The sequence below is a fragment of the Triturus cristatus genome, chromosome 1_1 (assembly GCF_964204655.1).
Source record: "Triturus cristatus chromosome 1_1, aTriCri1.1, whole genome shotgun sequence".
NCBI lineage: Eukaryota > Metazoa > Chordata > Amphibia > Caudata > Salamandridae > Triturus > Triturus cristatus.
In genome coordinates this window covers 63,875,956-64,452,671 of record NC_140579.1, presented here as the reverse complement: position 1 = coordinate 64,452,671, position 576,716 = coordinate 63,875,956, and the positions used below count along the sequence as shown (strand labels likewise).

Here is a 576,716-nt window from a genome sequence, read left to right as displayed (position 1 = left end):
ATGGTGTTTCACCAAGATTGTGACGCCAGTGGTCACCTCTCTGAGGAGCAGAGGAGTATGGCTAGTACTCTATCTAGACAATATACTACTGATGCCTCAAAGTCAAGAAGAATTACTAAGACACATGAAATGGTGAGGGGATCTTTTGGAAGGATTAGGATTTATTATCAACATAGAGAAATTCGTAATAACCCCAACACAAAATCTAGAATTCCTAGGGTTCCACGTAGGCACCATTACGGCCCAGCTACAACTTCCACTACAGAAATTGTCCAAAATAAAGAAGGAGGTAACTTATGTGTTATCAAAAAATGTAGTGAGCTTACGCAAACTAGCAAGAGTAGTTGGACTTCTATCCTTTTCCATTCAAGCAGTTTCCACAGTTCCACTTCACTACAGATCCTTACAGAGACTTAAAATCTTCGGGGTTAAAAAGGGGCCTATGGTACTCAGAGAGAATTCCCCTATCACTGAAAGCTCAAGAGGACCTCCTATGGTGGCGGAACAATTTAGACAGCTGGAATGGAAAAGCAATATTTGGGAACACCCCGTATCACACTGTTGAGTCAGATGCAAGCAAACTGGATTGGGGTGCAAATTGGGAGGAATAGAAACATGGTGGAAATGGTCCCAAGAGGAACTCCCACTCCACTTAAATTGCTTAGGAATTATGGCAAGTTTGAATGCTTTAATGAGCTTCAAATCCGTACTGAAAAACAGTGTCGTTCTTATCAACCTAAACAATTTTACAACTGTCTCCTACATCAACCGCGTAGGAGGCGCAAGGTCAAAAATACTTGCAGACCTTGCCAAAAAAAATTGGTATTTCTGTTGAAATCAAAAAATGGTACTGAAGGCAGAGTTGATCCCTGGCCATCAAAACACAAGAGCAGATTGGAACTCGAGGTTTCTAAGAGATTCAAGCAATTGGAAACTGAATCCAATGGTCTTCAAGAAGGTTCAGTGCCTCTGGGGTCCTTTGCAGGTAGACCTGTTGAATGAATGAATGATGCACATTTGTAGAGCGCACGGCTACTCAGCAAGAGTGTCCCGGAGCTAACAGTCTCCGTCTAACATACCAAGCCATGGAAAAAAACAGGATTTAAGAAGTTTCTTAAAAACCGCCAGGTCAGCCGTAGAGCTGAGAGTAGCTGGGAGTCTGTTGCAAGCTTGAGCTCCCAGGAGCTTGAAGGATCTTCCCCCTGACCGGGCTAGGCTAGGCATATTCTGGGGACGCAGGCCAGTTCCATGGAGGATGACCTAAGAGTTCTGGCTGGCAAGTAGTGGCTAACTCTTATCCTGAAATATCCAGCGCCCATTCCATGAAGGGCTTTGAAGAACAGTACCAGGGCCTTGAATTTGATCCTTTTACTCATAGGGAGCCAGTGCAATGCCTTCATGGGCGGGGACATGCGAGTTCTTGTCTTGAGCATAAGAACCAGTCTGTCCACAACTGAAGGCCCTGGAGGAGATATTCAGGAAGGCCTAAGTACAAAATATTGACAAAGTCCAGCCTGGAAGTAACCAGTGCCTGGACCATGGTTTTCCTGGTGTCCAATGAGAGAAGTGGAAGACATTTTCTCAACATACGTAGAAGGCCAAAGCAGATGCCCACTACAGATTGCACCAGAGATCTTATTGAGGGAGCACTGTCAATATAGATGCACAGATTTTTTAACATGGTTTGAGCTGAGAGAGGCATCGATATCTCCTCAGGCCACCAGCGTCTCCATTCTTATGCGCATGGAGTGCCAATATGATGATTTTCCCCCTAAGCCAATTGAACACCATAGTGAGGCACGATCCGATCTTATCATAGGCATATGATATTATTTTAGCCCCCCCCCAAGCTTCTGCCAGGGATACGAGGGGTGACATATATAGATTAAAAAGAGTGGGGATCAAAGCCGATCCCTGAGGGACCTCCAATTTCAAGCTGGGAATGGAGGAAGCAAAAGGAGGAGTCCAAATTTCCTGGCTTCTGTCCTCAAGAAAGGAAGACTACCATTCCAGCGCAGATCCGCCTATTCCAAGCTCTCTAAGCCTATCCAGGAGCCTATCATTTGTGACCTTATCGAAGGCCTCTGACAGGTCCAATAAAATAAGGATAGCTCTGCCGCCTTGATCAAGCTTTTCTTTGATGTGTTCAGTCACCTCCAACAGAGCCGTTTCAGTGCTAAAATTAGCCGTGAAGCCAGATTGACTGATGTGCAGAAGATTATTATTTTCTGCATAGTCAGAAATGACTCTAGTCATATATTTCTCCAACACCTTAGAGAGAGACAGTAGAGGAGATATGAGCCTGTAATTAGCAAGCACATTCGAGTCAGCTGATGGTTTCCTCAGGAGCAGAAGAATGTTTGCATGCTTCCAAACGGAAGGCATATGGCCCATTGAGAGACAAGAATTCAGAACCTTATTGACCTCTGGGTTTATGACCGAGGCCAGCAATTTCACTGGACATGAGTCTACGGGCATGCCAGACTTGATACCCTTCAAAATATATAGAGATATCTCAGGCTGCAGAAAAGGTATCTGTAATAAAGCGGGGGTTTCCCTAGCAGGAACTCGCAAATGTGAGTGCTCATCTAGAGGCCCCCCTGAAAAAGATTTCTGAATAGTCACGATCTTCTAATGGAAGAACGTTGCCAGATGGTTTGTCCAGTCTGCGGAATGCGGGAGCTCCTTAATGGCAGCCTTAGGGGCTGTGAACAATTTCACAATATTAAAAATGTCCTTTACCTTTTTGTTGGAAGTCTCGGTTTTGTTATCCAGATAGCTCTTTTTGGCACCCTTGACATTAGTATAGTAAGATTTCAATGCAGCCTTATATTTCAATTTATCCTCAGGATTATAGTTTTTCCGCCATTTCTTTTCCAAGCGTTTACATACGCATTTGCTAGTTCAAAGAAGATCATTAAACCAGGGGGCTGAGGGCCTGGCCTTCTTGGAAGTGCATATCATCAGAGGGGCTAATTCATGTATGTTCTGCCTTATCCAGGATTCCAGTTGTAGTGTGTCCCCATCAGGGTTACCTGATAACGAGGGGACAGAAGATTCAAGAGCTTCCTCCAGAGCTGATGGTGAAATCCTGCGCAGTGCTCTAAACTTATTTTCAGCCCTCCTCTGGAGAGTCCGGCAGTCAGTCCAAGTGCTGGGCACCCTAAAACTAATTAGACAGTGGTCCGACCAGGCGGTCTTTCTGACGTTTGACCTGCACACCATGCTCCTTTGTGGTCCTGTTTGCCAGCAGGTTAATGTTTCAAATAGATATGTATTACAGTTGTAGACCAGATCCCCAAGACGCAGTAGTAGACGCTCTGGTCCAATCGTGGAACAAAGAACTGCTATGTGTTCCCTCCCTTTGCACTGATTCAGAGGGTTTTACTGAAAGTTCAAACGGAGCAATGCAGCATCGTCTTAATTACACCATTTTGGAATACTCAAATATGGTTTCCAGATGTGATGGAATTGACACTGGAGGTCCCACGTTTTATCCCAGGGAGTTTAGACCTTCTCCAGCTAGACAAGAGAGGGAGGTACATCCTCTTCTTCTATAGGGAAACATGATCCTTCTTGCTTGGAGGATTTCAGGGATCCAAAAGATACTCTGGCCTTTCAGGAGAAGCTACAAACCTACTGGATGAATCATGGGCACCAGAAACAAGGAGAGGATACACAGGTGTGTGAAGGAAATGGTGTAGTTGGTGCCTGGAATGGGATCTGGATCACGTGGACACCCCTTTAGTGAATGTAGCAAGCTACCTAGCAGATTTATTTAAATTGGGTTTATGTTATAGAACAGTTAACTGTTACAGATCAGGGATTTCAGCAGGCCACTTACTAATTAACGATTATTCTATTGGTACCGACCCTTTAATACGTGGAGTAATGAAGGAAATAAGACTTAGACGTCCTACCAAGGCCAAATATGACTCACTATGGAATATTTTTGACCTATTCGTGTCTTGGCCTGATAACCCTCATCTTTCCAGAAAACAACTATCCATTAATTAGCAACAATACTTTGTCTAATATCCTTTAGAGGAGTGTCAGATGTTAAGACGTTAGAGATCTGTAGCAGATACTATTCCCCAGATGGAGTACTTTTTGAAACATAGAAAAGAACCAAAACTATGTCTGAAAATATTTTTTATCCTTACTTTACTAACTGCCCAAAACTGTGTGTAGTAAGCTGCATGAAAGTTTATGTACAAAAAATGGTTGATGTTAGACTAAATGGTGAAAATCAATTACTAATATCCTTCGTAAACCTTTTAAGGCAGTCACTTCAGCTACAATTTCGAGATGGGTAAGAACAGTCATGCTAGAAGCAGGAATAGATTTATCCAAGTTTGGCGCACACTCATCCCGTGGTACAATGGCCAATTAAGTGTTTAGGGGCGGAGGTTCCCTACCTGGGTGTCGATTCCGATCATGGAAAACCTGGGTACGAATCGTCGTTCAGAGCGTTTTCTCCATAGGACTTGTACCCGGGAAATCCACATTACAAACCAGCAAGTACGATTCGTTCCGATATTCCATTTCCGTACGATTCGTAAACATTTACGTGTGTGGAAAAAATACCCACAATTCCGATTCAGGACATCTTGTACGTGAGGTCCGGACTGAGTCAGGCAGCGTTCTACGGACCAGCAAGTACGATTCGTGCCTACGTCACTCCGCACGGATACATTTTTACGGCAGCCAAAAACTCCCGGGAAACTGAGGACGACGCGAACAAGGCGTAGCGGGACGCGACGGACAGCAATGGACCCCATCCTACGTGTCATCCCGGCCCTCATAGCCTACGACCTGGTGCACCGAAACCGCCGCGCACGCCGCAGAAGGTCAGAACAACACCCAGGGGCATAGGGGGTGCGAGGGGCAGGAAACATAACCTCTACATAATTAAAAATATACCATATACTGTACATACCTGACCTCCAGGGTCTGGTCCCTTCGGGGGGCGTGTCCACTAATACCCGCGCATGCGTACCCAGTCACCACTACAATGTTGGTACGGCCCGTACCACGCGTACCCCTACGTCACCACTACAATGGTGGTACGGGCCGTACCCACGCTCTGAGGGCGTGGGTACGGCGCGTACCCCTACATTACCACTACAATGGTGGTACGGGGATGTAGGGGTGCGCGCCGTACCAACGCCCTCAGAGCGTGGGTACGGCCCGTACCACGCATACCCCTACGTCACCACTACAATGGTGGTACGGGCCGTACCCACGCTCTGAGGGCATGGGTACGGCCCGTACCACCATTGTAGTGGTGATGTAGGGGTATGCGCCGTACCCACGCCCTCAGAGCGTGGGTACGGCCCGTACCACCATTGTAGTGGTGACGTAGGGGTACGCGTGGTACGGGCCGTACCCACGCTCTGAGGGCGTGGGTACGGCGCATACCTCTACGTCACCACTACAATGGTGGTACGGGCCGTACCCACGCTCTGAGGGTGTTGGTACGGCGCGCACCCCTACATCACCACTACAATGGTCTTACGAGCCGTACACACGCCCCCCAGAGCGTGGGTACGGCCCGTACCATGCGTAACCCTACGTCACCACTACAATGGTGGGACGGACCGTACCCACGCTATGAATGCGGGTGTATGGGCCGTACCACGCGTACCCGTCACCACTACAATGTTGGTACAGCCCGTACTCACGCACTCAGAGCATGTGTGCGGCCCGTACCACTATTGTAGTGGTGCCGATTCCGATCAGCAGTGGACAGAGACATCGGTGTGGGTGCCCAGGACTCCCAGCAGTGGCCTGACATATGAGTGGTGGGTGCAGAGGACTCCCAGCAGTGTCCAGACATATGAGGGCTGGGTGCAGAGGACTCCCAGCAGTGTCCAGACATATGAGGGCTGGGTGCAGAGGACTCCCAGCAGTGTCCAGACATATGAGGGCTGGGTGCAGAGGACTCCCAGCAGTGGACAGAGACACGTGATGGGTGTGTGCACAGGACTCCCAGCAGTGGACAGAGATATGGGGGTGGGTGCCCAGGACTCCCAGCAGTGGCCTGAAATATGAGTGGTGGGTGCAGAGGAATACCAGCAGTGGACAGAGACAAGGGGGTGGTTGCAGAGGACTCCCACAAGTGTCCAGCCATATGAGGGGTGGGTGCATATGACTACCAGCAGTGGACATAGATATGGTTGTGGGTGCAGAGGAATACCAGCAGTGGACAGAGACGCGTGACGGGTGTGTGCCCAGGACTCCCAGCAGTGGACAGAGACATGTGAGGGGTGTGTGCATCCTAATCAGATGGCCACAACTCCATGGGTGTATGTACGCATCCCTGAAAATGGACTATGTTGATAGTGCCATAACAACACATCACAGACAGCAGTGTCCCACTCCCATGAGGATGGATGTTTTTCCCCCAATGCATGACACACCACATGTGGGTGTGCGGACAAATGACACCTGCATACCCACCCCTGGCTGATGCAGCACAATACACACACAGAGACCATGCCACAAGACTGTATAGTCATGTCTATGCCCAAGAAAACAAGAACGCCTAAGGGAACACACACTGTCACGCACATCCCCGGACTGATAGGGATGTGCAGGTGCTGGGACAGCCACCAAGATGGTGTCTCTCATGGCTGGAATAGGGTGGAGTTCCCACAGATACAATGACCATAAATGTGAGTCAGGTGCCCAAATACCCAACAGAACAAGTAACATATGTGTGCTAGGCTGGGATTACACACATGCAGTGTACGGAAAAGTGTCAATTTCTACATCAAGGCATTGCAACATACTCAATACACAAGTACAGTGACTAGCAAGGATGGCACAGACGATGCAGCCGGAGACATTGCTGAGCAGGCATGGCCATAGTTGAAGGGATCCGTCACCAACAGAGGAAATGCACAACAATTGTGCAACTCCCTGCAGGGAAGATGTCAGGTGGCACAGAGGAAAGAACACTCCTTGGGAAAATGTCTCAAAACACAATTAGCACATATGACCAAAGATTCTTAGAGGAGACCTTGTGATGGCAGGCAGATACCATGGTCCACCCCATGAGCAGCAGACCACAACATTACCCTGAAACAGAACACATTAACACAACCCCAACTCCTGGAGCATCAGCACCCACATCAATACCTCAAATGCAATCTTGTTGAAAGTGAAAAGAAAATGCTTTATTCAGCATGAATAACAAAAAATAGAAAAGGACACTATGTACAAAGGCACATGGCCAGTCCATACGAGCAGTCCTTTGGGGGGACACTGGGGCACATGTCTCCCCTAGCTTGCCTGCACATCAGAACTATCAGGTGTCTTCACTGGTGGGGGGGCATCATGTGGGGAAGGACCAGGCACCGCAGGGACAGGAGGGGGAAGGGTCGGTGAGGTAAACGCAGGGACGGACGACTCCACCACAGGGGGGGCAGCACCAAAGGTGGATTCTAGCACGGCGCTGCACACCACTGCCAGGTCGCCAAGTGTCTCCCCTGCACCCAAAGATATCACAGGCACCAAGGAGGGGGGGGGGTCAGAGGGATGTGGTGCAGCGCCACTGGGAAAGGGGGTGGACAGGGTGGGGGACTGAACTCCCCTACCCGTGGAGTGCCTTGCCCGTTTGCGGGATGGTGATCCAGTGGGGCTGAGGCCCAGCACAGCCAAGTAGCTCTCCTTCTCAGCTTGTGGGGCAGGGAAGCCGAGGGGAGTGCAATGGGAGGTACTGGGTGGTGAGGCATGCGGACTTGGACTGTGGCTGCGTGTATGCTTGTGTGTCCCAGACCCAGTGGGTGTGCCTCTCTCCCCCTGAGTGTGCGTGCGAGGGGGTGTGCGTTTGCCCTTGTGTGTTGGTGTGCTGCCTGTGTCTGGTGGGGTGCTTGCCTTGGAATGTCTGGGTGTGCTTGGGACAGGTGTGGGAAGGGTGGATGGTGCAGGGGTAGGGGGGGTGACGAAGCGTTGCATGAGACTCACTGCTGCCATCAGTGAAGAGTCCATGGACCTCAGCAACATCCGTTGGTCAGACATCGCTGATGACATGCCCTCCATGTACGACACCATCTGTGTCAGCAGTCTGGTGTGGCCATGTAGGACATTCAGCATCGATGTCTGGCCAACCTGCAACTGACGCTGAAGGTCCACAGACTCTGCAGTGAGGGCAGCAGGGGGGACAGGGGCAGGGGGAGCGGTGCCTGGAACGAAGGAGATACGGTGTCTGCCTGCACGGCCAGAAGGGACCCCAGCAACTGGGAGGGCGGGAATGGGAATGGAGGGAATGGAGGGGGCGGTGACAGATGTAGGGGCGGTGACAGATGTAGTGCTGCTGCCACCTGTTGTAGCAGCCTCCGCCCCCTTAGGGAGTTCAGCCTCGGACCCGTCAGCGTCGTATTCGTCGTTGGTAGTGGACAGGTCCTCCGCCTGACTCCCCTCGCCCTCCGTGCCACTTGCTTCCGAAGATTCCCCAGAAGTGGTGGCACCGGTGCTGGATCCCTCCTCCGGCTCCGTGCATGTGTCTCCCTCGTTGTCCTCTGATGATGCTGTGGGCAAGGTGAAGAAACAGAAAATAATCAGTCACTTGTATACATCTGACACATGAGTCCAAACTAAATAGGTCACAGTGCACATCAGGAAATGCATCATGAGTAACATCGAAAATACTCTGCAGATATGTAAGCCCTGCACTCCCCAGTTGGTTTACACACCATGCCACTCGGTAAAAATGACAATTAGGATACAACAGCAAATAACTTGATATCGAATTATACTGAGATGCCAGTGTCTGGGAAATGTTGAGCACAGCAAGACTATGAAGGCATGCCACCTCTTGTTCACTGTGAACGAAACAGTATTGGTTCCCACAAGGGAAAATAACAGACACCAATGCTGAAGGTGTCCCCACCCTCAGAGACCTGTGAGTACATTAGAAACAACAAAAAGAATACATTGGGATCCATTGTGAATCACAATAATTGTCACAATCTACATGTTTAGAAAGTGTGAATGTGACACTTTCTGACCAGAACACACATGTGCCTGTATAACAGAAGTCACAAAAGGAGGTGCACACTAAACGACATTTCCACAGTCGTTGTATGAGCTGCCAGCCTAAATCACAAAAGCCACTGTCAAGAAGAGATGGGGTATCAGTAAGTACATATACATGGCACAACGGTGGTCTGGATGGCTTGACACTTGTAAGTAGTAATCAGCAACAACCAAGGAATTACCCAAATGCAACAACACTGTGGCAACATGTCTATGCATAATCGCTAAACAAGTGTCAATCCAAATGTGCCTTTCAGTTAAAAGTGCCAGTGTGTCCCCGGCAAGTGTCGTGGTGGTGTCTTGTGCACTTCCCTGGGAGACATCTGTCATGCAGGAACATCATTGTCCTGCACAACAAAACTGAAAAGTAAAGGCTTGCTACAATTGGGAGATGTTGACAGGTGTAGTGAGTGGCAAGGTACCACACTTCTTGAGTAACAACTTGAATCATGCCACCTGTCACATGGACATCCGTAACATGATGACACATTTGGAAACACATCTGACCCACTGCCTGTCATGTGGAGTGCCACACATGTCCAAATACAGGACAATGCATGAGAGAATGGGCCTGCATTTGTGTCGGAATAAGGAGCACCTGCACTGAGGAGACACCCTCATGTGAACAAAGAATGTCCACACAGATGTCAGCACACACAGAAAAAACGTAGCATCTCGATCACACACAGGTGCCAAATATGGATGAGCAGGAAACATGTATTTTAACTCTTGAAACATGTTGCAAGGCACAACCATTGAACCCTGCACAACATGACTGTGTCCCTGCACGTTGAGTGGCTGTTCTGTCAATTATCACACACAGGTCAGAGCTTGCAAGGAGACATAAGGTCTGGACATGTAGTCCTTGGCTGAACAACCCCCACAAACCTGAGACAATGTGATTGAGACAGATCAAGAAGTGACAACTCTTAATCAGGGTTAACACAAATGTGCAGCAATAATTCCCAAAAGTACTCCACCACACCTTGTGAGGCTTGCAACACATATTTGTGAGAAACAACCATCAACAGATCATTGTGAATATACACACAGGCACTGGCCAGTGTGAGGATGCACAATCAAAATGGGCTCAGCCTGTACAGTGGACACATGTAGTACATATTACATGAATACTAATGATGCCATTGAACAATGCCACAGAGGCCAAACTAAGTGGGATGGGTATTCCCAGACGTGGAACCCATGCTCACTACGCCACTGGAGTCAAGCTATCCTGGCTGATGATGGCTGATAGCCAGAAACCGGTCCTAGGATGTTTGATTCCGGTCCAGGGAAGACATGGCTTGGCAGTTCGGGCTGGACTGTTCCCATGAGGCACATGGTCAAGACTGATTTGCATATGGCCATGTCTAAACTGGGGTGGCGTAGTGGGCAAAAGAACGATGGATTTAACCCAGATCTCTTGACTGGGGGAGAATGTCTGCATTGTCAGCATTCCGTCCATCAATTGTTTGTTGTAACGCTTTTCGCCCTAAGTGGGATGGGTATTCCCAGACGTGGGACCCATGCTCACTACGCCACTGGAGTCAAGCTATCCTGGCTGATGACGGCTGATAGCCAGAAACCGGTCCTAGGATGCTTGATTCCGGTCCAGGGAAGACATGGCTTGGCAGTTCGGGCTGGACTGTTCCCATGAGGCACAGGGTCAAGACTGATTTGCATATGGCCATGTCTAAACTGGGGTGGCGTAGTGGGCAAAAGAACGATGGATTTAACCCAGATCTCTTGACTGGGGGAGAATGTCTGCATTGTCAGCATTCCGTCCATCAATTGTTTGTTGTAACACAGAGGCCAAACTATGCTGAACACACAGAAAATGGGCACAGTGTTGGATGAGACACATGATTATGAGGCAAGGGTGTCTCAGGGGACTGTAGTGGGCACACTGCTCCATGGCCCTGGAATGATCTGACTGTAACATGAGCAACCCTCCCGGCACTATACATATCTCCCAACCATGCACATCATGTCTGAGGCCACAACATCGTTCAAGCATGCTGCAAGTCTGTGCATTTGAAACCTCACACTCCTAGGTTGAGACTCAGCATCAGTGCAAAGATACATGGACCCCCATCTGACTGAACAGGACGGTGCACAGGCAAGGTACCAACACATGTCACAGACCACCCCCACACATGATGCAGAAAGCTGTGTGCACTTGGATTACCTGGCAGAATAGATGACCTTGTGCAATAGTGATTGCACACAGACCAGGGAAAACATGTCAAGGAGGGGAAGGGAGGAAGAACAGCACCGGTTGACTTTGTGCAACAGGATATGCCCTGCACATATGAACCCTGCCAGTGTATCCATGCAACTGAGCACTACCAAGATCTTGGGACACACAACAAACACACATGTACCTACCCCCTCCTTGCGCTGTTTCTCCTGTAACCGCCTATCCATTTCAGGGAAGACCACCTCCAGGACACGCTTCATCTGGTGGGTCAGGCGTCGGCCCCCGCCGTGCTTGAGTGGAGGTGAGTCCTCCAGCAGGACCCGGGCGATCCTCCTGGTCCAGCACCGGATATCCTGCCAGCGTTTCCGCACTTGTGGCAGGCGCCGACTGCAACCCTCCAACAATCTCACAGCCCTGACGGCCTGCTTCCATATCTCCCCCTTGGCGTAGGCGGTTACCTGTGAGGATGGCAAAGTGAGACAACATCACTACACCTGCTACATGTCACAGAGACACACATTTTAACATATTTGCTATGTTGAACAGGGCATAGGATTGTGCCAACCAATAGCACCTTTGTAATAGGGAGATTAGCCTCTGTGGAAGCCCCAATGCACTACATGGCATTGAAAGTACACAGGTGGCATGAGGGGTGCGACACACTCCCTGATCATGGCACACACTGTGCATCCCAAGCAACACCAGGCTGATGGACAGCACCTCAAAGCAGTCACATGCCCCTGGCCACTGACGCAACCTCAGCAGAGTACACAGACACACACAGGCACAGAACAATCACCTGCCATAGGCAACAGCGACTACAAACCTCACTCTGCACATGTGCCACTTGCCTGTGGGGTGTCACAGGTGTGGTGCTAGCTCAGCAAGTCAGACGCACAGCACGGCTTACTTCTCACATCAGATGGTTAGAGCTGTTGCCTCCTCCATGCAGCTGTGGTGCAAAACTCCACATACACACTCACACACATGACAAGGAACATTCACACACATCAATGTCTAGGGGGCGTACACATCATTTGGACTGTGTCAACACAGCTCCACTCAACTCACACACATCTGTGGGTACAGTCACCTAACACAACGGGGGAACCACTGAATTAACTCAGGCACATAGAAATTAAATTGCAAAAAGGATGAAAGTTGCAGAATGTGCAATGCACTATGCAGTGAATGTAAGAGTATGCACAATGCAAGTGATGAGTGCACACATGAGCTACATCATGCTCTGCATGAGAGACATAAGCCAATCACACCCCGGGGACCCCCTCTAAACAACATTGCATGTCTGTCACACCGGGACACAATGCCAGGAGGGACAGTCACAAACAAGGGCCAGTCAAAGGTAGTGGAGTCAGCACTCACCTGCTCCCCTGGTCTCCCATACAGGCTGGGGTACTGTGGGAGGATGACGTCCAGTAGCGCCTCATTCTCATCATGGGTGAAGGGCTGGGTCCTCTCCACAGACCTTGACATGGTTCCAGGGGAAGCACAAACAGCAGCAGTGGTGTGGAATGAAAGGTTGTGCAGGCAAGTGCCCTCTCATGGGTCCTGCCTGACTTATATCTGCCTTGCTGTGCAGTTTCATTTACAGGAGTAACAAGTGATTCGTCAGGCACATTTGCATCCTACGTTTCCACCAATCGCTTTAAATATACACCAGTGAGGGAGTTTTGATGGTTTGAAAATCAGAACATCATGTCAAGTCAACAACCACTTTGCAACATAGTATATAGTGGCCAACCGACTGTTGCAGGCCACCTGATGGAAAAATTTGAACTGGGACCTCAGTATCCATGACAACAAGCATGCATTTAGGCCCGAATACTTGTCCCCCATGTGTCCCCTATGTAATTTTAAGTTAAACACACAGGTACGGTGCATTTTACACGTACCCCTACGGCACCAGTTGCACAGTGCGTTTGATGCGTACGTGTACGCACTGGTCGTACCGTAGTACAGGTAAGTGTACGACCAGTGTGTACACGTGCGTGTACGATCATGGTGTACGCGTGCATGTGAATGGACCCTACACACACGCGTACACACTGATCGTACACGCGCGCGTACACACTGGTCGTACACGTACCTGTACTACGGTAGTACACGTACGTGTACGACCAGTGTGTACGCGTGCATGTACAATCAGTGTGTACGCGTGTGTGTACGATCAGTGTGTACGCGTGCGTGTGTACGGACCCTACACACACGCGTACACATTGATCGTACACGCACGCGTACACACTGGTCGTACACGTACCTGCACTACGGTAGTACACATACGCGTACGACCAGTGTGTACGCGTGCGTGTACGGAACGTACATCTCCAACAATAATCGGATGAAGTATCTGTAGACTCTACTATAGCGCCAAATATGTACCGGTGATTGCAGGTGGTGGGCACTTAGCGCTGCCACTGTCACTGTGTTAAGGTCCGGCGTCCGGCGTGGTGCGTATTTCTCATCATCGGCCTTCACCCCCAGAGCAAGAGAGAATAGTCCGTTAACCAGGGAATACAACGAGAAGGAAACAGTGACATAAGGGAACGAGGGTGCAGAAAGGAACGTGTGAGAGTAACTGAGCTGACCTAATGCCCATAGCTTTTATGATTACAAAACGTAAGCTGAATGGTTTCAAAAGACCACGTTTGTGTATACAAAACCGCAGTATGCATTTTGTAACCAAATGCACGGACACCAACAAGCAGGCATTTCAGTACCTCTGGGAATAGTGTGCTTTCCCGCCCAGGGAAAACATGGTTGGGCAAAGAGCGAGGAGGCGACAAAAGTAGGGCTTCACTGGCAAACACTAATGTGGCGCAAATGTGTTTAGGTGTGAATAAATCAATATGGCCACCTTGTTTCAGTTAGTTAGTTGTTTTTCATTTGTCGAATGTTTCATTTCTCTCTACCCTGAGTCTGCCCTTAGAAATTTGAATATTTCAGCAAAAGAGAACCTTTCCAGCAAGTGGATATCTTTTTTTGATCCATTTCACAAGGAAGCAAATACACGAAAGGAGGAATGAAAAGGTAATACCAGTTTCTCGAAGTCTCTACTACATGAGGAGGAGCAAGACAGAGAGGGAAGAGGGGGAATAAAGGAGGGGGGAGGCAGCTGGCAGCAGCGGGAGAACTGGACTCAAGCTGTGACTTACGACTACAGAGCACATCTCACAATTGATTGAACATCAATAGCGCCTACTGAGACCTAATGGCCATAGCTTATGTCATGTAAAAACAAAAGCAGTTTGCGCGTGGTGGTGGTCCGAGGGAGAATAAGATTATAAATATGACACAAACTTACATGAGCCAACCGCCTCTGCTCCTGGTCCGCGTTGGCGCCTCAGTCGCCTTCAAACAGGAACACCGTCATCAGCACACTGGAGTGGCAACCCCTCAGCCAATCATGGCGCTGCTGCAGCCCCAGGATTGGCTGAGGGCAACGCTTTGCCCAACCCCTGCACATTAGGAGACCGAGGGGCTCATAATGGGCATGCGCAAGGCAGTAAAAACACAAGTACGCATGACTGGGCACGGACAAATGTGAGCTCACCATGCCCACTCATGCGCACTTGTGCTGGCTTACCCTGGCTTGTCTGACAATGCATGTCAGTCAACATGACGCCGGACCGCCCACGGTCCGACCTCATGCTGACTGACATGCATTGTCAGTTCACCCTCGGCGTTCATAGACGCCGAGGGAGCTGCATGCGCCGGCAGGGGCGGGGGGGCAACGCCTCCACGCCACAATGGACGCACCGCGCCTGCGTGTGTGTCTGATGAGTGTGTACGCGTGTGTGTACCGTCCGTACACACACGCGTATTCCTACTACTGTCCCCAATATAGTGACACAACCGCACACAAGCCCTCAGAGCGTGTGTCCGGTGCGTTTCACAGCTTACAATGGGGATAGTAGGCGCTCACAAAAGCAATGGAGGTCTCAGAATCGCACAAGGCTGTACATCAAGTGATTGTCAGTGCAGTCCTTCATGTGCAGGGACAATGCGTGTCAGGCAGTGATATGGCACATGTCTCATCATGTGTTATCACAATAGATGTGTGAGGACCTGTGTCCCCATGTCATGTGTGATGGGGCACTATGTACACACTTCTCCTTCCCACTTTGCACATGTGTGCATGTAGTACAAACATGTCAAGCACTGCATCACTGGAATGGCACAGTCAACAACACCCGCAACTGTCCCATGATGCCAGGGACAGTGACACTACCACCTGACATCTAACTACCAGCGTGCCCCGATGTGACTATGTCATGTGTGTCATGTGTTCCCATGAGCTTGCTGTTGCTGGTCCGTCAACTGCATCTGCTGTTTCTGCATCCAACATGTGTCTGTGTGTATATGTGCATGTCGCACATATACGCACAACATGCCACATGTGGCTTCACACGTAACATGTGTCTGGATGCTCCGAACATGATAGTTGTTTTACATGAGAACATATCTGCGATGTCTCCATGTCTGTGTTTCCATTACTCACGTGTACCCCTTCATTGCAATGTGTGTGATCTGTACATTAATGATGACATGTGACCTGTGCGTCTAGCTGGCCACCAGCTGTCTGTATGAGATGTCATCCTTGGAATGCAGATATGTGGATGTATGTTACTCCTGTGATGTGTCTGGCTGTTCACTTACACTGGCACATAGCTAGTTCCAGGGCATGTAATGTAGAATTTGACAATCAACGGGTGTAGCTGTGTCTTCGTAGGAGTATCCCCTGGATAGCAGATGTGTCCGGGATGTATTGCACAGACCATACTCTGAATTTAGCTGATGTGTAGTAGCAGCGTAGCATGTGCTCAGTTCATTGACCTAGATGTCATCATGTACTCACCCTTCGTCATTCCTTCTGATTTAATGCAGGGCACCACCTCTGCCCAGACCAATGCCAGACTTGGGTGCCATGAGGGAACGTGACTGCATCAGACGCCACCGCTTCTCGCAACAGTTGATTCAGAACTTAACCGCGAGGCTGGAACCACACCTCCTACCGCGACACAGGTATCCTACTGCGCTGACCTCCAAGATGAAGGTGATGGCAACCCTACATTTTTTTGCCACGGGTACGTTTCAATTCAACATAGCTGATGTTGGTGGCATGTCACAAACCATGTTCAGCCGTGTCCTGCATGATGTTTTAGAAGCCATGTTGCAGCACATGGATGAATTCATCCATTTCCCGACTCGTGAGCAGTTGACAGGTGTCAAGGGTGAGTTCTATGCCCTGGGAGGGATGCCCCATGTCATTGGGGACATTGATGGGACACATGTGGCTTTGGTACCACTACAGGCACAGGAGGTAGCCTTTCGCACTATTAATGCCCTTGTAGTGTGTCTTGCTATCATGGTTATTTCCCATGTCTGTGCACGTTTTCCAGGGTCAGCACACGATGCCTACATCATGAGGCGTAGCAGGGTGCCAGAAATTATGCAGCGGCTACACAACGAACGAGCATGTCTTGTTGGTGGGTATCTTCTGTTTGTCTTGTGTTTAGTACTATCTTTGTATCTTACGTCATCTCCTGACCCACTTCTTCACATGATGTTTCCATGTAGGGGACTCAGGCTATCCCAACATGCCATGGCTGATGACGCCTCTCCGCAACCCCAGAACAGCTGCAGATCACCGTTATAACAACGCCCATGGGCAGGCCAGGCGAGTGATTGAGAGAACGTTTGGACTCCTGAAGAGCCGATTTCGCTGCCTTCACAAGACAGGCGGGTCTCTCCCATATGCACCGGTGAAGGTCTGCAAAATCTTCCTCGTGTGCTGCATGCTGCACAACATGGCAGTGGAGAAAGCTGTGCCACTCATCCTGGATCCGGATGAGCAAAAACATCCACCCGTGGAGGATGAAGGGCTTGGTCACGAGGCAAGTGACGAGGAGGAGGAGGAGGACATCCGAAGTCAGCTCATCCGCAACTTCTTCTCATAATGGTGAGTCCCTGTGTCTGAGTGTGCACGCTTGGAGCCTTGTGTGGCATGTGTTGCTATGTGTGTGTCCAGCTGACTGTCTGCTAAGTGCCTTAGAGGTGTGTTCAGATGTGTCCCTCGCGTGATGATGTCATTCAACGCAATGTAGCTGAGACACTCAATTTCCAAGTAGCATGGTGACACACTTATTCCTGTAGGGTAAATGACCATGCATGCGGATGAGAATGTTTTGGCTGACTTCTTGTGTGTCTGTCATCCCCAGGTACTTGCGCATGCTGTCTGCTCGTGTCATGGTTGTCCTCCTGCTATTGCTCATGGGTATTGCAACGTGTGCTGAATCAGCGTTCCATGCACAGACATGGTGAGTAGTAATTTTGTGTGAGGATTGCTATAAGCCCTTTTGGGTATGGTAGGTGTTTGTACTGTGTGTGCCCTGCTCCTGTGCATGTTGTGTCACTATGCATACATGTCGACTCACCATGGGGCACATGACATGTAGCATGACTCACATGACTTGATAGTCACACTTCGTGACAGTCATCTGTAATGGGTCTGTGGATTCTGATGGAGGCATCAATGTGTGTAAAACTACCCCGGCAACATACAGGATGCTACAGGTGGACATAGTGTGGGACATCCCAGGCTCAATGGGGAATTGCAGCCTCTCGGTGTGCAGCAGGGGGTGTTTGGCTCACACACTTCACTTGTGTGCCAGTTCAATGGATTTACAGCCTCTGTGTTGTGAAGGGGGTGCCCAGTTTAGCTCCCACATGTTCAGGCAAAAGATCTGTGAGTCTGTTCAGATTGATGCATGTCCCATGGTGTGAGCCTGAGTAATAAAGGTGTTCCTCACCCTCCAAGGTGCCTCATCTCACTCAATGCAGGTCTCTTGCCACTTTGCATGCGGCATCTCTGGCATAGTTGTCAAAGATTGGGAACATGAGTCTATGTGTAGTTTTGCAACATGCATGCAGTTACTCATGGATTCAATTGTCTATTGAGCATGAAGTCCATGTTTGTGTATGTATTTGGGCTTGTTGGTCCCCACAAGGGGCAATCAACGCCTGCTGAGGGTGTGTCTCCTGTGCACATCTCGGCCTTCGGTTTCATGGTCCTGTGTCATCTTAGGTTATTGTGCATCCATTGTGTCTGTGTGTGCCATAGAAAAGCGGAGACTCCTTCATGTACATACGCCTGTTGCCCTTTCTGACATCTTTGTGTTTTGGTGCAACTTGTGGCATATTTTCAAGGACATGCCGCATGCTGATGCAGCCCCAGCAGCAAGGGCACAGAAAGTATCCGGATTCGGCAACACACACGCCTCCAAGATGATCCTCCCTTCCTCCCTCCACCCATTCATTTGGCCTGTCATCATCTTGTCTGTGCCACTGTTGCGGTCACACTGTGCTGAAGGATGGACCGTCAGTGCATGCAACGTGCACATTGCGTGACCCTCATGTCCTTGCATGACCCACATCACACTACAGTCTGATGTTGCAGCCACACTCCAAGCAATGTCCATCCGCAAATCTGCTGCATGCTCTCAGGCATACCCTCAGCACACACACAGGAGCTTTGCATGATGAGTGTGCCACTCCAACTGCCTACACAGCACTGCCACGCATTCCAGGCCCTGTCACACCTACCAGGTCATGTCCCTTCTACTCGCCACCTGCGCTCTACCACAGCAAGTACATGGGAGTGGGAGTCAAGCCTTCAGTATGTAGTATGGGGTCGTCATTTGGCACATGGCCCAGGTATCATCTCTGAGCGTGTCAATCGTCTATGTGTCCAGGACTACCCTATCCCCCATGACATGCGCACAGCAACTCCTCATCAGCTCGTATGCCATTGACAGCCAGGTGCTACTCACCCTCACGAAAGACGCAGACATTGTCAGTTCCAATATTCAAGAATGCATGTCATCCATTGATGAATGGCTGTACAGCAGCCACCTGAGGCTGGACTGGTACAGGACTGAGGTAATAATCTGAGGATTGTCCCCTTATAGCTGGGTCATCTGGTTGTGTCCCGCACGCAAGACACCTGCACAAGCACACAGTGGCCACGCACACAAGATGGTGTGCATCATGTATTGCTGGCTCACATTTGCCATGCTAATCTCAAGCATCTGTACCTCAGGCCAAAACTCACTCGGCATTATGCACATGATCCACAGATAGATCCACTCCACGGACAGACAGGCCATCCCCCAGGTCCACACCAACATCCGTGTCAAATACTGCCCTGCAAGTGCATCCAAACTCACAAGAAGTTTGTCCACATCCAGGGGGCATCTGCACACCTCAGCTTCAACATCCTGTGCCCCAGCCACATAACCGTCCACCAGAGATAGCTGCAATGGATCACTGTGTGCTGCAGGATGACCTTCAGACTCCTCACCCACACTCAGGAGGCAGGCCCCAACCCCAGACCCCAAACCAACCTTGTACGTCTGTCAGCCGAGACCCCGTTGGGCCATCTCCCTGCATCCAACCTTGCCCTGGCCACCATTCTTCACATCCACCATACTACAGCATGCAGGACATGTTTTGCACACCTGCCAAGACATACCTGCTACTCCCTCCCCGGCAACATCCACATGAGCCATGTCCTCTACGCATTAATTGTTCCTCTTCCCAATTGGTCTGTCCGCACAGCATTTGAATCCCCCCCTCAGCAGCATGGGGCCATCACGGGTGAGTATTGTGCTCCATGTCTGTTTAGGATGATACATTGTGACCCAGGTGTGTCCTGTACCAGACTCAGCTCCCAGGGTATGGATGGCTGGAGTTAGTTAAACACTCAGGCATAGTTTGACATTTCCCCACTCGTAGGTTGTGGACACATGCTAAATAACTGCAACATATAGGTAGAGAGTTTAAGATTTATTGTCAGTGGGGGGCGTGTTTAGTGGGGACAAGTAGGTGCTATACTGTGTCCATAGAATCCAAAGTTCACAGGGGGAGATGGGATCCTTGTCATTGGAATTCATCAGAGTCCAGACCACAGTGTTGGTCATCATTGGTCAGACTGTGACCAGCAAGTCCATGTGGCAGAGAATGTCATTGGATGAGGTTCTGCTGTTGCGCCAGAGGTCCAGGTGCCAGGCCAGGAGACCTGGGAGATGTGGATGGTCCGCTGACACTCACGGTCTTTTCCGTGGACGACCCACCTTCCTCGGGGGACCCTCAGATGCAGGCCTTGACGATGCTTATGATGCTCCGTCGGAGAAATCCTCCTCCTCCTCCTCCTCCCTCCCTGTGGCTGGTGTTGTTCTTCGCCTCGTGGCACAGGAAGGGTTGCCCATGTTGTCGGCGATCCGACGGAGTGAACGGCTCATGTCCGTTTGCACCGCCAGGAGCTCAGCCAGTCTTGCCTCCATCCGTCCTTGGTGTTGCTGTTGACTGGCATGTTGCTTGGCCTGCATGTTCTTCATCACATGGAGGGTCCCCTTGATGTCTGTGAGGCTCGCCACTAACTGGCTGATGCCCCTGGTGTCACGCCGGTATCCGTCCAGAATGTGGCGTATGTGTGACATACCGGTTCCCTCAGCTGGCTGCTCAGGTTCTCGCCTCCGCCTGCCTCCACTCCCACCACCCCTGCCCACACGAGCCGGGCCTGCCGTTGTGGGCACATCGGGTCTACGGGACCCCTGAGGGATGGCATTTGCAGGTTTGGCTGCCTCCTCCTGGGTGCCCGGAGAACCTTGTCCCTCCTGGTCAGACTGGCTGTGTTGTTCAGTGCGAGCAGGGCTCCTGGGTGTTTCCAGGGATGTGGCAGGAATGGGGGTGGTGGTTGGACCAGATGTACCTGAAGCAGGTGCTGCAGGGGCTTGGGCACCAGAGGGGCCAGGTTGGCTGGGGTCATCCACGGAGTGATGAGAGTCGTCGCTGCCGATGGGATCATCTTCACGCCGAGCCTGGGACTGTGATTGTTCCCCCCCAGTGTTGGGGGGAGATCCATGACGTTGCCCTGTGTGTGAGAGAGAGACAATGTAAATGCTGTTTCATGCGACATCCATGTTTCATACATATTCAAGTTGACACAGTTCCTCAAGGTAGTTGGATGTGCCTGGCATTCCTCTCAATGGACACTTGGGGATGGGTATGTTGCGGGGGACAGATTGATATTTTCTCCTGAGTGTTTGACCAGTGGAATTTTGCCTAGGATGCTTATTTGGCTATGGATTGTTCTTGTTGTGTCACATGTCCATTGTGAGAGTGGGTAAATCCGTTGGCTGCCCCGGGGGTGTGTGCTTGTGTAAGGTGGGGGTGTGACCGGACCTGCTGTTGGGTGTAGTGTGAGTTGGCATTGGGTCTCCCAGGTGATGTGTCTGTCCCCTCATGGTGCATGCTGGCATGACAGTGAGTGTGAGTTCCTGTGCTAGGTATCTGAGCTGGTGGAGTTGGTGTTTGGGTGTACAGTGGTCACAGGAGGGCCTTGTGCTGGCTACAGCAGGGCCAAGTGTCAGCTACCTTTTCACTACTTGGCCAGTCCCTGTGCATTGAGCATGGTGCATGGGTATGTACCTAGGCCATATGGGCTGAGGGCATTGGTGTCTGCTTCTGAGTTGCACAATGTGTTTTGTGAGCACCACCCGCCAAGCATCGCAGACAGCCAGTCTTTGTTTTGTGTTTTATGTAGCCTGGGACATGGCATGGCCTTGCATTGTGAATCGGGCATGTAGACGTTAGTGGCAGTTGCGTGGTTTTTGAGTGTGGTTGTGTCCGGTGAGGCTTGGGGGTAGTTGTGTGCATTTGTTGTAGTTGGAGTGTGGATGCCGTTCCCCCCATGTTAGCTCAGTGGTTAGTGTACTCACCAGGCTCTGCGACTCCTTCGACTCCGTGTACTCCCACCGGCGGCAGCATGCGCATCACCTTCTCCTCCCAGGGATGGTAGTGTACCGGTCTGCGGGGCAGCCCACCTCCAGTGATGTTACTCTGGGCATATTCGTCACTCATTTTGCGCCGGACTGACCTCCGCAGATCGTACCACCTGGCTTGGCATCCATGCCTGGTCCTTCTGATGGGCGCAACAGCATTCACCCGATCGACGATCCTCTGCCACATGGCTGATTTTGCAGCTATGCTGGTCTGTCTGACCAATGTTCCAAAGAGCTGTGGCTCGACTCTGATGATTTTGTTGACAAGGATGTCCAGCTCCTTCCTTGTGAACTTTGGATTCTTGTCTGTGGGCATGGTGTGGGGTGTGGGTGTAGATGGTTGTGGGTGTGTGGGTGTGAATGTGACGGTGTGTGGGTGAATGTGGAGAGTGGGTGTTTGTGAAGGAGGTTGTGTGAAGGTGTGCAAGTTGAGGTGTAGTTAAGTTGTTGGTAAGGTGCAGTTGTTTGTCTGTGGGGCTGGCAGCAGTGGGTCTGTTGCAAAGGCTCATGGTTTGTGTGTGTGGGCCCTTTTTATTGGTCCATTTTTGGGTGTGGCTGTGTTTGAATTTTTGGTGGGTGTGTTATGAGAGGTGGTTATGGGGTTGGGCCTCTGTTTGCCTGTTTGGATGTGCAAGGTCAGTCATTGAGCTGTATTTTGTCATGTAGACGTGTTTTTGTTGTTGTGCGAGTCGAATTGAGCCTCCTTGTGCTGTTTTACAGTGTCCGGGTTCGGTACGAGTCTTTTTCGCGTAGGTAAGGTGCGTACATGCGCGATGCTGGTTGAAGGTGCTGTGGTACGGTGCGTACAGGAACGTGGCTGGTGTATGGTGTTGGTGTACGGTGCGTACAGGCATGGGGCTGGAATACGGTGTTGGGGTACGGTGCGTACAGGCACGGGGCTGGGGTACGGGCCTGGGGTACAGTGCGTACAGGCATGGGGCTGGTGTACGGGCCTGGGGTGCGGTGCGTACAGGCACAGGGCTGGGGTAGGGTGTTTGGGTAAGGTGCGTACAGGCACGGGGCTGATGTACGGGCCTGGGGTACGGTGCGTACAGGCACAGGGCTGGGGTACGGTGTTGGGGTACGGTGCGTACAGGCACGGGGCTGGTGTACGGGCCTGGGGTACGGTGCGTACAGGCACGGGGCTGTGGGACGGGGCTGGGGTATGGCACGTACACGTAGGGGGCTGGGGTACAGTCCGGACATAAGGGGTACAGTGCTGTCATATGGGTGTACGGTGCTAACATATGCAGGGGGATGAGGGGGGGCTGTGAGACTCGTATGCGGGCACATGTTTAAACGTGTACATGAGTGGTATAGCGTTCGCTCTGTACGGGGCTTTTTCCATACGGTTGTACATTCGGACGGACGGGACGGATCGTACTTGCGCGCTCTGACTTATTTTTTACGAATTGTACGTAAAAATGTCCGGGAACGTGTCAGGGACTTTTCCCGATACGAGGACGTGTCGGGGAATTTTCCAGATACGATTCGTATGGGGTACGGGCCTGGGGTACGGTGCGTACAGGCACGGGGCTGGTGTACGGTGTTGGGATATGGTGCGTACAGGCACGTGGCTGGGGTACGGGCCTGGGGTGCGGTGCGTTCAGGCACGGGGCTGGTGTACGGTGTTGGGGTACGGTGCGCAGAGGCACCGGGCTGGGGTACGACCCTGGGGTACGGTGTGTACAGGCATGGGGCTGGTGTACGGGCCTGGGGTCCGGTGCGTACAGGCACGGGGTTGAGGTACGGTGTTGGGGTACGGTGCGTACAGCCATGGGGCTGGTGTACGGGCCTGGGGTACGGTGCGTACAGGCACGGGGCTGGGGTACGGTGTTGGGGTATGGTGCGTACAGGCACGGGGCTGGTGTACGGGCCTGGAGGTACGGTGCGTACAGGCACGGGGCTGGTGTACGGTGTTGGGATATGGTGCGTACAGGCACATGGCTGGGGTACGGGCCTGGGGTGCGGTGCGTTCAGGCACGGGGCTGGTGTACGGTGTTGGGGTACGGTGCGCAGAGGCACGGGGCTGGGGTACGGCCCTGGGGTACGGTGTGTACAGGCATGGGGCTGGTGTACGGGCCTGGGGTACGGTGCGTACAGGCACGGGGCTGAGGTATGGTGTTGGGGTACGGTGCGTACAGCCATGGGGCTGGTGTACGGGCCTGGGGTACGGTGCGTACAGGCACGGGGCTGGGGTACGGTGTTGGGGTACAGTGCGTACAGGCACGGGGCTGGTGTACGGGCCTGGGGGTACGGTGCATACAGGCACGGGGCTGTGGGACGGGGCTGGGGTACGGCGCGTACACGTAGGGGGCTGGGGTACAGTCCGGACATAAGGAGTACGGTGCTGTCATATGGGGGTACGGTGCTAACATATGCGGGGGGATGAGGGGGGGCTGTGAGACTCGTATGCGGGCACATGTTTAAACGTGTACATGAGTGGTATAGCGTTCGCTCTGTACGGGGCTTTTTCCATACGGTTGTACATTCGGACGGACGGGACGGATCGTACTTGCGCGCTCGGATTTATTATTTACGGATTGTACGTAAAAATGTCCGGGGTACGTGTCAGGGACTTTTCCCGATACGAGGGCGTGTCGGGGAATTTTCCAGATACGATTCGTATGTATTTTTCACGTACGAATCGTACTTCACCGGATGGACGGTCCTTGTACGATTCGTACGGAAAAAAATACGAATACGAGTCGTATGGGGAAAATTTTTATAGGATCGGAATCGGCACCCTGATATTGTAAAAGCAGCAGATTAGTCGAATGCATCCACTTTTGGTACCTGATTTCTTTCCATTCTTTCCAGACACTTCGTCTCTGTGAAAATCTCCTCCTTATCAAATGCAATTAGAGAGGAGGACGTCAAATAAACAGATTCCATATTTTCATCGCAGCTCTAAGAGGATGATGCTTAGTTACCACAATGTTATATAATGTGCTATGTTCTTATGGAATGCTTAATTTATGATGTAACATGTTCTTTAAAGGGCTGCATGTGGGCAGCAATAAAAGGATTATTACATAATGTTAGCATCCGTTGTCTTTAATAAAATCCTGATTCTCTCTATATGTTAATTGGGGAATTGTCATTTTTCCCCCCATCCTGGCAACAATGCCAATAGTGAACTAAACAGGCAAGTCAGTTGTTTGGTGTCCAGGGTTGCTATTATACATGAACAACATTATAGTGTATTAAATTAAACACAGGAGAAGGTTTTGTACAGCGAACATCCTGAAGTCATGTATTTCGAGGGTCCCTCATATGAGATAATAAAGAAAAAGGATAGAAAGTGATATAAAATAATTTCCTAGGATCACACAATTTGGTAAAGTGGTGAAGCCGGGACTAATCTCAGGTTTTCTGGTTTCACATTGTTCAGTTCAGCCACTAGATGTATATGCTTTCCTTACCCTACACCACCTTAGCGCCAATCCCTCCAAATCCCACCTGCCTGACTACCACCCCGTTGGCATCAATGCGATCCTCTGTCACATCACAGGCTGAACTTTTTGGCCCCTGGGAAAATGTAGTAAGTACCCATGATATAAAAATAAAGTAGAGGGGGATAGAAGCATAGTAAAGGAGACAAGAGATATTAGAAAAGGAGGAGGAGAACAAAGAGGGCACTTAAAGAGAGAGAGAGATCAAGAACATCAAGATGTGAGGAGACCGGAAGGAGAAACAGAGAAAGTGAAAGAAGACAATAAAGGTGAGGACTGACATAAAATAATACACTGATGTAAGGGCGAATATGAGATACAGAGGGGGTAGAAAGAGAGGGAAGAGCTGAGATGTGGGAAGAATTGAGGAGTGGGGAAAGAAAATAACATGATGTGAGAGATAACGAAGGAAAAGGAGAGACAATGAAGGCAGAAGACCAGCCCAGAAAAAGAAGGGAGAAATAACAGGGAAACAGAGAGAGAAACAAGCACTGGCAAAGCTAATAGGTCCCACCTACTCAAGAGCTATTGGTTATGTCAATGTGTTTTAACCATTATGTAAACCAGTGTGACTGCTGTTCAGCATGGCTAAAAATTTGTGGCATAGAGTGGAGTACGGTAGATTGGAGAGGGGTAAATTGGAGTACAGTGGAATGGGGTAGGTTAGGGTAGAGTTGAGTAGGGTAGATTGGCCTAGAGTGTAATGGGTGCTGAGTGGGGTCGAATGGAGTGGAGTGGATTGGGGTAGATTGAAGTGGGGTGGAATGGGCTAGATAGGGTAGATTGGAGTGGGGGAGTTGGTTAGATTAGTGTGGTAGATTGGTGTTGGGTAGATTGAATTGGGGTAGAGTTGGGTAGATTGAAGGGAGTATATTGGGGTAGATAGTAGTAGGGTAGATTGGGGTAGAGTGGAGTTCGATAAATTGAAGTAGATTGAAGTGGAGTGGGGTGGATTAGGGCAGATTAGAGTGGAGTGTGGTAGGGTAGACAGGAATGAAGTTGGGAAAAGTGCAGTGGAGTGGGGTTGTTTGGGCGGATTATAGTTGGGAAGAATGGAATGGATTTGGGGTAGATTGGGTGAGTGAGGTACATTAGAGTGTAGTGGGGTAGATTGGTATAGGGTGGGGTAGTTTGGAGTGGGGTAGATTGGGTTAGAGTGAGATAGATTGGAGTGAAGTTGAGTCGACTAGAGTGGAGAAGATTGAGGTAGATTGGAGTGGGGGAGTGGGATAGATTGAATTGGGGTAGACTGGGGTAAAAATGAGCAGATTGGAGTGGAGTGGGGAAGACTGGAGTGTGGTAAATCTCGGTAGAGTGGAGTGGGATATATTGGGGTGGATTGGAGTGGAGTGGGTTAGATTGTGTAAGAATAGAGTGAAGTGGATTGGGGAAGACTGGAGTGGAGTGGGGTAGATTAGAACAAGGTAGATTGGAGTTGAGTTGGGTAGATGGGAGATGAGTAGAATGGAGTGAGAAAGATCATGTGGATTCAGGTAGGGTAGTTTAAAGTGGAGTCGATTGAAGTGGAGTGGTGCAGATTGGAGTGAGATAGATAGGAGTGGGTTCGTTTGGAGTGGGGTATTTCAAAGTGGAGTGGGGTATATTGGAGTGGCGTAGATTGGAGTGGAGTTGGATAGAGTGGTGTGGGGTAGATTTGGATGGGGTGAGGTAGACTGGAATGGGGTAGATTAGGGTAGGGTGGGGTAGATTGGAGTGGAGTAGATTGGAGTAGATTAGCGTGAGATAGATTGGTGTGCGGCTGATTGGATGGGATAGTTTGGAATAGGGTGGTTTGGGGTGGAGCGTGGTAGGATAGATTGGAGTGAGATGGAGTCAAGTGGATTGGGGTGGAGTGGGTTAGATTGGGCTGGAGTGGAGTAGATTTTGGGTGGCATGTGATAGACTGGACTGAAGCGGAGTGGGGTAGATTGGAGTGGGGTGGAGTGGCATTAGATAGTTTGGAGAGGACTTGAGAGGGGAGTGGAGTGAGATAGATTGGAGTTCAGTGTAGTGGGGTAGATTGGGGTGAGTGGAATGAGGTAGATTGTGTTGATTAGATTAGGTTAAATTGGGATGGAGTGAGGTAGATTGAGAGGAATGATTAGAGTGGAGTAGTTTGGAGAGTGTTAGATTGGAGTGGAGTGGGGTCAATTGAAGTGGAATAGATTTGGATGGGGTAGATTGGGGAGGGGTGGACTGCAGTTGGGTATATGGGGTGGAGCAGGGTGGAGTAGATTGGAGTGGGGTGGGGAGGATTGGGGTGGGGTAGATAGGGGTGAAATGGGTTAGATTGGAGTGGAATGGGGTCAATTTGAGTGGAGTAAGGTAGATTGGAGTGAAACGGACTGGGGTATATTTGGGCAGAGTGGAGTGTGGTATAGTGAAGTAGATTAAAGTGGAGTGGGGAAGATTGGGCGGATTGCAGTGTGGTAGATTGGAGTAGAGTGGGGTAGATTGTGGTAGATTTGAGTGGGGCAGATTGTGGTAGATTGGAGTGGAGTAGATTGTGGTGGAGTGGGGTAGATTTGAGTGGAGTGGGTAGACTAGAGTGGGGAGGAGTTGGATAGATTGTGGTGGACTTTAGAGTGAAGTGGGGTAAATTGGAATGTAGTGGGGTATATTGGACAGGGGTCGTTTGGAGTGGAGTAGAACAGAGTGGGGTGGATTGGATTGGGGTACATTGGAGTGGGGTGGATTAGGGTACATTGGAGTGGATTCAATAGAGTGGTATGGGGCAGATTGGGATGGAGTGGGGTAGAGTGGGGTAGGCTGGAGTGGGGTAGATTAGGGTAGGATGGGGTAGATTGGAATGGAGTGGAGTAGATTGGAATGGAGTAGATTAGAGTGGGGCAGATTGGTATGGGGCTGATTGGATGGTGTGGAATTGAGTAGGGTGGTTTTGAGGTGGAGTGTGGTAGGAGAGATTGGAGTGTGATGGATTGGGGTGGAGTGGGTTAGATTGTGCTGGAGTGGGATAGAACTGAGTAGCATGTGATAGACTGGAGTAAAGTGGAGTGGGGTCGATTGGATAGAGTGGAATAGAGTGTGGTAGATTGGGGTAGAGTGGAGTGGGGAAGATAGGGTAGATTGGAATGGGTTAGATAGGGGTAGAGTGGATTGAGGTAGGTTGGAGTGGAGTACAGTGGAGTGGAGTTAGATAGTTTGGAGTGGAGTTGTGATTAGAGTGGAGTGAAATAGGTTGGAGTACAGTGTAGGTGGTAGATTGGGGGAGTGGGATGAGGTAGATTGGGTGGATTAAAATAGGGTAAATTGGAATGGAATGAGGCAAATTTGAGTGGGGTACATTGAAGAGGGATGATTGGAGTTGGGTTGTTTGGTGTGCGGTAGATTGGAGTGGAGTGTGGTCAGTAGGAGGGAGGTATATTGGGATGGGGTAGATTGGGGAGGGGTAGATTGGAGAAGGGTAGATTGGGGTGGAGTGGGGTAGATTGGAGTAGGGTACAGTGGATTGGGTCGAATGGGTAGGGGTAAAGTGGGTTAGATTGGAGTGGAATGGGATAGAGTTGAGTGGAGTGCGGTAGATTGGAGTGAAATTGAGTAGGGTAGATTTTGGAGAGGATTGTGGTATAGTAGAGTGGGAAAGATTAGAGTGGAGTGGAGCGAAGTAGATTGGGCAGATTAGAGTGTGGGAGATTGGAGAGGAGTGGGGTAGATTGAGGTAGATTTGAATAGGGAAGATTGTGGTTGATTGGAGTGGGGTAGATTGGAGTGGGGTGGAGTGGCGTTAGATAGTTTGGAGTGGACTTGAGATTGGAGTGGAGTGAGACATATTGGAGTAAAGTGTAGTGGGGTTGATTGGGGTGAGAGGAATGAGGTAGATTGAGTGGATTAAAATAGGCTAGATTGGGATGGAGTGAGGTAGATTTGAGTGGACTACATTGAAGAGGGATGATTGGAGTGGAGTAGTTTGATGTGCGTTAGATTGCAGTGGAGTAGGGTAGATTGGGGTGAAGTGGGTTATATTGGAGTGTAATGGGGTTAGATTTGAGTGGAGTGGGGTGGACTGAAGTGAAATGGAGTAGGGTATATTTTTGGAGTGGAGTGTGGTGTAGTGGAATGAGAAAGATTAGAGTGGGGTGGACTGAAGTAGATTGGGCAGATTGGAGTGTGGTAGATTGTGTGGATTAGAATTGGCTAAATTGGGATGAAGTGAGGTAGATTGAAAGGGATGATTGGAGTGGAGTAGTTTGAAGTGCGTTAGATTGGAGTGGAGTGGGGTCAATTGTATTGGAATAGATTGGGATGAGGTAGATTGGGGAGGGGTAGACTGGAGTTGGGTAGATAGGGGTGGAGCGGGTGGAGTAGATTGGAGTGTGGTGGGGAGGTTTGGGGTGGGGTAGTTAGGGGTAAAATTGGTTAGATTGGAGTGGAATGAAGTTGATTTGAGTGGAGTGGGGTAGATTGGGGTGAAATGGACTGGGGTATATTTGGGCAGAGTGGAGTGTGGTATAGTGGAGTAGATTAAAGTGGAGTGGGGCAGATTGGGTGGATTGGAGTGTGGTAGATTGGAGTGGCATGGGGTACATTGTGGTAGATTTGAGTGGGGCAGATTGTGGTAGATTGGAGTGGCATGGGGTAGATTGTGGTAGATTGGAGTGGGGTAGATTGTGGTGAAGTGGGGTAGATTTGAGTGGAGTGGGGTAGACTAGAGTGGAGAGGAGTTGGATAGATTGCAGTGGACTTTGGAGTGAAGTGGGGTAAATTGGAATGGAGTGGGGTACATTGAACCGGGGTCGATTGTAGTGGATTGGAGTGGAGTAGAACAGAGTGGGTGGGGTGGATTGAATTGGGGTACATTGGAGTGGGGTGGATTGGGGTACATTGGAGTGGATTCAATAGAGTGGTATGGGGTAGATTGGGATGGAGTGGGGTGGAGTGGGGTGGAGTGGGGTAGACTGGAGTGGGGGTAGATTAGGATAGGATGGGGTAGATTGGAGTGGAGTGGAGTAGATTGGAATGGAGTAGATTTTAGTGGGTCAGATTGGAATAGGGCTGATTGGATGGTGTAGATTTGAGGTGGAGTGTGGTAGGAGAGATTGGAGTGTGATGGATTGGGGTGGAGTGGGTTAGATTGTGATGGAGTGGGGTAGAGTTGGGTAGCATGTGATAGACTGGAGTAAAGTGGAGTGGGGTAGATTGGGGTAGAGTGGACTGGGGTAGATTGTAGTGGGTTAGATAGGGGTAGAGTGGATTGGGATAGGTTGGAGTGGAGTAGGGTGGAGTGGAGTTGGATAGTTTGGAGTGGAGTTGTGATTAGAGTGGAGTGAAATAGATTGGAGTACAGTGAGTGGGGTAGATTAGGGGAGTGGAGTGAGGTAGATTGGGTGGATTAGAATAGGGTAAATTGGAATGGAGTGAGGCAGATTTGAGTGGGGTACATTGAAGAGGGATAATTGGAGTGGGGTTGTTTGGAGTGCTGTAGATTGGAGCGGAGTGGAGTCAGTAGTAGTGAGGTAGATTGGGACAGGGTAGATTGGGGAGGGGTACATTGGAGTAGGGTAGATTGGAGTGAGGTGCGGTGGATTGGGGTTAGGGTGGGTAGGGGTGAAGTGGGAAGTGGGTTAGAGTGGAGTGGGGTAGATTGGAGTGAAATGGAGTAGGGTAGATTTTTGGAGTGGAGTGTGGTATGGTGGAATGAGAAAGATTAGAGTGGAGTGGACTGAAGTAGATTGAGCAGATTGGAGTGTGGTAGATTGGAGAGGAGTGAGGTAGATTGTGGTAGATTTGAATGGGGCAGATTGTGGTAGATTGGAGTGGGTTAGATTGTGGTGGAGTGGGGTAGATTTGAGGGGAGTGGGATAGATTAAAGTGGAGATGAGTTGGATAGCTTGAAGTGGAGTTTGGAGTGGAATGGGTTAAATTGAAATGGAGTGGGGTAAATTGGACAGGGGTAGAGTGGAGTGGAGCGAAGTAGAATGGAGTGGGGTAGACTCCTGTGGAGTGGATTGAGGTACATGGAGTGGGGTGGATTGGGGTACATTGGTGTGGAGGGGCGTAGCGTGGAGCGGGTTGTCATAGGTAGAGTGTTGTGTCGTAGAATGGAGCGGTGTGGCATAGAGTGAAAAGAAATAGAATAGAGTGGAGTGGGGTAGTGTGGATCATGCATGGTGTGGTACCACACTGACATTACAGCCAACACATTTTCAATTGAAATGACCATCACATTTGGACTGAAATATGGTTTTACTGTACAAAAATAATAATGTGTGCAAATGACATCATATAGTGCATTGATGTGTTTTGATCCCATTCAAACATTTGGTTCCACCACAATTCAGAATTTAAAAAAATCATTCACTTGTATTAATTCTGATATATTCTGAAGCCTTATCACAGTAATTTTTTTTGTTTGTGTGTGTTTGCTAGAAACAAAAAAACCTGCACCCTCTCCTCTTACATGGATACTCGGCAGGATTGTCACATAAATGTTCTCACTTTGAAGACAGAGAAAGACAAGTAAACACCAAGGTCCCTCTGTAGAGAGAGCTTGACATTCAAGTTTTTGAATGCACACCGCAAATGTGACAAGATAAGAACACGATTCAAAGGCCTGTTTACAGAAAGCAAGTTTGTGGAAAAGTTCAGTAAGCAAGGTTTGGGCAAGGGGAGGGGCAAACTAGAGCAAATAATGCTAGCAAATAGAAAGCCAGAAAATGTGATTTACGAACCACAAAGCCAGTGGTGAACAGCGGGCGGAATGCATTCCTATGTCAGCTTTCTGAATGTCCCCAAGATGTGTTTAGCAAACCTAAAAACTTTAGGTTTGGGAGGGTATGGACAGTAAGTGAAGGGAGAGAAAGGGCGAGTAGCTGACGTCGTGGCTGAGACAGGTGTGTGATCACAGCGCAGTCACGTCACCGCTTGCAGCATATGTGATACACGGCAGTAACCGAACGAGGGCCAGGCAGTGAGGAAACCAGAGGAAGAACAAGAGATGAACACACGCCAAGCGAGGAGAGGTCAAATTAGAAGATAGGAAATAGGAGTAGAGAAGAAAACGCAATGAAAACAATGTACTGAAGATGTGATCAGAGTAGTGCACAGAAGAGTCCAATGTTTCAATCTCTCGCTGAAACCATCTCCTGCAGAAGCGCTGGTTTCCCCAATGTTTACTAGAGCGCCTCGTGCTCCCATCCACGGACCGCAGCACCTTCACCTCCTGCACCTCGCCCCATCACTTGTGATGGAGGGGGGCTCCTTACCCACCGGGCGGGGTGGCACCTGCGCACTGACTGAGCTCTAACGGTGCAGCGCCTTCCCTTAACGCTTTCCATGATTCCATCCACCGAGGTACAGTCACTTACCTGGGAACACTCTATCGACCAGGTGCTGTCCCTTGCCTGGGAGTAGAACCTCCTCCTGGTTCTATCTCCTACCGTAAAACTATCCACCTGGGCGTATGTAACACTCTTTGTCACCCGGGCGCTATTACCTTGGAACCCTCCGTCTACCTGCCGTTGTCTCTTAATCAGAGTTCTCTATCGACCGGGTGCTGTCTCTTAATCAGAGCTCTGCATCGACCGGGCGTTGTCTCTACTCTTAATCGGAGCTCTGCATCGACCGGGCGTTGTTTCTTAGAGCTCCTCCGACTCTATCGACCGGGTGCTGTCTCTTAATCAGAGCTCTGCATCGACCGGGCGTTGTCTCTACTCTTAATCAGAGCTCTGCATTGACCGGGCGTTGTCTCTACTCTTAATCAGACCTCTGCATCGACCGGGCGTTGTTTCTTAGAGCTCCGACTCTATCGACCGGGTGCTGTCTCTTTCCTTAAAGCTCTCGATCCAGCCGACGTTCTCACATAGAAGCGCTCCACCTACAGGGGCTTTTGGAAGCACTCTACCAACCGGGTGCTGTCTCTTAATCAGAGCTCTGCATCGACCGGGCGTTGTCTCTACTCTCAATCAGAGCTCTGCATCGACCGGGCGTTGTCTCTACTCTCAATCAGAGCTCTGCATCGACCGGGCGTTGTTTCTTAGAGCTCCTCCGACTCTATCGACCGGGTGCTGTCTCTTAATCAGAGCTCTGCATCGACCGGGCGTTGTCTCTACTCTTAATCAGAGCTCTGCATTGACCGGGCGTTGTCTCTACTCTTAATCAGACCTCTGCATCGACCGGGCGTTGTTTCTTAGAGCTCCGACTCTATCGACCGGGTGCTGTCTCTTTCCTTAAAGCTCTCGATCCAGCCGACGTTCTCACATAGAAGCGCTCCACCTACAGGGGCTTTTGGAAGCACTCTACCAACCGGGTGCTGTCTCTTAATCAGAGCTCTGCATCGACCGGGCGTTGTCTCTACTCTCAATCAGAGCTCTGCATCGACCGGGTGCTGTCTCTTAATCAGAGCTCTGCATCGACCGGGCGTTGTCTCTACTCTTAATCAGAGCTCTGCATCGACCGGGCGTTGTTTCTTAGAGCTCCGACTCTATCGACCGGGTGCTGTCTCTTTCCTTAAAGCTCTCGATCCACCCGACGTTCTCACATAGAAGCGCTCCACCTGCAGGGGCTTTTGGAAGCACTCTACCCACCGGGTGCAGTCTCTCAACTCGGAACCTTGTATCCACCGAGCACTCCAAGAATCTCCCCGGGACCTGTCTGACACATAGGTGCGTTTCGTCCCAAGGCGCCGTCTCTTATCATGGGGCACTCTGTGCTTGGGGCGCTGTCTCTTACCTGGGAGTGCTCTCCCCTCAGAATCCATTATTTAACCTCTGGGGCACTTTACCTCCAGGGTGCGGCCTCTTACCTGGAAATGTTCTTTCCTCATGTTCTTGTCTGAACTATCTTGCACTCTATCCTCAGGGTGATGTCTCTTACCTGGTAGTGCTCTGTCTATATGGTGCGGTCTCTCACCTACCGTACGCTACACCCTCAAGGTGCTCTTTCCTGGAAGTGTTAGAGCACTTCGGGTGCTGCCTGACTTTTACCTTGCACTCTCTCCTCAGGGTCGTGTCTCTTATCTGAATATCCTTTATCCTCGGGGTGCTGTCTCTCACATATAGTGCATGCACTCCACTCTCATTGTGTTGTTTCTTACTTGGAAGTGTTATGTTACGTTATGGATATTTGTAGAGCGCATGGCTACCCGAAGGCGCCCTAGCGCTAGCCGAGAGAGAGGCAGGTCACAACAAGGTGGGGAGTTTGAAGTGTTCTGTCCTCAGGGTGCTGTCTCTCGCCTTCCTTGCTCTTTACCCTAAGGCTGGGGTCTCTCTTCTGGAACAGCTCTATCCTCAGGGTGCTGTCTCTCGCCTTCTATGCTCTCTACCATAAGGCTGCGGTCTCTCCTCTGGAACAGCTCTATCCTCCGGGTGCTGTCTCTCGCCTTCCTTGCTCTTTACCCTAAGGCTGCGATCTCTCTTCTGGAACAGCTCTATCCTCAGGGTGCTGTCTCTCGCCTTCTATGCTCTCTACCATAAGGCTGCGGTCTCTCCTCTGGAACAGCTCTATCCTCCGGGTGCTGTCTCTCGACTTCCTTGCTCTCTACCCTAAGGCTGCGGTCTCTGTTCTGAAACAGCTCTATCCTCAGGGTGCTGTCTCTCGCCTTCCATGCTCTCTACCATAAGGCTGCGGTCTCTCGTCTGGAATAGCTCTATCCTCAGGATGCTGTCTCTCGACTTCCTTGCTCTCTACCCTAAGGCTGCGGTCTCTTTTCTGGGACAGCTCTATCCTCAGGGTGCTGTCTCTCGACTTCCTTGCTCTCTACCCTAAGGCTGCGGTCTCTCTTCTGGAACATCTCTATCCTCAGGGTGCTGTCTCTCGCCTTCCATGCTCTCTACCTTAAGGCTGCGGTCTCTCGTCTGGAATAGCTCTATCCTCAGGGTGCTGTCTCTCACCTTCCATGCTCTCTACCTTAAGGCTGCTGTCTCTCTTCTGGAATAGCTCTATCCTCAGGGTGCTGTCTCTCGCCTTCCATGCTCTCTACCTTAAGGCTGCGGTCTGTCATCTGGAATAGCTCTATCCTCAGGGTGCTGTCTCTCGCCTTCCATGCTCTCTACCTTAAGGCTGCGGTCTCTCTTCTGGAATAGCTCTATCCTCAGGGTGCTGTCTCTCGCCTTCCTTGCTCTCTACCCTAAGGCTGCGGTCTCTCTTCTGGAACAGCTCTATCCTCAGGGTGATGTCTCTTACCTGGTAGTGCTCTGTCTATATGGTGCGGTCTCTCACCTACCGTACGCTACACCCTCAAGGTGCTCTTTCCTGGAAGTGTTAGAGCACTTCGGGTGCTGCCTGACTTTTACCTTGCACCCTCTCCTCAGGGTCGTGTCTCTTATCTGAATATCCTTTATCGTTGGGGTGCTGTCTCTCACATATAGTGCATGCACTCCACTCTCATTGTGTTGTTTCTTACTTGGAAGTGTTATGTTACGTTATGGATATTTGTAGAGCGCATGGCTACCAGAAGGCGCCCTAGCGCTAGCCGAGAGAGAGGCAGGTCACAACAAGGTGGGGAGTTTGAAGTGTTCTGTCCTCAGGGTGCTGTCTCTCGCCTTCCTTGCTCTTTACCCTAAGGCTGCGGTCTCTCTTCTGGAACAGCTCTATCCTCAGGGTGCTGTCTCTCGCCTTCTATGCTCTCTACCATAAGGCTGCGGTCTCTCCTCTGGAACAGCTCTATCCTCCGGGTGCTGTCTCTCGACTTCCTTGCTCTCTACCCTAAGGCTGCGGTCTCTCGTCTGGAACAGCTCTATCCTCAGGGTGCTGTCTCTCGCCTTCTATGCTCTCTACCATAAGGCTGCGGTCTCTCCTCTGGAACAGCTCTATCCTCCGGGTGCTGTCTCTCGACTTCCTTGCTCTCTACCCTAAGGCTGCGGTCTCTGTTCTGAAACAGCTCTATCCTCAGGGTGCTGTCTCTCGCCTTCTATGCTCTCTACCATAAGGCTGCGGTCTCTCCTCTGGAACAGCTCTATCCTCCGGGTGCTGTCTCTCGACTTCCTTGCTCTCTACCCTAAGGCTGCGGTCTCTGTTCTGAAACAGCTCTATCCTCAGGGTGCTGTCTCTCGCCTTCCATGCTCTCTACCATAAGGCTGCGGTCTCTCGTCTGGAACAGCTCTATCCTCAGGATGCTGTCTCTCGACTTCCTTGCTCTCTACCCTAAGGCTGCGGTCTCTTTTCTGGGACAGCTCTATCCTCAGGGTGCTGTCTCTCGACTTCCTTGCTCTCTACCCTATGGCTGCGGTCTCTCTTCTGGAACATCTCTATCCTCAGGGTGCTGTCTCTCGCCTTCCATGCTCTCTACCTTAAGGCTGCGGTCTCTCGTCTGGAATAGCGCTATCCTCAGGGTGCTGTCTCTCGCCTTCCTTGCTCTCTACCCTAAGGCTGCGGTCTCTCGTCTGGAATAGCTCTATCCTCAGGGTGCTGTCTCTCACCTTCCATGCTCTCTACCTTAAGGCTGCTGTCTCTCTTCTGGAATAGCTCTATCCTCAGGGTGCTGTCTCTCGCCTTCCATGCTCTCTACCTTAAGGCTGCGGTCTGTCGTCTGGAATAGCTCTATCCTCAGGGTGCTGTCTCTCGCCTTCCATGCTCTCTACCTTAAGGCTGCGGTCTCTCTTCTGGAATAGCTCTATCCTCAGGGTGCTGTCTCTCGCCTTCCTTGCTCTCTACCCTAAGGCTGCGGTCTCTCTTCTGGAACATCTCTATCCTCAGGGTGCTGTCTCTCGCCTTCCATGCTCTCTACCTTAAGGCTGCGGTCTCTCGTTTGGAATAGCTCTATCCTCAGGGTGCTGTCTCTCGCCTTCCATGCTCTCTACCTTAAGGCTGCGGTCTCTCTTCTGGAATAGCTCTATCCTCAGGGTGCTGTCTCTCGCCTTCCATGCTCTCTACCTTAAGGCTGCGGTCTGTCGTCTGGAATAGCTCTATCCTCAGGGTGCTGTCTCTCGCCTTCCATCCTCTCTACCTTAAGGCTGCGGTCTCTCTTCTGGAATAGCTCTATCCTCAGGGTGCTGTCTTTCTCTCGCCTTCCTTGCTCTCTACCATAAGGCTGCGGTCTCTCCTCTGGAACAGCTCTATCCTCCGGGTGCTGTCTCTCGACTTCCTTGCTCTCTACCCTAAGGTTGCGGTCTCTGTTCTGAAACAGCTCTATCCTCAGGGTGCTGTCTCTCGCCTTCCATGCTCTCTACCATAAGGCTGCGGTCTCTCGTCTGGAACAGCTCTATCCTCAGGATGCTGTCTCTCGACTTCCTTGCTCTCTACCCTAAGGCTGCGGTCTCTCTTCTGGAACATCTCTATCCTCAGGGTGCTGTCTCTCGCCTTCCATGCTCTCTACCTTAAGGCTGCGGTCTCTCGTCTGGAATAGCTCTATCCTCAGGGTGCTGTCTCTCACCTTCCATGCTCTCTACCTTAAGGCTGCTGTCTCTCTTCTGGAATAGCTCTATCCTCAGGGTGCTGTCTCTCGCCTTCCATGCTCTCTACCTTAAGGCTGCGGTCTGTCGTCTGGAATAGCTCTATCCTCAGGGTGCTGTCTCTCGCCTTCCATGCTCTCTACCTTAAGGCTGCGGTCTCTCTTCTGGAATAGCTCTATCCTCAGGGTGCTGTCTCTCGCCTTCCTTGCTCTCTACCCTAAGGCTGCGGTCTCTCTTCTGGAACATCTCTATCCTGAGGGTGCTGTCTCTCGCCTTCCATGCTCTCTACCTTAAGGCTGCGGTCTCTCGTCTGGAATAGCTCTATCCTCAGGGTGCTGTCTCTCGCCTTCCATGCTCTCTACCTTAAGGCTGCGGTCTCTCTTCTGGAATAGCTCTATCCTCAGGGTGCTGTCTCTCGCCTTCCATGCTCTCTACCTTAAGGCTGCGGTCTGTCGTCTGGAATAGCTCTATCCTCAGGGTGCTGTCTCTCGACTTCCTTGCTCTCTACCCTAAGGCTGCGGTCTCTTGTCTGGAACAGCTCTATCCTCAGGGTGCTGTCTCTCGCCTTCTATGCTCTCTACCATAAGGCTGCGGTCTCTCCTCTGGAACAGCTCTATCCTCCGGGTGCTGTCTCTCGACTTCCTTGCTCTCTACCCTAAGGCTGCGGTCTGTCGTCTGGAATAGCTCTATCCTCAGGGTGCTGTCTCTCGCCTTCCATGCTCTCTACCATAAGGCTGCGGTCTCTCGTCTGGAACAGCTCTATCCTCAGGATGCTGTCTCTCGACTTCCTTGCTCTCTACCCTAAGGCTGCAGTCTCTTTTCTGGGACAGCTCTATCCTCAGGGTGCTGTCTCTCGACTTCCTTGCTCTCTACCCTAAGGCTGCGGTCTCTCTTCTGGAACATCTCTATCCTCAGGGTGCTGTCTCTCGCCTTCCATGCTCTCTACCTTAAGGCTGCGGTCTCTCGTCTGGAATAGCTCTATCCTCAGGGTGCTGTCTCTCGCCTTCCATGCTCTCTACCTTAAGGCTGCGGTCTCTCTTCTGGAATAGCTCTATCCTCAGGGTGCTGTCTCTCGCCTTCCATGCTCTCTACCTTAAGGCTGCGGTCTGTCGTCTGGAATAGCTCTATCCTCAGGGTGCTGTCTCTCGCCTTCCAAGCTCTCTACCTTAAGGCTGCGGTCTCTCTTCTGGAATAGCTCTATCCTCAGGGTGCTGTCTCTCGCCTTCCTTGCTCTCTACCCTAAGGCTGCGGTCTCTCTTCTGGAACATCTCTAACCTCAGGGTGCTGTCTCTCGCCTTCCATGCTCTCTACCTTAAGGCTGCGGTCTCTCGTCTGGAATAGCTCTATCCTCAGGGTGCTGTCTCTCGCCTTCCATGCTCTCTACCTTAAGGCTGCGGTCTCTCTTCTGGAATAGCTCTATCCTCAGAGTGCTGTCTCTCGCCTTCCATGCTCTCTACCTTAAGGCTGCGGTCTGTCGTCTGGAATAGCTCTATCCTCAGGGTGCTGTCTCTCGCCTTCCATGCTCTCTACCTTAAGGCTGCGGTCTCTCTTCTGGAATAGCTCTATCCTCAGGGTGATGTCTCTCGCCTTCCATGCTCTCTACCATAAGGCTGCGGTCTCTCGTCTGGAATAGCGCTATCCTCAGGGTGCTGTGTTTTATCCAGAGGCGCTCTGTCCGAATGCTCGCTCTTACCTGCTCTTTCCACGTGGTGCTGTCTTTCTCTCGCCTTCCTTGTTCTTTACCATAAGGCTGCGGTCTCTCTTCTGGAACAGCTCTATCCTCAGGGTGCTGTCTCTCGCCTTCTATGCTCTCTACCATAAGGCTGCGGTCTCTCCTCTGGAACAGCTCTATCCTCCGGGTGCTGTCTCTCGACTTCCTTGCTCTCTACCCTAAGGCTGCGGTCTCTGTTCTGAAACAGCTCTATCCTCAGGGTGCTGTCTCTCGCCTTCTATGCTCTCTACCAGAAGGCTTCGGTCTCTCCTCTGGAACAGCTCTATCCTCCGGGTGCTGTCTCTCGACTTCCTTGCTCTCTACCCTAAGGCTGCGGTCTCTGTTCTGAAACAGCTCTATCCTCAGGGTGCTGTCTCTCGCCTTCCAAGCTGTCTACCATATGGCTGCGGTCTCTTGTCTGGAACAGCTCTATCCTCAGGATGCTGTCTCTCAACTTCCTTGCTCTCTACCCTAAGGCTGCGGTCTCTCTTCTGGGAGAGCTCTATCCTCAGGGTGCTGTCTCTCGACTTCCTTGCCCTCTACCTTAAGGCTGCGGTCTCTCGTCTGGAATAGCTCTATCCTCAGGGTGCTGTCTCTCGCCTTCCATGCTCTCTACCATAAGGCTGCGGTCTCTCGTCTGGAACAGCTCTATCCTCGGGGTGCTGTCTCTCGACTTCCTTGCTCTCTACCCTAAGGCTGTGGTCTCTCTTCTGGAACAGCTCTATCCTCAGGGTGCTGTCTCTCGCCTTCCATGCTCTCTACCCTAAGGCTGCGGTCTCTCGTCTGGAACAGCTCTATCCTCAGGGTGCTGTCTCTCGACTTCCTTGCTCTCTACCCTAAGGCTGTGGTCTCTCTTCTGGAACAGCTCTATCCTCAGGGTGCTGTCTCTCGCCTTCCATCCTCTCTACCCTAAGGCTGCGGTCTCTGTTCTGAAACAGGTCTATCCTCAGGGTGCTGTCTCTCGCCTTCTATGCTCTCTAGCATAAAGCTGCGGTCTCTCGTCTGGAATAGCACTATCCTCAGGGTGCTGTGTTTTATCCAGAGGCGCTCTGTCCGAATGCTCGCTCTTACCTGCTCTTTCCACGTGGTGCTGTCTTTCTCTTAGCAGAGGGCTGTCTCTCACACACACACGCTATAACCGCTTTTGGCAGGATGCTGTCTTTAGTCTAGAGGCTGCGGTTCCCTCAGGGTGCTGACTCTCACCCGCATGCATAATATTGGCAGGGCGCTGTCTCGCACCTCGTGGGCCCTGGAACTTTGCTCGAAGGTTAGTAATGTCCTGAGGGGCACTCTCTTCCCAGGGCGCTGTCTCGCTCCCTCTCCTCCTGAGTCCAGCTCAGCTCTCAGCCTCTGCACTGCCAGTATGCTGAGCTCACTGCCTGCACTGCCTCCGGAGATTCCATCTGGGATGGAGGGAGGGATGACGGGGAGAGGGAGAGAGGGGAGAGGGGCCTGGCAGGACAAGGAGCGTTTTATCTGCCAGCCAAAGTTCTCAAGATGTGTTCCACAGCGGCTGCTTCTCAGCCGGAACACTAATAACATTCCCTTCTGCAGGGCTCGGCGAGAGAGAGGGCCGTGCAGGACGACACGTAAAGAGATTAACAGACAACATTATACTACATTAGTAAAGCTTTCTTCCTCTTCTGCATAAAACGAATCTGTGCACAAGACCCTTTGCCCTCCTGTGCACACAACAAATGCAGATAAGACCCTTAACCTTCCTCTGAACATGGCTAACATGTTTAAAACCCTCCACCCTCCTCTGTGCATGGCTTACATGAAATGAAGACTCTTCGCCCTCCTCAGTCTGTACATGGCTCACATAAGACCTTTCACCACCATGTGTGCAGTAGGATAACAAGCCCTGGAAACTGTAGTGTACCACCTGGCCCTGCGCCACTGGCTACTGCATGACACGGACCTGTGGCCCGGCCTGGCCCGAGGGACGAAATAAACAGGAGGTGGACGGCTCAAGGCCAGGGGCGTAACGCAGGCCCCTACAGCCCCTGCAGCCCCCGCAGATCAGGGGGTCCCACAACTCTTCAGCGGACCCCAACCACTTCATGGGGCCCCCATTCAGCCCAAGGCTAATGGATATTGGCGAGATATGGGATACTTAGTGACCCCCTGTTGGAAGGCGGACCCCGAGGAGTCGGCGAGACCACCAAGGGGGGCCCTCACACTGTACGAAGTAGCCGAGCGCTGCCGAGAGGTCTCCTGAGAGATCCTTCTCCTATCACGTACTAGCCCAGTAACACTACCACACAGGACTCAAGGAGGTTGTCTCAAGACAAGCAATTCTTTATCAGCAATAAAAAGGTTACAAGGTCAATATTTACACGAAGGGATCGAGGGATCCACCAAAAGTCTTAGTGTCTCTTTGGAAGGGTAGGGGTAGCGGGACAGTCTTTGGCAGGAGTGCGGTACGAGGGTACCTGGGGCCCAGTTCTTATCCTCAAGCTGGAGGACCTCCGGATCTCGGAGGGGTCGAGCCGCGACGGCGTCAGCAGGGCTCTGGCGTACAGTTCGTGGAGAGCCGCGATCCAATCAGCAGGGCTCTCAAGATGGTTTCTGCTCAGCTCGAGCCGCGACGTCGTCAGCAGGGCTCCGAGGGAGGTTTCAGCGAGGTTGGGCCGCGACAGCGTCAGCAGGGCTCCGATGTTCCAGGTGGCTTCAAAGTGTTCACAAGAAGGAGCCGCGACGCAGTCAGCAGGGCTCGTGATGGTTCCGACAAGAGTTCTTCTCCGTAGGGTCAGCCGCGATTCAATCAGCAGGGCTCTCGACTCCGGGATACAACTGCCGATCTGTGGCGGGGTCGCCCCAGATATAGGTCTGGAGCCCTTTGATGTCCGGACCCAGGCGCCCGGTGGGGGCGGAGAGGCTGGGTGGAGGTGGCCAGACGCCCAGCAGGAGAGGCGCCAGGCCCAGGGGAGTTGCAGGGCGATCACACCTTGAGAGGGGAGGACAGTTGGGGGTCCCATCGATACTGTCCTCCGCCGGGGGCGATGAATGGTTCCTGCGGCACCCCCTGGCCAGTTCGTGGTGCCTCGATGTCGGGGCTTCGCTGGGGTCGAGGCTGGGTTGAGCGGGGTCGCGCTGGCTGGCGCACAGAGTCACGTGGGTGCCAACAAGATGGCGGAGCCACGAGGGGTATGCGACCTCGTGCAGCTCAGGATGAAGGGCCTCGGTGCAGTTCAGAAGGGTGGCCCGTGAAGGCCGGGGCGGGGAACGGGCACAATCCACGGGGGTAAGGACCATGCCACGAGGCTGGGTCCAACAGGCATGGAGAGTCACCCATCTCCTTGGGGATTCTCCTCGTCAAGGCGGAAGAAGCGGGACAGGCCGTCGGCGTTGGCATGGTCATTGCCGGGCCGGTGTTCAACGTCAAAGTCCATCCCTTGTAGCGAGATGGACCACCGCAGCAGCTTGGGGTTCTCGCCCCGCATTTGCATTAACCACCGCAGGGGCCGGTGGTCGGTCTGGACCCGGAAGTGGGTACCGAAGAGGTAGGGCCGGAGTTTCTTAAGGGCCCACACCACAGCGAAGGCCTCACGCTCGATGGTGCTCCATCGTTGCTCCCGGGGCAGTAGCCGTCGGCTGATGAAGGCCACTGGTCGGTCAAGCCCCTCTTCATTGGCCTGGGACAGGACGGCCCCGATCCCATACTCGGAGGCGTCCGTCTGCACCACGAACTCCTTATTGTAGTCAGGGGCCTGTAGCACCGGGGCAGTACACATTGCGGTCTTTAGGGTGTCGAAGGCTGCTTGGCAGCGGGGTGTCCAGTGCACCTTCTTGGGCTGCTTTTTGGACGTTAGCTCTGTGAGGGGGCCAACAATGCTCCCATAGTCCCGGATAAACCGCCGGTAGTATCCAGTGAGACCCAGGAAGGCCCGGACAGCGGTCTGGGTAGTGGGGGGTTCCCTGGCCTGGATGGCATCTATTTTTGGTTGGAGAGGGGCCACCTGCCCGCTCCCCACTTGATGGCCCAGGTAGGTCACGGATCCGTGGCCGATCTGGCATTTGCTGGCCTTGATTGTGAGCCCGGCCAGCTGGAGGGCGGCCAGGACGGCTTTAATGTGAAGGAGGTGCTCTGCTCAGTGGTTGCTGTACACGGCAATGTCATCTAGGTAGGCCGCGCTGAAGGCCTCAAGCCCGGCCAAAACCTTGTTCACCAGTCTTTGAAAAGTGGCCGGGGCGTTCTTCATTCCGAAGGGCATCACCCGAAAGTGGTAATGCCCATCCGGGGTCGAAAAGGCGGATCTTTCTTGGGCGCCGGGGGTGAGCTGGATCTGCCAGTACCCGGCGGTGAGGTCCAGCGTGCTCAAGTAGCGGGCGGCCCCTAAGCGGTCGAGGAGTTCGTCGGCCCTGGGTATAGGGTGGGCGTCCGTCTTGGTCACAGCATTCAGGGCTCGGTAGTCCACGCAGAATCGCAACTCCGGGGGGTGGCCGGGAGCTGCGGCCTTTGGCACCAGGACGACAGGACTGGCCCACGGGCTGTCGGAGGGTTCGATGACCCCCAGGGCCAGCATCTTCGTTACTTCGGCCTGGATGCATGCCCGCACTCGGTCGGGTACCCAATAGGCTCTGTGTCGCACGGGGGGGCTCTCCCCGGTGTCGACGTCGTGGACGCACCAGTGGGTCACCCCCGGGGTGAGGGAGAAGAGGGCTGCGTAGTCCTGCAGCAGTTGCTGGCAGTCGTTGCGCTGTTCCGGAGTCAGGGAAGAGGCGAGTTGGACACCCTCGATTGTTCCATCATGGACGTTGGACTGCAAGAGGTCGGGCAGGGGCTCGGAGTCGTCCTCGCCCCCCTCGTCGGTCGCCAGTAGCAGGCTCAGTTCGGTCCGGGCAAAGTGGGGTTTTAGCCTGTTAGCATGTAGGACCCGGAGGGGGTTCCGGTGGGACTCCAGGTCGACCAGGTAGGTGACGGGACTTTTCTTCTCCACTACCTTGAAGGGCCCGGTCCACTTGTCCTGGAGGGCGCTGGGTTCAACCGGGGCCATGACCCATACCTTCTGACCTGGCTCGAATTCTATGGTAGAGGAGTTCCGATCGTACCACCGCTTCATGTCCTCTTGGCTGGCCTCGAGGTTGGCTTCGGCCATGGCTCGGAACTTGCGGGTCTGGTTTCGGAGGGTCAGGAGGTATCGGTAGACGTCAGGAGGGGCGCCTTGGGGCTTCGTCTCCCAGCTCTCTTTGACCAGGCTGAGCGGTCCGCGGACCGGGTGTCCGTACAATAGTTCAAACGGGCTGAACCCCAGGGACTTCTGCGGGACCTCCCGATAGGCGAACAGGAGGCACGGCAGCAGGACATCCCATCTCCGCCTGAGGGGCTCTTCTAGGCCCTGGATCATTCCCTTTAATGTTCTGTTGAACCGCTCAACCAGTCCGTTCCCCTGAGGGTGATAGGGGGTCGTGAACTTGTATGTGACCCCGCACTGCTGCCACAGGGACCGCATGTATCTGGAAATAAAGTTCGTGCCTCTGTCGCTCACCACTTCGCGGGGAAATCCCACTCGGGAGAAGATCCCCATTAAGGCCCGGCCTACCACGGGGGCCGTTATAGTTCTTAGCGGGACGGCCTCCGGGTACCTGGTGGCGTGGTCCACAAGGACCAGGATGAAGCGGTGGCCCAGGGCGGTCTGGGGGTCCAGGGGCCCCACGATATCGATTCCGACCCGTTCGAACGGGGTGCTGACGGCTGGAAAGGGTTGGAGGGGGGCCTTGACCCGACCCCCCCGTCTTCCCGCTGGCTTGGCAGGTCTGGCAGGACCGGCAGTGGTTGTCCACGTCTCTCCGCATCCGGGGCCAGTAGAAGTGGGTCACCAGACGGCTGTACGTTTTGTCTTGCCCCAAGTGTCCGGCGAGGGGCACATCATGTGCCAGGTTGAGCAGGAACTCCCGGAAGCGGAGGGGGACCACCAACACTCGGCTGGCCCCGAGTTCTGCCACTTTCTGCTCACTGTATAGCAGGCCCTCGGCCCAGTAGACCCAGTGGGTGCCGGTCTGGTCCCCGTTGGTTTGGGCGGACGCTTGTTGGCGGACCCCTTCGAGAGTGGGGCAGGACTGCTGCTCTTGTTGGAACTGCTCCCGGGTGGGGCCCCCTTCGTGTCGCCATTGTGTCAGCTCTGGTAGGGCGCACGGGGAAGCCATCTCTTCGGGGGAGGATTCACTAGGTCCAGGGTCGGTGTCCACCTCCCCCTCGCTGCTGGCGGGAGGTGGTGCGAGCCCCTCGGGCTGGGCGGCCCCGGAGGCTGAGGATGAGCGGGGGGCCCGGGTGGTCATGGACCGGGTGATGGCGCAGGCCCAGTCAGATAGTCCCAGCATTCGGAGGTGCTTTCGTCGCTCTACTTGAGCCCAGGGGGAACTCTCCAAGTCGTTCCCCAGGAGGCAGTCGACGGGGGCGTCGTCGCGTACCGTCACCTTCAGCAGGCCCGTCACCCCTCCCCACTCGAAGGGGACCAGGGCCATCTGGCACAGGCTTTCGCTGTTGTCGGCCGTCCGGACGGGACACAGCACATTCGGTAGGATCTGTTCGGGGGTCACCAGGTGGCAGCGGACAGCGGTGACACTAGCGCCGGTGTCACGAAGGGCTTCGGCCCGTTGTCCATTGACCGTGACCTGCTGCCGGTACTTCTGGGTGTTGCTTGGGATGGGGGTGCAGGGTACCATTTCTCGGCTACCCAGGCAGACCAGGGACATGGCTGCCGGCTCCCATTCAGTGGCCCCTCGGTCGAGGGTCTCCTCTTCCTCTTCTCCTTCTCCCAGGGTGGCGGCCGCCAGCTGTCGGGGCGGGGGCCCGCCGGCCCCGTTTCTTCGGTTCAGGGGGCAGACCGGATCGCTGGCATAGTGTCCGGTTTGTTGGCAGCCGTAGCACGTTTCTGGTGGCCGTGGTCCGGGTCTGGCCGGGGGCGCCCCCCTTCGGGCTAGGCTCGGGGAGAGTTGTTGCTGCGGTGGCCCTCGAGGGGGGCTCCTGGGGGCCCCGGCGGGAGGGTCTCGGTTCCTGTTCGGCCCTCCCCCTCCACCGCGTTGGCGGGGGGGTCCGGTGGGGTTCCTCTGGTACTCCCCCATTGAGTTCCAGGGGAACCGGGAGTTGACCCATCGATCGGCCTCGACGGTGAGTTTTCGCGGGTCGGTCATTTTGCTGTCGAGGAGGTGCTGTCTCAGTTCCACGAAGCAATTGTTGGAGAGATGTTCCCACACGATGAGGTCGACCAGCTGCCCGTAGGTGGTGACTTTGCTACCTCTGATCCACCCTTCTAGGGCCCGACTGAAAAAGTCCACATATTCCACCCAGGTGGTGCCCGGGATTTTCTTGCAGTCCCTGAACCGCTGGCGGTACATTTCTGCGGTTAGCCCGTAGCGGGTGAGCAGAGCCTCCTTCATGTGATCGTAGGAGGTCATCACCTCCTCCGGCAGCTGGAGCAGTGTGTCTCGACCCTCACTCAGGAACCGCCCCCACAGGCCTGCGCCCCAGTCTTTTCGGGGCACCCAATGAGAGGTCATGGCCACCTCGTAGGCCTTGAACCATTGTTGGATGTCGTCATTCTTGTAGTACTCCTTGACGACCTCTTTCGGGATATGTACCTTGGTCTCGGCAGGCGGTAGAGTGTCTCTAGTACTGGGGGCGTTGGTCCCTCCGTTCTTGGCCTTGATTTCGAGCTCTTTGAGGCTGCGCTCGTGCTCAAGGGTCAGTTTCTTTTCCTCCAACTCCCGGTGTCGCCTCTTCTCCTCTATCTCCTCTTGAAGCCGTAGCTGCTCTAGGGCCAGTTTCTTTTCCGCCAGCTGGAGTTCGCCGTCCAGCCGCAGTCGTGCGAGCTCTAGCTCGTGGTTCCGGACCTTCTCCCGCTCTCGTATTTCTTCTTCGGAGAGGCCGGTTTCTAGGCTCTTTCTTCCTCCGGTTGCCGGAGTCAGTGCGGTTGATATGGTCTCAGTCAGGGGCAAGGGACCTTCTTCCTGGGAGGGGCCTGCCCCGGCCTCCAGCCATGTCCTCAGAGCTTTCTGCATGTCCTCTTTGGTACTTAGGCCGGTGGTTGCAATGCCTTTGTCTTTGCAGAACTGTTTTAACTCTTTGCGCGTATATTCTTCCAGCCGTCCGGGCTGGAACTCCATTGTCGCGTTGTTTTCCTGGCTGCTCATGATTACTGTCCGTTTGGATGGGTAGCTAGTGGGTACTGGCTGGTACGTACTGCGTTCGGCTCGGATCCCGTCGCTGGCCACCAAATGTTGGAAGGCGGACCCCGAGGAGTCGGCGAGACCACCAAGGGGGGCCCTCACACTGTACGAAGTAGCCGAGCGCTGCCGAGAAGTCTCCTGAGAGATCCTTCTCCTATCACGTACTAGCCCAGTAACACTACCACACAGGACTCAAGGAGGTTGTCTCAAGACAAGCAATTCTTTATCAGCAATAAAAAGGTTACGAGGTCAATATTTACACGAAGGGATCGAGGGATCCACCAAAAGTCTTAGTGTCTCTTTGGAAGGGTAGGGGTAGCGGGACAGTCTTTGGCAGGAGTGCGGTACGAGGGTACCTGGGGCCCAGTTCTTATCCTCAAGCTGGAGGACCTCCGGATCTCGGAGGGGTCGAGCCACGACGGCGTCAGCAGGGCTCTGGCGTACAGTTCGTGGAGAGCCGCGATCCAATCAGCAGGGCTCTCAAGATGGTTTCTGCTCAGCTCGAGCCGCGACGTCGTCAGCAGGGCTCCGAGGGAGGTTTCAGCGAGGTTGGGCCGCGACAGCGTCAGCAGGGCTCCGATGTTCCAGGTGGCTTCAAAGTGTTCACAAGAAGGAGCCACGACGCAGTCAGCAGGGCTCGTGATGGTTCCGACAAGAGTTCTTCTCCGTAGGGTCAGCCGCGATTCAATCAGCAGGGCTCTCGACTCCGGGATACAACTGCCGATCTGTGGCGGGGTCGCCCCAGATATAGGTCTGGAGCCCTTTGATGTCCGGACCCAGGCGCCCGGTGGGGGCGGAGAGGCCGGGTGGAGGTGGCCAGACGCCCAGCAGGAGAGGCGCCAGGCCCAGGGGAGTTGCAGGGCGATCACACCTTTAGAGGGGAGGACAGTTGGGGGTCCCATCGATACTGTCCTCCGCCGGGGGCGATGAATGGTTCCTGCGGCACCCCCTGGCCAGTTCGTGGTGCCTCGATGTCGGGGCTTCGCTGGGGTCGAGGCCGGGTTGAGCGGGGTCGCGCTGGCTGGCGCACAGAGTCACGTGGGTGCCAACAAGATGGCGGAGCCACGAGGGGTATGCGACCTCAGGATGAAGGGCCTCGGTGCAGTTCAGAAGGTTGGCCCGTGAAGGCCGGGGCGGGGAACGGGCACAATCCACGGGGGTAAGGACCATGCCACGAGGCCGGGTCCAACACCCCCTCATCTGATTCTGCAGGGGGGCCATAATTTTGTGTTATGCCACTGCTCTAGGGGCCACTCCCCCACCAGAAACGGAGTGTTTGTGCGTGTTCTCTCATCGGCCAGCGGTCTCCTGCGCGGCCTAGTGTGACATTCTACACTGGTGGCATGGTGGGCAACACACACTGAGGCTTGTAACCAGGCCCGGTTCCAGGAATTTTCCTCTGGATGAGCCACAGGTATGTTTGGGTGGGCCAATGTGGGCCCAATATTTGTCAATTCTGGAGGAAGCCTACAAGCCCAAGATTACATCATATCTTCTTCCAAACAGGCCCACAGTACAGTTAATTGAGAGTAAGAGCTGATGCCTATACTCAAAAGCCCCACCCTTATAATGACCGGCAGGCAAAGCTTCAACGGAACCACCTGCAGTCCAAGCAGATGCTAATAGCTCAAGGTTAAGGAGGTCCCTGTTACCACTCCTAAGCCTTCACATTATGCACTAGGAAGACTGACTACTTACTCCTTGAAATTTGCCCAACACCTATTTCTTTGCAGATTACTTCGCTGGAAGGTGTAAAGGGTAAAGGAAGTGGTGGCGCCTCGCTGATTATGCGTGTAGTGTGTTCATCTCCTTATTGGTGCGGTGCAGTAGGTGGGGGAAACACCCTCAAACCCCCAAATGTGTGGAGGAAGAATCCTGCACAAAACTGAAAGCGAGAGTCCTATGCACACGTCATATTAACTCAATGAAAGTTCATCCAGTAATTTGAGTGCAAATGTCAATGAAAGTCCAAATGAATCCGATTCTTGTCTTTAATTCAAACAAAAAGCAAAGAGCATCCAGCCAACGCGTGTTTCGTCTTATCGGGAAATATCCCTCGACTTCTTCAGGGCTGCGAAGGATTCAATAATCATTGTATAATCGCGTTGTATCACATTGCTGTAGTATTGTTAAATTACTCACATCTAATAAAAGATCAAAGTATCACCTTAATGTGGAAACCCTAAACTCATTGTAAATTAAAATGTGACAATTTACTCGCTCCTCAGAGCGTGTGAATATGAAAAAAGGGAATTATCTCTCTCCAATCTATACATGAAAGTGATGTGATAGGTGCCAGTCCAGCGTCGCTTGAACAACCGTATAGCCCGCAGCAGAAGAAATCACAAAATGTACATTAAACACGATGGAAGGCAGTATGTAGGTACAGTAGAAACTACATGTATTATCTAGCTATGGGAGCACAATCAAGCCTCAAAAAGAGTGGTACCTGTACTTCTATGCTAAGTCTTTTCAACGATCTATAACACAAAAATGATAGTAAGTGCCAAAGTAAGGGGAAACTGTATTATTGGAAAATGGCCAGGAAAATTAGTGGTAGATAGAATGTCATGAGTTAATGACGGATCCACACCCCTCCTTCGGTTATATTTACGGCCCGGCTGGCCAATAAATGAGAGTATTCTCAGAGTTCTCACAAGCAGTGTTCTCCAAGATTAAAACTTAAGTGATTAATAAGGTATTTTAATATCCAACCAACTGCTGCATTACTGGGTTACAACATAAGCTGATTGAAAACAACAACTCTTACCTATATTAGGATATGAGTCACAGGACCGATATGAGATGCGCGGGAAAAGATTCCATTCCACACGTGGTAATTAGTAGAGACCTGCAAAGTGTATTGTACCCCATTAGAGTCCGAGAAACAGCCTGCTAATGTCATTGCATGTGCAGTTCACAAAAACAAACCCAAAGGGAATGGGTCTTACCTTGAGGAGTGCGCTACAGGGATATGTGTGCATCGGTCGAGTGCTCTGCTCCGGTTGAGGACAGATGCACGACCCGAAAGTGCTGTTTTATACCAAAAGACAAGCTCAGAACGACTAGAGCGTAAACTGCCAAGTTGGCATATTCAATCATGAAAACTTTACAATGCGTTTTGTTCCTGTCTCTTGAAGATGTGTTTATGCTAGTAACTTGAAAACAATAATGAGAAAAGATATTTTATGCCCGAGGGAAATAAAATCTAGGCCCAGCGTGATTCAAAAGGATAATTCGTCCAATGTCGGATCGTGTGATAAAATGACCCGGTGCTGAATATTACAAAGTGTTTACAGGCCGTACTTGTCGGCCCAAGAAAAAGTTACAAAGTAGGGAAGTGATTCGAGCCAAGTTGGATTTGATGATTATATTTTTGCTTATCGTTCTAGAGCTCCTAAGGTGTATGTGACTAGTCATTGTAACACGCAAGTATAGTGTACACTCATATGAGATGCACGCTTTTAGTTTTCGGATGTGTATCAGAGGGTCGTCATTCATTCTGTCAGAGACCTAGAGTGATCATGTCAGAGGCAACTAAGTCTTAATGAACCCCAGTGGGGTGTGGTATATCTAGCATTGTAACTAAGGTTTAAATGATAAGTTCATTATTACCCTAAGAAAAGGACATTAGATTACGAACCTGATTGTAAGTTAGGTTGTACAGGCAATGCCAATCGTTGTGACGAGCTTCAGTGTAAGTACCTGTTGCAAAGTCATCCTGTGCCCTAGGCACCCCCTGACATTTTGCTAACTGATACTGGTGGTAACTGACTCTGACTGACCCTGGGCTCTGCTTAACAAGGCCCAGGGCCAGTGCTATGCTGAAAGAAACACATTAGAATACAGTTAAAACACCTACATACACTAGGGTACACAATGGCATGGTGGGGTACCCCTGTGATTGGCATGGCCTACCCTATAAGCCGCTAGTATATAATAGGGCAGGGGGATTGAATCTACCTAGAAGTCCTTAGTACCCAATGGCATGGCAGTTTAGAGGCGAGCAGCTCTTTTTGCACTTGCATGTGTGCACTGCTGAAGCCTGAGGTCAGTTTAAAACCAGCCCTGGGTGCCAGGACTGCTTCTAAAAAGTAAATTGTGCCCAAACTCGACTTTGGTGTTTGGGGCACTTACAAATGGATAACCTACAATGTTTTGGCATATTAAGGACACCCAGGGTCTCCCCTAGGTATCCCTTTATATCAACTTTATATATGAAGTTGTCACTAGTTATAGGGGACACCTTGCATAAGTCCAATTCGACTCTTAAGGTGATAGGTTAAAAGACAACCTTTAAATAAATCTATCCTAGTGGTAGCTGTGGAGAGCAGCCTTCAGGCTAAGTCTTGAAGGAGTGTTAAGCTTATTGTTTTACCATAGATAACCTCTTGAATGACCAAATGAAAGAGTAGACCACACAGGTATATATTCAAAATATATGTATTTATTCTAAGAATAATCCCACTAGTCTCTTTATGAGGCTGGAGGTAAAGATACAATTCAAACAAGCATTGATAGTTACAATAAATAGCACTGGAATCATAGGGCCCCAGGGGGGACCAAACCATATATTAAAAAAGTGGTATAAGAACCACGACAATTCAACAGACGGTTCCTAGGGCACTTAGGGTTGGAATTTGCAAGAATCTAGACACTTCTAGGAGGAGTTCAAGTTCAAGAGTTTAGAGTTAAGCTTTTGAAGGGCCCACACCCACGAGAGTACCGAGGTACCACTGTTACCTGCCCCAGGAAAGCCGGGTGCATAGGTCGTTTTCGATGTCGGGTCGCGATCTGGTTTTCAATGTTAAAACGTGAAGAACTGCTGCTAGCAAGAAGCGTCATCGATGTCGTGCAGATTGAAGATGTAGATCTTGAAGAGAAGGACCTGAAAGCAGAGGGGACAGAGTCTGGGTCACGGCACAGTGACCAGGGGGCTCAGGAGAAAGATCCCTTCAATGTCGGGTGCTTCCAGGTGGAAGATGAGTAGCTTGGATCAACAGCCAGGGGTTCCAGGAGGCATCAAGGAAGGCCAGCTGCTGGAGGGCGACTGTCCCACAAAGGATGAGGGTCGCTGCAGTGTTAGTGTCCGGATTGGATCCACTAAGCCTTGGCAACCACAACCCACCCAAGAATCAAGAAACAGCTACTAGTGCAGACCCACGAGGTCTGAGTGAGGTCTTCAGCAAGGAGACTGAAGAGCAGGCCTGAAGCAACCAGGGGAGCCCTTGGATGTGAAGGTTGACCTCCGCTAGGGCCCACCAGTCGAGAGACAAGGGACCGTGGGAGGCAGCAATTTGGTGTGCGTAAAGATGCGCCCACGGGTCGCCGGAGCGGGATAGGCCGTCGATCTTTGGCACAGATGATGCTAAGAGGTTGGCTCAATAATGGGCCAAAGCACAACTTCCCCACTTGTCGGGTTCATGTGCTGTGCAAGAGGTGGCCGGTGTCCTGGGGTATTGGGGATCTCGGCACCCACGGGGTCCACAGTGCTGAGCTTTGCTGTGCACACTCACTGGCCTCTGGGATGCTTGGAAACTCACCTCAAGGTAGGCAGAAGTCTTCGATGTCCGTGAGTTCCAACTGGGTCACTTGCAGTGTTTCAGGTGCCTGCCAAGCAGGGGGGTAACTCCTTTACCCCAAGGGAGATTTCTTCATTCAGCTGTGCGACAACAAGTCGAAGGTTCAAGTCTGTGAAGTCCAAGATTAATCTGAGGCTCTGGGGACCCTGCACCCACCTTTATCCAGAGATTAGGGGAGTGTCTAAATCAGAGCCCACCAATGAGAGTTCAGGCAGGAAAGGGTGGCTACACCCTCTCCCCTTTGTGTGTTTTCCCACCTGGGCAGGGGACAGGATGCCCCTCAACCGGTTTGAGGTGGTGTATGCAGAAGTAGGCACTGGAGAAGCCTACGTGCAAGTTTGATAGACATCCTATGGTGCCCCCACCCAGTTCAATCCACATAGTCTGTCTGGGGAGGTGGGAGCACCTCCCTGCAACAAGATCCCTATTGTCCAGCTGCCGTGGCTGGAGTTCTGCCCAGCAACAGGCAGCCAGAGTCGTGGGGGTGGCGGGTAGCATCCATTTTGTACTACGTGTGCACTTTTAAATTGGTGTCTAAAATTTGCTGCTTTTACCATTTCACACCTCTAGCAGGGTGGAATCATGCCCTCACTCCCATGTCTGGGTTGGGGGTAGGATTCCACGATGTTTGACACCAAACATGACATGGTTCTGTGCAGCCATTCTCAAGTTATCACGCTATCGCGATTACTTATAATGCGGTTAAGAGTATATGGTATAGCTGCACTACAAACAAACTCGCACTAGTTTTAATGAAGGTTGCAGAGGGGCCCTACTCAGGTAGGGGTTCCCCCTCACACATATCTCAGCACCCTGCCTTGTAGGATTAGCAAGGCCTGCCTTAGGGGTGACCTATGAGGATATATGTGTTGTAATTAAGTGGGATACAGGGTACCTATATCCCTGTAAGGGGTGCAAGCACCACCTTACCCAGACTACAGTAGTGGTCTGGTGGTGTCAGTTTGTATGGCTGTCCCAGGGGTGGCACAATAAGTGCTGCAGCCCCTGGTAGGCCCCTGAGGGATCCATGCCCTGGGTACCTAGGGTACCATCTACAAGGGCCTCATAGGGTGTCCTCAGTATCCAATTGGTATGTACCTAGGGTACTTACATCGGTTTAGAGAGGAAGCAGATAGGCTGGGGTCCTGGATAGCAGGGCCACAGCCTGGCTAGAGTCAGAAAACAGTCAAAACATCAGCAAAAAGTTGAGAGCAACTATGCAGTCGATGCCACTCTCCTACAGGCGTACCAAACCATATACCAATAAAGTGGTATAAGAACCACGACTGAACTAGACACAAGGCCTAGAGCCTGTAGATGTGCTTGGACCACAAGGAACCACCCAAGGTAGTGACACAGGAGTCTCATGGGGGACGCGTGCAGTGTGAGAACACAGCCGCGAATTGCCGTTAACTTCTATGGGGAAAGTCGCAGTTGGAAATTAAGAGTTTAAGGACACTTAGAGGATAACTATGAGCGAACCCTTTTGGACTTAAATGTGTCTAGGGCCAACACCCACGGGAGCACCGGAGTACTCGAGTTACCTCACCCAGGGAAGCCGGGGGCATATGTGTCAAATGGTGTCGGGTTGCGTCGCTGTTTTCAATGGAAGCTGCTCAGGAAGTGCTTCTGCCGTGAAGAGGAGAAGTGTCCGGAGAGATCCAAGCCTGAATCTAGGATGGATGGAACCTGAAAGCAGAGGGGACAGAGTCTGGGTCACTTACCAGTGACCAAGGGCACGATAGTCCAATGCCCAAAGACGTCGAGTGCTTCAGGTGAGTTGACGGGTGTCTTGACCACGAGGTCCAGGAGGCGTCGACGATGACCAGGAGCTGGATTTGAGCTGTTCCACTAAGTCTGTCGAGTGCTGCAGTGTCGGCGACCAGATTGGACCCAACAAGCCTTGGCAACAGCAAGTCACTTGGAAACAGAGAAAGGACGTCGGTGCAGACCAGCAAGGTCTGGGGGACTCACCCAGCGAGGGTAAGTCGGGGCACGTCTGGAGCAACCAGGAAAGTCCAATCAGAAGAGGAGTCACCTTCGTGGGGACCTACTAGCCAACGGGCTAGCGATCTCGAAGGAGCCTCGAGCGGTCGCACTGGAATCTGGCCCACGGGTCACTCGTGGAGTGGAGGCCAGAAATCTTCAGTGCAGGAGGTGCTCAAGGTTGAGGCTACTCGAAGCCCAAAGCACAACTTTGAGGAAGACCAGGAAGAAGATGGATCAGCAAAAGATCACGGTGTCCAGGGGTCACAGTTCCACGTCACCCACGATAGCCACGGGCCTCAGCTTTGCTGTGGACTCAGGGTAGCCTCGGGGAAGTCTGGAAATCCACCTCAGGGGATGCAGAGACTTTGGCGTCCAGCGGGAGCTTCAGAATTGCAGACCGGTCAGTTGCTTCTTTGGTGCCTTGACCCCAAGGGAGATTTCTTCCGTCTTCTAGTCGAAATAGAAAGTCGAAGGTCCAGGATATATGTTGCAGAGTTTCGTCCAGGGTAATCAAAGTCGCAAGGACTAGGTTCCCATATTTATACAAAGTTTGGGGGTTGGACGTACTCTAGGGACCCACCTATGGGAGGGTTTGGAAAGAGGGGTGCTTACACCCATTTCCTTTGTCCAGTTTTGCGCCAGAGCAGGGGCAGGAAGCCCCTGCAACCGGTTTGAACTGGACTATGCACAGGGACATCAAGTGTGCCCCCAGTGCAGGACTTCAAAGCACCAGAGAGTGCTCCCGCTCAGCCCCAATATCATCTGCCTGTCTGGGGAGGTGGTTACACCTCCCTGGGACAGGAAACCTATTGTCCAGGCCTCCCCTGCCAGAGTTGCGGTCAGCAGCAGGAGGCCAGACCTGTGTCTGTGGCAGTGGCATCCATTTTGTGATGCCAGGGCTTTAGAAAGTCTTTACCGGGTAGACCAGTGTGAACATGTCTCTCCCTCTAGAAGGGTGGAATGCTACCCTCGCCGCCAGAACTGGCAGCGGAGTAGTATTCCAAAGCGTTTGACACCAAACACAACATGTTTCCGTGCATCCAGTCCAAAGTTAGCATTTACCGCGAGGTTATAATGCACTTAAGAGTATATGGTCAGGCTGCACCACAAACAGCATCAGAGGAGATACTCTGAATGCTGCAGAGGGGCTCTGCTCATGCAGGGGCACACTCTCACATAGAAACCAAGCACTCTGCCTTCAGGGTTGTTGAGGCCTGCCATAGGAGTGACTTATAGGTTTTATATGTGTGTGCAATGGTAGTGGTATAGGTAGCCTATACCACAGTAAGGGGTGCAAGCACCTCCTTACCCAGGCTGCAGTAGCAGACCTGTGGTGTCATTTGGAGTGCTTCCCAGGGGTGGCATAATACATGCTTCAGCCCCTGGTAGGCCTCTGAGGTACCTATGCCCTAGGTACATAGTATACCATATACTAGGGGCTTATAAGGCACTCCAGAATCCAATTAGAAATGTACCTAATGTACATGGAAACAATTTTACAGAGAAAGCAGATAGACTGGGGCCCTGAATAGCAGGATCCGAGTCCGACTAAGTCATAAACCAGTAAAACACCAGGCAAAAAGTGGGGGCAACCATATAATCAGATTCCACCCTCCTACACATGTTTTGCAACATATAGTGCAAATCTAGCTAGAATGCTGTGGTGCTCTGAATGTAATAGTTTGGGTAGGGAATGATTCAAGATGAGTACAAAAAGCAGATATAGAGTGGGAGGTTTGGGTGCTGTCTGTATAGTTCATTGTTGTGAGCAGAAGGCTCTATGAATTTTCATTATGCACCATGGATTCCAATTAGGTGTAAAGAGGAGGAGCATTTGCAATGCATTGCTTGCCCTCCGCTACCACAGGCACAGTTCTCACTACCCCTGGTCTTGGGCCTTATGAAGGCAAGTGTAAAATCAGAAAGCAAAAAACTGTTCTTACATCCCAGTTTACTTTTTGAATGTTTCACTCCTTCCCTTCCTTTAGCCGCTTGGAGTAGCGTGAAGACTCCAACAACACAACACAAAAGTTTTTTACACAGGTATATGGTTGTATCGTTCCGAAATAGGTTTTTGTGTTAACTTTTCTCACATATTTTGAATGCAGTAGTTTCAACTAGGTCCTGAAGAAAGCCGTGATCAATGTAGGGTCAAGGTTGGCTGAAACATGTAGACCTTCACACTAGCGCGCTCACACATTTATTCAGATCACGCATTTACTGCTTTTTAACTATTGACACCACAAGATACTTAATAAACTTCATGTTCTCCGGGTAGTCAATTTCAATGCACTCATTCTATACACTGCATCATGCACTCTCACCACACCGTTTAATGCTCCATCGATCTTAGGACATCTAGTCCCGGATTACATTAAAACATCCGCAAGCTCCTCCTTTATACTAGCCAGGAGTTGTAGCTCCTTGGCTGCACTAGGTTGCAGCTAAGAGGAGATTCCAAATGATGAAGCATGCCACCTCGGTGGGTGATGGGATTCTGTCCTCTTAAATGAGACTCCCCCTTTTTGTGTTATCCTGTGGAGTTGTACTGTTTACTCGTGTGTATATATCCTCTCCTTTTGGACCTGCGGATTCTATGTTGTTATAGATGTATGGTTAGGGGATTGATCCGCGCAGGTCTGTAAACTTCCCTCAGACCCTTTTTTCTTACCTGGTATTATATTGTAAAGTGAAGACTGTCCAATCAATCAGTCAATCAATCAAACATTTATAAAGCGTGGCAAATCACCCGTGGGGTTCTTGAGGCACTGGAGATGCTGGCTCCTGCAGGGTGGTATGATCATTCAAACATCCAGGTCTTCCTACGGTAGAGCTATGGAGAGAACGGCAAACTTTGATGGCCCAGTTGACAGCAGAGGTGGTGCCTCCTCCTCATTCCAATTAGCAGATGTACTGACGCCAGATCTATGTCATTCATTATGTCAGGACATGTCTTTTCATTAGCGATCTAGCTTGCAATTGGCCTGGCTCTGCACAGGGACAGTGAATTGCAACACTCCTCGCTCACCTTATATGTGGATGTAAAGTTACCCGAACCAGGTGTGGGAAACGCTAATATGGTTAAGATGCATAATGTGCACCGATTCAATGTTGTTGGAAAGCAAATAAATAAGTTTATACACAAACATCCAGGCCTTTAGTTCTTTCCTGAATGGCTGGAGTAACGGTGCGTTCCTGAGGTGCACAGGGAGGTTGTGCCGTGTTTCGGCTGGCAGGTGCAAGGAGCGTCCTCCGCTGTTGGTTCGGCGGATTGTGGGGTGTCTGCGAAGGAGAGGGAAGCGGATCGAAGGTGTCTGGTCGGTTGGTGGAAGGTCAGGCCTTTGTTGATGTATGCTGGTCCTTTGTTGTACAAGGCCTTGTAAGAGTGAGACAGCATTTTGAACTGGCATCTCTTCTGAATCGGGAGCCAGTGTAGTTTCTTGAGATGGGGTGTGATGTGGTTCCTTCTGATGGGGTCGAGCATGAGTCTTGCCGCTGAGTTTTGTATTGTCTGGAGTCTCTTCAGGAGGCGTCCAGGGATTCCTACATAGAGTGCGTTTCCATAGTCCAGTCTGCTGGTGATAAGGGCCTGCATGATGGTCCTTCTGGTGTTGACTGAGAGCCACCTGAGGATCTTGAGCAGCATGCAAATGGTGTGGAAGGAGGCGGATGAGACTGCGTTGACTGGTTTTTTCATGGATAGCTTGCTATCCAGGATGATGCCGAGGTTGTGAGCATGGTCTGTTGGGGTGGGGGGTGGGCTGAGTTCCCTGGGCCACCATGCTCCGTTCCATGACTATGTGCAATTCCCGAAGATGAGAACTTCTGTCTTGTCTGGGTTGAGTTTGGGACAGTTGTACTTCATCCAGTCCATGACGTTCATCATGCATCTAGTGAAGCTGGCTTTGGTGAGGGAGGGCTATTCGGACAGTGAAAGGATGAGGGAAAGGATGAAGTTGGGCAGTGTGAAGGCTGTTGATGAGTTAAGGATGGAACAAGGGGTCAAGCCTCTGATTTTATTTAGGGTTCAATGGTCTTTGATGCAACATTTGCTTCTTTTTGACTTTTTGCTTGATAGACGTCCAGAAGGTGCATCTTGAAGAGACACATTTGCAGTTAATTTCCGAAGGTGAGATTCTGATCTGTGGTTGGCCATTTGTTCCAGAACGTGGGTGCATAGACAGGCATGGCTTGTCATCTGGTGTTTTTTCTGTATTTGGTTGGTCAAGTTGGGTTAGTTTGTTCAGAAACCATTTTGTTCTGCTTGTGGTTAGCCTGTTGCCTCTTGCCAAATATACAGTATTCATGTGGTCAGTTTGTTCCTTCAAACTGTGCATTACTTAATTCATTGCGTGATCAGATTTCTGCTTGAATCACAGACACTCTTTCACTTTGTGGGCCAGCTTATCCTTTCACGTCTGCTACCTTCTTGTTCTGTGTCATCTGAAGTCAGACACCCTTTTGTTTTATAACCTCTCATTCTCTGTGTTGTCAGTTTGTGTACTTAGGTCTGATGTCGTCTTATTCTTCACAAACTCACATATGCCAATCTCTTGTTCTTCACTCCTTTGTTCTTCATGCGGTTAGTTAGTCAGAGACCCTCATGTTCTATACCCTCTGCATGTGGTCAGCGTGTCGCTTTAGTCCAATGCCCTTCTGTGCTTCATCTCCCCGTTCTTCATGTTTCTCAGCCTGAACCATCTGGAACATGCGCATTGGTTCCTCACTCTGGTAATCTTCATGTGATAGGCATGTACGTACCCTCGGTTCATGTCTTGCTCTTCTCACCCTTATTGTCTGTGTGATTAGCTTCTACCTTCAGGTCAGAAGCCCTTTACTTCTCTACCCCCATGTTCTTCGTTTAATAAGCTTGTGCCTGCTGGTCAGCAACTGTTGTGTTTTACCCCTTTGTTCAATTAGTGTGATCCATGTTTTCATTGTGTGCTAAACCAGTCTCTTCAGGTCAGACTCCCTCTTGTTCATCCTGTGATATGTTTGGGTCCTCAGGTCAGACCTTATTTTGTTATTCTCCTGCTTGTTCTTCAGCCCCCTATTTCCGTGCATGACCAGCTTGCTCTTACCCACAGATCAGAATCTATTTTATTAGTTAGCCCGTTTGTTCTTCACCCCCTTAGTTCCTTGCGTGACCAGCTACAGCCCGCAGGTAAGATGCCATCTAGTTTGCGCCTCCCATGTTTTTCGTATGGTCAGCTTATTCCACGCCTGCTTCCAAGACCCTGGTTTAATGAGGTGCTGCTGGAAAGAGTCTTGTTCTGTTGTTTGTTCCTGGCCTTGGTCAGCTTTCCTAGCACAGCAGCTCAGACAGTCCAAGGGTTTCAGACCTTACCTCACTGCGGCTCCTGTTTTTATTTTCCTTCTGTAGATTTCCTTTCCTCTTTCTCTCTCATTCAAGTTGGAGACTCACTGTTGGAAGATTTGAAATGACTTTCGCTCAGGTCCAGTGTTCCTTGCCAAGAGTTTTTCTAACTAAGGTCAGAAGTTTCCAAATGTTGGGATGTCTCATGCTCGATAAATGCCACTGGATTTTATGGAGAGCTCCTAGTCTGAAAAGGCTGAAATTGCGACCCCAGCTTCTCACATCAGCAAATTATTTCAAATACAGACAAATGATTGTAAGACATACATAATGATATGATTAACAAGACAACAGTAACATGGATATACAGAGTAAAGTAAAAAAATCAACAGAAAATTAATACAACAGGACTGAAATTCAAGCATGGCAAACAAGTAGATTTATGTACATTATGTAGTCCAAGATGGGCTGGGCGCAGGGGTATTCATCATGTTGCGTTTGAGTCACACCCATTTTCCTCTCCAATATTGTCTTCTACATCAACCCTCTCAATCTTTGACGTTGCCATAGCTTCTTGTTACCTTTTTTCACTCCCTCAGCATCTTGCCATGCGCTGTGACTGCCTCGATTCCGCATCTTTGTCTGCCACAGTCTCACCATCTCACTGAAACTTCTGTGCTCCTCAACTTCAAACTTTGCTTGGCCACCTACAAGGAGGATGTTGGCTTTTATCTATGGCTTTAGATGAGTAAAGAATTCAGCCTTCAGTTCTGAACACCACACCCAGAGAAAGTTGGAAATACCTCCATTTCATGCAGATTTTTACAGAAAACTCCATTCAAGGCACAGGCGGGACTCGCCTCCCATGGTTGTAGACAGCACAGGCAGAGGCTTCACTCACAAGCATGATCATTATTGATTAAGGAAAATGAATTCAAACTCAATTTACAAACGTGATGGAGTTTTCACATTGATAAACTGGACATTAGAAAAACATTTATAAAAAGAAATACAACCCTTAGAAGAGTGAGCCGACAGGAGGGGCTCGGCTAGTGAAAGATGGAAGGCTCGGTGGCAGGAAAAACTCCAAGAAATGTACAAGCTGGCACCAGCCCATGATCAATGGACATGTTTGACAGTTCACAAGTTCGAGTCCAATATTTTTCTGTCGAGCCAGAGAAGGTATTTGGCGATTCAGAAACTAGAAAACTTCCACCCCGAATCACCTGATAAAAACTGCTGCATAAACGAGAACAGGCTGCAGAACCCAAGGCTCAGTTTCTTCTATAAAAACCTTTCCCAGTGTGTAATGCTGATGGATGAAACTAGAGAATGCTGAGCTGAGAGGAGCCCGTGGCTTGCTCAAAACATCTCCCTGATGCTGACGGTGAGTCAAAGTATATTATACAACCAAAAATATTGTTTCTGCTTCACATTTACTAGGAGTTTGATCTGCATTATTCCTGCTCCATAACATCTTTGTTGAATTTGAGGCTGGATTATGGCAAATACCTGCATCTATAATCCTAAAACAGAGCTGATGTTGGGGTTCTAGACTGTACAGCACAGTTGGAGCAGAAGGCAGGTTGCATAGACACATGCTCAGCAATGAAAGAACATTGGTCCCTGGATTTAAGGGCCTCTTTCTACTGCAGAAATGTGCTTTCAGGCAGGCCCATTCTTGCATTGTGACGGCTACACACACAAAGCATTAGACACTCACGGCTTTGGACATGGGGCTGCTGGATCCCATTGCCCATCTTCTGGCTAGTATAGCATGCATGAGTTTGTGTAGATCTGGGAGTTTGTGTCTGGAACACATTGTCTGCAGTGATGTCCATGACGTAGATACAGATGCTTCTCTAGTGAGTTTTAGGTGTTTATTTAGTAGGACGACATGTCTCTCCTACAGGGGCCCAGAGACAACTGCCCTTCCTGGAATTCCAAGAGCCTCTTGCATTCCATGATGGCACCGCCCTCTGAACACGCATCACCACTTGTAGCTGGAGCCCTCTTTACCCAAATGGAATACAGGTGGAATCATCTTTGTTCAAATTTAATTCAGCTAGAATTGATATTACACAACATAATGCAGCTAGAACTCTCTTTACCAAAAATGAGTGCTGCTAGAACTCTTTTTACACATATTCAATGCAGGTGGAACTCTCTTTACACCAATTTAATGCTGCTGGAACTCTACCCAAATTCAATGCTGCTAGATACCTATTTTACCCAAATTAATTCAGCTACATTACCCACATTTAACTTGGACAAATCTTTCTTCACACCTATATAATGCAGTTAGAACTCCCTTTACACCAATTTAATGCTGCTGTAACTCTACCCAAATGTAATGCTGCTAGATACCTATTTAACCCACATTTAATTCAGCTACAACCATCTTTACCCACATTTAACTTAGACAAATCTTTCTTCACAGCTATATAATGCAGCTAGAACTCTCTTTATCCGAATTTAATGCTGCTGCAAATCTACCCAAATTTAATTCTGTCAGATACCTGTTTAGCCCACATTTTGTTCAGTTTGTGCCATCTTTATCCAATTTTAATTCGGACAGATCTCTCTTCTTACATAACTATAATAACTAGAACTATCTTTATCTTTTATTAACGCTGGTAGAAGTCTACCCAAATGCAACGTTGCTAGAGACCCTTTTATCCACATGTAACACAGCTGGAAGGTATGGTACCAGAGTGTTTATCCAAGACTATCCTTTGACATAAATATAGTATCCTAAATATCATTGTATATATTTTTAAATAATAGTTTGAACATGATATTTATATCAGATAATAGTTTTTATTATGATGCTGTGATATATATCACAGAGAGAAACATCTTTACTCAAATGTAAAGCAACCTTAAATTTTCATATCTTTCAGAAATTTCTCTACTTGGCTTTGAATGATGGTGTTTAGTAAGTGGGCGTCTCATGTGCCTTGAAACCTTTTAGGTCGAGTCTAGGCAGCGTATATGCTGCTCTGCGAAGCATGCTGTTATCTATACTGTGCGAAAAGAACAAATGATGGTCGGAATGCTGAATTAATCAAACACTGGGTCCGGTTTTGGGGTAACATCCCCTCATCAGCCAGGCTAGCTTGAATCTGGTGGCGTAGCGAGCATGGGACCCACGTCTGGGCATAGCCTTCCCACTTAGGGCGACAAATGAAAAAAGAACAAATGATCGACGGAATGCTGAATTAATCAAACATTCACCCCCAGACACAGATCAAACTTCTTGTTTCCAGTCCAGGGAGGACCTGACTTGGAAGTTCGGGCTAGACTGTTCCCATAAGAAACAGGGTCAAGACTGATTTGCATATGACTGGGTCTAAACTGGGGTGGCATGGTGAGCAAAAGAACAATGGATTTAACCCAGATCTCTTGACTGGGGGTGAATATTTTGATTTGTTCTGCCTTCCGTCCATAATTTGTGTGATCTTTTGTAATCTAGACTGTGGCTTGAAGCACCTCCCAGCTTTTCCATTTGTTCCTGTTCGTGCCCTTCATAAGTGCCTTTTGGTGTTTCGGACCCTCCCTGCTACATGTGGTCTTACTCTTTTTTTAATTTACGTTCCTTCGTGTGCACTTTTGTTTTCGGTCGGTCTCTGGCTTGTTTTTCAGCTTCACGGACTGCGTGTTGACATTTCCCAACAAGTACATTATTATGATAATCCACATGACTGTCACCGTTCTTTATCGCGTCGGTAGCCGCATTTCATGTCGAGCATGAGGAATCCCTTGTTACAACTTATTCAAAGAAAATTCCACCATCATGCAGGTCCTTGTAGTGGCATGAATGAGGGAGGCGAGACACGTTACTAGGTATAACTGAGCCTTTTATTAAGTACAGTGAATGTTACGGCCCACGAGGAGCAGCGGGTGCAACAACCGCCGGCTAGCGTCCTCGCGCTCTTTCTGCCCTCCTCCCGCCGCCCCCTGACGTCACAGCCATCCTCGACATCGGATTGGCCAGTGACGTCAGGAGGCAACATACAATGGAAAGAGGACTGTCCTCCGCTTCGAAAGACTAGTACGTTACTTCACGTACATTTATCTCATAACAAAATCTTCGAACCTCTTGGGAGCCCTGATATGCCTTGTTGGTCTGCGGGGAGTGACGTACAGGGTGGACCCCCCGCCGCTGGTGCCCGTACCACCTTGGCTTGCATTCATTACATTGTGACTGTCATTCCTCACTGATTTAGGACTGCTGTCACTACGGCCTTCGGTATCCCCTAGGCCGTGCCACGTATTCTCACACCGGTCTGCATTTCCGTGTGCAGTCCGCCCTCGTACAGGAGGCGTATCACCACCCACACCATCACCAGTGGCACCATCATTGTCTTCTTGAACCTGCCATTCGTACATACTATCATCGCTCTCTGCCTCGCGCACCTGGTTGCCTCTCATGATGATTTCCTCTTGGCCTGCCTTGAGCCTGACAATGTCGTCCTTGCTACGCCATCCCCCTCCTTCCAAACAGACAGCTCCCTTAGTCATTCCTTGCACACGTGCAGGGGTCTGAAAAACAGATTCTCCTTTCATCACCTTGGTTGGTTTCTTCACCAATACCCAATCCCCCTGCGCTACCTCTTTAACTTTGGCTCTGTTCACCATATCTGTATACCGTTTGTTGCTTTCCTGTTTAGCCACAATTCTTTCTTTGACTCTCAACCTCTCATCAGGTATACTCTCAGGTTCCTCCCTCATGTCATACCACTTATTAAATTTGGGAGTAAGCTCACTCATACACCTTCTCCCTCTCATCAGGTAGAACGGAGTGTGCCCCGTGACTGCATTGGGCGTGTTGTGAAAAGTGTGCACCTTGTCCGCCAGAAATGCTTTTACATCTAAGTTGGAGGCAACCGCCTGTTGCACACCCTCCTTCAAGAATCTATTCATCCGCTCGACCTGCCCGTTGCTCTTAGGGCTGTAGAGCGGGGTCTTCTCCTGCTTGATTCCCAATCTGGCCAGGAAGTCCCTCATCTGCCTGGAGACCAGTTGTGTGCCGTTGTCGGACACCAAAACCTTCGGCTGTCCTTCACTAGCGAAGATCTTCTTCAGCTCCTTGATCACTCGTTCAGTGGTAACCTCCCTGACGAACTTATAGTGGATCCACTTGGAAAAGTAATCCGTGAGGACAATGAGATGTTTGCAGTCGTCAGGCAGCAGGGTAAATGGGCCTGCGAACGCAATGGCAACCTTGATCCATGGACCAGCAGGAATGTCCACCAGCTGCAGCGTTCCTTTCACCGTCTTCCAATGCTTGTCGGCCCTTAAGCACGGTCCGCATCGATCGATAAAACTGCCGACGTCGCCGCACATCCCTGGCCACCAGTAGTATTGCTTGAGAAGATTCTTCGTGGCAGTACCGCCCGGGTGGCCCCTGTGAGCTATCCTGATTAGCTTTTCTCTCAACCCTTCCGGCGGCACAAACAGCTCATGCCTTTTCACGAAGCCGCCCTCGATGGTGAGTTCGGGGCTAACCTGCTGGAAACTCCGGAGAGCACCGTTCAAGTTCCGGATCGGGGGCCAACGAGCCGTTATATGGTCCATCACCCTACGCATAGTCATGTCTTTCTCTTGGGCCGCCAACCACTCTTCCTCAGAAATGGATCCCTCGCAAATGGCCGTAGCGTCCACCAGCGCCACCACGCACTCCGTGTCATCCATGGAAACGTCCTCCTCGCCATTGACCGGCATGCGCGACAGGCAATCCGCCCTGCAATTGAGGCCACCCTTGATATGCCTGATGACGAAGTGATATTCCTGCAGCCTGGACAGCAGACGCAGGAGCCTCGAGCTGGCCTTCCCGTTGCCGCGGGCTTCGCCGTCCATCATGTAGATCAAGGGCTTGTGGTCAGTGACTAGTTCGAACTCCATACCCCACAGATAGTTCCTTAGTTTCTCCACGGCCCACACGCATGCGAGCGTCTCCCTCTCGATGGTGCTGTAATGCGTCTCAGCGTCACTCAGTGACCGGGAAATGAAAGCGACCGTGTTCTCCTTCTTCCCTTGGAACTGGCAAAACACTGCGCCGATACCCTTGGCGCTGGCGTCAACTGTGATCACGTTCCGGAATGCCCTGTTGTACGGCTGTAGCACTGGAGCCGCCACGATGGCCTGCTTGACGGCGTCGAAAGCAGCCTGTTGGGCCTGCGCCCACGTAAATTTTTCGTTCTTCCTCAGCAGTTTCCTTAAAGGCTCCACAATGGTCGCATATCCCTGCATGAATTTGGAGTAGTATTCACTGAGCCCCAGGAACGATCGCAGGGCGTCTTTGTCTCCGGGACACGGAGCATCACGTATGGCCCTCACCAAGTCATCTTTAGGCGCAATGCCCTCCGCGGTCAGCACGTGCCCCAAGTAGTCGATCTTGCCCTCCATGAACTTGCACTTGTCCTTGGAGACCGTCATCCTTTTTCACGCAGCACCTCCAGCACTTTGCCCAGCAGCTCCAGGTGCTCCTCTTCATCCGCCGTGTGGACTAAAATGTCGTCCTGGAAGGCTTCAACGCCCTTCATGTCGCCGAAGAGCAGATCCATCAATCTTTGGAAGACACCGGAAGCTGAAGCGAGGCCGAACGGGAGACGGACGTACCTGTACGCTCCGAATGGGGTAATAAAGGTGGTCAGTGTCTTGGACTCCTCCGTGAGGCATACCTGGTGGTACGCGGACTTCAGGTCTATCAAAGTGAAAAACCTCGATCCTGACGTGGAAGACAGGATCTCTTGAATGTTGGGCAGAGGGTGGCAGTTCACCAGGATGTTTCTGTTCAAAGATCGCAGGTCCACACACAGCCGAATGTCCCCTGTCCTCTTCTTCTTGGACACCACGATTGCGGACACCCACTCTGATGCGCCTGCTTCCTCTATCACTCCTTCCGACTTCAGCCTATCAAGAACAGCCTTTAGCTCCCCCCTGACAGAGAGGGGAACTGACCTGACCTTGTGTTTAATTGGCACAGCATCCTCTTTCAAACGGATGGCGTGCACGAATCCTCTCACACACCCTACTTTGTTTTCAAAAACAGACTCAAATTTGCCGATGACCCCCTACAAACCCTCAGGCAAGTCATCCGGCTGCACGTAGTTGACCCAATCATCCCTCAGAACTATGGGATCGTCCGCCCCCGGGACTAGCATCACCCCCAGCTTTGCCAGGTCCTTCCACCCCACCAGGCTCCTCACTTTCTCAGCCACATAGATCTTCGTTCTCACTGTTCGCCCCTTGAAGGTGAGGGAGTCCCAGAAGTACCCCATCATCTCTATGTCTTGCTCCCCGAAGGCCTTCGGATTCACATCCGTCTCATGCAATTTCATACCCTGCCATTTCAAATCATATGTGGTATCAGATATCAGGGTAATAGGGGAACCAGAATCAGCCGTAAATGGCAATTCAATTGCACCGATCAGGACAGAGCCAATAGGCCCCTTCACTCTACCATCCTCAGCATCAATGGACAGTACGATGTCCGCATCTGCATCCGCATCACAATCGCTCACCGAGCTCACTTTCATGCCCCCACCGGGTCTCCTGGCTTTGCACACTGCCGCGAAGTGGCCCACTTTCCTGCACTTAGAACAACTTTTGGACAGGGCCGGGCAGGTCCTGCTATCCGCTAGGTGGTCCCTCGACCCACATCTAAAACAAGCGAACGGCTTCCTGCCCCCCCCTCTCTCACTCGCCGCCCTGTCTGGGGTCTTGGATGCACTTTTATGTTTGTCCTGCACAAAGAACACATTAGAAGCCTGACTTGTGCTCGCAAGTTCCTTCGTGGACACCATAGAACGTTCAACGGCCTTCGCAATGGCCACCACATCTTTCAGCGAAGGATTCCTGCAAGAAAGCAACCGTTCCTGCACCTTCTTAGAATGGCAGTAGAACACCACCTGGTCCCTGAGGTAGGTATCAGTCATCTCCGCGAATTCACAGTCTTGTGCCAAAACACGTAGACAGGTAATATATTCCTCGATAGTCTCACCCTCCTCCTGCTTCCGCAATGCGAATTTATGGCGCCCCACCATGATATTTCCCTCCTCAGAATATTGCAGTTCGAGCCGCTTAGCCGCCTCCTGGTACGCATCCAGAGGGGCAAGGGCCCCCGGAGGGTCCGCATAAACGGGTAAGCTGTCGAAAACCTCCTGACCCGCTTTCCCCAACAGTCCGAATAGAAGCGACTTCTTGCGTGCAGGGCTATACCCCTCACCATCAATGGAGACGATGTAATTCTCAAATGCGCACAGCCACCCCTTCCATTTCATACACGGCTTACCAGGGGAGTCCAGAAAGAGGGGCGGCACACAAATGTTGATAGGTTGCGCCATGGCTGGCGAGCAGGTACACGTGGAACAGGAGCGCAGCACACAGACAGCTCCCAAGCAGCTCAGAAGGGCACCACCGGGTGCAAGGAGGCAGGTGCCAGGCGCAGCAGCAAGCAAACACAGCCTCAGGCGACTGGAATCACCAAGGAACAGCGGAGACAGCGCTCCCCCCACAGCAGCTCACCAAGGGCAGCTCACGGGGTCGTCGGGGCAGAACAGCACATCATCACAGCTGGCGGCAGCAGGCTGCACCTCAGGGCTCACTGGCAGAGCCACGCATTCAGCAGGCAGGGGCAGGTATAAGGAGTCATCTGCGATGGAATCCAGCGCGCAGGATCAAGCGAGGAGACATCGGCGCGCCGATTCAGCAACACCGGAACATCAGGCACATAGGGAATCACACGTGGGCCGTAACGATAGCTTTAACCCTCGTCGCCATTTGTAGTGGCATGAATGAGGGAGGCGAGACACGTTACTAGGTATAACTGAGCCTTTTATTAAGTACAGTGAATGTTACGGCCCACGAGGAGCAGCGGGTGCAACAACCGCCGGCTAGCGTCCTCGCGCTCTTTCTGCCCTCCTCCCGCCGCCCCCTGACGTCACAGCCATCCTCGACATCGGATTGGCCAGTGACGTCAGGAGGCAACATACAATGGAAAGAGGACTGTCCTCCGCTTCGAAAGACTAGTACGTTACTTCACGTACGACAGTCCTCCACCAGCGAGTTTCTAAAAAACTTTGATGGCAATAGTTTTCCTGCTTGCGATGGCCACATCTGTATGACACATAAGGAACTCTATAGTACAAAGAGCATGTTATAAATATTATAAAATAGATGCTACACATTATTTATTAGTAGACTTATTATTTTGTAGAGTGGTTGCCCTTCTATTCAATTTAGTTCACGAAGAAACGTATCTTTTATTTGTTTGTCGGTGAGATCAATTGTTCATAAATAGCAAAAAAGTATCACCCAATGATGACCGTCAAGCTCGCGCTAGGCGAATGATGGCCTGAATATCAGAGAGTGTAGAGTGTTGTCCCTTCTTTATTTTCATGGTGCTGTAGTGAGTGCCCGCATGCGCCGAGAGGGGCGGCCGGGTGTGCACCTGCCAGGCACTTATGGTTTCCCTGAAGCGTAGTCCTGGTTTAGGGTGTTGGCTGCTTCGAGCTGCGATCTGTCTCTCGTAGGGGCCGCACAGAGGTCGGATAAGGAGGGTTGCTAACCCGCTCGAGCGCCAGTGTCAGTGCAGTCCTCTAGAGAGGAGCCCCCCACAGCTCCCATGCAGGCCATCAAGTGTGTGGTGGTCGGCCACGGGTGAGTTACGGCTGTATATTACTTACTATACATAGAAATGCGCAGTACCCACCAGAACTGACATAGATGATGTCAGTAAATAAAACTCTTGCCGAACCAAGGACGGCAACCCGATGCAATCAACTCACTGAGCTATTTTTTTTCTAGTGGTGTAGCTTATGTGCATGTAAATTAAACGTTTGCCGAACTAAGGACTATAACTTCATTGCCTTAAAATAGTAAGCGCAGCACTGCGCCGCCGGCTATTGAGGCGCATGGGAAGTATGTAGAAGTGGTCAGGGAAAGTGCTTATCAGTGCAAGAAGGTCATCAGAGCACACGTACATGCGTCTTCTATAAAATTACTTTCATTGATCAGGTTACTGACCAGCAGTGTTAAATGCCTGCGAACAAAAACATTTTTTTTTAAAACATTGTCTTTTATAACGCCAATAGGTCTAACTTTCACAAATGCTAGACCGATTGCATTGCAAATGCTTGTCACATTCTACTGCGCTGTCTACTCGTCGGCATCCTCAGAAGGGTTCCCCTTGGTCCACTGATGCTGCTTTTCTCGCTTATGGGTTTATTGGTCAGTTTTGAAAAAGCCAATTATTAAAGGCAGCCCTGGGAATAAGCCCTGACAAAGTCAATAGGTCTTGTCTTTGAGAAGTAATGGCTTTGCCCATGGCTTTTAGCCATGCTGTATAGTATCCCCAATGCTGTGCAGCATGGCTGAAAGAGAAAGAAAGCTTATGATGTGTCCTGCGGCGCCATTTTGTAGGTGCATGCACCAAGCATACACACACCTACAAAATGACACAAGCACCTTTTTTTCCTTTTTGTTTATCGATCCTAGTTGAATTGGTAATTAAAAAGAAAAACCTATGTCACTATAGAGCTATTCGATATACATCCTTTTCTAATTCCGTAGCCGGCATCTAATGTGCTCTCATTTAGATTTCGGAGAACGTGTACTACTGTATGACTGCAAGATGCTATTGTTGTATTTTCTGTTTTACAGAATCCTTAGGATGTCAGAGCTCCAAAGAGATCCTCAGACGCAGCTCTTTATCCTGATATTCTCTTTGTTACCTCTATTAATATTTGACATGACATCACTTTACCTTAATCATACAAAATGCCTTAACACATCACATATTATCATTTCACCACTCCTTTGTGGCTCTGAATATCAATTGACCAACACATCATATGTCACCACATCACATCAGAACACATCATTTCAGACCACAGTTGCCGGATACTTTACGAAAGGAACCAGGCTTACTTCCCTTTCAAAAGATACTAAAAACGCTGCTTTTCAGAGACTCCTCCTAAGACCCATGTCATCTGGACTGCTTTGCCTGGCTTTTTTGTGCTAATCTCCTTCGCCCAGCGCTAAGAGACCTGTCGGTATATATGCGCTATATAAATCCCCCTACAAATACAAATACAAATACACCGTGATATCACATAACTCCCACTTGAACACATGACCGCATAACACAACATGAACACATGACCACATAAGCAGGTAACCCACTAGGCTCCCTCCCTATACTTAAGTAGTTGCTGTACTAGTGATCCCCTTAAGGTGAGGTGTTAATGCTGCTATTTTAGCAGTCACTTGGCTACGGATCCACCTATGTACTAGCCTTAAATAGGTTATATGACTTGTTATCATTAACCGTTAGCAAGTTTACATGTAATTGTTATTCTTATTCACTTGCAACTTGTTGTTGCCAATGATGGCGGTTCTCACCCGCTGTCATCTCCCTCTACTACTAGGATCGGGTTGGGTGCGAGGGTTTATGGGATGGGTGGGGTGGCGGGTTGGGGTTGGGGGATGAAAGGGATTGGAAGATTGGGGCTTCTTTTTTTCTCATTTTCAGTTCCTCCTTTTTTATTCTATTCTCTTCCCACAGTAGGTATGCCGCCACCACAGGTGTTTATTCACACTCCAGGGTCACTCGCGAAATGAATCATTTACCTCACTCGGTATCGATCGCTCTCATTGCAGCTGGGTTTAGGCCCTATATACCTCTCTCACATCTTTTCTCCAATGTTTCCCAGGGGCTCTCTCTTAATTCAATCCACAGGCTAGCCTCACACTTGGTTATCTCGATTAACCATATTCCTCCACTAACACATGAATAACTCTCCATTGGATAGTATCTTAAAGATTATATCTCTAAACGTGAAGGGCCTTAACCACCCGATCAAACGGAAAAAAATAGAAAATTACCTTTTCAAGCTAAAGCAGGATGTTATCCTGTTACAGGCAACAATGATGTCCCAAGATGGGCGTAGGTACTTTGGCAAGAGCCGGATCGCTGACATTGCTAGCTCGCCCAGGTAAGGCAAGAAAGGCAAGGTTGCCACCTTAATCTCCAAGAATGCAGGTTTCTCCATTGATTCATATTTGGCTGACAAGAGCGGAATATGGGTCCTTTCTTTTTTTTTTTATTTCAAAATTCTTTATTGATTTTATATAGAGCATACAAAGAGACAGTAACAGGGTTATCATAACTATCTTGAGTTGTTAGAAGGCAAGGTTATACATTTATAATGAACCGTGAGGGAAAAGCATTTCTGGTTGTCAAGAAGATCACTCCCTGTATACTGTGGAGAAGAGTGGTTAGAGAAAAGAGAAGAACAGAGATAGAAGCAGAAAAGAGAGCGCAACTGTTGGAAAGTGGGTTATTGGTAGGGGCAAATGTCGGCCTGCCACTGGCAATAAGGCCACTAACACATAATAGGACCCAGCATAGGTCTTAGAAAATGATTCCTATGCTCAACCCTTGGTAACGTGGGTGCGATCAGACAGGCTTAACTTCAAAGACAGGTATGTAAAGCATTCAAAAACACAATTTCAGTAAATAATTAAGACACAACACAAAATAAAAATCCAACACCAATTTATCTTTTAAATGACACCAAAACGAAAAAAATCCACTGTAGGGAACCAGAGATATGAATTTTTAAAGACTAGTCACTTTCTAGTGCTTAGAAACCAACAGTGCCCCTTTTAGTCATTTTGTTTTCTCTGACAGGGACACACCTTTAGAACCGGTTCTGGAGAATATCTCACCACTGTGTAGCCTTCTTCAGCAGGCGGGTCCAGTTAGAACTCCTTCCTGAAGTTCTGCTTGCGGGTCCCAAAGTATCCAACACACAGTCCAAGGTTCTGGAATCTCCAAGAGGGTCCTTGAAAGTGTGAAACTTCAATTCCGCAGTCCACTTGAACAAAACCCTTTCAAATCCACTGGCACTCCAGGCTGGGGATTCTTTGTGGGGATGTCCAGGTGAGCTCTGTTAACCTGTAGCTTGCAGGAAGTCGACTTCTTAGTCCTTTTGTAGCAAGGTAATCCACAGGGCTGCAGTTTTCAGATGGTGCAGTTTTCAGAGGTCAGGCCTTAGAAGTCTTTGCACAGCAGAACTTCGCAGCAAGGCACGTCTTGCTTCAGTAAGTTTCAAGCAGCAGATCTGGAGGGCTCTGCCCCTCTCTGATACTTATTCACAATTCTCTGGGTCAAGCCACAGGTCACTTCTGACCAATGAAAGCAGGGTAACTCCTCATAGTGATGACCACATCCTGCAGTGTGGGGCATTTTGTTGTCCCAGAGTGCATCATTCTTCCAAATCCATAATGGCTGATTTTCCAGCAAGGAGGTAAGAGCTGGCTAAACACACCCCCTGGGATGGCTTATTTCCATGGACTCTTCCCCTACCATCTGCACATACCTTCCTTAAGCCTAGCCCTGACTCCTGGTCAAGAGTGTCAGAGTGAAACTGAAACCCAGGCCTCCCCTCTGCCTTTGAAGAGCATAGTTTACGACTCCACCTCCTGGCCTGGCATACCTATAGACCAGCACACTGCCCTCCCTGCAGAGTGGCCCTTTATCACTTCTTCAAAGCAGCCTGGCTAATCCACTTAACTCTGACCAATCAGGGCAGACCACTGGAAGGCTGAATTTGGACTTACAAACAAGAAAGTCTTATAACTTCTTGTATGTACACTTTAGGACAAATTCAACAATATAATATTGTTGGATTTACTACTACCCTTCTGGGAAGTCTTTGAATGGTCCGGCTAGTCCTCTCCTCTCAATATTTATTAATCAATAACTTCCTACCATGTTAACCTATGGGCCATGGGGTTTGCAATGGGGTAAATGACTTGGGTCAGTTTTCTAGCACCAGGGCTTATAAAAACATATTTTATAAGTATTTCCCTAAAATACAGGACCCCCACCCCCTGTGCAACTAAGGGAGACTTTAGGGGTTCTGAATCTGCAGAAATATTGCAGATCCTCCTTAACCAGGTTTTCTAGCATCAAAGTCAAATTTGAGCAGCTCTTTACTTTTTAAAAGCAGTCCTGGCCGCCAGGGCTGGGTTAAAACTGACCCCAGGCAAGTGCAAAAAGAGCTGCTCGCCTCTAAACTGCCATGCCCCAGGATACCGGGGACCTCTAGGTAGTTTCAATCCCCTGCCATATTATATACATCTAATGTGTTCCTTTCAGCTTGGCACTGGCCCTGGGCCTGGTTAGGCAGAGCCCAGGGTCAGTCAGAATCAGTTACCACCAGTTCCAGTCAGCAAAAAGTTGGGGGGTGCCCAGGGCACAGGATGACTTTGCAACAGCGACGAGTAGTCTGGCTGTATTGATCAGTTCTGATATACTGAGGATTAGTTGGCAAGAGTGCAGTTACAGCTTGGTAGGTCTGCATGCGGTACCCAAAGTGCCGGCAACCTGGGTGAACCCATTATTACACAAATACAACCCGGGGGGGACCTGCTATTGACATTCTGTGGACCCAAAAGGCCAAGGAGGTCAGGGAGGGTCGTAATCAACCAGAAATTTGTCCAAAGGAGTCTCACATCCTCCTTGACTAGGAGGTTGCGAAGTGAGATGTTGTCCGCCCCTCTTAGGTGTATAATCCAATTCAACCAGCCCTTGAAGGACGTTTTGCTTGTATCCTTCCAGTTTGCTAGAACCATTTTAACTGACGACGTGATTAGTAGGTCAAGTAGGTCTTTGTCAGAGTCCGAGTTGAGGTTTGCGTTCGTAAATGCCCTATGTAATGCTGAGAAGTCTTTGGTTGCCTCACACCCAAACAGGTCCTTTAAGAAAGCAAAAATGTTCTACCAAACTGGAAGATAAGGTGGGCGAGGTCCCCGTTATGCTGGTTGCAGTTCCAGCATTTTGCGTCCACCCTGAGACCTAGTGAAAACAGTCGGGCTGGGGTCCAGAAGGCCTTGTGTAGTAGCCAGTATTTCGTCTGTGAGAGGACCGGGGAGATCTTGTTCTGTGATACTGATCCCCATATTGTTGCCCATAGCTGTGTATTAGGTAGGTCTGGTGATTGTTGCTCCCAGTAAACTATAGTCTTATCGTTAAGTTTAGTGGTTTGTGGGCGGAGGAGTTTGTAGATCTGAGAGACCTAGTGGCCCACTTTGTTGATGTTGGCTGCAAATCGTATAAGTGATGACTGGGCACTTGACAGTTTGGTTTTTGAGAGTGCCGCTCTGATTTTTAGGAAGTTATAAAATTCTATATCTTCTAAGTTATATTTTGTTTTAAGGTCTGAGAAGGTCACTGGGTGTGATGTGTTCTCTAGTTGCCAGGGACAATGTATGCCTTTTTGGATCCATGTGTTGAAAGTTAGGCTTTTGCCCTTGTACAGTATCTTCCTATTGGCCCAGAGCGACTCAGTCTTTGAGCCTTTGATGCTATTCTCTAGGCTCTTATCTACTTTTAGTAGGGCTATTTTTGTGTTCCTAAAGATAGACCTGGACATGTGAGAGTATAGTTTGTACGTTGTTAAGAGTGCCAGCGGGTTTAGGTTATTGAGGATGGCCCTCTCCACCTCTAGCCACACTGGGGTGTATCCGATAGGTGGAGAAATCCAATATGAGCCCTGCTTTGCCAGGAAGGCCAGCTGGTATATTCTAAAGTCTGCTAAGTTTACCCCTCCTAGTGTTTTGTTTAGTCTAAGTTTTTTAATACTGATCCTAGCTTTCTTCCCTCGCCATAAAAACTTGGTTATAAGGACGTCTAATTTGCGGTGGAAGTCGTCTGTCAAGAGAAGTGGTAGCATGCTGGTGAGGTAGTTAATCAGCGGGGTGATCATCATTTTAATCGTTTCTATTCTGCCCCACCAGGTGATGAATTTTGGGGACCACGAAAAAACATGCAAGACTCTACCATGTCCTTAATATATATGGCCCAAATACGGACAACCCAGAATTCTGGGATTCATTATCCTTACCCCTAAGTAAAATCCCCAGCAAAGACCTCATTATCTTAGGAGGCGATTTTAACCTCCCCATGGATATAACACTAGATAGACAATCCAGATCCAAAATTAACCCCTCTGGGGCACACAGGTCACTACACAAACTATGCGAAAGATTTAACTTACACGACTCCTGGAGGCTCCAGCACCAGGATACTAGAGACTACACCTTCTTTTCCAGCCCCCATAAATCCTACTCCAGAATTGACTACCTAATGATATCAAACCTCATATACACCTAATCGATCAAACAGATATACTAACGAGGTTAGTATCGGATCACTCAGCGATAACTCTCTCCCTTACTGGTACCAACGCTGATACCCTGAGTAAGAGCTGCAGATTCAATGATGAATCGATCAGAGACACTGCCTCAAAAGAGAGGATCGAGAAAACCATCTTAAACTACCTGGAAGACAATATCTGCTCTGAGACCACGGTAAGGGGCACCCTTATTAATATACAATCTAAGATTAGCAAAGAACATAACAAAGATCTCCTATCCATGGAACAATACATTAAATCTTTGGAGACTGCACACAAATCTGACTTGGATCCGCAAACCCTCTCTAAACTCACTAACAAGAAATACAAGCTCAATAGAATCCTAAGTGAGAGAGCGGGCATTTGGGTCAACAAATACAAAAGCTTAGGTCTGTGTGATGCAAACAGAGCTGGGAAAATTCTGACCTCCTAACTAAAACATAAACAAAACTGCAAGGGAATTGATTACCTCACAGATAAATCTAACATCACACATACCAGTACCCAGAAAATATTAGAAATACTAAAAGATTTTTACCAGTCTCTTTACACAAACGACTCCGCGATAAATGCTTCCGCCTGTGCAGATTATCTTAAGGACATCACGCTTCCGTCCTCACAGACCAAGAAAAAGCTTGCCTAAGCTCCCCTTTTTCTCTGGAGGAGGTAGACCTAGCAATTCAAGCGCTAAAAATTAACAAAGCACCCGGCCCAGATGGCTTCACAGCCAATTTTTAAAAAACCTTTGCCCATGTACTTAAACCAACTCTCTTGTCCCTTTTTCAATATTTTGCAGACTCTGGTACCATATCCGGCACCACCAGTGAAGCCACTATCGTTGTAATCCCCAAAGAAGGGAAAGACCCGACTCAAGTCAAAAATTACAGACCAATCTCCCTAATTAATCTGGATGCAAAGATTTACGCTAAAATTCTCTGTCAGAGACTGGAACCTCTTCTTCCTCGTCTGATTGGAATTCACAAGTGGGCTTCATGAAACATAGACTCTCCAATTATAACACCCGGCTCCTCTGTCTTATTATTGAAAAAGCTAAGTTGGCCCCCCTCTGAAACAGTAGCGGTTACCTTTGATGCTGAAAAAGCATTCGACAGGGTCTCTTGGACTGTTCTCAATGAATCGCTTAAGAAATGTAATTTAGGAGATACCTTCACTAAAATGATCATGGATCTATAGAGTGGTCCATCAACTAAAGTCAGGTCCGGGGGGTTTACTTTCCTCTGCATTTAACCCACAAAGAGGAACGAGGCAAGGCTGCCCTTTGTCCCCCTCATTATTTATCCTAAGCCTTGAGCCATTACTACACAAAATCAGGTCCAATCCCCTCATTCATGGTATCGCCTTCAACAACCTCAATGTGAAAGTCGCGGCTTACGCTGACGACATCCTGATAATTTCTGAATTGGCCACACAATCTATCCCCACTCTCCTCCAAACCATTGAAGAATATGCCCAAGTCTTTAACTACAAACGTAATAATGACAAATCCGAAATCCTTGCTCCGAATAGTCTCTGCTCTAGGGCCCTGTTCACCAACACTGGGCACACCTGGCAACTGAAATTTGCAAAATATTTGGGTTTGGAATTCAACTCCGATATATTGGAATCCCTGAAACATAATGAGACACATACTTTAAGAAAGGTAGAATCTCTTCGTGAGGGATGGAACCCTAAATTCCTGACATGGTGGTACCGAGTTGAGACCATCAAGATGATGATCACCCCCATAGTCAACTATCTTACAAACATGCTTCCTTTGACTATATCTGAAAAATGTATACAAAAGATTGACAAACTGTTAAATAAATTCCTTTGGCAAAACAAAAAACCTAGAATCTTGTTAAAAAAATTACACCTCCCTGTTCATCTTGGCGGTGTTAATCTTGCAGACTTCAAGAATTATCAAACCGTCTTCTTGGCCAGACAGGGCTCACTTTGGTTCACTCAATCTCCGGACTATACTCCCACCCATGTGGTTAGTGGTAGAAAAAGAGATCCTAGGCGAATTCCAACCGATCTCTTTCCTATCCAGTAACCCCGAAACTCCGTCCTCGGGTAAATACATCCTCTACAACATAAAAAGGGCTGACTTGAAGATAGATAAAATCCTAGAAGTTCCGATCTCTAACTCGAATATGACTTCCATTTGGAACAACTCCAAAATTAGAATCCATGGCTCCCCAGCCTGCTGGTCTCACTGGGCTTCTAAGGGCATTCACTTCCTGAAAGACCTAGAAACTTCCCAAAACCGCTATCCTTTAGAGAAATGTAAAAGCGCGTCAACCTGCAAAACATAGATTTCTATGATTTTCTGAAACTTAAGGTTGCTGTATCTAATCTAAAGCCCTATAACAACGACCCTTCCCACATCAAGATCATCATATCTTTTAATAAATCCGGCCACCAGGCCTCCAAGTTCTACCATCTTTTATAACCGAAGTCTTCCACCACAGCCCCTAAAATGCAAATTAAATGGGATCCTAATAGCACGATTATGCCACAATCTTGGCATCAGATTTGGAGATCAGTGGTCTCATATAAAATATCTCCCTCCCTTGCACAGACGAAATTCTAGTTATTACACAGGGCCTTCGGAACCCCGGCACGCCTCCACAAAAATCTCAAAGAGAATCCAGGTTGCTGGAACTGCAATGACCCTATGGGGGATCTCCCTCACCTTCTCTTTTACTGTAGAGCGGTCGGCCCATTCTAGGACTCATTGTTCAGCTTTATTCACTCTATTTATGGGGTCCCTCTGGAACGACCTTTCTTAACACTACTCAAGGTATTTTTAGACCCAAACATCAGATCCCACAATGACAGCCTACTAATTGATATCCTTCTCATGGCCACCTACAAATCTATTCTAACGAATTGGAAAAACACAGCCGCCACCTCCTTCCGGACCTGGCTAAACTGGATCGCCTTTCTGAGAGGTGCAGATAATATCTCATTACAAAATTCTCCATGGATTAAACGCAACACATCCATCTGGAACTCCCTCGACAACTATTTCACCACCCTAAAATCACAGAGGAAAGTTTTATGAGAGTATAGTGGTTGGACAAAAGAGGATCACTATCACATGGGTAGAATTATGAGAGATCTTTTAAATTTATTAACACCACCTCTCAAAACCCTAGGATGAACCCTTTGACGGAATGGAGCACATGATCTGGAATACGCCTGCTCATAAACCCGCTAAGATCTCCTTGGATTTTACACAATTCTTTATATGTTTGGTCTCTATGCCTACTAGTGCCCCCTCTTCCCCCCCTTCATCTCATCTTACTCAATTTACTTTACTTCTATCTCCTATTTTCACGCCATAACACAGCTCTTTGGGTTTTTCGAATCTCCATTTGCTGTTTTTCTCTTAATTAGCATCTGTTTCCTGGATTTTGCTTTGTAAATCTAGACCCTCAGGTCCCGATCAATCCTCCAGGACTCTATGCATTTGATCTGTATATTTTAAACTGGACGCTTGTATTCTCTGATTGCTCCTTTCTCTCTGTTCATTTGTATACAAAAAATCTGCTAAATAAAATTCTCCTGAAATATAAAAAGAAAAAAATTGTGTGGTTTGGTGAAAACAACAGGGTGAGTGGAAGTGGAATATGGAGGTTGGTGGTTATAGAATCACAGAGGCAGAGGTGCAACAAGAGTGCCTGGGAAGCAACATGGGCGTGGGTTGGGGGAAGCAAAAGAGAAGGCACGAGGATGGCAGTAACTCGGATACAGAAATGTGGAACAGGGGAGAAAGGCAAACAGGCAAGAGAGAGAGAGAATGAACTGGAGTTGAGAGGAGAAGCATATGGCCAGGAAAGCAAACACTGGGAGGAGGGAAGAAGCACATGAGGACAAGTGCATCATGGAGGGAGGTGAGAAAGAAGAATACAAAAGAGAGAGAGAGCACACCAGCACAGTATAGAGGGGAGAAGCACGCAAATAAGAAGCAAACAAATGAGAGTGGCAATAAAGTCATCCAATGATGAGTAATGGATGGGCTCTAAGCTCATTGTAAGCTGACAATAGATCTTTATGCCTACATAGAGTTGTGCTATCTGGTAGGCGAAATTGAAAAATATTCAAACCAGCCCTGTTTTTTAGGTCGAGCCTAGCACAGAGCGCATGTGCTGCTCTATGGAAGGCTTGTTGTGAGCACTCAAAACTTCTCCGTGTGGGTCTGACTCCTCCCACACATTGGATTGGCCTTTGCGTGTATCTTTCAAAAATGAAAGCACGCAAATGGCCAAAGGCGGGTGCATGTCCCACCTCCTTTCAAATGTGTCACTCCCACTGCGTTTTGCTCTCAGGAGCGAGCAGCGGTGCTCAGGGTGCAGCTGCATTCCTCGTGGGTCAGGTTACCGTTCTTTCATTTTTGCTTGTTTCGTACATGCTGTTGCAGGCACCATAGCTATGGATTTCCCCGACCGCATTGTAAGAGCGCTGCTTTTCAGCATGTGGTTTTCCTTTCTGCCCTTTCACCGTCTCAGTGCCCAGTGCTGTTTCCACTTCACTTATTCTCCCTGGCTTCCCCCAACGACACTTCCTACACCGGACTGTGCATATGCCCGACCGCATTTTTAGAGCACTGCTTTTCTGCATGGTTTTCACTTATTTATTTGCTGTAAATTCTGTAGCCAACTCTCGTTTCCTGTAAAGTGGTCCAAAGTCTTCGGCCATGTTCGCAATACAGGAAACTGTTTAAATATATGAATACATTTGGAATTTCAAAAGTTTTCAGTTAAGTTTCTGCCCAGTGCAGCAGCGGGCATCTGTTTTGGGTGGGAAACCCATACTGCGCATGTTCGTGCTTTTAGAGCTACCTCTCTGTTTGTACCAGGCAGTGAGGATGTCACTGTACCACCCCCTTGTTTGCAACATTTGGAGCCTGTTGGAAAACGAGGCAGCATCTGTGAGGCCTGCACAAATAACATGACTACATTTGTCCTTCACTGGGAACCAAACACCCAATTGTAGCGCCTGACTCTCAGAGGGTAGCGTTGCAGAGCAGTCTGAGGCTTACTCAAGGGAGGTGGTGTGGGCTAGTAATCACCATTTGCAGGTGCGCAGAAATAACACTCAATAATTGATTGTCCAGTCTGTACTTTGCTTTATAAAAGTAAGAGTACATTTATTAAACACACACACTACTCAATACTATGCACCAATTTACAAATATACATAAGCTGTTGGAATTACTTTGTGACATTGCATAACATCTCCACCCCTCCCGCAGGGGGGGGTGAGGTCTAGTACCACCACTCCCATGTATGCACATCAACTTGCCCCCAATGCAGTTAGTTGAACATAACCTGGAGCAAGGGCCCTGCGCACTGGCACCATCCCAGTGGCGGCCCACCCCATTACCTCAACAAGCATTAAAAAGGGGTAAACCTGCCTTGGTGACACATGACCCTGACTGAGCATCTCCTACTGACCATGAAGTAGGCACCTCTATATCTTAAGGGCTAGCAGTCTGGGGTCTTCACCTAAGCGCAGCAGCAAGAATCCATGTTTACGCATACTTTAGAATGACAGTACTCATCACCTTAGTTGATCATTTGAATGCATTGCAATTACAGCCCCTAAAGGCTTCACATATGAAATCACAGGATTACGCATATACAGACAGATACCCTAGCAGGACTGTCTGGCAACATAACCTCACTTGGCTTATGACATCACCTTACACCAGCACATCACATTAAACAAATGAATTTCAGTCCCTCTGAAAGAAATAACCATTAGTAAATGCATTTCGCTGCACTTACACCACTTCACCTCCATGGAATGCTCTTCTCCAGACATCCCCAACTCAACGACGCTCCGCATCGGTGGGGGCCAGGGTGGGCTCCTGGACCCCTGCCTAGGGCCACCTTCACGGGGAGCGCGACGGCGCTCCCCATCCTCCTTTTTCGGCGGGGACCAGGGTGGGCTCCTGGCACCCCGTGGGGGTACCTTCATGGGGTGCGCTGAAGAACCGGGCTCTTAGGCCTGGTGGCGTCAGGGCACGCCTGAAATCTCCGAGTTCACCTGCCTTGTTATAAAGAGACACGGAACACTTCTGGATGGCGTCAAAGACCAAATTTATTAGCTGCAGCTCGCACAGTGGTCCTAGAAGTACACAGAAGTAGGATCTCAGGAGACTGCCCACTTTACTCCGTGGGTCCCCATCTTTTATACACAATATTCACATTAAGAGGGATACGCCTACTGCACCAAATTCTAGTCAATAGCAAACGTTTAAAAACAAGTATCATATAGCAAAAATGCAATTTACAGCAGCCCAAACCCAAAAGTTAATCAATAGGTGAGTCCCAAATTCAATCTCCAGAAGCATGACAAACTTCATAATTGGGAATAGTATCCGTGTAATGAAAATAGTGTAAGAAAGGAACAGTGAAGGCTGATGAACAAGATAAAGCAGAAAAAGAATACTTGAGGTTAACCAATAGGTCAAACATGGATTAACGAGTTCAGACAAGGATCAATTGGGGAGATTGGCTTCCTAAAACTAATTTCACTGCCGGAGAAGGACCTAGTTAATGTATACACAGTCCAAAAGGACAAGGACATTCCGTTCGCCAAGATACCTTTGTGAGCCTACGTGAAGGCAACACAAAATGGGCTGAAATACAAAATGGAGTCAAAATTCACAGAACCTCAGACCCTCCTTTTGCCATCACGTAGGCAATAACCTAAACTCATGTTAGTCTGAGTCTAAGTCTGCATCGATATTCATGAGGTCATCAAGGTGTTGCTGTAACATAATTTTTATATCCTCCGCTTCTTGGGGAACAGGTCTCCGAACGCACAAAGTGGCACATAGACCACAAATGGCGGGACCACATTGCACACAAAGACAACAAGAGAAAATAATAGCTAAGATCATACCAAGGAACGTTACAATCTTCCATCCCCATGTGGACAGTAGTCCCCAAAACCATCCCATCAAAGACCATTCTCCTTTGTCCTGGTGGATAGACTCAGAAATCAGGTGCAACTTAGATATGGCTTGGTATACTGTAGGGGCATTATCAGGTATGTATATACAGCAACTAGATCCAATCAATTTGCACACTCCACCACGGTCTGCAAGTATGATATCTAGCACAATCCGGTTCTGCAAAGTCATAAGGCGGTCCGCTTGAAGCTCAGCCGTAATATTACTAAGAGCTCCTGCCGCCTCATCAATAGTAGCTTCAACAACGCGGGCAAGTCGTCTTATATGTCTGCTATTGACCATAGGACCCCAAAACGGAAGGAAACCTTTGAGAAAGTCTCCTGCTTCTTGTGCTACGGTATCTTCCTGATCAAGGACACCTCTACTGTATCTAGTTCTGTGGTAGTCTGAAGAAGCAGTGTATGTAGAAGGAAGCAGAAAAGCTACATAACAGGTTCCTGAAAAATCAGGTGGCAACCAGGTATAGGCTCTGTCATGACAAACAAAATATGTGCCCTTAGCTGGCACAAACAATGGGGAAGTTCGAGATGAATAAACATAGGTTTGGGCACACACACTCTTGCCTAACTGAGCTTTCGGGTTCTGACCATTACCCTGTAAACACAAATGGCCTCGATTAGGTACTATCCAAATAGGAGGAGATCTTTTTCGTCTCTCCTTTTCCGTCAGACTAGCAACGTATCCAGTCATGTTCCAACCAACATAGGCTCGCATCTCATCTGCAGGTATATTATTATAGGCATCAATGTCTCTGATCATGGCCACTATTCCTCTTATCAGGGCATCATTACTCGGATTTGCCTTAGGAGAACGCTGGGGTTGGACCTCATTCGCATAAATGAACATGGTCTGATAAGCCCAAATGGACCCATTAAAAGAAAAAGGCAAAACCAAATATGCCATTCCTTTGTCTGTCGTATGAGGCATGAGGCCACAAACCCAACAATTAGTTGTGTTAACTACTAACTGGTGCTGGTGCAACAACTGTATAAACAAGTTGTTGACAAACTCTGCTCTCCTTGTCTGTTCATGTTCGGGTAGTGTATAAAATTGATGCAGGGAAACAGAAGTAAAAGAAATCATAGGTTGGGAGGTAGGTACAGGTATCGGTTGCATGGCATAAACAATCCAACCCACACAAGCTAATATGATACTTGAAAACATTAAAACACACAATATTTTGAAACATCTGTTATGCAATAATTTCCAAAATGTCTTCTTCAAATCCGCTTTCTTAGCACTCTTCTCAACAATTGTAGACTCCATCCTCTGAAGGGTTGCCCGTGGCAAACTTCCTTCTTCACTTAGGTGTGATATCTAGCGTCCTATGACACACTAGCCTGCAGACCTATTGCCACTACTCAGGTCACACCCAAGACTCTACCACGGAACACACAACTGAACCGGATGGTAGTTCAAAAAAGGAAAAAAAGAAAAATAGTCTCTTAGAAGGAAAAGTGCAATTTCGAAAAAAAAGTTCATTCATTTATTGCTCTGGATCTCACATTGTAGCGGACTTTATTTGGAACAGTCTGGTCCTGAAAAAGTGTCTCTGGGTGACTCATGTCCAATCTCAAATGCGGTGGTACAGCTTCATGCAGAACTTCATGATCCTCTCTATCAGATCGAGTCCAATCCAGGTGCGCACTGCTAAAAGATACGAATCTGGGAACTTTCTCACCTTCCGAATCACCAATGCCTTCACGGACCCACTGGTCATAAGGTAAAGGCAAAGGTACCTTTTTACAATGCACACCATGGATCCAGTGTTTTTTGCCAAAGACCTTCAGTGCCGTACGTGTTGTCAACAGAACTTGACACGGTTTGGACCAGCGAGGCTCCAAATTCTTTGACCTCTGAAAATTTCGGATCAACACAAAATCGCCAGGTTGAATGGTGTGACCCGGATCTGTAGAAGCCGAAGGTAGAGCATCGTGGACCTGTTGGTGAAGAACACGCAATTTAGCAGTCAAATCATGTAAGTAATCAATCAACATTGGGTATTCTATATCGCTGTACTTCTTGGGTCTAGGAACTCCCCAGACATTAGCCGGGCGCCCAAAAACTATCTCATATGGGCTAAGTCTCACACAAGAATGGACAGTCGTTCTCGTAGACATAAGTGCCAAAGGTAAGGCGTCAGGCCAAGCAAGACCAGTGCTGGCCTGAATCTTCGCAAGCTTCAGTTTCAGAGTGCCATTATAACACTCAACTAGACCTGCTGACTGAGGGTGGTTCGCAGCATGAAACATTTGTCTGATACCCAGACCTGCACACACTTTCTGCATTATCTGGCCTACAAATTCACTTCCATTGTCACTCCAGACAATTCGAGGCAATCCATACCTCTGGAAGTACACTTTGAGCAAAACCTTGGCTGTAGACAAAGCAGTATTATCCTTTAGGGGGTAGGCCTCTATCCATCTGGAAAAGTCACAGACAACCACAAGGACATACTTCAGGTTGTTACATCGTTCCATATGAATGTAGTCTATTTGCAGCACCTCAAACGGATACGTTGGAGGAGCAAAATGACCTGCCGGAGTTGGTGTTCCCTTTCCCGGATTATGCATTAAGCAAACTATACAATGTTTAACCAGATTCTCTGCATATTTGGGAATCCCTCCATTCTGCCATAAAGGAGCCAAAAGCTTACAAATTCCCTTTGCACTAATGTGAGCTGGACCATGCGCCATAGTAACCACCGGAAGCACATACGCATCTGGCAACAACCATCGTTGATGTTCTGACAACTCTATCCAACAGCCTGTCGAATCTAACATTCCCGTACTCTCTCTCCACATACTCAATTCCTTCTCAGTAGCTTTTGCCTGAATCATTTTCACGCTTTCTATCGTATCCTCACACATTTTTCCTTCTCCGATCCGTCTAGCAGGGCCTGCAACATATATGCGACTCGCAACATCTCTCGCTGTCTCTTTCGCTACCTGGTCAGCAAACGCATTCCCTCGACCCACATCATCCGTAATCTTCTTATGGGCGCTACACTTCACTATCGCTATTTGGGCAGGTAAAGTGAGCGATTCCAAAAGCTCACTCACCAACTGACCATGCTGTATTTTAGTACCATGGGAGGTAAGAAATCCTCTCTCTCTCCACAATCGTCCAAAACTGTGAGCCACGCCAAACGCGTATTGGCTGTCCGTATAAACATTCACTCTCTTTCCTTTTGACAACACACACGCTCTCGTCAAGGCCACTAATTCAGCCGCCTGCGCTGAATTTTGTCCAATACGTGCGGTCTCCACTATCGTACACAAGGTGGTAACAGCATATGCCGCAGTCGTCTCACCATTCGGAAGCTTAAAACAAGAGCCATCCACCCATAGGGTACCATGGGGATGCGAAAGTGGAGTATCTTTCAAATCAATTCTGCCTTTTGTTTCCTCCTCTGTCCGGAGAAAACAATCGTGTTGTTCCTGAGCATCTTTCTCTACAGGAATCGGCAACAATGTAGCCGGGTTCAGAGTGTTGCATCTCTTAATATGCACATGACTAGCCAAGAGCGTCAACTCATAACCTGACAAACGTGCACTCGTAAGGTGCTGAGTTTTCGTCCTATTCAGAAGGGTATCCACTGCATGTGGCACCATCACAATCAGAGTGTTATCCAATACTAATCCAGCAGATTGCTGAATGGAAACAGCTGCTGCTGCCGTAGCTTTCAAACAACTAGGCAATGCCCTAGCTACTGGGTCTAAAGTAGCCGAAAAATACGCACATGGGCGCTGCTTGTCCCCAAATTGTTGTGCCAACACTGACAACGCACAACCTTCTCTCTCATGCACTTAGAGTGTAAAAGGCTTACTATAGTCAGGAGTACCTAACACAGGAGCAGAACATAACTCTTCTGACACTCTTCTGTCCAGGGAAGAGGGTGTGGTGTATCCTTAAGAGTAAGTGCCAACAGATGTTTCGCTAACAGAGAAAAATTTGGGGTCCACTGTCTACAATACAATGTAATGCCTAAAAATGCACGCACCTCTCTTTGTGTACGTGGTACAGACATTTGAGCAATTGCTTAAATACGTTCTGGGGTCAATCGTCTTCCCTCCTTCGACAAGAGATGACCTAAGTAGGTCACTTCTTGGCGGCAATACTGCAACTTAGAAGGTGAAACCTTGTGATGAAGGTCAGACAAATGGCATAACAAAGAAAGAGTAACTTCTTTACAAATGTCCTCAGAGTCAGCAGCAACCAAAAGATCATCAACATACTGGATAAGAGTAGCACCAGGAGGCAGAGGAAAGGTATCAAGCTGCGTTTTCAAAGCCTGACTATAGATGGAAGGACTTTCACAATAACCTCGAGGAGCTCGTTTAAACGAAAGCTTCGGCCTCCTAAAGAGAAGCCAAAAATATCCCTACTCTCTTCAGCAATAGGAATGCTGAAAAAGGCATTCTTCAGGTCGATAACGGAAAACCAAGCAGCCGAGGCAGGAATCATAGTCAATACGGCAGTGATGTCCGGAACAACAGGAAACTGGGGCACAACAATCTTGTTGACCTCTCGAAGGTCAATCACAAACCGATAAACAGGTGACTGGGAAGAATCAGTATGTTTAAGAACAGGCAAAACAGGACTGTTACACACATTACCTCTCGTCTCTTCAATTACACCTTTCTGAACCAAATCATAGATGATCTCAAAAAGAGCTCGTTCACCATCACTGGAGATCTTGTACTGGGGAATGCGGGATAACTTAGCATTCGGTTTGAGAGTAACAACATAAGGTGGAATCTGTAAGAGACCAACATCATTGGGGCCTGTAGCCCAAAGCGTTTCAGGAAGAGAACATAATTCAGGTGGGAGCTGGTCTCTAGACAAATACACTGGAGAAATCAATCTCTTACCCAGCGTGAGATGTACACCCGAAGGAGAACAATACAATGTCGCATGCAATCTCTTCAACAAATCCAGACCCAACAAGTTTTCACCACAGCCAGTTGTCAAAATGAGCGGAGCTTCCAAATCACAAGGGGCAATTGAAATGGGCAAAGGACAAGAAACTGGGTTACGAACTGGGGCGCCAGAAAATCCTACAGAAACATTCGTTAAGACAGACAAAGGTGCGCCAGGGAGTTTAGAGTGAATAATAGAACTCTTCGCTGCACCAGTATCCAAAAGAAAAGGTTTTGTAACAATTAGTGTAGTCACTTCAACATAAGGCCCATTTTGGTCTACTGGAACTGGTACTACTCCCTCGCTTTGTCCAAGGCTGTCCTAACTAGTACTAAAACCTGCATTCTCATTCTCAACATAATAATCATCACTATAATACTGAGTAGACGGCACATTTTGCTGATCAAAATAATTCATTGTATTTTGAGGGGGAAAAGAACGCTCATTCTGGGAAAACGTACCACGTCCCCTACCCCTAGGCGCTTGCTGAAAACCACCACGTCCACGTAAACCAGGCATTCCACTCGTACGCTGTAACAAAATCGGACAATCACTTTTGAAGTGACCTTCCTCTCTACAATATGCACATTGATTCGGACCCAGTGGCGGTCGCTGAACAAAAGGCTCAGGCTTCTGCAACAGCTTCTGAAACTGTGGGGGTTGTGAAAACTGACGCTGATTAGGGCGCAGCGGGTAAGCCTGCTGCAAAAGAACTTTCGTCTTCAATTCCCTAGTCTTCTTCTCTACTTTATCCTTTTCTTCCTTATCCCTGTTTTCGTAATATTGGGCAGTAGCCAAAATCTGGGCTGAGGAAGAAATAGCCCATGAACTCTCAGAGTCCTTCAGCTTATTAGAAAGTTCGGGAAGCAAATTAAACACAAATTTATCCACAAACAAGCGTTGGCCACCTTCTGTACTCAAATCCTGGCCACTATGATCGATGAAGGTCTCCTCGAACCTAGTAAAGAAATCAGACACACTCTCGTCCTTCTTCTGCTTGCAAGTCGCAAGCTATCCCAATTAACTTGCAAAGGAGGCATCATCGTTTTCATTAAAGCAATAACCCTATTAGGGAGTTCTGCTATTAAAGGTTCAGGTTTAGATCCTCCTATCTGCCGACCATCCGTAGCAACAATATTAGCCCATGTATCTCCTAACTCCGCTGCATGATTCTCATTATGAATTTTAGCCCACAATGGCTGAGGAACCACATTTCCCATCAGCATATCTATATCAGCCAGGTTCATAATACATGCATCAACAGTCTGAGACAACTCCTTATAATAGCCAGCAGGGTTTTTACGAGGATCAGGCAAGGTCTGCTTAAGAGCCAAAACCTCAAATCTTTTCCAAGGCACATGTACCCACACTCGCTGGAAATGCGCAGGTATAGCTGGTGGATTACCACCGGCACCAGCTGCAACTTCCTCTCTCCATACCGGAGGAACCTCTCTCATCGGATAATGCTTCACTCTTCTTATAACAGAAGGGTCAGGTTCAGACAAAGACTGAAAAGCTAACTTAGACCTAAAAGTGAGAAGCGTCTCTACAGCTTCCCCAACACCGGGACCCACAATTGTCCCTTTAGCAAACTCCTGCTGAACATCAAGTAAACCCAACGGAACTGGACCCAACTCCATGTCCACCCATTCCTGACGAAGGAAGGCACACATGACATCAAAAACATACCTTTGTTTGGGTGCCTCCCACTGAAGGAAAGTATCCAGAATATCTTGTAAACTATACTTGGAGGCATTCGAAATCCACCTACGAGCGAGAAGATCTAACACTTCCCGTTCTTCGGGACTTGGAAGCCGACTACGTGTTTGTTTACGAGGAAGAACAGGGGTCAGATTCAGTGACCCAAGGAAAGGAGAAAAAGACTAGAGACAGTATCAACCATTCATTTATGAGCAGAAGGGGAGGTTGACATAAGAACAGGAGATAAAGTATTCTGTGAAACAGAGGGGAAAGGAGGAGAGGAAGGAGTTGGAGGCAAAGGAGTCTAAGGCAAGACTGATGGCCCTGGAAGGGGCTGTAGTGGGGGAGCAGGAACCATCTGTGGAACAACGGGTGGCTGGACAACAGGGGGTGGAGCAACAGGGGGTGGAACAACAAGGAGGGGAACAACAGGGAATAACAGAGGTGCAGTAGCACCCTGAACATAAGGTGGAGGCAATCTTAACAAATGGGAAATTAAGGGATCCTTTTTGGGGTCAACATCTGCATTCGAAGGGGGAGGTGGCAATGCTGGATAACATTTGTCAATTGCCATGCGATGTTGTCTGTCAGACACCTCAATTGAACGATCAGTTTCATCATCTTTAAACTGTCGAGCAGCTTGTAAAACAGTCCTCCCTTTTTCCCTTCTATCTTTCTTTGTCTGTTTAATTTCTCTCTGTTTAGCTACCTTGCGCCAAAGGCGAAAGGAGTCAAACCTAGCCGGCTGGACTTTCTTTTTAAACAATGCTACCTCTAGGTTGTCTAAAATATCTGATTCAAAACTACCGTTTTGTGGCCACTGTAGAACACCATCTTTCTTCGTGTAGCGAACCCATACTTCATTAAAGGTAATGGGACCCACGCCATGCTTTGAGTAGAGCTCATAAGTCGGAGTTCCAACCGGAGGTATCCGACACGAATCCTCCAATCGGGAATCCCTATCACAACAAAAACAGCACCATTTCCTAAACTTACTGAGGCCAGGCATCGTAACTCACTGGTCTCATTACAAACTTCGAGGGGGTATTCAAGTGACTTCAATCGCAAATATACTTACCCCTCGGCTTCGACAATTGCAATGGCCGAATCAAAACCCAAGAAACAAACAAAACGTTAGAGCGACCCACTTATACTTAACCAAAATGTCTTTGCACTCCAACCAGAAGTCCGTCTAACGTCTCGCTTTACAAATCGTCACCTAAGGGACCAAGGCAGGGTAGCAGTCATCAGCAGCTGTCGGAAAGGGGAAGCCGCGCAGCAAAAACCTTCGGTCCACCTCGACATGCAGGGGTCGATGATGTGGGGGCCCTCCTCCAGAATTTCCTCGCAGGGCTCCTCGCAATCTTCGGGCTGCACCGGTACCGCTGATGTGGCCCTTCGTTGGGCGCCAGTTGAAGAACCGGGCTCTTAGGCCTGGCGGCGTCAGGGCACGCCTGAAATCTCCAAGTTCACCTGCCTTGTTATACAGAGACACGGAACACTTCTGGATGGCGTCAAATACCAAATTTATTAGCTGCAGCTCGCACAGTGGTCCTAGAAGTACACAGAAGTAGGTTCTCAGGAGACTGCCCACTTTACTCCGTGGGTCCCCATCTTTTATACACAATATTCACATTAAGAGGGATACGCCTACTGCACCAAATTCTAGCCAATAGCAAACGTTTAAAAACAAGTATCATATAGCAAAAATGCAATTTACAGCAGCCCAAACCCAAAAGTTAATCAATAGGTGAGTCCCAAATTCAATCTCCAGAAGCATGACAAACTTCATAATTGGGAATAGTATCCGTGTAGTGAAAATAGTGTAAGAAAGGAACAGTGAAGGCTGATGAACAAGATAAAGCAGAAAAAGAAGACTTGAGGTTAACCAATAGGTCAAACATGGATTAACGAGTTCAGACAAGGATCAATTGGGGAGATTGGTTTCCTAAAACTAATTTCACTGCCGGAGAAGGACCTAGTTAATGTATACACAGGTCGAAAGGACAAGGACATTCCGTTCGCCAAGATACCTTTGTGAGCCTACGTGATGGCAACACAAAATGGCGCTGAAATACAAAATGGAGTCAAAATTCACAGAACCTCAGCGCGACGGTGCACCCTGACTTTCCTTCCTTGGGGGGCAGCCCCCGGGAACTGACCCACCCCGGGGGCAGTTTCCAGACCGGCGGCGGGGCCCCACGTGCTTCGTCGTCAGTCCCATCAAAGGTCAAAGGTTGTGTACCTTCTGGGGGGCATATCTCAGCCCCCAGAGGTCTGATCTCCTCCATTTTCGCGTCCTCTTGCTCCTGGTGGCGCCCCCAGCCACTGGGAGCACTCTCCTTCACCCTCTGGGTCTCCAAGAGGGTGCCTTCTGCAGGGAACGGTCTTCACTGGCTCACTGCGCCAGCCTTTCGCCTAGCTCTTCTTCTGGGCCTCTCTTCTCCCTGCGCAGAGGCCACTGCTCCTGCGCACCGGTCCTGAACTCTTCTTCTGGTGCTGTTAGGGTCCTGGGGGCAATCAGGGGGTCTCTCCTTCCAACTGCCCATTGCGCCAGGCTCCAGCACCTTCAGCCTCAGCAGACCACACCCCAGAGAGACCTTCTCTTCCTGTGCAAGCACTTTTTAAAAGTTGAGTAGGGGGCTGGCAGGAAGTCTCTGTTGGTCCTATCAAACAGCGACACATCACGTCCCTGCCCTTGCTCCCTCCTTCTTGTCCAGCCTCTGAGCTTGTTCAAAATGGCGTCGTCCAGGGTTTCTGGCCACATGTCTCTGAAGCCCCTTTCGCCCACGCTGCCTTCCCTCCTTGGTGCAGCCTGGTGCCTGGCACCCGGTGACAGCTGCTAATTGATGAGCCTGTAGCCCCTCCCATCTTCTCTTCGTGGAGAGGAGGCCCTAGCTTGTGGAAGAAAGGTTATCAATCCATCCAGCTGAGGTCAGCCCTCAGCCTGGGTCTGGTCCTGGCTGGCTCAGAGAAATATGACAGTTCTGGATGACCTAAAAGCAGTACAAATATGACTTTGGACTCTGCAGAATACTTATTTTCACATTCGCTACATTGGACTTAAGTGCGTGTCTGGAATCTTTAGGCCTAATGGAAGTTAATCTAGCCATGGACCCCACATTCCCATAGGGGAATAATGAAGTGAAAACACACTGACTTTCCCTGGCATGTTTCTTTCCAGGGTATAAAGCCTATTCCATGTCACCACCCAATACTGCATAAGTCCTGCCACACCATTCACTTTGTAGCTGCTCCTGGACTGCGCACGCTAGGAATCTCCCCTGCGCAGCACGTAAACGTGTGCACACGCGCGTACACATGTGTCTTCATGTAACCAGCCTGGTGTCCCTTACTCCAGCTGCTGCGCAGTGGCCTGGTCAGGCCAGGGGAACACCAGTAAAATCCCCATGCAGTCTCTTACATCCTGAGTTCACTGTGGGTGAGTCCCAACTTATGAGGCTCCCCCACATTAGAAGCTCAACAATTAGGTGCTCAAAAAGTGAAAAATCTGGGCGGCCCATAGTGTCAGAACCACCTTCTAACAGAGCCTCTGCTGCGAGCACCGTCACCTCCAGGGCCGTTTCTACCATTAGGCAAGAATAGGCGGCCGCCTAGGGAGGCAAAATGGCTAGGGCGGCAAAAGCGGGGAATGGTAGAGACGGCCCTGCATGCACGCTGCTGACTACCACTACCTAATGCGTCAGAAGAGGAAGTGTGCTTTAGCACGCTCAATTGATAAACTCTAAAAAAGTACTGGTGATACAAGACATCTCACAAACACGCACATTTTGCATCTAAACAAAATGTATTTCGGTAATCCAACTGCAAAGTGGATATGTACTCAAATACGCCGACTTTTGAACAAAAATAACCCCTTCTCTTCCTAAATTAAAAAGAAGAACCTGTTGCATCGCCAGAACCCTCAAAACTATGAATTTCCATCCAGTCTTAAGGGCTTAGGGTGTGTATGCGCACCACGACTGACTCACCAATGCAGTTGATTCCACGCCTGACCTAGAGAAGCGTCCTTTCACTGCACAGGAAGGACTAACACTCTGTAAGAAGGAACACAAATAAGGGGTTGAGAGACCAGCCACCAGGTGCGGTCAACGTGTGGATAGATTTCCTGGAAGTGTCTGGTCTGTAATTTTTCCATGAAGAAGTGGGTGAGCTGCAGCGAACAGCTCTCGTTTTCACCGTTTATATCCCAAGGGACAGGCTATGGTGCTGTCTTTCCTCGTTATGCGTTTTTGACTGGCCTGTAGATTTTTCTGCATGAAGGCTTCCTACGTCGTGTCCTGTGTGCTCTGCATGATTTTTTTCTGTCCTGCAGATCAGTGCTGCACTTTGTTGATCTCCACCAGACCGCTCGTCCCGGTCCTGCAACAACTCACTGCAGAGATTAATGAGGAGAGAGGACCCGGGAGAGGAGGTGATAAGACTGGGGAGTTCAGAGACTAGAGGTGCAGAGGAGGACCAAAGGAAGAGAGAGGGGAGAGGTGCACAGGAACAACTGCAAACTGAGGCATGAGAAGAGCTGAAGGAAATGTGCAGAAGGAGGCACGAGGGGTGTAGAGAAAGACCCGCGAGAGGAGAGTCACACGGGGGGAGAGTCAGAGGGAGCCATGCACGAGGGGCAGTGACTGGTGCAGAGAGCCCTGCAGAGGAGAGAGGGGATCCGGAAGGACGCTTCCTGGTAGAGAGGTGCCGAACACCGAGGTTGTGGGGATAAGAAGGGAGCATAGGAGAAGAAGTGAAAGGTAGAAGGAGGAAGCAGGGAGCCGTCCAGGGTAAGGGGTAGGCGCCATGGGAGAAGCAAGAGCTACCGGGTGAAGATGGGAGTGCCGGCATCGGCATGTGGGATGAGAAGGGCACGAGGACAGAGAGTTCGATGATCCATGCAAGAGGGAAGGTGCATCAGTGACGCGAGAGCAAGGATACTACTGAGGACTGTCACTGAGCGAGAGATGCTGTAGGGTGCTATCCACGGAGAGGCACTGAGGACTGGCACTGATTGAATGATAGTGAAGGGCACTAAGGACTGGCACCGAGGATTGGTACTCACAGAGGGCACTGAGGACTGTCACTGAGCGAGAGGTGCTGAGTGGTGCTACCCACAGAGAGGCACTGAGGACTGGCACTGATTGAATGATAGTGAAGGGTATGAGGACTGGCACCGAGCATTGGTACTCACAGACTGTCTTGAGGATTGGTACTCACAGAGGGGCACTGGGGACTGGTACTGAGCGAGGTGTATCGAAGACTGGTGCTGAGGACTGCTACTAACAGAGGGGCACTGAGGACTGTCACTGGAGAGGGATTATGCGGACTGGCACTGAGTGGAACTGAGACTGACATTGAGCGAGGAGCTCTGAGGGCTGGCACAATAGGGAGGGGTATTAAGGACTGGCACTGGGAATTGGAACTCACCGAGGGTATCTCAGGACTGATACGGACCAATTGAGCATTGAAGACTGTGTTGAGTGAGGGGTACAGAGGACAGGTTCTGGCCAAGTGACCCTGAAGACTGTGTTCACTGTGGAGTACGGAGGGCAGGTTCTGAACGAGTGAGCCCTGAAGAATGTGTTCACTAAGGGGTACTGAGGGCAGGTTGTGACCGAGTGAGCATGAAGACTGTGTTCATTGATGGGTACTGAAGACAGGTACCTACCGAGGGAGCATTGATGACTGTGGTCACTCTGGGGTACTGAGAGGAGGTAGTGACCGAGTGAGCATTGAAGACTGTGTTCACTGAGGGGTACTGAAGAAAGGTACTGACAGTGAGCATTGAAAACTGTGTTCACTGAGGGGTATTGAGGACAGGTACTGGCCGAGTGAGCATTGAAAACTGTGTTCACTGAGGGGTATTGAGGACAGGTACTGACAGTGACTTTGAAAACTGTGTTCATCAAGGGGTACTGAGGACAGGTACTGGCCGAGTGAGCACATAAGACTGTGTTCACGGATGGGTACTGAGGACAGGTACGACCAAGTGAGCCCCGATGTCTGTGTTCACTGATGGGTACTGAGGACAGGTACTGGGTGAGTGGGCAATGCAAGTTACTATTTTTGTTGTTTATGGTTTTGAAAATGAGGTGCACTTGATGCCTTAGTGGTATTTAAAGACAAGGCTCTATTGGGCATCCATGTACATAAATCTGTGAGTGTATGGCTACTGTAACGGTCTGGTCTGGGCCTTTCGTTGAGGTTGTTTGCAAGACTGACTGTTGTGTTTCCTGATAGTAAATGAGAGTAACATAGAAGGGTTCGGCAGTAGAGGGTGTGCCTCTCTAGCCTGGATGGCAGGGGGAGAGAGTGATGGTAGTAAAATGGAGAGGCCGGCATTTTTCAATTCTCGCCTAGGGCGGCAAAACACCTAGATATGGCCCTGGATGCATCTATTGCATCCATCAACCCCAAGTGAATGGGGAGAAGTGTATTATCCTCCTCTTCGGGTTCCCAAGAGATGAACTCACCCGCCATTATAAGAGGAGTAGGAAAAAACCCAGAGTGTGTTGACCAAAATATAAGTAGGTGCCTTAGAACTGCACCAGCACAGGCCCAGGAGGCGATTGGCTTGTTGCTCAACCAAGGCAGTCATTTCTTGCTCCGCGGAAGCACCGCAATGCTGGAGCCACTAAACAAAGGATACGAGCGCTGTCCGTCTGATTTCACCCTGAGCATGAAGAAACTGACAGCCCGCTCGACGGAAGCTGTCAGAAGAGCCGAAAAAAGCCAAGGAATGCCAAATATGTGGAGGAATGCCCCCTCCCTCCTCCTACGCATGCATGCGCAACGCGCCCTCTATCGGGTCTGACGGTGCACTGCGTCTGCGATGTGAGGAGAAGGGAGCGCGCCGCAGGGGAAAATCCCCCACCGCGGTCTGAATAGCAGTCCGGTCGGAGCGTGAACGAGGCGCTCAACGCATTATCGCACACCGGGAAGGCAGAAGCAAGTAAGGACCCGCGAACACACACAGCGCAGTATCGACCTTTCTGGAAGTCCCCCCCCCCCCCCCACCAGCAATAGGGTTCTACCGCAGCTGACGAGGCATTCGCCGAGAGAAAGGTTAGCGCCGACCTCGAAGTAAATAAAGTACAAACAACTCTCAATGAGCACAATCACGCCCTCAATGAGTACATAAGGGAACAAAGTCCACACACGCATAAACAAGATCAAGGAAAAACACTTATCTGGCTGCTGAGCAATGAAGAAAGAGGAAGTGCTGTTCCTTGATGTTGTTTATATGGGACTGCCTCTATGGTTGTTGTGAACTGTCAAAAGACTCATGGGATTTGTAGTCTTTTGTTGGTGTTTTAGGTCTCGCTGAGCCCAGCGCATGCGCTGACTCCGAGAGACATTTTGTATGTGAGGTTTTTTAAGTGCTGCTGGCTGGCCTAGCGCTTGCGTTCACGTGAGCGTGCAAGCGTGCAGCCGCCATGCGTTAGGCCAACCAGCAGCACTCATGAACACCTTTCTGCGTCATCGCGATCACTTTCGCTTTCACAGCGATCACGATGACGTGCGTGGCCAATGCTTGTTGTTCTCTTAGCACCAAACTTGCAGAGCCTCGCATCCAGAGTCTCTCTTCTGGGGCCCCTCCCTGCCAGCCCTCACAACATCCACACTCTACAACGGAGGCGCACGCGCATGCGTCGGACCTGAGCAGACACCCAGGCAGAAACTCCTAGGTGCCTCCTTCCCGCCCCCCACACCCGCTGCCCTGGGCAATGACAGCACTGTGCCCGCAGGTCACCGTAGGGCTAGGGACAAACCCACCCTCGTAAAAACTAATAGCGGTAAGATCGGTTGTGCGTTCATATGAACGCTCTTCACTCTAAGGGCAGCATTGCTCGTAGAACAGGTGCTCTTTCACTTACTGCTTAGTGGGTTTGCAATTTACACCCCCTTGTGCTTACCAAACTTACTTACAGAAACACTCGAAAAACACTTGCTGATAGAAGCACTAGGCTGTGGGTGTAAATCTGAACGTGTGACAGTGCTCTGTATTTATGACACTGTGGACTCTGGTGTGCATTTGTGATCGGTTTGTTTCCATATGCGTGTGTTTACTCGTGAAAGTTATATTTGCGTGTCGATATTTATGCGCGCATATCTCGAAGTGTGCGGTGTAAGTCTGTCAATGTACCTGGTTGTCTGCTGTGTACACGTCGATCTGGATTGTCTGCGTTATTAATACATCTTTGCAGAAATGTGAGCACCATTTTCTATGTCGACAAACATATGTATTCTCTGAAACGTAAAACTAGAGGAAGGCAGGTCACCTCGTAAACTGAAACATCTCTCTGTGAGAAAAATATACACATACTATAAAAACAAACACTAGCAAAGTGGGTCCGGTCACCACATTTGCAAAACTATTTCTGTGTGAGAAAAATAGACACGTACTGTACTGTGAAACGCAAGCAAGGCGGGTTACTTATTTACAAAAAACTTCTTGTGGGAAACGGCAAATTCTGTCATTGCTGAAGGTAAGTTTGTAAGCTGTGTGTTTTTCTAAACATTTCTTCCGGGGGGCATTTGAAGTTATTCTCATGACCCCAGTGCCCGATTCCTTGGCGCAAAGGGTAGACCTAAGAATCTCCAAACTGTGTAAAAAATCATAAACAAACAATAACAAACTCCCACCACAGTCCCTTCTTATGTTCTGTTGAAGAACAGTCAGAGCTGAACAGCGGAATGAGGCTTATCCGATGACTCACGTTTTTCCGCACAATTTCATTCGAGGTTTTGCGAACTTTTATGCAATATATGTTTAATAAAGATAAAAATAATACAGCGTTAAACCTGAATTTGTTATATTTCCAATTTCCCCAGATATCATTTGCACCACTGCACAATTATTACGTGTTTCTCATTTATTTTTCAAGCGCACTAGGACCGTCAGAAATATGCTTGTGCTTACCAGGGCGTTTTATAGTCCAGAAAATCACTGTGCCACATATAGATTTTAAAGTAGAGCGACAAATAGACGTAGTGCCATTTGTAGCTTAGCAACACCAATGCCTTTGAAGGCTGAACGTAGCAGTATATTCTTTTCTTCATTTTTAGGTCTAGGTTTTGACAGTACCACCTTCTCTGTTTGCTCCTATTGGCTCCCTGTCTAGTATCTTTCTACTCTGCAAACGCGCATTTGTTAACTTGTTATTCTCTGACCTATTGACTTTGCCAATGTTTTTTTCAGATCTGAGACGGCAAGAGGTAGCTTTTGATTGCATGGCCTCAAGGATTAAACATTACCATCTCACCCACTTTCTTATCCTTATTTACACAAGGCGTGGGCAGCTCCTATCTAGTCACCCGCTGTCAAACTTGCAACAAGCATTGGCATAGCCAATAGGTCTCACTTTTGGGACCCTATAAGTGTTTAGTTATGCAACTAAATGCGCAGGTTCAGTGAAATATAAAAGCCTCATCCTAAAAACAACTAAGAACAAGAAAATAAATAAAGTAAATACGGTTAGCCATAAGTAAACAAAGGCGCACGGTCGCCATGAAACTGAAAGCACAGCTAACTAGCACGTAACATCAAGCGGCTGTTTCCAGTGAGCTTTTAATAACACGTCTCCCACACACCAAATTGAAGACAAGCCCGGCGGAGCGTGGCGCGCGCGCTTGGCGGGGGAGCGCATTCCAGGCGGGGGAGCGGATCCTTTGAAGTGCTCCCAAAAAGCAGATTGCATGGCTGCACGATGCGCGTGATTGTGCGCGTGCTAGCCATGCAATCCGCTTTTTGGGAGCACTTTTAAAACCCGCTTACAATAGTCACGCTTTGCGATCGCTTACGCGATAGCAAGGTGAGACCTAAAAAAGGCGCTTGATTTCTCCTCACCGAAGACCCTCGCCCCAACCACTCCCGGTGCTTAGTCAGCCACAACCAGGACATTAAGATTGGGAATGGGGGAGGGGAGAATGAGCTTCAGATTTTCCAACACTCACGCTGGGATATAACATAAAAGTACTTTTTACGGGGGCAGGGCGCATGAGGAGGCTTAAGGGGCAGTGGAAAGGGCCAGGAATATAGATTGGTAAGGGTACTAAGTGAGGGAAAACACAGTATTTTGTAAACTTACCCGCAATTTAAAGACTTTGACAACAGACAAAGGGAGTGTGTGTGCGTTTTTGCGTATGGGAAAAGTTGTGGTGGAATCCGACTTACACCTCACCATACAAGACTGAAAGCACTTGTACCTAACCATTTACAAGAAAAGAAATGTATTATGGGGTATAACACCCAACTCCCCACGCTAAAACCACCCCTGACCACAGCAGCGCTGTTTGCGTCTGCATGCAACACATTCCCCACTGTACCCTCACCGAATGATAGCACATTGCTCCCAGGCCTAGTGCTGGACTTGGGCCAGAGAAAGGGGATGTGGCCTCAAGCTAGTGCTGCTATATAGGACGTGCCACCGGTTTATGCATGGCTCTCTATTTTCTTCTTATCCCTCCTATCAGTCTGTTAGCTGCCAGTCGTGTTTTTTAGGCGCCTGTGGTGACCACTTTGTTTATGCCCTGTACTTCCATGTACTTTCCTGAGCCTGTGTGTCTGCTCCGTGCCTGCTGTTGGGAGCCCACAGAAGATGGTGGTGAGGCCAGAATAGTTCTGCTTCTCTTCCCAGTTCCCGGTAGAGCAGTGCAGGCTGAGAGGATGCTGCACGTGTGGGGGGCTGGATTCCCTAGCAGCAATTGTGCTCTAGACCAGTGCTTTCAAAAGGTTTTAGAATATCCACCCACTCTTTTACATGACAAATATTCACGATCCGCCTAGTTTCAATGGACATGACGCTGTCATTTACAGATAGCATATTTTGCATTGAAATTGGCACTAAATTTGCAGACATGCAGTTTTAATGATAAAACTACATTGCACGCAAATGATATGTATGGAAACTGGGTTTCAGTGAATATTTATCATTTGCGTATCACCAAGAAAAAGTGACTTTATTTGTTTAAATTCTATTATTTGTTTCAATCACACTTCAGAATTACCAACAAAATGTGTGCCTCATTGTTGCTTTCCAAACTGCTGAATGTGTACAGTTCATTTGCAGGTCTTTACAGTCTGCTGTGTTTTATAGAAAAAATACCATCCCGCAGCCGTTCCTTTCACACTCTGTGCTGCTGGGAGATTGTCACATAGTTCACTTTACTGTTCTTTCTTTGACTGCGAAGTGGGAGGAGTTTGTAAACCCAAGACCCATGTTAAACAAGCACATGCAATGCAACACGGCTCGCATTTTAGAAACAATGACCTATTGATATTGTAACTGACAATGCCTTTTATTATAGCAGGTTTTCAATTGCAAGACCTATTGCATTGCAAATGCCTGGTGTTTCCTGTGTAGTCTCTCCCCCTAGACTCTCCTAGGCAGATAACATGCAGGTCCTCCCCCAAGCCCTTCAGTAAAGTACATTTTATTTAGCACAATTAATTAAAACCATTGCCACGATCAAAATCGATGCACCACCATCGGCAAAATCGTGCCAATAAAGCAATTATTCACTAGTTCGGTAAAACAATTACTTCTTTTACTTACTTACTTATTAAGATAGCCTCCTTAATTAACATAATAATTTCTTAAACACGGAAGTCACACTATAGTTAAAACGGGTTAAACAGGACATAGTAATATCACACTAGAAGCAAAATATCAATTTATTGAGGCAAACTTAAAAGGGGCAGTCATAAAACGCTCTAGTGCAAAATTGCTTACTAATATGTACAAGCCAGAATTTAGTCATTACAATGATTTAAAAAAAATCCCCAATGCCTCCAAAGGTTATCCTTTCCAGGCATTCCACAATCAGCTGTCCAGGGAGAGAACAGAGCAATTGCATGTGGCCTGCTATGTCCCGGGCTAGCGGGCGCGACTCAGGGCCACTGAGGGCCATGCCTTTCACCCACGCAGTACAGGCCATGTTTGTTTAATGGCTGGTGACTTGCAATGCTGGGGTCTGGCTGTAGGGTGACTATGTTTTTAGCTCAGGCGTTTGAGCTTGTGGGAGTTCACATACACATATATGAAATGATTTCACATCCATACGGCTGCCTGACTTGTGCTTTTAGTCAAAACTAATTTTACAGAACGTTTCATATATAGAAAGACAATTAGATAGATAGAGAGATAGATAGATAGATAGATAGATAGATAGATAGATAGATAGATAGATAGATAGATAGATAGATAGATGAACTAAGTCTAGCACGTCTGTGTGTGTGTGTATATATAACGGCACACCCTTTCGGTTTGGAGCGCCTTGGGAGACCAGCATTGTGGTATACTTGCAGTGGTGGCAAAACAAGGCGCCCCCCCAGCAGATATATTGCCCTTTGGCTATATGGGCTGCAATGGGGAGAGAGGAGGCAACATGGTGTGCCTGAGGAAGGAATCGTTGAGGACTTCGTTTTACACCCCCGTGGGCACTTGAGCTGGTGTGTGGCCCGTGCTCATTAATTTGGGAGCATCACAATATGTTTGGAGCGCTTCTGAAACTTTTCAGCCTCCCACCCGGACTTCAGGTACCAGCATGCTACTGCCTGTGGGAGTGTCAGCGCGTTGCAAGTGCACATGATGTGGAGGAGGGGCATGAAGAACATTTAAACAGGAACAGTATTTACAGCAGCTGTACTGTGTGCTGACTCCCGATGGACTTTGTGAAACCGGCACTGATGAAGGTGACTTACCGCTGAAACGCGTATGCCATTGTTTCATGGACTGCCAGCACTGTGATATGCCTGTATCTCATGAAATGCCAGCACTGCGATATTTGATCGAAAATAAAGCCCTCAAAGGATTCCGGACTGTGTCGTGCTTTTCTTCAGGGAACAAGTGTTGGTTATATATATATATATATATATATATATATATATATATATATTTATTTATATTTTCTTTTTTTACACCGATCAGCCCCTCCCACAGGGCAAACCACCCATCACATTTATAATCCTTAACAAGCATTTTCAATGCAATGGGTCTCGCATTTTAGGAACTTTGACCTACTTATATTATAAATGGCAATGCCTTTTATCATTGCAGGTTTTTTAAACACATAAATAAAAGGTATTGTCATTTACAAAGCCAATAGCTCAAAATCTCGCAATTGCGAGGCCTAATGCATTGCAAATGCTTGTTTGTTAAGGCTGCTGAGCAATAAATAAGAGAGAGACAAGCATAGTCCGAGCCTCCGGTCCTGGCATAGATGACATGTTCAGACAGATGGCAGGCTTTTCCTTATGGTTCAGTGGCTTTGTGTCTCAAGATCTCGGGGTGCCCTCTGCTACCATTGGCTTCCCGGGGCCTCCATAACCACTGCATTCGAATTGGACAATCAAGTTAATGGCTCTGGTTCTTTGGCTCTTTAGGGAATGTGAAGAAGAGAAGTCGAGTAATCAAGGCGTACTTTAGATGCTGGAAGGGGCCAGAAACTCACATAGCGCATGACACAGCAAATAATGAAGTCTCAATATTCAGTCCTAACTGACATTTCGAAGAAAAATAGGTCTTTATTTCCAGGTAATTAAAATAGGGCACTTTAAATAATATACATATATATATAGATATATGTGGGTGCCGTAAATGTTATAAATAAATGCATTTTTATTGGACTTTTCAGCGTAATTGTCATGCCAATCTCACAGAACCGATCATAGAACATCCTCATGCCGACACTAGTCACACACAGGAGGGGGCGGCATTTTTCAATTCTCGCCGACTTGCGGCAAAACACCTAGAAACGACCCTGGTCACCTCTGAAGTGCAGACTGGACTTTACAGTTTTATTGCGAACTTGTCCAGTCTGACTCTACTCATCACAGAATACTCGGAGCCGGAGATGACCTTGCTGATGGACCCCAGGAAGATCTGCCTGGCATCATCGGGGCGGCCTGCGAGTCACCTCCGCTGCCACCGAGGGGCTCCTTGCCAACACGTGTGGTTCTGAAGAGGCGCTCATGCGGCAGAATCTGGCAACCATGGCTCCCAGTGTCAGTGGCAGCAACAGACTGAACTTTTACCCATGTTGACAAGCCTGAAGACTCTAGAAGGATTTCGATTCTTACCTCCTAGGTAGCCGAAAAGATGGATCCTTTTAGATTTCTTTCATTAGTGGGGTCTTTGTTGAAGCGTTTACACAAATTGCTTAAACAAAAACAAAAATCTGATGTTTCTATAGAAACACACCATTGTGCACCAAGGGACTGATGGTCGGTGTTTTGGATACATGTGATTGCAAACACTCTGTGACCAAAAAGAAGTAGGTTTTGTTTCAAATTTGAATACTACTAAAAGGCACAATGATAACATCACTGCAAACGATCGGCCCGATGATGATAGCGCAGGACAGCAGGTAAGGACTGTTGTTCAAGTTGACTCAAATCCACACTGCACACGTGAGATAAATATTACAACTTTGAACTGGACACATGTTTTGCTTTCCTAATCATACCGTGCACAATGACTTGTCCGCCGCCTCAGTGTCCGTCAGTGCTCCCCAGAAGCTGCTCCAGACCATGCGCTTCGTATCACTCCGCTGCCTTCAGAGCTTCCACTCCGCCTGACGCCCCCGCGCCTCCCCCAACACCCCCCTCCGCCCCCGTAGCATGCACATGTTACTTTTATGTTATATGGCAGCATTCCTCGCTCCCGTTCCTGCGCGCCACTTCTCCACCCCCCAATCTATAATCCATACTGTATTTAAATCAGCACGCGCTCTCCGTTGTAGTCCTTTCCCTTTGCATTATTTATGAGCGTTTGAGGCCAAATGGAGCAGGGCGTTCCCCTCGCAGACCTCTTCTATTGGGGCCGCTGCTCATTACCTGCCCCCCACACTCCGGCTGCAGCCTGTTGACATATCGGGTTCATATCAATACAGAGAGGCTCGGCCGAATCTAGGGGTTGCTCCGAGATGTTGGTCCTTTTTTTTCCGGGCAGCATTTTACTCTCATCTCCACTCCCTCATAACCTGTTTCCCATGTTCTGCTTCTCCAGCACCGCGAGGCCATACTAATGGCTTTAGAACTATGCAAATATCCCCACTCCACTGCAAATGAAAAATAAAACACTCAATTGGAACATCAACAACTCAAACTTTCACAAATGCGCGACAGATTGCATTTGCAACCCTCCTGCCCACGATTCCTCACTGAAAGAGTCACTCATATCAGAATGGTGGTTCTGAAACACCAGCAGGGCCAGAGAAGGCCAGGGCCCCTGGAAGACCGGTGGGGCCTCTACAGCCACTCACTTATCTGGCTCCTGAAAGGTCAGTAAGTCTTGGGTAGTCAGTCACATGTGATGCCTATGTCTCAGAGAGCTAAACACTTATAAGGTCCCAAAGGCGAGACCTTTTGGCTTTGCCAATGCGTGCTCTTTTTAGGTCTTGCCTGAGACAGCGCTTTAGCGCTGCTCTGGCGAGACGTATAGTAAGCGAGTTTTGGAAGAGGAAACAAGTGCATTTCAGGCCGCCAACTACAGTGCATGTGCTCCGGGCGCGCGCACCATTTGGCAGCCTGAAAGCACTTGTTTTCTTTCACTTTCGCGGCCGCTTTGATGTTTGATCGCGATCGCTATCACTTTCACATTCGCGGCCGCACGGCCGCCTCCCTTCCTCCCTCCATGAATGCCAGAAACTCACAAATGTTATATAGCGCAAACTCAAACCTATTTTATTAAGGCATCACGTGCACTCTGGTGCTAAATTTACACCGGTGACTAACGGAACGCGCTGATGTTTAAATGCATTTGTAATGCTGCAGCAGCACATTTGCTTTGCCATTTACAGCTAAAACAAACATTGTCATTGCCAATAGGTCTCGTTGGTTTTGTGTTTATTAAGCTGTACTGTCTGCATGTGCGCTACGAATGAAGCATGTGTTGGCAAGGGTGGCCCCAGATGCTCCTCACGCCTCCTTCCCGGGTGCTGAGTCAAGACTCCTATCTCCTTTCAAGGCTCGAGGACAAAAGGGAGGGACAGCGTGTGCAGCAGCAGCAGGGAAAGCTTCCCTCCCCCAGAGATTCCCGAGGGAAGCCTCAAGGCCTCCCAGACCCCACCCCTCAGGACAAAGAACTCTCACTTGTCAAAAGGGCCTGTATGGGGTGCGGTGACATCAAACGGACAATACCAAGCGTGCGCGTTCATTCGCAGCACACGATCTCACCTCGCTCCAAGCCTTCACTAATGCGTTCCTATTTATGTAGTGCTTTCCACAGCTGAGGCGAGGCATAAGGCGCTTGCTTTAAAATAAAGTGCCATATTCACTAGAGATGGCAGCTGCCTCTCACGCCAGAGCATGTACCTTCTGTAAGTGCCTCTGACTGGAAAAAAAGTGCTCCACAGGAATACATGGTAGGGCACGGAACCCACCCTTTCCCTGAATACAAAATTGGGCTACGAAGCATATAATGCCGTTGGAGTCTCCATTACGCGAAATAAACACTTTTGTAGAAAGTCTACCCCGGAGTAAACAACGCCAAGTTCTGAAGGAAGACAACTTCTCACGGAAAAAATGTTTGAGAGTTTATTTTTTTGCATTTTTCTTATATAGCGTGAACTCGACCCGAAGGTATCAGGGCGCTTTACATGAGCATCAGTTGTAGGACACATTCTTTTTTTGGTACGGGGAGATTAATTGATTTACCCAGAATCACAGGATGTTTGCGCCGACACCAATCTCAAACCCAGTTCGCCAACTTCAAAGTCGCCCGCTCTAGCCATTAAGTCACATCCTTACGATTGGCAGATCCAAAATGTTTAACAAAAGACTTCAGCACTGACAGGTTTCACCTACCTCAACCGCTTACCCCTTCAACACAACTTCTCACACCCCTAGAGGTTACAACAGAAACCTAGAACTAAAACAAGCATTTGCAATGCAATAGGTCTCGCATTTATACGAGTTTGAGCTATTGGCATTGTAAATGACAGTGCCTTTTATTTATGTTTTAAAAAACCAAACTTAAATAAAAAGCATTGTCATTTACAATGCCAATAGCTCAAACTCGTATAAATGCGAGACCTATTGCATTGCAAATGCTTGTTTTCGTTTCTCTTTAATCCACCCCCTCCCTGTCTCTCCTCGCCCAACTGTGCCTGCGGCCGTAAACTGTAGGGCGCTGGAGAGAGTGACACAGGCCCCTCCTTCCAGTGGCCCCACCCGTCGATTGTCTGTCAAGGGATGGGAGCCCATGGAGTTGGGGACCAGGGCTGTCCCAGTTAACTCAGTTCTTGGCGGATGCTGGGAATAAAAAAAAAAATACTTTCCAAATCCAATCCTAAAATATCTGGGAAAAGTGAAAGTTTTCTATTTAGTACTTTAACTCCTGTTCTGGAATATTTTGGATGAAGGGAAACATTTCCCAAATATTTTACAGCACAAATTAAATGTCATTTAGCAATGCCGGTGACCGCTGCCACGAAGCCCCCGTTGAAGGCAAAGACTGGGACTACTGTACTACTTTGAGTAAGCGAAACTTGAAAAACAAAAACCAGGATATGCAGGAAAATGTCAAAGCAGGGTTACCATTTTTGCTGCGAATGGGTGGCAGAGATTTACTCAAATGACAACGCTTGCAAACAGGAATTCTGTCGGGTAGGGAGAGAAAGAAACCCAACCTTCCCTGACACTCTCTGGCCATCTGTATTACATGTGATGTAACTAGCCATAAATACTGTCATCGTACAGCACTGTGACGCAGGAGACCTTCTACTGCAAGTCTGCAATCCACCACAAACGAGCAACAGACCTGTGTGGCTTTCAAAGAGCCGCTGTCCCCAAGGCAAACAAACAAGACAAAAGCACATATGGAATTGTTTAAAAATAACACAGTGTTACACATGAGCAGATGGGTTTCTGACAGTGACCACAGAAATCCGTCAGTTCCTGAAGTCCACTTCCGGGTGACAGACCTCTTATTTGCACAATATGCGAATTTTGTTCAAATTTTTCATGAGGCGCCAAGGGTTCCTTGTCTTTCTTCTTAAATCTGTCATTTGTAAGATGGCTGCTGGTTTTATGAAGCATTCCATTCGCCCTTATTATGGAGTGTATGCACATAAAGGACTCTACGCCTGAGGAGACAGAGGTGATAGCGTCATTGCTCTGCTGTGAGGCATATACAAAGGGCCTTGCTTCCTTCTGTCTCCTTGGTGGTGGGCCTGCCCAAGGTGGCGACCATCACTGTGCACACCAAGCCAGGCACTGAACCCAGCCTTGTGCTGTCCATCAAATGTTATCCAAGCCAGATTCCCTAATATGTAGCGACACATTTCCAGTTTAGAAAAGCTTTATTATGAGAATGAACATCATACACGAATGGAGTTAATAGCAGGAGTCATGTCAACATAATAACAGGCTACGATGAAAATTATAATAACATTATAATCAAAAGGTTGAAACACGAACGCTTAGTTACTTGGCTATACAATATAAGCTTATCTTAAATAAGGATTTTATGGACTTTTCTAGGAAATGCAAGGGAGGGGAGAGGAAAGAGAGAGGAAGATAAGGGGATCATCTGAATCAAAATAAAAAAAAGATCAGTACAATTAATAAATTTGCATGCATAACAGCAATTGATTAAACAACAAGCAAGAGTGTAAATCAGAAAATTTAAACTTGAAATAATTGTAAAACAGAGAATCCAATAATGTTCAGGGAGTTCAGGGAGGTTTGAAAGTATGAAATGGTGATGTTTGCATATTGCTGCAGCACCCCCGCCACAATGCTGGGAATGCACATTGTGCATTGGCATGCACAAGGTGACAGGCACCGCGTGGTGCCTGCCACTTTGTCCGTGCCAATGCAGTACCCCCATGTGCCCCCACCCCCCAACATCCTGGGGGCCCGCAATGGGCCCCCAACTGCAAAATCCGCATGCCTTTCGCCATGGAAAGGCTGCCTCCCGCTCCCATTGTAATAACCATATTCAATCCTTTTCCGCCCGGTCGACTCATCGACCGGGCGAAAAAGCGGTGGACGGTTTTCCTGTCCGCTGCGGTACCCCTGCCATCATAATATGGCGGGGGGAAATGGGAGGCGGGCGGGGAATGATGTCGGGCGGATCACCACCACCATGCGGCGGTGGCGATCAGCCCAACATCATAATAGACCCCTTAGTGTTATATTCGTTTACTTAGCGTGAGACCAAGTTGTCTTCTTAAAGTGCAAATGTTGGCTAAAAACAACTCAATTGAAATGTGAACCAAGGTAAATACAATAGAAAAAATCTAAAATTCATTTTTGTTAAGCCCAATCATACTGTTTTGCTCGTTTATGCGAGATAGATAGTGATTAGTCCTCAAAATGTGAATTTACAAATAATTGTGCAAATCTGCATCTGTCGCTTACTTCTTGTCCAATTCCTTCCTGGTTTCTTCCTTGTCTTTTGAACAACATGTTTTTATTTAATGGCACTATGTATAAACAAATCCTCGGCACAGCTCTTGGCACATGCTTTGCCCCCAGCTTTGCCAATCTCTTCCTGGGGTATGGGAAGAAGTGCCCAGAAACTTAAGGCAGATCCTAATAACAAGAAGGTGATCAGATGGCATAGGTAGATCGACGACCTATTTGTGGTGTGGAAAGGAAGTGAGGAAAGTGCTATAGAAATGATCACTGAACTTAACAACAACACTTTCAACCTGAACCTCACATACACCACTAGCAAGAAACAGATTGAATTCCTCGACGTAGTGGTAGAAATAAAGAACAACAAAATAACCACTAAACTAAATATGGAAAACCACAGCAGGGAACAGTCTTCTCCATGCTTTCAGCAGCCACCCTGAAACACTGAAATGGAGCATTCCTTTTGGCGAACTGCTGCGAGTAAGGAGAAACTGCAGCACACAAGAAAGTTTCTTAACAGAACAAGAAAACATGATGACTAGGTTCAGAGAGAGAGGGTATCCCAATTGGGTCCTGTCCAGAGCAAAAGAGAAAGTAAGTAAAATCAAAAGAGAAGAAACACTGACAAAAAAAACAAACACTGAGGAAGACACTACAACTAGAGTGATTCTAACTTACAACAGAGAATCTAAACAAATAGCAAAAATCCTGACACAGAATTGGAACATCCTTAAAAGTGACCCATCATAGGCCACACGATACAAGACAGACCACAGATAATGTATAGAAAGGGAAGAAATCTTAGGGATTTCCTTGTGATAGGGGATATTACCAACAGACAGCTGAACATACAGATTAACCTACAGGGCTTCTTTCCCTGTGGCCTGCAGGAACAGCTTGATGAAAAAATAATACTAGACACCAATAAGAGAAAAGATGATCAAACAATTCCTTACATGTGGGACTACATTTACTATCTATATCCTTGAATGCCCCTGTAAGAAAAGATACATAGGCAGCACCACACTAGGCACCAAAAAAAGAGTGTTGGAACATATGAGGGCGATTACAAATAAAGACCCTCACTACCCGGGAGCCAGACATTTTGCAGAGTATCACCTCTCCAAAAATTCCCTTCTAACCTTCTTTGCAAAAGAACAAAGCGAGTACTCACATAGAGGAGGGAATAGAGATTTACAGCTACGCAAAAAAGAATCCTGCCACATAATCAATTTTCAAACCAAAAGCCCGGAAGGGCTTACCCAAGACGAAGAAAGGAGCATTTGTTTACATGAATAATGTCAGTAATTAACAGTTGTTGTCCTTGCCTTCTATCTGTATATTCTACCTAAGTATGCATGCACTATACTAGAGTAAAGTTCGTTTTTGACATAAGATTTTAATCCATACTATGAGAAATCTCATGGATGTTTATATTTCCTTTTTACACAGGAGAAAAGGAAGGGGCTGATTCAGAGAATCGACTCCAATGGACCCCCCTAACCTTTTCTTCAACCACCATGGTGGAGGACATGTCCAGACAGATAAGAGACTTGTTTCCATAACTTAACTTTCTCTCGACGTCTTATGTCACTTAATATGTAGAATTTTCTTCACATTCACATTTTTTCACGTTTCATTTTGGACTACTGGGTTTAGTTTTGGTTAATGGGATAGGTCTAATAGCAATACCTGCATTGTAGATTGGGGCAGGGAATGACTGATGTAGACTACACAGGGTCATGCATTATTATGGGTTCCCTCTGTGGCTCAACTAGACGGTCCTGAACAATGATTAGAATTGTTATTCATGTGCATTATACCAAGTAGAACATTCATGCAGAGTTTTCTGGTGAAGAACCTTCCCACGTACTTTGGTTTATCACATCAGACTGATTTCATCCACAATTCAGTCTGTTCAGAGGTTATCGATGGCACCAGGCTGAGTAGAACGATCACCCAAAGACATAACCATGATAAACAATTAGCTTATTAAGGTTTTTGGTATCGGAATATACATTGTTCGTCCCTTCTCTGCATCCTGAACAATAGGGAACTAACGGCAATAACTATCTGAAATCCGATTTGGTTATAAACCATGTACCTGAACTATGTGCACTTTACAAAATGGATGCCCAGGGTGAGGGAAGGCAGAAGGAGCACAATCGTAAGACATATATATATATATATATATATATATATATATATATATATATATATATATATGTATATATATATATATATTTTTATTATTTCAGCACAACCCACTTCAGGAGTCATGGGCGCTCTGCGGTGGTGCGTTCGAGATACGGCAGGGTTAAGCCGTTACTTATTCGCTTCGTTTGCCCGCGAGGGCTTCCTCGCGCACTCCCAGAGGGAAAGACAACTTCAAACACGATCGTGTGTTATGATTCCTTTACTTTCAGCATGCCAGATACAAGTAAAACCTCTACGCGTTTCAGTCTCAACAGAGACCTTGATCACGAGTCTAGCATTTGTTCAAGGTTGTCATAGTGTTTTAAACATGCAAACAATTAATTGGTGACATCACTTCCTGAGACAGTGCCGCTCAGCATTCTGGTACTAGTGGTCTGTAACAAATTTTCATTATAATTTATAGCGTGTTCAGTTTCACCAATGAAGCAAATTAAGAGTATTATAGTCATATAAGATATGCCTGCATTAAATATTTACACATAGATTAGTCCTGTAATATACTGTCATATTTAACGGCATTTCCAATAATTGTTCTGTTAGCAGCGGTGCACAGCCTAATCAAGGTCGATCTTCCTGACATATGGCCATCTTAATTTGAATCACTCTCATCGCCCAGTTGTAAGTAATTATAACGCCTGAGTGTTATACTACAAAGGACCATAACATAAGACTCAGATAGTGCTGTGAGTTGTCACAGAGTTAGACATGATTATATCATGAATCAAGCCCTCCAGTGGGCCTAAATCACTGATTTGTGATAGATGGACACTGTCTCACATGTTGGTCGTGAATTAATTTAAACTACAAAACAAACATTAAATCTAAAAAGTCTGAGAGGCCAATGTCAAAGTCCTTGTCAGATATGACCATCTTATTGACAATTTCCGACTGGTACATGGCAAATTAAAGATGGTAATGAAGTTCCTCATCCTGGTTCAATCCGAAAGGGGTCAGAGTTCTAAAGTTCAAAATATGTTTGGATTCTTTTTGCCTGAGAGTTTTCTCTCGGTCTCCTCCTCTGGGATGTATTCCAACGGCTTCCACTGCATAAAATTTCAGATCTTTCCATTTTCCTTCGTGCTCCTTCTCCATGTGTTTTGCAACCGCGTTGCTTCTGTCAGTGTTGATGGTGGCACGAACATGTTCCAAGATGCGTTTTTTCAATTCGCACTTGGTGCTTCCAACATACTTTAATGAGCAGGGACATTCGATGATGTATATGACGAATTGACTTTTGCAGTTAATTAGTTGTTGGATCTTCCATGTGCGTTTGTTGGCCATCACTACTTCCTTGGTGTTCTGAGCAATGGTGCATACCTTACAACTCGTACATTTAAAGAAGCCCTTGGGTTTCAACCAGGTTTCCTTTTTGTTTTGATGTTTAAAGTGACTGTGGATCAGCTGATCCCTTAGATTTTTAGTTCATCTGTACGTGATGTTGGGGTGGTCACCTACAATCGATGAGGTTGTTGGATCCATGTGTAAGATATGCCAATTTTTGCGTAATATTTTCATTAGTTGTTGGTTTTCTGTAGAGTGAGTGGTTATAAATCTGATTAGATTTTCTTCATTTGTTTTGATTTCTTTATCTTTTAGCAATTCTGTTCTGTTGATGGCTGTTGTTCGTTGCAAAGATGTCTGGATGGTTTTGGAGCTGTAGTTTCTTTTTTTAAAACGTGTTATTGCCTGGTTGCGATGTTTTAACCACTCTTCTTCCCTGGAGCATATTCTTTTAATCCTAAGAAATTCACCATAGGGGATGTTTTGTATTAGACTCTTTTGGTGGAAGGATTCTGCATGTAGTACTGCATTTGTTGCAGTATCTTTGCGGTGTAAAGTTGTGTGTACTGTGTTGTCCAAAATATAAATTTTAGTGTCCAGAAACACCACTTGTTCTTCGCTGATATTGTACGTGAATTTCAAGTTGAAGTTGGAGTTGTTCAAAACTTCAAAGTATTCTGCGAACTCACTGTTTGTTCCTTCCCAGATGATCAGTAGGTCGTCTATATATCTAAACCAAGCTATGGTTTTATTTACATAGACATCATTCTCATTGCTCCAAGCCCATGTTTTTTCCCATACGCCCATAGTGAGACAGGCATATGATGGACTGAATGAAAAACCCATCGCCGTGCCTTTTACTTGGCGATAGATTTCCTCACCGAACATGAAGATGTTTTGTTCTAGGCATAGCTGTATCATTTGTGATAACATCTCATTGTGGTCAGAAAATTGTATGTTTCTTTCGGCCAAAAAATGTTTGCATGCTTTTAGCCCGATCTCATTCTGGATATTTGAGTACAATGATATTACATCCATCGTTACTAATTTGTAAGAGGCTTGCCATGGAGTATTTTGTAGATGTCTCAACAGATCTCCTGTGTCTTGTAAATAGGATGATAGACCTTTGACATATGGTAATAGGAATACATCCAGAAAGTTGGCCATGGGTTCGAGTAAGGCTCCTTTCGCAGAAATTATAGGTCTTCCCGGTGGCTTGGTTGGGTGTTTGTGGATCTTGGGAAGAAAGTATATTGTAGCCATTTTGGGATGTTCCATTTTTAAGTATTTTACTTCTTCCTCATCCAACAGATTTTGAGTTCTCCAAAAATCCAATTTCAAGTCCAGTTCCTCCTTCCATTTTTTGGTGGGGTTGGTTTTCAATTTCTCATAATATTCTTTGTTTTCAAGTTGTGAATATGCTTCTTTGATGTATGCTTCTTTCTGCAGGATGATAACATTTCCTCCTTTGTCTGCCATTTTTATTTCGATTGAGTCATCATTTTTTAGGTCAAGTAATGCATTGCGTTCTTCATATGAAAGATTGTCCTGTTTTTTTGAGTGGTTGATTTTGTAGAGATCTTTAATGACACACTCATGAAATAAGTCAATTTTGTTGCCTTGTGGTAATTGTGGATAAAATTTAGACTTGGGTTTGTTTTTTACTGCAACCCGCTCCCAGTTGATTGCAGTAAACTCGTACTTCACTTGCCTCCTGTTCAGGGTCTTTGTCTAGTTCCATCAGGGTGACAAAGTGTTGTGCGTCTTGTGCCAATAATTCCATTTGCGGTATTTGAGTGCTTTTTTGATGTTTAACTAGATTGGGGTTTTCAGCAAATAGTTTGGCTAGTTTGATTTTGCGAACATATTTGTATAGATCTATTCTGGTTTCAGCCAAATCAATTCCAGTGGCGGGACAGAAATTCAGGCCACGTTGGAGAAGTTTCGTTTCCATTGCAGTTAGAGTCTTTTTTGAGAGGTTAATTACTTGTAATTCCTGATTCTCATTCGCGACGGCTTCTTCTGCGTTTGTTAGTTCCATTTTTGTCGCATGCTCCTCGTCATTGTTCCCACACGAGTTGTACTGGAATTTGCGGTTCCGCTTTCCTCTTCTTGTGCGTTTCTGCGGGCGCCTCCACGTGCTCGGCCCCTTCCCCGTCTGCTGGTTACTGGTGTTCCCATGCTTTTTTCCCAGTTCTTTTGCTGTAATGCCAGCCTCATTTCTCCTAAAAAAGAACACTTAGATTTAATGTTGCTTGGCTCCCCTTCTAAGTCACTTGCATCCGTTGAGGCCAGTGAGGAGAGGCTGCTGCTAGCATTTGTAGCCATCTCCCATCTGTCTTGTTCTTTTAGACGATCATATTTTCTTGCGTATGTAAAGATACGCCCTTCTAAATAATCCTCTTTGTCCCTTTGGAACTTAGACTGTTTTCTCGCTCTGACAGTTTCCTCATGTTTCTCTATGTACTGACTTAGTTCTTCTTTAAATTTAGCCAAATCTGCATTCAATTCCACTGTTGACAACTCCTTTTCTAATTCCTTAAGCTGATTGGTGGTTTTTTCCAGCGCAATTTGGATATGCTTCACTAGGATTTCCATTAGTCCCAGTGAGGAGTTTAGAATGTATTCGCCCCATTCCTTGAGTAGTTCGTTGCTAGTGTCTGAATGATTGGGCATTAATCCAATGCGCAGTCCCCGTGGCACTCTTTTCACCTCCAGATATTTCTTTAGGGACGCCACTTCCCACCACTTGTTAATTTCTTTTTTGGACAGCTTTTCCCATGTGCGCAATTTGTTTTTAATATCAGTTTTCTGCGAGCCACTAGTAGTTCCAGCTCCCGCAGTCGTTGTTTGTTCTTGGTCAAAAAATGTGTCTATTAGGGCATTTCTGTTGGCCTCCCTTTTATCCATTTTGTACTGGCGATTTACTATTTGTGCTGATGATTTATGCGTTTAAACGATCTTTCTCATTTTGTCATCCCTTCTGTCTCTGGCATATATCAACCCAATTGTCAATTGTGAGATAAACAGTATCCCGAGTATTTTTACTCGTATGTTTATAAATAGGTTAAATATGCACATCCGAGACCAACCGGCTGTTGTTCCAAATTGGATACACTGTGTCACAAGATTCAATAAATGCGTTGCTTGCTTACCGAGTGAAGAAAAGCAGGATTACACGTTCCCCTCCGAGTTCGCGTCTCCCGTTCCTATTCCTCTCAGCACTTGCGTTGCATGTAGTAGATATCTCTTCGTGCCGGCGTTCACCTGATTCCAATGAAATTATTTCAGCACAACCCACTTCAGGAGTCATGGGCGCTCTGCGGTGGTGCGTTCGAGATACGGCAGGGTTAAGCCGTTACTTATTCGCTTCGTTTGCCCGCGAGGGCTTCCTCGCGCACTCCCAGAGGGAAAGACAACTTCAAACACGATCGTGTGTTATGATTCCTTTACTTTCAGCATGCCAGATACAAGTAAAACCTCTACGCGTTTCAGTCTCAACAGAGACCTTGATCACGAGTCTAGCATTTGTTCAAGGTTGTCATAGTGTTTTAAACATGCAAACAATTAATTGGTGACATCACTTCCTGAGACAGTGCCGCTCAGCATTCTGGTACTAGTGGTCCGTAACAAATTTTCATTATAATTTATAGCATGTTCAGTTTCACCAATGAAGCAAATTAAGAGTATTATAGTCATATAAGATATGCCTGCATTCAATATTTACACATAGATTAGTCCTGTAATATACTGTCATATTTAACGGCATTTCCAATAATTGTTCTGTTAGCAGCGGTGCACAGCCTAATCAAGGTCGATCTTCCTGACATATGGCCATCTTAATTTGAATCACTCTCATCGCCCAGTTGTAAGTAATTATAACGCCTGAGTGTTATACTACAAAGGACCATAACATAAGACTCAGGCGTTATAATTACTTACAACTGGGCGATGAGAGTGATTCAAATTAAGATGGCCATATGTCAGGAAGATCGACCTTGATTAGGCTGTGCACCGCTGCTAACAGAACAATTATTGGAAATGCCGTTAAATATGACAGTATATTACAGGACTAATCTATGTGTAAATATTGAATGCAGGCATATCTTATATGACTATAATACTCTTAATTTGCTTCATTGGTGAAACTGAACACGCTATAAATTATAATGAAAATTTGTTACGGACCACTAGTACCAGAATGCTGAGCGGCACTGTCTCAGGAAGTGATGTCACCAATTAATTGTTTGCATGTTTAAAACACTATGACAACCTTGAACAAATGCTAGACTCGTGATCAAGGTCTCTGTTGAGACTGAAACGCGTAGAGGTTTTACTTGTATCTGGCATGCTGAAAGTAAAGGAATCATAACACACAATCGTGTTTGAAGTTGTCTTTCCCTCTGGGAGTGCGCGAGGAAGCCCTCGCGGGCAAACGAAGCGAATAAGTAACGGCTTAACCCTGCCGTATCTCGAACACACCACCGCAGAGCGCCCATGACTCCTGAAGTGGGATGTGCTGAAATAATTTCATTGGAATCGGGTGAACGCCGGCACGAAGAGATATCTACTACATGCAACGCAAGTGCTGAGAGGAATAGGAACGGGAGACGCGAACTCGGAGGGGAACGTGTAATCCTGCTTTTCTTCACTCGGTAAGCAAGCAACGCATTTATTGAATCTTGTGACACAGTGTATCCAATTTGGAACAACAGCCGGTTGGTCTCGGATGTGCATATTTAACCTATTTATAAACATACGAGTAAAAATACTCGGGATACTGTTTATCTCACAATTGACAATTGGGTTGATATATGCCAGAGACAGAAGGGATGACAAAATGAGAAAGATCGTTTAAACGCATAAATCATCAGCACAAAGAGTAAATCGCCAGTACAAAATGGATAAAAGGGAGGCCAACAGAAATGCCCTAATAGACACATTTTTTGACCAAGAACAAACAACGACTGCGGGAACTGGAACTACTAGTGGCTCGCAGAAAACTGATATTAAAAACAAATTGCGCACATGGGAAAAGCTGTCCAAAAAAGAAATTAACAAGTGGTGGGAAGTGGCGTCCCTAAAGAAATATCTGGAGGTGAAAAGAGTGCCACGGGGACTGCGCATTGGATTAATGCCCAATCATTCAGACACTAGCAACGAACTACTCAAGGAATGGGGAGAATACATTCTAAACTCCTCACTGGGACTAATGGAAATCCTAGTGAAGCATATCCAAATTGCGCTGGGAAAAAACCACCAATCAGCTTAAGGAATTAGAAAAGGAGTTGTCAACAGTGGAATTGAATGCAGATTTGGCTAAATTTAAAGAAGAACTAAGTCAGTACATAGAGAAACATGAGGAAACTGTCAGAGCGAGAAAACAGTCTAAGTTCCAAAGGGACAAAGAGGATTATTTAGAAGGGCGTATCTTTACATACGCAAGAAAATATGATCGTCTAAAAGAACAAGACAGATGGGAGATGGCTACAAATGCTAGCAGCAGCCTCTCCTCACTGGCCTCAACGGATGCAAGTGACTTAGAAGGGGAGCCAAGCAACATTAAATCTAAGTGTTCTTTTTTAGTAGAAATGAGGCTGGCATTACAGCAAAAGAACTGGGAAAAAAGCATGGGAACACCAGTAACCAGCAGACGGGGAAGGGGCCGAGCACGTGGAGGCGCCCGCAGAAACGCACAAGAAGAGGAAAGCGGAACCGCAAATTCCAGTACAACTCGTGTGGGAACAATGACGAGGAGCATGCGACAAAAATAGAACTAACAAACGCAGAAGAAGCCGTCGCGAATGAGAATCAGGAATTACAAGTAATTAACCTCTCAAAAAAGACTCTAACTGCAATGGAAACGAAACTTCTCCAACGTGGCCTGAATTTCTGTCCCGCCACTGGAATTGATTTGGCTGAAACCAGAATAGATCTATACAAATATGTTCGTAAAATCAAACTAGCCAAACTATTTGCTGAAAACCCCAATCTAGTTAAACATCAAAAAAGCACTCAAATACCGCAAATGGAATTATTGGCACAAGACGCACAACACTTTGTCACCCTGATGGAACTAGACAAAGACCCTGAACAGGAGGCAAGTGAAGTACGAGTTTACTGCAATCAACTGGGAGCGGGTTGCAGTAAAAAACACCCCAAGTCTAAATTTTATCCACATTTACCACAAGGCAACAAAATTGACTTATTTCATGAGTGTGTCATTAAAGATCTCTACAAAATCAACCACTCAAAAAAACAGGACAATCTTTCATATGAAGAACGCAATGCATTACTTGACCTAAAAAATGATGACTCAATCGAAATAAAAATGGCAGACAAAGGAGGAAATGTTATCATCCTGCAGAAAGAAGCATACATCAAAGAAGCATATTCACAACTTGAAAACAAAGAATATTATGAGAAATTGAAAACCAACCCCACCAAAAAATGGAAGGAGGAACTGGACTTGAAATTGGATTTTTGGAGAACTCAAAATCTGTTGGATGAGGAAGAAGTAAAATACTTAAAAATGGAACATCCCAAAATGGCTACAATATACTTTCTTCCCAAGATCCACAAACACCCAACCAAGCCACCGGGAAGATCTATAATTTCTGCGAAAGGAGCCTTACTCGAACCCATGGCCAACTTTCTGGATGTATTCCTATTACCATATGTCAAAGGTCTATCGTCCTATTTACAAGACACAGGAGATCTGTTGAGACATCTACAAAATACTCCATGGCAAGCCTCTTACAAATTAGTAACGATGGATGTAATATCATTGTACTCAAATATCCAGAATGAGATCGGGCTAAAAGCATGCAAACATTTTTTGGCCGAAAGAAACATACAATTTTCAGACCACAATGAGATGTTATCACAAATGATACAGCTATGCCTAGAACAAAACATCTTCATGTTCGGTGAGGAAATCTATCGCCAAGTAAAAGGCACGGCGATGGGTTTTTCATTCAGTCCATCATATGCCTGTCTCACTATGGGCGTATGGGAAAAAACATGGGCTTGGAGCAATGAGAATGATGTCTATGTAAATAAAACCATAGCTTGGTTTAGATATATAGACGACCTACTGATCATCTGGGAAGGAACAAACAGTGAGTTCGCAGAATACTTTGAAGTTTTGAACAACTCCAACTTCAACTTGAAATTCACGTACAATATCAGCGAAGAACAAGTGGTGTTTCTGGACACTAAAATTTATATTTTGGACAACACAGTACACACAACTTTACACCGCAAAGATACTGCAACAAATGCAGTACTACATGCAGAATCCTTCCACCAAAAGAGTCTAATACAAAACATCCCCTATGGTGAATTTCTTAGGATTAAAAGAATATGCTCCAGGGAAGAAGAGTGGTTAAAACATCGCAACCAGGCAATAACACGTTTTAAAAAAAGAAACTACAGCTCCAAAACCATCCAGACATCTTTGCAACGAACAACAGCCATCAACAGAACAGAATTGCTAAAAGATAAAGAAACCAAAACAAATGAAGAAAATCTAATCAGATTTATAACCACTCACTCTACAGAAAACCAACAACTAATGAAAATATTACGCAAAAATTGGCATATCTTACACATGGATCCAACAACCTCATCGATTGTAGGTGACCACCCCAACATCACGTACAGACGAACTAAAAATCTAAGGGATCAGCTGATCCACAGTCACTTTAAACATCAAAACAAAAAGGAAACCTGGTTGAAACCCAAGGGCTTCTTTAAATGTACGAGTTGTAAGGTATGCACCATTGCTCAGAACACCAAGGAAGTAGTGATGGCCAACAAACGCACATGGAAGATCCAACAACTAATTAACTGCAAAAGTCAATTCGTCATATACATCATCGAATGTCCCTGCTCATTAAAGTATGTTGGAAGCACCAAGTGCGAATTGAAAAAACGCATCTTGGAACATGTTCGTGCCACCATCAACACTGACAGAAGCAACGCGGTTGCAAAACACATGGAGAAGGAGCACGAAGGAAAATGGAAAGATCTGAAATTTTATGCAGTGGAAGCCGTTGGAATACATCCCAGAGGAGGAGACCGAGAGAAAACTCTCAGGCAAAAAGAATCCAAACATATTTTGAACTTTAGAACTCTGACCCCTTTCGGATTGAACCAGGATGAGGAACTTCATTACCATCTTTAATTTGCCATGTACCAGTCGGAAATCGTCAATAAGATGGTCATATCTGACAAGGACTTTGACCTCTCAGACTTTTTAGATTTAATGTTTGTTTTGTAGTTTAAATTAATTCACGACCAACATGTGAGACAGTGTCCATCTATCACAAATCAGTGATTTAGGCCCACTGGAGGGCTTGATTAATGATATAATCATGTCTAACTCTGTGACAACTCACAGCACTATCTGAGTCTTATGTTATGGTCCTTTGTAGTATAACACTCAGGCGTTATAATTACTTACAACTGGGCGATGAGAGTGATTCAAATTAAGATGGCCATATGTCAGGAAGATCGACCTTGATTAGGCTGTGCACCGCTGCTAACAGAACAATTATTGGAAATGCCGTTAAATATGACAGTATATTACAGGACTAATCTATGTGTAAATATTGAATGCAGGCATATCTTATATGACTATAATACTCTTAATTTGCTTCATTGGTGAAACTGAACACGCTATAAATTATAATGAAAATTTGTTACGGACCACTAGTACCAGAATGCTGAGCGGCACTGTCTCAGGAAGTGATGTCACCAATTAATTGTTTGCATGTTTAAAACACTATGACAACCTTGAACAAATGCTAGACTCGTGATCAAGGTCTCTGTTGAGACTGAAACGCGTAGAGGTTTTACTTGTATCTGGCATGCTGAAAGTAAAGGACTCATAACACACGATCGTGTTTGATGTTGTCTTTCCCTCTGGGAGTGCGCGAGGAAGCCCTCGCGGGCAAACGAAGCGAATATATATATATATATATATATATATATATATTCACTGAAAAAAACATAGGTTTCATGCATGTTATAGTTAGGAATTGGCATTTAAAAAACCTTAGAAATTCACTGAAAAAAACATAGGTTTCAGGGGCGTTATAGTTAGCTGGACATATCCCTCATACAAAACCCTAGAATTCCCCTGTTATAGTTAGTTCAGCTAACTATAACTCGCGCCCCCGCAATGCACTGCTGATGACGTCACATATGACATCACTCATGACATGGTCAGTGACATCACTGATGACATTACTCCTGCTCCTGCGCCATCCACCTCATCACAGCCGAGCACGTCAAGAGTGCATCCATCAGACCAAACCTTGGACATCCGTCCTCAATTAAAATTTTTAAAAGTGCTCTGCACTAAGTGCAATAAGACTTTGTGCTATGGTGAGCAGTCGATCGATCTGATCTGCCGCCGGCAAGAAAGCCATATTTGCTAGGTTTTTTTTTTTTTTTTTTTTTACTGTTTTCAGAAAAACAAAAAAAATCACAAAGTTGTTCAGAAAACCACAAACAAATTATAAAAGAAGAAAGAAGAAAAAAAAAGTTCTTGTAAGAACTAACTTTCCTGGTTTAAAAAAAGAGCTAAATTTCTTTGTTAATGTGTGAAACTTTAAATGAATGTATGTGTAGTATGTAATTGACTGAATGAATGCATTAGTAGCGTATGGTGAATGTATAAGTGCAGAACTATGAGGAAGTGCTGCAGCATCACACAGTAACCTCTTTAACTGCAGTGTGCTGTAGTACTTCCGAAGCACAGGGGTGCAACATATGTACATAAATATGTTGCAAATCTATGCTTCTCTCTGCACGGCTGCTTAAACTGCAGCCATGTGGTGACACAGGCACCCTTGCACCATAGTGCAAGGATATCTGTATCATGTACTCTTTGTTTTTCTGCAGGAAGACTACACCTTCCTGCACAAAAACAAAGAGAAAATAAATTTTTCACCTTCAATGTATGCTGAACATTTCAGCATGCATTGAAGATATAAAAATGTGTAGAAATGAAAACAATTCTCCTTCTTGTGCTTTCCTACACCAATTTTAGAATGGTGCACCATTCACACACATATCGAGATTTATGATTTCTGATAAATCTAGACATGTGTCTTGTTCTATGAGTATTAAGTGCAATCATGCACAACAACACTTATAGAACACCCTTTCAACGCAAAGTGGTCTGCATGATGAGGTTGTATTTACATCATACCACTGAACGAGCATAGAAGTGAAAACCACGCTGCATTCATACAGGATGTGTACAAAAGCCAGTCATTGGTGTTGTGAGATGTCTGCAACCATGGTCATCATGGATGAGATGCCCAGCATGTGGCACAGGGTCGAGTTCACTGTGTGTTATGTTGCCAAACGGCTGCTCCTCCCTCCCACGAGACCACACACTTTTGTACGGTGCGCTGTAGTATCTCGTGCACTCGTACGGCAAACCATTGTAATGCCTATTTGCGCATGTCCTGCTACATTCCAACTACAACATCACAGTGCTGTTTGGAGGTGGTGCATGCCACTTTACAACATCAACTGCTGCGGCTCTTGTAGCACGCCACACCAGAACACAGAGACACACTTACCGCACTTCCTGTACACGAACATGTCCAACACACCCCGTTCCCCTTGCCGGATAGGCACACCCCTGCACTGACCTGTGAACCCCAGACCACCACACGCCAGTTGTGCATGCAGGAGGATGTGTGCGTAGCTACACATTCAGGCTCACTGCCAACGCTAAGGTGACAGCACACTGTGATGTTGCAGGGCTCGTGCCTATCATGCTAAGACAATGACCACAGAGACACACTTACTAAGATGTGGGTTTGGGGGGCATTGGCGGTCCTGGAGTTGTTGAGATGAGTCTTCTGGCCCTCATGGGTATCCCTGTATCATGCCCATTGACTCTATGTTACCTGTGGGTGTTCTGGTGTGGTTCTTGGCTGTGTTCCCTTTCATGGTGCAGGTAGTAGTCCTGCTTAACACCAGCAGAAAGCAGGTGTAAAATCCCTGGTGCTAACGTGTCTTATTGCCGGAATTTGTTTCACATTGCAATTAGTGTGAAAGTTGTGATGTGATTTTTTTCGTGTGCTGAACAATATACGAACTGAGCAGTGTATCTCGTCAAGATCCAGCACCTGATGCACTATTACCAATCAATATAAATACAATGAGATTTCTTAATAGATTTTGTGTGTACACTGTAAGTGCAGCCAATACCTCAGTGCAATTCAATACAAGATTTTAGTATTTAGAATAAATCGGAAAGGTGCACCTCGTGTCTTTTTGCACGGGAACGGCTAGTCTCCATTTCATTATCAGCACTTTAACGGAAGTAGAGTTTAGATAAATCTAACACACTATTCAGAAATTGGTGCAAACTGCAGATATCACCAGTATTCCAGTGATAAGTGGCCCAAAATTTAACACCATGGTGGACTCCATCAAATAACAGCAATAAGAACAACAAAGAGTCACACAGCAGTTAAGAGAACAACCAAAAACGTTATTCATTTTTTATTCAAACTTTATTTTTTATAATAACAAATATATAAACCATAAACTAATAAACAAAATGTGACAACAATAATACAAAACAACAAAGCGGAACACTCCTGTGGGGACCATGGATGTCGACGACAGACCTGGAAAATTAGAAAGATTGTTAAAAAAAACAACAACATGCTATTCTCAACAAAATACCACAAGAAACAAATCACAGATATATAAAATGCATATAGCTAACAAAATTTTATAAGTTTAACTTACAAAAACTGTAAATGTTGCCGCTTTAAAATATTTACCGAATGTGAGGGATTTTTTTTGCAGAAGGCACCATGCCCACAACATTTTTCATCAGTGGTGGGGATTTTTTTTTTTCCGAATGGGGCAAACAAAGACCAATGCCACCTTGATCAGGTGCAAGATTTGCAAAAGAGTTCTGTCAAGACGGGATCCTAACAAAATATACTCATACGGCACGGCAAGTATGATGAAACACCCAAGGACCCTTCATCCGAACAATCATGCACGAGAGGAGTGCAATCAGATGAGAAACACTCCTATTCTGTATCTATAAAAAAGAATCACAAATAAATGTATATTAATAACTTTCAAAATTATACTATTCCATTACTGTACAAACACATTTTATATAAATACTGACTAAGAAACTATGTCCCTGAACCACAAGTATGACAATGGTTAAAACACTACATGCATAATGCATGCTACTTTGAAACAGTTCATGCCCTAAAGCCTACCTCACTAAAACTCAACATGCTAACTGACTAAATGATTACAGTACTATAAGGAGACACACTGGGTGAGTGACAGGGTGTTTGCTAGAAGAGTATGAATACTAACTAGGACATTGAAGGTGTGAAACACAACTGTGTAGGTGATTAGAGGACTGCATCCATACTGCATAGGCATTTAAAGCAGTCCATGTGCTAAGACCTGGCTCACTGCATGACTACTTAGGCACTGACTGAATGATTAGAGTACAGCAAGGAGAGTGCCTAGATGAATTTATAAGTGCTAGGCTTTTCGCACAGGGAATGGATTAGTACTTGGTACTAAATGGGTCACTAGAGGAGTGCAAAGGCAGTGACAAGATGTTTGCTGGACTGTATGCATACTGACTAGGAAATTGAAAGTGTGAAAGACAAGTGTCTATGTAGTTAGAAGACTGCATACATAGTGGATAGGGGTTTTTAAAGCAGTCCATGTGCTAAGGCCTGGCTCAGTGCATAAATACTTAAGCACTGACTGAATGATTAGAGTACTGCAAAGAGAGTGTCTTGGTGAATATATGAGTGTTTGGGTTTTGGCACAGTGAATGGATTAGTACATGATGCTGAATAGGTCACTAGAAGACTGCAAAGGGAGTGACAGGGTATTTGTTGGAAGTGTGTGGATACTGACTAGGAAATTGAAGGTGTGAAAGACAATTGTGTAGGTGGTTAGAGGACTGCATGCATAGTGGATAGGGGTATGAAGCAGTCCATATAATAAGGCCTGGGTCACTCGATGAGTATTTGGTTACTGACTGAATGATTAGAGTACTGCAAGGAGAGTGCCTAGGTGAATTTATTAGGGTTTGGCGCAGTGAATGGATTAGTACATGATGCTGAATGGATCACTAGAAGAGTGCAACGGGAGTGACAGGGTGTTTGCTGGAAGTGAATGGATACTGACTGGGTGTGAAAGACAAGTGTGTAGGTGGTTAGAGGACTGCATGCATAGTGGATAGGGGTTTGAAGAACTCCATGTGCTAAGACCTGGCTCAGTGCATGAATACTTATGCAGTGACTGAATCATTAGAGTACTGGAAAGAGAGTGTCTTGGTGAATTTATAAGTGTTTGGGTTTTGGCACAGTGAATGGATTAGTACATGCTGTTGAATGGGTCTCTAGAGGACTGCAAAGGAAGTGACAGTGTGTTTCCTGGAAGTGTATGGATACTGACTAGGGAATTGAAGGTGTAAAAGACAAGTGTATAGTATGTTAGAACACTACATGCATACTGCATAGACATTTGAAGCAATCTATTTGGTACTTAGAAACTGACTAAATAATCAGACTACTTCTAGGACAGTGCTTAGGTAACACTTTTACATTTTCAGTTCTGCCACAGTGAACAGAATAGTACATGGTACTACACCTTAGTGTCAAACCCTGATTCATTTTATCAATGCATAAGCAAAGACTAGCTTCTAATGCTACTAAAACTTGACAGCATGACAGATTTTAAAAGAGTTATCTGCTAAAAAATACACAATGTTACCAAATGCTTCTCTCACAGTGCTTCCCAAATGCACACAGACTCACAGTGTCATTCTAGACAACAACCACTTTACCTAGGAGTTTACCAAAAATCATTCATCATCATTAATCTTTATTTCGGCAATATTTCGGCCATAAAAGATGCAAGTAAAATCGTGATTACAATAAGATAATAAAACATTAAAACAATGCATACAGATTCAAAATCCAGTGTAAAAGCCACAGGCGCTAGCCACTATTCGCTATTAAAAAACTCCTTTTAGACCACATGGCAAGCAGAAACTTCGATAGGGCAAACACAATATATCCTGCAGTATCAGATTTAAAAATTCTTAATGCAGCTGAACATTTCTGAAAGCCCAGGTTTTTACAGATTGGTACAATCCAGAACTTCCGAGCTCTACTATAAGCAGGGCAAAAGAATAAAATATGGCATTCATTCTCCTTTTCAGCTCCACAGCCTGGGCATTGGGTGACCCTAGACGATGACCATTTGCTTGTGAGACACCCTATTGGGAGTGAACCAAACCTCCATTGTATATACAGCTTCCTGGCCGCAACAGGGTGGATAACATTCAAAAATTCTTCAAAGGCAAATACAGATTTAATTTCTAAAATGATTTTACCATAGTGCCATTCCGCGAGTCGTGCAGCCATGTACTGCTGCAACGTAACCTATAGCGCTCCGTTAGTGATTTCCCTGAGATCTCCCTACAGGCCTTAGCTGGATTATGCCACAGGGCTGAGAGACCCATTGCCAGCAGTTCTTGTTTAACAAAGGTGAGCCATGAAATGTTCGCTGCCTTGCTTGAGCTCAATACTTCTTGCAATTCATTTCTATACTGCGAGAGTTCGGGGGTTATCCATAACCTCCTCCAAAACCTAAGGGGTTTAATAGATAATTCCTTCTGAATATAGCCTTATAGCCCGCCGTAGCGGGCTATACCGGCTGTTAAAGGCCCGCTGCAGCGTTAAAGGCCCGAGCCGAAGGCGAGGGACTTTAACAAAGCAGAGGGACTTTAAAAGCCGGTATAGCCCTGCTACGAAGGGCTATAAGGCTATTAGAACATTCTGCCACTAGAGGGCAGAATGTTCTAACAAAACAAAGCCTTCAGGGAGCGCGAGGGGATTGAAATCCCCTCAGGTTCCCTGAAGACTTTGTTCACAGCCAGAGCTGTGAACAAAGACACATTGGAATGTTGGAGCTCCGGGCTTATACCAGCCATTATAAGCCCGGAGCACTCCATTGTTTTCAATGGAGCTCCCAACATTCCAATGTTCTAATGGGGAGTAAACCCAAGTCGAGCCTTAGCGGTAGAAGGGGTGTACTTTGGGGAAGCAGCAGCAGCTGCCGCAGAAATCTATTCTCCACTTTGGAGATTTCAGGCCTGGAAGCATGCCCCCAAAGTTCCCCCCCATACAATGCCGCTGCTCTCGCCCTAGCTTTGTATATTTCAAGCACAGGATTTATAGGCCTAAATGTTGAGGCATTTGTCATCTTAAGAATACCCCCCACAATTTGAGACAATTTAAGTTGGGACTTGGCATGATGAGGGCCCCATGAGAGGTTTTCACTTAGCGTGACGCCTAGGTATTGGAATGTCTGAACCCTCTCCAGTCTGACCGAATCCAATATTGGTGCTGGTCGAGTGTGTGAAGGGGGATTAAATATCATAAATTTAGTCTTGTCTACATTAATCTGTAATCCGTGGGCACAGCAAAAATCATTACAACCATTCAATATACGTTGTAAGTGGTAAGGGAACTGCACACAATCTTCATATTTCAGGACTGCACTTTTGGGTCAAAGCCTGACTCATTTAATCAAACCATAAGCAAAGACTGGCTTCTAATGCGACTAAAACTTGACAACATGACCGGTTTCAAAACAGTTATCTGTCAGCAAATACACGATGTTACCAAATGCTTCTCTCACAATCCTTACCCAAATGCACACTAACTCACAGTGTGATTCTAGACAAGCACCACTATCCCTAGGACTTTACCAAAACTTATTCACTACAGTGCAAGTGCAAGTGGTAAGGGAACTGCACACAATCTACATATTTCACGACTGCAATTTACTGTCAATGCCTGACTCATTTAATGAAAGCATAAGCCATAACTATCTTCTAATGCTACTAAAACTTGACAACATGACATGTTTTAAAACAGTTATCCGTCAGCAAATACACAATGTTACCAAACACTTCTCTCACAGTGTTTCCCAAATGCACACAGACTCACAGTGTGATTCTAGACAAACAACACTATCCCTAGCAGCTTACCAAAACTCATTCACTACAGTGAAAGTGGTAAAGCAACTGCACACAATCTTCATATTTCATGACTACACTTTTGTGTCAAAGCCTGACTCATTTAATCAAAGTATAAGCAAAGACTGGCTTCTAATGCTACTAAAACTTGACAACATGACCGGTTTTAAAACAGTTATCTGTCAGCAAATACACAATGTTACCAAATGCTTCTCTCACAGTGACTCCCAAATGCACACAGACTTACTGTGTGATTCCAGACAAACAACATTATCCCTTGCACTATACCAAAACACATTTCTTCATCTACAAGGAGTACTACACATTCTAGTGCAGAAACATAACTCATTTTATAAATTCATAAACAATGACTGGTTTCTAATTCTACAAAAATATTAAATCAGCACAGTTATCTGTCTGCAAACACATGAAAAACACAAATGCTTATCATAGAATGGTTTCTACATGCACACACACTGTCAATAAGATTGTAGAGAAAAAAAGTACTCCCTACACTTTAGCAGGAGAAATTCATTACTCTGATTAAAATCAAAATAGTCTACATACATCCCCTCACAATTAAATAACTAATCTTTCAAGTTATTTTGTAGATTAAGAAGTATATCAGTCACTCACCATAATTTCTTTTACAGAATCTCTGCACTGTGCACCTCTCAGCACAAACAAAGAATGGAAAAGTTCCCCTTTCATTTTCCACACATATACATGTAAACATCAAAACACAATCCTTCACACATAAACTCAAAAGCAAACACACATTTCTATTGGTTAAACATTTCAACCCTTTCCAACTGAAATACATTTCAACCCTTCCCCCAATCTGCTTTCTGCCTATTACCATAGAAACAGGTCATGGAACACTGCACTGAGCACACAATGTTGCTAAACAAGACAGGAAGTGTGCTTGACTTTTCAACATATCAGCTTTTCATATATAATGTTCCTTACAATCTGTTTTGTCAACCAATAAGAATCATACCCTTAAAAAACAGAAATATACACCCTACCTTTCAGTGTAGAAAGTAGTCATACAACCAATGATTTCTTTTTTCTAAAAAAAAATTCCGTGGATCCGTGAACCCACCGCGAGAGAATCCGTGCATCCAACGCGTTAGGATGCGCGCATTTCGGGACCCCCTATGCACCTCTAGAGGGTCAGAGTATTTCCACTCTACCCCCTTTATATATTTTACACACTTATTCCCCTTCCTTCTTCAGCCTCGCTTCTACCGAGGCAGAAAATGGCCGCCAACAGTTCCTGGTTTCGAATGTAGAGAGACACTCGACAGCCAATTAGCATTCAGTGCGCGATCGGGAGAGTGCGCGCTGGTTTCGAGGAGGGTGCGCTTACGGTGCGGGTAGGGTCTGCGGATCCTCCCCGGCCATAGATATCACTAACTTTTTTACCCTAATTTTCTCTGGAACTACTGAACAGATTCACACCAAATATGCAAAAGGCACGAGTCCGAACTGAGGACTACCTCTTTGCCAAATTTGGTGTCATTCCGTTCAGCGGTTCGAGCTGTAGCTGCGACAACAGATCCTATGGGAAATTGCATGGGGAAAACGCGTTTTGGGACCCCCCTTTTTTCTCTGCCCCCGCTTGACGAATCACCGCGAAGCTTTCAGGGTAGGAGCGGAGCTGGGCAAAAGTTTGGAGAATTTCGCGATGATTCGTCATCCGGCGCCAAAGATATTCCCAATAGAATGTTGCGGATTTCCTATGGAAAATAGGTCCTAACTATAACTATCTACTGGCGACCGCCAGTAGATGATATATGTATATATATATTATATATACATATAGATATATATATATATACACATATATATCCAATTTGAAGGTCACTAATAGTGCGCTCTCAGTAAACGAATCACAGGAAACTGCAGAGGATCCAAGGGTGTTTAATTACGACACGTTTCAGCTTACAAAGAAGCCTTGTTCACGTAACCCAACAGTGCAATGTGAAACCATGACTGATAAAGCTTCAATTACTAAACATAAACAAAGGGCAAAAGTTATCACATTGTAGTTGTCATGGCAGACATCTTTGAATGGTAATGATTACCGACGTTCATGGTCAGAACTTAATACACTTAATGTGGCCATGTATTCAATACTGTATTTGAATCGCACTGTGAGAGATCATGTTGTATAGTTGAACATGATTCTTATGCAGATTAAAGTAAATGTGAGGTGGCGTGCATCATGGACAAACTTAGTTATGTCGAGGCATATCGGAAGACATCTTAGAATAGTAAAATGCCCCTTGTTGTTGATAAACGTCTAAATACAAAAATGTGCTATTGTTGCCATAATATACAGGACCTACTCATTGTGCAAAAAGATCGCAATCTGACCACACAAAAAATGTATCCAACAATGCCCTTAATGCAATAGTTAATAATAACAGAATATGGCAAACATACTGTGTATCTCGAAGAGATACCGTCAAATCATATAATAGCATCATAACTGCATAGTGTAAAAAGATTCTAAAGGCATCTTACAAAATAAATTGCTACAAGATTGCCCTGGGATAATAGTAACACGAATAATGACTACATAGAGCGAAAGAGCACAGAGCACATTGATGCACATAGTGTGCATTTGCTGTTTATCAATATTGTCACGCCACTGTTAACCCTCACAAGAGTGAACCACAATATAAAGGGCATCATCAAATCCTCATGAAACCCACAGTGTTCTTATTTGAATGTCAGTGTGTAGAAAAAACTCGACCATTATATAATACATCTGACAAGTGCTGGTCATGCAAAACAATGTCCAAATACCATTGCGACAAATGCCAATGAGTACTTCCTACGTGATCTCAGAAGCCAGCCAGTCATGGTGCTATGTGAAGAAAAGGGGGAAAAGGGTAGGTTGCCCGTGAAGTGAACGTGCCAGTGTCTGGGCCCCTTCCTTTCCTCCTGTGAAAAGAGAGAGAAAAAGAGATAGTGAGAAACAAATGTATATAAAACACATATAGCTTGCTAATGATCTCAAATGCACAAATCCGCCACACGTAAGAGAGAAGAATCATAAATTACACATTAAAAATACATATCGCAGATATATTATAACCATTAAACACTAAGGAGAACTGTGGGACAAAGCATGAAGGGAACAATCAGAATCATCTAATGTTCTCGCAGATATATTAAAACCATTAAACACTGAGGAAAACTGTAGGACATAGCATGAAGGGAACAATCAGAATCGTCTAATGTTCTCTGAGGTGTATCACCAATTCCTCATCCTGATTTAGCCCGCCCGGTGCCTTAGTCTGGAAGTCCACTATATACTTAGACTCCCTTTGTCTTAGTTTCAGTACTCTGTTACCACCCCTAGGGTTGATGGTCATTTGTTCCAGAATAAAAAATCTCAAAAGGGCTGGATTAGAGAAATGTGTATCCCTAAAATGACGAGCCACTGGATATTTATCGTCATTGTGTGTAATAGCTCGGTAGTGTTCCAATACACGTTTCTTGGCCAACGGGGTGGTACTCCCTATGTACCAAAGCTTGCATGGGCACTCGATGACGTAAATAACTAAAGTAGTGCTACAGGTAAGGAATTGTGCAATTTCTTTGGTGACACCATTGTACGAAATGCTTTTGACAAAAATGCTGTTTTTGCATGCCTTGCAATGCCCACAAGGAAAAAATCTCTTCAGACCATGTTCATGTCTGTTGGGATAGATAGTGACATCGCTGTGAACCAACATGTCCCTGATGCTCCTGCCCTTTCTGTATGTTATAGTAGGCCTGTCTGATATGTGATTACCAATCATGTGCTCACATTTAAGAATGTCCCAATTTTTGGCCAGGATTCTTCTAATGTTGTTGGAGTCAGCATTATAGGTCAGGATCAAACGGGTGTTATCATCACCACTATCAGGGGATTCAATCTCCTTGTCACTTATGGTAAGAGCTCTAGGCATCGTGTCTGCTCTCTTTTTGGCTTTCTGTAACACCCAATTGGGATAACCTCTGATTTTAAATCTAACCATCATTTCTTTGCTCTCTAGTTGGTAAGCCTCCTCCGTGTTACAATTCCTTCTAGCCCTCAGTAACTCTCCGTAGGGGATACTCCATTTAAGTGTCTCAGGATGGCTGCTGAGGGCATGTAAAACACTGTTCCCTGAGGACTCTTCCTAAAGAGAGTGGTATGTATTTTATTGTTCCTAATATCAAGACTAACATCAAGATACTCGGCATGGGTCTTGCTGATGTTGCTTGTGAGAACAATGTTTTTATTGTTGATATTGAGCCTGTCAATGAAATGGATCGCCTCCTGATGATCACCTTTCCACACAATAAACAGGTCATCAATGTACCGCATCCAGATACAGACATGACCAAGATCAACATTCCAATCAGGGTTGGTAAAAATCTCTTCCTCCCAGTGCCCCATGAAGAGGTTCGCGAAACTGGGAGCGAAGCAAGAACCCATCGATGTACCGACAGTCTGTCGGTACAGAACACCATTAAAGAGAAAGATGTTATTAGAAAGGCAGTATTTGATCATTTCCAAAATCATTTTGTTATGTTCTCTGAAATGGGCAGGTCTGGATTTAAGGAAATGTTTGCAAGCTTCTAGTCCTTGCTGGTGGTCAATGATAGTGTACAAGGATTGTACATCCAGAGTGATCATGAGGAACTCATCATCCCATTTGAGACCGTCTATTTTGTTGAGAAAGTCTTTTTTGTCCCTGATGTAACTGGGAAGACGGATGACATTATCCCTAAGGAAGTGATCCACATATTTAGATATATGTTCTGATGCACTCCCTCTAGAAGAGACAATGGGACGACCTGGGGGATTAATGGGATCTTTGTGAAGTTTGGGGAGCAGATATAGAGCCGGCAGAATGGGATAATCATTTTTCAAATAACAAAATTCCTCCCATTCGAGGATGCCCTTATCTTTCCAGGTAGTAAGTTTGTCCCACAATTCAGTGATGCTGTTGTTGTAACCTTCACTACTAATAATCTCATAATACCTGACGTCCTTAAGTTGCCTGTATGCTTCTGCAATGTATTTGTCCCTGTCCATGATCACGACATTGCCACCCTTGTCAGCTGGACGGATGACAATATCAGTGTCATCCATGAGTGACTTAAGTGCCTGTTTTTGAACGAATGAGAGGTTGTTCCTGGGAGAGATGTGACCCTTGCTCCTGTCCCTAAAAATGAACAAAGCCTTGCCTACACTTTCGTGAAAAGTGTCAATGGTGTCATGAGGAAGTGTGGGAAAAAATGTAGATTTGTGTCTGAAGCCTGAAGATGCACTACAGTCAGTGACGAGGCCTATATGTTCACACGTCTGAGTGAGTTGCTCAGTGGTGTTAATGGGCTCATTCTGATTGAGTTGAATCATGTCAATGAGGGTGTCAATATCTCCCACATTGATGTTGTCCTGGTCCCTGGGGGTGTGTATCCTAGTTTTTCTCGTTTCCCCTAGTCTTTTTGGTTTGTGCCATTTTTTAAGTTTCAGTTTTCTAATGAACTTAAATAGATCTATTCTGGCATCAGTGTAGCTGAATGACCTAGAGGGACAGAAGGAGAGTCCTAAACATAGAGTGCTTTTCTCAGTTTCATTCATCACCCTCTTAGATAGGTTGATGATAGTCTTGTTTACGATGTCACTGTCCATCAGTGGGCTCTTCTGGAGCGTGTACTGTTGGTTCCCATGCCGCCCCTTGCTCTGCCTCTTCTGCCATCGCTGCTGTATTCTTTTTCTACGGTTTCTACGTTTCCCCGGCCTCTTCCATGTCCTCTGCTCCTCTGTCCTCGTGTTCTCAGTGCCGGAGTATCTGGCTTCGTCCGTCTGCTCCGGCGCAGATGACGATATTCCTCTAAAAAATTGACCGGACGTGCTGTGGAATCCATATTAGAGGTTGTTTCAACTGAAACATCAGATTCAGTTTCACTGGCTGTAGATATTGAGTTTGTTTGTCTCTCATCATTGTTGAAGGAAGTCGTCACCACTGGTTCCTTGTCGTTGTAGAGGTAATCATATTTCCGGCTAAAGGTCAAAATTCTGCCGCTTTCATAATCATTGTAGTCCCGATTGAGTTTACGCTCTTTGCGTGCTTTGATATCGTCTTTGTACTTTTTTAAGCGATCTTTCATACTGTTACACAGTTTCTCCACTGTGTCAACTTCCGATAGTTTGTTAAGCTCATCCCGCACTTCTTGAATCTGTTTAAGGATGAGATCTCTGTCAATCCACGCAAATTTTACCAGAATCTCTAGCATTCTTCTAGAGCTCAGTGCGGAATTATCAGATCATTCCTTCAACATCGCCGGATTAGGTGTCTCATAAGTCGGTGTAGTAAAAATCCGTAGACCTCTAGGGACCATCTCTTGATCAATATAATTCTGTAGCGAAATCGCTTCCCACCATTTGGATATTTCTGTCTTTTTAAGTTTTTCCAAGGTTTTGATTTTGTCTTCTAAATTATGGGAAGGTGCCACCGTTGTCTCAGTACTGGTTTTGGTTTTTTGTCTTTGTGTAAAAAGGATTTGGGCTGCTGCCCTCCTTTCCTCTTCCTCCTCCATTGTGCACTGCACCCCTGAATTGCCTCCGGTGTCCTGTGTATTCGTAGAACCCCTGTATAAATGCAGGTTCCTTCTGCCTCGTGCTGTTTTCAGCTGGTTAAATGGTGTGGTACAGGCCAGTATAACAGAAATACTCGTGGTGTAAAACCCCGAGAATGTCTGTATTTTATGTCTGTTAGTCCGAGTATGACGATGTGCCTCAAGCAACCGCTTCCGTATTCACAATGTTTGCTGCGGTTCCACTTCTCGATTATAATTGGAGGGCAATACTTTCCTCTAATGTTCATCGAGAAATTCACTGGGTTCGCCGGTAATGCACACGGGGAGAGAACGAGCAACCCGCCCGCCGGAGAGCAGCCCGCTGTAACGGTAATAAGCTGTGTCCGGCATGGTCCGGGCCTCTCGCACCCCCGCAAGTCCACCTGTAGCTGTGGGCGATGGCGTAGGCGGTCAGGGCGCCGACGGGACTGCAACTCCCAGGAGGCAATTGGGCCTAACGTGCAACAACACGGATCCCATACGCGGCATTCCCTACTTAAGCACCGCCTCAGTAATGGGAGGGTGCTTGACAATCCTTCCCAGTAGCTGACGGCGAGGGGACGCTTCCCGTCCTCCTCGCAGTTCCACCCTGTTTGCAGTTACCCTGTCAAGCTTGAGGTTCGCGGACGCTTGCCTTCCTGCTGGGAAATTCTGTTCCCGCAACATCGACCGCCGGGCGCCGTCGCGCGCCATTCTGGACCCTGGGAACACGAGACATTGTTATCGGAGCTCCGAGGGCGGACGCTTTCCTTCCCGCCTCGGAGTGAGTAGGGTGCTCTGAGGGCGGAAGCTTTCCTACCCGCCTCAGAGTCGAAGTGTAGAGTCCCCGTCTTCCACAGGTAAAGAGTACGGTACCGAACCTCCACCCTCGGCATTTCTACGTTTGCCTTGACGCAAAGGGCAAGACGCTGAGAAACGCGAGGGCTCTTTACACTAAGTACTACATTTCCTAAGGATTCCCTTGCAGAGGGAACAACATTGTTTCAGTGGGGCTTGATCGTGCTTAATCATATGTGACGTGGAGAAATCTTTATTTGGGGAACGTTTGTTTACCGCTTGCTGTGGAGATAACAGCCAGGCGGCTTGAGTTCACGTACAAGTCCACATAGTTATGTGCATGGTCTTATGAATCTAAATCTGGCGAGGAAGCTAAAGGACACGGATAAAGACGCCAGTATCATCAAGACACTGTAAGTAAACTAAGGGTTATGTCTATGGAGGTAACGTTCACCTAGAAACACCCTAGGTAGTTGAATATCCGTCTGTCTTTTGTCATTCTGCAGTACTTCGATAGAAGGAGCCTAGACCTGCCGCAATACCCTGAAGTATAAGACCCCTGCACTGCCTAATCCATCTTCCCTTCCCTGTTCCCCGGAGTACTATTTCCCATAGATGTGTTGCCCTGGGGAATAGGGAGGCCTTGCTGCTTGCTGTCGTCCCCGCTGGCTGTTGTGCTAAGGTTAGTGGCTTGTTCTTCTCTCTTGCGCTACTGACAACCCCGACACCCGCCCTCTCAACCCACGACAGCCAGCAGAGCAATCCCAGGCTTACCTCCAATGTTGTCGTCCGCACTCGTATCCACTCCAGAAATGCTTCGCACAAGCCCGGTCCTAGTGCTGTCCTCAATTCATAAAGTTCCACAAAGTCGCTCCTGCCGACAGACGGGGGACCCAAGGAAGGTGGCGCACACACCGGCGGAGCACGCCGGTAAAATAATCCAATTTGAAGGTCACTAATAGTGCTCTCTCAGTAAACGAATCACAGGAAACTGCAGAGGATCCAAGGGTGTTTAATTACGACACGTTTCAGCTTACAAAGAAGCCTTGTTCACGTAACCCAACAGTGCAATGTGAAACCATGACTGATAACGCTTCAATTACTAAACATAAACAAAGGGCAAAAGTTATCACATTGTAGTTGTCATGGCAGACATCTTTGAATGGTAACGATTACCGACGTTCATGGTCAGAACATAATACACTTAATGTGGCCATGTATTCAATACTGTATTTGAATCGCACTGTGAGAGATCATGTTGTATAGTTGAACATGATTCTTATGCAGATTAAAGTAAATGCGAGGTGGCGTGCATCATGGACAAACTTAGTTATGTCGAGGCATATCGACATATAGAATAGTAAAATGCCCCTTGTTGTTGATAAACGTCTAAATACAAAAATGTGCTATTGTTGCCATAATATACAGGACCTACTCATTGTGCAAAAAGATCGCAACCCCTGCGTACCACAACAACGGAAGTGGACTTGTACGGTGCGTTGCACACGTACCCGTAGGCACCAGTACAATAGTGATACGATGCGTACACACGCAATGAAGGGGGTACTGTGCGTTTCACACGTACAGGTACGGCACCAGTACATTTGGGATACGATGCGTACACACGCAATGAAGGGGGGGATATGGTGCGTTTCACACGTACAGGTACGGCACCAGTACATTTGGGATACGATGCGTACCAACGCAATGAAGGGGGGGTACGGTGCGTTTCACATGTACAGGTACGGTACCAGTACAATAGTGATACGAAGCGTACACATGCAATGAATGTGGGTGTACGGTGCATTTCACGTACCCCTACGGCACCAGTTGTATGGTGCGTTTCACACTTATCCCTATGGCTCCAGTTGAACGGTGCGTTTCACACGTACCCTACGGCACCAGTTGTACAGTGCGTTTCACACTTACCCCTACGGCACCAGTTGTATGGTGCATGTCACACGTACAGGTACGGTACCAGTACAATAGTGATACGATGCGTACACACGCAATGAATACGGGGGTATGGTGCGTTTCACACGTACCCCTACGGCGCCAGTACATTTGGGATACGAGGCGTACACACGCAATGAAGGGGGGGTACGGTGCGTTTCACACGTACAGGTACGGCACCAGTACATTTGGGATACGAGGCGTACAAACGCCACGAATGTGGGGTTATGGTCTGGACCTGCATGTTACCTTCATATTGGTGTGTGTGTAGGTCCAGGCCAGCAGTGTACTTCTCCAAGGGGGTGGGTGGGTGGGTGGGTGCAGAGGATTTCCAGCAGTGGCCAGCCATATGGGGGTGGGTGCAGATCAATACCAGCAGTGTCCAGACATGTAGGGGTGGCTGTAGAGGACTTCCAGCAGTGGCCAGCCATATGGGGGTGGCTGCAGATCAATACCAGCAGTGTCCAGACATGTAGGGGTGACTGTAGAGGACTCCCAGCAGTGGTCAGCCATATAGGGTTGGCTGTAGATGAATACCCGCAGTGTCCAGCCATATGGGGGTGGCTGCAGATGAATACCAGCAGTGGACAAAAATATAGGGGTGGGTGCAGATGAATACCAGCAGTGTCCAGACATATGGGGGTGGGTGCAGATGAATACCAGCAGTGTCCAGACATATGGGGGTGGGTGCAGATGAATACCAGCAGTGTCCAGACATATGGGGGTGGGTGCAGATGAATACCAGCAGTGTCTAGACATATGGGGGTGGGTGCAGATGAATACCAGCAGTATCCAGACATATGGGGGCAGGTGCAGATGAATACCAGCAGTGTCCATACATATGGGGGTGGCTGCAGATCAATACCAGCAGTGTCCAGACATGTAGGGGTGGCTGTAGAGGACTCCCAGCAGTAGTCAGCCATATAGGGTTGGCTGTAGATGAATACCCGCAGTGTCCAGCCATATGGGGGGGGGGGCTGCAGATGAATACCAGCAGTGGACAGATATATGGGGGTGGGTGCAGATGAATACCAGCAGTGTCCAGACATATGGGGGCAGGTGCAGATGAATACCAGCAGTGTCCAGACATATGGGGGTGGGTGCAGATCAATACCAGCAGTGTCCAGACATGCAGGGGTGGCTGTAGATGACTCCCAGCAGTGGTCAGCCATATAGGGTTGGCTGTAGATGAATACCCGCAGTGTCCAGCCATATGGGGGTGGCTGCAGATGAATACCAGCAGTGTCCAGACATAGGGGGTTAGGTGCAGATGAATACCAGCAGTGTCCAGACATATGGGGGTGGGTGCAGATGAATACCAGCAGTGTCCAGACATATGGGGGTGGGTGCAGATGAATACCAGCAGTGTCCAGACATATGGGGTGGGTGCAAATGAATACCAGCAGTGTCCAGACATATGGGGGTGGGTGCAGATGAATACCAGCAGTGTCCAGCCATATAGGGTTGGCTGTAGATGAATACCCGCAGTGTCCAGCCATATGGGGGTGGGTGCAGATGAATACCAGCAGTGTCCAGACATATGGGGTGGGTGCAAATGAATACCAGCAGTGTCCAGACATATGGGGGTGGGTGCAGATGAATACCAGCAGTGTCCAGCCATATAGGGTTGGCTGTAGATGAATACCCGCAGTGTCCAGCCATATGGGGGGGGGCTGCAGATGAATACCAGCAGTGGACAAACATATAGGGGTGGGTGCACATCAATACCAGCAGTGTCCAGACATGTAGGGGTGGATGTAGAGGACTCCCAGCAGTGGTCATCCATATAGGGTTGGCTGTAGATGAATACCCGCAGTGTCCAGCCATATGGGGGTGGCTGCAGATGAATACCAGCAGTGTCCAGACATAGGGGGTTGGGTGCAGATGAATACCAGCAGTGTCCAGACATATGGGGTGGGTGCAGATGAATACCAGCAGTGTCCAGACATATGGGGGTGGGTGCAGATGAATACCAGCAGTGTCCAGACATATGGGGTGGGTGCAGATGAATACCAGCAGTGTCCAGACATATGGGGGTGGCTGCAGATCAATACCAGCAGTGTCCAGACATGTAGGGGTGGCTGTAGATGACTCCCAGCAGTGGTCAGCCATATAGGGTTGGCTGTAGATGAATACCCACAGTGTCCAGCCATATGGGGGTGGCTGCAGATGAATACCAGCAGTGTCCAGACATATAGGGGTGGGTGCAGATGAATACCAGCAGTGTCCAGACATATGGGGGGTGGGTGCAGATGAATACCAGCAGTGTCCAGACATATGGGGGGTGGGTGCAGATGAATACCAGCAGTGTCCAGACATATAGGGGTGGGTGCAGATGAATACCAGCAGTGTCCAGACATATGGGGGTGGGTGCAGATGAATACCAGCAGTGTCCAGACATATAGGGGTGGGTGCAGATGAATACCAGCAGTGACCAGACATATGGGGGTGGGTGCAGATGAATACCAGCAGTGTCCAGCCATATAGGGTTGGCTGTAGATGAATACCCGCAGTGTCCAGCCATATGAGGGTGGCTGCAGATGAATATCAGCAGTGTCCAGACATATGGGGGGGTGGGTGCAGATGAATACCAGCAGTGTCCAGACATATGGGGGTGGGTGCAGATGAATACCAGCAGTGTCCAGACATATGGGGGAGGGTGCAGAGGACTCCCAGCAGTGGGCAGAGATATGGGGGGTGTACATGATTATCAGATGACCACACCTACATGGTGGTATGGACGCATCCCTAACTTTGGACTATGATGATAGTTCCATAACAACACATCACTGACAGCAGTGCCCCACTCCCAGGAGGATGGATGTCTTTCACACACTGCATGACACACCACATGTGGGTGTGAGGTCAAATAACACATGCATACCCACCCATGGCAGATGCAGCACAATACACACCCTGATATCATGCCACAAGACTGTCTAGTCATGTAACTGCCTACAAAACTAAGATAGCCAAAGGGAACACACACTGTCACGCACATCCCAGGAGTGATAGGAATGTCCCTGTGCTGGTCCAGCCACCAAGATGTTGTCTCTCATGGAAGGAATAGGGTGGAATTCCCCTAGATACAATGCCCACAATTGTGAGTCAGGTGCCAAAATACCCTGCATAACAAGTACCATTTGTGTGGTAGGCCGTGATTACACACATGCATAGTGCTGAAAAGGGTGAATTTGTCCCTGAAGGCATTCCTACATGCTCAAAACACAAGTACAGTGACTAGCAAGGATGGCACAGACGATTCAGCAGGAGACATTGGTGAGCAGGCATGGCCATTGTTGAAGGGATCCATCACCAACAAAGGAAATGTTGACACAGGTCAGCACAACAATAGTGCAACTGTTTGCAGGGAAGATGTCAGGTGCCACAGAGGAAGGAACAGTCCTTGGGACAATGTCTCAAAACAAAATGAACACACACTTCCAATGATTCTTTGCAGAGACATTGTGATGGCACACAGATACCATGGTCCACCTCATGACCATCATACAAAAACATTTCTCGGAACCCTAACACATTACCAGAACACCAACTCCAGGAGCCTCATCACCAACATCAAGTACCTGAAATGCAATAGTGTTGAAAGTAAAACAAGAGGCTTTATTCAGCACCAAACCCCCCACCCCCAAAATAGACTATGTACAGAAGCCAATGGCCAGTCCATATGTCAAGTCCAAGGGGGGGACGTAGGGGACCGCGTCTACCCCTAGCTTGCCTGCACAAAGGAACCTCAAGGTTTGTCGACCGGGGGGGCATCATCTGTGAGGGGTAGGTGTGGTGGGTGTGGTGGGTGCAGGGGGTGGGTCAGCGCTGAAGGTGGATGCGAGCTCGGCCCTGCACACCGCTGCAAGGACGACCAGCCTAACCCCTGCACCTGAGGATTCCCCAGGGTCAAGGGAGGGTGTGGTGTGCGAGGGATGGGGTGCAGCACTCCTGGGGGAGGGGGTCGATGTGGTGGGTGACTCAACTCCCATGCCCGGGGACTTCCTCGACCGCTTCTGGGGTGGTGACTCAGCTGGTGCGAGGTACAGCTCACCCAGAAAGAGCTGCTTGGGTGAGCGTTTGGCAGGGGAGCCAAGGGGAGTGGTTTTGGAGGGACAGGGTTGTGAGGACTGCGGACTGCGACTGTGGCTGCGTGTCGTCTGTCCCCAGACCCTGTGGGTGTGCCTACATCCCCCTGAGTGTGCGTGCCAGGAGGTGTGCGCTTCTCCTTACTTGGGGGTGTGCTGCCTGTGTCTGGTGGGGTGCGTGTTCGTGACTGTCTGGGTGTGCGTTGGACAGGTATGGGAGAGGGAAATGTGGATGGGTCTGGGGTAGGGGGGGGACTGAGCGCTGCAGGAGAGTAACTGCTGCCATCAGGGAAGAGTCCATGGACCGCAGAATCCTGCGTTGGTCAGACATCGTTGCTGACATGCCCTCCATGAACGACACCATCTGTGTGAGCGGTTTAGTGTGGCCAAGGAGGACATTCAGTATGTTCACAGATTCTTCACTGAGGGCAGCAGGGGTGACAGGGGCAGAGGGTGCGGTGCCTGAGACAAAGGAGACATAGTGGGCCTCTGCACGGACAGAAGGGACGGGAGCAACTGGGAGGGAGGAGATGGTAACGGAGGAGGCGGGGACAGATGTGGGGCTGCTGCCAGGTGTTGTAGCAGCCTCCGCCTCCTCAACGAAGTCAGCGTCGGACCCGTCGGCGTCGTAGGTGGTATCGCCTCCAGACAGGTCCTCAGACTGACTCCCCTCGCCCTCCGTGCCACTGGCTCCCTCGGACTCAACAGCACTGGTGGCACTGTCGCTGGGTCACTCCTCCAGGTCCGTGCAGGTGTCCCCATCTGTCTCGGATGATAATGCTGTGGGCAAGGAGAAGAAACCGAAATGCATCAGTCACCTGTATACATCTGACACATGAGCACAAAAACAATAGGTCACAGTGCATATCAGGCAATGCATCATGAGTAACAGCTAGATTACTCTGCACATATGTAAGCCCTGTACTGCCCAGTTGGTAGACCCACTATGCCACTTGGACACAAGGAAAAAAAGAACACACCAGGCCACAACTTGAAAGAGAAATACACTGAGAAGCTAGTGTCTGTGAACAGGTGAGCACAGCAATACAATGAAGTCATGCCACCTCTTGTTTACCATGAAAGAAACAGTAGTGGTGCACCCAAGGTAAACTAACACACCTCAATACTCAATGTGTCACCACACTCAGAGACCTGTAAGTACTTTGGAACACAAAATGAAAAAATGTTGGTACCTTGGGACTCACAATACTTTACACAATCGACATGTTTTGAATGTGGCAATTCTCCATTTCGTGAAAAGAACACTCATGTGCCTGCATGAAAGATGTCTCCCAAGGAAGTGCACACAAAACTACATTTACACTGTCATTGAAGAAGCTGGCACCTTTTTCAAAGAAGCCACTGTTAGAAATAAATGGTGTTGCAGAAAGTAAATATACATGGGCCCACAGAGGTCTTGATGTCTTGACACTCGTTAGTTTGTATCACCAACAACAAAGGAGTTTCACAAAATCACGACCATTGTGGGAAAATGTATATGGAGAATCAGCAACACCATTTAATTCTAACAGTGGCTTCTTTGAAAAGGTGCCAGCGTGGTCCATGAAAGTGTAAATGTCGTTTGGTGTGCACTTCCTTGAGAGACATCTTTCCTGCAGGCACATTAGTGTTCTTAACACACCTCATCAAATTACCACATTTAAAGCATAAAGAACTGTTGACAAGTGCTGTGAGTGCCAGGGTACAATTTTTTGTGACTAACAACTTGAATTATGTCAGGTGTCACATGGCCATCCGTTACCTGATGACACAGTTGGCTACACATATGACCTACTGCCTGTCATGTAGAGTGGCACACATGTCCAACCCCAGGACAATGCATAAGCTAATGGGCCTGCAATTGGGTTGTAAAAAAGCATAGCTGTACTGTGGAGACACCCTCATGGCAAGCCAGAATGTCCACACAGATGTCAGCACACAAAGACCAAACTGCGTTGCATCTGAACCACACGCATGTGCCAAAAATGTATGAGCAGGAATCATGTTTTTAAAAAACTGACACAGGCTGCAAAGCACGAACATTAAGCACTGGCCACCATCACAGGGGCACTGCACGGTGATTCTTTGTACAGCCAATTCTCACACACAGGTCAGACCTGGCAAGGAAAAATCAGGGTTGCCCATGTTGGCCTCTCCCGCACAACCCCCCCATACCTGAGTCAATGTGATTGATACAGATCAAGAAGTAACACCTCTTACTCAGGGTTACAAAAACTGTGCAGCAAAAATTGCTACATTTACACAACATCACCTCGTGGGGCTGGCAACACATATTTGTGAAAAACAACCATCAACAGATTGTTGTGAATAGCCACACAGGCACTGCCCAGTGTGAGTATGCACAAGCAAAATGGTGTATCCCTGTCCAGTGGACACATGTAGCACACATTTGAAAAATACAAACTAGGCCATGGAACAATGCCACAGAGGAAGACCTATGCTGAACCCACAGAGAATGTGCACAGTGTTGGATGACACCCAGGGTGTCTCAGGGGACTGTAGTGGGCACACTGCTCCGTGATCCTGGAATGAGCTGACTGTACCATGATCAACCGTCATGGCACTATGCATATCTCCCACTCATGCACATCATGTCTGAGGCCACAACATTGGTCATGCATGGTGCAAGGGTGTTCAGTTGAAACCTCACACTCCTATGTTGAGAATTATCATCAGTGCCAACAAATATGGACCCCAACATAGTGAACAGGTCATGGCACAGGCAAGGTACTAACACAAGTCAAAGACCACCCTCCCACATGATGTGGAAAGCAATGTGCACTTAGAGTTACTGGCACCCTAGATGACCATGTGCAAATGTGATTACAGACAGACCAGGGGACACATGTTAAGGAGGGGAAGGGATGAAAAAGAGCACCAGGTGACATTGGGGAACAGAAAATGCTCTGCACATATAAACTCTGGGAGTGTATCCAGGCTACAGAGCACTTCCAAAAGCTGGTGACACATAACACAACAAGCTGCCATGTACCTACCCCCTCCTTGCTGCAGTCTCTCCTGGAACTGCCTATCGAGGTTAGGGAAGACCACCGCCAGGACACGGGTCATGTGGGGGTCAGGCTTCGGCGGCCGCCGTGGGGGCGAGGAGGGTCGATCCCCAGCTGGACCCGGGCGATCTGCCGGGTCCAGCATCGGATGTCCTGCCACCTTTTTCGGACCTGTGGCAACTGCCGACTACGATCCCCCGCAGATCTCACGGCCCTGACGATGTCCCGCCAGATCTCCCTCTTCTCGTAGGCAGTTACCTGTCAGGATGACAAAGTGGGACAACATCGATACACCTGCTCCATGTCCCAGAGACACACATTTTAACATCTTTGAAATGTTGAACAGGGCATAGGATGCTGACAGGAATTGCATCATTCACAATAAGAAATTGGCCTGTGTGCAAGCCACAATGCACTACATGGCATTGAAAGTCAACAGCAGGCATGAGGGGTGCGACTCACTCACTGATCATGCTACACACTGTGCAGCACATGCAACAGCAGGCTGATGGACAGACTCCGACTCATCTGACCAAAGCGCAGGACCTAGCTCAGCCCCCAACACTCCGAATTTTGTAGGGAGCGGTCAACATTTCCAACCAGAGAGGGGGAGGAACAAACAGAGATACAATTTCCAACCAGGGGAACGTCAGACACGACGGAAATTTTACCAATGGGGCTACCAGTACTAAACGAGCCCCCGCAAGAGAATATTCCTCTCAGGCAACCTATTGAAGAAATCCCAATTTTTAACCTCTCTAGCCATCAGTTAGCTACCACTGAAATTTCCCTCCTCAGTAAGGGACTCTCTTATGTACTAACTGAAAAAACTGACTGGTTTAAGATACAGACCGAAATTTTCTAATTCTTTAGAAGAATTAGATTACAGGCCTTTTTTCTTAATAGAGATACTGCCCCCAATTTGGACACTACGGGCCTACGACCCAAATCCACCTTTAATCCACCCACGGGAGCACTACCACCTGAGGTTTTATCCTTTGAGCATCTTGTTCTAAAAGATTTGGACAAACTAAGAAACCAATCCAAGTTTGTCCCATACAATATAAGCATGGAAGAGAAAAAAAGCCTTCTCCATCTAAAAAATGCAGAAAACATTGTCATTAAACCATGTGACAAGGGTGGTGGGATTGTGATCCAAGACAAGTTCACTTATGACAAAGAAATCATGCGGCAGCTAAACAATACTACCCACTATGAACCATTGAATAGCAACCCTCTTAATGTCATAAAAAATCTAACACAAACATCAACTAAGGCCGCAGAAGAGGCAGGTTATATTAGCCACAATGAGTTTCTATTTTTGAACAACAAAACCCCCAGAACTCCTGTACTTTAGACACTGCCAAAGGTGCACAAAGATCCCAGTAATCCTCCAGGCAGACCGATCCTCTCGGGATGTGATTCCATTTTGGAACCCCTAGGGAGATATGTCAATTTCTTCATTCAAGACATTGTTACGAACACAATTGCCTATGTTAAGGATACAACACACTTTATCAACATAGTAGAAAAAGAGACCTTTGACCCATCTTGCGAACTCTTGGTCATCTTGGACATCGAGTCCCTTTACACAAACATTCCACAAGACAAAGGCAGGGAAGTCATTGAAAAACATCTCAATAATAGACCCCGTCCACACAAGGTACCCACTGAATTTATCATTTCCCTTCTCCAAATAGCTCTCTCTGAAAACTATTTTCTGTTTAATGAGAAATACTATAAACAAAAGAAGGGCACCTCTATGGGTGCAATGTTTGCACCGAATTTTGCAATACTGTACGTCGATGAAATAGAAAAGATATTTATCCTAAATGAACTCAACCCACATCGTAACAAAATTAAAAGCTGGCATCGATACATCGATGAAGTCTTTATGATCTGGCATGGCTCCAACAACTTGGAACTTGATGAGTTCTGTCTCTGGCTCAACAACTGTCAGCCAGATCTTAAATTCACACATAACTCCAGCAATCACTCCATAAACTACCTAGATCTGACTGTCATTCATTCTGAAGGTACCTTATACACCCCCCTCTACAGAAAGGCCACCGAACGCAATACCCTACTACACTATAAAAGTGCACATCCCAGAGCACTTAGAGACAGACTCCCCTTTGGACAATTCCTACGAATCAGAAGGAAGTGCAAACTTAAAGATGACTACTTTAAAGAAGCCAACATACTGTGTGATAAGCTACTCAACAGAGGTTACCCTAGAAACCTAGTCAAAAGATCTATGAAAAGAGCGCGGTACTCCCACAGGGTAATACTCCTGGAGCCCAAACCCAAAAAAGTCCTATCACGGATCACTTGTGTTACCACCTTTTGCCCCGCTACCAACAACATAACCAAAGTAGTTAAAAAACACTGGCCACTTTTGACATCCATAAATGTCACTAAAGAAGCCCCCCTCTTCTCTTTTGGGAGGGGGCGCAACATCAAAGACCATCTGGTTAGAGCCCAAAGACCACCCAAAAACAGTAGAATTCAGTCGTTTCTAGGATTGCCCCCTGTTATAGGCCATTTTAAATGTGGTAACTGTGCTGCATGCCCTTTCACAAATAACACCAAAGTATTTCAATATGACACTGGCATGCATAATCTGGATTTTTTTTCCAACTGTAACTCCACAAATGTAATTTACTGCATCCAATGTCCATGTAACCTGAAGTACATAGGCCAGACAACACAAAAAAATCAAAGCTAGAATTGGACAACACAGAAGCAGAATTCGTTGTCAAGTCACAACAGCCCCTCTTGTGGATCACTACATTGAAAAAGGACATACAGAACAGGATATCGAATGGCTAGTGATTGACATGCTTCATCCCAACAACAGAGGTGGCGACCCCAACCTCATTCTAAACAGACTGGAATGTAAATGGATGTTCAACTGTCGCTCGAACGAACATGGCCTGAATACTATTGATGAGTGGAATATGATTCTGTAAGCTACACTCCTCTATGCTGACCTTTACTCTATGCGCGTGCCAATAGAGTCTCCAGCTCTCATGCTCACCGTATCATCCACTATGACGTTCATGTATCTTTCCTTATCAAATACATTTTTTCTTGAATTAACATTACATCAATTGTGTTGTATACAAGCGATTATCTGTGTATTCGTACTGTTATGACTTGTCACCTTTGTATTCTGTTTAATTCAGATAGGCTTTTCCTTCACATGTCAGCCTTATATAACTGCAGCTATTCCGTGTATTCAAAACGCTGCAAGAGTCACCCATCATGGCTGCCCTTAACCCCGTCCAGGTTACAAGGTTGATGCACCATGCTCACGGGCCACGCATGCGCAATATTCACCCCTTCGGCCTCATTAGCATGCTCCGCGTTCATTCACGCCACACGCTACGGACTACTGCCAGCACGTCTCACTCCGGGATTTGCTCACTCCGGAAAACCCATTCTTCCAAGTAAGTAAGACTCCTGCGGAAACGCCGCCCTTGCTGCGGCTCCTTCAGTCACTTCATCCCCTGTTTTTCGCCCTTAGCATCACCGGGACTCTCGATTCAACCAACGTGTCCCCTCCTCCACACGGGCTCTTGTCTCCCGTTCAGGACCTCTCGGCCAATTAAAGCCTGATTCTTCAGACTATATCCTTGGAATTTACTCACGCAGTAATTCCCCCTGGCCCTTCCCTCACCACGGATTGCCGCCCTAATTAGCCTTCACGCATGGCGCGATACCTCATCTTGCACGCCTTACTAAATACTAGGCGCACCTCATAGGCATATTATGTCCTATCCTTCCGCTATTATACTCTCTCATGAGTACAGCTTCTACTAGGCACCCTTAACTGACGGCCTTCACCAGCGCCGCACTGATAGGAACGTTCCGTTTTGACTAAATCTTTCCGGTCGTCCTAGCATCACATTAACTGCTTCGGTGCTTGCCAAACTACCTTCCCCTTTGGCTTTTATTAGGACTAACGCTACCGCGCTATAACTGCGCCAGACTGCCAATTCACCGCAACGCCAGCAATTATCAAGTCAATACTCCAAGGACACAGAATCCAATTAATTCACTACTTTCCCCTATTTTAGATCTTACGTGCTCGCACTTCACACTGTCCTGATGATGATCTTGAATTATTAAGATCGAAACGCCGTCGACCACAATTTCAAAGTTCCCTCAAACTGCTTGAAATTACCTGGGTTCTTTTGATCTGTTTTTCAATGCGATGTAAAGTTTTTACTGTCACTAAACACCTCACTTCACGCACTATCACTTATGTATGTGTGAGCACTGTATATATTGTATATTCTCTATCTGCAAAAATGACAGAAACAGAAGCTACTCCATTTTATGATGTTAAATAAAATGTGATGCCTTCCTCTAAAATTCTGTGTCCTTGCATACATTTCTGAACTGGATCCGCCTTGGCTTCAGTATATCAATGATTTCAAGTGAATTAATCTCAAACTTAACAATTGTAGCCTTGCTACCTGAGGATCCTTGACCTCACCAGACCACTGTTTTGTTAAACTACAGCACGTGCCAAGCAGTCACATGTCCCATTCCACTGACGCACCCTCAGCAGACTAGACAGACACACCCAGGCACAGATCACTCGCCTGTCCTTGACAACAGCGGATACAACCCTCACTCATGTGCCACTTGCCTGTGGGGTGTCACAGGTGTCGTGCTAGCTCTGCAAGTCAGACACAAAGCGCGGCTCACTTGTCACATCAGATGGGTAGATCTGTTGCCTCCTCCATGCAGCTGTGGTGCAACACTTCACAAAGACACTCACCCACATGACAAGGAACATTCACATTCACACACATCAATGTCCATGAGGTCGTACACATCATTTGGACACTCTCACCACAGGTCCACTCAACTCATACACATCTGTGGGTACAGTCACCTGTCACACCGGGGGGACCACTGAATCACCCCAGGACAATAGGAAAATAAGCCACCAAGGATTTACCAGGCTGAATGTGTCATGCACTATCCAGTGAATGTCACGATGTAAGTGAGGAGTGCACACAGGAACTACATAATGCTCTGCATGTGAGACATCAGCATGCCCCCCCCCCCTGGGACCCACTCTAAACAACATTGCATGTCTGTCCCACCTGGACACAATATTGACAGTCACACAACAGGTGCATAGGCAAAGGTAGTGGAGTCAGCACTCACCTGCTCCCCCGGTCTCCCATACAGCTTGGTGTACTGTGGGCGGAGGCAGGCCAGCAACGCCTCATTCTCCTCCAGGGTGAATGGCTGGGCCCTCTCCACAGTACGTGACATGGTCCAGAGGAAGCAGAGACAGCAGCAGTGTGGTCGACTCGAAAGTTGTGCAGGCAAGTGCCCTCTCATGGGTTCTGGCTGCCTTATATCTGTCTTGCTGAGGGGCATTCATTTTGAGGAGTACATAGTGATTGTGATTGGTCAGACTCATTCGCATCGTACGTTTACACCAATCGCTTTAAACATACACCAATGACACGCATTCGCATCGTTCAAATTTTGAGCATCATGTCAAGTCAACAACCACTTTGCAACATTGTATTTTGTGGCCAACTGACTGTTCCAGGACACCTGATGGACACATTTCAACTGAAAACTCTGTCTCCATGACAACCAGCATGCATTTTGGGCCTAATACTTGTCCCTTACGTGTCCCCTATGTAATTTTGAAATTCACACACAGGTACGGTGCATTTCACACGTACCCCTACGGCACCAGTACAATAGTGAAACGAAGCGTACACACGCAATGATTGCGGGTGTACGGTGCGTTTCACACGTACCCCTACGGCACCAGTACAATAGTGAAACGAAGCGTACACACGCAATGATTGCGGGTGTACGGTACGTTTCACACGTATCCCTACGGCACCAGTACAATAGTGAAACGAAGCATACACACGCAATGATTGCGGATGTACTGTGTGTTTCACACGTACCCCTACGGCACCAGTTGTACGGAGCGTTTCACACCTACCCCTACGGCACCAGTTGAACGGTGCGTTTCACACGTACCCCTATGGCACCAGTTGTACGGTGCGTTTCACACCTACCCCTACGGCACCAGTTGTACGGTGCGTTTCACACGTACTCCTACGGCACTAGTTGTACGATGCATTTCGCACGTACCCCTACGGCACCAATTGTACGGTGCGTTTCACACATACCCCTACGGCACTAGTTTTACGGTGCGTTTCACACCTACCCCTACGGCACTAGTTGTACAGTGCGTTTCACACCTACCCCTACGGCACTAGTTGTACGGTGCGTATCACACCTACCCCTATGGCACCAGTTGTACAGTGCATTTCACACCTACCCCTACAGCACCAGTTGTACGGTGCGTTTCACACATACCCCTGCGACAATAGTTGTATGGTGCGTTTCACACCTACCCCTACGGCACTAGTTGTACGGTGCATTTCACACGTACTCCTACGGCACTAGTTGTACGATGCATTTCGCACGTACCCCTACGGCACCAATTGCACGGTGCGTTTCACACCTACCCCTACGGTACTAGTTTTACGGTGCGTTTCACACCTACCCCTACGGCACTAGTTGTACGGTGCGTTTCACACCTACCCCTACGGCACTAGTTGTACGGTGCGTATCACACCTACCCCTATGGCACCAGTTGTACAGTGCGTTTCACACCTACCCCTACAGCACCAGTTGTACGGTGCGTTTCACACATACCCCTGCGGCAATAGTTGTATGGTGCATTTCACACCTACCCCTATGGCACTAGTTGTACAGTGCATTTCACACGTACCCCTATGGCACTAGTTGTACGGTGCGTTTCACACGTACCCCTAAGGCACCAGTTGTACGGTGCATTTCACACATACCCCTACGGCACTAGTTGTACGGTGCGTTTCACACGTACCCCTACGGCACTAGTTGTACGGTGCATTTCACACCTACCCCTACGGCACTAGTTGTACAGTGCGTTTCACACGTACCCCTACGGCACAAGTTGTACGGTGCATTTCACACCTACCCCTACGGTACCAGTTGTACGGTGCGTTTCACACATACCCCTACAGCACTAGTTGTACGGTGCGTTTCACACGTACCCCTACGGCACTAGTTGTACGGTGCATTTCACACGTACCCCAACGGCACTAGTTTTATGGTGCGTTTCACACCTACCCCTATGGCACTAGTTGTATGGTGCGTTTCACACCTACCCCTACGGCACCAGTTGTACGGTGCGTTTTACACCTACCCCTACGGCACCAGTTGTACGGTGCGTTTCACACCTACCCCTACGGCACTAGTTGTACGGTGCGTTTCACACCTACCCCTACGGCACCAGTTGTACGGTGCGTTTCACACCTACCCCTACGGCACTAGTTGTACGGTGCGTTTCACACATACCCATACGGCACTAGTTGTATGGTGCGTTTCACACGTACCCCTACGGCACTAGTTGTACGGTGCATTTCACACGTACCCCTAAGGCACCAGTTGTACAGTGCATTTCACACATACCCCTACGGCACTAGTTGTACGGTGCGTTTCACACGTACCCCTACGGCACTAGTTTTATGGTGCATTTCACACCTACCCCTACGGCACTAGTTGTACGGTGCGTTTCACACCTACCCCTACGGCACTAGTTGTACAGTGCGTTTCACACGTACCCCTACGGCACTAGTTGTATGGTGCAATTCACATGTACCCCTACGGTACTAGTTGTACAGTGCGTTTCACACATACCCCTACAGCACTAGTTGTACGGTGCGTTTCACACGTACCCCTACGGCACTAGTTGTACGGTGCGTTTCACACGTACCCCTACGGCACTAGTTTTACGGTGCGTTTCACACCTACCCCTACGGCACTAGTTGTACGGTGCGTTTCACACCTACCCCTACGGCACCAGTTGTACAGTGCGTTTCACACCTACCTCTACGGCACCAGTTGTACGGTGCGTTTCACACCTACCCCTACGGCACTAGTTGTAGGGTGCGTTTCACACGTACCCCTATGGCACTAGTTGTACTGTGCGTTTCACACCTACCCCTACGGCACCAGTTGTACGGTGCGTTTCACACGTACCCCTACGGCACCAGTTGTACGGTGCGTTTCACACCTACCCCTATGGCACTAGTTGTACGGTGTGTTTCACACCTACCCCTGCTGCACTAGTTGCACGGTGTGTTTCACACCTACCCCTACGGTACCAGTACATTTGGGATACGAGGCGTACACACGCAATGAAGGGGGGTACGGTGCGTTTCACGCGTATGGGTACGGCACCAGTAAAATAGTGATACGAAACGTACACACGCAATAAATGTGGGTGTACAGTGCATTTCACACGCTTACAATGGTAATACCGGCGTACACATGCCAGGAATGGAGGGCTACGAGTCGCACAAGGATGTCCATCAAGTACTTGTCATTGCATACTTTCATGTGCAGGCCCTAGGTGTGGCAGCCAGTGATATTGCACAGGTCATCTCATCTAGTTGCACAATTGATGTGTGATGACCTGTAGACACATGTCATGTGTGATGGGGCACTATGTGGCACACATCACCTTGCCACTTGCCACATGTGTGTCTGTAGTCCAACTGTGTCATGCACAGCAGCAGTGGGATGGCACAGTCATCAACACCCGCACCTGTCTCCTGATGCCAGGGACAGGGACACTCTATCAACTGACATGTCACGATCAGCGTGCCCCTATGTGCCCCTATGTGACTATGTCAGGTGTGTGTCATGTGTTCCCATGAGCTTGTTGTTATGTCATGTTTTCCCAGGCATACATGTCTGCGTCGTCTCAATGGCTGTGTTTTGTTGTTGTCACGTGTACCCCTTCATTGCAATGTGTTTGATATGTACATTTGACATTCCATGTGACCTGTGCGTGTGCCCTTCCAATGCAGCTATGTGGATGTGTGTCACTCCGGTGATATCTCTGGCTGTTCACTCAGACTGGCCCCCAGCTCATTTCAGGGCATGTCATGTAGACTTGACAATCAACAGGTGTATGTGGCTTTTCGTAGGAGTGCCAGCAAGCTGGAATATGTGTCCTGGATGTATTGCACACACCAGACTCCATAGTTACCTGATGTGTAGTAGCAGTTTAGCATGTGCTATGTTCATTGAAATTGATGTTGGCCGACTCTCAATCTTCAGTTTTCCAAACAATGTCCTGCAGGGCACCGCCTGTCCCAAGACTAATGCCAGACTTGGCTGCCATGAGGGAACGTGCCTGCATCCGCCGTTACAGATTCACTCGACAGTTGACTGAGGACTTGACAAACAAGCTGGCACCACACCTCCAACCGCGACACAGGTATCCTACTGCGCTGACCCCCAAGACGAAGGTGATTGCAGCCCTACATTTTTTTGCAACAGGTACACTTCAATTGACCATAGCTGATGGTGGGATGTCACAGACAATGTTCAGCCGTGCCCTGCGTGATGTTTTGGAAGCCATGTTGGAGCATTTGATGAATTCATCAAATTTTCTACTCCTGAGGAGTTGACAGATGTCAAGGGTGATTTCTATGCCCTGGGAGGGATGCCCCATGTCATTGGGTCCATTGATGGGACACATGTGGCTTTGGAGCAAGCCTATCGCAACCGAAAACATTACCACTCAATAAATGCCCTTGTGGTGTGTCTTGCTAACATGCTGATTTCCCATGTCTGTGCACGTTTTCCAGGATCAGCACACGATGCCTACATCATGAGGCGTAGCAGGGTGCCACAAATGATGCTGCGGCTGCACAACGAACGGGCATGTCTTGTTGGTGGGTATACTCTGTTTGTCCTGTGTGTTGCGGTATCTTTGTCTCTTACGGCATCTCCTGACCCACTTATTTACATGATGTTTCCATGTAGGGGACTCTGGATATCCCAACATGCCATGGCGGCTGACATCTCTCCGCAACCCAAGAACAGCTGCAGATAACCGGTACAACAATGCACACGGGCAGACCAGGCGAGTGATTGAGAGGACGTTTGGACTCCTGAAGAGCCGATTCCGGTGCTTTGACAAGACAGGCGGGTCCCTCCCATATGCACCGGAGAAGGTCTGCCAAATCTTCCTCGTGTGCTGCATGCTGCACAACATGGCAGTTCAGAATGCAGTGCCACTGGATCCGGATGAGCAGGAGCATCCACCCGTGGAGGACAAGGGCTTGCTCACAAGGCTAGTGATGAGGAGGAGGAGGGGGATGATATCCGGAGTCAGCTCATACGCAACTTCTTCTCATAATAGTGAGTCACTGGGTATGAGTGTGCAAGCTTGTAGCATTGAGTGGCATGTGTTGCAATGTGTGTGTCCAAATGACTGAATGCAAAGTGACTTTGATGTGTGTTCTGATGTGTCACTCGAGTGATGATGTCATGCCACACAGTTTTGCGGAGAGACTTTCTTTGAAATTTGCATGTGTCCAACATTGTTCATGTTTCGTAAATGACCATGTGTGCAGCGAGAATTGTTTTAGGTGACTTCTTGTGTGTCTGTCATTCCCAGGTTTTTGCGCCTGTTGTCTGCTCGTGTCATCTTTGTCCTCCTGCTATTCTTCATGAGGATTGCAACGTGTGCTGAATCAGCGTTCTATGCACGGACATGTGGAAATGTCAGTTTGGGTAAGGATTGCAGCAATGCTTTTTGGTGGTGGTACGGGTTGGGAATGTGTGGGGACTGCTTCTGTGCATGTTGTGGTACCATGCATACATGTCTTCTCATCATGGAGCATATAACAAGTAGCATCACACTCATGACATGATAGTCACCCTTCTTGACAGTCATCTGTAGTGGAGTGTGGAGTCTGATGAAGGCATCAATGTGTGTAAACCTTGCCTCTGAAACATTGTGGATGCTACGGGTGGACATAATGTTGGACATCACAACAACAGGCTCTATGGGGAATTGCAACCTCTCCGTGTGCAGCAGGATGTGTTTGGCTCATCCCCTTAACTTGTGTGCCAGTTCATTGGGATTTACATCATCCGTGTTGTGAAGGAGGGGTCCAGCGTATGTCCCACAGGTTATGTCAACTGACCTGTGAGTCTGTTCATATGGATGCATTTCCCTTTGTGTGAGTTTGTGGAATAAAGGTGTTCGGCACAATCCAAAGTACCTCATCTCTGTCACTGCAGATCTCTTGCCAGTTTGCATGCGTCATCTATGGCATAATTGTCAAAGATTGAGCATATGGGTGTATGTGTACTTCGGCAACATGCATGCAGTTCTTCATGGCTAATAATATCTATTGTACATTAAGTACCTGGTTGTGTATGTATTTGTGCAGGTTGCTCCCCACAACGGGACGTGAACGCCTGCTGATGGTGTGTCTCCTGTGCGCAGCTCCGCATTTTGTTGCCTGATCCTGTGGCCGTCATTTTTGGTGATTGTTCATACATTTTCTCGGAGTGACCCATGAGTAACCTGACACTCCTTCCTTTACATACACCTGTTGCACTGTGCCTTTCTGACCTCATTGTCTTTGTGTGCTACTTCTTGCCTAGGCTCTCACCCCTTCTGCCTGCTGCTGCCTCACCTGCGGCAACGCCCCACCGAGTGCCCTGATTCTGCAACCCACACGCCTCCAAAATGCTCCTCCCTTCCCCCTCCACCCATTCTAAATGCAGCCAGCAGCTTGTCTGTGCCACTGTTGCACCAACGCCGTGCCAAAGGCAGGGCCGTCTGTGCCTGCAACGTGCACAGTGCACGACCCTCTGGTCCATGCATGACCCACGTCACACAACAGGCTCATGCTGCAGCCACCCTCCAAGCAATGTCCTCCAGACAATCAACCGCCTGCTATCAGGCAACCCCTAAGTGCACACATGACACCTTCGCATGCGGAGTGTGCAACTCCAACTGCCTACACAGCGCTGCCCCGCCTACCAGACCCTGTCAGAACAACCAGGTCATGTGCCTCCTACTCCACACCTCTCCGTCTACCAGCACGCCATTGGACTCTGTTACCTCCTCAACACAACAGCCCCACACATCACCTTCATGACAGTAACCTGGACAAAAGCATCCTCAGCACACAACTTCTTCATTGCCATCTCAGACGGATACAAGATCACCCGCAGGGACGCCACCAACAATCCCGGAGGATGAATTGCAATTTATTCCCAAGTACACCCTCAGAGTCACAAATCCGGTTTTGCACCAACCCCCTGGCAACCCTCAGAGTAACACTCATCTACAGATCTCCAGGCCTATATCCACAATTCCGCACAGCCATCAACACATACATCTGCACGCACGCCCTCACCTCCACAGGCTACATGTGGCTGGGAGCCAGTAACTTCTTGCTGGAGGAGAACCACACCACCATCCATCATTGGTCCATCAACATTTGCATCCACGTCTCCGACAAGCAACACACTGCCCCACACCCCGCTACCGATCCCCCAAAGATGCTTGATGTAAGTCACCACAGACAAGCTGTGTGGGACACTCAAAACAACACCACCGCCACACCCTGCAATCTCACACACTGGATCAGCAACTGATCCAACAATCTTGCCACATTGATGGACTTTCCTGTGAAGCACAACAACAGTTAAGCCACCTGGGACAAGGCAGACCTACTGGACTCATACAGATCTAGCCGGACTCTTGTGCAAACCTTGCAACACAAAGAACCATCAGTTACCTTACAGCCCTGGAAAACGCCACACACAGCCATCGCCATATCATCAGCAAGGACAAGTGGAGATCCTTGAGATAGGGCCGAGGCAACAAGACACACGACATCAAGGAGCTCATCAGCATTGTGAGTGAACTGACAGCAGATCTCCATCCAAAAGACACCCCACCCTTGCAAGGCAGATCAAATCCCTTGCAACTTTCTACCACTGTAAGCTCATGGCCATACACGACAGCCTTGGCACACAGAGGCAGACAGCACTATTATCCGCAGGACAAACCCCCCTCAGGTTCTGGACTCCCGTCAGCAGCAAATACACCACCTGCCTCATGTGCAACATCCACTCTGGCTCTCCATCAGGCCCCTTCCCACACAACATCTCAACCACATCATTCCCCATCCTTGAAGCCCACGTCCAGCGCATCATGTATGTCTCCTTTGAGTTTGCCACATTCCATGGGAGCTGGAGGCATGCAGAGACCCAGGCCCTTCTTAAACAACGGACGGCAGTACCGCAGGATCTCCAGGAACATCACCCTGCTTCCCTACCCAGCAAATGTCATCAGGAAGACACTCAACGAGCAACTGACAAACTTCCTCCACGCAAACAGCTCCAGGCAACCGGCACCAGACCATCTTCCACAGTAATCACACCACTGCAACCGTCATCATTGCCACCACCAATGACAACTTTGCCCTGCTCAACAATGGTGAGACCACCCCCCTTGACCTCTAAACGGCATTCTACACCATGTGCTACCACACTGTCAACTCACACATCTCCAACACTGGTATTCAGAGGAGGGCCCAGGATTAAATCAACAAGTAGCTCACCAGCAAGGCCCAGGGAGTCGGCCTCCACCCTGCAGCATGTAGTACACTGGGGTCATCTGGCCCATGCCCCAGGGCTCTTCTCTCAGTGTGACGATCTTCAATGTCTCCATGACCCCCCTCTCCACCATCACATGCGCACACGACCTCATCATCATCTTGTATGCCATTGACACCCAGCTGCTCCTCAACCTCACCAAAGACCCAGCCATTGCCAGATCCAACCTTCAAGAAGGCATGAGATCCATTGACGAATGGCTGAACATCAGCCACCTGAGGCTGGACTTGGACAGGACTGAGGTCATCATCTGAGGATTGTCCCCTTACGGCTGGGTCAACTCCATGTGTCCCACTGGCCTGGGCACCGCACTAGCACACAGTGGCCACGCACGCAAGCTGGTGTTCATCATGGACTCATCGCTCACAATTACCATGCAACTCACCACCATCTGTACCTCATGCTGAAACACCCTCCGCATGCTGCAAATGATCCACAGATAGATCCACTCCAAGGCAAGACAGACCGTCCCCCAGGTCCACAACACCAGCCGGGTCAACTACAGCACCGCCCTCTACGGAGAACAACAGCAAAACTGCAGGAGAACTTGTCCACATCCAGGGTGCATCCGCAAACCTCATCTTCAACATCCCCCGCCCCAGCCACATCATCGTCCACCTGAGATAGCTACAATGGCTCACTGTCTGCTGCAGGATCACCTTCAGACTCCTCAACCACACTCAGGAGGCAGGCCACAACCCCAGACCCAAAACCGACCAGGCCATCACGGGTGAGTATTGGGCTCCATGTCTGTATTTGATGATACATTGTGACCCATGTGTGTCCTCGACAGGACTCAGATCCAAGTGTATGGAGGGCTGGAGTTAGTTCCACACTCAGGCATACTTTGATATATCCCGACACGACTAATGCTAAATGACTGCAACATAAAATTTCATTTAATTATTTTTTTATTATAGGTCTGGGGCGTGATTTGTGCACAGAAAAAGGTGCAATACAGGGACCATAGAATCCAAAGTTCACAGGGGGAAATGGGATCCTTGGCATTTGAAGTCAGCAGAGTCCAGACCACTTGTTGACTGGCGTGTTGCTCGGCCTGCTGGTTCTTCATCTCTGTGATGGTCCCCTTTATCTCTGTGAGGGTCCCCACTACCTGGCTGAACTCCCTGGTGTCACGCCGGTATGCGTCCGTGATGTTGTCTATGTGTGACATACCGGTCCCTTCAGCTGGCTGGTCAGGTTCTCGCCTCCGCCTGCCTACACTCCCACCACCCCTGCCCACACGAACCTGGGCTGCCGTTGTGGGCACATCGGGTCTACGGGACCCCTGAGGGATGGCAGTGGCGGTGTTGTCTGCCTCCTCTTGGGTGCCCGGCGCACCTTGTCCCTCCTGGTCAGACTGGCTCAGTTGTTCACTGCGGGCACTGCTCCTCTGTGTCTCCTGGGATGTGGCAGGAATGTGGGTGGTGGTTGGCACAGATGTTCCTGAACCAGGTGCTGCAGGGGCTTGGACAGCAGAGGGTCCAGGTCGGTCGGGGTCAAACGCGGAGTGTTGAGAGGCGTCGCTGCCGGTGGGATCAGGTTCCTCCTGAGCCTGTGACTGTGATTCTACACCCTCACTGTTGGGAGGAGATTCATCACTTTGCCCTGTGTGTGAGAGACAGACAATGTTAATGCTGTTTCATGCAACATCCATGTTTCATACACATTCAAGTTGGCACTGTTCCTCCAGGTAGTTGTATGTGCCTAGCATTCTCCTCAATGTTCACTTGTGGATGGGTATGTTGCGGGGGACAGATTGACATGTTCTCCTGAGTCTTTGACACGTAGATTTTTGGCTTGGATGCTTCTTCGGCTATGTATTGGTCTTGTAGTGTTACATGTCCATTGTGACAGTGGGTAAATCCATTGCCTGTTCCGGAGGTGTCTGCTTGTGTAAGGGATGTGTGTGACAGGGCCTGCTGGTAGGTGTAGTGTGATTTGGCACTGGGGCTCCCAGGTGATGTAGCTGTCCCCCCATGGAGCATGCTGCCATGACAGTGAGTGTGAGTTCCTGTCCTAGATATCTGACCTTGTTGTCTTGGTGTTTGTGTTTGCACTGGTCACAGGAGGGCCTTGTGCTGCCTACACCAGGGCCAAGTGTGAGCTATCTTGTCAGTACTTTCCCAATCCCTGTGCATTGCACATGGTGCATGGGTATGTACCTGGGCCATATGGGATGAGGGCAATTGTGTCTGATTTGAAGTTCAACAATGCGTTTTGTGACACCCACCCTCCCAGCATACCGGACATCCATTCTTGGGTTGGTGCTTCGTGTAGCATGGGACATAGCATGGCCTTGCTTTCTCAATGGGGCATACACATGTTAGTGGCATTAGCGTTGTTTTTGACTGTGGTTCTGGCCGGTGAGGGCTTGGGGGTAGTTGCGTGCATTTGGTGTAGTTGGGGTGTGGATGCCATTACCCCCATGTTACATAAGTTGTTTGTGTACTCACCAGGCTCTGGAACTCCTTGAAGTCCATGTAGTCCCACCGGCGGAAGCAGGGCCATCACCTTCTCCTCCCAGGGATGGAAATGTACTGGTCTGCGGGGCGCACCACCTCCAGTGATGTTGCTCTGGGCGTAGTCATCATTCATTTTTCGCTTGACCGCCCTCCGCAGATCATACCACCTTGCTTGGCATTCAGTCCTGGTCCTTCTGATGGGTGCAACAGCATTCACCCTATCGACGATCCTCTGCCACAGGCGTGATTGTTCGCCTATGCTGGTCTGTCTGACCAATGTTCCAAACAGCTGTGGCCCCACTCTGATGACTTCATTGACAAGGATCTCCAGCTCCTTCCTTGTGAACTTTGGATTCTTGTCTGTGGGCATGGTGTGGGGTGAGGGTGTGGATGGTTGTGGGTGTGTGGGTCTGAATGTGACCGTGTGGGTCTGAATGTGAAGAGGGGGTATGTGTGAAGGAGGTTGTGTGAAGGTGTATATGTTAAGGTGGATGGGTTCAGTTGTTGGTGTGTGCTCTCTAGCTGCAGTGAGTCTGTTGCAAAGGCTTGACATTACGCACTAACCTCAGCCTTAGGAGTGAGTTGCTACGGGGGCCATTATTTGTTCCAGGGGTATTTGTTGCTGCTAATTCAGGGTTACTCGTTGCTGCTAATCTTCCTTCATCGCTGCTAGATTACTGACCGGATCTCGGTCTTTTACTGTGTTTACTGTGTTTTTAAATGTGTTTTATCCGCATACCCTCACTTAAAACAGAATTCACTCACCTGCTGTTTAGAGCGGGATCTTACTCTCTCTCCTAAAGTCACGAGCGCCATCTTGGATTGGTCTAGTTCCTACACTTTGAGCGCCATCTTGTAACGCGCGTCAACGCTTTTAGACGGGGAGACTATAAATAACAGAGTAATGCAAGCGCGCAGCTGTTCTTGACATCACGCTCTAACCTCAGCCTTAGGAGTGAGTTGCTACGGGGGCCATTATTTGTTCCAGGGGTATTTGTTGCTGCTAATTCAGGGTTACTCGTTGCTGCTAATCTTCCTTCATCGCTGCTAGATTACTGACCGGATCTCGGTCTTTTACTGTGTTTACTGTGTTTTTAACTGTGTTTTATCCGCATACCCTCACTTAAAACAGAATTCACTCACCTGCTGTTTAGAGCGGGATCTTACTCTCTCTCCTAAAGTCACGAGCGCCATCTTGGATTGGTCTAGTTCCTACACTTTGAGCGCCATCTTGTAACGCGCGTCAACGCTTTTAGACGGGGATACTATAAATAACAGAGTAATGCAAGCGCGCAGCGCGCGCGCGCAGCGGGCGCGCCGCAGGCGCACCGGAGGCGCGCCAGAGGCAAGCCCGTCTGCGCCCGTCCGCGCTCCGGACGAGAGCCGGACGCTGGATGATGAATGCGACTCTAACAAGGTACGCCATAGGTACTCCAAAAACCAGCTGATAGAGATAGGCATGAGGGAAAACAGTGGAACTGCTGCCGTTATTGACTTTAATGGCAGCGCCAAAGAGACCAGGGCAAGCACAAGAAATTCATATGCCAATACTCCTGGCCATCTGAACTGTGGATTGGTCAACAGCAGATCCTTGGTAAAGCACTATTCTGAAATAGCGTTACTAATTGAGGACCTTAAACTAGACGCTCTGTTTCTTACGGAAACCTGGATTAGAGCAGATTCCGCAGTTGAAATTGGACTCGCCTGCCCGGACGGATTTAAAATTTTACATAAACCCAGAGATGTGGGAATGGGAGGAGGGGTAGGACTGATTTTCAGGGAGGAATTAAACTTCACCCTGCTACATGTGGATAAGTTAGAAGGATTTGAATTGATGGGCTTCTCGTTACAGGAAGCCAGGGGTAACCTTTTATCAGGCCTACTGTGTTACCGTCCTCCGGGGAATAAAACCTCACAGCAACCCCTTCTAGATACCATTGTCAACCTTTCCCTATCGCATTCCAACATGATCATCATGGGAGATTTTAACTGGTGGGAGAAGGCCAGCTTGAGAAATCAATTGAGAGATTTGAAGTATACATGCCATAATCTAGGTCTTCAACAACTAGTCAACTCCCCGACACATCAGGGAGGGCATATACTCGACCTCTTATTCGCAAATGAGTCGGAGGTGGAACTTCTAAACATCTCCCCTCAAATCTGGACGGAGCACTACTTGATACATTTCTCAGTACGGCCAGATGTCTCTCCTGTCCACACTAACCCGGCCGGGTTATATCGGAAAGGGAGAAACTGGGCTAAATTAGCAAGGACTGGCGCACTCCTCACACCGCCCTCGAAGAGCCCCTTCCAGTGCTCTAATTTTGTGGAGGACAACTATAATATATACCAGGAGTACATTACGTCTGCACTGGATAACCTGATCCCCATGAAAAAAATGAAAATTAGAAAGAAAATCTCAGCCCCCTGGTACACTGATGATCTGAGACAATTAAGATCACAATGCAAGAAAGCAGAAAGGGCATGGAGGAAGGGGTATTCGGACAGAGATAAGGCTACTTTGAAGTCAATACTAGGCAGATACAAACTACTCATTCTGGAAAGTAAAGCCCAATTCTATGCTCAATCTATTCTGCAGGCCCCAAATGGGATTACGGAGCTTTTCAGAATAGCAAAAACCATCTCAGCTCCAACCTGCCTGGAGAATAGAGTAGACCCTTCACAAAAGCTCTGTGATGAGATCGCCACTCACTTTCAAGATAAAGTGGCTAAAATAGTCGACCGCTTTAAGGACGAGGCGACCGCCCTGAGCCCCGGAAAAAACCCAGTAATAAATGGGATCTCAGTCCAACTTAACCCCTTGACTGCCTTTCCCACTATGTCGGCCTCTATTTTTGACTCCTTGGTCGGGAGCATCTCCTCCGGCTCACCCCTCGACCCCTGCCCCAGAAGGTGTGGAAAACATACGGCCATCTAACCTTCCCCTGGCTGCGCCAGATTTGTAACCAATCACTGGAAGCCGGACTAGTGCCGGTCAGTTGGAAGCAGGCTGTGGTTTCCCCTCTTATTAAAAAACCCTCCCTGGACCCTACTAATGCAGCCAACTTCCGACCTATCTCCTTGCTCTATTAAGATCCCTGAAAAGGTTGTGAGCAGATCTATTTCGGAATTCCTTGAGGAGCATCATCTGTTAGACGCGGACCAGTTCGGTTTCCGCCCTGGTCATGGGACGGAGTCTGCTCTGGTCACTGTGCTAGATAATCTGCGTATGCGGGCTGACACCGGGAGCACCGCTGTGTTGGTGCTCCTGGATATGTCAGCCGCATTCGACACAGTGAGCCACCCTATCTTACTGGAGCGACTGGAGGAGATAGGAATAAAAGGCCGAGCATTACAGTGGCTCCGCTCCTATCTTGCGGAAAGACAGCAGATGGTAACGCTGGGACCTTTCTCTTCAGAAAAATCCCCCGTGGCCTATGGAGTACCACAGGGCTCTAGTATTAGCCCCATTCTTTTTAATATATATTTACAACCATTATTTGTGGCCATTAAAGCATTTGGGGTTGAACTAGTAAATTATGCAGACGATACACAGTTGGTGTTTTCGCTGGAAGGTAAACAGGCGATGCCTTTAGAACAGTTTCAAAATTGCATGCGCTTGACCACAAACTGGCTGAGGAATAACTCCTTGCAGTTTAATGCAGCAAAAACTGAAGTGATGTTCTACTCGCCACCAGGGCGGAGTCATCACCTGGCGACTGAGTTCAGGCTAACCCCGGATGAGGCTCCACTGGCCCTGGCAGACTCCATCCGGAACCTCGGCGTCATGTTTGATAGCAACCTTCAATTAGACTCGCAAGCAAACAAGACCGCTAGTGTGTGTTTTGGGCTGCTGCGAGTACTCCGCCGAATCCTTCCTTTTTTGCCAGACAACTCGCGTGCTTTGATTGTGAGGAGTACAGTGCTCAGCAGGCTGGACTACTGCAATGCCCTGTACTTAGGAGCCCCCCAATATATCTTGCAGGTTTTGCAAAGAGTCCAGTCTGCTGCAGCAAAGCTGGCGCTTAACCGCAGACGCGACTCCTCCTCCACCCAGGCGCTGCGTGAGCTTCACTGGCTACCGATCAGAGAAAGAATTCATTTTAAGTCCCTATGCCTTGTCCACAAAGCTTTACATGGGGAGGGCCCGGCCCCTTTGCAGGAAAGATTTTCACGCTATTCCCCTCCATGAAAGTTGCGCTCCTCTAACGCCAATCTACTGACACAACCCAGGTTCAAACGTGCCAGGATGGGCGGGAGGGCCTTCAGTGTGGCAGGGGCTCGTCTATGGAATGAGCTCCCTTGGAACATCAGACAGCTAGACTCCTTGTTGGAATTTAGGAAGAACCTTAAGACCTGGCTCTTCCCAGAAGCCTGATAGCCGCTTTCTCTCCTGTAGTATGAGTAATTGATTGTATTGTCAGAGCGCCAGGATACCCGTAGGGTGACAGTCTGCGCTATATAAGTGAATATACAATACAATACAATACAATGGTTTGTGTGTGTGGTCCCTTTTTATTGGTCCATTTGTGGGTGAGCCTCAGTTTGAATTTTTGGTGGGTGTGTTATAAGGGGTGGTTGTGAGTTAGCCCCTCTGTTTGCCTGTTTGGATGTGGCCAGGTCAGTCATTTCCATGTTTTGTGCACTGTAGACTTGTTTTGTGGTGTTGTGCGAGTCGAATAGACCCTCTTTGTGCTGTTTTACAGTGTCCGTGGTTCAGTACGGTACAGGGGTACGAGTCGTACAGGCACACACCCCCATGCGTTGTGTATGTAGGGTGCGCACACCGACATTGCGTATGTACGGTGCGTACACCGACAATGCGTATGTACGGTGCGTACACCGACATTGCGTATGTACGGTGCGTACAACAACATTGCGTATGTACGGTGCGTACACCGACATTGCGTATGTACGGTGCGTACAACAACATTGGTGCGTACAACAACATTGCGTATGTACGGTGCGTATACCGACATTGCGTATGTACGGTGCGTACACCGACATTGCGTATGTACGGTGCGTACATACGCGATGTTGTTGTAAGGTGCGTACATATGCATGGGGGGCCTGTACGACTCGTACCCCGGGAACAACTTTTCCCGGGATAAGAGTCGTACAAAGTTCGCTTCGTAGTGGGTAAAGTCATTCCCTGTGTACGGGACGTTTTCTGTACAATTCGTAAATCGGAAAGCCGGTCCGGATCGTTCTTGTACGGTCGGACTGTATTTTTAGGCTTTGTACTGAAAAGTGTCCGGGTCCATCTCGTACAACTTTTCCCATCTGATTCGTACACATAGGACAGATCCGTATGTATTTTTCCCGTACAAATCGTACTTCATGGGTCGGACGGGACTTGTGCGATTCGTACGGAAAAATTTACGGATACGAGTCGTACGGAAAAAAAAATACAGGATCGGAATCGACCCCAAGGTGTCTATATGCTCACTAATCATACTTCGTGGCAATTTCTATCGAATGCCCTTGAGCGATTGTAACTTATTCGAATCTCAGACTCCTCCAGTGTGTATGTAAGCCACTAGGAGTCAGAAAGTGTATGTGTGCTCAAGATTCGCGGAATTATCACATTTGGAACTTGAAATTATAGAGAAGTTTTCTTTTGGTTGATGGAATATTAGATGGATACGTTTAGTAGTTTTTGTAGATGTTTTTACTAGAATAAGTACACATTTAAATAGCAGTGAGAGCGACTAGAGGTTTCAGTTTCCCTTCTGCTCAAGTGGGGTAATTGCATAGTATTTTCAAAATTGCTTCTTCCAGCAGAGAAAAATGTAGACAAAATGTAACTTGGTTGATGGAGAATGGAAAAAAACAGTAAGTCGATAAAATCATCTGGAGAGAACAACATTATGATTACTTAAAAGTCAGAATCCACAAACAATGGTGGTTTGAATGAAAATGATTGATGAAATAGGACTGAGAACATAATTGCAATATTAATCTGTACAGCACACAATAAACTCATGAGATTCTGGCTTATTACCCTACAACAACTGAATCAAACAGCTCTTCGATGCAGCCAAACCCCTCATCAGGTCTTTGCATGCCCCTTTCATACCACAGGACAATGAATGAATGAATGAATTTGCAGTATATGGAGTGTGCTAAAAGTTAGAGGCATACAGTGCTAATAAAGGCAGCAGCGCACGACAAACAGGCACATCTAAAGAGAGGTAGTCAAGTGCCAGGTTGTTCAATCTTTCCTAAGCAGACATGTTGTGTAAGTCGAATAGAAATTGGCAGCTAGTTCTAAAGCTTGGCAGCGAACACTGTCTGCCAATGGAAGCATGTCAAAAATAGGAACTCCGAAGAGAGCCAGTGACTAGGAGTGTAGGGTCCATGAGGGGACACGTGACCAAAACAGCAGTGTGAAATATCTGCACAGCCTTAGCACATGTGTGGCTACATGAAATGACACAACACAGGAGGATTTAAGAATGCGGTCAGGGAAGGCTTAAAAGGAATGCCCAGATAGAGCTGATTCCCATTGACCACACATGAAGAGTGGATTGCCTGCACAATACAATAGAACAGTGAAAAAACCTGTAACCCTTTCAAGGACTCCAAAGAACAAGAAACAGATACAAGCCCCTTTGAACAGTCAGCGAATCATTGAGAAAGTCCATACCTTCGCAATAGTGGTTGACAACTAGCAGAGGTCCTGTTGCCTTCCAGATGACCAACCCAAAGGGGTACAGCACACAATCAGCACAGCTATCTTGTGGGATTTGAGCTTCAGTGATTGTTGGTCATCAGTGCAGAAACAGAAGTCATTGACTGATGGAACTGGGACCCTGAGGTGACCGGATCTCCATCGGCAAGGACAACAGGTTGAGGGTCAGGCATGTCGCAATTGAAGGTACCTCCAATGGTGCGGCCATGACAGTCTAAAGGGACACGTATTAAAAAGGGTCTAGGAAAAGAACACTGGAATAGAATACAAATAATGTTGCAAAAAGTGGAAAGCCGCAGCTTCAAACGCACTCCCACTGAGTCTGAACGCTCACCCTTACCAGGCAAGAATATGTGACCTTCCAACGCGATCATTTTCATCACGGTACGTTACATCGCAGTTATTACAACACAAGTCGTTACAACGACTTGCGCTAGAGGCGCTGGACTTAGGAATAGTATGATTTACTATTCCAACTCCAGCCTAGGTAACAGTATGGAAGGTGTTGGAATAGTAAATCATACTATTCCTTAGTGCATAGCGCCATCCAGCGTAAGTCGTTGTAACGACTTGCGTTGTAATGACCGCAGTGTAAATGTATCGCGGTGTAATGACCGCGTTGTGAAGGTCGTTCGCCGGAAGGCAACTACTGTGTCTCCATCCAGATTAAATCCAAACATTTAAATCGAACATGGAGACTTATTTACAATGCTCCTGCTGCACTTTTATGCCGCTGGAGCGTCACTTTTGTAATGCTCCAGAACCGCAGTGTGCTGTCCCATTTGCAACGCCACGCACAGCCACCTTGCATGACCTTTTATGGCCTTGTAAATATGGAGTAAGGCAATGACTTACTCTTCTTCGAAGGGGCATTCCATGGGTGTTGCCGTGGGTGTTCCCACACAACATCCATGATTTCTGACACTGCCCACATTTACAACATATCGTAAATTTGGGGAAAATTAACGCCTTCCCAAAGCAGGCGTAACCTGGAGAAATATTTACATTCCTCCTCATTTTTTACTCTTTCCACGTGTGCTGCATTCTGCAGCGCACAAAGAACTAGGAAAACGCCTCCTTTGAATGTTTCTGAGCAGTAACGTGTGACTTCCTGCACAAAAACAATCAATCATGCCAACAACACAGACGCCCCTGCACCATGGTGCAAGGGTGTCTGCGTTGGCGCTCGGCTGCAGTATGTGCGTCGGCAGAAAGGACAGGAATGCGCTATATCTTCCAGATATTGTGCATTTCTGCTCTTTTCTTTTGACGTAGGGCAGTGCAGCCTTAAGGCTTGCAGCGCTGCGCTAAACCAACATATTGTAAATATGCCCCCCCCCCCCCATAGTTTTGCAGTTGCCAGTACTGCACCTTTAGCATACTTCTCTTATCCAATATCTCCATTTCTTGCTGAATGTCAGTATGCAGCATAGGACGCTCTTGCCCGAGCATGCCAGGTCCAAGCGATGCACTACCCCAAGGCTCATTGGTGTGCTTGTATTCAGAAGGGGTGGGAGATGGAAGATTGTGCAGGGTCTTGGTGCTGCCTGGGCAGAAGCCTCACGTCTAAAAGCAATGCATTTTGTGATAATAATAATAATGACACTTATAAAAGCACCTGTTTACACCACCTGGTGTTTCCCCGCGCTGAGACTGCTATTCAGACAAAACAAAGGGTAGACGGCACAGAAAAGGGGGTCAGAGCGGATCAGGAGTTGTGAAGAAAGCAATGGCAGGTCTTATAGTTGGAAGAGCCAAGTTTTTAGTCTGTTTCGGAAAAGGTTCTCAGACGGTTCGGCACGGAGAGCCAAAGGAAGCACATTCCAATTTTTAGCTGCCAGGAAGGTAAAAGATCGAGCGCCGATTCGTGCTTTTTTTACTTGGGAACTCTAACCAGGTAAGTGCCGGTAGATCTGAATTGCCAGCCTGGGTTATAAGGAGTGAGGAGATCCCGCAGGTAGAGCAGGCCTTTATTCTGCAAGGTGCGATGACAGATACACAGGGCCTTAAAGAGAATCTTCCTAGCTATGGGTAACCAGTGTAAGGACTCAAGTGCTTTCTTAGAGGAAGCTTTCCTGGGTAGATTTAGAACTCGGTGTGCTGCTGCGTTCTGGATGCATTGTAACCTGTGGAGACATTTTATTGTTGCGCCTAGATATAGCACATTACCATAGTCCAGTTGAGATGTCACAAGGGCATGGACCAGGGTTTTCTTAGCGGAATGGAGCAAAATGTCCAAGGTTTTTGTCAGCATTTTCAGGATTCCAAAACACTTGCCTGCAACTTTCCTGGTCTGAGTCTCGAAGGAGAGTAGAATCCAGCCAGACTCCTAAGTAAATTGATGGAGACTTCCCTACTACCAGGATCTCTGTTTTGTTGCCATTCAGTTTTAGGCAATTGCTTGTCATCTAAGGAGCAAGGTCCTTTAGGCAGTCTGCAAACTTGTTAGCTGCCTTCACTGAATTATGAGAGAGGGTGACCACTAGCTGTGTATCATCTGCGTATGATACAATGGTGATACCATGATGCTCCACAACCTCCGCTAAGGGGGAGACGTAAAGATTGAAAAGGGTGGTGCTCAAAATTGAGCCCAGAGGTACCCCCTGTGATACACCTGAGTAAAGAACTGAAGTACTCAGTGGCGTAGCAAGGGGGGGCGGGTGGGGCAGTGCACCCCAGGAGGCACAAGTTTTTTGGGGCAGCAGCTCCACGCCCCCCCCCATGCTTTTCAGCACGTCCACGGGGCGGTACAGGCAGGGACCGCCATGGGCAGCAAACTGCCTAGCTACGCCACTGGAAGGACTACATGTCCCACTAGCCCACAGGGCTGTCATAAGACTTGCTGAAAGTGGTGTCCATTGTGAAGCACCACATAGGTTCCTCGTGGTCAATAGCATCCTTGCTAGGTCATCGTTTTATATGCTCTTCCCTGAAGTCAATGAAGACATCTGGAAGTCAGAGTAGTATCTTGCAACATACTCTTTGCGTTTGTTTGTTTCCCGAGAAGTAATTCTTAGTGATTACAAACTCTATAGCACTTATGTGTTTCTAAAGGGGTCGTCCGTAGGAGTTACACCTTCTGTGGCACTTATTTATTTCTCAAGGCGTTGACCATTAGGATTACAAATTCCATATCACTTTTTTGTTTCTCAAGGATTCGTCCACAGACTCATGAACTCTGTTTGAACAATTGCAAACTCCATTAGAAGTATATGAGCCTAAGAGTATTGTTGTATGGTATGCTGATATCAAAGATAGTGAATACACATTGGTTACAAACTACGTATTCCGTACTCATGAATGCATTCACGTTACAATAATCCACTTGTGACCTTGAAAGCCAACCAAGCGCAAACATATATTTCCTAGTTTTGAAGGTAGTTCTTATTGTAATCCTGATGATGATTTAGTTAATATATCAAAACATACATATATTTTAACTCAGAAGAAAAGCTGTATTTCAAATTGCAATCGAGAGTGGAAATACAGAGAGGGCTTCAGTTATATCATAAACATCTTGCCATATTCTTCTCCTCAATCTATCCGCAGCATATGATACTATTGATCAGACAACACTTACTCATCCTCTAAGGCCTCATTTTGAGTTATGTGTTCATCTAAATAAGGCTAAAATGATAGTCACCAGCCCCATGGGGATCATGAGGTGCGTGGAAGAGCAGAGGAGTTTGGATCAGGTGCAGTATTCCTCATTCTCAGGGTAATTCTGCATTTGTGGTCGTACTTTATGAGCATATGGCACTATACCTGGAAATCCCTCTCCCTAGAATTATGGACTGTTCCTCATATCAGAATACCATGATCAACACCAGAGTTCTTGTAAGGAGGCCCCTAAGTGGCAGACTAGATAGTGAGTCTACTATCTTAGAGTAGATCAAAGCCTCTCTGACCAAAATATGCCAATGAATCAACATTGGTAAACCCTTATTGTTCTGCTTGATTTTCCCGGTCTTCTTGTATTAACAGGTGATTGAATGTGACTTCAGTCTCTTACCATTCAAGCCTAAGGGTTAGAGTAGTGAATGGAGCCTATTTACTAGGCACTTCGACATGATTCTGTGCTCTTCCCCATAGATCAGGGCTTGCACATATAGCCTAGGGGATAGATTTGTTAGTATTAGGGATAACCTGTCCTGTAGTGAGGGTATTTCATGGAGCTGTGCTGAATTCAGGCCTGGTAGGCCTCAAACGGGAGAAACTCCATCTTTCTTTCTGCTTCGGCAGCTTGGGATGCTTCTAGGTCAAGAGTAATATTTTAGTTATGAGGTGTTATTCGCTTGGAGAGAACCGGTTCAGGCCGGCCCTTATCGAAGGATTGTATTTTTCTTCATGCCGAAGACACTACATCAGGCCGGCCGGCTGGGAACGTGTCCTTGGTACGGGGAGGTACAAGAATTTGGTGGGCGGCAGGTTACGGGCCGGAATTTTCCATGAGGAAATGCACCTCTATATTAGTGAAAGTCTGAGGCAGTTACATGTTCAGTCTGTAGGCGGCATCTAGCCGTTAGCAGTAAAGCTACTACTTATTCCAGGGAAGACAGACGCCATCTTGAAGGCGGAGAAGAACTGAGAGACAGATGCTTTCCTAACAGAATAGCCAGAGAGGAGAGAGTAGCCGATAAGGAAGAGGTCCCAGTGACTCGGAGAAGGGTGATTCCAGGCGAGCCGAGGCACAGACGAGAAGGGAACCTAGATGACCACTGAGTGCAGGCTACATACTACTAAGGTGATGTCGACCCTTTCTTATTAGAGTGTATAACTTAATCTTTCACTTTTCTTTGCAGGTTACGTGTTATATCGTAATGTTATGTGATTGTGTATGTAATGAGTAATAAAGTATCCAGTTTGTAGTGAACCGACATGTGATGCGTGTTCTTGTATAAGAGGGTAGCCTATTCTTCTAGTCAGCTGTGGCTACATGAACAGATGTTAACCCTGATCAGGTAAGTGGTAACCGAATAGAGGAAAGAGGAGCCCCTCGAACCTGAGAACAGGCTATGCCCGAACTGGCAATCCTTGTGTGATCTGATGAATAGTGAGACTGATTCCCTTTTTGTATGTTATGGTGATCATAGGATGAACTGTCGTATGAGACTGCCGTCTAGGTAGAGAGGTCTGGATTCGTAGGGGATCGCGAGGCCGCCGATTGTGCTGATACTGTCGTATGGGCAGAGAGGTCTGGGTTCGTATGGGACCGCGAGGCCGCCACTTGTGATACTGTCGTATGGGCAGAGAGGTCTGGATTCGTAGGGGATCGCGAGGCCGCCGATTGTGCTGATACTGTCGTATGGGCAGAGAGGTCTGGGTTCGTATGGGACCGCGAGGCCGCCACCTGTGATACTGTCGTATGGGCAGAGAGGTCTGGATCCATATGGGATCGCGAGGCCGCCGATTGTGCTGAGACTGCCGCCTGGGTAGAGAGGTCTGGGTTCGTATGGGACCGCGAGGCCGCCACCTGTGATACTGTCGTATGGGCAGAGAGGTCTGGATTCGTAGGGGATCGCGAGGCCGCCGATTGTGCTGATACTGTCGTATGGGCAGAGAGGTCTGGGTTCGTATGGGACCGCGAGGCCGCCACCTGTGATACTGTCGTATGGGCAGAGAGGTCTGGATCCGTATGGGATCGCGAGGCCGCCGATTGTGCTGAGACTGCCGCCTGGGTAGAGAGGTCTGGGTTCGTATGGGACCGCGAGGCCGCCACCTGTAATACTGTCGTATGGGCAGAGAGGTCTGGATCCGTATGGGATCGCGAGGCCGCCGATTGTGAGGTCTTGTTATACATAGTAGGAATCCCCTGTCCTTAGGTGATAGATATATGTGGTTGCAGGATTATAAATAGGTTCTAGGGAGGGGGTAACGTTCTGGCTGGGTTAGTGAGGCTCTGATGAGCGGGTTCTATCTGATCCGAAAACCCAAGCAGAACATTTGGCGTCACGAACCGTTTACGAAACCTGTGTGCGTTGTGGTTGTATCGTGTTTGCCTTCGGCGCGTGCGTGGTTTTGTTTCTATATTATTTGTATATACCTGCGTGTAGTTTTCTTTTCCCTTTCTTCTTTTTCTTTTTCTCTTTTTCTTTCTTTTCAAAGATGTTTTCTAGAAAGTCGAAATCTACTTTTAAGTTGCCCGTTGATATTCCCGGCTGGGATTCAACGCCTTATGAAGCCTTAGCCCGTGAGTGGGCTGATTCTACTGGTTTGAGTGAGAATTGGAATTCTTTTTTGGAGCTGGCGGAGCCGGCTAATGTGATTGCTTGTTTACAGAAGGCGCCGGTATCTAAGGGTGATGAGCTTCCCGTTTTGGGGCGCAGAGGTTGGATTGTTCTGTCTGCGTACAGGATCCTGCATGAGAGGTTGTTGAAGTTACAGAATGTGCATAAGGATGTGGAAGCAAACTTTGTTGAGATTCAGAATGCTCATACTTTGTTGCGGTGTCAAAATAAGTTGCTTGCTGACAAACTTGAGACGTACCAAACTATTGCCGAGAGGGCGGCTGTGCGAATTGCTCGTTATAAATACAAGAATCGGCGTGGTCGGGTTTCGACGCGGAAGGTGCGTCTGGTCGTGGCGAAAGCCGGACTGGATTGGAATCCTGATGAATGGGATGGTAATATCTGGAACTCGAGTGATTCTCCTTCCTCGGGTGAGGAGTCTGCCAAGCGCGAGTCCTCTCGCTCCGGCCGTGCTTGTAAATCTGCTTCTTGCGCCTCTGATGGTGCACCCCGTGATTGCGCTCGTCCTTCGAGCGGGGTCGATGCTTCTTCCACTGATTGTTCCTCTACGTGTACTGGTCGAGCTCCTTGTGATGCTCATCCCGCGGTCTCGGCGCATCCAGTTTTTCGACGGAAGGTGCAGCAGGCTCCCGGTGCTCCGAATGGTATTGCTTTAGACTCTTTGGAGGATTTTACTCAACAAGAAATTAGTGATATTTTGCAGCGATTTCGACAGCGAGTTGGTGAGCCCTTGCTCACATGGATGGTGCGCCTTTATGAACTGGGCGCTGCTGGCATTATGCTGGATGCTGGCGATTGTTTGAAGTTTTGTTCCTTGAGTTCGGATTCTACTGTACAGGATCATTTTCGTAACTTTAATGGTGGTGGTCAAATTTCTTTACTTCAATTGGCGACTGAGGGTTGTAATCAAAAATATCCTACTGAGTCTGACTGGCCTCTGAATGACAAACCGTGGTATACTTTGCGTGATGCTGCGCAACGTCTCAAAGAGGAGGTGATGAAAACGGCAATTTTTCTGAATACTGCTGACCGGTTGCTTGATGGTTTCTTAACATCTTCTGTGCGGAATCGTATTATTCGTTCTTCCCCTGTTGCTTATAAGCAGGTCATGATGACTTTATTGATTAATCAGACTGGTAATATGTTATCTGTGGTGCTGGAATCGGTACGCCAACTCGGTGAGTTGGGTGAGTGGTTTAAACCTGAACGGCAGTCCCGGCCTGACACTCGTACTCCTGGTGACAATAAACTTACTAGACGTGATATGTTTTTTGGTCTTATGGCCGATGGTGTGCGGAAGGAGGACATTGATGGTGAGACTACTTCTCGTTTGTGGGAAATGTTTCGCAAACGTGGCTTGGATCGAAAGGAGGGTGCCCGGCGTGTTCGGACAACTGAGTATGATCGTGGTTTTTCTGACGGTAGCGGTGATGACGACCGCCGTGGGCGCTCTGATCGTCGTGATGATCGACGTTATGCGCGTGATTTGTCCCCCCGTCGTGAGAGAGACAGGGAGAGAGAGGGGGAAAGAGAGAGGGGGAGAGATGATTATGTTAACAGCAGACGTAGAGATGATAGGGATCAATCCGATGAGTTGAGAAGGAGAGAGGATCGACACATATTGGCCGATCGAAACCCGCAGTACAATGCAGGGAACAGTAATCCATTTCGTAATGGAGATGGATATGAACAGGAGGTATCGATACCCAGGAACCGTGAGAGCCTTTATCCTGATTTATCCTGGTACACAGAACACAATAAAAAGGACTAGGAAATAGGTCAAGCTCCAGTACACAGATGGGCTCACAGAGATAATAGACCCTATGTAGATATTGATATTTATTGGAGACATCGTAATATCCAAAGGGCCCGAGCATTGGTAGATACAGGAGCGGAGGCCACTCTTATTCATGGAAAATCAAAGAAGTTTAAAGGTCAGCCTTTTACAATTACCGGATTAGGTGGAAAGGAAACTCCCGCAGTTCAAACCTTACTTGAAATGAGAATAGGTAGAATTCCTTGAAAAGAATACTCTGTATTAGTGGTGCCGCTCTTAGAATTCATAATTGGAATTGATATTTTGAAAGGAATGACTTTGCACTTAGATGATGGATGTTACCAATTTGGAACTAAACATTATATATCGTCCAGGCCTGTACGGGTTGGTCGTTTAAGAATGCCCCCCATAAAAGTTCCCCAGGCGACAAAAGTGGTTCGTCAGAAGCAGTATCGTATTCCAGGTGGTCATGAAGAGATTAGTACCACTATTCAGGAGTTGGTGGATGCAGGAGTTATAACCCCAGTTACTTCTGCTTGGAATAATCCTGTTTGGCCTGTACGTAAGAGTGATAATTCTTGGCGCATGACTGTTGATTATCGAGAATTGAATAGACACACACCCTCTTTGACTGTTGCAGTACCGGATGTTATTACCCTAATTGAAAGAATCCAGAAACATCCAGGTACATGGTATGCGTCCATTGATATTGCTAATGCTTTCTTTTCGATTCCGATTGCCCCTGAGTGTCAGGAACAATTCAGTTTTACGTGGAACGGGCGTCAGATGACGTTTAGAAGTCTTCCTCAGGGCTATGTGCATAGTCCTACGATATGTCACCGGCTGGTGGCAGAGCATCTGGCTGAGGTACCAGTTCATCCACAAATTCAGATATGTCACTATATTGATGATATTTTGATCCAAGGTGAATCACAAGAGGAAGTTCAGACCCAATTGGATAGAGTCATTGAGTGCTTGCGTGAGAAAGGTTGGGAAATCAACCCGGATAAATTACAAGGTCCGTCCCAGGCTGTGAAATTTTTGGGTATTAATTGGCATGAAGGGCACCGAGAAGTGATCCCTCAGGTTAAACAGAAAATTCTTGATTTTGCAGTTCCGAGAAATAGGAAAGAAGCCCAAAGCTTCATTGGTTTGTTTGGATTTTGGCGCCAGCATATTCCTCATTTGAGTCAAATATTGGCCCCTTTGTACCAGGTCACTCGTAAAAAGAATGCATTTGAATGGGGTAAACCACAGCAAGATGCGTTCAGTCTGGCAAAAGAAGCAATTCAGCATGCTCTGGATTTATGGCCTGTATGTGATGGTGATGTGGATTTGAATGTGTCTGTACAAGGCCTTTATGCGAATTGGAGTTTGTGGCAGAAACAAGGCAAGAGTAGAGTACCGTTAGGTTTCTGGACCAAAAAGTTACCTGATGCTGGTGAGCGTTATACACCTTTTGAGAAACAGCTACTTGCATGTTATTGGGCTCTGGTGGATACCGAGCAATTGACTTTGGGACATGATATAGTTTTGCGACCTGAAATTCCTATCATGCAGTGGGTTATGAGTTCGCCGAAAACTCACCGAATTGGACACGCTCAAGAGGCGAGTGTGATTAAATGGAAATGGTATATACAAGACAGGGCACGTGTGGGACAAAAAGGAGTTGCATCTTTGCATGAGCAGGTGGCACGGGCGCCATCAACTGAAACTGAGAGTGAATGTTCCGTACCTTTAGTACAGGAATCTCCTGTTAAGTGGGGTAAACCTTTTGATGATTTGTCCGCAGAGGACAGAAACCATGTCTGGTTTACGGATGGTTCAGCAAGGTTCATAGGGACGAAACGGCATTGGAAGGCAGTGTCCTATAATACGATCACACAAAAATTGCTGAGTACAACTGGTGAGGGTAAGAGCAGTCAATTTGCTGAACTCTATGCTGTTTATCAAGTTCTGAAACAAGAGTTACCAGGCACATGTCATATTTTTACCGATTCTTGGTCTACTGCCAATGGACTGGCAGTTTGGTTACCGACTTGGCATTCCCATAGTTGGAAAATCCATTCCAAAGAATTGTGGGGAAAAGAATTATGGCAGGAGATTTGGGAAATGCTCCCACAGAGTACTGTTACAATCTTCCATGTGGATGCTCATACCCCGATAGACTCTCTTGACAAATTCTTTCATAACATTGCAGATGAGAAATCTAAAATTGCTGAGGCAGTGGTGGACACGCAAGATTCTGATATTGCGGGATTGGCGAAATGGGCCCACCAGAAAGCAGGACACTTTGGAGAGAAAGCCACTAGCAGGTGGGCTGCTGATCGAGGAATTTATATTCCCCTAGATTTAATTAAAAATGTTATTCTACGTTGTCCCATTTGTCAGCATATCAGGCAGCGCAAAGTGCCCCAAATTGTTAAAGGTCATTTACATCGCGGGAAATTGCCCGCTCAAATTTGGCAGATTGATTACATTGGTCCACTTCCTATGAGTAGGAATTGTCAATATGTTTGCACCATTGTTGATACATACAGTGGCCTGTTGGTGGCCCTTCCCTGTAAGCAAGCTACCCAATTGAATACTATTAAAACATTGGAATTGATTATGATGTATTATGGTGTGCCATTCCAAATTCAATCTGATAATGCATCCCATTTTCGTGGAAGATTGGTACAGGAATTCTGTGTGGAAAACAATATTGAATGGGTGTTTCATATACCATATTATCCACAGGCCTCGGGTCTTGTGGAGAGGTTGAATGGCCTGCTAAAAGACCAACTGCGCAAATTAACAGATGACAAGTATAAGAATTGGCGAGATTTTTTGCCTCAAGCGCTATTGATTTTGAATAACCGTCCTTTTCTAAATGCTGAATCCCCACTTATGCGTTTGTTTCCTCCGAATGTTGATGCTAAACCCAATGAGATCAGAGAGACTGTGATGTACTGGGAGATTACTCCCGGAGCTTTGGCTCCATGCAGAGCGACCCCAGGGTCGGCAGGTTTAGACTTGCATGCCATGGATGACACCATTATAAAAAGTAAAGATCGAGTCATCATTGAAACAGGTGTTGGTGTTCAGATACCACCTGGAAATTTCGGATTAATTGCCCCTAGATCGGGGCTGGCTGTAAAAGGCATTCAGGTGCTTGGAGGAATCATTGATAGTGATTATCAGGGAGAGATTAAGGTGCTCCTGCTGAATAGCAGTGAGGTTTACTTACTGATACTTAAAACTGACCGAGTGGCTCAATTGCTAATAATGCCTGTGTTCAGCGGTGAGATCACAAAAGGCACTGCCCCAACGTTGCTAACGGTACGAGGCCAGAAAGGTTTTGGCTCCACAGATAATCCTGGGGCCAGAGTTTGGGTGCAGTCGCCTAAGAATCCCCCTGAACAAGCAGAAGTGATTGCAACCGGTCAAGACAACACCATTTTAGTTATGAGACCAGGGAAAGATAGCTGGGAAGCAGTCCCGGCTGATAAATGTTACTTACGAGAATGAATAATGCCTGTATTTGATTCTCTTTCAGATCATTCTTTGGACTGTTGCTGCAGGATGTGTCGGTGTTGGACTCCTTTTGGGATGGTACGACGAGAGAGGAGGGATCCCATCAACCCGGGCTGAGTTGAGAACCCGAGTGTCGCGCTCCTTCGCTGCGTGGGATTCGTCGCCAAACTTTTGGGTTACATTGGCAAAGCAAGTGACGAAGACCCCTCATTTCTGCTTGACACCGATGAGATCGGTAACTGATATATTGGCAACTTGTTTGGTTGCTGTCCCTGCTTCATTGGAGACTCTGACTCATATTTTTAATATAACAAATGCTAGCCCCAATGTTCTTCTGGGCGATTTCGCTGCCCATGAGTATTGCCCCTTGTGTACTGTACTGTCAGACCCGATACCGCCTGTCCAGTCCCAAATAGTTACCTATAATATCACACAAGGTGATTTATGTTTTTTCCTTACTTGTGATCCTAGTGCGATTTCTGAATGCATGCGTTTAAAATTGAAAGGTTCCACTTCATTCACCGCTCGTGAACGAACTTTGTGCTTTCAAAGGACACCGGAAACATGTACTTCTGTTCAGAATAACATGACTTGCAAGAGTATGGTAGTTACCCCCAGTCACTATCGCACGATGTTACTGCCTGCCGGATGGCTTTTCTCATGTGGTAATACTTCCTGGCCATATATCCCCGCAAATATTTCTGGAGGCCCTTGTGCCATTACTAGACTGAGCCTACTCATGTTCTCGTCACATCCGAATGCCAACTCTCGTGTGATCCGAGATACAGTGAGGTTACAGGAGGATTGTGACTCATCTTTGCATTTATACTCCAAGTCTGAATACCTTAGCCTGGCTGTTTCAATTGTTGGTGTTCCTGCTTTGGCAGTTTATAATGCCAAATCTATTGGGAAAATGGCCTGCTGGATGGTAAAATCCACAATCCTGTCTGACATGCTATTAGACGCCCAGGGTGAACGAAGGGCTATCTTACAAAATCGAGCGGCTATTGATTATCTTTTGCTTAAACATGGACACGATTGTTCTGATTTTGAGGGTCTTTGTTGTTTTAACTTGTCGGATCATACAAAATCCATTCAGGTTCACATTGACAAATTACATGACTTGACAGAAGAAGTTAGAAAACACATTGACCAGGGCTGGTTTGACTGGCTCTTTAATTGGTTACCTGATTTACATATGTTACGTCAAATATTAGGAGGTATTCTGGTTACTATCGGCATTTTGATTTCTATCTGTTGCTTTATTCAGTGTATTCCTTCACTACTTCAATTTTGCACACCTGGTACTAGACATAGATCAGTTAGTCTTGTTTCATATTATTCTTCCACAGATGTTAGTTCTGTTTAATGAATGTATAATAGACTGAAGTCAAGGGTGAAATGTTCTGCTTGATTTTCCCGGTCTTCTTGTATTAACAGGTGATTGAATGTGACTTCAGTCTCTTACCATTCAAGCCTAAGGGTTAGAGTAGTGAATGGAGCCTATTTACTAGGCACTTCGACATGATTCTGTGCTCTTCCCCATAGATCAGGGCTTGCACATATAGCCTAGGGGATAGATTCGTTAGTATTAGGGATAACCTGTCCTGTAGTGAGGGTATTTCATGGAGCTGTGCTGAATTCAGGCCTGGTAGGCCTCAAACGAGAGAGACTCCATCTTTCTTTCTGCTTCGGCAGCTTGGGATGCTTCTAGGTCAAGAGTAATATTTTAGTTATGAGGTGTTATTCGCTTGGAGAGAACCAGTTCAGGCCGGCCCTTATCGAAGGATTGTATTTTTCTTCATGCCGAAGACACTACATCAGGCCGGCCGGCTGGGAACGTGTCCTTGGTACGGGGAGGTACAAGAATTTGGTGGGCGGCAGGTTACGGGCCGGAATTTTCCATGAGGAAATGCACCTCTATATTAGTGAAAGTCTGAGGCAGTTACATGTTCAGTCTGTAGGCGGCATCTAGCCGTTAGCAGTAAAGCTACTACTTATTCCAGGGAAGACAGACGCCATCTTGAAGGCGGAGAAGAACTGAGAGACAGATGCTTTCCTAACAGAATAGCCAGAGAGGAGAGAGTAGCCGATAAGGAAGAGGTCCCAGTGACTCGGAGAAGGGTGATTCCAGGCGAGCCGAGGCACAGACGAGAAGGGAACCTAGATGACCACTGAGTGCAGGCTACATACTACTAAGGTGATGTCGACCCTTTCTTATTAGAGTGTATAACTTAATCTTTCACTTTTCTTTGCAGGTTATGTGTTATATCGTAATGTTATGTGATTGTGTATGTAATGAGTAATAAAGTATCCAGTTTGTAGTGAACCGACATGTGATGCGTGTTCTTGTATAAGAGGGTAGCCTATTCTTCTAGTCAGCTGTGGCTACATGAACAGATGTTAACCCTGATCAGGTAAGTGGTAACCGAATAGAGGAAAGAGGAGCCCCTCGAACCTGAGAACAGGCTATGCCCGAACTGGCAATCCTTGTGTGATCTGATGAATAGTGAGACTGATTCCCTTTTTGTATGTTATGGTGATCATAGGATGAACTGTCGTATGAGACTGCCGTCTAGGTAGAGAGGTCTGGATTCGTAGGGGATCGCGAGGCCGCCACTTGTGATACTGTCGTATGGGCAGAGAGGTCTGGGTTCGTATGGGACCGCGAGGCCGCCACTTGTGATACTGTCGTATGGGCAGAGAGGTCTGGATTCGTAGGGGATCGCGAGGCGGCCAATTGTGCTGAGACTGCCGCCTGGGTAGAGAGGTCTGGGTTCGTATGGGACCGCGAGGCCGCCACCTGTGATACTGTCGTATGGGCAGAGAGGTCTGGATTCGTAGGGGATCGCGAGGCCGCCGATTGTGCTGATACTGTCGTATGGGCAGAGAGGTCTGGGTTCGTATGGGACCGCGAGGCCGCCACCTGTGATACTGTCGTATGGGCAGAGAGGTCTGGATCCGTATGGGATCGCGAAGCCGCCGATTGTGCTGAGACTGCCGCCTGGGTAGAGAGGTCTGGGTTCGTATGGGACCGCGAGGCCGCCACCTGTGATACTGTCGTATGGGCAGAGAGGTCTGGATCCGTATGGGATCGCGAAGCCGCCGATTGTGCTGAGACTGCCGCCTGGGTAGAGAGGTCTGGGTTCGTATGGGACCGCGAGGCCGCCACCTGTAATACTGTCGTATGGGCAGAGAGGTCTGGATCCGTATGGGATCGCGAGGCCGCCGATTGTGAGGTCTTGTTATACATAGTAGGAATCCCCTGTCCTTAGGTGATAGATATATGTGGTTGCAGGATTATAAATAGGTTCTAGGGAGGGGGTAACGTTCTGGCTGGGTTAGTGAGGCTCTGATGAGCGGGTTCTATCTGATCCGAAAACCCAAGCAGAACACTTATCTACACCTCCAGTCATGCCTGCAGTTCCCTCAGGTCTCTGTCCTGACTCTTTTACAATTTAACACAAACAATATGGAGTTTTATCTAAAGATCGAAGGCGTGAGAGCTCCGACTCCCGTTCCCCCTGCCTTACCAATATAGGCTCTTGGATGTCTAAGATGAAGATCTATGTTAACAAGGTTTCGCTTGTCGCAACTAGGCATACTGATTGCCTAGAAAGGAATGCCTGGTACACAAGGAACTTAATATTTAAGGGATCGAAGATGCCTGCCTCCATTGCAAATCTCAAGAGAAACCTAGAGCACTCTTGGCTATGCAAATTGTCTTGATTCCACTTTCGCGCTTCACGTAGTCTTATCATTACTTGTGCGAAGCCTCACGCCAACTGGCGCTCAGACTCTGCATGCACTGTAGGCCTCCTCTGCAGGAACGATGCAAACACCCTTGAAGTTTGGAGGACTGCATTTCCATGCACTCCCACAATACACAGCTTAGAGTGTTCATGGAAACCTCTACAAGTCTTGGTCTCTCCTGTTCTCCCACAACTTCACATATGGAGTACCACAAGAATGGACAGATAAACCTAAGGAATGAACCATTTTACTTAGGATTATAAGTACAGCTGTCATGGTTCCCGGCTGTACGCAGCGCGTTACCTCTTTGGCTCATGCGGGATCGGGTAGTTGCTCCGGCCACGCAGCAAGCGGTTGGCGGTCTAGTCGTCCAAACGGAAACCGCTGCTGCGTCATCCACGCGCTTCCGGGGGACGCCGCATAAACCACGGCGGCTCCCGCCGGTCGGCGCTTCGAATTAACGCTGCCGCAGTTCATGTTGCCCCGACTTCCCGGACAGCAACGCAGGTTGGTGCACAACTTGGGAGTATATGCTTACATCGTATTGGAGTACAGTTGGGGGGCACATCCTTGACACCGCGCTGGAGCGCATTTGGGTACATGTTGTAGACACGACGCTGAGCGCCTCTATACGCTTACATCGTATAGGAGCACAGTTGGGAGCACATCCGTGACAACGCGCTGGAGCGCATTTGGGTACATGCTGCAGACACGACGCTGAGCGCTTCTGGGAGCATATTGCCGACACCGCGCCTGAGCGCTGCAGGGGGCATATCACAGACATGCGCTGGAGCGCATTCGGGGACGTATTACAGGTACCGCGCTGGAGCGCTTTTTGTTTTGCTTTACACCGCGCTGGAACGCTTTGTTTTTCTGTACACCGCGCAGGAGCGCTTTCTTTTCTTTACACCGCGCAGGAGCACTTTGCTTTTCTTTACACCGCGCTGGAGCGCTTTGTTGTACTTAAGGTTTTGGCGCAAGGACACTAGTTAACGTTATTCCTTCTTTCCGTTGGATGGAAGCAGAGCGCGCAGGAGCGCTTATCATTATGGTTTCTTTCTTTCTACATCATGCTGTCTTTTACCAGGTAATTATCCGAGCCCCAGGCGCATAAGAGGTAACCTAGATAGGGGGTTGCGCGTCCTTGCTCTAACTGGTCTCCCTTGTTTTCTTTCACTAGGCAGATACAAAGGCTGTCACATCCCAGGGAGGTTCCTTCCACACATCATTCCTACCTTCTTTGGCTGCCTTCCCTGATCCATCTCTATCCCCGTTGGTTTAAGCTCCCTACTGGGGTGAGGTGGGTAAGGGGGCGATAGCTCATGTCGTCTCTGTGAGAACACTCCGTAAGTCACAGGTGAGCCTTGTGGGGTACCTGACACAGCTAAGTCAATTCGGTGCATGTACAGTGTTTGCACCATCCGCCACTTACCAGTTCTCATCAACTACCCAGCTGACACCTTGTACACACTCCCTTAGGACATTCCTAAATGGTAGTCTTTGAACCTGCTAACCCTAGATAACCTGCAAAATCATCAATGTGCTCAAGGTCACCTCATGGGATGATGATCTCTTCCACTCCTTTGTCATTAAGCCCATGTTCCCTGAAGTATTCAGTCTCTAACTCCTCATAGTGATGTCATTAATCACCACAGGGTTCTCAGTGTCTTTACTAAAAAGAGTGAAATACTCCCCCTCCTGAAAGCCATGAGCGATAAGCTACAAGCACTGCAATCGCTGGTGTATATCGAACACACTGACCCGTCTCACCGGCTTAATTCACCCTAGCCTGGGGTTTGCTGTAGATGCAGCACTGTAACACCAACTATCCATGTCATCAATGAAACCCTTCAAATCACAGACAACAGATACCAATAACTACTTGTTGTACTTGTTTTGTATGCATCCTTCAGCACCTAAGCCAGCCGAGCACTTCCTAGGTTTTTCTCCCCTCAGAAGGACATTAATCACACCATACTAAATATCTTCCCTTATTTCCCTCTCTGAGACACCAAGTTGTAAAAAACTGAGAATTCAAGGTCTCCACACTTGCTGTGAGCACTGACATCCTTTGGGTACAATTCTCTCACTTATCATCTTCAACCTATGCACGGAACCTATGGCAGCCATGCTGACCGTGAAGTTGTCAATCAATCAATCAATCAGTGACACTTGTAAAGCGCGCTACATACCCGTAGGGTCTCAAGGCGCTGGGGGGGGGGTAGGGGGGAGTGCCGCTCCTGCTCGAACAGCCAGGTCTTCAGCTTCTTCCTGAAGGAGAGGTGGTCTTGGGTCAGGCGCAGGTCGGTAGGGAGGGAGTTCCAGGTCTTGGCGGCCAGGTAGGAGAAGGACCTTCCTCCTGTAGTCGCTCTTCGGATGCGGGGGACGGCGGCGAGGGCGTGGTTGGCTGATCGGAGGTGGCGTTTGGGAGCGTGGAAGTTGACTCGGCTGTTGAGGTAGCTCGGGCCTTGGTCGTGTAGGGCTTTGTGTGCGTGGGTGAGGAGGCGGAAGGTGATTCTTTTGTTGACGGGGAGCCAGTGAAGGTCTCTCAGATGTCCGGAGATGTGGCTGGTTCGTGGGATGTCGAGGATGAGTCTGGCTGAGGCGTTCTGGTTCCGCTGGAGTCTCTTCTGGAGCTTGGCGGTGGTACCGGCGTAGAGGGCGTTGCCGTAGTCCAGTCGGCTGGTGACGAGGGCCTGGGTGACGGTCTTCCTGGTCTCGGTGGGGATCCACCAGAAGATCTTCCGTAGCATGCGTAGGATGTTGAAGCACGCCGAGGAGACGTTGTTGACTTGCCTGGTCATGGAGAGGGAGGAGTCCAGGAGGAAGCCCAGGTTGCGTGCATGGTCTGTCGGTTTGGGTGCGGTGCCCAGGGCGGGAGGCCACCAGGAGTCGTCCCAGGCGGAGGGTGAGGAGCCCAGGATGAGGACCTCCGTCTTGTCCGAGTTCAGTTTCAGGCGGCTGGTCGTCATCCACTCGGCTACCTCTTTCATCCCTTCGTGCAGGTTGGATCTGGCGGCGGCGGGGTCGTTGGTCAGGGAGAGGATCAGTTGGGTGTCGTCGGCGTAGGAGATTATGCTGAGGTTGTGTTTGCGTACGATGGCCGCGAGGGGGCTCATGTAGACGTTGAAGAGGGTGGGGCTCAGAGATGATCTTTGAGGGACGCCGCAGGTGACTTCGGAGGCCTCTGACTTGTACGGTGGTAGGCGGACTCTCTGTGTTCTTCCGTCGAGGAAGGAGATGATCCAGTCCAGCGCCTTGTCCTGGATTCCGATGTTGCTGAGGCGCCGTACTAGGGTGCGGTGGCAGACCGTGTCGAATGCCGCAGAGAGGTCTAGGAGGATGAGGGCCGCTGTTTCTCCATTGTCCATCAGGGCTCGGATGTCATCGGTGGCGGCGATGAGGGCGGTCTCGGTGCTGTGATTGGCTCGGAAGCCGGACTGTGAGGGGTCGAGGGATCCGTTTGTCTCGAGGAAGGCGGCCATCTGCTTGTTGACGGTCTTCTCGATGACTTTGGCTGGAAACGGGAGGAGCGAGATGGGGCGGTAATTCTTGAGGTCGGTGGGGTCCGCTGTAGGTTTCTTTAGTAGGGCGCTGAGTTCGGCGTGCTTCCAGCTCTCAGGGAAGATGGTGGTGTCGAAGGAAGTGTTGATGATGTCTCGCAGGTGGGGTGCGATGACAGCGTCGGCCTTGTTGAAGACGTGGTGAGGGCAGGGGTCGGTCGGTGATCCGGAGTGGATGGAGTTCATCGTGCGGATGGTGTCTTCGGTGCTGATCGGGGTCCAGGCGTGGAGGGTGGTGGTGGGGGGTGGTTGTTCGGTCATGGTGTGCGTTGGTTGGTTGTTGAAGCTGTTATGTATGTCCGCGATCTTGTTGTGGAAGTATGAAGCGAGGGAGTTGCAGAGGTCTTGCGATGGGGTGATGTCGTTGTTTCCTGCGCTGGGGTTGGAAAGCTCTTTCACGATGTTGAAGAGTTCCTTGCAGTTGTGTGCGTTGTTGTCCAACCGGTCTTTGAATGCTGTTTTCTTGGCGGCGCGGATCAGCTGGTGGTGTTTCCGGGTGGCAAGTTTGAAGGAGGTCCTGTTGTCTGGTGTCGGTTCCCTTCTCCAGACTTTCTCGAGGGCTCGGCAGTTCTTCTTGGAGCTCTTGAGTTCGTCGGTGAACCATGGGGCCTTCTTGCTGCCGGGTCTGCTAGGCGGGGTCCTCAGTGGGGCGAGTTCGTCCGCGCAGTTGCTGATCCACTTCGTGAGGTTGTCGGCGGCTTGGCTGGGGTTCGCTGAGCTGGCAGGAGGGTGCTGGTTCAGGGAGGTGGCGAGCTGGTCTGCTGTGATCTTGTTCCAGCTTCTGCGGGCTGCCTGTTGCTGGTGTTGGTGGGTCGTCGTTCTCTTGAAGGTGAAGTGGACGCAGCTGTGGTCCGTCCATTGAAGCTCTGTGGCGTGGCTGAAGTCTATGTCTGTGCTGGATGAGAAGACTGCGTCGAGTGTGTGTCCGGCGAGGTGGGTGGGGGTGGACACCAGTTGCTTGAGTCCCAGGTTGGCGAGGTTGTCGAGCAGGGTGCTGGTGTTGCGGTCGTTGTTGTTCTCCAGATGGAAGTTGAGGTCTCCCAGGAGGATGTAGTCGGCGGAGGGGAGGGCATGCGGGCTGACGAAGTCGGCGATGTCCTCGCTGAATTGTGTGCGTGGTCCAGGCGGTCGGTAGATCAGGGTGCCTCTGAGGGTGGTGTTCGGGTTGGTGTGGATCTGGAAATGCAGGTGTTCGGCGCTGGTCAGGGTGTTGTCGGTGCTGGTCGTGAGACGGATGGTGTTCCTGTGGATGATGGCGATGCCTCCTCCCATCTGGTTGGCGTTTCGGTCCCTCCGGACGACCTTGTAGCCCTCTGGGATAGCGATGGCGATGTCGGGAGCTGAAGAGGCGTTCATCCAGGTCTCCGTGAGGAAGGCGACATCAGGGGCTGTGGCGTCTAGAAGGTTCCAGAGTTCGATGGCGTGTCTGTGGACGGAGCGGGTGTTGAGCAGGATGCACTTGAGGTGGGTGCTGCTGGTGTTCGACTTGGTGGGTGCTGGTGCGAGGCTGGTCCGGATGCAGGTGAACTTGCAGGCGTGGCAGCTGAAAGGTCCGTGGGTACGTCGTGGAGTGGCTTGATGGCATTCTGGGAGTCGGCCGGTGTTGAGTGCGGTGAGGGTGGCGGCGGAGTACGTCAGGCGGGTCGGTCGGGATCTTCGTTGGCCAGGGGTCCTGGCGCTGGGCACGGTCCGGTCGCGGACGGGCGCAGACGGGCTTACCTTTGGCGCGCCTTCGGCGCACAATCGGCGCGCCCGCTGCGCGTGACCGCTGCGCGTTCGCACGGTCGCCATATAAGGCGAAGTGCGCGGGTGGGCGGGGCAGCTGGGAGGCGGGAGCGGGGAGGGAACAGAAAGGAAAAAGGGGCGTGGTCAGCGGTGGTGGCGGGAAGCGGGGAGCGGGGAGCGGGGAGGGAAGGCGGAGGGCGGCGAGGTAGGCGGGCAGACAGGCAGGAGAACGCAAAGGGCTGAAACTGACTAGAAAAAAATACAGGCACAAAAGTCAGACAAAAGCTGCTAACACGGGAGGAAAATGCAGTTCAGACAAGCACAAATGCTAGACAAAACAAGAACAAAAGTCAGACAAAAGCTGCTAACACGGGAGGAAAATGCAGAAACTGACTAGAAAAAATACAGGCACAAAAGTCAGACAAAAGCTGCTAACACGGGAGGAAAATGCAGTTCAAACAAGCACAAATGCTAGACAAAACAAGCAAAAACAGACGCCAGCGGCGTCAGCCGGCAGCGAGGCAGGCAGCGAGGCAGAGGGCAAGGCGAGGGGGCACACACAGCAGCTGGTGGCCGTGCGGCGCGGGGGTGTCCCACAAGTGGGTCACACTCACCTGCGTCGCACGGTCGCCATATAAGGCCAAGTGCGCGGGTGGGCGGGGCAGCTGGGAGGCGGGAGCGGGGAGGGAACAGAAAGGAAAAAAGGGGCGTGGTCAGCGGTGGTGGCGGGAAGCGGGGAGCGGGGAGGGAAGGCGGAGGGCGGCGAGGTAGGCGGGCAGACAGGCAGGAGAACGCAAAGGGCTGAGACTGACTAGAAAAAAATACAGGCACAAAAGTCAGACAAAAGCTGCTAACACGGGAGGAAAATGCAATTCAGACAAGCACAAATGCTAGACAAAACAAGCACAAAAGTCAGACAAAAGCTGCTAACACGGGAGGAAAATGCAGAAACTGACTAGAAAAAATACAGGCACAAAAGTCAGACAAAAGCTGCTAACACGGGAGGAAAATGCAGTTCAAACAAGCACAAATGCTAGACAAAACAAGCAAAAACAGACGCCAGCGGCGTCAGCCGGCAGCGAGGCAGGCAGCGAGGCAGAGGGCAAGGCGAGGGGGCACACACAGCAGCTGGTGGCCGTGCGGCGCGGGGGTGTCCCACAAGTGGGTCACACTCACCTGCATCGCACGGTCGCCATATAAGGCCAAGTGCGCGGGTGGGCGGGGCAGCTGGGAGGCGGGAGCGGGGAGGGAACAGAAAGGAAAAAGGGGCGTGGTCAGCGGTGGTGGCGGGAAGCGGGGAGCGGGGAGGGAAGGCGGAGGGCGGCGAGGTAGGCGGGCAGACAGGCAGGAGAACGCAAAGGGCTGAAACTGACTAGAAAAAAATACAGGCACAAAAGTCAGACAAAAGCTGCTAACACGGGAGGAAAATGCAGTTCAGACAAGCACAAATGCTAGACAAAACAAGCACAAAAGTCAGACAAAAGCTGCTAACACGGGAGGAAAATGCAGAAACTGACTAGAAAAAATACAGGCACAAAAGTCAGACAAAAGCTGCTAACACAGGAGGAAAATGCAGTTCAAACAAGCACAAATGCTAGACAAAACAAGCAAAAACAGACGCCAGCGGTGTCAGCCGGCAGCGAGGCAGGCAGCGAGGCAGAGGGCAAGGCGAGGGGGCACACACAGCAGCTGGTGGCCGTGCGGCGCGGGGGTGTCCCACAAGTCGACAAACAGTAGGCTACAAATTTACCTTGAGTGTCTCCAGTCAACCGTGTCCAACAGTTCCACTGTTGCCTCCCTAACCTCCATGCCAGTGCTTCAGAACCTAGTGTCAAATGGAAGCTAGACAACATGGCACAAGACTACATGGCACTAGACGGTTTGCCACGCCTCTCACCTGCAATTCAAAGTCATGGGACTTCTGTATTTACTCCCAGCTCTCTTTTAATGTCCACATTAAGATTATGTGAAAACAACCTGTTAGCAGCGGAGATCCTTCTGCAAAACCAATTCAGTCTTCACTGCTACAAACCTTGGTCCACTGTTCAGGGATTGCTTATTCCATATAGAGAACCCATGCCAACATAATTATCCCACTCAGTCTATCCCTCATATTGAGATATGTAAGCTTGTACCATATATATATATATTCACTGAAAAAAACAAAGGTTACAGGGGCGTTATAGTTGGGCTCAGACTTGTACAAAACCAGAGAAATTCAGCAGTTATAGTTACTTGAGGTAAATATAACTTACACCCCGCAATGTACTGCTTATGACCTTTCATGTTACATCATTGAGGACATGGTCAGAGACATCACTGATGACATCATTGATGACATCTCAAATGACATTATCCAGTGATTGTGAGTATTGTCTAAAGGTTTATGAGTGTTAAACATTATACTAAGGTACTACACAAGTTAAATTAGTATACTTTGGGTACAACTAATGAGTAATACTATTTCTAACATTTATGGAATCATGTCTTGACTTCCCAACATTCACTTTATTGGGGGATTTGAATTTTCACTTAGAAGCTGACAAAAAGCAAAAACTCAGACTCAGCCATAATGGTTGAAAACTTAGAAGGTTTTGGGCTTACACAGTTAGTCTCGGAACCCACACATAAGGCTCAGCACTCTCTTGATGGTATTTTTACCAACAACCCCAATATCTCAGTCGAAAAAGTACTTCCAGTAACATGGTCGGATCACAAGGCCGTTTTCTTCAAACTTACCTATAAGGAGAGCGATGGGCTCCAGCCAAAGAACCTTGACATAAAATCAGGAAGGAAGAGTTAACAGAGCTGTTGGATACAAGTCCACCGTCTCTAGGGGTGAATGTTAATGAGGCAGCTGAAAATATGGATGGATCCGAATAGCAATTGATCAGTTAACCCTGTTAAGATTAGATAAACAGCGACGAAAAAGGGCGTCTGCCCCATGGTACAATCCAGACCTTAAAGCCATAAAAATCAGGTGTAGGCACTTAGAGAGTAAACTGCCTTACAAACGTGCTTTAGAGGAGTGTAAGCGAGCCATCATAAATGCGAAAAAGATTTATTTCACTAGTAAAATCGATGGGGCAAAAAACTCCTCAAGAGACCTTTTTAAGACAGTCATGGCACTATCCTATCTAATGATGCACAAAATGGGAGCGGCTTACCACCCCGCGCCGGATGCACAGCTTTAATTTCCGTTGCACTTCACAAATGCCAATAAACTTCATAATTTTTTCTCCATACTCTTTTTATTTTTTGTTGTAGTCAAAAGTTTGCCATTTCTTCATGTTTTTGCGCAAATCACAAGAGAGGCGCTTACATCTTCACTGAATTCTAAATGGTGCAGAAATGCTAATCCAAGCCTTATCCTGCACCACGATAGTGTACGTAAGTTTTTTCCACAAACATAAATCTTGTTTACCCAATGCATTTCGGGCCTATTATTAATCTACAAATGCAAGACACAGTAGTTAGATTATGCTTAACCCAATCCCACTCGATAATTAATCTGCATAAACGTTCTTAACGTTCCCCCTAATCAACGTTGTCCCGCTAAAAAAATAGCTTAATGCTACCCCTTTGCATAAATGTCTCCATTTTCTATTCATAATCTAGACTGCCTCTCCCCTCGTGCCTCTCATCAAATGCAACCACTTTAATCAAAACATAACCCCCACATCAGTGACGTATTACTCCTCTCTCCCAATCCCTCTAGTTAACTGCCACTTCTATGTTCATTACACCTATACCCCACTTTTCAAACATCAGTTCAACTTCCCTTAGTCAAACATCCTGACTACCTCATCGTTATTAGTCATCCATACCTTTCAAAAATGTAAGTGCTCCCGTTCTTTCAGCTCCTCTCTCATCAAATCGAAATCATCCTGATGTTTAACTCTCTAAAACATGCTTCTTATACCTCTGTTTATCTCCGCCCCTTCACTGCACCTGTTACCAATCCAACATTCTCCCATACGTCACCCTGCTTCGTTCTTTCCCTCCCAACTTAATACCTGCCTACAAATCCCACAATGCACTCAATGTGTTCGTAAGTGTGAGGCACAGTTATCCTTCTGACACTTACACTCCTAGCTTTAACCACGTCATGTAACGAGATATCCACCAACAATTCCCCGCCACCCACAGATGTCAAATCCAACGTTGATTCACCCCACAATATTCCAATCATCTACCCTAAACCAAACTATAATGCAACACTGAACTTTCCATATGCAAATTATATTACTTTGAGACTTTCAAACATTAATCATCCTCCACGTGTAATGCATCAGATCCAAATCTTATGAAAAATGCTGTGAACAAATGTTTATACAATTGTCTCTCTTGTGACGTATTCAAATTTATCACGTTTTGTCGAGTTCTCCAGCGGGTGCTACTTGTCAGATGGGCCAAAAGTATTAAATCCATTGCAAAAATGACAAAGTGCACACCTTGTTTTTAAAAACAAGGTGTGCACTTTGTCATTTTTGCAATGGATTTAATACTATCCTATCTAAACCAAGAAAATCAATTTGTTCTGGACCACAGTTTCTGTGACAGGATGGCTACCTTCTTCCAGACAAAAATACAACTGATCTATGACGAATTGGTAGGAAAACGTTCGAGCCCTTGCAGTACTAGCAAGCCAGTCTAGCTAGTCCTGTCACGTCAAATCAGCTGAGCAGGTTTGCCCCTCTATCCATGGAGTGAACAAATGATCTGTTACCAGCAGAAAAATCCGGGTCTCCAACAGACCCTGGCCCGCCAGCTATCATACATTTGGCCTCGAATAAAATTAGTAACCAACTTGCCCCACTCATAAACAATATCATGAGTTCAGGAATCTTCCCTACTTCCTGGAGGAAGGCATGTATCAGGCCAATCTTAAAGAAACCTTCCCTGGACTCCCATTTGGTTGAAAACTATCAAGCCATATCTTGTCTACCGCTTGCGGCAAAAATACTGGAAAAATCCCCAACACTTTTCAACATCTATGTGACACCTCTGGCTGAGCTTGCCAGAGGACATGGGTTCTCTTTGGTGTCATACACTGATGACACTCAACTTGTCATTTCCATCTCCTCAAATGCGGACACCATTGCTGGGAAATTCCATGGCTGTTTAAAACATATAATGGACTGGATGCACCAGAACTATTTCAAGTTAAATAAAGGAAAAACCGAAGTTATGGACTTTGGGGCTGGGGCACCGCTCTGGTACCAGGTATGGTGGTCGGCAGAGGCAGGGAACTGTCCTGTAACCGCAGGCAAAGTCAGGAACTTGGGAATCCTGTTGGACGGCCAACTTAGTTTCCTAGCCCAAATTTAACCGGGCACATCTGCTTGCTTCTTCCAGGTAAAAGTACTACGAAAAATCTTTTCTTTTATCCCCCCAGAACTACGGATATTGTTTGTGGTTGCATTGATTCTCTCAAGGATTGACTATTGTCAAGCGCCAACTGTCCAAACTACAATCCATACAAAATACTGCTGGGGCAGGGAGTTGCAGAACAGTACCGTTCTTTTCCACGTGGATAACACCACGGTGGTGGAACTTTTGAATGGTCAGAGGGCAAAAGATCTGAGAGTGTTGAGGCTGTTGCGCAGTTTCATGTAGCATTGTTTACGATTAAAGGTTAAATGTTGTGTTTCATGCCAAGCATGTACTAGGGGCAAGCAATGATGTGGCGGAGGCTTTGTTTCGTTTCCAATGGCAGCGGTTTTGGACTCTGGTGCCGGGAGTGGAACACAGCAAGATGCAATTGCCGGGCGACATTTGGGCCTGGGGGGAATGAGGCTGATGGGCCTGGTTGAGAAGTCGCTGGCAGACTCAACACATCGGAGTTACAGACTGGCTTGGTCTGAGTTTGGAGAATATTTGGGCCCAGGCATGGCGTCATGGAGCATCACTCGTCAAGAGGCGGAACGGGGAGTCCTGGATTTTGTGCTGTGGTGTATTGACAAGTGGCTTTCACAAACGACTATAGCTGGGAAGTTGGCAGGGATATCCTTTTATAGTAAAATGTACCTGGGGTTTGATCCTGCGAGGGATGAATTGTTGAGTAGAGCATTGAAGGGTTGGAGGAAGGAGCGAGGGCTGGGTGGGGGACTGTGAGGGGAGCCATTACGTTTGAAATGTTGAGTGAAATTGTTGGGGGTGTTACCGTTTTGCTGTCATGATGCCTTTGAGGCGCGTTTGTTCCGGTTGTGCATGGTTTGGATGTTTTTTTAGCTTTTCGGGTGTCGGAATTGCTGGTGTCTCCGCGGAGGGCTGGGTTGCTACAGGGCGAGGTGACTTCGATAGTACGTAGATGTTATCGCTGCAACTCTTCCACTCCTCTTGCTAATGATAGTCTTGCTCTTAAAGGAACATGTTCTAAATGTAAAAAGAAATGTCACTTGGCCTCTGTTTGTAAAGCCAAAGGGGCTACTGTTAAGGAGGTCTGTGTCAGTTATGATTCTGGGCCTGAGTGTAATGATTTCATGTGTGTTCAGATTGATCTTCAAGCGAGAGACCACAGTAGTAACAAACTCAGCAGCCCTGTTGATGCCATTTGTGTAGAGGGAGAGACAACTGATGTTCTTTTTGCGACCCAAGACCCTGGTTTCAGGTCAGGTCGCCCCCCCCACCGTGCTAGCTCACCCTGCTAGCGCCGTGTATTCCCAGCCTCGCTACTGCCGCGAGTTCGAGCCCAGTGGTGAGCTTGTAAGTGTTCTCACCTGCCCCTGACTGTTTTTTACTGATTCTATTGCGTGTGTTTTCGTTTGTACTTGGTTTTCGTTTTGTAGTCCTTTTTCTGTCACCGTTACTGTCTGTACCCCCTCTGCTTCCCCCTGTGTCCCCTTTTGCCCGGTTTAGCCTGTCTGCTGCCCTCTGTGCCCCGTTTCTCTTCTGTTCCACCCTCCCGCCGACCCGCGTTTCCCGCCGCTGCCTTCCCTGCGGCCCCGCCCCCGTGTCCTGCTTCGTCCCGCCCCGCCCTCCCAGCTTCTCCTCCCTCCCTCGCCCCCCCTCATAATGCAGGCCGCTGCGCGGTGAAGGAGCGACCCAAGACCCTGGTTTCAGGTCAGGTCGCCCCCCACCGTGCTAGCTCACCCTGCTAGCGCCGTGTTCCCAGCCTCGCTACTGCCGCGAGTTCGAGCCCAGTGGTGGGCTTGTAAGTGTTCTCATCTGCCCCTGACTGTTTTTTACTGATTCTATTGCGTGCGTTTTCGTTTGTACTTGGTTTTCGCTTTGTAATCTTTTTTCTGTCACCGTTACTGTCTGTACCCCCTCTGCTGCCCCCTGTGTCCCCTTTTGCCCGGTTTAGCCTGTTTGCTGCCCACTGTGCCCCGTTTCTCTTCTGTTCCCGCCGACCCGCGTTTCCCGCCACTGCCTCCCCTGCGGCCCCGCCCCCCCATGTCCTGATTCGTCCCGCTCCCCCCTCCCAGCTGCTCCTCCCTCCCTCGTCCCCCCTCATAATGCAGGCCGCTGCGCGGCCACGCCGCTGGCGTGCCAGAGGCAAGCCCGTCTGCGCCCGTCTGCGCCTGGCTCGCGCCCTGCGCCAGAACCCCTGGACACCGCGAACGCAACTACGCCAGACTCCGCTATGACGCCACCGCCCTCCACGCATTCAACACCGGCCGTAAACACAGCTGCTTCCAGGCCGCACCGAAACGCACCCACGGACCCTTCTCCTGCCACGGCTGCAGCTTCACCTGCGACAGAGCCACTAAACCTCCAACCACCAGACCCAACCACCTCCGCTGCATACTCCGCTCCACACGCAGACACGCCGTCGAGCTCTGGGACCTGCTCGACACCACCGCCCCTGATGTAGCTTTCCTGACCGAGACCTGGTGGAACGAAACCTCGGTGCCCGACATCGCCATAGCCATCCCAGACGGCTACAAGATCACCCGCAGAGACCGCGCCAACGGTATCGGAGGAGGAATAGCCATCGTCCACAAATCCACACTCAAGATCTCCACCCACGCAGACGACACCCTCAAGACCGCCGAACACCTGCACTTCCAAATCCACACCGACCCCAACACCACCCTCAGAGGAACGCTCATCTACAGACCCCCGGGACCCAGAGTAGGAAACCCCTAAACTTCTGAGGTATGACCAACCTTCTGGCCGCACCAGGCTAGGGGTCTCGACCCTCAGAGTAAAGGAATCCATCATCCCAATATATCTTTGGGTTCCACTGGCATTCCCTGCAGCCTAATCAGCAGCTTGCTGTCTGAGGGGTTCAAGAGTGGGGCAGCTCTGCTGCTCCAGGCTCAAGTCTGCCCTAGAAGGTTCCCCTGTCCCCAAGAACTCAACCTGATCAGGTTCAAGTTCATCTGAGACAGTTCCTTCTTCAGGTGCCAGATCCTCTTCTGCTAAAAGAGTCTCTACAGACTGATCCTGGGGGGAAGGCACTGCCTTACCCCTGCTACTCCTCCTCTTGGAAGGTCCTTGGTCCATTCTTCCAGGATCCAAGGCCTGTTCAGTTTATGTCAGCTTTGCTTTTGACCTTGTCAGGGCAAATACTTCTGCTGGTATACCCAACATTGCTGCATGGGTAGTTAGCTCCACCTCAGCCCATACTGAGGTCTCCAAATCATTCCCTAGCAAACATTCAACTGGTAGGTCTGCACTCACCACAACCTTCTTGAGGCCAGTTACCCCTCCCCAAGAGAAGTTAACAACTGCCAGAGCATGGTTAGTACTAACGTTGCTTACATTGGTCACTTGGTAAGTTTCCCCAAGTATGATCTAGTTAGGGTCCACAAGGTCCTTATTCACCATGGTGACACTGGCCCCTGTGTCCCTGTAAGCTAGTGACTCCCTTCCATTTATTCTAGGCTGTTGTTTGTATTTGACCATACCACTGGGACTCACAAATAGGGAAAAGTCCCCATCACAAACTAACACAGCCTGAGTAGGAGTTCTGACTAGGCCAGAATACTCTCCAGATCCCAGGGTTAACCCTACTAATCCCTTGTTCTGTGTACCACCACCTATAGCTGGACTAGGGGGAACAGGTGCCTTAGGGGCAGGTGTGGTACTTGTGGAGTCTTTGGCCTTATTACAACCTGAAGTCCAATGGGTTTTCTGCTTACAGACTTTACACCATGGCTTCCTTGGCTGCTTAGCCTTGTTGGACTGGGTATTATCAGATGCTGCTTTTTGGGGGCCTGTTGAAGACTGCTGGTCTTTTCTCTATTCCCCAGCCTTCTCAGAGTTTTTGGCATCTTCCTTTTAAGTTGCACCCCCAAGGGCTGGACCTTTTGCTTGATCCTGGTTCTGACCCATTTGTCTGCCTTCTTTCCCAATTCTTGGGGAGAGGTCAGATCTGAGTCCACCAGGTGCTGATGCAAGAGCTCATTCTGACAATTGTTAAGGATCTGCTCCCTCATTATGAGATTATACAATCCTTGGTAATCATTTACTTTACTGCCAGTTAACCAACCTTCCAGTGCCTTGGTAGCACAATCTACAAAGTCTACGCAATCTTGATTCTGTGCTTTCTGGGTATCTCTGAACTTTAACCTGTATTGATCAGTGGTTAGACCAAACCCATCCATCAAAGCATCTCTCAAGATATAATAATAATCTGCATCCTCTTCCCTAACAGAGAGGAGCTTGTCTCTTCCTTTGTCTGCAAAGGAGAGCCATAAGATTGCTGCCCACTGCTCTACTGGGACCCTTTGTACTTTACAGGCCCTCTCAAGTGCAGTGATCCATTTATGGATGTCATCCCCTGTATGATAGGGGGGCACAATCTTATGCAGGTTCCTATTGTCAGGAGCTTTCTCTCTAACTCTAGGGGTTTCATTACTGACACCAGGGGTCTCTAGACCCCACTTTCCTGAAGCTTTCTGAAGCTCCAGGGACTCCCTGTCTAATGCTAACTGTTCTCTCCTGAGCTGAAGTTTAGCCTGCTCAAACTGGATCAGTCTGCATTTCCTCTCTTGGGAGGATTCTCTTCTCTAAGATGAGGCAGAGGTCCTTTTGGATCTCCCAGAATGGTTAGACTCCTCTGAGGGGGATCTGTTCCTTCTGCTTGGATCCACCACTCTCCCTTTAGGGATGGAGGGAGTGCCTCTTGGGCCATCACCTCCATGTTGTGAGTGGTTTGGTTCTTCCAGGTCAGGGGCATTGTCCTCTTCCTGGTCCTCATCAGAGTCCATCCCTGGGGTGTCCTCTTCTGGGGGATGCCCACCCAACCTGTCTACCCCTTCAGACACTAAAGTCTGCTTGAAGTCTGCTATGAGCAGGATTTCCCTGAGACGTTGAGTGTTGGCACCTTTGTTTGTCTTAAGTTACCTAGTGGTGCACATCTCCCTGAGCTCAGCAAAGGAGAGATGGTCATATTTGTCGACTGGGACCCTTTGGGATCCTTCCAGAGCCTTATGGGCACCTGAACGTAAAGACATTTCTAGTGTAGTGGTACTGGTGTATCTACCTACACTAGGTGTGGCCTACTGAACCCTTTCTTGAGTTGTAGTCAAGGTGTGCTAAGCCCTCTACACACAACTCCTAAGTTCAGTAGAACGTATTGTATTCTAAGCTTGAATTTATATGTACCTTTAGTACCAAGTGGCTTTCACTTTAGAAATTCAATTTGTTGATGGCAAGCTTGAATCCAACCGCTGCACACCAAAGTTGGCCTGGCATATGCTGTCCTCTAGTTATAGTGGCCACCTTGCACCAGTCCAATCCGACTCTTATGGTGATAGGTTAAAGACAACCTTTAAAGAAAGCTATCCTAGTGCTAGCTGTGGAGAGCAGCCTTCGGGCTAAGTCTTGAAGGAGTGTTAAGCTTATTGTTTTACCATAGATAACCTCTTGAATGACCAAATGAAAGAGTAGTCCACACAGGTGTATATATATAACATATATGTATTTATTCAAAGAATAGTCCCACAAGTCTCTTTATGAGGCTAGAGGTAAAGTTACAATTCAAACAAGCATTTATAAGTACAATAAATAGCACTGGAATCACAGGGCCCCAGGGGGGCACCAAACCATATATTAAAAAAAGTGGTATAAGAACCACAACAATTCTACAATGCGTAGGGTATTTAGGATCGCTGGCCCCTTAAGAAACCACCCAAGGTAGTGAGGAAGGGGACCCACGGGAGACGCGTTCAGTAGTAATAGCTGCTATCGGGATCTCTTTTAAAGCCTATGGAGAATGTTGCGGTTGAACTTTACAAGATTAAAAACACTTCTAGCAGGAGTTTAAGTTCAGGAGCTTAGAGTTAAGCTTTTGAAGAGCCCACACCCACGAGAGTACCGAGGTACCACTGTTACCTGCCCCAGGGAAGCCGGGTGCATAGGTCGTTTTCGATGTCGGGTCGCGGGCTGATTTTCAATGGGAAAATGTACAAAACTGCTGCTAGCCAAAAGCGTTGATGATGTCGTGAAGATTGAAGATGTAGATTTTGAAGAGGAGGACCTGAAAGCAGAGGGGACAGAGTCTGGGTCACGGCACAGTGACCAGGGAGCTCAAGGAAAAGAGCCCTTCAATGTAGGGTGCTTCAAGTGGAAAAGGTGCAGCTTGGATCAGCAGCCACGGGCTCCGGGAGGCTTCAAGGAAGGTCAGCTTCTGGAGGGCGACTGTCCCACGAAGGATGAGGGTCACTGCGGTGTTAGTGTCCGGATTGGATCCACTAAGCCTTGGCAACCGCAACCCACACAAGATTCACAAATCAGCTGCTGGTGCTGACCCACGAGGTCTGAGAGAGGTCTCCTTCGAGGAGACTGAAGAGCAGGCCCGGAGCAACTAGGGAAACTCTTGGAAGTAAAGATTGACCTCTGCTAGGGCCCACCAGTCGAGAGACAAGGGACCGCGGGAGGCAGCAATTTGGCGTGCATAAAGATGCGCCCACGGGTCGCCGGAGCGGGCTAGGGCGTCGATCTTTGGCACAGATGATGCTGAGAGGTTGGCTCAAAAATGGGCCAAAGCACAACTTCCCCAGTTGTCGGGTTTGTGTGCTGTGCAAGAGGTGGCTGGTGTCCTGGGGTATTGGGGATCTCGGCACCCACGCCGTCCACGGTGCTCAGACTTCTGTGCACACTCACTGGTCTCTGGGATGCTAGGAAACCCACCTCAAGGTAGAGAGGAGTCGTCGATGTCCGAAGGAGCAGCGAAGTTCCAACCGGGTCACTTGCAGAGTTTCAGGTGCCTGCCAAGCAGGGGGGTAACTCCTTTACCTCAAGGGAGATTTCTTCAGTCAGCTGGGCAGCAGCTCATCAAAGGTCAAGTCTGTGAAGTCCAAGATTAATCTGAGGCTCTGGGGACCATGCACCCACCTTTATCCAGAGGTAGAGGGGGGTGGCTAAATCAGAGCTCAGACGGGAAAGGGTGGCTAAACCCTCTCCCCTTTGTGTGTTTCCCGCCTGGGCGAGGGGCAGGATGACCCTGAACCAGTTCCAGGCGGTGTATGCAGAATGTAGGCTCTGTAGCAGCCTACGTGCAACTTTGAAAGGCATCCTATGGTGCACCCACCCAGTTCCAATCCACATAGTCTGTCTGGGGAGGTGGGAGCACCTCCCTGCAACAAGATCCCTATTGTCCAGCTGCCGTGGCTGGAGTTCTGCCCAGCAACAGGCAGCCAGAGTCGTGTGGGTGGCGGGTAGCATTCATTTTGTAATACTTGTGCACTTTTAAATTGGTGTCTAAATTCTGCAGCTTTTCCCATATCGCCCCTCTAGCAGGGGGGAATCATGCCCTCATGCCCATGGCTGGACTGGGGGTATGATTCCTACATGTTTGACACCAAACACAATATGGTTCTGTGCAGCCACTCTTAAGTTATCATGCTATCGCGATTACTTATAATGCGGTTAAGAGTATATGGTATTGCTGCACTACAAACAACCTCGCACTAGTTTTAATGAAGGTTGCAGAGGGGCCCTACTCAGGTAGGGGTCCCCCCTCACACATACCTCAGCACCCTGCTGTAGGAAGGTGGAATCTGACTAATGGTTGCCCCCAACTTTTTGCCTGGTATGTGAGTGGTTTTTGACTAGTCTGGCTGGGATCCTGCTATCCAGGACCACAGCCTATCTGCTTTCTCCTTAAAACTGATGTGAGTACTCTAGGTACAAACCAATTGGATACTGAGGATACCCTGGCAGTCCCTTGTAGATGGTACCCTAGGTACCCAGGGCATGGGTCCCTCAGTAGGCCTACCAGGGCTGCAGCACTTATTGTGTCACCCTGGGACAGCCATACAAAATGACACCACCAGACCACTACTGTAGTCTGGGTAAGGTGGTGCTAGCACCCCTTGCCGGGATTTAGGTACCCTATATCCCACCCCATTACAACACATATACTCTCATAGGTCACCCCTATAGCAGGCCTTGCTAATCTTACAGGGTAGGGTGCTGAGGTATGTGTGAGGGGGGACCCCTACCTGAGTAGGGCCCCTCTGCAACCTTCGTAAAATCATTGCTGGGTTGTTTGTAGTGTATTCATACCATATACTCTTAACCGCATTATAAGTCTATCGCGATAGCGTGATAACTTGAGATTGGCTACACAGAACCATATCGTGTTTGGTGTCAAACATGTAGGAATCATACCCCCAGTCCAGCCATGGGCATGAGGGCATGATTCCCCCCTGCTAGAGGGGCGATATGGGAAAAGCGGCAGAATTTAGACACCAATTTAAAAGTGCACACGTAGTACAAAATGGCTACTACCCGCCACCCACACGACTCTGGCTGGCTGTTGCTAGGGAAAATCCCAGCCTCGCCAGCTGGACAATAGGGCTCCTGTGGCAGGGAGGTGCTAGCACCTCCCCAGACAGGATATGTGGATAGGAACTGGGTGGGTGCACCATATGTTGCCTTTCAGAGTTGCACGTAGGCTGCTACAGCGCCTACATTCTGCATACACCGCCTGGAACCAGTTCAGGGGCATCCTGCCCATCGCCCAAGCGGGAAACACACAAAGGGGAGTGGGTGTAGCCACCCTCTCCCGCCTCAACTCTCATTGGTAGGCTCTGATCTGGACCCTCCCCTAATCTTAGGGATAAAGGTGAATACTGTGTCCCCAGAGCCTCAGATTAATCTTGGACTTTACAGACTTGACCTTCGACGAGCTGCTGCTCAGCTGACTGAAGAAATCTCCCTTGGGGTAAAGGAGTTACCCCCCTGCTTGGCAGGCACCTGAAACACTGCAAGTGACCCGGTTGGAACTTCGCTGCTCCTTCGGACTTCGACGACTTCCAGCAACCTTGAGGTGGGTTTCCTAAGCATCCCAGAGGCCAGTGAGTGTGCACAGCAAGTCTGAGCACCGTGGACCGCGTGGGTGCCGAGATTCCCAATACCCCAGGACACCGGCCACCTCTTGCATAGCACATGACCCTGATCAGTGGGGAAGTTGTGCTTTGGCCCATTATTGAGCCAACCACCAAGCAGCAACTGTGCCAAAGATCAGCGCCCTAGCCAATCCGGTGGCCCGTGGGCTCCTTTTTACGCACTCAATTTTGCTGCCTCCCGCGGTCCCTTGTCTCTCGACTTGAGGGCCCTAGCGGAGGTCAATCTCGACAATCAAGAGTTCCCCTGGTTGCTCCAGGCCTGCTCTACAGTCTCTCCACAGGAGACCTCTCACAGACCTCGTGGGTCTGCACCAGTAGCTGATTTGTTCATCTTGCGTGGGATGCGGTTGCCAAGGCTTAATGGATCCAATCCGGACACTAACACCGCAGCAACCCTCATTCAACATGGGACAGTCGCCCTACAGAAGCTGGCCTTCCTTGAAGCCTCCCGGAGCCCGTGGCTGCAGATCCAAGCTACACCTCTTTCCACTTGAAGCACCCGACATTGAAGGGCTCTTTCCTTTGAGCTCCCTGGTCACTGTGCCGTGACCCAGACCTCTGTCCCCTCTGCTTTCAGGTTCTTCTCTTCAAGATCTACAACTTCATTCTTCACGGCATCATCAACGCTTTTGGCTAGCAGCAGTTTTGTACATTTTCCCATAGAAAATCAGCCCGCGACCCGACATCGAAAACGACCTATGCACCCGGCTTCCCTGGGGCAGGTAACAGTGGTACCTCGGTACTCTCGTGGTAGTGGGCTCCTTAAAAGCTTAACTCTAAGCCCTTAACTTTGAACTCCTGCTAGAAGTGTCTTTAATCTGTTTAAATCAAACCACGACATTCTCCATAGGCTATAATAGAGATCCCCTTCCTCATAACCTGGGGTGGATTCTTAAGGGGCCAGCGATCCTAAATGCCCTAGGCATTGTCTGTAGAATTGTCGTGGTTCTTATACCACTTTTTTAATATATGGTTTGGTCCCCCCCTGGGGCCCTGTGATTCCAGTGCTATTTATTGTATCTATCAATGCTTGTTTGAATTGTAACTTTGCCTCTAGATTCATAAAGAGACTTGTGGGATTCTGTCTAGAATAAATACATATATTTTATATATATACCTGTGTGGGCTACTCTTTCATTTGGTCATTGAAGAGATTATCTATGGTAAAACAATAAGCTTAACACTCCTTCAAGACTTAGCCTGAAGGCTGCTCTCCACAGCTACCACTAGGATAGCTTTCTTTAAAGGTTGTCTTAAACCTATCATCAATAAGAGTCGAATTGGACTGGTGCAAGGTGTCCCCTATAACTAGGAGACAGCATATGCCAGGCCAACTTCTCACACCTGCCTTGTAGGATTACCAAGGCCTGCTGTAGGGGTGACCTATGAGAGTTTATGTGTTGTAATTAGGTGGGATACAGGGTACCTGTATCCCTGTAAGGGGGTGCAAGCACCACCTTACCCAGACTACAGTAGTGATCTGGTGCTGTCAGATGGTATGGCTGTCCCAGGGTGGCCCAATAAGAGCTGCAGCCCTGGTAGGCCTCTGAGGGACCCATGCCCTGGGTACCTTGTAAGCATAAGGTAGGACAAGCCCTGATGTGTGTGTCATGTCCTAATAGTGAATTACAGCCATTTTCGTTTTTCACTATTGCAAGGCTACCTGTTCTCATAGGCCAGAACGGGCTGTCAGAATTGTTACATTCTATGATCCTAACAGACCCAGGGAACATGGTAGAAATTCGAGTTTAGTATGCCTGAACTCAGAATAATAAAATACATCTTTTAGTAAAGTTTATTTTAATATTCTGTGTTTGCAAATACCACTTTTAGAAAGTTGGTATTTGCTTGCCTGACCATTTCAGCCCGCCTCTGCTGGGATGTGTATCTGCCTGTCTGGTTGTGTGAGTGCAGGGCTGGGGAAACCCAGAGGGGCAGGGCTAGGTAGCCTGGTGGTGAATAGAGAGATTGGCAGCCAGATGGGTGGGAGGAGTACACCTGGACTCTGAATAGGGCTGTGCTCTGCCACCACAATGCTGGCTCCACCTCCTGTGGAGCGGCTGATGTCTCTGCCCTGCACCCTGAATAGAAAGGCAGAGTCATGTCAACAGAGTGCTCAAGAACTGGTTTGGACTGGGCAAAGGCCCCTCAACCCCAGAGGAACAAAGGAATTAGGGGTATAAGTATTGGGACCCTGCTCCCAAGAAATTAGATCCTGCTTAACAAGAAGAACCTCTGCCTAAGGAGAAGGAACTGGAAAAGCTGTAAGGAGGAGTACTGTCCCTGACCTGGGGGATTGGCCTGCAGTGGTTGCCTTGCTGCTGAAAGGAGAGGAGAAAAGACTACAAAGACTTTGCTTCAACTTGTGCTTTAAGAAGATCTCCAAGGGCTTGTGTTGAGCTTTTCCCTGAACGAAGTCCCAGGACTAGTGGACTTCACCCTCCAGCTCTCCAGAGTTCTTTGGGAGTGCCTGCTGCTGTTGTTGGGCCTCCTGAGGGACTGCGTGTCGAAAGGAGCTGGAAGCACGACTCAAGGAGGAGAAGCGTGCCGCCATCGGAGCCGCTGTCGTCGCATCTCGCAAAGGGTGTCGCCGCTGCAGCATCGCATCGAGCGGAAGCGTCTCGGATCATCCGGAAGTGTCTCGCAACGACGAAGAAGCGTGTCGCCATCGCAGCCATCATAGCTGACGCATTGCACCGCATCGAGAGAAGAGTCTTGCATCGAGGAAGAAGCGTGTCGCCATCGCAGCCATCGTAGTTGTCGCATTGCACCGCATCATTAAAAGCGCCTCGCATCCACCGAGAAGCGTGCCGCCGTCGGAGCCGCTGTCGTCGCATCTCGCAAAAGGGGTGTCGCCGCTGCAGCATCGCATCGAGCGGAAGCATCTCGCAACGTCGTAGAAGAGGGCCGCTGCCAAGGCTGCTGTCGTCACATCTCGTGAAAGCTGACGCCGCTGTAGCTGACGCATCGAGTCGAGCCTTCTCGCAACATCGGAGAAGCGTAACGCATCTGGAAGATCCCGTCTTTATTTCTTGTGCACCAAGAACTACATCGCATCACATCGTTGCAACACTTTCGTTGCCCTGCGTGTCGCATCTAAGGTACATTGACTTAAGTGTCGCACTTAAGAGAACTAAGCAAACATCTACCAACTAAAGTAATCGTATTGTGTATTTTTATCATTTAATGGTCTTGTGATAACTCTATATAAAGAATCCTTATTTTTAATATAAAACCTGTGCGGTGTCCATTTGTAGTGTTGTCACTTGGTTACTGTATGTGTTCACAAATGCTTAACCTATAACGCCCTGAGATAAGCCTTGTCTGCTCGCGCCAAGCTACCTAGAGGGTGAGCAGGGGTTATTTGAGGAGTGTACCCCCTTATCCTGACTAGAGGAAAGGTTCCCTGCTTGTCACAAGTACCTACCTGTGCCAACCAGAGAACCCGGAATCTAACAGCGCCTTGCCGGTGCTTCCCCCCCCCCCCCCCCTGCAGTAGCCACGTGTCCGGGGCTCCCGTGGTTTGAGGCGAGTCCCGGGTGGCAGGGTAAGACAGCCCAGTTACCGAGCGGCCCCGCAGGAGAGCGGGCCGCTCCAACGGTTGGAGACAGTTCTTCTTTTGGCTGAAGAGTCCCCCCAGTGGGACTCACACACCCCGGGTCGGTGCATGCCTCGGGGCACATTGCCAGTGCTCCCAGCTGCCCCGCTTGTCAGTGGGCAGATGCAACGTCGGGGGTGATTTTATTCCCAGTAGCCCTGCTGGTGCCACAGGTTGGTGAGGCACAGTGGTGCCCAAGTCAGTTTCACAGCTGCGCCGCAGTTGCGGGCAGCTGCAACAAGGGGGCACTTTTTGTCTCAAAGTCCTAGAGGGGCTTCGGTGGCACAGTGGTGCCCGCGATAATTTCCTCTGGGGGCATAAAGTTTCTAAAGCCTCAGTGGGGGCTTAGGGGGCACGCTGGTGCCCAGACTCATTCTTCACAGCTGCCCAGCAATTAGTGGGCAGCTGCAACGTTTAGGTTGTGCTCCTGTGCGCAGGTGCTTTCGCTGCTGAGGCAGCCCGAGGACCCGTGAGAAGCCCTCTGATTGTGCCCTGACATTTTGGACAAAGGGCATTTGAGCCCCTGAGAGGCCAAGTTGGCCTGGGGCCAGTTTTCCTGTGTTGTGCCCTCACCTAGGGTACATGGTTATTTTTGCATGTGTACTTTTGCGCCATGTGTAATGCCTTTATGCTTATTTTTATTCCTAACTGTGTCCATGCGTAGGAGAGGGTTTTTCCTAGTATAGGTTATGCTGGTGTGTTCATGGATCCCTGCGTGATATATGCCTGAGGTGTTTAGGATTGCGTAGGGGGTACTTCCCTTTTACCAGTGGTTACTGGTTGTGCGCTACATTTATTATTTGTTCTACATTTCTACATTTACAATTTGGTGATTGGTGATGATTCTGACAGTGGTCCATGTGGCCCTGTCTTGTGTAAATAGTCCCCTGTAAATTCCGCCCAGTGCCAGTTGGCACAGTGTAAATTGTGTGAATATTATCTAATGTGTTTTGGTATAATACAAAGGCTATTTTTATATATAACCTTGTGTGGAGTTTCTTTTGTGGTGGGCCTTGGGTGTTGTTGCTGGGTGCGCGCGCAAACGCTTTACACATTGCCTCCGGGATAAGCCTGACTGCTCGTGCCAAGCAACCAAGGGGGTGAGCTGGGGTTATCTTTGGCGTGTAACTCCCCAGCCCTGACTTAGAGTGGTGGTTTCTGCCTGGCTTTGGCGCAAGCCCTAGCCCACCAGAAATCCCATTTCTAACAACCACCATCACATTTAACGAACATCCTCACATTTAAAGACCATCCTCATATTTAAAGACCATCATCACATTTAAAGACCATCCTCACATTTAAAAACCATCATCACATTTAAAGACCATCCTCACATTTAATGATCACTCTCACATTTAAAGACCATCCTCACATTTAAAGACCATCATCACATTTAAAGACCATCCTCACATTTAAAGACCATCGTCACATCGTCACATTTAAAGACCATCCTCACATTTAAAGACCATCGTCACATCATCACATTTCAAGACCATCCTCACATTTAAAGACCATCCTCACATTTAAAGACCATCCTCACATTTAAAGAGCATTGTCACATTTAAAGACCATCCTCAAATTTAAAGACCATCCTCACACCGTCACATTTAAAGACCATCCTCACATTTAAAGACCATCATCACATTTCAAGACCATCATCACATTTCAAGACCATCATCACATTTAAAGAACAGCCTCACATTCTAAGACCATCATCACATTTAAAGACCAGCCTCACATTCTAAGACCATCCTCACATTTAAAGCGCGTTGTCATATTTAAAGACCATCCTCACATTTAAATACCATCGTCAAATTTAAAGACCATCCTCACATTTAAAGACCATCCTCACATTTAAAGACATTTAAAGACCATCCTCACATTTAAAGACCATCCTCACATTTAAAGACATTTAAAGACCATCCTCACATTTAAAAACCATCATCACATTTAAAGAGCATCCTCACATTTAATGATCACTCTCACAATTAAAGACCATCCTCACATTTAATGATCACTCTCACATTTAAAGACCATTCACACATTTAAAGACCATCGTCACATTTAAAGACCATCCTTACATTTAAAGACCATCGTCACATCGTCACATTTCAAGACCATCCTCACATTTAAAGACCATCCTCACATTTAAAGACCATCCTCACATTTAAAGAGCATTGTCACATTTAAAGACCATCCTCACATTTAAAGACCATCCTCACATCGTCACATTTAAAGACCATCCTCACATTTAAAGACCATCCTCACATTTCAAGACCATCCTCACATTTCAAGACCATCCTCTCATTTAAAGACCAGCCTCACATTCTAAGACCATCATCACATTTAAAGACCAGCCTCACATTCTAAGACCATCCTCACATTTAAAGCGCGTTGTCATATTTAAAGACCATCCTCACATTTAAAAACCATCCCCATATTTAAAGACCATCCTCACATTTAAAGACCATCCTCAGATTTAAAGACCATCCTCACATTTAAAGACCATCCTCACATTTAAAGACATTTAAAGACCATCCTCACATTTAAAGAGCATTGTCACATTTAAAGACCATCCTCACATTTAAAGACCTTCCTCACATTTAAAGACATTTAAAGACCATCCTCACATTTAAAGACCATCCTCAAATTTAAAGGTCACCCTCACATTTAAAGAGTATCCTTACATTTAACGAACATCCTCACATTTAAAGACCATCATCACATTTAAAGACCATCCTCATATTTAAAGACCATCATCACATTTAAAGACCATCCTCACATTTAAAGACCATCATCACATTTAAAGACCATCCTCACATTTAAAGACCATCCTCACATTTAAAGACATTTAAAGACCATCCTCACATTTAAAGACCATCCTCACATTTAAAGACATTTAAAGACCATCGTCACATTTAAAGAGCATTGTCACATTTAAAGACCATCCTCACATTTAAAGACCATCCTCACATTTAAAGACATTTAAAGACCATCGTCACATTTAAAGACCATCCTCAAATTTAAAGGTCACCCTCACATTTAAAGAGTATCCTTACATTTAACGAACATCCTCACATTTAAAGACCATCCTCACATTTAAAGACATTTAAAGACCATCCTCACATTTAAAGACATTTAAAGACCATCCTCACATTTAAAGACCATCCTCACATTTAAAGACCATCCTCACAATTAAAGACATTTAAAGACCATCGCCACATTTAAAGAGCATTGTCACATTTAAAGACCATCCTCACATTTAAAGACCATCCTCACATTTAAAGACATTTAAAGACCATCCTCACATTTAAAGACCATCCTCAAATTTGAAGGTCAGCCTCACATTTAAAGAGCATCCTTACATTTAACGAACATCCTCACATTTAAAGACCATCATCACATTTAAAGACCATCCTCATATTTAAAGACCATCATCACATTTAAAGACCATCCTCACATTTAAAGACCATCATCACATTTAAAGACCATCCTCACATTTAAAGACCATCGTCACATCGTCACATTTAAAGACCATCCTCACATTTAAAGACCATCGTCACATCATCACATTTCAAGACCATCCTCACATTTAAAGACCATCCTCACATTTAAAGACCATCCTCACATTTAAAGAGCATTGTCACATTTAAAGACCATCCTCACATTTAAAGACCATCCTCACACCGTCACATTTAAAGACCATCCTCACATTTAAAGACCATCATCACATTTCAAGACCATCATCACATTTCAAGACCATCATCACATTTAAAGAACAGCCTCACATTCTAAGACCATCCTCACATTTAAAGACCATCCTCACATTTAAAGACATTTAAAGACCATCGCCACATTTAAAGAGCATTGTCACATTTAAAGACCATCCTCACATTTAAAGACCATCCTCACATTTAAAGACATTTAAAGACCATCGTCACAGTTAAAGACCATCCTCAAATTTGAAGGTCAGCCTCACATTTAAAGAGCATCCTTACATTTAACGAACATCCTCACATTTAAAGACCATCATCACATTTAAAGACCATCCTCATATTTAAAGACCATCATCACATTTAAATACCATCCTCACATTTAAAGACCATCATCACATTTAAAGACCATCCTCACATTTAAAGACCATCCTCACATTTAAAGACATTTAAAGACCATCCTCATATTTAAAGACCATCGTCACATTTAAAGAGCATTGTCCCATTTAAAGACCATCCTCACATTTAAAGACATTTAAAGACCATCGTCACATTTAAAGACCATCCTCAAATTTAAAGGTCACCCTCACATTTAAAGAGTATCCTTACATTTAACGAACATCCTCACATTTAAAGACCATCCTCACATTTAAAGACATTTAAAGACCATCCTCACATTTAAAGACCATCCTCACATTTAAAGACCATCCTCACAATTAAAGACATTTAAAGACCATCGCCACATTTAAAGAGCATTGTCACATTTAAAGACCATCCTCACATTTAAAGATCATCCTCACATTTAAAGACATTTAAAGACCATCGTCACATTTAAAGACCATCCTCAAATTTGAAGGTCAGCCTCACATTTAAAGAGCATCCTTACATTTAACGACCATCCTCACATTTAAAGACCATCATCACATTTAAAGACCATCCTCATATTTAAAGACCATCATCACATTTAAAGACCATCCTCACATTTAAAGACCATCATCACATTTAAAGACCATCCTCACATTCAAAGACCATCGTCACATCGTCACATTTAAAGACCATCCTCACATTTAAAGACCATCGTCACATCATCACATTTCAAGACCATCCTCACATTTAAAGACCATCCTCACATTTAAAGACCATCCTCACATTTAAAGAGCATTGTCACATTTAAAGACCATCCTCACATTTAAAGACCATCCTCACACCGTCACATTTAAAGACCATCCTCACATTTAAAGACCATCATCACATTTCAAGACCATCATCACATTTCAAGACCATCATCACATTTAAAGAACAGCCTCACATTCTAAGACCATCATCACATTTAAAGACCAGCCTCACATTCTAAGACCATCCTCACATTTAAAGCGCGTTGTCATATTTAAAGACCATCCTCACATTTAAATACCATCGTCAAATTTAAAGACCATCCTCACATTTAAAGACCATCCTCACATTTAAAGACATTTAAAGACCATCCTCACATTTAAAGACCATCCTCACATTTAAAGACCATCCTCACATTTAAAGACATTTAAAGACCATCCTCACATTTAAAAACCATCATCACATTTAAAGAGCATCCTCACATTTAATGATCACTCTCACAATTGAAGACCATCCTCACATTTAAAGAACATCCTCACATTTAAAGACCATCATCACATTTAAAGACCATCCTCATATTTAAAGACCATCATCACATTTAAAGACCATCCTCACATTTAAAAACCATCATCACATTTAAAGACCATCCTCACATTTAATGATCACTCTCACATTTAAAGACCATCCTCACATTTAAAGACCATCATCACATTTAAAGACCATCCACACATTTAAAGACCATCGTCACATTTAAAGACCATCCTTACATTTAAAGACCATCGTCACATTGTCACATTTCAAGACCATCCTCACATTTAAAGACCATCCTCACATTTAAAGACCATCCTCACATTTAAAGAGCATTGTCACATTTAAAGACCATCCTCACATTTAAAGACCATCCTCACATCGTCACATTTAAAGACCATCCTCACATTTAAAGACCATCCTCACATTTCAAGACCATCCTCACATTTCAAGACCATCCTCTCATTTAAAGACCAGCCTCACATTCTAAGACCATCATCACATTTAAAGACCAGCCTCACATTCTAAGACCATCCTCACATTTAAAGCGCGTTGTCATATTTAAAGACCATCCTCACATTTAAAAACCATCCCCATATTTAAAGACCATCCTCACATTTAAAGACCATCCTCACATTTAAAGACATTTAAAGACCATCCTCACATTTAAAGACCATCCTCACATTTAAAGACATTTAAAGACCATCGTCAAATTTAAAGAGCATTGTCACATTTAAAGACCATCCTCACATTTAAAGACCATCCTCACATTTAAAGACATTTAAAGACCATCGTCACATTTAAAGACCATCCTCAAATTTAAAGGTCACCCTCACATTTAAAGAGTATCCTTACATTTAACGAACATCCTCACATTTAAAGACCATCCTCACATTTAAAGACATTTAAAGACCATCCTCACATTTAAAGACCATCCGCACATTTAAAGACATTTAAAGACCATCACCACATTTAAAGAGCATTGTCACATTTAAAGACCATCCTCACATTTAAAGACCATCCTCACATTTAAAGACCATCCTCACAATTAAAGACATTTAAAGACCATCGCCACATTTAAAGAGCATTGTCACATTTAAAGACCATCCTCACATTTAAAGACCATCCTCACATTTAAAGACATTTAAAGACCATCCTCACATTTAAAGACCATCCTCAAATTTGAAGGTCAGCCTCACATTTAAAGAGCATCCTTACATTTAACGAACATCCTCACATTTAAAGACCATCATCACATTTAAAGACCATCCTCATATTTAAAGACCATCATCACATTTAAAGACCATCCTCACATTTAAAGACCATCCTCACATTTAAAGACCATCATCACATTTAAAGACCATCGTCACATCGTCACATTTAAAGACCATCCTCACATTTAAAGACCATCGTCACATCATCACATTTCAAGACCATCCTCACATTTAAAGACCATCCTCACATTTAAAGACCATCCTCACATTTAAAGAGCATTGTCACATTTAAAGACCATCCTCACATTTAAAGACCATCCTCACACCGTCACATTTAAAGACCATCCTCACATTTAAAGACCATCATCACATTTAAAGACCATCATCACATTTCAAGACCATCATCACATTTAAAGAACAGCCTCACATTCTAAGACCATCCTCACATTTAAAGACCATCCTCACATTTAAAGACATTTAAAGACCATCGCCACATTTAAAGAGCATTGTCACATTTAAAGACCATCCTCACATTTAAAGACCATCCTCATATTTAAAGACCATCATCACATTTAAAGACCATCCTCACATTTAAAAACCATCATCACATTTAAAGACCATCCTCACATTTAATGATCACTCTCACATTTAAAGACCATCCTCACATTTAAAGACCATCATCACATTTAAAGACCATCCACACATTTAAAGACCATCGTCACATTTAAAGACCATCCTTACATTTAAAGACCATCGTCACATTGTCACATTTCAAGACCATCCTCACATTTAAAGACCATCCTCACATTTAAAGACCATCCTCACATTTAAAGAGCATTGTCACATTTAAAGACCATCCTCACATTTAAAGACCATCCTCACATCGTCACATTTAAAGACCATCCTCACATTTAAAGACCATCCTCACATTTCAAGACCATCCTCACATTTCAAGACCATCCTCTCATTTAAAGACCAGCCTCACATTCTAAGACCATCATCACATTTAAAGACCAGCCTCACATTCTAAGACCATCCTCACATTTAAAGCGCGTTGTCATATTTAAAGACCATCCTCACATTTAAAAACCATCCCCATATTTAAAGACCATCCTCACATTTAAAGACCATCCTCACATTTAAAGACATTTAAAGACCATCCTCACATTTAAAGACCATCCTCACATTTAAAGACATTTAAAGACCATCGTCACATTTAAAGAGCATTGTCACATTTAAAGACCATCCTCACATTTAAAGACCATCCTCACATTTAAAGACATTTAAAGACCATCGTCACATTTAAAGACCATCCTCAAATTTAAAGGTCACCCTCACATTTAAAGAGTATCCTTACATTTAACGAACATCCTCACATTTAAAGACCATCCTCACATTTAAAGACATTTAAAGACCATCCTCACATTTAAAGACCATCCTCACATTTAAAGACCATCCGCACATTTAAAGACATTAAAAGACCATCACCACATTTAAAGAGCATTGTCACATTTAAAGACCATCCTCACATTTAAAGACCATCCTCACATTTAAAGACCATCCTCACAATTAAAGACATTTAAAGACCATCGCCACATTTAAAGAGCATTGTCACATTTAAAGACCATCCTCACATTTAAAGACCATCCTCACATTTAAAGACATTTAAAGACCATCCTCACATTTAAAGACCATCCTCAAATTTGAAGGTCAGCCTCACATTTAAAGAGCATCCTTACATTTAACGAACATCCTCACATTTAAAGACCATCATCACATTTAAAGACCATCCTCATATTTAAAGACCATCATCACATTTAAAGACCATCCTCACATTTGAAGACCATCCTCACATTTAAAGACCATCATCACATTTAAAGACCATCGTCACATTGTCACATTTAAAGACCATCCTCACATTTAAAGACCATCGTCACATCATCACATTTCAAGACCATCCTCACATTTAAAGACCATCCTCACATTTAAAGACCATCCTCACATTTAAAGAGCATTGTCACATTTAAAGACCATCCTCACATTTAAAGACCATCCTCACACCGTCACATTTAAAGACCATCCTCACATTTAAAGACCATCATCACATTTCAAGACCATCATCACATTTCAAGACCATCATCACATTTAAAGAACAGCCTCACATTCTAAGACCATCCTCACATTTAAAGACCATCCTCACATTTAAAGACATTTAAAGACCATCGCCACATTTAAAGAGCATTGTCACATTTAAAGACCATCCTCACATTTAAAGACCATCCTCACATTTAAAGACATTTAAAGACCATCGTCACAGTTAAAGACCATCCTCAAATTTGAAGGTCAGCCTCACATTTAAAGAGCATCCTTACATTTAACGAACATCCTCACATTTAAAGACCATCATCACATTTAAAGACCATCCTCATATTTAAAGACCATCATCACATTTAAAGACCATCCTCACATTTAAAGACCATCATCACATTTAAAGACCATCCTCACATTTAAAGACCATCCTCACATTTAAAGACATTTAAAGACCATCTTCATATTTAAAGACCATCCTCACATTTAAAGACATTTAAAGACCATCCTCACATTTAAAGAGCATTGTCACATTTAAAGACCATCCTCACATTTAAAGACATTTAAAGACCATCGTCACATTTAAAGACCATCCTCAAATTTAAAGGTCACCCTCACATTTAAAGAGTATCCTTACATTTAACGAACATCCTCACATTTAAAGACCATCCTCACATTTAAAGACATTTAAAGACCATCCTCACATTTAAAGACCATCCTCACATTTAAAGACCATCCTCACAATTAAAGACATTTAAAGACCATCGCCACATTTAAAGAGCATTGTCACATTTAAAGACCATCCTCACATTTAAAGACCATCCTCACATTTAAAGACATTTAAAGACCATCGTCACATTTAAAGACCATCCTCAAATTTGAAGGTCAGCCTCACATTTAAAGAGCATCCTTACATTTAACGACCATCCTCACATTTAAAGACCATCATCACATTTAAAAACCATCCTCATATTTAAAGACCATCATCACATTTAAAGACCATCCTCACATTTAAAGACCATCATCACATTTAAAGACCATCCTCACATTTAAAGACCATCGTCACATCGTCACATTTAAAGACCATCCTCACATTTAAAGACCATCGTCACATCATCACATTTCAAGACCATCCTCACATTTAAAGACCATCCTCACATTTAAAGACCATCCTCACATTTAAAGAGCATTGTCACATTTAAAGACCATCCTCACATTTAAAGACCATCCTCACACCGTCACATTTAAAGACCATCCTCACATTTAAAGACCATCATCACATTTCAAGACCATCATCACATTTCAAGACCATCATCACATTTAAAGAACAGCCTCACATTCTAAGACCATCATCACATTTAAAGACCAGCCTCACATTCTAAGACCATCCTCACATTTAAAGCGCGTTGTCATATTTAAAGACCATCCTCACATTTAAATACCATCGTCAAATTTAAAGACCATCCTCACATTTAAAGACCATCCTCACATTTAAAGACATTTAAAGACCATCCTCACATTTAAAGACCATCCTCACATTTAAAGACCATCCTCACATTTAAAGACATTTAAAGACCATCCTCACATTTAAAAACCATCATCACATTTAAAGAGCATCCTCACATTTAATGATCACTCTCACAATTGAAGACCATCCTCACATTTAAAGAACATCCTCACATTTAAAGACCATCATCACATTTAAAGACCATCCTCATATTTAAAGACCATCATCACATTTAAAGACCATCCTCACATTTAAAGACCATCCTCACATTTAAAGACCATCCTCACATTTAATGATCACTCTCACATTTCAAGACCATCCTCACATTTAAAGACCATCATCACATTTAAAGACCATCCACACATTTAAAGACCATCGTCACATTTAAAGACCATCCTTACATTTAAAGACCATCGTCACATCGTCACATTTCAAGACCATCCTCACATTTAAAGACCATCCTCACATTTAAAGACCATCCTCACATTTAAAGAGCATTGTCACATTTAAAGACCATCCTCACATTTAAAGACCATCCTCACATCGTCACATTTAAAGACCATCCTCACATTTAAAGACCATCCTCACATTTCAAGACCATCCTCACATTTCAAGACCATCCTCTCATTTAAAGACCAGCCTCACATTCTAAGACCATCATCACATTTAAAGACCAGCCTCACATTCTAAGACCATCCTCACATTTAAAGCGCGTTGTCATATTTAAAGACCATCCTCACATTTAAAAACCATCCCCATATTTAAAGACCATCCTCACATTTAAAGACCATCCTCACATTTAAAGACCATCCTCACATTTAAAGACCATCCTCACATTTAAAGACATTTAAAGACCATCGTCACATTTAAAGAGCATTGTCACATTTAAAGACCATCCTCACATTTAAAGACCATCCTCACATTTAAAGACATTTAAAGACCATCGTCACATTTAAAGACCATCCTCAAATTTAAAGGTCACCCTCACATTTAAAGAGTATCCTTACATTTAACGAACATCCTCACATTTAAAGACCATCCTCACATTTAAAGACATTTAAAGACCATCCTCACATTTAAAGACCATCCTCACATTTAAAGACCATCCTCACATTTAAAGACATTTAAAGACCATCACCACATTTAAAGAGCATTGTCACATTTAAAGACCATCCTCACATTTAAAGACCATCCTCACATTTAAAGACATTTAAAGACCATCGTCACATTTAAAGACCATCCTCAAATTTGAAGGTCAGCCTCACATTTAAAGAGCATCCTTACATTTAACGAACATCCTCACATTTAAAGACCATCATCACATTTAAAGACCATCCTCATATTTAAAGACCATCATCACATTTAAAGACCATCCTCACATTTAAAAACCATCATCACATTTAAAGAGCATCCTCACATTTAATGATCACTCTCACATTTTAAAGACCATCCTCACATTTAAAGACCATCATCACATTTAAAGACCATCCTCACATTTAAAGACCACCGTCACATCGTCACATTTAAAGACCATTCTCACATTTAAAGACCATCGTCACATCGTCACATTTCAAGAACATCCTCACATTTAAAGACCATCCTCACATTTAAAGACCATCCTCACATTTAAAGAGCAATGTCACATTTAAAGACCATCCTCACATTTAAAGACCATCCCCACATCGTCACATTTAAAGACCATCCTCACATTTAAGACCATCGTCACATTCTAAGACCATCATCACATTTAAAGACCAGCCTCACATTCTAAGACCATCCTCACATTTAAAGCGCGTTGTCATATTTAAAGACCATTCTCACATTTAAAGACCATCGTCAAATTTAAAGACCATCCTCACATTTAAAAACCATCCCCATATTTAAAGACCATCCTCACATTTAAAGACATTTAAAGACCATCATCACATTTAAAGACCATCCTCATATTTAAAGACCATCATCACATTTAAAGCCCATCCTCACATTTAAAAACCATCATCACATTTAAAGAGCATCCTCACATTTAATGATCACTCTCACATTTTAAAGACCATCCTCACATTTAATGATCACTCTCACATTTTAAAGACCATCCTCACATTTAAAAACCATCATCACATTTAAAGACCATCCTCACATTTAAAGACCATCGTCACATCGTCACATTTAAAGACCATTCTCACATTTAAAGACCATCGTCACATCGTCACATTTCAAGAACATCCTCACATTTAAAGAGCAATGTCACATTTAAAGACCATCCTCACATTTAAACACCAGCCTCACATTCTAAGACCATCCTCACGTTTAAACACCAGCCTCACATTCTAAGACCATCATCACATTTAAAGACCAGCCTCACATTCTAAGACCATCCTCACGTTTAAACACCAGCCTCACATTCTAAGACCATCATCACATTTAAAGACCAGCCTCACATTCTAAGACCATCCTCACGTTTAAAGCGCGTTGTCATATTTAAAGACCATCCTCACATTTAAAGACATTTAAAGACCATCCTCACATTTAAAGAGCATTGTCACATTTAAAGACCATCCTCACATTTAAAGACCATCCCCACATCGTCACTGTAGCGCTCTAGTGCTCCGAGGGTCTCGGTTTGAGCCCCGGAAGCACGTCGCACCATGTATCACTTTCTGGCCAGGCGTGGCCAGAAAGCTTTAAATAAAGGGACCGAAGTGGCACGGCACTTCCGGTCCACACCAGCATAGCACCGGTGTGAGTGTCAGTTATTGCGGCTGGCAGGCGGCGCTGCGCTGCGGAGTCATCCGGGCCTGAGGTCCCCACACTGGCGACGAGGGTGGGATGCTCGCAAACTAAACGGCACCAGCGGACGGAATGACCGGCTCAGGCACCAGATGACCCGGTTGCCCCAGCCGTAGCGACCACCAGAAGCGACGCGACACTCACCGGTAAGCAGCGTGACCACAGAGCTGCGTGAAGCACCGGCAGTAGCAGCGGCAGGGAGGCCCAAGGCAGCGACGCTCGCCGGAGGACAACCACGCGTCCCGGCAGCGGGCCCAGAGATGCGCGCATGCGCAGAGAGTGAGAGGCGTCGTCACAAGAGAGAGCACGAGGCCTAGCGAGTTCGAGCGAGCTCCATAGACTCAGCGAAGCGGCCGACCACGCCAACAAGCACGAGCAAAGGCAACCAGCAACCAAAAGAGAAAAAGAAACAACAAACACGAGCAAAGACAATACGCACAGACGTAAAGCGCCAAGTTACCTCCCAGCACCAGAATGAGCACAAATTCAGGAGGCGCGTCGGGGGGAGCCGGCCAGGCTCAACAAGCAGCACCCCAGGCGCCAGCAGCAAACCCCGGACCACCGCAGCCAGTACCATCAGTCCACTCACAGATCCAAGCCCTGCCACCCTTCAGCGAACTGATAGACCCCGGGACGGCAGCTCCCCGATGGGCTATATGGTTAGGGCAGCTCAATAACTACTTCACTGCCACTAGGGAAAAAGACAACGAAGTGAAGAGGTCCCTGTTGTTACACTTTGGTGGCACGGAACTGTACAAATTATTCAAGCACCTCCCGGACACGGGAGATGACGATGACTACGACGGGGCGGTCAACGCACTGAACGCACATTTCGACCCCCAGCTGAACCCGCACTATGAGCGATTCAAATTTCGCCAATCCAAACAAAGGGAAGGTGAAACCATGGATGCATTCCATGCACGGTTGAGAGATCTCATAAGCACGTGCACAGAGGATGACGAGAAGAAAGAAGTGACCGCACAGCTGATCCAAGGCTGCCGCAACAAACCACTAAGAACACTAATTCTAAGGCAACCGCGCATCACACTGGAAGAAATATTGGTCCTGGCCAGATCGCACGAGTTATCTGAAGCACGCGCAACGGCAATGGAAGCAGCACTAAACCTGCGGGCGGAAGCAGGAACCGTAGTGAAGACAGAAAGGGAGGATGCAGTCCGCCACACCAGTCGGGGAAGCAGAGGAGGATGGCCGACGAGGTCGCCACGCCGAGCGCCATGCGGATACTGTGGCCGAGACGCGCACAACCAAGATGGCTGCCCAGCACGTGGCAAGACATGCTCAGCATGCGGCATACCCAACCACTTCGCAAGCGTATGCAGGGGTGGCTCCCGAGGAAAAGGGGCATCAGGGAGAAAACCAGTCACAAAGGCCGTGAGACAACTGTCACTAGACGACACACCACACAGCTCACTGCGGCAGTCCCAATTCGACGGAACATCCACCGAGGATGAGGAAGAATGCTACTACGTGTCGTTCGTAAGCGAACTGAAGAAGAGGCGGAGACCCCAGCCGAAATGCCACATACACATCGACGGATCCCCGGCGACGGGTGTCATTGACACGGGAGCCACCGTGAATGTCATGGGGATCCAACACTACAAAGCACTAAAACCAAGACCCAAGCTAGTCCCCTCGAAGGCGCGGATACTTACATACGGCAGCCAAGAACCCCTCCCGCTGCGAGGGAAGATGACGGTCCAAGTAAAGGCGGACAACAATGAGGTGACGACGACGTTCCATGTAGTGGACCAGGAAGCAGACCTGCTCGTAAGCAGCAACACCGCGGAAGACCTCAGCCTCATTGCATTTGCAAATGCCGTCAAAGCACTCCAAACAGAAGACATCATAGAAATGTTCCCCACATTATTCAAAGGCCTCGGCACAATCAAGCGACCGCCGATCAAGTTGCACATCGACCCCACCATCCAGCCCGTAGCCCTGCGGCACAGAAGGATACCATACCACTTGCGCGCAGCCGTCGAAAAAGAACTCAACCAACTTGAAGAACAAGGGGTGATTGAGAAGGTTTCGGGGCCGACGCCGTGGGTATCACCAATGGTGATAGCGGAGAAGCCGCGTCAACCAGGCAAAATCTGCATCTGCATCGATATGAGGGCCCCCAACAAAGCCATTCGACGGGAGAGGCACCTCACCCCGACAGTTGATGACATCCTGACAGACCTGAATGGGGCCCAATGGTTCTCAAAGTTAGACCTTAACGCCGGATATCATCAGCTCCGGCTAGCGGAAGAGAGCCGTTACATCACCACATTCTCGACGCACCTGGGGCTGAGGCGATACAAGCGACTAAACTTCGGCATTTCATCCGCAGCTGAAATTTTCCAGAATACAATTAAGGAACTCCTGACAGGACTTGACGGAGTGCTGAATGTCAGCGACGACATCTTGATTCACGCACAAACAAGTGAGGAACACCACCGTAGACTGAAAGCCACCCTGCTGAGACTGGCGCAGTATGGCGTCACGCTACACAAAGACAAATGCCAGTTCTTCAGGAGATCAATAGAGTTTTTCGGATACGTATTTGGCTCAGACGGGGTTAAGGTAGACCCCCGCAAATCACATGCCATTAAAAACGCCCCAGCTCCGGCAACCGCATCCGAAGTAAGAAGCTTCTTGGGCATGGCACAGTACTGTGCCAGATTCATACCCAATCTTGCCACGATAGCAGAACCTCTGAGAAGTCTGACGAAGAAAGACAGCCCATGGCAATGGACGGCGACAGAAGACGGAGCTTTTCATCGGATCAAGGAGGCACTGCTAGACAGCACTACGATGGCCTACTTCGACACTGCGAGACCCACCGAAATACTTGTTGATGCCAGCCCAGTGGGCCTAGGAGCCCTCCTGTCGCAAGAATCTGAGCCAGGAGTGTGGTCACCGCTGGCGTTTGCAAGCAAAGCCCTGACAGCGACAGAGTCGCGGTACTCGCAAATTGAGAGGGAGGCGCTGGCAGTGAAGTGGGCGTGTGCCCATTTTCACCTCTACATAGCTGGTCACCCGTTCAGAATGGTGACGGATCACCAACCGTTGATTCCCCTATTCCGTGGCACAGCACCGCACCCACCGCCGAGGATTGAACGCTGGGCGATCCAAGTGCAGCAATATCAAATGGACCTAGTGTACCGCCCGGGGGCGAGGAACCCAGCGGACTTCCTGTCCCGCCACCCCTCCGCGGAAGAATCCCGCGACACAGAACCGGAAGCCCAGACCGAAGAGTTCATCAACATGCTGGCTACCGGTGCGTATTTTTACAGAACAAGGGAACCCAATAGGTAGTTGAGGACCTTGGGTAATTGATGATTTTAAGCAAACAGTGGTCCTCAATTTGGTTTAAGGAATGGGGGGGATGAATATAGTACAGAATCGAAACTATATTTTTAGGAATGTCCAGCCGGACATCCAATTTAATTCTTCAATGAAAAAAGATAACAATACTCAACAGTAAAACAGAGGTGGGACACAGTCCTGTATCCGTAGGGGGAAGAAAACAAATACAGAGCAAACAAACAATACAGGCAGGACAAGCAGAGCTTAATTACGAAATCCAATGTTTTAAGCTTTTCTTTCTACAAACAGTGCACTTTTTTTCATAATGGACTGATGTGCATGCTGTCTAGATTGGGGTCGACGACGTTTCGATCCTATTACAAGGATACAAGGATCATCATCAGGACGAGACAATGAACAAGCCTGGTGTTTAAAGGAATTGCCTGGGGAAAAACATGGAAAAATGAAAGGAAGGAAGAGAGAGAAGGGAAAATTTAAGACCAGAATATGGCAGCGCGGAATAAATTACCGTCATGGTGTTCAGTGCACATGCTACATGTGACTTCATGCAGTTGCTAGAATGCAAACGAGTGAGCTAGTGAACTAAAATAAGACGATCTGAAATCCAAGGGTTGGCAGGCATTAGTTAAACGCCGGTGGAGGAGTCTTAATTTTGAGCGTAACGTGTGGCCGCAAGGAAATTACACAGACGGTGTCCAAGTGTACGCTTACCAGGAACAGACGGCGTGGTCATGTGCCAGAATAAAATAAACGTCTGGAGGTGCCAAAAGGTCTGGAAATATGCTGGCGTGTGCGGCTGGGACCGCGACAGCCGCTGGGGAAGGAAGGGAACCAATTAAGGCAAGGGAGCGAGTGAGGAGGGAAGGGGGAAAAAAGCCAGGGTGACGGCATGCGGATCAGGTACCTGTTAGAATATGGAGACGGGCAAAAGGGATTTCTAGCTCCGGTCCATGGTCAATGTAAACAGTTCCGGGGTAGGTAGGCAATCAAGATAGAATTGCGGGTAAAACGGATCCGTGAAATTACACTAGAAGGGAAGATTACAGTTACCTCAAGGGATCAATTTATGAGTGAGCCAAAATGGGGTGGAGATTCAGGTGCTTACCGTTATCGCGCGGCGTCCTCAGTTGCAATGAACGAGTGAGCGGAAGGGCCAGAGAAGCGTGCAGATATACGAGCAACGTGTTCGTGTGGAACACTAGAGCGTGAGAGTACGGCGCCATGATGGAAGAGAATAGTAAAGATAGAGGAAAGACTGACCAAAAAGCGGAAAGTTTAAGAATACATAATTATTACGAATAGACATTTTTGCAAGTGAGACGAAAATACAATTAATTAGAAAGCGAAATTACAATTAAATATAAAGCGAACCAAGGCTCATCAGCATAATTACTGGGCAGAACCCAAGGAAAGCAGTGGAGCAAAATGAGCAAGACATAGGGAAATAATAACGTGCGAACATCAAGAACTGTGAGGAATGTAGAAGCGAAACAATCCGTTATGTTAGAGTTAGGTATAGATGAGAGGCATCACGTGACATTAGTCACAGCTACCGGCGATCTGATTTACTTATCTCAGGAGACAGTATGAGACAGAATGTGGTCAAAGTTTGTTGTTTAGATGAGATTGGTCCAGTCCTCATTCCGATTGAGACCATCTTTGATGCTGTTCATACGAATGATCATTCTCAGCTCTTCTTTATTTAGAATCTTGGCGATGTCACCGCCCCTTGGGGGTAGTTTGACGCTCTTGATGATTGTCCACTTAATGTCATCCTCGGTGTGTCCCATTTCTGAAAAGTGTTCAACAAGAGGGGCATTGGGAGTTTTACAGCGCAGTCTGCTCCTGTGTTGGCCAATGCGTAGTTTAATCTTTTGGGTAGTTTGGCCTATATAAACTTTGTTACAGGGACAGGAAATCAGATAAATGACATTACTGGTATTGCAATTGGAAAATGACGTCAAGGTGATAAGTACATTATTAAAAAGAAAAGTTTTGCCTTCAATAGTCATGTTACATACATTGCAATTCCCACATTTAGCATGACCAATGAGGGGCGTGAGCCCCCAGTGTTCGTCCAAGGTAGTCAGGGGACGAGTGGTTGGCAGGGTGGCCCTTACCAGGTGATCCTTGAGATTGCGGCTCTTTCGGAAGGCAAACAGGGGTCGCTCTATGGAAAGATTGCCCGCATTTAGCACTGGCCAGTGTTGCAGGATAGATTTTCTGATTAGATTGGAGGCGGGGGAGAAGGTGGTGACACAGACAATCCGGTCCGTCTTGCTTTTGTTTTTAGGGGAAAGAAGGACTTCCCTAGGGCAATACCATGCTCGTTTTTTCGCATTGCTAACAAGTCTTTTAGGGTACCCTCGGTCTCTGAGTTTGTTGCTAAGGGTAGTAGCTTCAAGGAAAAAATCTTCCTTGGTGTAGCAGTTGCGTCTAATGCGCAGAAATTGCGAGTATGGTAATGAGTCTCTTAAGGCTCGCGGGTGATGACTCTCATAGCGTAGTAAGGTGTTTCTCTCTGTGCTTTTCCTAAAAAGTTTAGTGAGTAATTCACCATTGCAGTGGTATATGGTGAGGTCCAGGAAAGGAATGTGTGATCTGTCGTGTGTGTTGGTAAAATTGAGGCCTGAACAGTTATTGTTCAACCAATGATTGAACTGACAGAGTGTTGCTTCATTGTGATGCCAAATTAGAAAAATATCGTCTATGTATCGACGCCAGAGGGTGATACCAGAGAGGAAAGGGTTTGTGGGAGAGAGGATGGAAGACATTTCCAAGTGATCCATATAGAGAATGGCCAGATTCGGCGCGAAAACAGCCCCCATCGATGTACCCTTCACTTGTTGGTAAAATTCATTATCAAAAGAGAAGAAATTGCGAGTTAGACAGAGTTCTAATAACTGGATAATGAACAATGTAGGCACACAGTGAGGGCGTGGTCTGGAGTCTAGGACCTGTTGGATTACAAGGAGTGCTGGGATTTGGGGGATATTGGTGTAGAGGGATTCTACATCCATGGTGCATAGGAGATCACTGTCAGGATCGAACGGGTGGTGTTCAATGAGGTTAATCATGGACATGCTGTCTCTGATATAGCACTCAGTAAGGGGGACAAAGTCCTTAATGAAATGGTCAATATATTGGCCAAGTGGTTCGAGAATAGAGCCGCAACCCGAAACTATTGGGCGTCCGGGTGGGTTACTCTGGTTTTTGTGCACTTTGGGGAGGGTGTAGATGACAGGGGTACGGGGAGCCTTAACATTAAGGAAAAGAAATTCCTTGGGACTGAGGAAGCCCTGTCCTTTAGCTTCAGTGGTGAGTTGGAGAATTATGGTCTGTAATTCCTTGGTAGGATTAGTAAGCAGTCTGCAGTAGTGATCAGTGTTTGATAACTGTCTCAGAATTTCAGCTGTGTATGCATCCTTCTCTTGCAGCACGATACCACCACCCTTATCTGCTGATTTGATGATAAGTGATTGGTTCAGCTTCAACGAGGAGATTGCGTTTTTCTCGGGAAGAGTAATGTTATAAGGGATAAAACGCTTTTTAGATTCCAAAATGGATAGATCTCTTAGAACTAATTTCTCGAAGGTGGGGATTTCACTCGGTACCATACTAGTGGAAGGGGAGAAAGTTGATGGAGGCCTAAAGGGAGTGTTGCCAGTGGGTGGTGTGGAAGGATTTAGCAGAAAGAAGGTGTGTAGACGCAGTCGTCTAAAGAATCTGAGCAATTCAGTGTGCAGTTCTAGGAAATTTGGATGAGTCGTGGGGACAAAGGACAACCCTTTGCTCAATAGGGAAACCTCAGGGTCAGTGAGTACATGCTGGGACAAATTGAAAATGGGTATGCATTGTAAATTAACCTCATTTACCATTGGTAGAATTTTTGGCGGGTCTGGCGTTCGCCTGGGGGATTGTACCATCTTTGCTGTTGTTTGACACGACTGCCGACGTCATCGTCTCCCACTATGACGGTGACGCAGTCGTCCGGAGAGTGATGGAAGCAATACAATCAGGAACGTGGGCAAACTTCCTGAAGGGCACCAATGGGTGGGACGAAGCAGACCGGACACGCCTGCAACAAGTCTGGAAGATTCACAATGACCTCAGCCGCGCTGACAATGGCCTTCTACTGAGAGGGACTCGCATAGTGATTCCCAAAGCGCTGCAAGACAAAGCCACCGCACTGGCACACGAAGGCCACCAAGGCACCCGCCGAATGAAAGCGAGGATGCGGGAGAAGATATGGTTTCCCAATATGGATGAGAACTTCGAGGTTTGCGTGCGGGAGTGTCGGGCATGCCAAATCACCAGCAGCCCCGAAGTGCCTGCCCCAATAATCACGGAGGACCATGCCCCATCGCCGTGGGTATGGCTGAGCCTAGACTTTGGCAGTTTCCCGGATGGGAGAATCACCGTCGTACTAATGGACAACTACACCAAATACCCCATTGTGGAAACGGCAGCATCAACCAGCTTCGCGAACATTCGCCCCATCCTCAGCAAAGCCTTTGCCCTGTTCGGCATCCCGAGGGTCATCAAAACGGACAACGGACCCCCGTTCCAAGGGAGCGAGTTCAAAGAGTTCATGAGCGACCTTGGAATCACACACCACCGAATCACCCCGCAATGGCCACAAGCCAACGGCGAGGTCGAACGATTCATGAGGACAATAAACAAAATACTGCGGATAGCATCCGCGGAAGGGAGTGACCCAGAAGAAGCACTGCAAGCGTTCTTAAGGGAATATCGCAGCACCCCGCACAGCACCACCATGCAGTCACCGTGGGCATTAATGATGGCCGGACCGCGGAGAGACTTACTACCCATGGCTGACAATTGGGCTCCCGCACCGTACTCGCCAGCAGACACACAAGAAAGGAGAAGGAGGACAAACGAAAAGGCGAGCCGCAAGAGGAGGGCCCAAACAAGAACCCTGAATCCTGGGGAGGCTGTGCTGATCCGAACAAGGAGACCAGGAGGAAAGTTCAAGACTCCGTTCGAACCGGAACCCTGGGTCATCAAGGAAACCAAAGGAACAGCCATCACAGTCAGCCGGGCGGGAGAAGAAGTGACTCGCAACGTGTCATGGTTCAAGCCAATACCCACTCCAAGAGGACAGAGCTCAAGTGAAGGCATACCTGCAGTGGGGGATGAAAGAGAGGGCGCAGCCACAAATGACACCTCGTGCCTGCCCCCGGACGCTACAGAACGTCCACCCCTGCTGTCACCGGGACCTTCTCGAGACTTGGTCCCTCCGAGAGGCAAGGGGCAATATAATCTCAGATCCAACCCACGGCCAAACCACAGACTAGCAGATTTCGCATGTTAATAAACTGGTTGTCATTGTTGGTTTGAAAATCCAAGTTGGGAAGGGATGTAGCGCTCTAGTGCTCCGAGGGTCTCGGTTTGAGCCCCGGAAGCACGTCGCACCATGTATCACTTTCTGGCCAGGCGTGGCCAGAAAGCTTTAAATAAAGGGACCGAAGTGGCACGGCACTTCCGGTCCACACCAGCATAGCACCGGTGTGAGTGTCAGTTATTGCGGCTGGCAGGCGGCGCTGCGCTGCGGAGTCATCCGGGCCTGAGGTCCCCACAGTCACATTTAAAGACCATCCTCACATTTAAAGACATTTAAAGACCATCGTCACATTTAAAGGTCACCCTCAAATTTAAAGGTCACCCTCACATTTAAAGAGCATCCTTACATTTAACGAGCCTATGTGTCATAGGTTCACACTGTCCACCAGTGCGTTGTCACATTTGCCTTCTCACACTTGCCAGAAGTGCCGGTGTTGTGTAATATCTGGTGTCGGGTATCCCCTGCTCCTCAGCACTTTTCGGAAACGAAACTCAGCCCGGGCAGGTTCAGACAGAAGCAGCTGATCACTGCTCGGGCTGAGTTAGGGAATACACGATTCAACAGGATGCCAAACTCGGAAATCACTTTTGCACGAAGAGAGACAGACAGAAATAAACAGAGAGAGTGAATCGTAATGGAAATAGCAATTTGCAGGAGACAGACAGACATCCATCTCATGTCTTTCTATTCCATAAAAATTGTATTAAAGCCGTCTCATATTTTTCTCGTGCCCCGTTTATTTTACATCTGATCATCTACATGTGTTACTCTTCCACGAGGTTGGCATGGCCCGTAAACACTGCTGATGGCAAGGTAAACAACCCAGGCCGTTCAGCGTTTTCCACAGACCCTGGCTGACGGGCGCTACATAGATTTGAACAGAATGTATTTTGTAAACAGCAGCTCTGTTCGGAGCGCGGGTGGCTCTGTCAGACCAAGCCGAGGCAGGGCCGAGGTTCGCCTCTCCTCGAGGGGGCGGGGCCGAGAGCAGCCGTCCGAGCTGGCCAATGGAGCAGCGCTCCGAAGACTGCCGAAGAGCACGGGATATGGTCCCAAAGGGATACCAGATATTACGCAGTTTACCACATCCTCCTCCTCGGCAGGATCATGGCTTCAGCGAACCAGCTCCAGCGCCTGAAGGAGGAGGCTACGTGCGCTATATGCCTGGATTACTTCACAGACCCCGTGTCCGTGGAGTGTGGACATGTCTTCTGTCTGTCCTGTATCTCTGCCTCCTGGAAGGGGCTGCAGACACACTTCCCGTGTCCCCAGTGTAGAGGAACTTTTTCGAATAAAACCCTCCTCCCTAACAAGCAGCTGGCAAACATGGCCGAACAGTTAAAACAGCTTCAGACACAGACCACGGCGACGGCGCCCCAAGAAGCGAAACTGTGCAGCGAACACGAGGAGAAGCTGAAACTGTTCTGTGAGGATGACCAGGAGCCCATCTGCGTCATCTGTCGAGAGTCCAAAGACCACAAGACTCACTGGGCGCGGCCCATTCGCGAAGCTGCCCAGGAGTACAAGGTGAGTCTTAGCCCTTGATCCCCACACAAGAGGCTGTCCAGGAGAGCACGTGTGGCAGGGAATAACCAGAGGATTGGGTCAGTGGGCGGAGTCAGAGACGTGCCTAGAAAGAGCAAAACATACCAATGTTTTAGGTCTCGCCTGAGACAGCGCTTTAGCGCTGCACTGGCGAGACTTATAGTAAGCGAGTTTTGGAAGTGCAAACAGTGGCTTTTCAGGCCTCCAGATACAGTGCATGTGCGTCGGCCGGGCGCGCGCACCATTTGGAGGCCTGAAAGCACTCGTTTGCTTTCACTTTCGCGGGCCGCACGGCCTTGATGTGATCGCGATCGCGATTACATTTCCCTCTGTTCACTCTTGTTTAACTGCTCCTCACGTAATGGCACAGCCGAGTCACGAGCTCTTCACAACACAGATGTTCTGCCTTTCCAGTGCTCCGCTCGGAAATTGCCTTTGCCATTATTTTAATTTACCACTTTAAATCCAGTTGGAGCTGCGTCTGTTTACTTCCCCTTCCCTTATCTGTGTTGACTGCGTCCCTCCTCAGCCTCCAACCCCCATCAGAGCTCCGACTGGGTTTAAAGCAGTAAATTGAAATAATGGCAAAGCCATGTCACAAGCTCTTCACAGCACAGATGTCTGCCTTTCCAGTGCTCCGCTCGGAACTCTGCTTTGCCATTTTTTCAATTTATCACTTTAAATCCAGTCGGAGCTCTGATGTTGACAACGCCCCTCCACCTCTTCCATTTCTTTCTGCCACACCCTTGTTTTTATTATTCTGTTCCGTTGAGAAGGGAACAACTTTTGTTGTGCAGCGTCTGCAAAAAACATTTACAAAGCCAGTGTGTCATCAAGGCGAGCCCTATTTGCATTGCCGATGCCTCGTTAATAATACTTGCTATACGTGTCCAGACCTTCTGCCTGAAAAGAGATCGGAAGCTCAGGCAGATCTGTCCAAATGTCTCGAACACCTTTTAATTGTGAGTATCAGCAGTCGAGAACCTTTGCAAAGGAGTTCAGCATTTCTTGTCTATGCTGGTTCCATCCCCAGCCCACAGGACATGTGACTGAGAAGAACCGTCTGATGCGAGAAGAACAGAAATGCTTTAGATTAAAATGTTTAGATCAAATATTACAAACACAGTGCCAAGGGCCTCGAAGTGTTTTGTCTGTCTTTTGTCTGGGTTAGTTTCTACACTGAGGACTGCACTGTACCTGATATCTACCCGTTTGGAAAAAAACGCTGACTCTTAAAGAGGCATTAAAAAGGATTAGACATCGATAAAACCCCCCACCCTCTCCCTCACCCCATCCGTCTCGCTCGCGGAGCCATTGTTCTTTTTAACGTGTTTCTCTCACTTTGATGCTGTCCACTGGACGTTTTTCAAAAGTACGTCGAGTAAAATCTTTAACCCCCCCCAGCCGGAGTAAAAGAAACACCCAACCAGTTGCCATAACGTAATGCAGATTTTTGTCACAGCTCCATGGTTTCTGCTTTTGATTTATCCGCTCTGGGAAATGCTCCACAGCCTTGCGTTAGACAGCAGCCTAGGCCTGCTTGCAGCCCCCCCCCCCCCCACCCCCCCCGGGACATAGACTCGCAGAGGGCCTTCCTCCTGTCAGAACTGAAGCCCGGGAAAAGATAAGCTCTGCGGAGTCAAAGAGCACCGTGGGCGACATCACACCTCCAGGCATGTGTCTTCTGCACATGTGCAATAGTAGTACAGTAGGAAAGGAGGTAAAAGAACGGCCATCTAAGCCTGGATTGACGGTCAAATACTCTTTGGGCATTCACTTCAGTCCTGAATGCTGTGATATTTTTAATTGCATTGTAACATTTATGTTCTCACGCAAGGGCTTTAAGTGGGATGAAAAAACTGTGGGGTCTCTCAAAGGGGCGTGTCCGATGTAATTAAGGGCGTGGCTTTAAAACACTTCCGCTAAAAATCTGTGTTTAGCATAGTGTGCTGTTTCTGTCATTGCATCCTGATATGTGATACAACAAGTAACATCATGCCTACAACAAGTCAGGACTATAGGCTTTGTCAATCGCTATTAGTTGCATAAGATAAATAAGCTGCAACTATGGCTTGTTACATATAATATTGAAAAAGCGTCCACTTAAAGCCCTGGTGACACTACCACAATGTTGCTGCTCTTGCGTTTCAAAAAGAGAAGGGAAATCCAGAAAGAAAATGACTCTTTAAAGGATTCCCCTTCCCCCACAACGCTCACCTGGCATGATGTCATGCTGTAACTTCTCCATTAGTGAGAAGTGAGCAGCGCACATCGATGTGCTTGCTGTCTCGAAACGGGTCTCGAGCCGCGCGGCCACTGAGGACATCAAAGTGCACACCATTTGCCACCCCCTTCCTGCTTGTTATTGTTTCCTTTGATCCCTATCTTTCCCTTTCTCAATCTCACCCTCTCCCTGCCTTTTACAATTGCGGCCGCACCACTGTGCCCGCCCCCACTCCCCCCTCCCTCCTCGTCAACTTCAGTGCGCGCTTGTTAGTATAGACGCACATAGTATCCTCGTGCCCTCTGCCTTGGCTGGCGCTATGTAACTTCCTATATGTTTGAGCCCTTATTATAATTATAATTTGCGTGCCTGTCTCTCACACCTCCTCACACCATCATTACACTGCGGGGTGCTGCATTTCAAGAAAAGATAACAGCGCCTCTCTGGTCACTCACGACATCAAAACACCTCCTACATAGAATCACAACAATACAACACTGTGAACCACACACTTTCACGCGGTAAAGCATGCTGCTGGCTGTCTGAAATGCGCTTCGGAACCCCACAAAGGGGTGTGAAGCGCTATATACAATGATGCCAAAAGAGTGCATTGTTGCCCCAGGCCCTCATGGCCGCCAGCGCCGCTGGCATAATGTTTGCCTTCAGGCAGTCGCTCCGGTAAGTCTGCCCACAGGTTTTATCTGCTGAGCTGATGTCGACGACGTGTAAGTTGTTTCACGTTATTCAGACAGCAATGTTCGCTCCAACAGGAAGTAAAGTTATTATCGCTCGCCACTGTTCCACGCTCGTGGAATAACGTCTTCAGTTCCAGCTCGTTCTTGTGGGCTGACTGTTGGCTGCACACTGCTGCACGCCGCACACTGCTGCACGCCACACACTGCTGCACGCCACACACTGCTGCACGCCACACACTGCTGCACGCCACACTGCTGCACGCCACACTGCTGCACACTGCTGCACGCCGCACACTGCTGCACGCCGCACAGCTGCACGCCGCACACAGCTGCACGCCGCACACTGCTACATGAAACACTGCTGCACGCCACACACTGCTGCACGCCACACACTGCCGCACACTGCTGCACGCCGCTGCACGCCACACACTGCTGCATGCCTCACACTGTTACACGAAACACTGCTGCATGCCACACACTGCTGCACGCCGCACACTGCTGCACGCCGCACACTGCTGCGAGTTTATGCTACTGACATTGTAAATGACAATGCCTTTTATTTGTTTTAAAACCAAAACATAAATAAAAGGCATTGTAATTTTACAATGCCAATAGCTCAAAATCTTATAAATGCGAGACCTATTGCATTGCAAATGCTTGTTTGTATGTTTGGTATTTCACTGACCAGTTACAGCTTATAATTTTATTTAATGCAACCAATAGATACATGTTTATTTGAGGTTTAATATATTAGTTATTCACATTAAAATACATTTACAATGTGGGATATGTTTTCAATCACAGAATGTCCCAAATACGCTTCTAAGTGGAATCATAAGCCATTTGTCTCCGAGCCATGCAGTTTCATTCATCAGCACTTCTCCTCCCATTTTCAAACCATTTCTGAACATAAAATGTGGGTTTAAATTCTATGACAGGAGATCCCATGTTTTGGGGAGCACTATTGATTACATCATTCTGTGCCCCAAGGTCAATGCAAAATTGTAGTCCTACATTTTTTATGTGCTTCACACAACAGGTCATTAAGCCAGCATTAGATGCCTCTTAGTTTCCCTTTATCGTATCTAGACATAGCACTCAAAAGTGAATATATACACCTAAAACAACCCAGACAAGTTGGATTTGCAGATGTTTTAACCAGCATCAGATGAATGAGATACAACTGTTAAATTAGTAGTTTGTGTAATTACTACTCAAGGTAGGTAGCAATGAGAATTATGAGTGTAGGAAGCTTGCTCTGTATATACTATACCAAAGTAAGGTATAGTGTAGATAGAGTCCAGTGAATCTCCAAAGGATTACATAGGTAAAAGTAGATAATACCTTACTCTCTATTTGTGGTAGTGTGGGCGGGCAGTAACGCTTTATCAGAGGGTAGTGGTATGTATGTATGTATGTATTTTTCATTTGTAGAGCGCACTGTAACCCTACGGGCATCCTGGCGCTAAGACACAGCAAAAAAATAAACTCAGCTGCGGCTGGGCAAAACAGCAGATTACGCTCTGGGAAAAAGCCAGGTCTTAACTTGCTTGCGAAACAGCAACAAATCCTGTGTCTGTCTCAACTCTAATGGGAGACTGTTCCACAGGCGCGCAGCTGCAACGCTTAACGCTCGCCCCCCCCCCCCATGGTAGTTCTTTTTGTCGTCGGGATCCTAACCAATTTAGCTGCGTGGTGAGTATTTATTGTACACACTCAGGCAAGAAATTATAGCACACACTCAAAGAATCAACCAATTGTTTGTATAAAAACACTTCTTTAATTTTATTTTATTTTTAGAAACAAGCAGTACTTAGTAATGGTAGGTAACATTGTAATTTCAGACAGGTTGATAAGAATATGCAAGCTGAATGAATTTGACTTTGTTACAGGTAGGTACAATGCTTAAAAACAGTTGTACTTCCTTTTGGATTACTTTGTGATTACTTTTTAGGTTACTTTTTCTACTCCTACATGCCTAGATATCACACTGGGACATTTCCTAGACAAAGGTAAGTAAAACACTTTTACATTAAAAACACAGTTACTTAGGTTTCCATACAAACACAACTCGACACAACTTTTTCAGAGAAAAACAGTCTATGCAATCCTAAGGAGGAAAATGTGGTTATCGGTTTGCAGGTAAGTTATCGGTCTTGAGAGTTGAGTTTCAGGGGTTAGAACAAGGAATCCCCCAGGGTCAAGGATGAACTCAAAAAGCACCCTCAGCGGCACTAGGGCAGCTGGGTGCAGAGTGCTGACGCCCAATGTTAGCCTATGGGGCTAGGGGGGCCTTCGGTTGGTGGCTGCTCACAGGCAGGCAACTCGGTCTTGGGAGCCAAGCTCCTAGGGTTAAGGTCTGGGCAAAGGGGATCCCAGGTCAGCACTAGGTCCACAACACAAGCGGTGCTGGTGCGGCCGAGTGCAGATTGCTTAGGAGGGGTCGGGAGCCCAATGCAATCCTATGGAGATTGCCTGTTTTGGATTTCAGCTGCAGGCTCGGTCCAAGAAGTCTTCCAGGAGGAACCAACAGCTGTCAGGTACGTTTGAGGGCTCGGACACGTAGGTGCACCTCAGGTCCTCGTCTTCAAGATGCAGGGTGGCCGGATGCAGGGGTACCTTTTGAGGTTGGATTTTACTTTACCGGGCCACTCAAGGTTGGGGGGTCTCCGTACAGAGGCTGCAGGTAATGTCAGGGAGTCCTGGAGGGGTCAACCCACGGAGGACTTGGACTCTGGAGGCGCTGGGGGACCTCGCTGGGACTGTTGTGCCACTTGGACTCGGGCCATAGGTGAAGGGTGGAGTGGTGTCCCCAGGCATCGGGTTTCTTTGTCTTCAGCAGGCTCAGTCTTTCTTTGGAGATTCTTTTGAACAGAGTTGCTGTTCACAGAATATCCTTTGTTGACAGTAGTCAGTCCTCCCAGGGGTTCTGGAGTTCGCTGGCTGCAAGACAAGACAACTTCTGGCGCAGGACCTCTGGAAACTGCAGATGGGCTGGTAGAGCTGGGGACCAGTCAGTTCTCCTCTGCAGTCTCCTCTGCTGTGCATCTTCTTTCGTCATTCTTCTTCGTAGGTTGTGAGAATCTCCCTTCTGGGTTCAGGCCAGCCCCCAAATCACAGTATTTAGGGAGCGTTTTAGGGGTCTCAGATTAGTAACCAAAAATCTACTGACCTCAGGGTGACTGCACCCTTGGTGTGCTCACCCCACGTGGGGGAGTGAGCACAATCCCTAACCCTGATAGGACAGTGCCTGCCATCTGCAAGATGGCAGGCACTGAAGAGGGGGCTTCACCTCACCTCCCCCACCTGAGGGGTGGGGATGACAGAGGTGGGCACACCTTCTAGGCTGTCCTATTTTTTCCCGCCTGTCTTTCTGCCGAAAAAAAGGTGAGGCAGGAAGGGGGCCTACTCCTGATAGCTGGGGTGGATTTGCAAAGGCAGTAAGGCCTTTGAAGCTCCCCTGCCACAGATGGCTCTTCCTGATCTGGGGGAGGTGTGAGGGCTCCCACCCCAGGGGTCCAGAAACTTGTCTCGCGGTAGCAGGCTGGTGTCTACCAGTCAGGGAACCCACCAGAGGCTGGTTGTTTTTCAGGTGGCATCTCTAAGATGCCGTCTGAGTGTAATCTAGAATAAATCCCACACTGGCATCAGTGTACCTTTCTGCACATAAAGAATCCTGAGAGGCTTTTTTCTCTTTCTATGTGTGCTGCACATATAGAAAGAGGAAAAAACAGGGAGAAATAAAGATATTTCTCCTTGTTGTGCCTCCCTTAGGGAGGCGTAAGATTTTGATGCATTCCCAGGTTTACAAGTCCTTGTAAATATGGGAATGCTTCAAAAACCATGGAAGTTGAGTGGGAATACCCACTGCAATGCCTTCCTGGTACAGAGTAAGGCAAAGCAGCGATTTGCGCTGTGTTGCATTACTCCATATTTATGAAACCATTCAATGCCATGCAAAGTTTGCTTTGCGTGGCTTCATAAATATGGCTTGGAGATTTGTGCCATGCATTTACCACGTTCCGTGGTACAAGCATGACGTAGGGCCCTCATAAATATGCCTATTAGTTTGGTGTGCGTGCAAATCATGCATTGCTGATCCCTGGTGAGCTGCACTACTACTGCTGGAACAAGGCCAATGGAGGCACCAATGGGTGAGGCGGACTGGCCTCAAGGGTCCTGTAACCTCAATGACAACGTCTCTGTTGATCTAGGGTGTGCTGCTTTGTAGGCCTGTCTGCAAGACTGGAGGTGAACTTCAGTATGGATTGTGGTGGACAAGACTTAAAGGTCAACCCACACTGGCCACTGGTAGGGTACACCTGCTGGTGCTAAGAGACCAGGGCTTCTGTGGTCTAGTGGGGTCTTCTAAGGTCCAGTAGCAAAATGTGCTCCCTCAGGATAGTGGTCTTGTGGACTGGTCATGAAGCCTGATGCTGGTTCCCCAATTCCAAATTTGGTAGCTTTGGTCACAGTGCCTCATCCTCTCCCCACTGAACACATTTCTGCCCCACTGAGAGAAACATGCACTGCCTTCAGCTACAACCCAATTGTGCCCTGTTATAACAGCCTGGATGTGACTCAATTTAAATTATGCACTACCGGGAAAAAATAAGAACATTCTGGAAAAAGGAAACTCTCATAGGCAATGCAAGATTATGTAAAGCATGCAAAATATAAGCAGGAACAACATGGTTACCTTTAACATTCACTGTTCAGAAATCAATGAGTGTACACAGGAGAAGCCCTGTATTCATGTCCTCAATGTTTGAGGTGTGCCATTGTTGCACTCGTGGACAACAAGGAATGGGTTAAACATGGCTCAGAAGATAAAGACACTCTTCAGGAACATCTGATCTGACTCACGGAAACCTACAAGGGCTTCTCCACATTCATGTCCGGCAGCTAGCTGCTCAAACATAGACATTATGTATTCAAGTATCCTGTAAAGGATACTTTTTGAACTGTCCAGCTTGACTAACTCTACTACCCACAAACAACTTGAGAGACCTCTTGAGAGTAAAAGGCAAAAATTATATTTTCATTTGGGAAGTGAAGGATACATCCATCTTTATTTTTTGGGTGACACTATAGTATGTAAGTGATGCTGAAAACCGTTGCTAAAAAAAAATCACAAACCTAAGAGGTCCCAAAGGCAAGACACATTGGCTTCACTAATGCTTGTTTAGCTATCTCATTTGCTAAATGGAGCACTTTTAATTTGGTGCCAGACATGGCTGAACTGGAAACCCAAACCAGTCCCAGCAAAGAGGTCCCAAAGACAAGACCTATTGGCTTTGCCACTGCTTGTTTAGATATCTCATTTGCTAAATGGGGAACTTTGAATTTGGTACCAGACAAGGCCGAACTGGGAACCCAAAGCAGCCCCGGCACTTTGTCCATCCCCTTTACATGTGTTGCGAGCGAACGCAGTAACCCATGCAGTACCCATGCTCCACCCTTGATACGCCCCATGGCGCTAAGTAAAGCAGCGCAGTGCGCTGTTTCGCATTACTTTTCAGTTATTTCCAGCGCTAAACAAGATGAGCACTACTAAGTAAATTGAGAAAAAAAGATTTTGTGCTAATTTGCATCACTTTTGGGACACATACACGGTGCAAAATCTTAGTAAATCTCCCCCTTAGTGTGCTGGACAGCCCTGCTGGTTTTGTTACTGGGGGACAGTTTTTCAGCCCACAGCCTCCCACTCCTCCAGCCCGATGCCCATTGCGCCAGTCCTGCCTTGGTGCCTGGGTCTATTTGTTTTCACAGTCCGACCCTGGATGGGGTCCACAAGGGGCTCCGGTGCTCGGGCGTCACAGAACTGAACACCTCTGGCTGCTTTTATGTTATATCCTTAAAAAAGGAAATAGTATTTTAAAAAATATTGCATCTCTCCCTGAACACACAGAGCAGCCGTACACAATTTATAAAATAAAATGAGGAAATAAGGAAGATATTAAACGTTTTCTACAGCTTTTTTTTGTTTGTTAAAAAGCGCCAAGGTTTGGGCACAGTTTGCCAAAGTCCACGCTGGAGTCTTCTTCCTTTTCTTGTAGCGTCGTCTGTATGGGTGAGTCCGAAAATAAACGGCCGAGGAGGTCAACGGCGGGGCGCCAATGCATCCTGATGAGACAAATTGTATTAGTCACAGTAGGGGGCAGGCAGGTAGCATCGTCAGTGAATGAGATGTAAATCATTCCAGCTACCGGGCCATCATTGGAAGCCACTTTCTCGCGCTTCCTATAGTGCAAAACGGCTCTTACAGTGTTGCTGGGCAGGCCCCTTCCCACAGAAACAGAGGGGAAGGGGAAAGAGGTCCCGCCACTCCAGAGGCCTTCCTCATTGTGCACCAAACAGGGCTCGTAATATTTTTTCAAGTTCGGACCATTCCTTCTGTACTGGGACGCATTTTAGAAATGAAGAAGTAGGGGAACGGACTTTGTTAAATTTAAAAAGTAGGGGCACGCCGTACCCTTCTGATCCCGCCCACTTTGACCACTGCCTTTACTCATACTGGCACACGGGCAGCTGCAGTGGAATGGGAGCGTTCACCAGCGCAGCTTCTGCACGACTGCCACTCGGACCCCTGAGCTCCAGTGCAGCTCTACGGGCTCCGGTGGCGCACGCATCTTATGCCACTCTCCCCTGTCAGATGCCCTTGCCCCCCAGTGCAGCTCTCCAGGCTCCGGTGGCGCACGCACCTTATGCCACTCTCTCCCCTGTCAGATGCCCCCGCCCTCCATTGCAGCTCTACGGGCTCCGGTGGCGCACGCATCTTATGTCACTCTCTCCCCTGTCAGATGCCCCCGCCCTCCAGTGCAGCTCTACGGGCTCCGGTGGCGCATGCATCTTATGCCACTCTCTCCTGTCAAATGCCCCCGCCCTCCAGTGCAGCTCTACGGACTCCGGTGGCGCACGCATCTTATGCCACTCTCTCCCCTGTCAGATGCCCCCGCCCTCCAGTGCAGCTCTACGGGCTCCGGTGGCGCACGCATCTTATGCCACTCTCTCCTGTCAAATGCACCCGCCCTCCAGTGCAGCTCTACGGGCTCCGGTGGCGCACGCATCTTATGCCACTCTCTCCCCTGTCAGATGCCCCCTGCCCATTGCATTTCCTGCAGCCAGTAAAGAGACGCTGCTGCTCAAGAAAATGCAATAGGCGCGTACCCATTATCGCTTCGACAGTGTAGCTGCGTGTTGCATTTTCTACCCACACAGGCCCAACTAACACGTCACTCCGAGTCGCATAGTAGAGCCTGAATTGTTGTAGCACCACGCTTGACTCCCAGGCCTGCCTTGGCCTCTTTAATGAGCTGAGTAACTCTTACCATCTCCTCATGGACATGGGTGGGGTGGTATTTTGGAATGGGTGCCGCAGCTGGCACAGTTCCGGCACTTGTCTACATCATGAAGTCCTTCCCAGTTCCTGAGCCCCCTGTGAGCACCGCATAACCCTTCTCGTACTTTATTTAAATTTGCTACAGCTGGTCAGCGTGCTGATGGCGCTCGTGTAACCTGTAGAGGAAGGGAGGGGGGGTTGTGGGTGAGCGAGGTGGACCCACCTCTGGCTAGGGGCCCAGGCCACTGCATTGATCTGTTCTCTCAATGCTCCTTTCTTTAAGGTTATGGAGTCTGGGGCTGCGTGACACTCGTGCAGTTACTTAAAAGTCAAATAAAGCTTTACTCGATAGCTATATCAGACAATCATAAAAGCTCACAAGAAAACATTAAAAAGAACAGATCTGTAAATACGTTGGTTAATAATGTCCTACAGATGTACACATAGACTCTGGTATAATACATGATTAAAAAGTAAATCAGAAACGGTAAACGTATCGAGCAGTACATAGTTTACAAAAATAACCTACACATGTACGCATGGTCAATAATATAATACAAAGTTAAAAAGACAGTATTTAATTAAGACGATATTAAAACGAAAATCTTTATCTGATTAGAATCGATAAATTAAGCATGCTTTTCCTTTGACTCAGAACCTCCTTCAGAAAAATTACAGTTTTAAAAACACTGTGCTCGTTATCTAAATGTTTTAGTGCAAGAAGAGCAGGTCGACTTTGGTGGAGACCGAGCGTTTTTAAAAGTGGTGCTAAAAACGTTTTCCTTGCATGGGTATAAAATCTACAGAAAAGAACCACATGTATTGTAGATTGACTGGAGTTATTGTCACAGGGACAAGGTCGAAGGTTACGAGTCCAATCGTTCATTAAGGGTAAAGTAACTAGTCTGTGAAATACACCCAACCTGAGTCTGGTTAATAAAAACCTATCATATACTCCAGGTACAAAAGTCAAATAAGGTTGAAGGCTAAAAGTGGATAAAATCATCTGGTGGTGCAGCACTGTAGGTTTCAGTACCTCAGAGGACATTCTAATGGAGTCCAACAGCGCGAGGCCCTCCTTTCGTAATTCTTTTCTTGTTATTGTCCTAATAGTTCTTGGGTTGATAAAGCAATCTAAACATCCGAGATCTTGTAAGAAGTTGCGGACGTACCTTATCCGTGGGATCTTTAATACCCCTTCTAGTTTCAGAGTGTCTAATAGAATGTCTCTGTTTAATTTAGCCTCATCTTTGGTCCAAAGCCTGTGCCATAAAAGCACAGGCTCGAGCTTTGTTAAATCAGAGATGAGGGGTAATCCTAGCTCCGCATGGCAAAAAAAGTTGACGTACTCTTTGGGACAGATAAAATATACTTTAAAAAATGATTTTCAGTACGTTGGATAGGTAACAGGTCAGAAACCCCCCAGACCCTTGTGCCGTTCACTGCTGAAGAGACACACTTTGCCTTATAGATTATGATAAGCTCCTCGGGTGGCCTTTTTCCCAGCTTCCTGGCAAAATTTGTAAGGGCAGATGTTGTTCTAAGGAGTATCAATTTTTTCGCTGCCCAAGTATCGTTATGTGCAAAGAGGATTCCCAAATATGAGAACCTTTTGGTTACCTCGATCTTCTGTCCTGCCACAAACATATCCTTGGGTTTCTTTGCACCAGAGCCACATCGCATGATAAAGGTCTTAGAAGTGTGGACTCTTAACCCTAGATCTTTCATAAAATAGAAAAAACTATCCAGCACCCTTTGTAGTCCTACTTGTGTGCGGGACATAAGCACTGCATCGTCTGCGTAAAGAAGGGCTGGGATGGGACGTCCTGCCACCAGAGGGAAATCATTATTATCCTTCGTGAGAGCCTCTCCCAGACTGTTAGTATAAAGGTTAAATAGTTAAATAGGAACGGAGCCAGGACACACCCTTGCCTGACTCCGCTCCTGATCGAAAATGCGGCCGACCGCTCACCCCTCAGTCCATAGCGGATGCGTGCCTTGGCGTCACTATAAAAACACTTAAGGGAATCAATGATCAGGACATCAACCCCCATATCCTTTAAAATAGACCAGAGTTTACTGTGTACGACACAGTCAAAAGCGGCTGTGAGGTCCACAAATGCTAAAAATAGGTTCCCCTTCTTAGCCCTCGTATTCTTCCCCACCGGGATAGACAGATTTAAACCCTGTTCCACCGTCCCTAACCCTGCTCAAAATCCGTATTGTAGGTCGGATAGGACGGAGTTATCCTAGAGGCGTTCTAAAATAATCCTGCCTATAACTTTAGTTACTGCGTCTAGCAAAGAAATTGGACGGTAACAACCGGGGTCCTGTCTGTCCCCCTTGTTAAAGATAGGGACTATAGTAGATTCTACCCAAGTTGATGGGAAGGTGGTGCTGCAGCTCACGGTAATTACCTGAAGCAGAATGGATCCCCAGAAGGAAATGTTTGACTTAAATAAATCTATGGGGACCCTGTCTGGTCCAGGAGCCTTACCACCCATGCTTAAGGATAGGGCCCGCTCCACCTCATCCAGGGTGAATGATAAGTCAAAGTTGGATGGAATGGGCTTCAAATTACAGTTTTCCCAGGCAAAGTTACAGGTCACACCAGGGTTGCCGTCGCCACTGTATACTCTGGAAAAATGTTTAATCCATTCTTCCTCAGCAATTGCAATTTCAATAGAAGGACCAGCCTCGCATGACAGGAAAGGATCTTTGACTACCTTCCAGAAAGCTGAACTATCGTTCGTTATTGAGGCCTTATGTAGGGTCTCCCAGGCCTCATTTTTCAGGGTAGTTTTTCTAACCTTTATAGCTTTTTTTATAACCCACTCTGGCACTCCTTACATCATCTAGGTTTCTGGGAGTTTTATGTAACTTCTTTTTTAGGAGGAAGTAAGCCTGGGTACAACTGTAATCAAACCACCCTTTCGAATGTCTCCTGCTACCAGTACGCCATAGAAGAGCTTCTTTTATAGCATTAGATATCACCTGAAATGAGGCCATGATGTTATCTGGAGCAGCTGTCTCGTTCAGGCAAGTCCCGATGGCAGACCTACATCTGTCCACCACTGTCTTTGTTATTGCAACCTGATCCACCATGGCCCAACGCAGGGAGTACCCATTCGATCTTCCGATCGCTATATTTTCTAACAGTTGGTCATCCTTATTAGATCTAGGTGCTCTACTCGAGGGTAGTGTCACTGACAAATATAGCAGAAAATTATCGCTAATAGAGTTATCTGAAACAGTAAATGAGTGCAGCCTATGGGCATAATTACATGAAGTTAAGATGTAGTCTATGGTAGTGTGAAAACCCCTACCATTAAATGTCCAGGGCATGGGGATAGAAGGCTGACATAATTCATTCACAAAGCCCAAATTAAGGCTAAAAATGAACTCATTAAGTTGCTCTCCCAGGTCAGAATGTCGAAAGTGAGATGAGCATGCCCCATCTTCAATCAAAACACTGCATACTTTATCATCATTGGTACATAATGCACAGTTAAAATCCCCGGTCAGTATTAACATCAGATCTTTTGCCTTATTATTGCAAACAGATTTCAACGATTTGATCATACCTTTAACTACATTTCCAATTTTGTCAGGTGGAATATTATTGTAAAAGTTAGTCAAGATTATACAATGTTTTGTGTACAAGTCTAGAATGACCATTTGGTTGTAGGGATCACTAACTGTTTTCACCTCCACTTTTAAACTACATGATATGTAAGTGCATAGCCCTCCCTTAGCTCTACCACTTGGACAGTCTATGGCTGGAGTGTGGTACGTCCATTCATATGGATTGCCTCCCTTAACCAGGTTTCTTGAAGGCATAAAACCTCAAATTGCAATATAAAATCTCACCACAAAGAATTATTTAGCTTGGAGGAGATGCCCGCGATATTCCATGAAGCAATATTACAAAAAAGTAATTTGCCTGTGTCGGGGTTATTGGTAGAGGTTAATACCCTCAGTGGTTCAGTGGGTGTGTTGCTATGTAGGTGGAAATTATCTGTACAACACACGTGATCCAGTAGAACTGCTGATTTCGGAGCAGTTGTCCCTAGAACCTCAACTGTATGGCCTTTACCAGTGTCAGTGCGCAAGAGAACAGCCTTTCCTGCCTTTGCTGACCCACCAGAGCCCCTGTCTTCAGCCTGAACGAATAAAGTTTTAGGCTGACCATACACCTCTGTGTCCAGTCAGTCAATCTCCTCCAGTGAGCTCAAAACATTAAAACGGTTGCTTACTGGTACCAAGTATCTAGGTTCCCTGTTACCCATAAGATTTTCACCTAAAGGCGCATGTCATCGTGGTATGGAGTAATTGGGCGGTTGGTAGAAAAATCCCAATGGTAATATGTTAATGTCATTGGGATTCACTGACCCATTACCTCCCCTCTCCAGAATTGGGTATGCCAAAGCTGGCGAGCTAAAAGTTAGAACAATACAGTCTCCCTTCATGGTTTTTGCTGAGGTGCCCACCCACCCTATTCTCCGTACCATTTTAAATTCTGAGAAGAAGGTATGACCAATGCCGGTCCTTGAATTTAAGAAATGTAATGATTTATTTTTTAAAGTTGACCAGTGTTCATAGACATTTTGTGAGAGGGGTGGTACGTTAGCCAGGATGACTGTGTACGGGGTCGCTTCTGGTGGCAGGTTAAGATATCGTGGGTAGTTTGGAAGCTTGTCACGGTAATCTTGTAAACGAATATCTTTCTCCATGTCCTAAGCTCTGCCTAGCGTCTTAGGGCCTGACGTTCCTCTAACTGTAATATCGGAGGTACTAGGATCTACTGTGGGTCCTGTTATCAAGGTATTTGGCCCAGAAAGATACTTACTTTTCTGCACCTCTGTACACACAAACTTATTAGAGTGGAGTGGAAGCAGCACTCTAGTTGTCAGAACAGCCAGTTAACCTGCCGGCATTATGACAGTGATTATGCTTTTTGCGAGGCCAGGGAACAGATCCTGCAGATATATGATAAGATAGGGATGGGCTGTGAGTGGATGGAGGAGCAGACTATCGACAGGAAGAAAAGAACAGGAAACGAGAAGCAAGGGAAAGAGTCTGCAGTGTAAGGAAGCAAAAAAGGATGGGAAGTGGGTAGACGAGTACTAAAGAGAGGTGAGTAGGGAAAAATTACCGAGGGTTAAGGAAGAGGGGGAATAGAGACAAGGGAAAAGAGAATAACCAAGGACAAAACAATTAAGAAATTGGAAGAAGAGAGAAGAAAAGGGGAGAGGCAAGGAGAAAGCAGTAAGGTTAAATGAAGATTATAATTAGAAGTTAGCATTAAAAAAACATTGAAATTCTCTGAAAAAAAATAGGTTTCAGGCATGTTATAGATAGAAATTAGCATTTAAAAAACCATAGAAATTCACTGAAAAAACCACAGGTTTCAGGGACGTTATAGTTAGAAATTAGCATTTAAAAAACCTTAGAAATTCACTGAAAAAACCATAGGTTTCAGGGATGTTATAGTTACTTGGACTTTTGACTCATATAAAACCAGAGACAATGCACTGGTGATGACGTCACATATTACATCACTCATGACATGGTCAGTGATATCACTCATGACATCACTGATGACATCTCAAATGACATCACTGATGACATCATCCACGTGATAGTCTGACACACCTCCTCACTCTCTAATATAACCTTTGATACACGTACTCTAAAATACAGACTACCATTTTCGAAACCATAGACACACCAATACCAGATGCTAGATACCCATCCACTGATTCCTATCTATATATTGTGAGCTAGGCATACACTCCTACAGTCACTCATACATGCTGTCACTCATCACTACATCAGTATAGTATCCACTCATACACCTATACATACATTCACACAGTGCTACGGATCCATAGAGTTACTCACACATCTACTCAGTCATGCCAAAAATCAATCACACACCTATGTACTCACCTATGCAGACATATACACACCACCTGACTTATTTATACACACACAATCTCCCTTATTTATATAGATACAAACACATACTTAATCTCTTATACAATCACTAATACAAGTACACATTCATGTATGTAGACACTCTTGCAATCACTGTCTCTCATGTATAGTCAATTATACACCCCAACACTCACATACACTGTCTAAAAACATATATAGTTACTCACATATATACAACTTAGATATCAATTCACTAATCAACACACCTGTACACACAGTCAGCTACCCATACAGCCCTTCCGAGATGCACTTTTGAATCTATACAACCAGTAAATCAGCCATTCAGACATGTATGCACAGAGTCAGACACCCCCCACCCACACACATAGACACTCAGACACCCATACGGATACTCATACAATCAATCAATAACCCATATAGACACTGATGTAGCTACTCACCAACCCATGCACCTGCTTACACACCAACTGAGAGACTAATATAGACATTCACACAGTTTAGTCACTAACCCATGTATTCAGTAACATACGTTCAATCTTATACAGTCAGTCATGCATCTACTAAATAATCCATTCAGGCACTTCTACATCCACTCATTCTTCAATAGACCTTGGCATAGATATATATGAAAAATATTTAAACTTTACAGAAAAACACATTCACTGGATGATGTCATCAGTGATGTCATTTGAGATGTCATCAGTGATGTCATGAGTGATGTCACTGACCATGTCATGAGTGATGTAATATGTGACGTCATCACCAGTGCATTGCGGGCGTGTTATAGTTATAGTTATAGTTAACTCAACTAACTATAACAGGTGAATTTCTCTGGTTTTATATGAGTCAAATGTCCAAGTAACTATGACGTCCCTGAAAACTATGTTTTTTTCAGGAAATGTTGTGTTGTGGCCTCGCAAATTATATCTTGAGGAGTCCTACAACCAACTTAACGACCGACAGTGCTACAAAAGAAGTGATATCAGGACTGTGAAACAGTCCTGGTATGATTTCTATAATAAGTTGATAGCCTGGAAGAGTGCGGGGCTTCTAAGTCAAGATGAATTCAGGTTTTGAAAAAATGATCATCCTGTTATCCCCGCCATGTACTTCATCCCCAAGGTGTACAAGAAATCCTCAGAAGCTGCCTGGCAGGCCTATCATTTGAGCACGGAAAAGTCTTATTGAAAATACGTCCAAGTACATGGACTCATTTCTTCAGGAACATGTAAAATCTTTGCCCTCCTTTGTCCAGGATACTGGCGATTTCTTACGTAAACTAAATGATGTTGAATGGCATGATGAGTATATATTAATGACATTGGATGTTACATCCCTTTATACTTGCATGCACCATCATGATGGCGGTGGAGTACTATCTAGGCACTAGGCCCATTCGGTTCCACAATCATAACAAGATGTTATTGTCTATGATTTCTACCTGTCTCAACAATAACTTTCTCATGTTTTCTAATCAGGTGTTGCCATGGGGGCCTGCTTTCCCCCCAGTTATGCTTGTATGCATATGGGGCTGTGGGAGGAGCAGGTTCTCCGGGGCCAAATAGCTGTGGAGTTTGCTGAGCATGTGGCATATTGGTATAGATTTATAGAGGATGTTTTTTTAATCTGGTGGGGCTCAGAACAGCAGGTCCTTCGGTTCATCAATGTGATCAATAACAACTTCTTAAATCTACATTTCACAGGCCACATCAGTGACAGCAAAATGTGTTTCCTCGATGTAGAAGTCTTTATACATAACAGCAGATTGGAGACTAGACTATTTAGAAAACCCCCAGCTGGCAACACTGTGTTGCATGCCACGAGCCACCATCCGGGACACTTAATACGCAGTATCCCCTTTGGGGAGAAGCTGCGTATTCGGGGTATATGCAGCACACAAACTGAATGTGACACAGCACAGAAGGCCAGTAGAGACAGGTTTGTGGCAAGAGGCTATAGGATATGGTTGATAAAGCCATAAAGAAAGCCAATGGGAGTTCTAGAGGTGTGGCCCTATGCAACAAAAGTTCCAAGGCAGCCGTTGTAGTTGGTGAGGACAATGTATCCACCAGACTAGTTCTGACATACAACAGGCAACACCAGGCTTTATGAAAAATCTTCAAAAAGAATTGGAGCTTGGTGCGTAACGATCCAGTCATTGGTAGTCTTATGTCGGTTAATCCTGACATCACATTCAGAAAAGCCAGGTCGATGAACGACACACTGGTTAAGAGTAGCCCAGAACTGGTAGTTGCTAAATCTTGGATAAGTTCTAGGAAGGGATGCGTGAAATGTGCTGCCTGCAAGGCATGCAGGAAAGGTGTTAGTAAAACATCTTACAGAATCCCCTTCAAAGAGACCACAGTTCCCAATTCCAACCTACTTACTTGCAAGACGGAGTTTGCAGTCTATGTGTTGGAGTGTCCTTGTGGCCTGCAATATGTTGGAAGTACCAAGTTGCAGGTCCACAAGAGGATACTCTAGCACATTAGAGCGATCCGCTGCAGTGATGCTTCCTACCCAGTGGCACGTCCTTTTAAGGAGTCTCATGATAACAACTCTGATCTACTGAGATTCTTTGTGATTGACACAGTTATGCCACTTAGAAGAGGGGGAAATCGAGAGGCCCTTCTTCGAGCATTGGAAACTCGATACATCCTGACACTAGACACCAAGACACCTCAAGGTCTTAATGCTAGTGAGGATTTTTCCACATGCTTATAGCCGCAGTCAGTTTTGCATTGTCTTGTTGCACACATTATATATGAATTCCTCATAAATGCAGCCTCCATTTCGTGTACATAAATATTTGTATAGCAGCTTTTCACTATTGGTTGTTAGCACATATTTATTTCACTATTGTACTGTATAATCAAGTTCTTGACATAGAAATTCAGTATCATGCCCAAATGGGCTTGATCTGTTACCATATTTTTGTCTCTTTTGCACTGGCACTTTGGGCTGCGTTATTTCTCAAGTGACAATTTGTCTTATAGAAAGTTGTTTATCATGCAAAGTTTTTATACATTCGGTATAAAAACTATGTTTTTGATAAGATCAATGATATTCTATGCATTTCTTTTATTGATTGTGAATAGATCTTATTGAGAAAGATTTTTAGTCCATTTAGGTGTAACAAATCCTTGATTGAATTATTCCCTTTTCTTATGCAAACAAATTCACACCTACAGGGGTTATATTTGATATCTTTTTAAGGTTTTAAGCAATTGTGTTATTTTAGGTATTTTCATAAATATTTTATAAATTTCCCTGAAATAGGACTGTTATTTTCAAAACATTTAACATCCAATGATGTTGTATTTGTTATGTACAGTGATCTATCTAGATTTGTGACCGGTGCTATAATTGAATCTTACTAAGGCATTTGCCTAGCATGTATCAGTGTGTTTTTCTATGTCTATTGACCATGTGATACACGTCAGTTACTTTTTCAAATGCACGTAGCACTTTAAATACTGCACTATTCCTCCTGAAGTGTCATGTGATCAAGGCCTCTTGGAGGCTGAAACGCGTCATGGCGGACATAAAGGGTTCACAATAAAAAACTTTGCACCGATTTTGGGTCTGCTTCGTCTGTTGAACTGAGGGATTGCAGTGGCGAAGGCTTCCGCATATATATATATATATTCACTGAAAAAAAAAATAGGTTTCAGGGCTGTTATAGTTAGCTGGACATTTCACTCGTACAAAACCATTGAAATAACTCCGTTATAGTTAGTTGTACTCACTATAACTTGCGTGCCCGCAATCCACTGTTTTTTCAGTGAATTTCGAAGGTTTTTTTAAATGATAATTTTTAAATGTAATAATACTTATATATTTTTTTTTTATACAGATTTTCTACAGTTTTTTAACTGTTTATTTTTACATATTTTATTTATTAAATTACATTATATATTTTTAATATAAATGGAAATAAAAATGTTTTTTAAAATATTGAAACTGAAATATTGTTATTTTTGTTGAATGTATAAGTGCAGAACTATAAGTGTGTTGGTTACTTAGGGGACTGCATTCATAGTGGATAGGGGTTTGAGGCAGTCCATGTGCTAATGCCTGGCTCGCTGCATGAGTACTTGGATACTGACTGAATGATTAGAGTACTGCAAGGAGAGTGCCTTGGTGAATTTATAAGTGTTAGAATTACTTTTCAGGATCAGTACTGGGCTCAAAGATGCAGCACTGAGATCTCTCCTGATAACAGGTGAGTACATCGGAATTTGTAGTACGGCTGATTTTAGAGGAATATCTATGGAAGGAAATTCAAGTTACTGGTAAGTACGGTTAGAATTACTTTTCAGGATCAGTACTGGGCTCAAAGATGCAGCACTGAGGTCTCTCCATGTTCACGCGAGGACTATTAAGCAGGAACAGGGGTGGGAGCACACCGCTTCACCTCCCAGCAAGGTTCGCCCCTGGCATTGTGGTAAATGCAGTTTCAGTTACTTGCTTACCTCAAGAGTGTTCGAGTGTTTTGCCACAGTTGGCGCATATTTTGCTGATCTCTAGACACGTGTTTCTGGTTCTTTAACCGTCATCAGTTGAGATTACAGTCTTTCAAGTGTGGGGTTTGCTGAGTAGGCTGCCAACATCTTTCTCAGGTCAGGTACCTCTCACAGGCATGTGGGTGCTTCAATGACTCAAGGGAGTACTATTAAACAGGAACAGGGGTGGGAGCACACCGCTTCACCTCCCAGCAAGGTTCGCCCCTGGCATTGTGGTAAATGCAGTTTCAGTTACTTGCTTGCTTCAAGAGTGTTTGAGTGTTTCACCAAGGTTGGCACAGATAGTGCTGATCTCTAGACACGTGTTTCTGTTCTTTAACCGTCATCAGTTGAGATTACAGTCTTGCAAATGTGGAGTTTGCTGAGTAGGCTGTCAACATCTTTCTCAGGTCAGGTACCTCTCACAGGCATGCGGATGCTTCATCCACGAGCTTGTCAGCTCAATGACTCACGGCAGTACTATTAAACAGGAACAGGGGTGGGAGCAAACCGCTTCAGCTCCCAGCAAGCTTCACCCCTGGTATTGTGGTAAATGCAGTTTTGGTTACTCGCTTGCTTCAAGAGTGTTTCGTCACAGTTGGCGCAGATAGTGCTGATCTCTAGACACGTGTTTCTGGTTCTTTAACCGTCATCAGTTGAGATTACAGTCTTTCAAATGTGGGGTTTGCTGAGTATGCTGCCAACATCTTTCTCAGCTCAGGTACCTCTCACAAGCAAGTGGGTGCTTCATCCATGAGCCCGTCAGCTCAATGACTCATGGGAGTACTATTAAACAGGAACAGGGGTGGGAGAACACCGCTTCACCTCCCAGCAAGGTTCGCCCCTGGCTTTGTGGTAAATGCAGTTTCGGTTACTTGCTTGCTTCAAGAGTGTTCGAGTGTTTCGCCACAGTTGGCGAAGATAGTGCTGATCTCTAGACACGTGTTTCTGGTTCTTTAACCGTCATCAGGAGAGATTACAGTCTTTGAAATGTGGGGTTTGCTGAGTAGGCTGCCAACATCTTTGTCAGGTCAGGCACCTCTCACAGGCATGCAGGTGTTTCATCCACGAGCTCGTCAGCTCAATAACTCACAGGAGTACTATTAAGCAGGAACAGGGGTGGGAGCACACAGCTTCACCGCACAGCAAGGTTCGCCCCTGGCATTGTGGTAAATGCAGTTTCAGTTACTTGCTTGCTTCATCCGCCAGCTATTAAACTATTAAACAGGAACAGGGTGGGAGGCAATGATATCCTATGGAAGGAAATTCAAGTTAAGAGTAAGTGCAGTTAGAATTACTTTTCAGGATCAGTACTGGGCTCAAAGATGCAGCACTGAGGTCTGTCCTGATGACATGTGAGTAAATCGGAATTCGTAGTTCGGCTGATTTTAGAGGAGTAATTGTAAGTTCAAAAACTCCACACTTAGAAGAATTTCCAAGTGAAACCAGTCAATGTTAGCCTATGGAAGGAAATTCAAGTTACTGGTGAGTACGGTTAGAATTACTTTTCAGGATCAGTACTGTGCTCAAATATGCAGCACTGAGGTCTCTCCTGATAACAGGTTAGTAAATCGGAATTCATAGTTTGGCTGATTTTAGATGAATATTTTAAAGTTCCAAAACTCCACACCTAGAAGAATTTCCAAGTGAAACCAGTCAATGTTAGCCTATGGAAGGAAATTGAAGTTACTGGTAAGTACGGTTAGAATTACATTTCAGGATCAGTACTGAGCTCAAAGATGCAGCACTGAGGTCTCTCTTGATAATAGGTGAGTAAATCGGAATTAGTAGTTCGGCTGATTTTACTTCGTTCCAGTATATATAGAGCCACTTTCCTACACCATCCCCTCCCTTCACCATTGTGCAAACACGCCCTGTGGCGCGTTTTGAGTTGGGGAAATAATTCCCCTTCAATCCTGAGGGTCCGTAGAGTCCAACTAGCCCATTAGGTAGATCCAGTAAGCGCCACAGAGCTGCGTAGCAGAGAGATGTTAAAAAGGCGCACAGCCTGCACCTCCTCTCTGCAACGCAGCGCAGTGGCACTTCCTGGAAGCACCTGGTGGGCTACTTGGCCCCCATGGTCCCTCAGGATTGAAGAGGAATTTTTTCCCCAACTTAAAACGCGCCACAGGGCGTGTTTGCACAATGGTGAAGGGAGGGGATTCTGTTGGAAAGTGGCTCTATATATACTGGAACGAAGTAAAATCAGCCGAACTACAAATTCCGATTTACTCACCTATTATCAAGAGAGACTTCAGTGCCCCCCCCCCCTTCCTTTTACTTTTTTGGGGCCCTGGGGACCCCATCCCTCAGGGTCTCACCCACAAATTGAAATTAAAAAAAAATTATTTACGGGAAGGGGGCCGCGTGGCCCCCTCCCTGGCCAATTCCGGGCCCCAGGGACCCATCCCCCGGGGCATGGCCACATTTTTAAATATTTTATGGAGGAGGGCTGCGTAGCCCCCCTCCTCAGGCCACTTAAGGCCCCGGGGACCCCATCCCCTGGGGCCGGCCATTGTTTTATTTATTTATTTTTATTTTTTAATAGGGGAGCTGCGTGGCCCCCCTCCCAGGCCACTTGTAGCCCCGGGGACCCCATGCCCCGGGGCTGGCCCTCTCTGTTGGGGACCGTGGAGGGGTCCCCAATCCCCCCACGGTCCCAGCCGGCTCCCCGCCTCCTGCGTGAGCCGGCATTGCTTTACCACATGGGGAGCAGCTAACATGCTGCTCCCCATATGGAAAAGCAATCTGCTTTGCTTCATTGAAGCGAGAGCATGTTTCCCTGCTCTCACTTCAATGAGGTAATGTGCCAACAAGGGATTTTGTTTAAAGAAATTGTATCTTTTTTTAGTTTTAAAAAATTAATTCGGAAATGAGTTCAAGACTGATACTCAACAACATGTTAATTAGATGAATTAATCAAATATCCCTCCCCGGTAATAGATAAATTCTAACACTATCAAGCTGGGTATGTAGTGGTAAACGGGATTAATTTTTTTAAAAAATGTAGCCTTTTCGTTTACAATTCGAATCATTGTGGCATGATTGACTAAATGTGTCTCAGAATCCTGATCGAGTTAATGCTCAAACAACAATGGGTGATAACTAGCTACGATCAGAATTATTGTCTTAGCTTTGTCTGTGTTAGCGCCCAACTACTCCGACTATATCATGCTAATTCTTAGTTTAATCTCGGACACTATGACAATGACTCTTTTTTCTGATAACATAGACTGATATTATGTTGTCTTTTCAGTGTCATCACAGAGTTCCCAATAAAGAACCTTAAATCAGGAAGGATTGCCTCCCCCTTTCGACAAACTAGAATATTACACTCATGGTGCCGCCCTGTAGTGTTGTTATACCCCTCCATAGATATTAGGAAGTAATATCCTCATCCAATTAGGATCGGGTAGGTCTCGATAAGAGATTAACTAATAAGTTATTACATTACAACCTTTCAACATTTGAGTCTATTATATGCTGCAATCTTTTTGATCCTATAGAACCAGCACAATCCATTTGAGGAGGAGATAAAATTGCTTCTTCCTAGACTGAATACAATAAATCACAAGTAAGCAACGCATTAAACGTTAGATTCCAGCTAGCTATTTAAAATATAGCATGCTCACACTCTTCTACCTCAATTATGCAGACATTGTAATGCTGTAGATATTGATGGTTCTTGGTGTTTTCTCACAACAACAAGTTAAAATGATTGCTCTTCACACACGGGCTATCTCCTTTTTCTCTTTTGTATTAGTAGGAAGAGAATAATTATGTTTACTTTTTTGTAACTAATTGACACTATGTTTGTACAGGAGTCCTTTTTAGAAATCTCTACTGTCCTGAAGATGGTCTGACGGATTGACGCCATTACAGACCGAAACGTCGACTACACTATCTATATCCATAACATCTTTGTACAGTTGATTGCTCTCCTAATAAGAGATAGATCTCTGTGTTACCTTTTGGATTAGATACTTTGTGTCATGAAATGTGGATAACATTTATTCTTTTCTCTTTTCATGTGACACCGCACATTTAATTGTTCATTTGTACTCCTTTTTATTGATTGCATATATAAAATGATTTGTGATTTTTTCACGAAATAGATACCTCGTGTGTGTTTTTCATATTTGATTAATTCATCTAATTAACATGTTGTTGAGTATCAGTCTTGAACTCATTTCCGAATTAATTTTTTAAAACTAAAAAAAGATACAATTTCTTTAAACAAAATCCCTTGTTGGCACATTACCTTTTTGTTTAAACTTGCCCAAGCCCTCAAGGGTATATTGGGTCTTTCCCCTACGGTTACACTCACTTCAATGAAGCAAAGCAGTTTGCAATGGCAGGGTGGGAGCCTTGAGGCTCCCGCCCTGCCATTGCAAACAGCAGTGTCCCGGGGGTTGGCACCCCGGGACACTGCAGGAGCCGGCCCTGGGGGGTGGCAGTCCCCAGGGCCATCGAGGGCTCCAGGAGGGGGGCCACGCGGCCCCCCTCCCACCTTTGTCAAAGCCCCGGGGGGTGGTGGTCTCCGGGGCTGGGGGGTCCATAATGGACCCCCAAATTAAAAAACGTAGTGCCCCGGGGAGGTGGTGGTCCTCAGGGCATGTGGATACATGCATGCCGCGATTTAAAAAATAAATACATTTTGTTTTGGGCCTTGGGGGTCCTTGTGGGACCCCCTGAGCAGGCCTAGGGGGTCAGGGTGTGTCTACCCTGCCCCCTTTGCGTGTTTTGCGTGTTTGTTTTCTGCTTTCTTGTGCCTCGGACTAAGGACTACCCCTTTGCCAAATTTGGTGTAATTCCGTTCAGCAGTTCAGGCTGTAGCTGCGGCTAAAGGTCCTATGAGAAATTACATGGGGAAAACACGTTTTGAGACCCCCCTTTTTTCTCTGCCCCCATATGACGAATCATCCCGAGACTTTCAGGATAGGAGCGGCCTGGAGCTGGCCAAAAGTTTTGAAAAATATCGCGAAGATTCGTCAATCGGGGCCAAAGTTATTCCAAATAGAATGTTGCGGATTTCCTATGGAAAATAGGTCCTAACTATAACTATCTACTGGCGACTGCCAGTAGATAATACACATATATATAAACCAAAGGTTAAATTGATGTTATAGTTAGGTCAAATGTTTAGTAACAACGTAACGTTTTAAACTCCTGAAAACTACAGAAATTCACCAGTTATTGTTATCTGGAGTAACTGTAACTCGTGTCCTAAGGTAACTATAACATGCACTCCTCACATTCACAGTTTTCTCTAAAAAAATGTAATTGCTCAAATATTGCTGTGATGTCATAGAAGAAGTCACAAGTGATGTAATATGTGGGGTAAATAGCAGTGTGTGGTGAGGGCACGAGTTATAGTTGCCTTACGACACAAGTTATAGTTACTTGAGATAACTATAATTTATCACTGGTGAATTTCTGTGGTTTTTAGAGTTTAAAATGTTAAGTTGTTGCTGAACTTTTCACCTAACTGTAACATTACTTTAACCTCAGTTTTTTTGTGTGAATTACTAGGGTTTCTCATACGTGGTGGGGGATTGGTCACAGGGCTTCAGCGACCCCAACTCCACCACCCTCCTAGACAACCTCAACATCGGACTCAAACAACTCATCACCACCCCCACAAGGCGGGACACACCCTCAACCCCATCTTCACCAGAGGAATCAACATTTGATTCAGTCACACCATGCAACCCCTCTGGACGGACAACCACTGTGTCCATTTCTCCTTTCGAAACCCACAGCACACAAGCCTACACCACGCCCCTGCGCAGAAACTGGAGCAAGATCACTGAAGAGCACCTTACCTCCGCCCTCAACCGCACGCCTCCCCTACCATGACCGACATCAACTCTGCAGCCAACAAACTCCACAAATGGTTCGCCGACTGCACCAACATGCTCGCACCCCTCTGGAACTCCCACAGACAACACACCATGAAAGCCATCTGGTTCATCATGGACCTCCAAGAATCCAAGTGCTCATGCCAGCAACTTGAGAAAGCCTGGAGGAACAGCAAAACCCCAGAATCACGCACAGCCTACATGACCACCACTGCAGCACACCACCAACTCATCAGATCTACGAAGATGAAATTCATACAGGACAGAACCCTCTCCAACTCCTGCAACTCCAAGGAACTCTTCAACATCATATAAGAATTCACCAGATCCCCCCAGTGAAACCTCTGATGTCCCTCCCTCTCAGGACCACTGCAACAAGCTCGGCTCCTTTTTCCAAGATCAGGACACTCTACGACAACTTCGACAAACAGGACCAAGGCACCGACCCAACACCTTCCCTTAGCAACCCCACTCAGACGACCATCCTCGGCTGGACCCCTGTCACCACCACCAGAAGAGACCACAAAGAGCATGAGGAGCATATACTCTCGAGCACTCATGGACCCCTGCCCACCACACATCTTCCACAAGGCCGTCTCCGCCATAGCACCAGAACTACGACAGACAATCAACTGTACCCTCAAAACAGGCCAGTTCCCCGAGGACTGGAAATACGCCAAAGTCAAACCCCTCGCCAAGAAGCCCTCCTCAGACCCCATGTACCTCAAGAACTACAGACCCATCTCCCTCCTCCCCTTCGCCACCAAAGTCACAGAAAAGGTCATCAACATTCAGCTAACAAACTTAATAGAATCCAACGACATCCTCAACACATCTCAATCTGGCTACCGCTGCAACCACAGCTGAGACCACCCTCCTAGCTGCCATGTACATCTGCACACTCCTCGACTAAGGCCACACTGCAGCCCTCATTCTACTAGACCTCTCAGCAGCGTTTGACACTGTCTCCCACCGTACACTAGCTGCCAGACTCCACAACACTGTCATACAGGGAACTGCCCTAGATTGGATCCGCCCCTTCCTCACCAGCCGAACACAAAGAATCATACCACCATCACAAACACCACCACCAATGACTCCACCAATACCACCGCACTACCACATCACCAATACCACCACCAATACCACCACTACCACTACTGCCTCCACCATTACCACCCCAACGTCCAATACCGCCACCACCAATACATCTACCACAAATACCACTACCAATACCACCACCACCATCAATACTACCACACCATCAATAGTGCCACCACCAATACCACCACCAATATCAATACCACCAAAACCACCACCAATACCAACACCAATACCAATATCACTAATCCAAAACCAGCATCACTTGTACCACTACCAATACCAATGCCACCAACAATACCACCACCACTATCACCACCAATACCACCATCAATATCACCACCAATACCAACATCACCAACAATACCACCACTAATTCCACCACCAATACCACCACCACCAATATCACCACCACCAATACCAACACCACCACCATCACCACAACCACCAATACCACCACCACAAATACCACCATCACCACTAATACAACCACAAATACCACTACCACCAGTACCACCACAATGCCACCACCAATACCACCATCACCAATACCAACACCACCAATACCACCACCACCAGTACCAAAACCAATACCACCCCAATACCAATACCCCATCAATACCAATACAACCACCAATACTATCACCAGTACCAATACCACCCCCAATACCAATACAGCCACCAATACTATCACCAATACCACCACCACCAGTACCAAAACCAATACCACCCCAATACCAATACCCCATCAATACCAATACAACCACCAATACTATCACCAGTACCAATACCACCCCCAATACCAATACAGCCACCAATACTATCACCAATACCACCACCAAAAATACCAACACCACTAATACCAAAACCAATAACACTACCACCAATACCACGACCAATACCACTACCAATACCACCATCAATACTACCACCACCATCAATACTGCCACCACCACCAATACCAACACCAATACCAACACCAATACCAATATCACTAATCCAAAACCAGCACCACTTGTACCACTGCCAATACCAATGCCACCAACAATACCACCACCACTATCACCACCAATACCACCATCAATATCACCACCACCACCAATACCAACACCACTAATACCAAAACAAATAACACCACCACCAATACCACCATCACTAATCCAAAACCAACACCACTAGTACCACTGCCAATACCAATGGTACCACCAATACCACCACCACCAATACCAGCACCACCATCAATATCACCACCATCACCAATACCACCGCCAATACCAACATGACCATCAATACCACCAACCCCGCCACCAATACCACCACTAATTCCACCACCACCACCAATATCACCAATACCAACACCACCACCACAACCACCAATACCACCACCACAAATACCATCACCACTATTACAACCATCAATACCGTTACCACCAATACCACCAGCACCAATACAAACATCACCAATACCACCACCACCAATACCACCACCAATACCACCAGCACCAATACCAATACCACCCCAATACCAATACCCCATTAATACCAATACAACCACCAATACCACCTCCACCAATACCACCACAACCAATATCCCACCAGCAATACCACCACCACCAATTCCGCCACCACCAATACCACCACGACCAATACTAATACCACCACAAACAATACCACTACAACCAATACCACCACAACCAATAATACTACCAATACGACTACCGCCACCACCTCCACCACTACTAACACCACCACCAACACCAACAATACCACCACCACCAATGCTACCACCAACTCCACCAATACCACTACCATCAATACCACCACCAATACCACCACCACCATTTCCACTACCAATACTATCACCAATACCACCACCAATACCACAGACAATACCACCACCATTACCAGCACCACCAATATCACCACCAATACCACCACCAATACCACCACCATCAATATCACCACCAATATCACCAATGCCACCACCACCAATACCACCGCCAATACCACCACCACCACTAATACCACCACCAAACCCACCAACACCCAATACCACCACCATCATCAATACCAGCACCCCCAATATCACCACCAATACCACCACCAAAACCACCACAACTAATACCACCACCAATGCCACCAATACCCCCACCACCAATACCAGCACCACTAATATCACCATCAATACCACCACCCATACTACCACCACCAATACCACCATCACAAACACCACCACCGATAACACCACTAATACCACCACACTACCACTACCACCACCAAAACCAATACCACCTCCAATACCACCACCAATACAGCCAGCACCAATTCTACCAATTCTATGAATACCACCACCACCATCAATAACACCACCTCCACCAATACCATTACAATCAACACCACCAATACCACCACCACAAATACCATCACCATTATTACAACCATCAATACTGCCACCACCAATACCACCAGCACCAATAGAACCATCACCAATACCACCACCAATACCACCAGCACCAATACCACCCCAATACTTATACCCAATACCAATACAGCCACCAATACAACCACCAATACCACCACCACCAATACCACCACAACCAATATCCCACCAGCAATATCACCACCACAATACCGCCACCACCAATACCACCACGACCACCAATACCACCACAATCAATACCACTACCAACACCACCACCACCAATACCACCACAACCAATAACACCACCAATACGACTACCACCAACCCTCCACCACTACCAACACCACAACCACCAATACCACCACCACAAATACCATCACCACTATTACAACCATCAATACCGCCACCACCAATACCACCAGCACCAATACAACCATCACCAATACCACCACCACCAATACCACCAGCACCAATACCACCAGCACCAATACCAATACCACCACCCCATTAATACCAATACAACCACCAATACTATCACCAATACCACCTCCACCAATACCACCACAACCAATATCCCACCAGCAATACCACCACCACCAATACCGCCACCACCAATACCACCACCACCAATACCACCACAAACAATACCACTACCACCAATATCACCACCAGTAACACCACCAATACGACTACCGCCACCACCTCCACCACTACTAACACCACCACCAATACGACCACCACTATCACTACAACTTCCACCAATATCACCACCACCAATACCACCACCACAAATACCATCAATACCGCCACGTCAACCACCACCAATACCACCCCCACGTTCAATACCACCACTACCACCACCAATACCACCCCCACCAATACCTATACCACAAATACTACCACAAATACCACTACCAATACAACCACCACCACCAATACCACCACCACCACCAATACCACTACCATCATCAATACCAGCACCCCAATATCACCACCAATACCACCACCAATACCACTACCAATACCACCACCAAAACCACCACAACTAATACCACCACCAATGCCACCAATACCCCCACCACCAATACCAGCACCACTAATATCACCATCAATACCACCACCCATACTACCACCACTAATACCACCATCACAAACACCACCACCGATAACACCACCAATACCACCACACTACCACCACCACCAAAACCAATACCACCTCCAATACCGCCACCAATACAGCCAGCACCAATTCTACCAATTCTATGAATACCACCACCACCATCAATAACACCACCTCCACCAATACCATTACAATCAACACCACCAATACCACCACCAATACCACCACCATCATTACCACCAATACCAACATCACCATCAATACCACCAATACCACCACCACAAATACCATCACCATTATTACAGCCATCAATACCACCAGCACCAATAGAACCATCACCAATACCACCACCAATACCAATACCACCAGCACCAATACCACCCCAATACTTATACCCCATCAATACCAATACAATCACCAATACCATCACCACCAATACCACCACAACCAATATCCCACCAGCAACATCATCACCACCAATACCACCACCACCAATACCACCACTACCACCAATACCACCACAACCAATACCACTACCAACACCACCACCACCAATACCACCACGACCAATAACACCACCAATACGACTACCACCAACCCTCCACCACTACCAACACCACCACCACAAATACCATCACCACTATTACAACCATCAATACCGCCACCAGCACCAATACAACCATCACCAATACCACCAGCACCAATACCACCAGCACCAATACCACCCCAATACCAATACCCCATTAATACAAATACAACCACCAATACTATCACCAATACCACCTCCACCAATACCACCACAACCAATATCCCACCAGCAATACCACCACCACCAATACCGCCACCACCAATACCACCACGACCAATACCACCACAAACAATACCACTACCACCAATACCACCACCAATAACACCACCAATACGACTACTGCCACCACCTTCACCACTACTAACACCACCACCAATACGACCACCACTATCACTGCCACTACAACTTCCACCAATATCACCACCACCAATACCACCACCACAAATACCATCAATACCGCCACCTCAACCACCACCAATAGCACCCCCACGTTCAATACCACCACTACCACCACCAATACCACCCCCACCAATACCTATACCACAAATACTACCACCAATACCACCACCAGTAACAATACCACCATTATTACAAGGGAGAGGATGTGGTCCGTCGGCTTAAACTGCCGACTTTGGTGCCGGAAACCAGGGTTTGAGCCTCGAAGTCGCATCCACATCCTGTGGTTCTGGGCAAATCACGTAATCTCCGCGTGCCTGAATGTGTAATGTAAATACGGTGCTCATGTAAAGCGCTCCAATACCTTCGGGTAGAGTTTGCGCCATATAAATATGCACAAAAAACAACCAATACCACCACCTGTACTACAACTTCCAATACCCATACCACTAATATCACCTACAACAATACCAACACCAATGCCACCACCACCAATACCAACACCAATACCACTACCACCAGTACTACCACCAATGCCACCACCACCAAGACCACCATCAATACCACCATCCAATATCACCACCAATACCATCACCACCAAGTATATCAGCACCACCAATACCACCACCACCAATATCACCACCAGTAATACCACCACCAACACCAACAATACCACCACCACCAATACCACCACCAATGCTACCACCAACTCCACCAATACCACTACCAATACCACCACCACCATTACCAATACCACCACCACCATTACCAGCACCACCAATATCACCACCAATACCACCACCAATACCACCACCATCATCAATATCACCACCAATATCATTAATGCTACCACCAATACCACTACCTCCAATACCACTACCAATACAACCACCACCACCAATATAACCACCACCGATACCACCACCAAACCCACCAACACCCAATACCACCACCATCATCAATACCAGCACCCCCAATATCACCACCAATACCACCACCAATACCACTACCAATACCACCACCAAAACCACCACAACTAATACCACCACCAATGCCACCAATACCCCCACCACCAATACCAGCACCACTAATATCACCATCAATACCACCACCCATACTACCACCACCAATACCACCATCACAAACACCACCACTGATAACACCACCAATACCACCACACTACCACTACCACCACCTCCACCACCACCAATACCACCGCCAATACCACCACCAATACAGCCAGCACCAATTCTACCAATTCTATGAATACCACCAACACCATCAATAACACCACCTCCACCAATACCATTACAATCAACACCACCAGTACCACCACCAATATCACCACCACCATCATCAATGCCACCAATACCACCACCACAAATACTATCACCATTATTACAACCATCAATACCGCCACCACCAATACCACCAGCAACAATAGAACCATCCCCAATACCACCACCAATACCAATACCACCAGCACCAATACCACCCCAATACTTGTACCCCATCAATACCAATACAGCCACCAATACAATCACCAATACCACCACCACCAATACCACCACAACCAATATCCCACCAGCAATATCCCCACCACATATACCGCCACCACCAATACCACCACGACCACCAATACCACCACTACCAACACCACCACCACCAATACCACCACGACCAATAACACCACCAATATGACTACCACTAACCCTCCAGTTGACTACTGACTCTCCTGACTTTTTATGTCTGACTGAAACCTGGTTCACTGCCGACTCTCTCCCTGATCTTTTAGCCATCCTCCCCGACACCTACTATGCCCTCCGAGCTGATCGCTCGGATGGTAGGGCCGGTGGAGGGGTGGCGATGATCGTCCGGTCGACACTTAAATTTCAACTCCTCCCTCATATCCAACGTGGACTACCTTGTGGCCCGTTCCCTTAATCTCCCCTCTCCTCTCACTGTTGTCCTTGTTTACCGTCCCCCCCAATCGATGCCTTCTTTCGTAGCCTCTATTCAGGATCTTCTAGCCACCTTGGTGGTTAACAACTCCTCCGTACTATTTCTCGGAGATTTCAACTTCTGGCCAGGAGATCCAAAGGAAGATCTCCCTTCCAAAGACTTTTCTGCCACTCTTCACTGCTTGAATCTCACTTCCCATGTCACAGCCTCTACCCACGTACAAGGTCATATCCTTGACCAAATCTGGTCTTCTCGTCCCCTCGCTTCACCTCCCTCTATTTCCCCTTGTGTTTGGTCGGATCACCATATTATTTCCTTTTCTATTCACTTGGGTGTGGTTGATAAGCCCTCTCTTCCCAAAAATCTCCTTGCCCGTAATTGGAATCAGACCGACCTTGATTCTCTTTCACTTTCTTTGGTTTCCTCCGCTCCTGATCTTACTAACCTCCCCCTTGAGTCCCAGGCCAACGCCATCAGCACATGGCTTTCCTCTTCGTGCGATCGAGTTGCCCCGCTAAAAAAGATCAAGGCGGTTCGCCCTTACGATGCGCACAAATGGTTTTCTCCAGAGCTTAAAGCTTTAAAACTCGATCTCAGGCGGTCGGAACGTCTCTGGAGACGGCAGTAATCTCCCTCTTTGCGCGCTAAATATAAATCACTCCTCACTGATTACAAACAAGCTATCCTTGTGGCCAAAACCTCCTATTTTACTGAGAGAGTAGCTCTCTCTGCAAACAAATCCCGTGAAATCTTTTCCCTGGTTCACAATCTTGCCACCTCTGATCGTTCTTCCCTCGGTTTGGTCCCCTCTCAGTCCCTCTGTTTGTCACTCAATTACTTTTTTATAGACAAGATTGTGAAGATTAAAGCTAACATTCCGACTGTACCTCAACCTACCCCTATGTGCTTTGTTACTTCCCCGCTTTCTTCCCTCGCCACTTTCCCCCCTATCTCTCTTGATCTATTCTACAATTACCTGCTCAAGGTTAAATCTGGTTCCCCTGCAGACTGTGCCCCGGCGCGCATCCTTAAAACTCTTTTTACTGACTCTCCTGTTCCCCCGCTCACTCTACTTAATTCTTCTTTGGCCTCTGGCTCTGTTCCTTTATCATTTAAATCCGCCGTCGTTCTCCCCATTCTAAAAAAACCTGGTCTGGATCCCTCCCTCCCTGCTCATTTCCGACCCATCTCCCTTCTCCCCTATTTAGCTAAGATCCTCGAGACCCATGTCACCTCTTGCCTCTCCTCGTATATCGAGGATAATGGCCTTCTCGCTTCCCATCAGGCGGGCTTTCGCTCAGGTCACTCAACGGAGGCAGTGGTTCTCGCGGTTCTGGATGAACTCAAGGGGAAGGCCGATTCCAACCTCCCCCAAGCCCTGGTCCTTCTCGATTTGTCCGCTGCGTTTGACACGGTTGACCATTCCATTCTTCTCGCCCGTGTTAGCGCAGCGTACATTCGGGGTGCGGCCTTTTCCTGGCTGGCATCCTTCCTTCGGGATAGGTACCAGGCGGTTCATCTCTCCGGTTTCTCTGCCCCTCCCCGTCCGGTCACCTGTGGTGTTCCCCAGGGTTCTTCTCTTTCCCCCCTTCTCTTTAATCTTTACATCTGTCCCCTTGTCACCTCTCTTCTTGAGCTGGGGGTCTCTGTGTATAACTACGCAGATGACCTCCAGCTCGTCTTTGATCTTTCCTCCTCTCCTGACTCTCTTTCTAAGTTCAGTTCCACCTTAATCTTCATTTCGGAGTGGATGAGCGCTAACCATCTTAAGCTCAACCCCGATAAGACGGAACTTGTTCTCACGGGTGGTCCATCTAACCCCTGGTCCCCAGCACACTGGCCCCTTTCTTTTGGTCCCCCTCCTACGCCTTCTCTCTCTTTTCTCACCCTCGGCATCAAAGTTAGTTCTGACTTAACAATGCATAGTCAGATTAGCTCTGTTGTGTCTTCCTGCTTTCTTTCCCTCCGTCTCATCCGGAAAATCTCACGCTTTTTCACCACTGATGCACTCAAAACCATAGTCCTGGCTTTAGTCATCTCTCGCCTCGACTATGGGAATGGCCTGTACGTGGGCATTCCTGCCTACGAGTCTCGACGTTTACAGGCCATTCAAAATCAAGCTGCCCGCCTTATTTTCTCCCTTCCCAAATTCTCTCACATTACTCCTGTTCTTAAATCTCTTCACTGGCTCCCTATCCGTTTCAGATCTCTTTTCAAACTAGCCTGCTTCGCTTTTCGAGCTCACTCCCGCTCTGCCCCTCCCTACATCACCTCCCTTATTTCATCCCACGTCAGTAGTCGAACCCTTCGTTCTTCTTCTCTTTCTCTTCTGCACATCCCCCGTTTCCGCAAACTCAGAACTGGTGGCACTCGCCTCTCCGTTTTGGCCCCCCAGTTCTGGAACAGCCTTCCACTTCATATTCGCTCCATCCCCATTTACACCCACTTTCGAAAAGCCCTCAAAACTTTTCTTTTTATTCAGGCTTTTTCTTCATAGGCCCCTCGGATCCCTTCTGTGAGCTCTGACCAGGTCCCCAGCGCCAGGAAGCCTCTTGGCCGCAGTGCGCTTTATTAAATATTTTTTCATTCATTCATTCATTCATTCCACCACTACCAACACCACCACCAATACGAACACCACTATCACTACCACTACACCTACCACCAATACCACCACCACCAATACCACCACCACAAATACCATCAATAACGCCACCTCCACCACCACCTATACCACCCCCACGTCCAATACCACCACTACCACCACCAATACCACCCCCACCAATACCTATACCACAAATACTACCACCAATACCACCACCAACAATACCACCACCAGTAACAATACCAGTACCAGGGAGAGGATGTGGTCCGTCGGCTTAAACTGCCGACTTTGGTGCAGGAAACCAGGGTTTGAGCCTCGAGGTCGCATCCACATCCTGTGATTCTGGGCAAATCACTTAATCTCCCCGTGTCTGAATGTGTAATGTAAATACGGTGCTCATGTAAAGCGCTCCAATACCTTTGAGTCGAGTTCGCACCATATAAATGTGCACAAAAATAAACCAATACCACCACCTGTACTACCACTTTCAATACCATTAATATCACCTACAAAAACACCACCAACAATACCACCATCAATAACACCACCTCCACCACCAAAAATACCACCACCATCTAAACCACCAAAACCACCACTGCCATTACCACCACCAATGCCACCCCAACATCCAATACCACCACCACCAATACCACTACCACCACCGCCATTACCACCACCAATGCCACCCCAACATCCAATACCACCACCACCAATACCACCACAACCACCAAAACCACCACCAATGCCACCACCACCAATACCGCCGCCACCAATACCACCACCAATACCACCACTGCCAATACCAACACCAATGCCACCACCACCAATACCAACACCAATACCATCAATACCACTACCACCTGTACCACCACCAATGCCACCACCAATATCACCAGCACCAAGACGACCATCAATACCACCACCAATACCATCACCACCAATACCATCACCACCAAGAATATCAGCACCACCAATGCCACCACAACACCACCACCAATATCACCACCAGTAATACCACCAACACCAACAATACCACCAATACCACCAACAATGCTACCACCACCAATACCACCAACTCCACCAATACCACTACCATCAATACCACCACCAATACCAATACCACCACAACCACCAATACCACAGACAATAGTATTCTATGAATGCCACCACCACCAACAATAACACCACCTCCACCAAGACCATTGCAATCAACACCACCAATACCACTACCCCCACCATCATTACCACCAATACCAACATCACCATCAATACCACCAATACCACCACCCCAAATACCATCACCATTATTACAACCATAAAAACTGCCACCACCAATACCACTAGCACCAATACAACCATCACCAATACCACCACCACCAATACCACCACCAATACCAATACCACCAGCACCAATACCACCCCAATACTTATACCCCATCAATACCAATACAGCCACCAATACCACCACAACCAATATCCCACCACCACCAATACCAATACCACCACAACCAATACCACTACCAACACCACCACCACCAATACCACCACCACCAATAACACCTCCAATACGACTACCAACACCACCACCAATAACACCACCAATACGACCACCACTATCACTACCGATACCTATACCTCAAATACTACCACCAGTACCACCACCACCAATACCACCACCAGTGCCACCACCAGTACCAATATGACCAACAGTACCAATACCACCACCTGTACTACCACTTCCAATACCACTAAAATCACCTACAACAATATCACCAACAATACCACCACCACCATCAATAACACCACCTCCACCACCACAAATACCACCACCACTACCACTACCACCACCACCATTACCACCAAAGCCACCCCAACATCCAATACCACCACCACCAATGCCACCACCACCAATACCGCCGCCACCAACACCACCACCAAAACCACCACTGCCAATACCAACACCAATGCCACCACCATCAATGCCAACACCAATGCCACCAATACCACTGCCACCAGTACCACCACCAATACCACCAATGCCACCACCAATAACACCACCACCAAGACCACCATCAATACCACCACCAATATCACCACCATCACCAATACCATCACCACCAACAATATCATTACCACCAATACCACCACCACCACCAATACCATCAACACCAACAATACCACCACCACCACCAATGCTACCACCACTAATACCACCAACTCTACCATACCACTACCATCAATACCACCACCAATACCACTACCAACAACACGACCACCACCAATACCACCACAACCACCAATACCACAGACAACACCAATACCACCACCACCATTACAAGCACCACCAATATCACCACCAATACCACCACCATCAATATCACCACCAATACCACCAATATCTTCACCAATGCCACCACCACCAATACCACTACCTCCAATACCACAACCAATACCACTACCAATACCACCACCAATACCACCACATCTAATACCACCACCAATGCCAACAATACCCCCACCACCACCAATATCAGCACCACTAATATGACCATCAATATCACCACCAATACTACCACCACCAATACCACCATCACAAACACCACCACCGATAACACCACCAATACCACCACACTACCACTACCACCACCACCAATACCACCACCAATACAGCCAGCACCAATTCTACCAATTCTATGAATACAACCACCACCATCAATAACACCACCTCCACCAAGACCATTACAATCAACACCACCAATACCACTACCACCACCATCATTACCACCAATACCAACATCACCATCAATACCACCAATACCACCACCCCAAATACCATCACCATTATTACAACCATCAATACTGCCACCACCAATACCACTAGCACCAATACAACCATCACCAATACCACCACCACCAATACCACCACCACCACCAATACCAATACCACCAGCACCAATACCACCCCAATACTTATACCCCATCAATACCAATACAGCCACCAATACCACCACAACCAATATCCCACCACCAATACCAATACCACCACAACCAATACCACTACCAACACCACCACCACCAATACCACCACCACCAATAACACCTCCAATACGACTACCACCACCACCTCCACCACTACCAACACCACCACCAATAACACCACCAATACAACCACCACTATCACTACCGATACCTATACCACAAATACTACCACCAATACCACCACCACCAATACCACCACCAGTGCCACCACCAGTACCAATATGACCAACAGTACCAATACCACCACCTGTACTACCACTTCCAATTCCACTAATATCACCTACAACAATACCTCCAACAATACCACCACCACCATCAATAACACCATCTCCACCATCACAAATACCGCCACCACTACCACCACCACCAATACCACCACCAATACCTGTACCGCATCCACCATTACCACCACCACCAATACCACCCCAACATCCAATACTGCCACCACCAATACCTCTACCACAAATACCATCACCAATACAACCACCACCACCAATGCCACTACCGCCACCAATACCGCCACCACCATTACCACCACCAATACCAACACCAATGCCACCACCACCAATACCAATACCACCACCATTACCAACATCACTAATCCAAAACCAGCACCACTAGTACCACTGCCAATACGAATGCCACCACCAATACAACCACCACTATCACCACCACCTATACCACTACCTTCAATTTCACCATCATCACAGACACCATCACCAATAAAACCACCAATACCTCTGCACTACCACTACCAATTCCATCACCACCATCAATACCACCACCACCACCACCAATTCCACTACCACCACCAATACCAACACCAATACCAACACCCATACCAACACCAATACCAATATCACTAATCCAAAACCAGTACCACTAGTATCACTGCCAATACCAATGCCATCAACAATACCACCACCACTATCACCACCACCAATACAATCACCATCAATACCACCACCAATACCAACATCACCATCAATACCACCAATACCACCACCAATACCACCACTAATTCCACCACCAATACCACCACCACCAATATCACCACCACCAATACCAACACCACCACCACCATCACCACAAACACCAATACCACCACCACAAATACCACCATCACCACTAATACAACCACCAATACCACTACCACCAATACCACCACCACCAGTACCAATACCAATACCAATCCCAATACCCCATCAATACCAATACAACCAACAATACTCTTACCAATACCACCACAACAAATTCCACCACCACCAATAATGCCACCACCAATACTGCCAACACCACCACCACCATCAATTACACCACCACCACCACCACCACCAATATGTCTACCACAAATACCACCACCAATACCACCATCAATACCGCCACCACCAATACTGCCACCACCAATACCACCACCACCAATACCGCCAACACACACCAATACCACCAACACCACTAGTACCACTGCCAATACCAATGCCACCACCACCAATACCACCACCACCACCAATACCACCACCACCACCACAAATATCACCACCACCAATACCACCACCACCACAAATACAATCACCAATACCAACATCACCATCAATACCACCAATACCACCACTAACCACCACAAATACCCAATACCACCAATATCACCACCACCAATACCAACACCACCACCATCTCCACAACCACCAATACCACCACCACCAATACCACCATCACCACTTATACAACCACCAATACCACTACCAACAGTACCACCAATGCCACCACCACCAATACCACCACCACCAATACCAATACCACCCCCAATACCAATACCTCATCAACACCAATACAACCACTCATACTATCACCAATACCACCACCAATACCACCACCAATACCACCACCACCAATATCACCACCAACAATACCATTACCACCAATACCACCACCAATACCAGCTCCACCAATACCACCATCAATACCACCAGTACCAATACCAATACTACCACTAATACCACCACCACCAAGTTCCACCAGTACCACCACCACAAATACCCCACCACCAATACCTCCACCACCACCACCAATACCACCACCATCAGTACCAATACCAATGCCCCTACCAGTAATAATACCACCACCAATATTACTACACCACCAATACCACCACCACCGATATCACCACCAATATCACCTCCACCAATACCACCACCAATACCGCCACCACCACCAATACTGCCACCATCACCAACATTACCACCAGCACCAGCAATACCACCACCATCAGGACCAATACCAATGCAACCACCAGTACTAAAACCACCACCAATATTACCACATCACCAATACCACCACCAATATCACCACCACCAATGCCCTACCACTAATACCACCACCAATACCAATTATACCACCAATACTAATACCACCAATACCAGTACCACCAATACCACTAACACCAATACCACCACCACCAATACCAAAACTACCACCACTAACAATACCACCACTGCCAATACCACCACCAGTACCAGCACCACCAATACCCCCACCACCAATACCAATACTGCCACTACCACCAATACCACCACCACCAATATCATCATATCATCACCACCAATTCTATGGACACCATCAATGCCACCACCACCAATACCACTACCAATATCACCACCACCAATATCAACACCAATACCACCACCACCAACATCACTACCTATGCCACCACCACCACAATACCACTACCAATACCACCACCACCACTAATACCAGCTCCACTAATATCACTACCAATACCACCACCACCAATACCACCATCACAAACACCACCACCAATTGCACCACCACCTATACCACCACCACTAATACCACCACCACCACCAATACCTCTACTGCAACCACCAATACCACCCCAACATCCAATACCGCTACCACAAATACCTCTACCACAAATACCATCACCAATACCACCACCAACACCAATGCCACTATCACCACCAATATCGCCACCACCAATACCGCCACCACCATTACCACCACCAATACCAACACCAATGCCACCACCACCAATACCAATACCCCCACCGATACCAACATCACTTATCCAAAACCAGCACCACTAGTACCACTGCCAATACCAATGCCACAACCAATACCACCACCACCACCAATACCACCACCACCTTCAATATCACCACCACCACCAATGCCACCACCAATACCACCACCACCAATACCACCACCACCACCACCAATACCACTACCACCACCAATACCACCACCACCAGTACCAATACCACCCCAATACCCCATCAATACCAGTACAACCCCCAATACTATCACCAATACCACCACCACCAATATCCCCACCACCAATATCCCACCACCACCAATACCACCATCACCAATACCACCAATAACACCACCACCTATTCCACCACCAATACCAGCGCCACCAATATCAGCAGCAATACCACCACCACCAATTTCACTACCAATACCACCTCTAATACCCCCACCATAACCAGTACGAGCACCACTAATATCACCACCAATGCCACCACCAATACCACCACCACCACCAATGCACCATCACAAACACCTCCACCAATAACACTACCAATACCACTGCACTACCACCACCACCAATACCGCCACCACCACCAATACCACCACCACCATCAATAACCCCATCATTACCACCACCAATACCACCACAAAATCCAATACCACCACCACCACCAATACAACCACCACCAGTACCTCTACCACAAATATCACCACCAATACCACCACCAATACCACCACCTCCACCACCACCAATACCGCCACCACCACCAATACCACCACCAAAACCAACACCACTAATACCAACACCAATACCACCACCACAAATACCAACACCAATAGCACCACCACCAATACCACCATCACTAATCCAAAACCAGCACCACTAGTACCACTGGTTTAAAGGACTATTTGGATGGATGATGACGTTGTGTTACAAATTGGCTTCATATCTGAGTGTAGGAGTACACCTCTATCAGCGCCATGAGATGTTTAAGTAAATGTCCTTGTGTTGGACTTGGCCCTTTTTGCAGGGTCATCCCTAAACTTTTTGCCTTCCTCCTGTATTTTTTCTGACCTGGTGTTGGCTGTTTTATGACTTTGGGCACCTTACCACTGCTGACCAGTGCTAAGGTGCATATGCTCTGCCTATGGTAAAATGTATTATGTGAATTGACTTCCATGTTTGGCTATTTGGTTTACTATCAGTCCCTAGTAGAGTGCACCAGGGGTGCCAAGGGCTTGTATATCCAAATGCTGCTAGTGGGCTTGCAGCACTGGTTGTGCCACCCACAGAAGCAGCCTGGTAAAATGTGTCTAAGGTCTGCCATTGCAGAACCTGCATGCGGTCTGGTACTGTCATGCTGACTGGGCAAGTGTCCCCACTTGCCAGTCCCTAAACCTTCCCTTACCTTCATGTTAGTCACCCCTAAGGTAGGCCCTAGGGCAGGGTGCATTGTAAGGATAAGGTAGGACATGCCCTGAGGTGTGTGGCATGTCCTAATAGTGAATTACAGCCATTTTCGTTTTTCACTATTGAAGGCTACCTGCTCTCCATAGGCCAGAATGGGCTGCTGGAATTACTACACGCTGTAATCCCAGTGGACTCAGAGAGCATGGTAGAAAGTCAAGTTTAGTATGCCTGAACTCAGAATAATAAAATACTTCTTTTAGTAAAGTTTATTTTAATATCCTGTGTTTGTAAATACTACTTTTAGAAAGTTAGTATTTACTGACCTGGCCATTTCAGTCCGCCTCTGCTGTGTGTGTGTGTGTGTTCTGCCTAGTAACAGTAAAGGAGCAGGGCTGGGGAATTCCAGGAGACAGGCTGGCTGCCAGGTGGTGGGTAGAGAGATTACACCAGGATGGGTGGGAGGAGTACACCTTTGACTCTCAATAGACCTGTGCTCTGCCACCACAATGCCGGCTCCGCCCCCTGTGGAGCGGCTGATGTCTCTGCCCTGCTGCTGAAAGGAAAGAGCAGAGTCACCACAACAAAGTGCTCCTCACTGAAAAGAACTGGACTGGGATTATGCAAAGGCCCCACTGGCCTGTAAAGACAAAAGAAACTGAGTATAAATGTAGGAGCCCTGCTCCTAAGAGATCAGATCCTGATTGAACCATGAAGAAACTCTGCCTGACTAGAAGGACCTGGAAGAAGCTGAAGGAGGAGTAACTTTCCCTGACCTGGGGGATTGGCCTGCAGTTGGTGCCTTGCTGAGAAAGGAGAGGAAAAGACTGAAAGAGACTTTGTACTTTGTTTTTCAACTATCTCCAAGGGCTTGGAAGAAGAGCTTGCCCCCTGAACTGAGTCCCAGGACCATTGGACTCATCTGCCTTCAAAAACTGAGTTGCCTGGACAATTCTTGCTTGTTTCCCGCTGGATTTGGCCCCAGTACGCCTCGTACTACATCTGCCGCGAAGCCGTGTCTTTGCCGCCCGGCACCGTGTGTCTACGCTGAACCAAAAGCGGTAGTACGCACCATATCCCTCCTGGCTGCATTGCACCTAACCTTCCCCGCCGATTCGAGACGTACATCCCTGGCTGCCGAACCCTGTACGCCGGACTCAAGCTTCGCAGTCCAGCAGGTACGGTCCGTACGCTGCCAACGTACTGCACCGTGCCGTAGTCAGAGCCGAGAAGCCGCAGTACGCTGATCCTCCCCGTACGGTGTACGGCGCCGAGAAGTGTCGCCGCCGATCCGCACAGAAGGTACGGCCCGAACGCCGATGCCACGGACTCTGCAAGCTGATCCGGCTCATCCGCACGTACCCCTGAAGGTCCCGTACCAACGCCGCGTCCCGACGCCTCCACCGGACCAGACCGAGTACGCTGCCGAACTACGACCCGGACCCATCAACTTGTCCCGCACTGTCCGTCGCGGACCCCACGAACTTAAGGTACTTTGTCCTGTTCGCACCGCAGTGTGCACGTCCTGGACCCCGGAGTCCGCACCAATTGTTTGACTCGTACTTTCTTTGTTTTTAACGCGGACGAGTCGTACACCCAGGTACGAACCGTACAAAGCCTGAAAAGAATTGAGAAAAAGAAGCCTATTTTTGCATTTTAAGCCTTTTTGCAAGAACATTGAACTTTGAAATAATACTGTGGTCATTTCTAAACGTTATTCTGGTCTTGTGCTAAGCCTTACATAAAGAAACCTATTTTTGATATAACCTTGACTGGTGTCCATTTGTGGTGTGTCCTTGTATTACTGTATGTGTTCACAAATGCTTAACCTATAGCGCCCTGAGAATAGTCTTGACTGCTTGCGCCACACTACCTAAAGGGTGAGCAGGGGTTATTTGAAAGGGTGATCCCCTTATCCTGACTTAGAATTGAGGGTCCCTGCTTGTCACAAGTGCATACCTGTGCCAACTAGAGACCCCCATTTCTAACACCTTGTATGTATCTGCCTGATATAATACCTCCATGGCTGTTTAAATGTTTATGTAAATAGCTGCAGAAATACCTCAGTGCCTTTGTTAGAGGATATAGTGCAATATAGATGTGACTACAACTACATTTGAGTCTGCTGCATGTACACATAGTTTCCGAGTAAGTGACTAAATGTATATATGCTTCTGTAGCTGTTTGACATAGCAGTGTAACAGGATTACATGACTCAAAATTCAAAGGAAAAAACACTCTTTAGGAACAGCACATCATATAAACACATCTAATGCCTTGCTATCTAAAAGTTTAACTCTTTAACCTACAGTTGTCTTTACTACCAATTACACCATGCAGTAAGCAGCAAATGTACAATATAAAAATTCAAAGCAACAGATTGTGAACCAACTACTCACACACCTAGTCTGCAATTCAGACAAACTGTCACATTCTTATACAGTCATAAATTGTCTTACTTACCGGTTATTAAACATACAAAGCCACTCACAAAACTACTCATACATTACCTCATATAATTCAAATATTATCTCTAAAATATTTCATACTCTCTTTTAACATATTCACATACACACATAACGTTTCAATGATTTATTTCTCCAAATAAATGTAATTTAAATTCCTGCAAATTGAGTTCTCTGATCAAATATTTAGTTTTTGCTCTTATCGGAAAGATACAATACTTTCAGGAAATGTAAAAACTAAGCATAAGAATGGCACACCACACAAAGCAAGCATTAATGGCAGCATTTTCAACTTTGCACCCGCAGAAAGCAGCAAATAAAAACATATCTTTCATTTTTTGGTTTGTAACTCCTTTCCTGAATGGCTAGTATGTGTTAACCCTTTCATGCACTTTAATAAAGAAGCCCAACATGGTAGAGCATTTGTGCATAATTATAAAAAAAAATAGGAGTTGAAAAAAATATTTGGCTCTGTATTTTCATGACGTCAAGAATACAGTACACTTTACTAGCAAGCCTTCACCAGGAAATATAATCCATGTTACACAACAAGAACTCTACACCCTTCCCCAATATACTCTTAGTACAGTCTCCATAGCAAACGCACTAGAACCAGTTGTTAACAAGTTCGCTGTACATTCTATAAGGGCTGTATTATTTACAAAATGAGCTCCAACAGGTGCGGTTTACAGTACAGAACTAAAAACATATCCAAATCTACATTTCACTTTTTTATTTTTCCTGTAGCCAATCATAGATCTGGGTATTTAAGCTTTCAAGATACTACCCAAATTTATTCACCTCCATAGTCACACCATCTAATCACATTTTTTTTTTTAAACTAGAACCACACCTTCATTTTAACTGTCTTTCATTTTGAAAACTGACTCATTCAGCTCTAGCCTTTTCCTGTCTGCTACTGCTGCTGCAGGCCAACATGATTAGAGTGTGGATTGTGGGCCGCAGCTATGTCTTTTGGGATAGAGAGGCTGCTAGAAAAGTGGTATTGACAGGGACTTGGGTTTGGCTAATATGTTTATTGCTTGGATTGACCAGAGAGGATTGAAGTGACAATTTCTGCCTTTGGTTGAAAGCATTGTGGATTACCAAGCCCTTGATGACTGCGCACTGTGGTGGCAATGACCTAGGCACACTGACTGGGGTAGGACTGGAAATACTAATGAAGAATACATTTACACAATTGATGACACTTTTCCCTCTCACTGTCTTGCTGTATTCCAACATATGCCGAAGACAGGAATGGAAGTGGTCAAATCAATTTGACAATAGGTTGACAAAGCCAAGAAACATGTTAATAAAAATGTTTCTGCATTCCTCAGAGACCATACTATGGGCTCTCTCTACAACAACAACCTGCATTTTGAGAGAAGTGATGGAGTACACTTCACAGATGAAGGCAACAGAGTGTTTCTCAATAACCTGAAACTCTGCATCAGATCTTATGTGTAGCTCTCATATAAACACAATGAACACAAAAGCTCTTCTTAGAGCTGCTCTATTGCTCAAAATAATATTCATTTTCTTTATAATTTACTTTTTTCCGTTAGTGGGTGCAACAGTGTCTGACTGGGTCTATGCTATGAGTGGGTGCATGAGTATCTGAATGGCTCCCTGAGTGGGCTGTCTGAGTGGGTGCATCAGTATCTCACTAGGCATGTCAATGGGTGCATGAGTGTCTCAGTGAGTCTGAATAAATGTATGAGAGTCTGAGTGGGCCTAAGAGTGGGTGCGTGACTCTCACACTGGCTCTCTGAGTGAGTGCATGAGTGTCTGGGTCTGTGAGAGGGTGCATGAGTGTCTGAGTGAGTCTGTGAGTAGATGCATGAGTTTCTGACTGGGTCTGTGAGTGGGTGCATAAGTCTCTGAGTGGGTCTGTGAATAGGTGCATGAGTCTGAGTGTGTCTGTGAGTGGGTGCATAAGCTATGAGTGGGTGAGTGAGCGGGTACATGAGTGTCAGAGTGGATCTTTTATTTCAGCTCCGGGGACTGTTGCCATAAGGTAAAATGGTGGCCACAACTCTCTGCTCAGGTGGTGGCAAGCCGATTCCGCATTCCTCTTGCACACGCAATCGCAATTAATCGCAAAATTAGCTGTGGCCCCAGATATCCTTATTTTCCCCCTTAAATATCTCCAAAACTACTGAAAAGATTTACACCGGATAACTGAAAGCACGAACTGCTTAAACAAATCTACCTTCCTGACAAATTTCATGTAATTTCATCCTGCAGTTCAGGTAGCCGGTGTGTCGAAAGGCCCTATGGGAATCAACATAAAATTGATACTTGTATAGCGCACTACTCACCCGCAAGGGTCTCAAGGCGCTTGTACGAATACCGCTGTGGAACCCATCCTGGCTTTCCCTGTGAGGCGTCCACTCCTGGGCACCCCCAAGGTGGAGGCCAGGCATCCTTAGCATTGTGGGGGCCGTTGTGGAGATTAAGCAAGCTATTGCCCAGAGTTGCAGAGTGGGACTCCATGATTGGAATGGCACCGAGGCGAGAATTATCAGGTCCGTGGAATTTTTGAGCCCAAGTCCCGCCGAGGTGGGGAATTGAACCCTGGTCCCGGGCTAGACCTCTGCATCAGGGTCTGCCGCTCTAATCATTGAGCCACACTTCTCCACAATCATTGAGCCACACTTCTCCACCTGGAAATCATACTTTTTTAACTCTCTTTTTCTAGCCCCCACTTGACGGATCAGCCTGAAACTGTCCATACACAACAAGACTCACTATGACACCTTTTTGAAAATTTCGTGAAGATTCATCAACAATGCCAAAGATAGGGAGGAGCCTAGCGCTTGACCAAGATGGCCGCGTGAGCCTTGAGCTCCCGCTACCCTCGCGCCCTCCGGCAATCATCCTGTCCTAAATCCTGATTTTCATGCACGGAATCATGCAGATGAGTCACAGCTGGGGCGATTGACGTTGTCCGGGCCAAGATCGCCCACCGGGGACCGAAGTTGTGCACGGCGGAAGATTGCGGCCTACCTCCGAAGGATGCCAGGGGCTTGCGTTGGCAGGATGCCCGGCCACTAATTGAACAACAGCGGCCTTGGGAGGTGTGAACTGACGGACGGATGCCGCTGCACTTTCACTTTCGCTTTCTCGCCCTTTGTTTGCTCCGGGTTGGGAGTGCGTCATACAGATCCTCTGTTGCCTGGAAGACCTCCACCCGGTCCTGACTGGCTGTTGAAGACCTAGTCGTCCCTGTCTCCTCTACCTGAGTGAGGGACGTCCTCTTGCGACTGACCGTCCTGCTGTCCGAGATGTCGACCAAACCGGAGGCAGACAGGTCGAAGTCTAAGACTACCAGGCGGGGAGGCTATATCCAATCCAACAATATGGATCGTTATGCCCAGCAGAAGGGGTCGCCTGGTGGATCGGGACAGTCGCTGGAAGCACAGAAGGCCGATTCATCCCCAGCCTCGGAGTTATCATTGCAGGATATCAAGGGGGCGATAGATGGGATGCAATCTTCGATTGGGCGACAGTTCGAGACCCTGGCGCACAAGGTGGACATGATTTTGGTCGATGTCAACTTGATTCGCGCGGACCTGGGAAAAACCAATGAGCGGGTCAAGTCCCTGGACCTCAAGACTACTGGCCTCGCGGACGATGTCTCGGAACTCCAGGCTGAGGTCCGCAAGCTACGAACCGCGAATGACCTCTCCGCTCGCCGGCTCGAGGACTTTGAAGGTCGGGCCCGGCGCAATAATGTGCGCATTATTGGGGTCCCGGAAACTTCGGAGGAGCTCTCCGTGGACCTCCTTGTCGAGGATTTGGTGGTGAATCATCTTGCACCAAAGGGCCTCGGCAGGTTTTTTGCGGTGGAGCGGGCTCACCGAGTGCCTGGCGGACGGCCTAAGGTGGGAGCCCCTCCGCGGCCGATTGTCGCCCGGATCTTCCACTTTCGAGATCGGGACGCTATCCTGCAAGCATCGAGGGTGACAGGCCCGGTGCCTTTTCAAAATGCCTCTGTGAGCTTTTACCCTGATTTCACCCAGATGGTGCAGAAACAGAGGCAAAGTTTCCTGGGGTGAAGCGGCGGCTTAGGGATATGGACCTGAAGTATGCCATGCTTTTCCCCGCTAAGCTGCGTGTGGTATATGAGGATCGGACTTTCTTCTTCGAATCGCCGGACATGGCAGGGGACTGGCTGGATGCACTTCCTCGGCGGCAGCCCGGCCGGGACAGCGTGGATGGGGTGGAGGGCGACCGGGATGGACAGAAGTGATACCTTCGGTGCTGGCCTGCTTCGATTCAGCCCTGGACAGTGACTCGCACCTTATTGCAGTAATGGGAGGGCGGCAGGGGGAAGATAGGGGCTCTTTCCTCCCTTGGGGTGCTTTTTGTAGATTTGTTTCTGGTAGGGCGACAGGCACACTGCAAGTTGGGGGGGCTTTGTAAGCTGACGCAGGGGTGCAGGGTGGGGGGGGGTTTCAGGATGTTGGGGTTGTTGTTTGGGGTTGTTGGTTTTTCTTGCAAGGCGTAGCAATGACTGTCAGAATTGTCCGATTGTGGTTCTCTGGGGGGGGGGGGAGGTCTCTTTGTGTTCAGGGATGGGGGATAGGGGCTTAAACGTACTTAGCTGGAATGTTAATGGCTTAGGGGACCGTATAAAACGGGGGATAGTCCTGCAATTTTTGAAACGGACCTTGCCAGATGTGGTCCTCTTGCAGGAGACCCACCTTATAGGGAATATGTGTTATGCACTTAACAGAAAGGGCTACAAATTCATTGCTCACTCGGGGTTTTCCTCTGGATCCAGGGGTGCGGGCATACTTGTCAGAGCTTTCCTACCATTTGAGGTTGACTCCACCATTGCTGATGATAGGGGGCGCTTTGTGGCCGTGTCGGGGAGGTGGGAGGGCAGAACGTTGGTTTTGGTTTCTGTTTATGTCCCTCCTGCCTTGCAGGCCTCCACGTTTGCTGATCTGGGCAAGGCCTTGTTGGAACTCCCCGAAGGGATGCTAGTGGTGGGAGGAGACTTCAATGCGGTTGGTTCTGGAATGCTAGATAGGTACCCGCCCAGAGACACCGGGGGGGCTCAGAAGTGGCTTCCCGACTTTATTGATACTTTTGGCCTGGTAGATTGTTGGAGGCTGCGGCACCCCACTCAGCGACAATACACCTTCCATTCCGGGGCCCACGGGAGTCTCTCCCGGATTGATTATCTGCTCACTCTGGCGGCACACGCCTCTTTGGTAACTGAGGTTAGGCACATGGCACGGGGCATATCAGATCATTCACCGGTGTGGGCACGTCTGGACATAGGCCGGGTGGCGGGGGGCAGGGTGGCTCCCATTAACCCCTGGTACTTTCGAGACCCCATGCTGCGCAGCGCGTTGCTGAAGACAGTTGACCACTATTTTCGCGGTGTCCTTGTGGGAAGCTTCTAAGGCTGTACTGAGAGGAGAAGCCTTGTCCTTGGTAGTGGCCGCCAAGCGGCGGAGAGACGCCGAGGTGATACAAGTGGAGGACGAGATAGCGGCTTTAGAGTTGGCCTTGGAGGGGGATATTGAGACGTCCACGCTGCACAATTTGAGCCTGAAGCAATTGGAGTATAGGGACCTGGTGACAAGTGCCGCCAAGACCCTCCACAGGGAGCAGCAGGGGCGGTTGTATGATGTGGGTGATAAGGCCGGGAAATTGCTGGCATGGCTGGACAAAAAGGAGCGTGTTAATCGTGTGGTGCCGGAGTTGTTGACGGATGGGGGAGAGGTTGTTACTGATCCCGACGGTATAGTCCGGTGTTTCTCGGACTATTTTCGTACGGTATACGCCTCGGTCTCGGATAGACCGACTGAGGACTCGTGTGATCTTCTGCATGACATCGCTCTGCCCTGTCTTTCCGCCATTGATAGGGAGGACCTCGATGGTGATATCACTGTAGACGAAGTGGCAGGTGCTATCCGTACGTTGCGCTCCGGCAAGGCTTCGGGCCCAAATGGTCTGCCGATAGAGCTGTACAAGCTTTGTCCGGATAAGTTGGCTCCTCACTTGACCGCCATGTTCGTGGAGGCGCGGGAGAACGGGTTTCTTCCGCTCGATCAACGGCTGGCGACGATTGTGGTAATACATAAAGATGGAAAGCCCCGGGATAGGTGTGTTTCCTATCGGCCGATCTCGCTCCTCAACGCCGAGCCGAAAATCCTTGCCAAGATTCTCGCGAACCGCCTGGTCCGGGTACTTGGCGACTTGATCCACCCGGATCAGTCGGGCTTTATCCCGCACCGAAACACTGCACTAAACCTTAGACGCCTCCATGGAGTGATTGCCAGGACGGGTACGATGCGAGAGCCGGCTATTGTGGCGTCCCTTGACGCCACGATGGCCTTTGACACGGTAGAGTGGGCATACTTGTGGGCGGTGCTGGCCAAATTCGGCTTCGGGCCTGGATTCGTGGGATGGGTGAGGCTGCTCTATGAGGGGCCTCTTGCAAGCGTCGTGGTGAACGGGCGGGCGTCGGCACCGTTCGAGCTCGGGAGAGGCACCCGGCAGGGTTGCCCCCTGTCGCCGTTGCTGTTTGCCCTTGCTCTTAAGCCGTTGGCGGCGTGGATACGGTGGCACCCGGATATACGTGGGATTCGCTGGTCGCCTGACCACGAAGACCGTATTTCACTCTACGCCGACGACATTCTGTTATATCTTGCCTCGCCTAAGAAATCTCTGATAGTGGTTTGTGACGTCTTGACATCTTTCGGTAGAAACTCGGGCCTAGTCATTAATTGGGGGAAGTCACACTTGTATGTCCTGTGTGGGGATGTCCCGCCTGTCCCGCGTAACTGTTCGATCCAGATAGCCCAGCAGGGCTTTTTGTATTTGGGGATCTATATTTCCACCGACCCCATCTTGCGCTACGAGAAGAACTTGCTCCCTCCCTTGGCGCGCCTGCGGCGGGATGTGGCGGGCTGGCGGCGATTGCCGCTCTCCCTCCTTGGCCGCGCTGCACTGTTTAAAATGATGTCCCTTCCCCGTTTCCTCTATGCCCTGCAGAATACTCTTGACCTGGTCCCGGCCAGCTATTTCCGTGAGATCGAAAGCCACCAGCGCGCGCTCTTATGGGACGGGCGTCCGCGTATCGCAGTCGCTAAGTTGACGCTTCCGTGGTACGACGGTGGTATCGCGCTTCCAGACATTCGACGTTATTACTGGGCCACCCAGTTGAGCGCGATTAACCATGGTGTCTATGGTCCGGCGCTGAGCCCTGGCTTTGCCATGGACCGCTGGTTGCTCCGTGGGGGTAATTACCACAGAGCGTTGTATTCGAAATCGTCGGACCTCACCCTCACGGGGCCCACCAGAGTGGCCGTCCATGTGTGGAAGGTGGCGACGGACTCGCTGGGCTGGAGGGGTAAGCTTACCCTTGCCACCCCTCTGTTTGACTCCGAGATTCTGGGAAAGCTTTGGCGCACAAAAGGGTTCGAGAAATGGGATTTGATCGGCATATCCAGGGTTGGAGACCTTTTGGTTAAGGGTAAGATAAAGTCGTTCGAGGAGCTGCAGAAGGAATACGAGCTGGGGAGCACGGAGTTCTTCCGTTATGCTCAAGTGCGCCACGCCTTGCGGTCAGTCCTTGTGGAGGGGGAGAAGGTGCCCGAGTCCTCTCCGTTGGAGGATCGGATCCTGGATGGTCACATGCCAGAGAGCACGATTTCGCTCATTTATAAGAAACTTATCAATGTTCGGGCGGATCTTCTCCTAGGGTTGCGCGCTCAATGGACCAGGGACGGCCTTGAACTAGATGATGAGGATTAGCAGTACGCAGTCTCTTCTCCCAAAGAGGTCGCTATCCCCGCGCGCCTGCGGCTGGTGCAGCTTAAAATACTCCATAGGGTCTATGTGACGGGGCCCAGGTTGGTCCACATGGGTTTCTCTGAGGAGGGCTTATGTAAGAGAGGCTGTGGTATGGTGGGTACCTTCCTCCATATTATTTGGGAATGCGGTGTGATTATGGAGTTCTGGAGGCAAGTCCACGAGGTGATGGGGGAGGTGACAGGAATTGTTATGCAGCCTGAGGCGCGATGTTGTCTCCTGAATGTCTGGAGTCCTACTGACCACAACGCGACACAGACTCAGTGGGTGACCCTGGGGAACATGGTAGCCAAGCGCGATATCGCTCGGCTGTGGGGCTCCAATAGGCCGCCCACATTGACAGCGTGGATGGAAAACATGGACTGGAGCATGTTTAGGGAGAAGACAGTGTATTGTGCTCGAGGGCGCCCTCGGAAATGGCACGCTGTGTGGGGGCCATGGAACCAGTACAGAGGGGACATATGCCTGCCCCCCGACCCGGATCCGCCTGAGGAGCACCTTTCCCCTTAGTCTTTTTCCGGCTTTGACTTTCCCGCTGATATGTGATTGTTTCTAGAGTCTCTGCCTTTCCCTCCTTTCCCTTACTATAGACCTGTGCCTGTTGGACGTGATGGGGCTCGTCCCCCCTGATGGGAACCTCTCTTGGTGTTTACAGTACCTTTCGCCTTGCTTGTGTTTAGGGTTGTATTTATGTTTATGCAAAATAGAACCTTTGGCTCTCCTGTCAGTGATATATGGACGCAAGCATGTGTTGAATCTCTAAAGCTGCCGTACCTCCGGGTTGTCGGCTGAATAGCTGTGTCACTGGTCTAAAATAAAGGTTTTTAAAAAACAAACAAAAAAAAAAAAAAACAATGCCAAAAGATAGATAGATAGATAGATAGATAGATAGATTGATAGATTAATCACCTACTGGCGGTTGTCAGTAGGTAGTTATAGTTAGGACCTAGTTTCCATAGGAAAAGCATTTCTTTTGCTAACAACGTTAGCACCATTTGACGAACCTTCATAAAAGTTTTAAAACTAGCGTGCCACTCACTGCAGCTGCTGTCTTGAAAGTTTCGGAGTGATGCGTCAGGAGGGACCGAGAAAAAGGGGAGACCCAAAACACATTCCCCTTGTTAATTTCCGTAGGGACTTTAGACATAGCCCCCCGGGGGGGCCAGGTACCAGGGGCTTTTAAAAAATAAAGGAGGGGCCGTGCGCGCCCCCCTCCAGGGGCTTATTAATGCCTTGGGGACAATCACCTCCCCTGGGTTTATTTATAGTTAAATGGTTGGGGGTCTTTCGGACCCCCTGTGGACCACCCCCTCCCCAGAGCCACATTCCAAAAATGAACCGGGAGGGCTCATGGACCCCGTGCCCCGGAGACCACCACTTACCTGGAGATTATGCCTTGCTATGGGGGGACACTCAGATCCCCTAGTGGGCCCAGGGGAACACTACCTCCCGGGGGCCATAATGAATTTGTAATGGGGGCCTCAGGGAACCCCCCCCCCCAGACCCCTGGGACCTCTCCCACCTCACTGGGGCCTACTTATTTTTTTTTAAATGGGACAGGGGTCGCGTGGACCCCCTTGTGGGCCGTTCTCACCCCTGCGGTCACAAATATTACTAACTTTTTTCCCTTAAATATCTGAACATCTACTTAACGGATTTACCCCCAAATAACTGAAAGCGTGATCTGCATAGCCTAATCTACATTTCTGACAAATATGGTTTAATTCCGTCCAGTGGTTCGGGTTGCAAGTTCGACTAACAAGTCTATGGGAATTAACATGGAAACCGCATCTTGGTATAACCCCCCTTTTTCTTGGCCCCTGCCTGACGGATCACCACAAGACTTTCCATGCACAACAAGAATCACGACACACTTTTTTGAGGAAAATTATGCGAAGATTTGTCAAACGGCGCCAAAGATATAGGCAAGTCAAAGGGTACTTTTTCTATGGAAACATGGTCCTATATATATCAACACGTGGAGTTGTCTGTTGCTAACAAACCATGTGGGAAAAGTATAATTAGAAAAAGGAAAAAACATTGAGAAAAGCAATCTGAACTTCCATTGTAGGAATACATTTATTTATCAGACAGAAAATCAATCTGAATTTCTATTGTAGGAATACATTTATTTATCAGACAGAAAATCAATAGTATTTCAGTCTTCAAACTCATGACAATAATAGCAGTCTTTAAAATTTTTGTGAAATGTAAAAGTGGCCATGGGTACAATTCCACATCTGTATCTTTAATGCATAGTTTCAAAAATGTGTCAATTTTACTACAAATTATCATACAGGAGATATTTTTAAAATTCTACATATTTATCATATTTCCTTGGTTGGGATTATTAAACAAGTTACTGTCTTTATCTTTTATCTCATTCGTTGGGCTGAACCTTTACTCAATGAAGAGTGGCCTGGCCAAAAATCAGCAAACCTAAGGAAGCAAACTCGAATGCACATATGTTTCCAAGATAAATGAGCAGCATTACTTATTGCTAGAAATTCCAAAGCTGGGTCACTATGCAGTTCTAATGCCTCACCTGGGCTCATTATACAAGAACGCTTACAAGCAGAAACATTTATCTGTAACATTTAGAATTTTTTAAATTATTTTCATGAGTAAAGATGTGGGGGAATGGGTGTGAGGCGGATGTGCGCCCTAACATTTTTGCAAATGTCTGCTTAAGTCCTTATGATATGCCCTTCAGCTGTTGGTAGATCTGTGATGAAATATGAGGAACCTAAATATCGGATAAGGGGAGACTTAGAGAGAAGGCATGAGCTGGGTGAGGAGCAGAATGGCCTTCTTTGCCTCATGTGCTGAGAGGTATGCTATACATAGACAGAGCCATCTTGTCTTTGAAGTTTCCACCAAGAGAAACTGGCTAAATGTACATTAGTCAGTTGAATCGCATAGTGGCCTGTTGCATGGTTAATATGACACTGATCAATTGGTTGCTGTGTCCCTAATGACCGTGGATTGCACTTGACTGCCCTTTGGCAAGGTTTGTGCTATAGAAATATCATATACATACATATATCATGACCCACATTAGAACTGCCAAAGATTGTGCTCATAATCTTAGTAATTGTCCCATTAGGGATACCTAATAATGTTATTTGGTTTGGAAAACGAAGTTTATTTTATTTTCAGGGCAAGCTTAACAATTGTCTGGCCACATTGCATAACAGTCTGGAGGACATTGATGTGCTTCACTGCAAAGAACAAAAAAGGGTGACAGAGCTAGAGGTAAGAGAATAGCATGTATGTAATATTTTAGGGAATCCACTTTTTGCAAACAATTTATGTTTGTAAATTGGTAGGATACTATGTAAATGTATTTATATGTGATTGTTTAATTCCTTTTCTTTAAGGAAGCAGTCAAGGACCAGGAGTTAAAAATCCTGATTACATTTGAAGAGAAGAAAATGTGTCTGGAGCAGAAGAAACAACAAGAGCTCAGCAGCATGAAAACAAAGCATGAAGAAAGTCTTAATACGGTCTATAGAAACATCAGTGAGCTGGAAAATCAGAAACCTGCACTGATGGACCTGATCAGCAACATAGAGGAGAAGTGTCAGCAGCAGGATGTGGAGCTACTGAAGGTGAGAGGGGCCTAGAAAGCTAAAGAAACGGAAGAGGAGCAGGATTCAGGAATCTCTTCACAGATGAAGAGGGTAAGGGTCTGCAGCAGAAGATGCTTGAGGTTCTGAAGATGTCCAGAGGTATGGACATCTATAGATGCGCAAGATGAGCACTCTTCCCTCGAGTGTATGGTCAAGAGAGAGGGCATTTTGGCAACAGGCAGTTCAATGAGTCAGGGAACATCCAAACAGGGGTGGAGTTGGAGCTATAAAATGAGACAGGATGATAAACAGATGTAGACTAAGTGAAGGCTGTTACCCGCAAATCGAATATACAAGCACAGTGTAAGTCCTACTTAATACTTGCAGTAGTCCCTGACTGCAAAATAGGATATTTGTGTTTGAACGGAATGCTAATATATTGAGTAATATACCTACCTCACAAATTCACATTAGTACTCAATTTCAAGTTTTAGTGTAAGATTTGGAACTCACGTGAGGTCCACAGAGACAATACAATAAAACATTGTAGGATACAGTTTAAAAATGTAAAGCCAAATTATAAAGTTATAAAATCTAGTCATTTCATCAGTTGGACAAAAGTGACATTAAAACATAGCTAAAACTATACCATCATAATCCATACAAATGTAAAAAACATTTTAAAAACTTAAAAACTCGCACACAAATAATAATAAATCTAAAGCGACGGCCATTGTACGAACCTGATACTTCAGAAAATTAGAAGCTAAGCAGGACAAATAAATACCATGGGGCAGATTTATGAGCCCCTTGCGCCACTTTTTGCGCCACTTTTAACATGGGAAAAGTGACGCAAAAGTGGCGCAAGGGGCTCATAAATCTGCCCACATGTGTTTTTAGATCTTTTATACAGTGACTACAGAAATTACAAATACTATCCCCGCTGGGCAAATGATGCAGCTAGCAATTAAGATAATTTATGGTAAAATAGCAGGGCATAATAGGGCCCAGCAGCGTCTAACTCCATGGTCAATAGTTCAAGTTAAATATCGTTCGGGCTTTCTTTGAATAAAACAATTCACTGCCACATTGAATTTTGATTTTTTCCTACAACACTGAGCATCAAAACGGCAGCATAGATTAGAGGATATCTGCTTAATATAAGCTTTTAGCTGCTGATCAGACCAGGAAAGTACATTTTCTTGGTTTAGATCAAACATTTTTAATACATGGATAAAGTTTCTATAAAAAAACAGAATTTTCTTACTTCGAAGATCTTTTCATACATAACATTCGTTAATGATCTTATATCACTTCTTAACAGCCAAAAGCCCCTGCGAATACCTGCAGAGAGACCTTGTACACAGACACTCTTTAGCTCAAATTCTAATTTAATTGCTGAAAGAACCCCCTGTGTAAAGAAAGCATACTGTGTCCTCAAAATTAACTCTCTATGTTAACAAAAAAACTCAAGTTCTGCACATCAATTAAAACCAATGCGTAAAGCGGAGTGGATGAAATTTTCTCTTTCTTCACAGTAAATGAGCAAAGTGCCTTCTCTCCACAGCACATGGTTTTCCCCAAAAAGGGATATAACTTAACTACCTCTAGTTTTTCTTCTCCCTGAAGCCAGTTTTAGTTTTGTATTTCAGGGAGAATGTACTTTTAGAAACATTTTTTTTTTTTTAAATGAGTACATTGCATTTCTGTAATGACAGCAGAAGAGCATTCAATCCCTTCGATGTTAAATCCAGGATAACAATGCCATCGGCATATTGCATAATGGACACCGAACTGCCCCCATTTTTGGGTAAAAAGCCCATACTATTATCCAAAAAGACAGGTAAATCAGCAATATAAAGGGAAAACAACAGTGGCACCAAAAGACAGCCAGGATGAGAACCTAAATTTGCTCAGCGGAGGGGGGGCAGTGGGCCACAGTATCTATTACCAGGTTACACATATCCTATTGAGTATCTAGGAGCTTCCATTCATTAGCCATTTATAACTTAGAAATATATCTGGTCCATTGCTCTTGCGAAATGTAGATGGTATGAGACCTAACTCTCTAACCACAGCAATTGGAGAGGATTTCCCAATACTTCTATGGCGCCGTCTAGACCCTGGAAGGGTCTCAGAGGGCTTTACAAAGGTTACGACACATAGAAGTTTAATACACTAGGTACAAAATTAGAACAGGGAGAAGGGAGGGCAAACCTGATGTCAAACATTCGTAGTGGGTGCAGGGGTACTCAGGAGTGCCGTTGCTTGCAATGGTCCTGAAGATCAAGTGTAAGTTCTGTTTAGAGAGCAAGTTAAGTGAAGGGGTTAGGTAGTAATTTGTTAATAGAAAGCAGTTTGACTTCATTTTTGAAGGATGTGCTAGAAGGGTTCATTCTAATTTCTGGGGGCAGGGCATTCCAGATTCTAGGTTCTTGACATGAGAAAGTACGGTTGTATGTTTTTTTTCCGGAATTTTTGTGGTTTCAGTAGCCAGGTGCTGGTGCTTCTCGATGCTCTGCCACCACCTGATAGTTCCAGTTTATCAACTAGATATTCCGGTGTGCTGAAGTGCATGGCTTTGTGTGTCATACAGGTGATTTTTAGCTGTGATCTTGCCTCAAAAGGGAGCCAGTTCAGTGCCTTTGGATCAGGGGTGATATGGTCGTTCCTTTTGGAGCTGGTGACCAGTCTTGCAGCCGCGTTGAGTGAGGTTTTAGTGGAGCCAGACTGGATCTCAGCAGACCAAATAAGGTTGTATTCCCATAGTCTATTCTGGGTATCACTAGGGATTGCACTGCTGATTTGAGGTCGTTGACGGGAAGGAAGGGTTTTAGTTTTCTGATGTTCATGTGAGAGTTTGCTCCTTTGGTGGCGGCACTGATGTGTTCCTGCATGTTGACATTTTTGTCGATTGTTATTCATGGAGATTTTGCAGAGTCTATGATGTGTGGTTTGTAGTTGAAGGGTGTTTAAGGTTTCATCCAGTCTTCAATGTGAACGTGTCCTCATGGAGGGTAGTTGGGAGGAATTCGGTTTAGAGCTCGTTGAGTTTGAAGTGGTTTCTGGTTAGCCAGTTGTGTGTTTTTTGCAGAGTTGTATTGAGTGAGTGGATATCATCAGTTGATACTCTTAGGTAAAGTTGGGTGTCATCCGCATATATGTGGTAGTGAACATTGGAGAGTTTCAGAATTTCGGTTAGGGGCTCCATGGATAGATTAAAGAGGGTAGGTGAGAGGGAGGAACCTTGAGGCACTCCTAAGGTGACCGCCGTGGTGGTCGACATCGATTGGTTGAGATTGATTCTTTGTGTTTGGCTATCTAAGAAGGAGGAGAACCATTTTAGGACATTCCCAGATATCCCCATTCTGTGTTCAAGTAAGTCTAGGGGACTATTGTGTTGGACCGGCAGCAGGCTGCCTCTCTATGTTCAATCCATTTACAGTCATACTATGCTTTTTTAGGTCAAGCCTGCAGGGCTTCTTGTATCCACTCTGTGTGGGTCTGACTCCTCCCACACATTGGATTATCTTTCTATAATGAAAGCATGCAAATGGCTAATGGTGGGTGCATGTCCCACCTTTTTTTAAATGTTCACTCCCACGGCGTTTTGCCTCGGGAGCGAGCAGCGGCGCGCAGGGCGGCAGCTGCAGTGCCTCCTTGTTATTTTTTTAGGTCTCGCTGAGACAGCGAAAGCTGTCTCTTTGAGACATTTTGTAAGTGGGCTTTCAAAAGTGCTACCCACATGGTTTTGCTGGCCTAGGGCTTGAGTGCACGATGGCGTGCACGTGCACAGCTTCTCCTTGCATTCCCCCCTCCCTTCTCACCCAGCCCTTTGATGCTCTGCTCGATTACTTTCACTTTAGCCGCTTTGACCCTTGCATTCCCCCCTCCCTTCTCACCCAGCACTTTGATGCTCTGCTCGATTACTTTCACTTTCGCCGCTTTGATGTTTGATCGCAAACGCGATCAATTCCGCTTGGCATAGCCTGTACTTGTTCTCTTTGTCCTCACATATGCTCTTACCTCTATGTTTTTCTCTCTGGTCTCACATGTGCTATTCCCTCTGTATTTTCACTCTGCCCTCACATGTGCTTTTCCCTCTCCATTTTTCTCTCTTTCCTCACACATGCTATTCCCTCTGTATTTGTCTCTCTTCCCTCACATGTACTCTTCCCTCTGCATTTTTTCTCTATGCTCTCACATGTGTTCTTCTCTATATTTTTCTCTCTGCTCTCACATGCTCTCTTCCCTCTATGTTTTTATCTCCGGTCTAACATGCGCCCTACCCTCTGTATTTTTCGCTTTGCTCTCACATGAGCTCTTCCCTCTCTATTTTTCTCTCCTCCCTCACATGGACTCTTCCCTCTCTATTTTTCTCTCTGCCCTCACGTGCTTTTCCCTCTGTATTTTTCTCTCTGCCCTCACATACTCTTCCCTGTATGTTTTCCTCTTTGCCCTCAAGTGCACTCTTCCCTCTGATCACATGCATACACAACTATGCACACATACAAACACACACATGCATTTACACACACATATGAACATATACAAACACACACAGACATGCATAAACATATGCATATACATGCACACCAACACACCACATATATAAACAAGCACGCACACCAACATACTCAAACACATATACATACACACAAACATGCATACACAGACATAGGTATACACACAAACATATGTGTACACATCCATGAAGACAAATGAACACAATGACACACCCATACTTGCACACCAACACACACATGCATACACAAACATATACACATATTATTATTTATTATTATTAATGGCATTTATTAAGCGCATGGTTGCACAAGGAACAGTGCGTCCCCGCGCTGACAATTCCACTAACATCACACGAGCATCGCTCACTGAGGTGGAGTACTAGGGCAGGAGAAACTATACTAAATTATGTCTTGGGGAAAAGATGGGTTTTCAACCTTTGTCTAAACCTAATTTCGGACGGTTCCATCCTCAATTCGATGGGTAGGTCATTCCAGCCTTTACTGGCAAGGTATCTGAAGGACCGTCCTCCCATCCTTGCTCTGTGAATCCGTGGAGCAACTAATAACATGTTGCCCATCGACCTAAGAGGGCGTGAAGGTCGATAGACAGGAAGCAGTTTCTGTAGATAAGAAGGTGCTTTTAAATGAGCAATGCGATGGGTAATGCACATCGTTTTGAATGTAATTCGTTCCATTATTGGGAGCCAATGCAAGGAACGCAAAGCACTTTTCCCAGAGGCCCTCCAAGGGAGGTTCAGGACGAGCCTAGCAGCTGCATTTTGGACGCGTTGCAACTGCATTAGACCTTTTTTACTGAGTCCACATAGGAGGGAATTCCCATAATCTAAATGGGAGGTAACCAAGGCATGTATCATTGTTTTTCTGGCGCTAGGAGGCAGTAGGTCCAGGACCTTCCTCAGGACCTTCAAAATGCCATAGCATTTACCAGCAACATTACCCACATGATTAATGTAGGCTAGATTAGAATCGAGGAGTATGCCGAGGTTCTTGACTGTGTCTACCGGGACAGGGACAGAGCCCAGTTCTATGGGCCACCAGGCAGATGTCCAGATGGAAGGACAGGGGCCAACAATAAGAACTTCCGTCTTATTACCATTGAGGCGGAGGTAGTTCTGCTTCATCCACCCATCAAGTGCCACCAGGCAAGCCGAGAATTTCTCAGCCTCCACAACTGGGTCACGAGACAAGTTGATCACCAGTTGTGTATCGTCTGCGTAAGAGACTATGGCAACACCATATGACTCCACCAGTTTGGCAAGAGGTTCCATGTACAGATTGAATAACGTGGGGCTCAAAATCGAGCCTTGTGGAACCCCTTGTCTAAGACATCTAATACTGGATTTGCATGGTGGACAATGCACTTGAAATCTCCTGTTATTAAGAAAGGACACCAACCACTCATGAGCAGGCCCGGTTATGCCCTTCTCACTCAGACGGTCCAGTAATACGGAGTGTGATACGGTGTCAAACGCCGCACTTAAGTCCAATAGGACCAGTGCGGCCGTGTGACCCTCATCCGCCTGACACCGCAGCAGTTCCGTAGAAAGAAGGAGAGCGGTCTCCGTCGAATGTTTGGCTCTAAATCCCGACTGAGACGAGTGGAGGATCTTATTTTCCTCCACAAAGCTCACCAGCTGTCGGTTAACCAATTTCTCAACTACCTTCGCACAGTAGGGGAGGAGCGAAATAGGTCTCAGATTGTCTAGTTGTGATATGCTAATATAGGCTTTCTTTTTTATCGGGACAACTTGGGCCAATTTCCAGTCGTCCGGAACTAGACATTCTTGAAAGGAACGAGAGGCCAAGTTACCTATGTGTTCCGCTACCTGGGGGAGATGACTGCGAAGAATCCTCGCTGGAACCGCATCTCAGGGAGAGCCAGAGTGGATGTCCGATAGGATATTAATTAGCTCCTCTGTTTGGGGGACCACAAACTTCCCAAGTTTGTTCTTAACCTGTTTTTCGCAGTTAGAGTTGGGCGAATATGTAGGTTCTGTAATAGTCTGAAAAGAGTCATAGATCTTTTCTACCTTCCCAATAAAGAAGTCTGCGATCTCATTGCATGACTCTGTCGAGGGGGAGACTTCCCCTGAACTTGCTAGCGGGGAGGAGAGTTCCTTTAAGATCATAAATAGCTCTTTAGAGGTGTTCTCTGAGCAGTCAATCCTCTTATTATAGTAGTCTCTTTTAGACTCCCTAATCTGTTTATGATAAGACTTTAATTCACTCTTGTAGACTTCACGTAGTGAAGGGGCATAATCCACTCTCCATCTACGCTCAAGAGTCTTACATTTGGTTTTGGCGGCTCGCAGCTCAGCAGTAAACCACGGAGCGGATTTCGTGCTCCGAGCCATGGCTTTCTGAGTCCAGGGGGCAACTTTATTCAATGCACTCTCAACCCATTCCTCATACATCCTGCACGCCTCAATCAGGTTGTTGCTGAGCTTTGGGGATTCCTGTCCTAGGGCATGACTGAATACATCGTGACTAAATTTCCTCCAGTCTCTGCGCCTAATAGCCAGGGGTTTCTGTAAAGACCCTCTGTTGGTCGGTCGTCTAAGTTTAAAAGGGATCAAATAATGATCTGACCACAGGATCTTAATCGGGTTAGATACACTTATATCTTCCCAATTTGCAAAGATTGGGTCCAACAAATGCCCTGCTTGGTGGGTGGCACTATTATCGGCCAACACAAACATAAGAGCTCTCAACGATTTAATCAGGGATACAGCCTCTCTACAATTGACATCATCCAGATGTATATTGAGGTCTCCTACAATCATGAATTTATTATGACGTAAAGCAGATTGCGTTAGAGCCTCAAGGAGGCTCTCAATGAACGCAGTCGCCGCACCAGGCGGGCGATAGATAAGGTAGCCCTTAATGGTGCAGTTAGGGCCAAACGAGATGGAAAATAGCCCAGCTTCACAGTAATTAATGACAGTCGGTTCGAGAGTACATGTAAGCTCAATTTTGTGTACAATAGCTATCCCCCCCCCCCTTCTGACTCCCTCTATTGATTTGGAGAATGTTATAGCCGGCGGGAAGGGCCTCAATAATATCAGGGTGGGATTGCTCATCCAACCATGTGTTTGTCAGGAAGACCAAGTCAGGGTTGTCATCTATAAGCAAGTCATATATGTTCAAACTATGACGTTTCAATGATCGACAATTCAGTAGAAAGGAAGAAAGCTCGTTACCTTCCTTACTCATCTCTAGGTCTCTGCGCATAGTATATCCGCACCCCTCACACTTCAAAGGCCATTGCTCCATGTGCAGCGTATGAGTGCATTCCGATGGCAGTACCTTGCGCAGATGTAGTAGCGCCTGCCTCGTATATGCTATCATCCCACACTGGTCTGAGATGGTATGGCCAGGGGGACGGGCCCTGGGCCGCGTCTGGTCGCGGACGGGCGCAGACGGGCTTGCCTTTGGCGCGCCTTCGGCGCGCCCGCTGCGCGCGTCCGCTGCGCGGTCACTTCAGGGTGACGCTTAAGTAGGCGCCGGCACAGAAAGACTGGAACGCTACCCTCCAGTAAAAAGCGCTGGTTACGGTAGGCTCGAGTGTGCAAGAAGATGCAATTTTACAAGTGGTTTTGTGCAAAATGCAGTCAGCAGCAATAACAAACACACACACATGCATACACACACAGATATATACATATAGACACACACACTATGTACACACACGCATCTCCCGTACTGTCTCAGGGGAAGAGTCGGTGTCAGCTGTCTCCTAGAGGGAGATCTCGCATGAGACAGTAAGACTCAGAGAAATGTGGCGGTGGGGAGAGACAGACATGCCTCCCTTTAATTGTGTTGTTGCAAGATGGTGACTATCTTCTGCCACTGGTGCATTCAGTAAGCGGCAGGAAGTTCGTCGGACACATGCACTGGTTTCAATTTCGAGAAAGTGGGGTGAACGTTTCACAGATCGGGAGTGTGTGTCAACACGTGTTTCTCCTTCACGGCAAGGCCAATCAGTACGTTTTGTTTAACCGTGTGGTCATGAATCCTTTAATTGCATAAGTGAGCGGGTATGGATCTAAACAAAAATGTAACACTAATACCACATTTTCTGTCACTCTTGTGAACAGGTTTGCTGTGAATGTATGAATGAGAATGGCGTTTTAGAATACGTTGCATGGAAAAGGGTCAACATGGTGTATACGTGTTTTTGGGTGTTTTTATTTATTTATTTTTTATTGCATGGTTAACGTCATGATATACAGGATTCGGATGCTTCATTGCAGATCAGTTGTTTGGCCCGTGGTTATTTACGAGTTTGGAAAATACTTTTGTATTGTTTCGATTCTTTTTGTCTCTGCCCTATCTCTTGGCTGCGTCCTTACTCTCTCCCATCTTCTCTCTCCACCTCTTTGCTACATGTTCTCTCGTAATGTTTTCATTTTCCCCAACTCTCCTCTTTACTCCCTCTAATTCTTTTTTTGCTCCTTTTCTGTCTGTCCCTTCTCTCCTCTTTCTCTCCCCACCTGTCCCTTCTCTAACCCCACTCCTCTTCCTCTGCCCGCCCCCCCCATCCCTCTCTCTCCCAGTACTGCAGCATAGGCAGCACCAGGTCTCTGATGCCTTCTCAGTGTTGGCCCTGGGGGTGGAGGAGGTAAGTCAGCCCCCCAAGTGAATCCCATTATCAACAGATGGTGAACCGCTATTTACCAACAAGTACGGAGCGGTCTCGGGTGACGGCCGATGCGAACAGTGATCTGCTCTCGGCCCCGGCAGGGCCTGTGGGGTGGGGGCGTTACCTTACACTAGGAGAGTAAGTAAAAGTGATATCCTCCCCTCCCCCCCACTCCACCACTGTCTCTCCTCACCCTCCACCTCTCTCTCTCCTCCACTTCTGATTCCCTTCCACCTCGGTCTCTCCTTACCCTCCACCTCGGTCTCTCCTTACCCTCCACCTCGGTCTCTCCTTACCCTCCACCTCGGTCTCTCCTCACTCTCCACCTCGGTCTCTCCTCACTCTCCACCTCGGTCTCTCCTTACCCTCCACCTCCGTCTCTCCTCAACCTCCACCTCCGTCTCTCCTCACCCTCCAACTCTGTTTCTCCTCACCCTCCACCTCACCCTCCACGTGTCTCTCCTCACTCTCCACCTCACCCTCCTCAACCTCCACGTGTCTCTCCTCACCCTCCACGTGTCTCTCCTCACCCTCCACGTGTCTCTCCTCACCCTCCACGTGTCTCTCCTCACCCTCCACGTGTCTCTCATCACCTTCCACGTGTCTCTCCTCACCCTCCACGTCTCTCCTCACCCTCCACACGTTTTTCTCCTCACCCTCCACACGTGTCTCTCCTCACCCTCCACACGTGTCTCTCCTCACCCTTCACACGTGTCTCTCCTCACCCTCCACACGTGTCTCCTCACCCTCCGCCTCACCCTCCACATGTGTCTCCTCCTCACCCTCCACATGTGTCTCCTCCTCACCCTCCACACGTGTCTCCTCCTCACGCTCCACACGTGTCTCCTCCTCACGCTCCACACGTGTCTCCTCCTCACCCTCCACACGTGTCTCTCCTCACCCTCCACGTGTCTCTCCTCACCCTCCACGTGTCTCTCCTCACCCTCCACGTGTCTCTGCTGCACGCCACACACTGCTGCACGCCACACACTGCTGCACGCCTCACACTGCTGCACGCCTTACACTGCTGCACGCCTCACTCTGCTGCACGCCTCACACTGCTGCACGCCTCACACTGCTGCACGCCTCACACTGCTGCATGCCGCTGCACGCCACACACTGCTGCACACCTCACACTGCTGCACACCACACACTGCCGCACACTGCTGCACGCCGCACACTGCTGCACGCCGCACACTGCTGCACGCCACACACTGCTACACGAAACATTGCTGCACGGCATACACTGCTGCACGGCACACACTGATGCAACCGGCACACTGCTGCATGCCACACACTGCTGCACACTGCTGCATTACTCACTGCTGCATGCTGCACGACACTGCTGCACGCAGCACACTGCTGCACGCCGCACACTGCTGCACGCCGCTGCACGCCACAGTGCTGCATGCCTCACACTGCTACACGAAACACTGCTGCATGCCGCACACTGCTGCACGCCTCACACTGCTGCACGCCTCACACTGCTGCACGCCGCACACTGCTGCACTCCACACACTGTTTTTATGCGAGTTTATGCTACTGACATTGTAAATGACAATGCCTTTTATTTGTTTTAAAACCAAAACATAAATAAAAGGCATTGTAATTTTACAATGCCAATAGCTCAAACTCTTATAAATGCGAGACCTATTGCATTGCAAATGCTTGTTTTAATAGAGATCTTGGGAGAGCCGATGCTGCACGCTTCCTCCTGGACAGTCATCGGAATGTGTTATCAAGGCAGCGTTGCTTTTTATGTTTCATTGGGATATACAATTATTTCAATAGATAACGTCTTTCGGCGAGTGAGAAAAGAAAACTTTCCTTCTCCTTTCCTTCACGCGAGAGAGGCTGATTTCATTCCGTAACTTTCTGATGCCCCTAGGGATCCTGCCAGGCAATATGCGCCGCCACATTTCATGAGGCTGCTTGCCCACTCTTGGTTGTGTAGCATTAGCATTGCTCAGTACTTACCGCACTCCCCCCAATTCGGGCCTACTCTTTGTCCGTCCGCACCCCCAGCAATCCGCCATACTGCCCCCCACTCCAGAAGATGAGGATGCAGGAGCTGGTGTGAAGCAGACTGTAGAGGTGAGTTGCCTTGCTTAATCCTTCTGGTTTGAAGCTATGCGCTTTCTAGTATGATTATAGTGGAGTCCTGGCCTCTATAAATCTGGCTCTTGGGTCATTCCAGATGGAGTTTTTGTGGTGAGTCGCTGTGTATCACAGTGTTTCTCTGTATACAGGATCACTGAACTAGCAGGGTCGATTCCGATGCATCTCACCAAATGACATGACCTGAATTTTTCCCTAAATAGCTATCATGTGCAGAAAGTTTCCCCCAGTTGATGTTCCCCACTTGTGTTTAAATCCCACCTCACCCATTGCTAGTCCCGATTTGCTGCCTGCTTTGCCTCTCTGTCCTTGTTGCAGTCAATCGCTCTGCAGTTTGCAGCCCATCCACCCATCTATTGGAGATTGACACCCTTAATCTGGTGTTTGCCACTCCTCCCTTGGTACAGAGGTTCTGCTGCCCCTTGTGGTGCACATGCGCATGTGGCATAAGCTACTTGATACCCCTATGTGCTGCAGCCAAACCTCACCCGTTATATACTCTTGAGTACTGCAGCTTAGCTAACTTGATGCACCTACTGTGCACTACACTAGTTGTGTGAGGAGTCAATTTATTCTCGTGTTGGCATTATTTTTGCTTGCCATGTTCTGCTCTATTTCTGCCCAAAATCTGTTCTGTCAGAAAATGGGTAAACACAAAGACATCAGAGTGCAGTGTCTATCCACTGGATTTGTGGTCTTCAGCTTTGTTACTGTGTTGCGCCTTGGGTTCCCCGTGACCTCACTTTCCACTTCTCTGCACTTCACCTGGCCGTGGTAGCACGTAAATCACTTACCTCAAACTCCTTCTGCCTTTGGGGTGAGGACAGGGTCCTCAGAAGCAGGCAAGAAAGCATTTTCCTTATTCATTTGTAGGAATCCATAATCATTTGCCAGTTATTTTAAGTAAGGGTGCAGCAACACCATGCAAATAAACAGTGTCTTTGTGAGCAAGTTAAAATTGTAATTGTAAATCGGATTTATAAAGCGCAGCTACTGCCCGAAGGTTGGTGCTATAAAGACTGAGGACAGACGGGACATTAGTGCTGGGGACAGGCAAAAGAATAGATTATTTAGTTCAAAAAATGGGGAATGATTGTGAAAAACACTAATAAAAACTTACAATGGGTCACAGTTTAAGAGCATGCAACGGCCCTCTGCCTTCCGATAGACCAAATGCATATACATTCTGTAGAGACAGCTTCCGGAGTAATATTGACTATATACTAGTGTCGATAGAATTTTGGCCACACGTTCTGGATTTAAAAATAGACTCCCGAACGGAGAGCGATCACCGTCCTCTACAATTGACATTAACACCAAAGCCCCTTTTATCCACTCTAGTGGGCAAAAAAGATGCTAGTACTATTGAGGCCAATATTATAATAACTAACAATCGACGAGCTGTAAAGTGGCCGTATATTCTAGGGAATCCACAATCTATGATAAATATCTATACCATCTTTGCAGATACTATTGCACCCTTTTTAAACCTACCAGCAGATAAAATTTCAATGCTAGACTGACACACCACTATGGTGGATACTTTAACTCCGGTTGTAAGCAATTTTCCCAAAGAGAGAAACGCAGGAGTCAACTATCGGAATGACCATAGAAATCCCCGGTACAACAAAGACTGCCGGGAGCTAAGACAGAGCTTATCCGGGCAACTAAAAGCAATAATTTAATTATGAGGAGGGAAAAAAGATATAATCATAAGCGAGCACTTGAAAAAGCAAAGAAAACATGGGATGATGGTATCTGGACGGGTCTAATCAGCGCGGCCAAGTCCAAGGACCAGACAGGTTTCTGGAGTTTGATAGCGAAAGGGAATAAAACAGGAAGGGCCCCCAAAGATTTATTTCTTGATGAAAACACTTGGGTTGCCCCCTTTTCTCGTCTCTGTTCAGAAACTAACTGTGGGCAATTTGTGATACCTAAAGATATGGAGACCACTGCAAAGGCTGCCAACTTGCATTTCAGTTTAAAAGAAACAATACAGGCAATTGAGGCAGTTAAAGCAGGGAAAGCTCCAGAACCTTACAAAATCCCTGGAGATTTACTAAAACACGATATCGGTGTCTGGGGACCATATATAAATTATCTATGCAACGCAATAGTTGCATTTTCACCGATACCGGAAACATGGAAAGGGGCAGAAATTGTTACAATTTTTAAAAAGGGTAATCGATATGATCCAGCAAACTATTGCCCTATTAGTCTGATTGATATCATACAAAAACTTTTTGCTAGGCACATTTTAGGTAGACTAACAGAGTGGATTGAAGAGGTCAAAATACTTTCAAGATACCAAGCTGGGTACAGAACTAAAACCAGCACAATTGACCAAGTTTTTAGATTTATATGTATATGCTGGAAAAACATAAGGAAGGGTAGCTTATACATCGCCTTTGTGGATTTAAAGGCAGCATTCGATTTGGTACCCTGGAACAAACTGTGGGATTCACTGAAATGCTTAGGGTTGCCCCTCGAATTGCTTGTACAAATAATAAGGCTCCATGATGGGAACTTTGCTAAAGTAAGATGGGGGCCTAGGGGAGAATTTACTAAGGCGATACCAGTGAGAAGGGGTGTACGCCAGGGGTGCGTATTGGCACCCACCCTCTTCTCACTTTATGTAAATGATATCCCCCAATACTTAAAAGGCTGTACTAACGACTCGCCAAAGTTGGGAGGTAAAGTGGTACCAGCATTATTATTTGCTGATGATACCATTCTAATCCCGCAAACCCCAAAGGGACTGCAATGTTTAATGGATTCCTTTCATATGTATTGCACTAAGAAAGGTCTCGAAATCATTTCCAGCAAAACTAAATACATGTCAATAAACCCACACCGATCTTTTAAAAAGAATTTAGTGCTAAATAATCAGAAATTAGAGTATGTGCAAAGTTTTAATTACTTAGATATCACATTAGACACTGAATTGACCTGGAAGCCACTACTGGATAAAAACAGGTTAATCATGCTTCAAAATTCAACCCCTATTCTGAAGAAACATGGGGCGAGCATCTTGAAGGCAGTTTCACCTGCTTAAGAGGTATTTAAATACAAAGTCCAATCAGCCGCCCTATATGGGGCAGAAATATGGGGGCCATATTTTAAAAAGAATTTCGAATTGGGAGAAAATAATTTATTTAGGAAAATACTAAGACTCCCAAATAGGACACCCCTGATCCCAGTTGTTATGGATCTCAACATCAAACAAACCGATCACTATGCTCTATTACGACCCTTTTTATTCTGGGTGAGGATTTGGCAACCCCAGAGTTATTGCACTACAAATAAGGTCTAGAGGAGATCATGAAAATTGATCAGAGTAAGGACATCCCATGGCTTAAACATGTGACAACGTGGTTGAAGAAGCTAGGCCTATCACACTTTTGGGAAGAGCCATCCCAGTTGACCATGGTGTGTAAGAAACTATTAAAGTCTTCCTTTTGGGCCCATATTAACAACAACGTGTTACATAGCTCTAGCTTGGGCTCTTTAATATCAAGATTTCTCCTCTACAAAGATGTAGCACATTTTGAACCCTTTCTAGATGAGGTACGTCCACAATTAGCAAAATCTTTGTTTTTGAGATTTAGATATGGGGTCTTCCAGACAAACGCTAATACATCTAGATGGGGTAATAACTATGGCGATAGTAGCTGTGATTGGTGTGTGTTATGCACAAAAGAGGTCACGGAAAATGACCTACACATATTATTTTTCTGTTACCTCATATGATATCCCTAGCAAAAGATGGATTAAACCAGTTTGCAAAAACCTGAATGTTAGACATTGTAGAGAGGCAGAACGTCTCTTAAGACAGACACGTCACAATTGGTTGTCTTTAGTGTAAGTAGATTTTTATTTAATGTGAACCTTATGAGAGCCAAAATTGGATTGGAGCTATAAAAGTCAAGATCACGCAACTACAGCTTATACTCTTATAGGCTTTTACACTTTGCACTTTATTAATTAATGGCAGTTCTTTGGTGAATTGCTAACCTATGAAGTTTAATTTTTAGAGATGATATTAATCAAAGTTTGATAAATGTATAATATGATGTGCTTACGATTGAAAAATTTATGGATTTCATTATAATGTGGTTTTATTTTGAACGCCTAGCTTTTATATGATTCTTAAATGGTTTTTATTGTATTTATTGAAATCGACAAGTTTTAATGGCATAGCTGGAATGGATCATGTTAAATGTACTCAATTGCCCTAGCATGTGGTAGTAAAACTAATTGATTGACAAATTCATTTCTATGGGAAAAGTTTTAAAATGCATCTTTTATGATTGAAATTGACCGAAATAAAGGTTTTAAATGAAATGAAATGAAAAACACTAATCTGTAAACAGGAGGAGAAACCAAATGCACAAATTTCAGTGCTTAAATTGTGCTGGTCTTTGCTTATGCTCGACACCAGCATTTAGTTTCACATGACAGTCCACATATTTAAATACACATTTAAAACATAATTCTAGCGCGTCCAAGCCATTCTTACTGCTTTCTGTAGCTTTGAATGGTTTTAACTGTCCAAATATGATGATGTTCAGTAGGAAGCGTTCATACTGGCATGTGGCAGTGATCGTAGTTCCATTAACTAGTGCAAGCTGCAGTGACCTCCTGAGCAACACATTGGACGATCGCACTTGTTTATTTGAATATGAAGCACTGTGGCCAATCGCTGTCAGGGCTTGGTGAACAAACATCATGGATTTTGTGAAGAGACAGAAAGTACCCCCAGTCGACAGAACCTCCGTGACATGGGTACCAACAGCTTGAGGGCAGAAAGCGACCACCCGCTGCAGTCCTGCAGACACACAAAACAAGCCTCTAGCTTTGTACCAGCGCTCAGCAAACACGAGGCAGAAGAATTTTAAAATTCCATTACTTTGTTGCTCACCTCAAAGAATATAAGGCTTTTGGGCGTGATCAGCCTTAGAAGAAGCTCGTCCAACTACTAGAAAGGCAAATGTTTTATCTCTGGGACCATATTAAAGAAACTTTGCCCTGCTGCAACAACAGGATAAGTCATTGGTACGATTTTGTTACTTGTGGAGCAAATTTACAGCATACCATTTTTGCTGTTTACATATTTATAAGTGGAAGCAATGTACATTCTCTACGTTTGAAATGCAAACCATTGGCTTTTGAAGCAAATTCTTTTTTTATTATATAAAAAGGAAACATGCAAATTAAGTTAGCTCTATTTTTTAAAGTTCTTTATGGCATATGATTTCACAGTTGAACTACTGATGCAGCACCTCTACACAACACTAACTGAACAAATCTCAGCACCACCTTAGCACCAACGAAGTAGCACCGTAACACCACCACCTTACCACTAGGGGTGGGCAGAATTTGCGAAATCCACTTTCGCAAATTATCGCGAAAATGTTTAAAATTATCGCAAACAAGCGGAAATATCGCGAAGATGCGGAATTTTTTTTCCCGCATGTTCGCGAGACTTTCTGCATGGTTGCGGGTCGCCAACTTACCCATGTGGTTGCTCGCGGGCGCGGCCATCTTGTTTTGAGTTGTCTCGCGGTGCATGATCGCGAGAAGAAAGACGTGATCGCGCGACGCATGACGTCACTGCGGGCGCGAACTGTCGCGAGACAGCGCAAATGGCTAAAAACAATCCAACATCTCATGGAGAACGCGACCGGATCAAGAAAACTTGTCGGCGAACGCAGGGATTCAGGTAAGGCGATCGCGCGCGAGAATGTATTATTTTACAGCGCGAGCAAGAAACAAATTATCGCCAAGCTGCGGAAAGCGGAAATTTTGACATTTTCGCGCTGTCCGCAGAACGCGAAAATGTCAAATTATCGCAATTTCCGCGAACGGAACGAAAGTTTTGCCCAGGCCTACTTACCACCACTACAGCATCACTAAGCACCACCACAACACCACTCAACACCACCTCAGCATCACTAAGCACCACCTCAACATTAGAACAGGCAGGAAGAAGTTGCCAACATTGCAACAACCAAAAATGACAAGACTTTTTTTATGTTTATTCTTTTTTAATTGGGTCGTTCAGTTGTACATAATGGCTTATTGGTTATATATAAAGAAACAAAAATGCTTATAACACTTTTTTATTATAACTTTTCAACACGCTGCATAGCAACCACAATGCTCTTAAAAACATTGGTAAAACCAATACCTCTGGCTAAACACATATACGATGCTTGTTCATCTTTTCCTTGAATTCCCTTTTCCCCTATTTAGGAGGTAAATTCATTTCCTCTTTCCACAGAGAATGGGGGAACTGGATTCTAACTAATCTGTTTATTTCTTTATTTAGAGTTACAGTTGGCTGCTGTAGGGTTTCGGGTCGGGCACTCAGCTCTCTTTCATCAACCTGACTTACAAGTAGTCTCATAGTCTGAGTGTATGCATAAAGGGCATCGGTCTCCTGGATTCTCCATTAACCATCATCTCTTCCAACACTTCTTTTACTCTATTAAACAAAACTGGTCTCCAGTGGTTACTACCCGCATGTTTCCTAAAACTTGTGAAGTTCCCATTAAACTTCCATGAATCAACCTCTATAGGGCTGAATTCTACCCAAAAATAAATTGCTTTATGATCGCTACAGGAGTCATGGGAAATAGAGATTTCCAGAACTGAACTGTATGCGGGAAAGGAAGCTATCAAATAGTTGCTTATGGACCACTCAGAATATTACTTATAGGTAAAGGTTGTTGAGGAGTCAAAATCCACTCTGCCATTCACTATTATTTTTCCTGAGTAGATCCAATAACAGAGCGCCTCCTTTATGTTATTTCATATTTGCGGGGAAGCAAGCCGGGGGAATATTTAAAGCTTCTTCTTTCTCTAGGTCAGAGAATAGGCCGATTGAGTAATTAGAGAATTTACAAATTTAAGTCCCCGACTTGTTACTCCTTATGCACACCTTCCTGGTCTACCACCGTGTTTATAAATGAAAACAAGGTGTCGAGAAGAGCATAATGCATGGGGTCAGGAGGAATATAGGCATTTACTAACCCCATTGACTCTTCTATGCTGTCCATGGGAGAGTTTGACAAATTGAAATAAATTTGATGAATGTGAGACACAACGATAGTCCCAGCTCAAATTATTGGTCGGCAATATAGCTGCACCACTCTTGGCATGTCTACTCCTAAACGTGGCAGCCTTACAGCTCAGCACAAAGTTGCCATCCATTAGAAAGTCATTCAAACACCATGTTTCCTGGATGCAGGCCACATCGGGTCTTAGGTTTTAAAAAAAATCTATTTAATCAGGGTAATTCAGCAACCCTGCTGCATTCCAGGAAACCACTTTAAAAGTGTTATTAACTGTACCTATTAGTTGCTTGTCCCAGCACACAATTCTAATTGATGGAAGCTGATAATTCAACTCCATTGTTTCAGCTCATCTTCAGCTTTTAAAATGAATCTTATTCGCCTGTCTCCAGCTGGGAGACCTGCCTTTCCTCAATGCTGTGGAAAACTAATAGGTCATAGTTTCCCTCCAGCAACTATTTGTTACTACTAGTTGCTACTACTCTCACGGAATACTGGGATTATGTAAATCCCCGTACAATGGAAAAAACCTCACTATTTTGTGGGATCAGGTTGGACACCACCTTAGATGTAAATGGTCACTGAAGACTTATGAGTGGGAGTGCATAACATTCACTATAGCAATATCACTACTTTGAATCATCTTCAATTCAAAACTTTCAATAAAAAAAGATAGTAAAAAAAGACCTATTCAGTATTACATATCGATCAAATAGGACAATAAAATCAAATTTTGAGGTTACATTTCACACAGTCAAAGACAATATTTTTTATATCTCTATAGGGCTGAGCACATCTCAGAAGACAACAAATTCATGTCTTCCCGTATCTAGACGACTGGCTAATAAAAGCCAAGTCATTCAACAAATGTGTTCTACACACTCACCAAACTATCCAAATCTTACACAACTTGGGATTCACAATAAACTATCCCAAATCTCATCTCCAACCCTCTCACATACATCAGTATCTAGGAGCCACCATAAACACCTCCAAAGCCTTAGCATATCCCAGCCCAACCAGGATAGCCAATATACAAGCTCTTATCGCAAAATTTCAAACCCAACACTCTCTTCCAGCAAGAGTGTTCATACAACTCATTGGAATGATGGCATCATGCATCTTCATTGTGCCTTACGCAAGACTTCAAATGCGTCCCTTGCAAGAATGTCTAGCACGTCAGTGGAACCAGGCTCACGGACAACTTACAGATCTGGTGTTGGTGGACAGCCGCACACATCGCTCTCTCAAATGGTGGAACATAAAAAACCTGTCCAAAGGGCGGCCGTTCCTAGAGCCTCTTCCACAGATAGTGCTGACAACGGACGCATCACTCACAGGATGGGGAGCCCATCTCCTCGGACACACCACTCAGGGCAAACGGACCACTCAACAGAAAGTGCTCCATATCAATTACCTGGAACTACTAGCAGTGTTCCTAGCACTAAAATCATTCCAACTACATCTCCACAACAAAACTGTCCTCATCCGGATGGACAACATGACAGCCATGTATTACATACAAAAACAAGGAGGCACACATTCTCTCCAGCTGTCCCAGCTCGCACAGAACATTTGGAGATGGGCCATTCCACAGAACACATACCTACTTGCAGAACACCTTCCAAGGGTTCACAATCAAATTGCCGATCTGTTAAGTCGACAAACTCAACAGATCCACGAATGGGAATTACATCCACAAGTCCTACTGCCCTTTTTCCAAAATGGGGCCAACCAGACATAGATCTGTTCGCCACACACGAAAACGCAAAATGCCCAACCTTCGCCGCCAGGTTTCCCCACCTGGAGTCAAAGGGCAATGCAATATGGATGAACTGGTCAGGCAGATTTGCATACGCTTTTCCGCCTCTCCCACTCATTCCATTAGTGGTACGCAAGCTCAGGCAACAGTCTCTCTAACTGATCCTAGTAGCTCCCACATGGGCACGCCAGCCGTGGTTCCCAACACTACTGGAACTCTCACTAGTTCCACACCAAAAACTGCACCTCTCCCCTTCCTTATTAAGCCAGAACCATGGAGAAAGCAGACACCCAGATCCAGCTCAACTGAATCTAGTGATCTGGCTCCTGAAGTCCTAGAGTTCGGTTACCTAAACCTGCCACCAGACTGCATGAATATTATAAAGGAGGCCAGAAGACCTACCACTAGAGCCTGCTATGCTGCAAAATGGAAGAGATTTGCCATTTACTGCACTAACAATCATATAAACTCATTGGATGCATCCATCCAAGACATAATTTGCTACTTACTGCACTTGCAAAGATGTAATTTGGCATACTCATCCATACGTCTCCACCTAGCAGCATTAGCAGCCTACTTACAAAATCGACAACACTTGTCACTATTTAGAGTACCTGCGATCAAAGCCTTCATGGAAGGACTTAAAAGGATTATTCCTCCCAGATTACCACCCTCTCCAGTGTGGAATCTAAACATTGTTCTTACAAGGCTCATGGGACCCCTATTTGAACCTCTGCATAAATGCGAACTACAATTCCTCACATGGAAAGTGGCTTTCCTTATCGCTATCACATCCCTCAGAAGGGTAAGTGAAGTCCAGGCTTTAACCATACAAGAACCATTCTTACAATTACACCGCAACAAAGTGGTTCTTAGAACAAATCCGAAATTTCTTCCAAAAGTCATATCTCCGTTCCATCTTAGCCAATCAGTAGAACTACCAGTGTTCTTCCCAAATCCAGACTCGGTAGCTGAAAGAGCTCTTCATACCTTAGATGTTAAAAGAGCCCTTCTTTACTACATTGACAGGACCAAATCATTCCGCAAAACAAAACAATTGTTTGTTGCTTTCTCTCCACCACATAAAGGCAACCCCATTTCCAAATCTGGGATATCTAGGTGGATAGTTAAATGTATCCAAATATGCTACCACAAGGCTAAACGCACACTAACAGTTCCCCCTAGAGCGCATTCCACACGCAAAATAGGGGCTTCCATGGCATTCTTAGGAAACATTCCCTTAGAAGATATTTGTAAGGCAGCCACATGGTCTACAACACACACCTTCACTAAACACTATTGTGTTGACTTTATTTGACACTGCTGCAACCGATACAGGTGACCACCGCTAGGGGAGACACTGCTATATAGTCTATCCTAAGTGTGTGATCTGCAGCTCATATGCCTCGAACGGAATATGCTACTTACCAGTATGCATCTGTTCTTGGCATGTAGAGCTGCAGAGCCACACACGCCCACCCACCTCCCCGGGATGTGTATCTGTTCCAGCATTCTCTTACTTAGACATCACACATGGACATCTCTCTCTTTTCTACAAACTCCATCATTTCCCATCATGGCGAAAAACAATCTAAGGATGGAGTTGATGCCCATGCGCACTGTAGTCCAAGGGAGGAGTCACCTATCTCGTGACCAAAGACTTCTTCCGAAGACAACAACAACCTGCAAGCATCCGAGCCCAACACCAGATGGCGATCTCCTATCCTAAGTGTGTGGCTCTGCAGCTCTACATGCCAAGAACAGATGCATACTGGTAAGTAGCATATTCCTTCTCCATAGGGTAACATTGACTGGTTTCTTCTGAAATTTCTTCTGTGTGGAGTTTTCCGAACTTAAAATATTCACCAAAAATCAGGCAAGTAACAAACGAAAATACTCACATGCTATTAGGTGAGATCCCAGTGCTGGATCTTGATACCCAGCACTGACCCTGTAAAATATTCACAACCGTACTTACCAGTAGCCCGATTTTCTTCCATAGGCATTGACTGTTTCTTCTATGAAATTTCTTCTAAGTGTCGATTTTTGCAAACTTCAAATATTCTTTAAAAATCGTACAAACTGTGAGAACGTAATTACTTACCTGTTTTAGATAGAGGTCACAGTACTGAGTCTAGGCACCCAGTACTGGATTACAAAAGTAACGAGAACATACTATACCTGCAACTTGAATTTTCTTCCATAGGGAATCATTGACTGTTTTCTATGAAATATTTTCTACGTGTCAACTCTTAAAATAGCAAAATATTGCCTAAAAATCATAACAGCAACTAAGTAGACTTTTATCACTTGTTTCTAAGAACTGACCCAGGACTAATTCTAGGATCCAGTCCTGGAATTACAAAAGAAATCCTGAAAGTAATCTATTGCAAATAATTTAAAACTTCCATTGAACTCAAAGCATTATTGTGTTTGAAATTGTGTTGCCTATTGCAACAACCTGTAACTTTCTACAAAAGCCAATTGCATATTGCAAAAGTATTTACCTAAAGCATCTCATCCCGAGAGTATATTTTGACACCTATTGGTTCTAAAATAAAACAAGCATATATTTTTTTATATATAAACCATTGGCCTAGAGTTCAGTTATTGAGTGTGTGAGACCATTTGCTGACTGAGTGTGTGCAACAAATACTTTACACTGTCCTCTGATACTGCCTTACTGCTCGACCAAGCTCCCACTTTAGAGAGTAAAGTTATATCTAACTTTAGCCTCTGCCAAACCTCTGGGGACTGTGGACTCTGTACACACTGTACCTATTAGGGAACAGTATATACAGAGCCACTTTCTCACACTCTACCTTTGACACCAAAAGGCTCGGGGCAAAACTTTAGACACCGAAACAAACAACTAAAGACAAAGATACTCTGTCTAAAGAGCCTTGATGCGATGCCCCGCCTTCGGAAGCAAAAAAACTTGTGATCAACCCTGATACAGTACATATCTATGCCACTCTTCCAAAAAACAGAAGATAGACCAGCCAGAGGACTACCATATTCCTCTCAAAAGCAAAAGTGTGGGTACGAACCCTTCCCCCACCCTACATTCCACCTCCTTCCACCACTGATCCCAATTTGCTTATTACACCATCAAATTCCCTACCACCACTCACACCTGACCCACAGGATGATGGGGCTGAGGATGAAGATCGAGACAGGCCACAGGACATTAACCCGTGGGAGGATTATCATACTGAGCAATGTCCACATAATGACCCTGATTTGTATCCATCTTGACCCTCCCCACCTGACGATAACATTGGGTACATTGAGCTCCTTAACAGGGCTGCTCAATATCGCGGGGTGGAATTGCTTAAAGAGCCTTTAAGAAGAGCATTTCCTTTTTGAGACAATTAGTTCCTCTCAGAGAGCCACTCATACCTTACTTATGCTAAAAGGTATGTTGAAGCGCACAGACAAGATATTTAAAGATCCTGTGAGGTGTAAGAATATTTACACCTAGAGTGGAGAAAAAATATAAACCTCCACCCACCGACCCGGTTTACATCAGAGGTCAGTTGCCTTTAGACTCACTTGTGGTTTCCAATGCTCGCAAGAGAGCTATCTCACAAACCACAGGTGAGGCTCCGCCTCCTGATAAGAAGTCTAAGCTTATTGATGCCTCGGGCAAAAGAGTGGCATCACAAGTGGCTAATCACTGGCGCATTGCCAACGCCCACGCTCTGTTGGCTCGCTATGATAGGGCTCATTACGATGAGTTAGAAAAACTTGTGCAATTTTTACCTGACTTATCACTAATACCTCAATCAGGTGTGCCCTGGATGCAGCAGATACAGCAGCTCATACAGTAAACACCAGTGTACTCCTAAGCAGACATGCTTGGTTGAGAATCTCAGAATTCAAGCCTGAGGTGCAAACCTCCATCCTCAACGAACCATTTGACAAAGAAAATCTCTTTGGCCCAACGGTTGATACCTCGCTGGAGAAGATTAAAAAAGGCACGGAGGTCGCAAAGCACATTGGGGGCTTGTCAATTGCCTGCCACTAGGGGTTCGTTTCGCCGCTCCTTTTATAGGGGTGGTTCCAAAAATCTATCCACCAAAAACCCCTCCTCCTCTTACAAGGGTAACAACCAATCCCCCTCTTCAAGAGGTATTTTTAGAGGTGGTTTCAGAGGAAACAACGGTAAGGGAAGAGTCAGAGGCAACTCCACACACACTTCCCCCGCAAACAAACAGTGACTTCCTTCCGTTACACTTGATCATTCCACTCATGTCGGCGGACGTCGCTCTCAATTCCTACCTGCCTGGAATTCAATCACCTCAGACAAGTGGGTCCTACAAATGATCCAATATGGTTACTGACTGGAACTTACATACACACTCCCAGATACTCTTCCAAGATCACATGCAATGTCAACAGAGCATCTTACCCTTCTAAAGCAAGAGGTTCTCTCTCTTGGAAAAACACGCTATAGAACCAGTCCCATTACAATACCAGGAGACCGGAGTATACTCCCTGTACTTTTAATTCCCCAAAAAGACAGATCTCTCAGTCCCATACTAGACTTCAGAGAACTGAATCTACACATTCAGTCGGACCACTTTCACATGATCACACTAACAACTGCTCCCACTCCTTCAGCAAGGCGACTTTCTGTCCACTCTAGACTTGAAGGACGCCTATTTCCATATTCCCATTCACCCTGCTCACCGGAAATACCTCTGGTTTGTGGTAGACGGTCAGCATTATTAATTCAAGGTCCTCCCATTTAGAGTAACTACCGCACCTAGAGTTTTCACCAAATGTCTGGCAGTAGTCCCGGCTCATCTAAGGAGACAGCACATTCACGTCTTCCCTTACCTAGACGACTGGCTCATAAAAGCCAGCTCGCAGCAAAGCTGCCTACTCCACACACAAAAGACAGTCCCAACTGCTTCACGACCTTGGGTTTACTGTAAACCTCACCAAGTCTCCTCTCCAACCATCCAATACACAACTGTATCTAGGAGCCACAATAGACACTCAAAAAGCTCTTGCGTGTCCCAACCCAGTCAGAATCCGCAACATGCAGACTTTAATCTCTGTTTCAGTTACAACACTCATTACCAGCTTGAGTGTTCACGCAGTTGATAGGAATGATGTTGTCTTGCATTTTAATCGTTCCTTATGTAAGACTTCAGATGCGTCCCCTCCAGGAATGCTTAGCACGTCAGTGGAACCATGCTCAAGGTCAGTTATCAGATCTAGTGTTGGTAGATGGTCCCACCCATTGATCTCTGCAGTCGTGGAATACAAAACATCTTTCCAAGAGGCGGCCATTCGTCGACCCGGTTCCACAGATAGTTCTAACAGCAGACGCTTCACTCACTGATTGGGGCGCTCATCTACAGAAACATACCATTCAGGGCATGTGGACTCTTCAACAAAAGCAACTCCTCATAAACCTTCTAGAACTTTTAGCAATTTTTCTAGCGTTGAAAGCTTTTCAACTTACTAAAGTAGGCGGAGCTGTCCTAATTCGCACACATGACAGCAATGTACTACATACAAAAACTGGGTGGGGGCACACTCTCTCCAGCTCTGTTTTCCCAGAGCATCTGGAGATAGGCCATACCTTACAAAATGTATCTCCTTGCGGAACACCTTCCAGGAGTAAACAACCAGATTGCGGATCTGCTCAGTCACCAATGACACTAGATCCATGAATGGGAACTCCACCCCCAGGTTCTCCTCACGTTCTTTCAATTGTGGGGCTTCCCAGGCATAGATCTGTTCGCCACCTACCTAAACGAAATAATACCCAAACTTCGTGTCTAGGGATCCACACCCATAGTCCAAAGGCAATGCACTGTGGATGAATTTTTAAAAATAGTTTTAACAGAGTTGTATATACATCGGAGATATTTGCTTATGCTTTTCCGCCTCTCCCACTCGTTCCATTAGTGGTTCGGAAGCTCAGACATCAGACCCTGACACTAATCCTGGTTGCTCCCACATGGGCCCGTCATCCCTGGTTCACAACCCTCTTGGAGTTGTCAGTAGTTCCCCATCCAAAACTCCATCTCACTCCCAATCTCCTCATTCAGAACCATGGAGGGATAAGACATTCAGATCCCAGTCAACTCAACCTTGCGATCTGGCACCTGAAATCCTAGAGTTTGGCTACCTTAATCTTCCCCCAGATTGCATGAATATCAAAGAGGCTAGACGTCCTACCACAAGGGCATGCTTTGCAGCAAAATGGAAGCAGTTTGTCATTTACCGTAATAACAATCAAGTCAATCTGCTAGACGCTTCAATGCAAAACATAATTTGTTATCTATTACATCTACAGCGTTCCAATTTAGTGTATACATTCATTCGCTTGCATCTTGTTGCGATAGCTGCATATCTTCAGAACAGACAACATTTTCTCTCTTTTTAGAGTGCCTGACATTAAAGCTTTCATGGAAGGACTTAAGAGTCATTCCCTCTAGACTTCCACCTGCCCCAGCGTGGAATCTCAACATCGTTCTTACAAGACTCATGGGTCTGCCTTTTGAGCCATTGCATAGATGTGAACTGCAGTTTCTCACTTGGAAGGTAGCTTTCCTCATAGCTATCACATCTCTCAGAAGTGTGGGTGAGCTTTAGGCACTAATAGTAGAAGAACCATTTTTACAAATACATCAAAACAAAGTGGTTCTTAGGACTAACCCCAAATTTCTACCTAAAGTCATTTCTACCTTTCATATAAACCAATCTGTTGAGTTACCTGTGTTCTTCCCTCAACCAGATTCTGTGGCAGAAAGTGCTCTTCATACCTTAGAATGTAAAACGAGTTACTATATTACATTGAAAGAACAAAACCTTTTAGAAAGACTAAGCAACTTTTTGTTGCTTTTGCTCCACCATATAAAGGCAATCCAATATCAAATTCTGGTATTGCAGGGTGGATAGTTAAGTACATTCAAATGTTATGCAAAAGCAAAACGAATGTTAACAGTTCCCCCTAGAGCACATTCCACACACAAACTAGGGGCTTCTATGGCATTCTTAGGAAATATATCAATAGATGACATATGCAAAGCTGCAACGTGGTCTACACCTCACACATCCACAATACACTATTGTGTAGATGTGTTAGCTAGACAACAAGCTAGAGTGGGCCAGGCAGTTTTACGTACATTATTTCAGACCACTGCAACAGATCCAGGTTAGCCACCGCTTTGAAAAATAACTGCTACATAGTCTATGCATAGCATAGGATCTACAGCTCATATGCCTCGAACGGAAAAGGCTACTTACCCAGTATGCATCTGTGTAGGAAGCTGGCTTTGTATATACTATACCAAAGTGAGGTATAGTGTGCACAGTCCAGTGGAACCCCAAAGGTAGGCAGAGGTAAAGTTAGATAGAACCTTACTCTCTATTTGTGGTAGTGTGGTCGAGCAGTAAGGCAGTATCAGAAGACAGTGTTAAGCATGTGTTGTACACACTCAGTCAGCAAATGAATTCACACACTCAAAGACTGAACTTCAGACCAACTGTTTTTGTATAAAAATATTCTTTTACTTATTTTATTTTCTAGAACCAAGCAACCCTGGCACAGGTAAGCAATAAATACTTTATAGTAGTAATGCAATTGAAATACAGTTTGAATGATAATTGTATATGAACTTTGGTTTAATTTACAGTATAGATGCAGAGAAATGCAATACTTAGTAAATGCAGTGCATAGACTTATAGGCTTTTTAGTAAAATAGCAGGTAAGTAACTTTTGAGATTACTAGGCTTACAGAGAGTAGTATACCTAGATACTACTCTGGGACATTTACTGAAAACGGGTAAATAAAAATGTTTTTGTTCGATTATGCTATTTTAAAGAATTTCTTTGTTTTCAAACTCACACTTAGAAACTTTTCACAGAAAAACAGTCAGATATCCTATGGAGGAAAATAGGGTTATCGGTTTTGAGGTAAATATTTGGTAGTGGGAGTTGAGGTTCTGGGGGTGCACTCTAGTTACACCCTCAGCGGCACTAGGGCGGCTGGGTGCAGAGTCCTGAGGCCCAATGTTATCCAATGGGGGATAGGGGGCCTCCGGTTGAAAGCCCAAATTGGCTGTGGGAGCAAAGCTCCTGGACTTTAGCTCAGGGCAAATGGGGAAACAAATTAACACCCGGACCCGACACTAGATGGCGATCTATGCATAACATATGACTCTACAGCTCTATATGCCAAGAACAGATGCATACTGGGTAAGAACATTTTCCTTATTTATAACCGTATATTGTTTTTTTGCTAACTGTGGATCTATAATGGGTCTTTGTTTGGATTCCATTTCTTATGTTTTCTGCGGCCCTTTTCATTCGCACTGGGGACGCGCGGAAATGAGGTCTTCTGATTAGCAGTTATAAATTAATTGGACATGATCCTGAACAAAGTTCCTTTGGGATTATCGTTGCCTCGTATATGGTTCCCTTCTTGCTGTGTAAAGACCTTCAACTAAACAATAAAAAGTTGGGAATGGGGGAACCTTTACTGTTTTGATTGTTCAGAATTTCATCTTCAGACAAACTTATTTGTACAAATCCTTTTTTTTTACATTTCACATTTTTCTTTGCTTGTACTTCATAACCACCTATTTTGGCGTCAAGCCTACTAGACTGCTCTAGCTGTTGGGTTGCAAATGAACTGGTGTGAGCCTGTTAATCGCTTACAGGGTCTAGGAGACTATCCATTGGTTACCCCATCCTTGCTTTTTATTCGATGGGTTTACTTGTTCATCTTTTTCCATGTTTTGTCTCTCCCCTACTGCATAGCCCCTTTACCATCCTCTTGACAGGCTGACATGTCTTTCCAATGCTCACTTTTGGAAACTTATGTTCGAGGCATATGAGCTGCAGATCAAACACTATGCATAGATCGCCATCTGGTGTTGGGCCCGGATGTTTGCACTTGTTTTTGTCTTGGAAAAGTCTTTGGAAGTCACGAGATAGGTGACTCCTCCTTTGGATGATAGTGCACATGGGCATTGGCTCCATCTTCAGATTGTTTTTTTCCTCCATCGGGCTTGTATGTGTTTATCGTGCTCCAGTTCGGTGCCGTTACCGATCCAACTTTCGACGCGCAATCCTCACCCTTTCTCCGGTATTGTTTCGATCACGATCCCTAGTCGTCACGCATCTCTTCAATTTCGAAGTCCTCGATTCCGGTCGTCGACTAAGGCCTTCGGGCCTACTTAGGCCATTCGTTCTGGCTCATGGAAAGGACTCCTTTCAAGAAGTGTCCTCAATGTGTGTCGAAATTCCCACACACAGATTTTCATGAGGTGTGTAACCTCTGCCTCCCACCGGAGCACGAGGCCAAAGACTGTCCAGCTTGTGCCTCTTTCCGCTCCAAGAAAACCATTCGGGATCGTCTAGCTCGAAGAACAATGGCTTGCTCGTCGGCATCCATTCCCGATGACATCTTCCAGGAGGGTGTTGATGTGCCAGAACAGGAGCAGGTCGAAGAAGGTCCCATCAGCGCCTCCGAAGCCGATGAATCCGACGTCGAGGACATCACTCATGGGCAGCGGGTCGTAAGTAGTGACGTCGACCCCATCCCCCCCATCCCCCCGCACGGAAAAAGGTTTTGGTAACACCTTCACCTTCGGGGCCAGGTGCACACCGAGACAATACTTCTCACGCCCCGCCTTCGAGCCCGGCAAAGAAGTCAACAACTAAGCCTTCAGGCCACTCTGGCTCGAGTCAGTCTCCCGTCGGTGCCAAAACTCAAGCCCCATCACTGAAAAAGAAACCCTCCTCCACCTTAGTGCCAACCACTGCCTCCACATCCATGCTCTCGGCACCCAAACCTACTGGCACCGACCCTTCAACCCCGGAACGGAGCAAAAAGACACTACCGGTTCCGCAAACCCCTGCAGAGACTAAAAAATCTCCCGCTTCAAATCTTAAAGAGCACAAGTCCACGCCAGAATCGGTGCCACGCAAGCCTTCGGAACCAAAACAAGCGGTGCCGAAACACCAGCCTGCAACAGAAGAGCTTTTTAAACTGGATCCCACCCAAAAAACTCGTCTAAAAGACCCAAATGCTGGTTAACTGACTCTCAGTTCTAAAACGAGACCACTGGACACACCTCCACCAGCTCCAACACCTAAGAGAGACATTGCAAACTCGCCTCTCGGAGTCCATTCTCCACCTCCACATCACTCTCCTACACCATCTCCTCCACCAATGGATGATGATGGCACCTCTGATGACATGGAGGAAGGGGCAGACGACGAACTACTAGGGGATCCTAGTCCACCCTATACCCCAGACCCCTGGGACGATTACAACACACCAGATGTCCCTAACATACCACAAGACGACATCTATCCCTCTAGACTTTCCCCTCCAGAGGATACCATAGGTTTCACCCTGCTTGTTCACAGAGCTGCACAATACCATGGGGTTGCCTTACATACAGACCCTGTGGAAGAGGATTTCTTAATGGACACTTTTGATACTTCACATAAGTCCACCTCCGTCCTCCCTATGTTAAAAGGGGTCATCAAACATGCACCTGAGGTGTTCGAAGATCCTGTTAGGGCTAGGGTTATAAACCCCAGGATAGAGAAAAAAATATAAAGCTGCCCCAGCATACCCCATATACATTAAAGGCCAAATACCCTTGGACATCTTAATGGTCTCCAATGCCAGAAAAAGGGCTAACTCACAAACGTCAGGGGACGCTCCACCTCCAGACAAGAAGTCGAAACTCTTGGACGCCTCGGGTATACGTACAGCGTCACAAGCAGCTAATATATGGCGCATCGCCAACACTCAGGCTTTGTTAGCCCGATACAATAGGGTACACTACGACGAGCTAGAGTCCCTATTGCAACACCTCCCTGACAAATACAAAACTAAGGCCAACAACCTCATACAGGAGGGTAAGCTCATCACAAACCTCTCCATTCGTTGCGCTCTAGATGTGGCAGACACTGCCTCCAGAGCCATCAACACAAGTGTCCTTCTGCGTAGGCATGCATGGCTACGCATTTCAGACTTCCATTCTTAACCAGCCATTTGACCAGGAGCATCTATTTGGGCCAGCCGTGGATTCATCTCTCGAAAAGATGAAAAAAGACACCGACACGGCTAAATCAACGGGAGCCTTGCAATCACGAAGCTCCCAGACGTTCCTTTCGTCGCTCCTCTTACAAGGGCACCTCCAGAGGCTACTCCTCTGACAATCCCTCCACGTCCTATTAAACTCCCACCCAGACCACATTCACCAGAGGTTATCAAAGAGGAGGCTACAGAGGCAATAAAAAAGGTAGAGGCAAGACCAATAATACCCGCTCTGCCTCCACCCCTACCCAATGACTTCCGTCCGCTCCCCCAGACCATTCCACTTCGGTCGGGGGAAGATTGCTACATTTCCTACCTGTCTGGAACAACATCACCACAGACAGGTGGGTGAGACCAATCATTCAGTTAGGTTACTGTTTAGAACTCACTTCTACCCCCCCAAACATACCACCCAGACAGCGCCCAATGTCACCGGAACATTTATCGCTGCTAAAGCAGGAGGTAGTATCCCTCCTATACAAACATGCAATAGAACCAGTCCCCCTGCAACAGCAAAACACAGGAGTTTACTCCCTGTACTTCCTCATTCTGAAGAAGGATGGCTCGCTAAGACCAATCCTAGACCTCAGACCCTTAAACCTGTACATACACTTTTCACATGGCCACACTTCAACAGGTCCTTCCTCTTCTCTCACAAGGCGATTTCCTTGCCACTCTAGGTCTCAAGGACGCCTACTTTCATATTCTCATTCACACCTCTCACAGGAAATATCTCAGGTTTGTAGTGGACGGTCAGCACTACCAATTCAAGGTCCTCCCATTCGGAGTCACCACAGCACCCAGAGTATTCACCAAGTGTCTGGCGGTAGTTGTGGCTCACCTAAGAAGACAGCATATCCACGACTTCCCAAACTTAGACGATTGGCTCATAAAAGCCAACTCATACCATCAGTGTGTACATCACAATCCAACTACTCCACGACTTAGGGTTTACAGTAAACCACACAGTGTCACCTACAACCGTCCCACATACAACAGTACCTCAGTGCCACAATAAACACCTCAAAAGCACTTGCATATTCCAGCAAAACCAGGATGGCAAGCATACAAAGCCTCATATCAAAATTTCAGCCTCAACACTCTTCCAGCTCGAGTGTTCATACAGTTGATAGGGATGATGGCCTCTTGCATATTCATAGTACCTCACGCAAGATTCCAGATGTGCCCCCTACAGGAATGTCTGGCACGTCAGTGGAACCAGGCTCAAGGTCAGCTAACAGATCTGGTGTTGGTGGACAGTCGCACGCATCGCTCTCTGCAGTGGTGGAACACAAAAAACCTTTCCAAAGGGCGACCGTTCCTCGAGCCGGTTCCACAGATTGTGCTAACAGCGGACGCATCGCTCTCCGGCTGGGGAGCTCATCTATTACATCACACCATGCAGGGCAGGTGGACGCCTCAACAAAAGTTACTCCACATTATTCACCTGGAGTTACTAGCCATCTTCCTAGCGCTCAAGGCATTCCAGAAACAAATATCAGCCGAAGCTGTCCTAGTCTGCACCGACAACATGACAACCATGTACTACATACAGAAACAAGGCGGGACACACTCCCTACAGCTCTCTCAACTAGTCAAAGCATATGAAGATAGGCTATTCCTCAGAACATTTTTCTCCTAGCCCAACATGTCCCGGGAGTCCAGAACAACATAGCCGATCTGTTAAATCGTCGGACGCAACAGATTCACGAGTGGGAACTTCATCCGCAAGTTCTTCAACCATTTTTCCACTTGGGGGGGGGGTCAACCAGAGATAGATCTCTTTGCCACACACGAAAACGCCAAATGCCCAAGCTTCGCCGCCAGATATCCACACCCATTGTCCAAAGGAAATGCGATATGGATGAATTGGTCAGGCAGATTTGCGTGCGCTTTTCTGCCTCTCCCACTCATTCCACTGGTGGAGCGCAAATTACAGCAACAATCACTGACTCTCATCCTAGTTGCTCCAACATGGTCCAGACAACCATGGTACACCACATTTCTGGAACTATCCGTAGTCCCGCACCAAAAACTACACCTCTCCCCACGCCTCTTAACCGAGAGCCTTGGAGAGATCAGACACCCGGACCCAGCTCAGCTCAACCTTGCGATCTGGCTCCTGAGGTCTTAGAATTTGGTTACCTTAACCTTCCCCCTGACTGTATAAACAATATCAAGGAAGCTAGACGCCCCAACACTAGAGCCTGCTATGCGGCCAAGTGGAAACGATTTGTGATATATATTCACAATAACACCATCAATCCTCTAGATGTGTCTATTCAACACATCATAGGTTACCTACTGCATCTCCAAAGGTGTAACTTAGCATACACATCTATTAGGTTACACCTCGCTGCCATAGCAGCCTACTTACAAAATAGACACTTGTCGCTATTCAGGGTACCTGCCATCAAAGCATTTATGGATGGCCTCAAACGAATAATTCCTCCCAGGGTACCACCCTCACCTGTGTGGAATTTAAACATGGTTCTCACAAGACTAATGGGCCCTCCTTTTGAACCTCTGCACAAATGCGAGCTACAATTTCTAACATGGGAAGTCGCTCTCCTAGTGGCCATTACTTCCCTTAGAAGAGTCAGTGAGCTACAGGCACTAACTATTCAAGAACCTTTTTTACAACTTCATCATAGCAAAGTGGTTCTCAGAACCAGTCCAAACTCTTCCCTAGTGTTATTTCTCCCTTCCACCTCAACCAGTCTGTGGAGTTGCCAGTATTCTTCTCGCAACCACAAACAGATGTAAAAAGAGCACTGCTTTATTACATTGAAAGAACAAAACCTTTTCGCAAGACCAAACACCTTTTCTTGTCCTTCTCACCACCACATAAAGGCAACCCCATCTCCAAATCTGGGATAGCTAGGTGGATTGTCAAATGCATTCAGATTTGCTATCACAAAGCAAAATGTACATTATCAGTTCCCCCAAAAGCCCGCTCTACCCGAAAGATAGGGGCTTCAATGGCATTTTTAGAAAACCTTCCCTTAGATGACATCTGCAAAGCAGCTACACCGCACACATTCACAAAGCACTATTGTGTAGATGTGCAAACAAAACAAGCCAATGTGGGCCAGGCTGTACTCAAAACATTATTTCAGACTACTGCAACAGATACTGGTGGTCGCCACTCGGAAGGGGTACTGCTATACGATCTCTGCATAGTGTGTGATCTGCAGCTCATATGCCTCGAACGGAAAATGCTACTTACCAGTATGCATCTGTTCTTGGCATGTAGAGCTGAAGATCCACACACGCCCACCCACCTCCCCGGCTACCCGGCTCTGTTCCAGTACTATCTTATTTAGATACAACATACATGGGCATCTTATCTGTTAATCACAAACATCCATCACTTCCCTGCTAGCGAAAAAGATGGAACAGATGCCCTTGTGCACTATCATCCAAAGGAGGAGTCCCCTATCTCTTGACTTCCAAATACTTTTCCAAGACAAAAACAAGTGCAAACATCTGGGCCCAACACAAGATGGCGATCTATGCACAGTGTGTAGATCTGCAGCTCTACATGCCAAGAACAGATGCATACTGGTAAGTAGCATTTTCCTTTTCTTTTTAGTTGGGCACTCCACCAGAGTGCATGCTGCTTTTCAGCTCTTTAGCTTTTTCCCACTGCCCTGTGCGCACTCTGTGTTGTATTCTCTTGTGTGCTTCTCCCACGTGCTCCTTGTTGCTGTCTCCCTCCCTTGCTTTGTTTTTATTTAGCACCGCCTGCTGTCGTGAGCCCTGAGCACGCTTACAAAGTAACGTTACCGCCAACAGTGGCTTTATCAATGTGCCTTTTGATTGTCGATAAAAAGAAAAAAAAATTGAAACCGCATCAGAAAAAGCATTGGCAAAGGCAGTAGGTTCCGAAAGAGCGTACCTTTGGATTTGCCAATACTTGTTTGTTGAGGTGACAGCTCTAAATTATTTTGCATTTAGATGCTACTGTTAATTTACTATGCCATTTTTTTGTTTTTTTAGGAAGGACCAGCCACAGTTCTCACCACTGTCAAGAAAAAAGTGAAAAACGTTGGCATCTTTTTAAAGGTGAGAAGACTGGGGTGTACAAAATACATAAAAGCCTTCTGAAAAATCAATGGGAACCTTTCCTAGGTGAGGAAGGGATCCAGCAATCACCCAAGCCATGATGTTTGTTATGATTAGATGGCTCAACATTGGGGGGCTCACTGATGATGCGAAGCCCGGTAGTGAAATCACTTGCTCCCAGTTGGATATTTGTAACGAAAAGAAGTTGTCAAGACTAGCCCTGTTACACTACTGTCCTTTCTTTGTGTTTGGGACAATGGTGTCGGTACCTGGTTGACCAATGTTGTTTGCTGTTGCGGAAATGACCTTTTGACATTGTTTCTCAACTTAGAATGAGGAGGAGGAGGAGGAGGAAGAGGACAAAAATGAGGCTGATGAGCTGCTGGGCCGTGGTGCTCGTGGTGGAGCTACACTGCTTGCAGAGAGGACAAGGGTAAAGCTACTTTTTCTACACATTTGTTCTGAAGTATATTTTCTGTGCTAAAGATGCATGTTTATGGCCCTGTGCTGTCTTATGGACAGTTCCCATTCTCATCTTTGCGTAATTAATTTTTGTGATGTAGTGTGATCTAGCTCCACGAAGTAACAAAGCACTGTTCAGGTTATTCCTCTTTCATATGTTATTTCTCATTCCCTACCCCATGCCCGGCTTGTGATCCGGTCTTGATTCTCCGTCCCCATCAATAGAACGAAATGACAGCTGAGGAGAAGAGAAGAGCTCATCAAAAGGAGCTTGCTAAGCAGTTGAATGAAGAGGCTAAACGCAGGCTAACTGCACAGAAGGGGGAGCAGCAGACACAGAAGTGAGTACGTGTTGCAGCTGGGCTGATAGTTTAGTGCTTGGGCGCTGGTGAGCTGTAAACAACCATATGGCTTGGAGGAGAAGTTGCCTATCCTTTTGCGATCATGGTGGTGTTGTATAGTAGTCCATAGTAGAGTTTTAGGATAGGTTATTAAGAATGGGAGACAAGGTTATTAACTGAATTATAGCTTGGGGTTGATCTTACCTGCTATATGTTCGCATGGGTGGTTGTTTTTGTGCAGGATCTTTTATTTTTGTTCTCTGACCCCTGAACTACCATTTACTAGTGTTCCAGCAGGTATATGTAATAAATTACTTGGTATTGATTCTGCACCTTGACAATTTTTACAATAGAAAAATACTACTTTTAATATCTGAGAACTAAACATTTTTTAGAAATCTGTTTAGTTAAAGACTTTAGTTCTTTTTAAAATAGTCTTACAAGACAGTTGTGGAAAAAATAAAATTGTGAAAACTACCCAGAATGATCCTTCTAAAGTCTGACCGAGGAATATATATTTTTTTTTTAAAGAAATCCATCCTTTCTATCATAATCACTTCAGATGTAAATTGGACAGTAGGTATGTATAAGTAGGTCACCCAGGAAGTTGATGACCATATGTTTTTTTTAAAATTTTGATTGCATCTGTTCGAGAGCATAAAGGTACTTCTATACATACACACAAGATTGGATTATTCTCCTCACTCCTTTATGGAAAATGTATTTCCAGTTTCAAAGAGCAGGTATTGAATATTATCACTTCTTTGAAACAACCTTTTTGCTTTGATGAAGCTCTTCCAGCTTCTCTTATCTGAACCAACTTCCAGGTTTTCACTCAAATGTGTTGCCATATAATAAAACACCACTCTGCAGAAGGGTACACTAACAAGCATTAGCATAGCCAATAGGTCTCGCCTTTGGGACTCTTGTAAGTTTTTGTGCCCCAGCGATTGGCTTTAGCAATGTTTTTAAGCTGTTGAAGAGCTCTATAGCACCACTCTACATTTGTTCTACAGCACCACTCTACAGTACCCCTTTACATCATCAATCTAAAGCACCACTGTCCAGCACCACTCTATAGCACCACTCCACAGTACCCCCACTCTACAGCACCCCCACTCTACAGCGCCACCACTCTACAGCGCCACTCTACAGCACCAGGTTGGGCTGGGGCAGAGTCACTGACTTCAGCGCTGAAGCAGAGCGCGCCCTGGAGCCATTTTATAGTGTTCGGTAGGGCTGTGGCAGAGTCACTGACTTCAGCGCTGAAGCAGAGCGCGCCCTGGAGCCATTTTATAGTTTTCGGTAGGGCTGAGGCAGAGTCACTGACTTCAGCGCTGAAGCAGAGCGCGCCCTTGAGCCATTCCACTGTGTTTTCATTTGTTATAGCAACTCTGCACCAGAGGGACACAAATATGAATGGCAAAACTTCCCCGTGAGGAGGACTTCAAATTGTAAAAATAAAAGCGACTGTACAAATTAAAGCACTACATAAACATGGCACTGCAAAATTCGCCACAGGGCCGCACTTCACCATTTCCTTGCAGCTATGCCCCAAATTGTCATCTCTTCAGCTCCAGGTGACAACAATATGCCCTCCTCACTCATTTGGCTACAGAAAAAAACATTTCCAATTGGCCTTTCCACAAGGCCCTTCTCTCCACTGCGCAAGCGAGACACATGCAAGAAAAACACACTGCAAATATTTAGACAAAAGGGTAATCTTTTCTCACGTTTTGGAAATCTTCCATTGGAGGTGCAGGAAGTGCCTACATTCTGTTGTGAGAGTTCACGCTTCGGAATCTTGCTGAGGAGATAAAAATGTAAGACAGGCTGGCCGGTGCAAGCCACCGAAGAAGCTTGGAGCCAGGTTGTTGACTAAAAGGGGTGTGGGGCGATTGCATAATTTTTAAGCAAACATCCCTTCTGGGCACCCAGACACCCACTGTTGCATTGGGAGTGTGAAAAACAAAGGCAGACATTTTCCCCTGTCGTCAGTACGCAAGAGAAACATAAACAGCACTGTGTTAAACCAGATTGGTCGCACACTGCTACACCTACCAGTCGTGTTCCCCCAATGAAAATGGTCCCTGAAGGTCAGCGTCGGCGGATACACCTATGCTCGAGTGTGAATGCAAGTATGCGTGGCGTGTGCCATCCCTGGACACGTGTTTCGAGGTAGTTGCCTCTCGTCAGCAGGGAGTAGGAATGTGTGGGGTTGCTGTGTAAGCTGCTAAAATCGTTATCAGGTCTAGTACCTCTCGTAGCGCGCAGGTGCGTAACCATGAGTCCGTCGACTCCACCGGCTCAAGGGAGCCTGAATATAAAGTTAAACCAGATTGGTCGCACACTGCTACACCTACCAGTCGTGTTCCCCCAATGTAAATGGTCCCTGAAGGTCAGCGTCGGCGGATACACCTATGCTCGAGTGTGAATGCAAGTATGCGTGGCGTGTGCCATCCCTGGACACGTGTTTCGAGGTAGTTGCCTCTCGTCAGCAGGGAGTAGGAATGTGTGGGGTTGCTGTGTAAGCTGCTAAAATCGTTATCAGGTCTAGTACCTCTCGTAGCGCGCAGGTGCGTAACCATGAGTCCGTCGACTCCACCGGCTCAAGGGAGCCTGAATATAAAGTTAAACCAGATTGGTCGCACACTGCTACACCTACCAGTCGTGTTCCCCCAATGAAAATGGTCCCTGAAGGTCAGTGTCGGCGGATACACCTATGCTCGAGTGTGAATGCAAGTATGCGTGGCGTGTGCCATCCCTGGACACGTGTTTCGAGGTAGTTGCCTCTCGTCAGCAGGGAGTAGGAATGTGTGGGGTTGCTGTGTAAGCTGCTAAAATCGTTATCAGGTCTAGTACCTCTCGTAGCGCGCAGGTGCGTAACCATGAGTCCGTCGACTCCACCGGCTCAAGGGAGCCTGAATATAAAGTTAAACCAGATTGGTCACACACTGCTACACCTACCAGTCGTGTTCCCCCAATGAAAATGGTCCCTGAAGGTCAGCGTCGGCGGATACACCTATGCTCGAGTGTGAATGCAAGTATGCGTGGCGTGTGCCATCCCTGGACACGTGTTTCGAGGTAGTTGCCTCTCGTCAGCAGGGAGTAGGAATGTGTGGGGTTGCTGTGTAAGCTGCTAAAATCGTTATCAGGTCTAGTACCACTCGTAGCGCGCAGGTGCGTAACCATGAGTCCGTCGACTCCACCGGCTCAAGGGAGCCTGAATATAAAGTTAAACCAGATTGGTCGCACACTGCTACACCTACCAGTCGTGTTCCCCCAATGAAAATGGTCCCTGAAGGTCAGCGTCGGCGGATACACCTATGCTCGAGTGTGAATGCAAGTATGCGTGGCGTGTGCCATCCCTGGACACGTGTTTCGAGGTAGTTGCCTCTCGTCAGCAGGGAGTAGGAATGTGTGGGGTTGCTGTGTAAGCTGCTAAAATCGTTATCAGGTCTAGTACCTCTCGTAGCGCGCAGGTGCGTAACCATGAGTCCGTCGACTCCACCGGCTCAAGGGAGCCTGAATATAAAGTTAAACCAGATTGGTCGCACACTGCTACACCTACCAGTCGTGTTCCCCCAATGAAAATGGTCCCTGAAGGTCAGCGTCGGCGGATACACCTATGCTCGAGTGTGAATGCAAGTATGCGTGGCGTGTGCCATCCCTGGACACGTGTTTCGAGGTAGTTGCCTCTCATCAGCAGGGAGTAGGAATGTGTGGGGTTGCTGTGTAAGCTGCTAAAATCGTTATCAGGTCTAGTACCTCTCGTAGCGCGCAGGTGCGTAACCATGAGTCCGTCGACTCCACCGGCTCAAGGGAGCCTGAATATAAAGTTAAACCAGATTGGTCGCACACTGCTACACCTACCAGTCGTGTTCCCCCAATGAAAATGGTCCCTGAAGGTCAGCGTCGGCGGATACACCTATGCTCGAGTGTGAATGCAAGTATGCGTGGCGTGTGCCATCCCTGGACACGTGTTTCGAGGTAGTTGCCTCTCGTCAGCAGGGAGTAGGAATGTGTGGGGTTGCTGTGTAAGCTGCTAAAATCGTTATCAGGTCTAGTACCTCTCGTAGCGCGCAGGTGCGTAACCATGAGTCCGTCGACTCCACCGGCTCAAGGGAGCCTGAATATAAAGTTAAACCAGATTGGTCGCACACTGCTACACCTACCAGTCGTGTTCCCCCAATGAAAATGGTCCCTGAAGGTCAGCGTCGGCGGATACACCTATGCTCGAGTGTGAATGCAAGTATGCGTGGCGTGTGCCATCCCTGGTCACGTGTTTCGAGGTAGTTGCCTCTCGTCAGCAGGGAGTAGGAATGTGTGGGGTTGCTGTGTAAGCTGCTAAAATCGTTATCAGGTCTAGTACCTCTCGTAGCGCGCAGGTGCGTAACCATGAGTCCGTCGACTCCACCGGCTCAAGGGAGCCTGAATATAAAGTTAAACCAGATTGGTCGCACACTGCTACACCTACCAGTCGTGTTCCCCCAATGAAAATGGTCCCTGAAGGTCAGCGTTGGCGGATACACCTATGCTCGAGTGTGAATGCAAGTATGCGTGGCGTGTGCCATCCCTGGACACGTGTTTCGAGGTAGTTGCCTCTCGTCAGCAGGGAGTAGGAATGTGTGGGGTTGCTGTGTAAGCTGCTAAAATCGTTATCAGGTCTAGTACCTCTCGTAGCGCGCAGGTGCGTAACCATGAGTCCGTCGACTCCACCGGCTCAAGGGAGCCTGAATATAAAGTTAAACCAGATTGGTCGCACACTGCTACACCTACCAGTCGTGTTCCCCCAATGAAAATGGTCCCTGAAGGTCAGCGTCGGCGGATACACCTATGCTCGAGTGTGAATGCAAGTATGCGTGGCGTGTGCCATCCCTGGACACGTGTTTCGAGGTAGTTGCCTCTCGTCAGCAGGGAGTAGGAATGTGTGGGGTTGCGGTGTAAGCTGCTAAAATCGTTATCAGGTCTAGTACCTCTCGTAGCGCGCAGGTGCGTAACCATGAGTCCGTCGACTCCACCGGCTCAAGGGAGCCTGAATATAAAGTTAAACCAGATTGGTCGCACACTGCTACACCTACCAGTCGTGTTCCCCCAATGAAAATGGTCCCTGAAGGTCAGCGTCGGCGGATACACCTATGCTCGAGTGTGAATGCAAGTATGCGTGGCGTGTGCCATCCCTGGACACGTGTTTCGAGGTAGTTGCCTCTCGTCAGCAGGGAGTAGGAATGTGTGGGGTTGCTGTGTAAGCTGCTAAAATCGTTATCAGGTCTAGTACCTCTCGTAGCGCGCAGGTGCGTAACCATGAGTCCGTCGACTCCACCGGCTCAAGGGAGCCTGAATATAAAGTTAAACCAGATTGGTCGCACACTGCTACACCTACCAGTCGTGTTCCCCCAATGAAAATGGTCCCTGAAGGTCAGCGTCGGCGGATACACCTATGCTCGAGTGTGAATGCAAGTATGCGTGGCGTGTGCCATCCCTGGACACGTGTTTCGAGGTAGTTGCCTCTCGTCAGCAGGGAGTAGGAATGTGTGGGGTTGCTGTGTAAGCTGCTAAAATCGTTATCAGGTCTAGTACCTCTCGTAGCGCATTTTGTATTTAAAGCTCCCTGAGCTATGGGTTGACGAGCCCGGATCCCGCACCTGCGCGCCGTGAGAGGTACTAGACCTGATAATTTTTGGCAGTCTACAGCACCCCGCATACGTACCTGCTCCCTGCTGACGAGAGGCAATTACCTCGAAACACGTGTCCAGGGATGGCATTTTAAACTTTTTACTCGTGGCATAGGTGTACCCGCCGCTGTCACTACATCCTCCAGAATCCTATGGGGCTATTTGCTAGTATGACGAGCGGTGTGCGACCCACTTCGCATTTTGTATTTAAAGCTCCCTGAGCTATGGGTTGACGAGCCCGGATCCCGCACCCGCGCGCCGTGAGAGGTACTAGACCTGATAATTTTTGGCAGTCTACAGCACCCCGCATACGTACCTGCTCCCTGCTGACGAGAGGCAATTACCTCGAAACACGTGTCCAGGGATGGCATTTTAAACTTTTTACTCGTGGCATAGGTGTACCCGCCGCTGTCACTACATCCTCCAGAATCCTATGGGGCTATTTGCTAGTATGACGAGCGGTGTGCAACCCACTTCGCATTTTGTATTTAAAGCTCCCTGAGCTATGGGTTGACGAGCCCGGATCCTGCACCCGCGCGCCGTGAGAGGTACTAGACCTGATAATTTTTGGCAGTCTACAGCACCCCGCATACGTACCTGCTCCCTGCTGACGAGAGGCAATTACCTCGAAACACGTGTCCAGGGATGGCATTTTAAACTTTTTACTCGTGGCATAGGTGTACCCGCCGCTGTCACTACATCCTCCAGAATCCTATGGGGCTATTTGCTAGTATGACGAGCTGTGTGCGACCCACTTCGCATTTTGTATTTAAAGCTCCCTGAGCTATGGGTTGACGAGCCCGGATCCCGCACCCGCGCGCCGTGAGAGGTACTAGACCTGATAATTTTTGGCAGTCTACAGCACCCCGCATACGTACCTGCTCCCTGCTGACGAGAGGCAATTACCTTGAAACACGTGTCCAAGGATGGCATTTTAAACTTTTTACTCGTGGCATAGGTGTACCCGCCGCTGTCACTACATCCTCCAGAATCCTATGGGGCTATTTGCTAGTATGACGAGCGGTGTGCGACCCACTTCGCATTTTGTATTTAAAGCTCCCTGAGCTATGGGTTGACGGGCCCGTATCCCGCACCCGCGCGCCGTGAGAGGTACTAGACCTGATAATTTTTGGCAGTCTACAGCACCCCGCATACGTACCTGCTCCCTGCTGACGAGAGGCAATTACCTCGAAACACGTGTCCAGGGATGGCATTTTAAACTTTTTACTCGTGGCATAGGTGTACCCGCCGCTGTCACTACATCCTCCAGAATCCTATGGGGCTATTTGCTAGTATGACGAGCGGTGTGCGACCCACTTCGCATTTTGTATTTAAAGCTCCCTGAGCTATGGGTTGACGAGCCCGGATCCCGCACCCGCGCGCCGTGAGAGGTACTAGACCTGATAATTTTTGGCAGTCTACAGCACCCCGCATACGTACCTGCTCCCTGCTGACGAGAGGCAATTACCTCGAAACACGTGTCCAGGGATGGCATTTTAAACTTTTTACTCGTGGCATAGGTGTACCCGCCGCTGTCACTACATCCTCCAGAATCCTATGGGGCTATTTGCTAGTATGATGAGCGGTGTGCGACCCACTTCGCATTTTGTATTTAAAGCTCCCTGAGCTATGGGTTGACGAGCCCGGATCCCGCACCCGCGCGCCGTGAGAGGTACTAGACCTGATAATTTTTGGCAGTCTACAGCACCCCGCATACGTACCTGCTCCCTGCTGACGAGAGGCAATTACCTCGAAACACGTGTCCAGGGATGGCATTTTAAACTTTTTACTCGTGGCATAGGTGTACCCGCCGCTGTCACTACATCCTCCAGAATCCTATGGGGCTATTTGCTAGTATGACGAGCGGTGTGCGACCCACTTCGCATTTTGTATTTAAAGCTCCCCGAGCTATGGGTTGACGAGCCCGGATCCCGCACCCGCGCCCCGTGAGAGGTACTAGACCTGATAATTTTTGGCAGTCCACAGCACCCCGCATACGTACCTGCTCCCTGCTGACGAGAGGCAATTACCTCGAAACACGTGTCCAGGGATGGCATTTTAAACTTTTTACTCGTGGCATAGGTGTACCCGCCGCTGTCACTACATCCTCCAGAATCCTATGGGGCTATTTGCTAGTATGACGAGCGGTGTGCGACCCACTTCGCATTTTGTATTTAAAGCTCCCTGAGCTATGGGTTGACGAGCCCGGATCCCGCACCCGCGCGCCGTGAGAGGTACTAGACCTGATAATTTTTGGCAGTCTACAGCACCCCGCATACGTACCTGCTCCCTGCTGACGAGAGGCAATTACCTCGAAACACGTGTCCAGGGATGGCATTTTAAACTTTTTACTCGTGGCATAGGTGTACCCGCCGCTGTCACTACATCCTCCAGAATCCTATGGGGCTATTTGCTAGTATGACGAGCGGTGTGCGACCCACTTCGCATTTTGTATTTAAAGCTCCCTGAGCTATGGGTTGACGAGCCCGGATCCCGCACCCGCGCGCCGTGAGAGGTACTAGACCTGATAATTTTTGGCAGTCTACAGCACCCCGCATACGTACCTGCTCCCTGCTGACGAGAGGCAATTACCTCGAAACACGTGTCCAGGGATGGCATTTTAAACTTTTTACTCGTGGCATAGGTGTACCCGCCGCTGTCACTACATCCTCCAGAATCCTATGGGGCTATTTGCTAGTATGACGAGCGGTGTGCGACCCACTTCGCATTTCATAAACAGCACTGTGCATGTTTTGAAAAGCAGTAGACCCTGTTTTTTTAATGTGGTGCTTCGCCATCAAGAGAATTCTTTTGCTCCATTGCTGGTTTACGAAACAAAATGAAACACACTGGATCCCTGTTTGGAGATTCCAATTCAGTAGTTGAAAATATGGTTCTGCTGCACCTGGATGTGGTGCCAAATGTTTGATTCCGCCGTTTCAATTCCCGGCAGAAAACGAAAAGAATATTTGTAATGGGGAAATCAGATCAGCTCACACCAATCCACACCATTAGATACAAATGGATACAACTCGCAATGACTACAACTTTGCTTCACAGCACGTTCGCGCGCCGTTCAGGGAAAACCCCATACACTGCTAGAGGATTCGGAGAAAACAAGAGCAAACAGGTGCAAAAGAATTCATGCTTGTATAGGCAGTGCGCGATGCATATTACAAATTGTAATGCTCCCTTCAGCGCGTTTGTGTAATGCGATTTTCTTGTTTTTCTCGAGCACTGGACTTAACAGGGTTCCTGAACCCCAGAGTTCCGCATTCTCAGCTGCGCATGGCGGTTGCACCCGCCCCTTCTTGCAACGAAGCGAGCCTGTTTGATATTTTACTCTTTGAGCCTTTATTTATAGTTCCTTTGTCGTATGTGAAGTACCAGCTCATTAAAGCACGCGTTTCGTAGGGTTAAAGTTCACACCAGGCAGTTCTGTAATAAGATCTCGCGCCTGACGCCTCATCACTGCCAGGAGTGCCAAAAACGCCGACAGAAGCTGTGACGTCATAAACATCTAAGAATATTTGGAAGTGTGCCAAGCCAGGAACGAGATGCAACAAGTGAGGTAGCACCGCGGGTTAGCGCACGTTTGGCAGAGAAGTGAGAGAGAGGGTGGATGGGTATGAGAGAGAGAGACCGAGAGAGAGAGAGACCGAGAGAGAGAGAGACCGAGAGAGAGAGACCGAGAGAGAGAGACCGAGAGAGAGAGAGACCGAGAGAGAGAGAGAGAGACCGAGAGACAGCGAGAGACAGCGAGAGAGACCGAGAGACCGAGCGAGAGAGAGAGAGAGACAGCGAGAGAGAGAGAGAGAGACAGCAAGAGAGAGAGAGACCGTCCTACACTTAAGCATCATCAGTGGCTGTCTGCTGCTTCTACAACCTGGAACGGGGAGAGGCGGAGAGCATCCTAGGACTCTCAGAAAGAGAACAAGTGCTGGAAGGGCAAGGAAAGAGTGTGTGTGTAAGAGGAGAGCGAACGGAAGAGAGGGAGGAGAAGACTGAGCAGAGGAACAGGGTGAAACGGAGAGAGAATGGATGGTGACTAAAGAGGAAGATAGAAATATAGAGAGAGACAGGAAGTCAGAAGGTGAGAGAGAACAATGAGAGAACAAGAAAGTGAGCGAGGTTCTCATCTTTCAAAAGAGCACAAGCAGCAGCTGTTTTGAAGCGCTTGTGCTTGTGCTGGCATCGCCTATCGGGAGCGAGCAGCGGCGGTGCGAGAGCCATATGTTTTCAATTAGCACGCGCGCTGATGCCAGCACAAGCACGAGTGTGCTTGAAAAGGAGCAGACCGATTTCAAAAGGTCATCTCCTAGTCCAGCGCATGCGCGCTGCCTAGGCGAGACCTAAAAATTGGTAGATTCATTACAAAAAAACTTCAGTTAACCACAGACCTAGATCAAGTCACCCATGTCTTGGAAAGTTTATTTAAAAATATCTAGTTCCCCTCCCCCACCCAGCCAAGTATTTGAACTCCTGTAGTTGACTGGGCATTGCTGCCCAAGTGCATGGACTCTGACCGCCAAAGTATTTTTATAGTTGGCTAATACCTGATTTGCTCCTTTAACTTGCTGCAAGTTTCTCTTATATAGTATTCAAGGCTTGTAAGTTAATTGTGACTTGTGAACTGCAGCACTTTATTGTACTGTCACTGTAGTGAGAGGTGACAATGTGAACCTAGACCTGCCACTGAGGCCTAGACGTGCAGCTTTAAACCTGCCAAATTGAAATGTCAAAATAAACCCTTTTGCCAGGTAAAACTCTCCTTTGAATATTAGTAGGGCATCCTTGCGGAAGGACTTGGGAGCCCACCAGGGAAGGGTGTTTAATATTAAAAAGAAGGGCATGTCCCTGCTCTGTGCTTACTTCCATTTGGGACTGCCAAAGATATTGCTCCAAGGTATCAAATTATTTAAGGTACACCTGACTCCTTGCTGAGATCGGGTTTGTTAATTTTTAATTGAAAGGTAACCTAAGCCACCATTTTGTTTCCCAAAGCTATGGTAGCCTTTCCTGACCATCTCTAGCAGTTGTCACCCAAGACCACAATACTGCTCTCAGCTAGGAAGTGTGAAGAGCTCGCAGAAACAGGGAACAAAGAGAATTGCTGGAGGGTGGATGTTTGACCACCTCCAGCAGATTCCCTATTGGGTAGTGGCCAAAGATGGCCCACCTAAAGAGGCTACTGCCTTCGTGAAGCTAACTGCTATCACACATTCACCTGCCTGCTCCTTTGTGTAGGCAGACAGGCTGGCATCGCTTTCAGAGGGGTAAATGCCATTGCAGAATCGTTTTTTCAGGAGTGGCTCATGCTTGTTACTCCCCACGAGTGTGCCCAGGTCCCCACAGAGGAAAAGGCTTGCACTCCCTTTAATTTGAGGTTTAGAAGGGTGTTCTAGGATTTTTCTGGTGGCCAAACCTCCGGGAAGTGATGTAAAGTTGGAAGAGGTGGCTTGTGGAAACTCTTGCCCTATTGGTTAGTAAGTCCTCTCCTCCCAGAAACACACATTTCTCGAGGGCAACATTCCTCAGATCACTACTGGACTGGAAATGAATGAGATGCTTTAGATAAATACTTTTCAATTGGCAATAGACTTTTGAATGCAATAGATACAGTTGTTGCAATGGGCAACACAATTTCAAACACAATTATACATTGAGCTCAATGGGAATTTTTTGTTAGATGCAATTGATTACTTTTTGGATTGCTTTTCTTACCACAGGACTGGATCCTAGATTCAGTCCTGGGACATCTCCTGTAAACAGTTGAGTAAAAACGTTTTGGTTACAGTTGTGATTTTTAAGGAATATTATTGTATTTTAAAAGTTGACACTTCAAAACTTTATCACATAGAATCACCAATGTTATCCTATGGGAGGAAATTCACTTAGCAGGTAAGTAGGGTTATCGTTACTTTTTCTTACTCCGTGTTGGATCCTGGATCCAGCACTGGTGCATCTCCTGTAAACAGTTGAAAGAATGCGTTTTTGTTATACAGGCGATTTTTAACGAATATTTGTAAGTTTGCAAAATCGAAACTTAGAAGAATTTCTGGCAAAAACCAGGCAATTCAACAAGAAGGGAGGGGGGCCAAAAGGGCTTTTGGTAAGGTCCAGCTAAGTGTGCCCAAAGTATGTAAACAACAAGTGACAAAGCTGTTCCTAAAGGGAATGGGAAAGGATGTACCATGTAAGAAGATATCTGTTATGGATATTGGAGCCCTCACACAGCCATCGGGATATTGTGAATCACATACCCTTCAGGATGTAATGTAACATCATCGGGCTGCTCCTACGTCGAGTCGGCTGGTGCAATACCCGACGGGCTCTTGTTTAGAGAGCACTAAACGTCCTCGTGGTCTTTGTTCACTCCGGCATTGGCCAAGCTTGGCGTGTGCAGGAGTCGCGGTTCCTGGCTGATGCCAGGGGCTTGTTACTTGCTTTGAGCAGTACCACTGCTCGTGGGAGTCCCAGTTAGTCACAAGGCAGTCAGATCCTCCGGGGTTTTTTAGGTTGCTGACCACTGGAGATACCAGGGTTTAGCAGGAGCAGTTTCGAGGGTCGATAACCTGTAGGGCTGGGGCCAAAGCAGTTGGTGTCTTCCTCTTAGCAGCTGCACGACAGGTCTTCTTTCTTCTTGATCTTCTTTCTTGTTTTGGAATCTGGATCTGAGGAAGGAAGGTTCAGGGGGCCCCTAAATACTAAATTTAGGGCCGTTACAGGTAGGTAAAGGGCAGGGACCAATGGGTCTCTTCCCTGTGGTGGGTACACCCCCTATTCTGCCACTCTCCTGTGGGAGGGGGGCAGTAGCCTAGTTCTGATTGGGCAGGGCTACCCATCTTCAAGATGGCGAGAGCCCGGAGATATGCTTAACCTCGCCTCCCCCACCTGAGGGGTGGGTTGGCAGAGGCTGGCACACCCCATTTCCTTCCTTGGGGTTTCCGACCAGTCTTCCCGCCAGAGAGGGGCTCAGAACCGGTAGGGGCCAGTTGCTGAGTACAGCAAGTGGTCTGGAGAAGCTCACAAATGCGGCATGCCTTTGAAGCTTCCCCTGCCCATCCTGGGGGAGGAGACCTGGCACCTTGCCCAGGATGTGTATTGTTGCATGCCCAGGTGAGCGGATGGCTCTCTACACAGGGGTCCAGCAGCATATCTGCTGTGTGGCAGCCTAGGCAAGACGTGGATTGTAGGTTAGGTTCAGGGGGATCTCTAAAATGCCCTCTGTCGTGCATTGTACATTAAATCCCACTCTGGCATCAGTGCAGGTTTAATGTGCTGAGAAGTTTGATACCAAACTTCAGTCTTCAGTGTTGCCATCATGGTGCTGTGGAGTTCGTGTTGACGACCTCCCAGCACCATATACTCTTAATGGCAGCGCTGCACTTAGTGCCCAGGAATGAACCTGGGTACTGTAGGGGCACAGGGCTCATGCACCTGTACCCACACCACTCGCATAGGGCACCCAGCTAGAGGGGGGACTGAGGTATGCAGGGCAGTGTGTGTTGTGGGCATGGCACACAGGGATGTGTGCCATGTCACTCTGTTTGTTCTGCACCCAGACACTCAGCCTGCAAGGGCAGTGTGTGTGTGTCAGGGTACAGGGCCTCGAAGGGTGGCACGATAAGTGCTGCAGCCCTTAGGGGCCTTCTCTGGCTTTACTTTTTTCTACAACAAAACACGCAGGCTGCAATGGCAGTGTGTGGGTGTGTAAAGGTACAGGGCCTCTAAGGGTGGCACAACAAGTGCTGCAGGTCACAGTGCCCTGGGTACCTGTGGTCCCATTTACCAGGAGCTGACATGTGGCCAGAGATGCCAATTGGGTTTAGGCTTCAACACAGTTTTAGGGAAGGAACATAGGCCCTGGGTACCTGATTGGCAGGAGTCCAGGGCACACTCAAAGTACATCAGCAATTCATCAAAACGTGGGGTCATACCATGCAAGAAAGATTGCACTTTCTCACAGGGGGCCTCCGGTTGGTGGCTGCTGGCAAGCAGGCCACTGGGTTGTGGGAGCAAACCTCCTAGGGTTAACCTCGGGGCACGTTGGGGACCAAAGTAGCACCCTCACCGGCACTAGGGCGGCCGGGTGCAAGGTGCTTTTTTGAGGTCTGGTGCCCTGTTTTCAATGGAGAACCTCTGGGACAAAGAAACACTGCAGGCTCGTGGACGAGGATCTACTGGGTGCGACCACCACTTCGAGGGGTAAGTTGGGATGTTGTGGGTTGGTTAGGCGCCGTCTGTTAGGGCACACAAGGCCGTGGGGCGTCTGGTGCAGGGGTACCTTTGGACGTCGGATTTTCTTACCCGCTCTGGTCGCGGCAGGGGTGGTCCTCTAGATTGAGGCTGTAGGCGTCTGGAGGTTTTGAGGCAGGTCAGGGGTCGCCGAATCGCCGGTCAGGGTCACCAGGGGGACCTCCTCGTGGTGTTTTTCCGCTCTGGCCGGGTTCGGCGGGTGCAGAGTGGGCTGGATTTGCGGTCTCTGGTTGGCACCAGAAGCTGCAGTTTGAACAAGTCCGGTGTTCACGGTTTCAGTCTTTGAAGTGAAGGCAGGCAGGTCCTCCGGGGTTTTTGAGGTTGCTGGCTGCAGGACACACCAGGGTTTCGCAGGAGCAGGTTTGAGGGGAGTCAGTGCGCAGCGTCCTTTTGTTAGCTCTGCACAGTCCTCCTTCTTATCTTTTCTTGTTGCTGGATCTGCCTTCTTGATTCAGGGCTGGCCCCTAAATACTGTATTTAGGGGGCGTTTTAGGGGGTCTTGAGGTCCTCCAATCAAGTTCCCAAGGCCTGTGTTCTTTCCCCAAAACTAACCCAATTGGCATCTCTGGCCACAGGTCAGCCCCTGGTAAATGGTACCACAGGTACCCAGGGCACTGTGACCTGCAGCACTTATTGTGCCACCCTTAGAGGCCCTGTACCTTTACACACCCACACACTGCCATTGCAGCCTGCGTGTTTTGTTGTAGAAAAAAGTAAAGCGTCGACATGGCACACATTCCTGTGTGCCAAATCTCCAACCCACTGCCTGAGGCCTAGGTAAGTCATCCCTCTAGCTGGGTGCACTAGTCCCACAGTGGCATGAGCCCTGTGCCCCTACAGTGTCTATGTCCAGACACTAAGTGTAGTAAAGCCATAAAGAGTATGGTCTATGAGTTGGTCATTACGAACTCTACAGCTCCATAATGGCTTTACTAAAAACTGGGAAATTTGGTAGCAAACGTCTCAGCACATTAAACCCACACTGATGCCAGTGTGGGATTTAATGTAAAATGCACTCAGAGGGCATCTTAGAGAGCCCCTTGAAAACTGATCAGCTTTGGTGTGGTTCTTGAATGGCCACTGCTATTTGCCGCCACCAGACAGTTTTCTGGACCCCTGATTAGAGAGCCTCTGCACTCTGGGTCCAGAAACAAAGCACATTCTGGGTAGAGGTGTCGTGCCTCCTCCCCCAGGATGGGCTGGGTCCCATCAGGGGAAGCTTCAAATGCGGGCCGCCTTCGGAAGCTTCCCCCAACAACTGGCTCCCAATGTTTCTGGTCCCCACTTTGGGTGGGAGAATCGTTGGGAAAACCAAGCCAGGAAGAGAGGTGTAACCACCTTTGACAACCCCACACCTCAGGTGGGGTATTCGAGGTGAAGCACACATTTCAGTCCCTTCCTTCTTGAAGGTAGAGGCTCTTGCCCCCCACTAGCACTGGAGGGTGGAATAGTAGGGGGGTGTACCCACCACAAGTGCTGGCCAAAGACTTTAAGCCCAGAATCCGGATTTAGGCGACACTGCGATTCTGCACCACTCTGCACCTGAGGCCCATTTCCCGAATTTGAGTGACCCAACACCACAACAATGTCTCCCCAGCGATCCTGGTCTGGTGATCCCCAACCTCCCTCAAGCTTCAAGGCGACCCCCTCAGCTGGTAAGAAAACCTGACACCTGAAGACACCCCGGTCTCTGGATGTGCCACGACTTTTGGTGGCCCAACCAAAGGTGTCCAGGCATCCCCAAAGATCCCAACGTACTCTCCAGCTGGTGGTCGCCTTCAGGAAGTCTCCCTGCCCAAGCCTGCAGCAACTTCACCGCACTGAATGTCTCAAGTGAAAAGAGCAGGGTCCCAGACGTCTTTTAGACACCCTGCACCCGGCCACCCCAGTGCAGCTGGTGGTGCAGCTCCTGTGCTGGTCATTGGCCTATGCAGCGCTGACCGTTTACCCCAGGAGCCTTGCTCCCACACCAGAGTGCCCTGCTAGTCAGCAGTCCCAAACCGAAGGCTGCCTTAGCCCCACTGGCTAACATTGGGCCTCTGCACCCGGCCGCCCCACTGCCGCTGGTGGTGCAACTCTAGTGCCCATTTAGCCTGTGGGGAACGTTGGTATTAACCCCCTAAACTCCCACTTGTAAGATGTTTACTTAGACTGCAAATCCGATTTCTTCCCATATGAAACCATGTTGTGAGATTTTGGGCCTAAAATGTTCTTAGTGTTGAACTGTTGTGTACTCAAAGTGAACTAAAAGTAACAAACATATTCTAAAAGTAATTATTATATCATGCAAACTGCGTTCCGAATCAATACCAACCTGTAGCTATTGCAAACTTCAATCATAACTGCATTCCATTGTGAAATCCTGCATTCCAATTATATTTTTCCTACCTGTACCAAGTCCTGCTTGGTTCTAAAAATAAATTACAAGTATACCTTTTTTTATACTCACTCAATTGGTCTGCAATGCATTCAGACTGAGTGTGTGCAGCAGTCTTGAATAAGTGAAAACAATAAATGCTTAACACACCCTCTTGATAAGTCTATCTGCTTGCCCTCACTACCACAGAGAGCTGATAGTACTTACCTAATATAGTCTCTGCTGTTCCTCTGGTGACTCCATGGACTGTGCACACTATACCTTTCTCTAGTATAGTATATACAGAGCCAGCTTCCTACAGTTCCCCAAAAGTGTACAGGGCTCAATGGAAAACCCAAAGTGCTCTATTAGTGGCAGTGTGGGTGAGCAACTGAAGGCCTAACACAGAGGAGTGTAAGACATCTATTGCACACACAGGATCAATAATGGACACAAGACTCCAGAAGGAGATCCAGACCAATTTTATAAAATTATACTCCAGTATTTTAAAGACCAAGAGTTTATAACTTAAAGTTCTATTCCTTGGGTGGTCTTATCCACATGGAGTGCAGGGTCGGTTGTGAGCGACTAAGACACCCTTTCAGTGCGGAATGCGGTACTTTCGCCGAGGCGGTCGAAACCGGCAGTGTTTTACGCTCTTGCGGTGGTAAGAGGCGGGATAGGTTTCAGCGGGCGGCCAGCACAGTTACTGTTAGTCAATGGCTGTAATTCGGATGGGGGTCTGCATGCCGTAATTGGATTGTTTTGGAGAGATCGCATTTGGATCGGCAGTGCAGGAGGTGACTGTCAGGGCCACTAGCAGGAGGGTACAGGCTCTCTGGCCCGGAGCTGTAGGCAACTCTGGTTGTGGGCTTGAGAGGATCCCTGGAGGTCGTCTACTTGCAGGGCGTTCTCTGGGCAGTTTGAGTGCGTAAGAAACTGGCTCTATATATACTGCACCAAAGTGAGGTACAGGGTGTACAGAGTCCACAGTCCCCAAAGGTAGGCAGAGGTTAAAGTTAGATAGAACCTTACTCTCTAAAGTGGTAGCTTGGTCGAGCAGTAAGGCAGTATCAGAGGACAGTGTTGAGCATTTGAGGTACACACTCAGTCAGCAAATGAATTCACACATTCAAGAATTGAACTCCAGGCCAATTGTTTTTGTAAAATAAATATACTGTTTTATTTCTAGAACCTATCAAACCTGGCACAGGTAAGCATCAAAATACTTTGCAGTAATAAGTTACTTGATTGAATACAGTGCGGAAATGCAGTAGAAATCGCACTGGTTTTGCTTTACAGATAATGTAATAGATTGCGACACTTAGCAGGTATAGTATATTGGAATGAATGGGCTTTTTCAACAAATTGCAGGTAAGTTACTTTTACGTTACTTTTTCTAACTCCATGCTGGGTGCCTAGATCCAGCACTGGGACATTTCCTAAAAACAGTTGAGTAAATACGTTTTTGTTATTCGCACGATTTTTAAAGAATATCTTTAGTTATCCAGTATTAGTGTATGTTTCATAGATTCACATGCCTGAATCATTCCCCGTCATCGGGATGGGAGTCCCCGGTACATAGATAAAGTCGCCGGGGGGACGTCCTCGTGGTCTTTGTCCACTCGAGCACAGGCCAGGCTTGGCGGGTGTAGAGTGTGCAGGGTTCGCGGTTCCTGGCTGATGCCAGGGGTCAGTTACTTGCTTTGAGCAGTACCCCTGCTCGTGGGAGTCCCAGATGCTTACAGTCACAAGGTAGCAAGGTCCTCCGGGGTTTGTGAGGTTGCTGGCCACGGGAGATGCCGGAATTTAGCAGGAGCTGAATGTACTTTGACTGAGTGTGCCCTGGGCTCCTGCCAATCAGGTGCCCAGGGCCTATGTTCCTTCCATACAAACTGTGCTGAAACCTAAACCCAAATTGGCAAACCCTGGCGACATGTCAGCCCCTGGTAAATGGTACCCTAGGTACCCAGGGCCTTGTGACCAGGAAAGGCCTCTAAGGGCTGCAGCACTCATTGTGCCACCCTTGGAGGCCCTGTACCCTTACACACACACACTGCCCTTGCAGGCTGGGTGTCGGGGTGCAAGACAAAACAAAGAGTCGACATGGCTGTGTGCCCTGTGTGCCATGCCCATCACCTTCACTGCTATGGCATACTTCAGCCACCCCTCTAGCTGGGTGCCCTATGCGCATGGTGTGCCCTGTGCCCCTACAGTACCCAGGTCCATTCCTGTGCACTGTAAGTGCAGTGCTGCCATTTAAGAGTACATGGTGCTGAGAGCTCGTCAAACACGAACTCCACAGCACCATAAAGGCAGCACTGAAGACTGAGAAGTTTGGTATCAAACTACTCAGCACATTAAACCCACACTAATGCCAGTGTGGGATTTAATGTACCAAGCACCCCAGAGGGCATCTTAGAGATGCCCCCTAAAACCTAACCTACAATCCACGTCTGTTCTGAGGCTACCTCACAGCAGACATGTTGCTGCACCCCTGGGTTTGAGAACCCCTGCTCTCCTGGGCCTGCAACAATGCACATCCTCGGCGAGGTGCTAAATCTCCTCCCCCAGGATAGGCAGGTTGAAGCTTCAAAGGCATGCCACCTCTGTGAGCTTCCCTAGGCCACTGCAACCCCCCACTCTGGCGGGAAGCTTGGCCGGAAACCCCAAATAAGGACAGGGGTGTGCCAGCCTGCCAACCCACCCCTCAGGTGGGGGAGGCGAGGTGAAGCACATCCCCGGGCTCTCGCCATCTTGAAGATGGGAAGCCCTACCCAATCAGGACTAGGCTACTGCCCCCCTCCCACAGGAGAGAGGCAGGATAGGGGGTGTACCCACCCCAGGACAGGGACCCATTGGTCCCTGCCCTTCACCCACCTGTAATGCCCCTACGTCTAGTATTTAGGGGCACCCTGAACCTTCCTTCCCCAGATTCCAGATTCAGAAATACAAAGAAGAGCAAGAAGAAAGAAGACCTGCCTTGCAGCTGCTAAGAAGAGGAAGACACCAACTGCTTTGGCCCCAGCCCTACCGGCCTGTCGACCCTCAAACCTGCTCCTGCTCCAACCCGGCATCTCTTGTGGCCAGCAACCTCACAAACCCCGGAGGACCTGGCTACCCTTCAATTCTAAGCCCCTGGGACACCCATGAGTAGAGGCTCTACTCAAAACGTACTTCTAATCCCTGGCATCAGCCCGGAACCACAAACCCAGCACACTCTGCACCAGCCAAGCCTGGCCGGTGCCGGAGTGAACAAAGACCATGAGGACGACCCCACAGCGACTGTGACCCCGAGTCCGGCACCCAAGGACCTCCCTCGACCCTCCTGAAGAAGCCTGCAGCCTCAGAACAAGGTGCCCCCCCTACCGCGATCAACAGAGTGGAAGATTTCCCGACACCAAAAGGCACCCCTGCACGCGGCGCCACGCGGCCCCCTGTGCCCAATCCCGGGGTACCTACCTATCCTCCAACTACCCAACTTCCCTCTCGAAGTGGTGGTGGCACCTGAAGAATCCTCGTCCCCGAACTTGCAATCTTTTTCTAAACTGGAGATTTCCCATTGAAATCAATTGAGAGCCCGAAGGCTCAAAAGCACCCTGCACCCAGCCGCCCGAGTGGCCCTGGCAGTGCAACCTCTACACCTATCTACTTCCCCACTTGCCCTGAGTAAGTGACCAGGAGCCCAGCTCCCACAGCCGCGTGGCTTGCTAGTCAGCAGCCACCAACCAAGGCCCCCCTATCCCTCATAGGATAACATTGGGCCTAACTCTCTCTGCACCCGGCCGCCCTAGTGTCGCTGAGGGTGAACTAACTGTACCTACCTGACCCTGGGGGACCCCTGAGTCTATGCCCAGAACCTCAACTCTGCCAGTCGAGTACTTACCTTTAAACCGATAACTCTATGTTCGAGGCATATGAGCTGCAGATTACACACTTGTGCATAGATCGCCATCTGGTGTTGGGCCCGGATGTTTGCAGTTTGTTTTTCCTCTTGGAAAGTCTTTAGAAGTCACGAGGTCGGTGACACCTCCTTTGGATCGTATTGCACATGGGCTTCGGCTCCATCCTCAGATTGTTTTTTTCCGCCATCGGGCTTGGATGTAATCTTCGCGCTCCGGTTCCGAACAGCTTCCAGTTCGACGATCGACGTGCAGTGCTCACCCCAAATCGCGGTATTGTTTCGATCGCGATCTCCCCACTCGACGCGCCTTCTCATCGGCACAGACCTTCGGTTCCAGTCGTCGACGGCGGCCTTCGGGCCTCCCCAAGCTCCGGTCCTGGCTAATGGAAAGGACTCCATTTCAAAAGCGCCTTCGATGTGGGTCCAAATTTCCCCACACCGATCTCCACGAGGTATGCAATCTCTGCCTCTCCCCTGAACACGAGGCTCGAGACTGTCCAGCGTGTAAGTCCTTCCGGTCCAAAAAGACTATTCGGGACCGAAGAGCCAGAAGAACCATGGCACACTCCTCGGCGACGATTCCGGACGACATCTTCGGAGAAGGCGTCGACGCTCCAGAACAGCATTACATCGACGAGGGCCTCGTCAGCGCTTCTGAAGCCGACGACTCAGATGTGAAGGACATCACTCCGGCGCAGAGGGTTGTGAGTACTGATCTACCCCCACCCCAAACCCTCACCGGCACCGAAAAATGCTCCGGTCACGCCTTCGCCTCCGAGCCTAGGCAAGACTAAGGACACTGCTTCCAACACCTCACCTTCGGGGCCGGTAAAGAAGCCAAGTAAGCCTTCCGGCGGCTTGGGCTTGAGCCAGCCCACCGTCGGTGCCGATAAACACGCTTCCGCACCGCAAAAGAAACCGGCCTCCATATCGACACCGAGCCCGCACCAAAGCACTCGGGGTCAAAACCCAGCTCTTCGGTACCGACACCATCTTCGGTACCGACCAAAGCACACAAGGCCACCAGGGCCGACACTTCGAAGCCGAAACCCATCTCGGCGCCTACCAAACAACCTGAGGTTCCCAAGCCGGGATCCAAGCAACGAACCGGCACAGAAAAGCCTAAAAAACCAACGGCCCGACGCCTTAGGAGCCGACGGACCAACCAACCTCACCAGAACTATTTACACCGGATCCCTTGCAAAAAACACTTACCAAGGATCCCAAAACTGGACATTTAACACTCTCTACCAAAAAGAGACATTTGGTGAAGCCTGCTCCGCCTCCACCTCCAAAGAGGAAGGACTCTGCTACCTCTCCTTTCAGAATACCTTCCCCACCTCCTCCACCTTCCCCTCCTCCACCCCCTCCGCCTTCTCCACCCCAACCTCATCGTTCTCCGACCCCGTCTCCAGACGATGATGATCAGGGGGACCCATATGATGACGTAGGGGATGTGCCCCAGGACCTACCCACAGGGGACCCCCACCCCTACAGGATCCCCAGACCCATGGGACGATTACAATATCCCTGATATCCCCAACGTCCCACAAGACGATCTTTACCCTTCCAGACCTTCTCCACCAGAAGACTCATTGGGGTTCAACCACCTACTGCAAAGGGCGGCACACTATCACAGGGTAGATTTACACACCGACCCCGTGGAGGAAGATTTCCTCCTCGACACATTCGACACCACACATAGGTCCACCTCTATATTGCCTATGCTCAAAGGAGTGGTAAAGCATGCGCCAGAGGTTTTTAAGGACCCAGTTAGAGCCAGGGTCATTAACCCGCGCATCGAGAAAAAATACAAATCTGCCCCCACAGATCCCTCCTACATCAGAGGGCCAGCGGCACTAGATTCTCTGGTAGTATCCATCGCACGTAAAAGGGCAAACTCCCAGGCGTCATGCGAAGCACCACCACCTGACAAAGAATCTAAACTACTGGACGCATCAGGCAAGCGTACTGCATCCCAAGCTGCCAATATATGGCGTATCACCAATACTCAAGCGCTACTGGCCAGATGTGACAGGGCCCATTATGACGAGTTAGAAGGCATAATGCACCATCTCCCTGAAAAATATAAAGCTAGGGCCAACGAACTAATTAAGGAGGGCAAAACTATTACTAATACCTCCATACGTGGACCCCTAGATACAGCAGACACAGCCTCCAGGGCCATCAATACCAGCGTCCTCCTCCGTCGCCATGTTTGGCTAAGGATATCAGGGTTTAAACCGGAGGTACAAGCCTCCATCCTTAACCATCCCTTTGACCAGGAACATCTATTTGGCCCAAAAGTGGATGAGGCCCTAGAAAAAATGAAAAAGGATACTGATACGGCAAAATCCATGGGAGCCTTGCAGTCACACACTCCCAGACGCTCCTTTCGCTGCTCTTCCTTTCGGAGTACATCCAGAGGCTACTCCTCAGATACCGCGTCCACTTCATACAAATCCCCTACTCAGTCCACCTTTACAAGGGGTTATCAAAGAGGCGGCTACAGGGGTAACAATAACAAAGGCAGAGGCAAAACAAACACCGCCCGCTCTGCCACACCGCCTACCCAATGACTTCCCCCCGCTCCCCCCAGACCATCCCACTCCGGTCGGGGGCAGACTCCAAAATGTCCTTCCTGTCTGGGCTACCATCACCTCAGACAAATGGGTAACACAAATAATTTGGTTAGGCTACTGCCTAGAACTAATATCTATCCCCCCCAAACATTACACCCAGACAACGCCCAATGTCACAAGAACATCTAATGTTACTAAAGCAGGAGGTAATCTCCCTCATACAGAAACAGGCGATAGAACACGTTCCTACCAACCAACAAAACATGGGAGTCTACTCCCTATATTTTCTCATACCAAAAAGGGACGAGACTACGGCCCATCCTAGATCTCCGGCCCTTAGACATATACATACACTCAGACCATTTTCACATGGTAACGCTTCAGCAGGTACTTCCACTCCTCTCCCAAAACGACTTCCTCACCACTTTGGACCTCAAAGACGCTTATTTCCACATTCCAGTGCACAACGCTCACAGAAAGTACCCCAGATTTGTAGTGGACGGACAACACTACCAATTCAAAGTGCTCCCGTTCGGAGTCAAAACAGCGCCACGAGTATTCACCAAGTGCCTAGCAGTGGTGGCAGCACATTTGCGAAGACAACACATTCGCGTCTTCCCATACCTAGACGACTGGCTGATAAAGGCCAAATCATACACTCAGTGTGTACAATACATGTCCATCACTATCCAACTACTTCACCAACTGGGCTTCACGGTAAACCACCAGAACTCCCAGCTACAACCATCCCACATAAAACAATACCTCGGTGCCACCATAAACACCTTGAGAGCGCTAGCCTACCCCAATCCTGCCAGGATTGCAAGCATTTAAGGTCTACGCGCAAAATTCATAGCACAACACTCCCTTCCAGCTCGAGTGTTCATTCAACTAATAGGGATGATGGCCTCTTGTATTTTCATAGTACCTCACGCAAGACTCCAGATGCGTCCTCTCCAAGAGTGCTTAGCTTGACAGTGGAACCAGGCCCAGGATCAATTAACAGATCTGGTGTTGGTAGACGGTCGCACCCATCGCTCTCTGCAGTGGTGTAACACCACAAACCTTTCCAAAGGGCGACCTTTCCTGGACCCGGTTCCTCAGATAGTACTGACAACGGACGCATCGCTCTCCGGCTGGGGAGCTCATCTATTACATCTCACCATACAGGGCAAAAGGACACCTCAACAAAAGTTACTCCATATCAACCATTTGGAGTTACTAGCAATCTTCTTAGCCCTAAAATCTTTTCAAACTCAGATTTCAGGCAAGGCAGTCCTGATCGGCACAGACAACATGACAGCCATGTATTATATTCAAAAACAAGGCGGCACACACTCTCCACAGCTCTCTCAACTAGCTCGGAGCATATGAAGATGGGCCATACCCCAGAAAATCTGTCTCCTAGCTCAGCATGTCCCAGGAGTCCAAAACACTGTGGCGGATCTGCTCAGCAGACAGACACAACAGATACACGAATGGGAGCTTCACCCACAAGTTCTTCACCAGTACTTTCAAATGTGGGGACTTCCACAGATAGACCTTTTCGCCACCCACAAACGCCAAATGCCCAAGCTTCGCCGCCAGATACCCACACCCATTGTCCAAAGGAAATGCGATACGGATGAACTGGTCAGGCAGATTTGGGTACGCTTTTCCGCCTCTCCCACTCATTCCACTAGTGGTGCGCAAACTACAACAACACTCCCTCACACTAATCCTAGTAGCTCCAACGTGGGCCAGACAACCGTGGTACACCACACTGCTGTAACTATCTGTAGTACCGCACCAAAAGTTACACCTCTCTCCACACCTCTTAACCCAGAACCATGGAGAGATCAGGCACCCGGACCCAGCTCAGCTCAACCTTGCGATCTGGCTCCTGAAATCCTAGAATTCGGGTACATAAATCTTCCCCCTGACTGTATGAACGTCATCAGAGAAGCTAGACGACCTACCACTAGAGCGTGCTACGCCGCCAAGTGGAAACGCTTTGTTGTCTATTGCCATAACAACACCATCAATCCCCTGGACATGTCCATTCAACACATAATAGGCTACTTACTCCACCTACAAAGGTGCAATCTAGCCTATACGTCCATTCGACTACACCTCACAGCTATTGCAACTTACCTACAAAACAGGCAACACCTATCACTCTTTAGAGTGCCTGCCATTAAAGCCTTCATGGAAGGCCTTAAAAGAATAAGTCCCCCCAGAGTGCCACCCTCACCTGTGTGGAACTTAAATATCGTTCTCACAAGGCTAATGGGGCCTCCCTTCGAACCTCTTTACAAATGTGAACTACAATTCCTAACATGGAAAACCGCTTTTCTTGTAGCCATCACTTCCCTTAGAAGGGTCAGTGAGATACAAACACTTACCATTCAAGAACCTTTTCTCCAAATGCACCATAACAAGGTTGTTCTCCGTACGAACCCAAAATTCCTTCCAAAAGTCATTTCTCCCTTTCACCTAAACCAATCAGTAGAACTACCAGTATTTTGTCTCGCAACCACAAAACGTTGCAGAAAGAGCTCTTCACACACTAGATGTCAAACGAGCCTTACTCTACTACATCGAGAGAACACAACCTTTCCGTAAGACCAAACAACTGTTTGTCTCTTTCTCTCCACCACACAAAGGCAACCCCATCTCAAAATTAGGGATAGCTAGGTGGATTGTAAAATGCATTCAAATTTGCTACCACAAAGCAAAACGAACGCTATCCGTTCCCCCAAAAGCCCATTCTACACAGAAGATAGGGGCTTCCATGTCATTCTTAGGGAACATCCCATTAGATGATATCTGCAAAGCAGCTACATGGTCAACACCGCACACTTTCACTAAACACTATTGTGTAGACGTGCAAACTAAGCAACAAGCTAGTGTGGGCCAGGCTGTACTCAAAACATTATTTCAAACCACTGCAACAGATACGGGTGGTCGCCGCTAAGGTTGGGAACTGCTATATATTCTATGCACAAGTGTGTAATCTGCAGCTCATATGCCTCGAACGGAATATGCTATTTACCAGTATGCATCTGTTCTTGGCATGTAGAGCTGCAGATCTACACACGCCCACCCGCCTCCCCGGCTACCTGTATCTGTTCCAGTTTATCTTATTTAGATACCACACACATGAGCCTCTTCACTGTTACTACTACGCTCCATCTTTCCCTGCTGGTGAAAAACAATCTGAGGATGGAGCCGAACCCCATGCGCAATACAATCCAAAGGAGGAGTCACCGACCTCGTGACTTCCAAAGACTTTCCAAGAGGAAAAACTAACTCAAACATCCGGGCCCAACACCAGATGGCGATCTATGCACAAGTGTGTAGATCTGCAGCTCTACATGCCAAGAACAGATGCATACTGGTAAGTAGCATATTCCATTCAAGACATTTGCCAAGCACCAACCCAGTACTGGATTACAAAAGTAACGAGAACATACTGTACCTGCAACTTGAATTTTCTTCCATAGGGAATCATTGACTGTTTTCTATGAAATATTTTCTAAGTATCAACTTTTAAAATAGCTAAATATTATTTAAAAATCATCACAGTAATTAAGTAGACTTTTATCACTTGATTCTAAGTACTGACCCAGGACTGAATCTAGGATCCTGTCCTGGAATTCCAAAAGTAATCACAAAAGTAATCTGTTGCAAATAACTTGAAACTTCCATTGAATTCAATGCATTATTGTGTTTAAAATAGTGTTGCCTATTGCAACCACTTGTAACTGTTTACAAAAGTCAATTGCATATTGCAAAAGTATTTATATAAAGCTTCTCATTGTGAGAAAATATATTTTAATACCTATTGTTGTTTCTAAAATAAAACAAGCATATATGTTTTATATATAAACCATTGGCCTAGAGTTCAGTTATTGAGTGTGTGAGACTATTTGCTGACTGAATGTGTACAACAAATGCTTTACACTGTCCTCTGATACTGCCTTACTGCTCGACCAAGCTACCACTTTAGAGAGTAAGGTTATATCTAACTTTAGCCTCTGCCAAGCCTCTGGGGACTGTGGACTCTGTACACCCTGTACCTATTTGGGAACAGGATATAGAGAGCCACTTTCTCACAGTATTGGTAACCAGCATCAGTTTGTCTTGTGTCCTGATTTGGCTTGCAAATGCCAGGTGTAGCCCCACAGCTGTATTCTAGGGAAGACTGGCAGGGAACATGGGAATGATAAAAGGTGAGGCATGGACTATATTTAACCCTATTCAAATCTTCTGATTCTCTGTATTAATCTTCCTCCCTCACTTCCTTCCCCTCACTGCAGAGCACGCAAGTCGAACGTCTCCTATCGGACTGCCTCAATGATGCCAAAGGAACCAGAAATCCGCGAAAAGAAGATTTTTATTGACAAGAAGTATGAGACTGTCGTCATGCCAGTGTTTGGCATCTCTACACCATTTCATATTGCCACCATCAAGGTACGGCTGGGCCTTCTTTATAGCTGCCCTATAGGACAGCCCTGTCTTAAGAATTGATGAGACATTGGAGCAGAATGTTATGAGCATTCTTTTGGAGCAATGCCGGATAGGAATGGGGTGATACCTACTAATATACTTGTGTTAGGCATGTGCTACTTATACTTGAGAGATTTGTTTAAGTAGCAAATACATACAAATGTTTTCTTTATTAAGCGGTTTGTTTTTATTTTAGCTCTTAAAGTGATGTAACGTAGTAAAACAATGACCCAGTCTAAAAAAAATAAAAAGTTCAATTTTTATGTTTTTTAATCTCTTATTTTTGAGGCTGGTGAGTCTGTGGGGTATCACATGAAGGGGCTTGAAACGCTTATTGGCAGAAAAATAATGCATTAACCTTGAAATAAGGTATTTGTTGAATTTAGCTGTCAAGGTTGTATTTTCTCTTTCAAGAACAACATAGCATAGTCACCACTTAATAATAATTGTACTGTTGAGGCTGTGCTTGAAAAGTGTAATCCTTTTGCCTCTGATGTGAGTTTTCTGGGTACAAGGGACATTTGCATGAGTCCCTTCTGCTATGGCTCCTGCCACAGGACTGTTCTAATAACTTTTTTACGTTTGTGTTTATTATTTTTATTTCTTGCTTTCCTTTTGATAGTTTTTTTTCTTTTTCATCGTACAGAATATCAGCACGTCTGTTGAGGGAGACTACACCTACCTCCGCATCAATTTCTTCTGTCCCGGCAGTGCTGTTGGCCGGAACGAGGGGAATATCTTCCCAAATCCAGATGCCACTTTCGTCAAAGAAATGTAAGGCTTCATAACCAGCTAAATTGTGTGGGGGTGTGAAAGATTGGATAGAGAGCTTTGGAAGGAGTCAACCACACTTTTTAGAGGTTGATATGTATTTTTGATAAATTGCTGAATGATATAACTTACTCCGTGCCTAATCTGTACAATGTGTTCAGTGCCTCGGCTGCAGTAGAACAGGATCCTGCGAAACGCAACAACTTTGTGATGGCACTGCAGTCATACTAATAGACTATTTCACAGAAGGGAGAAACTCCCTGTGGATACCACAGGCCTTGTGGAAAGACATAGTCCCACATTATTGTGGTGGGGAGTATCATGTAGTAAAGTATAATCCCAGGAGATAGCATAGCTTTTATACTGTTATGCACTCTAGGTAACAGTACTGTATTTGGTACCCCATCAGTAAAGCAGCATCCTCAGATAACAAAGCTGCTAGGGGAATGACTTGGACTATATCGCACTGATGTTCTTATCCTCCCTGTGTCCCAGCATGTATAAATTCTTAACTAACCTGTTGCAAGTGTGACACTGTATGTGTTGCAGCCGAATAGGCTACTAGTGGCTTATGGGCACCTTTTTGGGGGGGATGATTGCATGCCACTTGGAACTCAGTTCTTCCTTTTTATGTTGAGCCTAGCCATCAAGCATGAGCTGCTCTGCGAGGCATGCTGTATCCACTTCTACTGGCTTTGGCCAAACCCTCGCCGCTGATTGGTTAAATTGTGTGTCCTTTTTAAAAGCTTTCTTCTGTATGGTTTTGTGAGGGTATATGTCTCACCCTCTCATGACTCACTGCTCTGCTGGAGTATTGGCGTATTACAGTATCCTCTCTCTGACTGTTTTATCCTTTGTTTACACACACTTTGCAGTTTGTAGGTTGGCTTCTTAAACACAACCGACTCCTGCCTTTCTTTTCTACTTCTTTACTTTTGGAGCTTCTACATTGGCTTTAGGTTTAAACTTGGCAGCTACCTGCCTTTCTTTTCTATTAATTACTTTTGTACCATTTGTGGCACGCCGTGCTTTAGCTTTAAACATGTGAAGTTAGTGTGGCATGCCGTAAATGCTCCAAAACTAAATAAATAGAAAAGAAAGGCAGGCAGCCACCATGCTTAAAGCTAAAGCCAACGTCCAAGCTGCAAACATTGCTGGCTTTGCAGCTTCTACTTCAGCTTTAGTTGTAAACCTTTCTGTTCGAGGCATATGAGCTGTAGATCACATGCTTTGCATACTCCTGCTATCTAGTGTTGGGTCTGGATGTTTGCAAGTTGTTTTCTTCGAAAAAGTCTTCCCAGTCATGAGGTAAGGTGACTCCTCCTTTCTGTGATATTGCTCACAGGCAGCGACTCCATTGTTAGATCGTTTTTTTCCGCCATCGGATGTGTATTGCTGTGCTCCTGTTCGAAACCATTCCTCGGGTTCCCGTTGGTGTGCAATTTACTTACCCTTGATGCTATTGATATTCGTTTGCGTTTCCCATTGTCCACGTATCCTATCGGTTTCAGAAAAATCTCTTTTGATCGGAAACTTCGTTGAAGACCGTCTGGCCTAGCCGCGTCGGCCCGCCTTGCAGTTGATGGAATGGACTCCATTTAAATACTGTCCTGGGTACCACGCCAAGTACTCGCGCACCGACTCGCACAAAGTGTGCAACTGGTGAGTCTCCCTGGAGCACGACGAACAAGACTGTGATGCGTGCAAATTGTTCCAATGCAAGAAGATGCTCTGTGACCGTCTGGCTCGACGTCACGAAATGCAACACCAACATAGTGGCTCCATTCCGGATCTCTTGGAGAAGATTACGAACAAGACGTCTACGACACGCAAGGAGCCAAGGAAGAAAAGGAGCTCATTTCCGTGTCAGTAGCCAACTCCGACATGGTTGAAGAGATTCCGCAGGGTCCCCCCATCCCCCAAACTCCACCTCTGCCTAAGAAAAAGGCCCCGGTCCCTCCTCTGCCTTCGGGTCAAGGTCTGCACCGACAACACGTTTCCAACGCCCCGCCTTCGGGCCCGGCACTGAAAGAAATATTAAAGCCTTCTGGCTCGGGATCGAGTCGGCTGCATTCGGGCACCGAGCCGAAACAATCTGTATCGATACCAAAACACGTTTCGGCATCCACTCCTTTGGTACTGAAACCATCTTCGAATCCGAATACTTTGGCGCCTAAAACCTCAACTTAAAAAATATTGGCACTGAAAGATAAAACAACTACTACTTCATCGAAGGAGCCTTGTTTCGACATTCCTGCCTTCAAACCCAGACCCGAAACAAAAGGAACTGGTCATCAATCCCAAAACATATGTTCGAGGCATATGAGCTGCAGGTCACACACTTAGGATAAGATCGCCATCTGGTGTTGGGCTCGGATGCTTGCAGGTTGTTGTTGTCTTCGGAGGAAGTCTTTGGTCACGAGATAGGTGACTCCTCCCTTGGACCACAGTGCGCATGGGCATCCACTCCATCCTCAGATTGTTTTTTTCCGCCACTGGGTTCGGATGTAACTTTTCCACTCCGGTAGAAAACTTTTAAATCGAACTTTTCGAAGCGACACAAACTTCAAAAACTTCATCCATACACCTTCACTCGACATCGAGTTCATCGGACCAGTTCTGGACGTCGATGCGGGCGATTCCACCTATCCGCGCCATGAGGCCTACGGCTCATGGAAAGGACGCCGTTTAAAAAATGCCCCTAATGTGGAGCAAAGTTCCCGCACAGTGACCATCACAAGGTCTGCAACCTGTGCCTGTCACCGGTACACGACGAGTCCAGCTGTCCAGCCTGCGCCGCATTCGGCTTGAAGAAGACCATTCGAGATCGAAGAGCTCGTCGCCATATCATGACACACAGACCAGCCCCGGAACCGGAGGACATCTTCGACGAGGGTCCTGATGTCCCGGAGGAAGATTCCAAGGAGCTTCAAATTATATCAGAAGCAGACGACTCAGACGACCCCATTACTCCGGGGCAACGCGTGAGTACTGATACCCTTACCCCAACCCCTCCAAAAAAGGCATTGGTCAAGACTTCGCCAGCTGGCCCCAGTCGCGACTGAAAACAACCTTCAGAAGCCCCGCCTTTGAGCTCGGCTCCGAAGAAATACAAGCCTTCCGGTGGCTCGGCTCCGAGCAAACCACATATTATTGTCCCACCAGCACCTTCGCACCGAAAGCGCAAGACCTCTCGGCACCGAGACCGGCACCGGGAACTCCGGCACCGAATCCTTCCAGGCCAGTAGATAAACCGGCACCGAAGGCTCCCAAACCCAAAGATTTCACTTCGGCACCGAAACCTTCATCGGCACCGAAACCTTCATCGGCACCAAAAACATCATCGGTGCCAAAACAACCGGCTAAGGACTATCTCACACCTCCTAAGGCCAAAGACTCTACCGATCACCTTAAACCTAGATCGGAACCGAAAAAATCGGCGCCAAAGCCTCCTCCAGAAGAACAAGAACTTTTCCGCCCAGATCCAACACAAAAAAGGATCTATATTAATCCAAAAACAGGACATGTCACTGCTGTGCCATATAAGAAAAAGAAGCTGGACACAACACCTTCTCCAGCTCCTGTAAAGAAGAAGGACTCGGCCACCTCACCCATTCCTCCTTCCTCTCCTGTCTCACCTATTAACCCCACCTCCACTACCTCTTCCATCTCCTTCACATACACTACCTCCACAGGATGATTATGATGACCTAGCGGGAGGGGTGGATCCGGATGATCTTAATGATCCTAATGATCCTTTCACAAATCTGGATGCTGTACCACTAGACGACTGGGCTTACCCCCTGCCGGATATACCTGACCCTACTACCTATCCTTCAAAACCCTCACCCCCAGATGACCACCTAGGGTTTGGACAACTAGTGCACAGGGCAGCACTTTACCATGGCGTCACCATGCACTCTGATGCACCCGAGGAAGACTTCCTCCTAGACACCTTTGAGCAGTCCCAAAAATCAGTTCAGATTTTACCCATGATTAAAGGGGTCATCAAACACGCCACTGAAGTTTTTAAAGACCCCGTACGGGCCAGGATACTTAACCCTCGAATTGAAAATAAATGTAGACCTGCCCCAGAAGATCCTCCTTACATTAAAGGACAGCTCCCTCTAGATTCTTTAGTTGTTTCCAATGCAAGGAAACGGGCTAAATCCCAAACAACAGGAGATACACCGCCCCCAGACAAAGAATCCAAACTTTTAGAAGCCTCAGGCAAAAGGGTAGCAGCACAAGCAGCTAACCATTGGCGTATTGCCAACACACAAGCCCTATTAGCACGCTATGATAGAGCTCACTATGATCAGTTAGAAGACCTTCTACAACACTTACCAGACCAATACAAGGCCCAGGCAAATGACCTTATACAAGAGGGAAAGCTCATCTCTAATGCCTCAATGTGCTCTTGACGCCGCTGACACTGCCTCTAGAGCAATAAATACAAGCGTACTTCGGCTAAGCATTTCAGGCTTCAAACCAGAAGTACAAAGTACCATACTCAGCCAACCATTTAATCAAGAGCAACTGTTTGGACCAGCAGTAGATACTGCACTAGAAAAATGAAGAAAGACACAGAGACTGCTAAATCTATGGGAGCATTGCAGTCTCCACAACCTCGTGGCTCCTTTCGATGCTCCTTCTATAGAGGGGCATCCAAAACTACTGGAGCAGACACCTCCTCCAACAAAAACTCTCCACAAACATCCTCCAATAGAGGATATTTTAGAGGAGGATATAGAGGAAATAACACCAAAGGACGAGGTCGAGGCAACACCAACACTCGTACCTCCCCCGCCACTAAACAGTGACTTGCCTCCACTCCCCCCAGACCATTCCACTCCAGTCAGGGGAAGACTCAAACAGTTCCTACCTGTCTGGAATTCCATTACAACAGACAAGTGGGTAAGACAAATTATCCAGTATGGTTACTGCCTGGAACTCACAAATACCCCCCCCCACACATACCTCCCAAACAGCGCCCCATGTCACCAGACCATCTTAGGCTACTCAAACAAGAGGTTCTCTCATTGCTTCACAAACACGCAATAGAGCCAGTCCCCTTACAACACCAGGGCACAGGGGTATACTCTCTTTACTTCCTAATCCCCAAAAGAGACGAAACATTAAGGCCTATACTAGACCTCAGACTCCTAAATCATTACATACACTCAGATCATTTCCATATGATCACTCTTCAACAAGTGCTCCCACTACTACAGCAAGGCGACTTCCTTGCCACACTAGATCTCAAGGATGCCTATTTCCACATTCCCATGCATCCTGCGCACAGGAAGTATCTAAGATTCATGGTAGACGGGCAACATTATCAGTTCACAGTACTCCCCTTCGGAGTGACAACTGCGCCCAGAGTATTCACCAAATGCCTAGCAGTAGTGGCAGCGCATCTCCGAAGACGACAAACTCACGTCTTCCCATATCTGGACGATTGGCTCATAAAAGCCAATTCACTCCACAAATGCGTTCTACACACCCACCAAACTATTCAAATTTTACACAACTTGGGATTCACCATCAACTATCCCAAACCTCGACTACAACCCTCCCAAATACAGCAATATCTGGGAGCCACCATAAATACCTCCAAGGCTATAGCTTATACCAGCCCAGCCAGGATAGCCAATATACAAGCTCTCATCTTAAAATGTCAACCCCAACACTCTCCCAGCAAGAGTGTTCATGCAACTCATAGGCAGGATGTCGTCATGCATCTTCATTGTGCCTTATGCAAGACTTCAGATGCGCCCCTTACAGGAATGCCTAGCACAACAGTGGAATCAGGCTCACGGACAACTTACGGATCTGGTGTTAGTGGACAGCCGCTCACATCGCTCCCTAAAATGGTGGAACACCATAAACCTGTCCAAAGGGCGGCCGTTCTTGGAGCCTCTTCCACAGATAGTGCTGACAACCGACGCATCCCTCACAGGGTGGGGAGCCCATCTCCTGGGACACACCACTCAGGGCAAATGGACCACCCAACAGAAAGTGCTCCATATCAATTACCTGGAACTACTGGCAGTGTTCTTAGCACTAAAATCATTCCAATTACATCTAAAGAACAAAGCTGTCCTCATCCGCACGGACAACATGACAGCCATGTATTATATACAAAAACAGGGGGGCACACATTCTCTCCAGCTGTCCCAGCTCGCACAGAAGATTTGGAGATGGGCAATTCCCCAGAATATCTACCTACTAGCAGAACACCTTCCAGGAGTTCACAATCAGATTGCCGACTTGTTAAGTCGCCAAACCCAACAGATCCACGAATGGGAATCACACCCACAAGTCCTACTCCAATTCTTCCAAAAATGGGGCCAACCAAACATAGACCTGTTCGCCACACACGAAAACGCAAAATGCCCAAACTTCGCCGCCAGGTTTCCCCACCCACAGTCGAAGGGCAATGCAATATGGATGAACTGGTCAGGCAGATTTGCGTACGCTTTTCCGCCTCTCCCACTCATTCCGTTTGTAGTACGCAAACTCAGGCAACAGTCTCTCAAGCTCATATTAGTAGCTCCCACATGGGCACGCCAGCCCTGGTTCACAACACTCCTGGAACTCTCTCTAGTTCCACACCAAAAACTGTGCCTCTCCCCGTCCCTACTAACACAGAACCATGGAGAAATACCATGGAGAAATCAGACACCCAGATCCCCATCAACTTAACCTAGCGATCTGGCTCCTGAAGTCTTAGAGTTCGGTTACCTCAACCTACCTCCAGACTGCATGAATATTATAAAAGAGGCCAGACGACCTACCACTAGAGCCTGTTACGCTGCAAAATGGAAAAGATTTGCCATTTACTGCACTAACAATGACATACACCCACTAAATGCTTCCATCCAAAACATAATTTGCTACTTACTACACTTGCAAAGATGTAATTTAGCGTACTCATCCATACGTCTCCACCTAGCAGCATTAGCTGCCTACTTACAAAATCGACAACACTTGTCACTATTTAGAGTGCCTGCAATCAAAGCCTTCATGGAAGGTCTTAAAAGGATCATTCCTCCAAGATTACCACCCTCTCCAGTGTGGAATCTAAACATTGTTCTTACAAGGCTCATGGGTCCCCCATTTGAACCCCTGCATAAATGTGAACTACAATTCCTTACATGGAAAGTAGCTTTCCTTATTGCTATCACATCCCTTAGAAGGGTGAGTGAGATCCAGGCTTTAACCATACAAGAACCATTCCTACAACTACATTGTAACAAAGTGGTTCTTAAAACAAATCCAAAATTCCTGCCAAAGGTCATTTCTCCATTCCATCTTAACCAATCAGTCGAGCTACCAGTGTTCTTCCCAAATCCAGACTCGGTAGCTGAAATAGCTCTTCACACCTTAGATGTTAAAAGAGCCCTGCTTTATTACATTGACAGGACTAAATCTTTCTGCAAAACCAAACAATTGTTTGTTGCTTTCTCTCCACCACATAAAGGCAACCCCATTTCCAAATCAGGGATAGCCAGGTGGATAGTTAAATGTATCCAAATATGTTACCAAAAAGCTAAACGCACTCTAACAGTTCCCCCTAGAGCGCACTCCACACGCAAAATAGGGGCTTCTATGGGATTCTTAGGAAACATTCCCTTAGAAGATATTTGTAAGGCAGCCACATGGTCTACAACACACACCTTCACTAAACATTACTGTGTTCATGTGCAAGCAAAACAACAAGCTTCTGTAGGCCAGGCTGTCCTTAAAACTTTATTCCAAACTGCTGCAACAGATACAGGTGACCACCGCTAGGGGAGACACTGCTGTATAGTCTATCCTAAGTGTGTGATCTGCAGCTCATATGCCTCGAACGGAATATGCTACTTACCAGTAGGCATCTGTTCTTGGCATGTAGAGCTGCAGAGCCACACACGCCCACCCACCTCCCTCGGAACCTGTATCTGTTCCAGCATTGTCTTAATTAGACATTACACATGGACATCCTTTTCTTTATTTTTTACATACTCCATCATTTCCCATCATGGCAAAAAACAATCTGAGGATGGAGTGGATGCCCATGCGCACTGTGGTCCAAGGGAGGAGTCACCTATCTCGTGACCAAAGACTTCTTCCGAAGACAACAACAACCTGCAAACATCCGAGCCCAACACCAGATGGCGATCTTTTCCTAAGTGTGTGGCTCTGCAGCTCTACATGCCAAGAACAGATGCATACTGGTAAGTAGCATATTCCTTATGCAAAATTGCCATCAAAACGCAAACCAGAAACGCAAACCAGAAACGGAGGACACTTACCACATACCTCTTAAGTGAAAACAAGTTGGTACTAACCCCTCTGCTCCTCCTCTAACACCTCCTTCCCCACCTGACCCAAATTTATTAATAACACCCATAAATTCACCACGACCACAATCACCTGACAACCAGGATGACAGGGACAGGGTAGATGATAATAGTCCTGATCCATGGAACGATTATAACACCGATCCAAACACAGAAAACAATCTAAATCTATACCCTACAAAACCCTCTCTACCTGATAATGTAGGGTACATGGAACTAATAAATAGGGCTGCTGAATATCATGTAGTTCAGCTTCATAAAGTCACTTGAGGCTTCCTAAAGATCCACTCACACACTGCCTATGCTTAAGGGTATGCTCAGACATGCAGACGACATCTTTAAAGATCCGGTTCGCGCACGAAGTCTTACACCAAAGGTCGATAAAAAGTATAAATCTGCACCATCTGATCCAGTTTACATTGAGGGTCAATTACCATTAGATTCCTTAGTGATTTCTAATGCCCGTAAATGGGCAATCTCACAAACATCGGTGAATGCCCCTCCTCCAGATAAGTAATCTAAACTAATAGATGCCGCTGGGGAAAAAAGAGTAGCTGCACAGGCAGCCAATCACTGCATATTGCCAATACCCAGGCTCTCTTAGCTGGATACGACAGAGTGCACTACGACAAATTGGAACAATTGCTCCGATTTCTACCTGATGAACAGAAGTCGAAGGCACACGACCTAGTTCAGGAAGGAAAGTTAATTTCAAACACATCTATTAGATGCACTTTAGATGCAGCTGACACTTAGGCTCGTGCAATCAACACCAGTGTCTTGCTAACAAGGCACGTCTTGCTTCGAATTTCAGGGTTTAAACCCGAAGTACAGGCTTCTATCTTAAACTTAACTTTTGATAAAGAACATCTCTTTGGTCCTGTTGTAGACACTTCCTTAGAAAAGGACACAGATGTTGCAAAATCTATGGAAGCCCTACGGTCCCCATCCAGTCGGGGACCTTTTCGTCGCTCCTTCTGCAGGGGGGGCTCCAAAAACATATCTACAGACAACACCTCTACATCGTATAAAGGCGTCAGTCATCCTCTTAAAGAGGTTACTTTCGAGGTGGATTTAGAGGCAATAATGGCAAGGAAAAGAGGTAAAGGGTCCACACACACCACCACCTCCCCCTCAATAAACAGTTACTTGCCTCCCCTTCCCTCTGATCATTCCACACCTGTCTGGGGACTCTCTCTCAATTCTTCCCTGTCTGGCCTACAATAACTTTAGAAAAATGGGTCCTAGGAATTATTCAATCTGGTTATTGCCTGGAGCTTACCAACAATCCCTCAAACATTCCCCCACGTTCACACAAAATGTCACCAGAGCATCTACAGCTCCTCAAACAGGAGGTTCACTCTCTTCAAAATGGAGCTTTAGAGCCTGTACCATTACAATATCAAGGATCGAGCGTGTACTCCCTGTACTTTCTCATACCCAAAAAGGACAGCTCTCTCATGCCTGTATTAGACCTCCGAGAGCTAAATCAATGTATTCACTGAGATCACTTTCATGTGGTCACTCTTCAACAAGTGCTCGCACTCCTACAGCAAGGCGACTTTGTCTACTCTAGTAGACTTAAAGGATGCATACTTCCATATTCCAATACATCCCGCTCATCGCAAATATCTCAGTTTTGTGGTTGAGGGACAACACTACCAGTTCAAAGTGATTCCATTCTGAGTCACCTCTGCCCCCAGAGTATTCACCAAATGCCTGGCAGTAGTCGCTGCTCACCTGGGAAGACAGCATATTCATGTCTCCCCATACTTGGACGACTGGCTCATCAAAGCCAGCTCTTACCCAAAGTGTCTCCAGCACACTCAAATAACACTACAATTACTGCACAATCTGGGGTTCACAGTAAATGTGTTTAAGTCCTATCTCCAACACACAAACATATTTGGGAGCCACTCTCAATACTCAAAGCTCTAGCCTGTCACAATGCAGCCAGCATCAGCAATATTCAGGCTCTAATCTCCGTTTCAGCCCGACCAGTCACTAAAAGCTCGAATATATTCAGCTACTAGGAATGATGGGGTCTTGCATCATGATTGTTCCCCATGCAAAACTTCAAATGTGTCCCCTTCAAGAAAGCTTAGCACATCATTGGAATCCGTCTCTGGGTCAATTGTCAGATGTAGTGTTGGAGGATGGCCGCACCCATCGCTCTCTGCAGTTGTGGAATCCACAATTTATCAAAAGGGTGGCCCTTCATCGACCCAGTTCCACAGACCGTGCTAACAGCAGACACATTGTGCTCTGGTTGGGGAGCTCATCTTCAAACTCACACAGTTCAAGGTTTGTGAAGTGTAAAGCAAAAGCAACTTCATATAAATCATCTAGAGCTGCTAGCAGTATTTCTAGAGCTCAAAGCCTTCCAGACAAAGCTGTCCTAGTCCGCACCGACAACATTACAGCCATGTATTACATACAGAAACAGGGGGGGGGGGCGAACAGCTGTCACGCCTTGCATAAGCCATTTGGAGGTAGGCCATACATCACAATATTTCTCTCCTGGCAGAACACCTCCCAGGAGTAAACAGTCCAATCTCAGACCTTCTCAGCAGGCAGAGACTACAGATTCGCGAGTGGGAACTTCACCCTCAAGTTCTCCTCCCATTCTTTCAAATGTGGGGTTTTCCACAGATAGATCTGTTCTTCACACACCAGCACAAAATGCCCAAACTCCGCCTCCAGGTATCCACACCCATTGTCCAAAGGCAATGCTCTATGGATGAACTAGTCAGGTATATATGCCTATGCTAATCTGCCTCTTCCACTCGTTCCACTAGTGGTTCAGAAGCTTGGACAAACATCCCTCACACTGATCCTAGTAGCTCCCACATAGGCCCGTCAACCTTGGTTCACTACCCTGTTGGAGCTCTCAGTTGTTCCTCATCAAAAACTACATCTCACACCCAGTCTCCTCGCACAGTGCCATGGAGACGTAAGACATCCAAATCCCAAAGAACTCAACCAGCGATCTGGCAACTGAAATCCTAGTTTGGTTATCTGAACCTTCCACCAGACTGTATGAATCATTAAAGATGCCAGAAGGCCTACTGCAAGGGCTTGCTACGCAGCTAAATGGAAGCAGTTTGTTATATATTGTAATTACCAAATCATACCGTTATATGCTTCCATTCAAAATATAATATGTTACTTACTACACTTGCAGCAGTCGGGATTGGCTTACACATCCATACGCTTACATCTCGCCGCAATAGCTGCATACCTTCAAAATAGACAGCATCTGTCCCTTTTCAGAGTACCTGGTATCAAGGCCTTTATGGAAGGACTCCAGAGTTATTCCACCAAGACTTCCACCTGCTCCAGTGTGGAATCTTAACATTGTCCTTACCAGACTAATGGGTCCACCCTTCGAGCCATTGCATATATGTGAAGTGCAATTTCTCACTTGGAAAGTTGCTTTCCTCATTGCTGTTACATCACTGAGGAGAGTGGGTGAGCTACAGGCACCAACCCTAGAGGAACCATTTTTCCAACTCCACAAAAACAAAGTGGTTCTTTGCACTAACCCCAAATTTCTACCCAAAATGGTATCTGCCTTTCACATCAATCAATCTGAGTTGCCTGGGTTCTTTCCTTAACCAGATTCAGGGCCAGAACTGTCTCTCGACACACTTTAGATGTTAGTCGAGCCTTATTGTATTACATAGAAGGGACAAAACCATTTTGTCAAACTAAGCAACTCTGTGGCTTTTTCTCCACCACACAAAGGCAATTACTTTTCTAAATCGGGTATTGCTCGGTGGATTGTTAAGTGTATCCAAACATGCTTTGCAAAAGCAAAGAGGTCTTTACCTATACCCCCTAGAGTGCATTCCATCCGCCAACTAGAGGCTACTATGCTTTTTTTAGGAAACATCCCCTTAGCTGACATCTGTAAAGCTGCAGCATGGTCAACACCGCACACATTCACCAAGCACTATTGTGTACATATGTTAGCGAGACAACAAGCTAATGTAGGCCAGGTAGTTCTTGGAACTCTTTCAAGCAACAGCTACAGGTTAGCCACCGCTTTGGGAGGATACTGCTGTATAGTCTATGCAAAGCATGTGATCTACAGCTCACATGCCTCGAACGTAAAATGTTACTTACCCAGTAAGCATCTGTTCTTGACATGTAGAGCTGTAGATTCACATGCACCCACCCGCCTCCCCGGGTACCTACACCTGTTGCAGTTTCTTACTCCTATACATACGCATGGACATCTTTATTCTACACTTACTAACTCCATTCTCACCTTCTGCGGGAAAACAATCTAACAATGTGGTCGATGCCCATGCGCAATATCACCAAAAGGAGGAGTCCCCTTACCTCATGACTGGGAAGCCTTCTTCGAAGAAAACAAACTTGCAAACATCCGGACCCAACACTAGATGGCAGGAGTATGCAAAGCATGTCAATCTACAGCTCTACATGCCAAGAACAGATGCTTACTGGGTAAGTAACATTTTCCTTTCGGTTTATTTTTCTTGCCTGCTTGTCTTTCGTTTTCTCCCACCTGCGGCATTAACTAAACTGCGTCCTATGCAAACCCCCCCCCCTCGCTAATTGGTCTCCTCCTATTCTTCTCCCTCTCTTTTAGAATATTGGACCCTGCCATACCGGTGAAAGCAGTAATAGTCCCCAGCTGCAGATATTATGCTGCATTGGCTAAATACTTATAAGGCCCCAAAGGCGAGACAAGTTGCATTGTAAATGCTTGTTTTTATTTGTTCATGCCATTGGGGGGTAAACGCCTTCTACTTGTTCCATATCTGGCTCTAAAACCATTTCCATGTCAAGTGTGTATAATTAATTTCTCATTCTGTTCCCTTCGTCTTTTATTCTTCATTTGTCTCTTCTTCTTATCCACTTTCTCCAGAACATACCGGGCCTCCAACATGAAAGTCCCTGGAGAAACAGCGGTTCCTGCCACAAATCTCCAAAGTGCCTTCCGCATCATAAAAGAAGTGCAAAAGCGCTATAAGACACGAGAGGCAGAGGAGAAAGAGAAGGAGGTGGGGAAAGTATTGAACAGATGGGGATGCAGGCCTGTTAAAGACAGTCAACTATTGTCTCTAGCTAAAAGGTGGGCCGACATTCTATTTCATGTGTATATTGGTTTCTTACAGGGCATTGTGAAACAAGACTCCTTGGTAATCAACATGAACCGCAGTAACCCCAAGCTGAAGGACTTGTACATCCGACCCAACATTGCACACAAACGGATGCAGGGTTCCTTGGAAGCACATGTCAATGGTGAGTAAGTGGAAGTGACTGATGCCTCATTCCCCTCTGGACTTTACGAAATCTTTGCTATGTGACGCACATGGACAAACATCACAGCGTCCATCCAGACTATCATGCAACGATGCATCTAGTGCTGCCTTTTAATTCTGTTAATCAGTCAACGTATCATATTCATTTGCTAAAAACCTAATTGAAAACAAAGTGCTAGAGTGAAGAACAAGGCAGTAAACTGGAATCAAAGGTTTTTAAAGCTGGCAAAAACCGTTCATGTTTTTGGCTGAATACCATTTTGTGGTATCCTCCGCCGCTTGGGGATCCTTTGCCGTGCCACCCACCCCCTCTCCTGATGTTCTGTTGGGTTGCGCCACTGTGACAGTCATTAGAATGTCACAGTGGCCAACGTTCTAAGGTGAGCTCCCTGTGCGGAGCATTTACTGAGTGTGTTGGCGATCATAGCTGTGGCTGGGGTCCTCTGTTGTACTTCTCTCAATAAACCATCTTGTTTCACCTTTACCGAGTCTCTTCGTTTCCTGCCGAAAGTGTGACACCAACTACTACACTGGCGACGAGCAACGGGATCAAAAAGTACCTGTGAGAGGGACCTCAACACGCTTACGAAGCATGCGGATGGGTGATTCACAGGAATCGTGAGTAGTAAAAGGAACAGCTCCCGTCTACACTTTATGGGAAATCTACGTGGTTAAAAAAAGTATATGCTCGTGTTTTGTCTGAATGGGAAAACACTCAACCTAAGTGAAATTGTACTTACTTTGCCGGTTGGGACCGCTTTCCCTCAGTCTGGCCGGGGCACTCCTTGTGTCTGACCATCAACCTAGAGCAGCTGGAGGTCAAGGGAGCGTGTGTATTACCCCACCGGGTGTGCTCTTTCACAGACACCCCACCAGTCTTGCGAGTGGAGGCTTGGCTCTCAGGTGGAGTTCAAGCGCAGCTTTGGGAAAACACAATAGTGGGTCAGTCCACGAAGAATAAGTACGCCTTCATTGCTGTTGCAGGTATTCTGCTCATGCACAGAACTATGAGCAGGAAAACCAGGACCTCAGTGAATTATGGTGTACAAAAACTCACCTCAGTACCCAGAACCCCTATCCGACTAGCATCAGTGTCTCATTCGTTCTCCGTATTATCTCGAAGCTACCAATGATTAGACAACCCAGAACAAGCGACTTAGAGTACTCTCAGGAATGGTGGGAATCAGAAACACCTTTTCGGTATTATTCTCAACAGTCCACAACAAGAGTAATCAGAGACACGGTAAAGTTTAAAATGTTTGTTAATTACGTGCTCTTAGGTGCAGTACTTTGGCTAACATAAGCAGACAAATGATTAAAAACAAAACCATCAGCATTGTTACAATACCATAAAAAATGAAGGGAGAAATCATATTACAAATGATAGTGGAAAACAACCACCCTCCCTTCGCTAGTAAGCTAGTTTTATGAAACTAATAGAAGGTCTCTAGGCTTGAATGGGGAACCCCATACCGTAAATATCAGCTCAGGTGAATCACATCACAGAATCTGGAAAAGGTTTTCTCCAAGTGTCTGATTCATGCATGCAAATGCAATATTAAAGGCACCCGAGTTTCAGATACTTGCAGCTGTGTGCATGTTATGGCTAGAGCATGGGCCGATGAACCTAAATTCAAAAGCATACATTGTTATTTGGCCTTGACGGCTTCTGCACACAGTTTTCAGACTAAGGTCGCGGTGCACGTCTAGGGATGTGAACAACAGACCGTTCTCATGTGAAAAAAAAGCAAGCAGTTTCTCTTGTAATAACAGCTACCTGCAGTGTCATGTGCAAAAGCAGCAAAGTGGCAAGATGGCGTTTTACATCTAAAGCGCTTATGCTAACATAGCAATGTGTGCATATAGAACCCCGTCTCCACAACACCCTCCCTTGATTGGACCACGAACAAAATAGGGAAGCAAAGTAGGAACGCAGAGTTCAAGTTCGATTGCGATAGAACCAAGTTCACGTATTGCCAATCCATATAATTGGTAGTGACAGTTCGAAAAACTTGTTAGAAAAAGTAAAAAATTAAAAGATCTCGCAAAGGCGTGACAGAGCCTAATGTGGAGTAAAAAAGAAAAAAAAATTAAAATCTGGGTTTGGACTTTTGGAAGATGGACAACTTCCAAGTTAATCCATCAACGTGTTGGCACAATAAGTAGCAACTGCCTCCAAGAGGAAGTCATTATAATGTTCTGTAAAAGATTCAGCCATCCAGTCAAGTAAAGTAAATGAACATACATATTCTTCGATAACCGGAGCCTCTAGCACTGAGGACAACTTGCGTGTTCTTCAAGATAACTTCCTGCCAAGAAGTCATATGCTGCCGCATATGTATCCCAATTCCCTAGGACTCCATGTGCCGCTCCACAGGCCATAATCCCGATGCCAGAACAGTCCAACTCATGAGCCACCAAGGGACTCATTAGTCGATCATAATCCGGGGCAGGAGACACCGTGTTCGAGAGGCACAAATCCAGAGCCCATTCGAATGGACAATCTAGGCAATGAAAAACAGATTGCACGCAAGTAAAGTAGGAGAACTGGAAGAATAATCCATAGGCCACGCTTAAAGTGGCCAGCGGTAATGTTCCATAGTATTCAAGCATCCGGTTGCGCAGCTGAAACAGCCGCGACGGGTTGTCGTGTGATACAGATCGTGCAGCCATTGCGAAACAAACAAACCAACAGGAGCACACCAGCAGTCAGGGCGAGAATCAAAGGTAGCCCGCCGAAGACACTGGAAAAAATAGAATGAAAAAATGCCGGTATCACACCTAATATTGTTTGGAAGGAGGTAACGAGGCCGGAGCCCACAACTTTGAAAAAATGCACCAAGCCAGTTGTTGACGAGGCATTGAATATAGTATGAATCAGAGCACCAAAATGAAGGGGGAGATCAGTATTTAAAAGCGCATGCACCTCGGTGCGAGTGTTTGCCACGTGAAGGATGAATGTTTTACGGGGGGAAGTCAGAGCGACTTCTTTTTGAGACAATAGAGCCCTTATTCTGCTCACGTTGTTGAACTCTGCTTTCAAGGTTGGGATGGAAGGCCAGATGGATACATCCAGTCTCCCATGCGGGGCGGGAAAAGGACATTTTTACAGCAGACTACGCGTTGTGAGACAGTTACAATGTACGGAATCCCCACTAGCATCCCGCAGCATGTCTCATTATTTAAAAGCAAATAGCTACCGTTAGCTAATAATGTAAAAGTCAGTGTAATTGCTGGCACAGGATTTCCCTTCAGAATGCAAGCCAAATTCGGTGCCTGAACGTTGTAGGTGCCATGCAATTGGATGTGCCTACAGACTACAGAGTGATCAGGTGTGGAAGTGCATTCCTCTCCTTTTAAATAAACTTCTTTACCCTCTCTCATGCACCTGTAAGTAAATGGGAGCGACCACACTTCATGCAGGAAAGCAGTAGCCAATGGTTCATATCTGCCTAGGGCATAATGTTTCATACATGAACTGAACTTAAACAATGGAAACGGCAAGGTGATTAAACCGTGGCTAAGCCACACAGCTGAGTTCGATTCGGCCCCAGAGAAAGGTAAAGGTTCAATCTTTTCAATATGCAATAATGAGTATGTTGCATCTTTCATGGACATGACCTGTTTTGCAGTCAGATTAAACGGCAGGAATAAAGATGAAGTATTCATGTAGTCCCAGGGAACTTTCCCAGCCTTCAATGTTTGTAAAGTCCATGCAAACTGCATTATAGAACGCAATTGATTTTGACCATGGTATAAAACAGACATATCATCCTGTACAATATCCACAACAGATGAAACAATATTATCTAATGTGTAAATTCTGGACGAAAGGGTGTTAATGCTATTATTGATGCCAGCTAGCACTTTTTCCAAATGTGCTTGATCAATAGCCCTTAATCTGGATGCAGCTTCAATTTGAGATAATTTCCAAACTTTGTTATGAATAGCATACACCCATCTTTTGGACCTGCCACCCACAGGACCCTTAACAAAATCATTCAAATCCACTTTGTTGTTCAGTTTTGATAAATGAAGCTTAACAGCTGTCAAGGTGGAATGTTTCAGCCAGGTCTGACATAACTTCCCTACAGAATAGGTAGTAACAGAATGGGAAGATTCAAAGCGGGGGTCCACTCTAACCTGTGTATAGTCAGGGTACCGATCCAGAAAACGATGTTGACAGGAATCTGAGCTCCTATGCCATATCAACCACCCCTTCGGATCGAAGTTGGAAATGTTGAAGGATGTATTAGTAATAAATGACTGCAAAGCATCAAGGGGCAGATCTGTGTGATTAACCCATCTTGGATAAGCGCCCAGATCAGGAATAGGGGGAATTCATCTTTTTGGAAGTAGCCAATCCAAAGCAGGTGGTTTGAAAAATTGTAGAATTCAAAAACATGTGGTTTGGGATAAGGCAAGCACGATGCGGAGCTTCTGTACCTTGTAACTGCCATGCTTTAGAACCCCGAACAGATTTAAGATCAACGGTATCTTTCCACAGCTCATAGCCCCCAATAGCCAATTCATCCTTAAAGGACTTAGACTGACCCACACTAAATTATTGTATTCTAACTTTGGAAGCTGACTCAGCCGCCACTTTAAAATAAAAGGCTTCAGGTTCAGATCCACTGAAATCAGTAAAATATGTAAATTTGTTCACTAGAGTTTCGGAGCTACCTTCAATGGGCTCAGGGCAATGTTCCCATTGTGTATAATTGACAACATTTCTAAATGTATTTGCTTTATGCAGGAAATGATTGCCATAGTGTTGGTAGCAAAACAACTCCCCATAAGTTGCCGTGTCTAAATACAAATCTTCAGCAGCAGCATAATATTTCAAATCAGAAAAAAGACCCTCTACGGCTTGTACATCCCAATCATCAGAGCGGATGTTTTGTTTAACAACATCCCCCATAGAAACACGAAGTAGATTGGGGACATTTATCACCTCTGTGGGACCATGAATTTGAAATTTAACAGCATCCCATACAATCCCATCCAACACAGGCCAGGCAGTAATATTCACAAAAGTCTGGTCCCTTTTCAAGATGTGCGATGAGGAGTGGGGGGCCAAAGTTCCATCAATTAATCTAATTGTAGATCTTTCGGTGAGATAGTGTCCATTTACTAAACGAAAAAATACAACCACAAATTCAATGGTCATAAACAAAAAAATAGTTATGAGCACCAGCCAAATGGGGAATTAAAAAATGTCTTTTAAACCAAGCAGCAAAAATAGAAATTTGCAACGGGTGTGAGAAAGTGCCATCTTTCTTGCATGGTATGCCCCCACTTTTTGCTGAATTGCTGAATGTACTTTGACTGAGTGTGCCCTGAACTCCTGCCAATCAGGTGCCCAGGGCCTATGTTCCTTCCCTAAAAACCTAAAGCCCAAGTTGGCAAACCCTGGCCACATGTCAGCCCCTGGTAAATGGTACCCTAGGTACCCAGGGTCTTGTGACCAGGGAAGGCCTCTAAGGGCTGCAGCACTCATTGTGCCACCCTTAGAGGCCCTGTACCCTAACACACACACACTGCCCTTGCAGGCTCAGTGTCTGGGTACAAGACAAAACAAAGAGTCGACATGGCACACATCCCTGTGTGCCATGCCCACTACCTACACTGCCCTGGCATACAACAGCCACCCCTCTAGCTGGGTGCCCTATGCCAGTGGTGTGGGCACAGGAGCAGGAGCCCTGTGCCCCTACAGTACCCAGGTCCATTCCTGGGCACTGTAAGTGCAGTGCTGCCATTTAAGAGTACATGGTGCTGAGAGCTTATCAAACACGAACTCCACAGCACCACAATGGCAACACTGAAGACTGAGAAGTTTGGTATCAAACTTCTCAGCACATTAAACCCACACTGATGCCAGTGTGGGATTTAATGTACCAAGCACCCCAGAGGGCATCTGTGAGAACGTGGCTCTGTATATACTGTTCCCAAATAGGTACAGGGTGTATAGAGTCCACAGTCCCCAGAGGTTTGGCAGAGGCTAAAGTTAGATATAACCGTACTCTCTAAAGTGGTAGCTTGGTCGAGCAGTAAGGCAGTATCAGAGGACTGTGTAAAGCATTTGTTGCACACACTCAGCCAGCAAATGGTCTTACACACTAAATAACTGAACTCTAGGTCAATGGTTTATATATAAAAAATATATGCTTGGTTTATTTTAGAACCGACAATAGGTATTAAAATATACTTTCTCAGACTGAGATGCTTTATATAAATACTTTTGCAATATGCAATTGACTTTTATAGAAAGTTACAAGTGGTTGCAATAGGCAACACAATTTTAAACACAATTATGCATTGAGTTCAATGGTAGTTTCAAGTTATGTGCAACAGATTACTTTTAGGATTACTTTTGGAATTCCAGGACTGGATCCTAGATTCAGCCCTGGGTCAGTACTTTGAATCAAGTGATAAAAGTCAACTTAATTACCGTGATGATTTTTAGACAATATTTTGCTATTTTAAAAGTTGACACTTAGAAAATATTTCATAGAAAACAGTCAATGATTCCCTATGGCAGAAAATTCAAGTTGCAGGCATAGTATGTTCTTGTTACTTTTGTAATCCAATACTGGGACCTTTATCCAAAACAGGTAAGTAATTACGTTTTAAGGAATTATACGATTTTTAAAGAATATTTAAAGTTTGCGGAAATTGACAGAAGAAATTTCACAGAAAAACAGTCAATGATTTCCTATGGGAGAAAATTGGGTTACTGGTTAGTACAGTTGTAAGTATTTTTCAGAGTCAGTGCTGGGCACCAAGATCTAGCTCACCTAAGAGCTGGTGAGTATTTTCATTTTCGTTACTCGACTGATTTTTGGTGAATATTTTAAGTTTTGAAAAGTCCACACTTTGAAGAAATTTTAGGAAAAGCCAGTCAATATTACCCTATGGAGAAAATTGAGTTATCGGTTTAAAGGTAAGTTCTCGACTGGCAGAGTTAAGGTTCTGGGCATAGACTCAGGGGTCTCCCAGGGTCAGGTAGGTACAGTTGGTTCACCTTCAGCGGCACAAGGGCGGCCGGGTGCCGAGAGTTAGGCCCAATGTTATCCTATGAGAGGTAGGGGGGCCTTCGTTGGTGGCTGCTGACTAGCAGGCCACGCGGCTGTGGGAGTTGGGCTCCTGGTCACTTGCTCAGGGCAAGTGGGGAAGTAGATAGGTGTAGAGGTTGCACTGCCAGGGCCACTCGGGCGGCTGGGTGCAGGGTGCTTTTGAGCCTTCGGGCGCTCAATTTATTTCAATGGGAAATCTCCGGTTTAGAAAAAGACTGCAAGCTCGGGGACGAAGATTCTTCAGGTGCCGCCACCACTTCGAAAGGTAAGTTGGTTAGTTGGAGGATAGGTAGGTACCCCGGGATTGGGCACAGGGGGCCGCGGGGCACCGGGTGCAGGGGTGCCTTTTGGTGTCGGGAAATCTTACCCTCTGTTGATCGCGGTTGGGGGGGCACCTGGTTCTGAGGCTGCAGGCATCGTCAGGAGCGTCGAGGGAAGGTGCCGGGCATGGGGTCACAGTAGCCGTGGGGTCGTCCTCATGGTCTTTGTTCACTCCGGCACAGGCCAGGCTTGGCGGGTGCAGAGTGTGAAGGGTTCGCGGTTCCGGGCTGATGCCAGGGATTAGAAGCAGATTTTGAGTAGAACCTCTAATCATGGGAGTCCCAGGTGCTTAGAGCCAAAAGGTAGCCAGGTCCTCCGGGGTTTGTGAGGTTGCTGGCCACAAGAGATGCCGGGTTGGAGCAGGAGCAGGTTCGAGGGTCGACAGGCCGGTAGGGCTGGGGCCAAAGCAGTTGGTGTCTTCCTCTTCTTAGCAGCTGCAGGGCAGGTCTTCTTTCTTCTTGCTCTTCTTTGTTTTTCGGAATCTGGGGAAGGAAGGTTCAGGGTGCCCCTAAATACTAGATTTAGGGGCGTTACAGGTAGGTGAAGGGCAGGGACCAATGGGTCCCTGTCCTGGGGTGGGTACACCCCCTATCCTGCCTCTCTCCTGTGGGAGGGGGTCAGTAGCCTAGTCCTGATTGGGCATGGCTTCCCATCTTCAAGATGGCGAGAGCCCGGAGATGTGCTTCACCTCGCCTCCCCCACCTGAGGGGTGGGGTTGGCAGGCTGGCACATCCCCTGTCCTTATTTGGGGTTTCCGGCCAAGCTTCCCGCCAGAGTGGGTGGTTGCAGTGGCCTGGGGAAGCTCACAGAGGCGGCATGCCTTTGAAGCTTCCCCCTGCCCATCCTGGGGGAGGAGATCTAGCACCTCGCCCAGGATGTGCATTGTTGCAGGCCCAGGAGAGCAGGGGCTCTCCTACCCAGGGGGCCAGCAACATGTCTGCTGTGTGGCAGCCTAGGCAGCCTTTCGGAACATACGTTGATTGTAGGTTGGGTTTCAGTGGCCATCTCTAAGATGCCCTCTGGGGTGCTTGGTACATTAAATCCCACACTTGCATCAGTGTGGGTTTAATGTGCTGAGAAGTTTGATACCAAACTTCTCAGTATTCAGTGTTGCCATTGTGGTGCTGGAGAGTTCGTGTTTGACGAGCTCTCAGCACCATGTACTCTTAAATGGCAGTACTGCACTTACAGTGCCCAGGAATGGACCTGGGTACTGTAGGGGCACAGGGCTCATGCTCCTGTGCCCACACCACTGGCATAGGGCACCCAGGGGTGGCTGATGTACGCCAGGGCAATGTAGGTGGTGGGCATGGCACACAGGGATGTGTACCATGTTGACTTTGTTTTGTCTTGTACCCAGACACTCAGCCTGCAAGGGCAGTGTGTGGGTGTTAGGGTACAGGACCTCTAAGGGTGGCACAATGAGTGCTGCAGCCCTTAGAGGCCTTCCCTGGTCACAAGGCCCTGGGTACCTAGGGTACCATTTACCAGGGGCGACATGTGGCCAGGGTTTGCTAATTTGGGTTTTAGGTTTTTAGGGAAGGAACATAGGCCCTGGGCACCTGATTGGCAGGAGTCTAGGGCACACTCAGTCAAAGTACATTCAGCAATTCAGCAAAAAGTGGGGGCATACCATGCAAGAAAGATGGCACTTTCTCACAGTAATCACTTCCCTTCTCTTGCAGCAATAGCTGCCAAGATGTCACCATCAATCTTACTTTTGGATCTTGTAACTGCTGCTACTAGATATGTTACCAGTGCTGTTTTCGCTGCTTTGTCAGCTAAGCTTTTTCCGACAGCGTGGACACCTACTCGCTGGTACCCAAGAGTATGAATTACATTCACGAGCGGCAGACGTTGTTTAAGGTCTGCGACCCAAACCCATAGCATTTTATGCTGGATTGTGCTACCTTTGGAATCACAATACTCATTTTGAGACCAAAAGAATAAATTGTCGTTGAAAGACTGAACACAGTAAAAAGAGTCACTCACTATAAGAGTAGTAACTCGAGGATCAGCAAACTCCAGTGCAAGCACCAGAGCACGTAGCTCTGCCAACTGGGCGGTACAATCACCCAATGTCTGCGTGTGCACAACATCAGATTTGAATTCACCATTCCCGAAAGTACCAGCCACTATGGCACAGGCCGTTGAATAAGCATGCTTAGATTCCGTTGCTGGTTGCGCCGAACCATCAGTGTAAATGACACGATGGTAATCCTCAAGCAGGCGCAAGGACAGAGGAGCTGGATGAACAAATTCATACGGCAAATACTCCTGAGTCTGTAATGAGGCATCAAAGATGTAAGTGACATCAGGCGATGTCAAAGAAGTGGCCCATTGTATCCAACGTGGATGCAAAGCTTTAGTATTAGGTACACTGGCTTTCGTAACTGCCTCTAGGGCAGGATACGGTGTGACAACCAACATTCGTTTCCCTTGCGACAGCGCTCTCTCCTTCAGAATCGCCATCTGCACTGCAGTCAAAACCTTTTCGACTGTGGAAAAGCGCCTTTCAGCTGATGTGTACAATTGCGATTTGTTAGCAATGGGGACTGTATCGCCCTCATTGAACGTTAAGTATGTGAAACCCACCGCGCCAGGCACAATTCTTATTACCAGGTTAGTGTGGTTATCACGCGTCATTAAGTATTTCGAAGCAAGATCAGCCTGTAAAGATTGCAGGATAGCTAAATGTTCTGCCAGCCAGCTCTATTTGGAAAAAGTAGTTTGTACCAAGGCATATAGCGGCTTGATACGCTGGGCATAATCGGGAATGCAAGTACGCCCGACTTTCAAAAAACCCGGCAAAGATTGTAGTATTCAGTGTTGTCGGAGCACGCAAACATGCGCACTTCTCCAGGAAGTGAGGTGCTAATCCTTGACCTTCGTTGAGTTCATTGCCCAAAAACAAAACTGTATACTCTGCAATGTGTGACTTTGCAAAGTTGAATTTAAACTGAAGTCCGCAAACATGACAATGATGCCGTCAACGCGACACAGATGCGGCCACAATTCGTCGTCTGTGAGATAAATATCATCAACATACGAGTACGCATCAGGGTCAATGCTCTCCAACAGTGAGACAACACGAGCGGTAAAGACACCTGGACTGTTTTTGTAGCCCATGGCTAATCTTTTAAACTGTTTTTGCTTGCCGCCAGAAGTAAAGGCTGTCCATTGACTACTAATCGAGGACAGATTATGGCTATAAAAGCCATTGGATATGTCAAGTGTGGTCTAAAACCGTTTTCTCACGAGACTATCAACGAGGGCAGAACTGTGGGTATTCTGTACGGCACAGGTCCGACAATGAGAGTTCAAATGCCGGTAATCCAAAACTAGGCGGTACGACCCATCAGGTTTAGTTAGTGAATAGAGGATTATTCATGGGTGACACACGTTTCAATAACACCTTGATATTCCAATTGGTCAAGGATTTCTGCGACGTGAGATCTAGCTTCACAGCGCATGGGATATTGGCGTTGCGGCTGGGGCATAGACCGTAATGGAATCTCATGACTTCACAACTTGTCCCACCCAACCTGAATACAGTACAACGCCGGAGAAGTACCTGAGCCCACTCTTCTGCAAAGTTCTGTGCCTGATCCTTCGGCACAGTGTGCGCAAAAGATAGGAGGATTAACTCCTCTCCTCTAGGAGCGGCCTATATGGCGTGTAATTAGACGAGGCTGCCGTAGGAGTGTATGGGTGAAAAGTATTATCATCCGCATTCACTGCCGGCAAAGTAACCCAAGAGTAAAACAGCTCATAGGGATGTGATGCATCGGCACTCACTACAAAGATAATAGACATCCCATCGTCAGGCACCCCGAACTGCGTCAAATGACGCCAGAGAGGTGTGCGACTATGCGCTGCAATAGCGACTTCAGCCATAAGGACACAGAGAAGAAAAACAATCTATATGAACAGTAGCACAAAAAAGGCATTAGATAAAATGAAACCTTTTTAATTGTCAAGCTTGAGAGAACCTATACATTAACTATTTAGGTAGGTTTAAACCATCACTCCCGTTAACCGGAAACAAGAGTGAGGGTATTGTGGACTAATATAAGCACTACTAAGGCGTCTCAATCATAAGACCAAACGTTAGGTGCGCCATGTTGCAGGGATTCTGCTCATGCACAGAACTATGCACAGGAAACCAGGACCTCAGTGAATTGTGGTGTACCAAAAACTCACCTCAGAACCCCTATCCAACTAGCATCAGTGTCTCATTCGTTCTCCGTATCATCTCGAAGCTACCAATGATTAGACAACCCAGAACAAGCGAATTGGAGTACTCTCAGGAATGGTGGGAATCAGAAACACCTTTTCGTTATTATTTTCATATCAGTCCACAACAAGAGTAATCAGAGACACGGTAAAGTTTAAAATGTTTATTTTTAACTATGTGCTCTAAGGTGCAGTACTTTGGCTAACATAAGCAGACAAATGATTAAAAACAAAACCATCAGCATTGTTACAATACCATAGAAAATGAAGGGAGAAATCATATTACAAATGATAGTGGAAAACAACCACCCTCCCTTCGCTAGTAAGCTAGTTTTATGAAACTAATAGAAGGTCTCTAGGCTTGAATGGGGAACCCCATACCGTAAATATCAGCTTAGGTGAATCACATCACAGGATCAGCTCTGCTCTGTGTCTGGAAAAGGTTTTCAACAAGTGTCTGAATCATGCATGCAAATGCAATATTAAAGGCACCCGAGTTTCAGATATTTGCAGCTGTGTGCGTGTTATGGCTAGAGCATGGGCCGATGAACCTGAATTCAAAAGCATACATTGTTATTTGACCTTGACGGCATCTGCACACAGTGTTCAGACTTAGGTCGTGGTGCACGTCTAGGGATGTGAACAACAGACTGTTCTCATGTGGAAAATAAAGCAAGCAGTTTTTCTTGTAATAACAGCTACCTTCAGTGTTGTGTGCAAAAGCAGCAAAGTGGCAAGATGGCGTTTTACATCTTAAGCGCTTATGCTAACTAGACAATGTGTGCACATAGAACCCCGTCTCCACAACACCCTCCCTTGATTGGACCACGAACAAAATAGGGAAGCAAAGTAGGAACGCAGAGTTCAAGTTCGATTGCGACAGAACCAAAGCTGTTGTGTGTTGGTGCGAAGCTGGCATGGCGAGTGACATCTGCCGTGTCTGATGTGTCTGATGTTGAAATGTTACCAAGGGCAAGTGACAACAGGTTATTCCCGTGCTAGTCGCGCAGACTGGCACAGCTAGTGTTGGAAGCGAGGAGAATCGTATCACAAATCCTCCCACTAGACATCGTCCTGTCAGGTGTGTGGCACGCCCGACGGTCAAGGGAAAAACGTTCCGCTGAGGAGACTTTTATTCTTTTCTTTTCGAAGCTAAAGTGCACTGCCGGTCACGCTGACTGGCACAGCTCCAAAGCATAGGGAAGCTTCGTGTGCAGCCTTGGTCCACAGGAGTTCATGATTGTGGCCTGTCATGCTGATAGGCACAGCGTTTCCTCTCACCATTTTGATCGACGTCAATTTCCTCACAGGCATCTCCAGCTCTTTGAGGAGAAGAAAAGTACTGGGGTCACGCTGGTGATGAAGGTTGTGGCGTGCAAGCAAACATGCTCAACGTGAGCCGCTGATTTTGGAGCGAGATCCAGGTGGAGTTCAGTCCTGGGCTCCTCTAGCCATGAGAAGGAGGAAATAAAACGTACAGGTTACACATGATGAGTGGTTTGTGAAAGGAACCGTGACTTGAGCTGAAAACCATCTCTCAAGCATATGCTGCCACCTAGTGGTTAGAATTACGCATTCTCCACACTGCATTTTTTTCGAAAGGGGATTTTCAAAGTGCTGCCAGCCGCTGGCCTCAAGGTTGCGTGCATGTGCGCGTGAACGCACGCAGCCGCCATCTGTCTTTCCTCCGTCACGGGTAATGCTTTTCGTTTTTTTTTTACTTCACACATCTTACTAAAAAACTAACTTGCATTCCCTTTCTATTCGATCGCTTTACCTTTTCAGGCCAGCAGAGAGCGCTATCGGCCCGCGCTCCTCAAGAACGCAAGCATGCCTAATGTTTAGAAGCATCATGTCGTGAATCTTTTAATTTCAATTTCGCCGTCCTGTGGCCACTGTACAAGAAAAATGTTTCTCAGACATATTACGACTAGGGCGTATTCCCTCCCCCTCCCCCTCCCCCCCTCTTTTACACGTTTAGAGTGAAGAGATGTATGGCAAGAGACTACAGTATGCAATACCTAACAGAGATTCTTCAGCAAAGCTTAATCTGCAACCAGGCTGTACCTCTGTATTTTACTCTACAATATGCGGCTCGAATGCAGAGGAGCGGGCCCAGCTCTGTTCATATTTTATTTACAACCGGACAGAATCCTCAAGGATTTCTCTGACAAGCGGAATTACAGTTTGTTGTATTTGTGGGCTTTGGTGTGTTTTCCCCGGACGTGCACTTCCCAGCTCTACGCCTGTGTCCAGAGGGTTATACAACTGTTTTACACGCCAGATGTATCCTAAGGGAGGCAGGGGTAGCATGAGCTTCTTCTGTGAATGTAGTCACAGTCAAACCCTGACATCGGACATGCAAGCAGAACATGTGGGCTTCGTATCACCAAGTGAATATAAAAAGATCAACAAAGCCTCAGGGGTCTTCCTCATATTACTGGCTACTGCTGTAGCAATACAGTGACTCACATCACACTGCACACACTGTTTTACATTAAATCCTGCGCAGTGCTAGTGTGGCTGCAGCAGCCCCTACAACGTGTTTATTTCTACTATCATGTTCTGTAGTAGGGGATCTCTGTGTATAGTCATAATCTATGAATAATCCCCGCCCATGTGCGGGGACCCCGGAGCAATCAAAAATATCTCTTAAGCTGTCCCGCATTTGCAAACCTGCAAAGACACTTAAGAGACAGACAAAATAATACAGCCTAATCACACCAAGGCTGCACTGGCCAGCACTTCCTCTGAAGTGAACACAACAGCCAAAATAAAGTTGAAATGTCATTTTTATTCACATTTGACATGTTCTTTTATTATCACACACTCCCTTCACCAAAATCCCTTTAAACAATAGAGAGGAAGGGGTGGACAGACAAGCCCTATAGGCTGTCATTATGTGTCTGCTAAAGGGATACCGTGCCTTTAAGAAACTCTCCAGAGACCCCCGGTATCCCAGGATGCACAGCCAACACAAGTTACTTTCAGTTCTTTTTTCCGGCTCCTGCTAGCAGGACCCTGGAGCTTGAGCTCTACCCTTTTGGGTGGTTTACTTGATTTAAATTGGATTTTTTGGATAAATAGTGTTTTCATTCGACGTCTAGAGCCTTTGTCTACTGCTGCCTGCAATCTGGAGCAGTTTTGGCCCACTCTTAGCATGGCTTTGTTCGATAACTGCCCTGAGTGTGGGAGGAAAAAGGCTAAGACGGACCCACATGATGTGTGTATCCTCTGCTTTTCGCCCTCACATGTCCCAGCTACATGTGACATCTGCAAAACCTTTTCTAAGAGGACCCTGAGGGACAGGGAGAAGATTCGCCTTCAGGGACAGGAGCAGCAGAGGACCGGTGGGACTTCGGGGCATGGAGGGTCTCATTCCCCCTCCTCCGCCCATGCTTCAGCCCCTGGGGGGACCTCCGGGCAGAGCAGGGAGCAGAAGCGGCACCTACCGGCTGGTAGGTCGCGTTCGACGTCGAAGGCGACGACGTCGACGGCGAGAGAGAAGGCACCGGTATGTTCGCCGTCGATCCAGGGCTCTGGGTCGCGGCAGCCTCGGCGTTCGACGTCGAGGGAGGGGCCGGCGAGACCCGGGACCGGGTCGCCGTCGCAGGTGTCACGGTCGACGTCAACAACACATCGACGTCGTACCGAGCCCCATGGATTTCACTCGCCACCTTCGCCGTCGACCCACGGCTCGACGCTGACGGAGTCGACGCCGAGATCCCGGCGCCCGCCGTCCAGGCGGAGATGATCGCCGTCGAGACACAGGTCGCCGTCGAGGCACAGGTCGCCGTCGAGGCACAGGTCGCCGACGTCGAGGCACAGGTCGTCGACGTCGAGGCACCAGCGGTCGACGTCGAGGCACCAGCGGTCGACGTCGAGACATCAGAAGTCGACGTCGAAACATCTGAAGTCGACACCGCGGCGACGGAGGTCGAGGCGTAGTTCGGCGTCGAGGAGGCATGGTTCGACGTCGAGAGGACGCTCGACTGCGAGACAGCGTTTGACGTTGAGGGCTAAGAGACGCCGGACGAGGTCGACGTACAGTTCGACGTCGCAGACATCGGGGAACACGTCCTCAGTGATTACGATCTCCAGTCGGGGATCGGGGAGACGCGGACGTTCCCCGTCGGTGGCTTCCACGCGGGACAGGCCCGCCAAGAAGAGGAGAGTGGCCGCGAGCCCGGACAGTTCTGGTGGGGGCTCGCCTGCTAGGAGTGATGGGGCTTCGGAACATCTGTCCCCGCTGCGTACCCAGCAGCCGCCTCTGCCTCCGGTGCCCGACCTTCCACCGGCGCCGCCACCGGTGCCTGCCCTTCCTCCCCCTCCTCCTCCTCCTCCTCTTCCTCCGCCCCCTCCTCCGCTGCCTCTGCCCGTGCCTCAGCTGCCTACGTCGCCGCCACGGCCACCTCCTCCGCCCCGGAGGGTCCCTCACAGGCAGAGATCTCGCTCTCGCCCTCGCAGGCGATCACGGAGTAGGCGCAGATCGTCCACTCGCTCTGGACATGGACGACGGAGGTATCGGTCTCGTTCCAGGGGCTCGAGGGGCACGTACTCTTCTGGAGCTGGCCGGTTTTCGCCCTCACTGTCGGAGACGCCTCCTACCCGCGTCTCGCCGGTGGATGACATCGCCACGTTCCAGGAGGTGCTGATGAGAGGGGCTGCGAAGTTGGGGATATCAGTCACTACCCCTATCCCCACTACTTCTGTGATCTTTGAGACTTTGCATAAGACTCATCTGTCGCGCCCCCTCCTTCCGTTGGTCTCGGGGTTGGAGGAACCTGCAATGGAGGTGTTCTTGACGCCGGCCGTGGTGAAACCGGCGCCCTCGAGACTGCTAAAAAAGTACAGGGCTCCAGACTCGGACCCGGCGTTCCTCAGAGTGGATCCTCCACCGGATTCTGTTATCGTGGCGGCGGCTCGTAAGCAGCACTCTACGACGCCTTCATCCACGGCTCCTCCGGATAAGGAGAGTCGCAAAATGGACTCCTTGGGGAGGAGGATGTGCTCCACGTCGGCCACCACGATGAAGGCCGCTAGCGCCTCCGCTCTGTTGGGGCGCTATGACAGGTCTCTTTGGGACTCCCTGCAACAGTTTGCTGCCTCCCTGCCTAGAGACAAGAGGGAGGACTTTCAGGAGGTGCTGAACGAGGGCATGATGGTCTCTAATCAGATCATCAGTGCGGCGGGGGATGTGTCGCTGCTGGCGGCCCATGGGTACTGCCACGGCATACACATGAGGAGGCATTCCTGGCTGCGGCTGACCCCGCTCAAGCCTGAAGCGCAGCAGAAGATCGCCAATTTACCATTCTCTGGCACGACGCTGTTCGGGTCACATGCGGATGACGAGATGGCCCGCATGAAGGCTGAAGCGGAAACTCTGAAGGCGGTGGGGCTGGAGAGGCCCAAGGAGCAGAGGAGGTCCTTCCGATCCTCGGGCAGGCGCTACGCCAAGCAGAGAGGCCAAGGGCGTCAGTCGGGCCACCAACAACAGCCCGGGCAGCAGCAGCAGTACCCGAGGCAGTCCTTTCAGAAGCGCCAGAGGGGCAGAGGCCAGCATCAGTCCTCGGCGGGGAACAAAGGCCCGGCCGGGTCGAAGCCCTGAAAAGCTACTTCCCCCTCATCCGTTACCCGCTCCGGTGGGGGGAAGTATTCAACACTACCTGGCAGAGTGGAGGACAATAACGCAGGACAAGTGGGTGCTGAATATTGTTTGCAATGGGTACTGTCTTCGTTTCACCAGCCCGCCCCCACAGATTCCACCCGTGCGCTCCTCCTACATGGTAAGGGAGCTCCAGCGGGAGGCAGACGTTCTGTTAAAAAAGAGGGCGATAGAAGCGGTTCCTTTGCAGCAAAAAGGAAGAGGTCTCTACTCACGGTTCTTTCTCGTAAGAAAAAAGGACAAGAACGAGTTCAGGCCTATTCTAGATCTGCGTCAGGCCAACAAGTGGATCCGCAGAGAAAAGTTCCGTATGTTGTCCCTGCATCAGATTTACCCTCAGTTGCATCGAGGAGACTGGCTGTGCGCCATAGATCTGCAGGACGCTTACTTTCATGTGCCGATCGCACCAAAGCATCGCAAGTTCCTGCGGTTTCTGGTAGGCAACAACCATTACCAGTATTCAGTACTCCCGTTTGGCCTGAAGTCTGCACCACGGACGTTCTCCAAGTGCATGGCGGTGGTCGCGGCACACCTGCGGAAGACCAAGGTGTTTGTGTATCCTTACCTGGACGATTGGCTGATCAAAGCGTCCACTTACCAGGAAGCCCAGTGCCATTTCAACAGGACAGCTGCCTTGCTGCATCGCCTGGGCCTGCACATCAACATGTCGAAGTCAGTGCCGATCCCTGTGCAGTGTCTCCAGTACTTGGGGGCCTCAGTCAATACCTTGACCGCAAGCGTGTGTCCTTCGGAGGAGAGACGCTTATCAATCCGTGGGAAGGCGCGGCATCTCATCTCAGCCCGCTCTCCTACGGTGAGGACGGTGTCTTCCTTACTGGGGTCGATGGCTTCTTGCATCTTTCTCACCCCCAATGCACGTCTGCATATGAGGCCCCTACAGGAATGTCTGGAGGATCAATGGGACCAGAGGCGGGGGCGTTGGGAGGACAAGATCCAGCTGTCTCAACACGCTCGGCAGTCTCTGACTTGATGGTGTGCCCCAGAGAATGTCTGCAAGGGGACTCCTTTTCACAAGGATATTCCGGTCCAGACCATAGTGACCGATGCGTCTCTCCAGGGCTGGGGAGCGCATTCGGGCCCTCTTCAGATTCAGGGGATATGGTCACAGATGGAGACGACTTACCATATCAACTTTTTGGAACTCAGAGCGGTACACTTGGCCTTGAAGGCGTTCCATCCCTCCTTCAGGACGAACTCCCTGCTGGTTCAGACGGACAATACTACGACCATGTATTACCTCAACAAGCAGGGGGGCTCACGTTCACGCACCCTGTCCCGGGAGGCACAGGCGATCTGGAACTGGCTGGTGGCCAGAAACCTGACGATCACGGCGACCCATCTGCCGGGAGTGCAGAACGCCCAAGCAGACGCGCTCAGCAGGCTCGTTCAAGAGAACCACGAGTGGGTGCTAAACGACGACGTGCTAAGAGACGTCTTCGCAGAGTGGGGCACTCCGGATATAGATCTGTTCGCTACGGCAGAAAACAGCAAATGCCGCGACTTCGCGTCCAGATACTACCAACCAGGGACGCTGGGGAATGCCCTATGGATCAGCTGGTCCAACAGCTTTCTCTACGCCTTTCCACCCATTCCCCTGATCCCGGCGGTGCTGATCAAGCTGTCACAATCCAGAGCCAGAATGATCCTGATTGCTCCGGAGTGGCCGAGGCAATGGTGGTTCACCGACCTTCTTCACCGGTCTGTTTGGCCGCACCGACGCCTGCCGTGTCGGCCGGACCTTCTCACGAAGTTCGGAGGACAGATGGTTCACCCCAATCTCTCGTCCTTGAGTTTGGCAGCATGGCTCCTGAGCTAGTACAGTATGGACACTTGAACCTGCCTCAGGACTGTATGGAGATCTTGAAAGAGGCTAAGAGACCGTCTACGAGGACTTCCTACGCCTATAAGTGGAAGAGATTCTGCTTATGTTGCAAGGCAAAGGACTTGGACCCTACATCCTGTAAAGAAGATGTTATTTTGCCTTATCTGCTGCAATTAGCTCAGTCTGGGCTTAATTTTCAGTCTATTAAGGTTCATCTCGCAGCTCTGACTGCGTATAGGAAGGGCCCTTCTCAAACCTCATTTTTTCAAATCCCTGTGATTAAGGATTTTTTGGAGGGTTTGCGTAAGGTGTTTCCCCCTGTTAGAAGACCTTCTCCACCATGGGAATTGAATGTGGTGTTATCTAGGTTGATGAGGGAGCCTTTTGAGCCTATCCATAAGGCTTCGTTGCAGCACTTGTCTTGGAAGGCTGCCTTCCTTGTGGCCATTACATCGGCCAGGAGGGTGAGTGAGATTCAGGCTCTGTGTTGTCAAGAGCCGTATACTGTTTTCCATGCTTCTAAAGTAGTGATGCGTACCCATCCTAAATTTTTGCCTAAGGTAATCTCAGATTTCCATGTGAATCAGATGATAACTTTGCCTACGTTTTTTCAGCATCCTTCCTCTCCGGCGGAGAGGTCTCTGCATTCACTTGATGTACGTAGGGTGTTGAAATTCTACCTGGATAAGACAAAAGATATCCGCAGGTCGGATCAACTGTTTGTTAATTATGGTTCGGTAAGAACTGGTTTAGCTACCTCAAAGCAGTCCATTTCCAGATGGATTGTTTCCTGTATCCAGCTTTGTTACCAAAGAGCTAATAAAACATTGGGGGGTAAGCCTACGGCACATTCGACTAGAGGCAAGGCGGCTACTACCGCTTTGCTTAGGAATGTTCCCATTGCGGACATTTGTAAGGCTGCCACCTGGAAGTCAGTCCATACGTTTACAAAGCATTACTGCCTGGATTCTGATGCTAGGGCAGATGCGCAGGTTGGACAGGCTTCGTTGAGGAATTTGTTTGCACAGTGATTTGTTGGTGGTTGGACTTACTCTACCGCTTCTTGTTGGTTGGGATGGGCTTGCCATTCTATTCATAGATTATGACTATACACAGAGATCCCCTACTACAGAAGGAGTAGTTTCTTACCTGTAACTCCAGTTCTGTAGTAGGGGTATCTCTGTTATAGTCATAAGCGACCCTCCCTCCTCCCCGGTGGAGTAACCTGACAGTATCAGGCCTGTGGTTATACACCTTCAAAAAGAACTGAAAGTAATTTGTGTTGGCTGTGCATCCTGGGATACCGGGGGTCTCTGGAGAGTTTCTTAAAGGCACGGTATCCCTTTAGCAGACCCATAATGACAGCCTATAGGGCTTGTCTGTCCACCCCTTCCTCTCTATTGTTTAAAGGGATTTTGGTGAAGGGAGTGTGTGATAATAAAGGAACATGTCAAATGTGAATAAAAATGACATTTCAACTTTATTTTGGCTGTTGTGTTCACTTCAGAGGAAGTGCTGGCCAGTGCAGCCTTGGTGTGATTAGGCTGTATTATTTTGTCTGTCTCTTAAGTGTCTTTGCAGGTTTGCAAATGCGGGACAGCTTAAGAGATATTTTTGATTGCTCCGGGGTCCCCGCACATGGGCGGGGATTATTCATAGATTGTGACTATAACAGAGATACCCCTACTACAGAACTGGAGTTACAGGTAAGAAACTACTCCTTGTTCATGATGTCAGGTAGTTTTTCAGCGATCGGGCTGCAGCTACAATACTGTGTTCTTTCTGCCGCACACGTCTGTGCTCTTGTTATCAGGTAGTTCCGCTTATCCATTTTTGTTTCAATTGACATAATCTAAGACGCAGAAGTGATATTTATATATCTAACTTGTCAGTGTTCACTATCGTTTTTCTTCCCAACTCAACCCCAAGCCCACTTTGTTCGTCGAAGGCCAGGCTTTTGTCTATAGGTTCCAGGGATGCTGGCGAGATTTAATGCCATGCCTGGTCAGCCTGAGTGGTTTTTGATATGTCGGGTGGTTTCTCATCTGGCGTTTTCTGTGCTGTTCCTCTCGTGAACAAGTGCTGTATCTGTGACTTTCGGTGAATAAATATTAAATACAGATATTTCACAAAAATCTGTTTGTGATTCTTTTCGCCAGCTTTGCTGTCCTGTGCAATATTTATGATCAGTTGATCAGATATATAATGAATAAATTGGTTGTTCAGAAACATAATACATTTTTAGGTAGCTGCCCGTTACCATAATTGCCTTATAATATTCAGGATAAGCTCTTTAAGAGGGCTTATAAATTTCACTTCAAAGGACATTTCACTGCAACGGAGTTTAACCTTTGACTTGGGAAAGAATTGCTTGTATATTGTTTTAGTGTGGAATAAATTAGCTGTTTACAGTTAATATAGGACCTTGTTCAGAAACTGATACAGAAAGATAATTAATGCATTTGTAAGTACATTTCCTGTGTATTTAGTAACCAACAACACTCAGATGAGAAAAGTAATAGAAAAATCACATCCCTTATTATAGGCCCTTGCCTCTCGCTCAGAGTTGGAACACTGCAGCAAGTCTTTAACGTCTGATGTAGATCTTTACAGCGGACTGAAATATTTTTTTCCAATAAAAACAGGCATGACAAACAACATTTAAAAAAAAATAATTTTGAACGAGTAAAAGCGGTTCTCAAAAGAAACTTTTTTCTGCTTTTTTGTTGAAGATTTTACCGTTTTTTTTTGTCAAACCTATCTAAAAAAAAAAAAAGAATTCCATTTTGGACACATTCTTTTTTTCTGCAATTTTGGCTGATGAGAACTTGATTTTTTATAGCTCGATTACTGGGCTCACCTAGACTAATAACTTTATGGTTTAGTAAAAAGTGAAGGCACAGTGGCAAAACAGGGATCTGAGTATTCTTCTCACTCTGGAGAACAATTACGGTACAATGGCTTGAGGAAGTTATGCTTCCTACTAGGGTGCAGATGACATGGAGGCCCTCTTGTCCTCGTACCGGCATCTTTTGGCAGCATTAAACTCTGAGTGCCATGCTTTCTGATGCCTATGCATCCCTAAGGTGCTGGAGCAGGATTTTCTGTACTGCGGTGGAAGGTTTTCTTGCATAAGTTGCAAGGCGCAGTCTTGGCCACCACCTTGTTATCTCAATCTCCGACACAGAATGACTGCCACACAATGGACTTCTATGGCCCCCTTGTTTCCTCCTGTCTCCTCATGCTATTGCTTCTCACTCCGAGTCAGTTTTTTAGGCTTTGCCCACAAAACCAAACATACATTGGCATAGCCAATAGGTCTCGCCTTTGGGACCTTAGAAGGGTTTAGCCATGCAAAGGTTGATGTTGTTGCACCAAGGATATTGCGTTGCATACCTAAATACTTATAAGGCCCCAAAAGCGAGACCTATTGGCTATGCCAATGCTTGTTATTGATTTTCCTCTACGCCTGTACAGACTAGAAAACACTGTTCCTTCTTCCATATGTGGCTCTTTCAGTTCCCTAAACAAAAAAAGATTGTCCTGTATAAAGGGGGTGGAAGTTCTGTAGTGTAGGAAGTTGTGCAGTGGTGAGCTGAAACATCACAAACTTTGATTCACTTGTGTTGCACACAGCACTCCCATTAACCATCTATATTATCCCATAGACAGCATGCGGAATGTTACTCTTCCACCTTATTTTCTATCCACTCCAGGGGAGCAAGTCCTAAAATGGAACAAGTGGAAAAAAGTTTTTCAAAACTATGCAGTGGTTTGTGGACCTAACTTGGGGTTGGAACTGAAAGTGGCACTTCTTCTGCATTATCTAGGAGCAGAAGGGCAAGAAATATTGGAACATCTTCCTGAGTTGAATGCAAATGATGTGAGAGTGTTGAATGAATACGAAATCAGCCTTAAAAAAAATAGATATCCATTTCTTGCCAAAGATTAGCACGATAATGGACGCTACCATTTTGGGAAGAGGGCAGAAGGAAGGGGATACGGTAGAAGAATTTGTATCAGAGTTAAGGAAACTAGCAGCAACGTGCAAGTTTGGGGGCGCATGTGAAGAGCGGATACATGATCAATTCCTGTTGAAGTGTAAAACTGAACGTATACGTGAAGAGTTGAGGTTGAAGGATGAAGTGTAGAGAACTTTCGCCCCGCTAACCTGCTCATCATATGTGTAATGTTTGATAGAGGGTACTTATCAACTATGACTTCTTTGTTCAGAGCCCTTAAATCAATACATAGGCGTACAGATCCATCCCCCTTCTTGGCTGCAACTATAGGTGCTAACCACTCAGTGGCCTCCACAGGTTCGATCACCCCCAACCCACATAATTTCTCAAGTTCATTTCTCACGTCTTCCTGTATTGCAATAGGAAGATTCCTGACCTTGGCTGAGACAGGCTTACACTTCTCTCTGAGTTTTATTCTGTGGGCGTAGTGATTTAGGCATCCTAGTTTGTCCATGAATACATCTTTGAATTCTTCCTCTATCCCTTCTTGTGTTCTACCCACTTTTTGTATCCGTATTTGGGGGTTCTTGTTGGGATTGAGGTATACTCCCAAATCTTTCTGTGCTTGCCAACCAAGGATATTATCTCCTTTTCTAGACACATAAATCTTTGCAACTGCCAGCCTGTTTTTGTAGCCTACTGTGCCCCAGAAGTAGCCCTTCATTTGTATGGCTAGTCCCCCCTGAGGTGTTGAGAGAGAGCCTGGTCAACCTAGCCCATGAGGGACATATGGGAGTCACCAAAACCAAACAAAGGTTGCGGCTGGACTACTGGTGGTCAGGTATGGACTTGGAAATCGAGAGGAGAATAAGAGATTGTGTGCCATGCTCTACCAGCGACAAGGTCCTAAAGTAACACACACCTCCTATACACTGTAGGCCTCTGCCTGTGAGTCCATGGGTGGATGTGGCTTTGGACATTGTAGGTCCTCTGACAGGGGAACATCGCACACCCTACATATTGGTGCTGATAGACCTCTACTCCAGGTGGCCTGAAGTGAAATTTGTGGCAGAAATCACTACCAGGGTAGTCATAGATTTCTTGCTAGAAATGTTCATCAGGGAAGGATTGCCAAGCAGTTTGTTGACAGTCAATGGGGTGCAGCTCTGCTTGAAGGAAATGAGAATTTCTAGAGTGCAATAGTATTGTACATAAGCGGTGTGCTCTATACTACCCAGAGACTAATGGGATGGTCGAGCGTTTCAACAAGACTATTAAGGAGGGTATCCAACTAGCGAAGGCCAGTGGGTTGTGTTGGAAAGATAAGGTCTTGAAGCGTCTTGAAGCCTACAGACTAACACCACACCAAAACACCAGTGTGACACCTTTCGGGTTGCCGAAAGCAAGAAAACCCAACTCAAGGTTAGTTCCCGGGTGGATGAAGTGGTATAAAGGTTGGACAGGTCACAATAAGGAATCACAGTGACAGGACAGAGAACGCAAGGCCATTTTAGAGAAAAAATAGATTCAACAGGCGGCATGCGGTCAAAGAGATTGAGTTCCGGGTGGGAGACCTAGTGAAAATCAAAGCACCCATGGGCAGAGCACACTGGTCCGAGTACACTGATCCCACCAAGATTGTAAAATTGTTTAATAATGCTGTTAAGACACAAGAAGGGAAAATATGGAACCTGGGGAGGGTAGTTAAATACACTGCTCCCACTGTAGACACCAACAACGCCTCTGAGCGAGAGCAGTACCATGGGCAGAGGCGAGGGCCCAAAGCAGGGGTGTTCCAGACTGGTTAACCCTCTTCCCAGGGTAAGTGGCAGGAAGATTTGCCTTCCCAAGTACTTGGAACATTATGTTGACAAATAGTCTGCAACCTTGTCCTTTACCTTATCTATGTTGTACTTCAAATGTGTAAGAAGGAGGATGTGTGGTATCCTCCGCCACAGGGGGATCCTTTCCCTTGCCACCCACCCTCCTGTTGTTCTGTTGGGTTGCACCACTGTGACAGTCATTAGAATGTTACAGTGGCCAACGTTCTAAGGTGAACTCCCTGCACGGAGCATTGACGGAGTGTGTTCGCGATCACAGCTGTTGCTGGGGTCCTCTGTTGTACTTCTCTCTTCTCTCAATAAGCCATCTTGTTTCACCTTTACCGAGTCTCTTTGTTTCCTGCCGAAAGTGTGACACCCCACCTACTACACATCTATTCTTAGATGTCTTACATGTATTACCATCGTCCCCTCAAGAATCTTAAGTGCCCCTCAGTTGAGACTTAAATTATCATAATCTGCAGTTTTTTCCCTCTGGCTCATGAAGGCCTCTTGCTTAGCAATTTCCATATATGTCCTGTAAGTGGTTAGGTGTCCCACCGTATAAGGCTTGATATACAGGAAGGGAGGGGGGTGATTCTATTAGTTATATAATTTGTTCTGTGGTGTATTTGTAAATGTAAATGTAGTGCATTTATATAGCGCTCCGCACACCCCCGAAAGGGTCTCTCAGGCGCTGTGCACATACCGCTGTGGAACCCTTCCTGGCCTTTCCCTGTGAAGTGCCCACTCCTGGGCACCCCCAAGGTGAAGCCAGGCATCCTAGCGCTGTTGGGGCCGTTGTGGAGATTAAGCAAGCTATTGCCCAGAGTTGCAGAGTGGGGCCCATGATTAGAATAGGCACCGAGGCGAGCATTATCGGGTCCGGGGAAATTGAGCCGAAGACCCGCTGAGGCAGGAATTGAACCCTGGTCCGGGCCAGACCTCTGCATCAGGGTCTGCCGCTCTAACCATTGAGCCACACTTCTCCGCAATGCATTTGTGAGTGCATTGAGATTTGAACACCCAGAGGAATGATAATATTGCAATTTACAGTTAAGACCGAGGTGATATAATTGTTTAAAGGTCTCTGGAGTATTTGAGTTTATAGCAGACTGCTTACCCTATACAAAACACTGGTTTGTTTGGGAATAAGAGATCTGTCGCCCTGTTCAAGTTTGTTTTGCGTGATTAATGTAGGTCTTTTCACCATGTTTGTCTCTGGTCTGTTAGTGACTGTAGGAGGCATGATAAAACCTGTACAAATGTGCATGTATGGTGTATGACTTAGTAAACTATATCTAGGGCCACTAGAATTATACGGCAGGGAAGCACCAAATTATGCGGCAGTTTTGGCTAATGTATGCGTCAAGAAATGCAAATTATGCTGCATATGTTTTGCTAGTATTACTTCATTAATTTGTAATGAGTACACATGATAACTCGGCATGGGTAAAAATGTCACCTCCTTAGTATCTGTTTAACTTCCAGATACTGAAATAAGCAACTGAAAGATGACCAGTTAGCCTTTGCGAAATGTCTTCCATTGCGCACGAACACGTTTTTAGATGCTTGAGCTGGAAACAATTTTTTGTGTAAAATCTGCAGATTATAAAGCAGATAATGGATTATGTGGCAAATAGATAATTATGTGCAAAAAATCTGCTACCGCAGAATAACGATTTTAGTGGCCCTGTGTAGATGCAGTTTGCCTTTTCATACCTGTAGAAGTCTTTCAAGGTGTGCCGGAGTCATTTGTTTCAATACTTCTTGTTCATCTTTGTAGGTTTCCGGTTCACGTCTGTGCGAGGTGACAAGGTGGACATCCTATACAACAACATCAAGCATGCAGTTTTCCAGCCCTGTGATGGAGAGATGGTCATTGTACTTCACTTCCACCTCAAGGTACGGCATGTCCTGGCTTTGGGCTGTGGCTTCTGTTCATACATAGCGCAGAAAGGGTTGGATACAGCTTGTGTCTGAGAAGGCCAGTTCAATGGATGACCTGAGACGTTTCACAGTTTTTAGATTGAGAAAACATTCTGAGGCTGCACTTTCACGAGGCTTTGCATGATGCAGACTTCCCAACAGATGCATGCGCTGCTCAACCCCCCTATTAAGTTTCTGAACATCAGACCTCACAAGAGTTTGTCTTTAAATGGTTCAGGAAGCATACCTCGACTAATACAGAATAATGAATGCATGAATGTATTTTAGCAGATGGCTGCTTCATCAGAAGCGTCCCCGTGCTACAGTCCGTACCCTTCAGCAGCTTGAACCTTTCGGAGACAAAATGTTTTTAGCAGTTTTTTAAAGTTGGATTCCGAGGTAGACTTCTTTTGCTCAATGTGTAGCTCAGTCCACGGTTTGCGGTTTCAGGAATAAACCAGCATTTGCAATGCAATAGGTCTCGCATTTACGAGAGTTTGAGCTATTCACTTTGCAAATAACAATGCCTTTTATTTTTGTTTTCGTTTTTGAAACTTAAATAAAAGGCATCGTCATTTACAATGCAAATAGCTTAAACTTGCGTAAATGCGAGAGCTATTGCATTGCAAATGTTTGTTCTGTATGGAAGATGGTAACATCTTATTGGCGATGAGGGGGACGAGGACAAGGGGCACCTAAGGGAAATGCTTCCAAACAAACACCTGTGCTATCTCTCAGAACTACTCTGTACCAAGAAACTAAAAAAGAAAAAAAACTCAGAACTAAACCCAACCAAGCTACCCAGATGCTGCCGATTAACAAGTGTTGGATTCCGCATGATCCTCACTGTTCTGGTGCATTGAATTTGCAAATCCAAGGGAACCCTCAAACCCACTTCCTTCGTTTCCACAGTCCAAACTAGTAAAACACAAACCTATGGAAATGACCACTTCTTCCCACTGCCTCTAGCTGGCCCTACACTTTCAGCTGCAAAGCCTAAAAGAAACCACACCCAGCACCTATTGATGCACTGGCAAATGCAATTTCAAAGCCGATGGGAGTCCCGACCAGACTCCATGAACTGCCTCATTAACACAAAACGAAGACTAAAAGCAAGGAAAACCCCACACATCTCTCCGTGCTGTCCCATGCATTTAATATGACAAGGTAGCCAGTCACACACTCTGGTGTATTACCCAGATTCTTCACATTTTACATAAAAAAAATCAAGTGAAGTACTCACGCGGATCCACGATCAAAAACAAGCAAACTAAAAACCCTTTCTGAGCTTCGTCAGTACCTCATTCAGATTCGAACCCCAAGTGAATACCACCCACATTGTTAGTTGGCCCTGACACATTTGAAAGCAACCCCCAGGGAAACCCCTCGGCTGTTTCCACGCGTTGCGGCAGGCCAGCCTGAAAAAGAACTGAAGGAAGTTTGCCACCTAAATTCTTGCACTACACAGATGCAGAGCCTTATCAAATCCCTGTAAGAAACTGGCTCTATATATACTGCACCAAAGTGGGGTACAGTGTGTATAAAGTCCAAGGGTCTCCAGAGGTAGGCAGAGGTTAAAGTTAGATAGAACCTTACTCTCTAAAGTGGTAGCTTGGTCGAGCAGTAAGTCAGTATCAGAGGACAGTATTAAGCATTTGAGGTACACACTCAGTCAGCAAATTAATTCACACACTCAAGAACTGAACTCTAGGCCAATGGTTTTGTATAAAAAAATATACTGTTTTATTTCTTGAACCAAGCTCGCCGAGTACAGGTAAGCATAAAAAATACTTTTCAGTAGTAAATTACTTGTATAAACACGGTTCAAAATTGCAGTGTAACTTGTACTGGTTTTCATTACAGTTTTAAGTAAGCAGTTTGCAACACATCGCAGCAGTGGTTCCCAAACTTTTTTGACCTGTGGCTCCCTTGACCTAATTGGCAGCTGACCGTGGCTCCACATCATGTCACTTTTTTTTTTTACTGGTCGGAGAATGTAAGCACGAACTTTGCCACGCCTTCATGCTTCACGGCATGGCAGTTGCACATCCACGCATTGGCCCGCTTTTTTTGATCAATAGGGTGCATAGGAGGCAGCATATGGTGGCCACTACTAACTATCCCTGTAAAACGGACTAGCTAGCACCAGCAAACTAGTTTTGTGCAATGCTTTCTACTCTCTGACTTAACTAGAAAGCATTGCACAAAACTAGTTTGCTGGTGCTAGCTAGTCCGTTTTACAGGGATAGTTAGTAGTGGCAGACTGCGCACGCACGGGCTCACCTCCTGCTCCCCTCCCCGCCCCCCGCCCTCTCTCTCTCACGCGCGCATACCACTTCCAGGCTTGTTCCTTCCTTCTTTCATCCCATGTCGTTCATTCTCTAATCCTTTCCTTTACTATTTTATTTTACTTCTTTCTATTTCATCTTCCTATCTAGGTTCATCTTTCATTTTTGCTATTACTCTATTGGTACAGTGTCAGTATTTTCTCATTTCTTTCCCTAGTTTTCTCATTTTCCTAATTTTTCTATCCTTTCCTTTATCGTTATTTCTTTTCCTTTGTTCTTTCCCTTTCTTTCGTTTTCTCTCATTTCCATCTTTCTTTCAATAATGCTTCCTTCTCCTTTTCCATTTTTTCTGCCATGTCTATTTTTCTCTACTTTTCTCCATTTCAATTTCCCCACCTCTTTCCTGCTTTCCGTCCTTCCTCTTTCATTGCTGCTGCGTTAATCTTCTGCCTTCTGTACTGTCCTTCCTCTACTTTGCTTCATTTTCTAGTCTCTTCTGGTTTTTTCTTTTTTTTCTTAACTCATTTATTTTGCCTTTCTCCCCCTCCATTCTCCTTTCCAATTATTTATTTCCTTTTTTGTAGTACCCTTTTCTGTTCTCTCACCCTTTATCAATTCCTTTATTTTTTTTCTTCCTCTTGACCCTCTTTCTTCTACACCTTTTAAAAAAAACTTTTTTGTTTTTCTTTCTCTTTTTTTCTGCTTCTTTCTTCTTTCCGTTCTTTCTCAGTTGTCATTCTGTCCCTTCTGTCTGTTTCTTTATCTTTTCCTCTCCTTTCGCTTTCTTTTTCACTATTTACATGTATCTACTTTCTCTTCCTCACTCTCTCTTACTCTCTCTCAAGAGCAGGGGGATAACATTGGCATTTGGGTGCTCCTACTGCAGTGGTAAACCTTTTTCACTGCAGCTCTTGTGACTTTAATTCTGCTGCCTCACAGGGCAGGACTAGAGTACTTCAGTGATGGTGTTTAAGGTTCTTAACCCTTGCATACACCTATTGAATTTCTATATTAGGCAGTAGGTCAGGATGGTGTTCAGTGATCAGAAGTGTTATGAAAGTATATTCTAAATAAACACTGCACTGTCTTAAAATACCTCTTTAAATCCTTGAGGCTTGTCTCTTAAACTTTTTTAACTTTGCAATGATATGCAGCTTGACATCAGTGCCCTGTCCTTGGTCATCACTCCATCTCTCATTATCTACCCACACCATGGTGATCTAGCACCAGAAATGCAATTGTTTCCCCTCATTATTTGCCTTGTTTACTAGGAGAAGGTAAAGTTGTCCAGCTTTTTACATTTACTTATTGAAATTTTACAGTGATGTGCACATAGCATAGCAAATAAAGCAAGAAAATGGGTCCCATAAAGAAACCAGCATTGGCATAGCCAATAGATTTCACCTTTGGGACCTTATAAATATTTAATTATGCAGCACAATATCCTTGGTGCAACATCAACTGTTGCATGGCTAAACACTTATAATGTCCTAAAGGCGAGACCTATTGGCTATGCCAATGCTTGTTAAAGAATATTATTGCATTTCAAAAGTTGACACTTAGAAACTTTTTCACATAGAATCACCAATGTTATCCTATGGGAGGAAATTCACTTAGCATATAAGTTATGTTAACGATACTTTTTCTTACTCAGTGCTGCATCCCAAGATTCAGCACTGGGACATTTCCTGAAAACAGTTGAGAAAATGCGTTTTGGTTATTCATCTGGTTTTTAAGGAATATTTGTAATTTTCAAAAGTCGACACTTAAAAACTTTTTGGGAGAAAAAGTGTCAATGTTATTCTATGAGGAAAAAGAGGTTATCGGTTTCCAGGTTGGTAATCGGTCTTTGGAGTTAGGGTCCTGGTGTTAGACTCGGGGGTCTCCCAGGGTCAGTGATGCACTGTTGTTGCACCCTCAGTGGCACTCGGGCGGCCGCGTGCGGAGTGTTGAGGCTCAATGTTATCCTATGGAGGATAGGGGGACTCCGTTTGGTGGCTGCTGGCAATCAGGCCACAGGATTGGGGGAGCAAAGCTCCTAGGGTTAAGCTCAGGGCACGTTGGAGACCAAGTTAGCACCAAAGGGGCACCCTCAGCGGCACTAAGGCAGCCGGGTGCAGGGTGCTGTTTTGAGGTCGGGTGCCCTGTTGATTTCAATGGAGATTCTCCGGGACAAAGAAACACTGCAGACTCGGGAACAAGGATCTTCCAGGAATGACCACCACTTCAAGGGGTAAGTTAGGATGTTGAGGATTGGTTAGGCATCGCTGGATTGAGCACACAAGGCCGAGGGGCGTCAGGTGCAGGGGTGCCTTGGGATGTCGGATTTTCTTACCCGTTCTGGTCGTGGTAGGGGGGGGGCTCTGGATTGAGGCTGCAGGCGTCATCGGGAGGCTTGAGGCAGGTCAGGGGTCGCCGGATCTCTGGTCCGGATCGCCGGGGCTACCTCCTCGTGGTATTTTTCCACTCTAGCTCAGGCCGTGTTCGGCGGGTGCAGAGTGGGCTGGATTTGCGTGTCCTGGCTGGCACCAGAAGCTGCAGTTCAAACACGTCCGTTGTTCACGGGAGAAACAGCTTGGAAAGTGAAAGCAGGCAGAGTCCTCCGGTGTTTTTGAGGTTGCTGTCTGCTGGACACGCCAGGGTTTTACAGGAGCAGGTTCGAGGGGAGACAGGGCTGGGGCCAAGTCAGTGGGCGTCGTCCTCTTGTTAGCTCTGCACGGCTTCTCATCCTACTTCTTCTCCTTTTTCTTGTGGTTGCTGGATCTGAGGAAGGAAGGTTCAGGGTGCCCCTAAATGCTAAATTTAGGGGTGTTACAATTAGGTAAAAAGCAGAGACTAATGGGTCCCTTCCCTGGGGTGGGTACACCCCCTATTCTGCCACTGTCCAGCGGGAGGGGGGCAGACGCCTGTCCCTGGTTGGCTGGGTCACCCCATCCTGAAGGTGGCGGGGACTCGAGGTTGTGCTTCACCTCGCCTCCCTCACCCTAGGGGTGGAGTTGACAGAGTTGGGCACACTTCTCTACCTCACTTGTTTTTTCCGCCGGTTCTCCCTCCCAAAGTGGAGGGTAGAACCAGTGGGGACCAGTTGCTGAAAGCAGCAAATGGTCTGGAGAGGCTCACAAAGGCGGCAAGCCTTTGAAGCTTCTTCTTCGTGAACCCTGCCCATCCTGGGGGAAGAGGCTTGGCACCTCGTCCCAGGATGTGCATTGTTTCAGGCCTCAGAGCAGCAAGCTCTCGACCCAGGGGTCCAGAAACATGTCTGGTGGTGGCAGACACTCAGTCAGGTCACTGGAGGTTGTTCGAGTTTCAGGGGGCATCTCTAAGATGCCCTCTGTGGTGCATTTTACATTAAATCCCACACTGGCATCAGTGTGGGTTTAATGTGCTAAGAAGTTTGATACCAGACTTCCCAGTCTTCAATGTAGCCATTATGGTGCTGTGGAGTTTGTAATGACAAACACGCAGCACCATATACTCTTAATGGCAGCACTGTACTTACAGTGCCCAGGAATGGACCTGGGGGCTGCAGGGGTATAGGGCTCATGCACCTGTACCCTCACCACTGGCATAGGGCACTCAGCTAGAGGGGTGACTGATGTATGCCAGGGCAGTGGTTTGTCGACTGTTCACTTTGTTCTGCACTCAGCCTGCAAAGGCTGTGTGTGTGTGCCAGGGTACAAGGCCTCTAAGGGTGGCACAATAAGTGCTGCAGCCCTTTGGGGCCTTCTCTGATCACAGTGCCCTGGGTACCTATGGTGCCATTTACCAGGGGCTGAATGTGGCCAGAGATGCCAATTGGGTTTAGGCTTCAATGGAGTTTTAGGGAAGGAACACAGGCCCTGGGTACCTGATTGGCAGGAGCCCAGGGCACACTCAGTCAAAGTACATCAGTTATTCAGCAAAAAGTGGGGGCATACCATGCAAGAAAGAGGGCACTTTCTCACAGGAGTGCAGTACAAGTTTACTACACCCTATCACCCACAAACCAATGGTCATTGAAAGGTTAAAAAAGATATTGAAAAGCCTGATTATGGGTCTTCGTGAAAAGCTCTAAGGGAGATGGGATGTCCTTTTACCATGCTTGCTTTTCGCCTACAGAGAGGTGCCCCAGAAGGGAGTAGGTTTTTCCCACTTGGGACATCTGTTTGGCCATTCTGTTAGGGGACCACTCTGTCTTGTAGAAGAGGGTTGGGCGAGCCCCTGGGCCTTCCACTCTGGTTCTAGTCCCCAAACCTCATCCACAGGGTGGAAAGAGAAATGAGGTTCTGTGTGGACTATAGAGGGCTCAACTCGTGTCACCAAGACAGATTCTCACCCTATGCTAAGAGCTGATGAATTGCTAGATAAGTTAGGTACAGCCAAATTTCGAAGTACCTTTGACTTAACTGCAGGGTACTGGCAGATTGGCATGGCACCAGGAGCAAAAGAGAAAAACAGCTTTCTCCACACCTGATGGGCATTATCAGTTCACTGTTATGCCTTTTGGTTTAAAGAATGCCTCTTCCAAAGGTTGGTGAATCAAGTCCTTGCTGGATTAGAGTCCTTTAGTGCAGCATAACTAGATGAAATTGCGGTCTTTAGCTCCACCTGGCAGGATCACGTGATCCACCTGGTGAATGTTTTAGAAGCCCTGCAAACTTAGGCCTAACTATCAGGGCATCCAAATGCCAGAAAGAACAAAACGGTGGTATACGTTGGCCACCTTGTTGGTGGAGGCCAAGTGCAACTCTTACAGCCCAAGATCCAGGCCATACTGGACTGGGTAGCTCCAACAACCCAGACCCAAGTCAGGGCAGTCCTTGGCTTGGCTAGATACTACAGGAGGTTTGTGAAGGTTTAGGGGTCAATTGTGACTCCCCTCACACAACTCGCCTCCAAGAAGATGCCCAAAAAGGTTAACTGGACAGTTAGTTGCCAAAAGGATTTTGATACCCTGGAAGAGGCAATGTGCTCAACACCATTTCTCTAAGATCCAGACTATACCAAGCAGTTCATAGTGCAGACTGATGCCTCTGAGCTGGGGATAGGAGCATTCCTATCCCAGACCAATGATGAAGGCCAAGACCAACCTGTTGCTATTATAAGCAGAAGGCTTCTCCCTAGGGAGCAGTGTTGGAGTGCCATTTAGAGGGAGGCCTTTGCTGTGGTTTGGTCCCTGAAGAAGCTGAGACCGTACTTGTTTGGTACTTGTAGGAAGGTGGAATCTGACTGCATGGTTACCCCCACTTTTTTTCTGGTGTTTTGCTGGTTTTTAACTAGTCTGACTGGGATCCTGCTAATCAGGACCCCAGTTTATCTGCTTTCTCCCTAAATTGGTTGTGCATGTACTTTAGGTACACTCCAGATTGGATTCGACGATCTACACTACGCTGGACTACTGAAGAATCTCCCTTGGAGTAAAGGAGTTACTCCCCTGCAAGGCAGGCACCTTTAACGCATCTGACCGGTTTGCATCTCCCGAGCTCCTGAGATTTCTGCAACACAGGAGGTGGGTTCCTGAGGTTGATCTGCGCTCTCAGCAATTCTGAGGCCCATATCCCTCGTGGGGACCGTGCAACCCGAACCCCTGTGCACCGCGTACTTTTTAAGCAGCATATGCTTTTTGACGATCCCTGAGGCTGTGCTTTGCGCTATGTGTAGTCCTGACCCCAATCAGTATTTCCACGGAAGATTCCAGCCCACGAGTGTTCCGTGGGCTGGTTTTTCGTGATTCAGCTCGAGGTCGTTTTGCGATCCCTGGTCCGTTGGCCTGTGTGTCCCTGTGAAGGTAACTTTGACTTTCCGTCGGCTTTCCTGGTTGCTCCAGACGTGTCCTTACTCTCCATAGCTTGGAGAGTCCCCAGGACCTTGCTGGTCCTCACCGAAGCATCTTTCCTCAGCCCACGTGGGTTGCAGTTGCCAAGGCCAGTTGGTGTTCAGTCCGGACACTGACCCCCGAGCACTCGACATCCTTCGTGGGACAGCTCACCTCCAGACTTTGGTCGACTTCTCCTGGTCCCCGTGGCTGCAGAGTCAAACTTCACCTCTTCTCACCTGAAGCACCCGACATCGGTGGGCATTCGTCTATCATGCCCCTGGTCACTGTGAGGTGACCCAGACACTGTCCCCTCTGCTTTCAGGTTCTTCTCACCTCGGGTCCAGGCTTGGATTCCACCGGACACTTCATCTTTCCGGCAGCAGCACTTTTTCGCCATTGAAAACGACGAAGGTTTCCGACATCACTTGACCCCTATTAACCCGGCTCCTCTGGGATAGGTAACACGGGTATCTCGATACTCTCAAGGGTGCTGGCCTTAGAACCTTCTATGTATAACTGGGTTTGCTTAAAGTCCTCTCCGAAATGTCCTTAATCTTTAAATTTCCAACCGCGACATTCCCATAGAGTTGTACGGAGCTCGCGCATGTGTTCACACACTGCACCCGTCCTCCATGGGTCCCCTGTGTCACTACCTTGGGTGGTTCCTTGGGGTCCCAGCGATTCTACGTGCTCTAGGCACTGTCTAGTCAAGTCGTGGTTGTTATACCACTTTCATAGTATATGGAGCTCGCTGTGTATTGTGCTATTTACTGTCGTTCTAGTGATTTAATATTGTGTGCTTTGTTCTCTAATCTCATAAAGAGGTTAGTAGAGAGTGTTTAGTAATAAATACATGTTCGAGGCATATGAGCTGCAGATTACACACTGTGCATAGATCGCCATCTGGTGTTGGGCCCGAATGTTTGCACTTGTTTTTGTCTTGGAAAGTCTTTGGAAGTCACGAGGTATGTGACTCCTCCTTTGGATCATAGTGCGCATGGGCATCGGCTCCATCCTCAGATTGTTTTTTTCCGCCATCGGGCTCGGATGTGTTCTCGCCTTCCAGTTCAGAACCAATACGGTTTTCTCTTTCGACGCGCAATCCTTCCCATCTTGCCAGTATTGTTTTCGATCGCGTTTTCAGCCACACGAGACCCTTCAACTTCAAAGTCTTCGATTCCGGTCGTGTCTCGATGTGGGTCGAAGTTTCCCTACACTGACCTACATGAGGTGTGCAACCTCTGCCTTTCACCAGAGCACGAGGCCAGAGACTGTCCAGCTTGTGCCTCCTTCCGCTTCAAAAAGACCGTCCGGGACCGACGAGCTCGAAGAACAATGGCGCGCTCGTCATCTTCGATCCCCGACGACATCTTTCAAGAGGGCGTCGAAATGTTCCGAAGCAGGGTCGAGTCGAGGAAGCCATCATCCGCGCAGATGATTCCGACGTCGAAGACATCACTCCAGCTCAAAGGGCCGTGAGTACAGACGTCGACCCCCGACAACCCCCCCTCTACACCATCAAAAAAGGCTTCAGTACCACATCCACCTTCTGACCCAGGTGCACGCCGAGACACTGCTTCCCATGCCCAGCCTTCGGGCCCGGTAAAGAAGCCTAATAAGCCTTTAGGCGCCTCGGGCTCAAGTCAGCCTACCCTCTGTACCAAAAAGCAACATCCGGCACTGAAGAAAAAGGCGTCATCGACCTCATCCACGCCGACCGCTGCTCCGACATCGAACCACCCGGCTTCGAAGTCTAGCACCAGTTCCTCGGCACCAACAACACCCTCGGAGCAGACTAAAAAACGCCTGCCGAAAGGCCCCAATACTTCCAAGCCAGAGTCCTCGGAACCGAAAAACACAACCGGATCCAAATGAAAAAAACACTTCAAAACAACACGGTTCCAAGCCTAGAACCGCTACCGAGTCGACGCCCAAAAAACTTACGGCACCGAAGCCCTCGGCTCCTAAGGATCTGTATCCCACAGATGAACTGTTTCGTCCAGATCCTACCCAAAAGACTTTAATGAAAGATCCTAAGACTGGTCATTTAATGCTCAACATCAAGTAAAGACCACTAGAAATGCCTGCGCCCGCACCGCCACCAAAGAAGAGAGACTTTGCTACCTCTCCATTGCGGATCCCTTCTCTTCTTCCTCCTCCTCCTCCTCCCTAACCACACCATTCTCCCACACCATCACCTACCCCAATTGATGATGATAACACCTCAGATGATGCAGAGGGAGGTGCGGACGATCACCCCCTTGGGGACCCTACTCCTACTGGCTCCCCTGACCCCTTGGATGATTACACTGTCCCAGATGTCCCTTACACCCCACAAGATGATATTTATCCCTTCAGGCCTCCCCTCCCCACCCCCCCCCCAGCCAGAGGACAATATCGGATTCAACCAGCTCCTTCAAAGAGCTGCCCAATACCACGGGGTGGCCCTGTATACAGACCCAGTAGAGGAGGATTTTCTTATGGATACCTTTGATACCACACAAAGATCCACCTCAACACTGCCCATGCTTAAAGGGGTCATTAAGCACGCATCTGAGATCTTTAAAGACCCCGTCAGGGCTCGGGTCATCAACCCAAGAATAGAAAAGAAATATAAAGCTGCCCCTACTGACCCAGTATACATTAAGGGTCCCCGCACCACTTGACTCCCTAGTAGTCTCTAATGCCAGTAAGAGAGCAAATTCCCAAACGTCAGGTGACGCACCACCACCAGACAAGGAATCAAAACTCGTAGACGCCTCTGGCAAACGCACAGCGTCACAGGCAACAAATATTTGGCGCATTGCTAACACCCAAGCGCTCCTAGCCAGGTATGACAGGGCACATTATGACGAGCTTGAGTCCATAATGCAGCACCTCCCTGACAAATACAAAAACAGGGCCAGTGAACTAATCCAAGAGGGTAAGACAATCACTAACACCTCCATCCGCTGGGCCCTAGATGCAGCAGATACCGCCTCAAGGGCAATCAACACCAGTGTCCTTTTGCGCAGGCATGCCTGGTTACATATATACGGTTTTAAACCCGAAGTACAGAGTTCTAAACTCAATCAGCCTTTTGATGAGCAACACCTATTTGGCCCCAATGTAGACGTATCCCTCGAAAAAATGAAGAAGGATACAGAGATTCAGACACCGCCAAATCTATGGGAGCCTTGCAATCGCAAGCTCCCAGGCGGTCCTTTTGTCGCTCATCCTTTAGAAGCACCCATCGAGGCTACTCCTCTGATAGCTCCTCCACCTCTTACAAAGCTCCCGCACAATCCACCTTTACTAGAGGTTTCCAAAGGGGTGATTACAGGGGGAATAACAGCAAAGGCAGAGTCAAAAACAACTACTCCCGCTCTGCCTCCACACCTACCCCATGACTTCCCTCCACTTCCCCTCGACTATTCCACTCCAGTTGGGGGAAGACTCCACCAATTTCTCCCTGCCTGGATAAACATCACTTCACAGGTGGGTCCACAAAATCATTCAATCAGGCTACTGTCTCAAACTAACATCTGCCCCCCAAACATACCACCCAAACACCGTCCAATGTCCCAAGAACATTTGTTACTATTAAAGCAGGAGGTAATCTCCCTCCTACAAAAAAGTGCAATAGAACCAGTTCCCCTGCACCAACAAAACAAGGTAGTCTACTCCCTCTATTTTCTCATACCAAAAAAGGACGGATCTCTAAGGCCTATTTTAGACCTCAGACCCCTAAACCTATACATACATTTAGACCACTTCCACATGATCACACTTCAGCAGGTCCTCCCTCTGCTTTCCCAGGGTGACTTCCTTGCTACTCTAGACCTCAAGGACGCCTATTTCCACATTCCCATTCACAGCGCTCACAGAAAATATCTCAGATTCGTAGTGGACGGTCAGCACTATAAATTCAATTTGGAGTCACCACAGCACCAAGAGTGTTTACCAAGTGTCTAGCAGTGGTGGCAGCACACCTAAGAAGACAACACATACACGTCTTCCCATATCTAGACACCTGGCTTCTAAAAGCCAAATCATACAATCAGTGTGTACAACACACTCACGCCACTATTCAACAACTTCACAACCTGGGGTTCAGAATAATTCTCACCAAGTCCCAGCTGCAACCGTCCCACATGCAGCAATACCTCGGTGCCACAATAGACACCTCAAGAGCGCTCGCCTATCCCAGTCCCGCCAGGATAGCAAGCATGCAAGCTCTTCTGACCAAATTCCAACCACAACACTCTCTTCCAGCTCGAGTGTTCATGCAACTCATAGGGATGATGGCCTCTTGCATATTCATAGTGCCTCATGCAAGACTCCAGATGCGTCCTCTCCAAGAGTGCTTAGCATGCCAATGGAACCAGGCTCAAGGTCAGCTAACGGATCTGGTGTTGGTAGACGGTCGTACACATCGATCTCTGCAGTGGTGGAACACCAAGAACCTTTCCGAAGGGCGACGGTTCCGAGAGCTAGTTCCTCAAATAGTCATGACAGAGGACGCATCGCTCTCCGGCTGGGGAGCTCACCTACTACATCACACCATGCAGGGCAGGTGAACACCTCAACAAAAGTTACTCCACATCAACCACTTGGAGTTACTAGCCATATTCCTAGCCTTAAAAGCATTTCAAAAACAAATATCAGGCAAGACTGTCTTAGTCCGCACCGACAACATGACAGCAATGTATTATATCCAAAAACAAGGCGGGACACACTCTCTGCAGCTCTCTCAGCTTGCACAGAGCATATGGAGGTGGGCTATACCTCAGAAAATGTTTCTCCTAGCCCAACATGTCCCAGGAGTCCAAAATACAATAGCCGATCTCTTGAGCCGTCAAACAGAACAAATCCACGAGTAGGAACTTCAGCCACAAGTTCTTAGACCGTTTTTTCAGATCTGCGGGCAACCACAGATGGACCTCTTCGCCACCCAAGAAAACGCCAAATGCCCAAACTTCGCCGCCAGGTATCCTCACCCATTGTCCAAAGGCAATGCGATATGGATGAACTGGTCAGGCAGATTTGCGTACGCATTTCCGCCTCTCCCACTCATTCCGCTAGTGGTGCGCAAACTACAGCAACACCCATTAACGCTCATCCTAGTTGCTCCAACTTGGGCCAGACAGCCATGGTACACCACACTGCTGGAACTCTTGGTAGTTCGCACTAAAAACTACACCTCTCTCCACGCCTCTTAACCCAGAACCGTGGAGAGATCCAACACCCAGACCCAGCTCAGCTCAACCTAGCAATCTGGCTCCTGAAGTCCTAGAATTTGGTTACCTTAACCTTCCTCCTGACTGTATGAACGTCATCAAAGAAGCTAGACGGCATACCACTAGAGCATGCTATGCAGCCAAATAGAAAAGATTCGTAGTATACTGCCATAATAACAACACTAATCCCCTAGATGTGTCTATCCAACACATCATAGGCTACTTACTACACCTCCTAAGATGCAACCTAGCCTATACCTCTATCAGATTGCATCTTGCTGCCATAGCAGCATATCTACAAAATAGACAGCATCTCTCACTTTTCAGGGTACCTGCCATAAAGGCCTTTATGGAGGGACTAAAGAGAATAATTCCCCCCAGAGTACCACCTTCCCCTGTGTGGAATTTAAACATCGTTCTCACAAGACTAATGGGGCCTCCATTTGAACCTCTACATAAATGTGAGCTACAGTTCTGAACATGGAAAACTGCTTTCCTCGTAGCCATTACTTCTCTACGAAGAGTTAGTGAACTACAAGCACTAACCATTCAAGAACCCTTTCTCCAGATGCATCTTAATAAAGTTGTTCTCCGAACTAATCCTCAATTCCTCCCTAAAGTCATTTCTCCCTTCCACCTCAATCAATCTGTAGAGCTGCCTGTGTTCTTCTCGCAGCCACAAACAGTCACAGAAAGAGCTCTTCACACCTTAGATGTCAAAAGAGCACTACTATACTACATAGAGAGAACAAAACCCTTTCGTAAGACCAAACAACTGTTTGTGTCTTTCTCACCACCACACAAAGACAACCCCGTATCAAAATCTGGGATAGCTAGGTGGATTGTCAAATGCATACAGATTTGTTACCACAAAGCAAAACGTACATTATCTGTTCCTCCTAAAGCCCACTCTACACGAAAGATAGGGGCTTCAATGGTATTTTTAGGAAACATTCCTTTAGATGATATCTGCAGAGCAGCTACATGGTCTACACCGCACACATTCACCAAACACTATTGTGTCGATGTGCAAACTAAACAGGCTAGTGTGGGCCAGGCTGTACTCAAAACACTATTTCAAACTACTGCAACAGATACTGGTGGTCGCCGCTAGGAGTGGATACTGCTTTACAATCTATGCACAGTGTGTAATCTGCAGCTCATATGCCTCGAACGGAATATGCTACTTACCAGTATGCATCTGTTCTTGGCATGTAGAGCTGCAGATCTACACACGCCCACCCGCCTCCCCGGCTACCTTTATCTGTTCCAGTATTATCTTACTTAGATAAACCACACATGGGCATCTTTCCTGTTCCTTACTAAGCTCCATCATTTCCCTGCTGGCGAAAAACAATCTGAGGATGGAGCCGATGCCCATGCGCACTATGATGCAAAGGAGGAGTCACATACCTCATGACTTCCAAAGACTTTCCAAGACAAAAACCAAGTGCAAACATCCGGGCCCAACACCAAATGGCGATCTATGCACAGTGTGTAGATCTGCAGATCTACATTCCAAGACAAGATGCATACTGGTAAGTAGCATTTTCCATATTTTATATGTTCGAGGCATGTGGGCTGCTGAATTCATATCTGTGCATAGATCGCCGCCTAGTGTTGGGTCCGGATGTTTGCACGTTGTTGTCCTGGAAGAGTCTTCGAAGTATCCTGAGATAGGTGACTCCTCCCCTGGACCACAGTGCGCATGAGCATCCTCTCCATCCTCAGATTGTTTTTTTCCGCCATTGGGTTCGGATGTGCTTATCTTGACTCAAGTTAGGAAAAACTTTTTTCAGGCCAAAAGGCCTTTAGTTCGCGTCGGTACTGTTCCTGATCGGTATCGATAGTTATTTGTTAGTTTACTAACTTCAAGAACAACTTTTTCGCATCATATCCGACCATCGACCCGACATCGACGATGGAATCGAGGACACCATTCAAGCGGTGTCCTGTATGCAATGCGAAATATCCCCATGTCGACGTCCACCCGGTGTGCAACAAATGCCTTTCACCGGATCACGACGAATGCACATGTATGGCCTGTGCCCGATTCCGATCCAAAAAGACTCTCCGGAATCGACGAGCAGCGAGACTTGAAGCGCAGCAAGCGGCACCGGCCCCGACCAAAATCTTCAGCGCCGAGGACGAAGATGTGGAAGACGTGGAGAACCTACCCTCCAGCCCAGCTTCCGAACACGACTCCGGATCGGAAGACATCGAAGAACGACTCTTTCACAGAGAAGAAGCCGACACCGAGGTAGGAGACTACGATGAGGCCTTAGGGGCCGAAGAGAGTAGCTCCGGTGACGAGCAAGGCCTACCCGTACAGACGGAGGATATCCCAGTGCGTCAGTCTATGGCTCCGGTCGAGGGATCGCCTTCGGGCCTTACCCAAGACCTATCCCGCAGTTCTTCGGCCCCGCCCTCTGGCCTGGCCTCGGACATTCAGCGGCAGCCATTACTACCCAAAACGACTGGTTTCCCTTCATCGAAACCGAAACCGAAAGTCGTAGCGGTTCCACAGAAACCGAAACTGAAAGTGACACTGGTCGGATCGAAGCCCACCACACCTTCGACGCCAGCCAAACCCGTCGGCACCGACCGCACCAAACGGGACTTCGGTGCCGAGCTCGCAGCAGCCGACGTCGGCGCCGACACACGGAAAAAGGCCATCGGTACCGCCAAACCGCCTCGGCTCCCGGCACCGAAACAATCGGCTCCGGCCACAAAGGTCAAAATGGCTGCTGCGTCTCACACCACTTCGAAAGCAGCACCAAAGGCACAATCATCGACGCCGTCGACAGCTACTACCTCTCCTCGACTCGATGACCCCGTGGCGCCGAAGAAGTCCACGCCTGCCTCTACGGAACCGGTCGGCGCCAAAGAACCGTCGGCGTCCCAGGTGCGGCAAGTTGCAGCGTCCTTGCAACGCATCAAAGAAAAGGCAGCCCTCCAGGACACGTCAGGCTCCAAGCCGAAAAAAGCTCAAAAAGCTTCTCCGGCACCGGCCAACATCACTTTTGGCCTGCCGCCATCCACGGCGCCCAAACTGTTCGAAATCAGAACACGTGTCACCCACACTAGGATCACGCCTGCCGAACGCTCTCCTACGGAGACGTCACCATCCCACATCATCGCTTATGCTCCACAAGCGGAGAATATCTTCCGAGCAAGCTTTGGACTCCTACCGGATCCCGCTAAAGAAAAAGCTGCCAGTGGATTCGGAACCAGTTCTTTACGAACCTCTCCATACCTCTTACCAAGATCCACAGCCCTTCTCTCCAACACACTCCGAAACCGACGTTTTGGAGGACTACATGGGTGACCACGTCCCCTACCCCGGAGAGATGGACCCTGAAGGCCAACAGGACCCTGACCAGGCTTGGGATGACCCTGTAGACCCGGGTGCACCTATGGATACACAGGACACGCAGCTATATGGCGCCAAAACGTCTCCCACAGAGGACACTGCCGCATTCAACGCCCTTATTGAACGTGCTGCGGCCAATCATGGTGTGCAACTCCACTCTGACACAATCGAGGACGATTTTCTAATGGATACTTTCGCATCCTCAGAAAGGAATATCAAAACTCTACCCATGTTGAAAGGTGTCCTCAAACCAGCAAAGGACATTTTCAAAGAACCCACCAGGGCAAGAGTAATAAACCCTAGGATCGACAAAAAATATAGGTCGGCGCCTGGGGACCCTACCTACATTAGAGGCCAGTTGCCTCTGGATTCCATCGTAGTCGCTAATGCTCTTAAACGGGCGCACTCGCAGACAACTGGGGATGCTCCTCCCCCGGACAAAGAGTCCAAGGTGCTAGAGACCTCCGGCAAACGGGTTGCAGCCCAGGCAGCTAACATATGGCGTATTGCCAATACTCAGGCGCTCCTAGCTCGCTACGATCGCGCACACTATGACACATTAGAAACCTTACTCCAACATCTCCCTGACCAATACAAAGAGGGAGCAGAGATCCTCATCAGGGAGGGACAACTCCTCACTAACGCATCCATTAAGTGTGCACTGGATGCCGCAGATACAGCTGCCAGAGCAATAAACACTAGCGTCATGTTACGACGACACGCCTGGTTGCGAATCTCCGGATTCAAACCGGAAGCTCAAAATAACATCCTCAATCAGCCGGTCAACCCCGACTACTTATTCGGACCAGAGGTTGACACCACCCTAGAGAAAAAAAAGAAGGACACAGACACTGCAAAGTCCATGGGGGCTCTCCAAACGCAGACCTTTCGGAGTGGCTCCTTTCGTCGCCCCGGAAATAGAGGAGCAGGTAGAGGACAGGGGTCACAGCAAACCTACAACAAGGGCAACACACAAAGTACCTACGATAAAAACACCCGGGGTGGATATAGTGGCTCAAGCACAAAGGGCAGAGGACGCGGATACGGCAATACCAGGTCCTCTCCCAAGAACAAACAGTGACGCCCTCTCCCTTCCTCCCGACCACATAATACCTGTCGGGGGAAGGCTACAAAGGTTCCTGTCCACGTAGAACTCCATCACCACGGACAGGTGGGTCAAAGATATTATCAAACACGGTTACTGCCTAGAATTAACCTCAACTCCACCCACAATACCGCCAAAACACCGTCCTATGTCCTCAGAGCACTTAGCGCTATTACAGCAGGAAGTGCTAAGTATGCTGCAAAAAGGCGCAATAGAGGTCGTACCCGTCCACGAGCAAGGTACGGGGGTGTACTCCCTGTATTTTTTAATACCGAAGAAGGACGGGTCACTCAGACCCATACTAGACCTGAGACCCCTCAACCGCTACATTCTCTCAGAGCATTTCCACATGCTCACCCTGCAACAAGTCCTCCCACTGCTCAAACAGGGAGACTTCCTAGCCACGCTAGACCTCAAAGATGCGTATTTCCACATACCCATTCACCCATCACACAGAAAATATCTCAGGTTCACTATTCAAGGGCAGCACTACCAATTCAAGGTTCTTCCCTTCGGCGTGACAACAGCGCCCAGAGTTTTCACAAAGTGCCTAGCTACTGTGGCTGCACATTTACGGAGGCAACACATTCATGTCTACCCTTACCTGGACGACTGGCTTGTTCAGGCAAAGTCAGCCCAGCAATGCGCCAGCCACATGTCCCGCACCATTCACCTTCTTCACAGTCTGGGGTTCTCACTAAATTACCCAAAATCACATCTCCAGCCCGCACACGTACAACAGTACCTAGGTGCGACCATAGACACTCTGGCAGCCACAGCTCAGCCAAATTTAGTGAGGATCAACAGCATGCAAATGCTGATTTCCAAGTTCAAACCCCAACACTCCCTTCCCGCGCGAGTGTTCATGCAGTTGATAGGCATGATGGCCTGCTGCATTTTCATAGTCCCACACGCGAGACTACATATGCGCCCGCTTCAGGAGTGCTTAGCACGTCAATGGACTCAGGCTCACGGGCAACTAAAAGACCTAGTGTTGGTGAGCGGTCGGGCATACAACTCTCTGCATTGATGGAATCCACAAAACCTTTGCAAGGGCCGACCGTTCCAAGAGCCTGTTCCACAAATAATACTGACAGCGGACGCGTCTCTCCAGGGATGGGGAGCTCATGTACTCAATTACACAGTGCAGGGACTATGGACAATACAACAAAAGAAGATGCACATCAACCTTCTAGAACTGATGACGATCTTCCTGGCTATGAAAGCATTCAAAGTACACTTGTGCAACAAAGTCGTGTTGATCCGGACGGACAACATGACTGCCATGTACTACATACAGAAGCAGGGAGGAACACACTCTCCACAGTTGTCTCATCTGGCTCAGAGCATGTGGAAGTGGGCCATTCAGAGGAACATGTTCCTCATGGCGGAACACCTCCCCGGCAAGGACAACCAGATGGCGGATCTGCTCAGCAGACACAGCCACCAAATGCACGAGTGGGAGTTACACCCATCAGTACTCCAACCGTACTTCCAACAGTGGGGTCATCCAGAGATAGACCTATTCGCCACAAGCGAAAACGCAAAATGCCAAAGCTTTGCTGCCAGGTTCCCACATCCGCAGTCGCAGGGCAATGCGATATGGATGAACTGGTCCGGCAGATTTGCGTACGCTTTTCCCCCAGCACCATTGATACCGCTGGTGGCTCGCAAACTCAGACAACACTCACTGACACTCGTCCTGGTTGCTCCAACGTGGGCACGCCAGCCATGGTACACCACCTTTCTCGAACTTTCCGTGGTGCCGCATCAAAGACTGCGGATCAAACCCGCGCATTTGACGCAGAACCATGGAGAGATTCAGCACCCAGATCCGCAACAGCTGAACCTGGCAATCTGGCTCCTGAAGTCCTAGAGTTTGGCTACCTAAACCTGCCACCTGACTGTATGGACATCATTAAGGAGGCCAGGAGACCCACTACCAGAGCTTGCTATGCAGCCAAATGGAAAAGATTCGTCATTTATTGCAATAATAATGACATTAACCCGCTAGACGCATCCATCCAAAACATAATTTGTTACCTCTTACACCTATACCGATGCAATCTGGCATACACCTCAATCCGTGTCCATTTGACCGCAATATCAGCCTATCTCCAGAACAGGCAGCACCTCTCTTTATTCAGAGTGCTGGCCATCAAAGCATTCTTGGAGGGACTCAAACGAGTAATTCCTCCAAGCCACCCACCAGCTCCAATGTGGAACCTCAACTTGGTCCTCACACGCCTGATGGGTCCACCCTTCGAACCTCTACACTCATGCGAGATTCAATTCCTCACCTGGAAAGTAGCTTTCCTAGTAGCAATCACTTCTTTAAGGAGAGTTAGTGAACTCCAGGCACTAACCGTTCAAGAGCCATTCATACAGGTTCACGCCAACAGGGTCGTACTACGTACCAACCCCAAATTCATGCCCAAGGTAATATCGCAGTTCCACATCAATCAAACTATTGAACTGCCTGTTTTCTTTCAAAACCCACAAACTGTTGCAGAAAGAGCACTCCATACACTGGATGTAAAGAGAGCCCTCATGTACTATATCGACAGGACTAAAGCCTTTAGGAAAACAAAACAACTTTTCGTTGCCTTTGCCCCACACCACAAAGGTAACGCTATCTCCAAAGCAGGTATAGCCAGATGGATCGTTAAATGTATTCAAATCTGCTATCAAAAGGCTAAACGCACTTTAACGATTCCCCCACGAGCCCACTCAACACGTAAGTTAGGGGCCTCCATGGCTTTCCTGGGAAACATTCCTATGCATGATATATGTAGAGCAGCCACCTGGTCCACTACACACACATTTACCAAACACTATTGTGTAGATGTGCAATCAAAACAGCAGGCAGCTGTAGGACAGGCTTTTCTCAAAACTCTTTTTCAGACCGCTGCAGCTGGCACTGGTAGCCGCCGCTAATAGAGGGTACTGCTATATATTCTATGCACAGATATGAATTCAGCAGTCCACATGCCTCGAACTGAATATGCTACTTACCAGTATGCATCTGTTCTTGGCATGTAGGGCTGCTGACATTCATATCGCCCTCCCTCCTCCCCGGCGCCTGTAGCAGCTGCAGCTCTCAGAATTACTGTAAGCATAGTCATCACTTTCTGTATCTACTCCATCACTGCCACAATGGCGAAAAACAATCTGAGGATGGAGAGGATGCCCATGCGCACTGTGGTCCAGGGGAGGAGTCACCTATCTCAGGATACTTCGAAGACTCTTCCAGGACAACAACGTGCAAACATCCGGACCCAACACTAGGCGGCGATCTATGCACAGATATGAATGTCAGCAGCCCTACATGCCGAGAACAGATGCATAATGGTAAGTAGCATATTCAATCCCTTGTGTGGTTCTCCTTTCATTTGGTCATTCAGGAGGTTCTAATCTGGTAAAACAAGCCGCTTTACGTTCCTTCAAGACATAGCCTGAAGGCTGCTCTCCATAGCTACCACAAGGATAGCTTTCAATAAAGGTTTTCTTTAACCTAATCATCGATAAGGGTTGTTTGGACTGGTAAAAGGTGCCCACTTTAATTAGTGGTCAGCATATACCAGGCCAACTTCTCACAGTACTCACTCACTAGTTCAAACTGACCACAGACCTCTCAAATGGCTAATGTAGATGAAAGGTGTAAGAAAGTGCCCTCTTTTTGCATGGTTGCCCCCACATTTTGCTAAACTGCTGATGTACTTTGACTGAGTGTGCCCTTGGGTCCTGTGAAACAGGTACCCAGGGCCTATGTTCTTTCCCTAAACTGCATTGGAAACAAAACCCAATTGGCACTCTTTAGCCACAGGTCAGTGTGTGTGTATATATATATGTATCCACACACCCCCCACCCCCTGTACCCCTACAGCCCCTACAGTGTCTAAGTCAATTCTTCGACATTGTAAGTGCAATAATGCCATTAAGACTGTATCAAATCAAATCAAGGGCATTTGTATCGCGCACAAATCACTCTTACAAGTCTCATGGCGCTTGCAGACAGCTCTGAAGGGAAACAGACTAGAAACTTAATTTCCGAAAAGCCAGGTCTTCAGCTTTTTGCGGAAACTGCTGTAGTCTAGCATACTGCGGAGATAGTAAGGCATTTTGTTCCAAGATGCTGGGGCCAAGGAGGAAAACGCATGGCCCCCCTGCCTAGCAGTATGAATTTTAAGGGGGGTGAGCAGAGCTGAATCACTAGAGCGCAGCGTCCTGGATGGTTGATACCATCGTAACTTTGACAGCCAGTATTTTGGGCCGATTCCGTACAAATGTTTATGAGTTAGACATAGAGTTTTAAAGAGGGTTCGTTTTTTCACTGGAAGCCAGTGAAGAGTATTTCAACATATTGCCGACGGGAATCTGTATGGGTGGTCAAGGACTAATCTGGCGGCCGTGTTCTGAAGAGTCTGAAGTCTGTTTATGAGGTCTACATTTATTGACAGCAATAAGGCATTGCCATAGTCCATTCTATTAATGATCAGTCCTTGTATTAGGGGTCTGCGTGCCTCTAAGTGAAGCCATTTAAAAACCTTACGAAGGCTCCGCATAACACCGAAACAGATGCCAATAACATGATTGACATGCCCCCTCATGGATAGACGGTTTTCCATGTAAAATCCTAGATTTCTAACCACGTTCTTAATGGGGGGTACACGGGCCGAGCCTAGACGGCCACCAGTCCTGCGTCCAATGGTCAATTGCTTTGCCGAAGGGCATGATCTCAGACTTGCCCCCGTTTAGCTGGAGATGGTTAGATATCATCCATTTATCAACATGGATCAGGCAGTCTTTAAGACGTTGCTTAGTCTTGCTGGGGTCAGGACCTAAAGTGACCAGATTTTTTACCAGAATCTGCGTATCGTCTGCATAGGATATGACATCAAAGCCATATAGTCTGATCACTGCAGCTAAAGGGGTCATGTAAAGGTTAAAGAGGGTGGGGCTCAAGATAGAGCCCTGAGGGACACCCATCTTTACTGGTCGCTCACAGGAGGTGATATTTCCCATCTGGACGGTGGTTCTGCGCTCTGTCAGGTAGCTACTGAACCATTTCAGAGCCTTCCCCCTGACACCAACCTCCCAAAGTAGTTGTTCAAGAATGTGATGGGAGATGGTGTCACAGGCAGCCGACAGATCGAGCAAAATGAGGATAGCTGACCGATGTTTATCTAGAGCTAGTCTAATGTTGTCAGTAACCTCGATCAGCGCAGTTTCCGTGCTGTGCACTGCTCTGAAGCCGGATTGAGAAGAATCTAAAAGTCCATGGCTTTCAAGATGGTTCACCAGCTGTTTATTCACAAGAGACTCCAGCATTTTCCCACAATAGGGCAGTAAGGAGATGGGTCGGTAATTTAGGAGTACCTTAGGGTCGGCCGATGGCTTCTTTAAAATTGGCCTGATTCTGGCTGCCTTCCAACATGAGGGAAAGTCAGATTCTGCCAAGGACTTGTTGAATAGGTCGATCAGTCCATCTAAGACTGTAGGAGCCATAATAGGAAAACATTTTGAGGGGAAAGGATCAGCAGGAGATCCAGATTTTATTTTTGTCATGGTCTCAGTGACAGACTTATGGTCACATTCCTTAAATTCAATTAAAAAACCGGGAGGGTCGGGTAAGGGGCAAGAGAGTTCTTCAATGCAGGTACGGTCAGGAGTAGAAGGGAAGGTCCGATGAATGTTCATAATTTTTTCCTCAAAGAATTCAGATAAGGAGTCCGTCCAATCTTGAGAGACAACACAGTAGGTTCATTTATAGGAATGGTGAATTCTTTGAGGATATGATGTAATTCCCTCGAGGAATTTTCTGCCTTTTTTTATCCGATTAATTAAATAAGATTTTTTGGCTAATTTTATTTCGTTCATATAGCCATGGTGCCGCTTCTTATAGTTTTCGCGGTCCACAGAGTTTTTTGTTTTCCGCCACAGTTTTTCGGTGGTTCTACACAGACTTTTGGTGATTTTTAGTTGGTCAGTGAACCAGGGAGCATTTCTGCTCTTGGACTTAATATTCTGTACAGGGGCAATTAGGTCCAATGTAGTTAAAATGGCTTTATTAAATTGTAGAGCTACATGGTTAACATTTACTTCAGGGTCTATAGAGTCAAAACAGAAATTATCTTTACATAGAGGCGAGGTTACTTTGCGCCAAGGCCTGCGCAATACGAATTCGCTATCTGATTTGGGTTTCTTTTTTGGGATGGTCGGAATATCAAATTTCAATAGAAAATGATCGGTCCATAAAAGTGGTTCAGGGGTTTCAACGATTATTTCCGATACATTTGAGAAGATCAAGTGTCTGGCCAGCGCAGTGGGTGGACCCAACCACCACCTGAGCAAGACTAAGAGTGCTCATATTAGAAAGTAGTTTCAGTGTCGGGATTTGAAAGCATTTCTGCATGAGGATTAAAATCTCCAATCAGGAGAAAATTATCGGAAGCTAAAACATGCGGAGCAATAATTTCTAATAACTGGTCAGAGAAGTCACCCTTTATACCAGGGGGCCGATAGACCAAGGCCCCTCTCCAAGACCCATTTGAAAGACCGGTGATCTTAAAAGTACATATTTCTATCTGACTGCATAACACATTTTCCAAGGCAACAATTGTTAAAACACATTTGTAGGCAATTAATAGGCCTCCCCCTCTTTTCTCATTGTATGGTACTGGGAGTCTGTCATTACGAAATCTGCAGCACTATATTGGCCTTACTGAAAACTGGGAAGTTTGGTTTCAAACCTCTCAGCACATTAAACCCACACTGATGTCAGTGTGGGATTTAATGATAAATGCACATAGAGGGCATCTTAGAGATGCCCCCTGAAAAATGACCTAAAATTAGGGTCCAGGCTAAGTGGCTGCTCGCCAGCTGCCACCGCCAGACATGTTTCTGGACCCCTGTGTTGTGAGCCTGCTGCTCTCAGGGGTCTGAAACAATCCACATCCTGGGACGAGGTGCCAAGCCTCCTTCCCCAGGATGGGCAGGATCCACGAAGGGGAAGCTTCAAAGGCTTGCTGCCTTTGTGAACTTCCCCAGGCCTTATGCTGCTTCCAGCAAATGACCCCCACTGGTTCTGGCCCCCACTTAGGGCGGTAAAATCTATGGTAAAATATAGATAGGAGGAGATGTGTGCCCATCTTTGTCAACTTCACCCCTCTGGTAGAGGAGGCGAAGCTAAGCACAATTTTCAGTTCCCTCTATCTTGAAGATGAGGGGACCCCTCCAATCAGGGCTAGGTCTATGCCCCTCCCACAGGAGGGTGGCACTATGGTGGGTGTAGTCACCCCAGGTAAGGTGCCCAATGGCCCTACCTACTACTTCCCTAAAACGTCCCCTAAATTTTGTATTTAAGAGACTCTCCCAGACCTAGAAACTAGATCTGTGACGACGTACGAAGAAAGAAGACGACCCTGCAGAGAAGACTTAAGAAGACAACTGGCTTGGCCCCAGACCTCCCTGCTTGTTTCCAGCTTCGACGAAGCTGCGAACTGTCTTGGGGAGACTGCTGCCTTCAACAAAGACTTTAATCTCCTGTGGACAGCAGACCTATCCAGAAGAAAAAAACAGCAAAGAAACCACCGGAAGTGCAAAGTATTTTTAACTAACAACATACTGACCTTATCATGCAGAAACTAGTCTTAAAATAAAGTACAAATGAAATATAATTTGCTTACCTTGGTCTGAATCTCCTTCATGAGTCGTGTGTCCATTATTGATCGCTGTTGTTCACTAAATGTCTTACTTGCCTCTGTGTTAGGCCTAAGGCTGCTTGCCCACACCACCATTAATAGAGCACTTTGGATTTACATTGAGCCTTGTACACTTTTGGGGAACCCCTGGACTCTGTGCACAGTATAACCACCTAGTGGTGATACCATATATAAAGCCAGCTTCCTACAGCAGGTCTTTGAAGTGTCAACTTTTGAAAGTGAAAAGCATTTATATTTAAAAAGGTACTTGCCTTACTGCGAAGATTTTTGTCTTACAATAAAACACAAACAAAGCTTATTTGTATAAAATTGGTGTGGATCTCCCTTTGGAGTCGTGTGTCGGGTATTGGTTGTGTGTGCAATAAATGTCTTTCACTCCTCTGTGCTAGGTCTAAGACTGCTCGCCCACACTTAGGGTGTGCATTGAGCCCTGTACACTTTTGCGGATTCTCTGGACTCTGTGCATGGTATAACCACCTAGTGGCATGCCATGTACAGAGCCAACTTGCTACACAGTTACACCAGGACCATCCACTTGTATTAGACCAGGGCTCCATTGCAATTGCCTTCAGATTTCACCTAGGTTCCTGACTTCCCCTTCCATAAACCATTTGCTCTTTGTGCTTTTTAGGTCTCGCCTACGCAGCGCGCATTCGCTGTATAGGAGGGCCTTTAGCCGTCGCTCTGCTCTTTTTGAAGCACTGCACTCGTGCTTGTGGCGGCATCCACCTTGCGGGAGCGAGCAGCGGCGCGCATGCTAATTGGCTGATGCTCGCTCCCGCAAGGTGGATGGTGCCACAAGCACGAGTGTGCTTCAAAACAGTCATTAAGCAGACCCACCCTCCTTAAAGCATTACGTCATTGTGCTATATTATCGTTTGCCACAAGCACGAGTGTGCTTCAAAACAGTCATTAAGCATACCCGCCCTCCTTAAAGCACTATGTCATTCTGCTATATTATTGTTGTTCAGTGCTCTCCCCTCCGCCTCTCTCTCCCTCGTTATAAAGCACGTTGTCGTGATCTCAGTGGCACAGTGGAGTCCATATCAAAGAATACTTCGAATTTGATCTGGCTAGCAATATAACTTTGACGGTTGACAGTCGTTTTTTAGCCCATTTGTTAGAACCTTGATATTTCACTTCAGCAACTCCGTCATTTACTTGTCTCGGTGGAACTCCAGACGCGTGCTTCCGGTCTCTTTCATTTTTTATTTTATTTTTATTTTTGCAAAGCACTGAAGTCTGTCTTCTGTGTCTGGGTGTAATGTAATTAGTCCCTCTTTCGTTCCTCTTGGGTGCTGTATTCTTACCAAGATGGCGACCCCCTTGGCGGTAAATTCAGGTAAGTGCTGATTGAGGGCGTTACCCCCCCCCCCGGCAAGTGTGAAAGGGGGCATTGTGGAGCAAGGGGCCTGAATTAATTAAGCCACTATATGGTCCAGTGCCTCTCCCCATACACACGACTCATGCCCCCACCCCCTCTTAAGTCAGTTCCCCACATCCACACCTTAACTGCACACACTGCTATACGCTCCTTCCTGACATTGCTAGAGCAGTACGTGCATTTTAGTCCATTTAAGAAACAGGTTTGTGGACCCACACTACGGCTTGTTTGTCTCTTACTGCCCTGATCCAGACCATGCCCGCAGGTGCCACTCTCCATTATGATTCGCTCTTTTACCTCGACGGATGAGTGTTGACATCTGCTTGGCTAGCGTTTTACACCTTTCTCTTCACCTGCCTGGCAGTGACCGTGTCACGCCGCAACTGCACCCCATAATGGCAGCTAAAAGCTATTGGTCTATTAGAAACGAAACTCTTTATAGTGCTTGTTTCACGTCAATAGTGTCTCGACTAGTGCACTGCCTGTGCTAGAAACAGTTTTATAGTGGTCTGCCTATTGCGCGTTTGTGTTGTTTGTAGCCCCCAACCCGTGTCCTATATGAGTGTGCTGTGCAGTCAGTTTCTCTTTTGCATTCTGGTACTTGTAGTTCTGCGTATATAATAGACAGGTCAAAGCTACCCTTACGCAGATTGCAAAACCTAGCTAAGCCCAGACAACTGCATATGACGTCTCAGCCCATGCCTGACATGCATAGCCTTCTGGTGAACGACGTGCTCTCAAACTCCCATTTCTCTTGATTTATATACCCCAAATTGTTAAACTGCAGCATGCCGGATTAACATAAGTGCGAATGGCGTATCATGGCTACCTTAACCCCTCCTTGTATTCATAGGATATAGTCTGCATAGAGATCCTACGACCATCAGATCTACTGTGCATGACACATCTGAAAGAGACACGTTAGTGATAGATTCCTTACCTTAGAATATTCCCCAGGCGTCAGTCTGGATCTGGAAAGTTTTCTGCTTAGCAGTACCCCTGCATGCCAGCAGTCGGCGCCGTGCAGCTCCGCGCCTGTCACTGGCGTTGTGTACGCCGGGACGATGTCACGGAGACTACTTAGGCGCCACCCATGTGCGCTGACGTCAGTTCTTTCTTTTTCCGCGCCAAAAGCGCAGATCGGGATTGAGCACGTACCTCGGTCAATTTTTGACCACTTTTTTTTTTATAGACTTTTTGGGTCTTCTCCTCTTGTCTCCTGGTGCACGTAGGGATGCCCAGCTTTAAGTCTTGCGGGTCGTGCCACCGTAATATGTTGGTGGCGGACCCCCATGATGTCTGCCTCTACTGCCTGGAGACCGACCACGACTCCCGGAATTGTCGAGACTGCCATGCCATGGCCCCGAAGGCATTGCGGGAGCGGCGCCGGAAGATGCTGGAGGTCCGGCACTCCTCTCGCCGCCGCTCCTGGTCTAGGGGCCGTTTGTGGGACCGCAGCCATCACTCCTCAGACTCTAAGTCTTCACCTTCTGATTCCGGTAAGCGACGCCATAAGAAGTCGTCGAAGAAGCATGTTCACTCTGACGTCCCCCCGTCGCTCCCCGGAGGCGGACGTGGAGGACAGGGGCTCAGCCCCTGCGGCTCCTCTGGAGCCTGGGAGTCCCGCGGCTTACCCGCTCTACCTGGGTTCGTTGGTGACTCCCGAACAGCGGCAATTGATTCTTGCTGCCTTGGACCGCCTGTTTAGGCCTCAGGCTCCTGCCGGTGCGCCTGCGGGCCCCGCGGCCCGTGTCCAGATCCTGTTGACCCGGCGGCACCGCCTCCGGTGCCAGCCCCGCGGCCACTGGATAGAGCGCCCGCGGCTCTGACCCCGGCGCCACAAAGTGCAACGCCGCTGGCTCCGGCCCCGGTGCTGCCCTTGGCTCCGCCACAGGCACCACACTGGGTGCCGTTTATCCCGCCCCAGCCCCGGTTCTCGGACCATTTCGTTCCGACCTGGGATCCTCATTGGGACGGGGCTCCAGTTCGGCCCCGGCCAGCACCACTCCTGGCGCCGCTGGCCCCTGCTCCGGTCCTGCCGCCGCGACCGGCTCCTTCTACCCTGGAGCTGGATGAATACTGAGACGACTTCGATGACCCCCTTGCGCAGCAGTGTGACTCCGAGCAGGATTGGGTGGATGACCTTCAAGATGCGGGTGAACTTGATGTGTCTTCCGACCCGGGGTTTGCTTCGCCTCCGCCTACTATGGAGGAGGGCGCTTCCTACACTATGGTGCTGCGTCGAGCTGCAGAGACTCTCTACCTCGACCTCCCTACGGTGGCCCTTATGACCAACCTCCTTACAGAGGTGCTCCAGACGGCGTCTGCGGAGCTGCTGCTCCCTTTCAATGAGGCCCTTACCGAAATCCTCTTGGGTACTTGGTTGCAGCCGGCCTCGGGGGTGCCGGTGCATAAGAACGTCGCTAGGCGTCATCGCCCTGTGCCTGGTGATCCCACCTTCTTGACCACACACCCCACGCCTGAGAGCCTGGTCATTCAGGCCTCGGCATCGCAGAGTGCCTTTCCCTCAGCTCCGCCGGATAAGGACTCTAAGAGGCTGGACCAATATGGCAAGAGGTTTTTCGCCTCAGCCAGTTTGGGGTTGAGGTCGGTTAATACCGCCTGCTTATTGGGCCGTTACTCCCATGCAGTGTGGGATTCGGTGGCAAAGGTTCTGCCTCAGTGCTCTGAAGAGGTCCAGGCTGTCCTTTCCCAAGCGATTGCGGAGGGCAAGGATGCGGTGAAGTTTGCCATCAGGTGCGGTTTGGACACTGCTGATTAGTTGGGCCGTGCGATTTCCACGACGGTGGCGTTGCGGCGCCATGCCTGGTTGCGTTCCACTGTTTTCTCACCCGATGTCCAGAGCATTTTCAGTTTGCCGTGCTCCCCTTCGGTCTTAACAGCGTCCCTCGGGTGTTCCAGAAGGTGATGGCGGTGGTCGCGACTCATCTGCGCAGGTCAGGGATGTCAGTCTTCCCCTACCTCAAAGACTGGCTGTTGAAGGCGGTTCACCCCAGGCAGTTGTCTCCCACCTCCAGACTACGGCCGACCTCCTGCATCTGCTGGGGTTCTCCATCAATGTACCGAAGTCGCACCTGAGTCCCTCTCAGAAGCTCCCTTTCATCGAAGCGGTTCTGGATTCGCCGCTGTTTCGGGTTTAGCCTCCCGAACAGCGAGTCCGGGATATTCAGGCTTTGATTCCGCTCTTTCAGCCTCTATCCCGGGTTTGTCAGGATGTCCCTCCGGCTTCTGGGCCTGATGGCCTCCTGCATTCTGCTGGTGCCGCATGCCAGATGGCATATGCGGGCTCTGCAGTGGGACCTGAAGTTCCAGTGGGCGCAACATCAGGGCAACCTGTCCGATCATGTCCAGATCTCGGAGGGCACTGCACGGCAATTGCAGTGGTGGCTCCCGAAACGCGATTGGGTCGATGGCAGATCCCTCTCCCTTCCACAACCGGAGCACACGGTAGTGAGGGATGCGTCCTTCCTGGGCTGGGGAGGCCACATGGGAGAGGCGGAAATCCGAGGCTTCCGGTCTCTGGCGGAGTCCGGCTCCATATCAACCTTCTGGAGCTGCGGGCGATCCGACTTGCACTGAAGGCATTCATTCCCTCTGTCCGGGGAAGTGCAGTGCAGGTGTTCACGGACAACACCACCGTCATGTGGTATTGCAACAAACAGGGCGGGGTGAGGTTGTGGACCCTTTGTCAGGAGGCTCTGCGCCTCTGGACATGGCTGGAACATCAAGGCATTACCTTGGTGGTTCAACACCTGGCAGGTTCTCTGAACGGCAGGGCAGACCAACTCAGCCACCGGTGCATGGTGGATCATGAGTGGCGTCTGAACTTGGACGTGGCGCAAGGTCTCTTTCTGCGATGAGGAGAGCCTTGGTTGGATCTATTCGCCACCGAAGAGAACGTGCAATGTCATCAGTTCTGCGTGTTGGAATTTCCAAGGCGGCATTCGCTCGGAGACGCTTTTCGTCTCGAGTGGAGCTGCGGTCTGTTGTACGCCTTGCCGCCTATACCACTTCTGCCCAGAGTGCTGAAGAAGATCAGGCGCGACCGGGCCCAAGTCATTCTTGTGGCTCCGGACTGTGCTCGAAGAGTATGGTATCTCGAGCTACTCAGTATGAGCATCGATTCCCCCGCTCCGTATGCCTCGTTGGGAGGATCTTCTGTCGTAGTAGCAGGGGATGGTCCTCCAGCCGAACCTGTCCAGCCTCCACCTCCATGCTTGGAGATTGAGCGGCGACAGTTGACACCTTTTGATCTTCCTCTCGAAGTCTGTGATGTCATCTTGGCAGCCAAGCGTCCCTCCACTAAAACGGTGTACGCCTGTCGGTGGAACAGATTTGTGGCATGGTGCACAGCTAAGACTGTGGATTCCCTTTCTGCCCCTCTTTCTGAGGTTCTCCTGTTCATTCCTCCTTGGCCCAGCAGGGCTCTGCTCTGGGCACGCTTAAGGGTTATCTTTCGGCTATCTCTGCCTTCCTCCGGCTTCCTGATCAGCCTTCTCTTTTTAAGTCCCCGGTTGTTAACCGTTTTCTTAAGGGCATTACGCATATGTTCCCACCTGTGCCCTTCATAATGCCTCAGTGGGACTTGAATCTTGTCTTGACTTTTCTGATGTGTGCTCCCTTTGAGCCCCTTCATAACTCCCTTACGTCTTCTTTCTCTCAAGACTGCTTTCCTGGTAGCTATCACCTCTGCCAGGAGAGTGAGTGAGCTCCAGGCTCTTTCTTCCAAACCTCTTTTCCTTTCTGTTCATCCGGACAAGGTGGTTCTGAGGACACGTCCTTCTTTCCTGCCAAAGGTTGTCACGCACTTCCACATCGGGCAGACCATCACCTTGCCCACCTTTTTTCCGCATCCCTCACGGGAAGAGGAGAGGCTCCACCGTCTGGGCCCTAAACGTGCGCTTGCATTCTATCTGCAGCGTACACAGAGGTTCCGGGTGGATGATCAGCTCTTTGTTGGCTACGTGGGCACGAAAAGAGGTCAGGTGGTGCACAAATGGACCATCTGCAGGTGGGTCGTTCTGTGCATCAAAGCATGTTACTCCTTGGCCAAGAAGGAGCCTCCTGTGGGTCTGCGCGCCCATTCGACCATAACATTGCTTTACTACCCTCTCTGTATTAATACAACATGTCTGACATGCCTATGGGAGCGGGCTAGTCCCTACATTGCCCGTCCTTCCTCCACATGTTAGTGGGTTGGGAACTCGCCTATATCAATTCAAAACATGGCCCGTGTGCAGTTCTGTGGACACAAGTGTTTTTTTGTCTTTTTGATTTTTGGATTATTCTATTTACATTTTCTTCCATCCCTGCTTTATCATGGTGCACTAACATGTGGGGGTCACCCTTTACCCAATGGGCAAGATTCACAAAGGTAAACTTTTTTCTCTGCTCTGACTGTGGAGTCTCCACAGTCGTAAACCTACTATTAAGTCGGAGTATGGAAATAAAAAAATAGTAATCTTACACAAAAGTGTACGTTTACCTTTGTGAAAGAGCCCTGCGAGTATAATTTACTACTAGTAAAATTACTCATGATAAATAACACTTTGTGAATACCAAAAAGCAGTAAAGTTACTACAGTAAGTGTAAGCTTTACCAAAATTGTAATTGTTGCCTTGTGAATCAGTCCCAATGTGTTCTGGATACATGCACAGATGTCAGTGGGAGGCTCCCTCCTCCTTCATAAAGGTGCTCAAACATGTGATGGCCACCCTGTCTGTCTATGGCCTATGCGCTCTGGATACGTGCAGTATTGTGCCTGTGGAATGCTGCCTGCTTCATCATAGTGCATAGTCTCAGTCTGGGCTCAGGGGCGGAAGGTACCAGGTAGATAGTGCCTAGCGCCAGGACATCCTTGGGTAACAGTGCGCTTTATAAACCTATATAACATAACATCAACATGTGTAGCCCACCCTATTCCCGATGTGTTCTGGATCCATGGACCAATGTGTCTGAGCAATGTGCCTCCAGCCTCAACTGAACACTTATAAGGACCCAAAGGCGAGACCTATTGGCTATTCCAATGCTTGTTGGAGTTATTTTCACTGGCATCTATAAAAAGTCATATCTCTGGTTCCTCTTGTTGGATTTTCGTCGTGTTGGTCTTGTTTTACTCTGTAATTTTCTCTTTTTTCAAAAAATTAATTTTTTTATTTTTACTTTACTGCTTAATTACACATTGCCATTGATCCAAGCCTGACTGCTTCGTGTTACGTTGGTGGGGACTGAGCACCGGTTTTTATTTTATTCAATCTAGCAGGTGGTTGCCCTTATTTTTGAGGTGGACACTGTGAGCAAGTGCCCTCTTTCTTGCATGGTATGCCCCCACGTTTTGCTGAATTGCTGATGTTCTTTGACTGAGTGTGCCTTGGGCTCCTGCTAATCAGGTACCCATGGCCTATGTTCATTCCCTAAAACTGCATTGAAGCCTAAAACCCAATTGGCATCTCTGGCCACATGCCAGCCCCTGGTAAATGGTACCACAGGTACCCAGGTCACTGTGACCAGAAAGGCCTCTAAGGGCTGCAGCACTTATTGTGTCACCCTGCTGCTCTCGGGGGGTGGGGGGCTGAAACAATGCACATTCTGGGACGACGTGCCAAGCCTCCTCCCCCAGGATGGGCAGGGTTCACGAAGGGGAAGCTTCAAAGGCATGCCACCTTTGTGAGCCTCCCCAGACCATTTGCTGCTTTCAGCAACTGGTCCCCACTGGTTCTACCCCCCACTTTGGGTGGGACAACCGGCAGGAAAGACAAGTGAGACCTAGCTCACCCAGGATGTGCTTAGTTGCAGACCCACGAGAGCGGATGGCTCTCTACCCAGGGGCAACAACAACAATTGATGGACAGAATGCAGAACAATGTCATACATTCACCCCAGTACAGAGATATGGGCCTAAATCCATCGTTTTTTTGCTCACCATGCCATTTCAGTTTGAACCCAGCCATATGCAAATCAGTCTTGACCCTGTGCCTCATTGGGAACAGTCCAGCCCGAACTGCCAAGCCAGGTCCTCCCTGGACTGGCAGTTCGGGCTGGACTGTTCCCATGAGGCACAGGGTCAGACTGATTTGCATATGGCCATGTCTGAACTGGGGTGGCAGAGTGAGCTAAAGAACGGTGATGGATCAAACCCAGATCTGTTGACTGGGTGTGAGTGTTTGATTGGTTCTGATGCTCCGTCCATCACCACCCCTTTTGTACCGCTTTGTTCGCCATAAGTTGGCAGGGTATGCTCAGACGTGAGTCCCTTGCTCACTTTGCCACTGGATTCAAGCAAGCCTGGCTGAAGACGGCTGAAATGCCAGAAACCGGTCCTAGGAAGTTTGTTTCCGGTCCAGGGAAGGCATAGCTTGGCAGTTCGGGCTGGACTGTTCCCATGAGGCACAGAGTCAGACTGATTTGCATATGGCCATGTCTGAACTGGGGTGGCAGAGTGAGCTAAAGAACGGTGATGGATCAAACCCAGTTCTGTTGACTGGGTGTGAGTGTTTGATTGGTTCTGATGCTCCGTCCATCACCACGACTTTTGTACCACTTTGTTCGCCATAAGTTGGCAGGGTATGCTCAGACGTGAGTCCCTTGCTCACTTTGCCACTGGATTCAAGCAAGCCTGGCTGAAGACGGCTGAAATGCCAGAAACCGGTCCTAGGAAGCTTGTTTCCGGTCCAGGGAAGGCATGGCTTGGCAGTTCGGGCTGGACTGTTCCCATGAGGCACAGGGTCAAACTGATTTGCATATGGCCATGTCTGAACTGGGGTGGCAGAGTGAGCTAAAGAACGGTGATGGATCAAACCCAGATCTGTTGACTGGGTGTGAGTATTTGATTGGTTCGGATGCTCCGCCCATCACCACCCCCTTTTGTACCGCTTTGTTCACCATAAGTTGGCAGGGTATGCTCAGACGTGAGTCCCTTGCTCACTTTGCCACTGGATTCAAGCAAGCCTGGCCGAAGACGGCTGAAATGCCAGAAACCGGTCCTAGGAAGCTTGTTTCCGGTCCAGGGAAGGCATGGCTTGGCAGTTCGGGCTGGACTGTTCCCATGAGGCACAGGGTCAGACTGATTTGCATATGGCCATGTCTGAACTGGGGTGGCAGAGTGAGATAAAGAACGGTGATGGATCAAACCCAGATCTGTTTACTGGGTGTGAGTGTTAGATTGGTTCTGATGCTCCGTCCATCACCGCCCCCTTTTGTACCTCTACCCAGGGGTCCACCAACATTTCTGCCGGGTGGCAGCCTAGGCAGCCTCTCAGGCAGGACGCTGGTTGTTGGTTAGGTTCAGGGGGAATCTCTAAGATGCCCTGTCGTTCATCTTACATTAAATCCCACACTGGCGTCAGTGTGGATTTAATGTGCGGAGAAGTTTGATACCAAACTTCAGTCTTCAGTGTAGCCATCATGGTGCTGTGGAGTTCGTGATGACGACCTCCCAGCACCATATACTCTTAATGGCAGCACTGCACTTACAATGCCCAGGAATGGACCTGGGTACTGTAGGGGTACAGGGCTCATGCACCTGTATCCACACCACTGGCATAGTGCACCCAGCTAGAGGTGTGACTGAGGTATGCCAGGGCAGTGTGTTTGTGGGCATGACACACAGGGATGTCGACTCCGTTTTGTTCTGCACCAAGACACTCACCCTGCAAAGGCAGTGTGTGTGTCAGGGTACAGGGTCTCTAAGGGTGGCACAATAAGTGCTGCAGCCCTTAGGGGCCTTCTCTGGTCACAGAGCCCTGGGTACCTATGGTACCATTTACCAGGGGCTGACATGTGGACAGAGATGCCAATTGGATTTAGGCGTCAATGCAGTTTTAGGGCAGGAACACAGTCCCTGGGCACCTGATTGGCAGGAGCCCAGGGAACACTCAGTCAAAGTACATCAGCAATTCAGCAAAAAGTGGGGGCATACCATGCAAGAAAGATGGCACTTTCTCACAGATGCAGTCTCTCCAGCTGTCTCGCCTTGCACAAAGCATTTGGAATTGGGCAATTCATCACAGAGCTTATCTACTAGCAGAACACCTTCCAGGGGTAGACGATCAAACTGGCAACCTGCTTAGCAGACACAGGCAACAAATTCACAAGTGGGAACTTCATCCCCACCTTCTTCTTCCCTATTTTCAACAATGGGGGTTTCCACAGATCTTTTTGTCACAGTACACAATGCAAAATACCCCAGCTTAGCATCCAGGTTCCCACACCATCCGTCCAAAGGCAATGCTCTTTTAATGAATTGGTCAGGGATATTTGCCTACGCTTTTCCGCCTCTCCCACTCATTCCATTATTGGTTCAGAAGCTCAGACCAACATCTCTCACACTGATCATATTAGCCCCCACATGGGCTTGTCAACCTTGGTACACCACCCTGTTAGAACTGTTGGTGGTTCCACATCAAAAGCTACATCTCACACGCAGTCTCCTCACTCAGAGCCATGGAGAAATCATACATCCAAATCCCCAAGATATGAACCTAGCGATTTGGCTCCTGAAGTCATAGTTTGGTTATTTACAGATACCACCAGACTGTATAAATATTCTCAAAAAAGCTAGAAAGCCTACTACTATAGCATGTTATGCAGCAAAATGAAAAGGGTTTATCTATTGTAACAGCAATATCAATCTACTTGATGCTTATGCACAAACATCATTTGTTATCTGTTGCATTTACAGCAATCTGGATTGGCTTACACGGCCTTTCGTTTACACCTAGCAGCAGTAGCCACATAGTCGCAAAATAGACAACACTTCTCTCTATTCAGAGTACCAGTGATCAAAGCCTTCATGGAAGGATTAAAAAGGGTGATACCACCAAGAGTTACACCTGCACCAGAGTGGAACCAGCTTTTTCGCCACCACACCAAGGCAATCCCAAGTCCGGTATTGCTAGATGGATTGTAAAATGTATCCAAACCTGTTATGCTAAAGCAAAAAGAACTTTAATAAACCCCCTAGAGCACATTCAACTCGCAAAATAGGGGCTACGATGGCCTTCTTAGGGAATATTCCCCTATCCAACATCTGTAAGGCAGCAACATGGTCTACACCGCACACATTCACCAAACACTTTTGTGCAGATGTGTTAGCGAGACAACAGGCAAATGTAGGCCAGGCAGTACTTAAAATACTGTTTCAAACAACTACAACCACTACATGTTAGTCACCGCTTTGGGAGTATACTGCTGTATAGTCTATGCAAAGCATGTGATCTACAATTTACATGCCTTGACCGGATAATGTTACTTACCCTGTAAGCATCTGTTCTTGGCATGTAGAGCTGTAGATTCACATGTGCCCACCCGCCTCCCCGGTCTCCTGTAATTGTTGTAGTTCTCAATTTACATTCTCATGCATGGACATCTGTATTCTACACTCACTAACTCCATTCTCACCCTCTGCGGGAAAGCAATCTTACAATGGAGTCCATGCCCAAGTGCACTATCACCGAAAGGAGGAGTCACTTTACCTCGTGACCTCTTCGAAGAAAAACAACTTGCAAACATCCAGACCCAAAACTAGATGGCAGGAGTATGCAAAGCATGTGAATCTACAGCTCTACATGCCAAGAACAGATGCTTACTGGGTAAGTAACATTATCCTTTTGAAAGCCTAGTCTATCAGGATAAGTTACTTACCTGTAATCCTAGTTCTCTTCCAGGGGTATCCACATCAAAGTCATAAGCACATGAATATTCCCACTCATGCGCGGGACCCCGGAAACATACATCATATATGTAGCTATATATATATATATATATATATATATATATTCACTGAAAAAACCATAGGTTTCACACACGTTATTGTTAGGAATTAGCTTTTAAAAAACTTGCAAATTCACTTAAAAAACCATAGGTTTCACACATGTTATAGTTAGCTGTACATTTCACTCGTAAAAAACCAATGAAATTCCACGTTATAGTTAGATCAGGTAACTATAACTTGCGCGCCCACAATAAACTGCTGATGACGTCACATATTACATCACTCATGACATGGTCAGTGACATCACTCATCACATCAATGATGACATCTGAAATGACACATTGTGGATTGCGGTCGCGCAAGTTATAGTTACCTGATCTAACTATAACGTGGAATTTCATTGGTTTTTTACGAGTGAAATGTACAGCTAACTATAACATGTGTGAAACCTATGGTTTTTTAAGTGAATTTGCAAGGTTTTTTAAATGCTAATTCCTAACTATAACGTGTGTGAAACCTATGGTTTTTTCAGTGAATTTGTACGGTTTTTTAAATGCTAACTTATGTATTTTTTTTTTTCTGGTTTTTCACCGTGCGCACACCCTGCGCGCACGGTGCGCACTCCCTTGCGGGTCCTTCAATTTATTTAATAAATGTGATTGTTATTTCGTTTTTTTTTTTTTTTTTTTTTGCCGTGCGCGTACGGTAAGCTTACCGTACGCGCACTCCGCGATTTGTAAAAAAAATTATTAAATGTATTTTTCATACTTTTTGGTCTTTCGTGGACCCCCTGACAAACGCTAGGGGGTCTGCAACTCTCTTCGTTGCCCCCTTTTCACGTTATCCACCTTTGTTTTTCAGTGCGAGAGACAGAAAATGGCGGCCGACACTTTCTGATTTCGACCGATTCGAATGTTTACAGTCATGTAACCACCAATCAGAATTGAGCTCGCGCACGGCACCGTACGCGTACGGAGTGCGCTTACAGATATATATATTGATTTAAATGCTATTTTCTCAGGACCTACTGAACAGATTTACACCAGACCTGCAAAAGGCACATCTCTGACCTGAGGACTACCTCTCTGCCAAATTTCAAGTAATTCTGTTCAGCCGTTCGGGCTGTAGCTCGGACTAAAGGTCCTATGGGAAAATGCATGGGGAAAACGCGTTTTGGGACCCCCCTTTTTTCTCAGCCCCCGCTTGACGAATCCCCCCGAGACTTTCAGGGTAGGAGCGGAGCGGAGCGCCCCACCTATTTTGAAAATTTCGCGAGGATTCGTCAAACGGCGCCAAAGTTATTCCAAATAGAATGTTGCGGATTTCCTATGGAAACACGGTCCTAACTATAACTATCTACTGGCGACCGCCAGTAGATAATATATATATATATATATTACCTACTGGCGGTCGCCAGTAGGTAGTTATAGTTAGGACCTATTTTCCATAGGAAATCCGCAACATTCTATTCCCAATAAGTCTGGCGCCGGTTGAAGAATCCTCGCGAAATTTTCCAAACTTTTGGCCAGCTCCGCTCCGCTCCTACCCTGAAAGTTTTGCGGTGATCCGTCATGCGGGGGCTGAGGAAAAAAGGGGGTCCCAAAACGCGTTTTCCCCATGCAATTTCCTGTAGGATCTGTTGTCGCAGCTACAGCCCGAACCGCTGAACGGAATGACACCAAATTTGGCAAAGAGGTAGTCCCCAGTTCGGAATCGTGCCTTTTGCATTTATGGTGTGAATCTGTTCAGTAGTTCCTGAGAAAATTAGAGTTAAAAGTACATAAATATCTATGGCCGGGGAGGATCCGCGGACCGTACCCGCACCGTAAGCGCACCCTCCCCGAACCGAGCGCGCACCCTCCCGATCGCGCGCTGAATGCTAATTGGCTGTCGAGTGTCTCTCTACATTCGAAACCAGGAACTGTTGGCAGCCATTTACTGCCTCGGTAGAAGCGAGGCTGAAGAAGCAAGGGGAAAAAGTGTGTAAAACATAGAAAGGGGGCAGTGTGGAAATACTCTGACCCTCTAGAGGTGCTAAGGGGGTCCCAGAAGGACCCCCTGGGGCCCCCCTTTTTAAAAAAAAAAGAAATACGGCAAAATGCGCGCACGGTGCACGCATCCTATCGCGTTGGATGCACGGATTCTCTCGCGGTGGGTGCTCGGATCCACGGCAACGTTTTTTGAAAAACGACAAGAAATTATTGGTTGTATGACAACTTTCTACACTGAAAGGTAGGGTGTATATATCTGTTTTTTAAAGGTATGATTGTAATTGGTTAACAAAAACAGATTGTAAGGAACATTATATATGATAAGCTGATATGTTGAAAAGTCAAGCACACTTCCTGTGTAGGAACATTGTGTGCTGAACTTGTGACCTGTGAGCTCAGTGCAGTGCTCCATGACCTGTTTCTATGGTAATAGACAGAAGGCAGATTGGGGGAAGGGTTGAAATGTATTTCAGTTGGAAAGGTTTGAAATGTTTAACCAATAGAAATGTGTTTGCTTTTGAGTTTATGTGTGAAGGATTGTGATTTGATGTTTACATGTATATGTGTGGAAAATGAAAGGGAAACATTTCCATTCCTTGCTTTTGCTGAGAGGTGCACAGTGCAGAGATTCTGTAAAAGAAAATATGGTGAGTGATTGATATACTTTTAAATCTACAAAAGAACTTGAAAGATCAGTTTTTTAATTTTGAGGGGATGTATGTAGACTATTTTGATTTTAATCAGACTAATGTATTTCTCCTGCTAAAGTGTAGGGAGTACTTTTTTTCTTTACAATCTTATTGACAGTGTGTGTGGGAACCATTCTGTGATAAGCATTTGTGTTTTTCATGTGTTTGTAGACAGATAACTGTGCTGTTTTTATATTTTGGTAGAATTAGAAACCAGTCATTGTTTATGAATTTGTGAAATGAGTAATGTTATGTTTCTATACTAAAATGTAGTACTACTTCTAGATGAAGAAATGTGTTTTGGTATAGTGCAAGGGATAGTGTTGTTTGTCTAGAATCACACAGTGAGTCTGTGTGCATTTGGGAACCACTGTGAGAGAAGCATTTGGTAATATCGTGTATTTGGTGACAGATAAATGTTTTAAAAAATGTCATGTTGTCGAATTTTAGTAGCATTAGAAGACAGTTATGGTTTATGCTTTCATTAAATGAGTCAGGCATTGACAGTAAATTGCAGTCGTGAAATATATAGATTGTGTGCAGTTCCCTTACCATTTGCACTGTAATGAATGAGTTTTGGTAAACTCCTAGGGATAGTGGTGCTTGTCTAGAATCACACTGTGAGTTAGTGTGTATTTGGGATCAGTGTGAGAGAAGCATTTGGTAACATCATGTATTTACTTACAGATAACTGTTTTAAAACCTGTCATATTGTGAAGTTTTAGTAGCATTAGAATCCAGTCTTTGCTCATGCGTTGATGAAATGAGTCATGCTTTGACAGTGATGTGCTGTACTTAAATATGTAGAATGTGTGCAGTACCATTAACTCTTCCAGACTAGTGAATGAGTTTTGGTAAATTCCTAGGATAGTGTTGCTTGTGTAAAATCACACTGTGAGTCTGTGTGCATTTGGGTAAGGATTGTGAGAGAAGCATTTGGTAATATCGTGTATTTGATGACAATAACTGTTTTAAAAGCAGTCATGTTGTCAAGTTTTAGTAGCATTAGAAGGCAGTTGTTGCTTATGCTTTGATTAAATGAGTCAGGCTTTGACTCAAAAGTGCACTCCTGAAATATGAAGATTGTGTGCAGTTCCCTTATCACTTCCACTGTAGTGAATGAGTTTTGGTAATCTGCTAGGGATAGTGTTGTTTGTCTAGAATCACACTGTGAGTCTGTGTGCATTTGGGAACCACTGTGAGAGAAGCGTTTGGTAACATTGTGTATTTGCTGACAGATAAATGTTTTAAAACCTGTCATGTTGTCAAATTTTAGTAGCATTAGAAGACAGTTATGGCTTATGCTTTCATTAAAAGCCTCAGGCATTGACAGTAAATTGCAGTCGTGAAATATATAGATTGGGTGCAGTTCCCTTACCACTTGCACTGCAGTGAATGAGTTTTGGTAAACTCCTAGGGATAGTGGTGGTTGTCTAGAATCACACTGTGAGTTAGTGTGTATTTGGGATCAATGTGAGAGAAGCATTTGGTAACATCATGTATTTACTTACAGATAACTGTTTTAAAACCTGTCATGTTGTGAAGTTTTAGTAGCATTAGAATCCAGTCTTTGCTTATGCGTTGATTAAATGAGTCATGCTTTGACACTGATGTGCTGTACTTAAATATGTAGATTGTGTGCAGTACCATTAACTCTTCCAGACTAGTGAATGAGTTTTGGTAAACTCCTAGGAAAGTGTTGCTTGTCTAAAATCACACTGTGAGTCTGTGTGCATTTGGGTAAGGATTGTGAGAGAAGCATTTGGTAACATTGTGTATTTGCTGACATATACCTGTTTTAAAACCGGTCATGTTGTGAAGTTTTAGTAGCATTAGAAGCCGGTCTTTGCTTATGCTTTGATTATATGAGTCAGGCTTTGACATAAAAGTGCAGTCTTGAAATATGAAGATTGTGTGCAGTTCGCTTAACACTTCCACAGTAGTGAATGAATTTTGGTAAACTCCTAGGTATAGTGGTTGTTGTCTAGAATCACACTGTTAGTCTGTGTGCATTTGAGAATCACTGTGAGAGAAGCATTTGGTAACATTGTGTATTTGCTGACAGATAAATGTTTTAAAACATGTCATTTTGTCAAGTTTTAGTAGCATTAGAAGCTAGTTTTTGCTTATGGATTGATAAAATGATTCAGGGTTTGACACTAAGGTGCAGTACCATGTATTCTGTTCACTGTGACAGAACTGAAAATTTAAAAGTTTTACCTAAGCACTGTCCTAGAAGTAGTCTGATTATTTAGTCAGTTTCTAAGTACCAAATAGACTGCTTCAAATGTCTATGCAGTATGCATGTAGTGTTCTAACATACTATACACTTGTCTTTTACACCTTCAATTCTCTAGTCAGTATCCATACACTTCCAGGAAACATCCTGTCACTTCCTTTGCAGTCCTCTAGAGACCCATTCAACAGCATGTACTAATCCATTCACTGTGCCAAAACCCAAACACTTATAAATTCACAAAGACACTCTCTTTCCAGTACTCTAATGATGCGGTCAATGCCTAAGTATTCATGAACTGAGCCAGGTCTTAGCACATGGACTTTTTCAAACCCCTATCCAATATGCATGCAGTCCTCTAAGCACCTACACACTTGTCTTTCACACCTTCAATTCCCCAGTCAGTATCCGTTCACTTCCAGCAAACACCCTGTCACTCCATTTGCACTCCTCTAGTGACCCATTCAGCATCATGTACTAATCCATTCACTGTGCCAAACCCTAATAAATTCACCCAGGCACTCTCCTTGCAGTACTCTAATCATTCAGTCAGTACCCAAGTACTCATTCAGTGACCCAGGCCTTAGTAATGGACTGCTTCAAACCCTTATCCACTATGCATGCAGTCCTCTAACCACCTACACAATTGTCTTTCTCACCTTCAATTCCCTAGTCAGTATCCATACACTTCCAGGAAATACCCTGTCACTCCCTTTGCAGTCCTCTAGTGACCCATTCAGCACCATGTACTAATCCATTCACTGTGCTAAAACCCAAACACTTATAAATTCACCAAGATACTATCTTTGCAGTACTCTAATCATTCAGTCAGTGCCTAAGTATTCATGCACTGAGCCAGGCCTTAGCACATGGACTGCTTCAAATGCCTATCCAGTATGCATGCAGTCCTCTAACCACCTACACAGTTGTCTTTCACACCTTCAATTCCCTAGTTAGTATTCATACACTTCTAGCAAACACCCTGTCACTCACCCAGTGTGTCTCCTTATAGTACTGTAATCATTTAGTCAGTTAGCATGTAGTCTTTTAGTGAGATAGGCTTTAGGGCATGAACTGCTTCAAAGTAGTATGCACTATGCATGTAGTGTTTTAAGCTTCGTCACACTTGTGGTTCAGGGCTATAGTTTCTTAGTCAGTTTTTATATAAAATTTGTTTGTACAGTAATGTAATAGTATAAATTTGAAAGTTATTAATATACATTTATTTGTGATTCTTTTTTACAGATACAGAACAGGAGTGTTTCTCATCTGTTTGCACTCTTCTCATGAAAGATTGTTTGGATGAAGGGTCCTTAGGTGTTTCATCATACTTGCTGTGCTGCATGAGTATTTTTTGTTAGGATCCCCTCGTAACAGAACTCTTTGGCAAATCTTGCGAATGAAGAAGGTGGCATTGGTCTTTGTTAGCCCCATGGAAAAAGTTACAAATTTCTTCACCACTGAAGAAAAACGTTGTGGGCGTGGTGCCTTCTGCAAAAATATTTCCTCAGATTCGGTAAATATTTTAAAGCGGCAACATTTACAGTTTTTGTAAGTTAAACTTATAAAATGTTGTTAGCTGTATGCATTTTATATATCTGTGATTTGTTTCTTGTAGTATTTTGTTGAGAATACCATATTGTTTTTTTTTTTAACAATCTTTCTGATTTTCCAGGTCTGTCGTCGACATCCGCGGTTCCCACAGGAGTGTTCCGCCTTGTTGTTTTTTATTATTGTTGTTATATTTTGTTTATTAGTTTATTGTTTATATTTATGCTAATAAAAAAATAAAGTTTGAAACTAGTTTATCGTTTATATATTTATTATTATAAAAAATAAAGTTTGAAAAAATGTTTTATAATGTTTTTGGTTGTTCTCTTAACTGCTGTGTGACTCTTTATTGATCTTATTACTGTTATTTGAAGGAGTCCACGATGGTGTTAAATTTTGGGGCACTTATCGCTGGAATACTGGTGATTTATGAATTTTGCACCAACTTGTGAATAGTGTGTTAGATTTATCTCAACTTTACTTCTGTTAAAGTGCTGATAATGAAATGGAGAGTAGCCGTTCCCATGCAAAAAGACACGAGGTGCACCTTTGCGATTTATTCTAAATACTAAAATCCTGTATTGTATTGCACTGAGGTATTGGCTGCACTTACAGTGTACACACAAAATCTATTAAGAAATGTCATTGTATTTATATTGATTGGGAATAGTGCGTCACGTGCAGGATCTTGACGAGATATAGTGCTCAGTTCATATATTGTTGTGCACACGAAAAACATCACATCACAACTTTCACACCAATTGCAATGCGAAACAAATTCCGGCAATAAGACACGTTAGCACCGGGGATTTTACACCTGCTTTCTGCTGGTCTTAAGCAGGATAACTACCTGCACCATGAAAGGGAACACAGCCAAGAGCCCCACCAAAACACCCACAGGTGACAGAGTCAATGAGCATGATACAGGGATACCCATGAGGGCCAGAAGACTCATCTCCACAACTCCAGGACTGCCAATGCCCGCAAACCCACATCTTAGTAAGTGTGTCCCTGTGGTCATTGTCTTAGCATGATAGGCACGAGCCCTGCAACATCACAGTTAGCTGTCACCTCAGCGTTGACAGTGAGCCTGGATGTGTAGCTACGTACGCATCCTCCTGCAAGCACAACTAGCGTGTGCTGGTCTGTCGTTCACAGGTCAGTGCAGGGGTGTGTCTATCTGGCAAGGGGAACGGGGTGTCTCGGACATGTCCGTGTACAGGAAGTGCAATAAGTGTGTCTCTGTGTTCTGGTGTGGCCTGTTACAAGGGCCGCAGCAGTCAATGTTGTAAAGTGGCATGCACCACCTCCAAACGGCACTGTGAGGTTGTAGTTGGAATGTAGCAGGACATGCGCAAATAGGCATTACAATGGCGTGCCGTACGAGTGCACGAGATACAACAGCTCACCGTACAAAAGTGTGGGGGCTCGTGGGAGGGAGGAGCAGGCGTTTGGCAACATAACAAACAGTGAACTCGACCATGTGCCACATGCTGGGCATCTCATCCATGATGACCACGGTCTCAGATATCCCACAACACCAACGACTGGCCTTTGTACACATCCTGTATGAATGCAGCGTGGTTTTAACTTCTATGCTCGTTCAGTGGTGTGATGTTGGCAGGTTGTGTGACTTGTGCTCCTTGTTGGTGCGTTTCATTTTGGCCATTGTTAGTCTATATGTGTGTTGTAATTAATTGTGCATGTGTGCCATTCTGCCCATCTCCCCCACTCCCCCATCCCTGCTTCTTCCTCTTCCTAGTGCTGTTGTGTCTATAATTTTGTTGCTGCACACATAAATACATGTAAAGAATAAATTACAATAGTTCCTTGATTATTTTAGGTTTCAAAACTTCTCTATTGGTTTCTTTTTAATTTTCTATATGAACCGTTTTTTGAAATATTCAACAACACATAGAAGTTAGAATTGCAACGTATTCTATCAACACACTTTCTAGAACATTCTACAATACGTGCAGGTTAAAAGTTCATAAATGTTTTAAAACTTTACGATATTTTTTTGTAACATTTTCTTGAACATTTAACGACACGTGCAGGTTAAAAGTTGACGATTGTTTTAAGTTCGAACAGTGCCTTCCAAATGCAAGTAGCAGGTGTGGTTGAGCTGAGGAAATTTTATCCTATGATATGTACTCCACGTTGAAACTGCTTTTTCTTAACCAATCACAATGATGCTTTTCCTCAAACTAATGTGCACCCTACTTTTAAAAAAGAATGCTTTTCATGATATCATCAGAGATAAGTTATAGATAGGAATTAGCATTTAAAAAACCTTTGAAATTCACTGAAAATACCAAAGGTTTCAGGGGCGTTATAGTTAGGAATTGGCATTTAAAAAAACCTTAGAAATTCACTGAAAAAACCATAGGTTTCAGGGATGTTATACTTAGCTGGACATTTCCCTCGCACAAAACCCTAGAAATTCCCCTGTTATAGTTAGTTCAGCTAACTATAACTTGCGCCCCTGCAATGCACTGCTGATGACGTCACATATTACATCACTCATGACATGGTCAGTGACATAACTGACGACATCACTGATGACATCTCAAATGACATCACTGATGACATCATCCATGTGATAAATTAGTGCATCTTCTCACACCCTAATTTAACCTTTCATACACCGACTCAAAATTTCAGGTGGGCATTTTGAAAACCATAGATACTCCAATACCAATAACTAAATATCCAATCATTAACTCTTAGGTCTACATACACCTCCACTCACTCACCTGTACAGTCACTCATACTTACAGTCACTCCGTACAAGACTATCATATGCATTTATACACCTATATAAACAGTCACACACCGCCAATCATCCATTGAGGTACTGACACACCTAGTCAGTCGTGCAAGTAATTAAACACAGTCGAATTTACTCACCTATACAGTTAAACACACTCAAGTTCACTTACTCATAAAAAATAGTACCACATTCTTATGCTCTTATACAATCATTGATACAAGCACACACTCATCCATACAGCCACTCTCACAATCACACACTCTCACATATACCCACTTATATACTCTTACACACATATATACTGCCTTTCACATATGTAGTTAGTCACACATGTACCACTGAGATATACATTCAATCCCTAACACACCCATACATACACTCACCCAACCATACAGTTCATCACAGATGTACTCTTAAAACCATGCTCCCATAGAATCACCCACTCACACATCTATGCATAGAGTCACACACACTCTACCCACACAAACACTCAGGCACCCATACAGATACTCAGACAAGCAATCAATAACCCATATAGACACTCATATAGGTATTCACAAAACCATGCAGCCACTTATACACCTACACACAGACACATACAGACATTCACATAGTTTAGTCACTAGTCTGCAGTAAGATACATTAGATGACTCACTTATAGTCAGTTACGCACCTAGAAAATCATCCATTCACACTCTTGTACACCCACTCATTCTTCCACAGGTTCTTTCACTATAAATATATAAAACATATTTAAACTTTACAGAAACACACAGTCACTGGATGACGTCATCAGTGATGTCATCAGTGATGTCATTTGAGATGTCATCAGTGATGTCATCAGTGATGTCACTGACCATGTCATGAGTGATGTAATATGTGACGTCATCAGCAGTGCATTGCGGGGGCGCAAGTTATAGTTAGCTGAACAAACTATAACAGGGGAATTTCTAGGGTTTTGTACGAGGGAAATGTCCAGCTAACTATAACACCCCTGAAACCTATGTTTATTTCAGTGAAAATATATATATATTCACAGAAAAAACCATAGGTTTCAGGCACGTTATAGTTAGGAATTAGCATTTAAAAAACCTCAGAAATTCACTGAAAAAACCATAGGTTTCAGGCGACAATGCACTTTTAAATTCTCTTTATGTTTTTTTATCCAGTTGACCACTTGATTAAATGTTGCACTTAGGGGAGAGGATGTGGTGTTACTTCCAGAACTGCAGACTTTGCAACTGGGGAACCAGGTTGAAGTTTCTGCTTCAGCTCGACATTCTGTGATTCTGGTCAAATCATTTAGTCTCCCCATGTCTACAACCAAAATGAATTTGTTCTTGTGTAATGTAACCAATGCTCATGTAAAGCACTCCAATACCTGACAAGTCTGCACTATATAACACTGCAAAAACACAAAATAATAAGTGTTTTGCACACTTCTGTCATTGGGCTATATTTGGGCTACATCTGGGTGATTTTGGGCTACATTTGGGCTCTTTTGTCTCCGGTGGCCATCTTGAGAGATTTATTTGTTATGAAGTTTCCTAAATTCCTCATGTACTGCAGTCTCCTCAGTAGGAAATGCTTTCAGTTTTTTACTTTGATTCCATCATGAAGGTATTCAGATATGTCACACATTTGCCATAAATTCTGAATGTTAGCACTCTAGTTGCTCATTAGATCACTGTAGTAAAACTACTGTTCACCATGGAAGTCTGCTCCTGGTATTAAAAGTGCATGTTTCAGTCTGCATGTCAGAATTTTTTAATGAAATAGAAGAGGATTTGAGAAGTCACTCAAAATGTGCCCTCATTTTCTTTCTTCAGCATTAATCATAATTTCCATGGCAAAATGAACCCCCTCATTGTGTTCCTTTTTAAATTAAATGTTTTAAGTGTTACCAATTTATTCCAATCAAGATGGCTTCAGGTGTGCCATACTTTTGTCATAATGAAGACAGTAAGCGCTCTAGTTGTTTTTAAGAACATTCTGGGACATTCTGTCATTGGGCTATACTTGGGCTACATCTGGGTGATATTTGGGCTACATTTGGGCTCTTTTGTCTCTGGTGGCCATCTTGGGAGACTTATTTGTTATGAAGTTTCCTAATTTCCTCATTTACTGCAGTCTCCTCAGTAGGAAATACTTTCAGTTTTTTACTTTGATTCCATCAAGAAGGCATTCAGATGTGTCACACATTTGCCATAAATTCAGAATGTTAGCACTCTTTTTGCTCATTAGATCACTGTAGTAAAGCTACTGCTCACCAGGGAAAACTGCTGCTGGTATTGAAAGTGCATGTTTCAGTCTGCATGTCAGAATTTTTTAATGAAATAGAAGAGGATTTGAGAAGTCACTCAAAATGTGCCCTAATTTTTCTTTCTGCAGCACTAATCATACTTTTTATGGAAAAATGAACCCCCTCATTTTGTTCCTTTTTTAATTAAATGTTTTAAGAGTTACCACTTTAATCCAAGCAAGATGGCTTCAGGTGTGCCATACGTTTATCATAAGTAGGGCTGTTAGCGCTCTAGTAGTTCTTTGGAACACTCTGGGAAGCTGCAGTAGAACACAAAGGAATCAACTGACAGTCTCTGCCCTTGTTGGATGTACATGTTTTACTGAGAATGTCAGACTTCATTCTCACATGACTGAGAAAGATAATGTGAATTTACAGAAAATAAGCTCTCAGTTTAGCTTATAGATCACCTTCCAAACCTCTGTGGTAAAAGCATGAGAAAATATTTTTCTCTCAATCATGATATCCCAGCAGAAGGTATTTTCACATGGTGAAATCACCTTAGAACATACCACAATTCCTAAAATGAGTATGGTACCATCAACAAATGATTTATAATGTAACTAAAGTCTTAAAATCTTCTATTAACTGCAATGCTTTTTAATGAGGTGCTATCATGTATATTGGTCCCAAGATGGCTGCCAACACTTCTTGGATGAAGTGCTGACAGCCAATCAGATTTCAGGATGAGATGTGTGGTTAGGCTCCGCCCACATATATATATGCTTTTAAATGCTATTTTCTCAGGAAATACTGAACAGATTTACACCAGACCTGCAAAAGGCACTTCCTTGACCTTATGGCTACCTCTCTGCCAAATTTCAAGTAATTCTGTTCAGCCGTTCGGGCTGTAGCTGTGTCTAAAGGTCCTATGGAAAAATGCATGGGGAAAACGCGTTTTGGGACCCCCCTTTTTTCTCGGCCCCTGCTTGACGAATCACCCCGAGACTTTCAGGGTAGGAGCTGAACGGAGCGCCCCATTAGTTTTGAAAATTTCGCGAGGATTCGTCAACCAGCGCCAAATTTATTCAAAATAGAATTTTGTGATTTCCTATGGAAACTAGGTTGTAACCCTAACTATCTACTGGCGACCGCCAGTAGATAATATATATATATATATATATATATATATATATATATATATATATATATATGTCTAATGCAGGCTTCCATAGCAATGTTGAACAATGTCATAAGAAATTCCCCTGTATATAAATACACTCCAATAAAAGCATGGAGAAAATGATAAAACAGCAGAAATCACCATCTTACAAGGGAAGAATGAGAAAACATTGTCAGCACATAGGCTGTATTGCATAAAAAACCTCACTGTAGAAAGCTGAAAAGCTAACCCACAGAAACACATAGATAAACTGGCACTGTGCCTTTAAGGCAGCCATGACCCCTAGCTTCCCATCATGCCTCATGGGTGACAGTTAAGTCATTTGTTCTTTGCGGAGATCTGCAGACCATAGCACAAAGAGGTGATATGTATCTTGTTCACTTGCCCGGGGAGGCGGGTGGGTTGCTTATGACTTTGAGGATACCCCTGGAAGAGAACTAGGATTACAGGTAAGTAACTTATCCTTCTCTTCCAGGGGATCCTCATCAATAGTAATAAGCACATGAATAGAATAGCAAGCCCATCTCCTCATCCTGCCGGCAAGTAACCATAGTACAATCAAGATACATAGTAAAAAGAAAGCATATAAAGACTCCAAAACCAGTTAACATTGGAACAGATTCCGCAAGGAGGCCTGGCCTACTTGGGTATCCGCTCTGGAGTCCGAATCTAGACAGTAATGCCTGGTAAATGTATGGACCGATTTCCAAGTTGCAGCCTTGCAAATCTCGGCCATTGGTACATTGTGTAAGATTGCAACCGTAGCAGCCTTGCCCCTAGTAGAATGAGCTTTGGGGGCGGCTAACAGACGCTTGTTCGCTATTTGGTAGGCCAACTTTATACAAGACACTATCCATCTTGAAATGGATCTTTTAGAAGCTGGAAAGCCTGTTCTAACAGAGTTGTAGTTTACAAACAATTGCTCAGCTTTTCTTATGGACTTTATTCCCTCAAAGTAGAATTTGAGAACTCTCTTTAGGTCTAATGAATGCAGAGACCTTTCTGCTGGTGTAGCAAGATTGGGAAAGAAAGAGGGAAGAGAAATCGTCTGATTTACTTGGAAATCAAACACTACTTTGGGCAGGAAGAAAGGGTGAGTTTGCATAACCACTCTATTATGATGGAAAACCATATACTGTTCCTTAGAACAGTGCTTGAATTTCACTCACTCTGCGTGCTGATGTAATAGCCACTAGAAAAGCACTTTCCATGTAAGGTGTTGTAATGTGGCCTTATGAATGGGTTCGAAGGGAGGACCCATCAATTTGTTCAAGACTAGATTCAACTCCCAAGGTGGAGAGGGAGGTCGGACAGGAGGATAAACCTTCTTCAATCGATAGGTTTCTGGCTAGCAGCCAGTGCCAGATCGCCTGGGATTCAGGAGACAGAGGGCGTGAGTGTGTTCCACCGTGTTTGTTCAAGTAATACATGGTGGTTGTATAGTCCGTTTGTATTAGGATCGATTTGGACTGAATCGACGGTTGAAAAGCCTTGAGGGCTAAATGAACCGCCCGCAGTTCCAGCATGTTGATATGATCGGTCCGTTCCCTGCTGGTCCATCTGCCCTGAGTTTGCAGATGACCCAGATGTGCTCCCCATCCCTGAAGAGACGCATCCGTGATCAGGGATTGTGTTGGCAGAGTTTAATGGAATTGGATCCCACCAGAAGATTCTTTGGTTGTAACCACCAGGGAATGGACATCTTCACTGCTGGCGAGAAGAGAATCCTGTCGGTCCACTGACCCGAGGATTGGTCCCACTTGTACTCCAGATCTTGTTGTAACGGTCTTATCCTCAATCTGGCGTTGGGTATGAGAAAAATACAAGAAGCCATCGACCCCAGCAGAAAATCCACTTGTCTTACTGATGGCTGAGTTTGGAGGATGACGTTGCTTTTGACTCTCATTGATGACAACCTCTCCTCCGAAGGAAAAGCTTTTCTGAGGTCTGAGTTTAGGGTGGCGCCCAGATAGTGGAGCGATTGGGTCGGATGAAGAACCGATTTTTCCACGTTGACATGAAGGCCTAAGCGTTGCAGGAGGTCCAAGCAGATGTGAAGGTGTTCGTGCACCATGTGGGGGGATGATCCCTTCACCAGCCATTCGTCCAGGTATGGATACACGAACAGACCTTGGCGATGTAATGCTGCCACTACCACTGCCATGCATTTCGTGAAAACCCTCGGGGCAGATTTTAGACCGAAGGGTAAGACTTTGAACTGGTAATGTTTTGTGCCCACCATGAACCGCAGGAACTTGCGATGCCGTGGTGTGATTGGGATGTGAAAATCCGCATCTTGGAGATCGACCGAACATATCCAATCGCCTTTTCTCCGATGTGGAAATATTTGATGGAGCGCCAACAACCCGAAACATTTCCTTCTTGATGAACTTGTTCAGAGAACGTAGGTCTAGAATTGGTCTGAACTTGTTCGGTTGGTCTTTTTTCTGAACAAGGAAGTATCTTGAGTAGACCCCCTGTCCTCTCAGTGCAGGAGGGACCTCTTCTGTGGCCAGTTTCCTGAGAAGGGTCGACACTTCCTGACACAGGAGATCTAGGTGTAGCTGTCGGGATTTCACCGGAGGAACCTGTCTTGGGGACGCACAAAAACGTATTGTGTAATGTAGGAAAGTGGCTCTGTATATACTGTTCCCAAATAAGTAAAGTGTGTACAGAGTCCACAGTCCCCAAAGGTTTGGCAGAGGCTTAAGTTATATATAACCGTACTCTCTAAAGTGGTAGCTTGGTCTAGCAGTAAGGCAGTATCGGAGGAAAGTGTAAAGCATTTGTTGCATACACTCAGTCAGCAAATGGTCTCACACACTCAATAACTGAACTCTAGGCCAATGGTTTATATATAAAAAATATATGCTTGTTTTATTTTAGAACCAACAATAGGTATCAAAATATACTTTCTCAGAATGAGATGCTTTAGTTAAATACTTTGCAATAGGCAATTGACTTTTGAATGCAATAGTTAGTTTGTTGCAATACGCAACACAATTTCAAACACAATAATACATTGAGCTTAATAGGAATTTTAAGTTATATGCAATTGATTACTTTCAGGATTACTTCTCTAACTACAGGACTGGATCCTAGATTCAGGCCTGGGACAGTTCTTAGAAACAAGTGAGTAAATACGTTTTAGTTACTGTTGTGATTTTTAAGCAATATTTTTCTATTTTAAAAGTCGACAATTTTTTTCTACTGAAATCACCAATGTTAACCTATGGAAGGAAATTCACTTAGCAGGTAAGTGGGGTTATTGTTACTTTTTCTAGCTCAATGTTGGATCCTGGATCCAGCACTAGTGTTCCACCTCTAGGCAGTTGAGAGAGTGCGTTTAGGTTATACAGGCGATTTTTAAAGAATATTTAGAAGTTTGCAAAATCGACACTTAGAAACTTTATCAGGAAGGAAATTCAAGTTGCAGGTAAAGTATGTTCTCATTACTTTTGTAATCCAGTGCTGGGCTCCTAGGCTCAGTACTGGGACATCTATCTAAAACAGGTAAATAATTACGTTTTCACAGTTGGTACGATTTTTGTAGTTTGACTGAGCGGTTCCGTCATGCGCATAGCGCAACCGACGCTCATGATGGAACCGCTCCGTCATGAGCGTCGAAGGGGTTAAAGTTTAGAAACTCCACACTTAAAAGAAATCTCGAGTAAAACCAGCCAATGTTACCCTATGGAAGAAAAGTGGGTTATCGGCTTTTGAGTAAGTACTCAACTGGCAGAGTTAAGGTGCTGGGCATAGACTCAGGGGTCTCCCAGGGTCAGGTAAGTACAGTTGTTACAGCCTCAGCGGCACTGGGGCAGCCGGGTGCAGAGTGAGTTAGGCCCAATGTTATCCTATGGAAGGCAGGGGGCCCTTGGTTGGTGGCTGCTGACTGGCAGGCCACGCGGCTGTGGGAAATGCCCTCCTGGTCACTTGCTCAGGGCAAATGGAGAAGTAGGTAGGAGTAGAAGTTGCACTGCCAGGGCCACTCGGGCAGCTGGGTGCAGGCTGCTTTTGAGACGTCTGGCGCTCAATGGGCTGCGATGGAAAAGCTCAAGGACGAACAAAGGCTGCAAGCTCTGGGACCGAGATTCTTTAGGTGCGACCACCACTTCGAGAGGTTAGTTGGAGGATCGGTAGGTACCCAGGAGTTCGGCACAGGGGGCCGCAGGGCGCCGGGTGCATGGGTGCCTTTTGATGTCGGGAAATCTTACCCTCTGTTGATCGCAGTTATGGGGGTCCCTGGTTCTGAGGCTGCAGGCGTTGTCAGGAGCGTCGAGGTGGGTCCTTGGGTGCCGTGTTCGGGGTCACAGTCGCCAGGGGGAACGCCCTCGGGGTCTTTGTCCACTCCAGCACAGGCCAGGCTTGGCGGGTGCAGAGTGTGCAGGGTGTGCGGTTCCTGGCTGATGCCAGGGGTCAGTTACTTGTTTTGAGCACTGCCACTGCTTGTGGGAGTCCCAGATGCTCAGAGTCACAAGGGAGCCAGGTCCTCCGGGGTTTGTGAGGTTGCTGGCCACGGGAGATGCCGGGATTTAGCAGGAGCAGGTTCGAGGGTCAACAGGCTGGTAGGGCTGGGGCCAAAGCAGTTGGTGTCTTCCTCTTGTTAGCAGCTGCACGGCAGGTCTTCTTTCTTCTTGATCTTCTTTGCTGTTTTGGAATCTGGAATCTGAGGAAGGAAGGTTCAGGGTGCCCCTAAATACTAACTTTAGGGGCGTTACAGGTAGGTAAAAAACAGGCACCACTGGGTCCCTGCCCTGGGGTGGGTACACCCCCTATCCTGCCACTCTCCTGTGAGAGGGGGGCAGTGGCCTAGTCCTGATTGGGCAAGGCTCCCCATCTTCAAGATGGCGAGAGTCTGGGGATGTGCTTCACCTCGCCTCCCTCATCTGAGGGGTGGGGTTGGCAGAGGCTGGCACACCCCCTGTCCTTCCTTAAGGGTTTCCGGCCAGCCTCCCCACCAGAGCGGGGGTTTACAACCGGTAGGGGCCAGTTGCTGGGTACAGCAAGTGGCCTGGAGAAGCTCACAAAGGCGGCATGCCTTTGAAGCTTCCCCTGCCCATGCTAGGGGAGGAGACCTAGCACCTCGCCCAGGATGTGCATTGTTGCAGGCCCAGGAGAGCGGATGGCTCTCGACCCAGGGGTCCAGCAACATGTCTGCTGTGTGGCAGCCTAGGCAGACCCTCCAACCAGACGTGGATTGTAGGATAGGTTCAGGGGGCTTCTCTATGTCGTGCATGGTACATTAAATCCTGCACTGGCATCCGTGCGGGTTTAATTTGCTGAGAAGTTTGTTACCAAACTTCTCAGTCTTCAGGGGAGCCATCATGGTGCTGTGAAATTCGTGTTGACGATCTGCCAGCACCATATACTCTTAAATGGCAGCACTGCACTTACAGTACCCAGGAATGGACCTGGGTACTGTAGGGGCACAGGGCTCATGCTCCTGTACCCACACCACTGGCATAGGGCACCCAGCTAGAGGAGTGGCTGATGTATGCCAGGGCAGTGTAGGTTGTGGGCATGGCGCACAGGGATGTGTGCCATGTCGACTCTGTTTTGTTCTATACCCAGACACTCAGCCTGCAAGGGCAGTATGTGTCAGGGTACAGGGCCTCTAAGGGTGGCACAATAAGTGCTGCAGCCCTTAGGGGCCTTCCCTGGTCACAAGGCCCTGGGTACCTAGGGTACCATTTACCAGGGGCTGACATGTGGCCAGGGTTTGCCAAATTGGGTTTTAGGTTTCAGCATAGTTTTTAGGGACGGAACATAGGCCCTGGGCACCTGATTGGCAGGAGCCCAGGGTACACTCAGTCAAAGTACATTCAGCAATTCAGCAAGCAAAAAGTGGGGGCATACCATGCAAGAAAGATGGCACTTTCTCACACCCATCCAATCCCTGTGGCCTGAGTGGGCAGGAAAAGCGCTCCGCTCAGGTCCTGTCCGGCTGCTGAATGCAGCCAGGCGTTAGAACCCTAAGTGTACATGTGTGTTTTGTTCTGTCTGAGATGTCCAGCCAAACCCACATGCGTACCTAGGGAGCTGTAGGAGAGTAGGATCTGCTTCACATGGGTACCCCCACTTTTTGCTGGTGTTTCACTGTTTTTCGACCTTAGTCTGGCTGTGGCCCTGCTAATCAGGACCCCAGCCTAGCTGCTTCCTCTCTAAAATGGTTTCCATGTACATTAGGTACATTTCAAATTGGATTCTGGAGTGCCTTATAAGCCCCTAGTATATGGTATACTATGTACCTAAGGCATAGGTACCTCAGAGGCCTACCAGGGGCTGAAGCATGTATTATACCACCCCTTGGAAGCACTCCAAAATGACACCACAGGTCTGCTACTGCAGCCTGGGTAAGGTGGTGCTTGCACCCCTTACTGTGGTATAAGGCTACCTATATCACTACCATTGCACACATATAAAACCTATAAGTCACTCCTATGGCAGGCCCGAACAATCCTGAAGGCAGAGTGCTTGGATTTTATGTGAGAGTGTGCCCCTGCATGAGCAGAGCCCCTCTGCAGCGTTCGGAGTACCTCCTCTAATGCTGTTTGTGGTGCAGCCTGACCATATACTCTTAAGTGCATTATAACCTTGCGGTAAATGCTAACTTTGGACTGGCTGCATGGAAACATGTTGTGTTTGGTTTCAAACGCTTTGGAATACTCTTCCCACCCCCCTGCGCGGCCAGTTCTGGCAGCGGGGGTAGCATTCCACCCTTCTAGAGGGAGAGACATGTTCACACTGGTCTACCCGGTAAAGACTTTCTAAAGCCCTGGCATCACAAAAAGGATGCCACAGATACGGGTCTGGCCTCCTGCTGCTGACCAAAACTCCGGCAGGGGAGGTGTAACCACCTCCCCAGACAGGCAGATGTGTATTGGGGCTGGGCGGGAGCACTCTGGTGCTTTGAATTCCTGCCCTGGGAGCACACTTGGTTTCCCTGAGCATAGTCCAGTTCAAACCGGTTGCATGGGCTACCTGCCCCTGCTCTGGCGCGAAATTGGACAAAGGAAATGGGTGTAACCACCCCTCTTTCCAAACCCTCCCATAGGTGGGTCCCTAGAGTATGTCCAACCCCCAAACTTAGTATAAGTATGGGAACCCAGTCATTGAGACTTTAGATTACCCTGGACGAAACTCTGTAACATATATCCTGGACCTTTGACTTTCCATTTTCGCTAGAAGACTGAATAAATCTCCCTTGGGGTCAAGGAGTGACTCCCCTGCTTGGCAGGCACCAAAGAAGCAACTGTCCGGTCTGCAACTCTGAAGCTCCCGCCTGATGCCGAAGTCTTTGCATCACCAGAGGTGGATTTCCAGACTTCCCCGAGGCTACCCTGAGTCCACAGCAAAGCTGAGGCCCATGGGTGACGTGGAACCGTGACCCTTGGACACCGTGATCTTTTGCCGATCCATCATCTTCCTGGTCTTCCTCGAAGTTGTGCTTTGGGCTCAGAGTAGCCAAAGCCTTGAGCACCTCCTGCACCGAAGATCTCTGGCCTCCACTCCACGAGTGACCCGTGGACCAGTTTCAAGTGTGACCGCTCGAGGCTCCTTCGCGATCGCTAGCCCGTTGGCTAGTGGGTCCTCACGAAGGCAACTCCTTCTGATTGGGCTTTCCTGGTTGCTCCAGACGAGCCCCGACTTACCCTCACTGGGTGAGTTCCCCAGACCTTGCTGGTCTGCACCGACGTCCTTTATCTATTTTCACGTGACTTGTCCGTAGCCAAGGCTTGTTGGGTCCAATCTTGTCGCCGACGCCGCAGCACTCGACAGACTTCGTGGGACAGCTCGAATCCAGCTCCTGGCCATCGTTGATGCCTCCTGGACCTCGTGGCTGAAGAATCAAGACACCCGTCAACTCACCTGAAGCACCCGACATCTGTGGGCATTGGACTATCGTGTCACTGGTAAGTGACCCAGACTCTGTCCCCTCTGCTTTCAGGTTCCTTCCATCCCAGATCCAGGCTTGGATCTCTCCGGACACTTCTCCTCTTCATGGCAGCAGCACTTCCTGAGCAGCTTCCATTGAAAACAGCGACGCAACCCGACATCAAAAGACACCTATGCACCCGGCTTCCCTGGGTGAGGTAACTCTAGTACTCCGGTGCTCCCGTGGGTGTTGGCCCTAGACACCTGTAAGTCCAATAGGGTTCGCTCATAGTCATCCTCTAAGTGTCCTTAAACTCTTAATTTCCAACCGCGACTTAACCCATAGAAGTTAAAGGCGAGTCGCGGCTGTGTTCTCCCACTGCACGGGTCGTCCGTGGGTCCCCTGTGTCACTACATTGGGTGGTTCCTTGTGGTCCAAGCACTTCTACAGGCTCTAGGCCTTGTCTAGTCCAGTCGTGGTTCTTATACCACTTTATTGGTATATGGTTTGGTACGCCCCTAGGGCCCAAACGTGTATCTGTGCTTTTACTGTTGAGTGCTGACTTGTAACTTAAGTACTTCGAACTCCAGCCTCATAAAGAGACTAGAGGGGTGTGTTTCATCTTAAATACATATATTTTGAATATATTCCTGGTGTGGTTGTCCTTTGATTTGGTCATTCAAGAGATTATAGACTGGTAAAACAAGCTGCTTTACACTGCTTCAAGACTTAGCCCGAAGGCTGCTCTCCATAGCTACCACTAGGATAGCTTTCAATAAAGGTTATCTTTAACCTATCACCATAAGGGGTTGTTTTGGACTGGTACATGGTGCCCACTATAACTAGTGGACAGCATATATCAGGCAACCTTCTCACAGGAGCGCACAAGCACTCCTCCCCGTGCCCCGCCCCTCCCTGTACAAGCAGGCTCTGAGCCAGCAAACGAAAAATAAAACTTTGCTAGAGCGTCGTTTTATTTTTTGTTTGCGTGCTCTGCGCCATGCAGTGGAGTGACGTCCTCTGCCACTGCAGCGGAACTGCCACTGAGTTCCACATGTCTTCTGCCCGTTGTATTAGTGCTACAGCTTCTCTTATGGGGGCCGCCAAATCCCTGCCAGGGGCCGCCACGATATGTATTGTATCCGATTCCTCGTAGCGGCCCCTGGGGTTTGGCGGCCCTGTGAAGGTGCACAGCTTGCACATGCCTAAGGCCGCCCCTATGGTAGAAATTGTTTAACTCACTTCTTTCCTGTTTTGTGTGTGGCCTTGTTCATTTCATTGCGAGTTGTGGGAAAGGGGAAAAGCAAGACCTGCAGGGCTGTGTGAGGGGTGAGGAAGCACTAGAAAGCGAGAACCGCATGAAAGGCACACAGGCAAGAGAGCAACACTGACTTGGGATGGGGAGGAGAAACACATGGCAAGAGAGAGGATGGAGAATCTCGCAGATGAGAGCGAGGACAACCCTTAGTGGGAGGGCAGATGCACAGGAGGGAGTAGACAGCTGGAGAGCATATGCACGCTTGTAGAGTGCTTAAAGAAAAAAATAATTCCTTAAAAGTGAGCAGTGGGACGAGACTAGTAAAAAGGCTGTGATTCAGGGGAGGTACAAACACACGACGAGCAAGGCAAGCCATCAATTGAGAAGCAAGCAAATGAGGAGTCAACCATCAAGCAATATTCAGCAAAGGAGGGCTTTAAGCCCACTGTAAGATTTTGGTATGCTGACTATAGGTCTTTTGATAGGTATGGTAGGCTTGACTTAAACATGACGATCACATAGCTATAAAGACAGTAGTTGTAATGCAGAATAAAAGTAACCAGTCTGTAAAGACACTTGTCTGCCTAATTCCAACTGCACTATATAGTATTGTTTGTTGTTTGCTAGCAATCATTTGTCTTTGAATAGACTGCTTTATGAGAAGGATTATTGATACTTATTCTCTCTCTCCTGCAGAATGCCATCATGTTCGGTGAGAAGAGGCACACCGACGTGCAGTTCTACACCGAAGTGGGTGAGATCACAACCGACCAGCACATGCATGACCGAGATGACCTCTATGCTGAGCAGGTGAGATCAAGGCTGGAGGTGATCAGTAGAGGTTCTTCCCACAACGAAGGTGCCCCAAAATCACTGGAGGGGCACAAGCTCCCCTCAAATTGCAACATTAAGGCGATAGTTCTCTAAATATTGCCTTGAAGCATCTGCTTCTGATGCGTGAATCTTTATTGAACAAAGTGAAGCTGAATGCCAACATCACCTAAGGCCTCGGTAGTCATCGTTTCTTCAGTGCTTTCCCCTTCACCAATTTAGTTTCCATGTTGCTTTTTCCATAGCAGCCCAGACCTTCAGCACTGATATATTGATGTTTAATCGTGTCTTTTGTATACTTAATTGGTGTGCCTAATCCTACCATATAGTGTAAGGACTGGAATTTTACAAGTTGTTGTTCCCAAATAGTTTTGGCCTGTAGACCCAACTGGAGTAACTGCATCACCATGAAGCCTACGATGCTGTGCAACAGACTCCATCTCTTGTAACTGGAAAGCAAAGATGAAAGGATACCTGTGTCACAAGACTGTGCTGAAAACTACGATAATAGTCAGAGCCTAAAATCACGAATGGTAGTTCTTCTTGGAGCAGACTCTTTGCTGATTTAGCAGCACTTTTCATGACTGAAATCGCATGCCTGTCCAGTTTGAATCACACGTAAAAAAAGCCCCTAACATTTGTCCCAGGTTACTGTGAGAAAGTGGCTCTGTATATACTGTTCCCAAATAGGTACAGGGTGTACAGAGTCCACAGTCCCCAGAGGCTTGGCAAAGGCTAAAGTTAGATATAACCTTACTCTCTAAAGTGGTAGCTTGGTCGAGCAGTAAGGCAGTATCAGAGGACAGTGTAAAGCATTTGTTGCACACACTCAGCCAGCAAATGGTCTCACTCACTCAATAACTGAACTCTACGCCAATGGTTTATAGGTATAAAAAATATGCTTGTTTTATTTTAGAACCAACAATCGGTATTAAAATATACTTTCTCAGAATGAGATGCTTTATATAAATTAACCCTGGGCGTAGTTCGCGAAGTAGCGCTTCGCGTAGCTACGCAAAGTGCACTTTGCACTACGTGAGCTACGCGTAGCACTTCGCGAACTGCGTAGTACCCTGTTCGCACTGTGCAAGATGTCGTTTTCAATGCTTGCACAGTGCGGACAAGCAACCGGCACTGTGCAATCATTGAAAACAGCATCTTGCACAGTGCGAGCTGTAGTTTTCTGCTGCTCGAGTAGATTTTTACTCGAGCGGCAGCTTTCTCAACGCGAACTGGTAGTTTCTCATCGCGAGCGGTCGCGAGCATACGCGACCACTCGCAATGAGAATCCTGACCTCCTCGCGTTGGGAATCTCGCCGGGAGGTTTATTTTCCATGCTCTCGATCGCCAACTTGATGTTGCTGATCGCGAACAAGGAAAAGTCTTGCCGGGAAGTCATTTTGCTTGCTCGCGGTCGCCAACTTGACATTGAGGACCGCGAGCAAGCAAAAAATGACCGCTGCACTACGCAACACTACGCTACGCGTGTTTGCACTGTGCTACGTGCAATTTGCGTAGTGCGAAGTAGCGCAAACTTCGCAAACTACGCGAGCGTAGCACAGTGCTTTGCCCAGGCTTAATATAAATACTTTTGCAATACGCAATTGACTTTTGTAAACAGTTACAAGTGGTTGCAATAGGCAACACAATTTTAAACACAATAATGCATTGAGCTCAATGGAAGTTTCAAGTTATTTGCAACAGATTACTTTTAGGATTACTTTTGGAATTCCAGGACTGGATCCTAGATTCAGTCCTGGGTCAGTACTTAGAATCAAGTGATGAAAGTCGACTTAATTACTGTGATGATTTTTAAATAATATTTAGCTATTTTAAAAGGTGACACTTAGAAAATATTTCATAGAAAACAGTCAATGATTCCCTATGGAAGAAAATTCAAGTTGCAGGTATAGTATGTTCTCGTTACTTTTGTAATCCAGTACTGGGTACCTAGACTCAGTACTGGGACCTTTATCCAAAACAGGTAAGCAATTACGTTTTCAGAAGTTATACGATTTTTAAAGAATATTTAAAGTTTGCAGAAATTGACAGAAGAAATTTCACAGAAAAACAGTCAATGATTTCCATTGGGAGAAAATTGGGTTACTGATAAGTACAGTTGTAAGTATTTTTCAGAGTCAGTACTGGGCACCGAGATCCAGCACTGGGAGCTCACCCAAGAGCAGGTGAGTATTTTCATTTTCGTTACTCGGCTGATTTTTGGTGAATATTTTAAGATTTGAAAAGTCCACACTTAGAAGAAATTTCAGGAAAAGCCAGTCAATGTTACCCTATGAAGAAAATAGAGTTATCGGTTTAAAGGTAAGTACTCGACTGGCAGAGTTGAGGTTCTGGGCATAGACTCAGGGGTCCCCCAGGGTCAGGTAGGTAGAGTTGGTTCACCCTCAGCGGCACAAGGGCGGCCGGGTGCAGAGAGAGTTAGGCCCAATGTTATCCTATGAGAGGTAGGGGGGCCTTGGTTGGTGGCTGCTGACTAGCTGTAGAAGCTGGGTTCCTGGTCACTTACTCAGGGCAAGTAGGGAAGTAGATAGGTGTAGAGGTTACACTGCCAGGGCCAGTCGGGCGGCTGGCTGCAGGGTGCTTTGGAGCCTTCGGGCGCTCAATTGATTTCAATGGGAAATCTCCGGTTTAGAAAAAGACTGCAAGCTCGGGGACGAAGATTCTTCAGGTGCCACCACCACTTTGAGAGGTAAGTTGGGTAGTTGGAGGATAGGTAGGTAACCCCGGGATCGGGCACAGGAGGCCGCGGGGCGCCGGGTGCAGGGGTGCCTTTTGGTGTCGGGAAATCTTACCCTTTGTTGATCGCGGTTGGGGGGGCACCTGGTTCTGAGGCTGCAGGCCTCAGGAGTGTCGAGGGAGGTCCTTGGGTGCCGGACTCGGGGTCGCAGTCGCCGTGGGGTCATCCTCGTGGTCTTTGTTCACTCCGGCACAGGCCAGGCTTGGCCGGTGCAGAGTGTGCTGGGTTCGCGGTTCCGGGCTGCTGCCAGGGATTAGAAGTAGATTTTGAGTAGAGCCTCTACTCATGGGAGTCCCAGGGGTTTAGAGTCAAAAGGTAGCCAGGTCCTCTGGGGTTTGTGAGGTTGCTGGCCACAAGAGATGCCGGGTTGGAGCAGTAGCAGGTTCGAGGGTAGACAGGCCGGTAGGGCTGGGGCCAAAGCAGTTGGTGCCTTCCTCTTCTTAGCAGCTGCAGGGCAGGTCTTCTTTCTTCTAGCTCTTCTTCGGATTTTGGAATCTGGAATCTGGGAAAGGAAGGTTCAGGGTGCCCCTAAATACTAGATTTAGGGGCGTTACAGGTAGGTGAAGGGCAGGGACCAATGTGTCCCTGTCCTGGGGTGGGTACACCCCCTATCCTGCCTCTCTCCTGTGGGATGGGGGCAGTAGCCTAGTCCTGATAGGGCAGGGCTTTCCATCTTCAAGATGGCGAGAGCCCGGAGATGTGCTTCACCTCGCCTCCCCCACCTGAGGGGTGGGGTTGGCAGACTGGCATATCCCCTGTCCTTATTTGGGGTTTCCGGCCAAGCTTCCCGCCAGAGTGGGGGGTTGCAGTGGCCTGGGGAAGCTCACAGAGGCGGCATGCCTTTGAAGCTTCCCCCTGCCCATCCTGGGGGAGGAGATTTAGCACCTCGCCCAGGATGTGCATTGTTGCAGGCCCAGGAGAGCAGGGGCTCTCCTACTCAGGGGTCCAGCAACATGTCTGCTGTGTGGCAGCCTCGGCAACATCAGAACAGACGTGGATTGTAGGTTAAGTTTTAGGGGCCATCTCTAAGATGCCCTCTGGGGTGCTTGTTACATTAAATCCCACACTGGCATCAGTGTGGGTTTAATGTGCTCAGAAGTTTGATACCAAACTTCTCAGTCTTCAGTGTTGCCATTATGGGGCTGTGGAGTTCGTGTTTGACGAGCTCTCAGCACCATGTACTCTTAAATGGCAGCACTGCACTTACAGTGCCCAGGAATGGACCAGGGGACTGTAGGGGCACAGGGCTCCTGCTCCTGTGCCCACACCCCCCCACAAACGAAAGGTGATGAGACTAACCTTGCCCTATGGAGTCTTCATTGTCTAAGTGGAAGAACCTGGAAAGTCCATCTGCATTGGCATGGGCAGTCCCTGGTCGGTGTTCCACTTCAAAGTCCATTCCCTGTAGGGAGAAGGACCACCTTAGTAGTTTTGGATTTTCCCATTTCATCTGCATTAGCCATCTGAGAGGTCTGTGGTCAGTTTGAATCAGGAAGTGAGTACCAAACAAGTATGGCCTCAACTTCTTCAGGGACCAAACCACAGCAAAGGCCTCCCTCTCAATGGCACTCCAACGCTGCTCTCTGGGGAGTAGCCTCCTGCATATAAAAGCAACAGGTTGGTCTTGGCCTTCATCATTGGTCTGGGATAGGACCGCTCCTATCCCTAGCTCAGAGGCATCAGTCTGCACTATGAACTGCTTGGCATAATCTGGAGCTTTTAGAATTGGTGCTGAGCACATTGCTTCTTTCAGGGTGTCAAAAGTCGTTTTGGCAACTAACTGTCCAGTTAACCTTCTTGGGCATCTTCTTGGAGGTGAGTTCTGTGAGGGGGGTCACAATGGACCCATATCCCTTCACAAACCTCCTGTAGTACCCAGTCAAGCCAAGGTATGCCCTGACTTGGGTCTGGGTGGTTGGAGCTATCCAGTCCATGATGGCCTGGATCTTGGGTTGTAAGGGTTGTACTTGGCCTCCATCCACAAGGTGGCCCAAGTACACCACAGTGCCCTGCCCTATCTGGCAATTGGATACCTTGATAGTGAGACCTGCATTTTGCAGAGCCTCTAAAACCTTCCCAAGGTTGATCAGGTGATCCTGCCAGGTGGAGCTAAAGATAGCAATATCATCAAGATAAGCTGCACTAAAGGATTCCAGCCCAGCCAGGACATGGTTCACCAACCTCTGGAAGGTAGCAGGGGCATTCTTTAGCCCAAAGTAAACTGATAATGCCCATCAGGGGTGGAGAATGCTGTCATTTCTTTTGCTCCTGGGGCCATGCCAATCTGCCAGTACGCTGCAGTTAAGTCAAAGGTACTGAGGAATTGGGCTGCCCCTAATTTATCTATCCGCTCATCTGCTCTTGGAATAGGGTGAGCATCTGTCTTGGTGAGCCCTCTATAGTCCACACAGAACCTCATCTCTCTTTTCACCTTGTTGATGAGGTTTGGGGACCAGAACTACTGGGCTAGCCCAGGGGCTCTCAGAGGGTTCAATGACCCCTAACTCCAGCATCTTGCTGACCTCAGCTTTGATGCTTTCCTTGACTTGGTCTGACTGTCGATAGATTTTGTTTTTGACAGGTGCACTGTCACCAGTGTCCACATCATGGGTACACCAGTTTGTCAGACCAGGGGTCAGGGAATAGATGCTAGCATACTGTTGCAAGACTTGCTTGCAGTCAGTCTGCTGCTGGGCAGAGAGGGTGTCTGAAAAGATAACACCATCTACTGACCCATCTTGTGGGCTGTAGGAGAGGAGGTCAGGGAGCGGTTCACTCTCTGCTTCCTGTTCCTCATCAGTCACCATCAGCATGGTGATGTCAGCCCTGTCATTGTAGAGCTTAAGGCGGTTCACATGGATAACCCTTTTGGTTGTCCTGCTAGTGGCCAGGTCAACTAAATAGGTGACCTCACTCTTTCTTTCTAGGATAGGATAAGGGCCACTCCATTTATCTTGGAGGGCCCTTGGTGCCACTGGCTCCAAAACCCACACCTGTTGCCCAGGTTGAAATTCAACCAATGCAGCTTTTTGGTCATACAAGTGCTTCTGGAGCTCCTGGCTGGTCTCAAGGTTCTTGGATGCTTTTTCCATGTACTCAGCCATTCTGGACCTTCGGCCAAGCACATAGTCCACTATGTCTTGTTTGGGCTCTTGAAGAGGCCCTCCCAGCCCTCTTTTACAAGACAAAGCGGTCCCCTTACAGGATGACCAAACAGAAGTTCAAAGGGTGAGAAAACTACTCCCTTCTGTGGTTCTTCCCTGTAAGCAAAAAGCTGGCATGGTAACAGGACATCCCACCTCCTTTTGAGTTTTTCAGGGAGACCCATGATCATACCTTTCAATGTCTTGTTGAATCTCTCAACAAGGCCATTGGTTTGTGGGTGGTAGGGTGTAGTAAATGTGTACTGCACTCCACACTCCTTCCACATATGTGTCAGGTAAGCAGACATGAAGTTGGAACCTCTGTCTGAAACCACCTCCTTAGGAAACCCTACCCTGGTGAAGACACCCAGGAGTGCCTTGGCTACTGCAGGAGCTGTAGTAGTCCTAAGTGGAATTGCTTCAGGGTACCTAGTAGCATGATCCACTACTTCAATAAATGTGTTCCCTGAGGCTGTGGGAGGTTCAAGTGGACCCACAATGTCCACTCCTACCCTTTCAAAGGGTACCCCCACCACTGGTAGTGGGATGAGGGAGGCCTTTGGGTGGCCACCTGTCTTGCCACTGGCTTGACATGTAACACAGGAGCTGACAAACACCTTCACCTTTTGGTGTATCTGGGGCCAGTAAAAGTGACTCACTAGCCTTTCCCAAGTTTTGGATTGCCCCAGATGTCCAGCCAGGGGGATGTCCTGAACCAAAGTTAGGAGGAACTCCCTGTATTTCTGTGGCACTACCGCCCTCCTGGTGGTTCCAGGAGTGGGGTTTCGTGCCTCAGCATACAGTAATCCCTCTTCCTAATAAGCTCTGTGGGTACCACGGACATCTCCCCTTGCTTCTGAAACAGCTTGCTGCCTCAGGCTTTCAAGAGTGGGACAGTCTCGCTGACCCTGGCACAGCTCTTCCCTAGAGGGTCCCCGTGGGCCCAAGAGTTCAACCTGGTAAGGGTCAAGCTCCATGGGCTCAGTTCCCTCAGGGGTATCCAAATCCTCTCCCTGTGGAGAGGGGTCCTGAATGTTTTGCTGTACAGAAGCTGGTTCCCCAGTCTTCCTAGCTTTTCTCTTGGTTGGTTGGGCCATTATTTCAGGCTCCAGACCTACCTTTTCACCCTTCCTCTTGCACTGTGCTCTGGTTTGCACACACACCAATTCAGGGATGCCCAGCATGGCTGCATGGGCCTTTAGCTCAACCTCAGCCCAGGCTGAGGTTTCCAGATGACTAGTGGTGACACTGTCAGCGTTGGTGACTGGGTAAGACTTCCCAATCAAATATTGCTCAGGGGAAAGCAGTGTGTCTCTGAGGGATACAGGTGACACTGGCACCTGTATCCCTCAGAGCTTCTACCATAGTTCCATTCACCCAGGGGTACTGTAAATATTTCTTTAAGTTGGGTGGCCACACAGCTACAGTGGCAAACTCCACTTCTCCCAGGGAGACTAGACTTGCTTCAGTGTGTTCCCAGATTTGCTCAGGGTACACTGCTGATCCCATCTGTATACTTGCTGCTCCAGGAGTAGCTGTACTGGGTGCCTTAGGGGCTTTGTTGTGGGGGCAAGATGTATCTACAGTTAGGTGTCCTGGCCTCTTACAGTTATTACACCAGGCCTTTAAGGGATCAAAGTTCTTCCCCCTATAGGGTTGAGGCACATAGGGAGTGGTTTGGGTCCCACCCACCTGAACAGGTTTTTGGGGCCCTTTGGAAGATTCAGACTTTTTATTTTAAGGATTCTCACCACCTTCCCCTGGGGAGGTTTTGTGACCACTTTCTTTTGGTCACCCCCAGTGGCTGTCCTTGTCACCCTAGTCTTGACCCAGTGGTCTGCCTTCTTTTCCAATTCTTGGGGAGAAATTAGACCTAGGTCTACCAAATGCTGATGCAACTTTCCATTTGTGCAGTTACTTAATATATGTTCTTTCATGAATAAATTGTACAATCCAGTAAAATCCTGCACACCATGTCCAGCTAACCAACCATCCAGTGTCTTCACTGAGAAGTCTACAAAGTCAATCCAGGACTGTGTCTGGGTTTTGTGAGCCCCCTGAATCTAATTCTATACTCCTCAGTAGTGAAACCAAATCCCTCAATCAGAGCTTTCTTCATGAGGTCATAGGATCCTGCATCTGGCCCAGAGAAGGTCAGAAGCCTGTCTCTGCAGTTACCAGAGAAGAGTTCCAACAGGAGTGCCCCCGAGAGAGGTTTATTTACCCTTCTTATGTCACAAGCCCTCTCAAAGGCTGTGAACCATTTGGTGATGTCATCACCTTCCTCAAATTTAGGGACAATCCCTTTGGGGATTTTAAGGTCCGAAGTTTCCTCCCTATCCTTGTTTTTATTATTGCTGCCACCATTGATGGGTGCTAAACCCATCTCTCTCTCTTCTGTTTCTAGAGCCAGGAGCCTGGACTCTAGCTCTAATCTTTTGGCCAGCCTTTCTAGAAGGCTGTTCTCTTCACTGGTGGGTCCCCCAGTGATCTCTCTGGTACCAGAGTCACCTGTGTGATCTCTAGGTCCCCAGATGCTAATTCTTGGATTGAAGGGTATGGGGTTCCTCTCCTCCCTAGGGAATAGTGTGGGGGGGGGGGTTATTATCCACCTCCTCTTCTTCCCTTTCCTCATCTCACTGGCCATCACCATGTTCAGATGGGTGGCCCCTAGCATACTCAGCCAAGAGCTCCTGGAGCCCTAGTTTGGTTGGATGCAGGCCCATTTGCAGTTTTTTAAGTTTGCATAGGGACCTCAATTCCTTGAAAGACAAGCGTAAGTAAGGTGTGAGGTCGAGCTCCTCCACCAGGTCCATGTTATTATTTTCACTAATAGCTTGGTTTGTTTGAGTCATTCTAACCTGACCGTTCTAATCCTCTACCCTGACTGTAGTGACTTTTATTTTTCTAAAATTCTATTGGGACTTAAGCAAGGCCCTAGCAAGACTTTTAGTATTTTTGGAAAAGACCAATCAGAATTCTAAAGGCAATTTTAAGAGTTCTGCTGTGTAATCAGATGGTAACCAAGTAGTCCAACAAATGCAAGTTTGTATCCCACCGCTGATCAACCAATGTGAGAAAGTGACTCTGTAAATACTGTTCCCAAATAGGTACAGTATGTACAGAGTCCACAGTCCCCAGAGGTTTGGCAGAGGCTAAAGGTAGATATAACCTTACTCTTTAAAGTGGTAGCTTGGTCGAGCAGTAAGGCAGTATCAGAGGATAGTGTAAAGCATTTGTTGCACACACTCAGCCAGCAAATGGTCTCACACACTCAATAACTGAACTCTAGGCCAATGGTTTATATATAAAAAAATATATATGCTTGTTTTATTTTAGAACCAACAATAGGTATTACAATATACTTTCTCAGAATGAGATGCTTTATATAAATACTTTTGCAATATGCAATTGACTTTTGTAGAAAGTTACAAGTGGTTGCAATACGCAACACAATTTTAAACACAATAATTCATTGAGTTCAATGGAAGTTTCAAGTTATTTGCAACAGATTACTTTTAGGATTACTTTTGGAATTCCAGGACTGGATCATAGATGCAGCCCTGGGTCAGTACTTGGAATCAAGTGATAAAAGTCGACTTAATTACTGTGATGATTTTTCGACAATATTTTGCTATTTTAAAAATTGACAAAATATTTCATAGAAAGCAGTCAATGATTCCCTATGGCAGAAAATTCAAGTTGCAGGTATAGTATGTTCTTGTTACTTTTGTAATCTAGTACTCGGTACCTAGACTCAGTACTGGGACCTTTATCTAAAACAGGTAAGTAATTACGTTTTCAGAAATTATGATTTTAAAAGAATATTTAAAGTTTGCAGAAATTGACACTTAGAAGAAATCTCACAGAACAACAGTCAATGATTTCCTATGGGAAAAAATTGGGTTACTGGTAAGTACAGTTGTAAGTATTTTTCAGAGTCAGTGCTGGGCACCAAGATCCAGCACTGGGAGCTCACCTATGAGCAGGTGAGTATTTTCGTTTTTGTTACTCGGCTGATATTTGGTGAATATTTTAAGTTTTGGAAAGTCCACACTTAGAAGAAATTTCAGGAAAAGCCAGTCAATGTTACCCTATGGAGAAAATTGAATTATCGGTTTAAAGGTAAGTACTCGACTGGCAGAGTTGAGGTTCTGGGCATAGACTCAGGGGTCCCCCAGGGTCAGGTAGGTAGAGTAGGTTCACCCTCAGCGGCACAAGGGCGGCCGGGTGCAGAGAGAGTTAGGCCCAATGTTATCATATGAGAGGTAGGGGGGCCTTGGTTGGTGGCTGCTGACTAGCAGGCCACGCGGCTGTGGGAGCTGGGCTCCTGGTCACTTACTCAGGGCAAGTGGGGAAGTAGATAGGTGTAGAGGTTGCACTGCCAGGGCTGGGTGCAGGGTGCTTTTGAGCCTTCGGGCGCTCAATTGATTTCAATGGGAAATCTCCGGTTTAGAAAAAGACTGCATGCTCTGGGCGAAGATTCTTCAGGTGCCACCACCACTTCGAGAGGTAAGTTGGGTCGTTGGAGGATAGGTAGGTACCCCGGGATTGGGCACAGGAGGCCGCGGGGCGCCGGGTGAAGGGGTGCCTTTTGGTGTCGGGAAATTTTACCCTCTGTTGATCGCGGTTGGGGGGGCACCTGGTCCTGAGGCTGCAGGCTTCTTCAGGAGCGTCGAGGGAGGTCCTTGGGTGCCGGACTCGGGGTCACAGTCGCCGTGGGGTCGTCCTCGTGGTCTTTGTTCACTCCGGCACAGGCCAGGCTTGGCGGGTGCAGAGTGTGAAGGGTTCACGGTTCCGTGCTGCTGCCAGAGATTAGAAGTAGATTTTGAGTAGAGCCTCTACTCATGGGAGTCCCAGGGGTTTAGAGTCAAAAGGTAGCCAGGTTCTCCAGGGTTTGTGAGGTTGCTGGCCACAAGAGATGCTGAGTTGGAGCATGAGCAGGTTTGAGGGTCGACAGGCCGGTAGGGCTGGGGCCAAACAGTTGGTGTCTTCCTCTTCTTAGCAGCTGCAGGGCAGGTCTTCTTTCTTCTAGCTCTTCTTCGGATTTTGGAATCTGGAATCTGGGGAAGGAATGTTCAGGGTGCCCCTAAATACTAGATTTAGGGGCGTTACAGGTAGGTGAAGGGCAGGGACCAATGGGTCCCTGTCCTGGGGTGGGTACACCTCCTATCCTGTCTCTCTCCTGTGGGAGAAAGGCAGTAGCCTAGTCCTGATTGGGCAGGGCTTCCCATCTTCAAGATGGCGAGAGCCCAAAGATGTGCTTCACCTCGCCTCCCCCACCTGAGGGGTGGGGTTGGCAGGCTGGCACATCCCCTGTCCTTATTTGGGGTTTCCGGCCAAGCTTCCCGCCAGAGTGGGGGGTTGCAGTGGTCTGGGGAAGCTCACAGAGGCGGCATGCCTTTGAAGCTTCCCCCTGCCCATCCTGGGGGAGGAGATCTAGCACCTCGCCCAGGATGTGCATTGTTGCAGGCCCAGGAGAGCAGGGGCTCTCCTACCCAGGGGTCCAGCAACATTTCTGCTGTGTGGCAGCCTAGGCAGCCTCAGAACAGACGTGGATTGTGGGTTAGGTTTTAGGGGCCATCTCTAAGATGCCCTCTGGGGTGCTTGGTACATGAAATCCCACACTGGCATCAGTGTGGGTTTAATGTGCTGAGAAGATTGATACCAAACTTCTCAGTCTTCAGTGTTGCCATTATGGTGCTGTGGAGTTCGTGTTTGACGAGCTCTCAGCACCATATACTCTTAAATGGCAGCACTGCACTTACAGTGCCCAGGAATGGACCTGGGTACTGTAGGGGCACAGGGCTCCTGCGCCTGTGCCCACACCAATGGCATAGGGCACCCAGCTAGAGGGGTGGCTGATGTATGCCATGGCAGTGTAGGTGGTGGGCATGGCACACAGGGATGTGTGCCATGTCGACTCTTTGTTTTGTCTTGCACCCAGACACCCAGCTTGCAAGGGCAGTGTGTGTGTGTAAGGGTACAGGGCCTCTAAGGGTGGCACAATGAGTGCTGCAGCCCTTGGAGGCCTTCCCTGGTCACAAGGCCCTGGGTACCAATGGTACTATATACCAGGAGCTGACATGTGGCCAGGGTTTGCCAATTTGGGTTTTGTGTTTTTAGGGAAGGAACATAGGCCCTGGGCACCTGATTGGCAGGAGTCCAGGGCACACTCAGTCAAAGTACATTCAGCAATTCAGCAAAAAGTGGGGGCATACCATGCAAGAAAGATGGCACTTTCTCACAACTTGTCACTATTTAGAGTACCTGCAATTAAAGCATTTATGGAGTGCCTTAAAAGGATAATCTCCCCCCCCCCCACCCCAACTGTCACCCTCTCTGGTGTAGAATTTAAACATTGTTCTTACCAGGTTCATGGGTCCCCCATTTGAACCTCTACACAAATGTGAACTGCAGTTCTGCAGTAGGGGATCATAATCATGTGAATAGTCCCGCCCATGTGCGTGGACCCCGGAGCACTTCAATAGTCTCTTAAGGTGTCTTCCACTGCAGTCCTGCATAGACACTTAAGAGATAATAATGCAGCCTGGAAACACCAGGCTACACTGGCCATTACTTCATCCTGAATTGAAAAGAATAGCCAGGTAACGGTCACATTCAACTATTTCACTAAGTTTCACACATAGAGAAACTCCCCTTCACAAAAATGCCTTTTTCATGATCGAGATGAAGGGTTGGACAGACAAGCCCCATAGGCTGCCATTATATGTCTGCAAATGGATACCGTGCCTTTAAGGATCCTTCCAGAGACCCTTGGTATCCCATGATTCACAGCCAAGTGCCAGTTACTTTCAGTTCTTTTTGAAGGCGTATAAAGAAAGGCCTGGTGCATCAGGATCACTGTTTCATCCACTGGGGAGGAGGGCGGGTTGCTTATGACTATCACTGAGATACCCCTACTACAAAACTGGAGTTACAGGTAAGAATCTACTCCTTCTGTAGTAGGGGTATCTCTGTGATAGTCATAATCATGTGAACAGAATGGCAAGCATATCCCAAAAAACAACCCCAGCGGTGGAAGAAACAAACACACCCACTAAGGTGCAAATAGAATCCGCAGCGAAGCCTGCCCAACCGGAGCATCTGCCCTGGCATCAGAGTCCAGGCAGTAGTGTTTAGCAAAGGTATGGACTGACTTCCAAGTGGCAGCCTTACAGCATTCCAAAATAGGTACGCTACGAAGTAAAGGCGCAGCAGCTGCTTTACCTCAGGAAAAATGAGCCCTAGGCTCGCTGAGGAAAGGCTTGCCAGCTTTCTGATGACACAGCTGAATACAGGAAAACAAGCAACCCAGAAACAGATAGTTCGGAGGTAGCTATGCCAGTTCAGACCGAGCCATAGATTACAGATAGCTGTTCTGAATTACGGATATCATAATTCTTGTCCAAAAATAGAATTACAAAACCTTCCTAACATCAGGGAAGCAAGCGCTCTCAGCAGGAGAAGATGGATTCTGACAATTACAGGCAGTGTAACAGCACTTGTTACATAAAACTCTGACGCAACTTTAGGAAGGAACTAAGAGTGAGTCCTCATAACTACCCTAGAGGAATGAAAACCGTATAAGGTTCTGTACAACATAAGCCTGAAGCACGCTGACCCTGCGGGCAGAAGTTACGGCCGCAATGAACGCCGTTGTCCAGGACAGATGCTGAAGAAAAAACCCTACGTAAGGGTTCAGAGGGATCCTTCATCAGTTGTGACAGGACTACATGCAATTCCCAGGAAGACGGAGGGCGCCGAATGGGAGGAAACACTTCCGTCAATCCTTCAAGAAAATCTCCGATGACTGGGATTTTCAAACAAAATTTTGTTAAGGACATTTCCAATAAGCAGTCAAAACTGCCAGATGAACTACTATGGAATGACAATGAAAACCAGATTGAGCCAAGAGCAGTAAGTAAGGAAGGAGGACATCTTCCTTACAGGAGGCAGGATCCACGTCCTTAAAAACACACCAGATGTAAAATCTCGTCTCTTATGCGCATAGGACATGCGTGTAGATGGAAGCTTGACTATCACAGAGATACCCCTACTACAGAACTGGAGTTACAGGTAAGAAACTACTCCTTCCTCACATGGAAAGTAGCTTTCCTTGTCGCAATTACCTCTCTCAGGAGAATAAGTGAGATCCAGGCTTTAACCATTCAAGAACCATTCTTACAAATACATCGTAACCAGGTGGTTCTTAGAACAAATCCACAATTGCTTCCCAAAGTAATCTCTGCGTTTCATCTTAACCAATCAGTTGAGTTACCGGTGTTTTTCCAAAACTCAGACTCTGTAGCAGAGAGAGCTCTTCACACTCTTGACGTCAAAAGAGCTCTACTTTATTACATTGACAGAACTAAACCCTTTAGAGAGACAAAGGCGTGTAGCCTTCTCACCACCTCATAAAGGTAACCTCATCTCCAAAGCTAGGATCGCTAGGTGGATATTTAAATGCATTCAAATATGCTACCAGAAGGCTAAACGCACATTAACAATTCCCCCTAGAGCGCACTCAACACACAAACTAGGGGCTTCCATGGCATTCTTAGGGAACATTCTCTTAGATGACATCTGTTAAGCAGCAACATGGTCTACACCACACACCTTCACCAAACACTATTGTGTTGACGTACGGGTTAAGCAACAGGCTTCCGTAGGCCAAGCTGTTCTTAAATCACTTTTTCAAACCACTACAACAGATGCAGGTGACCACCACTAGGGGAGACACTGCTGTACAGTCTATGCACAGTGTACAATCTGCAGCTCGTATGCCTTGAACGGAAAATGCTACTTACCAGTATGCATCTGTTCTTGGCATGTAGAGCTGCAGAGTTGTACACACCCACCCACCTCCCCGAAAACTGTATCTGTTCCAGTACTATCTTAATTCGGTACATTCACATGGACATCTCTTATCTCTTACTGACTCCATCATGGCGAAAAACAATCTGAGGATGGAGTCGATGCCCATGCGCACTATCCAAGGGAGGAGTCACCTATCTCATGACTACAAAAGACTCTTCCAAGACAACAACAAAGTACAAGCATCCAAGCCCAACACCAGATGGCGCTCTATGCACAGTGTACAACTCTGCAGCTCTACATGCCAAGAACAGATGCATACTGGTAAGTAACATCTTCGAGGCATATGAGCTGCAGATTACAGACTTGTGCATAGATCGCCATCTGGTGTTGGGCCCGGATGTTTGCAGTTTGTTTTTCCTCTTAGAAAGTCTTTGGAAGTCACGTGGTCGGTGACTCCTCCTTTGGATCGTATTGCGCATGGGCTTCGGCTCCATCCTCAGATTGTTTTTTTCCGCCATCGGGCTCGGATGTAATCTTCGCGCTCCGGTTCCGAACAGCTTCCAGTTCGACGATCGACGCGCAATCCTCACCCCAATTCGCGGTATTGTTTCGATCGCGATCTCCCCACTCGACGCGCCTTCTCATCGGCACACACCTTCGGTTCCAGTCGTCGACGGCAGCCTTCGGGCCTACCCAAGCTCTGGTCCTGGCTAATGGAAAGGACTCCATTTAAAAAGTGCCCTCGATGTGGGTCCAAATTCCCCCACACCAATCTCCACGAGGTATGCTATCTCTGCCTCTCCCCTGAACACGAGGCTCGAGACTGTCCGGCGTGCAAGTCCTTCCGGTCCAAGAAAACTATTCGGGACCGAAGAGCCAGACGAACCATGGCACACTCCTCGACGACGATTCCGGACGACATCTTCGGAGAAGGCGTCGACGCTCCAGAACAGCATCACACTGATGAGGGAATCGTCAGCGCCTCCGAAGCCGACCACTCAGATGTGGAGGACATCACTCCGGCGCAGAGGGTCGTGAGTACTAATCCACCCTCCCCCCACACCCTCGCCGGCACCGAAAAAGGCTTCGGTCACACCTTCGCCTCCGGGCCTAGTCAAGACCAAAGACACTGCTTCCTACACCGCACCTTCGGGCCTGGTAAAGAAGCCAATTGAGCCTTCCGGCGGCTCGGGCTCGAGCCAGCCCAACGTCGGTGCCGATAAACATCCTTCGGCACCGAAAAAGAAACCGGCCTCCATCTCGACACCGAGCCCAGCTCCAAAACACTCGGGGTTGAAACCCAGCTCTTCGGTACCAACACCATCTTCGGTACCGACCAAAGCACACAAGGCCACCGGTACCGACACTTCGAAGCCGAAACCCATCTCGGCGCCTACCAAACAACCGGAGCTTCCTAAGCATGGTTCCAAACAACAAACCGGTACAGATAAACCTAAGAAACCAACGGCCCGACGCCTTCGGCGCCGACGGACCAACCAACCTCACCAGAACTCTGTACACCGGATCGCTTGCAAAAAACACTAACCAAGGATCCCAAAACTGGACATTTAATGCTCTCTATCAAAAAGAGACAGTTGGAGAAACCTGTTCCGCCTCCACCTCCAAAGAGGAAGGACTCTGCTACCTCCCCTTTCAGAATACCTTTCCCACCTCCTCCACCCCCTCCACCTTCTCCTCCTCCACCTCCTCCACCTTCTCCCCTCCAACCTCATCGTTCCCCGACCCCGTCTCCGGATGATGATGATCAGGGGGACCCATATGATGACATAGAGGATGTGCCCCAGGACCTACCTAACGGGGACCCCACCCCCACAGGATCGCCAGACCCATGGGACGATTACAATATCCCTGATATCCCACAGGATGATCTTTACCCTTCCAGACCATCTCCACGAGGGGACTCATTGGGGTTCAACCATCTACTGCAAAGGGCGGCACACTATCACAGGGTAGATTTACATACCGACCCCGTAGAAGATTTCCTCCTCGATACATTCGACACCACACATAGGTCCACCTCCATATTACCTATGCTCAAAGGAGTTGTAAAGAATGCGCCAGAGGTCTTTAAGGACCCAGTTAGAGCCAGGGTCATCAACTGCGCATCGAGAAAAAATATAAATCCGCCCCTACAGGTCCCTCCTACATCAGAGGGCCAGCGCCACTAGATTCTCTGGTAGTATCCACCGCACGTAAAAGGGCCAACTCCCAGGCGTCAGGCGAAGCACCACCACCTGACAAAGAATCTAAACTATTGGACGCATCAGGCAAGCGTACTGCATCCCAAGCTGCCAATATATGGCGTATCGCCGATACACAGGCGCTACTAGCCAGATATGACAGGGCCCATTATGACGAATTACAAGCCATAATGCACCATCTCCCTGATAAATATAAAGCTAGGGCCAACAAACTAATTCAGGAGGGCAAAACCATTACAAATACCTCCATACGTTGTGCCCTAGATGCAGCAGACACAGCCTCCAGGGCCATCAAAACTAGCGTCGTCCAATGTTGCCATGCCTGGCTAAGGATCTCAGGTTTTAAACCGGAGGTACAGGCCTCTATCCTCAACCATCCCTTTGACCAAGAACATCTGTTTGGCACAAAAGTCAATGAGGCCCTAGAAAAAATGAAAAAGGATACGGACACGGCAAAATCTATGGGAGCCTTGCAATCACACCCTCCCAGACGCTCTTTCACCGCTCTTCCTTTCGGAGCACATCCAGAGGCTACTCCTCAGACACCGCGTCCACTTCATACAAATCCCCTACTCAGTCCACCTTTACAAGGGGTTACCAAAGAGGCGCCGCCCGCTCTGCCACACCGCCTACCCAATGACTTCCCCCAGACCATCCCACCCGGTCGGGGGCAGACTCCAAAATTTCCTTCCTGTCTGGGCTACCATCACTTCAGACAAATGGGTAACACAAATAATTCGGTCAGGCTACTGCCTAGAACTAATATCTACCCCCCCAAACATTCCACCCAGACAACGCCCAATGTCACAAGAACATCTAATGCTACTAAAGGAGGAGGTAATCTCCCTCCTACAGAAAAAGGCAATAGAACACGTTCTTACCAACCAACAAAATATGGGGGTCTACTCCCTATATTTTCTCATACCAAAAAGGGACGAGACTCTACGACCCATCCTAGATCTCAGACCCCTAAACGGATACATACACTCAGATCATTTTCACATGGTAACGCTTCAGCAGGTACTTCCGCTGCTCTCCCAAAACGACTTCCTCACCACTTTGGACCTAAAAGACGCTTATTTCCACATTCCAGTGCACAACGCTCACAGGAAGTACCTCAGATTTGTAGTGGACGGACAACACTACCAATTCAAAGTGCTCCCCTTCGGAGTCACAACAGCACCACGAGTATTCACCAAGTGCCTAGCAGTGGTGGCAGCACATCTGCGAAGACAACACATTCATGTCTTCCCATACCTAGACGACTGGCTGATAAAAGCCAGCTCATACAATCAGTGTGTACAACACACGTCCACCACTATCCAACTACTTCACCAGCTAGGCTTCACGGTAAACCACGAAAAGTCCCATCTAAAACCATCCCATGTGAAACAATATCTTGGTGCCACCATAGACACCTCAAAAGCGCTAGCCTGCCCCAATCCCCCCAGGATTGCAAGCATTCAGGCTCCACGCGCAACATTCATGGCACAACACTCCCTTCGAGCTTGAGTGTTCATGCAACTAATAGGGATGATGGCCTCTTGCATCTTCATACTACCTCACGCAAGACTTCAGATGCGTCCTCTCCAAGAATGCTTAGCGCGCCAGTGGAACCAGGCCCAGGGTCAATTAACAGATCTGGTGTTGGTAGACGGTCGCACCCATCACTCTCTGCAGTGGTGGAACACCACAAACCTTTCCAAAGGTCGACCGTTCCTAGACCCGGTTCCTTAGATAGTACTGACAACGGACGCATCGCTCTCCGGCTGGGGAGCTCATCTATTACATCTCACCATGCAGAGCACATGGACACCTCAACAGAAGTTACTCCATATCAACCACCTGGAGTTACTAGCAATCTTCTTAGCCCTAAAATCTTTTCAAACACAGATTTCAGGCAAGGCAGTCCTAATCCGTACAGAAAACATGACAGCCATGTATTATATTCAAAAACAAGACGGCACAAACTCTCCACAGCTCTCTCAACTAGCACAGAGCATATGGAGATGGGCCATAACCCAGAAAATCTTTCTCCTGGCTCAGCATGTCCCAGGACTCCAAAACACTGTGGCGGATCTTCTTAGCAGACTGACACAACAAATCCACGAGTGGGAGCTTCACCCACAAGTTCTTCACCCGTACTTTCAAATGTGGGGGCATCCACAGATAGACCTCTTCGCCACCCACGAAAACACCAAATGCCCAAGCTTCGCCGCCAGATACCCACCCCCATTGTTCAAAGGCAATGCGATATGGATGAACTGGTCAGGCAGATTTGCGTACGCTTTTCTGCCTCTCCCACTCATTCCACTAGTGGTGCGCAAACTACAACAACACTCCCTCATACTAATATTGGTAGCTCCAACTTGGGCCAGACAACCGTGGTACACCACACTGCTGGAACTATCTGTAGTACCGCACCAAAAATGACACCTCTCTCCACACCTCTTAACCCAGAACCATGGAGAGATCAGACATCCGGACCCAGCTCAGCTCAACCTTGCGACCTGAAATCCTAGAATTCGGGTACCTAAATCTTCCTTAATCACACTTAACAGAGACAAAGAATAACAGGAAAAAGCAAATCTTGCAGTCTAGGATGCTAGAAAGTGGGAAAATCAATAGATTTTATAATACTGCCCTCACACACCCGAGAGTGTCATGCTTCATCATTGGGCCGCATCATACACCAAGGTGCAGACCAACACCTTTGGTGGAGCGCAATTTTTTAGAATGAATGACGAAAGACGGTGGTGAGGGTAGAGTATAAAGACAGAACAGTTAGAATAAACACAAAATTGTGCTTCTCGAAGAGAAAGACAACAGATAGTCTCTCAGAGTAAAGGGACCAAAAGAAAAGCAGAAAGAAATTTAAAACTGTCTAGGGGTTGACTCTCGCACTTTTATTCTTGTCAACCTCTGGCAGGGTTAAAATGAAGAAACGGGCAGGTAACGACCCTATAATCCCCCTGCTAAAACCAACATGTTTATGCCAGCTATTTGCGTGCCCAGCCGGGTCACTCTGGCATTCATCAGGGTGTTGGTCCCTTTGGTGTGGTCTGTACCCCTTGTCGTGTACTTACTACCTTAAACGTTCGGGACAGTATACCCGTTTCGCTCTTTTTGGAAATTCCAAGAGGAAGAACATATCTATAGAAGAAAGAGGAAAACAGTGGATAGTCATTCCCACTCAACCTCTTATTCTAAAAATGAAACATCATTCTATGTCCCACGCATCCTTCATATGTGAACCATGTTCTCTCACTGCAGCCTATTTCCCAGCACACCCAGTAGCCAAACTGTGGGAAACACTCGTATCCGACACTTTCACAACAGGTTCGCTGGTATCACGAGTCACCTCTGTGCATGTGTATCCTAATAGTGATCCGAATAACACCCCCAAACTATCGATAAAAACATGCCCTGTTCAGTACAATACATATGTCACCCCCCGTGTTAGTGGTCTCTATCACCCCTTTTGTGTGCCCATCTATACACTTTAGCAGAGACATACTCACAAGGGTTTACGAAAATTGTTCTAAACCCGGGACAGCGGGGGCGGGTGCTCTTGTCGTCACACTCTGCAGGAAAAAATGGTCAGTGACTAAAAAAGAAAGACTCGTTTGTATGCCACAAAGATACTTGTTTTTGAATTACTCCTTTAGTCAAAGGACCTATTGAGTATCTTAGTTCCTTGCCTTTCACACCCTAGTGTATTCCGGGCGGTAGTTAGAATTTGTAAAGACGACTGCCCAATAATCGCAATGCTTGCGGTTTATTCGTCCCCACACAGTCTCTCCTTTCGAGCGATCAATGCACTTAATTAAGTGCATATAGAGCATTAATCCCACTCACGCATCAAAAATAAACGCTTACTACTCCAAAGAGGCACTCGTTCCTCTTTCCCCTCGTCAGTCCTCCGCCGATGTGATTAACTTCTCTCGAGTCCTTTTTAAACACCGGGGAACCTTGTTTTCGTATAGGCGCGGTCAACCACGCCCCTTCTGCGCGTTAACCAGCACCCTCGCTGTATCCATGACATAGAAAGAGGCCTTCTAGATACTCCCTTGCCAAGTTGTTTTCAAGGCGGCCATCTTTGAATGTCTACCGGTTCATTGCAATCTAATTAACCTAGAGGTATTTCTCTCGGTTATGGAGGAAAAGCGGGGAGGGTTTTTATATACCCGTATTTCATCATGCTCCCGAGTATTAATTAAAGGTATAGTGTCACTAGCATATGCAAGAGAGCAGTGTGCTTTAAAAATTGAAATCTTAATTTCTTCTTTTCTCCTTTCTTCAGGATAGATACAGATCTTATATTCATTATATCAAATCCTATTGTGTGATACCATACAACTGGAACCATGGGATTCCATCGTTTAGTCCTATGGTATGGCTATTCACACAGAGTAGCGACAGCGACTATAGACCGAGATACAGGGGTAGAGGTTGGGCAAGGGGATACATGCGACCATACCAACAGGGACCGCAAATGGGCTTTGGATGGCCTCCGATGTACCCACCAATGGGCCCCCCACAATTCTTCCAGAAAGACTATCCGCCTTTTTTAGAGAGAGGCAGGGGGAGTGGCAGGGGGAGACAGAGAGCACAGAAAACACAGAGGGTGCAGTGGGACGATCTGAACCAGAGGATCACACGCAGCATGGCCCGGGAAGGGGAACCGAGCACAAGCAGGGAGTAAGTCTGGTTATGAATTTGAGCAAACTAACCCTTACACCAACACAGGAGAGAGTATTAGCAAAAGGATTAGGTTTCGTACCCACTAATCAACCCGATAATTTCAAACTCAAGTGCGAATTAGCTGGGTTCTTTCGAAACATCCGTTTGAAAAAAAATTTTGAGGGAAAAGAAACTGTTAATACTGGAGGTGACACGGGGTTTAGAAACAAGTTGACTTTTGTCCCTACCCTCAATCAGTTGCCACCTGAAGTAGGGGTGTTTGAACAGGCAGTATTGAGAGAGGTGGATCAATTGGACGCAGGAGGAGCAAGGCGACCATTCTTCAATCTTTCCAAAGTGGAAAACGAGGCCCTACAAGAACTCAAAAATGAGAAATCAATAGTGATAAAACCAGCGGATAAGGGCGGGGCGATAATTATCCAGGATCTGGATACTTATAACGCCCAATGTCTCCTCCTCCTAAATGATAGGAGGAACTACACTATACTTGAGAGGGATCCTACAGAAAATTTGAGGATTAAAATTGCCTCCGTGTTGGAGGAAGCATTGTCAAATGATTGGATAAGCCAGAATGAGGCCGCTTTTCTAAGTAAGTATCAACCAACAGTACCTTACTTTTACACCTTGCCTAAGGTACATAAACCAATACGACCGCCCCCGGGGCGGCCGATCGTATCAGGTGTTAACTCAATTCTGGAACCCCTGTCCAAGTTCTGTGACTTCTACCTGCGCCCAATTGTTCAAAAGATGCCGGCCTACTTAAAAGATACTAGAGAAGTACTTAACCTCATTAAAGATCTTGAGTTTGATGTAGAAAAAGATCTGTTGATAGGGTTGGATATAGAATCTCTTTATACCAACATCCCCCAACAAGAGACTTTGAGGGTGATTGAAAACATACTGTTCTCGGAGAATTGGGCTTTCCAGACACCAAGGGCTTTTATTCTCTGCCTGTTGGAGATGGTACTGACCCAGAACTTCTTTAAGTTTGAAGACAAGTTCTACCTACAGACCCACGGAACATCTATGGGGAGCTCGTGTGCCCCCAGTGTGGCGTGTCTGTATGTCTCAAAGTTTGAGGAAGATGTCATCTTTCAACCGACCAACCCTTTTTTTAACAGTATAAGGGATTGGCATCGGTATATAGACGATGTTTTGATAATTTGGCGGGGGGATAGGGCCTCGGCTGAGACCTTCCTAACTTGGCTCAATTTGAGAAATCCTTTCCTATTCTTCACTGGATCAATCACGAACAATACCCTCCCTTTTCTCGACTTGAATATCAAAGCCGAGGGAGGGGGTCTGACTAGTAGTGTGTTCCACAAAGATACAGATAGGAACAACTTACTATCTTTTCTGAGCTTCCACCCACGGACCCTGAGGGAGAATCTTCCCTATGGACAGTTTCTGCGTCTCCGCAGGAACTGTTCACATGTGGAAGAGTACAAAAAGGAAGCAACCATCCTGAGTGAGAAGTTAAGAAGCAGAGACTACCCTGAGGGTGTAATTAAAAAGGCCCAGAAAAGAGCAAGGAATTGCAACAGGGATGTTCTCTTGGAGACCAATCAGAGAGAGACTACAGACAGGAGTATTTGTGTGACCACATACAACACAGTTTCGAACAATCTTAAGAAAATCATTCATAAGAAGTGGCAGATTCTTAATTCAAATGGACTGAACCAACCTGTCCCTTTATTTGCATTTAAGAAGAGTGCGAGTATTAAGAATATAATCGTGAATACTCGCCCGAGACTAACAAGAGAAGTGGGTCACCTGGGTTCGGGCCCACATTTTTTACACCCGATTGTTGGGCATTATGCCTGTGGATCGTGTAGAGCCTGCCCCTTGTCAATTAATGGGAAAAACATTGACATTGGTTTGAGGAGCCCGTGGGAACTTAGACAGCACACCACATGTAACACTGAAAACGTCATTTAGATTCTGAGGTGCCCATGTAATCTATTATATGTGGGCATGACAACACGAAAAGTAAAAGTTCGGATTTTAGAACACATGAGCACAATACGCTGTGGTAAATCCAACACGAAACTTACTGCTCACTTTTTGGAGAAAAAACATGATGAGAAAGACTTGAGGTGGCTAGTGGTGGACAAACCCTTTATTCCGCAGAATGTGAGTGACACTTCTAGCTTCCTACTACTGAGAGAACAGAGATGGGTAGAGCGTGTGAATAGCCATACCATAGGACTAAACGATGGAATCCCATGGTTCCAGTTGAATGGTATCACACAATAGGATTTGATATAATGAATATAAGATCTGTATCTATCCTGAAGAAAGGAGAAAAGAGGAAATTAAGATTTCAATTTTTAAAGCACACTGCTCTCTTGCATATGCTAGTGACACTATACCTTTAATTAATACTCGGGAGCATGATGAAATACGGGTATATAAAAACCCTCCCCGCTTTTCCTCCATAACCGAGAGAAATACGTCTAGGTTAATTAGATTGCAATGAACCGGTAGACATTCAAAGATGGCCGCCTTGAAAACAACTTGGCAAGAGAGTATCTAGAAGGCCTCTTTCTATGTCATGGATACAGCGAGGGTGCTGGTTAACGCGCAGAAGGGGCGTGGTTGACCGCGCCTATACGAAAACAAGGTTCCCCGGTGTTTAAAAAGGACTCGAGAGAAGTTAATCACATCGGCGGAGGACTGACGAGGGGAAAGAGGAACGAGTGCCTCTTTGGAGTAGTAAGCGTTTATTTTTGATGCGTGAGTGGGATTAATGCTCTATATGCACTTAATTAAGTGCATTGATCGCTCGAAAGGAGAGACTGTGTGGGGACGAATAAACCGCAAGCATTGCGATTATTGGGCAGTCGTCTTTACAAATTCTAACTACCGCCCGGAATACACTAGGGTGTGAAAGGCAAGGAACTAAGATACTCAATAGGTCCTTTGACTAAAGGAGTAATTCAAAAACAAGTATCTTTGTGGCATACAAACGAGTCTTTCTTTTTTAGTCACTGACCATTTTTTCCTGCAGAGTGTGACGACAAGAGCACCCGCCCCCGCTGTCCCGGGTTTAGAACAATTTTCGTAAACCCTTGTGAGTATGTCTCTGCTAAAGTGTATAGATGGGCACACAAAAGGGGTGATAGAGACCACTAACACGGGGGGTGACATATGTATTGTACTGAACAGGGCATGTTTTTATCGATAGTTTGGGGGTGTTATTCGGATCACTATTAGGATACACATGCACAGAGGTGACTCGTGATACCAGCGAACCTGTTGTGAAAGTGTCGGATACGAGTGTTTCCCACAGTTTGGCTACTGGGTGTGCTGGGAAATAGGCTGCAGTGAGAGAACATGGTTCACATATGAAGGATGCGTGGGACATAGAATGATGTTTCATTTTTAGAATAAGAGGTTGAGTGGGAATGACTATCCACTGTTTTCCTCTTTCTTCTATAGATATGTTCTTCCTCTTGGAATTTCCAAAAAGAGCGAAACGGGTATACTGTCCCGAACGTTTAAGGTAGTAAGTACACGACAAGGGGTACAGACCACACCAAAGGGACCAACACCCTGATGAATGCCAGAGTGACCCGGCTGGGCACGCAAATAGCTGGCATAAACATGTTGGTTTTAGCAGGGGGATTATAGGGTCGTTACCTGCCCTGGATACCCCATTTTCTTCATTTTAACCCTGCCAGAGGTTGACAAGAATAAAAGTGCGAGAGTCAACCCCTAGACAGTTTTAAATTTCTTTCTGCTTTTCTTTTGGTCCCTTTACATGGAGAGTCTATCTGTTGTCTTTCTGTTCGAGAAGCACAATTTTGTGTTTATTCTAACTGTTCTGTCTTTATACTCTACCCTCACCACCGTCTTTCGTCATTCATTCTAAAAAATTGCGCTCCACCAAAGGTGTTGGTCTGCACCTTGGTGTATGATGCGGCCCAATGATGAAGCATGACACTCTTGGGTGTGTTAGGGCAGTATTATAAAATCTATTGATTTTCCCACTTTCTAGCATCCTAGACTGCAAGATTTGCTTTTTCCTGTTATTCTTTGTCTCTGTTAAGTGTGATTAAGTCTGTTTGAGGGAGTCAGAGACAGTGCTATCCCTCGTCTCTTCTACTCTGTGGGTTGATACCTAAATCTTCCCCCTGACTGTATGAACGTCATCAGAGAAGCTAGACGGCCTACCACTAGAGCGTGCTACGCCGCCAAGTAGTGGAAACGCTTTGTTGTCTATTGTCATAACAACACCATCAATCCCCTGGACGTGTCCATTCAACACATCATAGGCTACTTACTCCACCTACAAAGGTGCAATCTAGCCTATACGTCCATTCGACTGCACCTCGCAGCCATAGCAGCTTACCTACAAAACAGGCAACATCTATCACTCTTTAGAGAACCTGCCATTAAAGCCTTCATGGAAGGTCTTAAAAGAATAATTCCCCCCAGAGTGCCACCCTCACCTGTGTGGAACCTAAATATCGTTCTCACAAGATTAATGGGGCCTCCCTTCGAACCTCTGCACAAATGTGAGCTTTAATTCCTAACATGGAAAACCGCTTTTCTTGTAGCCATCACTTCCCTCAGAAGGGTCAGTGAGATACAAGCACTTACCATTCAAGAACCTTTTCTACAAATGCACCATAACAAGGTTGTTCTCCGTACCAACCCAAAATTCCTCCCTAAAGTCATTTCTCCCTTTTACCTAAACCAATCTGTAGAACTACCAGTATTCTTCTCGCAACCACAGACCGTTGCAGAAAGAGCTCTTCACACACTAGATGTCAAACGAGCTTTACTACATCGAGAGAACACAACCTTTCCGTAAGACCAAACAACTGTTTGTCTCTTTCTCTCCACCACACAAAGGCAACCCCATCTCCAAATCAGGGATAGCTAGGTGGATTGTCAAATGCATTCAAATTTGCTACCACAAAGCAAAACGAACGCTATCCGTTCCCCCTAAAGCCCATTCTACACGTAAAATAGGGGCTTCCATGGCATTCTTAGGGAACATCCCCTTAGATGATATCTGCAAAGCAGCTACATGGTCAACACCGCACACTTTCACTAAACACTATTGTGTAGATGTGCAAACTAAGCAACAAGCTAGTGTGGGCCAGGCTGTACTCAAAACATTATTTCAAACCACTGCAACAGATACGGGTAGTCGCCGCTAAGGTTGGGTACTGCTATATAATCTATGCACAAGTGTGTAATCTGCAGCTCATATGCCTCGAACGGAATATGCTACTTACCAGAATGCATCTGTTCTTGGCATGTAGAGCTGCAGATCTACACACGCCTCCCCGGATGCCTATATCTGTTCCAGTTTATCTTATTTAGATACTAAACACATGGGCCTCTTCCCTGTTATTACTACGCTCCATCTTTCCCTGCTGGCGAAAAACAATCTGAGGATGGAGCCGAAGCCCATGCGCAATACGATCCAAAGGAGGAGTCACCGACCTCGTGACTTCCAAAGACTTTCCAAGAGGAAAAACAAACTGCAAACATCAGGCCCCAACACCAGATGGCGATCTATGCACAAGTGTGTAGATCTGCAGCTCTACATGCCAAGAACAGATGCATACTGGTTAGTAGCATATTCCTTTCCTTTCACTCTCCTCCCCACTCATAATCCATTGGCCAGGCAAGTAGCGCCTCTCTGGCATCCATGGCATCTTGCATCTACATTGTTCCCAATGCCAGGCTACACTTGACCTTTCTAGCAAACACTGGAAGACTAGTGGTCTCAGTTCTTGGACCTCTGGGAAGACCGAGTGGTCCTCTCACAAATTACCTGGGAATCGCTCCAATGGTAGATGAAGAGTCGTCATCTAAAAATATGAGTTCCTTTTCACCACGAAGTTCCCACTCAGACTCTTAACACAGAAGCTTCCCTCCAGGATTGGGGAGCCCACCTGGGTTCTCTACAAGTTCAAGGTCGGTGGTCGGAAAAGAAACTGTACCATAACAAAATGCTGGAACTGAGGGCAGTTCATCACATTCAAGTCATTTTTCCCGCCCATTCAGACATGCTCCCTTCTGGTACAAGTGGACAATACGATTTGCACAAGCAGGGAGGAACCCGGTCACGCCCTGTCTCTGGAGGTTCAAGCCATATGGAAGTTGCTGCTTGCCAGAGACCTGACCATCTCAGCAATCCACCTTCCAGGCCCACTCAACGTTCAAGCAGACTGTCACAACTTCACCGAAGCTCACGACTGGATACTAAACGACAAAGTCAATCAAGACAATTTTCAACAATGGGAAACACCACAAATCGACCTGTTTGTGGATGAAATAACACAAAATGCTACATCTTTGCATCCGGGGTCTTCTAACCAGGATCCAAAGGGAATGCTCTTTTGATCAGCTGGTCAGACATTGCTATACGCCTTTCCTCCCATACCTCTCATCCCATGGTCATCAACCAATTTTACAGAGCAAGGACAGTCCTGATCACTCATGAGTTGCCTCGCCAGTGGTGGTGATCTTCACCTGTCAACACCACACAGGAAGTTGCCATGTAGACCGGATCTCCTCTACAAACTAGGAGGGAAGATCTTCCACCCCAACCTTCCCTCTCTGAACTTGATGGCATGGCTCCTGAATTCCTGCAATATGGACACTTAGGCCTTTCCCAAGACTGTGTGGACATCTTGAAAGTCTAGAAGGCCTAGCAGAAAATCTATTTATGGTGTGTCCAGAATGGTAGTCATCTGATCCTAGGTCAATAAAATGTGCTCTTACCTTACTTGTTGCACCTTGCGTAGTCTGGCCTACAGTTTAATCCGATGAAGCTACACCTTACAGCCATTACTGCCGACAGAGTCTCCCACACAGATTTCCTTTTTTCAAATGCCTGTAGTCGGACTCCTGAAGGTTTGAAAAAGGTCTACCCTCCTGTTAAGTCACCTTCTCCCACATGGGACCTTAATGTAGTTCTCTCAAAACTAATCGGTCTCCCTTTTGAACCCATACACAAAGCTTTTTTACAACATCCCTTTTGGAAGACCTCTTTGCAAGTTGCTTTCGCGGAGTCCCCGACATCCAGGCTCTTTGTGCTAAAGAACCTTACCTGGTTTTTCATCCAAACAGGGTGGTCATGACAACCCTGCCAAAGGTTTCCATATCATTCAGACCATCACTCTTCCAAAGTTTTTCCCCAATCCTTCCACACCACCAGAATCACTTAAGTAAGTTTTAATGTTTTACCTCGACAAAACTAAGGATATCAGACACTTGTTTATTAACTATGGTCCGATGCTTACTGGTTTAGCTTCTCCCAAACAATCTATCTCTAGGTGAACAGTCTCTTGCACAGTTCTTGCTTACCAGTTAGCCAATAAGCGCCTTCCTTGAAGACCTAGAGCTCATTCTACAAGGGGTAAGGCAACCACTGCTGCTCTACTCAGAAATGTACCCATCACAGAGAATTGGTAGCCTATAACATGGCGATCAGTACATACTTTTGCTCGCCATTGTTGTCTAGACTCCGAAACTCGGACAGATGTTCAAGTAAGGCAGACTTCACAAATAAGCCTTTCTGGTTAGATCTCTTCTTAGCTGCTAGTAATTGTCTTGAATTTGCCCACTGGGGTATTGGATGAATTCAGTGTTTTTGACTATTGATAAATATCCCCTGGAAGATAAAGACAAGTTACTTACCTGTAATCCTAGTCCTCTCCAGGGGAATACTTCTCAAAGTCGTAAACAACCTTCCCTCCTCCCCAGGCGGATACTTAACACAGCAGCTGTGATATAGGTTATCCCCTGACTACTTCTTATGATTGTAAAAAAAAAAAAAAGACCTGAACTAACTGTAACCTGTGGGGCATGATGGGATAAAAGATGTTTTGAAGGTTTTAGAGGCACAGTGCCAGTTTTGCAGCGTGAATCATTCTGGATTCACTATCCTGTGCATTATTCCACCATCTAGTGGTTGGGTCCGGAATTGTTTTTCTTTTTCTTTTTTTTGTGGCCCAGGTAGGTGTCAACATACTATTTGGTGTCCTTCGTGACATCGACGTACTTCCTCCGGAAGCTCCCACCTTTGGTCGCCATCTTCAGATTCTTTTTTTCCGCTGTTGGGTCTGGATCGTCAGTGAAGAAGCGCCACAACTTTGGAGAGAAGAATCCATGAAAAACAGAAAAATCGAGATATCACCTGAGAACATACTGGAATACGTGTCATGTAACAGGGACGACAAAAGAGGAGGAAAACATCAAGAACTTCGACATTCTACAGAGAATGCGCACACAGGGGGCTCCCTGGGAGCGGTGATGGACACAACTCCCTTCAAATTCTACGCAAACTGCCACCACAAGTACCCGGAGAAGGATTAATACCCAGTTTGCAATCTCTGCCTGCCGCCCTACCATCGAAGCGAGGACTGCAACGCCTGCGCAGCACTCAATCTGAAAACCCTCAGAGTAAGAGGCAAAGAAGAGCAAGCTACAGCATGCAGGGGACACCTCCATCACGCCGAGATTTGGGACTCTCCAGTGGAGAAGAGGACATCATCACCGGAGGACGCCATAGTCGAGGTCGAAAAGAAAACGCTGAAGGAGGTAAGAGTCTCGTCGAACCTCAGGCACTCCACTGATGCTCGTAAAAGTCAAACTCCACGAAAGGAGCAATGCCGTCCAAGCACTCAACGTCCGCAACTGCATCCAAGGACAAACAACCCGTCGATTCCTTTGAAAAGGACTCCCAGACAGCGAAAACCCAAGATAAGGTAAAGGCGTAGAAGAGCAGTCCGAAAGGGACGCTTCGTTGAAAAATGAAGGGCTGAAAGCAGCAATGACTTCGACGTCGACAACTGCAAAGAGAAAAGTCGAAACCCTCAAAGCCGAGCACGCGTCCGAGATGAAAAAGAAAAGGCTCGAGGCCGAAATTGCAAGCATCTTGCAACGCAAGAGTGACTTCGACGAGAAGATGAAACAGTTCACTATTCCATCGAAACCCACACCCGAAGCCGAAAGGTGCGTCGAGGAAATTCAACCACCGACCACACCAGAACCTGGCGAGGAACTGGAGAAGGAAGAGCTGCATTTCGGCGATGCAGAAGGTGAGGAAGACTAGCAAACTTACCAAGGCTCGACATCCTCAGAGGTGCAGGACTTGCAGTGGCAGGATCTCGATGTCGAATCACCGGAAGAAGGGGTAGAATCCTATCCTTCGAAGCCTTTGCCGCCGGGCAACATAGGGATCTATAACCAAGTTATCAAGAGGGCTGCAGACACATATGGAGTGCAGCTAGAGGAGAAGAAACCCCAAACTTGCTTCCTCTTGGAGACATTGTTGCCATCACAGACAAGAAGCCAGTTTCTATCCATGCTCCCAAGTGTGCTGGACCAGGGGAAGGAGGCCTTCAAGGAACCTGCTATGTGTAAGACAGTAACCCAGAGGACGGAGAAAAAATGCAAACACTCTTCTAAAGACCCTATGTATATTAAGGGATCAGTACCAGCGGATTCAATTATAACATTCACAGCTAGGAAGAGGGCAAATATACCCACAAATACAGAACCACCTCCAGACAAGGAGAGCAGGAGAATGGACCTAATGGGGAGGAAGATGGAAAGGAGTGCGGCGATCCAATGGCGCGTCGCCAATTCCAATGCGCTCATCAACAGGCACGCATACCAGCACTGGGAAGAAGTGGGCGAACTCCTAAAACATCTACCTGAGCAATACCAGAGAAGGGTGAGCCACCTGGTAGAAGGAGGAAAGAACATGGCAAATACATGTCTGAAGTCGGCCCTAGACGCAGCGGAGACATCAAGCAGGCAGATGATGCTGGGACTAACAGAGGAGGCATGCCTGTCTAAGGATTTTGGGATTCAAGACTGAAATACTAAACATACTCCACACACCCTTCGACGGGGAACAGCTTTTCGGCGCTCCAGTTGACGAGAAACTAAATCAACTCAAAAAGGACAATGAGACAGCTAGATCCATGGTGGCTCTGCAGTTCAGAGGGATGAGAAGGGGAACACCTTCAAGGAGACCATTGAGATGGGGGAGCCACCAACCTGTGGCACCAAACCAAACCTTCCAACAGGGTTATCAAGGAGTTTACCAAGGCCAACAGCAAGGACAGCAGCAGAAAAACTGGCAGTTCCAGCCCCAAGGACAATCCTTTCGAGGGTGCACGCACGAGGAATAGGAAACAGACAGAGAGGGGGTTGACAACCCACATCCAAGTGACTGCTGTAGGACCAACGCACACCCAGTCAACATCTCTAGGGGTGCAGCAAAAGTTAACACAAAGACAAGAACTAACTCAAGACAAACAGTTCCTCCAGCACACAACACCAGTGGGAGGCAGGATAAAACACTTTTTCCAGGAGTGGAGGAAGATCACATCAGACAAATACTAAACCTCATACAATACAGTTACTGTGTAGAGCTAGAAAAAACACCTACAAACAAAAAGCAGAGTACACTGAGCAAAGGAGCGTTCTCATTTGCTACAAGAAGCACAGGAACTTCTAAACAAAGAGGCCATGGAAATAGTACCATACAAGGAACGGAACAAGGGTGTCTACTCCACCTTCTTCCTCATACCAAAGGTGGAAAAAACCTTACGGCCAATTCTGGATTGAAGGTTCTTAAACAAGTTCATAAAAACTCAAAGATTCAAAATGACCTCTCTCCAAGAAATAATACCCCAGTTACAGGAAGGGGTTTACATGGCAACTATCCACTTAAAGGACGCTTACTCACACATCCCCATCAACAGCAAACACAAACATCTACTAAGGTTTATGATCAACAAGTCTCACTACCAGTTCACTGTGCTAGCATTCAGACTCAAATCCGCACCAGGGGTTTTTACAAAATGCCTGGCCGCAGTAGCAGCACACTTAAGGAGGCAAGGAATACATGTATACCCGCACCTCGACGACTGGCTGGTAAAAGCAAGCTCATACAACCAATGCAAGCGGCACATGCAAGAGGTCATACAAACACTAGTCCAACTAGGGTTTTCAATCCATTGGGGAAAAGTCATCAATAGAACCAGAACAAGTGAAGATATTCTTAGGGGCGGAGATCAACACCATACAGTGCAAGGTGTTTCCAAGCACAAAGAACTTTGGCAATATTGAAGGAGACACGTCTTTACCACAAGGGGCAAGCTCTGACAGTGGGCAAACTGATGGGAATGATGGCGTCATGCATACATTTGGTCCCAAATATCCACCTCCACATGAGACCATTCCAAGAATGGATCCAACTACAATGGTCACAGGCAACAGGGAGTTGGGAAGATCTAGTGGTTGTCACGCAAACAGTACAGCACGAAATAGCGTGGTGGAACAAAAAGAACATAACACAACAGAGGCCTTTCAGATGTGGTAGGGAGCGCACACAAACACCCTCAAGGTAAGGGGATTGTGGTCACAACAGGATGTGATAAAACACATCAACTACCTTGAACTGAAAACAGTTCCTAGCCTTAAAAGCCTTTCAGAAACAACTGTACGGACACTGGGTACTAATCCAAACAGACAATACAACCCCCATGTTCTACATCAACAAACAAGGAGGAACACAATCCGTGGCATTATCGGTGCTAGCACAGGAAATATAGAGATGGGCAATTCCAGGACAAATAGACTTGATAGCAATGCATCTACCAGAAAAGGAAAATGTGGAAGCAGACAGACTCAGCAGACAGATGTCAGCATCCCACAAATGGGAAGTCAATCAACAAGAAATCCAGAAAATATACCACAAATGGGGAACTCAGCAAATAGACCTATTTGCAACACGCCAAAATGCAAAATGCCAAAACTTCGCATCCAGACAACTGTGCAAACGGTCCCTAGGGAATGCGCTATGGATAAGTTGGTCAGGGACATTTGCCTGCACTTTGCCACCGATACCACTGCTACACCGGGTACTAAAGAACTGTTGATTCAGCAACATGACGCTAATACTGGTAGCACCTCAGAACCAAACCTGGTTCTCACAGATTATGGAGATGGCACAAGCACCTGCACACAGGTTCCCACAAGAAAGGACCTGTTAACAATGCAAAACGGAAGGGTGCTACACCCAGAGCCAGAGAGCCTCAGCCTGGCAGTATGGTTTCTGAAGACCTAGAGTTTGCACACCTCAAACTACCAGCAAGCACAATGGCGGTGCTAAGAGAGGCAAGGAGGCCTACTACAAGGAAATGCTATGTAGCAAAGTGGTAAAGATTCTCCGAATGGTGCATTAGGTAGAAAATACAAAGAATTACCAAGGAATCAACTGTACTAAAGTACTTAACACATCTACTACAAAATAAACTAAGCTACACATCTCTAAGAGTGCACTTGGCGGCAATAGTGGCTTACACAAGAGGAGAAAAAGGGAAGAGTTTCTTCACTTCCCAAGTAGTAAAGAGATATCTGATAGACATCTAGCCGCAGATTCCTTAACTTAGAATATCCCCAGGCACCAGACTGGATCCGGAATTCTTTTTGCAGCAGCACCTCTGCGCGCCAGGTGACGGCGTCGCACGACCCCGCCCTGACGTCATCCACATACGTGATGTCAGCGAGATCATATAAGTCCCTCCCGGCGCGCTGACGTCAGTTTCCTCCTTTTCCACGTGCAACACGGATACGGAGTGAGCGGTTCCTCTGGCCTGTTCTCAGGCCCTTTTTTGACGCTTTGCGTCTGGAACAGTGTGCAATGCCCTCAGGCTTTAAATATTGTACTTCCTGTTCATGGGCAAAAGTCCACGACGTACCCACATCTTTTCTGTATGTGGTGTCTGGGCGAGCACCACGACTCCACGGACTGCGACGCATGCCAACACCTCAAGCCAAAGTCCCGGCGGGAGCGCCGGATGAAGCTTCTTTCGGCACGGCTGTCCCGGTCGTCTCGTCCCACTGCCTCTTCAACGCATTTCCCCCGTTGATCGCCCTCTGTGGCCCAGGGCTGTCGTTCACCACTGCGTGGTAAGTTGCGGCACTTGTCGCCGAGGTCCTCGACCTCACTTTCATCTGTTGTCAGGGGCACTGGTTCCCGGAACATTCCGGACGTGTGCCCCCGACAATCGTCTCCCCTCTATCCACCCTATTCAGGTGCGGGGGCGACTCCGGCCCAAATGAAGGCTTATGCCATGGCATTGCAGGCCTCCTGTCCCTGGGGCATCCTCGGGGCCTCCGCAAGCTGTGGGGTCGCCAGTGGGTTCGCCACCAGCATCAAATGAGCCCTTGGCCTCCAGGGATGTCGGAGATGTGATATCGTCAGGGCGCGGCCCACCTGGGTTCCCCTCTACAATCCATATGGCGACGTCGAGGGTGCGGCCCGCCTGGGTTCCCCTCTACGACCCATAGCACCCCTGCCACGCCGCATAGTCCCCGTGGGGCTCCCTGTGGGGTCGCAGGTAGTTGCTGGTGCTCAAAGCCTTGCTTTGTGCACGCCTCGGCCTTCTGGGCAGGTGGCCGCCTGTCCGAAGCCAGGGTTGGCGCCATTCTGGCGCCGTAGACTCACCTCCCCGACTCTGCCTCCGCTTCTTTCTCCATAGGAGCCTGTTGTGGTTGAGGCTGGGGCGGCGCTGCTGCAGCTCCGGAGGCTTGCCTCCCCGGCGCCTTCTCCTTCGGAAGTAGGGCTTGTCGCCACCCCGGCTCTGCCTCCGCTTCTTCCTTCGGAGTCAGAGCCGGTTCTGGTTGAGGCTGAGTTGACGCCGGTGCGGCGCCGGATGCTTGCATCCCCGGCTCCGGCGCCCTCGCCTCCTTCGGAAAGGGAGCTTATCGTGGATTTGGCGCCGGACGGAGCCGACTCGATGCCAGATGGAGTCGAGTCGGCGCCGGACAAAGCTCGATCGGCGCCTACTAAAGTAGTTTTAGCGCTGCATCGACGCAGGGTTGTTGACTCTTCTCAGGAGCCGTCCAGAGCGAGTTTGGCGTCACCCTCACGCCCGGCAATGCCAGATGTATTCTTGCCTGTGCCTCCCTTAGAGTATGTGGATCCGGCAGGAACCCCACCTCCTCAAGAGCACCCGCACCAGGCAGGATCCTCGCCTCCTCAAGAGCCTCATCAGGACCCCTATTCGTCAATGGGACTCCCCTCAGTTGGACATTGGTCGCACCCTCACTGTCTTGGGAGGGTTAGCTTACAGCCCTCACCTACTGATGAGCCCCACCTCGGAGGGCTACAGAGGCTGATGCAGCTTTTCTCAGAGTCATCTCTTTGGCCACTCGGATTTTAAACATGCAACCGCCTTCGGCGCCCTTTTCTGTGGACCCTTTACTTTATGTCCTTCACCGTGGGTCAGGGAATGTGGAGCCGCTTCTGCCCTTTGAAGCTTCTCTTTATGATGTCCTTTTGTGTACCTGGGTACGGCCAGCTTCTGGTGACCCGGTGGCTGTTCGGTCTTGCACCACCACCGTCCGGCTCCACATGATCCTGTCTGCTTATTTGTGCATCCCGACGTGCAGGGGTTTGTTTTGCAAACTGCCTTCCCTTCCTCGCCCCGGCTATTGCTTCCTTCCTCCCGGGAGTCCAGATGGCTTGAGTCATGGGGTTGGAACATTTGTGCCTCCACTAGTGCTGCACCACGGTCACTAAATACGGTGTGTCCTGGTTTGGGCTACCTCTCCCCTGTGGGACTCTGCAGAGTCTTTGCTCTCCACCAGCACTGAAGGCGCTCGTGTTGACTTACTTCATCTTCTCAGGGATGGCCGTGACCTTGCTAAGTTTACGATCCGTTCCGCCTTGGATACTGCTGATTCCTTAGGCCCGGCTATGGCTGGTTCAGTCGCCTTGCGGCACCATGCTTGGTTACGGGATAGCGTCTTCCCGGAAAATATCCGGGAGAGTCTTGTTGATTTACCCTTTGGGGTTTTATTGTTTGATGCACACACCGACTCGGCTGTTCAGTGCCTCTTTGTGGGCTTTTGCCCTCCCCCCCCTCCTTAGGCCTGTGTTCCTCAGGTGTTTGTTCTGGGGCGGTACCTTTTCATTTAGCATCCTTTTGATGCGTTGTTTTTTAGGCTGATAGTAAGCCTTCTGTCTTCCTTTCGCATGGTCAGATGGGATCACCCTTTCATTTACCATCCTTTGGATGCATTATGCATTTTAAACTGTCGGTTAACCTTCTGTGGCAGTGTTCCACAGATTGTTCCTCTGACTGTGGCTTGCCCTAATAAACGTGTTCCCTGTTGTTGGGGTGTGCATATTCCGTGTGGGGTACATGTTTGCTATTATATAGCTTGGTTTATGTCAACCGGGCCTAATAGTTCATTTGGCCTCTAGGCGTCCTCTGGTGGTCTTATCTGCCGGTATAGGTTGCTCAAAGTTGTTCCTTGGCGTCATCTTCTAGACGTTATTGGTCATCTTGCTTATTTGCTTCATTCTCCTCCTTCGGAGGTTTTCAGGGTGTTCATCCACTTTAAAGGCAGCTTCCGTCTGCCAATACTGCACCAGGTGTCTTCCTCTACAACGATGTTGCATAGTCGTGGCTAGATTACCCGTTTTTATATATACAGTGTATTTATGTATATATACAAGTTCCATGGATACTCTTCTTCCTACCTCTTCACCTCTCTTCGAGGCTGCAAGGTCTGGTCCGGAGTCTCCATGTTTCAGGGATCTTTCCAGTGATGCATGCAGCATTACCAATAAGACCCCTTTTTGCGTTCAGCTTACTGGGGTGGTTCCCAGGTTTTACACTGCTCCCTTCTTCGTGTTCAGTTACTGAATGATTCTCTCTTCTGGACAAGGGTTACTTTCCTTCCAGTCAGAGGGTGTGGTCTAAAATTCTACGATTATTCCTCAGTTTCTACACCTTAGTACTTTGGCACCTCTGCTGCCCCTTCCTTCGGCTGTGCTATGTTGTATCAGCTGGCCATGCAGGACGGCTCTTCTAAGGTCAGTCGTCCTAGATCTCCACCCTGCATATCTGTATTTAGTGTGTTGGTTCTTACCTTGGTCTTACCGCTGCCTGGTCAGGCAGCTTTATGCTTATTTTAGCTACACCACCTTATGGTCTCTGTAGCTGTTTGCTCTGCGCATGTTTCTGTGGTGGCCTTCATCAGCGTGCTTAAGATTGTTACTGTTCGCCCCTGTTCCCCCTTTTGGGCCTGGGTGTGCACTTGGCGTGTTTCTTGTCTCCGCCTGCAATTCTAAAAACATTGCTCGTTTCTATCTCTAAACCATTGGTTCTCGGCTGCAGCCTCTCCGGCCTTCCTTCCGTGGGCTAGCCTGGTAGGCTCTGGTTGCATCTCTTCATGTTTCTTCTCAACCTTTGGTCGGTGTTCACCTACTGCGCCATTACGCTGAGAATGGTCCTTCTTCCTTATATGGCTTGTGCCGTTTCAACCTCTCATGCTTATACAAGTATGGTGTAGCACCATTATGGCATTTTTGGGATGTCTGGCATCCCATTATCTTTTGCTCTTCCGAGCTATTAAGGTTGCTGTCTGGCTGTTCTGCCACAGCCTTCCCCATTGTCTGTCACTCTGTTGCCCGCTCAAATGCTTTATGCTGTCTGTTGTTCTGTGTCAGACCCACTTCCCTTTTGGGGTATGGCTGTGGTATCTATTCTAATTTAAGGAATCTGCGGCTAGATGTCTCTATCAGATGTACGAGTTACTTGCCAAGTGGGTTCTCCGCTGGCCCCCTTTTACAGTTGGTATTGGTTTTTCTCTCATGGGTGCTCACATTGTTGCGTCCCTTTGAGATTTGCCATAATACAGCTGGCTCTCTCTCAGGGGTTTTGGTTACCATAATACAGCTGACTCCCTCTCAAGGGTTTCTTACCTGTAAAATGATGCCAGGAGATTCATCTTCATTTTCTTATCTTCTGCTGCTGCCTTCCCTCCCGCCTTCTCTATTGGCTCAGGGTTCTGGTCTCCTCTTTGGTCGTCTTTTTGGGGGATCTGTTGACTTCTTTTTCAGACCTCCATTAAAGGAGCAGTACCAGTCTGTTTTCATACCTTCCTGCGGTGGACTGTTCTTTGTGCTCCGTTCTTGCTAGATGACACAGTTCTACATGGTACTGACAGTCTCTTTCTGTCTGTTGTTCTGCATGGTATTGACATTCTATTTCTGTCTGCGATATTCTTCCCTTTTTGCACTTGGGAAGGGTCTTCGCTTAGTTTGCGGGGTTCTTTCACTTATATGATGGTGTCTTGCACCATGCTCCTTATTTATTCACGGATTTTCATCCCTCGCACACTGTTCCCATACTATCACAGTTTTTTTGTTGGTGGCTCCGCGGTGCCGCGGAAACGTTTCTCCGAAGAAAACTGACATCAGCGTGCCGGGAGGGACTTATATGACCTCTCTGACGTCACGGACGTGGACGACGTCAGGGTGGGGTCTTATGGCGCCGTCCCCCGGCACGCAGTGGTGCTGCTGCAAAAACAATTCCGGATCCATCTGCCATCTGGGGATATACTAAGTTAAGGAATCTGCGGCTAGATAACGTCTCTACCAGATACATCGTTACCGAAGGTAAGTAACTCGTACTTCTAGAAGGGGCAAAGAGAATCGCACCGCCAAACAGAATGCCACCTCTAGCATGGAACCTCAACGTAGTGCTAACTCAATTGATGAAGGCACCATTTGAGCCTATTCATAAAGCAACACTGCATATGCACACGCTAAAGACAGCTTTCTTAGTAGCTATCACATTGCTACGAAGAGTAAGCGAATTACAAGCGCTAACACTAAAAGAGCCCTACCTACAAATGTACGACAGGATCGTAATGAGACCTGACCCACATTTTATGCCAAAGTTGGTGTCAAGATTTCACATAAACCAGACAATACAAATACCAAGTTTTTTCCAAAAACCAACCACAAGCACAGAAAAGGTGTTAAACACACTGGAGAGCAGTAATGCACTATATAGAAAGGACAAAAGAATGCAGGAAAACAAAGCAATTCTTTGTGTCCTTTGCCAGTAGTTTTTTGGGACGACCAGTTACCAAAAATACCATTGCATGATGGATTGCACAGACTATACAATTCTGCCGCAAACATGCATGGCAAGAATTGCAAGGAGCGACACATGCTCACTCAACAAGGAAAAAAGGAACAATTGTGTTTCTTGCAAATACACCTGTTCGAGGCATATGAGCTGCAGATTACACACTTGTGCATCGATCGCCATCTGGTGTTGGGCCCGGATGTTTGCAGTTTGTTTTTCCTTTTGGAAAGTCTTTGGAAGTCACGTGGTCGGTGACTCCTCCTTTGGATCGTATTGGCATGGGCTTCGGCTCCATCCTCAGATTGTTTTTTTCTGCCATCGGGCTCGGATGTAATCTTCGCGCTCCGGCTCCGAACAGCTTCCAGTTCGACGATCGACGCGCAATCCTCACCTCAATTCGCAGTATTGTTTTGATCGCAATCTCCCCACTCGACGCGCCTCTCTCATCGGCACAGACCTTCGGTTCCAGTCATCGACGGCGGCCTTTGGGCCTACCCAAGCTCCGGTCCTGGCTAATGAAAAGGACTCCATTTAAAAAGTGCCCTCGATGTGGGTCCAAATTCCTACCACACCGATCTCCACGAGGTATGCAATCTCTGCCTCTCCTCTGAACACGATGCTCGAGACTGTCTGGCGTGCAGGTCCTTCCGGTCCAAGAAAACTATTCGGGACCGAAGAGCCAGACGAACCATGGCACACTCCTCGACGGCGATTCCGGACGACATCAAGGCGTCGACGCTCCAGAACAGCATCACACTGATGAGGGACTCCTCAGCGCCTCCGAAGCCGACGACTCAGATGTGGAGGACATCACTCCGGCGCAGAGGGCCGTGAGTATTGATCCACCCCCCCCACACCCTCGCCGGCACCGAAAAAGGCTTCGGTCACACCTTCGCCTCCGCGCTTAGGCAAGACCAAAGACACTGCTTCCAACACCGCACCTTCGGGCCCGGTAAAGAAGCCAATTAAGCCTTCCGGCGGCTCGGGCTCGAGCCAGCCCAACGTCGGTGCCGATAAACATCCTTCGGCACCGAAAAAGAAACCAGCCTCCATCTCGACACCGAGCCCCGCTCCGAAACACTCGGGGTCGAAACCCAGCTCTTCGGTACCGACCAAAGCACACAAGGCCACCGTCACTGACACTTCGAAGCCGAAACCCATCTCGGCCCCTACCAAACAACCGGAGCTTCCTAAGCATGGTTCCAAACAACGAACAGGCACAGATAAACCTAAGAAACCAACGGCTCGGACGCCTTCGGCGCCGACGGACCAACCAACCTCACCAGAACTCTTTACACCGGATCCCTTGCAAAAAACACTAACCAAGGATCCCAAAACTGGACATTTAATGCTCTCTATCAAAAAGAGACAGTTGGAGGGACCTGCTCCGGCTCCATCTCCAAAGAGGAAGGACTCTGCTACCTCCCCTTTCAGAATACCTTCCCCTCCACCTCCATCCCCTCCAACTTCTCCTCCTCCACCTCCTCGCCTTCTCCACCCCAACCTCATCGTTCCCCGACTCTGTCTCCGGATGATGATGCTCAGGGGGACCATATGATGACATGGGGGATGTGCCCCAGGACCTACCTACAGGGGACCCCACCCCCACAGGATCCCCAGACCCATGGGACGATTACAATATCCCTGATATCCCTAACGTCCCACAGGACGATCTTTACCCTTCAAGACCATCTCCACCAGTAGACTCATTGGGGTTCAACCATCTACTGCAAAGGGCGGCACACTACCACGGGGTAGATTTACATACCGACCCAGTGGAGGAGGATTTCCTCCTCGATACATTCGACACCACACATAGGTCCACCTCCATATTGCCTATGCTCAAAGGAGTTGTAAAGCATGCGCCAGAGGTCTTTAAGGACCCAGTTAGAGCCAGGGTCATCAACCCGCGCATCGAGAAGAAATATAAATCTGCAGCTACAGATCCCTTCTACATCAGAGGGCCAGCGCCACTAGATTCTCTGGTAGTATCCACCGCACGTAAAAGGGCCAACTCTCAGGCGTCAGGCGAAGCACCACCACCTGACAAAGAATCTAAACTATTGGACGCATCAGGCAAGCGTACTGCATCCCAAGCTGCCAATATATGGCGTATCGCCAATACACAAGCGCTACTAGCCAGATATGACAGGGCCCATTATGACGAATTAGAAGCCATAATGCACCATCTCCCTGATAAATATAAAGCTAGGGCCAACTAACTAATTCAGGAGGACAAAACCATTACTAATACCTCCATACGTTGTGCCCTAGATGCAGCAGACACAGCCTCCAGGGCCATCAATACTAGCGACCTCCTCCCTCGCCATGCCTGGCTAAGGATCTCAGGTTTTAAACCGGAGGTGCAAGCCTTTGTCCTCAACCATCCCTTTGACCAAGAACATCTGTTTGGCCCAAAAGTGGATGAGGCCCTAGAAAAAATGAAAAAGGATACTGACACGGCAAAATCTATGGGAGCCTTGCAATCACACCCTCCCAGACGCTCCTTTCGCCGCTCTTCCTTTCGGAGCACATCCAGAGGCTACTCCTCAGACACCGCGTCCACTTCATACAAATCCCCTACTCAGTCCACCTTTACAAGGGGTTACCAAAGAGGCGGCTACATGGTAACGCTTCAGCAGGTACTTCCGCTGCTCTCCCAAAACGACTTCCTCACCACTTTGGACCTAAAAGACGCTTATTTCCACATTCCAGTGCACAACGCTCACAGGAAGTACCTCAGATTTGTAGTGGACGGACAACACTACCAATTCAAAGTGCTCCCCTTCGGAGTCACAACAGCACCACGAGTATTCACCAAGTGCCTAGCAGTGGTGGCAGCACATCTGCGAAGACAACACATTCATGTCTTCTCATACCTAGACGACTGGCTGATAAAAGCCAGCTCATACAATCAGTGTGTACAACACACGTCCACCACTATCCAACTACTTCACCAGCTTGGCTTCACGGTAAACCACGAAAAGTCCCATCTACAACCATCCCTTGTGAAACAATAGCTCGGTGCCACCATAGACACCTCAAAAACGCTAGCCTACCCCAATCCCCCCAGGATTGCAAGCATTCAGGCTCTACGCGCAAAATTCATGGCACAACACTCCCTTCCAGCTCGAGTGTTCATGCAACTAATAGGGATGATGGCCTCTTGCATCTTCATAGTACCTCACGCAAGACTCCAGATGCGTCCTCTCCAAGAGTGCTTAGCGCGCCAATGGAACCAGGCCCAGGGTCAATTAACAGATCTGGTGTTGGTAGACGGTCGCACCCATCACTTTCTGCAGTGGTGGAACACCACAAACCTTTCCAAAGGTCGATCGTTCTTAGACCCGGTTCCCCAGATAGTACTGACAACGGACGCATCGCTCTCCGGCTGGGGAGCTCATCTATTACATCTCACCATGCAGGGCAAATGGACGCCTCAACAGAAGCTACTCCATATCAACCATCTGGAGTTACTAGCAATCTTCTTAGCCCTAAAATCTTTTCAAACACAGATTTCAGGCAAGGCAGTCCTAATCTGCACAGACAACATGACAGCCATGTATTATATTCAAAAACAAGGCGGCACACACTAACCACAGCTCTCTCAACTAGCACAGAGCATATGGAGATGGGCCATACCCCAGAAAATCTTTCTCCTAGCTCAGCATGTCCCAGGAGTCCAAAACACTATGGCAGATCTGCTCAGCAGACAGACACAACAAATCCACGAGTGGGAGCTCCACCCACAAGTTCTTCACCCGTACTTTCAAATGTGGGGGCATCCACAGATAGACCTCTTCGCCACCCACGAAAACACCAAATGCCCAAGCTTCGCCGCCAGATACCCACACCCATTGTCCAAAGGCAATGCGATATGGATGAACTGGTTAGGCAGATTTGCGTACGCTTTTCCGCCTCTCCCACTGATTCCACTAGTGGTGCGCAAGCTACAACAACACTCCCTCATACTGATATTGGTAGCTCCAACTTGGGCCAGACAACCGTGGTACACCACACTGCTGGAACTATCTGTAGTACCGCACCAAAAATGACACTTCTCTCCACACCTCTTAACCCAGAACCATGGAGAGATCAGACACCCGGACCCAGCTCAGCTCAACCTTGCGATCTGGCTCCTGAAATCCTAGAATTCGGGTACCTAAATCTTCCACCTGACTGTATGAACCTCATCAGAGAAGCTAGACGACCTACCACTAGAGCATGCTACGCCGCCAAGTGGAAACGCTTTGTTGTCTATTGTCATAACAACACCATCTATCCCCTGGACGTGTCCATTCAACAAATCATAGGCTACTTACTCCACCTACAAAGGTGCAATCTAGCCTATACGTCCATTCGACTGCACCTAGCAGCCATAGCAGCTTGCCTTCAAAACAGGCAACATCTATCACTCTTTAGAGTACCTGCCATTAAAGCCTTCATGGAAGGCCTTAAAAGAATAATTCCCCCCAGAGTGCTACCCTCACTTGTGTGGAACCTAAATATCGTTCTCACAAGACTAATGGGGCCTCCCTTCGAACCTCTGCACAAATGTGAGCTTCAATTCCTAACATGGAAAACCGCTTTTCTTGTAGCCATCACTTCCCTCAGAAGGGTCAGTGAGATACAAGCACTTACCATTCAAGAACCTTTTCTACAAATGCACCATAACAAGGTTGTTCTCCGTACCAACCCAAAATTCCTCCCTAAAGTCATTTCTCCCTTTCACCTAAACCAATCTGTAGAATTACCAGTATTCTTCTCGCAACCACAGACCGTTGCAGAAAGAGCTCTTCACACACTAGATGTCAAACGAGCCTTACTCTACTACATCGAGAGAACACAACCTTTCCATAAGACCAAACAACTGTTTGTCTCTTTCTCTCCACCACACAAAGGCAACCCCATCTCCAAATCAGGGATAGCTAGGTGGATTGTCAAATGCATTCAAATTTGCTACCACAAAGCAAAACGAATGCTATCCGTTCCCCCTAAAGCCCATTCTACACGTAAAATAGGGGCTTCCATGGCATTCTTAGGGAACATCCCCTTAGATGATATCTGCAAAGCGGCTACATGGTCAACACCGCACACTTTCACTAAACACTATTATGTAGATGTGCAAACTAAGCAACAAGCTAGTGTGGGCCAGGCTGTACTCAAAACATTATTTCAAACCACTGCAACAGATACGGGTGGTCGCCGCTAAGGTTGGGTACTGCTGTATAATCTATGCACAAGTGTGTAATCTGCAGCTCATATGCCTCGAACGGAATATGCTACTTACCAGTATGCATCTGTTCTTGGCATGTAGAGCTGCAGATCTACACATGCCCACCCGCCTCCCCGGCTGCCTGTATCTGTTCCAGTTTATCTTATTTAGATACTACACACATGGGCCTCTTCACTGTTATTACTACGCTCCATCTTTCCCTGCTGGCGAAAAACAATCTGAGGATGGAGCCGAACCCCATGCGCAATACGATCCAAAGGAGGAGTCACCGACCTCGTGACTTCCAAAGACTTTCCAAGAGGAAAAACAAACTGCAAACATCCGGGCCCAACACCAGATGGCGATCTATTCACACGTGTGTAGATATGCAGCTCTACATGCCAAGAAAAGATGCATACTGGTAAGTAGCATATTCCATTCAAGACATTTGCCAAGCACCAACATGGTCCTCAGTGCACACGTTCACTAAGCACTACTGCGTAGATATTCAGATGAACAAGGAAGCGCTAGTGGGACAGAAGGTCTTACAACACATATTCAGTAACCAGCGCTCGTCTTCCACCCAGCCATCACAAACCTAGCAAACGTACAGCATAGTGAATCCAGAAAGATTCACGCTGCAAAACGTATAGTATCTTACCTGTCGTTGTAGTTTTGCAGCTTGAAGACTTTCTGGATTCACTAGCGATCCCACCCTCCTCTGCCAGAAAGATTACACAAGAGAAAGACCATTAAAACAGGAAGAAGACTATTAAAAAAGAAGGGAAAAAAAAAATACGAAGATGGCGACCAAAGGTGGGAGCTTCTGGAGGAAGCACTGCGACGTCACGAAGGACACCAAATGGTGGTATGTCGACGCGCACCTGGGCCACGAAAAAAAAATAAAATACAACAGTTCCGTATCCAACCACTAGATGGCGGAATAATGCACAGCATAGTGAATCCAGAAAGTCTTCAAACTGCAAAACTACACCGACAGGTAAGAAACTATACGTTCTTCTCTTTTGCGGTTTTCAATACAGCCATATTGGCTAACAATGCCTTTCATTCCCTTGCCTTTTTCCCTTCAAATAAAGGCCATGTTTTGCGCTTTAAAATTTCATTTTCTGTATTCCAGAAATGTTCAATGTGACCGGTTCATTTTGAATGAAAGTCTGTAATTTAGTTTTTTTTTTAGCCTTTATTACCCAAGCGTGTATGTGTGTATATGTGTGTGTATATATATATATGTGTGCGTGTGTGTGTGTGTATATATATATATATATATAGCAATCCAACTCCCAGCAAGAGGAGGAACGTACACGAAGTAGGTGAGAATAAGTCTTATTTATTGAGCTTCAGGTCTCCCACGACCCGGCATTGAAAGACGTGTTTCGCCTGTATGTATATGTGTGCGTGTGTGTGTATATATATATATATATATATGTGTGTGTGTTTTTATAGTACTACGTTTTTAAAAGGTTTTAAATATATATATATATATATATATATATATTTTTTTTTTTTTTTATCTACTGGCGACATTCTATTTGGAATAACTTTGGCGCCGGTCGACGAATCCTCGCGAAATTTTCAAAACTAATGGGGCGCTATGCTCCGCTCCTACCCTGAAAGTCTCGGGGTGATTCGTCAAGCGGGGGCTGAGAAAAAAGGGGTGTCCCAAAACGCGTTTTCCCCATGCATTTTTCCATAGGACCTTTAGACACAGCTACAGCCCGAACGGCTGAACAGAATTACTTGTAATTTGGCAGAGAGGTAGTCCGCAGGTCAAGGAAGTGCCTTTTGTAGGTCTGGTGTAAATCTGTTCAGTAGTTTCTGAGAAAATAGCATTTAAATCAATATATATATCTGTAAGCGCGCTCCGTGCGCTTACGGTAAGCTTACCGTACGCGTACGGTGACGTGCGCGAGCGCGATTCTGATTTGTTGTTAGATTAAAGTAAACATTGAATCGGTCGAAACCAGGAAGTATCGGCCGCCATTTTCTGTCTCTCGCACCGAAAAACAAAGGTTGATAACATGAAAAGGGGGCAACGGAGAGAGTTGCAGACCACCTAGCGTTCGTCAGGGGGTTCACAAAGGACCAAAAAGTATGAAAAATAAATGTAATAATTTTTTTTAAAAATCGCGGAGTGCGCGTACGGTAAGCTTACCGTACGCGTACGGTAAAAAAAAAAAAAAAAAAAAAATTAACAATCACAAATAATATATAAATCTAATGACCCCCAAGGGAGAAAAAAACAATTGATATTTTGTAAAAAATGGCGTGGCGTGCACGGTACGAAATGCGCAAGGTGGGCGCTCGGTGCGGGAAGCGCACCGAGTGCCCACAGCGCGCGCACGGTGCGCGTAGCGCAACGTGCGCGCAAAAATTAACAATAAATAGATAACTTAGCATTTAAAAAACCGTACAAATTCACTGAAAAAACCATAGGTTTCACACACGTTATAGTTAGGAATTAGCATTTAAAAAACCTTGCAAATTCACTTAAAAAACCATAGGTTTCACACAAGTTATAGTTAGCTGTACATTTCACTCGTAAAAAACCAATGAAATTCCACGTTATAGTTAGATCAGGTAACTATAACTCGCGCGCCCGCAATGCACTGCTGATGACGTCACATATTACATCACTTATGACATGGCCAGTGACATCACTCATGACATCAATGATGACATCTGAAATTACACATTGTGGATTGCGGTCGCGCAAGTTATAGTTACCTGATCTAACTATAACGTAGAATTTCATTGGTTTTTTACGAGTGAAATGTACAGCTAACTATAACTTGTGTGAAACCTATGGTTTTTTAAGTGAATATATATATACTCTTTTTTTTTTTTTATTGTATTTGCGTGCTCCGGGTGTCCCTGCTCATGGGTGGGACATTTTAGTGCTTAATACTTTGAGTATTTCCCTGGAAGAGAACTAGGGTTACAGGTAAGTAACTTATCCTTATTGTAGATTCAGAAGAGACCCAGCCTTCTCTACTTCCTTCAGACAACTATGTATTTCTACCCAGTGTTTATCCCACCCCCCAAGAAATAAGAGGTTGGAACTATGAAGTGATTCATTGTTGGGTTCTGGGTATTGCATGCTAATGCATCCCAGTAACCTCTTGATTAATTGTCTAAAAAAACCTAACCTAAATTTTATTATTAAAAGTACAGTACTAAGCCAAGGTAATACCTGAAGTTTTCTTTCCCCTTTCGTACCCGCTTCATAGTTCTGAAGCATGATTGTTTTCAATGTATCTCACTTGCTACCAACCTTACCATTCTTCTGAAGTAGTTAAAAGTTTGGGGTAGGCTCCATTTCTCATACACCCAGGCAGAAGATTTATCTGTCCTGTAAACAGGTTGGCAGTCTCTTAACATTGCTCAGTGTATGGGAACTTTTGTCTTAGGATGGGTTCTAACTTTCTTTTTATGCCTGTTTATTAAATGCAGATGGAAAGGGAGATGAGACACAAATTGAAAACAGCTTTTAAGAACTTCATAGAAAAGGTGGAATCGCTGAATAAAGAGGACTTGGAATTTGAAATCCCTTTCAGAGAACTGGGGTAAGAATGTCCACAAACCCTGCGCTGTGCCCTCTAGTGTGTTGGAACTTTTGAACTGTGATAGATTTTAAACTCCTGTTGCTTAAAAATGTGCATTTTGGGTTCCATGTTGCAAGGCTGAACGGAAGGTTTGAAATTTGGACTATTACGAAATACATTTCACAGTCCTAACCCACCTTCCTTGGCTTGGCTTCTTATCCTTCTTTTACTGTGCTAGGTTCAACGGCGCCCCCTACAGGAGTACATGTCTTCTCCAGCCTACAAGCAGCGCCCTTGTTAACACCACAGAATGGGTGAGTGAGGGTGCTCAAGGGCTTTCTATATACTGTGGCGCAGGTACTTACTTGTATATGTCTCTTTCTCTCTTCCCAGCCCCCTTTTGTGGTGACCTTGGATGAGGTGGAACTTGTGCACTTTGAGCGAGTTCAGTCCCACCTGAAGAACTTCGACATGGTCATAGTCTACAAAAATTACAGCAAGAAAGTGACCATGATCAATGCCATTCCTGTTGCATCCCTCGACCCCATCAAGGAATGGCTCAAGTTAGTGCTCGTCCCTTTTCCTCTCCTCTGTTTGTTGCCCAGTTCATCAGCATTGTTTCAATGGAGCCTCAAGTCCCCATCGGGCTTCTGAAAGCTAGAACAAGATAAGGGGAGAACGTGCATATGCAAATTGAGCTCGTCATCATTCCACCTGTTAGTAATATTTTGGCCTCGACAGCCTAGAAACTCTTGAGTCAAACGCAGTTTCAAATGTCCTCTTGGTCTAATAGTAATGCCATAGCTCGAACATGTTGCAGGCTGGATAACGGTCCCACAAAGTGTACTGGGATGAAGGGCAGAAACGTACGCCCCTTCCCTCTTGGTGTTGTCTATAAACGTTTGTTGGTATTGTAAGGTGGGATGGACCTAAAATATTACATTGAAATAGACACACTCTGATCTGTGCTGCAGCTGTTTGGCAATGGCTTGAAGAGTTGACCTCACTTAGGGGTCTTGAAACCATGTCCACATTGATTCTAACACGGTTAAACTTTTCAGTGTAGTTTGCCATTGTAGCTGAGTCTATATACACGTAACCGAGTTTCTGCTATCCTCCAGTGTTTTCAACTCTGATTTCCTTGGAGTGGAGACTGTTTAACACACATTCCCCATGTCTGTTTTCATGATTTGTAGCTCCTGCGATCTGAAGTACACCGAAGGGGTGCACTCCCTTAACTGGACCAGAATCATGAAGACCATCATCGATGATCTAGAGGGCTTCTTTGAGACGGGTGGCTGGGATTTTCTGGAGCCAGTGGGCGAGGTGAGTTAAGTGGGGGAACTCTTGACTATCTGAGAAGGAAACAGATTCTGTCCCTTTCTGGAGGAAATTTTTATTAAGATGGGGGGATCTCATAGGCAAGTTAAGGGAGTGGTACATACAGTGAAATTGAGCTACGTGTTCAGAATGCTGGGTAGCAGAAAATTGTGATTTAGGAAAAGACCCAATCCTGAGCCTCCAGATTTGATAATGCTGCAAATTGCACTGCCAGGTAATGTGGAAGATGGTTGATCATTGCAATTGTATTGTGTCCAACGATCCACTGACATATGCTTTGATCTACAGGGATGTGATGCTGAGGGAGATGGCTCAGGATCTGAGCTGGAAGACAAGACATTCAAGCCTGAGGAAGATAATGATGATGATGATGAGGAAGAGGAGGAGGATAGTGATGAGGATTACTCAGATGAGGAAGAGGATGACTCTGGTATGTGTGCATTGTTTAACACATTGTTGAATTGTATGGTTGGGGCTAGGCCCTGCCAATAGAGGTTTCTCTGAGCAGCTGATACAAGGTTGTTTTAGTTGTCTTTAAGCAGGGTGCTGCTTTATAGTGGCTGCATCCTTGTGTGAGATCTGTCTATCTCTAGGCAGCTTCTGGGCAGCTGGTGCTTGAAGTTGTGGGCAGTGATTGTGAAAGACTTTCCCTCCGGACATCTCTACATAGGATTCTGTTTATTAAGCTCTTGCCTTCCCCCAACTGTAGTGAACTAATCTAATAATTTGCCCTCCCAAACAGAGGCGCGCCGCCCTCCTCTCCCCTGACACAATGTTCCTATAACACCGCTACACACAGGAGTGGTGTTTTGTCTACCTGAACTGAACCAATGGAGAGTGAAGGGTTGGTTGGTTTGTCTGAATGCCCAGTCTCATTCCTGTTCGATTCCTGCTGCCTGTAAATACAGTGAGTTCCAGGGAACTATGCCGCCTTTTTACTTGGTACCGCCGTGAAGGTCCAGGGGGCAAGAGTTTGTCACACATGGCATGCATTCACGTTTCCGTCTGGATAATTTGAACTTTTGGAAGCTGTGGTATGGGATTGCTTGGCTGGGACATTCCTTTGAGCGGGGGCATGGTGGATTACGTTAGATGGGTGTAGTTTCAGTTTAGTAGGGGAAATGCAGCATTGCTTGACTGGGATGATTTGAATGTATTGGTGGTGGGGAATCATTCTTTGACCTCATATCTTTCCAGTCTACAGCAGAGAATCCATTGGCAGTGAGGAAGAGAGCTGAAAAGACTGGGATGAACTGGAAGAGGAAGCCAGAAGAGGTAAGTTTTAACCCACATGGTGGGCTGTCTTAAGGCTTCCAGCTCCACACCCAGGAACGTTTTTACGCCACCACTCCCTCATCTAGCACAGTTCATGGTGCATCATTTCTCACTGCACTCGTTCTCTCCCAAAGAGCTGTAATTAAGTTCCTTGTCACCCAGTGGAGCATCATCCTCCGGATCTCTGCACCCTCTTGCCCTCCCAAACATACTAGCTTACGCTCACAGCACTGAGTGGGGGTTTACGAACCACCAGTACACCACCATACTACTTGTTGGGCATTTACTAATAGAGCACCTCGAAAGATCAAGTGAGACTGGAAGTGTTTGAGCATTTGTCCTACAGGCTGTTTTGCAGCGTCGTTTGTATTGGTTCTGAGGTGCTGCCTGGCTGATTCCATTCATCTATAAAACTAAGAGTGTCATCCTGAAAGGATCCTGGAGATGTATGTGAATAGGAAAGAGCAAGGGAATGCTGTGTGTTCCACATATATGTGGAGAGCTTCCTATGGTGAGGCAGAAGAATGTGTGTGAGTCTCAATAGAGTACAGTCTTAGTTTGAATTGACTCATTTCATCTTTGCTTATCAGCTGATCGCGAGAGCAGGTACGAGGAAGAAGAGGAGCAAATGTCTCAGAAAAGCAAGAAGAGGAAGAGTTCAGGCCCTGTCACCGTATCACCGGCCAAGAAGAAGAAGTGAAGTCTCCTCCTTTCTTTGCCATCTCATTCTTGCGCACCACAATATCTGTGCACCCTCTTCTCAAACAAACATCTTACATGGAAAGACATTTTGCTGAACTTGTTTTGTGGTATTTTTCATCCTTCTCACAATGTGTTCATGGACCAATCTTTCTTACCTTCAACAACAGCCGGCCTACCCTGTCTTGACACCCAGCCCACCTACAAACACGCCTCTCATTTCGGGATGTTCTTAAACTACAGATGCTGCTCCTGGAGAACCTAGTTTAAGCTGCTGTTTCCTGCCAAGAACTTTCCAGGATGGACCTGAGCTCTTAACTGGGGGCAGGACCAGTTGAAGGAAGGGAAGCACTATCCTTGTGCACAGGACATTACCTTTTTATCACTGGGAAAAAGGTTAAGAGTGCACATCCTTTCTACTGGTTCAAGGGGATATGTTTCAGCCTCATCTGGCCTCAACACTTGTATAAAAAACTTCTTACGCCTCCCTCCACCTGGTTTGTCATACGCCTTAAAATCCAGTATCTCCCTGATTTTGTTGTGGGCACTAGAAGCAATTGGTCTTACATCATGGAGGCCTTGTGTTTGTGTATGAGTGGGTCCCCACCTTACTGTCTCAGTTTCTTGAGTTAATGAAGTGATTCTCTGGGAAGGGTGTGAACTTCCCCATACAGCTCTAGTTTGGTTTCCTGTCGATTTAGATGTTTTTTAAATGTAAAATATTCCTTTTTTGTGATATTTATCAGCAGGTCCACGTTTTCCTATTATAAGTTCTTGAAAATAAATAACTTGAGTTTATTTTATTTTACTTCAAGATATGTAGCCTTTCCTTTATGCCTTCTCTGCTCTCATATTCCCTTCATATGCACACCCTGCTGTGTGTCCCACCTATAGTCTTGGCCAGCAGAAAGTATGTTTTGAACCTCTATTGGGTTTTTATTTGTAAAAGTGGGTAGTCTGGGTGTTTCTCTTGTAGTCGGGGAAGGTCTTGGACTTTAAATTTATTTTTGTCTTTCTCTTAGCAGTGATTAACAGACTTTACGAACTTTGGAAAACCAAAAAGACAAAATATTTTTTTGTATGTTTACTTTTTTCAATTTTCTTTTAGCTGTTGTCTGTTAAGATATTGAAGTTGTGTGTAATCTGCCTGTGGTTGTATGCCATACTTGTGACGATAATGTTTTGACCTGCTGTGTCATTGTGTCGCTATTCAATCTTCTGTTGTAGTAGTGTAACCACAGGAGCCTCCTCGATTAGGGCTTGTGTAGGGGTAACTCCGTGCATATAAAATTGCAACAGAGGCTATAAATTAGCATAGTAGCATGTGTTGGCTGCAGATACACATGCTATGCATACTCCTGCCATATAGTGTTGGGCCTGGATTCTGCAAGATGTTTGTCCCTTCAGGAGGTTTTATGATTGGCCTCGTTTCTCCACCCCCTTGAGTCATTGCGCATGTCAAACCCTTTGTTCCTTAGAAAGTTTTTTCCCGCCATTGGGCTCAAACGAACTGTGTCGAAGCTCTGCAGAATTCGATGCCACATGGCCTACGGGAAAACAGTGAAGATCGGAAGATCAACTACTACACCGGGAAGGACTCCCTGGCTTCCAAACAGTCAACAGCTGTAGGAAGCTGGCTCTGTGTATACTATAACAAAATGAGGTACAGTGTGGACAGAGCCCAGTCAGTCAAACCCTAAAGGTAGGTAGAGGTAAAAGTAAATAGCACCTTACTCTCTATTTGTGGTAGTGTGGGCGAGCAGTAAGGCTGAACTCAGACCAATCTGTTTGTATCAAAAATATTTAGGTATTTTTTGTTCGAGGCATTTGAGCTGTAGATCACATGCTTTGCATACTCCTACCATATAGTGTTGGATCAGGATGTTTGCAGTTTGTTTTTCTTCGAAGAAGTATTTCCAGTCACAAGGTAGGTGACTCTTCCTTTTGGTGATAGTGCGCATAGGCATCGACTCCATTGTAAAACTGTTTTTTTCCGCCATCTGGTTCGGACGTGAATTGCTGCGCTCTGGTTTGACACCGTTTCTCGCGTTCCCCTCAGTGCGCAATCCACTTACCCTCAATAGCATTGTTATTCAATCCAGTTTCCCATTCTCCGCGTATCATATCGACTCAGAAAGTTTCTTTATATCGGAAACTTGGTGGAAGGCAGTTGGGCCTAGCCGCGTCGGGTCAGCTCGCTTGAAGCGGATTGTCGCTGGAACGGATTCTATTTAAAATCTGTTCTGGGTGCTGCACCAAGTACCCGCGCACCGACTCCACGAAGTCTGCAACTTGTGTCTGTCTCTGGAACACGATGAACAAGACTGCGACACATGCTGATCCTTTCGATGCAAGAAAATTCTCTGTGGCCAACTGGCTCGACAGTTCGAAATGTATCAACAACATAGCGGCTCTGCTCCGGATCTCTCCAGAGAAGATTCCGACCACGATGTCTTTGACCCGCAAGGAGCCGAAAAAGAAGACATCCCATTTCCCTGTCAGAAGCCGACTACGACATGGAGGAAGACATTCTGCAGGGTCAGCGTACTATGAGACTGATGCTCACTTGCCCCAAACGCAGCCCAAGAAAAAGGCTTCGGTTCCTCCTCTGCCTTCGGGCCAAGGTCTGCACCGAGCACAGGTTTCCAACGCCCCGCCTTTCGGTTCAGCTCTGAAACAAATACCAAAGCCTTCCGGCTCGGGATTAAGTCTGTCCCAATCGGGCACCGAGCCTAAACATTCGGGACCGAAACAGGTTCTTGTGACAATCCTTTCGATGCCAGAACCCTCTTCGGGTCCAAAAACTTCGGCACCAAAAACACCGGCTCCAAAAATCTTGGCACTGAAAGAGAAAACAGCTCCTTCTCCAACCAAGGAACATCGTTTAGACGTCCCACCTTCCAACCCGGACCCCAAACAAAAAGAATTGGTCATTAATTCTAAAACTGGACATATTCATGCAAAATTGCCAGTTAAATTCAATCCAGAGTCTGAGGACACTTATCACATTCCTCTTAAAAGGAAAAGTGTTGGTACTAACCCTTCTCCCATCACCTTCCTCCCCACCTAACCCAAATTTGCTTAACACCCACACATTCACCACAACCACCTGACAACCAGGATGGGGATGGAGCAGATGACAATAGTCCTGTTCCTTGGAATGATTACAATACGGATCCAAAAACAGACAATGACCCAGACTTACACCCTTCAAAATCCTCTCCACCAGATGATAATGTAGGGTACATAGAATTATTAAATAGAGCTGGTGAATATCGTGGAGTTCAGCTTCACAGTCTCTTGAGGAGGATTTTCTGTTTTAAACTTTAAGCTCTTCACAAAAATCCACTCATAGACTGCCCATGCTTAAGGGTATCCTTAAACATGTAGACAACATTTTTAAAGATCCTGTACATGCAAGAATTCTTACACCAAGGGTATACAAGAAATATAAACTGGCACCTACAGATCCAGTTTACATCAAGGGTTAATTACTACTAGACGCCTTAGTAGTTTCTAACGCCTTAAACAGGCAAACTCACAAACGTTAGGAGATGCCCCTCCTCCAGACAAGGAATCTAAATTGATAGATGCCTCTGGGGGGGGAAAGTAGCTGCGCAAGCAGCCAATCACTGGCGTATTGCCAATGCTAAGGCTCTTTTAGCCAGATATGATAGAGCGTATTATGACTAACTGCTCCAATTTTTACTTAACAAACATAATACCAAGGCACACGACCTAGTCCAGGAAGGGAAACTGATTTCTAACACCTCCATTAGATGCGCTTTAGACGCAGCTGACACTGCCGCTTCCGCAGTTAACACCAGTGTCTTGCTAATGAGATACACCTGGCTCAGAATTTCAGGGTTCAAACCCGAAGTCCAGGCTTCTACTTTAAATCTACCCTTTGACAAAGAGCATCTATATGGTCCTGTGGTAGACACTTCCTTAGAGAAGATGATAAAGGACACAGGTGTCGCTAAATCTATGGGACCTCTGCAGTCCCCATCAAATTGGAACTCTTTTCGACACTCCTTCTACGGGGGGGGGGGCACCAAAAACACATCCACAGACAACACCTCAACATCATACAGAGGTAAGTGAGTCACCCTCTTCAAGAGGTTACTTTCAAGGTGGGTTTCGAGGCAATAATGGCGAGAGAAGAGGTAGAGGTTCCACTCCCCGTACTTCCCCAGCAACAAACAGTTTTGCAGCGTGAATCTTTTCTGGATTCACATGCTGTGCATTATTCCGCCATCTATTGGTTGGGTCTGGAATCGTAGTATATTTTTATTTTTGTTGTTGTTGTTGGTGGGTGTCTACATGCCACTGTTTGGTGTCCTTCTGTGACGTCGATGTGTTTCCTCCGGAAGCTCCCACCTTTGCTCTCCATCTACAGATTCTTTTTTCCGCCGTTGGGTCTGGATCGATATGGAAGGAGCTCCTGAAGATTGGAGAGATGAATCGATGAAAATAGTCTACAAAACAGGAGAAGTTCTTCGACCTACCAGTCTTAGAGTCTAGGAGCCGGGGCGCTGCGAAGAGTAAAATACAAGACTTCAACGTCATACGAAGAATGCGCATGCAGGGGGCTCCCTGTGCGCGGTAATATACAAGACACCATTCAAGTTCTGCGAAAATTGTCACCACAGGTACGCACAGAAGGATCAGCATCCGGTCTGCAACCTTTGCCTGCCGCTGGACCACCGAAGCAACGGCAACGCATGCTCTGCTTTCACCCCAAAAACTTTGAGGGTAAGAGAGCGACAGAGAAGAGCAAATTACAACATGCTCGGTCAAGGCCCACCACCATCGCTACGAAACCTGGGCCTCTCCAGCGAAGAGGAGGACAACGTCGCTGAAGGGCCTGAAGGGGAAGAGGACGTGTACGTCCCAGTCATAGAGGTCAAAAAGAAAACTCTGAAGGAGGTAAGACAACCATTGACCTTGAAGAAGATATGCGACCCATGAAAGAGTGACTCTAAGTCCTCTAAAGGAGCCTCGGCGTTGAAGCATTCGACGACCGCAAGGGCGTCCAAGGACAAACAGTCCGTTAGTTCCATAGACGAGAACTCTGAGACGGCGAAACCCTAGAAAAGACTAACTTGTTGAAAGGTAGTCACAAAAAGGACTCAACATTGAAAAAAGAGGGTAAAACAAGCTTCGACAGCTACGTCCAGCTCGAAAAGAAAGGCAGAAAATCTCGATGCTGAAACACACGCGTCCGGGATGTAAAAGAAAAAGAAGAGGCTCGAAGCCGAAATGGCGAGTGTCTTGCAATGCAAAAAAGATTTCGACAAGAAAATGAAGGAATCCAAAATTCCACTGAAAAGTTCGACCGACGAGAAGGAGGTTGAGGAACTAGAGCTGCCAACAACTCCAGAACCCGTCGAAGAAGACAAAGAAGAATACTTTTTCGAAGCCGAAGGAGATGAAGAGGATCAAACCTGAGAGGGTTTGGTGACCTCTGAGGCTCAAGTACAGTGGCAAGATCTTGACGCCGAATCACCAGAAGGTGGTGGATACATAACATGAATAGTTTGCTAATTTTCTCCTGACAGGTCCTGCTGTACCTATGCGCCGGGAAACCCTTTTTGGGTAGCTGTTGCGCTTTACAAATCTAAAAAATAAATAAAATAAAATACAATACATATCCATCGGGCCTTCACCACCAGATGACATTGGGATGTACAACCAAGTCATAAAGAAAGCAGCAGATACTTATGGAGTGCAATTGGAGGAAGAAAAGCCCCAATCATGTTTTCTACTGGAAACCTTGCTGCCTATCCAGACAAAGAGTCAATGCCTTCCCATGCTGCCAAGTGTACTAGACCGGGTAAGGAAGCCTTTAAAGAACCGGCCACATGCAAAGCAGTCACACCAAGAGGGGAGAAGTAGTACACGCATTCCTCCAAGGCCCCTATGTACATCAGGGGGTTGGTACCAGCTGACTCAATTATTACTTCTACAGCTCGAAGAGAGCTATTGTCCCCACCAATGTTGGCCCACCACCAGACAAGGAGAGCAAGAGAATTGATCTCATGGGAAGAAAGGTGGAAAGAAGTGCAGCAATACAGTGGCGCATCGCAAATTCAAATGGATTGATCAACAGACATGCATATCAGCAGAGCTACTAAAACACCTGCCAGGCCAGTTCCAAAGAAGGGCAAACCACTTGGTAGAAGAGGGAAAAAACATGGCGCAAACCTGTTTAAAATCAGCCCTAGATGCTGCAGAAACATCTAGCAGCCGGATGATGATCGGGGTTACTGAGAGAAGACACGCCTGGCTGCAAATCTCAGGTTTCAAGCCAGAGGTACAGAACAACATCCTAAACTCTCCGTCAATGGTGAACAGCTATTCTGAAGTGTTGTGGACGAGAAATTAAACCAATTAAAAAAGGACAATGTACCAGCAAGGTCTATGGGGGCACTACAATTCAGAGGCATGCCTAGAGGCACACCCTCATGGAGACCAACAGGCAGGGGAAACCTGCAACCTCGCACCAAACCTTTCAGCAAGGTTACCAAGGAGTAAGCCACGGACAACAACAGGGTCAACAACAAAATTGGCGATACCAACATGGGAGGCAATCCTTTTGAGGGTGCCCTCTAGGGAGAGGCCAACCGCAAAGAGGGGGACCTCAAATCACCTCCAAGTGACTTCACTCCAAAGGCTGCTGTAGGAAGGTGGAATCTGACTGCATGGTTACCCCCACTTCTTTCCTGGTGTTTGAATGGTTTTTGACTAGTCTGGCTGGGATCCTGCTATCCAGGACCACAGCCTATCTGCTTACTCCCTTAAATGACTGGTGTGCATATTAGATGCACTAGTAATTTGAAACTGTGGTACCTTATGAGCCCCCTACTATATAGTACCTTAGGTACCAAGGGCATAGGTACTTCACAGGCCTACCAGGGGCTGAAGCATGTATTATGCCACCCCTGGGAAGCAGACTCAATCTGGCACCACAGGCCTGCTACTGCAGCCTGGGTGAGGTAGTGTTAGCACACCTCACTGAGGTATATGTTCCTATATCTCCCCATACACACACATATAAACCTATCAGCCACCCCTATGGCAGGCCCTATCAATTCTGAGGGCAGGATGCGGTTAAACCATATACTCTTAAGTGCATTATAACCTACCGGTAAATGCTAACTTTGGAATGACTGCATCAAAACATGTCGTGTTTGGTGTCAAACAACTTGGGATCATACCCCCACACCAGTAACTGGTGTGGGAGTATGATCCCACCCTTCTAGAGGGGACGACATGTACCTACTGTGGTAACACCGTAGAAATCTGAAAGAGCCCTGGCATCACAAAATGAATGCCACCAGCACAGACACGGGGCTACCCTCCTGCTGCTGACAAACTTGCAGTGGAGGAGGCCCAACAATAGGCATCCTGTCACAGGGAGGTGTCACCACCTTCCTGACAGGATTTAGTGTATTGGGGCTGGGTGGGTGCACTCCTAGAGTGCTTTGAAGTCCTGCACTGGGGGAGCAGTAGGATCCTCTGTGCATATGCCAGCTCAAACCGGTTCAGGGGCTACCTGTCCCTTCTCTGGCACGAAACTGGACAAAGGGAAGTGGGTGTAACCACCCCCTACCCTGACCCTTCCAGAGGAGTGGTCATAGAGCTAGTCCCTCCCCTACCTTCAGTTTAAGATAGGGAAACCTTGCCATTGCAAACAGATATCCCTGGACGATGCTTTACAAGAAGAATCCTGGCCCTTCGACGTTCCACTACCTTTGGAAGACAGAAGAATCTCCCTTGGAGTCAAGGAGTGACTCCCCTGCTTGGCAGGCACCAAAAACTCTAATCAACGGTCGCAAACTTTCCCGCTCCCGCCGGAGTCTGAAGTTCCTGCAGCCCCGGAAGTGGATTTCCTGACTTCTCGACGGCCATTGTGAGTCCCCAGCAGAGCTGAGGCAAGTGGACCCCACGAGTGACGAGGAACAGCAATACCCGGGTACCGTGCACTATTGTCGAGTGCAACCCCTTCACGACGTTCTACGAACTTGTGCATTGGACTATTTGTGGCCCAAGCCTCCAGCAGGTTTTGCAGTGAAAATCAGAGGCCTACCCCATCTCGAGTGACCGTGGGCTCCTGTAAAGCATTTCCTCACGAGGCATCTTAGCAATCCCTTGCCCATTGGCTTGTGGGTCCCCCGAAGACTTTCTGATCGAACCAAAGGGCTCCTCTGGTTGCTCCATGCCTGCCCTCACTCACCCTCGCTGGGTGAGTCCCTCAGGCCTTACTGGTCTGCACCGCTGACTTTATTCACTTTCCACGAGACTTGCTGTTGCCAAGTCTTGTTGGCTCCAATCCGGTTGCCGACACCTCAGTAAGCTGCAGACATTGCGGGACACTCCAAATCCAGCTGCTGGTCATTGTCGATGCCTCCTGGTCCTCGTGAGCAAAGAGTCAATACACCCTTGATCACCTGAAATCACCCGACTTCCGTGGGCATCCATCTTCCTGGCCCCGGGTCACTGGCAAGTGACTGTGAACACTGTCCCTTCTGCTTTCAGGTCGTCATCATCTTGAATCCAGCCTTGGATTCCACCGGACACTTCTTCAGTCTTCGCAAGCAGCAAATCTTCTTTGGTTTCCATAGAAAACAGTGACGCGACCCAACACCAAAAGACACCTATGCACCCGGCTTCCCTGGGTGAGGTAACTCGTGCACTCCGTTGCCCTAGTGTGTGTTGGCCCTCGAATTACTTAATTTGTAAGTGGCTTGCTTGTAGACTTCCTTGAAGTACCCTAAAACTTTAAAATTCCAACCGCGACTTGCTCCATTGAAATCAACAGGGAACCCATGGCTGTGTTCTCACACTGCACGCGTCTCCCGTGGGTCTTTTACTTTCCTGCTTCTGCTGCATTAGTGAAGCCCCAGCGATTCTACAGGCCCTAGGCCTTGTCCCCTTGCAAGTCGACTTTCCTAAACCTCTTTTTTAGTATATGGTCTTGTACGCCCCTAGGGCCCCAGCCATATTTGTGCTTAATTTATTGTGAAACGTTGATATTTGAATGTGTTCCTGACTTCTAATCTCATTAAGAGATCAGTAGAGTGTGTTTAGAAATAAATACATATATATTTGATATATATATATATATATACCTGTGTGGTGTCCTTTCATTTGGTAATTCAAGAGATTATAAGGTAAAACAAGCTGCTTTACATTCCTCTGAGACTTAGCCTGAAGGCTGCTCTCCACAGCTACCACTGGGATAGCTTTCTTTAAAAGGTTGGCTTAAACCTATCTACCATGAGTCGAATTGGACTGGTGCAAGGTGGCCACTATAACTAGTGACCAGCATATGCCAGGCCAATTTCTCACAGTTGCTTACCCTCAAACAACGCCGCAAAGGTTGCTACAATATACAAGCACAAAACAAGATCATGGCCCTATAAGCAAACAATTCCTCCCAACATGTTACACCAGTAGGAGGCAGGTTAACACGCTTCCTCCAAGAGTAGAAGGAAATCACCTCAGACAAATGGATATTAAACCTATTACAATACGGTTACTGCATAGAGCTTGCAAAACAACCTCCAAGCAACAAGGTGCATTCAGCAAAAGAATTATCTCAATTGCTCAAAGAAGCACAAGATCTTCTGAACAAGGAGGCAATAGAGAAAGTACCACACAAGGAAAGGAGCAAGGGCATTTACTCCACATACTTCCTCATTCCAAAAGTAGACAGAACTTTACGCTCAATACTAGACCTAAGGTTCCTAAACAAATTCATAAAAACACAAAAATTCAAAATGATAACTTTGCAAGAGGTAATACCTCAGATACAAACAGGAGACTACATGGCAACTATAGACTTAAAGGACGCGTACTTGCAAATTCCCATGAACAGGAGACACAAAGGCCTATTAAGATGTGTGATCAACAGAACACACTACCAATTCAAGGTGCTACAGTCTTCACAAAATGCCTAGCTGCTGTAGCTGCCCACCTAAGAAGGCAAGGAATTCATGTTTACCCATACCTGGATGACTGGTTAGTAAGAGCAAGCTCCCTACAATCTCTGCAAACATATACAGCAAGTCATACAGACACTGGTCCATCTCGGTTTCTCAATACACTGGGACAAATCGTCACCAGAGCAAGTAAAGGTGTTCTTGGGGGCTGAAATCAACACAATACTAGGGAAGGCATTCCCAAGCAGGAAAAAAACATTAGCACTACTGAAGGAGACGCATCTCTACCACAAGGGGCAAGCTCTGACAGGGAGGACGGTGGGAGGCCACTAGGAATGATGGCTTCATGCATTCATCTAGTCCCAAACATTCAACTGCACATAAGACCATTCCAGGAATGGCTTCAAGAAAATGGTCACAAACCGGGAGTTGGGAGGATCTAGTGGTTGTCACACAGACAGTTCATCAAGCGATGACATGGTGGAACAGGAAAAACATAGCACAGGGCAGACCTTTAACACAACCAACTCCAACAGTGACCTTCACAACAGATGCTTCCCAGGTAGGATGGGGAGCGCACATGAACAACCTCGAAGTAAGGGGACTGTGGACAAAACAGGATGCGGTAAAACACATCAATTTACTGGGGTTAAAAACAGTGTTCCTAGCCCTAAAAGCCTTTCAGAAAGAGCACTACAGGAAAAGGGTGTTAATACAAATAGACAACACAGCCACCATGTTTTACATAAGCAAGGAGAGACACAGTCTTTAACACTCTCAACCCTAGCCCGACAACTATGGAGATGAGCGAGCCCAAGGAGAATAGACATACTAGCAATACATCTACCAGGAAAGGACAATGTGGAAGCAGACAGGCTGAGCAGAAAGACATCAGCATCCCACGAGTGGGAATTTAATCAATCGGCGATGCAAAAGATATTCAAAAAGTGGGGATCCAGCAAATTAACCTATTTTCAACTCCCCACAATGCAAAATGCCAACACTTTGCATCCAGACAACTGTGCAAACAGTCCCTAGGGAATGCGCTATGGATAGACTGCTCAGGGATATTTGCCCCCAATACCACTGCTACACAGGGTGATCAACAAATGCAGGCTCAGCCACATGACATGAGTACTCCTAGTACCCCTTAGGCCAGACAGACTTGGTTCTCACAGATAATGGCGATAACTCAAGGATCAATGCACAAGTTTCCAAAGAGAAAGGACCTCTTAACAATGCAAAATTGAAGGGTACTACACCCAGAGACAGAGAGCCTAAGTCTGACGGCTTGGCTCCTGAAGACTTAGAATTCACTCCCCTCAAACTTCCAGAGAGCGCAATGGCAGTGCTCCGAGAGCCCAGGAAACCTTCAACAAGGAAGTGTTACACAGCAAAATGGAAAAGATTCTCTCAATGGTGCCTTAAGGAACAACGTTCAAGGAAGATCACAAACGAATCAACAGTTCTAAAATACTTAACGTATTAACTACAGAATAAACTAAGCTACACCTCTATAAAAGTACATTTAGCAGCAATTGTTGCGTACACAAGAGGCGAAACAGGGAAAGGTTTTTCACATCCCATGTGGTCAAAAGATTTCTAGAAGGAGCAAAGAGAATAGCGCCTCCAAAGAGGATGCCAGCACCTGCATAGAACCTCAATGTAGTGCTTGCGCAAATGATGAAAGCACTCTTCGAACCACTCCAAAGCGACGCTGCAAATGCTCACACTAAAGACTGCGGGGCAGATTTTGTGACGCAGCAGCGGCGTAAACCCTGCGCCATGTTGCGCCCTATTTACATCGTGACGCATCTATGGAGATGCGTCACGGTGTAAAGCCCTGCGCCACATGAAACCTGCGTCAGGTTTCATGTGGGCATTTCTATGCAGTGGGGGCGTTCCGTCGCAGGAACGCCCCTGAAAAGTGACTCAGTGAAATCTACAAGATTTCACTGAGTCACTTTTCCAACGCTGATGCGTCAAAACCCTGCGCCTGCTTGAAGCAGGCGTAAGGCTTGACGCACCACGTTATAGATAGGGCAAGTTGGAAGAGTGCTGGAGTTGCGTCGCGTCCGCGACACAACTTCAGCACAGCGCCAACTTTACGTCTCAGATGTGACAAGCATCTGTTTATTCCTGCGCCATGATGCGCCGCATTGTAAATGCGGCGCATCATGGGTGGCGCAAGGGTAAACTTGCGTGCCGCATCTTTCCTGGCGCATCTCTGCTGATTTGCAGAGATGCGCCAGGCAACATAAATCTGCCCCTGCGTTTTTAGTGGCACTTACATCACTCCGTAGAGTAAGTGGATTGCAAGCGCTAGCACTGCAAGAACCCTACTTCCAAATAAAGAATTGCCATGAGAACAGATCCACACTTTATGCCAAAGGTGGTATCAAGCTTCCACATAAACCAAACAATACAAATACCAAGCTTCTTTCAAAAGCCAAAATCACAAGCAGAAAGGGCATTGCGCACTCCGGACGCCAGAAGGGCAGTCATGTATTACATGGAAAGAACCAAGGAATACAAAAAAACAAAGCAAATCTTTTTATTATTTGCCAACAGGTTTCTCGGACGACCAGTAACCAAAAATACCATTGCAATATGGATTGCACAAGCCACACAGCTATGCCACAAACAGGCAGGTCAAATATTACAAGGAGCCCCACTGGCTCACTCAACATGAAAAAAAGGAGCAGCAGTCGCTTTTCTAGCGAATACTCCTATTCAAGACATTTGGCAAGCAGCAACATGGTCTTCAGTGCACAAGTTCACAAAACATTACTGCGTGGACATTGAAATGAATAAAGAAACACAAGTATGACAAAAGGTCTTATAACATATATTCACAAACCAGCGCTCATCTTCCACCCAACCACCACAAGAATAGCAAACCGCTACAAAGTCTATGCACAGCATGTGAATCCAGAAAAGTCACGCTGTAAAACTTACAGTTTATCTGTCGGTGTAGTTTTGCAGCTTGAAGAATTTTCTGGATTCACTAGCGAACCCACCCTCCTCCGCCAGAAAGATGAGACAGAAGGAGAATAAACAAAGACAACAGAAATAAAAATCCGAAGATAGCGACCAAAGGTGGGAGCTTCCGGAGCAATGGCCCTTGTCATAGCAGAGAGACCAGCAGTGATGCAACAATGATCAATCCGTGAAAAGGTGCTGGCTGCCGGAGTGAAACAGGAGAACTCCCTCTTAGTTGGATTTCTCGCTCTTCCACTCATCCCGCAACTGTATTCCCCGTAGAATACCCATAAGGGATCTCCCCATACGGGGCTTAGTGTCATCTCTAGGGGGCTACCAATCCAATGCCCTGTTTTTCAATATTCCATACAAACCAACTCCACACTTAGAGCAATTTTCAATAAAAGCAGTCAATGTAATCCTATGGTAGGAAATAGAGTTATCGGTTTACAGGTAAGTAGTTATTTGTGGGAGTTGGTAGTCTGTTGTTAGAACCAGGGTATCCCAGGGTCAAGGATGCACTCTTGGAACACCCTCAGCGGCACTAGGGTGGCCGGGTGCTGAGTCCCAATGTTATCCAATGGGGGTAGGGGGCCTCCGGTTGGTGGCTGCTCACGAGCAGGCCACAAGGTTGTGGGAGCAAAGCGCCAGGTGTTAGGGTCAGGGCAAAGAGGGATCCGAGTTAGCACCCAAAGTACACCCGCAGGGACAGCTGGGTGCAGGGTTCTCTTTTGGCGTCAGGTGACCTTTGATTTCAATGGGGATTCTCCAGTTGCAACAAAGACTGCAGGTTCGGGGATGCAGATCTTCTGGAGGTGACCACCGGTTGGAGAAGTAAGTTGGGATGCTGGGACACCGCTGGTTGGGCCACCCAAGGCTGTGGGACGTCTGGTGCAGGGGTGTCTTTAGGCGTTGGGTTTTTCTTACCAGCTTCGGTCGCTGTCGGGGGGGATCCTCCAGAAAGGGGCTGCAGGTGTCGTTTGGAGATTCGAGGCAGGTCAGATATCACCAGATCTCAGGTCAGGATTGCTGGGGAGACCTCGTGGTGTTGGGCCACTCGGGCTGTGGACGTCTGGTGCAGAGTGGTGCAGACTCGCGGATTTGGCCGTCGCCAGACTTTCTTGGGTAAGCAAATCCAGAGTTCACGGGAGACATCGTCTTGGGCTTGGAAGGCAGGGCAGGTCCTTCGGGTTCTAAAGGCTGCTGGCTGCAGGACACACTGAGATTTAGTCTAATACGAGAAACTAGCAGCCAGGTTGCAGAAGACCGCACCGCCAAGACAAGTCACAGTAAAGTATTTAGATATTGCCCGCCTCAGATGGCCAGCTGCTACATGACCATAAATTAAAGAATTTGGCACGAGGGTATGAGAGGCAATATACTTGAAAGCGTAATTAGATATGTACAACAAGTATTAAGGAAAAAGTGAGTCCACGTCATTGCTTGTATTTCTAGAGTTGTATTTTATTCATGATGTCGATGAGGTTTAATAAAGCCAATGCGTTTCGCCCAAGCATGGGCTTCTACAGGGCTGTAACATTATACAATAGATAAAACCTTTTAGTATTTAAATTAAATATACACTTTTTTTGTTGTTGTTAATTTTCATACAGTGCAGCAACATAGTGGATTGATTGTTAAGAGAAAAGAGAGGTGAAGAACCAACGAAATATTAACAAAGAGTGAGGTGTTGCATGGTAAAAGAAGAATCTACAAAAATGGGTTTAGGAAAAAAGCGGGCTTTGGGAAAGAGGGGAAGACCCATGATAAGAAGTTTAGTGTGGTTGAAAACTAAGAGAACAAGTGCTCGCTATGTTTTGTTGGTTAAAAAGTTTCACAAGTCAGAAAGAAGATCCACGAAAAAGTGTCAGCAAAAATGAGAAAAGTATATTTAGTGGCCACACGAATCCCAAAAATTTAGAGAAGGGGAAAGGCTAGTCTAATGAGGTGGCGCTTACCAGAGTAGGTGTAGGTTGGATCGCCTGTGGTTACAGACAGTAAGTCTAGTCAGTGCTGCAGCTGACAAAGTACGGGGTAGAGATACCTAGTAGGGTATGAAATGCGTAGATTAAAAAAAATATATATTTTCGCTGGAGCAGGATTGAGGTGGGGACAGGTCGGTATAGCTGGGGCCAAGTCAGTCTGTGCCCTCTTCTTAGTTTCAACATCAGTGTGGGTTTAATGTGCTGAGAAGTTTAATAACAAGCTTCCCAGTTTTCAGCAAAGCCATTATGGTGCTGTGGCGTTTGTAATGACAAACTCCCAGCACAATTTACTCTTAATGGCATTACTTCACTTACAATATCTAAGAATTGGTTCAGACATTGTAGGGGTACAGGGTTCATGCACCTGTGCCCTCACAACTGGTATAGTGCACCCAGTTATAGGGGTGGCAGACCTATGCCAGGGCAGTGGGTTGTAGGCATGGCACACAAGGATGTATGCCATGTCGACTCTTCTCTTTGTTCCGCACCAAAACACACAGCCTGCAGTGGCAGTGTGCGTGTGTAGAGGTAAGGGTGGCACAATAAATGCTTCAGCCCCTGGAGGCCTTCCCTGACCACAGTGCCCTTGGTACCTATGGCACCATTTACAAGGGACTGACCTGTGGCCAAAGAGTGCCAATTGGGTTTTGTCTTAATGCAGTTTTAGGGAAAGAGCATAGGCCCTGGGTACCTGATTGGCAGGGACCCAGGGCACACTCAAAGTACATCAGTTTGGCAAAACGTGGGGGCAACCATGCAAAAAGAGGGCACTTTATTACACCACCACCCCCGCTCACCCTCCCCTCAAACAAAAGAGGGTGAGACTAACATTTTCCTAGAGTGTCTTCATTGTCTAAGTGGAAGAACCTGGAAAGTCCATCTGCATTGGCATGGGCAGTCCCAGGTCTGTGTTCCACTATAAAGTCCATTCCCTGTAGGAAGATGGACCACCTAAAAGGTTCAAGATTTTCACCTTTCATCTGCATTAGCCATTTGAGAGGTCTGTGGTCAGTTTGAACTAGGAAGTGAGTACCAAACATGTATGGTCTCAGTTTCTTCAGTGACCAAACCACAGCAAAGGTCTCCCTCTCAATGGCACTCTAACGCTGCTCCCTGGGGAGAAACCTCCTACTTATAAAAGCAACAGGTTGGTCTTGGCCTTCATCATTGGTCTGGGATAGGACCGCTCCTAACCCTAGCTCAGAGGCATCAGTCTGCACAATGAACTGATTGGTATAGTCTGGAGCCTTGAGAATTGGTGCTGAGCACATTGCCTCTTTCAGGGTGTCAAAAGCCTTTTGACAGCTAACTGTCCATTTTACCTATTTGGGCATCTTCTTGGAGGTGAGTTTTGTGAGGGGAGTCACAATGGACCCATATCCCTTCGCAAACTTCCTGTAGTGTCAGTCAAGCCAAGGAATGTCCTGACGTGGGTCTGGGTTGTTGGAACTACCCAGTCCAGGATGGCCTGGATCTCAGGCTATAAGGGTTGCACTTGAATTCAGCCACAACAGTGACGCGGATAAAAAGGTCAGTGCTCCGGCAGGCTGTAGGATGGTCATAGCCACCCCACACCTCACTGCATCCACTACATAGTTTGGAAACAAACATGCTCTGGTACAGCTCAAGTCACTGAAGGGGGTTGTGATGGATGGAGCATCAGAACCAATCAAACACTCACACCCAGTCAACAGATCTGGGTTTGATCCATCACCGTTCTTTAGCCCACTCTGCCACCCCAGTTCAGACATGGCCATATGCAAATCAGTCTGACCCTGTGCCTCATGGGAACAGTCCAGCCCGAACTGCCAAGCCATGCCTTCCCTGGACCGGAAACAAGCTTCCTAGGACCGGTTTCTGGCATTTCAGCCGTCTTCAGCCAGGCTTGCTTGAATCCAGTGGCAAAGTGAGCAAGGGACTCACGTCTGAGCATACCCTGCCAACTTATGGCGAACAAAGCGGTACAAAAGGGGGTGGTGATGGACGGAGCATCAGAACCAATCAAACACTCACACCCAGTCAACAGATCTGGGTTTGATCCATCACCATTCTTTAGCCCACTCTGTCACCCCAGTTCAGACATGGCCATATGCAGAGGTACGGGAAGAGCCTCTGTGTGAAGGGCGCCCGCGGGAAGGAGTAGAGAAGCTCCATGGAGTCAGCATTGTACAGGGACAGCCGCCCCCCCTCGTAGTCCAGATACACCCCCAGCTTCAGGGGCTTCTCACGTGGGGACAGAGGGGTCTGAGGGGAGGTGAGAGCTGAGTATTGGCCCTCCCACCCCCACACAGCCCAGACGCCCCCCTCAGCTGACCATGTGATCCTTCGCTTCCTGTTCACAGAGTCTGAAACGACCCCCACATGCCACCCTCCCCCCTCCTGCAGCAGCTGCACCTCCCAGTAATGTCTGCCAGAGGTGAACCCCTTGCTTCACAGCACACAGTAGTGGTAGTGGGTGAATCTCTTGGGGGTGTCCGGCAGGGTCTGTGCTGTGTCTGTCCATCTCACATGTCTCTGCGCCTCAGACAGGAGGAGCCGAGGATGAGCCGTGTCAGGATCCAGAGTCACCGTCTCTGCAGAGAAGAGATTCATAATTAGAGATTTAACGACACAAATAAAGGCTGTAATTACTGCTTTCTATTTTACATGTGATTAATTTAAATCACACCTGGAAGGTGCACGCTGTGCTAGAGAGCGCGGTGCACTAGACTGCTCACTTCGCTAAAGCGCCAATTCATTTAGAGCACACACTACACCAAACAGCACACTGTACTACATAGAGAGGACATTCTACTACACACTATACTACGTAGAATATTACACTACATCACATTACCACACATGAAGCATACTACACCATACCACTCATGAACCAAACAGGACACATGGTGCATCCTACACTACACCACACTACCAAACATGACACAAACTAGACTACATCACACTACCACACATGCAGCATACTATGAAATTAATTTTATTTTTTATAAAACGCTAGAGTGCCCAGGGGCGTCTTGGCGCTGCCACTGCACAACAGTTATGACAGAGAGGATCAGACTTGTTAACGGAACAGACAGGTTTTTAAAGCTTTTCTAGAAGGAAGAAGACTTGTAATTCCTTTCAGATTTAGATGGAGAGTATTCCAGAGTTTGGTGGTGTACGTTACAAAGATTCTGGCGCCCTAGGAAGACCGTCTGAACTTGGGAACGGCCACATTTTTAGCTGTGGAGGAACCCAAAGACCTGAACGCAGTGTACCAAGTAAAATGGCTTCAGGTGGTCTAGGTCAGAGTCATGAAGAGCTGTAAAAGCAATGCATAGGGCCTTGAACTCAATGTAGTTCCTTATTGGCAACATCGCAGCTTAACTAAGGCCTTTGAAGCGGACTGGCGCCTAGGAATACCTAGCAGCAAGCGAGCTGCTGCGTTCTGCAAAATTGGTAGTTTATTGAGGAGTATTTGCTCCATGATCAAATCAAGAGCCTTACAATAATCTATTTTAGGGTGAACAGGGGCGTTGGCCACTGTCTACTGTAAATCATGGCGATTGAAAGGAAGCACTTTCCTAATGATCTTCAAAGTGTAGAAGGATGACGAGGTCACATATTAATCTCACCTTCAAAAGGCCGTTTGTCATCAACAAGAATTCCCAAATTGCTTATTTACCTGACCGTGCCTGGCAAACTCTTGGGCGAGGATTATCCGCCCAACAAGTAATTATTATTACAGTTGGAAATGATTACCCACACTTATATAGGGTTATCTTCACAGTTATTATGGATTGCTTTTCTATTGCAGGTGCAGAACAGAAAGGAGAGTAAAGTTCCGCCACGCTTGAAGTCTCAGTTGACACTTCATGTCTTGGTTCATCCGAGAACTTCCGTTGAAGTCAATTTTGGTTTCCAGAAGGTGTTGTCGTGGAAAATTGCAGATATTAAGGACATTGCTCATTCAAGGCAAAGGAAGAGGATATGGTCACGTAAAAGGTCCTTGTTATAGGGACAGAGACAATGCGATTTGTGGATATGCACCATGGCATTATGGGAAATACATTTTTTTGTGTATATTGAGTTTTTCATTGGCTGCTGAAATTTTACAGTAAAGAAAGAGAAAGCTTAATCCACGCCACCGTGTCCTTATGCTAGCAAATGTTTCATTCTATTACAGGACCGGAGGCTTCGGATTATGCTAGTTTAACACTTCTGAAAAACAACAGATGTAATATCGCCCACAGGTTTGTAATAAAACTGTTTAAACTTAGAATCAAAAGACCAATTAGCTGATTTCATTATGTTTTGTACACTGGAACCCAAGATATACGACCTTGACGCCATAGCGCCGCTCACAGAGTGAGCACCAAACAGTTGTGTGTCAATACCAGTCACTGCCATAACATATCTCAACAACTGAGCAATTGTGGCAGGTGTAACTGCTTTGAAAGGTTTTTGTAATGCGATTAACACTCTTGTACAACCTTCCGGACGTTTTGGACGGGTACAATCTTCACATGCCTTGAGACATTTAACAACACATGCAACGACAAGCAGAGAGGCAAAGAAGCATGGCCACCTTGACTGATAACTGTTTCCTAGATAATTGAACATTGTCTGGCCATTCCTCAAACAAATGTAGAATTTTAGTAATATTCCATAGCACTGAATACTTAGCGTTAGATGGGTTTGCCGGCCGAATTCCTTTGCGCAAATTACAAATCAACGGGTGCATCCCCAGGCCTGATGTCTACTTTAGCGAGGCCCGCAGAAATGGCGGATCGAAAATTGTTCACAGACCTGTACGTCAACCCTTTTGAAGCTTTGTGTGAAATGACATTGATCACTTGAGGTAGTTCTGTCTCCATGGGATCCACGTTCTTTTCCAAGCACCAACCCAACCATCCACGCCAAGCTGAGGAGTACCACTTCCTAGTGGAAGGAGCCCAAGCCTGGTGGATGAAGTCCGAAGCTGTCTGCTAAATTCCTGGCAACGACCACTGTTGCCTGAAAGCTTCCAGGCCATCAGGGACAGTTGCCTTGCTAATAATAGATGGTGTAACTCTCCCTGAGGGCCCTGGAGCGTCATCGGAGACCAGGGAAGGAGAAGAGAACAGTCACGTGCTAACTCCAAGAGCATGGGGAACCAGGGTTGAGTTTTCCAGGGGGGAGTAACCATCAAGATATCTGCTTTCCGGAGGGATATTTAGTATGCCACTCGGGGAATAAGGACAAATGGAGGAAACGCATAATTCAGTGTCTTCGACCAGTCCTTTTGAAAAAGCATCTGTGGTTTTTGCCAGAAGGTGTGGCCTCCAACCGAAGAAAATCTCTAGTTGGCGACTGAGCCTGGAGGCAAATAGATCTATCATACAGGGACCCCAAATGTAATGAATCATCTGAAATAAGGATGGGTGAAGTTGCCAGCCACTGTAATCTTTCAGATGGCAGGAATTCCGGTCCGCCACCATGTTGGATTGAATGAGTAAGTACTCCGCTATTATGGAAATCTGGTGAGCTAAGCAGTAATGCCAGAAATCCTTGCCTATCTCCACCAACATTGGAGATTTCGCGCCCCCCGATTTGTTGATGCACTGCACCGCCAATACATTGTCCATACGAAGAAGGATGCAACAAGATACTGATTTGGGGGAAAGAGTCTGAATCACAAATGATCCCGCCAGGAGCTCCAGGCAGTTGATGTGAAGGGGTAACTCCTGCGGGACTATCTGCCCCCAGTAGGTATGTCGCCGCAACAGGCTTGAAGAACCGAGACCTTATGGGCCTGGCGGCGCAGGGTACGCCTTAATCTCCTGAGTTCACCTGCTTTGTTGAACAGAGACACGGGACACTCTGTTAGGCGTAGAAGGTTTGGTTTATTAGCTGCAGCTAAGTACAGTTGTCCCAGAAGTACACTCGGTATGTTCTTAGGAGACTGCCACTTTACTTTGTGGCGCACAATCTTTTATAACACACATATTCACAAAGAACACTCCCAATGCATACAGGGTCAACCAATGAGAAGAATGTGAAAACAAGATATTAAGTAACTCAAATAAGCCTCCCTTCCAACTGTTTGTCACCCTTCCCCACAAGTTAATCAGTGGTAGTGTTTATAAGTCGACTTGCAGGTGACAGGACACATTTGTATGCCCCGCAGGACAGTTGTGAAATGAGAGAATACGAGTAAAGAATAGCGAAGGCCAGAGGATAAGATAAAGTCAGGAAAGAATGGTGCGAACCAACAGATAGTCGAGACAGGGATCAGTCAATCCAGACGAGGATTAGTGGAGTCGGCCAGACCCTGACACCAGCTATAAACAGAGGCAGGAGGTTATTTGACACGTTGCAGTAGGATGAGGGAAAACAACACCTCGTTCACCGTGCTGCCTGAGTGAGGGCAACACAAAATGGCGGAAAGACACAAAATGGTGGCTAAATACGAAAACTGAATTACCTCAGACCCTCCTTTTGCCATTACTCAGGTAAGACACACAGACTCATTTTAATCTGAGTCGACGTCAATGGCCATGAGGTCATCAAGCTGTTGCTGCAACATCATTTTAATGCTCTCCGTCTTCCGTGGCACAAGCCTTGGGACACACATAGTGGCACAAAGACCACAGATGGCGGGGCCACACTGCATACAGAGACAACAGGAAAAAATGATGGCCAAACCCACTCCAAGGAATGTTAATATCCTACATCACCATTTGGACAGTAATCCCCAAAACCATTCCAATAAAGACCAATCTCCTTCGTCCTGATGAATCGACTCGGAGATCACATGTAATTTGGAGATGGCTTGGTATACCATAGGGGCGTCGTCAGGTATATAAATGCAACAGCTAGATCCGATCAATACAAACTCCACCACGATCCGCAAGAATAACATCTAGAGCAATCCGGTTCTGCAATGTCATGAGACGATCCGCTTGAAGTTCAGCTGTGAGATTACTCAAGGCTCCCACAGTGACATCTATGGTAGTCTCAACAACACGAACCAATTGTCTCATGTTTCTACTGTTGGCCATTTGGCCCCAAAAAAGAAGAAATCCTTTAAGGAAATCACCTTCCTCTTGTCCTGCCGTGTCTTTAGAATCAATAATCCCTCTGCCATATCTGTTTCTGTGATGTCCCGAAGGAGCAGTGTATGTAGGGGGGAGAAGAAAGGCTATATAGCATATTCCTGAAAAATCCGTCAGTAGCCACGTGTACGCTCTATCGTGGCAGACAAAATACGTGCCCTGGGATGGCACTAACGGTGGTGAATTCTCAGATGTGTGAATGTATGTATGGGAACAAACACTCTTTCCTTGTCCAGTGTCAGTAGTCTGGCCATTCATTTGTAAACAAAAGTTACCTCGATGAGGCACAGTCCAAATTGGTGGAGATTTTCCCTGTTTAATTCTATCTGTAAGGCTAGTAGCGTAACGAGTCACATTCTAACCATCGTATGCCCGTTTCTCATCAACAGGAACCCTACTATTCTCCACAATTCTAGCCATAGCCACTATTCCTTTTATCAGAGAACTATGACTAAAATCTTAGGTATCAAAAGATTCGGGTTTGAAGTCTGCAGGAAGAAATGGCGCTCAAAGGATAAATGTATATAGTATCAAATTGCATAAAAATATAAGTAATGTGCAAACTGGAAGGGGAAACCCTAAAACCCCTTAATTTGTTCAGGGGAACCCTAACACAATAGAAATTAACGCAAGCCAGCGCACACAATTCAAGTCACAAAAGGTAAAGTCCACATTTGGAAACAGAAACAAGCCGAATCCAACGAAGGTATCAGATCTTCTTTAATAAGTTGTGCATAAACGGCCAGCCGACACGTGTTTCATCAGAGAAAAAGAATCTCTGAATCTTCAGGGCTGTAAATATAATCCAAAGCAGAAAATCTAAGGGACAAAGCTTAGTCACGAGCGGAAATCTCAATCGGACACGACAATGAGTACCTGCCAAGTGCAAATCTCTGATATCAACAGCTCTGGTATTTCAGGGTACCAAGACAGAGTCACGCCAATGAAAATAAATCCCACATAGGGTGAGTCACATACAGCAATCCTTATTACGAAAGAGAATAACACAGAAGTAAGTTCAAATGATCTGGAAGGAGGGGGGAAGACACGTGTGTTGTGTCAAACACATCCCCTGTAAAATTAGCAGCGTCCTCGAGGATTGTACTGGGACTGCCTGAACGCACCCTCTCTACGCTGCTAATTTTACAGGGGGTGTGTTTGACACAACACACGTGTCTTCCCCCCTCCTTCCAGATCATTTGAACTTACTTCTGGGTTATTCTCTTTCGTAATAAGGATTGCTGTATGTGACTCACCCTATGTGGGATTTATTTCAATTGGCGTGACTCTGTCTTGGTACCCTGAAATACCAAAGCTGTTGATATCAGAGATTTGCACTTGGCAGGTACTCATTGTCGTGTCCGATTGAGATTTCCGCTCGTGACTGAGCTTTGTCCCTTAGATTTTCTGCTTTGGATTATATTTACAGCCCTGAAGATTCTATGACTAAAATCTTGCCCACTACCATATGAACCAACTGGACGTCTAAATCGGTTCTGATATGCATTTGAAAACATCACAAAATAGGCCCAAGCGGAACCTTCATAAGAAAATGGAAGGGCTAAATATGGCATCCCTTTGTCTGTGGTATGAGGCATAAGTCCACACACCCATCAGTCGGTTGTGTTGACTACCAATTGGTGTTGATGCAACAACTGGACAAATGAATTGTTAAAAAATTCAGTTCTCCTGATTAGTTCATGTTGGGGAAGCGTATGTAATTGATGTGGGGAGATAGTAGAATGAAAAGGCAAGGAAATATAAGTAGGGACAGATTTGTGCTGCATAGCATGAAAAATCCAACCTATACAAGCCAATAACATACTAGAAAACATAAGAACACACAATGGTATGCCACATTGACTGTACACTAATTTACAATATTTCTTTCTCATCTCTTCCTTCTTATTATTCTTTCCCAATTTGACATCCATCCTCTAAAATTGTTGCTCACGGCAATCTTCCTTACTCACTTGGCTGTGATTATTAGCCGTCCTATGACACTGCAAGTCCTGGGAGCCTAGCCACTATACAGGTCACGAACCAAGACTCCTACCGTGACCCTGTAACCTGGACAGATGATACATGTCACGAAAGAAATGAGAATCTCAGGTGTCCTTGACCAGTCTAGGCCTTAAATTATATCGAGTTCTGTTCAGTACAGTTTGGTCCTGAAATAGTGTCTGTGGATCTGTAGTGTTCAATCGGAGATGTGGCGGTACGGCTTCTTGTAAATCGTCGTCATCTTCTTTCTCTGACCGAGTTCCATCTAGGTGTGCACTACTGAAAGGTACAAACCGGGGGACCCTTTTGCCTTCAAAATCACCTACACCCTTACTGACCCACTGGTCAAAAGGCAAGGGCACCTTTTTGCAGTGCACGCCATGGATCCAGTTATTTTTCCCTTCGACTTTCACTGCTGTACGTGTCACCAGAAGAACCTGTCGAGGCGCCTTCCAACGAGGTTCCAAATTCCTTGTCCTCTGAAAATTTTTCACACAGACCCAGTCTCCCGGTTGGATAGAATGACCTGGGTCTGTGGAGGCCTCTGGTAAAGCGTTTCGAACCTGTTGGTGGAGAACACGTAATTTAGTGGTGAGGTCATGTAAGTAGTCAATCAGCATTGGATACTGTATGTCAGAATACTTTTTAGGGCGAGGGACTCCCCAAACATTAGTCGGGTGCCCAAAAACAACCTTGTATGGGCTGAGTCCCAAACGAGAATGTACAGCTGTTCTAGTGGATAGGAGAGCCAAAGGTAAAGCATCGGGCCAGGCAAGTCCCGTGCTAGCCTGTACCTTTGCAAGCTTAAGTTTGAGAGTGCCGTTATAGCACTCTACCAAACCCGCTAATTGGGGATGGTTCGCCGCATGGAATTTCTGCCCAATACCAAGACCGGCACACACCTTTTTCATAATTTGGCCCACAAATTCACTTCCATTGTCACTCCAGACAATGCGTGGCAAACTAAACCTAGGGAAGAACTCTTTTAGAAGAACTTTGGCAGTGGACAAAGCAGTGTTGTCTTTCAGGGGGTAGGCCTCTATCCATCTGGAGAAGGCACACACCACCACCAAAACATATTTGAGATTGTTGCATCGTTCCATGTGAATATAATCAATTTGCAACACCTCAAAAGGATATGTTGGGGGAGCAAAATGACCTGCTGGAGTTGGGGTTCCCTTTCCTGGATTATGCATCAAGCAAACAATACAATGCTTCACTAAATTATCTGCACATTTTGGAATCCCTTCGTTCAGCCACACTGGAGCCAGAAGCTTACATATTCCTTTCGCACTGATATGGGCTGGATCATGTGCCATAGCAACTACAGGCAGTACATAGGCATCTGGTAACAGCCAACACTGATGTTCTGACAATTCTATCCAACATCCCATTGCGTACTCTCTTTCCACTTACTCAACTCTTTCTCTGTAGCCGCTCCTTGAATCGATCTCACACTTTCTATTGTATCCTCACACATTCCTTTTTCCTTGACTCAATTTGCAGGGCCCGCAACATACATGCGACTCATAGCATCTCTGGCTGTTTCTTTCGCTACCTCATCCGCAAAAGCATTCCCGCGACCAGCATCATCAGTAATCCTCTTATGCGCACTGCACTTTATGATTGCTATCTGGGTAGGCAAAGCAAGTGACTCAAGAAGATCAGTTACCAACTGACCATGCTGTATTTTAGTACCGTGGGAGGTAAAGAATCCTCTTTCCTTCCACAAACGACCAAAACTATGTGCCACACCAAACGCATACTTGCTGTAGGTATATACATTCACTCTCTTCCCCTTAGATAACACACACGCTCTGGTCAAAGCTATCAGTTCAGCCGCCTGAGCTGAATTATGTCTGATGCGTGCTGTCTCCACGATTGTATGCAAGGTGGTAACAGCATAAGCTGAAGTTGTTTCACCATTAGGGAGTCTAAAACAAGAACCACCCACAGGATCCCATCCGGGTCCATTAGTGGTGTATCTTTCAAATCAACCCTACCTTTTGTCTCCTCCTCAGTACGGAGAAAACAATCATGTTGTTCCTGAATACCTTTCTCTTCTGGAAGAGGTAACAATGTGGCTGGATTTAAAGTGTTACATCGTTTGATGTGTACATGACTAGTCAAGAGCGTCAGCTCATACCCAGACAAGCGAGCACTTGTAAGATGCTGCATTTTTGTCCTTTTTAGCAAAGTATCCACTGCATGTGGTACCATAACAATAAGAGTGTTATCCAGCACCACTCCAGCAGATTGACGAATAGAAATTGCTGCTGCTGCTGTAGCTTTAAGACAACTAGGCAATGCCTTGGCTACTGGATCTAATGTAGCCGAAAAGTAGGCACATGGCCGCTGCTTGTCTTCAAATCGTTGTGTTAAGACTGACAACGCACAACCCTCTCTTTCATGGACATAGAGCGTGAAGGGCTTACTGTAATCCGGAGTACCCAACACAGGAGCAGAGCACAGAGCAGCACGTAAATCAGAAAAACTCTTCTGACATTTGTCAGTCCAAGGAAGGGGGTTGGGGTGTGTCTTTCCAAGTGAGTGCCAACAAAGGTTTAGCCAACAAAGAAAAATTTGGAATCCACTGTCTACAATAAGAGGTAATGCCCAGAAAGGCACGCACTTCTCTTTGTGTGGATGGCACAGACATTTGTGCAATTGTGTTGCAGGGAGAGAGAGTAATTCAGGTGGAAATTGATCTTTAGACAATACATTGGAGAAGTCAGATTTTGCCCCAAAACGAGATGTACACCAGAAGGAGAACAATATATCGTTGCATGCAGTCTTTTCAATAAATCCAAACCCAACAGATTTTCGCCGCAACCAGTCGTTAAAAGAAGCGGAGCTTCCAAATCATAAGAACCAATTGAAATAGGCAGAGGACAAGAGACCGGGCTATGAACTGGGGCACCAGAAAATCCTACGGATACGTTTGTTAAGCCAGACAAAGGTGCCCCAGGGAGTTTGGAGTGAATAATAGAACTTCTCATTGCACCAGTATCTGAAAGAAATGGTTCTGAAACACCCATTGTAGTGACATTAACATAAGGCCCATTCTGATCTACTGGAATCGATACAACTCCCCCACTTTGTCTATGGCTGTCCTAGTTAGCGTGAAGACCGTCATTCTCACCTTCAACATAGTAATCATCATTGTGATACTGTGTAGACTGAGTATTTTGCTGATCAAAGTAGTTCATAGAATGTGGAGGTGGAGGGGAACGCTGTGTCTGGGGCGACATACCTCAACCTCTACCCCTGGGCGATAACTGGGAACCACCACGACCTCGTGGAGTAGATAATCCTCCATTACACTGTAATAAAACCGGGCAGCCATTCTTAAAATGACCTTCCTCCCTAAGCGCATTGGTTAGGACCTAACAAAGGCCGCGGAATATAGGGCTCAGGCTTTTGAAACAACCTCTGAAACTGGGGACGCTGTTGTAACTGGCGCTGAGCAGAGGGAGGAGGATAAGCTTGTTGCAGAAGAACCTTTGTTTTTAATTCTTTAGTCTTTTTCTCTTGCTTGTCTTTTTCCTCTGTGTCCCGGTTTTCATAATATTGAGCAGTAGCCAATATCTGAGCAGAAGAAGAAACAGCCCATGAACTTTCAGAGTCTTTTAATTTATGTGACAACTCGGGGAGCAAATTAAATACGAATTTATCTACAAATAATCGCTGTCCACCCTCCGTAGTCATATCCTGACCACTGTGATCAATAAACGTCTCCTCAAAACGAGTGAAGAAATCGGAGACACTCTCATCTTTCTTCTGTTTACACGCAGCTAATTTATCCCAATTAACTCGTAAGGCGGGCATCATTGTTTACATTAAAGTAATAATCCTACCAGGGAGTTCTGTGATCAAAACATCAGGCTTAGCACCACCCACTTGTGCTCTATCCGAGGCAGTTATAGCATTCCATGTACCACCCAATTCCTGAGAGTGATCCTCTCTACGAATCCGATCCCATAACGCTTGTTGGACTACATTTCCCATCAACATGTCAATATCGGCTAAATTCATAATACAGGCATCAACAGTCTGGGACAATTCTTTATAGTAACCAGCAGGGTTTTTACGGGGATCCGGTAAAGATTGTTTGAGGGCCAAAACATCAGATCTCTTCCAGGGCACATGTACCCATATACGCTGGAAGTGAGCGGGAATAGCTGGATTATTACCTGCTTGCGCAACCTCTTCCCTCCATATCGGAGGAACCTCTCTCATTGGGTAATGTTTCAATGTCTGCCGAGCAGCAGGATCAGAATCAAGAAAAGTTTGTGAAGAAAATAACGACCTAAAAGTAACAAGTGTCCTTACGGCGTCCTCAATCTTAGAACCCACAATGAGTCCTTTATCGAAATTAGCCTGAACATCCAACAGACCCTGGGGAAGTAAACCCAAATCCATATCCTCCCATCCTTTAGCAAGAGTGTCACACATAACATTAAATACATATCTCTGCGTGGGCGCATCCCACTGATGAAAGATGATCATGATATCTTTCACACTATACTGGGGACCCCTCTCGATCCATTTGCGAGCGAGAGAGTCCAATACCACCCGATTGTCGGAACCTGGAAGTTGACTACGAGACTGTCTTCGAGAGAAAGCCGGAGACATGTTCAGAGTCCCAAAGAAAGGGGACATAAAACCAGAGACAGTATCTGTTATTCGTTTGCTCACAGTAGGAGAATTAGACATAAGGACAGGGGACAAGGTATTAGGCGATACAGGAGAGGAACTGGCAGTTATAAGGGGAGCCGAAGGCAAAGAAGATGGATGTTCAGGAGATGGAGACAAAGGAATCGGTGGCACGAGAGGTGGGAGTGGCAATACTGAAAGGGGCAAATGTGGAAGAACCGGAACAGGTGGGGAGACAACAGGCAACTGAACTGGTTGTAACAACGGGGGTGCATTAGCATCTTGTACATAGGGTGGAGGCAATCTCAATAGGTGAGACATCAAAGGGTCTTCCTCCAGATCCTTACTTTTATCAGAAGGGGAATTAGGCAACACCGGATAGCATCTATCTATTGCCATACGATGCTGTCTCTCTGAAATTTCCATTGCATTATCAATCTCATTATCTTTAAACTGCTGTGCAGCCTGTATAATCGTCATATTTTGTGCTTTCTTATCTCGTTTTGCCTGCTTAATTTCTTTCTGTTTGGCTTCCTTACGCCAGAGGCGGAAAGAGTCAAAAATTGCCGGCCGGGCTTGTCTTTTGAACAATATCGTTTCCAAATTGTCTAATATGTCAGGCTCAAAACTACCATTTTGTGGCCACTGTAGAACGCCATCGTTCTTCGTGTATCGGATCCATGCCTTATTAAAGGCAATGGCGCCGACACCATGTTTTGAATAAAGCTCATAGGTGGGAGTTCCAACCGGAGGAATCGGACAAGAGTCCTCCAGCCGGGAATCCCTATTACAACCAAGGCAACAGAACTTCCTAAACTTACTCAGACCAGGCATCGTTATTTCACTGGACTGTTCACAAACATCAAGGGGTTAAATCAAATAATACAGCACAAACGTACTCACCCCTCGGCTTCAGCTTTTGCAATAGCCGAATCAAAGACCCAAATAAAAACAAAACAAAATAGTGGGAGCTACCCACCAATACTTAACTAAGTGTCTTCTTACGCCAACAGAGGCCCGTCTAATGTCGCGCGATACCAAACATCATCAAATGGACCAAAGCAGGGCGGCAGTCAGGGCAGCAGTCGTCAACAGCCGTCAGAAAGGAGAAACCGCGCTGCAAAAGACCTTCGGACCACTTCGACATACAGGGGTCGCTTGACGTGACTCGCGATTCCTCCAGAATTTTCTTGCGGGCTCCTCACGATCCTCGGGCAGAACTGCTACCTCTGAAGCCGGCCCACGTTCGGGCGCCAAATTGAAGAACCAAGACCTTATGGGCCTGGCGGCGCAGGGTGCACCTTAAGCTCCTGAGTTCACCTGCTTTGTTGAACTTCGTGGCGCACAATCTTTTATAACACACATATTCACAAAGAACACTCCCAATGCATACAGGGTCAACCAATGAGAAGAATGTGAAAGATATTAAGTAACTCAAATAAGCCTCCCTTCCAACTGTGTTTGTCACCCTTCCCCACAAGTTAATCAGTGGTAGTGTTTATAAGTCGACTTACAGGTGACAGGACACATTTGTGTGCCCCGCAGGACAGTTGTGAAATGAGAGAATACGAGTAAAGAATAGCGAAGGCCAGAGGATAAGATAAAGTAAGGAAAGAATGGTGCGAACCAACAGATAGTCGAGACAGGGATCAGTCAAACCAGACGAGGATTAGTGGAGTCGGCCAGACCCTGACACCAGCTATAAACAGAGGCAGGAGGTTATTTGACACGTTGCAGTAGGATGAGGGAAAACAACACCTCGTTCACCGTGCTGCCTGAGTGAGGGCAACACAAAATGGCGGAAAGACACAAAATGGTGGCTAAATACGAAAACTGAATTACCTCAGGCTCCCAAACCCGACCGGCTGGCATCGGATTCTATCACTGTCTCTGGGACAGACCCGAATATCGCCCTGCCAATACAGGCAACCACATGGGCTAGCCACGACCGAAGTTCCTCTCTTACCACCCCCGTCAGAATAACCTGATCCGAGTAGGACAAACCCCTCTGGAGGGGATGCATTTCGAGGCCTTGAAGGACCCAATAGTGTAGGTGGTCTTGGAAGATGGCCTAAATTGATGAGACCAGGAGATCTACAAGGCGAGCTATCGCTCGCAAGGACATGCCCTGCTTGGATAATTCAACTTTTAGTTCTTGTTTCAAGTCCCTTAGCTTCGATTTCGGCAACTGAAATTGTGCAGTCTGGGAATTGATAACAAATCCCAGGAATTCTATGGACTGGGTTGGGAGAAGTACCGACTTGGAGGTGTTGATGACAAACCCCTGCAATAGGGACACTGTTTTCTGCAGGTGTAGATTCGCTATAGAGGATGACGGTGCAATGATGAGGATGTCATCTTGATAGATTATCAGACATATCCCCTGCTCTCTGAGAAGAGCCACTACTGGCTTCATCAGTTTGGTGAAGCACCAAGGCGCTGAAGAAAGCCCGAAAGGAAGGACCAAATACTGCAGCAATTTGTCCCTCCACCGAAATTGTAGGAAACGTCAGTGGGGCGGAAAGATGGGCACTGTAAAGTATGCGTCCTTGAGGTCCAAGTGGACCATCCAGTCCTGTTTCTTCAGCAAACCTGTCAGTAGATGGATGCCCTCCATCTTGAAATGCCTGTAACTGACAAATTGGTTGAATTCTTTCAGACTGAGGACCAACCTGTGTCCACTTCCTCTCTTTTGCACCAGGAAAACGTTGCTGCAGAAACCTTGTCGCAAAAAACGACTGCGTGTTTCTGCAGAAGATCTCCTATTTCTGTATCTATAAAATCGTTGTCTTGTTTGGAAACACACATTTGGTGGGGAGGGGAGGCTTGTACTGGGTCTCATAAAAGTCTATGTGGAAACCCTGAATGGTTTGTAGAACCCACACATCTTTTGTAAGCTTTGACCATTTGTGTAAGAAGTGACGAATACGACCCCCAAAGGAAAGGGGTAAGAATCTAGAACTCTGAGGTAATCTGGGGTTGAAAACCTGCTCTCTGTCCGCCCAATGGAAGCAACGGCAGGAGAATCTTCTTGTTGGATAGAAGGTGCCGCCTCTAGTGTTATCTTGCCATTCTCCTCTGTCCGCCCCGATGGAAGAGACGGTGGGAGAATCTTCTTGTTGGATAGAAGGTGCCGTCTCTAGTGTTATCTTGCCAGTCTCCTCTACGAGGGCCTTGGTAGAATTGTCAGCCTGGCGAGTGGCCCCTGCCTCGCCCGGCCCTGGCAAAAAGGCCAGGTTGGAACACCCCCTTGATATTCGTTTGGGCTTTGTCGAGGAAGGTGCAGGTGCCTACAATACTTTGACACATCCTTGACAAATCTGTCTCCAAAAAGAAGACCGTCCATTAAGGGACTCACCTTGACTGAAGCAAGTTCAGTGAGGTCTGAGTCCATCCGCATGAGGAGAGATTTGCGCCAGTCCGCTGATATGACGCAGTTGCCGGTGTCTAAAAACCAAATGGTGAGCTAAGTCCAACCAGCTAGGATATCGGGATCCACCAGGGCGCCTGTGTCTTTGGCCACTATGGCCATTTCCAGACTTTTTGCCTGTGGGCCAGTAACGTCTAGAACTTTGTCTTAACAACTCTGCCAGGCACGGTCAATGCACTTCTTATGGTCCTTGGCAAACTTTTTAAAGAATGACAGCATGTTCGGAACAATGTCCGGGGTTTCCGCTACCTTGTCCATGATATCTGGGCATGGGTACTCCAGACCTCTTTATCAAAGTGGTTTCACAAATTCTGTTGTAGATAATCTGCCACCTCAGGGGGAGGGGCCCAGTTTGAAGACCTTGGATGCACAATGTCTTGAGGATTAAAGGCAAAGTGATTAGAGACCTGATAATTAGATAGGGAATGCTGATTGAGGTGCGCCTTCTTTTTCTTTGGAGGGGAAGTGTGAGTCGAAGAGTCAGTATTGGTGTTTGTGTCAGTATCAGTGGCCCACTTGTTAGATGGGCCAGCAACTGCTGGGGTGGCAGGGGAGGAGTATTCGTGATCCTCTGGAGCAGTTGAATGAATGAAATGAATGAATACATTTTGTAAAGCGCGTGATTACCCGACGGTGTCTTAACGCTATAGGCAGAGCATCAGAACCAGTCCGATGCTGAAACGCAATAGATTGTAACCACGAAATGAATCAACAGCTTCGGTAAATAGCCAAATCTTCAGCTGTTTCCTAAATTGCAAAAGAGAAGGTTGACAATGCAGCAAATGAGGTAATGAGTTCCAACATTTTCCTGCCCCTATGGAAAATGCCCTGCCTCCCCATCGTGCTTTATTTGATCTGGGAATGATGACAGATCGTGAGTAGCTGGATCTGAGATTCCTGCTTGGCTTATAACAGGAGAATCTATCCTGAAAGTACTTAGGGCCAGTCTGATGTAGGGTCTTATACACTATACACATAGCCTTGAAAGCAATCCTTTTTTCACATGAAGCCAATGAAGATCCTGCAGTGATTGAGCTACGGAGTTAAACTTAGGGATTTTGAGTAGCAATCTCGTCGCCGCATCTTTATCATACATTTATGAGCACCCAAATACAGAGCATTGCAATAATCCAGCTTTGAGAACACAAGTGCTGTTATCACTGTTTTTTGAAGGTCAACGGAAATAAACGAAAATATTTTTTTCAGAACCTTCAGCACAAAAAACCTGAAGAGGTGAATGAATTTGTTTGCTCAGAAAAGTAGAATTATGAGTCAAAAATTACTCCTAGATTTCTTACTTTCTGAACCCAGAACAGGTAACGTTCCTAGGCTCGACGGCCACCATGAGTCATTCCAGAAGGTGGTCTCTTGAAGGAAGTTTGGCTACGGCCTGTGAATGGGGCCATGTAGATGACGTGGATTTGGGTTTAGGAGCCCCTCTAGGGAACCCGGTACCGATCCAGAACCTGGCGCTTCTCAAAACTTTCTAATTGCGCTGTTATGGGCTTAAGGGCGGCCGCCAATGCCTGGTTGACAGTCTGAGGAACGGCTGATTCACAGACTATTGCACCGAGGCATCCAACGCATCAACCAATTTTTCCTCCAAATAGGGGCCCTTGTAACATCCATATTCGTCCTCCTCAAAGGTAGCCCAATCCTCATCCTAGGGATAATTAAATATTGCCAAAATCAGTCAGATTCAAAGAATTATCAAGGAGCAGCCCTTTGTGCACAAAAGAAACCTTATGCTCCTCAGCCTCGCTGTATAAGTAATTGTTGCATCCCAAAGGGCATCAAGAAAGCACTATTCGATTTACGAGCCTGCACTCGGCTTGGGCACCACCTGTTATTCCAGCCCCGGTGTAGTGAAGACTGCTATTTATATACGTGCAATGCTAAGTTAGCACAACCGCGTTAGATGTTAAAAAGCCATCTTGCCACTTTTGCTGCTTTTGCACACGACACTGAAGTTACATGTTATTAATTGAGAAATGCTTGCTCACCTCTGCTTCACATGAGAACTTTCTGTTGTTCACATCCCTAACAGTGAGCTGTGACCTTGGTCTGAACATTGTGTAAAGAAACAGTCTGGGTCGCTAGACGGTGCATGTTGTTGGGTTCAGGTTGATCGGCCCACTATTTAGCCATAACACGCACGCAGCTGCAAATACCTGAAAGTCGAGTGCTTTTAATATTGCAGGCTGCATGCTTTAGACACATTCGGAAGAAGAGCTTTCCCAAGAGCAGAGTCTACCTGATCCTGTGATGTGATTCTACTAAGCTGATCTTTACGGTATGGGGTTCCCCATTTAAGCCTAGAGACCCTCTATTAGTCTAATAATAATAATAATAGTTTACTAGCGAAAGGAAGGTGGCTGTCATCCACTGTCATTTTATTATGATTTCTCCTTTCATTTTCTATGGTATTGTAACTATGCTGATGGTTTTGATCTTAATCATTTGTCTGCTTATGTTAGCCAAAGTACTGCATCTTAGGACACAAGGTTTATAAAATAAACTCATTAAACTTTACCGTGTCTCTGTTTACTCTTGTTGTGGACTGATATGAGAATAATTAAGAACAGGTATTTCTGATTCCCACCATTCCTGAGAAGTACACTAAGTCGCTTGTTCTGGGTTGTCTATACATTGGGACTGCCGAGATAAAACTCGGATAACGAATGGGACACTGATGCTGGTCGGATAAGGGGTACTGGGTTCTGAGGTGAGTTTTTGGTACACCACAATTCACTGAGGTCCTGGTTTCCTGTCTATAGTTCTGTGCATAAGCAGAATCCCTGCAACATGGCGCACCTAACGTTTGGTCGATTGATTTGAAACGCCTTAGTAGTGCTTATATTAGTCCACGACTCCCTCACTCTTGTTTCCGGAAAACGGGAGTGACGGGTTTAACCTACCTATTTCTCGACTAATAGGTTCTTTCAAGCTTGATCATTAAAAAGGTTTCTTTTGAACCCTAGTGCTACTGTTAAAATTGTTGTTACTCTATTGTGTGTCCTTATGGCGGTTGACGTTGCTACACATAGTCGTGCACCTCTGCGCCGTCATTTGACGACGTATGGGGTGCCGGATGATGGGATGGCTGTTATTTTTGTGGTGAGCGCTGATGCGTCCTACCCTTATGAGCTGTTTTACTCTTGGGTGACTTTTCCGGCGGTGGATGCAGACGATGATACGTTTCATTCCTTTACTCCCACGCAGCTACCTGCAGTCTATACGCCGCATAGGACACAAGAAATTCCTATTTCTGCCTGGCAGCATACCATTTGGTTTAATGGCGCCCTTTCCCATGCGGTTGCACCGGCTAGAATGGGCCCGTTGTCGATTGCAGGGGCCACATGGCCGGTGCTGGCTGGATTTACGCCTCATCCCCGCTATCTCACGGTTGCGGTGGCTGAGTTGCGGGTACTACACACAGCCCTGATTACAGTGCATAGGGCTTTAGTGCAGTACGTGTCACGCAACGTGCAGGTGTGGGCACCTGCTGTTGCGGGACAACCAACGGACCACCACGCGGTGGTTATTAGTCCTGTTATGGTTAATTTGGTGATGGGCAAGCGCCCCCAAAATAAGGATGATTTACCTTATGGGCTTGCTGAGTTTTTCCGCGTACCACTCATGTGGAGAAACACAGGATTCTCACCATTAGTTTGCCGGAAGACTTGGTCCCGATATGGCCGATTGTGCAAACTGGGGCAAGGTCTGTGCCGCGACCTACTCGAAGTGCTTCGGCACTCCCTCTATGTCTGTACTACCCTCCGTCATTAAACGTGTTCAAGAGAATCACGGTGCGGAGGCTGCTGTTGAATTGGGAATGAGGCTTGTCGGGGTGTTCGATGTGGTTGCTTCCATGGTAATGGGAATCCTCAAAGGCGATGCCATGCAGTTCCAAGTGGCTAATAAGCTGGACCGCGTGGACGAACTCGAAAGGCCTAAGGAGTTCGCTAAAATAATCGCGGAAGCCTATAGGACCATAGGCCGCAGTGCCTTAGGTGTTAAACCAACTGTAATAATTCCTGATATAGTACAGCAAACTAAGGTGAGCTTGTCTGGTAAAGACGAACGCCCAAATTTTCCTAAACAAAATTGGCGGGCAGTTGTCTAGTGAACGCACATATGATTTGCGCGATCAATCTAGTATTAAGTCACCTGATAGGTTTCAGGTTTCTGAACAATGTTCTCCTTGTTCTTCTCAGGAAACATCGGCTTCACAGTCCGGTGGCGGAGACCGTGGGAAAGGACGGGGTGCCCAAGGTCGTGAGCAACCCTGTCAGACTGACGGCAAAGGCAAGCAGGACGAGTCTGCACGTCAACGACCCCCGTTTCAGAAGAAGAAAGTTGCTGCGCTAACAGGGAGGTATGCCACAGATAGTGCGGACGCAGCTTCAGAACCTGACATGGGCACTAACGTTGCTCGACAGCGCGGCGGAAGTTACAGTAGTGCGACAAGCACTGCGTCCATATCTGGTGGCGACAGCAACTGATACGTTCATAACTGTAGAAACTGCTGACACTAGAGTGGCTCCCCCTGACAGACTGTATAATATAGTCCTTTTAATTGAAGGTGACATACAACGCGTGATTCAAGGGATTTTTTGGGTAATCTGACCTCTTCATACGATATTCTATTGGCAGAGGCAGACTGGCCCCCGGCTTTCATTTTAGATGCTCCTAGAGGGGAGGAGCAGATCTTCCCGTCCTTTGCACACACAGTGCCGGAGGACCAAGCTAAGAAGTTCGCCGAGGAGTGGGCTCTGGCGCTAGCACCGGCTTTGTATCGTAATCAGGTAGGCTGGGATAAATTGTCCCCCAGCCATGAGATTCCGTTGCGGTCCACGACCCAGCCACAACCCCAATATCCCATGCGTCGCGAAGCAAGACCTCACATCGCGGCTATCCTTGAACAATTGGAATATCAAGGTGTTATTGAAACATGTGTGTCACCAATGAATAATCCTTTATTCACTGTGACGAAGCCTGATGGGTCGTACCGCCTGGTTTTGGATTACCGGCATTTAAATTCACATTGCCGGACATGCGCAGAACAGAATACCCACAGTTCGGCTCTCGTCGATAGTCTCGTGAGAAAACGATTTAAAACCACACTTGACATTTCCAATGGCTTTTACAGCCATAACCTCCTCTCTTAGTAGTGAGTGGACAGCATTTACCTCGGGCGGCAAAAAAAACATTTCAAAAGATTACCGATGGGCTATAAGAACAGCCCTGGTGTCTTTGCCGCTTGTGTGGTCTCTCTGTTAGAGAGCATTGACCCTGATGCGTACTCGTATGTGGATGATATTTATCTCACAGATGACGAGTTGTGGCCGCATCTGTGTCGCGTTGATCGCATTATTGTTTTGTTTGCAGACTTCAGTTACAAATTCAACTTTGCGAAGTCTCACATTGCGGAATATACAGTGTTGTTTTTGGGATACGAACTCAACAATGAAGGTCGAGGATTGGCTCCGCACTTCCTAGAGAAATGCGCATGCCTACGTGCTCCTACGACACTGAAGAAATTACAATCTTTGCTGGGCTTTCTGAATTTCGGTCGCACGTACATTCCTGATTATGCCCAGCGTATCAAGTTGCTTTATGCCTTGGTACAACATACTTTTCCAAATCATGCTGGCTGCCGGAGCATTCAGCTATATTGCAATCTTTGCAAGCTGACCTTCTTGCTTCAAAATACTTACTGACGCGTGATAACCACACTAACCTGGTCATAAGAATTGTGCCAGGCGCAGTGGGTTTCACGTATTTAATGTTCAATGAGGGCGACACCATCCCCATTGCCTAAAAATCGCACCTGTACACTTCGGCTGAACTGCGATTTTCCGCTGTCGAGAAAGTTTTGACGGCAGTGCAGATGGCGATTCTGAAAGAACGAGCGCTATCTCAAGGGAAACGCATGTTGGTGGTCACACAATATCCTGCCCTTGAGGCGGTGACCAAAGCGAGTGTACCAAATTCTAAAGCTTTGCATCCACGGTGGATACAATGGGCCACTTCCTTGACATCGCCCGACGTCACATATATCTTTGACGCAGCACTACAGACTCAGGAGTTCTTACTGTATGAATTCGTTCATCCAGCTCCTCTGTCCTTGCGCCCGCTCGAGGATTACCATTGTGTCATTTACACTGACGGTTCTGCGCAACCGGCGACTGGATCGAAGCATGCCTATTCAGCGGCCTGCGCAATTGTGGTCGGTACTTTCGTGAATGGTGAATTCCAATCTGATGTTGTGCATACGCAGTTATTGGGTGATTGTACCGCACAGTTGGCGGAGCTTCGTGCTCTGGTGCTTGCACTAGAGTTTGCTGATCCTCGAGTCACTACTCTTATAGTAAGTGACTCGTTTTATTGTGTTCAATCTTACAACGACAATCTGCATTTTTGGTCTCGAAATGAATATTGTGATTCCAAATGTAGCACAATTAAGCATAAAACGCTTTGGGTTCGAGTGGCAGAACTTAAAGAACATCTGCCTCTCGTGAATGTTATTCACACTCTTGGTCACCAACGAGTTGGTGTCCATGCTGTCGGCAACAGCCTAGCTGACGAGGCAGCAAAAACAGCAGTGGCGACATACTTAGTAGCAGCAGTTACAAGATCACAAAGTAAGATCGATGATGACATCTTGGCAGCTATTGCTGCTACAGAGAAGGGAACAAATTACCCGAGAGGTTTCCCTTCTCGTTACCATTATCGCTTAAGTCCTGATAACGTCCCGTTAGTGAGGATTAACGACGTTGGTGACAGATTGATTCCCAACGCGGACTGCAGACCATCTTTGATATTAGCGGCTCACGAGGGCATGGTGTCTGCCCATGCCGGCGTTGCAGCTACTGTATCTCTGTTACAACAACGTTACTGGTGGTGTGGTTTATATAAACAAGCTTGCGCCTATGTTCTTAATTGTGACATTTGCCAGCAGATAAAACCTTCAACTGCGGCGCGCACACCACAGACTCAGTTGTACATATCTAATAAACCACTAGGGTGTGTTTATTTAGATCATTGCGGTCCATTCACCTCTGATACTGCGTACAAGTACATCTTGGCTGCAGTGGATTCGTGCACACGTTTTCTGTGGGTATGGTCACAAAGGACTGCTGATGCCCGTACTGTCATCAGGGATTTGCGTGTCTTTGTTGGAAGTTTTGCATGTGGTACCTTTCATTCTGATCAGGGCCCTGCGTTCGCCTCGAAGGTGTACAAAGAAGCCATGAGAAATATGGGGGTCCAAGTCAAATTTTAGTCTCCCTACCGACCTGAGGGTAATAGTGTGGTGGAGCAAATTAACCGTGGCTTAAAGCGATCTTTGACAGCTAGGGTTTTAGGTACTGGCCGGAACTGGCTAGCCCACTTGTATGACGTACAACGTGCACTTAATAATCTCCCTAGAAGGTCTCTGGGTGGGCGGACCCCATAGATGATGCTCTTGGGCATACAAATTTTTGTCCCGGACCATGATGGTCTAGACATGGCGGCGTCGGCCGCACCCTTTGACGTAGATGATCACTGTGCTGTATTGCAGAATCTACAAGAAGCCAGAGACAGTCTATCGAAGGAACACGTGCCCTCCACATCTGATGCAGCGCTTCAGATTCCGGTAGTCGGATGGCTACCTCGAGTTGGTGATCTGGTCCGTGAGAAGGTGGAGAACAAGAAGGAGTTCGGCCCCTCTTATCGTGCACCAGTTCCGGTGCTTGGAGTACAGGGTACACGTACAGTCATTTTACCTCCACTTCCTGGTCGCAAGGATAACAGGTACATCTCTATTGACAATGTCAAGCTACAGCGAGTGGCCGATTCTTCTTAGTATGACTCCAGTGGTTTCTTGCCCTGCGATGCTGAGAAATTCTGTTGTGGCCCCAGCTTCTACCACCTTGCCTGATGTTGCCGTTGGGATGCATACAGTCACTGGTCCTTTGTTGCCACCGATAGCTGGTGGTCTACCGGAAGATATTGAGTATGCTTATCCTGCGGATGTCCCGTTGCCTGTTTTACAATCCACCACAGTTAACCAGTCGCGCTACTCCTTTGACACTAATTCAATGACTTCCATTGCCCCATCAAAAGTTTAGATTTTTGTTGCCTGGTTTAAAAGACATTTTTAATTCCCCCTTGGACTTACATTTAGCTGGTGCTCATATGTATTTTTCTGTTTATGTCCATTGGATTTGTGGTAGTGTTTTTTAGACTTATAAATGGACACTACCTGAAAGAAAGATCTACAATTAGACTAATTGATGGAACTTTGGCTCCCCACTCCTCATCACATATCATGAAAAGGGACCAGACTTTTGTGAACATTACTGCCTGGCCTGTACTGGATGGGATCGCTTGGGATGCGGTTAAATTTCAAATTCATGGTCCCACTGAAGTAATCAATGTGCCAAATGTATTTCGTGTTTCTATGGGTGATCTAGTTAAGCAAAACATCTGCTCAGATGATTGGGATGTTCAAGCCATAGAAGCACTGTTTTCTGATTTGAAATATTATGCTGCGTTTGATGCTGAGGATTTGTATTTAGATACTGCTAATTATGATGAGCAATTCTGCTATCAACATTATGGCACGCATTTCCTACACAAAGCAAATACGTTTAGAAATGTTGTAAATTATACGCAATGGGAACACTGCCCAGCCCCTAGGCTGGGCAGCTCCACCACGTTGGTGGACAAATTCACATATTTTTCTGACTTCAGTGTGTCGAATCCGGCCTCCTTTTATTTTAAGGTTGCGGCTAAGCTGCCTCTAAAGTTAGACTGACACACACTAAATTGTTGTATTCCAAGTCCTTTATGGACGAGTTGGCAATCGGAGGTTATGATCTGTGGAAAGCTACTATCGATCTAAAATCGGTTTGGGGTTCTAAACCGTGGCAGGTACAGGGAACAGAAACTTTGCATCGTGCCTGCCTCATCCCGAACCACATGTTATTTTTGAATTCGTCAATTTTTCAGACCACCTGTTTTGGATTGGCTACTTCTAAAAAATTAAATTCTCCCTCCACTCCGGGTCTGGGTGCTTATCCTAATTGGGATAATCATACAGATCTGTCCCTTGCTACGTTGCAGTCATACATTTCCAACACATCCTTCAATATTTCCAAATTAAATCCGGAAGGGTGGTTAATATGGCAAACGAGCTCAGATTCCTGTCAACATCGGTTTCTGGATTTGACTCCGGGGTATACACAAGTTCGTGTAGACCCCCATTTTGAATCCTCTCACACTGTAACTACCTACTCAGTAGGGAAGTTATGCCAATATTGGCTGCAACATTCCACCTTAGCGTCTGTTAAACTTCATTTATCACAATTGAATGACAAAATAGATTTGAATGATTTTGTTAAAGGTCCTGCGGTTGGCAGGTCCAAAAGATGGGTATATGCTGTTTACAGTGAAGTCTGGAAGCTATCACAGATTGAAGCTGCATCCAGATTACGAGCTATTGATCAAGCCAATATGGAGAAAGTATTGGATGTTATAGATAATAGCATTATCAGTCTTCCAGAATTTATACGTTAGATAATATTGTTTCATCTGTGGTTGACATTGTGCAGGATGATTTGTCTGTTTTGTATCATGGTCAAAATCAATTGCGTTCTATTATGCAGTTTGCATGGACATTGCAAACGTTAAAGGCTGGGAAAGTCCCTTGAGATTACATGAATACTTCATCTTTGTTCCTTCCTTTTAATTTAACTGCAAAACAACAGTTCATGTCCTTGAAAGATGCAACATACTCATTGCTGCACATTGAAAAGTTAGAACCTTTACCTTTCTCTGTTGCCGAAGTAAACTCCGCTGTGTGGCTTATCCACGGGTTAATCACATTACCGTACCCCCTGTTTAAGTTCAGTTCTTGCATGAAACATTATGCCCTAGGCAGATATGAAAAACTGGGTACTGCCTTCCTGCAAGAAGTTTGGTCACTCCCATTCACGTATAGATGCGTGAGGGACGGAAAAGAGGTTTACTTAAAAGGTGAAGAGTGCACTTCCACTCCGGATCACGCCGTGGTGTGTCGGCACATTCAATTGCATGGTGCATGTAATGTGCACGCTCCTAATTTAGCTTGCGTCCTGAAAGGGATCCCGGTGCCAGTTATAACACCGTCTTTTACGCTGCTGGCTAACGCTAGTTATTTGCTATTAAATAATGAAGCTTGCTGTGGGATGTTAGTGGGAATTCCCTACATAGGGACTGTATCACAGAGAGTAGTCTGCTGTAATAACGTCCTTTTCCCACCCCCGCATGGACGCCTCGATGTATCCATCTGGCCTTCCATTCCAACCTTGAAAGCAGAGTTCAACAAGATGAGCAGAATAAGAGCTCTATTGTCTCAAAAAGAAGTCGCGTTGACTTCATCCCGGGAAACATTTGTCCTTCACGTAGCAAACACGCGCACCGAGGTGCAAGCGTACAATACTACAGAGACGCCAAAAGTTTTAATAAACATGACCCATGGGGACATAAATGTTAACAAGCATTTGCAATGCAATAGGTCTCGCATTTACGCAAGTTTAAACTTTTGGCATTGTAAATGACAATGCCTTTTATTTATGTTTTAAAAACAAAAACAAAATAAAAGCCATTGTCATTTGCAATGTCAATAGCTCAAACTCGCGTAAATGCAAGACCTATTGCATTGCAAATGCTTGTTTGGGTAAAAGTGCCTGCCTTTCACCACAACAGAACCAAGCCGCGTGTGAAGTGCCTGGCTCAATCCCCGCCTCTGCCCCCACGTAAAAGAAAACAGCAAATTAATTAAATAACTCAGTGTGGCCGCTAAAGTGAGCAGACCGAGCTGCAAATTAATTAAATAAACCAGCGCGGCCACTAAAGTGAAAGCGGACCGCGCAGCAAATAAAAAAAAATAAACAAAATAGTGCTTTTATCCATGATAAAGCAGACCATGCACCATGACCAGTAAAAGGTCCAGTCCTTATGGGCGGTAACAAATGGAGACAAGGCGGTACCAAGGACGGACCAGAAAACCTATTTACCAATCTGAAGCCAGCATTTAAGAAGAACAACACAAAGCCAATGACAAATGTGTGCGGAGAGTGGGAAGGGCTTCCACAGTATACCCTGCTACAGCATGCCTCGCAGAGGGAGCAGCACATGCGCGCTGCCCTTAGGCTCGACCTACAAATTGGGACCAAAGAAGTAAAATAGAAAAGAAACTTCTCTGCTTACTAAATTGCCCTTCTCAGACAGCTGTTCCTTTTAACTGCCATTAGGAACAATTATAAGTGCATGGAATTAGTAACAAACATTTAAATCAAATATCTTGGTCCCAAGCTTGCATATTTCACACACTGAAAAAAACACAGGTTTAGGACATTTGACAGCATTAACTTTGAAAAATAATTTCTTCTCTCCCTTGAAAGTGTGATTCGCTTTCATGTCCTTCTTCCCCCACTCTTGTGAAAATTGTGAGGTTTGGTGCTCCTTCCCGACCTTTTAGGCTATAAAAAAGCATTTATAAAGTTTGATAAATAGCCAGAAAGTTACACCTGAGAGTGTATGAACGACATCTGAATAGAATTTTCCCAGCCTCTTCTCTGATGCACCACTCTGAATGCCCACCCTCAAGGGACTAATAAAAGAAAACTAAGAGACAATTCCTACCCGTAACCTTTTGCAAATACTGTGCGAACTTACACAAGAGTAAGTTAATCCTACATAAACGAGTCCCTCCTAAATTAACTTTAGACATCGGATCCTGTGCCTTTTTTTTTAAAGAGACTAACACAATGCAGCATAGGCCCTTCAAAGACTGTCAGAACACAAGGCAGCATAGGCCCTTCAGAATCCCACAGAATAACACAAGGCGGCATATGCCTGTCAGAGATTGTCAGAGCATACACATGGCACCATAGGGCCTTCAGAGACTGCCAGACCACAGCTCTTCGCAGAACAGACCCTTAAGAGACTAACACAATGCATCATAGGCCCTTCAAGGACTGTCAGAACACAAGGCAGCATAGGCCCTTCAGAATCCCACAGTATAACACAAGGCGGAATATGCCTGTCCGAGATTGTCAGAGCATACACATGGCACCATAGGGCCTTCAGAGACTGCCAGACCACAGCTCTTCGCAGAATAGACCCTTAGGAGACTAACACAATGCAGCATAGGCCCTTCAAGGACTGTCAGAACATAAGGCAGCATAGGCCCTTCAGAATCCCACAGAATAACACAAGGCGGCATATGCCTGTCAGAGATTGTCAGAGCATACACATGGCACCATAGGGCCTTCAGAGACTGCCAGACCACAGCTCTTCGCAGAACAGACCCTTAAGAGACTAACACAATGCATCATAGGCCCTTCAAGGACTGTCAGAACACAAGGCAGCATAGGCCCTTCAGAATCCCACAGTATAACACAAGGCGGAATATGCCTGTCCGAGATTGTCAGAGCATACACATGGCACCATAGGGCCTTCAGAGACTGCCAGACCACAGCTCTTCGCAGAATAGACCCTTAGGAGACTAACACAATGCAGCATAGGCCCTTCAAGGACTGTCAGAACATAAGGCAGCATAGGCCCTTCAAAGACTGTCAGAGCATGACACGAGGCTGCATAGGCTCATCAGAGACTGTCAGAGCATACAAAGGGCACCATGGGCCTGCAGAGATTGCCAAACCACAGCTCTTCACGTAATGGACCCTTATGAGTATAACACACAGCAGCATTGGCCCTTCAAAGACAGTCAGAGCATAACATAAAGCAGCATTGGCCCTTCAGAGACGGGCAGAGCATAACATAAAGCAGCATTGGCCCTTCAGAGACGGGCAGAGCACAGCCCTTCGCAGCATATGCCCTTCGAGACATTCATAGCATAACACAGGGCAACACAAGTCCCTTCAGAGACTGTCAGGGCATAACACATGGCAGCATAAGTACTTTCAGATACTTTCAGGGCATAACAGATGGTAGCATAGGCCCTTCACAGACTGTCAGAGCACAACACGGCAGCATGGGTCCTTTAGAGAATGTCAAAATATAACACACAGCAGCATAGGCCTTTCAGAGCATAGCATATGGCAGCACGGCCCCTCCAGAGACTGTCAGGGAATAGCACATGGCGGCATACCCTGTCAGACCATAACATAAGGCAACATAGGCCCATCGTAGACTGCCAGAGCAAAACACAATGAAGAAATGCTGATCAGAGACTATCAAGACATTACACAAGAAAGCAGAAGCCCTTCACAGACAGGGAAGAGCATAAAGCATGGCATCATAGTCCCTTCAGAGACTGTCCGAGCATAACACAAGGCAGCATAGGCCCATTAGGGATTGTCCGAGCATAACTCATGACAGCATAGGCCATTTAGAACCTGTCACCACAGCTCTGCATTGCGTAGACCCTTCAGAGACATATAGAGCACAGCCTGTGGCAGTTCAGGCCTTTCATAGACTGCCAGAGCAAAGCTCTTCAAAGCATAGTCACCTCAGCGGCTTTCAGGGCGCAGCTCTTTATAGCATAGGCCCTTTAGAGATTGTCATAGCAGAACTCTTTGTTGCACAGGGCCTTCAGAGACTGACAGAGTATATACCTCTTCATAGCATATGCAGGGCCACTGGAGTTTGCGATTGTGAGGCCAAAGCATTTTTCACCAGCCACATAATCCTTCATATTCTGCATACTCTGTATATTTTGACAAAAAAGATTGCTTCTAGCTCAAATGGTTCAAAAGTTACAAAATACACAGCAATATGTTACTGCGCAGCTGAAGACCCTATGCTAAGGCTGACTGGTACAATTTATGTCGCTTATATTGCTATATTTGAGTGTTACACCAGTACTAATGAGGTGCAATCAACGCCCAGACTGTTTTAATAAGTGTAAAACGTTCAAAATAATGAAGAAATACTATCGCAAAATGTATCGCATTATTCTGCATAATTTGACTCAACCCTGCCGCATAATTTGGCCCTTCTCTGCACATAATGCCAGTGTCCCTGAGTATAGGTCCTCCAGAGACTCCCAGCACAGGCAAAGCTCTTGGAGTATTATAACGCAGCAGATGATCCAACATACTGAGGGGATAAATTACTATTTAAATAAATACTTTCCTCTGTGCACTCCTTTTGGTAAAGTATTTCTTCGAAAGTCCTTCTTTTCAATGCGGTAGTTGTTTTCTAGCAGTCATTTCGGTCCATCCTGTCCTTGGTAAACAAAGGCAGGTGTGCTTTGACAGGTCAGCACCTCTTCACAGCCGTTCTTCCGAGTTTTCTCTTCAGACTTGAACAATCTTTAAAACCCAGTTAATGATGAACACAGCGTCCTTCGAGTCCAAGAAATGCAACAACTGACAAAGTGAGAGCTCAGTTAACATATTTGTGACTCATGCAGCTCTTCAGAACATTCTTTACTTTAATTATATACGCGAGCGATGTTTCCATGTTGGTGACACGATGTTTTGTTAAACAGGAGGAATTAAACCGTATGAATCACTCTAGTGAAAGAACGCAAATGATCGTGTTTGTTTCCATTAAAATTGCAGCTCATTCTTCTGGGACTACTGCCGGTGGCCTTGGGGCACCTGGGCAGCGCCCTCCCCTCCCCCTCCCCCCGCAACGTGCCAAAGGTACCAGTGCCTACCAATAACAGCGCTGCGCATCTGGACGGAGGCACTGGCACCGAGACTGAGGCATCTGCGGTCTTCCCACTATGGGCCGGTCCCCCAGCGGAACCACCCTCCCACCGAGTTCTGAGACGAAGAGAGCTCACTCCTGCTGACCCTCACAGTAAACACCTCCAAACCGTGAAGAGAAGCGGCAGGACCCCACCTACCCTTGTGGCGGAGGCCCGCTCGCATTTCTAGACATGGTGGTTCTCGCTACTGCCCGCAGCAGTCAGTGCGTCCGGTTTCAGCCTGCAGGGGGGGTAGTAGTGCGTTCCCAGTTCTGAATGCCGCTGCCCGCGTCCCACGCAGTGTCACATCAGCAGGGCAGCTCTCTAGTGGCCGCCCGTCGCAGCCTTCCCCTCCCCCTTCTTCTGCCTCGCGAGCGAGGCCGCGCCCCGGGAGGAGATCTCCCAATGAGGTGCAGGTAGGAGGCGGCCGATAGGGGGGCGAGGCTAGCCCCCCCCCCCCCTACTTAGGCGTCCCTCTCGCCCAGTTCCTCCTCTGCTTCTGCGATCGGCAGAAGCGCCCCCCCCCCCCCCTTAACGTCGTCGTGCTCTTCGGGATACTCGGGATACCATCTATTCGGTGAGTCTTGCTAACCTCCCCCACCCCGGCCCTGTCCCTGGGCATGACCAGGTGGACGGGGCCCTGTGGCCTGGATGGCCATGGGTGTGGGGGGCGCAAGCAGCGCCCGCATTCCTGCGGGGCGATGCGGGTGTCGCTGGAGGGGCATCTTCGTGGTGCGACTGCGGGGTGGCAGGGTATCGGGGAGGTCCTTTGCAGGACGGGGCGGCAGGTTGCGAGTGTGTCGTTCGGGCCGTTGTACGGGTGTTGCAGCCATCTTGTCTAGGCTTCGTGTTTATGGTCCGATGTTAGTCTTTCGTTCCCCGGCGCGCAATAGTTAGCGCTTCACCAGGCGGGCGGAGCCTCGGGCGGGTTCCCAAGTACCGCATCGTTGAGAAGGTTGCATCCGGGACTGGTAGGAAATGGGGGCTATGGCGGGAGTCGGGCCCCTGCTGGGCCGCAGGAGGACTCTGGGGTAGAGTGCGGGCTGGGAGAGGAATGTGGTCCGCCGGCTTAAAAAACTGCCGACTTTGGTGCAGGAAACCAGGTTCGTGCCCTCGAGGTCGCGTCCACATTACGGTGCGCATGTAAGCGCTCCAATACCTCCGGGTCGAGTTCGCGCCATATAAATATGCAAACATTTGCCCCCGCTTTACGGTGCTCATGTAAGCGCTCCAATACCTCCGGGTCAAGTTCGCGCCATATAAATATGCAAACATTTGCCCCCGCTTTACGGTGCTCATGTAAGCGCTCCAATACCTTCGGGTCGAGTCCGCGCCAGATAAAGATGCAAACATTTTCCCCCGCTTTACGGTGCTCATGTAAAGCGCTCCAATACCTTCAGGTCGAGTTCGCGCTATATAAATACCAAACATTTTTCTTCTGCTGGACGCGCAAATTCCTACCGCCCCCCCCTGCATCCCCTCCGGTCGTGCAGTACACACACTGTAGGTCCGCGCGTCTTTGATGCCCACGTCTGATTGTAACATGCCGGGTGTATTAGGGGGCACAGGCTTCCCCGGTGGCGGTAACGCACCGAGGCTGCCGGGCAGCGCTCCTCGCATTCACCCGATAGTTAAGGAAAGTGTCTTTTGAGGAATGCGCGATTCAAACCAGACTGCGTGGACACTACTGACATGCATGGCGTGCACAGTACTAATTCGCGCGCTCGCACACACGGCTGCCCACAAGGACGAAGACTCACCTAACACGCGTGCCCAACATTAGTACACGTCACACAAGCATTCTGCTGCCCCATTAAAGCAGGTTCTGCTGATACCAGTGCGCGGTGCTAGCACGCGCACACACAGCTGCCCCAAATACGCAGACACCTCTGAGGCGCGCACACAGTTCTATAACTTACACTGCAGTCCCCAAACATGTACTACTGCCCTGCGTGCACAGTACTAGCACACACTGCTGCCCCCCCAATATATAGACACTACTAACACGCGTGCACTGAAATGGTATATTGATGCCAGCCTCACACATTATTGCGCAGTTGCAGCCGGTAATAAATTGTATTTATAAAGCACTTTTGGGCGATACGGGTATTCGTCTTTTGCCCTTTAAGCACCAGCCATGGCCGGGCGTGCTTGAGGCCCCGGGTGCCCCCCCCCCTGCCTCTGGATTTGCACGTGGGGCTTTGACCCGCTTCGCGCAGGCGCTGGCCTCGCGGCGTGGGGGACATTGGTGCCGCCGCGGCTTCGGCCGGCCGCCTCTGGCATGCACGGGAGTCGGTGCATCTGGAACTGGTGATGGGGTCCGCTGGCCGTGGGGCGCTGCTTCGTGCTGGTGCAACCGGCGGGGGTCGGGTCAGCCCCCTCCATTGCGCGAATGCTGCCATTCCCTCCCCACCCCCGATTGGGACCGGGCGCGATGTCATGGACGGCACAACCTGTGTGTCTGCATTGTACTATGGGAAATGTGGAGGTGCGCTTGCAATGTCCGCTGGTGGACTCCTGAGGATCTTGTTTGCTGAAAATGGTGCACTGGTTTTGTCGTACATACCCATTTGGTGCTTCAAGATTATACGTACTGGACTGGTTGCCTTTTGCTGCCTAACATACAGAGGCGGGATATGTCGGTGTCTTTAATGTTGATCTAGATACTGCTTTGAAGTACCGGATGCTGCGTTCTTTCCGCGGCAATTCCAGGCCTCACATCCAGGCCTCACATAAATGTCAAGATAACTCGTGTGATTCGTTATCTTCCTGGAGAAAGATCAAGAGTTTGTATAGTGGTGGTTTTGAATTCTGTGTAGTTAGTGCATGGTTTAAATATTCCACGCTGCAAAGAACGTGTGCCAAGTAGATTTCAGAGTGCGTATGATGTAGATAGGTCAGCAGGTTACTGTGTCAAAGGAGGCATCCTTTTGTTACTTGCAATGTATATCTTAAAGCCCTAGTAGTCAACAATGAGCGACGAACGCTCACCCTAGAGCTGCATACACACCACTAAGCATACATTATTAGAACATTGATTAGTGTTAAAAAAAAAAAAAAAAAAAAAAAAGAAAAGGGCTAAGTTGGCTAGACCCGACTGAGCTTGTGCTTCTCCACACCAAGCAGCCTTAAACTATACTGCCTGCCAGTAGGGATGACATGAGTCTCCTACACTTTAGTCCTTTGGCTGAGGTAACCTTTCCTATACACTGAGTCGTATGCATATGATTGATTGGCTCGAATAAAGAGTATTTGACTGACTGACTGATTGGCTCGGCGGTTTTTGTGTGAGATGCAACGTTCTCGCACACCCTACACGGGTAGGAGTGGCGCTATCTAACTGATTAAATGCATCTGAGAGTGTGGTTATGGAAACTTGGTCAACTGTTAAAGGGGGCTAGTGAGTGAATCTGTGGTGGAGGCGGCATTGGGGGGGTGCCAACAACATTCTTGCACAGGGCACCACCATCGCCTAGGCCAGCATCGCAGTTTCCGCAAGAGTTCTACAACACTTTTAGGGGCGTGCTGAATTACATTAATCATAACCAGCATAGCGCAGGATACAAACCAAATTATTTCCGGCAACTAGGAATAATTTTCTAGGGATACCCAATGAAACTTGTTTATCGGGCAGAAAATAACAGACTTCAAACTTTACGTACTGAAACTTATGCTTTCCATGCACAACTAGCTAGTGCATGGCCCATTACTATATGTTGGAGAGAACCAGGCCCGAAGTCTCAGCGCCTTATCAATATGCAGTGATTCTGGGAAAATCACTTAATCTCCCCGTGCCTAATAAGAAATGAGTTTGGCCCTGGAGTAGCGTTATTTGGTGCGCAGGTAAAGCGCGCAACCACTCGATACCTTTCGGGTCGTGCAGCACTACCATAAACTGAAAATTTAACTTGAAGGCTGTTTCATTCCTGAAAGCCGTGAACCAGATGCCACCATCACTATTCACACTATCGCCCCCCCCCAAGCGTTCCTGCGATTCCTGGCTTCATGTCGAACATGCATGGCTTTGATATTGCTAACGTACCCTTTGCCAGCCACTCGCGATTTTAATAAGGAAGTAGGCCTGGCTGATGGTGATTAAGATTGTCACATGAGATCGAATATTGGTTAAATATTTGGATTCGGAATACTGATTTATTATTGTGAGTTCCACGCTTAGGCCAAGAGATGCTGCTGCCTTAATTTTTAGCCTTGCTATTCGGAAACAGCTGGTGTAATGTTTTCTTCAACTCAGTCATAGTGGCAGCTTAGTCTATACAGGAAAGCCAGCAGCCTGAGAACAGCTGGGGTAAGGTTTCTCTCAAATCAGTCATAGTGGCAGCTTGGTGTATATAGAAAAGTCAGCAGCCTGAGCTGTGTTGAGGCAAGTTGTAGGCCTGGGTTTGTGTGTCATACATAACATCTTAAGGTATTTTGTGAGTTCCACGCTTAAATCAAGAGATGCGGCTGCCTTTCATCTTTAGCCTTGCTATTCGGTAACAGCTGGTGTGATATTTTCTGCAACTCAGTCATAGTGGCAGCTTAGTCTATACAGGAAAGGGAGCAGCCTGGGCTGTTTTTGAGACATGCGGAAGCCCTGGGTTTGTCTATCATGCTTAACATCTTTGAGGTTATTCTCCCTGTTCCACAGGGAGGCCAGGGAAAGCACAGAGTGACACGGTTTACCGAGACTTAGCCTGGCTTGCCGCTTCTGCGACCTTGTGAGGTTTGTTTATGTATTGCGTTTCTAGCTCTAAATGGAAAGTTGAGACAACCCAGTTAAGTTTCAGTGCAAGGCTACATTTGGTGGGGCAATTCCAGGCGTAAAGCATTAGCCAGACAGCCCTGGGAATTAGGCAGGCGTACGATTAGCTAAGATTTTGTTCAAACTGAGGGAGAGCATATCGACCACAATTAATTGTGGAACCAGAAAAAGCTTTACGAAGCAATGCTGTAGAGTTACGGTAGAATGCTGTATGGATAGGCTTCAGGGATAAGGCCAGGACCTTTCTGGAAGGGGCATTCTTCTTCGACCTGTGTCGAACTGGGAAAGGAAGTAAGGCGGGCTGGATAACTCTTTATTCTACCTGCGTTGGCACATCTTGCCAGGAGTGATTGTCAAAGTTTTTTGCCTCCAGCCAGCCTGGGTTAACACCCCTCCACTCCAAGCTAATTGTTCATGGTGATATTGGGCCGTATTTACACAGCCCAGTATTTGGCCCTGGGGTTGTCAGTGTCGTGAATTACTAAATTTCACTGAACTGGAGGTGTGGCCGGGTTTTACACTAGCAGAAGTTTGGGAGTGCAAGCCTCCACCTAGGGGGTGGCTGGCTGAATTTGATGAACTACTTCAAACGTTTCACAGCACTGCACATGGGGGAGTGTCAATGACCTGTGCATACTTCAACCAGACACCCCAGAACGAGTGTCAATTACCTGTGCATACTTCAACCAGACACCCGTGAATGGCATGCCCTCATCTACATGGTAATAATTGAGAGAGCAGAGAGCGACCATACCTCGTGAATTTTGCACTTAAACTTTCTAGTAATGGAAAGGGCTTAACACCTTCTGAAATAAGCATGACCAGAGATGTGCTGCTCTCCACTGACATTTGACAGGTTAATGGGCAAGGCTAGCGGAAAAGCCAGATGTATTGTCATTATTTAAGGCGGACGTGACCCAGGTAATGGCAAGAGAGAGACACTGCCAACTATGAGGATACGAACGAAATCATAACTGGGGCTCACAACAAATTATTTGATAAAATAAGAAGTTTCCCTTTCAAGCCACGATGTCGGTGCCACGACATACCTATAGCACAGCAACACCGGTATAACAAGGACTGTAGGCAACCCTATTAACTCCTTTCAGCAGCAATATAGTCCAAAAGCTAGCTTCTATTCAACAAGCAAGGAAATTGGATACGCTGTCCCAGTGGAGAGTAAGAAAAGATTGGGATAAACAGCGGGACTAGTATAAGACTATCGTCCAATTTAATGTAACTTAATTTGCAAGTAGAAAGGCTTAGACGAGGAGATGTTGCTAAGATATGGGTCAGTTTGTAGTAAACAATAGGATGATACGATGCGAAAGGAAGCAAATTTAGGTACCCGTGATGTCAGCCTGTGTCTATATACGTAGGTAAAATGGTTAACCCACACGTTACCTTCACCCGGCTTATTGTGCTGTAGCTGTTGGGAACACAATTCCAAGCCAGGAAGGCACCCAATTTGGCCAATTGGAAAATCTTAATAGGATTGCAGGTCCATAAGCGCCTATTTCACCAATGCCTTGTTACCCATGCCATATTTTCCAGCCTGAGAAGCAGATTTAGGTGTTGCTCTTCTCGCTCTGCCTTTCCTTGGAGCCAGGGAGGTGGGAAACGTTCACAAATTTGGGTCCTCGAGCTGAGAGATGTATTCTTTCACAGCTCAGTCAGTCATATTGGCTTTATCCAGAGTCATGATAAAGAATGCGTCCATTTAGCAGTTACGTTAAAATGTTTTGTCCTGCTGAGAAATCATGCAATCCCCCGCAGCAGCAATTCAGGAACCATGACGCTATCTATACATCACCTTTGTAGACAAAGTGAAATTAAAACCTTCGTGCTAGGATATGAAGGGAATCGATGGATTGACGAATTCAGCTATGGTTCAGTTCTGGCTCCATATGTAGGTGCTAGATCTTCCCATAATTACGTTAGGAAAATCTGCAGTGGCATCGCTAAGAAAGCTAGGAACAGCAGTCACGTCTAAGCTGAACGGCAGTAGGGCCAAAAGACATCCTTTGTTAGTCTGCCCTGGGCTTCTGAGTAATGTTGCAAAGTAATGCCGTCATTTACGGGTTACAGAACAGGACCCATAATTTAGCCCACAAAAAGCTGGCTCGCAGGGGCAGGGCACCTATAACAGCGAAGGGAGGAAGGGGGGCTCTGGCAGCGACGGTAGCCTCCCCAGAGCTGTGGCGGAGTTACAGGGCGATCTGGCGGCAGACGGGTACAGTAAGGGTACCTCTGCGACAGGCGGTACAGTAAGGGTACCCCTGTCCGGCACAGTAAGGGTGCCCGAGCCAAGGTCCAGGAGCCGAAGGGGGTTCTGGGAAGACCGCGACGGCGCCCCGTTAGTCCTTCGGGCGGTTGGGGTCCTGACCAACCGGGGGTGTGCCACAACACGCTCCGCCCCTGTCAGAAGGGGCGGGAGTAGGAGACAGATCACGTGACCCAGTGGATGATCTGAAAATAAATATGTGCCGCACTGCCGGGCATCGACCCACCGTGCGTGCTGGCTCACCAGGCGGGCGGAGCAGCGAGGGGCTGCTTGCCCTGGATCGCCCGTAAGATAACCCATTTATCGTCATACTTATGTTGTATGAAATAAACCTGCAGCAGTTCTTCACCCACAATGAAAGTGTCAGTGTAATCCTTGGGTGACGTCTGTGCATGCGTGTTGAATGAAGCGGATGACGGTGTGGTCACTATGCCGCTGCCCGCGTCCCACGCAGTGGGACATCAGCAGGGCAGCTCTCTAGTGGCCGCCCGTCGCAGCCTTCCCCTCCCCCTCCCCCTTCTTCTGCCTCGCGAGCGAGGCCGCGCCCCGGGAGGAGATCTCCCAATGAGGTGCAGGTAGGAGGCGGGCCGATAGGGGGGCGAGGCTAGCCCCCCCCCTACTTAGGCGTCCCTCTCGCCCAGTTCCTCCTCTGCTTCCTGCGCGCCGCTCCTGCCCGGACACGCGTATTCCCACCCATTCCGCTTACCCTGCGTGGCAGAGACGGCGCGTTATTGGAATGTTTTAATGTTTTTCTTTTGCGTTGCAGGCGGAGTTACAGGGCGATCTGGAGGCAAACGGGTACAGTAAGGGTACCTCTGCGACAGGCGGTACAGTAAGTGTACCCCTGTCCGGCACAGTAAGGGTGCCCGAGCCAAGGTCCAGGAGCCGAAGGGGGTTCTGGGAAGACCGCGACGGGGCCCCGTTAATCCTTCGGGCGGTTGGGGGGCCTGACCAACCGGGGGTGTGCCACAACACGCTCCGCCCCAGTCAGAAGGGGCGGGAGTAGGAGACAGATCACGTGACCCAGTGGATGATCTGAAAATAAATATGTGCCGCACTGCCGGGCATCGACCCACCGTGCGTGCTGGCTCACCAGGCGGGCGGAGCAGCGAGGGGCTGCTTGCCCTGGATCGCCCGTAAGATAACCCATTTATCGTCATACTTATGTTGTATGAAATAAACCTGCAGCAGTTCTTCACCCACAATGAAAGTGTCAGTGTAATCCTTGGGTGACGTCTATGCATGCGTGTTGAATGAAGCGGATGACGGTGTGGTCACTATGACTGTCACCCAGAGATCCCGGGGCAGGGCACTCTGTGCAAACTGAGTGCATCAGGCTTACTTATTGTCGGCTTTAGATTAATTTAAAGCCTAGTGTCCAGTGGTGATTCACTTCCTACACACGGCAATGCATGACAGGGAAGTCACACTGGGGTACTGCTCTGCTGCTTGTGACCCCGGACTTGTAACCAGACTCACTCCTTTAACTTTCGGTAAATGCTAGTGCCTGTTTAGAATCACAGCTTAGATCTGGGTCCCATTGGCCTCAAGTAATAAATGACTCACACGTCAGTCAGGGAGGGGTAAACAGATGGCACTCTGCAGGCAATTAAGTGCCAGGAAGTGGAGGAAAACTGTAGTTAGGCGCCGCTGCCTCGGGACTACAAGGAAGTTACCATCGGAGCAACAGCCAACAGAAAGCAAGAAAAAAACAGCAATGCCAGATTCAAACCAATCACAAGGGGCAGGAGAAATTACACAAAGTTGAAGCCAACATACAGATTACTTTAAGTGTCGCTGAGACAGCGCATGCAGCGCATGCACTGCCAAACACGAGACCTAAAAAGTATACTATACTAGTCAGTACACTGTATTAGATGGTTCAGAGTAACTGACAGCTACTCTAAGGTATACTGTAGCAGTGAGTACACTGCTTCAGAGGGTACAGAATGACAGAGCTATTAGAGTGTGTACTGTACTAGTCAGTACACTGTATTAGATGGTATGGATTGGCAGAGCTAGTCCAAGGTATACTGTACAAGTCAGTTCACTGCATTAGATAGTGCAGAGTAAAATTAGCTACTACAATGTATACTGTACTAGTGAGCACACAGTTTCAGATAGCACAGAATGACAGATGCTACTAGAAGGTATACTGCACTAGTTTAGAGACCCAGGTAGACACCATCCTTTAGGGATGATTCGATTGGTTGGCATTAGTAGAATTATTGAGTGTAGATAAAGCTGTAATAACAGGTGTAAGACCGCAGCAGGTAAACTCATGCACAGATACCACTCTGCACATCTTGCTGTGTCTTTTAGATTCCCACAGACTTTGCAGACACTGCCTTTGGCTTTAGCTGTCCACAGACGCCGCCTCCATATTCCTACTGGACCTCAGCCAGGATTTGGGGGTCACACAGTTAAGGTTCTGATCAGAAGTGCTGTAGACGAGACACATTTGGTTGTGACGTGAAGGCCGGAAAGCCGAGGTCTATCTCTTGGGATGTCCAAACTCAGTCCATGTTCCCAGGGCCCCTGTCTAGCCTTAGGAATGTCTGAGAGGGAATAAACATTTCTACCTCAGGTCAGTGCAGCTGGAGAGAGGATCATTTTAATCTGATTCACTTCCAGCAGGGGCCGGTCCCAGGCCTGAGCTAAGCTCTAGTGAAGTCAAGACTACAGTGGTGTGTGGGAGGGTTTTCACTTTTCCCAATAAATGTATTTTAAAATACCAGTATTTAGGGAAATAAACCACTGCACATCATTTGTGGGTTAGAAAGTTACAGTGGGAACAAAGCAAGATTACAATGTGGGTGTCCGATTATTTACAGACATATTCGAGACCCAGGTATCTTGTAGAAACACTACAGGGGCTGTGCCAGAATATCTTACTAAACTCCACTGCCCTCTCAGAAGCCACAGCCCAGAGATTCCTAATTACAGTTCTGTGTAAACACCAATTGGACTAAAAGGAAAATGCTACTTACCAGTATGCATCTGTTCTTGGCATGTAGAGCTGTAGAATATCCTACTTTTGCATAGATCGCCATCTGGTGTTGGGCTTGGATGATTGCAGTTTGTTGTTGTCTTGGAAGAAGTCTTTGTAGTCACGAGATAGGTGACTCCTCCCTTGGACGATAGTGCGCATGGGCATCGACTCCATCCTCAGATTGTTTTTTGCCATGATGGGAAATGATGGAGTTTGTAAGAAACAGAAAAGATGTCCATGTAAATGTATCTAAGTAAGATAACACTGGAACAGATAGAGGTTCCGGGGAGGGGGGGGGCGTATGATATTCTGCAGCTCTACATGCCAAGAACAGATGCATACTGGTAAGTAGCATTTTCCGTTCGAGGCATATGAGCTGCAGAATTCATACTTTTGCATAGACTGTACAGCAGTATCTCACCTAGCGGTGGTCACCTGTGTCTGTTGCAGTAGTTTGAAAAAGTGTTTTAAGAACAGCCTGGCCTACAGAAGCCTGTTGTTTTGCCTGCACGTCTACACAATAGTGTTTGGTGAAGGTGTGTGGCGTAGACCATGTTGCTGCCTTACAAATGTCATCTAAGGGGATGTTCCCTAAGAATGCCATGGAAGCCCCTGGTTTGCGTGTTGAGTGCTCTGTAGGGGAATTGGTAATGTGCGCTTTGCCTTCTGGTAGCATATTTGGATGGATTTGATTATCCACCTGGTAATTCCAGCTTTGGAGATGGGGTTTCCTTTATGAGGTGGAGAGAAAGCTACAAACAGTTGGTTTGTGTTTCTAAAGGGTTTAGTTCTGTCAATGTAATAAAGTATAGCTCTTTTGACATCAAGTGTGTGAAGAGCTCTCTCTGCTAGCGAATCTGGGTTTGGGAAAAACACGGGTAACTCTACAGATTGATTAAGATGGAAAGCAGAGATTACCACCTTGTTACTATGTATTTGTAAGAACAGTCCTTGTATGGTTAAATCCTGGATCTCACTTACTCTCCTGAGAGAGAATGGAATGATTGGAATGATTTTAATTCTAGAAATATTTCCAGTAATTCTAGGTGATTGATGTGAAGCACTTTTTGTTGAGGGGTCCACCTGCCCTGAATTGTGTGGTTTAGGAGATGGGCTCCCCAGCCGGTGAGTGATGCGTCCGCTGTTAGCACTATCTGTGGAACTGGGTCTAGAAACGGCCACCCTCTGGAAAGGTTTTTTGTGTTCCACTACTGCAGAGAGCGAAGTGTGCGGCTGTCCACCAACACCAGATCTGAAAGCTGACCTTGAGCCTGGTTCCACTGACGTGCTAAGCATTTCTGTAAAGGGCGCATCTGAATTCTTGCATGAGGTACTATGGAAATGCAAGAGGCCATCATTCCTATGAGCTGCATAAACACTTGAGCTGGAAGGGAGTGTTGGGGTTGAAACTTTGTGATGAGGGTTTGCATACTGGCTATCCTGGCTGGATTGGGGTATGCCATAGCTTTGGAAGTGTCTATTGTGGCCCCTAGATACTGATGTAGGTAGGAGGGCTGGAGATGTGACTTGGTGAGGTTTATTGTGAACCCCAAGTCGTGGAGCAGCTGAATTGTTTGGTAAGGGTGGTGAACACACTGGCTGTGTGACTTGGCTTTTATCAGCCAGTCGTCCTGTAAAGATCCTGGGTGCTGTGGTTACTCCGAATGGGAGAACCTTGAACGGATAGTGTTGGCCGTCCACTGTAAACCTTGGATATTTCCTTTGAGCAGGTTGTATAGGAATATGGAAGTAGGCGTCCTTGAGATCTAAAGTGGCAAGGAGGTCGTCTTGTTGCAGCAGTGGAAGGACTTGTTGAAGAGTGATCATGTGGAAGTGATCTGACTGTATGTAGAAATTGAGAGGTTTGAGGTCCAGTATTGGTCTGAGAGTACCGGCCTTTTTGGGGATAAGAACGTACAGGGAGTAAACCTCTGTCCCTTGATGCTGTAGGGGAACTGGTTCTATTGCATGCTTTTGAAGCAGTGAGAGAACTTCCTGTTTGAGGAGCGTTAGATGTTCCGTGGACATTGGATGCTGTTTGGCCCGTATGTTGGGGGGAGTTGCAGTAAGTTCCAGGCAGTAACCATACTGGATCATTAGTCTTATCCACCTGTCTGTGGTGATGGAGTTCCAGACAGGTAGGAACTGTGAGAGTCTCCCTCCGACCATTGTGGAATGGTCTGGAGGGAGTGGAGGGAAGTCATTGTTTGATAGTGGGGGAGGTCCGATAGTTGTTACCTCGGCCTCTCCCTTTGTTATTATTTCCGCTGTACCCACCTCTGAAATATCCCTTGTTGGGGGAAGTTTGTGTGGGGCTTTTGTAGGAGGAGGAAGAAGTGTCTGCGCTGATGTTTTTGGATGCAACCCTATAAAAGGAGCGACGAAAGGAACCTGTTATGATCCCATAGATTTTGAAGTGTTCGCGTCTTTCTTCATTTTTCTACAGCTGTGTCTACAGCTGGGCCGAACAGGTGTTCTTGGTCGAACGCTGGTTTAAGATAGTAGTTTGCACTTCTTGTTTAAAACCAGAAATGCGCAACCATGCATGTCTACGTAGTAAGACACTGGTGTTGACAGATCTAGATGCGGTGTCTGCTGCATCGAGGGCACATTAAATGGATGCATTTGTAATTAACTTGCCCTCCTGGCCCAGATCATTGGCTTTGGCCTTGTATTGGTCAGGCAAATGCTGAATTAGGTCCTCAAGCTCATCGTAGTGAGCCCGATCATACCTGGCAAGCGGTGCTTGTGCATTAGCTATCCTCCAGTGATTGGCTGCTTGGGAGGCAACTCGTTTGCCTGAAGCGTCTAGCAGTTTAGACTCTTTGTCTGGAGGTGGAGCATCACCGGAGGTTTGAGAATTGGCACGTTTCCTTGCATTGGACACTACCAAAGAATCTAAAGGGAGTTGTCCTTCAATGTAGCTGGGATCATCGGGGGCGGGTTTATATTTTATTTCAGTGCGAAGATTGAGAATTCTGGTCCTGACAGGGTCTTTGAAGACGTCTGGAGCGTGTTTAATGACACCTTTGAGCATGGGCAATATTTATATTGTCTTTTGTGACTGGGCAAAAGTATCTACCAGGAAGTCTTCCTCCATGGGGTCTGAATGCGTTTGTACGCCATGATATTGGGCAGCTCTATCAATAAGCTGACTAAACCCTCTGTTGTCATCTGGGGGAGATGGCCATGTTGGGTATGCATCTGGATCAGGAAGGTCTGACGGATCTGCAGGATCTTTGTAATCGGAGCCTTTTTTTTCCGGGTGTGGTAGGGGCAGGGGCAGTTGTACTCACTCATTGACCTGGAGTGATGTGGTCATCGGAGTCATCAGCTTCGGATACGATGTCGAGCTCTTCCGAATCCTCTGCCTCTGGAACGTCTGAGCCTTCATCGAAAATGTCTTTTGGCACCAGTGCAGCCTATTGCGCATAACATGCATGGGAGACTATGTAGGAGACAAAGGCTTAGTAGGAAGAACAGGAGAAGAGGGTCTTAGGGGTGAAGTGGCAAAGTCTCTTTTCTTCACAGGCACCTCAGCAGTGTGTGAGGTATTCAATTTCCTCTTCTTTGTTGGGAGACTGACAATATGGCCTGTTTTAGGGTCCACATGCAATGTCTTTTGTTTCAGATCGATAGGATCTGGTTAAAACAGTTCTTCCTGGTTGATGTCTTCTTTCGGTGCCAATTTTTTCGGTTCCGAACGTGGTGTTGATTCCTGCTCTGAAGCCTTAAAAGGGGTTTTTTGCTCCTTCAGCTTCGATGTCGAGTCGGAAATCTTTTTCGGATAAGAAGGTTTTCGGGGTTTGTTCGGATCTGAGGCTTTTTGGTCTTTCGGTGTCGAAGAGCTCAATGCTGAGGCCTTTTTGGAGGTAACGGGAGTAGGATGTATTCCCGATTTTGGCACTGACGGTGTTTTTTGGGCACCGATATGAGGCTTGGTCGGTCCCGAGCCGCTGGAAGACTTTTTCTTTGTCTTCGGAGCCGGGCCTGGAGACGGGGCTTCTGAAGTTTTCTTTCGGTTGCGACTAAGGCCGCCAGGTGAAGTTTTAACCGGAGCCTTCTTTTTTTCATGTGGGGTAGGGGCAGGGGCAATTGTACTCACTAGTTGACCTGGACGGATGTGGTCATCGGAGTCATCAGCTTCGGATACAGTGTAGAGCTCTTCTGAATCTTCTGCCTCTGGAACGTCGAGCCTTCATCGAAGATGTCTTCTGGCACCGGTGCAGCCTATTGCGCATAACGTGTTGTCAAGCCCGGTGATCACGGATAGTCTTTTTGGATCAAAAGTAGGCGCAGGCTTGGCAATCTTTTTCCTCGTGTTCTGGAGAGAGACAAAGGTTGCAGACCTTGTGGTGGTGGCTGTGTGGAAATTTAGCTCCACACTGGGGGCATTTCTTGAATGAAGTCCCTTCCATTAGCCATAGGCCCGAATGGCGCCGATAGGCCCAGCGGCTCGCTTCGACGACCGGAATCGAGTATTTTTGAGTTAGCTCGTCCAAGAGCATGCAAACGAAAACAATACCGTCGAGTTGTGATGGTTCGCGTTTTGAAAAGGTTTGGGAAATACGGTACCGAACCGGAGCGTCGAAGTTACATCTGAACCCGATGTCGGAAAAAAACTATCGGAGGATGGAGTTGATGCCCATCATGTAGTAACTTAACTCGTGACTACAAAGTCTTCTTCCAAAACAACAACAAACTGCAATCATCTGAGCCCAACACCAGATGACGATCTATGCAAAAGTATGAATTCTGCAGCTCATATGCCTCGAACATTTAAGTTTCTGCCCAACTTCTATTCCAAGTGACACAATATTACCACATGCAGGATTACCATATGCAGCATTACCTCATGCAGTAATACCACATAAATATAACCACATGCAGCATTACCACATGCAGTATAGCCACATGCAGGATTACCACATGCAGTATTACCACATGCAGTATTACCACATGCAGTATAGCCACATCTAACATAACCACATGCAGTATTACCACATGCAGGATTACCACATACAGTATAGCCATGTGCAGCATAACCACATGCAGTATAGCCACATCCAACATAACCACATGGAGTATTACCAAATGTAGGATTTCCACATGCAGTATAAACACATCCAATATTACTGCATGCAATATAACCACATACAGTATTACCGCATGCAGTATTACCACATGCAGTATAACCATGTGCAGCCTAACCACATGCAGTATTACCACATGCAGTAGTACCACATGCAGTATAGCCACTTGCAGCATAACCCCATGCAGTATTACCACATGCAGTATAGCCATGTGCAGCATACCCACATGCAGAATACCCACATGCAGGATTACCACATGCAGTATTACCACGTGCAGGATTACCACATGCAGTATTACCACATGCAGTATTACCATATGCAGTATTACCACATGCAGTATTGTCATGTGCTCAGCAAGCAATGGGGTAACCCAGTATCCCTCAGAACCTGGGCAGACTTATATCAAAATTACAATGGTTCTGTCGGGTAAAACCATATTCTGCTGGATATACAGCAAGATGTCTGAATGAATCAGAAGTGACACAAAGACCAAGAAATCTCAATATCCTTATATGAATTCATTCATTTATCAATTTTGTCATCAAAGATCATTTGCAAAGGCCATCACAATACAGAGACATCACAAATAATGACCAAAATAAAACTTAGTGCTCAGTGAGATAAGTGCAAGACAAAATACAGTGTGATTGTACAAAAATATATATTATTATTGGCCAGCAAAACCAAAATTCATAGTAGTCATGCACACTAAAGCAATTCAATAGTTAAGGCAAGCTCTAAAGACTGGTCCGGGGAAATTGTCGACGTTTCAACCCTGTTGATGCACTACTAGTAAGTCGGTGCGGGTCTTCATCAGGACAAAAGTGACAAAAAGATGGCCTGTGGAGAATAAATTAACTTAAAGTCAGAAGTGTCACAGGAAACTGAAAAACTACCACTCAAGGGTAATTTGAGGTGGTGTCCCACTCACCTATACTCTGGGCGGGGTATTCAATCCTTTCCGCAGATAATGATTGAATGTATCCATAAATGAGTAGAATAGATTCAAAATTCCTACTCAACAGACTCGTAAAATTACAGAGCTATTAATATAGATTCACATAGTATTCGTGGCAGTTGAAGCTCACCTCAATACTGAACGTCGTGATTATGACTCTGTCACGAAATTAATAATTTGTCTATTGCTTTTCGAGAATGGTCCAAGACGATCCAATCTAAAAGCCATTAAGTTAAAAGGATACATATTATGTAATAAATCATACTCGTATCCAACTATTCTTCATTTACATAGTACTATTAAAATTATTATAAAGGAAGTGCTAATGGTCACTCACCAATGCACGGGAGGCATTAGAACGAGCTGAAAAAACCCTTACGGAATTTAATACTATAACTCTAAATAGGAAACTCGACAAATTATCTCGTGATTTGAGAAATTACGACAAGAACATTACATATCCCTACCTTTCAGAGGACTATTACCAACAGGACAGTCAGGGTTTCTTTACGAATAAAAGTAGACAGGGCCCTAGGAGATTCTATACTTTTTCCAACTCTTCTGCAGGTAGTGGAACAGATTCCGATTCCGATAGACCCTCTACTAGTCACCAGTCCAATCAGGGCGCACATTTTTTAGGAGAGGGCTATCGTCCACACAACAGAGGATGGGGGAAATCACAGAACTGGGAGAGACGTGGAGGATGGGGCAGAGGCAGGAATACCGAACAAGCTGCATCACGAGTTCGGTTTTACCAACCAGAGGCACATGGCGAGATCTCCACAAGGAGACAGACATACAGATGGTAGATACTACACCACACATTTCTCCCATTACAGACACGAATGATATGCCAAATCAACTAACCATCTTAGGCACATGCACTGTTCACAGAGAACCAGAGAATCCGACAGACTTGACGAATTATCATAACAATAACCACAGGAATGCATTGGATCCCATAGTCAATTTATCAGACTTTACTATTGAATTGCTTTAGTGTGCATGACTACTATGAATTTTGGTTTTGCTGGCCAATAATAATATATATTTTTGTACAATCACACTGTATTTTGTCTTGCACTTATCTCACTGAGCACTAAGTTTTATTTTGGTCATTATTTGTGATGTCTCTGTATTGTGATGGCCTTTGCAAATGATCTTTAATGACAAAATTGATAAATGAATGAATTCATATAAGGATATTGAGATGTCTTGGTATTGTCATGTGCAGCATAACCACATGCAGTATTACCACATGCAGTAGTACCACATGCAGTATAGCCACTTGCAGCATAACCCCATGCAGTATTACCACATGCAGTATAGCCATGTGCAGCATAACCACATGCAGAATACCCACATGCAGGATTACCACATGCAGTATTACCACGTGCAGGATTACCACATGCAGTATTACCATATGCAGTATTACCACATGCAGTATTGTCATGTGCAGCATAACCACATGCAGTATTACCACATGCAGTTCCACTCAGCCAGATATTACTGGGGACACATTCTACTTTGGTAGAAATTACAGAAATTGTAGCAGGGAAATGACAAATAGTATTCAGGAATTATCTGCAGAAATCAGTGCAGCAGTACTCTACTGTTGTCTTGGGTTGTGTGTGTGCGTGCATGGAATGAGTGCATATGTGCGTGATGCGACGGGCCTAACTGTGAGTGCAAGGTGTGAGTGCAGACTGTGAGGGAAGATCTTTTAAACTGTGTGCGTGCAATAAGCCAGTGTAGGTGCATGAGCTAGGCCAGTGTAGATGCATGCGCTACGCTAGTGTACATGGTTGTGCTAGGTCATTGTAGAGTCACAAGTGAGGTCAGAGTAGGTTCATGAACTAAGTTAGTGTTGGTTTATGAGCTATGTCAGTGTAGCAGCATGCACTAGGTCAGTGTAGGTGCATGTGCTAGGTCAGTCAAGATGCATGCCTTAGGTCAGTGTAGATGCATGTGCTAGGTCAGTGTAGGTGCAGGCACTAGGTCTATGTAGATGCATGTGCTAGGTCAGTGTAGGTGCATGCACTAGGTCAGTGTAGATGCATGCACTAGATCAGTCAAGATGCATGCCTTTGGTCATTGTAGATGCATGTGCTAGGTCAGTGTAGGTGCATGTGCTAGGTCAGTGTAGGTGCATGCGCTAGGTCAGTGTAGGTGCATGCGCTAGGTCAGTGTATGTGCATATGCTGAGTCAGTTTAGGTGAATGCGCTAGGTCAGTGTCGTGACAATGTGCTAGGTCAGTGTAGGTGCATGTGTAGGCCAGTGTAGGTGCATGCCCTAAGTCATTGTAGGAGCCTACATGCTAGATTAGTGTAGGTGCATGCGCTAGGTCAGGGTAGGTGCATGAGCTTGGTTAGTGTAGGTGCATGCGCTGGGTCAGTGTAGGTGCATGCTCTAGGTCAGTGTAGGTGCATGCGCTAGGTCAGTGTAGGTGCATGTGTAGGCCAGTGTAGATGCATGCACTAGATCATTGTAGGAGCCTACATGCTAGATCAGTGTATGTGCATGCGCTAGGTCAAGGTAGGTGCATTAGCTGGGTTAGTGTGGGTGCATGTGCTAGGTCATTGTAGGTGCATGACCTGGGTCAGTGTAGATACATGTGCTAGGTCACTGTAGGTGCGTGTGCTAGGTCACTGTAGATGCAAGTGTTTCGTCTGTGTAGGTGCATACACTAGGTCAGTGTAGGTTCAGGGGTTAGGTCAGTGTAGGTGCATGCGTTAGGTCAGTGTAGACACATGCGTTAGGTCAGTGTAGATGCATGCGTTGGGTCAATGTAGATGCATGTGTTACGTCTGTGTAGGTGCATACACTAGGTCAGTGTAGGTTCAGGGGTTAAGTCAGTGTAGGTTCATGAGTTAGGTGTGTTGGTGTATGCGTTAGATCAGTGTAGCCGCATGCGTTAGGTCAGTGTAGAAGCATGCACTGGGTCTGTGTAGGTGCATGCGCTAGATCATTGTAGATGAATGTGTTAGGTCTGTGCAGATGCATGAATTAGGTCACTGTAAGTGAATGTGGTAGGTCAGTGTAGGTACATGCACCCGGGCAGAGTAGGTGATACGCTTGGTCAGTGCAGGTGCATGCGGTGGGGCAGTGTAGATACATGTGCTAGGCAAGGGTAGATGCATGCACTAGGTCAGTGTAGATGCATGTCCTAGGTTAGTGTCGATGCACATGCTAGGTCAGTGTAGGTTTATTCACTAGGTCAGTGTAGATGCATGTGCTAGGTCAGTGTGGATGCATGTGCTAAGTGCATGCGGTAGGGTAGTGTAGGTGCATGCCCTAGCTCAGTGCATCCGCTAGCTCAGTGTAGATGCAAGCATTAAATTAGTGTAGTGTAGGTGCATGCGCTAGCTCAGTGTAGATGCATGCACTAGCTCAGTGTAGACGCATGTGTTAGGTCAGTGTAGACGCATGCGCTACTCCAGTGTACGTGCATGCAGTAGGGTAGTGTAGGTGTATGCGCTAGGTCAGTGCATGTGCATGCGCTAGCTCAGTGTAGATGCATGCGCTAAGTTAGAGTAGGCTCATGCGCTGGGTCAGTGTAGATGCATGCACTAAGTTAGTGTATGTGCTAGGTCAGTGTATACGCATGTGCTAGGTCAGTGTAGGTGCATGTGCTAGGTCAGTGTAGATGCATGTGCTAGGTCAGTGTAGATGCATGTGCTAGGTCAGTGTAGGTGCATGTGCTAGGTCAGTGTAGATGCATGTGCTAGGTCAGTGTAGATGCATGTGCTAGGTCAGTGTAGATGCATGTGCTAGGTCAGTGTAGATGCATGTGCTAGGTCAGTGTAGGTGCATGTGCTAGGTCAGTGTAGATGAATGTGTTAGGTCTGTGCAGATGCATGAATTAGGTCACTGTAAGTGAATGTGGTAGGTCAGTGTAGGTACATGCACCCGGGCAGAGTAGGTGATACGCTTGGTCAGTGCAGGTGCATGCGGTGGGGCAGTGTAGATACATGTGCTAGGCAAGGGTAGATGCATGCACTAGGTCAGTGTAGATGCATGTCCTAGGTTAGTGTCGATGCACATGCTAGGTCAGTGTAGGTTTATTCACTAGGTCAGTGTAGATGCATGTGCTAGGTCAGTGTGGATGCATGTGCTAAGTGCATGCGGTAGGGTAGTGTAGGTGCATGCCCTAGCTCAGTGCATCCGCTAGCTCAGTGTAGATGCAAGCATTAAATTAGTGTAGTGTAGGTGCATGCGCTAGCTCAGTGTAGATGCATGCACTAGCTCAGTGTAGACGCATGTGTTAGGTCAGTGTAGACGCATGCGCTACTCCAGTGTACGTGCATGCAGTAGGGTAGTGTAGGTGTATGCGCTAGGTCAGTGCATGTGCATGCGCTAGCTCAGTGTAGATGCATGCGCTAAGTTAGAGTAGGCTCATGCGCTGGGTCAGTGTAGATGCATGCACTAAGTTAGTGTATGTGCTAGGTCAGTGTATACGCATGTGCTAGGTCAGTGTAGGTGCATGTGCTAGGTCAGTGTAGATGCATGTGTTAGGTCTGTGCAGATGCATGAATTAGGTCACTGTAAGTGAATGTGGTAGGTCAGTGTAGGTACATGCACCCGGGCAGAGTAGGTGATACGCTTGGTCAGTGCAGGTGCATGCGGTGGGGCAGTGTAGATACATGTGCTAGGCAAGGGTAGATGCATGCACTAGGTCAGTGTAGATGCATGTCCTAGGTTAGTGTCGATGCACATGCTAGGTCAGTGTAGGTTTATTCACTAGGTCAGTGTAGATGCATGTGCTAGGTCAGTGTGGATGCATGTGCTAAGTGCATGCGGTAGGGTAGTGTAGGTGCATGCCCTAGCTCAGTGCATCCGCTAGCTCAGTGTAGATGCAAGCATTAAATTAGTGTAGTGTAGGTGCATGCGCTAGCTCAGTGTAGATGCATGCACTAGCTCAGTGTAGACGCATGTGTTAGGTCAGTGTAGACGCATGCGCTACTCCAGTGTACGTGCATGCAGTAGGGTAGTGTAGGTGTATGCGCTAGGTCAGTGCATGTGCATGCGCTAGCTCAGTGTAGATGCATGCGCTAAGTTAGAGTAGGCTCATGCGCTGGGTCAGTGTAGATGCATGCACTAAGTTAGTGTATGTGCTAGGTCAGTGTATACGCATGTGCTAGGTCAGTGTAGGTGCATGTGCTAGGTCAGTGTAGATGCATGTGCTAGGTCAGTGTAGATGCATGTGCTAGGTCAGTGTAGGTGCATGTGCTAGGTCAGTGTAGATGCATGTGCTAGGTCAGTGTAGATGCATGTGCTAGGTCAGTGTAGATGCATGTGCTAGGTCAGTGTAGATGCATGTGCTAGGTCAGTGTAGGTGCATGTGCTAGGTCAGTGTCGGCGCATGCACTAGGTCAGTGTAGGTTTATGCACAAGGTCAGAGTAGATGCTTGCGCTAGGTTAGTGTGAGTGCATGCATTAAGTAAGTGCAAGTGAATGCACAAGCTCAGTGTAGATGCATGCGTTAGGTCAGTGTAGTTGCATGAGCTGGGTCCGTGTAGATGCTTGCCCTAGGTTAGTGTGGGTGCATGTGCTGGGTCCGTGTAGATGCATGCATTGGGTCCATGTAGAGGCATGCGCTAGGTCCCTGTTGGTGCTAAAACTCTGGTAAATAGAATGTGTTATGTGGTAAATACCAAAATTCAGAGGTAATTTCCCATTTAATAGTCCCAGAATACTGTAGGAACTGAGTTGCTCGCAGTTGTCAATCCTAGCACTATCATTAATGTGGGTTGCGAAATTACCACATCTGAATTTCCGATAAACTTAGCATGAGTGTCCAAGGGGAAGAATGATTTACAAAGGAAATGCGGCAGTACGTATACAGAATGGAGCTAAGTAGAAATCTGGAAAAGACAAAGTTTAGAGACACAAATCAAGTAACTGTACCCTGATGTGAGTGCACGTTACCACTAAATGCCACACAATACCATACCACACCATACCATATCGCCATCCCATTCCATCCATTACCACCATACCAAACCATCCCATACCTCTATTCCATATTATCCAATGATTTCACCTTATAGTACACCACACCAAACCATGATAACATTCCATACCATACCAGTCCACACCATCCCATCCATCCAATCCATCCCATAACATACCATAGCTACCATACCATTCCATTGCACACCACACCATAGCATACCACACCACACCATAGCATACCACACCACACCACACCACACTGGAGCACACCACACCATACCATAGCACACCACACCATACCACACCATAGCAGAGCACACCACACCATACCATACTATAGCACACCACACCATACCACACCATACCACATAACATCACACCATAGTCCACCACACCATACTACACCACACCACATCATACCACAGCACACCACACCATACCATACCATACCACACCACACCATATCATACCACATCATTTTCATGAACAGTAGCATACAAAGCTAATCATCGCAATGATATTTGCCTTTATAACTCTTCATCACCTCTGGGCTCTGAATCTTCACATTATCACACCTGTAATAACACACACATCATATTTGTATTAAATAGCAATGTAAGCTACAGGAACAAAGGATGAACATCACATGGGACCTGTATTTGAAATACGATTCAGTATTGAGAGCAGCGCCTGCGGACTAGAGCTCAGTGTGAGTTACTGTTCATATACAACAGTCAAAGCTCTAACAATATCCAAAAGTACCTTTAACATCTTATGGCAGGATGTGGGTGTTCTATGGCAGATGGCTCAGTGAGACCAGTATGCTTTATATGATGCTATGGAGTGCCTCGTTGTGGGTCTTCTAGGAGCGGCCGTTGCTCAGTGAGAGGGGGATTGACTAACAGGTTACATCTGCTCCTGGTGGAGTCTTGTGTATATACTTAATAAATACCTTCTTACCTGAGGTCCACGTGGATTCCTTGACAGCACGCACAACCAGGGGCGGCTGGTGACATTTGATAGTGGTGAGGCGTAAAACAATTGTCGTACTTCACACTGGCGTAACGAAAAGTGAGGGGGCCTCCTTGCACGGAACGTAGAGGGGCCCCCTCCAGGCTTAATCTGGAGCTCTCTGGCCAGAGAGCAGTGCCAAGGGGGCCCCTTGGAGCTTGGGGCCCCCCCACACCGTGGGGGATGCAGGGGCCTGTGTTACGCCCCTGGTACTTCACTGCGGCGAGCGAGCGTGCCTGAAGCACCTACTGGCGGCGGTTCTCCCCCTGAGAAAACTTTGAAAAAAGAGTGGGCAAAAGGTGCATTTTCAAGCAAACCAGAAGGTGTGAAGAACAGCCCTGGAATGCTTTCTACCCAGAACTTAGGATCCTTCCCACCTGGCAGTGTCAAAGGAAAAAATAGCCCTCTACAAAACTCACAGGATGCCTCCCATCCCATGCAAGGAAAACATTTAAACCTGCCTCTTCAATGAGGCTTTTCTAGCCCTCTACAAAACTCACAGGATGCCTCCCAACCCATGCAAGGAGAAAGTCCCTGAAAAATGTTAAAGTGCCGCAGAGGAGCTCTGTGAACTTAGTAAAGAACAAGTGACCTGAGCCTGTCATATTTTGCTCATATTGTGCGTATGTAGGGGTTTTGGTTACACATGAAATACACCTAGACTAAATATCCAAAACAGCATTACAAAGTGGCCACCAGCCAAAAGTCAGCTCACAACGATTCAATTAAATACATAAATAAATGAAGTGAGAGAGATCCCGCTCAAGCGCAGCGACTGATGTAAGGATAAGAACACCACTCTGATCACCTGCCCTCAGTACTTCTCTTCCATCTCATGTGCACAGGGCTCTCTGCCCTCAATACCCCTCTTCCATCTCATGTGCACAGGGCTCTCTGCCCTCAGTACCCCTCTTCCATCTCATGTGCACAGGGCTCTCTGCCCTCAATACCCCTCTTCCATCTCATGTGCACAGGGCTCTCTGCCCTCAATACCCCTCTTCCATCTCATGTGCACAGGGCTCTCTGCCCTCAATACCCCTCTTCCATCTCATGTGCACAGGGCTCTCTGCCCTCGGTACCCTTCTTCCATCCCTCCTGTGCACAGGGCTCTCTGCCTTCAGTACCCCTTTTCCATCCCTCCTGTGAACAGGGCTCTCTGCCTTCAGTACCCCTCTCACATGTCTCCTGTGCACAGGGCTCTCTGCCCTCAGTACCCCTCTCACATGTCTCCTGTGCACAGGGCTCTCTGCCTTCAGTACCCCTCTCACATGTCTCCTGTGCACAGGGCTCTCTGCCCTCAGTACCCCTCTCACATCTCTCCTGTGCACAGGGCTCTCTGCCCTCAGTACCCCTCTTTCATCTCATGTGCAGAGGGCTCTCTGCCCTCAGTACCCCTCTTCCATCCCTCCTGTGCACAGGGCTCTCTGCCCTCGGTACCCTTCTTCCATCCCTCCTGTGCACAGGGCTCTCTGCCCTCAGTACCCCTCTCACATGTCTCCTGTGCACAGGGCTCTCTGCCCTCAGTACCCCTCTCACATGTCTCCTGTGCACAGGGCTCTCTGCCTTCAGTACCCCTCTCACATGTCTCCTGTGCACAGGGCTCTCTGCCCTCAGTACCCCTCTCACATGTCTCCTGTGCACAGGGCTCTCTGCCCGCAGTACCCCTCTTCCATCTCTCCTGTGCACAGGGCTCTCTGCCCTCAGTACCCCTCTCACATCTCTCCTGTGCATAGGGCTCTCTGCCCTCAGTACCCCTCTTTCATCTCATGTGCAGAGGGCTCTCTGCCCTCAGTACCCCTCTTCCATCCCTCCTGTGCACAGGGCTCTCTGCCTTCAGTA

At 47.3% G+C, this 576,716-nt stretch overlaps 1 protein-coding gene and 1 pseudogene across 1 annotated transcript; one reads left to right on the top strand and one right to left on the bottom strand.

Moving 5' to 3' along the window:
• Positions 1 to 229,813: 229,813 nt before the first annotated feature.
• On the top strand, positions 229,814 to 505,854 carry LOC146869416 (FACT complex subunit SPT16-like). Its single transcript, XM_085599793.1, has 19 exons — positions 229,814 to 230,302; positions 288,065 to 288,160; positions 288,286 to 288,516; positions 323,712 to 323,777; positions 324,109 to 324,210; positions 324,465 to 324,580; positions 351,658 to 351,811; positions 352,494 to 352,621; positions 365,864 to 365,999; positions 366,114 to 366,240; positions 392,970 to 393,088; positions 453,233 to 453,346; positions 501,640 to 501,752; positions 501,970 to 502,045; positions 502,125 to 502,294; positions 502,928 to 503,057; positions 503,361 to 503,502; positions 504,270 to 504,347; positions 504,938 to 505,854. Exons 1-18 carry the CDS (start codon positions 229,883 to 229,885, stop codon positions 504,308 to 504,310), a joined length of 2,481 nt encoding a protein of 826 aa, XP_085455919.1. The 5' UTR covers positions 229,814 to 229,882; the 3' UTR covers positions 504,311 to 504,347; positions 504,938 to 505,854.
• Positions 505,855 to 522,012: 16,158 nt separating this feature from the next.
• On the bottom strand, positions 522,013 to 522,552 carry LOC146869415 (zinc-binding protein A33 pseudogene; annotated as a pseudogene).
• Between the last annotated feature and the right edge of the window lie 54,164 nt (positions 522,553 to 576,716).

Coding starts and splice junctions, on each gene's coding strand:
- LOC146869416 (XM_085599793.1), top strand. CDS start 229,883: ATGGCTTCAGCGAACCAGCTCCAGCGCCTGAAGGAGGAGGCTACGTGC. Junction 502,295..502,927: donor CCCATCAAGGAATGGCTCAA/GTTAGTGCTCGT, acceptor CATGATTTGTAG/CTCCTGCGATCTGAAGTACA. Junction 503,058..503,360: donor TTCTGGAGCCAGTGGGCGAG/GTGAGTTAAGTG, acceptor TTTGATCTACAG/GGATGTGATGCTGAGGGAGA.